This window comes from Notamacropus eugenii, chromosome 2, assembly GCF_028372415.1.
Source record: "Notamacropus eugenii isolate mMacEug1 chromosome 2, mMacEug1.pri_v2, whole genome shotgun sequence".
NCBI lineage: Eukaryota > Metazoa > Chordata > Mammalia > Diprotodontia > Macropodidae > Notamacropus > Notamacropus eugenii.
This window is the reverse complement of record NC_092873.1, coordinates 292,470,438-293,009,093: the sequence shown is the minus strand read 5'-3', so window position 1 is coordinate 293,009,093 and position 538,656 is coordinate 292,470,438. Positions and strand designations below refer to the sequence as shown.

Genomic DNA, 538,656 nt, shown 5'->3' with positions numbered 1-538,656 from the left:
TTGCTAAGTAAGTGGAGAGAAAGGTACTTATGTGAAAGATAGAAAGATAGAATCAGCAGGTCAGAGATTAATTAATTAAAGATGAGGGATCATGGAGAGTCAAGAATCAAGGATGACTTTCTGATTCCATAGCTTCTGTGATAGAATGAAGAAAGAAAAATGTTTGAGGTCATTCAGAAGAAGGAAACTGAAAGGCATTTTGGAAGACTGGACTTGCCAAAAAAGGCCAGAGATTGGATTTAGGAGGGAGAAATTTGGAAGAATATGAGAAAAGGTTGAAGGAGGATGACTCAAGCTGAAAGGTCACATTTAGAGTGGGAAGTGACCTCAAAGAAAATCTAATCCAACGACCCCATTTTACAGCTGAGCAGCTGAGGCCCAGAGAAGGTGTGTGACTTGTCTACCATTACACAGCTAGTTGGTAGACTGGAAGCCAAATCACCTGACTCTGATGCTAATGTTGTTTCAGGTCTTCTATAACTTGTTTTTTTGTATTATTAAAAACTTTCCAAATGGAAGGGAATAAGAGAAGGTGGGGGGGGGGCAGTGATAGAAGGTAGGGCAGATTGGGGAAAGGATAATCAGAATGCACACCATTGGGTGGGGAAGGGGAGAGTTGGGGAGAAAATTTGGAATTCGAAATCTTGTGGATGTAAATGTTGAAAACTAAAAAATAAATAAATTACTTAAAAAATCTTTCCAAAAGGCAACCTGATCCAAAGCAAAAAGCATTTGACCTGAAATAAAAAGGAACTGGGGTTGAGCCCTGGCTCTGACACTCAGAACCAAGGTGAAATTAGCAGTTCTTACCACAGAGAAACGTCCTTGAGGTGAAGATAAACTCATCTGGGGAAAGAAACACAATGGGGAGAAACTTTGGACCTTGGAACAAAAGACCCCATAGGAGGAGAGACCCTGAATGTTGCCTCATGGAAGGAAAAAAGAGATAACAAAACACAATGAAGCTGCTTCCAGGAAGGCCTTGGCTAAGGAGAGTGGGGCAGGAAGGAGCTCACCTGGCTTGTGGCCATTTTATTTTGGGGGGCTAACCCCATGATTTCAGCAGTCTACAAACTTTCAATGAAGAAACTTCCTCTAGCAATGCAAATCAGCACCTGTGCTACAGATTATAATCTTAGCTGCCTGGGGATGGGGGGGAGGGGGAGACTGAGGTAAGTGACCTACCCAGGGTCACATTGCCAGCATGCGTCAGAGATCAGACTATTCTGCAGTTACTACTCTTACTGATTAGATACTGATCTGAGGTGTTTCTGCCAGATGAAGAGTATGAATGTTGTCACCTCTACATTATAACACCTTGACATGAAATCCCTGTGAGCCCAACCTAGTCACACGTCTGCCAACACTTATTGTATGACCCTAGGAAGTTACTTGGCCTCCCTTTCATCAACTGTGAAATAGGCATTCACATATATTACCTATTTAACAAAATTATTTTGAGTCAAATGTTCTATAAATTGTAAAGTACCATGAGTTATTACCTCCTTTTATATTCTTATACCCTTTTATATTCTTATACCCTTAGAAAGCAGACAAGCTATCTGTGAAGATATATTGAAATGGTCACATTGCTCTTTGAGGGGAAAAATCATTTGACTTGCACTGTACAGGGAACAGGAAAGTGCATTCCCCTAGAGGACCAGGATTAACAAGAATACCCAATCCCACAAGGCATTTGTGTTTATTGATTTTTACAGAAACTTCCTCCTTTCTGTTTGAGAAACAACACAGGAAGGAACACAGTGCACTAGCCTTGATCACTGAGGTAACAGGCCACGGGAACCGGGGAAGGGGAGAGGAAGTGAGAAATCAGAGATGTCCCCATATTCCCCCACATTCCACTGTCCTGAGAAATTACAAGACATCTAAGAATGAGTGTGAGTATTACAGCTTAGTAACCCAGAGGAAAGGGGCAGAAAAACTAGTCCTAGCCTTTAGCAGTTGAAATATGTTCCAGACAATGTACTCTGTTTGCCATAATTGTAGGAACCATGTTTTCTGAGTACCAGAATGGGAGGCATGGTCTGAACAAAAGATTATCCTTTTGCAAAACCTTTTCTTGTTATCAGGATCATTCTGAAAAATCCAAGGTACCTTTGCCACATCCCTCCCAGCTAATGTCATGTTTTTGTGTGCTTTTAACCTTCCCCCATTTTCCCTCCATAGCAATTTATGTCCCTCCCTTCCCCTCTAAATTTACTTCTGAGAAGCTGCCTCTAACTCCACCTTATTCGAGCCTTTCAGTTCCTTATCACTCTCCTACTCTTTCAGAATGATGCTGTATCTCTCTGCACCACATTTGTATGTGTCCATAGGTTATTTTATAAATGAATTTAAATTCTTTTGTAAGCCTTCCTCAATAGAGGAGCAACGTCCTTACTCCTCTCCATCCCCAGACAGCCTGGCCAAGACTATGCACACAGGATAATGGATATCATATGTGGGGTTCTGGGGGACATTTTTGTGGTCTGACTATAGAAAAAGAACTAAACCAGAGGAGTGCTCGAAGGCTGGCAGAGCACTTTATTTACAGTATTTCATTTGATCCACAGGTAGGTCCAACAAATGAGATAATTGTAAAGCACTTAGCACAGTGCCTGGCACATAAGTGCTATAAAAATATTAGCTATCATGATTATTATCTTCTGTCTCAGTGTCCAGTACTTTAGTACTTCATGCTGCCTCTCAAGAGATTTGTGGAAACAGACTTGAAGCTAGAAGGTAGCTAAGTTCAAAGGTCATCTAGTTTCACCTCCATTATATAGGATTCAGAAATATGCCCATGGAGGTTGAATGACTTTTTCAAAGTCACAAGCTAATAAGCAGAGCCAGGATTTGAACCAAGGTCATCTGACTACAGTGATTCTTCTGCTGCCACCACCACATTACATTCACTGCACTAGGGAATTACTATGGGCCTTATTAAATCAATTGGAAATAGGACATGTATGGAGAGGAAAAGCAAACTTCTCAACTGTCTGTCCAGGTTCTTGGGTGGGAGATCCAGACAAGTAAGCAGGAAAAAAATTACAAAGGACAATTCACCACAGTGGTTTTTCCTGAATCTTTTCATCCCTCCTCAAACTTCCTATGGCCCCTCCCCTCCTCCTCTCAGCTGAGAACCTTGAAGGCTGTTTGCCTATAGCTTCCTCTTCTCAACCTCCTCAACTAAAATCTCCCTGATCCCCTCTGCTACTATCTCCACCTACACCCCTATCTCATATAAGATGTTTTACCAAAGCAAAGGTTCCCTGTTATAGTCGAGAGTATCACCATCCTCCTCATTACCCAGGCTCCAAACCAAGATTTCATCCCTCCTCATTCTCACCCCCGTTTTTAATCTGTTGCCAAAGTCTATTAGTCTTACCTTCCTAATATCTCTTAAACAAGTCCTTCCCACCTCCCCCCATTCTAGTGTTGCTACCTTCCTGGTGTAGGTCCTCATCACCTCACCCTTGAACTACAGAAACAGTCCGCTGGTTGGTCTGCCTTCTATGTGTCTCTCCACTCCTTCCTAAAGGATAGGTCTGATCATGTTACCCTTCTCCCTGCTTTCCCCCTACACTCCCCCACTTTTCCTCAATAAACTCCAGTGGCTCCCTATCACTTTCAGGTTCAAATGCAATAACCTCAGGCTTTCAAAGCCCTTCATAACCTGCCTGCCTCCCTCCACCTCACCTTTCTAATCTTACACCCCCCTTTTCTCCACCAACTCTAAGATCTAGGAATTTTCACTAGCCCTTCCTCATCTCTGTCTCTTGACTTCCCTAGATTCCTTTAAATCCCAGCTAAAATTCTGCCTCCTACAGGAAAACTTTCTACAGGAAGAACTCTTAATTCTAATGCCTTCTGCTGATTATTTCCAGTTAATCCTACACATAGCTTGTTTGTACGTAGTTGTTGCATGCTGTCTCTACCTTTAAACCATGACGTCTTTGAGAACTGGTATTGTCTTTTTCCTTTCACATCCTCAATGCTTAGTATAGTTCCTGGAACATAGCAGGGGCTTCATAAATGTTTATTGACCGCCCGGATCCTTTGTGCTCCGAGAAATCTAGCACAAGAGTGACGTAGGTTTTAGACAATAAGAGACTGGCATACGATGGTGGCTGTGAAATTGGAAACAATGAGTCAGTCCAAGTTAACTGCTACAGAAGCACAGAACAGTGGAACTAGAAGAGAGCTTAGCATCCAGTCTAATCCTCTATTTGATGGATTGGAGTCCATCCCTTGACAGATGAGGACAGCAAGGCCCAGAGAGGTCAAGCTATTTTCCCGAGTTCTAAAGCAAGTCAACAGTAGGACCAAAACTAGAATCGAAGTCTCAACTCCCAGACTAATGTTCTTCCCACCGTACTATGTGACCCCCTGCTAAAATGGAGCACACAAGAGTTGATGAATCAGAATCCATATGGTAAGGTGGATAAGGTATTGAACTTGGAATCAAAATGACATGGATTAAATCATAACAGATACTTATTACTTTTGTGACTCTAGGCACTGTAGTCAATTCATCTAGGCCCCAGTTTCCTCATTTGTACAATGAAAGACTTGGACTCTTAGATCTCCAATATCCCTTCCATGTCTACATTTACGATCTTTTGATTGGATACAAGATTTTAAAGAGGCAGGAAACTTTTCCCTTCTCTAAATGTATTCTGCATGCTGATAATTGTTTAACAATGGGGTAGGGGAAGGAGATGGGTACTCACTACACACTTTTACATTTAATCCATTATTACCATTTCCTCCATCACTTAGGTCTGGAAAATCAACAAAACAATACATCAAGTCCTGATTTGTAGCCAGTGGTTTGCCCATTTCCAAGTATAAAGGCTCACACTGAAAATTTAACAACGGCCAAGTCAATTCAACGAGGCAGTTAGATGGTATTGGGCTTGGAATCAGGAAGAGTCATCTTCATAGCTAAAATCCAGCCTCAGACATTTACTAGCCGTGTGACCCTGAGTAAGTCACTTAACCAAGTTTGTCTCAGTTTTTTCATCTGTAAAATGAACTGGAGAAAGAAATGGCAAACCACTTTAGTATCTTTGCCAAGAAAACCCCAAATGGGGTTGGACACAACAAACCAGTGAACTAGATAGAACTGAAGACAATTCAAGTGAAGCCAGCACCCCTGTCTGTATGTTCTCTATATACCTATTTATGTTTCTATTATCTCCTCTATCCGAAAGGTAGGGATGATTTTTGCTTTTCTCCCAGGGCTTAGCATAGTGTCTGACGCATGGCAGCCACTTAATAAATGCTTGCTGAGATTGTTAGTCATGTGACCCAGTTCCTGTGCAATATCTCTCTTATTTCCTTTTTAAGACTGTCAGGACCAGAAAGGAAAGTTTCTTTGGACTGAACCAGACCTAGAGAGATCATCAAATTTCTGATCCTTTGGGATGTGAGAAATCTTAGAGTGTGGCTCAGTTCTTTACTCCCCTCTGGACTCCTGTTTGAAAAGTCTATCTGGGACCAGAAAGGAGGGAGGAAAGGCATATGAGGGAAAGGAATAGCCCAGGGGTGGGAAACCTGCAGCCTCAAGGCCACATGACCCTCTAGATCCTCAAGTGCAGCCCTTTGACTTTCCTTTTCTACTATATTGGACACTACTGATTACCCCCCTCATTATAAAAACTCTCTCTTCCCTGGGTTTCCCTGTCACTGCACTGTCATTGTTCTTCTCCTACAGTGTAGGTCTTTTCAGTTTCTTTAATATGATCATTCTGCCCCCTCTGAGTAAGTCCTCTCCCCAGTTGTGTCCTGCATCCTCTTCTATTGATGAGTTCATCAATTCCCAAGATTTTAACATAGATTAACAGATAACTCTCCCAAATCTATATATTCAGCTCTTCTCTCTCTTCCTTTATCACAGCTGCCAATGGACATCTCCATCCAGATGTCTCCTAGGCATCTCAAATTCAATATATCTAAAACAAATGTTTTCATATTTTCCCTCTAAACATACCATCTTAACTTTCCTATTTCTGTTAACAAATCTCTCAACCTTATAGTCATCCTCAACTCTGCTTTCTCACTCAACCCACATAGCCAAACAGTTGTAAAATCTTGTTAATTCTATTAGAATATTATTAGAATAATTATATTTAGAATATTGTCTACCATATGCAAGTTAGGCCTCTTCCACTAAACATTTGTACATGTGTCCCCTATCCACTATTCCAAATTAATGAATGAAGTGTTTATTAAGCACTTATTATGTGCAAAGCACTGTGCTAAGGGTTGGAGATAAAAGTAGACAGTTCCTGTCCTCAAGGAGCTCCTATTCTGATGGAGGAGGTAACATACTAAGATTTCAACTGCATGTCAGATGAACTTCATCTCCTTCCTATTTTAAATCCATCCAACTGTGATCAATAATTCCCAAGCACTCTGTATGAAAGGCATTTCATTGTTCTTGGATATTACATTTCATTACTAGTAGGAAAAAAGATGCAGGAATTTGCCTCAGGTCAAAGAAAAAATTTAGAGAGAACTGACAATATTTACACTGATCTCCATGACTGGCAGAAAGGCTAACCAGCTGGTAACAAACTCTCCTGAGTCCCTACTAGCGTATCATCACACACAGTTAGCACAGATAGTGCTTGGCACCGAATAAGTAAATCACTTCATAAATGCTTTTTTCATTCATTTAGTCAAAGTTTTTTAAGTGCTTACTTGGTGCCAAGCACCAGGAAATAAGAAGGCAAAAATAAATCCCTGCTCTCCGGAGCTCACATTCTGATGGGAGAAGAGGACATGTAAATAACTGTGTACATACAAGATACATACAGCGTAAAGTCCTTGAACTGCATAGAAACAACTGAGTTTAACACTAAATAGTTAAAATGGAATGCTACAGGATGACCATATTTCTTCTCCACCCATTCCACTCCCCACATGAGTTGAGGATTTTTCTTTGTTCTCAGTGATGTAAGGACATTAACTTGATTATTTCAGACAAAATGCAGATCTCAGACCATTCACTCCTCATTCTCTTGTGGCCATATCCTCTCATAAATTCCCTCTGGAAGATCCAATCAGCATGGCGAGGGGTGGGTGGACCTGTGCTTTTAATATTAAGAGAGCACCAACACAGCCCTCAATTAGTCCATCTGTTATCCTTTGCTCTTGTCATGATGGATAATCCAACTCCTTTTCTTGTCACACATCAAGGAGTTCATGAAATGTGTGTGTTACTTTGTCTTGTAATTGTTTTTCAGCGTGTGATATTTTATTTTTCCTATTAGACTGTGAGGTCTCTGAATGTAGCAACCATACTTTCTGTCTATTCCTCAACCCTCAAGACCTAGTTAATACAGGAGATTAAACAGGAATTGTATGCAATTAGTGGTACTGATTAACTGTCTACTTGTCCTTAATAATGATAATTATTATTATTATAGCTAGCATTTATATAATGTTTTAAGGTTTGCAAGATACTTTACAAATATCTTTTTTGATCCTTACAAATGAGAGATTTGTAAAGCATACAACATAGTGCCTGACACATAGTAGGTACTTAGCAAATGCTTGTTCTCCCTTTCTCCCATTTACAACAACCCTGGGAAAAATATACAATTACTATTCCTGATTTACAGATGAGGAAACTGAGGCAAATAGGGGTTAAGTGACCGGCCTAGAGTCTCACAGCAAGTATCTGAGACTGGATTTGAATTCAGGTCTTCCTGACTCCAGGTCCAATATTACATTCACTGTACCAACTAGTCTAGGAATGGTTAGAGCTCACTTCTGATGATGTAAATTTTGGGAGAGAAGATAATAGAGTAGAATTTAATCTAATTCCAAGCACCTTCCCTCACATTGCCCATCCCATCAAAAAAGAACTGGCATTCATTTTAGGACTATAACTTGGGGGTGGGGAGGAGTAGTATCTGCATCCATTAAGGGAAGTAACTTTCTTAATAATGGAATGGGGAAAGATTTTTCATTAGAACAGCATTTCCCAAATTGATTTAGCCATGGGATATAATATACTAATGGACTCCATAAATTCTGGTCCCAATGTTTGGTGCATGGAATACCTCTAGGAATAAAGTAGAGCTAGATAATTTGAAAGAAATTATGGTATATGAATGTTACTATAAATCAATTAACATTTATTAAGTGCCTACTATGTGTCAGGCATTGTGCTAAGCAGTAGAGATATAAAAAAAGAAGCAAGAAGTAGACCCTGCCCACAACCTGTTTACAATCTAACAATATTACTGCATAAAAAGAAAGAGGATTTTCAGAGAAATTTGGTAAGACTTGTACAAACTCATATAGAATGAAGAAAGCAAGAGTGAGAACAATTTAGACAATGAAACTATAACATCAAGGAAAACCCTAAAAGTCATCAGAATTCATATTTCTATAATAACGGATCTTGTATCCCAAAAGATGGACCCTTCTCTCAGGAGAGATGGCTATGGGTATGGAATGCCGCCACACAGGGTAATGTGTCCATTTGGTTTATTTTTCTTTGTCACAAGGGGTGGTTCTATCAGGTGCTTATTAGAGAAAGACAATGTAAAATGACAGAAGGCTTTTTAAAAATTTAGAGCATAATTGAGGTAATTGAATCTATATTATATTGAAATATTGCCACATGGAAGTATTTTAGGAAAAGAACTTAATATTTCACACTGTAAAGGGGAAATATTGTCAGCATTTACATTTTCTCATGTGACGTCTATTCATATGGCATGGACCATCAGAGCTCTATAGCACATTGGGAAATTGCCGCCTTAGACCCCTTAGAGGAAAGCAGATGGAAAACAGTCTAGGAGAAGAGATTAAATGAGATCCTTTCTAGTTCTCAAATTCTGATTCTATGAGTTGGATACGAATATGTTAGTACTGAATGATTCAAAGACTCCCTCCTGTCCCCACAGAAGGTCTAACCTAAACCTGCTAACTCTATGATTCACTTAACAGTGGGAGTCTGGCTTTACCTTCATGTTATTGTCCCTACAAAGCCTGAAGTTCCATCCCAAGCAATTTGGAAGAGAGATCTTTCACTGCCCACCTAAATTTTTATAATTATCCTAATGACCTCATTGACTGGCAAAAAGACTAGCCAGCTGGTAAAAAGTCTCCTGAGTGCCTAATAGCACACTGTCCTATAAATATTAACATGTTCTTGGTACATAGTCAGCACCACATAAATGCTTTTTCATTCATTCACTCATTCAATCAGTCAGTCAATAAGCTTTTATGAAATCTTCCATATTATATGGCAAAAGGAAGACATCCCCTAGGAGTTTAAAGATGCCTCCATTATTCATTTTTGTAAAGGAAAAGGAAACAGGTTATCCTGTGACAATCACTAAGGGATCTCTCTCCTAGTCATTGATGCCAGGATCCTTGCCAAAGTTCTCCTTAGTTGGGTGACCCTTTGTCTGAAAGGTGGTCACCTGCCCAAGAGTCAGTATGGCTTCAGAAAGGGCTGAAGTACAGTTGACAAAGTGGTTGCTGCCCAATAACTCCAGGAAAAATGCCACGGGCAGACCAAGTTCTGTAAATAACATTCTTGGACCTGACCAAGGCCTTTGATACCATTAATCGTGAGGCTTGTGGAAGATTATGGTGAAATTTGGTTGCCCAAAGCATTGTATACCAGTTTCATGATCACATGGGTTCTGGATGAAGGGCCATGTTCTCTCATGCTTTCTCAGGTACCCATAGAGTGAATTTGGGTTGGGTGCTTGTTCTCATGCTCTTCAGAATTATATTTTCTGAGATGTTGGCAGATGCTTTCAATGAAGAGGAAAATGGCATCAAGATCAGCTTCCTCACTGATGGTAAACTATTTCACTTAAGATGGTATAAGCCAAGTCTAAAGTAGAGGATTGGTACCCAACATTTTGTTCACAGATAATTGTGTACTCAGTGCAGCCTCTGAGGCCAAGATATAACAGAGTGTGGATCAGTTCTCTGCTGTCTGTACTAATTTTGGCCTGACAATCAACATGAAGAGAAAAAGAGATCTTCCACCAGTCAGCACAATAGCATCCATATATGCAACCACTAATCACAGTAAATGGAAAAATTTTGAAAGCTGTGAATAAGTTCATTTACCTTGGCAGTATACTTCACAGGACTATCCACATAGATGGATGAGGTTGTTTTATGTATTACCAGAATCAGCTCAGTGTTTGGGAGGCTCCGAAAGTGTGAGAGCAGAGAGGGATTAGGCTACATATAAAACTGAAGGTCTATAGAGCTGTTGTGCTGACCTCATTGTTGTATGCTTGTGAAACCTGAACAGTCTAGCAAGGACCATGCCAGGAAACTGAACTGCTTCCATTTGAATTGCCTCAGAAAGATCCTGAAGATTGCATGGCAAGACAAAGTATCAGACACTGAGGTCCTTTCTAGAGCTGAAATGCCACGCATTCAAACTTTATTGCAGAGAGAACAACTTGATGGTCATGTAACCCAAATGCCAAACACATGCTTACCCAAAAGACTATCGTACATTTGTTCATGTGGTGGTCAGATGAAGTAGTAAAAGGATGCTCTCAAGGTATCTCTAAAGAACTTTAGTATTGACTTTGAGACATGGAAAACGCTGGCACAGGACCACCTAGCATGGAGTGCCCACATCAAAGAAGGTGCTGTTTTCTAAGAGCAAATCAGAATCATAGAAGCACAAAGGAAAGGTAAACTGTACAAATCCATAGAACCCTCTACCCTAAATGTTCTAATGGACCACTTGTGCCCAATCTGTGGTAGTGCCTTTCAAATTTGTATTGGATTAATTAGCAACAGCTGAATACACCATACCTTGACCCCAACATAATGAGGTCATTGGTCTTTGAAAAAACATGAAGGATAAACACCAACAAGCTTTTATGAAGTGTTTACAACTAGGTGCCAAGCACTAGAATAACAAGAAAGGCCAAAAAATTTGAAGTACCGCCTTCAAAGCGCTTATGTTCTGATGGGAGAGCTAACGAAACTATTACGTACATAAAAGCCTCCCTCATTCAAATCAAAGTCAATTGTGAGTGGGACAGACTTAGTGAAGACTCCTCAGATTGTAATTTTTCTCCCAGGGGTGAGGTAAGGCCTAAAGGCTCAAGGTTACAATATTTTTAGAATAGAATAGTTCCATATAAGGATATAAAACTGTGTAGTGTATTAGGGTCTCAATGATTGGACAAAACTTACATAATTCCTCAATGTCTTCATTTCAAAAGGGATTGGTTAGATTTCGTGTCTAGAATGTAAGACCATATTCTCAGCTAATGAGGATAATGGTCAGTGGGGGGAGGAGGGACTTGCGTTAGGGTCTATATAAATCACTGTCCTGTTCTTTGTCTTCGGCTTTCCTACTCCTACAGGTGAGCCCCGCTTCTCGAGAATCGAATAAATCACTTTTTTGTCATCACTTTGAGAGGCCTCTGAGTAATTGATTTATGTAGGGACCTGAGCCATCCCACACAATTGCAAGTCATGTCATCATCTCCCTGATGTCATGATCCTCTTCAAAAACAAAGGACAAACCACAACCTGAGAGTAGTCTGAGCTGCCTGAATGGGAACCCAGTTGGTCGGTTCCAGCTGGGCAACTCAACTTTCCCCTCTCCTCCCTTTCCCTCCTCTCTCCTCCCCTCCTTCTTCTCTCCCATTACCTGAGGATGTTCTGTCCAAAGGAAGGTAAATTTTGATGGCCTGAAAGCTACCTAATTAACTTGGGGTTTACTGGCTAGATTTTTCTCAAAGACCAAGCCTTAAACTTAATCCACTCTGGATCTCATGGATTGAACAATAGGTTTCTGCCCAAACACCACTTAATGGTTATTTTTTGGGCCCTCTTGACTCAAGAGTGAATATAAATAGTAACTGTTTCTCTTTTGACAAGCAACTCTAAGGGTCTTCCCGTCCCAGATTGGTTTGTTTTTTTTTTAATTAAAGGGGCAATCCCTTAACTCACTTCTTAAAGTTGCCTATTCACTGAATGGGTGTTATGTCACTCAAAGTGAGATACTGGAAAGATCTTAGCTTAAAAGGGCCAGGGACTCCCACTGCTTCCTAGGTCATCTCCAGTTCTTCTGATCAATATCTGGCTACTGGACCCAGATGGCTCTGGAGGAGAAAGTAAGACTGGTGACTTGCACAGCGCTCTGTCACTCAAATCAAGGTCAATTCCAAGTTATGTCATCATCTCCCTGATGCCATGGTCCTCTTCAAGACAAACCACAACCACAAAGTGTAAATGGGAGGTAATCTCAGAATAAAAGTACTAGTAATGAGTCTGACCAGGAAAGACTTCTTGGAGAAGGTAGGATTTTATCTGAGAATTGAAAGAATCTGAGAGATAGAGATGAGGATAGGGAACATTCCAGTAGTGGGGAGACAGAGAACTTTGTCTGAGGAACAACAAGGAGGTCAGTGTGTTTAGAACCTAGAGTACGCTAGGAGCAAGAAGACTGGAAAGGTAGCAAAGGACCAGGTTGCGAAGGGCTTTAAAAGCCAAACAGTGGCTTTTTATTTGATCTTAAGAGCAAGAGGGAGCCACTGGACTTGATTGGGGGGAAGAGATATGCAACATTCATTCACTCATTCATTCATTCATTTATGGGAACAGATGAGGATTGAACTTGTAGTTGACCCTAAAAGTGACTGTAAATATAAATGAGAAGACTTCAGACTGATAAGACAGTTATGATAAAAATATATATTTTTAAATAGTCAGATTCTAAAAAGTAATGAACTATGATAACCACTCTGGCTTATCACCTCTTACTCAGTATGAGTCAGCAGGGTGATCTGGCAGCCAAAAAAGTAACGGAGGAAAATATTCTGAATAAGGAAACTCATTGGATCTTAGAGAAGAGTATAGATTTGAGGAACTTAAATTCACATAGACCAATTCCCTCATTTTACATATGAAGAAATTGAAGCACAGAGTCCGATCTGGTCAGATCATACCTGGAATTTTGTATTCAGCTCTGGACATTCCATTTTAGGAAGGATGTTTAATTAAATGGAGTTTTATGTTATGTGCCTTATGTTATGAGCTAAGGAATAGTGAACCAGGCTGGGAAGTGGAAGATTGTTAAAGAAACTAAAACTAAAAAAATAAATAACACTATTTTTTTTTTAAATCCACTAGAAACTGGATACTTTCAGAGAAGAGATTAAGAGGAAAGAAAGAGGAGCAACCCAAGAATGCACTGATCAATATGGAAGTTCAACTCATACCTGTACAGAGAAGCTAGTTGAGTCTTGGTCTTTGACATGATGAACCAGGCTAGCTTTGAGGGCCTCTTTCCATAACTACTTTAGAGCTTGTGCCCCAGTCCAGAGGGCAGCACTTGAATATATCAGAATTTGGCTCATGTCTTTCTAAGAGCTCTTAGATTCTCTTTATACAGACCAACCAGATATCAGCTACAAGATAGAATACATTTAATAATCTACTAAGAACACTAGATAACTACCAAAAACTCAGAACAGACTTGTACCAAAGTTCCTGGACAGTTAGAAAAACTCTCCTCCTCTTCCCCAGAATCATCTTCAAGCAACCCTCCAAGTCTGGCCAATCCCGCTTTTCCTCTCAACATACAGATCCATATGACTTACCCCACGTCCAACATTCAATACACAGTGTTCATGTATCTTCTGTCCGTCCTGACCAGGAGAAATTTTGGAAGCTTCTGGCACCCTCTCCCTTAGGAGGAACTTTCCTCTCTTTCTCTCTCTCTCTGATCCTCTTCTTGTCTTTTCATCTCCCTTCTGTGTCTCTTTCTCCTCCAGTCCCTTTTAGAGGAGAGTCAGCTCAAATGTGTGAACTCCCTCATTGGAGGAGCAAACTCAACAACCCTGTTATTAAGATTTGTTGTAAACTGAAGTCAGTAAGAGACCAAACAACTTCATCAATGAGCCAAGGGACCTTTAAGTGCCTATGGAATTCACACCCAATTCAGAAGATATATAAGGTAAGGAGTTTATATCTCTGTAGAAGGACTTTGATGTGTTTAGTTTTGAATAGAAACTATAATCTCAACCTATAGGAGCTAATAAGATCACTAAGAGACGGTGTAGAGAAGGTAAAAGGGCTTAAATTAGAACACTGTGTCCACCCATAAAGGAGGCAGAGCTTGACTGATGATACGGTGAAGGAGACTGAAAAGAAACAGCCTTTTGAGGCCCACAAGTATGATACATTGCACATATTTTCAGACTTTGTCAATGTATTAATCAATTTTGCTGATTTCCTCTTCTCCCCTTTTTTCTCCTTTTTTGGTCTTTAAAAATGTTATTTGTTACATGGGATGGCTCTCTGGGAGAGGGAGTGATATAGAATGAAGTTATGGTGATGAAACAAAAGATACCTAAAAAGCCATGTTGCAGGCAGTTCTCAAGTCCAAGTTGCAAAACCATTTGGAAATGACTAGAATTTCTAAATACAACATCAATTTAAAAATATAAAAAAGGGGTAGGATTTGAGTTGGGCTTTAGAATATGACTAGAAATTCAACAAGCAGAGCAGGTAAGAAAGTACCCTTCAGGAATTCTGAACAAACAGAGACACCACCTCAGGCCTTCTAAACCCTTGAGTTCTAGTACACTAGGCATCTTTCGACCAAGACACCTGGGCCAAGCAGGAACTAAATACAGAGTTGTCACTGGGAAAGGCAGGGCAAGAAATTTAAAACACTTGAGAGAGAGCTATTGTCCTGGGTGGTTGTGCAGAGGTGGGGAAGAACAGGGAAACCATTGACAGAATGGGTCTACTGGGAGTGAAGGTGGGAGCCCACTTAGGGAGTATAGGCAGTGGTTCAGTAGACCCAGCCTTTTTCCTGGCCTAAGGTTTGGCAGGGAGGTCCTGCTTTCATACAGTGAGCCAGGAGGCCTTCAGGGGCATAACTAGATGAAAAGAATGGGGCTGAGCCTGGAGTCAGGAAACCTTGAGTTTAAATATGGCCTCAGATACTTATTAGCTGTGTGTTGTCGGGTGGTGTTCAGTCGTTTCTTTGTGACCCCATTTGGGAGTAGTTTGCCATTTCCTTCCCCAGTTCATTTTACAGATGAGGAAACTGAAGCAAACAGAGTTAAATGACTTTGCCCAGGATTGAAAGCTAGTAAGTACCCAAGGCTGGATTTGAATTCAAGATGACTCTTTCAGTCTTTAGACCTAGCACTCTTATCCATTGCACCACCTAGCTTCCCTAGCTAGCTGTGTAGTCCTGGATAAATCACTTAACTCCTGTCTATCTCAAGTTTCCTCATCTCTCAAATAGGGATAATTATAGCATTCACTTCACAGGGTTGTTGTAAGGATCAAATGAGACAGCATCCATGAAATGCTTTGCAAACCTTAAATCACTAATTAAGAGCTATTATTACTACTACTACTACTACTACTACTACTACTACTACTACTACTGCCACTGCTGCTACTACTAGTACTAGTACTACTACTACTACTACTACTACTATTACTATTACTACCTTAATGTCTAGAGAAAGGGGCCATCCAGGTACTGGTGTCAGTCCAGAAAGTCCCTGCTCCGTTGTCCATGATCTAACTGCAGAGAAGTAGGGGAGGATGTTGGGGGGTATGTTGGAAGGTGGTTTTATGGATATTGTGTTTTTCTCTTGAAGTCTTACCTTTCCCAGTTCCTCAACATTCTCAAGACCTACAGCCCCAGGGCTTGGGCAGGAGTACTGGTCTGAAGGTGGCTTGTTCTAGGAGGGCATCTTTGGGGGTTGAGGGTGGGCAGGGAGCACCTGACAAGCTTTTTGAACCAGAGTGCTCTTGCAGGGTCTGAGGGATCCCCTCCCTGTTTAGCTGTTCGCCCTGAGTCATGGCAACAGGGGACACTGCTTTGCAAGAAGACTCAGTGGGGGGAAAGAAAACAGCTGACCTTAACAATTAGCAACTGACAATTTTGGTCCTGACTGGTGATTTCATTGATGTAGGGAACTCCTGATAATGAAATCTCTCATACAGATTAACAAATGATTTTACAGCTTGGGCTTGAGAGTTGCCTATAGCATGGTTGCCTCCCTATTTAGAGGGAACCCTTCTTTGAGGCAAGAGATTGGTTTTCTTTTTTTTTGTTTTTTTTGTTTTTCATGTCTTTTTATTTGTTTCCCCAGTGCTTAGCATGGTACTTAGAACAAAGAAACCACTTAAAAAATTGTTGATTAATTGATTAGCTACTAATTCTGCTGGCATTTTTTTTTAGTCCTTTAGCCTCTGACCTTTTGACAATGTTGATACCCTCTTGAATATTCTCCTCCCATGACTTCTGTGATGTGGGTTCTCTCCTGCTTCTCCTATATTTCTGTTTATTCCTTTTTTTTTAAAAAAAAAAAAAGTATATTTGTTTTTAAACATCTACTATCATTACACTTTCCGGGTAAAAAAAAAAAAAAGGAAGTAAAAGTTTAATAAAACCAACTCAACTGACCACCAATCACATCCTCCAGCATGTGCAGCATTTCCCACCTATTATCCCCCATATCTCTACTGAGAGGAGGGTTATATGCTTTGTTATATGCTTTGTTTATTCTCTGGAATCAATATTTTCAGTGCAATTAATTCGAGTTCAGTGGCTTTTCATTGTTGTTTTAATTCACATTTTTTTAAATCGTGTACATTATTCTCCTTTTTAAAAATTCTGCCTTCCCTTTCTATGATTCTTTCTGTATTTTCTGAATTCCTCATATTCATTATTCCCCACAATTCAATAATTCATATACCACAATTTGTTTAGACATTCCCCAATCAACAAGCACCCAACCTGTTTCTAGTTTGTTGCTACTAAAGAAAGCTGTTTTATTATAGATAAGACTTTTCTTTCTGTCACTGACCTCCTTGGTGGTATCTACCGCAAATTTAGGATCCATGGGTCAAAGAATAAACAATTTAGTTATTCTTTTTGTAATGGGGATGGGCTTTCCTTGGGGGAACCTCGTCCCCCTCACCGGGCCTTAAAATATATATGGATATTTCCTACCTAGATCCAGTCCAAAGGACCATGTGAAAACATGGGAAGAGCTCTTTTCCAGTTATCCATGGCTGAATAGCTAGGTGGTTCACTGGATAGAGCACTAGACCTGAAATCATGAAGACTCAAGTTCAAATACCTCCTCTGACACTTACTAGCAGCGTGACTCTGGGAAAGTAACTTTAACCTGTTTGCTTCCGTTTCCTTGACCATAGAATGAGAATAGTAACACCACACACTTCCCATCGCTGTTGTGAGGATCAAATGAGATATTTGGAAACACCTTAGCACAGTGCCTGACTCATAGTGCCACTTAATAAATGCTTGTTCCCCTTCCTTCTCGGTGACAAAGCTTTCTAATTGGCTGTGGAATACAAAAAACACTGATGACTCAGGGTATGCTCAGCTGGTCCTTAGCACATGTAAGGGTCCCTTACATAAGGGTTCTCTTTGCCTTTTAAATTTGAAGTGGTGGGGGCTACGCTGAGCTGCCTTCCTGACAGCCAAATGGGGGACCTGCAGCTCCACATCTCCTAGCCATCCTGAATGTCTTTTTGGTGTTTATTTCCCCGAGCAGGTGGCTCAGCATCAAGCATGAAGAAGCTATGCCCAGGTAGCAATCTTGTGAGTCTGGGAGATCCAGAACTGAGCATTGTCAGCTGCAGCAGCAGCCAGAGATCAAGTCATTGGAGGATAGAAGGCTTTGAGGACAATGGCTTCTCCAGATGGAGAGGTGTTGGCTCTAGATTCAGGACAGATCCCAGGAGCCTAGCTGAGCAAGAGATCACCCCTCCTTCTCAACTTCTGGAACCTTCATTAGTATTCCATAAAGTCAGAAAAGGATTTCCTGATCAAGGACTTGGGAAGTACCCCTTTTTCTTCATTTGAGCCTCACCATTATTGCACCTATTTAAGCACTTTCTCCAATATACTGTGTATTTCTCAGAAAATGTGACCCCTTTTTCTTTTTTACTTTTTTTGTACCTTTTGTTCCACCTTAGTAAATACCTTTTCTAAAAACGGAGTCTGTGCTAGCTAACTGATCATGGGGAGCACAGCAGTGGGGACCAGTACTAAAGCCTAGCCCTCAGGGCTTGTACTCCTAATACATTTGAGGAATAAGTAGCAACCACCCCTTTATGGATCTCAAACCAAGACTGCAAGTATAGGTTGAGGGAGTGGTATCAGAGGGAGGACTATACTTTCATTTCTCATTCCTCTTCAGGCTGCACTCAGGACTTCTCTACCATGCCCCAGAATCGTCTTCATCCTGGAATTTCACTCCAGTCCTGGAATTCACACATCAGAAGGACCCTCTGCCCCAACCCCTCTGGTTCTTCCCAGAACCTCCATTTAAGGGCTCTCTGGTCAGCCACATCAGATCCCTCTCCAAGCTGTTCTCCAGACTTTCTCTACCACTGGAAGAGCTCAAGGGAAACCAGTACTTGAAACATGCAGATGTTTCCTGCCGTAGTTCAGTTCCCTTCCCTTTCAGCATCATATGCATCTAACAGTTCTTAATTGTGGTACATTTATACACACCTAAATTTGTTTAGCCATTCCCCAATCAAGGAGTATCTTGAGTGACTTTTTTACAATGCTTAGACAAATCACAGGTCCACCACCAATCTACTAGTGGGTCGATCTTCCTCCAGCCCCTCCAAATTGACTATTTCCATCTTTTATCCTCTTTGTCACAGTTGGCCAAGGTGAAATCATGGTACTTTAACTTGCCTCTTTCTTCTTATAGTGATGTAGAGCCATTTTTTCAGATGGTTCTTGGTCATTTAGCAAATCCTACCTCTCTCCCATGAAGTCATGTCTGCTTCCCCTCAGAACTCAAGAAGAAATTTGCTTTGCATGTAATGCACTTATCATGTACTACTGTATATGGAGATGTGTTGTCTTCTGACAGTGGTAGACATAAGGGTATAGACTGTATCATCCAAAGTGCTTAATAAATGCTTACTGAATCAAATTGGGTAGTTCCACTTTCCTGGGCACCTCCTAGAGTCTTACACAGTGAAGTAGCATAGGAAATAGAGCATGGTGCCTGGAGTCAGCAAGACCTGAGTTCAAATTGTTTCTGACAGTTATTAACTATATAACCCCAGAAGAACCACTTAACCTCTCAACCTCAGTTCCTCATCTGTAAAATGGTACCTTCTTCACAGTTATTGAGTCATGCAAAGTACTTTGTAAATTCTAAAGCTCTGTATAAATGTTAACTATAAATAGCTATTCAGCAGATACTTAATAAGCATTATCAAACCTAACTTTGAATGATAGAGCATTTCCAATTATTGCAGTTAAATTCTAACAGTGCAATCTTTAATTCACTTTAGCCAAAAGATTCTTAACCTAGTATCTTTGAATTTGATATTTTTAAGCATTTTGATAATTATTCTAGTATCACTGGTTTCCTTTGTAATCTTATGTATTTAATTTTATACTTTTAAGAACATTTTTTGGGAAAGGTACATCCATAGGCTTCAACAGATTCCCAAAGGAGTGGGTTAAGGTTAAGAATCCTGGCTACAGCCATATGTGATATAGAACTTTCGGAGGAACAGAGAAGCATCTATGGAGTGACCTTGATGGGGGGAAAGAGTGTGGGGTGGAAGTGTTCTATAAGCCAACTAAATAAAGTATCACAAATCCAAAACAACAGAAATCATTTTTAAAGGGTTTGGGAAGACTTAAAACCCAGAGAAGATTCTGATGGGATATTTTTGAAGGGCTATACCACAGAAAGCAGATTAACTTATTCTGTTTGGCTCCAAGAACCATGAGCAATGGTTGAGACTTCAACAGAGCCAAATTTAGACATGAGGTCAGGCTAAACCTGATAGAATGGGCTACCTCCACAGGTAACAGGTATCTGCTTCTTGGAAATTTTTCAGCCTGGACTAGAAATGACAACTTGCTAGTGTGGTATAGTGGGGAATTTTTTTGGGGGGGAGGGGTAGCCTAGATGGTTCATTAATTACTCTCCAACTCTACAGCACTATGTTTCTGTGAAGCCCATACTATGGCATTGCAAAAGAACAATGAAGCAATCCCCTAAACCTTCTGGAATCATCATTCTTACTCTTCTTTTCTTCCTGGAGATCCTACTGGAGGATATGGTGTGACATCACATGAATCAACACTAAAACTGATGCCATTTTAAGTAAATGAAATCCAATCAATGAAACCAAATGCTGACTAACTGTAATGACCAATACTGATTTGAAAGAATGGATGTGGTACTATTTGCTTCTTTTCAGAGAGGTAAGAAAATGATGGTCCACAATTTTGCATAACTGCCAGACAGAGCTACTGTGTTAATGTCTTTTAACTCTTTTTTCCCCCTTTGTTGCAAAGAAAGACTTGTTGTGAGCCAGGAGAATAATCAGAAATGATTGTAAGGTAAAAATAAAATGCACCAATAATAACATTTGCATGTATGTTTTTAAGATGACCAAATACTGAAGAAAAAAAAAAACCAACCACAACAGTGCAGTCCATAAGACCCTTCTTAGTGCCAGGGAGATAAGCCTCCTTGCCTGAGCCCTACATAGGAGGGACATCCTTATCATTCCAGCCACCTTGAATCCCATGGTGCAGAAACTTAGGGTGCCTAGAGAAGTCATACAACACTGTCCACATGGGCCTTCCAGAAATAGTTATTTATTTCATCTAGCAGAACATCCTACCCCTCCCTCTGGGGTTTATACAATTAACTCTCATTCTATACATTTGCACTTGTTGCTATCTTATTTTCCGGTGTCCAGTCTTCACAATTAGACTGGGCACTTCAGAATAAGGACCATCTTTGTAGCCCTTGGTATAAAAAGGCTCTATGCAATGAAGAAAAATAATAAATATTATGAATCCTATGTATAGCTAAACTCATGACATCTTCCTCTAGGGAAGTAGGATAGTTTCTTTTATCCTATATGGAAGAGGAGCTACAACTGCCCCCGCCCCCCAACCCTGGCCCCATGGCAGTTTTTTTCCATGTACTGAGCTTTCCCAGCTTTGCAGTTCAGTGATAGCACTATCCTCCACCGTTTGGTCTATTCTGCCCAGTGAGCTGGTTGGTCTGGCATCCAGTCAAGGTGTTAGCAGAAGGCCAGGGCAGAACTGCATACCCCCCTCACATCCAGTCAGCTGGCTCCATGGTTTCTTCCTTGGAAACTAAAACAAACAGGCTGTGTGCTTGGCCTCCTTGCTCAACTCAAGAGGCCAGGGGGGGACAGCAAACATCCCAGCTATGCAAGCTGGAGGAACATCTGGCAGGACATTTGGTCTCTTGCAACTCTCTCCCTGCCAAATGGCCAGGGGCTTCAGCAGAACGGGGCAGCCCCCAAAGGGAGGCAAATTTCTACATTGCACCCCCAATCTCAATGGTTAGCTGAGTGAAAGTGCTAATTAAGGTAGGGGACTACAGCCTTATAGCTGGCTGAACTCAAAAATATAGGTCAGCAAGAAGCCTGACTAAATCCCATGAGGAAGAGGAGGAGGAAAGAGTGGAATTCCCATCAAGTCAGTTCCTGGACTCTCCCTTCTTTCCTGCTCCCTCCCAGAGGTCCCAAGATGGGAAGTTGGCTGACGTCACAGTATATAAGTGATTGTGCCTCATATGGCACCCCCCTCTTCCCCCCCAATCACACTGATCCTTTGGGGATATGGTTGATGATGTTCATGGTACAAAAACAGAATGAGGGGAATGAGGGGAGGGGAGCAGTGGAGGGACACAAGCAGGAAGAAGATGGCATCTCTTGACTCAGACCAATTCTCTGGGTACCCTGGTGAGCCAGACTACTGCTCTACAAGGCCTATAGCAGTCTGGGGCCAGGTAGATCAGGTAAATACAGCCCAGGATCAGGTCTCTTCACTCCATCAGCCATCATATACTGTGAGAGGCCATAAAGACAAAAGGAAACACCAAATGCCTATTTTTGTTTCTCATCTATACTGTGACGAGAGCTCCAAATGGGTATCCCCACCCAGACTCCTCAGATATTTTTCCACTTGCTGGTCAAAGTTCCTTGAGGAATATCCCATCTGGAAGAAGCTCAGAGGCGTTAGGAGGTATTTTAGTGCCAGAATCCAGGGCTCAGCTGCCTGTACCTTCGAGGCTTTGCTGCTGCTAGTTCTGGGCCCACCATCTTCTCTCCCACAAACATGCTGAGGTCCTGGGTTTCTCTGCTCCCCCACTTCTTTAGGGTTGTTTGCTTCACCAGCAGGCTTCTGGTTCCCTGAGAATTCTGTGAAGGCAGCCTTCACAGTCAGCATTGCCTTGTCTGATGACAATGGTACTGGCCAATCCCCTTCATCCTCACTGTTAGAGTCCTCTAGATGGACAAGCAGCTGTTCCTTGGCACATGAAACAGGCAGGCTGGGCTGTTTCTGACCATCCCTACACTGGGGGAAAAGGTTCTCCCTCTTAGGTCTCTTGGGATCTCTCAAAGTTTGAGGTAGATCAGATTCTCTCTCGGGTGACTCAAAGATAACACCCTGGGTCTTCGGCCTCTTGGGTCCTCTCTCCAGTAGCCAAACACAGTCCCATTTTTTGGGGGGGTTCCAAAAGGTCCCCATATATTGTTGTACAGACAGAGGCACCTGGGGCTCAATGAGTAGCTGGGGACTCAGGCTTTCCTGAAAATAATCCTGACAAGATCCTCCCTGGACAATGGGCACTATCTGGCAAGGCCTCAGTGCAGCCACAAAGTCATACAACTCAGAGAAGGAGGAGTGATCAGAATAAGGAACCACATGAATACCAGGATGGGAGGCACGGATTCTCCGGCTTGTGGGTAGGATGGCAATAGTTGGATAAATATGATTCCACTGCAGCATGGCACTATAGCAAATCTCAGCACAATTCACAGCGTGGATGCGGCCTGCCCCCTCCTCTACAGTGAACACATCTGCTAGCTCCATTAGCTGGACCACCTCCATCCGTTGAGGACTCAGCACTACCCAGGTCTGGAACTCCAGGGCCAGCTGCTCCAGGAGGGACTCTTTGCCCAAGCTGTAGAGACCTAAGATAAGGTAAAATGGGAGAGGGGGCGGGAATGAAGCGTCATAGATCACTAAGATCAAAAAGAAATCACAACAGCATCAGAAGAACCTGAGTTGCTAGTAAGCTGAGGATGAGGCAACAGCTAAGCTTACCAGCTAAAGGCCCAGCTCTCTCTGCTCTCATTTTGTTCCTACCATCAAAACCCATCCCTTCTAACAAGACTTCTTTGATAACCCTATCCTGTTCGGAGCTCTTCTCTATTCCCTTGAGGACTGATATACTACATTCTCTCTGGGTTCATGAGGTTTACATTCACCTGCCATTTAAGATTCAATAATTACTTACACAGAACTTGCTAGGTTATGAGAGCAAGAGAAGAGTACATCCTTGTCCTCTTGAAGAACTGACAGTTTAGCAGGCAAGATGGCATGTAGACAAATAAAAGGCAAAAAGTGCCACTTGTGACAGGATTAAGTACAAACAAAAGTGGTAGGAGTGGAGGTGAAAGGTGAAAGTTCTTCCATGTGGGAAGTTCTAGGAAGAATTCAAGGAAGAGGTGGCCATGAGTAAGGTCTTTGACCAGGAGGACATTTAGGGATGAGGAGAAGCAACTTAGGTGACAGGAGCAGCATGAAAGCACAGGTCATACCTGGGGAACAGTGGAAGGTTTTGTGTAAGGGCAACAAGTCAGGTTGCAGACAGATCTTGGATGGCATAGAGAATCTGAACTAAATGAGGTAGGTAACAGTATCCACTGAAGGTTTCTGGACAGGGCAGTGCCATGATCTGAGCAATGTCTGAATCTAGCACAGTATCTGAGACAGTTCATAGGGCAAAGACTTCAGGCAAGAACACTAATTAAAAAGTCACTAAAATATCCTGGGTAAGAAAAAGAGAGAGCCTACACTTAAGTTATGGTAGTGGAAATAGAGAAAAGAATAATGCAAGATGTTGGTTAAGAATGGTCTTAAATATGTATCATGACTACAGGAGGCGAATCACCCCAACCAGGCTATCACTTAAAATGTGTTGGGCACTACCATCATGTCCTGTGGTATAATCTTTGGAATATTCTCACTGGTAAAAAATCTTTGTCAGTTAAGGGCAGACCTTATGTTTGCAAAAATAAAAAAAGGCAGATGATGTAGCTTGAGAACACCTGTGACCAAACATACCACCTTCAAACCTAATGAACTTGATCTTCATAATCTAGTTCAACTCCTTCTCCCTGACCACCAGGTCTCCTCTGGCTTCACTTACGGGGGAAGTTAGCCTAGATCCCGGTCAACCAAACTTTGAAACCAGCCTAGAGTTCAATTTCTTAACCTTCCAGAGTTCTTTTCTGTCAATGACCAGCCCTAGGAAACCTGCCCAATTGACTTTCTCTTTTCTTAGGCATTCATGAAGAAAGGCATAACTATCACGTTAATTATGCCCAATACAAGTTCATTCTACATATCTAACCTCAACTGGACTTTCAGTATTGCTTGGGAATGCTTTTATTCATCTGGAAAAGTCAAGAATTATTTATTAAAACATTTACTATGCATCAGACACTATGCAAAGAACTAGGTATTCAAAAAAGACAAAACCACCTTTGCCCACAAGGAGTTCATATTCTAGTATGGGAAACAATATGAAAATAACTAAATGTATCTAAGATACATGCAGAGAAGATTGCAGGTATTCCCAGTGAGGAAGGCACTGGGAGCTGGGGAGACCAGAAAAGGCCCAGTGCAGAAGGTAAGATTTCAGCTGAGTCTAGAAGGAAGCCAGGGAAACTCAGAGGCCAAGATGAGGAGGAAAAGCATTCCAGACATATGGGATAGCAGGGCAAAGCATAGAGATGGAAAACTTGAGTGTCCAGTGTAGCAGGTAAATGAAGCTGGATAACAGAATGTGTGGAAGAGAATAAAGAGTAAGAAGACTGAGACAGGAGCAAAGGGGGCAGAAAGGAAGGTTCAAAAATGCCAAACAGAGGACTTCCTGTTTCATCCTGGTCTTCACAAGCAGCCAATGGAGCCTGTTCGGGAGTAGGAGGAGGGTTGAAATGGTCAGACATGTGCTTTGGCCAAATCACCTTAGCAGGTGAAGACTGGATGGACTGGCACCCGGTGAGACCTGAAACAGGAGGCTATTTCAATAGTCCAAACGAGAAGTGATGAGGGTGCCACAAGGCACTGGTCTTGTGAATGGAGAAAAGGGGACATATATGAGAGATGCTGTGGACCTAGAAAGGACAAAGCTGGATACGTGGGGAGCTGCAGGTGACATGGAGGTCATGAGGAGGCCTGAGTGACTGGGAGGAGGGTGGGTGCCTTTGACAGTAGGATGGAAGACCGGAGGAGGGGAGGGCTTAGGACAAAGGGGAATGTTTTATTTTGGACATGGTGAGTTTCAGTTCTGTATAGGACATCCATTTTGAGCTATCCAAAGGCCAGTTGGTGATACAGGACTTAAGCACAGGAGAGAAATTAGAACTAAATGTTTAGACCTTGGCATCATCTATATAGTGATAATAACTGAACCAATGGGAGCTAATGAAATCATCGAGTTAGGTAGAATAGAGCCAAAAAAGAAGAGGACTCCAGACACAGTCTCTGGGGAATATAAGCTAAACAATAATAACAACAATAGTATTTATAGAGTGCTTTAAGGCTTATAAAGAACTGAACAAATTTAGCTCATTTGCTCCTCACAACCCTATAAGGGAGGTGTTATTATTATCTTCATTTTATAGATGAGGAAACTGAGGCTGAGAGAGGTTGAGAGACTTGACCAGGGTCACATAACTAGTATATGAGGCTGGATTTAAGCCCACAACTTCCTGACTCCAAGTTCAGCAGGTAATTTGCTTTTCTGTCTGACTGAGTGGATGAAGGTTCAGCAAAGGAGATTTAGGAGGAGAGGTCACAGATTGAAAGAGAACCAGGGCGGGTCATGAAAAACCCAGAGAAGAAAGAATATCAAGGAGGAAGAGGAGAATAATGCTGTCAAACGCTGAAGAGTGCTCAAGAAGGGGGAGAGATTGAGAAAAGTCCATTGGTTACATCTGAGAGAGCAGCTTCAGTGGAATGATGAGGTCAGAAGCAAGATGGCACTGGGTTTAGAACTGAGTGACAGGAAAAAGTGGAGACACCCAGTGTAGGCAGCCTTCTCCAAGACTTTTGTCTTTGAAGGGGAGGACCATCCTAGCAGGATGGTAGGAGCAAGTGAAGGATTTTTAACCATGGGAGACATGGACACATTTGCAGGCAGCCAAGAAGTCAGTACTTAAGGAGAGATTGCAAGTAAGAGAGAGGAGGAGAGAAGGGACAATGTGCTGGAGAAGGCAAGTTGGGAGGGGATCAGGCGATCGGGGTGTGTGTAGAGGGACTGGCCTTGACAAGGAGAAGGACCACCTCTTCATCAGGGACGAAAATGAAGGAAGAGATGATGGGGGAAGGTGTCAGTGATGTCAGATAAATGGGGAGAGGAAAAAAGAGCTCATGAAAAAAGGTCTCTCTCTCTCTGGTCAAGCGTGAATCAAGGTCCACAACTGTGAGAATGAAAAGACTGGTGCCTTGGGAGGTCCAGGAGGGAGGAGGAGGTTTGGAGCAGCCTCTGTGGAGAGAAGATATCAAACTGATTAAACAGGAGTAGAGGGAGGGTCCAGATTAGATTAGAGAACAAATCTGTAATGGATCCAGTCAGCACAGTTTCATTTCCTCCAGCTCCAGATCTATTTCTGACGTGAGACATTTAACCCCATGGAAGCAACTGCGAGCCCCTCTACCCAAGGGTTCACCATATTAGTCTGATCATTCAATCAGCCTTCATCCTACTGCAGCATCACATGGATATCAGCTCAGTACTTACGAGCTCAAGCAATCCAGCAGCCCAAGCAGTCTGGGGAGAGGAGTGGGTGTGGAAGCCAAGGCTAAGAAGGAAGGACGTTGGAGATAAAGGTATTAATAGGGTAGAGGGGGGCAAAGAGATTAGGGAGGACTCCACGAAGAGGTGTGATCTGAGGTGGGTTTTAACAGATAGGTGAAAATAGTCCAAGACAGAGGGAAGACACCTCTGGCTTAAGGAAGAATGTAAGCAAAGGCACTGAAGGAGAGAACAGGCACAGAAGTAATCTAGTTGGGCTACAGGCCTTGTAATGCCAGACAGAGAAGCAACTGGGAGCTGGTGGGGCCTGTGCTCCTCTGGGCAAGGCTTCAGCATAGGTGGGCACCCACAGGCAGAGCAGCAGGCCCTCAGGCCCACTGCATGCAGTGCTTCTCACTGTTTTCTACCTATCACTCTAGGAACAGTAATCAAACAAACACCACTTTTCCTGGAAAATACGTGTCAATCAATTTCCCTATGACTCCATTCACTTTGTGACTTCCCAGACCAAAGCAATCCTCGTCAGAAGCAGCGGAAGGCTCAGTGCATAGAGTGCTGGGTCTGGAGTCAGTTCAAATTGGCTTTCAGATATTTCCTAGCTGAGTGATTCTGGGCAATTCACTGAACCTCCATCTGCCTTGGCTTCTTCATCTGTAAAATGGGGAAAATAACAGCATCTACCTCTCAGAGTTGTGGGGATTAAATAAGAGAATAATAGTAAAGCACTTAACACAGTGCCTGGCATGTAGCAGGTACACTATATAGCCTTCCTTCCTCCCTTTCTTTCTTCCTCACTCCCTCTTTCCCTCTCCTTCCTTTCCTTTCTTTCTCCCTCTTTTCCTTCCTTCTTTCCTTCCTTCCTTCCTCCTTCCCTCCCAGATCATTACTATATATAATCTACCCCAATTAGAATTTAAATTTCTTGAGGGAGAGCCTGTTGCTTTTTGTATCTGCATACTCAATGCTTAGTGCAGTTCCTAGCCCTTACATGTGAGCTCTGCCCAAAGGAACATCAATTTTGATCGCTGAAACCTTGTGAGACATCTTGGGGAGGAATGACACGACTGTGTTTGAATGAAGCTAGAGGCACGTTGGAGGCCCTTGTAACACACTTGGCCAGCCCTACTGGGGACTTATACTCATGTATGTGGTGACAGTGGAACCAGAAGAGAACCAAAGGGTGGGATGTTTCTGAGGCAGAACAACAGGACTTGGTAACAGATGAGATGTTCAAGGAGCACCAAAGAAGAACAAGAGTAAAGAACGTTGTCAGGAGATTGTGTGACAGAGAGGAGGTGGGCTGATCATGTGGCAGAAGCAAAGGTTGGCAGAGGGCTCTACTATCACCCAGAGAAACAAGGAAGACCTCCAGCATGTCCCAGGAACCACCGGGGCAAGCAATCAAAGCTGTTGTACAATTGGAATCAGTGGAGTAACTCTTAAACTGATAAGATCATCGATGAGAGCTTACATATACTATTGTACCATAACATACTGTATACATTATGAAACTAAACAAAGAGAAATTGTAAAAGGATGAGTTGGATGAAAAACTATTTTTAAATGATGCAGAAACACTTTAGTGAGAGCAATGCTTTGTTATTTAAAAAAAAAAACACCAAACTTCTATGTCTTGGGGAATATAATGGACTTGTAAATAAATTTGTTAGTAATTGATTATTCAGTTAATTCAAGCAATATAGCTAGCCAAGCAGGTGAACTTTTTCAGTTGAAAACTATACAATGCAACAATCAGATTACAGGACACAACATCTTTTCAGCAGAACGTGTTTCTACATGTAAATACTCACCAGACACAATTCAGTCAGTCAGTTAGTCAATAAACACTAAGTACTTGCTGGTTCCAGGCACTAAGTAGTAAGTCCTGGGGTGGCTATAAAGAAAAACAAAAGACAGCCCCTGCTCTCAAGGATCTCACCTTCTAATGGAAGACACAACATGAAAACCACTATGTATAAACATGATACAGGATTAATTGGAAATAATCAACAGAGGGATGCATTAACATTAAGGAGGTCCAGGAAAGTTTTCCGTGGAAGGCGGGCATTTAGCTGGGATTTAAAGGCAGCAAGGAGGCAGAGATAAGGAGGGAGAGCATTCCAAGGATGCGCAAGAGGCAGCAAAAATGCCTGGTCAGGAGCTGGAGTGTTTAGAAACAGCAAGGGAGCTGGGGGATAACCAGATCAGAGAACATGTGGTAGTGTGTTAAGACTAGAAAGGTTGGGGGAAGAGGCAGGTCATGAAAGGCCACGAAGGCCAAACAGAGAATTTTATATTTAATCCTGGAAGTGTCAGGGGGTCCATAGAGTTTACTGAGTAGAGGAAGTGACATGGTCAGATCTGTGTTTTTGGACAGTCACACTGACAGCTTAGTGGAGAACAGAATGGAATGGGAAGAGAGATTCCAGACAGCGAGACCAATGCAATAGCCCAAGCTTAAGGTGATAAGGGCCTACACTAGGGTAGAGGAAAGAAGGAGGCATGCATATACATGAGATATTACAAAGTTAAAATCAACTGACTTTGAAAACAGATGGGATATTGAGGTATGAAAGAGTGAGGAGTCAAAGATGGTGACACCGAGATTGTGAGCTCGAGGGACTGGGGGGGATGGAGGGACCCTTGACAGTAACTGGGAAATTACAAAGAGGGGGAAAGATAATGAACTCAGTTTTGATTATATTGATTGATTATATTATATTGAGTAACTTCAAGAAAAGTGAATTGTCTTTTCAACAGAACATTTTCAATACAGATTCACTCCTTTTTTATGTGGTTTTGCTTAATGGATGGAATCATTCCTTAACTTCCCTGGCTTTGGATATTCTAGTTGTGTTTTTGTAGAAGTGTGAGAACAGCAAGAAAGCCAATTTGGCTGAACCACTGAGAGGAGGAAGGAGGAGTACTCTGTCCCAAGGCTGGTAAAACTGGATGGGGTCAGGTTGGGAAGAGCATTACATGTCATACCAAGGAGTCTATGTTTGATGTTGGGGCCATGTGGGAGCCATCAGACATTGGGTAGGAGGGTAACATGATCAGACCTGCCCTTTGGGAGGAGAGACTGAAGGCAGACCAATTAAGAGGATATTACATTGGTCCCGGCAAGAGGTAATGAGGTGTGAACAAGGAGAGGAGAGAGGCAAAGAGGAGAGATGCTGTGGAGACAGAAATAAGATCTGGCAAGTGTGTGAATCCATGAGGTAAGTGAACATGTTAAGAACAGTGCAGCACCAAGTAGAGGATGAACCTGGGAGAATAGAATCCTCAATAGAAATATAAGAATTTGGGAGAGAGGTGGGTTTGATGGGAAGGATAATATAATGACAAATGCAATGCTAACCATGCCCCATTTATGCCTTCTCAACAGATGTAGCTTACTTAGTCCTACCCAAAATGATCAATGAGAGTTAAGTGGGGGAAGGAGAGCTCTCACTCACTAGTCACTACCCTGCTAAAGCTACAAGATGACATAGGGGAAAGGATTAGGTATTCTGGGAGGGAATAACTCTCTTGTCCAGCTGCTGCTGTTGGTGCTTGGGTCCAAATCAGGTAACAACTACCCTCAGAGGCTAGTGGCAGTTCAAAAATGGGTAGGTTTGGAGTTTGCCCAACCCTGGTGGGGTGGTATAAGTGGAGGAAAATATGATGATAATGGAAAACAGGAAAGATGTAGCTGTGGCAGAGACAAGTCCCAACATGGCCACTGTAGACAGGTTGGTATTTGACTATCTTCCTATCCCCCTCACTGGCTCATCACACATCTCCTGGAGTTTTGCCATGATCCCTGAGGGAGCCCAGTCCACACTTTGATGACAGCTGGTCTAGCTGAAAAGAGCAGTGGGAGTAGAGTGACAAGGAAGGGTCAGATTTAAGAGAGATCACTGAGGTAGAAGGATAAGAATTATTAACTGATTGCATATGCAGGCTAAGTGAGAAGGATGAATCCAGAATGACTCCAAGGTTATGTGTCTTGGTGACTGGAAGGCAGTGGTCTCACTGGATCAAGAACATAGGAAAATGGGTTATCCCTACCCAGGAGGAAAGAGAGGCTTCTTAAAGATACAAAAAAGTTCTAGGGTGAAAAAAAGAGAATTAATGTTAGACGGCCTAGGCCTTATCAGTTCATTTGCAAGCAATCATCTGCTGAGCCTGAGAAAGATAGCATTAGGGTTGAAGATTTGAATAAAGTGAAAAAAGGAAACAACTATAGGGAATGTGATAGTAAGTCTACACCAAATACTTCCTGAAGTCTTCACTCACAATACTCCTTGCTCCCCGCCCCTACACTGCCCTTTCTAGATCGTCCCTCTAACAGCACCACTCTACCTTTCCTTCCTCTAAGCATCCTATCACCCATGCCAAGCTCCAGTCCTGGACTATTCTAACACCCACCTCCTTTGTTCCTATTCGTGTGCTACTTAGCGAAGCTGGAGGAAATGATCAAACTGTGCAGACTGGATCCACTACAAATTTGTTCTCTAATCTCATTTGGACCTTCTCTCTACTCCTCTTTAATCAGTCTGATATTCCACTCTCCACAGAAGTTGCTCCAAACCTCCTTCTCCCTCCTTCCTGGACTTCCCAGGGCACCAGCTCCTTTTACCTTCCCAGTTGTGAATCTTGATTCATGCTCGACCGAGAGAGAGAGAGAGAGAGAGAGAGAGAGAGAGAGAGAGAGAGAGAGAGAGAGAGAGAGAGAGACCTTTGACCATGAGCTCCTTTTTTCCTCTCCTCACTTATCTCACATCACTGACACCTTCCTCTATCATCTCTTCCTTCACTCTAGTCCCTAATGAAGAGGTGGTCCTTCTCTTTGCCAAGGCCAATCCCTCTACACACACCCTGAGCCCCTTTCAACTTGCATTCTCCAGCACGCTGTCCCTTCTCTCCCCTTTCTCTTTCTTACTTGCAATCTCTGCTTAAGTACTGGCTTCTTCCCAGCTGCCTGCAAATGTGTCCATGTCCCCCCTTAAAATCCTTCACTTGGTCCTGCCATCCTGCTGGCTGTCATCCACTACTTCTCTTCCCCTTCAAAGACAAAAGTCTTGGAGAAGGCTGCCTACACTGGGTGCCTCCACTTTTCCCCCTGTCACTTAGTTATAAACCCAGTGCCATCTTGCTTCTGACCTCATCATTCCACTGAAGCCGCTCGTTCCGAGGTTACCAATACTTAATTGCCAAATCCAATGGCATTTTTATCTTTTAAAAATTTTTTATTTTAATTCAATTGTTTTATTTCAGTTCTATTCAGTTCCATCCATTGAGAAAGCAAGAAAAACAAAACCCATTACAAATTAGTACAGTTATGCAAAACAAATTTCCATAGTAGCCATGTCCAAAACAAAAAGAAAAGAAAGAGAAGGAAATAGGCTTCAGTGTGCACTCTGAGTTCATGTTTATCTGGAGGTGGGCAGCATGTTTCATCATAAGTCCTGTGGAATTGTGATTGGTCATTGTGTTGATCAGTTACTAAATCTTTCAAAGTTGATTACCTTTACAATACTGCTGCTATACAAAATGTTCATCTGGTTCAGTTCATATCACTGCATTAGCAGATACAATTCTTCCCACGTTTCTCTGAAACCTTATCCCTCATCACTTCTTACAGCACAATATTCCATTGCATTCATATACCATAACCATTCTGTAACTGATAGTTTGTAATAGACGTGAATGGCCTTTTCTAAATCCTCTCATCCTTTTTGGTCTCTTGGAAGCCTTTGACACTTGATCTCCTCATCCCCCTTGATATTCTTTCCTCTCCAGGTTTTCCTGACACCAGTCTCTCCTGGTTCTCCTATCAGACTGCTCCTCCTCAGTCTCCTTTACTGGATCTTCATCAATGTCAGGCCCGATAACTGTAGGTATCCCCCAGATGCTGCATCCTGGGTCTTTTTTTCCTTTGGCTTTACCCCACCTTCCTTGGTAATCTCATCAGCTCCCAAGGGTCCAAGAATTACCTTTATGCAGACAATTCTAAGACCTATATATATCTAGTTCTAACTTTTCACCTACGCTCTAGTCCCATGTCACCAACTGCCCTCTGGATATCTCAAAATGGATGTTCTACAGGCAACTCAAGCTCAACATGTCCAAAATAAAACACATTCCCTTTGCCCCAAGCCCTCCCTTCCTCTGATCTTCCCTTCTACTGTCAAAGACACCACCCTCCCCCTAGTTACCCAAGCTTCCAACCTCCTTCTCATTTGTAGCTGCCCACATATTCAGACTGTTGCTATGCAGATCTTGTCCTTTCTACATTTACAACATCTCCCATATGTACGTCCCCTTTCCTTCACTGGCACATGGAACAAACACCCTGGTAAGGGCCCTCATCACCCCTCACTTGGACCTCTGTCTCTCCCCATTCTAAATCCTCCTCTATTCAGCTGTCCAAGTGACTTTTCTGAACTGGAGATACTGACCATTCACCTTCCCCTACTTAATAAACTCTGGTGGTTTCTTATTGTTCCAGGATCAAATATGAACTCTTATTTTTAGCATCTAAAGATCTTCATAACCTGACTTCTTCCTACCTTTCCAGTCTTCTTGCATGTTCATCCTCTTCACTCACTCAATTGCACAAGACTCCATCTCCCTTCTTCACACTTTTGCCCTGGCTGAGCTCCCTGCCTGCTATGCCTGTCCTCTCTCATCACCTCTGCCTGAGTTTCCCTGGCTTCCTTCAAAACTCAGCTCAGATCCCACCCTCTGCACAAGGTCTTTCTGGTCTCCCTAGCTGCTAGTGCCCCCCACTGGGATCATCTTCTATCTATTCTGCATATATCTTATGTACACCTGGTGATTTTTATATTGTTTCCCACACTAAAGTGTAAGCTCCTTGGAGGCGAGGGTATTTTTACCTTTTCCTGACTCCCTACTTCTTAACATGATGCCTATTACATGAGAAGAACCCAAAAAAGATTTCTTGACTTGCAGAATAGTGGCAGAGATAACTTTAAAGCAACTAAAGGTCAAGTCATGGATGCTTGGCTTAGGAACATTTTTGTGGGTATGATATATATGCTGCCCTTAATATAAGAAAGATGTTCAATATAGTAAATGTCTGTTAAGTGCCTACCATGTGCAAAGCACAATAAAAAGCCAAAAAAAGAAATTGTTCCTGCCCTGAAGGAGCTGACATTCTTCTGGGAGAGACAGCACAATCAGATAAATAAATACAAGATAACCGGAGGGGAAAACAAACACTAAAAACCAGGGGTGGGGATCAGGAAAGGCGTCCCATAGGACATCACTGAATCAATCTCAGAGAAGCCAGGGATTCAAATATTTGCATACAAGGAAAGTAATACATTCCAGGTCTGAGGCACAACCTATATGAAGGCTTAGAAATGGTAGGTCATAGCATTACCTAGACGTAGTGGGGACCTCAGAGGCCATAGAGGCCAACCTCATTTGACAGGTGAAGAAACTGAGGCCCAGAGACCATGAGTGCCTTGCCCAAGGTCACACAGGTAGTAATAAAATCCGATATGTGGATTAAGGTTTGCTGCCTGCAGAGTCAGCACTCTTTTGGCTACCTAGTTCCAGTGTGTGAAGAACATGGAAAGTCTGATGGGGAGTAGTATGAGACCTACCTGGAAAGGTAGGTGGCAGCCAGGGTACAGGGGGCTCAAAGTGACAAGCTAAATGAGAGCTGATATTTTATTCTAGAGGCAACAGATGAAGTTTTGCTTGAGATGCTGCTTCTGACTCACCATCAATGTTGCTGTTTCTCTAAAAGATGGGCTTGTATTTTTGCACTCAGACTCTCTCACTTAGCCCTCAACAAAGCATGTGCCAAACCTGCTTGTCAGGGTTTGGATCATAAACGAGAATGAAGTCCAGCAGGCTCCTGAGGAACTGCTTCTTGGCCTCCCTTGTCATGTTAGAACAGCACCCCCAACACTCTCACATTGCATGTTTACACTTAAGTTTTGCTAAGTGTGCATTTGAGATGCTGCAAACAAAACAGTGGAACCAGCCACACACTGGACACTTGGCTCAAGAGGCATCAGAAATCTGTCCAACTTTCCCATCTTACTTCCAGTTCAACTTCTTTCTGTGCTCCACAAAGAAGAATTCTCTAAATATGAAGTCTCAGAGCAGCAACAGGAAAGGACGTCAAGAAAAAAAAGCAGCTAAGCGCTTTTGTTTAAAAGACTTTTAGTAGTAGCTGAGGCTAAATTTCAAAAGCAATCTCAAACCTCCTTCTCTGCCAGTTCTCGCTACCCTAGAGGCTGTTCTAGGAAAAAGCATAAACAAAAGATGACACCCACTAAAAAGTTGAGTAAGCAGGGGAAGTAAGACTCTCAGAAAGAAACTAAAACAAAAATTTGTTCCAGTGTGGAATATGGATGATCAAGATAACTGTACCTGTGTGGTAGGATTGACATGTAGCTGAGTTAAATCAAAACTTTAAAGAATCTCAGCTATTTGGCCAAAGGTAGAAATAAGAAGGGGAATCACTCACCGATTTTGACATCATGGTGTGGGTGCAGGCGGATAAGCTCAGCAATCTGATGGGTGGCCTCCTGGCGGGAGGGGAGGACCAGGGCAGGGTCACAGTTGGTATTGTCCAGGTAAAGGGTATGGATCTGTTTCCCAAGTCTTAGGGCAGGTTCCTGCAGCATGGATGGTGTATAACGGAAGTCTCCTTGAAGGACAGTATGCGGGAGTGAGAACATTTGAGACAAAAAAGTATCATGACAAGCATCCTTCTCCATCCACTATCCCAGCATCCTTCTCCATCCACTGTCCCAGCTCTAACTCCCTCACAGGAAAATGGATATTTATTTGTTCCAGTGTTTGTTCACTAGCAGGGGAGGGATCCTTAGTGGCTCATGTCTCTTCAGAAATCTGGGCTAGTGCCCTGACACTGGGGGAAATCTGTCAAATCTGTCTTGTGAAGTTTTTTCCTATCACTTATTCTATCTTTAATGTTGGTATGTCCTGGAACCTCTAAAGAGAAAGAAATAAAGGTGTCAAGACAGGTGTTGGCCAGTCTGAGTGACAGAGCCAACAGTCTAGGAACTTGAGGATCCTGTGGTTATTCTCTCTGTCCAAACTCGGCCATCAGGGAAAGAGAAAGAGTCCTTACGGGAGGCCTACCTGTATATAGGATTGTCCCAAAATATCCTTCAAAAAGAAACATGACAGAGCCTGGGCAGTGGTTGGCATCAATCAGGGTCACAGTCATGGTCTCTTGTCCAATCTCATCTAAAGGTAGCACATGGCTCTCACCAACCTCCAGGGCCTGGATCCATTTCTTGGACACCTGAGAAAGGAGAGGAAAAGCATTTGATTGAGGAATCAGGAATCACTCTCCTTTAGCAATACTTCTCCAAGTTCAAGGGCTATTATTGTTCAACGAGGATAGCCAAGCCAATTTGTAAGTAGCATCCAATCGGAATTTCTTTGCAAATTCTGAAACAATCTGCCCTTCCCATTTAAAATGCATTTTAGTTAAAGGCTCAGGACGCTGAAAAAACTCCAAAATTCCCTGCAGTTAGCCTTCAATCCCCCTGTTGAGGATCTTGGGTCCTAAGATCATAGCTCTTATTTACGCACAATTTTACCAAGCACTTTTCTCAAACTTCACCACAGCGGGGACTCCTAATTGTTCCCCGTAAGGCTCAGCTACAATCCCACCTGCTGCAAAAAGTCTTTCCTAACCCGCCTTCCCTTTGAGACTACCTTCAATTTATGCCATATAGCCAGGGATACACGTATTAGGTGCGTGTATGGCTAGATCCCCATTTATCTCCATGCTTTCTTCCCCCCTGGACTGTGAGCTTCTTAAGGGAAGGGGCCATTTTCGCCTCCTTCGGCGTCCGCAGCGGTCAACCCTGCGCCCGGCACACGGACGCGGCTGGCGGCGTCCCGATTTAATTCAAACGCAGAGATGCCGCCACACAAGGTGACCGCTGGGTGGCGCAGCGGAGCCCAGGGCGTGCAGCGGTAGGGGATATGTGGGGCCTCTTTTCGTACCCCGGCGCGGAGGGCAGGGCCGGCACACAGTAGGCCCACACCTGGCACACAGGTCTGAGGAGGACGACCACCGACGGTTTCCCGCCGCAGGAGGGTAAGCCCCCGGCGCACGGGGCCTCGCCTTCCCCCGCCCCCGCCTCGGTTTCTACCTGCAGACGGCTGTGCACGAGGCGCGCCGAGAGCGGGGAGCAGTAGAGGGGCCGCGCCCAGGTGCTGGACAGGCCCTGCGTGTGGTCGGCGTGCAAGTGGGTCAGGAAGAAGAGGCGTGCGGAGCCAGCCCGGCGCAGGTTCCACAAGTCCACGGCGATGGGCGTGTGCGGGATCACGGTCCCATTCATTGTGGGAAGAGCGCGGGACCGGACCCCATGCCTTGGGGGTGGGGTGGCCGCACGTCACGGGCAGGGGGCGGGAGCGGAAACTCCAGGGGGGCATCCCACGCCCCTCCCCCACCACGCCCGCGGCACGGCGCGGCAGGGCGGGGCACTACGGGAACATAGACCGTACTAGTCGATCTTGGATCTCTAAGATCCGCCCCTGCTGGATCCGGCGGCTGGGAGAGTCTGAGAGTTCCCGGGGCTTCGGCTGTGCAGTGGGCGGCGAAAGTCCGATGCGGGGGAAAGGCGGGGGGAGGGGGAGGAGGTGCGCTCCGATGGACTGGCAGGTGCAGCAGCGATTCCGTGGTCTGTTGAAGGAAAGGAGGCGGGACTTCCGGAGGGAGGGCGGAAACATCCGGACGCGGGGCGCTAGGCAGCTTCAGGCCGGAGAGGGCGGGGACTCTGGTGACGGGGAAGTCGTGGGCGAAGGTGGGAGCCTACTGGGGGGAAGGGGGCGTTAGTGGAGGGAGGACCCTGGTGGGAGGTCTGGCCTTGCTGCCCTTTCCTGGCCTAGGGACTCTAGGCAAGTGGCGCCTCTCCTCTGGGCCTCAGTTTCTTCACCTGTAAAATAAGGAGGTTGGCACTTGCTCGTGGTGGGGGAGGAGGCCTCGGCCGAGTCCTCCCGAAGCAGGAGCTTGGGAAGCCGGTCAGCTCAGGGGTCAGCTCAAGTGCCCTGCCCAGGGCCCCGGAGGGGAATTGTTTTGTCTGTATTTTATGTCTAGCGTCATATATAATCATGTACGTGTGTGTATGTGTATGTATATAGGTGCATTTTTCTTCTTTCCTTGAAGGCAGGGGCAGTGTCCTTTCCGTCCCTTATCCTCCGCACCTGGCACTGAGGAGGCTCGTGGTAAATGCTTGTTGGATGAATGAACTGCTTGTTTTACAGATGAGGAAACTGAGGCCCACTCCACAAAGGTGGCAGCGCTAGGAATTAAATCCCAGCTTTCAACCCCAACCCGTTTTCAGTGATACCTCGCTGCAGTTTTCTCATCTGTAAAATAAGTAGTTCTTTCAGAAAGCATTTGTCCAGCGCCTTCTTTGTGCCAGTGGAGAGGGCTGGGCTGAATCATTTCCAAGGCCTCTCATAGCCCTGACTTATGATTTATAATTGATGTTAGCATTAGCAGTCTGATAACCAGGGTGCCCGGGCCCTTAGGGAAATCGAGGGCTGCGTCCCCCAGCTTACTTAGGTCCTGTCACCTAAAGATATTTTCTTTCTGCTGCAGGTTTCTCCCTCAGCACAGCCTAGCCTGGAGAAATGCCGTACCTAGGCTCAGAGGATGTAGTGAAGGAACTGAAGAAAGCTCTGTGTAACCCCCATATTCAAGCGGATAGGCCTCGTTACCGGAATGTCATCCAGAGGGTTATTAGGTACCCGTCTTCTTTCTTGTGCTATTTCTCCCACTTGCTCTTGCCCACGCCTCTCACTTCCCCCTGCATATCCACCTCCATTTGAGCAATCTTTCTAATCCTGAAGAAAGGAATTCGCTTCCTGACCTGCTCCTTAAGTAAGTAAAGGTGATGGAGCAGACTCTTTTGAGATTACAAAAGACACTGAAAACCCAGTCACTTCCTCTTAAGAACCTAATTAGGAAAATAATGCATACACTCATGAAAACAAACTTTGAAATCCCTACTGTTGTAACTTTGGGAATTTTGTTTTTTATTCTTTCATTGATATCTTGATTTTAGGCATATGACTCAGGGTGTGGATATGTCCAGCATCTTCATGGAAATGGTGAAAGCCAGTGCTACTGTGGACATTGTACAGAAGAAGCTAGTGTATCTGTACATGTGCACCTATGCCCCCCTAAAACCAGACCTTGCTCTCCTGGCTATCAATACGTTATGCAAGGACTGCTCAGACCCTAACCCCATGGTCCGAGGATTGGCACTCAGGAACATGTGCAGCCTTAGGTAAGTGTTCTCCCTGATCACAGTCCTTCTCCTAGCTCTAGTTTTCTGCTGGTATGATTAGGAAATCAAGAAGGAGTATGAAATAAGATCAACTTAATCGTGATCTTATTGCATTGGGGAAAATATTGTTATCTCTCACATCTACCACTGGTTTGGCTTAGAAAAGTCATGTGGTACAAGTTATATCAATGTGAGGTTTTCTTTTTTCATCCTTTAAGTCTGATTCCTTTGTTTTTGTTGAAAACTAAGTAATTGTAAACATGACCTTTTTGATGCTTCTCCCATAGAATTCCATGCAGAAATCAGATAATGATACCATTCAGAATTAGAAAGAAATCTTTATTTTCTGATTAGGTGGACTTACCAGGTTTTGCATTGGAAAGTGTTTCCTCAAGCTTCCATGACCCAAGTGTTATAGGTACCGAATCAAGTCAGGATTAGCTCTTCAAAGCCTGGCTGACTTCACAGTATTTTGCATAGGATGCCTGGTGTACAAGAGTATATCCAACAACCTATTTTGAATGGCCTTCGGGATAAAGCTTCCTATGTCAGGAGGGTGGCAGTTCTTGGCTGTGCAAAGATGTATAATCTCCACGGAGACTCTGAAGTGGGTAAGTGGCTGTGCATCCCATCATTGTGAGTAATTTACTGAGGATCCATAGTCTTTAGGATAGTAATAAGTTATGTTTTCACTAGAAAGAAATATTGAAAACTTTCCTTATGAAATACGATGAACTATTGATTTACTTCTGTGCACTGGAGCCTCCAATTAGTATACAGGTCTTGGTGTTTTATGAGGTTAGAACCATCATGTATTTGAAGCCCAAGTGAGATCCTTAGCATTATCTACTTAGACTGACATGGAGATCAGGATTTGTTGCTTTACGTTTTGTGATTGCCACTTCCATTCTTGTAACTGAGGTATTCTGTTGGGTGTGCCCAGATCTATTACCATTCCTTTGACTGAAGATTTTTGCTCTTGTGTGTTTAATTGTAGATGGCACCCTGGTGAATGAATTGTACAGTCTCCTTCGAGACCAGGATCCCATTGTAGTGGTGAATTGCCTGAGAGCTCTAGAGGAGATCTTGAAGCATGAGGGAGGCGTTGTTATCAATAAACCCATTGCCCACCACCTCTTAAATCGGTTTGTATGTTGAGTTGGGAAATTCCTTTGGGTAGTTGTGCTGTATTGAGAGTTCTTGAACAGTTTTTCCTGGAGGAATGAAGAGGACCATAGTTATCAACCCACAATTCACTGAACAAAAAACGGTTCTTTTCTTTGAGCTTTTCTGCCCACATACAGAGTATTTAGCAGGAGCACACTCTCTGAAATGTTAGGGCCCATCTTGTTTTAGAGTCATTATACTGCTGAGTTCCCCCCTCCCACATATACTTCTTGGTTAAGTTACTTGTTCTAACTTAACATGTGGAGAATCTGAATCCAAGGCCAAAGATTAAGCCCTTGATCCTAGACTGGTAAGCATTATGCAGTTGCTTATGGTTTTAAAGGTAATTCTGCATAAGTGTTAAGGTTTATATAGGATAGCATCTCTTTTGAGGAAGAGCCTATGGCCTTGTGTAAGAGGGATACTATATTGTATAAGCTTGTTTAAAGCTCTATGTTCTTCCATCAGAACTTATTTTAAATGTTCTTCCCTGATTTGAGCAGCTGACAAGACATGGCTGCAGAGAAGGAATTGTGCTTCTCCTGACAAAACAGTAACTTTGTTTTCTCTCTGGGGCAGAATGCCAGACCTGGACCAGTGGGGCCAGGCTGAGGTGCTGGGCTTCCTGTTACGCTACCAGCCCCGAAGTGAGGAGGAACTCTTTGCCATCCTCAATTTGTTGGACAGTTCTCTTCAGAGCAGCAGCCCAGCTGTGGTGATGGCAACTACCAAACTTTTTCTTGTTTTGGCAAAAGAATTCCCCCACGTACAGACAGATGTGCTTGTTAGAGTCAAGGGGCCATTGCTGACTGCCTGTTCCTCAGAGAGCCGTGAGCTCTGTTTTGCTGCTCTCTGTCATGTGCGACGGATCCTACGTAGTCTGCCTGGCCACTTCAGTAGCCACTACAAAAAGTTCTTCTGCTCCTACTCAGAGCCACACTACATCAAACTACAGAAAGTAGAAGTTCTTTGTGAGCTGGTGAATGATGAGAATGTCCAGCAGGTGCTAGATGAGCTCCGGGATTACTGCACTGATGTGTCAGCTGACCTAGCGCAGGCTGCCATCTTTGCCATAGGTAAAGTGTCTGCTGCTTCTCCCTCTTCTAGGGCCAGATGGGCCATCTAGAAAGCTATGACCAGAGGAACATCAGAGGCTCAAGGGCAAACTTCAGAAGTAACAAGGCTTTCAGTAAAGAACTAGACAAATGACATACAATTGTTGATACCATATTAGCAAGGTAGAGTCTGTTCAGGACTAAACTCACCATATCCCTGAGGATAGGGGATTTTAAATATTCCTCATTTTAAATGAACTCAAGATAAAGCATTTAGAGTTTATAGTATCTTGCATTTGAATAAAGTTGTATACTTTTCAAATTACTATATTCATATTCTCAAAAATCCCTAAAAGACAGGCAGAATAGGTATTATAATTCCCATTTTCTAAATGGAGTACCTGAGGTACAGAAAATTTAGGGATTTGCCTAAATAAACAAGGTGGGACTAGATATGAGTTCTCCTGACCCCTCATCTTATATTATTTCCTGCTATACCAAACTCCCTAGAATTTTAAGGCAGTAGTACCTTGTGCTAAATGGTGACACCTCTGAAGTACCTAGCACTGTTGTTCTAGTTGAACTATTGCTCCTGTTGAACTATTGTAAATACCTGGACAAAAAGGAGAGAAGCTAAAATTTTAAAGTTTTAGGCATAGCATTAGGGAGATCCTTTGACATAGGGGAAAAAAATCTTTTGGTTTTTTGGAGGGGAAAGGAGAGATTGATAATGGTAGAGAGTTGGACCTAGAGTCAGGAAATTGCTAGAGTACTATTAATAGCTGCATTTCTAAGCTCTGCTGATTTGTGACATCCAGAATGCCTCCAAGCTGCCACCTTAAAATGATTTTTTTGGCTAAAGTTTGCAGTTCATTTTTTTAATGAGAAATTTTTGCCCTCAAGAATCCCCGAGGTTATAGTGGGAGTCAATGAGAATTGTAGTACTTTTTTTAAGCAAAGTTCACCTTACAGCCAACTTTACTAGAGGCTACGACTCTAGCCCACTTGGTTTTTGGCTTAAAGAAGGTTGTCCAGTGTTCAGATTCTTGGTCACTCAGTTGTACTTGGTAATTATTTCTTATTTTATAACTGCTTTTGCCCTCCCTTCCTTGCTAGGTGGCATTGCCAGGACCTACACAGATCAGTGTGTTCAGATCCTAACAGAGCTGCTGGTGCTCAGGCAGGAGCACATCACCTCAGGTAATTGCTTTCTAACTACATTCTTTGCCAGCAGTGCAGTTTTAACTTCCCTAAAAAAAGGTGTGCCTTTGTGGAGATTCTGCATCCAGAACCTGTAGAACATAGGCCTTTTGATCCTGATTAGTGTTGGGAAATCTTCAGCCTGTTCCCACCCTTTCTCTGCCCACCCTGTATTCCATGCACAGAAGCTTCTTTCATTCTTCATTCATTCTTCTTTCATCCCTCAACAAGTATTTCATAAACACTCCATCCAGACACTGCACAGATTCATTCAGGTGTGGCTGTGGATCCAGGAGCCCAGCTCAGAAGCTATCGTAGCAGCGGCAGGCAGGGGAGGAGCCAAGCCCAGAATCTTAGTGTTTCTCAAATGGAGGCCACACTGTGCAGCCTTTTTTTTCTTAGCTGTTACTCCCATTTAGATGAGAATATTGCTCTCCTGTTTATTTTTTTTTAAGTCATAATTTAAACTATGATTTTTAGACCAGTGATGGTTTCATAAAATTGCTCAAGGGTTCTCTATTTTGCTCTCTGTGTTTCCATTAGGCATTATATTAGAGATATGTGGAGCTGTGTCTCAAAATTTTGAGTTCTTTATGTCTCTTAAAATATCAAAGAAGTCTTAGCACAGGCCTCTGATATGAATTTGCTGTAGATGGCCATGCTTGATCTTGTGCTATTGTTTGAATTTCATACCAGTCATCTTCTTCAAATGAGATAATATCTGTAAATGAAATAAAATGAGGTAACATATAAAGCATTTTGCAAACATCAAAATGCTGTGTAAATGGTAGCCATTAGCTGTCATTCCTTCCTGCAACCATGACCAAAATGAAAAGTTATAATGGAAGCTATTGTTTCTTCTGCTTTGCCACTGGATTAGAATTAGTAATATTGTGGTCTAAAGAAGAAATCTGTCTTCTCTGACCTAATGGTAAAAAGACTCATATGGGGAAATGTTTGCCTAGCAGGTGCTTCCCAGACAATCCCAGGAAAAAGTATTTTTCTTTTTTTTAATTTTTTAAGTCCGAGAGCTTTGATGTGAATGAATGCCTGACTCTGGTTTGCTTTTTTTACATGCAAGACTTAAAACTTTTGTGGTGTTCCTTGTTTTATGTTTTGCTGTAGCGGTGATACAAACTTTCCGAAACCTGGTTTGGCTTTGTCCTCAGTGCACTGAGGCTGTGTGTCAGGCCCTACCTGGCTGTGAGGAGAACATCCAGGATAGTGAGGTACAATCTCAACTGCCTTAATATTCTCTGAGGAGGGTGGGATGCTTGAGACGATGCTCCCTGAGCTGGTGATATTGCAGCACCTTTCCAACTAGGGTCTGGAATGAGATCTTTTAGAATTAATTTATATGTTTGAATCACAAATAACTTGCTATAATTGTGCTCTTGAGCAGTTTGGGGGCCATGTGTTCTTGAGAATTCCACTGTCTTCCTCGAAACTTTGGAAGTATTTTTAGTAAGGTAATTTAATGAGGGAACTATGTGGTATAGTGGATAGGATACAGCATGTGGAGTCAGGAAGACAGGAGCTTGAATTCTTCCTCAGATACTGTCTGTTTCATCCTGAGCAAATGACACCTTTGGCAGCCTCAGTTTCCTTATCTGTAAAATAGAATAATAATAGTGCCTACCTTCCCGGTTGTTGAGAAGATTAAATGTGACATATGTAAAATACTTTGCAAACCTTAAGGCACTATATAAGCATTAGCTATTGTAGTTGTTGTTGTTAGTAAAGTTCATTTGGCAGTTATTTGAAACATTAGAAAAATTAGACACACTAGCCTCAGAGTTTAGGAGACCATCCTGCCAAATAGACCCAGGCTCTGGGAGCATTGGTAGTGCTCCCTTACTTAATCATTTCTTTGTTGGCATATCTGCCTCCTTTACCGCAGGCTGTAGTGGAGAGAATCAGCAGCAATAACCAAGCTAGAAGGTTATACATTCCCCTAAGCAGGGAGAGGCAAAGCTGACAATCATCTGTCCTTTTATGTCCTGCACTTTACAGGCCTCTTCTTACTTCCTTGACTCCCTAGGGAAAGCAGGCACTGATCTGGCTCCTTGGAGTACATGGGGAAACAATCCCGAATGCTCCATATGTGTTGGAGGACTTTGTGGAAAATGTAAAGGCAGAGACATTTCCAGCAGTTAAGATGGAGTTATTGACAGCACTGCTACGCCTCTTTCTCTCCCGGCCTGCTGAGTGCCAGGACATGCTGGGACGTCTGCTATATTACTGCATAGGTGGGTCTCTTGGGAGGAACAGCACCTGCACTGAACCAACAGTGATAATCTCTGTGACTTTGGCTTATTGGCAAAATATGTCTGGACTCTGAGAAGAAACTAATTGTTCAGCCTTCTTGGCTCTTCTTCCCTTTCTTGCTTTTGGTTTTTTCTCCGCCTTTTTTACTTTTCTCATGTTTACATCAGAATGGAATGTATATAGCATGAGGATGGTAAGAGAATGTTAAAGTTATTTGCATTTCTTTGATTTTTCTGTCTTAGAGGAGGAAAAGGATATGGCAGTAAGGGACCGAGGGCTCTTCTACTATCGCCTTCTCTTAACTGGCATTGATGAAGCGAAGCAAATCCTATGTAGCCCGAAGTCTGACCCTTCTCTTGGGCTCCTGGAAGACCAAGCAGAAAGACCTGTAAATAGCTGGGTCTCCGAGTTCAACACATTAGTGCCAATGTATAACAAAGCATGCTGGGCAGCCATCTCTTCACCTCAGGTGTCAGAGCCTCACGGCCCTGAGCCTTCTGGCACTGGAGTCCTTTCTGCATCAGGTAAAAATTTTTAGAGGGGGGCTTAGGACCTGTATTTTTACCCCTACCATGATATGTTATCTTTTTTCCCAAAAAAAATATAGGACAACTTTTGTTATTTTTCTAATTGAGGAAAGTTCTTTATGTGAAGCTGCCAGGGTACTGCAGAGTACTGATTATTAAACGTTTCCAACAACGAAAAGTACCTTATACTTTTAGAGATTTGGGCATTTAAACACATACCTTATATTATTAAACATGTCTATTAGAGAAGGTTCTGTTTCTTTTCATTTTAGGCTCATTCATTTCAGAGAATAAAGAGGAGCTGCAGCCTCTGTCTGATTCTGGATCTTTTCTGCTGGTCCCTAATGGCCAACTCACTGCTGAGCAGTTTGAGAAAACTTGGCTAAGCCTAGAAGTGGCCCACCAAGAAGTTTTACCCTGGCAAGGAGTAGCTCATCCTGACACTATCCAGACAGCTCTGCAAATGGTGAACATCCAGACCATTGCCCTGAGCAAGGCCGGTGTCCAGCCGTGGAAGGCCTTCCTTAGTGCCCAGGATGGTGCAGGCTGCCTCTTCTTAACAGAACTGCTATTAGATCCTGAGCAATCACAAGTGCACCTCTCAGTGAAGCAAAGCCAGGCCAAGGCAGAGGCCCTGAACAGCTTTATTTCTGTATTAAAAACTGTGATTGGGACAATTGTGGGCATAAAATCTTGATAGATTCCTGCTGCCTTTGTAAAGAGGCAAAAATAATGATCCAGATTTGTTATTTGTTTTCACATTCCTCAAGTTTGAATAATATTACAGGAAAGGGAAGGTAGAATCCAGGAACCAGGATTCTTGAGTGGTTTTTAGGTCATTTTTCTCTTCTGTAGATGACTTCACATCTCTGCATTGGTGCTGAGAAACTTCATTCATGATAGTAGGAGAGGTAGAAGTAATTAAAGTGTTTGGCATTTTGAGGTCATGAAATCTTAGTGCTGGAAGGATCATCATTGTCTCTCCAGCCACCTCATGTCATAGATGAGAAAGGCCCGGGAGAGGGGTTGACTGGATCACATGTCCAGTGAGTGGCCAAGCCAGGCCTGGAACCCCGGTTCTTGACCCCCTCTCTTTCATGCCTCAAAGCTGTTTCCTTGCACCAAGTACCTGAGGCAGGCATTGCACACTCCCCCAGTTTGTTCATGAGGGACCTTGTTGCTCAGAAAGGTAAAGTAACCCATCAGGTTCACACAATGAGTCATTAGGCCTTTTGACCCTTCCTTTACACAAAGGAAAGCATAAAGCCATCCTGGTGGAGATTTGAGCATTGTTTCTAATTAGACTTGAGGGTCTATCTGGATCCAGGCCTTCATCATTTCCTAATATTTACAGACACAGATCTTCTTGAAGGTATCTAAGTATCCAAGGTGCTAGTAACTGTTTTTTCCCCTGCTGTGTTTTTCATTAGCAAATCAATTATATAAAAAACATTAGAAGTCTATCTGGATCATGGGTCCGATGGGTTAAAGGTATAGAGAGCAGCCCTAGGGCTGCTTCTTTCATGTTTTGAATTGCTCAGAAAATAAAACAAAAGCCTAAATATTAACCTGAAGTATGAAGAGAAGGGTTATGCCAACATAGCAGCTTCTCCCAAGCTAGAAGGACCTTAAGCATATGCTGCTGGTGCTTTCAGCTGGTGAAGACCAGTCTGTCCAAGTGCCTAGAAGCCCAGCACCTCGCAAAACAGAGAGGCAGCCTAAAGTGGGAAATGCTAGATGGGAGAGGTGGCATGAGTCAACCAGAAGGTACTAAATCAGTGTGTTTTTGTGCCAGGAATTCGGGTCCCAGGGACATGCAAATAAAATGAAACTCCCCTTGCTCTCAAGGAGTTTATATTCTATTAGGGGAGACAACATGCATACATCTAAGTATACCAAGTAAATACAAGGTAGTTTGGTGGGGAACAGGCATTAGCAACTCAGGGTTGTGTTTTAGCTTAGTTTTGGAGGAAATTGGGGAATTCTTAGAGGCAGAGGTGAAGAGGGAGTGCATTCCTGGCATGGGGAACAGCCTGTGCGAGAAGGAGGAAGAGTAAGAACCAGTTTGGCTGGGTTGAAAAGTGCATGAAGGCTGTAACCAGGTCATAAAGGCCTTTAAATGCTGAACTGAGGGGCTTCCATTTCACTCTGGTGGTCATGAGGAACCATAATAGTTCATTGAGTGAGCAAGTAACTTGGCTAGAGCTGTGAAAACAGGAAAAATAAGTTTGCCCACTACATGTATGGAAGAGAATTAGAAAGGGAGGAGTCTCAATGCAGATAAATGAGAAGATGACTGGATAGTCTCAAACAGGTGATTAGGGCTTAAACCAGGGTGGTGATTTTGTGAGTGGAGGGGAGAGAACTGATGCAAGAGACATTGTAGAGCAAGATTTGACAACTTATTGGATATGTGCTGGGGGAGAGTATGGAGTCAAGGCTGACTCCTGGGTTGTGAGTCTGGATGATTAGGAGAATGAGGGTATTCTGAGTGGAAAGGGGAAAGTTTGGAAGAAGGGGTGAATTTGAGGGGAAAAAAAGTTCCATTTCAGACATGGAATGTTTAAGATAATAGCCAGCATTTTATACATCCTGTCCATCTGGGACAGCAGCTAAGGGAAGAGGCTAGGGCTGAATAGATTTGAGAGACAACCACTTAAGAGATGATAATTGAAGTCAAGAGAACTGATGAGGTCATCCAGAGAATTTAGAGAGCAGGCCTTGGAGCATACTTCTGGTGGGGGAGATGGGCTATATATAATGATCCAGCAAAGTAGAAAGAACTCAGACAGGCCAGAGTAGACAGTGTCACAAACACCCAAGAAGGAGAGAGACTAGGAGGAGAGGGGTTTGGGTAGTGTGAAATGCTTCTCAGGTCAAAAAAGGTTAGGATTAAGAAAAAGCTATCATCGAATTTTGTAATTAAGGTTTCATTGGTACCTTTGGAGAGATGAGTTTCAGTTGAGAGATGAGGTCAGAAGCCAGACTGCCAAAGATTGAAAGGGGAGATGAGATGGGTGTGGTAGCATCTAATCTTTGCTTCTGGGGAGACAAGCTCTGGATTTCTGAGCTGCACTTGGGCTAAAGCTGATTGGACGTTTGCACTCAATTTGGCACCAATATGGTGAACCTCCAGGAATGGGGACAGGGCCATCAGGCTACCTAAGGAGGGGACAAATGGCCCATGGAAGGAACGGCAGGTCAAAACTTCCATGCTGACCAGTAATGGGACGCAGCTTGTGGGTAGCTGCTGCATTTCTAGCCTGGATGAGATAGGAAGACCCATCTCAGAAGAGGGGGGGAAAAGAGGAAAAATAGTAAAGGTAAGCAGAGTTTTTAGGAGCTTCACTGTGAAAGAGAAGAAAGATATCAGGGGAAAAAAGATTAGTATTAATGATTGATAAAAATTAAAAGTTGTAATGTCAAATTGAAGAAACAATACATCTCAGCTGTTGAATAGTGATGAATCAACACCAATTATGGAAGCTTTAGGGAAGACAAAGCCCTATTTAGTTGCTTCCAGATAATATAAGAGGCACAGGAAATGAGTTACATTTAAATATGTATGAACATATGTGTAGGCATGTATATATATGTATATGTGTGTCTATATATCTACCTGTATACATATATTATACTACATGTATATATTAAATAGAAAAATGATCCAGAATAAGGACTGATTTCCATTCACTGCTACCTCTATATTAATTTATAAGGAATGTAATCAAGACTTAACCTTTGGAGTTAATTCTTTAGTATTTCCCCCATAGGAGTACTTTTGTTTGCTTATGGAAGTAAATTAATATTAATCTTTTTTTTTTTTTTTACTCTCTGAGCTAAGTTTGTCCTGTGGGAATACAAAGTTTCTTTTCATATCTCCATCGCTGAGCTAGTAGGCACCATTTAGTAAACATGTACAATGGGCAGAAACACTGCGAAGTTGTAGAGGTAATAAGTATAGTCTCTGACTTTGAGGAAGTTAAAATCTTTTTTATTTAGATTGCCATATGTCATTTTATTAATTAACATCTTCTACTCAGCACAACACTGGAGATAATCTACATATGAAACCACTTTTTCTTTTTTAAGAATTTTTATTTTATATTTTCTCAATCACATGCAAAAAACAATTTTTAACATTTGGGTTTTTTTTTTTTATAAGTTTTGAGTTCCAAATTCCCTTCCCCCATCCCTGTAAAACATTTCCATATTAGGCATGTTGCAAAAGAGAAGACAGACAAAAAAAACAAGAAAAGGGGAAACAAGAAACAGTGACAAATAGTATGCTTCGTTCTGTATTCAGACTCCATTAATTCTTTCACTAGAAGTGGATAGCATTTTTCATTATAAGTGCTTCAGAATTATCTTGTAATTGCCAAGAACAGCTAAATCATTCACAGTTGATCATCATACAATATTGTTTTTACTGTGAACAATGTTCTGGTCTAGATCACTTTGCATCAGCTCATGTAAATCTTCCACAGTTTTTCTGAAACCTTCCTGCTCATTATTTCTTACAGCACAATAATATTCCATCACAATCAAATATCACAACTTGTTCAGCCATTCGTTGGTGGACATCCTCTCAATTTCCAATTCTTTGCCAGCATGGAAAGAGCTGCTATAAATATTTTTGTGGCTTTACCTGTTTCTTTGACCTCTTTGGGATACAGATCTAGTAGTGGTATTACTTGGTCAAAGGATATACACAGTTTGATAGCCCTTTGGGCATACTTCCAAATCGTTTTCCAGAATGGTTGAATTAGGTTACAACTCCACCAATAGTGCATCAGTGTCCCAATTTTCCTACATTCCTTCCAACATTTGTCATTTTCCTTTTCTGTCATATTAGCCAATGTGATAGGTGGAAGGTGGTACTTCAGAGTTGTTTTAATTTGCATTTCTCTAATCAATAGTGATTGAGAGCATTCTTTCATATGACTATAGATAACTTTGATTTCTTATGAAAACTTCCTGTTCATATCCTTTGACCATTTATCAATTGGGGATGACTCATATTCTTATAAATTTGACTCCATTTTCTATATATTTAAGAAATGAGGCCCTTATCAGAGAAATTTGTTGTAAAAAATTTTTCCCAGTTTTTTGCTTTCCTTCTAAACTTGGCTACATTGGCTTTGTGTAAAAATTTTTAATTTAATATAATCATAAATTATCCATTTTACGTCCTGTAATGCTATTTCTTGTTTGAACATAAATTCTTCCCTTTTCCATAGATCTGACAGGTAAACCAGTTCATTCTCCTCTAATTTGCTTATGGTATCACCCTTTATGTCTGTGTCTTTATGTCTAAATCATGTACCCGTTTTATCTTGGTATATGGTGTGAAATGTTAGTCTATACCTAGTTTCTGCCAAATTGCTAGGAAATTAAAATATGGGGACATAATTATTTCCTTGGTTCTCTGCTCCTGTAACCTTCTAAACCTTTGCAGCTGAAGCTGCTTTATATCTATTAATAGCAATAATAATAGCTAGCATTTACGTAGTGCTTTTAAGTTTTCCAAAATGCTTTCCATGTTATCTCATTTGATCCTTATAACAACCATGGAAGTAGGTACTATTTTTATCTCCATTTTGCAACTGAGGCAGCTAGAGGTCAGGTGACTTGACCAGGACCATGTAACTGGTAAATGTCTGAGGCCAGGTTTGATGCCTAGTCTTCTTGACTCCAGGTCTATCACTTTATGTACTGGGCCACCTAGCTTCCTACTTTCAGCCCTGTCCTAGGGTATGGGACCAATTCTACCACTGGATGGGAAAATGGAGTTTTAGACTAATAGATTGGGGCTTTACTTCTCCTTCTCTTGTTTGCTTCTAGTAAACACTGGTTTTTGCCTTATTCTTTGGAATCAAGTTCTGCCTTGTATCCCTGATTTCCAGTAACTGCCCCTACCTTGTTTCTCTCCTTTATACACCAATTCCTCTAAAACTAAAGTCATGCCTCTCCCCTACCCTCTAAACTCCTGCTACCTGCTCCTGAATCTTCTTAGTCCAACAGAGGATCTTAGAGATCCTCTGTCTCCTTACTGTTGACAAGCCTAGACATCCTCCTACTTCCTGATACTGCTTTGCCCCCCCCCTCCTCTCATGTTCTATCTGCCTCTATACATCTTTCAGACCTCTAGGTCCTGACTATCCCCTGTTTAATCTATATATCCTCTCATTAAATGCTGCTTTTGTGACAGGATGTAGCCCCAAAAGTCCAGGTGAGAAAATGGACTCAACAGAACCAGAAGAAAGTCATTTTTCCTACTTTATGCTATTGTATCTTTCTTCACCATAATCAACCTTTACACTAGGTGTTTGTAGTTTGGCAGTTTATGGAGCCCTGAGGGTATAATGAAAACCTTTTCGTCCTGGGTGTGGTAACAGGTGTTGAGCTGAAAATACTAATTATTTGTATGTGTGTTCTACTTCTATGCCACAACAATTTCTGTGTTTAAATATATTGTGTTCATATTTATCAAGATTTGTTACTCTGTGTGTCTTAAGATTACATGATTTAGAGCTGGAAGGGGCCTTACACATCATCTGCTTTCATCCTCTCATTTTAAAGATGAGGAAATTGAGGCTCAGAGGAAGGATTTGTCACAAGGTTCAGCAGACAGTGAAGCAGCAGAGTCAGGATCTGAACCCATGTCTTCTGTTTTTAAATCCAGCAGGCTTTCATCAGGGTACCACTATATTGTATTTCAAAAATGTTTTACACATTTTCAGTGTTTTCCATTCATTAGCTCATTTAGTGAATCATAGGATCATAGATTTACAGGTGGAAAGGGACTCAGAAAAAAATCTAGTACAAGCCCCTCATTTTACAGAGGAGGAAACTGAGGTCCACCAGAGGTCAAGTGATTTATCCAAAGTCATAAGTGTCAGATTTATTGTTGGGTCATTTTTTCAGTCATATCTGACTCTTTATGACTCCATTTGGGGTTTTTTTGGCAAAGGTACTGGAGTGGTTTATCATTTCCTTCTCCATTTTATTTTACAGATGAGGAAACTGAGGCAAACAGGGTTAAGTGACATACCCAGGGTCACACAGCTAGTAAAGTGAGGCTGTATTTGAACTCTGAAAGATGAGTTTTCCTGACTCCAGACCAGGCACTCTATTCACTGGGTGGCCTAAATGCCCCAGAGATCCTACTTGTTATGTATATACCAAAATATTCATAGCTGCTGTCTGTGGTGAGAGAGAACTGGAAACAAAGTAGTTGAACTTGCAAACTTGGACTTGGTTGATATGTTACTTAGTTTTTCCGAACTATTTTTTTTCCCTTTCTTCCTTCCTTCATTTCTCTTTCCTCCTTCCTTTCTAATTTGTCATAAGAGATGGCTCTCTGGGAATGGAAAGGATATGATAAATGAGGGTGATATAAAAACAAAATATATAAATAGAATTTTGTTTAAGAAAATAGGTGTCCATCACTGGGAAATGGCTAAACAGATTATTGTTTGTGAATGTAATGGAATATTATCATACTGTAAGAAAAGACAAATATAAAGAATTCAGAAATTCAGGAAGACATGAAATGATTCAGGATAAAATAACCAGAGTCAGGAAAACAATATACATAATAGCTAGAAGAGTGTAAACAAAAGTATTAAAAATGAAACTATTATATAATTATAATAGCCAATCTTGGCCCCTGAGAAGAATCAAGCAAATTTACTTGGAAGTGTGGAGCACTATGGATGTAGAACATATCATATACTGTCAGATTTAGCTAATGTATTGCTTGATTTTATTGAGGTATTTCCCTCTCCTCCCCCACCTTTTCCTTTTTCTTACCAGGCAGGGGTTAGTAAAAGATATATTAAATGAAGTGATATAAAAAACAAAAAGCATCAATGAAATTAATTTTGAAAAATTATTAAAGATTAAAAGGATAAAATATTTGTCCTTAAAACATGGAAGCTGACAGAAAAAGTAAATTCTACATACTATACAAAATGCCACATTATGGTTGTGGAAGCATATTAAGTGCCTCTTTTTTAGTTCAAATGAGGATATTAAGAATTAAATATTTCTCCAGTCTAAAAGTTCTTTCAATAATTTTCCTTGTTTAAAAGTGTGCAGAAGTCCAAGAAGAGAAATAGCTTACAGTCAATAATCTGTGTTAATTCTTATCTAGTAGGGATCGTTGCCTTTCTACAACCATGAAGTGATTAGCCAGTAGGGATCGTTGCCTTCCTACAACCATGAAGTGATTAGCCCACCTAAGGGTAGTATCCTTTTTTGCATTCAAGGTTGTGATATGAATCACAAAAAAGAAGCTCTTTCAAGTCCTTGAGGGAAGTGGTCAAGGGGGAAATTCAGTAATGACGATTCTGGAATGTTAACCCTAAACTGTATTTTAACATTTTATTATGATTTTTTTCCTTGTTTAAGATTTTCATTGATGTTACCTTAAATCACCTTGGGGTAGAGACATATCAGAGAGATAAAGGAACTATCCCAATTTGGACATATTTCTCTTTCTAAACTAGGAATTACTTGGCTATGGAATAATGATAAATAAGATTGTTTTTTGTACCAAAAAATGAGGAATACAGTATTAATATATAATAATATATTTTCCTTTGATATAGTCCAATTGTCCAGAGGATATCACATTATTGGAACAATAGCTAAGAAGAAATAGAGAGATAGTATGATATTATGGAAAGAGAATGAGCTTTGGAATCAAAGGATATAGTCTAAAATACTAGCTTTGCTACTTATTACTCATGTGACATTGGATAAGTTATCTTAAATCTCTGATTCTACATGGTCTCTTCATCTGTAACATGAAGGTTGTGTCCCAGATGATCTTTCTACAGTCCCTTCTAGTAAAGCTAAGTTACATCTGTAGCCAGTCCAAGGGGTCCCAAGAGCCATTTGTCCAATCAACATACTAGTACACTACAGTACAATGCACTGAGGAAAGACCCTTCTTCATGACATCAAGGATCTGTAAATTTGTTGGTCTGGCATTCCCTTCACAGATTCAGACTACAGCCTTTGTACCACATCTGAGAATTGCCACACCTGGAAGATTTGTTCCCCTGCAGCCAGCTTGGCAATGAATCTCTCTGGCACATCGCTAGTAAAGTTGGTCTTCAGATGACTAGTATAAAGCTTACCATGTGCTATATTTTTCCAGCTTCACAAGAACTGTTAGAATTTTCTCTCAACTGTCATAACATACAAGAACTCAGGGGTCCCTCCTGGCCATGGATGAAGCACTAAAAACCAGAAGGAATACAGATATCAATAACATATAGTTATTGTCCACCATAGAGTAGTTGGATGATATGTCCTTATACCAGAAGAGCCATCCATGAGATCTCTCAACTAGCTGCTATCCTTTAACCAACATTTCATGTGTGAGGTATAGCCTGTACAAACGTCTAGAGATGGGAGATGGAGTCTTGTGTATGTAGAACAGTGAGAAGGCTAGTTCGTCTGGACCACAGAGTGCACTCTATGAGGAAGAATGAGGGGGAGTAATAATAAGACTGGAAAGGTAGATCAGAGTCAAGGTTGTTTAAATACCAAACAGAGGAGTGTGTGTTTGAACCTAGTAAAAACAGAGATATTAGGAAGGGAGTATCAGTCACAGAAACAAGCAATTTTTTCTATCACATGGGGAGAGCCTAAAAGAACCAAGTATTCAGGCTTGGTAGAGCATGAAGGATTTTGTAGAAAACATCTCAGAAAAGTCATTGAACAGCTAGATCTTCTTCTAGGAAACATTGCCCATTATACAGTTCTTTATTAATTTTTGTGCAACTACTGAGTGGAGATATATAACCGGGGAGTTATTACCAAGACTTCCCCTTGTTACATCAGCTGGAAGGGAAGGGTTCAAATTTCTAAGCAACTTATGTTGCCAGGAAACTCATTTTGATGGGCAGGGCTCCAAGAGGATCCAACCAGCTGTAAGTGGGAAATACTTGCCAATAGTTAGTCTCACTTCCTGTTGAAGTAAATGAATCCTGTTTGACTAGGGGAAATACTACTCATCAAACACCTCTAAAATGAAGACTCCCCAGACTTTTGAAGAACAAACTGAGTGCATTGTGAAAAACCTGCTCTTGGACTTCTTGGACTCACCACCCGTGGCACAAGGCCGAAGCTTCCATGATGACGATGACAACAACCACAACTCAGGTGTGCTACAAAGTTTCCATAATGTCAGTGTCCCAGATTTGGTAAGGCTTCCTGAGTAAGTAATGGCTGTGGCTCTATACTATAGGAACTGCATCTATCCCAAAAAGAAACTTTCTCTACTGAAGCAGGTCAGCACCACCTCAATTTATAGTCTTAGAGAAGGGCCTGGGGCACTGAGAGATTAACTGACTTGCTGTGGGTTGCACAAACAGTATGTGTCAGAAGTGGTACAGGGATGGCAATGGTCTTCCTTCCTCCAATGCCAGTTCTGTGCACTAGACACTTCCCTCTTGTTTTTTTCCATTTAGGTCTCTGCATTGTCTCCCCCCGCTTTTTGTTAGGAAGTTTTGTTATTGTTCAATTGTGTCTGACTCTTCATGACCCCATTTGTGGTTTTCTTAGCAAAGATACTGGAGTGGTATGCCATTTCCTTTTCCAGTTTCTTTTGAAGTAAAGAAATGGAGGCAATTAAGGATCACACAGCTAGTACGTAACTGAGGACGGATTTGAATTTAGGAAGATTATTCCTGATTCCAGGCCTAGTACTATATGCATTGCGCCACCTAGCTGTCCTGTTACGTAAAAGAAAATTTTGGCTGATGGCCTATTTTTGCTTTTTTTTTTAGTTTACAAAAAGTAAAAATAGGTTACCATCCAACCAAAATTTTCTGTTTGTCATTGGTCAAAGTTTAGGTGGGTCTTATAAATTAAGAGGATTAAATTTGTTTCTCCTTTGTGATAGGAGACACAGTGACCAGATATTCATTAGGGTGACTGGAGATGGCCCAGGATGCAATGGGAGACCATGGTCTTTTTAGGCTAAGGCCTTTTCAGGTACTCACTTAGAGGGAGGTTCAGGAGGAGAAAGTGAGGCTGGTGACCTTACACAGCCCTCCCTCACTCAAAACAAAGTCAAGTGCAAGTCACGTCATGGTCTTCTTGGAAAACTAACCTGTGAGTAGACTGAGCTGCCTGAGGGGGGACTCAGCTAGCTGGGTAACTCAGCTCATCCTCTCCCTTCTGTCTCCCTCTCCCCTTCCTTCTCCTCTCCAAAGAAAGGTAAATTTGGATGGTCAGAGGCTGCCCAGTTAACTTGGGGTTTACTGACTAGCTGTCTTTCTTTCTGTCTTCTTTCCTTTCTTTCTTCCTTCCTTCTTCCTTCTTTCTTTCTTTTTTCTCTTTCCTTTCTTTTTCTCTTTCTTTCTTTTTTCTCTTTCTTTCTTTCTTTTTTCCCTTTTTCTTTCTTTCTTTCTTCCTTCCTTCGTTCCTTTCTTCCTTCCTTCCTTCCTTTCTTTTTCTTCCTTGTCTTTCCCAAAACCTTAAACCCAGTGCACTCTGAAGCCTGTAGATTAGACAATAATAGGTCTCACCAAGGCTCCACTTCATAATTGTTCTCTGGACCCTCCTGGTTTAGAGGGATTATCAGTAGTAACTGTTTCCTTTTCCCTTCCAGGTTGATTTAGTTATTTTTTCTTTTGCTCATTAAAGGGGCCATTCCCTGACTACTTCTTAAAGAGGCCTTTTCACTGAATGGGCATTACCTCCCTCAAAGTTAGTACCTGAAAAGGCCTTAACCTAAAAAGGCCTAAGTCTCCCATTGCATCCTGGGCCATCTCCAGTCATCCTGATGATTATCGGGTCATAGATCCAGATGACTCAGGAGGAGAAAGTGAGGCTGGTGACCTTGCACAGCCCTCCCTCACTCAAAACAAAGTCAAACACAAGTCATGTCATCATTTCTCCAATGTCATGGTCTTCTTCAAAAACAAAGGATGAACACCACAAGGAGACACACCATGGTAATTCAGTGAAGGAATACTCTGTTGGTGGTGACAGTCCATCCCAATATTATTAGGAGAGGGAATCCATGAGGGAAGAGTGCTGAAATTATTTAAAACTATGAGGGCACTTACCCATTCCTTATGGGCAATCCCTGAAGGATGACTGTATTTCCTTTGTCTTAGGTGAGCCAAGCTCCTTTGATGTGACAATTATTGCTGCTCGTCTTAGAATGCTAGGTGATCAGTTCAATGGAGAAATGGAACAATCTGCCAACAGAGTCATCGAAGAAGTTACTAAGGGACAGGTTAGATTTCTGATCCTTTCCTACTATTTACCCCTTTGTTCTGTTACAGCAATTCAAGGGAAAAAAGGTAAGGCACCAAAGCCATTCAATCCCTACTCTAAAGTTGGTAATATGCTTAAATTAGCCCAAAGCATCATAGGATTTCAGAGCTGGGAAGGGCCTGATACCATCTAATTCATTCCAATTTGGTTCTTGAGTTCATGTAATTCAGAGAGAATTTTCAGTTGTTGCCAGCTGTGTAGGGGCCAACTGCAGATTGAGCTGGAAGGATGTTGCAACCCTGCCATAGAACACTTCGCAGACATGCTTCAAGATGCCCAGCGTGCACTATTTTGTTGTTTTTAGTGGTGTGTTTGTTGACAGAGGGCATAGTGAAGGGACTGGAAATCTTGCCATAAGGGGATTAACTGAAGGAAGTGGAGATGAGATTTAGTAGAGAAGAATGAAAGGTTTTCAGATATTTGAAGGATTATTCTATGGGAAGAGACTTGCTCTAGTTGGCTCTAGAGGGCTGATCTAGGACCTCTGGGTAGAAGAGCTAACATTTATGACACCCCTTTTAGGGGTAAAGAACTTTAAAAAAACCCTCAAACCTCTTTTTCAGAGGCATTTGGCATGACAACCGAGTTTTGTTTTGTTTCTTTAAAAGGAAGGACACCTTTTCTTTTCTCTGTAGTTGTAGAATCAGTACAAAAGGAGGGTTGGTAAGGGATGAGAATTCATAGATCCCCAAAGCCATATTCAGTCAAACATCATTATACCAAATGGAGTCAGGAAACAAGATTTCCCTTATTACGATTATGCCTTGTTTCTTGCCCAAAAGGGCAATGTCAATATTTCCTTGAAGATGTTGAAGGCAGGGCTTGGAGAATCCCGCTACTATAGTCAATCTCTGCCCAAGGCGCTGTTGGATGTATTGTCTCAGTCCCTTTCCAGAAGCAGCAGATTCATTAATCTGAATGCCTGCCCTCTGTTAAATGACCTCATGGATTTTTCACTAGCATATCCTGTGTCTTGACAACACCTTGCCTATACAACCTAACCTTTCTTGCAACCTCATCACTCCACTGAAATTAGTTTCTCCAAAGTTACCAAAGATCTCTCAATTGCCAGATCTGATAATGGCCTTTTCTTAGACCCCATCTCTCTGTGGCATTAGACATTGCTGACTACTCTCTCCTCAACTTGGATACTTCCTCCTTTCTTGCTTTTTGTATCGTTGCTCTCTTTTGGTTTTCTTCAGTTTTCTTTGCTGAATCATCCTCTGTATCCCTCTCCCTAATTGTGAATGTCTCCTACAGTACTGTCCTAGGATCTCTTCTCTTCCCTGCTCTGTTTTTTCTCTTTTGCTGACCTCCTTAGCATCTCTATGAAAATGACTCCCACATCTCTGTACCTAGCCCTAATTTCTCTCCCAAACTCCAGTCCCATATTACCAACTGCTTGTTAGACACATCCACCTTCATGTCCTTTTGGCATCTTAAAATAGACATGTCCAAACCAGAACACATTATCTAAATTATTACTAAATTCACCCCTCTTTCACACTTCCTTATTTCTGTCAAAAGCAATGTTCATCTTCTAGTCATTTACATTTGGAACTGAGGCGTCTATGTATCCAATCAGATGCCAAGTCCTGTTAATTGGCCTCCACCAAATCTCTCTCATCTTCTCCTTCTCTTCATTGACATGGCTACCACCTTTGTTTAAACTCCTATTATCTCTCTTCTAGACTATTGCAATAACTTCCTAACTGGTCTCCCTGCCTTCAAGTTTTGCCCCACACCTAATTCACCTTTCATACAGTTGCCAGAATGATTTTCCTAAAGCAAAGATCCTACAATGTTACTCTCTTGCTGAATAGTCTTCTTGAGCTTCCCAAACCTCTTCCATCCTTAGCATACACTCCCTTCATGGGGCAGCTAGGTAGTGCAGTGGATAGAGCAGGAGTCAGGAGGACTTGAGTTCAAATCTCACCTCAGACACTTGACACTCACTAGCTGTGTGACCTTGGGCAAGTCACCTAACCCAAACTGCCTCATCCTGGGTCATCTTCAGTCATCCTGATGAATATCTGGTCACTGGATTCAGATGCCTCTAGAGGAGAAGTGAGGCTGATGACCTGCACAGTCCTCCCTCACTCAAGGCAAAGTCAAGTGCAAGTCATGTTGTTATTTCTCTGATGACACGGTCTTCTTCAGCAACAAAGGACGAACACACACACACACTCCCTTCCTGCACTTACCAGTCTAGCCAAAGAGCCCTTCTTGTGATTCCTCACAACACTCTACCTCCCATCTCTGTACTTCATGCTGTCTCTTGTGCTTCTGTTCCCCTTTCTTACCCTCATTTCTTAGAGTGCCTAGTTTCATTCAGACCTCAGTTCTCAAGCACCATTTTCTACATGAAATGTTTCTTGATCACCCCACCTGCTAGTGCCTTGTCATTCCCTAACTAGTTTGTATTTATTTCCTTTATATTATGTATGTATGTATGTATGTATATATGTACACACACACACACAGAGACATACCTGTGCTATCTACCTATCAACTGTAAGATCTTAAAGGCAGGAGTTTAATATCTGTTCTTGTATCCCCAGCACAGCATAGTATCAGATGCACAGGAGACACCTAATATGTGCTTACCGATTTATTGATTGTTTTTCTCCAGGTAACTGCTGTATTACAGGACACAGTGAAATCACTCAGCCAGACATGGTGTGCCCAAGAGCCTAGCCTCGCCTACGAGAGGGCCTTTCTGGCCGTGTCTGTGAAGCTGCTCCACGTTGTCTCCCAAAAAATACCTCAGAGGGCCAGTCAGTTAGCTGGACCCATGAGGGATATGATCAATGAGAACATAGCTGTTCGACAGTATATCGAAGGGCAGGGTGGTTGGGTAAGTATTCTCTCTAATTTTGGTAGGCTTTAGTCTTCTATCTGTCCTGATGGCTAGAGGTTTCCAATTCTGTCCTCTACCCTGTCACTACTTCCCTGGTTGTGGGATTAAACAGGCCTACTGCCAGCATCTCAGCCTCTGTGTGGTTGGTACCAAATGTGGATTTTTATAACCAGTGGTATGCAGGCAAATGTTTAATGAACCAGCTTTTTGGGGGAAAAAATGTACACACTATATGCTTTTAAATTTAATCTGTACTACTAACATTTTTTCTATTATTTTCTTAAATCTAAAAATCAAAAAAATGATAAATCAAGCCCTGATATGTAGTGTTAGCTGATTTCCAAGAAGCACATGTTCTTAACAGCTAGCTCCCTTGAACTGCTTTGACTGGGATCCCTATTGTAAATACATACGTACAGACATAGACATATGCATGTGTATATACACAGATATGTCTATATACATACACACATGCACACATACCTACTAATGTTTATTCATCTATATGTGTGTGTGTGTGTATGTGTGTATAACTGTCTCTATTTATAACATGCGATTTCATTGGTATAGGGAATTACCAGGTAAAGAAATGCCTATTATTTATAATCTTAGGAAATTGCTTAGAGCATTGAGGGCTGCCCATGAGTCACAGAGTGAGTATGTATCAAGAGCAGGACTTGAACTTAGGTGTCCAAGGCCAGTTCCCTATGTCTACCTCTATAGTGAATTCTTAATTTCCTTTCTACATGTGGATTATCTAATTTGTGAATTATATGTAGCAAATTTAAATCTCCTTCTGGCTTCCTCCTATCCTCTAACAAATTCCCTAACCATCTTCTGCCACCAATTGATGTGTTATTAGGGAATGCAAACTAATTTGAAGGTATAACTAAGTAAAACTAAACCCAATACATTTGAAAGGCTGGAAAAGTAATTATATGGTGCATAATTCAGCCAAATCTAAATGATTTTTGCATGATCTTTTCTTTGGGATGATCTGAAGCACTGCTCCCCTCCATTAACACAGCTTATCAAAGGTCCCTTTAAGAAGTATATTTTCCAGACTTAATCCTGAGCCACTGCGGGGAAGGGGGCATGGTGAAATTCCTAAATTTCTTTTTAAAAGTTTTTGAGGAATGAGATTCATCTGAACTTTAGAGTTTTTATTTCTTTTGCAGGAGAATCTGAGACCAGTTCTCAATTGACCATTATCTAAACCCTGACTGGCTGATTGAACATCCTCCATTAATAAAAAAAGAAAGAAAGAAAAAGTTCATTTGTTTAGCACCTGAATTTTAGCTAAGTGTAATTACTCTTCTACAGATTCCTGTGGGTATGAAGCAAATTCCTGACATCCAGAGGCATTTTGCAGTCTTTATTTTTATTTACAAATAGACAAAAATAGATTTTTAAGACTGAAAGGAAGTAATTCTTAATAGAAGAATTTCAGGCACTGTGACCCAACTTGTCAGAGAGACTCTGGGGTGGGGGGATTCTCATATCACACCCCATAGATAAATGGATATTTATAAAATCAACCTTGCCCCTTGGTTTGAGTTTGTACACTATTCCACTGATTATGCATCCAAAAGAGTTTCTGGGAAATCTTTGGGATTTTAAAAAATTTTATTTTAAAAAATTAATTTGGGATTGGGACTTGTAATTTCATTGATATGTAGAGCTAAAACTGTAATTCTGTCCTCCATGTACTCTATGATGCAATAACACTGGTCTCCTTGCTTTTGCTTGAAAAAAATACTATGTCTCCTGACTTCAGGTATTTTCTTTTTAAATTAAATTTTCTCTTTTCCAATTACTCTGCATCTGCCCTCATTTCTCTCTCTCCCATCTCCACTGGAAAAAAAAAACCTGCAATAAATTCACACAGTCAAGCAAAATAGATTTCCACATTGGCCATGCCCAGAAATGAGCATTTCACTCCAATCTAGCCTGTTATATTTTTGTCAGGGGTTCTCTAGAATTGTGTTTGGTATTTTTCATTTATTAAGTCTTTCATAACTGTTCACTTTTACAATATTGTTTTTATAGCAAAAACTGTCCTGGTTCTGCTCATTTCACTCTTTGTAAGTTCAAAATGAGGTACAAGTGACACTTGCTTTCCTTACTTTTTAATTGTTTGTATAGACTTCTACTTGTGCCCTCCAATTATGGGAGATAATGTTTTCCCTTGTTGAATGCAGCGGGCTTTGCTTGACTCCAAAGATACAAATTGCCTGAGAGCGATCAAAACCAGTTAAAGGAGTACAAAGAGATGAAAACCCATTAAAAAAAAAAAAAGAATTTTGAATGCAGATATCAGAAAGAACTACCTGATTTTGATCCCAACTGACCCCATCATTGGAGCAGATTGAAAGTGGTTTCCCTGTTGCTCTGCCTGTAGTCCAAGCCTGCTGTTGTGAACAGGTGTCATCCCCTCCTCCCACCAACCTCCTCCATAATTCTCTATGGACTTTCAGTTTTTATGCAAATCAACTTGTGTTTCTCCAGGCTATCCTTCCATGAGACTCCCTCCTTGTTGAAATGTGCATAGAACCCTGCCCCTCTCTGCTCCTCTTGGGCACTCCAGTACCTGGTGCTGTCTGGTGACGCCAACTTGCAAGTCCTTTGTCTCCATGAATGACCCTAGTTTTGCTATTTTGGTAGGTTTCTTTATTTCAGGGTGACACTCTCATTCCTCCCCTTTCCTTACCTAGTGTATTATTTTTTGGGGTCCTTCCTTTCCTTTTTTTTTCTTTTAAGACCATCAAAACAACAAGAACCACTTCCAGACTCTTAATTGTATTTGACTCCCTTTGTGACCCCTGATGACAACACTGTTGTTAGGAGCCACCTGTGTCTCCTTCCTCTACTGTTACAATGAAAACACTTTATCCATATTGTCTTTTCCAATTATTCGATTGTATTATCTTTTCATGTTTCTCTTTACTTCAGGATTTGTATTTCAAAGTTTCTACTAAGCTTTCTTCTTTTCATCAGGAATGCTTGGAAGTTTTCCATTTGATTAAGGATCCATTTTTTTTCTTTTTTAGGATTATACTTAATTTTGGTGGCAAGTTATTCTTGGTTGTAAGCCTTTATCTTTTGCCCTTTGAAGTGTAACATTTTGTGCTCTCCACTCCTTCATAGTCTTGTGTAATACTGACTATGGTTCCTTAGTCACTATAGTACCTTGAATTCTTTTTTTCTGACTGCTAGAGGTATTTTTCCTTTGATCTGGAAGCTCTGGATTCTGATCATGATATTCCTGGGAGTTTTTGAGGTTTCTTTCAGGAGGTGATCCAAGGTTTCTTTCTATTTTCATCTTGCCCTCTTATTCTAATTATATCAGGGTGGTTTTCTTTCATCATGTTTTGATGTAAGATATCCAGATATCCATAGTTTTCAGGTAATCAGATGATTCTTGGAAAAATAAGTCCTTCTGTTTCTTAATATTATCAGACAGAGACTTCAGATAGGGAAAATGATTGCACTTTCTTTACAATTATCAATGTAATTTTATATGTAAAATCCCTAATCCTGTTTTTAGAACTTGTTATTTAAACATACTCAAGGTCGATATATCCCATTGAAAATATTTGGAAACTCTGTGTGTGTGTGTGTGTGTGTGTGTGTGTGTGAGTGTGTGTAGATACAGATATGTGAATATCCTAGTTCTTAGAGAAAACAATCTGATCCTGTTGCTCTCTCAAAATTTACTGCTCCATTTAATTATAAAACTTTTACATCTTTGTCTTATTCCCCCATTTTGAGGATATTGTTCCCATATCACTCTGAAAGAATGAGATACTTCAAGGACCTAATCTTATGTATGCATATAGGACTATTAGCAAGTGCATGACAAGTCCAAGAACTTATTTACTTGGTTGCTTAGGATATGGTATTCAGATTGAAAGCAGTAAGATCTCTCATAATTGTATCCTATTATAGCAACTCAGAGATGTTCACCTACCCTGATTATAGAAATTTGCTATGGAAGGAAAAGGAGGGATGTGGTTATGATAAGATCAAGACTGTTCTCTCAAGGGTACAGATTAATCTGACATTAAGCCTTAACAGGGGAAAACCTCCTTTAGCTCTGTTTGATTTAGGCAATCATATAGCCTCCTATCATACAGCCAAATTTCACATTATTCACAGGGTATCAAAAGCTAGTCTCAAAATTAACCAGGTGGGAAAATTTCATGTTCAGAAAGAATAATGAGGAATTGTTCAATGGGGAAACTGAGTCAAGATGATCTTACCTTACCATGCAAGGTTCCCTCAACTTTCCCAGATACAGCCACTAACCTCCAACAGTTCTCAGACTACACTCCCTTTTTTGGCAACATGGGGCATTCCCCTTGAATGGTGGACTATTGGCTTCAAGACAATTCAGACAACCCTACCTGAAACAAAAACTCAGAACAATCTCAAATTACAGTGCCAAGAGATTTTATTTCAAATAGCAAAATTTCATGAGTCACCACTAGGACTAGGTTATTATTATTTTTCTCATGTGTGCAATGACAGGTAACAATGAGTGAATATAAGGACATTTCATTTATCCTTAATTTATAAATTAAGAATAATCACGTTCTTGAGTTCTACATATACAATGAATCAATGAGAGTTGACTTAAAACCCTCAGAAAAATACTGACTATAGTAAGCTATATTAATACAGTCATATATTATATAATAAGCCAATCTATATTGCCTATTTACCCCCCAAGGTAAGATTGAAATCATTGAATCTAAGATCTATTGTCACTAAATTGTCTCAGATATAATTTTAATACACATTTTTATTAATGCAAGTTCATAATTTTCATAAGCGATAGTCAAATAATCTCAGATAAAACTCACTCTCTTCTATAAGCAAACTTGTAAGACTCCGCATTTTGACTGGGAGAGGTCCTAGTTTCTCAAAACTTGAGTAATTCAAAATATTATATCCCACGGTCAGTGGAGTTAACAAGATCGTATGATCCTACCCAAGTAGGAAGTTCCAAGAAATTTCACTGAGAAGGATAACTTGAAGATTGTGCTTTGCTGCTCTTTCTCCTAATAGTTATTATTACTGTTACTAAGTTTAAAGCAAAGTAAACCCCATTATATATTTAAATTTTTCAAACATTTTTACATTCTTTTAATAGCTCAATTCATAATCTAACAGCATCCAAATTAAAAGAAAAGCTACTTTCTTACAGTATTTCTGATATAATGTTCTCAAATTTCATAATATATGAAAAATTTTAGAAACACAATAGCATACGTGATGTATTTAAAACATGAAACAAAACTCGTTACCAGTCAAGTGGCTTTTGTTTTCTCAACCTAACCTAAACACATCTAGATACTTAAGAGGGGGGAATGAAGCTTTTTCATTTGTAAGGTCTGGGAAGGTCAAAGTGGTCAGGGCTGGAAGTCAGGAAAAGAGACTTCATTTCTATATTTTCCATATCATAAAGAATAGACAAATAGTTTTTGTTATCTTTCCTATCTGAATGAAATTAAAACTCTTCCTCAAACCTCAAAATCTCCAAAGCCTTCACTTTCAAGCCTTCTATTGGCAGTTGATGCAGAATCTAACTTTCTTAATGTTCTACCCATTTCTTCTTATCCCTACTTCCTTAAACTTTCTCTTTTCCTTTTTTTATTAAAGTTTTTCAAAACTGCATCTGTCCTGTTTGTTTCATATTCTGATCCAATACTTTTCTTTCTTGTTTGCCTAATTCCTCTAGTCTTTATTTCCCAATTATTTATAGAACCAGTTTGAATTTTTCCATTATAATTTAGCACAAGTTTTTATTACACAAAACCAGATATTTTTCTGAAGATTTTGAAAGCTCCTCTGAAAAATTACAACTCTTTCAACTCTTTTTCCTTTGGCTAAACAGTCCATATGAAAATGTTAGTTTCATTTACCAAGACACAAAACACAGACAATGTAACAAGACAGACACATAGAAGTTTTTTTCTTATTTCCTACTGAAAGTCTAATCAAAAAGTCCATGAGAGTAAGTCCCTTCTAGATACTATCAATAACTATTATCAACATTATCAATAGCTATTTTTAAAACTCTACCCTTTTTGTCTGATTTTCCCCTAAACACTGGTTTCTTAAGAGTGCCATGATTTTTTTTTTTTTAATATGCTATGCCTCTGTTGAGGCTTTCTTAGAGGTCTATCTTTAGTTATTCCATTCTGAATAGGAAGACCCTGAAGTCTTGACTCCATCATGATCACCATAAGTACTACAGTGGAATAAAGAAACCAAGTTTTATGAAGACAAATGATCTATTTAGCAAGGCATGCAGTTGCAAAAACAAATTGACTTTAAGGCTTTCGGTAGCCAAGGACTCAGAATTGGAGTTTCTACAGTAAATATGCAATTCAGAGGGAGTTAAAAAGAAACAGGAAAAACAGGATGTAGGGATTGAGACATCTGGTTTGTTATTGGTGAAGGGAATCTGAGAGGGAGAAGGTAGTCTTGTGATTGGTAGAGGTGAGAAGAGAGGGGTATTTTTGTGACATTCCTTAAGTCAAGTGACAGTTGGGAGAGAGAATAATCTTATGATTTCTCCAAAATCAAGAGACTTTCAAGAAGTTGAAACAACTTCACAAAATGGTGTATAAAGGCAAAATTGAGTCTCTAATTCTATTTTAATGTAACAATCTTATGTTTTCTTCTATTTTTAAAAAAAATCTTTTGATTTGGCTCTAATATTTCTTATCTTATGGAGTCATTAACTTCTGTATGCTTCATTCTAATTTTCAGGAAGTCTGTAACTTGGGCAATGTTTTGTTCCTCTTGCACTAAGCTATCAATTCTCTTTTCAAGTCTTTCCTCATAGCTCTCATTTCTTTTACAATTCTTTCATTTCATTTATAGTACCATTTTAAAACTCTTGCATCATTTCTTCTAGGACTTCTAATTGATCTTGTGATTAAGTAGTGGTGGGTTGTGGGTTTTTTGGTTGGGTTTTTTTGAGACTTTTCAAGTAGGTGTTTTGGAGTTATTCTCCTCTTCTAGGTTTATGTCTTGGGCATCCATGCCCTCATAACAGCTATTTACCGGTAATTTAAAAAAAAAAATCATTCTTCCAGTTATCTACTGGGCAACTCCCAGTTCTGGGGGCGGAGTCTAGGATCATAGCTCCTCTGGGAAACCTCTATGAACTGTAATCCTGGGCAGGGGACTGAGCTCATGATCAATCTGTGCAGCGTCAAGGAACAGGCTCTGGGCAATGAACCCATGCTTGACTGTCAACAATAGGTACTATTAATTACTTCTTTTCCTCTCATTCTTCTTAACTCTCTATAGTCTAGATTCCAAACTCATCATTTGACTGAAACTGCTCTCACCAAAGTTACCAATGATCTTTTCATTGCCAGAATTAATGGCCATTCTCAGTCTTCATCCTTCTTGACCTCTTTGCAGCCTTTGACGTTGTGTTCATCTTCTTTAACTTAATACCCTCTTCACTTTAGGTTTCCATGACATTACTCTCTCTTGCTTCTCCTCTTACTTGTTTAATTACTTCTCAGTCTTCTTTGTTGGATCTTCATCCAGGTCACATCCACTGTTACTCAGGGCTTTGTCCTATGACCTTTTCTCTTCTCCTTCAATACTATTTTGCTTGGTGATTTCATCAGTGCCAATGGACTTAATTGTCATTTCCATACTGATGATTATCCGATCTTCTTATCCAACTCTGATCTCTCTCTTATCCCCCAGTCTTTCATGGATAACTAGTTTATTGGACATCTTGAAGTGGATGTCCCGTGGACATCTTAAACTCAATATGTCCAAAACTGAACTCATTATCTTCCCCCCCAAGCTCTTCCCTCTTCCTATCTTTCCTATTACTGTCAAGGGCACCACCATTGTCTCAGTCCCCAGGCTCACAACTTATGAGTTATCCTCAACCTCACCACCTATATCTAATATATTGCCAAGTTCTCTTGATTCTACCACCATAATTTCTCTTGTATACATCCCTTTCTCTCCTTTGACATTGCTACTACCCTGGTGCAGGCTCTTATTACCTTATGCATGGATTATTATTATTTTTGAAATAGTTTTTTTATTGGTATCCCTGCCTCAAATCTTTCCCTACTACAGTCTATATTCCACTCAGCTGTCATATTGGACTTTCTAAACCTCAGGTGGGACCATGCCACTCCCACTATTCAAAAAGCTCCAGTGACTCCCTGTTACCTCCAGGATCAGATATAAAATCCTGTTTGCCTTTTGAAGCCCTTCATAACCTGGCCCTCTTCTTTGTTTCTAGTCTTTTTATCCCTTACTCCTTACCCAGTGACACTAGTTTCCTTACCGTTCCTCACATAAGTCATTCCATCTCTTACTCTGGGCATTTTCACTGGCTATTCTCCATTCCTGGAAATATCTCATTCTTTATCTTTATCTCCTGGCTTTTCTAGCTTCCTTCAACTCCCAATAAAAATTCCCCCTTATTGTTTGTGCCTTTCCCTTATTGATTATCTATAATTTATCCTGGATATAGCTTATCTATATACAGTTGCTCACATATTAGCCCCTCATTAGACTGAACTCCTTAGAGACCGGGGACTGCTTTTTGTCTTTCTATTTCCAAAGCTTATCATGGTGACTAGGACATAGTAGGCACTTAATTAATATTTACTGACTCTGGGAATATCCATGCTGGCATTGCTGGGAGCTGAGTTCTTGTTCCTGGCCCACCCCTATAATTCTTGCCCATGTCACTTGCCTATAGGGTGAATTTGTGATTTTGGGATAGGAAGATGACTCACAGTAGTCTCTACTTTGATTTCCCAATCACTACTCATTTCACTGTTCTTTTTAAATTGCTGTTAGAATAATTTTAAAGGGGGATGGGCTACAATGTTTCTCCTACTCCACCATTTTGTCTGGTTCTGGACTCCATTCATTTTTACTATTGTCCATGCCTAGAATGTTCTCCTTCTTCACTTTCATCTTCTGGCTTATCTGGCTTCCTTTAAGTCTGAAGTAAAAATTCCAACTTTTACAAGAAGTCTTTCCTGGTTTCCCTTAATGCCAGTGCCTTCTCCCTGAGATTACCTTCTATCTACTATATATGCGTGTACAGTATTGAATAATAATGGTGATTATATGCATCCTTGTTTCCCCCTTGATTTTATTGGGGAGGCTCTAGCTTATTCCCATTACAGTATGGTTTAGATAGATACTACTTATCCTTTTAAGAAAAGATCCATTTATTCCTACACTTTCTAGTGTTTTTAATAGGAATTAGTGTTTTATTTTGTCAAAAACTTTTTCTGCATCTATTGACATCATAATATGATTTATGTTGTTTTTGTTATTGATGTGGTCAATTATCCTGATAGTTTTCCTAATATTGAACCAGTTCTGCATAACTGGTATAAATCTCAGCTGGTCATAGTGTATGATCTTTGTGAGATATTGTTATAATCTCACTAGTATTTTATGTAAAATTTTTGCATCAGTATTCATTAAGGAAATTGGCCTATAGTTCTCTTTCTCTGTTTTTGTTTTTTCTGGTTTAAGTATCAGCACCACATTTTTGTCATAGAAAGAATTTGGCAGGACTGCTTCTTTGCCTATTTTTCCAAATAATTTATAAGTATTGGAATTAATTATTCTTTAAATATTTGGTAGAATTACTTGTGAATCCTTTAGATTCTGGTGATTTTTTTTCTTAGGGAGTTCATTGATGGCTTGTCCAATTTCTTTTTTTCTAAGATAGGATTACGTAAGTATTCTATTTCTTCTTCTGTTAATTTGGGCAAGTTATATTTTTGTAAATATTTATACATTTCACTTAGATTGTTAGATTCATTGGCATATAATTGGGCAAAATAGCTTTTAAAATTGCCTTACTTTCATCTTCATTGGTGGTGAATTCATCCTTTTTATTTTTGATACTGGTGATTTGGTTTTCTTTCTTTTTTGTTTAAATCAAATTTCCCAATATATAGAAATGCTCATGATTTATGTGTGTTTCTTTTCTATATCCTGCAACTTTGCTGAAGTTGTTAATTATTTCAACTAGTTTTTCAATTGGTTCTCCATTCAGTTTTCTCCAGAGGTCTATCACAGCTAACTTTTCTAAAATTATATTGAACTCCTTAACTTCTGTCTTGTTTATTTTGTGGTTAGAGTTATCTAATTCTGAGAGGGTAAAGTTGAGGTCCCCCACTAATATGGTTCTACTGTCTATTTTGTCCTGTAACTCATTTAACTTTTCCTTTAAGAATTTGGATGCTGTACCATTTGGTGTATATATGTTTAGTATTGATATTATTTCATTGTCTGTGGTACCTTTTAGCAAAATGTAGTTTCTCTGCTTATCTCTTTTAATTAGATCTACTTTTGTATTTGCTTTGTCTGAAAATGATTGCTACTCCTGCTTTTTTTTTTTTTACTTCAGCCTAATAGTTTCTGTTCCAGCCCCTTAGCTTTATTCTGTATGTGTTTCTCTGCTTCAAGTGTGTTTCTTGTAAACAACATATTGTAGGATTCTGGTTTTTAATCCACTCTGCTACCTGCTTCGGTTTTATGGTTGAGTTCAACTCACTCACATTCACAGTTATGATTACTAACTGTATATTTCCCTCCATCTTGCTTTTTATCCCTTATTTACCTTCCTCTCTCCTTCCACCCTGTCCCTCCTCAAAAGTGTTTTGCTTTTGACCACTGCCTCTCCCAATTTCTCTCTCTTCTTTCCTCCTCCCCTTCTCTCATCTCCCTCCCCTCCCTACTTCCCTGTAGGTAAAATAGATTTCTATACCCAACTGAGTGTGTATGTTATTCCTTTTTTGATCCAATCCCTGATGAAAGTAAGGTTCAAGCGTGGCCTGCTACCATCACTCCCATTTCCCCCTCCACTGTAAAAGCTCTTTATTTTTTGAGATTTTATTTCTAAATTTTTAAAATTTATTTTTAGTTGTCATCATTCACTTTTTATAAGATTTTGAGTTCAAATTTTTCCCCCACCCTCCCTTCTACCCCTCCCCAAGAAGGCATGCAATCTGATATAGGCTATACATGTACATCATGTTAAACATACTTCCACATTAGGCATGTTGTGAAAGAAGGATCAGAACAAAAGGGAAAAACCATGATAAAGAGAAAAAAAGGAAAAAAAGTATGCTTTAGTCTGCATTCAGACTCCATAGCTCTTGCTTTAAATATGGAGAGAATTTTCCATCATGAATCTTTTGGAATTGTCTTGTATCATTGTACTGCTGAGAAGAGCTAAGTCTATTAAAGCTGATCATCGAACAATGCTGCTGTTATTGTCTCATCCCCCTTCTCATAGTGCATCCCTTTTTCTCACCCCTTAATTTTGTTTTTTTGATATCCCATCAGAGTCAACTCATATCCATGCCTTCTATGTATACTCCTTCTAATTGCCTTAATAATGATAAGGTTCTTAGGAGTTATGAATATTATTTTCCCACGTAGGAATGTAAATAGTTTAATGTTATTGAATTCCTTATGATTTCTCTTACCTGTTTACCTTTTTATACTTCTCTTGAGTCTTGTCAAAGTTGAATTTTCTGTTCTGCTCCGGGTTTTTCATCAGGAGTGCTTGAAAGTTCTCTGTTTCATTAAATATCTATTTTTTTTTCTCCTGAAGAATTATACTCAGTTTTGCTGGGCAGGTGATTCTTGACTGTAATCCTAGCTCCTTTGCCTTTTGGAATATCATATTCCAAGACCTCCGATCCTTTAATGTGGAAACTGCTAAATCTTGTGTTATCCTGACTGTGGCACCATGATATTTGATTTTTTTTTCTGGTTCTTGCAATATTTTCTCCTTGATCTGGGAGCTCTGGAATTTGACTATAATATTGCTGGGAGTTTTCATCTGGGGACTCTTTCAGGAGGTGATCAGTAGAGTTCTTGAACTTCTATTTTACCCTCTAGTTCTGGGATATCAGGGCAATTTTCCTTGACAACTTCTTGAAATATGATTCTGTGCTCTTTCGTTGACCATGACTTTCAGATAGTCCAGTAATTCTGAAATCATCTCTCCTCAATCTATTTTCCTGGTCAGTTGTTTTTCTGATGGAGTACTTCATATTTTCTTCTTTTTTTTTCATTCTTTTGACTTTTTAACTGTTTCTTGATGTCTCATTTTCTTCAATGAGCTTTTGTATTCCCCATTTCATTTCGTCAATTCTACTTTTTAAGAAGTTCTTTTCTTCAGTGAGCATTTGTACCTCTTTTTCCATTTGGCCAATTCCATTTTTTAAGGAGTTTTTCTCTTAAGTGAATTTTGGTACATCTTTTTCCATTTGGCCTATTCTATTTTTTTAGATGTTATTTTCTTTATTATTTTTTGTTCTTCCTTTACCAAGCTGTTGACTCTTTTTTCTTTATTTTATTGCATCACTTTCTTTTCCAATTTTTTCCTCTATCTTTCTTATCTGATGTTTGAAATTCTTTTTGAGCTCTTTCAGGGCCTGAGATCAATTCACTTTTTTTTGAGACTTTGTATGTAGTTGCTGTGATTTCATTGTCATCTTTTGAGTTTGTGTTTTGCTCTTTCCTGTCACCATAGTAATTTTCTATGGTCAGCTTCTCTGTTTTTTGTTGTTTGCTCATTTTCCCAGTCTATTTTTGACTTTCAACTTTATGTTAGAGTTAGGCTCTGCTCCTGGGGTGGAGAAGGCCCTGTCCTAAGCTTTGGATTTTTTCATGCTGCTATTTTCAGAGCTAGTTCTGGGGGTGTGTCTTTCAGTATTTTCAAAGTGGTACGAGCTAAGAAGAAGTGTAGTACTCCTTTCCTGGTCTGTGCTCTGGACTCTTGAGTGACCACAGGTGCTTTTTTCTGCCATTGAACTGGGACCAGGGACCTTGCTCCTGTTGTTTCTCCTCCTTGCCCTGGAACTGCAACCTGGAACTTTGTATGGGCAATGCAACGGAGTCCTGCTCCCAGTGGCAGCAAAGGGTCCCTTGTAATCTTCTGGTTAGTTGTCCACCCCCGTTACTATCTATAGGCTGAGAACTCCAGAAGCCACCACCCCTGCCAATTCAGTCATCCCCAAGGCCTGCTGCTGGCTTACCCGGGGTTCCACTCTCATCTCAGTGAGACAGACCTTTCCTACTGACCTTCTAAATTGTCTTGGATTGGAAAATTGTTTCACCTCATCCTTTTGTTGTGATTTTAATGTTGTTTGGAGGGACATTGGGGAGATCTCAGGCAAGTCACTACATTTACTTTGCCATCTTGGCTCCATCCTCTATCTACCTCTTGATCCAAAAATGCTTTTAAATGCCTAGGGGTAGTCAGTGGTTCAGCAGATAGCATATGCTTGGCTTAGAGTTGGGAAGATCTAAGTTCAAATTTAGCTTCAGATCCTTACTAGTTTTGTCACCCTGAGCAAGTCACTTAACCTCTGTCTGTCATTTTCCTAAGGTTCAGGTCCAACTATATCATCCTGTGACTCGAAAAGTTCCAATGGTTCTCCATCACTTCCAGGATCAGCTATAAAATCCTTCAATAACCTAGCACTTGGATGTTTAGAGATATCATCCATTCTCTCCACTTAGTAATAACACATTTATGTAGCACTTCAAGACTTGTACAGTTTTTACATATATGATCTCATTTGATCCTTACAATAATCCTGTGAAGTGACACTATTATTATCCTGATTTTACAGAAGATGACATTGCAGCTCAAAGAGTTTTAAGTGATGTACTCAGGTTCATACAGGATTGCATACTCTGTTGCCTTTCTCCCACACACCCATTATCATCACCAGACTATGGAATACTTCCAAATGTACATTGTAGCCCAGTTCTCCCTCCCAAACTCTAGTCAAGAGGTGGGGAACCTATGGCCTCAAGGATACATGTGGCCCTCTAGGTCCTCAAGTGTGACCCTTTGACTAAATCCCAACAAATTTGTTCTTTGAAGTTTGAATTCCTTCAAAGGGCCACACTTGAAGACCTTGAGGGCCACATGTGGCCTCACGGCTGCAGGTTCCCTACCCCTGCAGTCTAATCCTTCATCATTTGACATTTTGCCCTGAATATCTTAGTGACATCTGAAAGACTTCTTCCTGTGTTCTATGAATTATCTTCCTGAACAAGAAACTGAAGACTTTAGTTGGACACAGCAGTTCAGTCATTCAAGAAGATGGTGTTTAACAAGGAGATTTGAATTTCTGGACCATATCTAAAAATATAAGAATGACAGACTCTTAGCCAGGAATTAAGAACAGCTATCAAGGGCTGGCAAAGAAAAAGAATATTTATTTGGAGTCTTTCAACTCTAACTAAAATAACCTTAAACTGAAAAGGGGGACAGGGAGATGGACTTCAGGATCAGTAGGATTTTGAAGACTAGCTATTTTCTCTGATTTTCATGGACCTCTCAAAACTCCCCAAAGCAAGAATTATGCATAGGAAGTAAAGTAACTGTTGCTGTCTCCCATTGGCTAAGACACCAAGAACCCTAATGAAGTAATAACCTCACAAATTAACAGAAAAGAAGGCTAATCCCTAATCTTATGGAAATTTTTGATTCTCTTTTATTATTTTTTATTATTCATGGCATAGGGCCATTCTTCCTGCAATTTTTAGTTAATTAAAAGTTTGTTTTCTATTAATGTTAGAATATTAATATTAACCTCACCTGACAAAACCCTGGAATAATAATGTTAAAGGAAGAGTGTTTGACATTTCTTCATAAAAGCCAAAAGGGAGTTTGAGCTTCTCAAAGTGATTTAGTTATTTGATTGCTTCCCTAGCTAACTGTGTAAGGAAGGAAGGATTTCCCTGATACCTGTGTTCTTGGCTATCTTATGACATGTAAGTCTTCTCTTCAAACTGCCTATTGTGAACCCTCTAAATGGAGTTTAATGTGTAGCCTGATTTAGTTTACCTATAAAGTCAGTTGAACTAGGTTTGTTTATGTACAAGATTATGACTCTGTTTAACTAAGTTTGTCCAACTTTTATGACACTGAAGGAAGCATGGGATTATGAATCTGTCTTTTAACTTTTATGGACTAAAAGCAATGTACAAGATTGCAATATGTAAAAGAATTATTTCTCTATTACTCAGATGTGATTTTGTCCATAAGAGACCTTGCTAGAATCATAATCTTGGCTCAGGTTTACTTTATATTTTTTTGTCTGAGATCTGAACTTATGCTTAAGCATAATAAAACCTAAGTTTTTACCTCTATAATTCTGCTTTGTGGTAGTTAAATTTCAGCAGCAATTACCTACCACAAGAACTCAAAGAGGAGATATTTTCCCCACAAACTACCCTGTGTTCATTTAGCAGCCTTTCCCCCACCTGTTTCCATATTCTAGAAGGACGGCACAAGCAAAGGAAAGGCTTGTGCCCTGGGATCCATTGAGCAAGACACCAGTAAAGAAATAAGTTACCCCTGAAGGAAGGAGGGGGGACTAGGAAGAGAATGACACCCATGGCGTTAAAAACAGCAATGACAACAAAATAACCACAGAGAACCATAAAGAAATTTCTTTCTAAAAGTACACAGGGAGACAAGAATAAAATAGAAGGGCTAACTAGAAGATGGTGGAAGAAGAGGTCTGAAACATCGTGGACTAAACCTCACATCCTCTCCCACCTACAGGAGAATCAGTTGTTTTTGTGGAACAAAACAGTGGAATGGGAGAATGCATAAAAGGGAAGAGGGGAGGAGAAAGGTAGAAAGAAACGTGTGATGCACCCTAAGCAAGTCAATGAAGGAAAAAATTGCTCTTGAATCTCAGGAAGAAAAAAGGATATGGAAGAGAATGGGAGACTTAACAATGAGAGATTGAAATAGGGAAAGAAAGAGGGAAATCTTGATTCTGTGGTGAGAGGGGATGGTCTCAAATAAAGAAAACTTGCATGGAGGTAGAAAGAGATTTAGTAATGAGAAATGAGGAACCTTACATGAAAAGAATATACAGGAATATGATGTTTAGAGAGGCTACTACCTCTGATAAAGCATGGACACTATCCTGTCTCAGGAGAAGGATTATCCAAAAACTTGGGGGAGGGGCAATTAGTATATAACTGAGTGGGAGGGCATTGATCCAGATTAAAAATTTCATGGCAAATGAGGAAAAGATGATCCTGGGAAGGGAGGGACTAGTGATAAGTGCACAATTAGGGATACAGGAAAATATCTTTCATGGGCCAATACTTCTGTCCCTCTATATCCTGTGGGAATGAATACTTCTAAGAGAATAACACAACAGAAAAGGGGGGAAGGGGCAAGACCTACAAGGCAATAATGTGGAAAGTTAGAAAAATATAGAAAATTAGAAGAGGCTACTTTAGAAACTTTAATTCCATGAGGAATCCAGAGACTAAAGATGGAATAAATAAGGAGAAGGGTCATGAATCAGAGAAAAAAAAATCTGGAGTAGAAAGAAAAGGAAGAGAATCAATGAAGAAAATGAAGGAAAGAATTCCTTTTTTAGAAAAGGAGTAAGGGGATTTCTAAAGCACCTATTACATGGCAGATGGGCAGCTAGGTGGTGCAGTGGATAGAGTACCAGTGCAGGAGTCAGGAGAACCTGAGTTCAAATGTCGCCTCAGACACTTGACACTCACTAGCTGTGTGACCTTGGGCAAGTCACTTAACCCCACTCGCCTCATTCTGGGTCATCTCCAGTTATCCTGATGAATATCTGGTCACTGGATGCAGATGACTCTGCAGGAGAAGTGAGGCTGGTGACCTGCACAGCCCTCCCTCACTCAAAACAAAGTCAAGTGCAAGTCAAGTCATTATTTCTCTGATGGCATGGTCTTCTTCAGCAACAAAGGATGAACACACATATGGCAAATACTTTTGTTAAGTACTTTATGAATATTATTTCATTTGATCCCCACAATAACCCTGGAAGATAGCCACTATTATTGCTACCATTTTATACTTAGAAAAAATGAGGCAAACAGAGGTCAAGGGATAGGCTCAGAGTCACCCAGTTGGGAAGTGTCTGAGGTAGGATCTGAATTTAAGTCTGAATCTGACTGCAAGCCCAGTATGCTATACACTGTGCAGCCAAGCTACCTTAAGATAGGGCAAAGAAAAAAAAATAAACCTAACACACAAAATATGTTGAAGGGGGAAGAGAGTAAGGGGAATTTTATTTTACTTTACTGAGAGAAAAAAAAAGGAGGAAGAATTAGATAACTTGATAAAAGGAAGAAAGAAAAAGGAACTAATAAGCTAAGCAACACTCCAAAACCAAGAAAAAGGATGACAAACAAGGGATATTGGGGGTTTGAGGGTGGAGAAAGAGACCCTGTGAAAAGAGAGTTGCCTTAAAATAGATGAAGTAAAAATAACTAGGAACAAAATATATTGTCTTAACAGAGTAAGAGGAACAAAAAAATCCTAATTAATATTAGAGACAAGTGGAGAAAAACATAAAACTAATTCTCATAATTTTTAATAATGAAGGTACTAAATAATCCAATAAAATGAAAGAGAATGACAGATTGGAAGAGAAAACAAAACCCCATAATCTATTGCTTACCATAAACATCCCTAAAAAGTGAAGATATACACAGAATTAAAATGAATGGCTGGGACAAAATTTTCTACACAGCAGAGGAATCCAGAAAGAAGGAGTTGTAGTTAAACTATCAGATAAAGCAAAAACAAAAATTCACAACTTAAAAAGATATAATCAAGAAAACTACATGATGCCCAAAGGAATCATAGACAACAAACAAATATCTATATTAAACTTATATGCTCCAAATGCCTTACTATCTAGGTTTATAAAGGAAAAATTAATAGGCATATAATAGTATTACATAGGTATATAATAATAGGAATACAATAATAAGTAATAATGCAATAAAAGCAGTAGACTTTAATGTCTCTCTATAATTTTTAGATAAATTTAACAAAAAGGAAAACAGAGAATTGAGTAAATTCCCAGAGAATCTAGAGTTAAAAAGACTTATAACATCCTCTAATGGGTGTACTAAAAATATATATAAATTTCTTAGTACCATGTGAAACCTTTATAAAAGCTGACCATATATTAGGACTCAAAAATATTGTGAATATGTACAAAAAGGCAGAAATATTAAATGCATCATTTATAGGCAAAACACAACAAACATAATTTAAAAATAGAAAAGGGAAGGGTTAATGAATTAAATATGCATTTAAAAATGAGAAAACCAACAAATAAATATGCCCAACATAAGCACAAAGAGGAGATATTAAAAATGAGGAGAAATAGACAGACTGGAAACTGAAAAGGTTATAGAAATAATAAATAAAACTAAAAACTGGTTCAAAACAAAAAGACTGACAAAACTGACAAACTTTTAGTCAATCTAATTTAAAAGAAAAGGGCAGAAAATCAAATTAACAAAATAGCAAAGAAACAAAGCAACATTACTAGAAGAAATAAAAAGAATGATCATAACCTAGCAAAACTGAGGGCACAAAAATCTGTAGCATTTCTGTATAAAAACAATAAAATTCAAGAGGTGGTAAGAGAAAGGGAAATTCCATTAGAAATGGAATTACAAATTACAAAATTAACAAAATAATTGGAGATCAATCTATCAAAGCACACAAAATATTTGTATATATTCAATTACAAAGTGCTCCTTAAAGAAGTAAAGAATAGGTTCAATAACTGGAATAATATTCAGTGCTCATGGGTAGGCCATGCCAATATGATAGAAATTACAATACCAATAAATTTAATTTGTAGTTTTTATTGTATAACCAATCAGACTATCAAAGGGATATTTTACAGAACTCAATAAAATAATAAGAAAATTATTTGGAAAAAGAAAATATCTAGAATATCAAAGGAAATTATGAAAAAAGGTAGAGATGAAGGGGAATGGCACTTCTAGACCTCAAACTTTATTTTAAAGTAGCAGTAATGAAAACCATTTGGTAGTGGTTAAAAAATAGAGAAGTAGAACAATGGGAAAAGATTGACAAGGAAAGCTCAGCAACAGCGAAATGCAATAAATCAGTGTTCTATAAAGTAGAAAACATAAATTACTTGGAAAATAACTGCCCCATTAATAAGAAATGCAGGAAAAACTGGAAAGCAGGCTTAGACCAATATCTCATGTTTTATTCCACAATAAATTCTAATGGATATGTGACCTTAATATTAAGAATCATACCCTAAAGGAATTAGAAGAGAAGTTGATCATATATCTTTCTTTTGTAATGTATGTACGTATGTATATATGTATGTATGTATGTGTATAAACTTCCAGAAACATCCTAGCCAAAATCCAGAGCTTCTAGGTCAAAGAAAAAAAAAATGTGGCAAGAAGTCAGAAGGAAAGAATTCTAGTTCTGAAGAGCCACAGTCAGAATCACAAATGATTTAGCAGACACCACTATAAAGCAGCAGAGAATTTTGAGTATGACATTGCAGAAGACAAAGGATGTGGGCTTATAATCAAGAATAATTTACCCCATAAAATAGGCCTAATGTAGTACCACAGGGCAAAAATTAGATTTTTACTGAAATAGAGAACTTCCAAGCATTCCTGATGAAGAAACCAGAGTTGCAAAGAAACTTTGAAGTTCAAACACAGAAGTAAAGAGAAATACCAAACAGTGAAAATAAATTAACGATCATAAAAGACTAAAAAATGATAAACTGCTTATGTTCAAATACGGGGAGGTGAAACCTGTGTCCTCTCTGAGTGAGCCCTATAATCATCAGGGGCCATAGAAGGAGATACAAATAGAAGGCAAAAGATAATCTCTGCCCTCAAGAAGCTTACAGGCTAATGGAGAGACCACTTGCAAACTACCATGTACAAACAAGTTATGTAACAAGATAAATTGGTGGTAACAGAGGAAAGGCACCAGCATTAAGATTGGAAAAGATTTCTTGTAGATGGTGGATTTTAAACTGGGACTTGTAGGAAGTCAAGAAAATCAAGAGGCAGAAATGAGGAGGGACAGAATTCCAGAGATGGGACAGCAGCCACAGAAAATGTCCTGAGTCAAGAAATTGATCATCTTGTTCAAAGAGCTGCAAGAAAGCTAATGCTGGATGGCAGAGTGTGAGGTGTGGGCATGAGAGGGGAAAAGAGAGTAAGAAGATTTGAAAAATTTAAGGGGGCAGGTTAAGGAGGGCTTTAAAAGATAAAAAGAGGATTTTATATTTGATCTTGGAGATAGAAGAGAACCACTGGACTTTATTGAATGGAGGGGGAGGAAGGGCAGGGTTGTGGCAAGGGTGATGTGGTCAGATCTGAGCTTTAATTTTGGCAGCTGAGTGGAGGATGGAAAGAACCAAACCGTAGCATGGTGCTTGGCACACAGTAGATGCTTAGTTGACTAATTAATTCATAGGAAACTTATGAAGTTAGATTTTAAAAAGACATGCATAGAAAATAGAAATAAGGGCAGATAATAGAGAATTAATGTAAAAGTATGGTCTTAAAGTTCTCTAAGACTATCATGAGGAGTACTTAAGCTCAGGACACACAGAGTCTGGTAAGGAATGACAATGACAACCAAAGGGGTTTTGTGGAATTTTTAAAAGCTATGTAGTGTGAGAGGTGAATCAAAGACAGGACAGGGCCATTGCTCATAGTAGGTGGAAAGATGGTAATGGGCAAAGGAGAAAACTCTTATTTTGATTGTGTTTTTTTCCACTGAAGAACATAATTTTTTTGTACTGTCAGGGACAGAAAGATCTAATAGGAAATTGAAACTCAAGTGAAGTGAGGCATTAGTATGAAAGAATTCATCTGCCTTTCATGAGCTCCCGTTACCCCATCCAGATTAACTACATCCTAGAATGTTGCAGTATGATGGGTTGCTGACTCACTGTTCACTGATGTTTGATAGGACTAAGGAGAGCATGGGAGATTCCATAGAACTGGAAGAAAGTAAATTTGCTTTTCTCCCAATTTTTAAAAAATGATGTGAATGGAGACTACAAACTACAGGCCAGTGAATTTAACTTCAATTTCTGAAAAAATCCTAGGACATATTATAGAAGAGGATAGTTATCATCTACAAAAAGAAGTAAGCAAAGATCTAGCTTCATCAGAAACAGGTCAAACAATACTCGCTTTTTGAAAAGGGGCTTTTAGGATGGACATCTCATTAGGATCTTATTATTTTCTACTGCTGCATCATTTGCCCATTTTCCAAACTCCCATTTCTTCAAAGGACATCACTATCTTTTCAGGAAAATAGGTTCCAAGCTTCAGAATTATCACCTAATCTTTTCTTTCCCTCACCTCCATTCCATACCCAGTCAGTTCTACTTTTACTTGAGCTCTCATATATGTCCCTTTCCCCCCATTCATTTGGCTACCATCCTAGGTAAGGCTCTGACCATTTTTGCCTCAACTATTGTAATAGTCTTTTAATGGTTTTCCTACTTCCAATTTCTACCACCTCCAATCCACTCTCCAAATAGCTACCAAAGTAATCTTTCTAAGGCACATTACGATCATGTTACTCCCCTCCTAAAAAACCTTCAGTGATGCCCCAATTCTTCTAGGATAAAATACAAACTTTTTAGCCTGGCATTCAATATCCTTGACAATCTGGATCCAATCTAGCTTTGCAGGTTCATTTCGTAGTGCTTTCATTCACAAACTTTTTTTTTTTTTTTAACATTCCTCAAATTCGCTGTTCCATTTTTGCCATTGAGCAACCAAAATGCTCTTCTCCATACTGCTGTAATGGTGGTCTGGCACAAAGCAGACTCCATCAGCTTTCTTGGCAGACATAACTTATCCAAATGAAGGATGTTAGAGAGTTTGATTCTAGTACTGTGATGACGTCTTCCAAGGGAAATGCCTTAGAGAGACTGTGAAGCATACATAGAAATTCTATAACTGATTCCAACTGGTAAACTGCTTGGTGAAGAGGAGACTCTTTGATTGGCTTTGAAGGAATGCAAAAAGGCCTGTCAGCATCAGCCACTTCCTCTTTTGCCTCAGTTGCTCATAGGGAATGTTGGTAACTTTTTCAGTCATAGTATCTGGTCAGAGAACATGCTATAAGGGGAGAGGCCTTAGGGACTTTTCTCCTTTGAAGTCATATGATTCCAAGAAACAGACCTTAGCACTTGGCCTTTTGTTCTTTCTTTCCTGTTCTGAATGTAAGAAGTTTAGCTTCTGCCACATTCTGAATTCAAGGGGTACATATATACAGAGAGTACAGAATCCAAACTGCGTTTTGAAGCCAGCCCATCAAGAGTGGCTTGCCTGCATCAAAGAAAATGCTGTGCTCTATGAGCAAAGCAGAATTACAATAGCACAAAGCAAACAGAAGATGCGCAAATCAAGAGACATCTCCATCCCAAATGTTCAAATGGACAATTCAAATGGATACACTCAAACACTCTTATCCCCTTTCTTAATCCCAACACTGTGATATCATTGGTCCTTTCAAGTACAAAGGATGAACAACTCTAGGGGATTAGGCTCAAAATCCAGCTCAGTTCCTACACAGCATTAGTCCCACCAAGTTCATGTTCAGATGCAACATGAGTGCGAGATGAGTCCTCATCTCAGCTTTCACTGGCATGATCAATGGTAGAAGATTGATCCTTGTTCTTCAGACATTAATGATGACTAATACTGAGCCAGCGAAGCCTATGTCTCACAAGCCCCTAGAGATTGAGGTAGTAGAGGAAATGTTTGTACTCCTGTATCACTATGTCTTTGAAGTAACTATCCCTTTGGGTATCTAAGTGGCGTGGGGGATATAGTGTTGGGTCTGGAATCAGGAAGACTCCTCCTTGTGAGTTCAAATCTGGCTTTAAACACTTACAAACTGTGTGACCCTGGGCAAGTCACTCAACCTTCTGTGTGTCTGTTTTCTCATCTGTCAAATGAGCTGGAGAAGGAAATGGCAAACCACTCTAATATCTTTGCCAAGAAAATCTCAAATGGGGTTATGAAGAATCATGTATGACTGAAAACTTGATAAAAAATGAATTTTGAAAACCTTTCGAAGATCCTTGGATTCTTCAATTTCATTACAAGAGTAACAGGTTGAATTTTGATTGCCTTACTGGAACTGGTGGTTCTGAAGCACAAAGATCACAGAAACTTCTTCCCTGTGCCATCTGTGAGCAGCTGGTCATAAAGCCTACGGCATGCATACCAGATTGGTAGGCAAGGTCCCAGGGCACAAAAGTGATCAGATAGGGCCTGCCTGAAATGGCGTAATGAAAGCCCACTTGGCATAAAGTCAACTGAGCTACAAAGATGGGTTAGCCCATCTGTGGAGTCAACTTATGAAAAGGCAGTGCTAGGCTGAGGTAAAAACTGAGAAAGTCATGGCCAGTTTATTGGAACTAGAAAATGCAGCACTTCAACAGTGACAAAACTCTGGGTTTATTCCTTTGTAGTAGAATCAGAGAATTTGAGTGCTGGAAAGAATGTCAGTGGTCTTGAAATCTAGTTACACCACAGCAATAGTAGCTAGGTAGTACAGTGGAAAAACACCAGGCCTGGAGTCAGGAAGACCTGAGTTCAAATTCAGCCTCAAATACTTTTGTGTAAGTCACTTAACCTTTGCTTCAGTTTCTTTATGTATAAAATGGGGATAATAATAGCGCCAACTTCTCAGGTTGTTGTGAAGATCAAATGAGATTATATTTGTAAAGCACTTAGTAGAGTGCCTGATACATGGTATGTGCTATATAAATGTTAGCTCTTATTACTCTCCTTTATACAAAGGAGTCCTGATAAATGATTATATAGTTTCTGTTTTAAGACCTCTAGCAACAGGAAATTCACTATCCACAGAGGCAGCCTATTCCATTTTGAGAGAGCTCTAATTATTGTGAAAATGTTCCTCATATTTAACTGAATTTATTGCTTCTACTCATTGCTCCTAATTTTTCCCTCTGGGACTAAAAAGAACAATTTTGACTTATAAATAACAATCCTTAAAACATTTGCTGAGTGTTAGCATGACCTTATTTTCTTCCATCTTTTAGATCTGCAAATTGGAGAAGCAGCATGCCATCACTGCATTCTTCCAAGTCACTGACAAAATGTGCTAAACAAACCAGGGCCAAAGATAGAGAACTGTGGCATTTTACTAGAGACCTCTCTTCACACTGATGTTTATCCAAGAATAAACACTCTTCAAGTCCAGGTAGTCAACCAGATCCTAATATTCCTAACTGTACTCTCACCCAGTCCCTGTCTCTCCTTCCATTTTGTTCACAAGAATATCCAGAGACGCTTTGTTAAATATTCTGTTTTTATACTATTTCCCTGATGTACTAGTTCAGTAACCCTGTTGAAAAAGGAAATGAGTTTAGTCTGATATGACTTGGTCTTAATCACCACTTCCCATTCTGAGTGCTCATAAACCTTTAATAATCCATTCTAGAATTTACTAGGAATCATCATCATCTTCACCAGTTTATAGTATTTAGTTATTTCCCCTTTTTTTGAAAACTGGAATGTTTGCCTATCTCTTATCCTGGGGCACACTTCCTCTTTGCCATTTTATTAAAATGGCCCACAGTGTTTTAGCAGTCACAGTCTTTCAGTACATGGAATTTAGTTCATTTAGACCAGGTGACTTGAATTTATTTATTTATATTAATTCAGTTTTATTTTACTTAAGGTTAAATTCTTCTTCCTTCCTCCACAAATTGAGAAAACAAGAAAAACAATCCATTACAAATATGTATAGTCAAGTAAAACAAATTCCTACGTTAGCCATTACCCACCCTGTGTGTGTGTGTGTGTGTGTGTGTGTGTGTGTGTGTATTTCTATTTCAATCCGCCCTCTGAGTCTGTCACCTCTGGAGGTGGAGAGCATGTTTTCTCATGAGTCCTCTGGAACTGTAACAGTTGGTTTCATCTGGACAGGGATTCATTGAGAGCAGCTGGGTACTTTTTTTTACCTTATCTCCTCCCTTATCTTGGCTTTTTATTCTATGTCAGTCATTTTTTTTTTATCTTTCCCAATCTGAAAGTCATTTTCCTTCATAAAGAAAACAAACAAATGCAGAGTTGGGTGCTTTTGCTTTCACAACCTCATCTATTATTATCTTCCCATTAGTAACTGCAGCTAATGAAGACCCCTCCCCCCAAAAAGAGCATCACACCAAAGTCTATGGTACCATCACATGCTGCAATATCAGAAAAAAATACAGTTTTATTAGTGGAAATGACAGAAAAGCGGTTGCATAACAACCTGCCTTATGGCTGTACGCTAAGAACCGCTGGGCCTTGACATCTCACTTACAGTTGAAGCCTTCTAGATATTGTTTCCCCATTCTAGAATATGAGTCCTTGAAAATAGGGAACTTCTCCCTTTACTATTTGTATCCCCAGGGTTTGGCACAGTGCTTTGCACATATTAAACAATTAATAAATACTTTTTCATTCATCATTTTTTCACTCCTATCCACACCAAGTAGCAGAATTATATCCAGGACAAGGTGACTGGATCATTGTCCTGGGTGTTGAAATTTGGAGGGCCGCTGAGAGTACTTTTAGTCCTTCATTAGCACATTGAAGGATGAGTTAGAGTAATTAGTTAAAATAGGAAGCTACCAGCTAGTGGTTTCCTCCTTGGCCAGGTAGTTCCTCCTTGTCCCCTTTCCGCCTTACCTAGGCTGAGGCTTTACCAGTAACAGCCTCATGTGGTAGCCTGAGGTCTTAACAATATTTCTTCCATCCTCTAATATGCATTGAAGGCATATTTAGTGTTGCTTTTCTGAAGAATATTGTAGGTCAGTTGCTCCTTTCTCCCTCTCCCAAGTAGAAGTCCACTGATTTCCTTGCTCTCTTTCTTACCCCCACAGGGAACCTGTTGGTTGCTGTCTTGGCATTTATCACGTCTCTGATCATGCTGGGGTTTACCTCCAGTACAAGTTCTGAGTTCATACAGGAGCTCCTCAAGTTTGAAGAGTCTCACCGAGGCTCTTTAGCTACCTCCTCATTATTGTCTTTGCTGGAATAAATTGAGAATACTGTAGCAAAATCTGGCACTTGATTACATCCTTCTCATGTAAACTTCTTTCTCCGAGTCTTGCACCAAAGAATCCTGCTTATGTTGGATTTAATCAGGGGTTAAATAAACACTTTGAACTCTTTTCTCTGAAAGTCTAGGGAGCCCTTCAGATGCTGCCCAATATTCTCTTTCTTTGCTATCACAAACTCTAAGACAGAATGACCACTGACCTCTGTAAGGTTCCTAACATTTCCACTTCTCTCACTTTATTGATCAGAATCAGGACCAAGAAACAATGCCTCTCATCATTTCTTCTACCTGTTCAAAAATGTGTCAGCTGCTCTGCTTTTAGCAAAGAATTCAAACAGAAGTTTGGATACTTGGTGCCTCTCATCATAATTGTATCCTGCCTCCTTCCCTGATCTGGGATCTGTATCAGGAACTCATCATCTAATTCCTCTAACTGACCTGGTGGCCTCTGTTTGGAATAGGTTGGGAGCCAATTGTTAAATTTTCAGTGTGAACATTTACCCAACCAGCAAAGGCTACAAATCCCAGCCTAATTTATTGTTTTGTTGATTGTCTAGACTTAAGGAAGAGATGGGGAAAATGTTCACAAAGTGGATTAAACTTAAATGAGTTGTGCATATGTTTTTCTTCCTGGAGAGCAGACTGTTAAGCATTTACCAGCACATCACTGCCTACAGTACACTCCCACCACTCTGTTAACACTTCCTCCTTCAATCCTAACTTGAATAATCATCATTCTGCTACACTTCTTAGAGACTTGTAATATGTGAACTCACCTTCCACCTGATCTTCACTTTGATTGGTCAGTCACGGATGCTTCTGCATTCCATCAAGTCTCAGGGATATTGATGAAGGCCTACTACCTTCCTGCCATGCTGTCTTTCATCGACTCTGCTGCCCCTCTTCTAGGTACTGGTACATGGGTGTCAGAGTCCATGGGCGTTATCGCTATCCCTGCATATGTCTACTTCTCTTATCCCTCTGTCATACCTTCTGTTTTCTACCGCATTTATTTTAGAAACTGCATCTGGGCATTATTCTCCCTTCTCCTTTCTCATTAATTCAAAATGTTTGTATTTAGATCAGCGGTTTTCTAAAAAAACACATTCATCCTGGTCTTTATTAAATAAGCTGCTTTCCTGATCCCAAGAAGTCATCATTTCTGCCTCATAAGCAATGGCTGGGAGTATAACTCATGTTCTCCTATTATATAGCTTCAAACACTCAGAGTCTTTTTCTCTTGGTTCCTCCTTGGTGTCACCTTCCAACCTCCTGTTCCTTATGCCCCCCGGCTTATATTTTCTTGTTTCTACAGCACTTTTCTCTTCCTTATTTTCCTTTGGAGTTTATTCTTCTATGCCTCTGGGGATTATCTAGTCCAATCCCCTTGATTTTACAGATGAAGAAATGGAGGCCCAGAGTAGTTATCATCTCAGAGTTGTCTGGAGCACTAAAAATGAAGGATTCACACCCAAGTTCCCTGACCCAAATCCAGGGCCCCTTCCGCAGTGTAGCACACGTCCTCCCTTCACTTTTGATCATTTTACTAGTGTTCATTGCACATTAATCTCCTAGATATGATGGAGAGTAGAAAAGCATTCATCCAGCCCTTTAACCTTTTTCTCTAGCAGGGAGAAAGATTCACTCTTAAATTACGTTTATCTTTTGGTAGTCTGTGGCAGAAGTATATGAGTGGCAGCTTGGCAGGAAGGGCCCTTCTGTTTGGGTCACAGACCTTAGTCCTGCACTCCTTGCCAAGATGCAGGACCTCACTATAGGAAGGGCCCATCTGCTCCTGGCACAGATACTGGGCATTCAGAGAGATGGGCAGCATGGACTGTCCCAGACCGGAGATGAAAGTGTACTGATGTGAGAAATAATTAGACCAGAAAGTGACTCTGATTAAATCATGCAATATATTTTTTAAATGTATCTTTTATTTATCTTTAACATTCACAAAAATGACAGGGAAGTTTTCACTCTGGGACTTCTTTTAATCATCCCTTTTGCGTTGTGAGGGCCTGGGCTAAAATTCTGCCTCTGATGTTTACTCCCTGTAGAGCCCTGGGCAAGTCCTTGATCTGAACCTTAGTTTCCTCATCTGTAAAATGAGGGCTTTAGGATTCAACATCCAGAAAGCAAGGGCCAGAAAGGAAGGAATATTGCCATACCCTGACTATGAAAGTAAAGTCCAGAGGTAGTTCACCTACCTTGTGGCTCCAGTATGTTTCTTTAAATCTTTGGCTAGCTGCTGATATTTTGGAACTGCAAGTATTCCGGGTTATTTATCTGGCCTAAGAGTCTCCAATGATACTGCATCTAACTCAAAGTGTTCACGACATCCATTACCACCTCCACAGGACTCTCTCATAGCACATGTTACTGGAAGAATTTTTATTTTCTTATTTGAGACTCAGGGTCATTGCTACTGCAGTTTTTAGTTAACAAAAAGTCTGTTTTAATATTAACCTGAACAAAAGCTGTCCCACAAGATGTAAAACTTTACTTAAGAGATTTAAGAACTCTTTAAAGAAGAAACCAAAGGGAGAATCTCAATTATCCCTGACTCCTTGGTGACATATAAATCCTCCTCAATCAGCCTATTTGTGAACCCTCTAAATATAGTTTAATCTGTAACCTTTCTAATACCTAAGTTTACCTATAGAGTTGTGTTTTTTTAAAACAAGCTCTGCTTCCTTAGTTGATGTATGAATTTATGACTGTTTAACTACATTTGTTCAACTTTTATGACATTGAAAGAAGCATGGGATTATGGACCTACCTTCTCCTTAACTTTTATGACCAAAGAGGATTATACAAGATTACAATATGTAAAAGAATTACTTGTCTATGACTGATGTAATTCTGCCCACGTGAAGCCTTGTCAGAATGCTCATGATGGTTCAGATTTTCTCTGAGATGTGAATACCTCTATATTTTCCACATTGTGGTAATTATATAATTGGCAGCAGTTGCTCACCACCTGAACTCGGAAAGGAGATATTTCTCTCATAACACGTGCATAGACCACCTCCAGGCCTCTCTCCATGGCCAATGTTTTTGGTAAAACTGTGACATTCTGCTGTTGCTATCCCCACTCCTACACACAGGGAAAAGCACACACACAGTCCATCACTTAACACAATTATGTGATATGTAGTAAGTGCTTAATAAATGTTTAAGCACTTGACTTGTTGACAGCACATGTGAGAGCATGTGCATGTGTGCATGTGGGTGCAAACACACACATACACATACACATGCACATGCATGAGCTGTTCAGAACAAGTAATTTAGTGACTTGTTCCCTCCACTGCTCTCTTCCTTCTGACTAGAGACACCTGGAGTGAGCCCATCAGGCTCATAGAAGGACAATTCTTTCTCCTCTGCTCCCTAGAGTTGCTCTTTCAGGTTTTTTCTTTCTGCAGCTCACATTGGGTGAGCTACAGGATATGTGCTCACAATATACTCACAATGCGAGGTTCCAGACAGGTGTTTGAACATTCTTGAGGCTCACATTAGTTGTGGGCACTTAGGACACTTGGCCAGGCCTACTTAAATGTTTGGTCACCAATTCTAAACTTCTTTTAGGTATATTTCCACCTTCTTTGCATATATTTTCCCTTAGCTGTTCTTGATCACTGCACAGGATGCAAATGAGTCAACATCATCCCCACCGTAAAGTACTGCCATTCAGATGAATTTGAGGGAAACTTGCAAAGACTAAATGTCAATTTGGCTTTGGTTCGTTACAAATAGAAGCTTCAAAAAGAAGAGGAGAGTTTGTTTTTTCCGTTTCCTTTGGGCTCCCTTGAATGGTCTGCTCAGAAGATAGCCATGTACACGTTTGTGGTTAGGTTTGGTTTGGTTTTTTTTTTAATGGGGTTTCTAATATCTTTCAGTTTTAGATCAGAACAAACTCCTTAGAACTGCAGCTTAACAGAGGACAAAGAATTACAGTTCTCCTAGGACCCTGTTTTCAGATCTTTGGATTCAGAATAGGAAATTTATAAAGCACTCATATCTTCTCGTTTTCTTCCCCTCCATCCAATTACACACATTAAGAGGCAAAAGAATATAGTGAGAAATTGAACTTCAATAGGTCTTTAGGCTGAATAAAAAAATCCTAGCAGATAGCAGAGTTAAAGGCTGGAAGGAACCATAGTTGGTTACCTAGTCCAACCCCTCTCCTTTTACAGATAAGAAAACTGAGGCCCAGGGAAGTTAAGTAGGTTACCCAAAGTCACAGAGAGAAAGAGCAAGTGTTCAAATTCAGGCCTAAGGCTTTTTTCCATTTCATCCTGCCCCAGGTATCTTTGCTTGGATTATTGTTTCTAATAGAAGCAGATCTGTGCTGAGGGTTCTCATGAATGTGACATGGTATTAGCATTCTCCCTGTCTGACCAATTTCCTGTATTCTCTTGGTTAAATTTGGAGAAATTATCATCTTTTGGAACTGTATTTTACTATTCTGAAGAGAAGGAATTTCATTTGGAAAGTCTCTATCTCTAGATATAGAAATGAAGCAAGGATATTTTGTCTTCTCTCTTGAGATTTCTAGGACATTACTGTGGAGTGTGGTGTGTTTTTTAAAAAAGCATGGCCTGTGGATCATGAACTCCCCCTTAATCATTAAATGGAGCTCATTTGAGAAGTACCAACCTTTCCTGCATCAACACTGCTGCTAAAGATTTACATGGGTCCTCTTATCTTATCTTGTTGAGGTTGGCATTGTGCATTCAGAATGGAAGTCATAAATTACCTGCATGCATTTTCTAAAATTGTGTTTTCCTTATGGGTGCATCTCAGGACAGGGTTTCCTCTCTGCCGCTTAGTAACTGAAAGTAGCCTAAGAAACTCTACAGTTACGGTATTCTGAAGGAGCTGGAGCCTGTGTTGCAAAATAGATAGTGCTACCAAAACCTAAAATAACAGAAGTTATAGCCATGTGAAGTTTCTAAGCTTATTCACAGTCTTTCCTGGGAGCTGTTCATGATCTTTTATGAATTTTTACCAAGTACCTGCTGTGGGATAGGAATTCAAAGGGCAACTGAGATGCTTCTGCTCCTGTGCTGTACCGAGGTGAATGAGGTAGATTTAAGGAATTTATTGGACTTTAATTCTGGAGTCACTCACTGGGTGCTCCATGTGGTCATTTCACCCATCCAGCACGTGGGAGCTGGGCTGGATGAGGAGGCAAGACCATCACTATCTTTGTGACCAGGATCCTCCAGTACCCCAGAAAAGGTCTCTGGATTGGAACCCAGCAAGCCTTCCTTCATTTCCCCAATATGGCAGGAAGTAGAGAAGGTGCTCAGACATAAGCTTCTTAAAACAGGAGAGACTAGGAAATCAGTACTTCAGGCAGGGCATGGTAAGTGAGAACTTTGAATAAAAAAAGGGCCTACTCAGGTCTGAAGGACAGAGGGATATTTTTTACTAGTCACTAATGGCAGGAAGGAAATGGTAGGACTGTCCTTGCTGTTAATCAGTCCTTGGTCAATTCTAATGGTGTCTAGCTACATTCCTAGGCCAAAATTTAACTTTTTTAGAGTTCATCCCCAGGTGTGAGAAAACAATCGGTTTATTAAGAGCTTTCTAAATTTGTGGCAATGAAGGGAAGCCTCAGCACTGTACAGTTTAAGCTTCTCCATGGGAAATAGGAAGAGCAAAGGTATACTTGGCTTAAAGGGTGGTGTGGTGAAGGCATCTGGAGCAGAGGGGTAAGCAGACCACATGTTTTATTCTGGTTAGTCTCCTGTTTGTCAAAAACTCTCATATAACTAGGTTCCCTTGTTGGGAAGGGAGGTGCTAGGGCCTGGGTGGGAGGGGATGGCTTTGTTGTGTGACCACAGAAGCTGTTACGCACTAATTTCCTCTAGGGCTTGTGATGAAGTCAGTAAACCACAGTGTTTAGCAGGCACTGCTCTTACAGTGGTGTCTCGACCATGACACACATTTGACATGCCCTTTCCTAGCCCCCTGACAGACTGGGGTGCTCCTGCTTTGCACCATGGACCAAAGAGAAATCCTACAGAAGTACCTGGACAAGGCCAGAAACAAGAAACTCATTGGGGAAGAGTGTGCTAGCGAGTTTCTGGTGAGTCTGATGCAGACACCTCAGTGTGCATGGGGTCTCTTAGACAAATAATAAAATAGTTCAACTGTCTAAGAACTGTGGTATCAGAGATTTAGAGCTGGAAGAGACTTTAGTGGTAGTCTAGTCTACCTGTGGGGTCCAGGCATTAAAAGAAGGTAGACTCTCAAGAAAGAGCAAGTTAAAAATTTAGCTCCTTTGGGCTGCTTGTATGTTCTTTAGATATCTCCTCTAGGATTCTTGCTTCTCGAATTTTGTGTGCTATTTCTTTGAGCTAAACAGAGGAAATAAACCATTACAAGTCTTGTAAATAATAGTATGACTTGGATAGGCAGAGTTCTCTGGACAGCTAAGCTGAGGCTTATATCTTAGAGTCTCAGAGGTAGTTGATATTAAGGGGTCAGAGGCCAGAACTAATTCCTCTAAGTATCAACACTGATGACTTGGCCACCTCTTTGCTCTTGGAATTCCATCAAAGGCTACTGAACATCAGAAAAATTACCTATAGCAACATTTTCTTCCATGTCCATAAACATTTTATTTTAAAATGACTGAAAATTCATTTGGGTTGACCTAAAAGAACAGCATCTTGTATTTCTTTTGCTTGGGGCAGTTAGGGGTTGGGGTGTCAGGGAAAAGATTGAGGATGGTTATCAGGACCAAATCAGTTCTGTAAACCTAGAGTTGTCAGACAACTCATCTGTGAAAGCTTGTGAATGGTGATTTGATATCTGAGCCCTCTGTCTACTCACTTGATGCTTTGCAAGTAAGGGAATGAGGGAGAGAATCCGTGGTTCGCCAAACCTTTTAGGCTTAGCTCCTCAGTCTGCGAGTTGAGATTCCATCCCACAACCTCAGGAAAACTTGTAGATGCGGTGGTAGCTTAAAGGGAAATGACCTGACTTTGCGGGTCCCTTTGGGATGGAACTGCTGGAGGAAGGAGGCAATGGGGAAGTTTGGGAACATGTGTCTCTTAGACATGTGCTTTCTCACCCTGTGTCTCCTAAGAGGAATAAACTCCCTGACATGAAGGAAAAACTGAGCTCGGAGGCAATGCCACCCCCTGGTTTTAAGGCCTTGTTTTTGGGTGGTGATTAAGTGGAACCCCACTGTTCACTGACTCATCTTCTCCAGTGGAAAAACAGAGCAGCTGGCCTTATCCTGGGCTGTACCATCTGAAGGTAGTAGGCATGAGAAGTGGGGGATAGTGTAGAGGTGCCAAGGGGGAAAGTGGATCATTTCTAAGAAGTGATGTCCTTTCCATAGGGGCACATTCCACCCTTCTCTGTGATATTTATTCTCTCAAGGGTGACTAATTTGATAGTTGTGAACTTTAGTACCTGTAGTGAACTTCAATGTTCATATTGAATGCCTTTCTTTATAACTTCAACACTTAGCGCAGGGCTTGGCACACAGTAAAGACCTGATAATTGCTTGTCTATACAAGTTCGTCTATACAGTTAGGGTTCTCCTTAGAAATTCTTGAACTGGTGGTACAATTGTTTTATTGACCATGTCCTCTAGCCTCCAAACATTCATACATACACACACACACACACACACACACATACACACACTGTCACACACATACACACTCACACATCCAAACATACTCACACTCATACTCAAACATCCATACACATACACACACTCATGCCCATCCATGCAACCTGTGTGCACACACAAACACACACACACATACTTTATCTGTAGCCATTACTGAATCCCACTTCAGCTAATAGCAGAACTAAGTACAACAGAGGACTTAACCTTTGGCAAAGTCTACACTTGGTACAGTCTCTACACAGCTCTTGCTACAGTAGAGAGTGGGGCTGACTGCTCAAGCCATTCCATATGCAACCTTCATTACATCATAGAGAGTATCTAGAGTCAGATGTCTTAGTGGTCAGTTGAGTCAGGAATAGACTAATGACTCTCAAACTTTTGCTGAATACTATTTGTCAGGGCAAGATATCCTAGAGACTATCTTTCTCACCTGTTCAGGCCTGCCACTATCAATAATTCCCCTAAAGCAGGGGTGGGGAATCTACAGCCTCAAGGCCACATGTGGCCCTAGTCTAGGCCCTCAAATTTCACATTATTAAGGGAAGTTCTATGAAGTTTGGATTCGGTCAAAGGGCCACACTTGAGAACCTAGAGGGTCACATGTGGCCTCGAGACCACAGGTTCCCGATCCCTGTCCTAAAGAAACGCCTTTTGGTCCTTTCCACTCTTGTTCCTTGATTTGCCCTTTTATGTTACAGAGAGAAAGGGTCAGTGGAGAGATAGCAAGAGCAGGAGATGGGAATATAGTTGGAGAGGCCCAGAGGAGAGGAACGAAGAATGAGGGACATGTAGCATGTTAGATCAGCATGCCCTGTCTGGTATTGTTCAGAAGTTATCATATAATGGGAAATCTGGGAGCATGTAGAATGACTTTGACAGTCAGTCCTACAGAATTCAAAACAAGTCCTAAACCTCTCATTTCCTGGAATTTCTCCCTTTAAGAACCTGGAGGTAGCTTCCTCACCTTAGTCCAGGGCAGAGAGGATTTGCCTGTGTCATTTCTGTTCTAGGCTAGTGTTGCCACTAGAATGGAAACTTGGCCCAGGGCTTTTACATTCTAACAAGTGAGATTCCATCAGCAAAGCTTGGGTTGTGTCCAAATGTACAGCACAGTACCATCTTTACTGTTTTTTTCCTGTACTAGTTGAGAAACTCAGGTGAAGACTACCGCACTTGGCCATGTAATACTTTCTCAGCATTTCCAGAGATGAATACTAAATTGATATAACAGGAACTTGGGGAACAAAATCAATTTCCCCTCCTCTCGGTCTACTTGAGTCAAAGAAAGAAAGAAAGAAAGAAAGAAAGAAAGAAAGAAAGAAAGAAAGAAAGAAAGAAAGAAAGAAAGAAAGAAAGAAAGAAAGAAAGATATTGAAAGGAAGAAAAGAACAATTATAGAGAATGGGACAAAGAGGGCAAGAAATATAGATAGAAATAGGAAGAAAAAGGGTTGGAACGAGGGAGGGAAAGAGATAAAAAGAAAGGAAGAAAAGTTGGGTAGATACTCCTCTTAATTCTAGGAGCACTTTGTTTGGTATTCTTATGGCGCTGATCACATTCTATCTTGAGTTATAATATTTGTCAATGTTTTCCCTTTTTCATGCCTGTCACTATCAATAATTGCACTGAGGAAACACCTTTTAGTCCTTTCTACTCCTGATTCCTTAACTTGCCTTTTTATATTACAGGGAGAGGGTCAACGGAGAGATAGCAAGAGTAGTTAATGTCTGCCCTTCCCTACCCCACCTTAGTAGAGCTTATGCTCATTGAAGACAGGGGCTATTTTTTGTGTGTCTTTATATCCTTAGCATCTAGCACAGTGCATAGCACATAATAGGCAATAAAAAATGCTTGATGAATTGAATAAACAATTGATTATTCTATGTTTTTCTTGTCCACACTTAATAGTTCTATGACTTCATGATTACATTTCTTCCCTTCGTAACCAAAGGATCCACATCCACAACGACTGTAGAGTCTACCATGATATAATGTTCTAGTATTAAAGTCTCAAGGTTTGCATACAAAGAGCTGCATACAAGTTTGAGGATTACTGGTTTGGACTTAGTTTTACTCTTTTTTAAGTTAATACTTTATTCATTTTTTCTCTCCTTTTCTTTATCACCCATTCGTTAGCACTGGCTATATCCTTGAGAAGTGCCCCATATTCCCCCAGCATTGACATTGCTGCAGAATGGACTGAGAGAAATTATTAATAACCAATGATTTGGGAAAATTCAGATTTCCCCCTTTTTCTTTTATCCTCACTTCAAGGTCATAGTCTCTGAAGGCTAAGCTAACCTTCTCTAACTAGATCCCACCCAGATGGGGAAGCCATTGTGTTTGGGTTTGGGCGGCAATAAATTCTTTTAATAGATTGTGCTAGGCTGGGGGTAACTTACAAGAAAATGACATAACCAAAGTTCATACAAAATGCAGAAATTATTAATAAAATGATTAAATTACCCAGAAATTATGTCTCTCGAAACTTTTTAAATGCCATAGGACTTTGGACCTAGCTGCAACTGTAAAAGGTGAGGGAATGATAGCCAGGGAACACCAAGCAAATCATGTGCCCAGTGCAAGATCCCATCATCTCATACCATCGCAACAACAGCTGTCCACACCTCATTGAAACAGGTTCGATCAGTCAATAGATAAATACTGATGGAGCACATATGGCTAGCATAATGCTAAGTTCTAGTTGGGGGACAAAAGAGGAGAAGATGCAGAATACAAAAGCAAAAACTTTATCAATGCCCACAAGTAACTTATAATGCTGTTGAGAAGGCAAGACCATATGATATAGATCAAAAAGGGACCATGTAGTCTAACACCCTTGCTCATTTTACCAAATAGGAAACTGAGACTGAGAGAGGGAGAATAACTTTCTAAGGTCACTCAAGTATAAATAACAGAGCTGAGATCCAGGTTCATTAGTCTTTCTACAATACCACCTTGCTTCTCAACGTATATATGGGTAAAGTAATTAGAGAACAATATAGTTTGCCGTTTAGTGTTAAATTATATGGATAATTACGAAATGAAATGGCATACAATTAAATGGTAATTTTGTAGTATGGACAACAAATATAATAGGTGTTCAAGAAGAGAGGCATCAGTGTAGGATGAAGTCTTCCAGGAAAATTTCATGGAGCAGAAAGACTGGGTAGAAATTGAAAAAGTGCGAGGGCATCATATGGAAAGGATCAATATGAACACAGGTTTCCAGACAGGACTGTGCATGGCGCCTGAGCTGAACAATGAGGAGACTGCTGTGATTGCAGCAGGTTTGTGTGTAGAAATAAAGATTATGACTGAATCCTAGACTGCTTGAATTTGATCTAGTGAGTAGCAAGTGGACACTATTTTTTCTAAATAATAAAACATGGCTAATATGGAAAATATTGCATGACTGCACATGTATATTCTATGTCAAAATGCTTGCTTTCTCAATGAAGTGAGGAAAAGAGAGAGGGGAGAGAGAATTGAAAGCTCAAAAATTTAAAAAACAAATGTTAACATTTTTTGTTTACAATTGAGAAAAATACAAGAAAAATTAAATGAAAAAATAGCAGTCATCTTGGCAAGCTGGCAGGACATGGCTCTAGCATATCTCAGTGTCATCTACCTCACAGAATTATTGTGAGGAAAGCACGTGTAAGCCTTAAAGTGCAGTTCCCTATTATTGTCTCATCTGTAAAATGGGGGCAGAAAGAGTGGAGTAAGAGATAGAAAGCTGGCCTTGAAATCAGAAGACCTGGGGTCAAATCCCACCTCTGATATATGTATATATATATATATATATATATATATATATATATATATATATATATATATATATATATATATATATATATATATATATATATATATATATATATATACATACACACACACACACACACACACACATATATGTGTGTGTGTGTGTGTATATATATATATATATATATATATATATATATATATATATATATATATATATATATATATATATACATATATATATTTGTTCTGTGGTCCTGGCCAAATCATGTAATCTCTGATTTTCTCCACATAACTCCCTCAAACTATAAACTGCAGAGCCATGGGACCGGCAATGGTGAATGGAGTTTCCTCACTGGGGGTTTCCTATACCAATGAAAACACACAATGTTTGAGATGTAGTAGACACTTAATAAATGTTTCTTGATTGATTATCGATTGATCTGTTTGAAGAAAAATTTTAAAAATAAATTAGAATTAAAAAACAGCAAAACAACCTAATAACCATCAGTGAAAAACATCAAATAATCGTACAAAAGAAGAAACACTCATTAAGCGAGGAACATGTTAGAATACACCATTTATTTTATTTGAAATCAATACCTTTTTAAATCATTTTTTTATATTGTACTCTCCCTTTTAGCAAAGAAAAACAACTAAATAAAACTGACCCCAAAGTAACCACTTAAGGGTACATCATAACACACACATTGAGAAATGGAATGCAAGCTACAAACGAAAATATAGATGTTTGGACTACATATGTCAAATCCATCTGAAGAAGCTTTCTTTTAAAAGTATAGTTGTATTGAATGCATATGTATAGATGCTGCTTTGAGTTCATTAATCTTGTTTTTATAATCATTTCATGTTAATGCATATCTTCACAAATTACCATTTCTACATTTAAACTATAATATGTCAGTCCATTAATATGTCATGGCTTATTCAGTCATTCTCCAAGCATCAGACATCTAAATTGTTTTCTGCTTCTTGCTGTTACAAATAAAGAAGCTAGAAATATTTTTGCACAGCTAGGTCTTTTTTTTCCTTTTCATAATACATATCAGATAAAAGCCTCACAACTGAGTCCTTGGGACAAAAAGCATAAAGAACTTTGTAACTTTTGTTTTGCTATCAGATTACTTTCTAAAGAGTTAGCACTAGTTGAAAGTCCTACACAATAAGTATTTCTCTGCAGCCCTACTGACATTGATTTTCATCACTTTTTTTTTTTTGCCATTTAAAAACATTTAGCGGCTGTTACTATTGTCTTGATTTACATTTTTCTGATTATAGGGAAATTTGAAGATCTCCCCAGATGGATATTAACAATTTATGTTTCCTTTTGGGAACTGTTTGCCTATTTCTCCTCTGGACAACATTTGGATAGATAATACCTAGAGATCAGTTCCCAGTCCTGTTTTCTGGTTACCAGATAACAGACTGGCTTTATTATAAAGTTTGAAATGCAGTAAGACAAATCGCTTTCTATCTTTCAATGTGTACTTTGATATGTTATCTAAATGTCTACAAAGTAGCCTATTGGTATTTTGATTAGTGTTGCAGTAAATTTGCAGATTAATTTGTAATGTTTTCCTATTTTTACTCCATTTACTCCACCTAATCGTAAGTATGCTTTGATACTCTATGAACATTTGATTTTATCAATGTGAGTATTCCCTCCAATGGTGCATATGTTGCCTCATCCAAGCCTTCACATGTTGTGCAATTTATTCACACACACCCATAAGTTCTTCACAGATGTCTACCCACATGGTATGAACTTTGCACGGATGAAAATGGACCATGCATGCCATCCATGAACTTTGCTCTTGCTACGTGACCATCCTGCTTCCTTTTCTGGCCATAAATCTATTTGAAGATATCCTTAAAATGGTTTATCGTGTGCTGTTCTTCATAGTAGACTATGGCAGCCTTCTCATATGCACCATGCATATTTCTGTTACTTGTTCAGTAACCTATGACTAAGTCTTTGGAGGTTATGATATTCCATGACTCACAGACATACAGCCACTTAGCCGCACTAGAAATACAATGATGTTAAAAAGATGGGTCTTTGTTTCAAGGAGAAATTTGGAGTCACTTAAAGAAAGACACAATTTCCTAAAGACAAAGCAGCCCATTTCTTTTCTATTCAATTCTCAGACCAGGGTCAGTCACAAATATATTTGCGGACCAGTCAGTTCTAGGCATCCTTCACCAGGCAATCCACTATCCACTATCTAGTAGGCTTTTCTTGTATGGACCATTAGACTGACCTATTTTTTTTTTTTTAAGCCAAAGTAAAACAAAGTTTATTAAAGATCTGCCATATTGGGTTGACTCTTAGGAAACCTCACCATTTGTGATGCTTGTATTGACAAGTGAGCCAGATAGAATGTGAGCTAGATTGAATCTAAGCTAGGTAGAATCTGAGTCTAGGCTGACCTCTTTCAGTGATTATAGATTTCATTTCAGAGGTTCCATAATATCTGATACATTTATTATAATCAATTTATTTCTTTGAGAAGCAGTGTGGCATGTGTTCATCCTTCATTACTGAAGAAGACCATGCCATCAGAGAAATAATGACAAGACTTGCACTTGACTTTGTTTTGAGTGAAGGAGGGCTGTGCAAGTCACCAGCCTCACTTCTCCTCCAGAGCCATCTGAATCCAGTGACCAGATATTTATCAGGATGACTGGAGATGACCCAGGATGAGGCAGTTGACGTTAAGTGACTTGTCCAAGGTCACATAGCTAGTGAGTGTCAAGTGTTTGAGGTGAGATTGAACTCAAGTCCTCCTGACTCCTGCACGGGTGTTGTATCCACTGCACCACCTAGAATACAGAGGCAGTCTCAGAGTTAGGAAGACCTAGATTCAAGTCCTATCTCTGACACATACTAGTTTGTGTGATGTTGGGCATATTTCTTGACCCTCACAAATTTTGTTTTTGGAGGAGGGAAGGCAAGGCAATTGGGTTAAGTGACTTGTACAGCTAGTACATGTCACGTGTCCAGGTCCTTCTGACTCCAGGGTTGGTGCTCTATTCATTGCACCACCTAGCTGCCCCAACCTCACAAGTTTCTAATGAGGTGATATCTTTGTTGGTAATGGAATTTTCCACATTATAAAAAAACCTTAAGTTTTTGACTTTTTTTTATTGTAGAGATAGTGCTTTTTGTTGTGAAAAATCTCTTTTGGTAATCAAACCCATCAATTTTGTTTCTAATAATTTCTTACACTTGTTTCCTAACAATGTTCCTCATCCACAACATTCTGTCTCTGGACTCTGGCTTCTGTTCTGGTTGTGCTCCATTTTGAGAAGGCTCCCTCTCCTCTGCTGCTGTCTCTTAGGTTCCTTGGCTTTCTTCAAGATTCAGCTCAAATTCCATTTCTTGGTGGAGCCCTTTCAAGGTCCCTTTTTTTCTTTTCCTCCAGGATTTTCCTCTGAAATTACCTCTCCCCTACTCTGTATATATTTGGTGTGCACCTATTACATTGTCTTGAATATAAGGATCCTAAGAGCAAGGGTGGCATTTTCCACCTACTTGTATCCTTAGCACTTAGCACAGAACCTGGAACATAGTAAGTGCTTAATAAATGCTTGTTGACTTACTACTCTCCATAATGGAGATAGCTTATCATTACTTTTTCAAGTTTAAAAATTTTTTAAAATTTATATAATTGACCCAGTGAGAGCTTAATGAACTGTATGGTGTAAGATATGGATTAAACTGTTTTTCAACAATTTCCCAACAATTTTTATTCAGTTATGAAGCTCTTCTTCAGAGTTTTTTACATATGAATTTGTCAAATACTAATCTTTTCCATATATAGGTTTCAATTTTGAGATTTTGTCATCTGTTTTATTTATCTATTTTCTCTATTTCTCTAGTCCTAGACAGGAGCAAAAATAATTATTGCTTTATTGTACATTTTTATATGTAGTATGACAACTTTTTTGCTTTTCCATATGCATTTTGATATGATATTATCTATTATCTATGAAGTAGCTTATTGGTATTTTGATTAGTATTTCAGTAAATCTGTAAATTATTTTGGGAAGATTTAGTATTTTTACTGTATTTGCTCTACCTAATCATGAGCAAGGGATATCTCTCCATTTCACCTTAGATTTTTTTTTTTATTAGAGGAGTGGTATGATGCAAACAGGGCTTTAGGAAAATTAATCTGGTAGGGGTGAGTGGCATGTTTTGAGGAGAGTTATTAGAAGTAGGAACACCAATGAAAAGGATTACATATCAATTAAGTGATAAGCACCAGGAGAAGGGTGATGATGAGGGAAATGGGGAGAGAGGGAATAAGTCAGGTTTTTAAGAATTTAATGACTGATGGATCAAGAGTAAAGACAGTTAGAAGGAAGGAAAGTTCAAAGTGTACTCCTAATTTTCAAGTAAGGGTTGGGGTAGAGGGAGGGAAATGGAAACATGGTTATTTGGATCAGTGGTGAATTTGGGAATGGGAGTTTTGGAAAGAAGATAAGTTTAATTCTAGATGTGTCAAAACCGAGGTAGACATTTAAATGGAAATGTGCTCAAGGCAGTTGGAAATATGAGTTTGGGGTTTCTGTGAGAAGCTGGGGCTGGAACTGTCAAGTTCTGAGTAATCAGCTTCTAGGAACTGTTAGGTACTCATTTGCATTTCTGGTGGCATCCATGTCTATACCACATCATATTTAAAAGCCAAGGAAGGGCATGTTATAAGCATCTATGCCAACTCAAGGGACCATCGCAGTAGTATGGTTACCTTAAGTAAAGGTGTCTAGAGCCAGGCTCTGCCTGTGACAGATTTCTAGGTAGCTCTAACAATGCTAGTCCAATCTAAAGCCAGAAATATTTATTTTTTATATTTGGTCCTACATAGATAGATGATAGATAAATAGATAGATAGATAGACAGACAGACAGACATAGATAGATAAATAGATAGATAGATAGATAGATAGATAGATAGATAGATAGATAGATAGATAGATGGATGGATGGATGGATGGATGGATGGATGGATGGATGGATGGATGGATAGATAGATAGATAGATAGATAGATAGATAGATAGATAGATAGATAGATAGATAGATAGATAGATAGATAGATAGATAGATAGACTGAAGGAACATTTGTTAAGGCTATACTATGGGCCAGGCATTGTGCTAAGTGCTGGTGACATAAAAATAAGAAAGCAAAATGTTCCCTCTTCTTGCCTGTTTTCTAATAAGAGAAGAAAAAACATAAAGGGGAGCCAGAAGGGCATGGAGAAGGATGGAGGGGAGAAGGGGACATTGCAGGGACTGGGCAGCTGATATGGAGGTCAAACAGGTTAGATGCTGAGCCAGAAGTAGAGAGCCTTGGCTGTGGTCCTTTAAGTCTTGATAACACCACCTTATATTTATTTTTTCTGTACACATATAATGGAAAACTTTAGAAGTCTGAGTGTCTTGGGTGTCTAGGAGTTGGGGGGTGGCATCTGTATTTTCTTCTCTTTGTGGCTGAGTCCACCCTTCAGTGCTGCCCTGTTGACTTTGAAGGCCTTTGACTTGATTTCTATCTTTGGGAGGGTGGATGGAAGATAACCACTTCCTTCTTTGCCTTTGGCATCATCTTGGGGGAGAAAAATACCCCCTTAACACTTGTATGGCTCTTTAAGGTTAGGCTATTTTAATCTCAAATTGGTTAAAAGATTTGAGGCAACATCACATATGTGAAGAAGCATTTGGATCTTAACTTTGCTACTTACCTTACATGGCCTTCAGCAAATAATTTAACTTCTCTGATCTTCAATTTTCTTGTGTGTCTAAGTGCCAGGAAGAGTCTTAGAGTCCCAGGTGGGAGTGCTATTACAAATAAAATGAAGGGAGTGGGAAGTCTTCAGCCTTGAGGCCACATGTGGCCTTCTAGACTGAATGAAAAAGGCACACTTAAAGATCTAGGAGACCACATGTGGCCTCAAGGCCGCAGGTTGCCCACCCCTGGATTGGATATTGCCAATTGCACTCTAAATCCTATTAGTTATAATTTAGCAAAGATGACACAGCTAGTAATTGACAGTCAGGAATAGAACTCAAGTTTCTAGAATTCAAGTCTAGAGATTTTTCCTTTACATTATCTGTTACTTATATTCTATCTGGAAGTCTTTCCTGTTCAGTAAGCAAATGTTCGGGAAACTCAGTCTCCTGAGTTTACTCACACTTGCTACACCCTCTAATGTCCCTTGACTCAGTTGTAGAAAAGAAACAGTAGAACTAGGACAATATGAAAATTATTGGTTCTTAAAATGAGATTCTAGATTCAATCATACAGTATAGATTTTTCTTCAAATGAAGAAGTTCAGTGACCTTCCTCAACTGTAACAACTGCCATGACAACTCAACCTCAACTACCACTAAGGGCAGCCATACTTAGATCTCACTATTGTTTGGAATCACCACTTTTCCATAGTCTCGAACTCCTGAAATTCGACTCTCTAGCCACAATCTGCTGTACTGCCTCTTCCTACTCTTTCATTCCTATTGATCTTGTTTCCCCTAATCCTGACCCCTAGTCCTCTGACTCCTCCCTATTCTGTTACTCCATTAAACTCATTCTGATTTTATTTGCCCCCCTATCCAGTCTGGACCCCACCTATGGTCATTTACTTCAACAGTATATTCACCACCAGTTCTAGAGCCTTTGGCATATTACTATTTTCATCTGATCATTTCCAACCAGGGTAATTATAATCACCTACTTTCAACATTCCTGTTTCTGCGCACTAATAGAGAAAGTCATGAAATGCTTTATAAATTCTTGGCGCTTAATCTCATCTGGGCCCCCGCTGCTGTGCAGCAATATTTTTATTCATCTCTTATCAACTCCCGATAGAACCTATAACAAATGTAATAAACTTCCTGCTCTTCAAATTCCCAACTCCATTTGTACCTCTCCCAACCTCAGCAAATGATGACACTTCCTACTTTCCTGAGTAATTAATAACAATAAAAATGGCTAACATTTATATAGTACTTTAAGACTCACAGAATACTTGCGTATGTTATCTCATTTGATCCTCACAAGAACCCTGGGAGGGAGGCCCTATTATCATCCTAATTTTACAAATGAAAGTCACATCGATAATTAGTGTCTGAAGCAGGATCTGAACTGTCTTCCTGATTCCAGGTCCAACACAATATTCACTTAGTTGTATCACTTAGTTGCTTAGGGTCTTCTTTCTTCAACTTCTGTCCTTAACACTTCACTTTTTCATTATATCTTTGCTCTTCTGTTTTTCTTTCCCTCCTCTCTCAGAGAATATGATGAGTCTCCTCATCAAAGTTCCCTGTGCCTGGGAGCCTAACCCTTCTCAGCTCTCTCAGGACCTTGCCTCAGCAATCAGCCCTTTTCTCTTTCATCTTCATTCTTTCCCTTTCTATCTGCTCCTTTTCCATAGCTTACAAACATGCTTAGAACGCCTCAACCTTCAAGAAGTTTTCCCTTGATGTTGGCACTTACTGCAGCTCTTGTTCTAACTTTCCTCTTTCCTGCCTTAGTTAGAAAAAGTTCTCTACAGTCATTGCTTCTACCACTAGCTTCTTTCTTCTCCACACTGTACAATCTGGTTTCCGTTCTCAACACTGTCCTCGCTACCAAATGGCCGTTTTTTAGACCTCATCCTTTTGAACTTTTCTTTAGCCTTCAGCATTGTTAACCACCCCCTTCCTCCTTGACACCCTCTTGTCCTTTGGCTATTGTGACACTGTGCTCCCTTGATTTTGCTGCCTCTTCTATATACTTTGTGGCTTCCCTTCCTTCTCTCACCCTCCCCCCAAATCTAGTATTCCCCAAGTCCCCATACTTAACCTTCTCTTTTCTCTACCAATCTTATCTTCAATAAACATCCATCCCTGTGGCTCCAATTATTATCTTTATGCAGCCCATGTCCAAATCTGAATCTTTAGCCTTGACTTTGCCAGGACTTGAGATTTGCATTACCTTTGCATGCCTCCTCAAAACCTCTGCCAGGATTTCCCATTAGTATCTCAAACTCAAAATACTCAAAACTGAAATCATCATTCCACCAAAATTTACTTCTTCTCCAAACTTTCTTATTTTGGTCAATGGAACTGTCATCCTCCTGGTCATAAAGGATTGCAACTCTGAAGTGATCTTTGAATCATTTTCATGCTCCTGCTTCAATCAGTTGAGGAATCCTTTTGACTTTAACTTTGAAATCTCTTACATTTATTCCCTCCTTCCTATTCTCAAAGCCACCACTGTAATTCAGGCACTCTTAACTTCTTGCCTAGTCTACTTAACTTTCCTGGTCACTTAACTAGTTCCCCACTTTCAGGATCTTTCCAATTTATCCTTCACATGGATGCCATATTAATCTTTTTTAGTGCACAAGAATGAATCCCTCAGCTTCTCGAACACCTTGAACAGTGACTACCAACTGTTTGCTGAATCAAGTCTAAATTCCTAAGACAGACATTTATGGTCTTCTATGATCTGATTCCACACTATCTTTCTAGGTTTGTCTTTTACTACCTCCTTCAATGTTCCTTCAACCTGAACCACTGCCTCCTGACATTTGCTTGTGTTCTTCCCTTTGATCAATTAATCAACCAACTGACAAACATTTACTAAATATGTATTATGTGCCAGGTATTATGTTCTGGGAATAAAGAAAACAAAATTAAAACAATTCCCTCCCTCAAGGAGTTTATGTTCTTATATTGAAGACAACATGAACATGTAGAGGTTCATTTAGTGCAAATAATGAATCTTGTGAAGTGACTGCAAATATTTCAGTTCACACTATTCAAAGTCATAATTATGTAAACTGTGATAACTGGTTCCAATCCTGTGGAAATATATGGATAAATTCAAATTATATGACCACTTCATGGGCTTCATCATATACCCTAATCAGGAACAAACCATATATACAAAACACATGCAAAATAGATACAAAGTAAATTTAGGAGGAGGTAGATAGCAGGAGAGGAACATTAGCACCCAAGAAGACCAGGAGAGTCCTCCTTCAGAAGATGGTCCTTCAGTTGAGGCCTGAAGTAAACCAAAGATTCTAACAGATAGAGATGATGAAGGAGGGCATTCTAGGCATGGAAACCAGCCAGTGCAGAGGCAAACAGACTAGAGTTAGAGTGTCATGTGTGAGGAGTGCAAGATGACCAGTATGGTGGTGCTGCAGAGTATATGGAGGGGAATAACGTATGCATATATATGCTAAAGCTAAAAAGGTAGGATAAGGCCATGCTGTGAAAGATTTTAAATACTAGATATCTAAAATGCTCTCTCTAAAATAGCTTACCTGTTGACATATTACCTGACCTTTTAAAACAGTTCAAACAACACCTTCTCCTCTATACTGTCTTCAATTTCCTTAGAAGAAATCTTTCCCTCAGATTTAATCTCATGGAGCTTTGTCTTATATCTCTCTTATGAACTAATCACATCAATGTAATGTAGATAAAGCAGTGGATCTGGAGTCAGAGGATGGGAACAGGGGTATGAACTGGACCTATGCTTTTTTTTTGGCATAGGGTACTCAATTTCCCAAGGAAGCTCAACAACTTCTCTGTAACTAGAGTCTTATAGAATACAGTCTTGGTAGAGTGCCTGGCACATAGTAGATAGACACTTAATAAATGTTTATCGACTGACTAACTTTTCAAGTTGGCATCAAACCATTAATGACTAATTAAAGTCCAGTCGGTTCAACCAGTACTGAATTCACTTAACTATGCTGTCATCTAGCCCATATCTCTTCATCTTATCCACAAGTAGAACACAAAAGACTTTGTCAAATGTTTGGATGACATCTAAGCATACTAGGTCAACCGCATTCTCCTAATCTGCCAGGCTAGTTATTCTGTCAGAAGACAAATGAGTTTAGTCAAACATGACCTGCTCTTGAGGAAGCCATGTTGACTTCTAGTGATCTCTGCTTCCTACTCATGGAGTACATTGGGCAGCAGATGAGAAGCTCCTGGTTTCTCCTAGTTTCTCATTTCTTCAGTGGAAAGAGGGAGGCTCATTTTCTTATCTCCTCCCCAGGGCCAGCTTTAGTCTTCCCCCCTCCTCAGCACTCAGTTTGCTTTAGCAGTTCTTTCTGCTTACTTCCCTGTAGTCGTTTTGTGTTGTTTTCCTGGTTCTGCTTATTTCATTACACTCATCAATCCATTTTTCGTGATACGTTTCTCTGAATTCCTATTTGCAATTTCTTAGGGTGCAATGAAATTCTATTGCCTTTACCACCATCCATTTTACCTATTCCCTAATCAACAGTCATGTGCTTTATTTCTTGTGCTTTGCTTCTGTAACAGCGATGCTATGAATAGTTTAGTATATGTGGGATGTTTCTTTCTGTCTTTGATCTCCTTGGTCAGCCCAGTAGTCTTTGTAAAACTGAGCTTGTTAAGATGCTTCTTCTATATATTCTATATTCATATTAGTATCTTTGTGAAGCCTTTTTCCTTGTCCTTGAAATTACTTTTGTTATTGTCTTCAGAATTTCTTTCTGTTGAGCTTCCCTTCCCTCCTGGGCTGACTCTATCTATGGAATTTTAATCCATGAAGCAATAATAAAAATTAGAATAATAATTAGAATAATGTTAGGTAGCATTCACCTATCTCTTTATGGTTTGAAAAGCACTTTATATCCTCACAATAACCCTGTGGGGTTGGTGCTGTTATCCCCATTTTACAGATAAGGAAACTGAGGCTGAGAAGTTAAGTGACTTTCCCAGAATTATAAGCTAGCTAGTTTCTGAGGTTGCATGTGAACTCAGCTCTTCCTGCTTAGAGTCCAATATTCTATCCACTGCCCCATCTAGCTGTCTCATTGTACTATCTAGCCTTTCTTTAAACTCTCTGAAATCTGCTCTCCTCAAATCAAAGATGTGTGTGTTCATCTTTCATTGCTGAAGAAGGTCATGCCATCAGAGAAATAATGACATGACTTGCACTTGACTTTGTTTTGAGTGAGGGAGGGCTGTGCAGATGACCAACCTCACTTCTCCTCCAGAGTCATCTGAATCCAGTGACCAGATATTCATCAGGATGACTGGAGATGAACAAAGATGAGGCAATTGGGGTTAAGTGACTTGCCCAAGGTCACACACCTAGTGAGTGTCAAGTGTCTAAGGTGACATTTGAACTCAGGTCCTCCTGACTCCTGCACTGGTGCTCTATCTACTGCACCACCTAGCTGCCCCCAAATCAGATACATGTAAGATAATGGATATAGAGTTCTGAAGGATTAACCTGGCATCATTGTATAGAATGGATTGGAAAGGGGCTAGCCTGGGAATCAGAAGAACAGTTAGGTTGCTATTACACTAATCCAGGGGAACCAAACAAGACCCATAAGGTTAGCTTCTTTCAGACTGACCTCACTGGCTACCTTCCCCACACTGGGATGGATTCTTTCCCTCCCAGCATGGCTGAATTTTTATAGTAATCTTAAAAAAAAAAAAAAACAGTGAGGAAACTCTAAACCTGATACTACATTTTAATGAAAATAAAATCATAGGATTAGACAGCTAAGCCATTAAAAACCAGAGCTGCTGGGACAGAAGAGGGAGGCTCAAAAGCAAAGGGTGCTGGTATGTTTGGGAGATTTTAAAATCAGTGGACTGAGCACACTGGTCCAAGAATCAAGAAGACCTGAGCGTAGCTTTGATCTCCGACACTTAGGACACTTACAAACTGTGCAACCCTGGGTTAGTCATTGAACTTCAGTTTCTTCAACTGTGAAATAGGGATACTTATAGCATCTACTTCACAGGGTTGCTGTATAATAGCTGTAAAGTGCTTAGATATAGTAAGTGTGTAACAAATGATTATTTCCTTGATTCCTTTGTTATACAAGCCACTGACATATTTCCCTTTCTCTGCTCTCTAAATCTCACTCCCCTCAGGGGGAAAAAAACTGAACCTGGGATTCTGAGAGTCTTTGATTGAAGAATTCTTGTCTTTGGTGATATTAATGTTTGTGGGTGATACCTGGATAGTGTAGTAGAAAGAGTTATGGATTTGGAATCGGAGGACTTGATCTTAAATCTTGACTTTGCCTTTGACTACTGAAATTAACTGAAATTAACAAAGCAAGTCATGTAATATGTTCAGGATTAATTTTTCATTTGGAAAATGAAGAGGATGGACTCTATGACTTCTTTAAGTGGAAAAAGGACTTAGAAGTGCCCAGAGAATCATAGATTTAGACCTGGAAGGGACTCTGTAGGCCATTGAGTCAATTTCCTCATTTTGTAACAGAGAAACTGAGGCTGAGGGTGACTAAGTGACTTGCCCAGGATCATCCAGCTATTAAGTTTCACTGCCCCATCTGTATGTGCTGCCTCAAAGAACCAGGCACAATGGATGGAAGTTGCCGAGACAAATTTAGGCTCAGTGTCAGTTAGGCTTGTAACTCTCAGTTGAGGTGTGTTTCAGTTGTGTCCAACTCTTCATGACTCCATTTGGGGTGTTTTGGCAAAGATACTGAAGTGGTTTGCCATTTCCTTCTCTAGATCATTTTACAAGGAGGAAACTGAGGCAAACAGGGATAAGTGACTTGCCCAGGGTCACACAGCTAGAAAGTGTCTAAGGTCAAATTTGAACTCAGGAAAATGGGTCTTTCTAACTACAGTCTCAGCACTATCTACTGTAACACCCAGCTGTCCCCGTCAGAGTGGCCCGAAAGTGGAATATGTTGCCTTGAGGGAGTGGTGGATTCTCTCTCATTGAAGAGACCAGATGACCTCTTGTCAGGCAAGTTCTAGCAAGGATTCCTTTTCTTGTATGGGTTGGACTATACAGTCACTGAAGTCCCGATAAATTCTGTGACCCCGGAATTAAATCCATGATTGTATAATCCTCTGACTTGCTACATGCCTGGGTTAAGAGAATGGCACTGAGAAAGAAAGGGACTGATATGTGGGCCAGGATGAGGACTTTGGTGGCTGAATACACATAGGAGTTGAAAGACTAGGAGTTGAATACAAAAGATTCTGAGTCTGAGTTATCAGGAGAAAGATAGTACAATGGACAGAAATAGGGAACTTTAAGAGATTGAGCCAACATGAAAAAATAGGAAGATAATGATGTTTGGTTTTCAACATGTTGAGTTTGAGGTAACATAAATATGCCAAAGGGACAACAAGTAATTATTATTTGGACATACAGGGTAAAAGCTTGGAAGACAGATCGGGCCCAGAGGTACAGATCTGATTTTGGTATCTATGTAGAGGTAACAGCTAGAGAGTATACAGAGGGAAGGAAATACGCATTTATAGACTGCCTACTACAGACCAGGCTCTGGACAGACTCATCTGATCTTTATAGCAACCCTGTGAGGTAGTGCTATTATTATCCCTCTCTTACAGCTGAGGAAACTGAGGCAGGCAGAGGTTAAGTGACTTGCCCAGTGTCACAACGCTAATGAGTGTCTAAGGCTGGATTTGACCTCCAATTTTCCTGACATCAGGCTCAGCATTCTGTCCAGTTTGGCTTCTCTATATAGAGAGAAGGGTGGAAGGTAAAGACTGAACTTTGGGAAATGTACAAAGTCAGGAAAAGGAGGGAGAAAAAGGAGACTGAGAAGAAACTGTTAGACGCATAGGAGAAGGATGAGGATATGTCAGAAAGGCCAAGAGAAGAATGAACTTCGAGACAGAGAGTTAAAGCAACGAGGGCTGTAAAAATGTACAATTCAATAGACCTCGTCAGATAATAAATATTAGTATTTTAATTAAGTTCAGTAATTATTTGTAGAGTCCCAATTATCTTTTCCCCTTCTCAAATTGAGTGGGATATCAAGAAAGTCAGGTCTTGACTTGATGGGGATTCTTGAATGATACATGACATGGAAATGAGTAAAAATTTGGGTAAGGTCATTTCTTACAAGTTGCCAAAGTTATCTGCTGGCATTTCCTATGACCTGTAATTTTGGAGGGCAGACCAGCACTAGTAAATGGAAATCATTCCACAGGGATGCTGTGCTTCCTAGTAAAAGCTCATTTAACTATTTTTACAAACGCTTGTCTGAATGTTTCCAATAGATTATGATGCTTCATTACAAGGGATGGACTCTAAGATGGAATCACCTAAGCTTCCCTGTTTTACTCACAGACTTTGCTTATAGTTTAGATTCAAAAAGATAAAAGTAACCTTTCCCAATGCAGATCCATTCATTTGTTCACCAGGCACTGATTAAGCCTTTTGCTATGTAGAAGGTGCTTGTGGGAGATTGTGCCCTTCTGGTGGTTCAGGTCCAAGAATGGAATGAACTGAGATTCTCACAGACCATCTAAGAGTTAACAAGAGTTAACTTAGCTATAGCATGGACAAAATGCTCATCAAGGAAACAGCACGTATATAGGAAGACTCAGCTTTACTCATCTCCATATAGAAAACTGTCTGGTTAGCAGAGTGTGGTAACTTTCAGGGCAATAGGACATCTCACAAATATGAGGAGCCTTGACTGTTCCTGGGCCAGCTGTTTTTATACGCTTAGGTAACTGGGAGCCTGGTAAATAGATGGAGCCGTACTGTGGGACCAATTAAGTTAGGAGGATAGTTTCAATTGCTTTTAAGGAAAAACTAGCCTAACCTACATGGCTTAGGGCCCTAGGAAAAGATAGCTCAGCCCATGTGGTAGAGGTTAAGAAAATGTGTCTATCCCTAGGTGCCAAATATACGAGGTCAAAACAGAAAACTGTCAATGACTTTAAGGTGCTCGTAGTCTACTTATAACACTTTTTGGCAGGAAATTTAGGTATTTAGCTTGTGTTTTATCTTCTAGCAGAAAAAGAGGGACCTCTACAAGAAAAATATTATTTTCATTTTCATTGTCATTCCCTCTCCCTCTCCCTCTCCCTCTTCCTCCCTCCGTCCTTCCGTCTCTCTCTCTCTCTCTCTCTCTCTCTCTCTCTCTCTCTCTCTCTCTCTCTCTCTCTCTCTCTCTCTCTCTCTCTCTCTCTCTCTCTCTCTCATAGATGCTTTGGCTTGAGCAGGAATTTTATTTTCTGAAAATGCCTAGGCTTTCAAACATTCACCACAGCCTCACCTCTGACTTGCAGGTGTTGATGGCTCAGCTGTACCAAGTGTGATATTTCCATTCTTTAAATACCACACCTGACACATTTCTTTCCCCACAGATGGGCTGTGGGGCTATCTAGAATACAGGCAGCTACACAGTGAAAAAAGGGCCTCTCCAGGGATTGTCAGGCAGCTCTTTGCTCTCCATTTATTTTCTCTTCTTCTCTTTATTATTTCACTACAGAAGCTGAAAAGGCAATCGACCAAGTATAAGATGGATAAAACATACCCTACAACTGTGGCTGAGAGGCCAGAAAATATCAAGAAAAACAGATATAAGGACATCTTGCCTTGTAAGTCTAGGACATTTCTACTTCTCTTTACAAAGTCCTCCTAAATTTACTCATGCATTGGCTTTCCCATACCCTTTCCTACATTTTCTATCTACTACTGTCTCTAATCATCTAGTCATACAGCTATGACTTATGGCTTTATCATGTATGCCTGAAGATAGCAAGCTATTCCCTCAGTCCAATAAATATCTGTCAGTCAACTAGCATTTTTCCATATAGATTTTTAATTGATTTATTTTTACATTGCTTAGATTTCTCTCTGTAACTCATACTCTCATAGGGTCATGCCTTATGACAAAATATTTTTTAAAATAAAGGAGAGGGAAAAAAAACCTAGTCAAATTGAAAAAAAAAATCTAACATATGCACTGGGCAGCTAGCAGGTGCAGCGGATAGAGTGTTGGGCCTGGAGTCAGGAAGACTCATCTTCTTGAGTTCAAATCTGACCTCAGACACCTACTAGCTGTGGGACCCTGAGAAAGTCACTTAACCCTGTTTGTCTCAGTTCCTCATCTGTAAAATGAGCTAGAGAGGGAAATGGCAAACCACTGCAGTATCTTTGCTGAGAAAAATATCCCAAATACGGTCATGAAGAGTCCAACATGAATGAAAAACAATGGTTCCTTTCCCCTCAAACCCTGGCAAAGGTATGTGGGGGGAGGGAGGTGTTTTCTTACCTTTTTGGGGGGACTAAGCTCAAAAACATTTGTTAAGCACTTACTATTTGCCAGACATAATGATCTAAATGCAAAACCTGAAAGCAACTCTGCCTTTAGGGACCTTACTTTTTAAGGGGAGAGAGAGATAAGTTGAACATATATAAGGATATGCAGCTATGAGACTGTAGGTAAGGCATCTAGAAGAAACCTAAATGCTCAGAGGATCATGAGTCAGTGTGTTATGAACAGGCGCCTATGCAAGGGTGTCTCCCCAGACCAACAGCACTATAGGCACATGACAGAGCCTCAGGCATAGAGGGGATGTGTACCCCAATAGAGATTCCAGATCTCTGAGTGTCTGCCTTCATAGCTGATTGTTGCTGCTTGGCTGATTCCCAGGAACTGTGTGGAACAAGGACCTTGGGGCAGTGAATCTGGCCTGGGTGGGGGAACCCCCTTTTATTGACCACAAGGGCATTGGGATCAAGAAAGTTTGCTAACTTTGAATATTTGAACTAGATGAAGTTGCTAAGATGATTACAATCAGGAGAGTGCTTCATCCCTTGCCTAAACAAAATTGACTGAAACCAGTATTTGGTACATAGGAAGGTCCTGGTACGTGGGTGAGTCAATCACTAGTCAAACATCGGTGACTCCTGTCAGCTTGGATCTTGGATATCCTTAACCAGTCCTCACAATAGCATATATACAATGCACCCCACATACACAGAATGAAGACAAGAGAGTTACTCTAGCAAGTTGGGGGGTTGAGGAAGGCTTCATGTCAAAGAAGTTGCTCGAGCTGAGTCTTAAAGCCAACAAGGAATTCCAAGAGGTAGGGATGACAAGGGCATGTGTTTCAGGTATAAAAACACAAAGACCAACTTCTGGGCCAAGGGGGCCTGGGATTTATGTTCTCCCTCTTCCATTAAGCTGCCCCTAGCTCTGGACCCACTTCTGTAGACAAAGCACAGTCCTGGACGAGCCTGACCTCTAAAAAGAGGTATCAAGGACATTTTTTCTCACATTAGCTGCCTTTTTTCACATCTACCCTGGAACCCTCAAAGCTTAGTTTGGGTTGGTTTCTAGAAAGCAAAATGACCCAGTGGATAGAGCATTGGCCCTGGAGTCGGGAAGACCTAAGTTCAAATGTAACCTCAGATACTTACTAGCTATGTGATCTTGGGTGAGTCACTTCACCTCATTTTCTCAACTGTAAAATAAGGATACCAATAGTATCTAACTCCCCAGGTTGCTGGGAGGCTAAAATGAGATATTTTTAAGTGATTAGTGCACTACCTGGCACATAGTTGGTAGTCTATAAATGTTAGCTATCATTATTATTATTAAAGAGTCTTGCAGACCTTCAAGTACCACCTAAGGGTCGGCGATTATTATTGTCTCCTCAAAAATAAGTAGAAAGATAGTTAATGTACAAAGTTGATCAGGCAGAACTGTTCATTTTTCGATGTAAAAGAAATGTTCCTCATAAAAGACTCACAAGGGCCCAAGTGAAAAACTTAAACAAGCAGCAGTAATTTATAAGTAGAATCACACTCTCCCAGGAGAGTGACACTTAAAGCACCTAATAAATACAGGTGATAATTATGCTATAGTGCACCAAAGGCCTGTCTAGGAGTCAAGATGACAAATGTTATATCTGACACATTCTAGCTGTTTGACAAAGAGCCCTGGGTATCACCACCTCAACTCTCTAAACCTATAAAGTATGGACCAAATGCCGATCTGCATAGATAGAAGATCTCTGGGAGTTCCCTGAACCTGTGAAATCACAGATCCTGACCAAAGAGAAATGTTGAAAGCACTATGCAAGGGACAGACATCCTCAAAACTCCCTGGCTCTAACACTCTTTTATTTCACTGTACCTTTTTTCTCTTACAGTTGATCATAGCAGGGTAAATCTGTCCCTGGTAACTTCTGATGAAGACTCCCACTATATCAATGCCAATTTCATCAAGGTACTGTAAAAGACAACACTCTGTATTTCTATGAGTAGCAGCAAAGAGAGGGGAGGATGCCAGGTAGGACTCTTGGGAGTGAATGGTGTATTTATACTCTACAATCTGGGTCTCCCTTTAGGGTGTATATGGCCCGAGGGCATACATCGCCACCCAGGGGCCTCTGGCTACCACTCTTCTGGACTTCTGGAGGATGATATGGGAATACAGTGTTCTGGTAGGTTCTAACACATCTTCCGGTGGTTTTCTTCTTTCCTATGGCTGGAAGTGGAGTTGGGAGTAACTGTGACATCCTGTCAGTTAATACTTTTGGTCCCAAGGCTTAGTGTGCTAAATGCAGGATTTAACTGGACAGGCATTCATATCTCTGTTATCTTTCATCCTCATAGATCATTGTTATGGCATGCATGGAGTTTGAAATGGGAAAGGTAAGTACCCTGGCCTGGGAAAGACTTTTACTTAGAAGGGGAGGACCTGGAGGGAAGAGAGAAAAACTGAAGGTGAAACCACAGTGGGCATCTTAGAGAAGTTAAATGTCTGATATTATGCATTGTATTTAATGAGCCCGTTCATCCTTTAGCTTGGTGCTCAATTTGGGAATTATAAGTGACCCCATCATGTATTAGAAATTAAGTCAGAGAATTTCAGAGTTCTTTTATGCTTGAAGACTTACAATGAAGAAGGACTCCCCACCTTCTGGGGCAGCCCATTTCATTTGACTGTTAGGAACATTTTCATTATGTTAAGTCAAAAGCTGTCTTTTTGTGGCTTCTACTACTGCCCTTCTGGGGCCAAGTAGAACAAGTCAAACACCACTTCCCCTCAAGTTAAAATATCCTAGTTCTCCTCCCTTTTATAGTCAAACTCTAAGAAAAAACAATCTGTCTGCGAGCTGCCTTTATTTTCTCATTTCTCAATTTTTAATTTTTTGTTATCTGGCTTTTTGTCTCACCAAATATCTGATGCTGATTTCTCCAAGGTTACTAGTGGTCTCTTAATTTTCAAACATAGTTGTCTTCCTCCAGGACTTGACCTTTTGAACTTCCTACTAGAGCTTCTCCTACCCACTCACCCACCCCGGGAGTTTTATGATGATGCTCTTTCATGACCTCTATCTCTTTGACTGTTCCTTTCTCAGTGGGGATTTCAGTCCCCTCATTCAGATCATCATTCAATTCCTGTGTACAATCTCTCTCAGGGATCTCATCAGCTCCCTTCAGCTTTAACTTACATCTTGATGCAGATCTTAACAGTCAGCTCCAGTCTCTTTCTTGAATTTCAGTGCTGCATTACCAACAGCTTGTCAAGAATCTCCAACAGAATGTTCTGTAGGCATCTTGTACATATCACATCCAAGATACAACTCACCATCTGCCCAAACCTTTCTCTCTTCCTATGTCTGTTGAGGACACCACCAATCAGTCTCTTAGGTTCACAACCTTGGAGTCCTTCTCAACTCCTCACATATCCATTTAACTCTGTGCCTTTGATTACATGAGAAATAATCTCCTCTTTGAGTGGGAGATTACTGCTTCCAAAATGAGCCTACCATAACATAGAAATTACAGCGGTAAAAATCTAGGCTTTATTACGTTTAAGCGCAGGTTCAGGCTTCAGAAAAATGATCCTGAATAAAGATTAGGATTCTAATGAGGCTTTTTATAGACAAAATTATGTCATAGAAATAATTTTTTTAACATATAACAATCTTTATGATTTCAGGTCATAAAGGTCACACAGGCCTAGTCAAACAGATTATCCTATGCTTCCTTCAATGAAAGTGGAACAAACTAAGTTGGAACAAATTAGTAAACAAGACTAAGTTACAGGTTTAAACACTGAGTTTTTAAACTCCTACATTTATAAAACTACAAAACTACATTTTAAAGAAGCCCCAATGAATGCACTAATTGGGAGGGAAGGGATTTATATGTTGCCAAGATAGCAAAGGAGCTGATGCTATTTAGGATCTTTCCTTAAATAAGGCAAGTCAAATTACTTCAGAAAACCTTGGCTCCGTTTTTGGCTCCTCTGAGGAATATATGAGGCCTAATGTACAGTTTCACAACCCAGGGAACAGGTTTCAGCCAGCTCAGTAACCTCCTAATTCCCTGCCTTCCTTCCCCATAGAAACAAAAGGAAATAAAAAGCATTTTTTTTTTTAATATTTTCATAGCAACATTTTCCACTGGTCATTTCCCATTACTGGAAGGCATTTTCTCCTCACTTTCACCCTATCAATTCATTGGCTTTCTTCAAGAATCAACTCAGGTGCTACCTCCTAAAGGTCTTTCTGGTCCTTCTGGTTGTTAGAACTCTTCCCCCAGAAATAAATAAGAATCTACCTTGCATTTAATTTTAGGTTCATATGTTGTTTTCCCCCAATAGAGGAACACTGAGGGCTGTGATTATTATTTTTGGCCTTTGAATCCATATTGATTCCTGGCTGGCACAGAGTAAGTATTTCACAAGTGTTTATTGAATGAATGAATATGTGAGTATCCTGTACTGGAGACTCAGAAGTCCTTTAAAAACTTTTCTCCCTAACCAGATTGTAAAATTGAGCACAGAAGCCATGTTTTACACTTCTTCCTTATCTCTGTCAGATTCTAACACAGTCGCAGGCACATATCACATATCAGACACTCACTAAATGGAATCACAGGATCTCAGGGGCTGGCTAGCATAACCCACACCTGAATAAGAATCCTCTGCATATCATACCTAACACGTGCTCATTGTTGTTTTTCATGCTCAAAGAGGGCCAAAATGACATCACGATGTCAATCTGACCAATATGAGTTTGAAAGGCTCTATCACAGGTTGAGCACAGATAATTCATGTGAACATTGGGGGAAAAATGTCTCTAAATTTGTGCTTCACATGTTTCTTTTGAGCTACTTCAATTCTGCTTTGCTCACTGAGCACAGGGCTTCCATATAGCATACCTGAAAAGTAATTATAGCCTTTGTTCTAGCCATAAGGAAACTGCTACTCCCCCAAAAAAGTCCATTCCACTTTTGGCTGGTTTTAATTGTCAAGAAGTTTTTCCTTAAATTAAACCCAAACTTTTTTTTTTAATTAATTAATTTTATTTATTTTCAATGTTCTACAATAACTACCATATAACTTAGATTATTATTTTCCTCTCCCTCCTTCCTCCCTCCCCTATCCCTCCCCAAGACAGCATACAATTTTGCATAGGTTCTACACATACATTCCTATTAAATACATTTTCGCTATAGTCATGCTGTGTTGAAGAATTAAAATGAGTGGGAGAAATCATCTAACAAACCAAAACACAATACACAAACACACACACACACACACACATACACACAAATGTGATCTGCTATGTTCTGCAACTGATTTTATAGTTCTTTCTCTGGATGTGGAAGGCATTTTGCCTTGGAAGACTCAGGAATTTTTTTTTTAAGTCCTTGCATTGCAATGAAGTTCCAAGTCTACCAGAAAAAACTCTCCCACACTGTGGTCATTGCTGTGTACAAAGTTCTCCTGTTTCTGCTCCTTTCGCTCAAAATCAGATCATATAAGTCTTGCCAGGCCTCTCTGAAGTCTTCCTGTTCATCATTTCTTATAGCACAATAGTATTCCATTACATTCATATACCATAATTTATTCAGCCATTCCCCAATTGATGGTCATCCCCTTGATTTCCAGTTTTTGGCCACCACAAAGAGTGCTGCTATAAATATTTTTGTACGTGTGGGACCCTTTCCCATTTTTATGATGTCTTGGGGATACAGTCCTAGAAGCGCTGTTGCTGGGTCAAAGGGAATGCATATTTTTGTAGCCCTTTGGGCATAGTTCCAAATTGCTCTCCAGAATGGTTGGATCAGCTCACAGCTCCACCAACAGTGTATTAGTGTTCCAACTCTCTCACATCCTTGCTAACATTTATCATCTTCCTGTTCTGTCATGTTTGCCAATCTGATAGGTATGATGCGGTACCTCAGAGTTGTTTTGATTTGCATCTCTCTAATCAAAAGTGATTTAGAGTATTTTTATATGATTATTTCATATGATTTTTCATATGATTTCATATTCATATGATATATATTATATATGATTATATTTTTCATATGATCATATGATTAATTCCTTCCTCTGAAAATTGCCTGTTCATATCCTTTGACTATTTATCAATTGGGGAATGACTTGTATTTTTGTACATTTGACTCAGTTCTCTATATATTCTAGAAATGAGGCCTTTATCCCCGAGAACAGCTGTAAAAATTCTTTCCCAGTTTTCTACATCTCTCCAAATTTTGGTTGCATTGGGTTTGGTTGTGCAAAAAATTTTCAGTTTAATGTAATCAAAATTATCCATCTTGTACTTCGTAATGCTTTCTGTCTCTTCTTTAGTCAAAAATTCTTCCCTTCTCCATAAATCTGACAAATACACTATCCCTTGGTCCACCAATTTGTCCATAGTATCCATCTTTATACCTAGATCACGTACTCATTTGGATTTTATTCTTGTGTATGATGTCAGGCATTGGTCTATGCCTAGTTTTCATCACAATTTTATCTAGTTTTCCCAGCAATTTTTGTCAAACAGTGAGTTCTTATCCTAGAACCTGGGGTCCTTGGGTTTATCAAACAGTGGACTGCTATATTCATTGTCTACTGTATCTTGAGTATCTAGCATATTCCACTTGTCTACCCTTCTGTTTCTTAGCCAGTACCAAGTGGTTTTGATATTGCTGTTTTATAATACAATTTGAGATCTGGTAGCGCTAGGCTACCTTCCCTAGCATTTCTTTTCATTAGTCCCCTTGATATTCTGGACCTTTTGTTCATCCAGATGAATTTTGATACTATTTTTTCCAGCTCTAGAAAATAATTATCTGATAGTTTAATTGGTATGGTACTAAATAAGTAAATTAATTTAGGTAGAATTGTCATTTTTATTATATTGGCTTGGCCTACCCATGAGCAACTGATGTTTTCCCACTTACTTAGATCTGACTTTATTTGTGTGAAAAGTGTCTTGTAATTGTGTTCATATAGTCCCTGGGTTTGTTTTGGCGGGTAAACACCCAAATATTTTATAGTGTCTACCCTAGCCTTAAATGGGATTTCTTTTTTTATCTCTTACTGTTGGGCTTTTTTACTAATATATAGAAATGCAGAAGATTTGTGTGGGTTTATTTTGCAACCTGCAACTTTGCCATAGTTGTTTATTGTTTCAAGTAGTTTTTTACTTGAATCTCTGGGATTTTCTAAGTATATCATCATATCATCTGCAAAGAGTGATAACTTAGTTTCTTCTTTGCCTATTCTATTTCCTTCAATTTCCTTATCTTGTCTAATTGCTATAGCTAATATTTCTAGTACCATATTAAATAATAGTGGTAATAATGGATATCCTTGTTTCACCCCTGATCTTATTGGAAATGCATCTAGTGTATCACCATTGCATATACTGCTTGCAGAAGGTTCTAGGTAGATACTGCTTACTGTTTGTGGAAAGTTCTCTTTATTCCTGTGCTCTCCAGCGTTTTTAATAGGAATGGGTTTTGTATTTTGTCAAAAGCTTTTTCTGAGTCTATTGAGATAATCATATGATTTCTGTTAGTTTTGTTGTTGATATGGTCGATAATGCCAATAGTTTTACTAATATTGAACCAGCCCTGCATTCCTGATATGAATCCTTCCTGATCATAATGTACTATTCTTGTGATAAGATGCTGTATTTGTTTTGCTAAAATCTTATTTACAATTTTTGCATCTATATTCATTAGAGAAATTCATCTATAATTTTCTTTGTTTTGTCTCTTCCTGGTTTAGGTATCAAAACCATATTTGTATCATAAAAAGAATTTGTAAGGACTCCTTCCCCAATTTTCAAAAATAGTTTATATAGTATTGGAATGAACTATTCTTTAGATGTTTGATAGAATTCACTTGTAAATCCATCTGGCCCTGGAGATTTTTTCTTAAGGAGTTCATTGCCAAACTTTCTTCTTTCCTTCTTTCATTCATTGCTCCTAGTTTGGCTCTCAGAGGCAAAACTGATCCCACTTCTAGGGAACAGCCCCTCAAATACTTGAAAGCAGCTTTCCTGTCTTGGGTAATTCTTTTGCAGGCTAAACTTCCCTAGTGATTCCTGTCTATATGAACTTGGGACCATTCATCATCTTGGCTCCGAATTTAATCATTTTGGAGTATAATGCCTTTGAATAGCTAGGATGAGACTAGGGTTAATGCCTAAACATATTTGAGGTTCTAAGACAAAGGAAAGGAAGTAGCTTGGGCTACCCAGAAGAAGTTGAAAGAAGAGGAAATCATGACATCTTGCTTTGTGCCACAGAAAAAGTGTGAACGCTACTGGGCAGAGCCTGGAGAGACTGTTCTTCAGTGTGGCCCCTTCTCCATCTCTTGTGTGAGTATGTCAGAAATTCCCATTATGTGGACAAAGATCCTAGTGCCCCACAATACTTGCAGAACAACTTGTCTATAGATCTTACTGATCTTTCCCCCTAATGTATCTTCCTTAGGAATCTGAAAACAAGAAATCTGATTATGTTATCAGGACGCTAAAAGCCAAGCTGAATAGTGTAAGTCTGAACCATCTTCCTTTCTGGTTAGGGAATTTCAAGAAATAATAAAATGTTTGCATACTCCTTTACCCAAACTGTGGGGTTTATTAATAATAACATATAAAAAGACTCCAAGAATGGACATAGGTTCACTGGATCTCATCACTGGGCCTTGGTCTTATTTCGATTCTGAGAACTGAAGCCACACACATCAAAACCCAGGAAATTAACTCTATCCAGAACCTAAGGCTAATTGTGAGTGGCCTGAAGTGGTCCTGGCTAATGATTTAATATTCAGTAGGACAAAGGGAGCTACAGCCTTTGTCAAGCAGATTAATCTAAGATAACCAGAGTCTATGTCCCTTAGATTTATCCATTCTGAGTAAGTTTGATGAGGGCAAATCAGGAATTGCTAGAATTCCTTTGGTATCTGTGGCTATACTGATGGACTTATTGTTCAGTCATTTGGGCTACTTTGGTTAACATGTTTCCACTTCCTTCCTCTGTGGGAATGAACCAGTTTATATTAGGGACACAGATCATGGCAAGTCATTGATATAATCTACCTAGATGGCTTGAAAAAGGATTGTTACACTCAGAAGAAAATGCATCGATGGCAAAGGGGATCTGATCTCGTAGATGGGAGCTTTGTGGGAGTTGTTGGCTTTTCATGGCAGAAGCACCTCTCAGTTTCCAACTTGGAAACTATTTTATTCTGGCCATTCTCCTGTAGGAAACTCGAACCATCTATCAGTTTCATTACAAGAACTGGCCAGATCACGATGTGCCCTCATCTATAGATCCCATCCTGGAGCTCATTTGGGAGATGCGATGTTACCAAGAGCATGACAGTGTTCCTATTTGCATTCACTGCAGGTATGGTGCTATTTGGGAGGAGACAGGAATTGCTTTTAGAACAAACCATAGGCAGGAGCTTCTTCTGTAATTGAAGCATCACTAGTTTTTCCTAGCATTCAGAACAGTCTAAACCCTACATCTCCCAGTAGGTGAGTAATGGAGCTTAGAAATATGAGTCAAAGAAGGAGAAAAGTTGGGGTCAGTATTTTTCCAACTTCAGTATTTTAAAAATATCTGTGATTTCACGTAGGTAGTTACTTTCTCCACTGACACAAATAACAACCCCACTTCCACCCTCCTACTCCCCCATCCCCCCAGCCCATGTACCTTAGTAGCTGGTATACATGCCTTACTCTGGCCAAAAAATTTCACCTCCCGGTGGTCAGCCTTCTGGTGGTAAGCCTTCCTGCATTTAGCTAGGCTTGTCCTTGTAATAAAAGGCATGTGGTCTGTTTCCAGGTCCACAGTTGAAGCTTTTCCAGGTTGGTAGGGACTTGCCAGAGCCTATGTTCTTTTGGCAAAGTCTTTAAGAATCCAGGGTCACCTTCACACCATGATGTAACATCAGATTAGGACTTTGATGTGTCTTTAGGGCAAGAACACGCTAGCTTAAAATGAAACTAGAATCTTGAGTTTTAATTTTTCTGATAAACCACTTAGTGAGAGAGGGGATTAATAGGAGAGATTACCCAGGATAGGTGAGGAGGCTCAGCTGGTCTAGGACGAAAGCATTTGACAGCTGGTGAATGTTCTCTGGAAAGTATTTACATGAATGGCAAAGCTTCATTGCCTCCATGAACTTTCCTGGTCAACATTGCTTATGAAATTTCCCAAATGTCTGCAGATGACATGTTTTTGGTAACTCTGCCACTCTCCCCAGTACTGTGGTTTTTTCCTTTCAGTGCTGGCTGTGGGAGGACTGGTGTTCTGTGTGCTGTTGATTATACCTGGAAGCTGCTTAAAGATGGAGTGAGTATCTCTCAGCAGGCATTTCCCATTTGCCTTGCCCAGAAGCAAGGATACTCAGAAATTGCTTCATTCTGCCAAACACCTGTTTCTCAATTCAGGCTTTCCCGAATTTATTTTCAACTTTTCTTCCAACTGACATTCCAGTAAGTCAGTTTTATACACATTTAGTCAAGCTGTTTTCCCAGCTGCCCCATTGCTACACTAATCCTTGACCTGAACTACCATAGGTTATAAAATGTTATTATACCAATGTTCCCCAAATGAATTTGATTACAGAACATGTCTAGACTTGAAAGAGATTGATGGAACTTATAAATGTTACAGGGACTGTTCCTGGCATGAAGAGGTGGAAGGATTTGGGAGCAATACTAAAGAAATTAAATGTACTTTTGCAATGAAAAATTGTTAGGCACGTTTCTGATATGTGCACAGGATATAATTTAATACTTTGGAGTAGATTTTAGAAGAGTATTGGTATCACAGGAAAAGTATTGGTTTCTGGAGTTTGAGAACCTTAATTCAAATTCTGGCTCTATTACTTACTTATCATGTGATAGAGTTTAGCCTGTCTGGGTGGCCATTCCCTTATCTGTAAAACTAGGGGAGGGGGAAGTTATTCTATATAATCTCTAAGGTTCCTTACAGTAAAATCTGTGATTTTACTGTTTGATTTAAATTTTCTTATAGAATATCTACCTGTTCACATGACATGACATCGCAGGGTTGCATGCAATATAATTTCAGTTATTTCCAACTCTTCACGACCCCATTTTGAGTTTTCTTGGTAAAAATACTGGAGTGGTTTTCCATTTCCTTCTCCAGCACATTTTACAGATGAGGAACAGAGGCAAATAGGATTACTTAAGTGACTTTCCCTGGGTCACACAGCTAGTAAATATCTAAGGCCAGATTTGAACTCATGAAGATAAGTCTTCCTGACTCCAGGCCCTGCACTATATCTACCATACCACCTACCTGCCCAAAAGATAATTTGGGAAAATTCTACATTAAGTGGGTCCAGGCACTTAGATCACTATGGCTTCCTAAAAAACAAAACAGGACACATTAGCAGTGAAAACCTGATAAGATATACTTCTGTCCTATAGAATTATACATTCTATTGTATGTCATATGAATTCCCATGCTTATCTGCTGCACATTTTCTCTCATCATGTTTTTGTTTTCAGTAATTCAGTTGCTTTCCCAAAAATTAGAGGATTAAAAACTGTTATAAAAAAACGATGTAAAATAACTTTAGAGTTTTGTAGATGTACTTCAGGGTTAGACATTAAGCCTTCAAAAGCACCAACCTCTTGGTTTTTCTTTTCCTTTGTTCTCTCTTTCTCCTTCCTTCTCTTCCTTTTCTCCTTCTCCCCTTCCCTTCATGTGGGGAGACGTATCAGCAATGAGAGCAGTCATTTGTTTTTAGCCTTAATTTATCACAGATGTTGAGAGGTGACATGGAAAGAAAAGAGAGGACAAGGGAACAATTTATTAATGATGATTGAATCAAAAGCAATAAGATCTTATTCTTTTCTTTTGGCAGATAATTCCTGTGAACTTCAGTATTTTTAGTTTAATTCAGGACATGCGGACACAGAGACCTTCCTTAGTGCAAACTCAGGTATGAATGATTTACTGCAAACAGACCAGGGCATATGTCCGAGTCTTCTTCCCTCCTATCCTTCCTCCCTCCTGTCCCTTCCTTCCTCCCTCCTGTCCCTTCCTTCCTTCCTTCCTTCCTTCCTTCCTTCCTTCCTTCCTTCCTTCCTTCCTTCCTTCCTTCCTTCCTTCCTTTCTATGTTAAAGGTTAATGCCACCACTCTAAAGAGCTTTTTCTTAAGTTATCATAACAGTTATTACTTAGGTCACTTTTTGTGAGAGGCAACTAGTAGAAACCAGTAGAAGGGTCATTACAACGTGAGATGTCGTTCAACAAACATTTATGAAGAACCAACATATGCAACCATATATAAGCACTGATGTTAATGATAATAGATCACAGATGTAGCCTCAAGGCTACATGTGGCCTTCAAGGTCCTCAAGTGTGGCCCTTTGACTGAATCTAAATTTTACACAGCAAATCCCTTTAATAAAAGGATTTGTTCCATAAAACTTGGACTAAGTCAAAAAGCTGCACTCAAGGACCTAGAAGGCCACATGTGGCCTCAAGGTTGAAGGTTCCCCACCAATATAATAGACTCATCAAGAATCAGATAATCAACAAGCATTTATCAAGCACCTACTATGTGCAAGGCACACTGTATTAGGAGTTGGAAGTCATGGCAATAGATAATAGAATAGGCCACCAAAGATTTTGGATTTCCCTTTCGTAGGTGACTGATAGAATTATTTTTCTTAGAGCTCCCTATAGAGAGCTCTATCTCCAAGGTGGACATTAGGCTCAAATGTCCCAGCAAGGAGGTGCAAATCAGTACATCTGGCCTTTACTTAAATTGTGAGCACACAGGTCCACTTCGGTGTGATATGGAAAAGCTTAAAGTGGGAATGTATGTAGGCTTGGAAAGAAAATGGTTAGCACTATTTTACTCATGTCTAAGATTAATGATGGTTCTAGCAGGATCTAATTTCTAACTATCTTGAGCTTGACAGATTTTAATACTTTGAAAGATTTGTCTTTCATCAATATGGTCACACCCTCCACCAATGTGATTTATGATTCTTGTACCTTTTATGAGTTTCTTTGGAAAAACATGAATTACTTGGTCACCACCATTCTGTTACTTAGGTGTGCCTTACATCTCAGATACATGGTGTTTGGCAGGGCCTTTCCTTAAAGACTTTCCAGTTTGGTAGGATCTTCCACAGCTTGTAGCTCTGCTGACTTAAAGTTCAAGAACTCAGTGTCACCATCATGCCACAGGTAAGGCAGTAACATAGTGAGCCAAACAGAAGACTTGATAATTTTGTTCCCCTGTTTTGATAGTGACAAAACAAATACTTTAACTTAGAAATTATAAGCAGTTTGTTAAGATGAGTCAGGTCAAAGAAGAAGAAATAATTATTGCAAAATAAACCAATCATTTTGCCCCATACCAAGAGAAGTTTGCATTTTTCCATTGAGTCTGCTTTATGAAATGAAAATTTTTTTCATCAAATGTAGACATGGAGATAGTTCCATTATCAGATTTAAATGGAGAGTCAGTTCATGCAAATGGAATGAGATCTGACAATGTATGCAATCTAGGAATGTTGCATAAAAGCACTTTTTAAAAGAAATATTCCCAAATGAGAGCTACTCTGAATGTTTTCCTTATCCAGCCAACTAGAAGATGCCTGAAACATTTTGGAATTAACCCATATATTATGGCATTATCAAAGAGCAGTGAATTAAGACACTTGTTTTTTCACTTCTTCTGCCCAAGAAATAAAGCATAATTGATGTTTAATCTTCCTGCTTCCTCTTCCTTTCCTCTTAACAAAAATTAAAGATATTTTTGACTGAAAATGAACAAGACACCAATCCCTGAGATGCTACTGATGTATTGAACAGCTACAATGAGCTCACTTATGGGAAGTTTGTACTTAATCTGATTAAGAAGTCAAAGTAAGGAAAAATCCCTAAACAGTATCACTCAAATAAAAAGAGGATCTGAACTGCAGTGCAATGGATACCACTAAAACACCAGTTTGCTGCATCTAGAGTTTTTCCTTGAAGAAGAATTGGGATGGTAGAAGCAGGAATCCATCAGCATTATGATAGGTAGTAGAAGTTACATCCCCTTACAATGAAAATTTATAATTTTATCTAAGATTTAGAAACCCCAATCAATGGGTAATGTTTTTTAAAGCTTTATATGAGACATTTCACTAATATAGTGTAGTAGAAAGAACGCTGGTCTAGGACTCAAAATCTGGTGTATAGTCTGGTCTGCTTCTGATCAGGTCATTTTGAGAAAGTATTTTGCCTTTCTGAGACTCCTTCCTTATCTGTAAATCAGGTATAATTTTACAGACTTTCTTATTAAGAGTAGGTGCTTAACAAATGATTGTTGACTTGTTGACCTCATAAGGTTGTTGCGAGGATCCAATGAGATAATTACATAGAAATGCTTTGAAAATTACAAAGTATTATATATGCAAATAGAATCAGGCTCTAGAAATGGAAGACATTTCAGAAATCATTTCATCCAACCCTTTCCTTTTATAGATAAGAAAAAGCAGAGAGGTCAAATAATTCAGCTACGATCACAAAAATAGCTGAGCCAGAAAACAGTTTCCCTGACTTCTGACACCAAGATTCAGTATGCTTTCCATTACACCAGTTTTTCAAAATTGTAATTTTCATTTACAAGAAGTGAGGCAGTCCCTCAGAATTTTCTCTAATGGAATCTGGCCCATTGAAACTTCTCCCATTTTCTACCTCTATATTCAATTTTTTCTAATATAAAGTGACATGCCTATAGCATTTTAAAGTTTGTAAAACATTTTCCATGCATCCTCTCATTTGAGCTCTACATCAGGCTTGTACGAGGGGTACTAATAGCATTATCATCATCATCTTACAGATCAGAAAAATTAAGTCTTTGAGAGGTTCAATGATGTGGCCACGATTACACAGCTAATAAGTGTCACAGGCAGGATTTAAATGCAGGTTTCCTAACTACAAGTCACAGGCTCTATGAGGCCATGTGGTCTCTACCCCAGCCCTACCATTCTGTGGCTTTTGATGCTTGGTTTGTGTCATTTTTTAGGAGCAGTATGAGATGGTCTACAATGCTGTGCTAGAACTGTTTAAGAGACAGATGGAAGTACTCACAGATAGCCGGAACACTGCTGGTCCAGAGGTAGGATTCAGATATTTTTACTTCCTTTGATGCTCAGAATTGTCTTCTGTCCAAGGAGCTCAAAATATATACAGGGCTTAAAGTATTACCTGCCATTGCATTACTCTGGAGTCCTGGACGTGCCTGGGACTGTGGGCAGAAAAGTGGTATCATAGTCACTCAGTGAAGTAGTCCACGGAGAGTGGTTTTTTTTCCAGAAAAAAATTAAGTATCATATATAATTTTCAGCTGAATACAAGTGATAACAAGCCTGACTTGGGGGGTGCAGCTAGAATAAATTATTTTCTTGTGCTTTAGATAGCTGAATGGTGGGGTGTAAATGAGAGGTCAGACTTAGTCAAAGCACAGAAACCACTGAGTCCAGCTGTGGTTTTGTAGCTACTGCCCCTGCCTTATCATCAAATACCAGCAAATGCCTGGCGGGTGTTTGCAAAGATTTTCTTTTTAATCAGTTTTTAGCTGAAGCATATTGATCACAAAAACCATCTTGATGGGTCTAAGCAAGAGTAAGATCAGATAGTAAGAAAACTAAGGACCTTGGGATGCTAAACTGATCATATCCCCACAGCTTACTCAGACTGATAGATAAAATACTTCTTATAGAATCACAAATCTAAAGTTGTAAGGAATCTTAGGGGTCATCTTGTCCAACACTCTCATTTTACAGATTAGAACATTAAAGCCAAGAGATGTCACATCTGTATTAAAATTTAGTTGTGATTTATCATGTTTCTTTTTAAATATCTCAGGATGATCAATGGCATATCACTTCCTTAACCAATCAAAATTTAAATGAATTTGTTTGCATTAGAAAATCAGAATGATTCTTTTTGTATTTAAACTCACATTATGTTTTGAAACATGCCCTTCTCAAGAGGATGGTTTTCTTTTATTAAACGTATAGGTCCCTCTACAGAATCACAGGTTTTGTTTTCAGGGTTGCAAGGAACTAGAGTGACAATCAAGTATAATACATGCCAAACATTTCCACTGTAATATACCTAACAAGTGGTCATCCAGCCTTTGAAGAATTCCAGTGAGAGGGAACTCACCACCTTTCAAGGCAGCCCACTGTAATTTTTGGATAGCTCAAATTGTTAGGAAGGTTTTTTTTTTCTTAAATTAATCCTAACTTTCCCTCTTTACAATTCCATCCATTGTACCCAGTTTTGTCCTCTGGAGCCAAACAGAATGAAGCCTTCGGGTTGGTTTCCCTGCCTCGAGTCTGTCTTCCACTCAGTTGTCCAAGTGATCTTCCTAAACCATAAGCCTATCATGTCATCCCCCTACTCTGTAAACACCAGTGGTCTCCTATTACCTCCAAGATAAAATATAAAATTCTCTTTGAAAGCCTTTCCCCATTTTGAGCTCTCCTACAATTTCTTGTGTTCCTCCACTTTACTTCTCTCCATGTGTTCTATGACCCAGTGACACTGGTCTCCTTGCTGTTCCTCTCACAAGACACTTCTCCTAATTTCTGGCATTGTTATTGTGTGTCTCTCATGCCTGCAAAACTCTCTTTCCTCACCCCTGCCTTCTGTCTTCCTTCAAATCCCACCTTCTTCAAGAAGCCTTTCCCAGTCCTCCTTCATCTTAGTTCTTTCCTTCTGACATTATCTCCAGTTTACCTTGTATATATTTCATTTTGTCTCCCTGATCAGACTAGGAGGGTCTTGAGACCAAAGATTATTTTTTGGCTTTCTTTGTAGCTCTAGCATTTAGCATGGTGCCTGACACATAGTAAGTGTTTCTTGATTTTACTTGACTCCCATATAACAATCCTTTCAGTTCTTGGAGAAAGCTAAATACATTCCTAGCTCCTTCAATTGATCTTCATATTACAGGTACTCAAGGCCCTTCCTCATTCTTCATTAATATCTTCCTTAAAGTCTGGTGCCCAGAATGGAACTAGAATACTCCAGATATGACATGACTAGGGTAGACTCCAGGGGAACCATTACTTCCTTATTCTTGGAAGCTATGGCTTTCTCAACGCAGCCCAAGTTTTCATTAGTTTTTTTTCTGGTTGTCTTACTACTCTGCTAACTTACATTGAGTTTGTGGTTCACAAAATACACTCAGATTTTTTTCAAACTGCTAATGATGTCTCCTCTAGCCTGTACCTGTGAATTTTATTTTTTTTAATGCAAGTGTAAGACATTACATTTCTATTGACATTCATAGCCCAACATTCTCACCAGAAAAGGTATTCTTTGTCATGCAATGTGTTAGCTACCTCTCCCAGCTTTGTGTTATAGTAACAACAACAACAATAATAAACTAGAGTTTATATATGTCTTTAAAGTTTGCAAAGTGCTTTATAAATGTTATCTCATTTTATTCTCATAACTACCCTCAAAGGTAGGTGCTATTATTTTAATTTCCATTTTATGTATGAAGAAATTGAGGGATTGAGAGATGAAGTGATTTGCCTGGGTCACATATCTAGTACGTATCTGAAGCATGATTTAAAATCAGGTTTTCCTGACACTAGCACTCTCTCTACTGTGCCCCTGCTTTGCCACATAGGAAGATTTGGCGATCAGACCATCTTTACCTTTATCCACATCACTAATAAAAATGGTAAAATGCACAGACTCAAGCCGAGATTCCTGGGGCACTCCACTGCAGACTTCCCATCACATGAATATTGAACCATCAATGACTACTCTTTGGGTATGGCAATTCAACCAGTTCAGAATCCACCAGACTGTATCATAGTAAAGTCCATATATCTCTGTCTTCTACTTTTGCAATGTCTCAAAGGACTACCTCATTGCAAAGAACTGTTTAAGTACCAATATTTGGCACTAATGTCTAGTCTTTAGGAGATGTGTTTTGAAGAGAATTAGAAAACACTAGAAAACACCCCTACATGTGATCATTCAGCCTGCATTCAAATATCTCCAGGGATGGAGCACTCACTTCAGACAGGCCCATTATTCCATTACTAGCCAACTTTCAGTGTTAGAAAACTTCCTTATATTGAGTCAAAATCTGTTTCCCAGTAATTAAAAAATATGTATAAATGATTCATTTTTAAAACGATGCTGTTATTTCCCAATAACCTACTCCCTTCAAACTCCATCCTATAATAAATGAAAAAAAAATTGACTCTGACAGAGTATGCTTATTCCACACCAGTAGACCACTATTCTTTATTCATAGAAGGGAATTGTGTTTCATCAACCAAACTTTGGAGGGTTTTGGTCATTACACTGATATAAGTTCTAATTTTTTTTTTTAGTGTTGTTTTCATTTATATTATTCTGGGTATCATGTATGCTATTCTCTTGTTCTGTTTATTTTTCTCTTTGCCAGTTTACATCTTTTTAATTTTCTCTGAATTTTTCATATTTCTTTTCTATTCTAATCATATAGCACTATTTATTCAGCCATCTTTCAATCATTTGGTTCCCATTTTGTTTCCAATTTTTTTTTGTTACCACAAATAATACTGCTATGAATATTTTGTCACTTAAAGAATGACCTTTCTTTCTGTCATTGACTTTCTTGAGATACATGCCCAATTAGTGCCATTTCCTATATAATTCCAAATTGTTTTACAGAATGGTTGGACTAACTCATAGCTCCACCAATAGTGTTTTAATTATGCATGTTTTTCCACAACTTCAACATTGGGTAATTCCATTTTTTATCATCTTTATTAATTTCATCTTGCTGTAACTTTCAGTAGTTTGTCTTAGTTGTGTCTTCTATAATGACAGAGAATAAGTCTATTTTTAGTTAGTATGTACATAGCTATTTGTATTTTTTCTCCCCCATTAGAATGTGCTCCTTGACAGTAAAGGTGTTTTTTTTTACTTTCTTTGAATTTCCAGAACTTAACCCAATGCCTGGCACATTATATGTGCTTAATAAATGTTTGTTGATTGATTGATTACCCAAGTGACTGGCCCAAGGTCACACAGTAAGTAGCAGAGCCAGAACTCAAACAGATTAATAGTAATTAATAAGTTCATGTTTATTTACAGCCCAAAGAGTACAATATTGTCTCTGCTCTCAGGAAGCTCATAGTGTAGCTGAGAAGACAAGATCAACATACATGATATATCTCGCAAATAATTAAAGCTGGCATGGTGTGGTACAATATAAAATACTACAGATGACAGAAAAGGCAGAAATTCGTGTATGCTATAGTAGGCATGAAAACCTGCCTGAAAAAGGTGGGATCTGAAAGGGGAAGATGGGGAAAGAGCATTATGAACAAAGAGGCAAAGATAGTATGAGCTCTGAGAAAAGTGAGGTGATTAGAATGACAGGACAAAAGTCGTACCACACTAATGTCCTTTCCTCCCAACTACCTCATATTTAACTACGTTTTAACATATTCACTTAATATTTATATTGTGTACATATATATATATATATATATACATATTTATATACTTACTGTACTCCCCCTATAATGGCCTTCCCCTGACTACTTCTTAAACAGGCATATTCACTGAATGGGCATTACCTCACCGTAGGTGAGTACTGAATAGGCCTTGGCCTAAAGGGGCCAAGGTCCCACATTGCATCCTGGGCCATCTCCAGTCATCCTGATGACTATCTGATCACTGGATCCAGATGGCTCAGGAGGAGAAGTGTGGCTGGTGACCTGCACAACCCTCCCTTACTTAAAACAAAGTCAAGTGCAAGTCATGTCATCATTTCTCTGATGGCATGATCTTCTTCAGCAACAAAGGACGAACACAACAACAACAATTTTAATGGAAGATTCTTTGAAATAGATTGTTTCATTATTTGTGCTTGTATATCCAGGGCCTAGCACAGTTCTTGGCACAGAGCTGGCGCTTAAAAAATACTTGTTGATTGATTGATTAGAAGCACCAAATAATCAAATACTTAAATGTTATTGAAAAATAATACTAGCATCTACTTTAGAGTCTACATGTATAGTATCAGAGTTTTATTTGATGGAGTCATTATGCTTTGGAGACATGAAGTAGACCTTAGTCATCCCAAAATATATAATCATACCCCACATTATAATTCAGTTCAACAATTCAGCATAAATTTATTAAGTCACTATAAGTATGTGTCAGCTGCTGGAGATATAAAGATAGCTATGTCACGGACCTTGCTTTCAAGTATCTTATAATCTAATTGGAGGAAAGGTAGATACACAAATAACTCTAATACAAGGTGGGAGTAAGATACATGCATATGGGAAGATCAGTCAAAATATTATGAAAAATTTGAAGAAGGAGAAATTTCCTTCAGCTATGCAGAAGGTATAAGGCAGGAGCGGGGAACCTGAAGCCTGGAGGACACATGTGGTCCTCTAGGTCCTCAAGTGTGGGGATTTGTTTTGTGAAGTTTGAATTTAGTCAAAGGGCCACATGTGGCCTCAAGGCCACAGGTTCCCCACCTCCAGTATAAGGAGTTGGAGAAGGCTTTATGAAGGAGGTGCTAAGTAGGTCTGATCTGAAACTTTAAAGAAAGGATGGGGTTTAATAAATGGAGAGGAGAGTCAGATCTAACCATGGAGGAATACATGAAGAAAAGTATTGGGACAGGAGAGGACAGAATAAGAATTAGGTTTGTAAAGTAATCTAGTTTGTATGGAATACAGACTACACAAAGAAAAGTTGGACAGGTAAGTTGGGAGAAGGCTATGGAAGTCTTTGAATGACAGGAGCAGGAGTAGGTATTCAATGTAGAATCACTGAAGTTTTTTGAGAAGGAAAATGACATGGTAGGAGAATGTTAGAAGATTGCTCAGGCAGTAGTAATATGATGCTAGAATGGATAGTGGATAGACTGGAAAGAAGAAGACTATTTGGGAGGCTACTACAGTAATCTAGACAAGAAAAGATAATGTCCTGAACTAGGGTGGTAGCAATGGCAGGAGAAGGGGATGAATGTGAATGTCATCAGGAAAGTAAAATTTCTAGGAACAGGATGTGTTTGGTGAAGAACAGAGAAAAATCAAAGATAATTTTAAGGTTATGAGTTTGGGTGCCAAGAATGATGCTGTTGACACTAATATGAATAGAGAAATTACAGAAGCTATTAGAGGAAGAATGGTGAGTTCACTTTTGGTTATAATGAGTTTTAACTGCCATTGGTTAACAGAGATGTTCAACTGATAGCTGAAGGCTTGTGAAGAGACAAGCAATGGCACACCATCTTTGGGGTTTGTGAGTCACCTGCAGAGAGGTGATAGTTGCGGTGCTGAGAATTAATAAGATTGCCAAGGGAGAGGTGGAGAGGGCAGAGAATAGAGTCTGGAGGGACACCCATATTTAAAGTACAGGAAGAAGATAAGGAAGATGTGGAACTAGCAAGAGGGTTCTACTCTGTTTTACTAATATATACACACCTTAAAAAATTGAGGGAGTCAGGACTTATGATTTTATTGGTTTGGGCAAAACGCAGAGTAGAAAATTCCTCTATCAATGTAGAATGGCAATCTGTCTGTGGCGTATAGTCTTATTTATATATTTATTTTTGTGTTTGTATCCCTAGTTATCAGCAAAGTACCTGGCACATAGTAAGTGTATTTTTAATAAGTCCTTTTCCATCAATCAATCAACAAGTATTTATTAAGCATTTACTATGTGACAGACACTGTAGTATGCACATGGCAAACAAGTAAAATGAATGAAACAACCCCTATTTGCAAAGAACTTACATTCTTTTTTTTTAATATTGTAGATTTTAAAAAATATATAATTTATTTATTTTCAGTTCTTAACATTCACTTCCACAAGAATTTGAATTTAAAATTTTCTCTCCATCTCTCCCCACCCCCCATCCCAGGACAGCATGCACCTCATCTATTCTGTTCTCTCTTCTATTACCTACCCTTCCATCCCCCTTCTCCTCTATTTTCCTGTAGGGTAGAATACATTTCTGTACTCCATTGCCTGTATAGCTTAATTTCCAGTTGCATGTTAAAACAATTTTTAATATTCATTCTTAAAGCTTTGAGTTCCATATTCTCTCCCTCCCTCCCCACCCACCCTCATTGAGAAAACAAGCAATTCAATATAGGTCATACATGTGTAACAATGCAAAGCACTTCCATAATAGTTATGTTGTAAAAGACTAACCACATTTCCCTCTCTTCTATCCTGCCCTTGGTTTATTCCATTCACTCCCTTGACCTGTCCTCCCACAATAGTGTTTACTTCTGATTATCCCTTTCTCCAATTTGCTGTCTCTTCTATTATCTTCTCTCTCCTATCCCCTTCCCCCTTGCCTTCTTGCAGGGTAAAACAGATTTCCATATCCAATTGCGTGTGTGTTATTACCTCCTTAAGCCAATTCCCATGAGAGTAAGGCTCAATTATTTCCTTTCATCTCTCCCCTGTTCCCCTCCAATGTAAAAGCTCTTTTTTCCCTCTTTTGAGATGATTTGCTATATTCTACCTCTCCCTTTCTCTAACTCCTAGTATATTCCATTCAACAGTAAATTTTATCTTTTTAGGTATTCTTCCTTCATATTCAGCTCACCCTGTGTCCTCTGTCTAGGTATACACTTACACACACATACACCCATGTACATATACATACCTACACATATATAATATATATATACATACATAACCATACCCACCTACATATATATATTCCCTCCAGCTACTCTAATACTGAAAAAGGTCTTATGATTTACAAATAACATCTTTCCATGTAGGAATGTAAACAGTTCAACTTTAATGAGTTCCTTAAGGTTTTTCTTTCCTGTTTACCTTTTCATGTTTCTCTTGACCCTTGTATTTGAAAGTCAAATTTTCTATTCAGCTCTGGTCTTTTCAACAAGAATGCTTGGAAGTCCTCTATTTCATTGAAATTCCATTTTTTCCCCTGAAGTATTATACTCAGTTTTGCTGGGTAGGTTATTCTTGGCTTTAATCCTATTTCCTTTGACCTGTGGAATATCATATTCCAAGCCCCTCTATCCCTTAGCATAGAAGCTGCTAAATCCTCTGTTATCCTGATTATATTTCCACAATACTTGAATTGTTTCTTTCTAGATGCTTGTACTATTTTCTTCTTGACCTAGGAACTCTGGAATTTGGCTGCAATATTCCTAGGAGTTTTCCTTTTGGGATCTCTTTCAGGAAGTGATCAGTGGATTCTTTCAATATTTATTTTACCCTCTGGTTCTAGAACATCAGGGCAGTTTTCCTTGACAATTTCATAAAAGAAGATGTCTAGGCTCTTTTTTTGATCATGGTTTTCAGGTAGACCAATAATTTTTAAATTATTTCTCCTGTATCTGTTTTCCAGGTCAGTTGTTTTTCCAATGAGATAGTTCACATTGTCTTCTATTTTTTCATTCTTTTGGTTTTGTTTTGTAATTTCTTGATTTCTTATAAGGTCATTAGCTTCTATCTGCTCCATTCTAATTTTTAAAGAACTATTTTCTTCAGTGAGCTTTTGAACCTCCTTTTCCATTTGGCTAATTCTGCTTTTTTAAAGCATTCTTCTCCTCATTGGCTTTTTGGACCTCTTTTACCACTTGGGTTAGTCTATTTTAAATGTGTTATTTTCTTCAGCATTTTGGGGTCTCCTTTAGCAAGCTATTGACTCACTTTTCATGATTTTCTTGCATTGATGTCATTTCTCTTCCCAATTTTTCCTCCACCTCTCTTACTTGATTTTCAAAATCATTTTTGAACACTTCCATGACTTGAGACCATTGCATATTTATGTGGGGGGGTTTGGATGTAGAGACCTTGACTTTTACGTCTTCCTTTGATGGTATACTTTGTTCATCCAAAAGGATGGAAGAAAATACCTGTTCACCAAGAAAGTAAACTTCTATAGTTTTATTTTTTCCCTCTTTTTGGGCATTTTTCCAGCCAGTTAGTTGACTTTTGAGTCCTTTGTCAAGTGTAGGGTATACTTTAGAGACCTGTAAGTTCTTAGTTCCTCCAAAGTGGCACAATCAAGGGAGAGGAGTTTATTACTCTCCTGGCCTACACTCTGGTCTGTGAGCAGGATTCCCTCTCCAGAGCCTCCACCAGCTCCACCAGCCAGTCCTCCTCCTCACCTGAGGACTGCCACTCAGGAATGAGACCCAGATCAGCTTGTTTCTCATAGGGTCTTTAGGCCAAGGGCTCCAAAAGTAGTTGCTGCCACCTTGGGGCTGGGTTTGGCGCCAGACCGGGCTCCTTTCTTAGTCAGGTGAAAGAGCTTTCTTACTGACCTTTGAAGCTGTCTTTGGCATTTGTGGGTTGGGAAATCTGTGAACCACAGCTGCTACCCATGATTCTGAGCCCTGAAGCCTGCTCCAGTCCTGTCCATGCAGTACAGCTTAGTCAAGGATGGGCTGCACTCCACTCTGAGTGGGGTGTGATAGACCTTTCTTGTCAGCCTTTTAGGCTGTCTTGGGCTAGAAACCTCTTTCACTCTGTAGTTTTGTGGCTTCTGCTGCTCTAGAATTTGTTTAGAGTTCAAGAACTTACATTCTAATGAAAATGACAGCAAGGACCCATAAAAAGAGAAATAAATAAAAATGAATATATATGTGTATGTACACACACAAAGAAGGTATAGATAGATAGATAGATAGATAGATAGATAGATAGATAGATAGATAGATAGATAGACAGATAGACAGATAGATAGATAGTAGTTTGGGAGAGTGGGAGGATCAGGAAAAACTTTGTGTAAAAGATTCTGCTTAAGCTACATCTTAAAGGAAGCAAGGGATTTTAAGAGGTAGATTAAGAAGGAAGTATATGCCCACACACTTGTGAGTGTGCACGCACACAGACACACAGACACACAGACACACACAGACACTCACACACATTGCTCCTCATATGTCTGAACTAAATAAACCTCTAAATCTCAAAATTTTCTGAGATTGACCTAATCTTTTAATAAATCATTTGAAAATCTTTAGCTTTCCTAATTGTTGCCTGCTTCTGAAAAGCAGTGGAGAAAGTAGATCTGTGAACAATTCCATGACTGCACAAGATTGTCTTTGGTAATCCTCCCCAGTATATTTTCCTAAATGTCTAAGACATTTCTTCACCCATTGTCTTCTTCCTTTTCTTCCAAAGATTCAAGCAAACCACGCAGCACCTCAGCCACATCCAGCTGTAGAAGATGATCCTTATTCTTGCATTCTACCAGATTGGTGAGTTTGGTAAATAATCCACATATGGAGAGATAGGAGAATATGTGCTTGTCAGTCATGAGGATGCTTTGTGGTCTCACTTATTATTGTTTGTTTGTTACAGTCCTGCTGAAGAAGACCCAGTCATTAAATGTCAGCAGAACAAACATATGACCCAAGAAGAAACAGTACAAGCTTCATTAGATTGTGGTGTCCCTGAACCACATGTAAGTCAAGGACTCAGTTCCCATTCAGTTGAGCAGGACATTTCTGTTGAAGTTTTGGAGTTAAACTGTAGTTGTGAGAAAAATTCAGATAGGCTTATGAAATGGGAAACAAAGCTATATCCACCAGTTGGGGAGCCACTTCAAAAGCATGGAAGTTTGAATTTGAACTCCGTTTTGGCTGGGACATGTTCCAATTCGGGAGCTGCAGATGTCAGCAGAAGACAGACCAATACAAAGACACCATTAACACGAACCAAATCCATTCCCTTTGAGTTGCTACCACAGAGACAATTGAAGGAGTATGAAATCAATGCTGCATTTCCTTGTTTGGATGACCTGCAAGGCCTTTCCTACTCTTCTATTGACTTACAGGCTCAAAAGCCAAAGAGTATTTCTTCAGTGGAACTGAATCATTTACTAAGTGGCACAAAGTCCAAAATGCATAATGTTTCCCATCCAAAAGCTCATGTTTCCAGTGCATACAGGATACATCCTTATACTTCCTTAGCAGAAGACCCTTATTTTTCACAACTGCCTCCAAGTAATGCTGATCCTCCAATGTGTGTTGATTTCTTGGAGAAGCCAGATGGAACTGTCTTTTCATCATCTACAGCCATTACAACTCCAATTTCTGATGGTAGTTCATCTAAGCCTTTAGCAGCCAATCTTCCATCCAATCATTTTCACCCACCTCTCAGTGGAAGGACATCAGTGGGTAAGTTGCTAACAAAGGATGTGTACAATCCTAAGATTAATTACATTTTCAGTAAATGTGGTTTCCTATTTAAAAAACAAGGTAGCTGTCAACAGACTTAGCGTCAGGAAGAACCGAGTTTGAATCCAGCCTCAAACAGTAGCTGGGTAACCCTGGGGCAAGTCACTTAACCTCATTGGGCCTGAGTTTCCTTGTCTGTCAAATGAGAGGACTGTACTCAATGACCCTTAAGGTCCTCTTGAGCCCTAAAGTTTTTTGGTCTTAACAAGTATTTTACTGTTAACTGCACTGGCAATGCCAAGGAATAACACCAAGCTAATAATAATAGCTAATATTTGTATACAGTGCTTATCATGTGCCTGGTACCCAATATTATCCCCACAGCAAACCTGTTAGGTAGGTATTACTATCATTTCCATTTCACAGATGAAGAAACTGAGGAAAACAGAGGTTAAGGGATTTGTCACACAGTTGGTGTCTGAGGCTGAATTTGAACTCAGATATTCATGACTCCAGGCCTGCAGCTCTATCTACTATGCCACCTATGAACACACATGCACACACACATATATGTCAAAACTCATTTCTACTGGTTACCCCGTATTTTTTATTGGAGGGGAATTTAGTTGCAAAGATTAAATGTGATAGAAATATCATTGCCTTTTTATACATGATGGAAATGAAAAAGAACTGATGTCCGTTTCTTAGTAGTATGCTAGTAACTTTTGCTTCTACCCTTTTTGCTGTAACTCTGGCATTACTCATCCTCTTTAGGTGCAGTACAAATTTTGTTGGTTTTTGATGCTAGGTTTAGAAATGTGGGTGACTTTCTACGGATATTTATTTATTATATATTTATTAGGGATATTTAGAAGTATTGGAGTGATGAATGAAAATCCTCTAAAGCCTTGTTATGGCAGGAAGGGGTCTCTGGTTTTTTCAAAGATTATGCCAGCAAAGCACAAACTCTCAAAGTATATAGGTCAGGCAGCAGACTCTGTGGTTGTCATTTGAAGAGTTCAAAGAAGCCCATTATCAGGTTTGTCATCAGGTGAGGCATTTTGGGTGGGCCACAGTCTTAAATTACCTGAAGCTCATTTACTAAGGCATAAAGGCTTGGAATCTGTATTAGTAAAGGGAGTACTCATACTTGTGAAATCACAGATCTTGGAAGTTAAAGAGGTTATTAAGGGTGAGAGGAGACAGAAAAGAAGCTAATTTTCTTTAGCATGCATATAATCAGGTATTTTCATTATACAGTTATTATTACATATACAGGGATAAAATACTCCTTGCTATTCTGGAGTACTTACAAGGCAGAATTTCTCGTAACTAGATCAACAAAGTATAGTTATTATATTTGCAAGGTACAGAAATAGCTTTGTTTGCAGAATATTTTGTTGCAAAAGGGTTATATGTGTGTTACGTATATGTGTGCATATATGTGTGTATATGCATGTGCTTATGTCTATATATCTTTCCTTGACTCAATCTAAAACAATGAATAAAATTTCCTAAATGCCTACTGTGTGCCTGGCACATTGCTAGATATTGGGATATAAATACAAAATCCCAGATTCCCCAGAGTTGTCTAGGAATTTAAATGCCTCACTGGATACTTACATCTGTAATAACAAATCCCCATTTTTAGAGGTCTGATACATATGCCACCTAGTGGTCATTCACTTTTAATATCTCCCTGCCCCCAAAAGATTCAGTATTTTGGGAAAATATTATAAATATACACTAGTACCCCATAATACTGGTATCTAGGAATAAGGGAAATGTCTTTAGTCGAGGTTTCTGCATTATCATCAAAGATATGCATTGGATTCATATCTTAACCACTGACAGATGAGTAAGATGCATGGAAAGTTTTATATTATTTTTTATTGTGCAAACTACATAAAATATGCAAGGAAAAGTGATATGAAAAACCTTAAAATTTCCTCAAATTCATGTATTTTGTTTTACTAATTTACCTGGTTCTTAAGAGACAGTCATGAAATCTGCTTGAGTTTTATATGAGTATAAGGTTTTAAAAGAAAAATAGAATATCAAACATTTGAACAACACTTCAAGGTTTGCAGGGCATTTTTGGATGTACTATCTCATTGGATCCTTACAAGAACCTTGGGAGGCAAGCACTGCATTTATTGTTATCCCTACTTTACAGATAAAGAAATTAAGGCTCATGGAAGAGAGGTAATTTGCCCATGGGGACCAGTTAGCGTCCTTAAACTCCTAGTTTTCCTGCCCCTAAACCCAATGCTCTTTCCACTACATCACATTGCCTTTCTGGGCCGGCATGGGTAAGGCTGGATAGTTGCTGAGGTCCCTAACAACTGCAATTCTGTGAACTGAGCTACCTGCGTAGGTATAATGAAAACAAGATCAGAGACCGACCACCTTTTACTTCTCCACCCTCCCCCAGGTGGTGGAACAAGTAGGCAACTCATTGGTTGAAAATGATTAATGATGCAATCAAGAATTTGCATTAGAAGACTCTTTGGATTGTTCAATCCTATTAATTGAGTCCATATCTTTGGCATTTTTGATAATCAGACTCTTCAGGATTAGATGATGAAATCCCTCCTCCTTTGCCTGAACGGACCCCTGAATCCTTTATTGTGGCTGAGGAGTCTGGTGAGTATAGACGGCTTAAAAATCCTAAAGTGGAGAGACTGTTGCCCCCAAAGCTACAGATATCATGGTGTCCAGAACAAAGTTAGCTGAGAGGAGTGGGAATCAAAGAATGAGGTGCTGTAGCAATGGCCTGGAGGGTGGTGTTCTGAGGCTTTTCGAGGGCCTAATGGTGGCTCCCTTGGCCCTTTGCACCAACAGACTTTGAGAAACAAGTACAGAAAGCACTTAGGAGGACTTTGAGAAATGTGCCTCCTGGGGACAAAGCCTAGGTCTTCCCAATATAGTTATGTCTCTGGTCACCACATAAGACTCATATAAAATGAGAGCATAGTTGGACTACATCATCACCAATCTCTTCCAGCTCTAAAGATCTATAATTCCACATGTTCTGTGTGCTGGTTTTGAGTCAAATTTAACTTTCAAGGGAATAAATGTTCTCAAGAATTGAATCATACTTAATGGGTTCCAGGAAACTTTTCAGAGATAACTTCCAAACCCCAGTCTTCACCTGTGAAGCTAACTGGAACATCACTGGAATGGAGTGGAGTTTCTGAATCAGAGAAATCTGATGATTCAATTCGACTGAGACCAAGTAAGGTAAATAAGTATATCTCTTCTGACTCATCTCATCTGGGTTTACTTGATTATGGTTCTTTGTTTATGCATTTCTAAGCAGTTATCCACTCTGTTAATTCATTCAATCAATATTTATTAAGCACTTAAAATCTTTGAAATGATGCTAAGCACTACAAAGGATAACAAAGATGAATTTAGGTATCATTTCCGTCTCCAAGCTTATAACCTAGCTGGGGAGATTAGACAAAAATAACTGCAGCGGAAGACATACGATAAATTCTGGTCAAAAATTCAAAGATAAAGATCTTTTACGGCTGGGTAGATCCGGTTAGGAGGTGGCATTTGAAATGAACTTGAACAATTAATTGAATAAAAACAGAGTCATTCATGAGTTGGCAGTTCCCTATGTCAATCCTCTGATAGGCAATCTAAGTTAACTGTGGGGCAATATGTTGTGAAAAGCAACTTTCTAGCTTCTCTGCATATTAAATCAGCTTCTTATAACAATAATGCCCTGAACTTCAGGGCCAAAAATTATACATAACTGTTTGGTATTTCTATCTAATTCTGTAATCTGGTCTACAAATTTTACAAAGACTAGGCAATTGTTTTAAAATTTTCTATTGCCTATTTCAGACAATACACAGTAGGCAGGCACTTAATTTTGTATTAGAAGCACCATGAAGTTGGATAAGTATCATCAATATGTGCTTTAATATAGACACTTATCCTAAAAGACTTTATTCTAAAAGGAGCTCAGAAATTAAGTTAGGGCTCCATTTTTTGACAATCTGTTTCTGGTTTTTAAGAAAGGAAGTTCAGGAAAACTCTGAAACTTCAAGAGGAATTTCTAAGTAGGAAGGAAATAAATTCCTCCAGTTGGATATAAAAATAACTATAAGAATAGAAGATAATAGTTTTACAACTCATCTGACTTATGAATCAGGAGGATCAGGGAGCCTACTCTACAGCAATCTCCATAGGGACATGGGAAATAGTATTTCCATTATACCACTTATTGTCTCTTCAACAGAGTTAAATGTTTTCCTTTTATTTACTTACAGAGTGTGAAGCTAAGAAGTTCCAAATCAGGTAAAATTGTCCTTGATTTTATTTTTTAAAACAATTTTTGAAATGACATAATATAGACCTCTTGGATACTGTAAAAAATGGTTCACTGAACTTTAAAAGTAATTCACCCCCCAAAACTGCAGTTTTTTCAATAGCTGAAGGTATACAATCTTAGATCAAGAGGTGATGTTTTGGTTTCTTTAGTCCACAAGTTAACTTCTTTTTTGTGTCATGACCTCTTCTTGCAGTCTGTGAAACCTAAAGACCCCTTTTCAGAACATTGTTGATGCATAAAATACCTAGAATTACAAAGGAAACCAATTATGTCAAAATACAGTTATCAAAATATTTAAGAAAATAAATTTAAAGACCCCATGTGCAGAACCCCTGCCCTAGTTTATAAGGTCCTCCCCACCACTCCCATCAACTTATCCCACCCTATAGGCAGGTTTAAAATGTAGTTCTCTGTTCCTTACCCATTTTCCTTGGTTCTTTTTCAAATGAAATATTGCAAGCCGTTTGGCCATTACATTACTATGGGAATGTGGGGTAGGGGAGAATGGAAAGGGTGTGTTCAGGAGGGTCATTTGGACTTGGCCTCAAATTTAGCATTGGGCAAGGATTTGTCACTGTTCAGCTAAGGGGCATTTGAAAGGTTTTGCCAGACTTAATAACAATGGTGATATTGAATGAAAGCTAGATGGATATTTCCTCAATATTTATCACTTATGTACAGGAAGAGACTAGAATACTGGGGTTTTTTTTGTTTTTTTTTCAGCACACCTTTTTCATGCTTGGATGGATTTGTAATCTAATCAATATATATAAGTACTTCCTCCAGTGATTCAAAATGAAACACATTTTCACGTATGTTCACGTTCTTTACAAAGACTTAGTTAGGCCTCTCTGAATCTCTGAGTTGTAGTCACGAGATGGAGCTTTGACTGTGTTTTTGTCCCCCAATTTCCAATTTTTGGGGGTGCTTTCCTGATATTTTTGTGTCTCACACCAGAGCAGTATTGATAGATTAGGAAAAGGAAGTGGCTGAGTCCAGTCTAATTCTTTCAAGATTATTCAGATCTTATCAAACAAGCACTGAGTAGCTACTGTAGGCCCAGCACGTTTCTAAGTAGTAAAGAATATGGAAGGAGAGCCAACTTTTTCCTTGAAGTAGTTTTTATATTATGCAAAGGACTAAACACACTTTATATCTAAATGCCAAACTTTTTTTTTGTGCTGACATGTCTTGATAGAAAAGATATGGATAGGCAGTGGAAGAGATGGATGACATCCCAGGAGAGGGTACAGAAATAACAAAGGTACAGTGACAGGTATGACTAAATTTGGTACAGTTAACAGTGAAGAAATTGGCTTGACTGAATTAATGGGAAATAAAGTCCAGAGAGATAAGGATTTTTTGAAAGCCAGGCCGAGGAGTTTGGATTCATTGTAGCATGTGGAAGAAAATGTGTTGATTCTTCATCAGGGGCTGACCTGATAAAATTCTTTTGAGGAAAATTAGCCTGGAAGTGGTATACTGTTATTTGCTGAGTGACTCGAGTTTCACAAAGCATCTTGTCCTGGTAAACAGAAAGTCTACATAGTTTCCAACATTTGAAGAAATAGTCATGTTTTCCCTTAGTATATGTAGGGCACAGACAACAAAGCTTTAAGTCCATTTCAGAGACAAATGTTAGGATTGCTACAAAATCAAATTAATAAGTGAAAGTCTAGCATTAGTGAGACCTCATAGTCATGGCAAAGGGGTTGCAAAGCAATATGCCCACCAAGTGATACAATGTTCAATTTTATTGGGCTCCAAAATATATGCCACATGAGCCACTTTAACATATGTGAAGAAGACTTTTGTAAATATCTTACATGTTAACAATTTTTCCAAGCACATAATGTGTTTACATGATGCTTTACACTATCTGGCATGTCCTAGTAGCCCTGTGAGGTATAGCTACATTTTATAGACTCACACAACTAGTGTCAAAGTCAAGACTGGAACCCAGGCCTTCCTGACCCTAAATCTAGGATGCTATTACAACAGGCTGCTTCTACAGGTGAGGCTGTGATTAATAAAATGCAAATTCATTTCACAGCATGACTGACTTCACATTTTAGCTTTCTGGTACATTACTAAGAGTCATAATGACTGTCATGTGGGAGTCAAATTTTTTTATGTTAAAACAGGTCCTCATACTTGTAAAAATTGGGAGCCACTGCACTGGCATTTAGTTGTGTTCAATCACCCAATAGAATTTTTGAACTTCTTAAGTTTGTTGTACTTGCTACCATGTTGTAGAAGCCTCAAAAAGAAGCTCCTCTTCCCTTGAAGTTTACAGACTTAAGAATGGGACTTCACTGTATCCCTAGGGCTCAGCACAGCTATTGGCATAGAGTAAATGTCTCAACAAATGCTTGTTTAATGACAAAAAAAATTACTGGAAAGAAGTTACTGGACAGATGTAGGTAGAGAATTAATAAGATTTAATGTCTTGTGTAGCTGCAAATAATACTGAATAAGTTGATCTGGCTACAATAAACAGTGCTCATCCAGGATTTAAAAGAGTTTGGTTAAGACCTAATTTTTAATTGAAGGGCTTTTTTGCTTTTCTGTTCTTTCTTCATCTCAGAGATACATGAGGATCGTTCTTCATCCCCTCCTCCTCCGCTTCCAGAAAGAACACCCGAATCCTTCCTTCTTGCTGATGAAGACTGTAAGTAACAATGCCTCCTCCTCCTTAAAGAAAGGTTTTGTAAATGGAAATATAAAGAGATCAAAGATACCATTTTAAGTTTGAAAAAGCTGGACAGAAATGGAAAGCACAGAAATGATCATGCAGGATATAAAAAAGGTACAAAACTGAAAATATATGAAAATAACAAAGAAAAAAAAACAGGACAAATGGTTGAACATGTAGCTCAAAAGTGACACTAGCTGGGTGCCCAGACTTGAATTCTCATGTTTCTCAAGGAATGACTAGTTCTTATGGAGCTATGTAAAGTGCTAGTAGTAGGTTTGGTAGGCTTAGGAGCTGGTTTACACTAAATCAGTCACAAGAGGCTGATTTATATGTCAGAATAACAATTTATTTATAATATATAATATGCCTTCCTAGAAGCTTAAATCGTTCCCTATATTAAAGTACCTGGGAAACTGAAGCACTGATTTAACCTTCTGGTTATATCACTATGTTGCTCTCTGCTGGGTAGCATTCTGTTGTCACTGAGCTGCTTTAATATATTGGGGTGTAGGAAATAGCCTCTTTCTGAGAAGGAAGAGGTAAAGCTCATTTGGTGCATAGGCAAAAGTGAAGAATCCCACATCCAACCAGGCAGTCAGTAAAAGCCAGCAGATGCTCTGAGGCTAAAATGATATCTACTCTTTTGGCTACTTTACCACTGGTGCCACTTGAGGCACCAATCAACTATCAGGTCTGGACCCTTGGCTAAATCCTTAATTACCAAGCTGCAGTCCCAAACCCATGTTAGAACCTCCCCAACAAAATCCCACTGAACCTGAGCCACCAGAGCTATGCAGCTCCTGCCCATCTTCTCCCCTGATGGCATGCATATGAACCTAGAAACAAGACCGAAGATTGAACAAAAGAGGAAAATCTGTTAGCCTCTGCTGCCATCAACAAACCTCTGGGTTGGCACTTCATTCTGCCCAGCACAAAAGTGCCAGTGAAGAATGTGCAGTCATTGCAGATCACACCTGACGTATGGAAACTGTTATTATTCTTGTTCTTCACTCATCTCACTCAACAGGGAATCTCATTTCCTAGTGGGCAACAAGTGGTTGTAATGTATTATCTTTACAAGGGCCTGGGTTATTTTTTAGACAGGTAAACTGCCCAATCTTTCAATTAGTCAGTTGTCCTATATTTTCCTTGCACTGCTAGTTCACTTAGCAGAACTCCATTCCCTTACTGAAGTTTTGGACAATGAACCTGAACATCATTACTTACCCCTTCCCTCAATACAATGTAAATTCCCTGAAGGCAGATGCTATTTCATTTTTGTCAGTTTCCTAGCACTCAGTAGGTGTTCAATGCTTCCTGAATTGAAAATTGAAAATCCCTACTTCTTCCAATAAGAGATCTTCAGAGCTGAGGTCACAGGTCAGCAATAGACCTCTTTTAGTTAATCTTAAATCAGTTGGTTTATGTTCTGGTTTAGGCCTAACTTACGCCAGTCCCTTGGTAGTTTCAATTTGATGGCATGTAAACTCTTTGAAATTAGGGATTATTTCATTCTTTCTCCTTTTATTACCAGAGCCTAACATAGTTCCTGGCAAATACAAGGTGTTTAATACTAGCTGAATGATACTGGAACAAAAGGAGACACTATTAGGTAACTCAACAATAATCAAAAGATTGAGTTAGTCACAACAGGAGGATATTCATCAAGGATATTTACCAAGCATACTACTCACTGATTCAGCTGAAGAGTCCCTTGTCTCAGTTGTCCTTCCTGGTCCAACAGCCAAGCAGTAAAAAGCACCTGGAGCTTTTTGTGGCTATTTCATAGCCAGATGGCCAGGAAGTAATGACCATCAGTTTGGGCCTTTAGTCCCCTCAGCCAATCAAGTCTTGAAGATAGTTTCAATATTGCTTAAGGAAATATTAGCCTACCTCAAATGAGGCAGGGAATTAGGATAGTGTTCCCATGTAGGATACCAATGGGCTGTTAGTCTGTTCTGTCTTCCTAGACACTGAAGTACAAATTATTAGGCAACTGTGACTTTTATCCAGACTTGAGGAGGCAATAAGGTAAAGCTTGTGATAATATCCTTAGTAGCGCTGTACATATGCATTAGAAATGTGCCATGTTCATTATACTGAATCTTTTGCTCTGTTGTGGGTAAAAGATGAAATAACTGAGGAAAACAAAGGTTTGATCTTCTGAGAACATCAATTTATTAAGCCATACATGCCAATTACCTAGCAAAGCAGGACCAGACCTCCTTAGCTTAGGCTTGGACCCCAAATACGGGGGAGACAAGACTTATACACCAAAAACAATTAATAAAATAATAAAATTAATTTAAAAAACAATGACTTAAACAATAATAACACTTATACACCAAAAACAATTAATAAAGTAATAAAAAAGAAACAATATAACATTAAGTATCCTGATTTCTAAATGGAGGAAAGATTAAGGATTTGCCAAGTTGGGAGAGCAAGAGTGAACAGAAAAGGAGGTGTCCCACTCCTGAAGTATCTCTAAGCAGTCAAGGGACCATGGAAATAATAACTGACTGATTAATATGGCGCCAGTTTTCAAATAAGACATATGAATTGCTTGAGATGTACAATTGTGAGAAAACTGCCTGCATCAATCTTTGGACCTGTGTTTCTGATCAGCATAACCTCAGTCATTGGTTAAGAGTCCCTAAACAGCAAGGGAGGTGGTCCAGTTTCCCAGTCAAACAGTGTAGGTTCGAACAAAGCAATAAGGTTTTCTCACAATTCCCACAATTGAATAAAGTTTTCTCACAAGGCAAAATTTGGACTAGACCCATAAAAACAAAAAGGGAAGTGAGTTAGCTCCAGAACTGAGTCACAAGATGGAGTCTGATTCACTCGATTCCCACAATTAACCACTTGTGCTAATCCCCTCAATTCCCTCAGCTCAGAACTCAGACCTCTGGTTTTTAGCATGTTCATCAGTATTCAGTTTAATCTTTAGACAAGTCTCCCTGAGGGTAGTTTGCTGAATGGACTTTTTGATTTCTGTCAAGACAGATCCCTCCTATAGAACTTTACACTATGAAAGTTTTCTGGCCATGACTGTGCAGACACTTCCAGAATGCTGTATATAGTCCTCCTATTTTCTTCCAGAGATGAACACATGCTCCCACACGCTCCAAAGGCTTGTTAGCACTGTACAAGTATGAAGTTATGAGCTGGTTGCATTTTCCATTGAATATAATGAATTCGTACTTTCTACAAATACTTGTTACAATCTTGTTTTGTGCTGTTCTCAGGGTTATCTTTTTACCTAAGTTCAAAATGATCTTGTGCTCTTAAGGCAATACTGTGAAATACTTTAGGTACTTCCAAGTGCCTTCCAAGAGACCACTTACAGACTAATAAGTCACTGATTGCTTAGCTCCAACATCTACCATTCTTTCAACAGCAGGGTACTCTCTGGATTAAGAAGCTTGTGACCCTGAGGATTACACCCTTGTTTCATGGCCTGTATCACTTTCACATGATTCAGGCTTGTGGGGGCAGGGGGGGAAGAATGGGAGAGTGGGCTGGGAAGAAGTATCAGGTAGACCTTGGTGCTAACCTCCATGGAAGAATTTCAGTCCTGAAGAGAATGGAAGCTTTCTGAGGCCCCCGTGTGTATGAAAAATTAAGAGGGTGTTCAAGGACCCCAGAATGGTGGAAGTTGCTTGTGGTTAATTGCAAGTGTCTGGGTTCTTAATAAGGAAAACCACAAATAAAAGAAAGTGACTCCCACTCTCCCAAACAACTATCATTTACATAATACAGCACTTTGAGGTCTGCAAAGCACTTTGTTATTTCATTTGATCCTCACAAGCACCATGTGAGATAGGTGTTACTTTTAGTCCTACTTTACAGATGAGGAAACTGAGGCACAGATCAGGGAAGTCACCTGCTAGGGCCATACAGCTATCATATGTCTGAGGCAGGATTCAAACTCAGGTCTTCTGTACTTGAAGTTCAGTGCTTTAGTCACCTCCTACTTCATTCCTTTAAGTCAACAAGAACTTATATACTGGAATACAATAAACATTAAGTGCCTATTATGGGCTAGGTACCAGTGCTAAACACTGGGGATACAAGAAAAAAAATCCCTGACTTCAGAGAACTGACAATCTAATGGAAAAAAACACAAAAAAGGAAGCTGAAAGGGGTAGAGGGAATGGTACCAAGGTGAGGGCATGATGATGATAGTGGTGGTGGTGGTAGGCAATTTTGAACAGGGTGGGTTTCTGAGCCCTCCTTTGGGGGGACTTTTGGTCTGCATCTCCAACTGGAGGAGTAGAGGCAACTGAGGGTACTGATGAGGTGTGAGTATCAAAGCTGATGCAATTTCTGGTGATGGTGAGCCTCCTGGTGATGAACTATTCCTGGGGGAGGGGGAATTGATGGCAGATGATGGTGGAATCAATCCAAAGAGTGTGAATGGTGGGAAATGAAATTGGTGGGGTTGCTGAATACTCTTTAAATGGAGGCTTTGGGAGTTTTCTCATTTATGAAATAGATATTATATGCCCAGGCATTATGTTAAATTCTGGGGTTACAAATACAAGCAAAAATATCCCAAAACAAAAAATGTCCCTGCCATCAAGGAGTACATATTCTAACAGAGGATGGGAGGAACTAATCAATCAGAGGCAGGAGTCCAATTGCTAGGGTAGAGGTATTTTCAGGATGGAAAGGCTGTAGGGACAGAATGAAGTTCCAGAGTGAGAAGTCTGCAGTGTCATAGTTGAGAAAGAAGTCTGGAGAGTCAGGAGGGAAGACTGGGCAGTGGGAACTGGCCAGACCTTTCAGCAAACCTTGGACCTGACCAATACATCTTCTATGTTGGCACAAATCCTTCATATGCAAGTGTAATTAAGCTTAGGAAACAGTATTTCAAATTAGTAGGGCAGCTAGGTGGTGCAGTAGATAGAGCACCAGTGCAGGAGTCAGGAGGACCTGAGTTCAAATCTCACCTCAGACACTTGACACTCGCTAGCTGTGTGACCTTGGGCAAGTCACTTAACCCCAATTGCCTCATCCTCCACTCATCCTGATTTCAAATTAGTTGAAATGGCCAAGTAGATCAAGATGTCCAGTCTTAAGGATATTTTTGATTAGGGTTAGACTAGGAATAGTGTAGACACACAAATGAGACTGTGGATCACTGATTAAGATTTATGGAGAAGATTGTATAAATTCAGACCGTCCAGAGCCCCTTCCATGTCTATGGATAGTCCTACCCCTGACTATGGATCTTAATGCTTAAATCTCTGCTAGATTTATGGGGAACTAAATGTAGGCCCTGGTCTTGCTGAACTCCACAGGAACTATGTGACAGCATGGATTGCTGATTTTTTAAATGCATTCTGATTAAAAGTGCCAATCTCTTTATAAGAGTTGGTTTTGGCAAGAGGAGGGAGTGAAGGTGAGGGACATGCACATTTCATCTAAAATGAGATAGACTCTGGAATAAAGGATATTAGAGGAGAGATTATGGTCTGATTGAATTAGGAAGACTAAGTAGTTTAGTCTGAGATAGCCTGGTTTCCTGATTAGATTTGAGAGACTGCACCTTTTGACTTGGAACTTGGGAACTTCCCATATTATATGGTCTCCTATTAGAATGTGAGATCCTTGACAGCAGGGGCTGTATTACCTATTTGTATATCCAGTTTATTTTTTAAATATATTTTTATTGATATAGTTTTACATTGTAACTGAGCAACTTCAAAAGACAGGTAATCTTACTCATTTTATGCAGATTACTTATTAGCATAAATTTCTAAGATACTATCTATCACTACATGATCCTATTCACTAATTATGCTACCACAGCCTAAAAAGACTATATAAAGAACTATGGGATAAGTATATGTTTGTGCACCTAAGCACACAGATCAAGAGGCTAAATGAATGAATGTGTATTCTTATGTTTTATTAAGTTTTTTGTTTTTTAGCTACGCAGGTCCAATCTGTAGAAACTCATTCTACCAACTGCTTGGGGAGCTTGGAAGATATAACTTCTTCTCAACAGTCACTGAAGACTTCTGGAAAAGGCTTCACAAGGAGTAGGGTAAATGTAATTCAGAAATTCCAATGATTTTCAGTTGCTTTAGATGTATTTTTCCTTCATTATAAGGGAAAATTGCCTTGGTTTAAATATTTTTATTTTATAATTGTGTTTGGTAGGCCTACTGCAACCAAAGTTAACAAAGGAAAATACAAAACACCAATCAAAGAACATTTCCTTAAGCATTTCTAAAGCACCTACTATGTAGGAAGTAACTGAGGAGTTACTGGGCTAATAAAAAGAGCTATGTATCTGCCCTAAAAGGACCTATCATATAAGTAAAAATTTTTTAAAGTATATTATCAACAAGTGGAAATAAGAGAGATTGAAAACAGGTTACTAGTGCATGTAGATGATATCAGAATTGGGTGGGGTTGGGAAGGCTTCTAAAGATAAGTTATGGGGTAAACTTTGAAAGAAAATCAGAACTGGATAAGATGATGAGTGCAATTGCCTGAGGAAATGAAACAAAAAGCATGCTGGGGATGAGAAGTAGGTTGGTTAGGCTGAAGAAAAGAGAGCTATGAGGCTTGGAAGTTTAAGAGACTACATTCCTATCTTGGCTCTACTGTTTACTGTAACTTTGGACAAATTATTTAACTTTTCTGATTCTGTTTCCTCATTCGAAAAATGAGGTGTGTAGGGTTGGATGATCTGATAAGGTCTTTTCCAACTCTAAAAGGAAGATCCTATGATTTACATACTCACTGTCTTGTGGACCTCACTCAAGAAAATGTGAAAAGGGCCAAGTTATATTATTCAATCTGTTGGTATATCTGAGATGGAAGAAATAATCTATTGCTTTATAATTCAGATTGTATTATTTCTAAATGGTATGATATACCTCAGATGGTCCAGAAAAAGTTAGAATGTGCAATGTGCAAGTTTCTCATTGAACTTAAAATGTCAAGATGAAAAAAAAAAGGTTTGTGCTATGGCAGAATTAGTATATCATTTTCATGGTTACTTTTAACCAATTGTTTGTTCAGGGTGATAGCTGATGTCTCATTTAATGAAACTTAAACCATTTTAGTTGTTTTTAATTATTTTAAAAAGTTGTCTTCAAAGATAATCAAATAAAATACAAAATAAGTAAAATTTCATGTAAATATTTTACCATTTGACAAAGCATAAGCAAATGAATTAACCTAAATCCATATTATCTTCCCTTTTGTTTTTTTCTCTCTCCCTCTCTTTAGAAAATTGTTAGCACATGTGCCACATGAGTTCTCCTTTCTCTACATGCTTCACAAATTTTTTTGAGTTCTGTGGTGAAAAAAATTAACATTCTTCTTCTCTCCTTGTTTTTACAGAGTTTAAAAATTCTACGAAATGTGAAAAAGAGTAAGTTTTTTAAAAGTTATTATTACTGACTATTTAGCATTTCTATTCCAGGTAGAGCTAAATCACCAGGTACAAGTAAACTGGGGAAGTGATCCCAGGTCCTGTGCTTTGGACTGATGATACTGGGTCTTAGAGAGGAAAATGTAAGAGAAATTTCCTGTTTAATAGAGAAGAATAATCATTTTTATAATGTTTGGCTGTATACCCATCCTAAGATGTTCTAACATAAGACTGTTATTTAAAACTCCCAGCAACCTAACCTCAGATGTGTTCTTTTTGAAAACAGTCATAGCAAAGCATATTGTGAACCAAATGTGTTGTTTTTATGAAACAGGAGAAGCACTGACAAGTTTTCAAATTTCACAAAGTATTATTAGCAGCAAGGGCCTGTTGTTTACCATTGTGCTAAAATGTGATGAAAATAAAACCCACAGGCTCCTGCATTTGGGAAATTCTCTCTACAAGCAGATATTTTTATATATTTCTGAACACATCTAGAAATACCTGGCCAAAGATGACAAAACACGATTATATGTTTGTCAATAAATTCAGTAAGTTAACATTTTTGTGAACATTTTAGAACCCCAAATTTCTTTGGCTTTACACTAGCTCCTCTTTGGTTGAAGCGTACCTGACAAAGCCTTGGTAATTTGGGTCAGGGCAAGATTAATATCCACCTAGAGACACAGAGAGCTCCTTTGCCCCTTAAGCTTATCACTTACTGTTGACACCATGGTAACTGGACCATAGAGCTAGGCTGATGCTCCTACTTAATGAAAGTGTAGAAAAATTCCCTTTACTTGTTAGTTTAGACAAGACAAAGTTGCAAATTTTCAAAAGGGATTTTTACCAGGAAAACTAAAAGAAAATAGCAAAGAAAATAGCATTGATATGATTGTTCAGTTGTTTTCAGTCCTGACTCCTCATGAGCCATTTAGGGTTTTCTTAGCAAAGATACTGGAATGGTTTGCCATTTCCTTCTCCAACTCATTTTCTGGATGAGAAAGCTGAGAAAAACAAGGCTAAGTGACTTGCCTATGGTCACATAGCTAGTAAGTGTATGGGGATAATTTTAACTCAGGAAGATGTCTTCTTAACTCCAGGCCTGGCACTCTATTCATTGCACCATCTAGCTGCCCCACTGATAAAAATAAATTCATAAAATACCAGTAACAACTCACATTTATAAAATAGCTTAAAGTCTCCATAATGCTTTCCTTACAAAAATCTGATGAGTTAAGTAGTTATATCAAGTGTTAATAACTACATTTTATAGAAGAGGAAAGTGAGGCTCAGAGGTTAAAAATGGCTTCTCCAAAGGTGTACAGCTAGTATCTGAGGTGGAATCAAAACTCAAAGTCTCCTTATTACCAAGTCCAACACTACTGTACAAGGTAAAACACTGTAACATGCTGCTTCAGATCACCTGCTCTGGCCTTGGTCCAAAATTAATACAATTACTGGTCAGACTGGCATAGTTTATGTGATACCTCATTCTGTTCCTTTCCCTGACCTCAATTCTCAGTTAGAGGCTAAAAAAACCCACAAACCAAACCAAACACTCCCACCATCTCCCCCCACCCCACCCCAGCCTTATATTCGATTCTGAGGTGAATTTGGCTTGGTATTCCTGTCTGGTCTGGGGAGATTTTTCCTTCTTTTCAAGCATTGACTTTGGAGACCATTCCTTCATTTTTCTTTTAGTGGTCTCTAAATTCAAGTCCCAGAAATTCTATCCCTGGCCCTGATCAGTTTGGTTTCCCTGAAATATAGTGAACTCCCAGTTACAGGTGGCTTCTACTCTCCCAGGAAGCTACACTTCCTTGCCTATGGTTTAAGGTCAAAAGTTCTCTTTGTTGGGAGCCTGTTGGGGCTGCTGTTAAGAATTGGTCTTACCAAGAGTTGGGCTAGCTAACCTATTGCTCCACCTAGACCTCAAGAGCAACTCTCTGCAAAGAGCAGGTAAACCAAAGAGACCAGGCCTGGCCCTTATCTTTGAGGTTTCTGAAACTCCACTTTATGATCTCCCAGGGGGTGGAATATGAATGGAATATGAACCTGGACTGGGGTCTGGAAGGCCAGGGCTTGTGGTCCAGTTAGGTTATTTAGAGCTGTGTGATTGTGGCTATGTCACTTTACCTCTGGACCTCAAGATCATCTATAAACTGGGATAATACTGAACTAAGTTACAGGGTTGATGAAAGAAAAATGCTTTGAAAACCTTAAAATATTCTGGGTTATTCTAAGTTAAAATGTGAGATACATTTGGTTCAATAACTTGTGGTCTGTTCAGGGCATGTCTTTTAGGCAGTACAGACCAAATTATAAAATCAGGAAGTTCCCAGATGAGTATAGATTTAGAATAAAGGAGGGAAGTGCTCTTAAGGCATATTTTAATCAAGCTGTGGTACCTTATTAAATAGTCATACAGCACAAAGTTGAAAAGGTTAAGTAAAATGTCAGATGATCAAGTCAGGATCCAAAAACTGGCTGAATCAATTAAAATAAAATTTAATACGGATAAATCACATCTGAGTTTTAAAACAATCTCCACAGGCAAAATGTGGGAGAGATGAGGTTCAATAGTAAAGTATCTGAAAGTGATTTGGGGGTTTTGGTGGCCTACAAATTCAGTAAGTCAATACCATGAAATAAGAACTAAAAAAGTAATGTGGTCTCAGACTGTATTAAGAAAGGCAGAATCCAAGACAAAAAAATGATAGTTTTGCTATATTTGGGCCTGATCAGATCACATCTAAAGTATTCTAGGTACCACATTTTAGAAAGGCTTGGATTTTTAGAAAGTTGGAGAGCTTCCAGAGGAGGGCAATCAGGATGGTAAAGAGACTAAAGACTTCAGATAAGGATCAATTGAAGGAACTGGGAATGTTTAGTTTGCAGGAGAGACTTTTAAGAGTATCTGAAGAGTTGTCAAGTGTAAGGATAGGATTAGAGTTTTTCTGTTTAGCCACAGAAGAGAAAATTAGGAGAAATGAGAAGTTGTATTGGTATTGATATAAGGAAATATTTCTTAAAACCAAAAATGAACTACCCCCAAGTGGTATCAGCTGCCATGGGAGTTAGTAGATTACCCCTCACTAGAGGTCGTGGGATCAAAATTGGGTGACCAATTGTTTGCAGGCTGTTGGGGGTATTCTTGTTCAGTATAGGTTGGATTCATTGGCCCTTGATGTACTTTTGATTCACAGTATGATTACACTCCATGAACGTTTTTGTTAAAGAACTGGTACTGGTAATCTAAATTTTGGACACCTCTTCTCCCCTAACTGTCCTGGACACTTTTGGAGATACACACATTGTTAATATAGCATCTAAACATATTTTAAATTATAAACAGAAACATAAAAAAATCCACTCAAACATACAAAGAACAAGAAAGGTTTTTATGACAAACTAAACTTCTAGGTAGTTTGTTTTTTAAGATGTGATATATACAAAACATAGCAAAGTAGTAACAAAACTCAGTATTCCATTAGTCATCAAAAACTTGTGTGATCCATGACAAATTACAGTTTCCAAGATTAAAGTTAATCTTATATTCTAAGCTTAGCTTTCCTTTTTAAGGAAGTACACCACCATATAACTAGAGTCTATAGTACACACAATAACCGAGGGAATTTTACCTCAGAACTATTAAGGATTCATTTTTCAATGACCTAGTTTCAGGGCTTCATCATAATAAACCCCTGCAGAGGTGTTCTGTGCACGTATTCCAGTGCTGAGTAACCAACAGTATCTAGGACACATAAGACTAAATGAGGAAACATGGTCTCAGATTCAGAAGGGGAACTACCAGACCTACATCTCCCCCCACTCAACCTCTCTTTGTCTCTTAGTACCAGGGCCCTAAAGCAGGTCCCTAAGAACAATCACTCACTTCTAATTATAATGAGTGAGTAAAAAGCACAAGCATAAGGGCTGATCCCCAAGGAGGATTACTGTGGTGCACCACGGGTTCCTGTTCTTTCACACTTTTATTTTCACCACAAAGCTTCCCCTATACTTGTGAACTAAGAAATACCCTGGTCTTATTAATAAAATATTTCAAAAAACTTTCTTTTATTGCTCCTATAGCAATGGCTAATTAAATTGTTTTATGCTGATTTTTGTTAGCTTCAGTTTCAGAGGATATTTCCTGATCTTATTTATAAATCCTAGGGGTATATCATAGTACATATAGCCTCTCAATAAGCTTTCAAGTCCTGCAAGTCAAACTTTGAGTGCCTTTGGGCCTGCCCAGTAAGACCCTCTCTCTGGTTAGGACACCTCCAGCTTCTCATATCATAATAGAGCTGAACAGGCTTCTGGGCCCTGGCCATTTCCTCAGGTTCTTTGTGATGACCCATCATTCAGGTAAACCTGGAGGAAAGGGTTTCCCCCCAAACCCAAATTATCATTACAATTATACAAGGTATATGATGGTATAAGTCAGTGGGTCATCATTACTTTACATTTGGGCCTTGTCATCACAGGGTTTACTGTCTAACATTAACAAGTAGCACAGGCAGTCCTTTTTGCTGTCCTCCATATGCACACAAAGCGTAAGACTGAAAATTAATGTTTAGACCTTTTAAATTATTGTTTTGTTTAAAAAGTCTGTATAAGCCTCTAGATGCTATTTTCATTTCTAGATAGTGCTTTGTGAAGTAGCAGTAAGGCAAAATGCTCACTATGTTTATATTAGGCTATTTTTGCAGACTGCCATAAAAAATACATGAGGAAAGTAAAACATTAAAAAAGACATTTTTTAGGTAGTGTTGGGTGAACATATGTGAATATGCAGCAAGTATAGGCTGCATATAAATAACTAAAATGGGGGAAAAATCTTATCTAGTCAGAAAGACTTTCTTGGAATAGTACACTTAGAAAAAGGCCGATGGGAAAGACATACATTAGCAAATAGAATCAATATCAATCAAAAGCTATTTTACAATAGCTTACAAAAGCACTGGGAATATAGAGAAAAAGCAAAAATAATCCCTGCCTTCAAAGAGCTTAACATTCAAATGAGGGAGACAGACAGACGGACAGATATGTAACACACACATTTATATGTTTATGTGTATATGTATGTGTGTATATCTATATCTACATGTGTTAAAAAACTGTACACACAGAGAGAGTAGAGGAAGGCAGACCGAGGGAAGGGTTTTCCCTTTGGGGTGGAAGGGAGGGGGCAAAAAAGGGCCTGTTGCATGAGATAAAGCTGAAGCTCAGTCTTAAAATAAACTAGGATTCCAAGAGGCAGAGGTTTGGAAGAACATTCCAAGCATGGGGGAGAGCAAGGGCACAGACATGGGTAACGGAGATTGAATGTCACCATGGCTGAGAAAACAGGAAGTGGTCCAGTATGGCTTTAGCTGAGTGGTCTTGGGGGCTGGGAAGGAGAAATTGGGGAAGCAGATAAAATATAAGAAGACAGGAAAGATGGGAGCATGTTAAGAGATTTAGATGCCAAACTGAAGCATTTATAATTTTGTCCTATAGGTAACAGGGGCCCGTTAAGTTGATTGACTTGGGGGGAGGGGAGATATGATTTGACTTACACTTTAAGAAAATCTCTTTGATGAATGCGGGCTAATGTAAGGGAAAACATGGAGACTGTGGAGGAATAAATGAATGAATATGAGAAATAATATGTATAGTAACTGGGTACAAAGTAAGTTACAGTTCATGATATAAAATTTTGCGACACAAAATTAGATTTTTAAATTCTCAAATGATAAAAGAGTAATTATAAAAGTTTTGCTGTTTTTGCCAGATCTTTGTTTTTACTAACTTCATTGCAATTAAATTAACTTATTTTTACAATTCAATCAGAAGATTTTGTGGTTTTAATCTAATATGCAAAGACATTTTGTTAAACATGATGATGATGCATATCTTCCTGGGCATAAAATAATATAACTTTTATTTGCCGTTCTATAAAGATTATGGGTATTAATTAAGTCAGTAAAGAATTGTGTTTAATAGACTGTAGATTGGAAGTCTCATTCTGTGATGTGAAGAACATACATCCAAGTTTGTTTTTTATTTCTTTCCCTGAAACCTTTCCTATATTTGCAGGTATCTCATCACAACCAATCAAGCCAGCAGAATCTGCACAATCAAACCACTCTAGCTCCTTTCTGAACTTTGGTATGTATTATTCTGAAGTTACTTTTTAATAGTTTTGGCCAAATTGTGTGTGTGTTGAGTATAGGGCTTTATACTTTGAATTTATCTTAAAGTGACAAATAGAGACCTTACATTTATCTCATAATTTTGAGACTTCTGTTGTCTCTTAACTCACTCCAGGATGGACTGCTCAGCCCACTTCAGAAACTAAAACTAGTCAAATGGATATCTGTCTAGTACATGGTAGAAAAACAAGTAAATTATATGAAAGAGAATACAGAGTTTATAATTGAGAAGTCTGGTTCATGGCTAAAACAAAGTTATAATGAATCCCCAAGTAGGATGAAAATAATCAACTGCTGCTACTTGACCTTGTGAAAATCACTAAAAAATAGATGATAAAGTAGCTTTAGCATCTTAAACATGTTAAGGTAATTGTTCACCCAATTATAAACATTATAGATCTATAATTGTGCAGTGATTATCTGGTATCATTTCATACATCCTGTTATTTGCTATATACATGGTACTTCTAGTACCACTGTAGACTGTCATTTAGTTGTAATGATTATGGCAATTAATGGAGAATATTATTACTAAAGGATATTATTAACCAAAAAGCTCAGTATGATCCAAAAGTGCTTAGACATTTTATGGATAAAAGTAACTAGCATACAAGCCTATGAAAGCTTGACTGACTCCTGTTTGTCCTGATACCTTGATTTTCAGACAGAAACTTTCTTAGAATTAAAATGTTTCTTATTTTGTACCTTCTATTTATGTGAATCAATTAGACAGTCACTTCAACCTGACAGTAAGGTAGGGCTGACCCAGCCTTCTTAAAAGCTCTGCTAGGGGAAAATAAGCTCTAGCCAAGCCAGAAAGGCTTTAAGTGAGGGCCTAGTGATAGGATGTCGCTAAGGTACAGTCTTAGTTCTATGCTACAAGAGCCATCAGCAGAGGTGTGCAAGTGTGTGCCATTCTATTCCATTCCATTCAATTCCTTGTCTTTCACCTGAACTACTACAGTAGTTTCTTAATTAGTTCCCCAAATTCTCCAAACCATCCTCTAAAGAGCAACCAAACTAATATTCCTAAAATATAGATGACTCAAAAAATGTTCAGTTATTCCTTACTGCCTCTAGTATAAAGTGCAAAATTCTCAGTCTATCACTTACAGCCCTTTGCGATCTGGTCCTCACCTACTTTTCCACTATTAAATGAAAGGGCTGGAGGACATAAGTGATCTTTAAGGATCCTTCCACCCTCAAGTTCTATTTATAATTCTAATGAAACTATCTGCTTCAAAGTATTAAAATCCCAGTAAGTTAAAGGAAGCACTTACAATATGTTTAGATCCATTTGTAAGTCATCTCTAACTAATTTATAACTAGCTAGGTCATATATTCCCAGTTTTCTAGCATCGCTGAAGGTTGTGCACTGCCTCCTTTTTTCAACTCTTAGGCTTACTGGTCTAGAACCAAGGTCTTAGACCAAGGTTGCCACCTGCTGACCAATGTGAAGAACTGTTTGAACAACCATTCTTCCCCATCATTTCCCTTCTTTCCTCTCAGTGAGAGGATGCCTGGGATTGCACTGTTCTTCCCCATCATTTCCCTTCTTTCCTCTCAGTGAGAGGATGCCTGGGATTGCACTGTTTTCCCCCATTCACCGGGAAGGCATCCAGAGTTTCCTTCATGACCATATCCATCCTCTTTACCCCACTTCTATCACTAGCAGCAAAGGTGATTTCAGAGTTGGTTTTCCCAAAGTATGATATGATGACCATGACATATCCCTTTTTTCCATTCAAAAAACCATAAACTCCCTTGGCTCCAGATTGCTTCCTGCTTCCAAGATCAAACACAAAATCCTTTGTATAGTGTTTAAAGCTCTTTATAACCTACCCTGTCTACCTTTCCAGGATTCTCCCATCTTATTCGCTCTTAAGTGACAATGGCCTCCTTGCCATTCTATGAACAAGACACCTCTCTGCCCCTGGTTGTCCCCCCATGCCTGGAAAACAATCTCCCTCTTCATTTCTGCTTACAGGCTTCCCAAGGTTTCCCCAAATCCCATCTTCTATAAGAAATCTTGCCCAACCGCTCTTAATTCTATTTCCTTCTCTCTGTTCATTATTTCCTATTTATCCTGTATTTAGCTTGTTTGCCCATATTTGTTTGCTTCTCTCCCCTGACTATAAGCATCTACAGGGCAGGGACTGTCTTTGTCACTTTTTGTATCCCCCGTGCTTAATTTAGGACACCTCAGCACAGACTAGGATGTTTATTTAAATGCTTATTGACAGATCTTACACACCCATTTCTCTCTTCCAACTCTAGATCATAAATTAAGAAAACTTCCCACTCTCTCTTTTCATTTTCTTCAGTTTTTTATACGGGGGAAAAAGGCAAGGTGGAGGTAGCAGAAAGACTAGTGGCCTTGGAGTCGGGAGTACCTGGGCTCAAGTGTGACTCGTGACATGTAACTAAAGACAAATCTGTTTAACTTCTTAGTTGCTCCAGGCAATTGAACTGACTGCTAATTACATATAAGTCTCTCTCTGCAGCACTAAAAGGTGTTTACAAGGAATTCTCCACATGGATTAAATCATAGGTCCAGAACAGAAACAACCAAAAAAGCTCATCTATGATCACATAGTTAATAATTCTGAGATGAGGATTCAAACCAGTCTCCCAACTTTTAAAGTATTCCCCTCTTGCACTCCAACTACCCCAAAGAACCTCCAAAACCCATTTCAGCAAATGGTTCCCTATACTGAAACTGAGAGATAATTGCATTTAATGTGGCATTTTAAAAATAAATTTTGATGTAATATCAAATTTTATTTTTATCTGAAATGGAAATTTTTTACTATTTGAGGAGAGCAGGGATTGAGGAATATGATACTTGGCTTTGTGGTGCTTCAACATCCTGTCCATGCATAACCAGAAACCTCTATGCAATTAAAATTACTAAAATTTTTAAATGGTTTCTTAATAATGTAAGAATTAGAATGTGTGATTAACTTTTACTTAAAATTACTGTCTTAATGTCAATTTTGCTGTACTTATCAAAATGTCAACCAATGAATTAAAAACTTTAATACAATTCAAATATATATATTTATACATATCATAGAATCTATTAGAACAGTTTTCAGAGATCATTTAATTCAATCCTCCATCAAATGCATGAGAGTAGCTTAAATACTTTCAGTATGTGGGAACTCAAGATCTTATTAGAAAGTCTATTCCATTTTCAAACAGTTTTAATTAAGGGATTGTCACATTTAAAAAGTTTGAGGGACATAATTTCTGGGTAATTTAATCATTTTATTATTTTTTAAAAGGCTGCTCAAAGTTTATTAGTTTCTGTTGAGTACAAAGTAAACAAGTTATTTAAGCTGCTGAAAAGTACATAGATGATTCAGATAGCAAAAAAAATAAATAACAATGTAGTTTTTCTTACTTTTTTTGTTTTGCTTTTGTTTCCCTTTTAAACACACACACATACATACACCCCACAACTACTTCTACACTTATGCAGCCTATCTATTCCTAAGGGAATAAGGTGGGGGAGGGAGGAATGGGCTCTCATGCCTAGCATACTTCAGAAGGGGTGGGGAGGGGAGCAGCAAACTGGTGCTGGTGTTCACACAGAAGGCCCAGGGCTGGTCTTGCTGGGCTCGCTGATATGCCGCTACCTCATGGCCTCCTGAGGCAGGTCACAGGTGATTGTGCCATGAGCAACCTGAAAAGTTCCTGAGTACTCTGGGGATTCCAACACAGTTGTCATGAACGGATGACTCGACTTCCCGAAGAAGCAGCTTGCCCACAGTGGCCTGGGTCTGATTTGGGAAGGCCAGGACGGTGGGGGATCACTTCCCCAGTGTACTCAGTATTTCCACAGGAGCTGTTGCTGGAAGTGGAACTCAGACGCCTCTGGTAGTAGTCATGGGCTGCTACAAGTGAACTGCTGGATGGGATTGCTGCCATGTTGCTTGTTCTTCTTGTGATGACGTAAACCTTAGCGGCAGCTCCTGAGCAGCCCCTGTCAGGCAGTGGCTGCAGTAGAGGATCATGAGTGACCTGGCTCAAGGGAAAGGGGTGATAGGCCACAGAGCCCATTTGTAAAGGAGATTACAGGAGGATACTCCACAGCGATGAAAATGTGAGAGTTCTTTGGGTTTCCAATTTAATCATTTTAATAATAATGCCAGCATTTTAATAAAAGGATGGTCTTTTGGCTATCTCTCTTAGACCAAAGACAATCATGGTATGGCCTCAGTTTTTAATGCCTTTCTAAGAGTAGGTGTACCTCAGGGTGGCAATCAACTCTTACTGGTTAACAATTAATGAGAAAATGAATATTACAATGAGAGACTGGACCTCAACTTTGATTATATCATTTACTTAAGTTAACCCCAGCCTTGGTACTCTATTCAAAGAATTTTTCCCTCACCTAAATCTGAGTGAAATACAATAGTTGCCCTGGGTAGGGTCTGGATAGAGGAGAGATTAGCTCAATTTTCAGATTCAGAGACTGAGGTATGGAAGTGAAGATAAAAGAAAAAAGGGGAAATCTAAATCTCCCCAAGTCACTGATTATTAATAATCATTTCTCCCAGGATCTTTCCTGATAGGAAGCCAAAAACCCCCTTTCTATAATTTTCAGAAATGGTTTTTAGTTTCATCCTCTAGAGTTACATAGAATAACTCAACTTCCCCTTCAATATGAAGTAGAATTGTGACAACTCAAACTTAGCCCTTCAGATTTACAGTTTTCATAATAGCAATCCAGTGAAATCAGGTTATGCATTAAGAAACAGCACCAAGGAGGTTAAGTGACATCTATACAAGTGCATGGCAGGCAAATAGCAAACAGAAAAGAGGCCACTTTAAGTAAGGATCCTTGCAGGGAGCTAGCTGACTTGGGAAACCACATATTAACATTATCTGTGTTGTATTATATTTTAATTTATTGTTAAATATTTCCCAATAACATTTTAATCTGGTTCAGGCTGCACTAGAGAACAATGCTAGCCCCTTCTTTTGACACCTCTGGTCTGGATGACTCTACTGTTGCTTCTAACTCTAAATCTATGGACAGGCTTTTCTTTGGATCCCGAGTGCCAGTCTGACACAGTAAGCATTAAATGCTTGCTGACTAACTGATGACAGAGCTGCCAACATCCTTTTTGCTGCCCTTCTTGGTCCCACTTCAACTTATCAGAGTCCTTGCTAAAATGCAGTGCTCAGAACTGAGCACAGCCTTATAGGGCCAGTCGAACCAAGACAGCCTGAATGGGTCATCACTTCCATTCTTTTGATAGTATAACTTCTATTAATGTAGCCTGAGATCACATGAGCATTTTTAGTAGCTAGGGCCATATGCACATATTAATATTTTTGAATTTTTCTTCTTCTAGGTTTTGCAAACCGTTTTTCAAAACCAAAAGGACCAAGAAAGCCACCTCCCACATGGAACATTTAATCTGACTTCCAACTTGCATTCAGAAGAATGAAAATTAGAATTTGCAGTGTAAGAGAGCATTGTGACCAAACAAAAACATCAGAATGCTGCCAGACCAAATAAATGTGCTCTATAATCACCATATCACCAATGAAGTGATATGCTAATGACACAAATAGCTTTACAACAAAAGAGATGCACAAATATATACATCATTTTGCAATTTTCATCTTATTTACATTTAGAAGTAACTAAAGATATTCAGAGGTTTGAGAATGGATTTTCTTTTTCATCTTTGAAATGAAACTATTCTTGTATATAATGTGGTAATAGTGTTCACAAAAGTTGAATGTTATATATTATTTCTACATAGTGCTGGCTCTGTGTCACTCTGTCACTTTAGGGAAGTGACTCAACTTGTTGACATCAGTTTTGACTATAAAATGCAAATAATTATACTAGTCTAGTACATCTATCTCACAAGGTTGTTGTGGGAAATTAAAAAATATATACAAGACCTTTGAAAATGTAAAATGCTACTCAAATATAAGCTGGTACTATTATTATAAACTTATTGTTATAGTTTTCATTAAGAAGTAACCCAATAATTACTTTCTTTTTTCTATACTCACACAACAAAGACAAAACAATACGTACCTAGACAAAACAGTAATACCTAACATCTATAGAGCACCTGCTATGTACCAGACCCAATGCTAAGCTTAACAATTATCTCATTTGTTCCTCACATTAACTCTGTGAGGTAGATGTCATTATTATCCTCATGAGGTGAGGGAACAGAGGCAAACAGAGGTTAAGTGACTTGTTCATTTGGGTCACACTGCTAGTAAGGGTCTAATGGCTGATTGGAAATCAGGTCTTCTTGACTCCAGGCCCAAGTGCTCTATGCGCTACACTGCCTAGCTGCCTATCTCTCCTAGACAGAGACAGACAGATAGATAGACAGACAGACACACACACACACACACATTATCGAACATTAATGTAGAACTCAATATGGAAAAACTGAACACCAAATAAAATATTCCTTGTCTTCTGAACAAAATAGTTTTAAAATGGGGCCTAAATGTAGGGAAAATACAATATCCAAATAATGTATCTCCTCTTATTGCATGTTTTATTGCACATATTATGCTGACATATGTTTATGTGGTTATATCATGTGTTATCATCCTTCAATGTATGCTTGTCAGCACCATTAATTCTCCTGATTAATCAATATCTCAAAATATAGTAAAAATGTAATGAAATTTTTGAGAAGTTTTAAAATAATTATGATTTTTGGACTGCTAATTTACTAACTCCATGTTCAAATCAGAGACTGCTAGCATTTTCAGATTTAAAATCCTGTAAAAAGGAGAAAAACCAGATTCCAGTTTGCAGGGAAACCATAATCAAACACTTCCTATTCCCCAAGTCTCCTCACCTCCATCTAATCTAAGGAAACAAAGAGAAAAGGTGGGGTTAGAGTAGGAAGGAACTACTTCACAAGTACCCAGATCCTGAACAATGTCTCTACTTTAAGTGGGAAAATGCAGGGCCATTATTTACAGCTGTCTTCAGCGACATATAGAATTCCTTTTCCCCAGCACTTCCCTGTCTCAAATAGGGGGTAACTCTCTCTAAAGAAGTACTACCATAATACATGATACCCAAATGTTAATCCTACCTCAGGGTTGCAATCACTAGTTTTATTCTTATCTTTACAAGTTAAGGACTGCCAGGATTGACAACAGCATCTCCTCCGGAGAAAACAATCCCTACAATTTCTGGGGGCTGAGATCATAGAAAACATGGAAGTAAATGTAGAAATCTTGAAATAAATGACTGTGATACCAAATTGATTCTTATTTATCTAGTAATTAAATTATTTTAACATATCTATAATCAGAAGGTGCTGTCCTTTAATTCAGCAAACATTTATTAATGCTGTGTAGGGTACTGTTGATTCTTTTAAGTCAATAAAATAACCCTATTCATTCTGGAAAATCTTCCCTTGATTCCTTTTCCAAACATCTTCAAATCATACTTTCTTCTTCCATTTCTTACAGCACTTTGTCTAGAACTCTCTAATCTACCTCCCTTGAATTATGCTTTTCTGTGTAGATCTTCTTCAGCCTCAAGAAGACTCTCAGTTCCTTGAGGTCAGGAACTGCTTTTTTTATCTGTGTTTTTGTTTTTTACAACTAACTAGTGGACATTTAATAAATGTTTAAAATGTGCTATTTCTTTATTACCTTCTTAATTTAAGAAGTCCTCCCATTTTCTCCATTGATAGCAAATATGATGATATTCTTTATACCTTTAAAGTTTCATCTCACATAACTTGTGTTCCAGCCAAAATATGTCAATCCTCTATTCCGCAAACATTTCATCTTTTTCCACTTGTAGGCCTTTGTTCAAGGAACAAAAGTCTTTGCTTATAGATATTCTCCCCATTCTTCATGCCCCAATACCACCTCCAGTCAGGAATTAATTTTCCTTTTTTGGAAGACTCCTAGCACCTCAGCTATGCAATTGTTATATCTCATTTATTTGTGAGGATGTTTTATTATTAGTATTATATATTTCTACCTCCTTGAGGGCAGAGATTATCTCTTACTTTGTTTTGTATCTTCTTCAATCTAGCACAGTACCTTATGTTGAATTTGTTGATTCGGAACTACACCTCAGCAAAATGAATCTGGTAGTGGGCTGAAGAATGAAGGTAAAGAGGGCAGCTAGGAAGCTATAAAATAATCCAGGAAAAGGTTAATGAGGCCCTGGATTAGGGTGCTGTTAGAGAAAATGGAAAGATTTACCAAGCACTTCTATAGTGTGTTCAAATAATTCATTTTAAATTATTTTATTAACAAAAATTTTTATTTATGCGCTGAGGCAATGTGGAACAAATGGACTTATTAGGGAGGGAGATCTGGCTTTAAGTCCCAGACATGAGATGCACAAACATGGGCAAATCATAATCTCTGTAAACCTCAGTTTCCTCTTCTATAAAATGAGGATAACATGTTCATGAAAAGTAGCCTGGCGTAAGTGAATAGAGGGAAGGACCACCAACCAGTCAGGAGAACCTGGGTTCAATTACTATCTCTTAAAACATAAAAGGCAAGACATTAACCTCTAAGTTAATGACTCTACTGCTGAAGAATTTGCATTGGTATTAGGAGTTCCCTAGCTCAAAGGTTTATAAATCATTGAAATCTCAGTCCTCACTGAATCCCTTCTTAGTCTTCCCCTATCCCATTTGTATAACTCCCTAATTACTAAATAGTAATTGTTTCTCTTTTACCTAGGAACCCTGAGGGTCTTCCCCTCCCAATTTGATTTTTTTTTCCATTAAAGGGGACATCCCTTGAGTAACTAATCAAGAAGCCTATTCATTGAATGGGTGTATCTCACTCAAAGTGAGAATGTGATAAGACTTTAGCCTAAAAGGGCCAGGGTCTCCCATTGCATCCTGGGCCATCTCCAATCATCCTGATGAACATCAGGCCACTGGACCCAGATGGCTCAGGAGAAGAAAGTGAGGTTGGTGACCTTGCACAGCCCTCCCTCACTCAAATCAAAGTCAACTGCAAGTCATGTCATCATCTTGATGTCATGGTCCTCTTCGAGAATGAAGGACGAACACAACAACAACCTATTTATTGGCTCCTTCTCTGCAGCTTATAAATATGCTTATATCTCTTCTCAAAAGACACTTACTTGATCCTACCATTTCAGCTATCACCTTAATGTTTTCTGCCTTTCCCAGCTAAACTCCTTGAAAAGCCCTCTACACTTGTTGCCTCTACTTCTCCTCTTAATTCTAAACTCTCTGTAATCTTGTTTTGTGATCTCATCATTTAAATGAAATGGCTTTCTCCAGTTACCAACTGACAAGTCTAATGGCATTCTTTACTTCTCTGCTGCCTTTTAAGAGCATCCCAACCTTTTTAGTCTCAGGAACTCTTTTTACTCTTTTAAAATTCCTGAGCATCCCCTCCAAAAAAAGCTTTTGTTTATGTGAGTTACATTGATATTTGCCTTATTAGAATTTAAAACACCTTAATATTATCATGAAAATGGTTTTGACTTCAAAGACTCCTTGAAAGGATCTGGATCACCCTTTCTACTGGATACTTGCCCCTCTCTAGGTTTTCTAGACATGACTTTCTACTAGTTCTTCTGTCTGTCTGATGGTTCCTTCTCAGTCTCATTTGCTGGATCTTCCTCTAGGTCAAGGACCAGAGGAAGGAATGAAACAAGCATTTAAGTGTACTGTGTGCTAGGCGCTTTCTCTCATTTCATTCTCACAATACTCCTGGGAATAGGTGCTATTATTATTCCCATTTTACAGTTGGGAAAAGTGAGGCAAACAAAGATTAAGTGACTTACCCAGAGTTACACAGATTAGTGTGTGTTTCAGGCTGGCTCTGAACTATCTTCCTGACTTCAGGCCCCACACCGTATCCAGAGTCATCCAGCTGCCTCAAGGGTCTGTCCTTGTCCTCCTTCCCTTCTCAGCCTACCCTTACCTCACTTGATCTCCTCAGTTTCCAGGGGTTCAATTATCATCTTTATGTAGATAATTCTCAGATTTATTTATCAAACCCTAACTTCTCTTAACCTCCACCAAGATACCTACTGGACAACTGGAACAGGATGACCCAAAGACATCTCAAATACTTCCAAAAGAGAATTCTATCTCCCTTCCAAACTTCCCCAATAATGTCAAGGGCACCATTATTCTCCCAGTCATCCAGTCTCTTCCTCCTTCCTTCTCATTCTCGGTCATACAATCTGCTGCCAAATCTTGTAACAATATCTACCCTAGCAATAGCACTCCTATCCATCACTTCTCTCTGTTCCCTGGATCAGGGCCTCATCACTTCACTCCTGGACTAGGTAGTGCAGCTAGGTGGTACAATGGATAGAGCACCAGTGCAGGAGTCAGGAGGACCTGAGTTCAAATCTCACCTCAGACACTTGACACTCACTAGCTGTGTGACCTTGGGCAAGTCACTTAACCCCAATTGCCTCATCCTGGGTCATCTCCAGTCAATTCCGAGGAATATCAGGTCACTAGATTCAGATGGTTCTGCAGAAGTGAGGCTGGTGACCTGCACAGCCCTCCCTCACTCAAAACAGTTAGGTGCAAGTCATGTCATTATTTCCCTGACTTCAGCAACGAAGGACTAACACACACACCATGCTAATTTCTTAACCGATCTCCCAGACTCAAGTCTTTCCTCCCCTCAGCTGCCAAAGTAATTTTCCTAAAGCCAGTCTCACCCCGGCAACAAGTATCTCAAGTATCACATACACAACCCTCCTTCTGTCATCTGAAGCCTTTCCCAGCCTTTGCCTCACCACCCCGTTACACCGGCGCCCTAGAGGCGGCTTCCCTTCAGGGCTCCAACCCTCTGCTAAGCGCCTCTCTGGGCTCCCCCTACGACGGCCTTCCAGGGAGTCCCACAAGTCCTGGTGCACACTGGAGTCCTTTCATTACACTGTAAGTTTCTGGAAGGGAGGGGCTCTTCTGGTACTCCCAGAGCTTAGCACAAGAGCTGGCGTTTAATAAATGCTTATTGACTGCCTCTGTTAATAACCTTATTTCTAACCGACAAAACACCCCCAAATTTATTGATCCTCCAACGGACAAGCTCCCTGGGGCAGATCGCAGCTTGGCTCGGATCACTTTTCTGGAGACTCCGTCCCCATCCATGCCAGCTGGCGGCACTGACTTACTTTCTTTTGGAGGAGGGGGGGGCGTGCAACTTTCCAAGATAAAATAGCAGTCTGAGTTTTTTTAGGGGGGGAAACTCACGACTGTTACCGATGGAACCCCATCGTAACAGAGCGTCCCCAGTAGGATGCTGGGCATGACATCTCGGTGAACTGTTCAGAGGGATCCGTTCAATGGCCGGACAAGTGACCCAGGCCACGTCTGGGGCCCGCCGGAAGTTCCTTCGGTTACCTGACCGCCGCTGCGTTTGGAGCGGAGCCGAGGCCGCTTCTCTCCAAGGCCCGGCCGGCCCGGCCGGAAGGCGGGGCGGGTCGGGGCGGGGCGGATCGGGGGCGCCCCGCGCCTCTGCGGAAGTTTCTTTGGCGCCTCTTTCTCTTCGGCTTCCTCCCCAGCCCTTCTCCCTCCCAGGAATGTAAAATTCAATTAAGAGGAACCCGGCCGAAAGGCGCGGGTAGGAGGCGGCGTCGAGGGAGCGGACGGCGGGAGGGAGGGCGGCCGTTAAAGCCGTTGGTGGTAACCCCTCGACATCCAGCGGATGTGAAACGCGAGCAGGAATGACGCGTGACTCGGCTCACGCTTCCCTTTCGTCCTCCATACGCTGCGCAGTTCAGGGGGCGGGGGGAGGGGCGGGGGAGGGACGCCTACCCTGCAAAACTACCATTCCCAGGAAGCAGCGCGCAGTTCAGAAGGCTTTTACAATGGAAACTTGTCTCGGGCACCCTACAGAGATGGAATGGGAACTGCCGCTTCCGTCAAGCGTAGTCTGTGTCGAAGGAAAGGGGGGAGAAGGCGGGTGCGGGAGGAACTTCAAAGCCCAGAGGGCCCTGCGCGAACGACGCCTGCGCGGTGAGAGGACGGGGGGGCGGTCGGGCCATTTAAATGTGTGTGTGGGTGAAATGGCTGCGCAGGTCGGAGCGGTGCGCGTAGTGCGGGCGGTGGCGGCGCCCGAGGAGCCGGACAAAGGGGGGAAGGAGAAGCCCCGGGTTGGGGCTTCGCCCCGAGGGACCAAGCGGCAGCGCCGGGCGAGCAGCGGGGGGCCCCGGGAGAAGCGGGGGCGGCCGAGCCAGGACCCCCCTCCCGCTCCCCCTTACCGGCGGCGTCGCAGCCGCCAACAGCCCGGGCCGCCGCCGCCGCCTCCTGCTGCAGCCGCCACCGTCCCGGGCCCCTCGGAGCCGCTGCTGCTGCCGCCGCCGCCGCCGCCGCCCTCGCTGGCCCCCGCGGGGCCCCCTCTGGCCGCCCCGCTGGCGGCCTCGGCGCTCTTCACCTTCTCGCCGCTGACGGTGAGCGCGGTCGGGCCCAAGCACAAGGGCCACAAGGAGCGCGAGAGGCACCGGCACCACCACCACCACGGCGGCGACCCCGGCTCGTCGGGCGTTGTCGGTCCCAAGCACAAGGGCAAGCGGGAGAACGGTGACCAGAGCGGCGGACTGTCTCCGGCCAAAGCTCCCAAGAGAGGTGAGTTCGGGCGGCCCCTCCCCCTGCTCGGAGCGGGCTCTGGTCCTCGGCGTCCTAGGCCCCGCCGCCCGCCCCCGGGGGCTTCGGAGCGCTCCGGCCTAGGCCCAGGCCCCGAGGCCGAGCCGCTGTCCAGCTGGGAAAGCCCTCGGCCCGAGGCTCGAATGGGGCGCCCTGAGCTCCCGGCCCCTTGGCCCCATCCCTGAGGCCAGATGGGCCCCCCGGGCAGGGCTCGTTGGGGTCCTCCCCCCCGCCCCCTCCCGGCCCTCGCGCGCTGAGACTCGGCTGGGCCTCCGGGCCCCGTCCGGCGCTTTGTTCTGTCTTCCCGGGGTGCCCCCCAAACGCCCAGGGCTGGGACCCGCGCGGGCTTCGCGGTAGGCCTCTGGGCAGGAGTTCTCTGAAGTTCACCAAGTTTGTCCCTCCAGATCTACCCGGGTGAGGTTAGCAGCGCACCCCCCTACAACTCATCAGGTATTTGGGGGCTCTTGCGTCTCTCCCGGAGCCCAAGAAAGCCCCGCTCAGAGAATGCCTTCCTGTCTTAGACCTCCTCTGGTCAGTCTGTTATTAATTGCCATGAGGAGTAGGAAAATGTAGGCTAAAGAGTTGTTTAATTCGTTTCAAATGCTGCACTTCTTTCTTGGGAGAACACTTATGTTTGTTCTTAATAGCCTGGCCTATTATAGCAGACGATTAAGAACCACTTCATTGCATTTCTTCCATGGTGTTGAAAGTGATAATTTTTATTATTTCCTTTCTAGGCTATTTTCCACCCAGAAAAAAAGCCTTAAAAAATAATAGGTTGTTTTTGAGCGTAGTTATCATAATGGTAATTATGATGAATGAATTAGCTACAGCTTTTTTGAGAATACACTAGTTGCCAAAGAGAGATTTTTTTAAGAATCTTTTTTCTTGCAAATTGATTTCTGTTTCTTCCATGTTCCGAAAGACATTGCAGTATAACAGGAACAGAAATCAGTCCTCACATTATTTTGGTCACTGCTGTAAGCCTTTCCCCAAAACTTAGGCAGCATTGAATGCCTTACGGATTTTCTGCAGTTTTGACTGTTGGAGCGCTGACGATTTGGTCCCATTGTAGTCTCTGTAATTTGTTTCAAGTGGTAAAGGGATGTCCTCAAGGTCATAAGATACTTCTTAAATTTGCCCTAGTGCCAGGCTTAAATACTTAGGGAATGAATCTTTCATACCAGGTTTCTGGAATTCTCATTCTTTTCCACATTAGAAGTTGCTTTTCTTTTCTGGCCATTCTCTATTTTGTCTCCAGGTGTTATTTGCTACCTGGCTCTGTATTTCTTTTTAAATATCTCCTTTTATCCTTTTCTGTTTTAGTAATATCTAGATCCTAGCAACCAGTGACTAATTGGTGATGATGGTAAGAGGTTACTTTCCATCATTGCTCTTTCCTGATATTCTTAGGGCAGTAGCTGGGGCCCAGAATGCTTCCAAGTGCAGCCTAATATATTTCTTCGCTGGACCCATTGCTGTTTGTATACAAATCTTTAAGAATTTGTAGTTTATTAACTGGCAAGTGAAGTGAGTTAAACTCTAGACTGCAAATGAATTTTTAATATTTGCTGTTCAATAGGGTCATCTTAACTCCAAACCATGGGGTCAAAATCTCCAGTGTTGTCTTAACTACTTCATAAATGGTCGTTGTAGATTAAAAATGTAGCGAAGACATGCTAAAGTTTTTGAAAAAGCGGTAATTACACACTGAATTAAAAAACAAACAAACATGTGAAAGACTAGACTAGATTAATGGAAACGTATTTAAGCTTTTTTATTGAACTGGATTGACGATAACCCAGCCTTTCAGAAGTAGTCAACTAAGTAATGGTAATTTATAGAAACTGATGTTTCTCCCCCACTCTTGAGACCTCTCCATCCTTTGTCTGCCACAATTTCCACAGTCTGTAGGCAGTAGAACCGTCTCTTCTTACTAGTTAGGTAAAGTGGTGGAATTTGATATTACTTCAAACTTTTGACTTGAACAAAATTTTTAAGAGAAAACATAAAAAGACACTTATTTTTTTTTTCTCTCTGATGTCGATGTCATTTAAATGACAAGAATTCGCTTATGCATTCCCTGGTGAGTCAGACTTCCTTTCTAACATTTTTCCATCTTTGACCAATTGCCCAGACTATGCAGAGATATCTCAGAGCCAGATAAAATAATGGAGAGCTCTTCTGATCTGCATAAGTTTCTAGTAGACTTAAACATAAAACTATCTCTGAATTATTTGTGGTTGTGATGGTGGTAGTAGGTTTGAAGGGGATGCCAGAGGGTGAAATACTGCATCTAAAGCATATTGCAGACTATGTGACTGGGAAGTTACCTCTTGAAGACTCTTTGTTGCAGGAAAGGTCCTGACCTGCATTAGAGGGAGTATTCCTCAGCTAGGAGTTCGTATGCAGATGCCATCACAGCTACAATTCTCCCTCTCTATATGAGGATCATACTGAGAACTAAATTACACTATTCCCCCTAACCACCAGAATTGCTGGGTGAGCTTTTCAGTCTTTTTTCTTTCTTGCCTGCCCCTCCCAAGGGGCTAAAGGTGCAGTAGAGAAGAAGGAGGTGACCTAACTAACTGCAGGGACCCAAAACTCTTCACTCTGGGGAATCTAGAGTTGACCGTAGTACCATCAATGGGTTTGGTTCTCCTTGTGTTAAAGGAATGAATTAATGTCTCTGGAGAGGTGCATTTAATTCTAGTCACTTTACAGCCGTAAGGACTACCCTTTCACCTTTGGCATTCTAGGATTCTTTTTCATCGAATTAAATGGTGCCATGCAGAAGTAGATTTGATATTTAAAGGCATGTTGTCTTGTTAGTCAACCTACTATGTACCAGGTATTGTGCTAAGTACTGGGAATACAAGTACAAAGACTGAAACAGTTCCAGCTTGGAAATTACATTCTAATAGGGAGACAGCAAGGACATTCGTCCACACATGCATACGTGCATATATATGTAACATTTTTATGTTATACACACATACACAAATTAGCTAAATATATAGTACTATAGAAGGGAGGGCAGTAGCAGGTGGGATCAGGAAAGACTTCATGCAGAAGATGGTGTCTGAGCTGCATCATAAAGGAAGAGGAGAGGGACTGTGTGTATAAGGTGGAGGTAAGGAGGTAAGAAGGGAGTGCATTCCATGAATGGGGGACAGCTAGTGCTCAATTTTAATTCCCTTTAATTTTGAAAAACAGATGCTAAATTTTTTTTAGTTGGTTAAACAAAGCGAATATCCATAGTTACCATTTCCAGAAAGACTGGAAATCATTGCCCTGACGACTTAAATACAAACCAGTCTTCAAAGAACATTTCCTTCCTTTTTTGGGTAGGGTTTGGGTTATAATGAGGACAATTTTGGGGACTAGACTAGAATTTCTTTCAGAAAATAACAGGTCCAAGATTGACCTCAGAAAACAGTTAAGAGGATGTATTTCCCTCCCTTCTTTGCAGAGGTAAGGGAGCTGTGGTTATGGAATATTTCATATATTGTCAGATTCCCACCTTTGCTATAAGCAAGGGCCCTAGGTAGGGAAGGGGTGAGAGGGATATATTCAGAAATGAAGGTGATTTTTAAAACAACAGTTGGTTATCAATAGTTTTTTTTTTTTAAAAGAGAACATACAGGAAAACATGTCTTTAAATGAATATAATATGTGTAAAATGACTTTAAAAATTGAAAGTAGATTTTTATTTTGAGAACTTCAAAATGTTAATTATATCTTCTAAGTATAAGCTGTGATTCAAAAATAAAAGTGTAGGTTGATGTTAGCGTAAATATGGAGTAAAACAAATTGTACATTAGTTAGTAAAGAATTGAGTTGCACTAATAGTCAATAAATAGCAAACATTTATTAAGCACCTACTACTTGTCAGACACTGTACAAATACAAAAAATAGAAATGCTGTCCCAGCCCTGAAGGAACTTACAGTCTCATGGGGAAGCAACTCACAAAAGGAAACTAAAAAGTGGTAGCAGTGGCAGGATGGCAAAAGGGAAGGTACTAGACTCTGGGGCATGGTGAAGTCAGCCAGTTAGTCAGAAGCCCTAAAGTAGTGTACAGCCAGGTAAGGAGTAAGAAGGATAATAGAAGTTTGCATACTAGCAGACATAAGTATATTATTTTAGAATTTATCTTGTACTACTCTAGTGCTAGAAGGTAATCATTTTAGATCAGCCATTTAATTTTAATTTTCAAGTCATTGGTCATTTTCATGTTTGAATTGCTATATATACTTCCTGTTTATCTTGAAACTTCTGGAATGTTATACTTGAACACAAATATAGTTTAGCATGTGTTAACTTTAGTGGAGGAACTCATTACTAGTCTGCCAGATAATTTTATTTAATATATTATTAATCTATATCCAAGGCATTTCTAGATTAGAGAGAGGTCTAAAGTGATATAGTTATCTCTATGCCCTCTGACATGATTCTGCCCCAATACAATTTCAGGTAATATAGTAATCTTGAACAAGGAAAGAAATCTTAAAATACAACCTATGTCAGTATTCCAGAATTGAGCAACCAAGTCACCATTTCATTCCTCCTGCACGTTACTTCCCCTTCTCCCTCCCATCTCACATTGATATCTTAATAATAGCTAGTACTTGTATATTTGCAAAGTGCTTTACATATTTACATATACATATGCACACTTTACATATACATACTATAATTTGATCACGCACAAGACTCAACTGATCAGACATCATGCTTATCGATGGCCTGTGGTGATAGATGATTTCGACTACATGTTACATATCTTCCATGACAGCCAGATAAGCATCAGGCATCTGTGAGGTAGGTGTATCTTTATCTCCATTTTACAGTTGAGGAAACTGAGGTAGACAGGTGAAGTGACTTGCCCAGGGTCACACAGCTAGTACTAGTCTGAGATTGAATTTGTACTGGTGTGTCTCTGATTCCAGGTCTAGCACTCTAGCTTTGATCCACTTTATCACCTTTTCAGTGGAAAAGGGTGTGTGCTAGCCCATCCATGTCTTGAGGTTGACTGTAAAGAGCGTATTAGTCCTAGATCAATCATCAAATTGCTTGCTACATAGTAGGAACTTAATGTTGATTGATCTGTTGATAAGATGTTTGCTACTACCCTTAACCTATTTCCTTAAGGAAAACCTTTTTTTTCTTTTTTATCTTTGACCTATCACCCACCGGTCTCAAAGGCTTCCTTTCACAGAAATTTCTAAATTTTTGGAATTTCTGGTATTTCTCAATATTTTTAAAGAAACTAAAAAGGAAATTTTTAGTGTATTTTCATACCAGAAAATTTTCAAATTGCAGTTCTGCCTATGAAGTAAAAAATAGCTATTTCTTTACTGTTATACCTCATTTGAAATTGATACCACTTAGCAAAAAAAATCTTAGAATAGCTGGAAGGCTTCTGCATGGACTATAAGTAATATAGGTAGTGTATCACAGATGGTATGGTTTTCTAATGATCAAACATAGGTTAAAAAAATCAAAATATTAAAATATAGTTAAGTTGTTCAGAACCTTGAAATGCTAGTATGTTAGTTTCCAAACCTAATGACTTTTCTTTGGGAAAGAGAAGCAGCTATTTTGTCAGAAAACCTGCCCCTCATAACAGCAACAAAAAAGCACAACAAAACTGTAAGAAAATTGGGAATACAAATGAGTTTTATAGTCAACCTTACTGAGACTTTGTCATGTTAGGAACACCAGCCCTAAATTGGTAGTAATATAGAAAATGTGTTACAATCAAGGCAACTCTCTCTTGGTGTTAATTTCAGTGGCAGATCTAGGTCACAATTCATCTTTTGCATACCAAATAGCTGTGCCTGAAATCTTAAAGTAATAGGATCTTTTCAGCAAGCCTTTTTTTCTGTGTGTGTACCTCCTATCTAATCACTAAAATATTGACAATATTTAATGTCTGAAATTAGTTATGTAATTTATGTACAGGATAACATTAACACTTGGTTGCTTGGGAATACTGCCAAAAGTCACTTAGGTATATAGGACAAAGTTAAACAAATTAATTTCTGCCTTGAAAGAAGTACATCTTATAAATGTGCTTAATTTTGCTTCCTAAACTGAATATGCTTAACTTCCTTTGAAACTGTTAAAGTTGTAATTTCTAGTTCTTAAAGATTTGTTCATATTGTAACTTTCCAAATACTACTGAAGACTGAAATTCAGTTTTAGTTATGACATCAAGTATTCAATATTATTCACAGACTCGTAAAGGCAATTGTTAATTGGAAATAAAAACTAATCAGGATTAAGTCTTTAAAATATTTGGTTTATGTTTTAGCCATTTAATGGGTTCCCAGTTTTTTAAAAATTTTATTATTCTAATCTATTTTTTACATATTTAGTGAGAGTTACAGTGAGAAGATCAGGATCATAGTTTATTGTGTACATATTCCCCCTTCAAATGCTGTTTCAAAGTAAACCCCAGAATTAATAATACATGTAGGTACTCAACTGACACAGTTATTTGTATCTTATTGTGAAGGTATGTTGTGGCTTTGTATACGTGTGGGTGCATGTGCAGGCACATACATTAAACTTCCACATTTTGTGGATGATTTTTTTTTAAGTACCACACCTGATGTATAACTTTATAGATCACTGGTAAAGTAATTGTTTCCAGTTTTTGATTAATAAATGATCTTTCTTAAATGTTTTACTGGTAAATGATAAACTAATATCAATGTGCTCATTTAATTTACCCTTTGCTTAAATTTTATAAGCAGACTGAGTTGTCTAGAATATTCATGTAAACTACTAGAGATATTTTCTTAATCTTGATCACATGGTCATTTCTCCTAGACTATAAAGTTATGTTTTTACTTACTCTTCACATTTTATTACTGTTACATTAAGACTATTGTTAAATTTTCTATCTAGCACTGATATATTTTAAAATGGGAAATATGACTTAACTAATCTGATCTGAATCAGCTTGATAGTAGAATTCCTTTAGTTAGGAAAAAAATGCATTTGAAAAAGTTTGTATGATGTCATTAAAGACCTAATAACTGACTTGCTTTTAATTATTATGGCCAGAAACACCAGATGAAAATGGCAAAACCCAGAGGGCTGATGACTTTGTTATGAAGAAAATAAAGAAGAAAAAGAAAAAGAAACATCGAGAAGATATGCGTGGGAGACGCCTTAAAATGTACAACAAAGAAGTACAGACTGTCTGTGCTGGCCTGACCCGAATTAACAAGGAGATTCTGACCCAAGGACAGGTGAATAACAGTACAGGAGTTAACAAGGAATCCTTCAGGTATCTGAAAGATGAGCAGTTGTGCCGACTGAATTTGGGCATGCAAGAGTACCGGGTGCCCCAGGGAGTCCAAACACCATTTATGACTCACCAGGAGCATTCTATTCGTAGCAACTTCTTAAAAACAGGCACTAAATTTAGTAACTTTATTCACGAGGAGCACCAGTCCAATGGTGGTGCTCTAGTTCTTCATGCCTACATGGATGAACTCTCATTTTTGTCTCCAATGGAGATGGAGAGATTTTCTGAAGAGTTCCTTACTCTGACATTCAGTGAAAATGAAAAAAATGCAGCTTACTATGCATTAGCAATAGTGCATGGGGCAGCTGCTTATCTGCCTGACTTCCTGGACTATTTTGCTTTTAATTTTCCTAACACTCCAGTGAAAATGGAAATTCTGGGCAAGAAAGATATTGAAACAACAACCATTTCAAACTTTCATACTCAGGTAAGGTAAAGGTTATGATGAATCGTTCAGCAACAACCATTTATTGCAACAGTGTAACCCTCAGCGCCTAGCAATACTTTGACAGAGTTTAATGTCACTGAATATAGTTTAAAATTTCAGGTTTGTTTGTTCCTCTTCCTGAAAAATCTTAATTGCTAGAGCAGATATCCTCCTTGTTTGGTGGGGGTGGGAGAGAGTGTTTGTTTGAACTTAATCTAACAAATCTAAACTGGGAATTCCGCATATAAATATATCAGTGCTAGTTGTGGAAGAATCAGATTGAAGGAAATTAATCTGTTCTTTCACAAATCAGGAACATGTTGGTTTATTGTGTAGCAGGTGTGATTGGGTCTGGTAGTTTCAAGGTATTAAACTAGTTAATACCTTGTACTTCATGCTGAAATGTGAGGGTCTTGGCCTTTTTATTTGCCAGGCTTGAACTGGTCCTTGTCTCATTTCTTCCAGTAACTTGTTGGCAGTCTATCCCAGAAATACACCCCATTTGTGTGACTTGGAAGTGTCACTAGGAAGACCGCCATAGCCTCTGCTCCTTCTGCCTGTAAACACTTGTGATCTAAACTACTCAGAAGCCTTGCTTGGGCAGCTAGGCTTAAGTCAGCAGGGAACCTCTCTCCCCTTCACAACCAGTGGCTTTTAATCAAATGGATTTTTTTAAAAACTGATTTTGTATTTTTTAGGACATAATGGGAAATCAGTATTATCTCCCCTTTTTTTCTCCCTCTCCTAGTTTTTCTCATAGGGATTATGAATGGTTATGTTATGGAATGATAATGGAAATCCTGCACAAGTTGTTATGGAGAAAAGCTCCCCCTGTAGGAATTTGATATTATCATTTATATGTAGCCTGGTTTTTCAGGTTATTTAACACCTTGCTGCTGATATTGGCCTTGGGAACTTTTTTTAGGGGTCATCTAGACTGTAGCACATAAGACTCTCAGCTGCCAGCAATCTGATGCTTTACAAGCCACTTAGGTCTATTTGAAACCTCTTCTAATTTAAATCTTTCCAGTGATTTTTTTAACTGTCCTTGCCTCCAATGAGGGGAGTGTCCAGTTTAGATTCATAAGCTTCAGAATTTCTCTAATTGAAGTTCTCTCTGCAGTAGAGAGAGCAGGAGCAGCCAATCTGGAGAGGTCGCAAGATGGGGCGGCCCAAGACGTTGGAACACGATGTGCAATAAAGGGCTTCGTCTTGGATTTTGGCCTTGTTACCGCAATCAGGTACCGAAGTGCTGACTTTTGTAGTAGATTTTGGGTTTTATTTTTTATTATTTTTTTTTTAATTTTTAGGCGTTTTGCCCTGTAAAGGTTAAGGAAGCCAGTTTTTATAAGTATTGAAGAGACTGGAAACCAGTACTCCTAGATTAGCCCATCTGCCATAAGTCCCTAATTAATAAGAAAAGGTGTTGCTGAGAGCATATTTAACATGGTATAACACGTTTTTTTTTAGAAAAATGCAGCAAACTTTCTGTTTGGATGGAGAGGCCAGCAAGTAGCTCTAAGAAATGCCAGAAGGTTGGAAAAATAAGGGTCCTGGTTTTATAAGGGTGACTTTTACTTCCAGGTTCTTCTGTATTGGACTTACTTATATCCAGGCTGACAGCACACAGGCTAAAAATATAAGCAAATGACTCTTAAATTCCCTGCTGATTTTTGTCCTCCAATTTTTAAAATGGAGCTGAAATTTATATGACTGTACCAACAACTTACCTTGAGTTTAAGAATGATTATTTTTAAAAGAATAGGTAAGATTATTGGCTAGGCTTCATATAGTTCTTATTCACCATGTTCTCCATGTGAGAATTTTGGGGACCATGGGATACTGATATTAGATAATTTGTAGTGTCTCTGTTAATTTAGTTTAATACTGAAAATTTTCAGTTTTCAGGAGTGTATGGATTAGAGATGAAAGAATGACTGTTCTAGGAGCTTGTATTCAGATTTGTACATGGAAAACTCTTGGGGTGTGGTAGAATGAAATAGTAGCAAATATATTTTAGGAGCCAAGAGTAGAGTTGTTTTTTAAACACACTGCAGTAGTCAGTAGAATTAAAATATTTTAAAAGTAAATGTTTAATAAATACTTCTTATTTATTCTCAGTTTATAGCTACTATATTGGTATTATTGTAGTTTACATATGTAAAAATCTCCTTGAAAGAAAGGAATTATTTAGGTGTAAACTGGAAAAATGTTGATCATAGATTGTCCTCAGCTTCTTTTCAAGTTTCATTTTGGGGGAAAATATTCTTTATATAATAACAGCTAGTTAGAGTGCTGGACCTGGAGTCTTCTAAGCCTGAGTTCTTATCTTTCCTCAATACTTCATTAGCTGTGTAACCTTGGATAAGTCATTTAACCTCTCTCTGCCTCAGCTTCCTCATCTATAAAATGACAGCAATAATAGTGCATACCTCCAGGGTTGTTTTTAGGATAAAATGAGATCATATTTATAAAGTGCTTTGCAAACTGTTAAGTGATACATAGTGCTATTATTATTCAGATCATTATAACACATATAAGACTTCTTTACTGAGTTTTATGAAATAAGGTGTGGAATTAAGTTTTGTAATAATGGGATCACAACTAAGTACTTCTTAATCAAGGTTTTATGTTTCGGGGAGCATGATTTGATGCCCTTTTAGTTTTTATTAGTCTCTATTGCTTATGTATTGAAACCAGGTTGATTTATTTTGTGGCTACCAGTACAACATCCAGACTTCCTATTTGTTGTTCTTTGATTTTACTACATGAATGACCTGCCTTTTCTGGTCATACATGTCTTTGATGGCTTGTATGTTGTCTTCCTTAATGGGAAGATGAGTTCTTTCAGACCAGGGATTGTGTTTTCAATTTGTTTCTGCAGCATTTCTGTAGCTCTACATCGTAGGTGCTTAGTAAATGCTTTCCCATTCTATTTATTGCACATAGGTCATTAGCTGTAATAAGCTACAGTTTACTTACTACACGTTTTTAATTCTTTTGGGTTACTAGCAATTTTTGAAGTATAGTTTGTTTTATTTCATTTTGTTTTTCTATAAGTGATAAATGCATTCATTCAGTTCTTTGTTTTCTATATTTAGAAATTATGGGTAGGGTTTTTTGTATTATTTCCTTTTAACATGACATTCAAGTTTTTTGATTTGTTGTTTTCTTCAGATAAATCTATTATCCTTAAGTTGTCTTTGTGTATCCTATTTTTCAGGTTGGTGGCTTTGATTTGGATTGAGAGCATGTATTCTTTTAACATTGACTTTTGTTTTTATTTTGTCAGATCATCCTCCACTTAAGTACTTTTGTACACTAAATCTGTTAATCTCATTGGCTTTTTTGGAGAAATTCTCTACCCTTGATTTGTGTTTTTTCCCCTAAACTTCTAATTGAGTTTTATTTCTAGTTTAAGAACTATACATTCTGACTGAAAACAACTGAACGACAATGAAAAATCTGGCTTTTGTTTTTTCCTGGTTTTCTTTTTTATGGATTTCATTTCTTTTTTCAATCACTCTGGAATTTCTTGTTCCATGCTTTTTTAAGTTTCCACGGTAAAAACTTTACTTTTTAGTGCTAATATTTATTAAGAGAGTGTTGTAACCTCTTTGAGAGTTATTTTTATCCTTCTTTCTAGTTTCAAGATCACCTCTGTTGATTTATCTACTTGTGCTATGGGTTTTTGTTTTTAGTTCTGTGGTTGGGCAGAATCAATGTCTTGCTTGTGTCTTAAGAGTCCTTTATAACAAGGGGAAATCACATTGTGGACCCCATGCACAAGCTCCTTATTTAGTTTGAGCAGCCATGCCTGAATGTGGCTGCTTGTTGAAGAGAGGTGTTGAATGAATGCTTTAGATTATTAGCATTCTCTGTATTTAGCTGTAATTGTACTACATCTAGAGCATAACTCTTCATTTGTTCTTTTCTTGAGAGTTAAGAAGTGACTGAGAAAATATCTGGTCAGTCAGGTTACTGGTTATGTGACACAGAATTCTGTAGTCAACTCCAAATTTGATTGTTTTAAGATTATCATTTTCAGCAATAGGAAATCATGGGAAGACTGTTTGGTCTTTAAAAAAGAGAGAGACACCAAGAAAGATCCTGTGGAACCTCACTTTACTGTGGTATAAGGAAGAGTAAAAGGTGGTGGAACAGACACTGAGCCTTTATAACCCCTACAAATAAGTTGACATTTCAGCAGGCATTTAAGAAAACCAAAAAACTCATTACCTACCTCAGCAGACTCCACAGGCAGTTTAGTCTCGCTTTCTGCCACAGAACAGTTTTCCCTTCTTGCAGCTTATGGTCACAGATAGGGCCATCAACTACTCTTTTTCAACTTACCACGTCGTACAGAGTGGATAGTCCCTGTCCCAAAGCATTTCCTTCTCTTTTTAATGTTTTGTAAGGATGTGGCTAGTCTTGGAAACAATCCACCAATAAACACTATTGGGTGGTTGGGGGAGATGTGGTATGATGTAATATGGAGAAGTTGGGGATAATTGAAAGTATTGGACAGGTGTGACATAGTCTGTTCTGTTAAATTCTGAACCAGGGTCATTAGTGTATGGTGTCTGTTCAAGATGTAGGTACTGATAGGCTTCACTCAGTGGGCTGCCTGCCAGCTTTTGGGTAAAAGACTTTTTTCACTTTTCTTGATTTCTTATGTATGGATGGAGACTAATTTGTTGAGTGGCCATGGCTTTCATTGAGGAGACCCTACAGTATTTTGGGACTTGCTGCAATTGTTATAATACCATCAGTTAATGGGAGCATCTAGAGAATCTCAAAATCCATGGGACATCATGCCTCTATTTATAACTTAAGTAGTACACATTCCAGGACAGTGGCAAACACTTTTTATAAGTATGTACTTCTGTATGTATAACTTGATTAATATTGGTGATGAGTAGATTTTTATGAAGAGATTGTATCTAAGAACCTTGTACGATATTCTGTCTTTGTTCGTCCTTCATTTTCTAAGAAGACCATGACATCAGAGAAGTGATGACATGACTTGCACTTGACTGTGTTTTGAGTGAGGTAGGGCTGTGCAGGTCACCAGCCTCACTTCTCCTCCAGAGCCATCTGAATCTAGTGACTAGATATTCATCTTTAATGTGTCTAGGAAAAGCTTTGAGGAGAGCCTTTAACTTTACTGAATTTTTTTTTTTTGGTAACCTTAAAATAGTATGGTCTTGAATTGCCTGTAGCTGTCCAACAGTTGTTTATTTTCTCATTTTCATCAAGTATGCCTTCATGTAAAACGAACAGTTTACATAAAGACTTTTTTATAAAGGTGACAGTGTAGACATCTACTTATCATTTACCAGCATATTTTTTTGTCAACTTTTTTGAGAGAGGCATTAGTACCATCCATGATGTTTTCCATTCTTTTTCAATTTTTCACTTTCTGTGGTCTTTAGATCTGATCTTGAATGTCTTTAAAATTGCTTCCTCTTATGTGAAAAAACATTTCATGTTTTTTGTAGAATTGAGGGACCATGGGTGTGAAACATTTCATATAATAGCAGACTTTTTTGATATGTAAATTAGTTTGGTAGAACTTTTTCTTTTTTATACTTTGTTATAAGAGATGGCTTTCTGGGAGAAGCTAGAGGGAGAAATAAAATAGGAAACACAGATGGAGTAAAAATAAGATAATTTAAAATTAAAAACAATTTTTTACCTCTCATGGTTTTCCCACTTTGTATTTGGTCAGATGTAGCCATGCTTTTCTAAATTTTTGTCTTAGATGCCATTTTCACTTCAAACACATTTGATTGAGATGATAAAGTTGAAAAGTGGTAATTTCATTGTCACTGATAATAGACCATTGAACTTCTAGTAGGTTTCTTCTGTTTCTAACTTTTATTAGTTATCTTTCCAGTTTTAGATACAAATGATCAGAGATGACCTGGTTTAGTTGAGTCTTAAGGCAAACTTTCTGTTGACTTATTTTTTCCCCTTTGGCCACTGACTTTTGTATTTTTGTGAGGTTTGATGTCATCTTAACCTTCATTTACTCTCCTGTGTAATGTTTTGCTGTCTTCTAAACAGTTGTTGCCCTTGGCTACCTACCTATATTTCAATTTGATTAGGAGATAAAGTACTTTCTGCCTTAAGTGGTTTCTTGTCTCTTAAGCCCTTCTTATTGTAGTTTTGTGTATAGTGTGTATATGCACTATCTCTGATTTCATCAATGTAGAGCAGTGGCTTTCAATTTTTTTCAATTGTGTATGCATTTTATCTCAAATTTTTATACATTTAAAATTACATGCATATACATATATATTATATATATGCATATATTAACATACATGTTAATATGCTACATACATTATCAAATATATAAAACAAAAGTGAAATAAACAGTATTCATTTTTTAAATTAAAAATTCTGTTTATTGACAGTACAAAAACCTTTGCTCTTAAGTATTGTGATTGGATACACTTTATCATTTAGAAAAATGCTTTTGTGTACCTAATGGAATAGGACAGATTGTAAACAGTCCATTTGATCAACATAACTAGTCAAACAGGTGACTTCACTTTTTTTAGATACATAAAATCAAGTGACAAATGACTATCAAATAATGTTATAAAAGTGAGTAAATATAAGAAGTGTCTATTTATTAAGCGGTACAAAACTCAAGCAAAAATGAATTATTTTTTATTTCAACATGGCTGAAGATTTTCATTATTAATCTTTTCTTCTTTATGTGGTTCTGCTTAATGGATATTCCTATACCTTCATTTTCTCTTGGTATTTGGATATTTTAGTTTTGTTTTAGTATTAATGTGAAAGACAAGAAGGCTAATTTGATTGGACTGTAGAACACTGGAAGGGGATTCCTATATAATTCTAAAAAGATAGGTCAGATCCAGGTTTCAAAGGACTTTAAATGAGAAAAGAGGAGTGTTTATGAGTCTATGGGGAGACACTGCAGTTTGATTATAGGGAAATGCTATGGCTGTCGAGAATGTATTGTAGTGGAAGAGATGTGAGCAAGGGAGACCAAGTAAGCTGTTGCAGCAGTCTGGGCAAGGCAAAACATGATGCAATAACGTGACCTTGGGAGTGTAGTGAGAGAGAAGGGTTTAGATACAAGAAATGGAGTGGTAAGAACTACAGGATTTGGCAGCTAATAGAACTTGTAAGGTGACAGAGAGTAAGGGCTTGAGTTTGCAAACTTGACTAGTAAGTAGGAAAATGGTGACACTCTCATTAGAAGTAACGAATTTGGAGGGGAGGGAGATATTGTCATGAGGTCTCACTCTGTCATATATCAGATCAAAAGGGGTGAAGAGGCCCTGTAGCACAGAGCCTGCCAAGACTCTGAATGATCTGGGGCATAGAGGGATTTGGAAGGGGGGAGTGGATCAAATATGTGAGTTAGCATCGATTTTGCTAGTGGTATAGGTGCAGCTGCTGCTGTAGGTCAGGGGTAGGTTAAGTTATTACAGCTCTGAGGGACAGTTTACTACAGAAAGGGGGTAGTTGGGAGCTTGTACCAGTGATGACAGAGAGAAGTGGGGTAAGGTTGAGTTGTATTTAGTGATAAGAGTACATATGGTTGTATAGGAGACAAACTTCACACTTGGCTAATGCAAGGAGAGTAGGATGTGATTCATCCTTTCACTCTGGTTGATTATAGGCTTCTTAAGGGTCATACCATGGCCCTTCCCGCTTCCAGAGAACACAAGTCCAGAGAGTTTCCCAGTGAAGAAAGTCCCTCTACCAATGCAGATTTGCAGCTGTTCTGCTTCACACCATCCTAGAGAGCTTCTTGGATCATTTAAGTATTTTGACTTGTCATCTAGTCAGTTGACTGACATCTGTTTACCATTATGCTCTATGGCGTGTGTGTGTGTGTGTGTGTGTGTGTGTATGTGTGTGTGATGTCAGTGTGATATGTGGTTTCAATAATAATACCAGCTCACTATTCTCATTGCTTTTTTCTTTTATGCTTATAGCTAGTGTGTACTTTGAATACTTTTGAGGGGAATCCTTTATTTTTTGCCTTGTATTATTGTATAAAGGCCTTTCCAAAGTATTTTCTATTCCTTCTACTTGCTAGACTTTATTACATTAAAATATTCCATTACATTAAGGTGATGCGGTGTATTTAACCATTTCCCTCATGGTGGACATTTAAGTGCTTGTTAACTCTTAAATTTTTGTATAATGCTGCTATGAAAATCAGTGTAACTTGAAAATGCATCCTGAAAGTGTTTATTTTAAACAATAGAATTATTGTGTTAACAGGGATAATTATTTTAGTAATTTTTACTGTGTACTGTAGTGAGTTTTTTCCTTTTCATCATATTTGCCAATTTAGATGAGCTAGTATCACAGATATTAAAAAAATTTGTATCTCTGATTACTAATGAGTCAATCAGGAAGCATTTATTAAGTTCTTAATACGTGCTAGGCTTTATGCTAAGCACTGGGGATACAAAGAAAGGCCAAAAAAAAGTCCCTCCCCTTGGAGGGGTTTATATTCTAATGGGAGAAAGAACATGCAGACAGCTATATGTAAAAGCAAGCATCCTGACACATTCAGGATGGCCTGCTATAACAGATTTTCTTTTCTAAAAGGAAAAGCAACTTTTGAGGGGTCAACAATCACTTTAATCAAGCACATATACATTCACTTAGTTCAGGGGAAAAAGGCAGCACCCTGAACTTCAGAGAAAATACAGAGGAAATAAAGACCAACAGACAGGGCTTCCAACTCTCTGACCATAAGCAATACATACATCACAGATCAATAGACAGATCCAACTATCTGTCCATTACATACATACATAGTTACCAAAGAGAGAAGCACCAACATCTTGTCTTTCAAAGGCAAGCGCTCCTTACTGCCTTCTTAGAGTCTCCTCTGGCACACAAACCTTTTACCAAAAATAAGCCCCAAAGTAAAACCTCACCTCATTTATACACTTTTCAGAGCTGGAGGGCAGGATCTTCTGACCCAGTCCTTCAATAGAAATGAACAAAAGGTACTTGGGGCATACTAATGGGTGGGGAAGATCTAATTAATATTACACTATATGTACAAGATAGAGACAGAAGGGTGATCTTGGAGAAGAGGCACTGGAGGGGGAAGGGAGAATTGAGACAGACCTCCTGCAGAAGGTAGCATTTGAACTGAGTTTTGCTGGAATCCAGGAGGCAGAAGTGAAGAGATGAGAACTTTCAAGGCATGGAGATCAGTTAGTGAAAAGGCACGTTAAGAAATGGAATGTCCTGTGTAAGGAACAACATGTGGTCTGGTCTAGCTGGGTCAGCGAAGGGGAATGGGAAATGAAATGTAAGAGTTTGGAAGAGGCCAAGTGATGGAGGATTTTAAATTCCAAATAGTGGATTTTATGTTAATTCTGGGGATAATAGAGAGCCTGGATTTTGGGGTTGAGGATGGTGGCAGAGTGTGACTTAGGTCTGAGATTTAGGAAGTTCACTTTGGCAGTTGTGAGGAAGATGGACTTGAATGAGGAAAGACTTGATGCAGGAAGACCAACCAGAAGGCTATTACAGTGGGCCTGGCATGAAGTGATGAGGGTCTGTATACCAGGGTAGCTTCAGTGTCAGAATGGAAAAGGCCATATGCATGAGGTGTGATGAAGGTAGATATAAAGAGTGGTTGTGAGAGAGGAGTCAAGGATGACATTGCGATTCTGGACTTGGGTGAACTGCAAGGATAGGGTGCCCTTAACAGTAATAGTATAGTTGAGGAGAAGGGAGAATTTGGGAGAGAAAAATAATTCTGTTTTGGACATGTTGAGTTGTAGTGCATATGGGACATCTAATCTGAAGTATCTAAAAGGCAGTTAGTCATGTTAGGCTGGAGCTCAAAAGAGAGGGCTGATTATATAGGGCTGTGAACGATCTGTGTAGAGATGATAATTGAACTCATAGGAGCTGATGAGGTCACCAAATAAGACAGAATAAGAGTGAGAAGAGAAGAGGAGGGCCCAGGACAGATCCTTGGAGGATACCCCTGGTTGGTTTAGGATAAACTGAAAATCCAGCACAGATGACTAAAAAGAGAACAACCAGTTAGGAGAGCCAAGAGAGCAATGTCAGAAAAAGCTAGAAGAGGGGAGATTGGCAGTGTTAGAGGCTGCCCAGAGGTGAGAATGGAGATAGGGCCATTACATGTGGCAGTTAAGAGATCACCTGTAACTTTGGAGAGAGCAGTTTGAGTTAAATAATGAATTTAGAAGTCAGACTGATGAGAGTTTAGAATGAGTGGGAAAAGTGGAGACTTTGTCAAGAAAGGTTTAACGGTTGGACTTATGTAATGTGATAGCATGTCAGGATGGTAGGGTCAAGTAAGGGTTTTTAAGGATGGAGGAGACATGGGACTGTTTGTAGGTAGCAGGAATCAGTAAATTAGGAAAGAATAGAAAGCAGGGATGGTAGAGTGGGCAGTATACTGGAGAAGATGAGATGTAAAGTGTTTTACTTTGGCAAGAAGAGGGCTACCCTCTTCATGAGAGACAGGAGAGAGCTGAGCTGTCTGATGTGAGATGAGGAAGGTAAAAGGGAGCTCTTGGCAAAAATCCTTATATTTTAAAAAAATTATATGAGATGTCCCCAACTGAGAGGGTAGGAGATGCCATAGGAGGCTTTTGGAGGGATGAAAAGGTTCAGTAAATAGGAGAGCAGATAAATTAGGGAGGCATAAAAAGGATTTTGTTCTGATAGTGATTTATCCTTGTTGAGATTAAATTCGGTCAACTTGTTTCTTGATTCCCCCTCTCCCCCCACCCCCCACCCCAGCAGTTCATTAGTAGGGGTGAAAGTGATGAATGCGGGGAGTCTGAAAGGTTGGGATTTGGAAAGGCATGACCAGAAGTAGAAAAAGAGGGCAAGACATTCAATTGTAGAGGACCATGTAAAGTTGAACTGATTGACCAGGTGGTTGAAAAATAGGCCAAGGAGGTTAGTTTAGCTGGTGAAATGTGGTCTGGGAGAGTACCAAAGGTGGAGGGATTGGTAGGGACAAAGTACAGGGCTTATAAAACAAGGGAAAGATACACAGGTAAAGGTTACAATTAAAGGAAATTACATTTACTCTTACTGCCTTTTGAAAATAGAACATTTATCCATTTTGGACTGTGAACTTGTAATTTTTTTTATAATTTATCATTTATGTTAGATGTCAGGTTTTACTTGTATCTGTAGCAAATATTTGTACTAATTCTTATTTTATAGAATTTAAAAAATTTAATGTAGTTAAGCATATTTTGTCCCTAATAAATCCTTCTATTTACTTTATTTTAAGAAGCAACAACTTTTCCTTTTTATGGAGCCCTTTAAAATAAATGCTACTCTGGGTACTTTGTACCTAAAAGATAGTGATTCCCTGAAACATTTTGAGGAAGAGAGTGATGTGGCCACACCTGTGCTTTTAGATCTTTGGCAGCTATTTGTATGTTCTATTGGAGAGATGAGAGACTACAAGCAGTACTACCAATTAAGAGATTATTGAAATAGTCAAGGAAGAAAGTGATAAAGCTCTGAACTAGAATGATGACTTTGTAGGAAGAGGAAAGTTTGGGAGGTAGACTTGGCAACTGATGCAGATAGGGAGTAGAAGGGAGCATTGAGGAAGAAGAAGGAGTTAAGAGTTAACCTGGGATTATAGACTTTATTAACAAGGAGGAAATAAAGAGGTTTGGAAGAAAGTAACGTTTAGGAAGGGATAGAACTAGTTTTATTGTTGACATAAGTTTGAGATGGAGATCATAACTTCATTGCTTTTTAAGTGAGAAAAAGGGGATGCTGAAAGATTGTAACTTGTTTAAGCTCCTACAAGTACAGACCCAACCCCTTTAACTCCAGACCTAAGACTCTTTCTACCTTACCAGTTGATGATATAGAGTTGGAGTTTAGAAAAGAGGTTAGGGCTAGTTGTAGGAATATTTTTCATTGAAGTGATGATTGAGTCCATGTTAAGAGCACCCAGAAAGTGTAAAGAGAGGATCAGATAGTTGAGCATAGAATCTTGGATGTCTATACCATGGTGGAGTGAGTTGGGGAGGGGAAAGGGAGATCAATGATCATTTAATGAAGAAACAGGTGGAAGGAGAACCAAGTAAGTCCATTGGCATGGAAGCCAAAGAGGAGAACTTTTGAAGAACTTCTAAATCTCATTAGAGAAGTTCTACTGTAATAGTCTAGAGGAATCAGCACAGTATCACTCATTTACCAGAAAATCTAGAGTTTCTCACCAAATAAGTTTGGTCCCAGAATTGGATAGGAGAAAGCAGTGTAAATCACATTTCGGAAATTGTGTTAGTGTTTCTAACTTTTCTAAGGTATTCTCTGGTGCAAAGACACATTCCCCCCTCCACGCCCATCCTCCTAATTTCCTTTTCATAGCTTCCTTTTTTAATTACCTTCATGTCCAAATGTCTTTCAAACAATAAGAAAAAAAAAACTAGTTCAGCAAAACTAACCATCACATTATTATCTGAGCCAGTATATGCAGTATTCCACATTCATAGTACTCAACCTCTGCAATGAAGGTGGTAAATTTTCCTACCTCTTTTTTGAGGCTAAGCTTAATCATTGCATTTATTATTTACCTTTAAGTTTTAGTATTGTTGTTTTCATTTATGTTGTCCTTATATATCTTGTTTTTTCTTGGTTCTGCTTACTTTGTTTTTGGTCAGTTATTTTTCAGTCTTGGACACTGCTTTGTGATCCTATTTGGGGTTTTCTTGGCTGAAATACTGGAGTGGTTTATAAAAAGTGCTACTGTAAGCATATTGGGGTATATAAGGAGCTCCTTGTGATTTATGCCCAGCTAGAAAAGGATATAAAGTTTAGTTAAGTTTCTTTGAATAATTCCAGGTAGCTTTGCACTATTACTAACTTATAGCAAAACTACTGTTGGAACCAATTTGCATCTGTACCAAAGGTATATTAATGTGCCCTTTTTTCCACAGCACCACCAACATGGATTATTCCCATCTTCTGTAATCTTAGCAAGTGTTTTAGTTATGAGATAAAACCTCAGTTATTTTGGTTCATGTTATCTTGCTAGTGATTTTGAGCTATCTTTGTTTATTTAATTTGCATTTTATGATTTTATTTTTCAGTTCTCAAGCATTTTTTCTTCCTCCCAGCTCTCCCTTCCACTAGATAAGAGAAAAAGAAATACAAAAGCCCTATGTCACATAAGCACAGTTAAGCAAAATGTTCTCATGTTAGTCATGTCCAAAAATACCTTTTTTATTTTGCATATTAGTCCATCATCTTTATCAATCATGATTGATCATTTAGTTTATCAAGAGTGCTTAAGTCTTTTAAATTGTTTATTTTTATAATATTGATGTCATATTATAAATAGTTCTTTTGACTCTGCTCACTTACTCTGCATCAGTTCACACAAGTATTTGTCTCTCTGAAACCAATTTTTTCCCTCATTTCTTACGGCACAATAGGATTCCATTATACTTGTAAGATCAGTTTGTTCAGCCATTCCATCAATTGCTTGGCATCTCTTTAGTTTCTAGTTTTTTGCCAATATAAGAAGAGCTGCTATAAATATTTTTGTGCATATAAGCACTGATTTCCTCATTCTTTTTTCTCTTTAAGGAATAGAACTAGCAGGGGTATAGCTGGGCCAAAGGGTACGTGCACTTTATCTTTTTGTTTCTAGATTGCTTTCCAGGGTGGTTGAACTACTCATAGCTCTGCTGAACAGTACATCATTGGGCCTGGTTTTCACCATAGCCCCTTCAACACCTAACATTTCTTTTTGTTTAGTCATTATTGGCCAGTCTGATGGATGTGAGATGGAGCCACAAAATAGTTTTAATTTGCATTTCTCTAATTATGAGAAATTTAGAACAATTTATCATTTGACTATAGATAACCTGGATTTCTTTCCTTGAGAACTCTGCCTATTTGTATTCTTTAGATCATTTACTTTTTAGGGAAGGAATCTTATTCTTATGAATGTATATCTGTTCCTTATCTATCTTAGAAATTGAGGCCTTTTATCCATATGTTCAAAAATATTTATAGCAGCTCTTTTGTGGTGGCAAAGAAATGGAAATTGAGGGAGATGTCCATCAATTGGGAAATGGCTGAACAAGTTGTGGTATATGAATGTAATGGAATACTGTTGTTCTATAAGAAACGATGAGCAGGATTTCTGAAAAACCTGGAAAGACTTAGATAAACTGATGCTGAGTGAAGTGAGCAAAACCAAGAGAACATTGCAAAGTAACAGCAATACTGTGCAATGACCAACTTTGATAGACTTAGTTATTCTCAGCAGTAAAATGATCTAAGATAATTCCAAAACACTCATAATGGAAAATGCTGTCCACATCCAGAGAAAGAACTATGGAGTCTGAATGCAGATCGAGGCATACTATTTTCTCTTTCTTTTGTTGTTTTTTGCTTTTTCTTTCTATTTCTTTCTTTCTTTTCCCTTTCTCCTTTTTTTCTTTCTCCTGGTTTTTCCCTTTTGTTTTGATTCTTACTTCACACCATGATTAAAGTGGAAGTATATCTGATAACGTTTTTCCTGTATAGCATATGTCAGATTGTGTACTGTCCTGGAAAGAGTGAAGGGGAGGGAGAAAAAAATTTGGAACTCAGAATCTTATAAAAGTGAATTTTGAAAACTATCATTACATGTAATTGAAAAAATAAAATACTATTAAGCATTTTAAAAAAGAGAATAAATTGAGGATTTTTTCAGAGAAACTTGTTGCAAAGATTTTTCCTAGCAAATTATTTGCCCATTAATGTGTTAACATTAATTGTTAATGAATGAATTAATTGTTAATGTGTTAACATTTATTGGATTTCTGCAAAAAATTTAATTTTATGTAATGAAAATTATGCATTTTTTTCGTGATCCTCTGTTTTCCTTATTTGGTCATGAACTTTTTCTCTACCTTTGTTTTTTCCTTATTTCTCTAATTTGTTTACGATATGACCTTTGATATCTAGGTCATATATTCATTTGCAGCTTATCTTGGTATAAACTGTGAGTTATTGGTCTAAATTTAGTAGTTTCTATCAAACAGTGGATCCTTATCCCAATAGCTGAGGTGAGGGGAAACAAGTGTCTTTGTGTTTATCAAACAGTAGATTAGTAGGTTCGTTTACTTTTGTGTATTGTGTATCTAATCTGTTCCACTGATCAACCTCTTTTTTTTAATTAATCAAATAGTTTACCAATTACCAAATTGTTTTGAGAATTACTGCTTTGTAATATAGTTTGAGATCTGGTACTGCTAGGTAACTTCATTCTCACTTTTTTCAGTTATTTAACTTGGGATTCTTGACTTTTTTTTTGCCTCCGTTTGAATTTCATTATTCTTTCTAGTCTTCTAATAACTAGCATTTATATAGCACTAAGGTTTTCAAAGAGATTTATCATAGATGTATAAGCTATATCATATATCATCTTGTGATACCTGCCCCCCCCAAACAATACTCTTGAGTTAGGTGCTGAGGAAACTGAAGCAAGAGAAGTGACTTGCCCAGGGGTCACACAGCTTGAGTTTGAAGCAGAATTTGAACTTGAAACTTTCTGACTCCAAGTCCAGCATTTATTCCTTGTCTATGACATTGACTAAGTAAATTGATTTAGATAATACTGACATTTATTATATTGAGTTGGCCTTTTTATAAGTAATTAATATTTATTTCCTCAAACAGTGGTTTGTATTTATATATTTTATATAAATTTATTTTATAGAGATGTATTTATATATCTTTATCTATTTATATATATTTATATATCTATTTATAGATATTTATTTTTATATTTATTTATATATATTTATATTTATATATATTTATTTTTATTATATATATTTATATTTATATATATTTATAATAGATATCTATTTATATATCTATTTGTATATATTTATAAATACATGTATTTATATAATTTTCTTTTTCTTAGTACACAGGCTCCCAAGTATTTTACATTCTGTAGTTCTTTTAAGTAGAATTTCTCTTTCTAACTTCTCCTGATGGGGTTTGTGTGTTTTTAGTATTGTATTTGTGTGAATTTATGTTGTAAACTGCAACTTTGCTGACATAATTTTTTTCAGTTAATTTTTAGTTGACTCTCCAGGATTCTTTAAGTACCGCTGCAAAAGAATGATAGCTTTGCTTCTTGTTTACTGAGGTTATTTCCAAACAGTCTTTTTCTTGTCTTAATTCTGTAGCCAGCATTTCTAGTACTATATCAAGTAGAAGTGATAGCAGTGGAGATCCCTAATTTACCCTTGATTTTATTGAAAGTATTCTAGTTTATTCCCATATCCCCATTTACAGATATACTGTTTGTCATTTTAAGGAAAGGTCTATTTAGTCTTGTGTTTTCTAATTTTTTAAACAAATGGACTTTGTATTATCAACTGGTAGCTCAGTTGTTTTAATTTGCATTTTGCTAATTATTACTGATGTAGAGTATGTTTTTTATGTGACTTGATATTTTTATTCTTTCCTCAGAAAGAGGGAAAAATGTTCATATAAGACATTGGGAAATCTCTCATTGGGAAATAACTCTTATTTTAAATCTGAGTAGGTTCCTTATAGAGCTTAGAAATGACCCCTTTATTTCATTTACGTGCTTATTTTCTCATGTTTAGCTTCATTGGTTTTGTTTGTTCATTCTTGGTTATGATTAATTGTTCATTTCCTTTTACATTTTCCATTTTCTTTATTTCTTACCTATTTTTTGTATAGAAGAAAATGGTGAGAAAAAAGGCATCTGCTCCAGTATTCTAGATTTCTAGATAGAAAGACAGCCCTCTTTCAGGGACCTTGTATTCCTTTTTTTAAAATCAGTTTTTATTGACAGCTTCAGTTTCTTTAATAACTATATTTATCCCAAGTATCCCCTTTCCTTTCCTTCTCTTTCCAGAAAAGTATGCCCATATAACACATAGTATTTTTTCTAGAGTAAAAAAAAACCAACACAATTGATGAATATAATACATTGAAAGAATTAGAAGACGTGCAAAGCATAAGACCTATATAAGTCTCACCCCCACAGAGGTGGGGTGAATTGAGAGTGACCTCTCATCTCTTCATTTTGCCTGATTTAAAAAATTTTGTTATATTTGCATTTGATTTTTTTGGTCTGTGTTTTTTCACATTTACAGTTCTATATTGTTTTTGTTGGCTCTGCTTACTTCACTCTGCATCAGTTCATATAGATCTTTCCATGCTTCTTTGTATTCATCATATCATTTCTTACAGTATACTAACATTCCAATACATTTATGAACCATAGTTTATTTAGCTACCCTAATTGACAGGAATCTACTTTGTTTCCAATTTTTAGCTATCACAAAAAGATGGTGTTATAAATATTTTGAAAAACATGGGGGCTTTCTTCTTATCTGTGACTCCCTTGAGGTATAAGTCCAGTAATGGAGCCCTTAGTTCAGAGGGTATGAACATTTTAGTCACTTTATTTGCATAATTCCAAATTGCTTTCCAAAATATTTGTACCACTTTACATCTCCACTAACAATGTGTGGTTATTATTCTCCAACCCTTCCAACATTGAGTATTGCCACTTTGGAGTCATTTTTGCCAACTTGCAGACTATGAGTTGAAACTTCAAGGATACTTTGATTCACATTCTCTCATTATTAGTGACTTGGAGTATTTTTTTATGTGGTTGTGAATACTTTTTTTTTTTTTTTTTGAGAATCCTCTGTTCATGACCTTGGACATGAAGAGTAGCTATTAGTTTTATATATATGCATATACTTACATATCTGTGTATATATTTATATAATGGCTAACATTTATAGAGTGGTTGCTATGTGCCAGGCACATATAAGTGTCTTATAATTTTTATCTCATTTAAGCCTCATCTGTATGTGTGTCTATATAGATATAGTTGTAGATATATGTATATGTGTGCATATGTAATTGTTAATATATTTTAGACATTAAACCTTTATCAGAGAAGTTTGATTTCATCGTTTCCCTTTTTCCTGGGTGCGTTAGTTTTGTTTGTACAAAAGCTTTTCAGTTTTGGGTAATCAAAGTGTTATCTATTGTATAATTAATTCTCTCTTTTGTTTGGTTAGGAATACATCTCCTACCCATAGCTGTGCGAGTCACATTTTGTTTCTCTTATAATTTTTCTAATACTATAATATTTAACATTAAGGTTACTTCCCCTTTTAGAATATATTGTGAAATATGGTATATAGGTCTAAGCCTAATTTTTGCTGACTGCTTTCCAGTTTTCCTAGCAGTTTTAATCAGACAAGGAGAACCCTTAGGCAATTTGTTTTCTACCTCATCAAACATTAAGTTATTGAGTTCTGTTTATCTCTGTTTCTCCCTTGTCTAATCTGTTCCTTTCACCTATCTCTGTTTTCAATCCGTACAGGAAATGCTATTCTCCCTTTGTTCCTTCTTCTTTTTGTCATTTCCCTTGATATTCTAAACCTTTTGTTTTTCAAAGTGAATTTTGTTATGTTATCAAATTATATAAAGTATCCCCTTGATAATTTGATTGGTAAGTTGTAAGTGTACATTGTAAGTGTAAATTAATTTGGATACTACTGCCATTTGTGTTATATTAGCACTCCAAGTCTAAGCAGTGAATACTCCACCAGCTATTTAAGTTGTTTTTTTATTTCTTTAAGGAATATTTTATAATTGAACTATATGTCTTATATGTGCTTTGGGAGATTTATTCCCCAGACATCTTATGCATTTTGTAGTTTTTAGTATGGAATTCCTTTCCCTTTCTGTTTCTTTTGTTTTGTTATTCATATATATAAATGCTGTTGATTTTTGACAGTTTATTTGTAGCCTTCAACTTAGCCGAAGCTATTGTCTCAATTAGTATCTTTGCTGATTTTGCTGTGATTTTTCAAATGTACCATTGTCATATTAGCAAATAAAAATAGTTTTTTTACTCTTTGCTTCTGTTTATTTATGCCTTTAATTTCTTTCTCTTGTGTTATTGCTTTTGCAACATTTCCAGAATTATGTCAAATAATAGTGGAAAGAGTAGGATCTTTGCTTCACTTATTTATTGCAAAATATTCTAACGTATCTCCGTTGCATACGATGTGCTTTTAGTTTTAAGCAGGTATGGTTTTGTTTTTTTTTTTAATGATATTAAAAAAAGGTCCTTCTGTGCCTATACTTTGTAGGGGTTTTTTGTTTTTAGCATAAAACAGTATTTTGTCAGAGGCTTTTTCTGTATCTTATTGAGATGATTGTGTGGTTTTGAATGTTTTGGTTTTCATTATGATTAAGTAATTGTCCTACTGATGGTGAACCATTCTTACATCCATGTTATAAATCAAGTAATGATTTCTTGGATAAGTCACTGTAGTTTGACAGGATTGTGTTTAAAATTTTTGAGTCAGTGGTCATCGATGGTAGTGCCCTAATGGTTTTCTTTCTGTTTTACCTTTCCCTGGTTTGGGAATTAGTATTATATTTGTACCAAAAGAGGATTCTGATAGAGTTCTTTTTCAGTTTTTGAGAATAATTTGTGAAGTATGGAAACTAAGTGTTCTTTAAAAGTTTTATAGTATTCTGTGAATCCTTTAGGACCAGGAATTTTTTGCTTTGGTAGTTCCTTTTATGACTAGATCTGTTTCCTTTTTTAAACTTGGACTAAGATCTTTGTCTGGTCTTTTGATAGGTTTGGTATTTTGCATTTTTGAAGATATTCCTCTATTTCTTTTGTGTCTCAGTTTTGTAAGCATATAATTGTACATAACATATTCTCATTATTCTTATTCTTCTGGTTTTGTTGTGATTTCACCTTGCTCATTTTCTATTTTATTGATTTTCTATCTGCTGTTTATTGATTTTCTGCTCTGTTTTTAATCAGATTAGCTAAGGATTCATCGATTTTATTAGTCATTTTGGAGAACTAGATTTTAGTTTTATTTATCATTTGTTATATGAGTTTTTGGTATCTAATTTGTCTCCCCTTTACTTTTAACATCTCCTTTGCGTATATTTGAGATTTGTTAACTTTCTGATTTTTTAAAGTGCATATTTTGTTAGTGTGTGTGTGTAAGGTTATGATTTTTCCAATTAGTACTGCTGTAACTGTACCCCAGACATTTTGGCATGTGTCCTTATTTTTTTTTTACATAATTGTTTCTCTGTTTTGTCATTTGACCCACTCATTATTTAGAATTTCATTGTTAATTCCCCATTTGGGTCTGTAGTTTTAATTTGTAACTTCTGAAGCAGTTATTTTTATTGTATTATGGTCTTTAAAGGATGTATGACCTATTTCTACTTTTTTTTTACATTTATTTACAATGTCTCTGTACCATAATACGTGATCAGTTTTTGTTCAAATTCCATGTGGTACAGAGAAATGTGTACACTTTTGTTCTCTCATTGAGAAGATGCCCTAAGTCGTCTTTTAACTCTAGTTTCTCCTACAGTTTCTTCAATTGTATATTTTCCCTTTTTATTTATCTTTCTATTAGATTTATCCAAAATTGACAGAGGAATATTGAAATCTCCTCTTGCTGTTGTGTAACTATCTATGTCTTTTTGTAGCACAGACAACACTTTATGAATTTGGACATTTGCTCCAATGCTAAGACATTTGGAATGTCTGGGTTTATTATGGATATTGGTTTGTTTATGGTTCCTTTTAGCTTGATATAGTTTTCCTTGCTTATCCCTTTTTATTTTTTTGAATGTTTGTCATTTGCTTTCTTAGGCAGTTTGATTGCAACTCCTGCTTTTTAAAAATTCATTTGATGCATAATAGCACATTTTATTTCCATCCCTTCATTTTTGTTTTGCCTGTGTCTTTGTTTTAAAAATGTGTTTCTTACAGATTGTAAGGTTTTGTTTTCTTACCCAATTTGCCATTCTTTTTTTTTGTTTTATTAGATTGTTTAATCCGTTTATATTTAAAGTTATAAGTATTAGATTTATATTTTCCTTCATCTATTTCTAATACTGTTTTTTTCCTCCAGGTTGTGTTTCCCCCCTCCCCCCCCTTCCCAGTCTTTTGCTGTAAATAGGAAACTGTGTTCCCTTCAGTTATCTTAATCTCTTCTAAGATAGCCCTGTTCCCACTGGCTCTCTTCCCCTCTCACCTGATTTTTCCTCTCATTTGTTACCCCTTACCCTTTGGGGTTTTTCTTCTTAGTTCCTTTTTCTTTCCTGCTTTTTAGCTGGTAATTCTTCCCTCTTTCCCTACCTTCCCCCCAGCCATTTCCTCTCAGTTAAGTAGATTTCCCCTTCTCTTCAACTAGTACTATTCATTACTTTATAAAAATTAATTTTTTGGCACTCCTTTTCAAAAATAATCTCTCATATCTCATCATTCATCCTTTCTTTGTCTATTCTAGAGCCAATTTCTTTGATTCATGACTCATATAATTATCAGCCTCTCTATTTTCTATGTATATTCCTCATACAATCAAAGCTTCCAAGGTCTAGGTTCTTTCCTCTAGACAATTTCTGCCACTGCCTTGTAGAGCTTGCCCCTTGGATTCTCCTTTTCCATTGTGCCTCACTCCCTAGGGCAATGCATGGGTCAGAATGAAGACTTACCCAATTAATAAATGATCAAAGGATATGAATAGGCAATTTTTCAGATGAAGAAATTAAAGCTATCTGTAGTCATATGAAGAAATGCTCCAAATCACTATTGATTAGAAATGCAAATCAAAACAACTCTGAGGTATCACATCACACCTGTCAGATTGGCTAACATGACAAAACATGAAAATGATAAATGCTGGAGAAGATGTGGGACAACTGGAACACTGAGCATTGTTGGTGGAGTTATGAACTGATCCAACCATTCTGGAGAGCAATTTGGAATTATGCCCAAAGGGCTATAAAACTGTTCATACCCTTTGACCAAGCAATACCACTAATAACGTCTGTATCCCAAACAAATCATAAAAACAGGAAAAGGACCAACATGTTCAAAAATATTTATAGCAGCTCTTTTTGTGGTGACAGAGAATTGGAAATTGAGGGGGGAAATGTCCATCAATTGGGGAATGGCAGAACAAATTGTGTTATATGAATGTAATGGAATTCTATTGTGCTATAAGAAATAATGAGTAAGCAGACTTCAGAAAAACCTGGAAAGACATATATGAACTGATGCTGGATGAAACGAGCAGAACCAGAACATTGTACACAGTAGCAACCACATTGGATGATGACTAACTTTGATAGACTTAGCTCTTCTCAGCAATGCAAGGATCTAAGACTCACAATGAAAAATGCTGTCCATATCCAGAGAAAGAACTTTGGGGTCTGAATGAAGATAGAAGCATACTATTTGCTTTCCTTTTCTTTTGTTGTTTTGTTTTGTTTCTTTCTTGTGGTTCCTCCCATTAGTTCTAATTCTTCTTTATATCATGACTAATGTGAAAATATGTTTAATATGAATGCATAAGTAGATCCTTTATCACATTGAATGCTGTCTTGGGGAGGAGAAGAAGGGGGAGAAAATTTGAAATTCAAAATCTTAGGGAAGTGAATGTTGAAAACCAATAATTAATTTTAGAAAAGAGGACACTGTCATATAATAGGACCACCACCAACCCATCCCTGATGACATAGCCTTCCCCTGCTTATCTTTCTTCCATTTTCCTCAAAATTTTCTCCTTGGATTCACGTTCTCCCACTTCCCCAGGTGCCTAAGAATTCCAACTTGCTTCTCCATGGTGTAGGGTGAGTAGACTTTTCAAGCATCAAATTCCCCAGGCCACATTAAGTACAAGACCCCTATCTTGCTTCACCCATAGGAGCATTCATCAGTGGAACCCCATTTTCAGTCCTTTGCCTCTTCTTACCTGCTCCCCAATCTTTATCTTCTTGTAGCTGTTCTCTTTCTGAAACTATAGAGGTCACCTTCCTCTCATTGCTAGCCCTTGATTTGATTCTGACACATTACATACTCCTTTCTATTCCCCTGCTCCTCTCTACATTTTCCGTATTACCCTTCTATGTTGTAATGTGGTCCCACCAAAACAAAACAACAGTGATTTCCTTGCAGGTAGGGTATCACCAGGTGTTCCCCCCCCATAATGCTCTGTACCTTGCACCATCTTCACTATGACCTCCTCCAGACTTCTGCCTGTTTCCTTGTGTATATTTATACGTTTATCATTGATTTCCTTTGCTGTTACTCTTGCTTTTGATACCTTTGGCTGCTGCATTTATTCACTCCTCTTGCATTTGTTGTTGGAGGTTTTTAAGAAACAAATAATCCCTTTAGTTCTAGTGTTTCAAGTAATTATTATTAAACGTCTTGTTTCATGTTTTAAGCTTGGATTTGCAGGGTAGGTTATCCTGATCTGCATGCTGAGCTCCATTGCTTTTCAGAACACATTTTGTTCCATTCTTTCCTGTGTTCTCTGGTAACTAGAGAATAGTCTTGTGTTATTTGAATTTCCTTTCTTTTGTATTTGAAAGCTTTCTACTGATAGCTTGTAGAACTTGTGCTTTTTAGATGGAATTAATAAGTTTAATCCCACTATATGACTTCAGGTTTGTAGTCTTGTATTTTTTTTGGAAATGACCTCAAAATTCTTTCAATTGGTATTTCTTTTGTCTATGTTCATAAATTCTAGGCAATTCTCGTCTATTATTTCCTGCACTATGTTAAGATTTTATTCTCCTCTGTTTCATCAAGCATTGGATCATTTTCCTTGTTTTACAGTATTTATCCATATGTGCCTAAATTTGTTTAAAAATGGTCTGGAGAGGGTATCTTCTTCCTGTTGTTAATGATTTCCCTATTGTCTGCTTATTTTCAGGACCTTTAAGTTTTCTTCTGAGACCTTTGATAATTTTAGCATTTGTTTTTCCTTTCCTCATTGTCCCCTATTAACTTTCTGATTCTGTCTCTTCTGATAATGGTTTTCTTGGGGATTGAATCGCAAACCACCTTTTCCCATGCTGGACAATTCATGGTTCAGAAGCCTAGGTTTCTGCCCCTAATGCCTTTTGGGTTGTCAACACTGGCCCCTTGCTGTGCCATTACCTCAGGCTTGGCTTAGCGTAATGCTACCTAGCTCCCTACATGCAGTGTGTCCTGTTCTCTGTGTCCCTTAATTCTCAATTTAGAGCTTTGTAGCACAGGTGCCAAGTGTTTTCTGCTGTCACACTGGTTTATGTGATACCAGGTTGCCCACACAGGGTACCACTGGGAATGCAGGGCTGCAGTCTTAACAGATTTTTTTTTTCCTTTGAAGAACTGTAGTCTAGACAACTTGGGGCTGAAGTCTCTATAGTACATGGGGGACAGGACTGGAGTGTGGGAATGGGTTTTAAGTCTGTGTTGGTTCCTCGGGTCTATTGGTGCAATCTAGCTATGTGGGTGATGGAGGAGGGGTGCTTAGCAAATTTTGGGATCCAAATGTCAGTTTATGATGTTTTGCAGATTTTTTTTAACCTTATTTTGGGTGCTTTAGACCATGGACTCTGTTGCAGTTGCTTTATCTTTAGCACATAATTTGTGAGGTTTGCGAGATCAAAGGGATCAGAGGAAATGTCTGATCCTCCATCTTGTTGCTCACATGACCTGGAGTCCTAGTAGGAACTTTAAAATACAAATAGAAGTGTCCAGAAAAAAGTAGAAAAGTAAATTTGTTTGAACAACTGGAAGGGAGCTATTTGATGTTTAATGCTAACATTAATGGGAGAGAAGACAGTGTCCCTCCAGAACCCTTAGCATCAAATTCCTCAGCTACATCCATTGCAAAGCCCCCATCTTCCTTCAGAGGATTCTGAAGGAGCCCAGTTTGAAGAGGAGAGGTCCTGGGGAATGATTTTTGTTGGTTTTTATTATAGGAGGGGCTTAAAGAATGGAGTGAGAAGGAAACTTAGAAAGAGGAGCACATATGTAAAAAAAGAGGAAGAAGAGGTATCTAGGTGGGTCAGTGTATAATGCACTAGTTTGAAATCAGAAAGACTAAGAGCTCAGATCTCACCTGAGACACTTCCTTAGCTGGGTGATCCTAGGCAAGTCATTAACTTCTGTCATCCTCAGTTTCCATTTTGTAAGACAGCACCTATCTCACTGGGTCATTGTAAGGATCAAGTGAGATAATGTTTGTAAAATGTTTTTCAGACTTAAAAGTATAGAATACTAGCTATTATTATGAGAAGTATATACATACATGGAGGCAGTGACAGGAGGGGGGACTTAACTGAGAAAGGCAAAGGAGGATTGAACACACATAGAATCTGATGTGGAAAGACATTAAACAACTTTTTTGTAAAGAGAAGGGGGGGATAAATTAGGGCAAGTTTAAGAGGAAAGATTATACCAGAGAGGGAAAAGTCACAAGTAAAACAAACCTGATGATGAAGGATAGATTAAAAGTAGAGGAAAAAAGCAAAGCAAAGAATTAGAATCCAAGGGGGTTCCTTAGGCACCTTTGATTATTTGGCAGTGAGAGAATGATTGTACAAATTGTGGTAAATGAATGTAATGGCATGTCATTGTACCTCAAGAAATAACAAAATATAGATAATTTTTAGAGAATCCTGGATAGTATGACAGGTTGTAGATGTGAAACGTAGGAGAAACAACTTTGACTAGCCGTAAGAATTCTGATCTATATATTGACTGAACATGTTTCGTGTGGAGATGGAGCCACCTTCTGACAGAATTAATGGGTAGAAGGTACAGAGACAAAAATTTTGGGACATGACCACTGTTTGAAATTATTTTACTGTGTGTGGTTATTATAAGGAATTTTTTTTTTCTCAGTTTAGTGGGGCTCAGGATGTAGTTAGTCATGCCAAATAAAGGAAGACCTTTGTGACATTTTTTAAATGCACAGAAGTTCAGAAGGGAGCACAGTTACGTTAGACAATTTTAAATTCAGCAATACCAAGTAGAGATTTACAGTATCCTGTGGATTCTTCTTTGTGCATTCTGCTGTGAAGATGCAGAGGTTTTTTTTTTTCTCCCCTTTGGTGGTCAGAAAAGCACTCCCATGCCCTAACTATTCCCCCTCCCAAAAGAAAAATGGTATTGTATTTCTTCCCCCCCCCATGAATAAAATTTTCAAATTACACTCTGAGCTGCATTTCTACTATGTGTTCCTTAGCTAGAGAACTTAAATAAAAATGAGACTTAAGACTCTGTCTTCTAATACGAGCAATAAATGATATGATTTCATAGTAAGGTTATTACTGTGAAATCCAATACACCAAAATCAAAATACCACAAGTAGTTTTTAGTTACTTAGGTTTAATGGAACATTTTCCCATTGCAATGAAAATACACAATTTACCCTAAGTTTTCTTGAACTGGTTCTTAAGTTGTTCTGAGAGCTACATTGTAGTATAATAGTTTCAGTGGCTACTAAATGCACAAGTCACATTTCTCTAAGTACTTTTATAAAAATCTTACTGCAGTGCTTCACCTGGTGATGGAGTTGACCTTACTGTCTCCAAGGTAGGCAGTCACCAGTGGGACATGACCTCTGGCAGGTTCTACTAAGCTGGAGAAACTGTAAGTTCAGTAATATGAAATGCTGCCTCCCTGGTTACACTCTAGTAAATACTGACTGGATATTCTTTCATGCCCTTGATAAACTGAGCCAAGGGAAGGAGGAAGCCTATTTGTTCCTCCTCTCTGCCATTTCTAGACCCTCCTCCCACTGTCACTCTGCAGCAATTTTTGAGGTTTACTTCATCCTTATTACTCCCAATCTAGATCTTTAATGTGGTCATTTACTGTCCTCCAAACCTCCTCTCTCAAATAGTTGACTATCTGGCACTCAGCTTTCTTTACCAAACCAACCCTCATATTTGAGGATCTTAAATATATATGTTGATGTCCTCTTACTTTGGTGCCCCAGTTTTTTTAGCTTCAAAACTGCCAAGACCTACAGTTTAGGTCCTATATCTTTGGCCTCCAGAATGGTAGTCGTACTTTAGAGCTCACCATTACACGTATTTCTGCTCCCTCTATGATCTTGAGCTCTGGAAGTCTCTGATCACAACATAGAATTCTTTCATCTTTTTCTCCTTTCACACTCATTAGCCTGTAATTGACCAGTTCAAATATAAGCTGTTCTCTACCTGCTTTACTAAGAAAGGTCAAGGCCATCCAAGATGAGTTACTTCTCCATTTACTCCACACCTTAACATTTTTCTTTAGATTCTGTCCTGCTATTAGTGTTGTTTCATCTTTCGTCTCTCCTTACCTCCCAGCTCTTTCTCTAAGAGGAATATGAAAATATGAATCTTAATCAAGAGCTATTCATCCCATGAATAAGTAAACAAAAGATGTGAACAAGCAGTTTTTAAGAGAAAAGCAAGCTATTAACCATCTAAGAGATAACTCCCATTACCTAAGTTGTCTATCAGTTATGGATCGGAAAAAGTTCATGACCAAATAAGAGATAGGAAGGATCCCAAAAGATAAAGTTTCATTTTGATTACATAAAAATGTTTTTGTAGAAACAAATCTAATAAAGCTAAGATTAAGGGAGAAACAAGTAGGAAAAATTTTTGCAGCAAGTTTCTCTTATAGAGGTCTCCATTTCTAAGATACATAAAAAACTGATAGAAATTTATAAGAATAAGATTCCTTCCCCGATTTGGTAAACGATCTAAAGGATTCAAAACAGGCAGAGTTCTCAAGGGAAGAAATCCAGGTTATCTGTAGTCAAATGAGAAATTTCTCTAAATCTTTAATAATTAGAGAAATGCAAGCTATATATGTTAAGCTATTCTGAGGTTCTATCTCACACCCATCAGACTGGCCAATGATGGCCAAACAAAAAGAAATGACGGGTGTTGAAGGGTTGTGGGAAAAACCAGGCCCAGTGATGCATTGCTGGGAGAGCTGTGAATAGTCCAACCTTTCTAGAAAGCAGTTTGAAAATGTGCACAAAAAGTTATTAAAGAGTGCATGCTACCATGGCTAGTCCTATATCCCAAAGACATAAGAGAATGAGGAAAAGGTAGTATGCGCAAAAATATTTATAGCAGCTGTTTTTGTAGTGGCAGAAAGCTGGAAACTAAGGAGATGCCCAGCAATTAGGGAAATGGCTGAACAAACCATGATCTATGAATGTGATAAAATACATCTGTGTTATAAGAAATGAGGAAAAAGTTTATTTTAAAGGGGCATGGGAAGATTTGTGTGAATTGATGCAGAGTAAGTGAACGGTACCAGAAGAACTTTTTGTACTATAGTATTAGTATTATAAAAAGGGAAAATTTTGAAGACTCACACTGATAAAAAATGAAATGAGCATAACCAGGAACACAAGTTATGCAATGACATCACTGAATATCTGGAGGAAATCTATTTACCAGCTGCTATGTTGTCACAAAATGCAAATAAGAAGAGAAATAAAACCCAGAAATTAACAGCCTCATATTTTGGATTGAAGCAGAGTCTAAAAGTTATGCTTAAATTCTTTCTGCAGTCTGTCAGTAGTCACTTACTAAGCTCTTTCTGTTTGCTAGGCCTCTGCTGTATTGCACTAGAAGTGGACAACTAGTTCTGGCTCAGGTAACTAAGAGAGTATAGTTTGGACCTTGGGACTGCTAACTAAAAAGTAAACTTGGGATACTGCAACATCATTATTGATTTAAAGGGGAAAAAAATCTGAAGTAATTCATCATCAAATACAAAGAAAGAAAAGGAAAGGAAATAATAAGCATAAGTAGCATATTGTCTCAACTTCTAACAAACTCCATTTGAACAACTCTCTCGGACTACCTTTTGACTGTTTCTGTAGTCCATTTACAATTCCAAGCTTCCCTACCCTTTACCTACAGTGCTGTAAACCTGTAATAGTCCACTTGAAACAGTTTACCTCCTAGAACAGAGCTTTACTTTGGGAATAAAATATGTGTTTAAAAGGATGAGCTTTTCCCCTAGTTACTCTCCCAAGGTTTTGTTTATCTTTCTGACTAGACTTTTTTTTTTTTTAAATTAGAGGCTTATTGTGCTGTTACTGCTGGAGTTAGTCTTAATCACTCTTTTTTCAGAAGTTGGTGACTTTATAAGGTAAATTTCCTAAAGGGTCAGATATGTTATTCTTGTTTATATAAACATACAAAGTTAAGTTCCTCACACACAGGTATAAAACTTCCATACCAGAATTATACAACGTCTCAGTTTCTGACATCAGTTTTTGACAAGTAGGAGAAAGAAAAAAAAATAAAAAGGAAGAAGAGACCTGGGAAGAGAATTAGAGTTTGGAGTTTTTAGAAGTCTGTATCAAGACCACATAAGAAGTCTGTGTACCAAGATCACAGCTGTTGTTTGCTTCTGATATTTCACAAGTCACTGTAGATTGTAGAGAGAAAAAAGGGACCTTCTAGGTCATCTAGTTCAACCCTCTCACTTTACAGAGAAGGAAATCAAAACCAAGGCAGTTGGTAACTTTCTCAAAGTCACACAGAGAAGAGTGGAATTCTAACTTATGTCTTCTCTTCAAATCCAGTATTTTCCCTGTACAGTGTTTGTATCAGACATTGGCAAGGAAAGTGCTAATAGTTAATGTTTTTCTAAGGGATAAGGTAGCTCAGAGTATGAAGGGAAGCTAAAATGGTTACTCAGTAACTTCTGGTGACTAGGCAGGCACAAGGGAGTAATCTGAGGGAGTCGCAGAAGTGGTAAATTTTTATTCTTCAGGTGTGGAGGATGGGAGAACTATTCCAGTGGCCAAAAAGAATTGTGCTTTTTCTTTTTCGGGAGGGAACAATTTTGTATGCTAATAAAAGGCTAAAGATTCTGGTAGAAGAGGAAAAAATAGGTGGAAGGGTGGGGAGAAAGTTGTACTGTTGGGCAAGAGGAATTATTCCCTAGAAATAAAGAATAAATATTTCAAAGAGAATAATAAAGAAAAATACTAAAGATGGCAAAAGACAATCCAAACCAGTATCTAGTGTTCTTGTAACCAAATGTGCCGCATGCTTTTGTGGGAGAGATTTCTGTAGGTTCATATTATAGACGAGAGATTCTTGTTAAAGAAGACCTTTGAACCTTCTGAAAGAAGCCTAATTCCCTAGAACAACGATCATCTGTAGGTGTTACTTGGGGTAGACATGTTTGTGGTGGCTGTAGGAAAAATTAAGGAGTTGTTGGTCACTGGCTACCTGCTGATGGTATGATAAGTGTGGCTCTGTCTTACCCTATACCTTATAGCAAGTCTTCCCCTTCTGTGCCCCTATTGCTCGCTTTCTGACTCTTTGCCCTTTGATTGCAGTTTTCTTGAGGGCTGAACTTCAAAGCTGTCTCAAATTTCTGGCAACCTTGTTCACATTTCACTGGCCTCAGTCTCTGTCCCAGGAGGCCTCCTAAGGGACAGAACTGGCTTCAGATGGATTCTGAGGCCTTTCCTTTTAGGCAGACTTAGTGAATACTTACTCTAGAGCCTTACCTCAGTTCCCTCTGATCATTATCACAGCACAAAATGCCAGCCTGAGCAAATTTTGGCCTTTTGATTTTCTTTGGCACCAGGAGGAAAGGGTGGGCAGAGTTGAGTTTGGTTGCAAGTCCACACGTAGACTTGAATACTTCTGCCAGAGGATGGTGGGGAGGGGTGCTGTTCAGTGAGCACATTTGGAATTAGCCTTCTCTGCGGCTAGTTAATTGGATTTTCACTTTGTGAAGGTTGTTGGTGTTCTGGACTGTGAAAACAGCTAAAATTGCACATTATTTCCTTTTTTTAAGAGAGATTTGAGTAGTTGTGAGGATTGCAATAGTCCTGTGACCCAGAACTCCACAATTGCCCTTTATGCTGGACCGTGCTTTCCTGTCTAGAGTTAGGCTTCCAGAAAGTTCTATCCTTTTGTTGTAGTTCTTCATATAGGGCTAAACTGGACTGTTGTTTAAATATCTGAAGTCAGCTATTGCGTCCATCATCAGGCATACCTAAGGCAAGAGACCAAAAGACCAACCTTCTAGTCTGTCTTCCTGCCTCAATTCTCGCTCCACTCTAGTCCATCTCCTGTCAGTTGCCAAATTGATCCTCCTAAATCACAGATCTGAACATGTCACCCCATTTCCACTCAGTTAACTCCAGTGGCTTCTTGTCATTGCCGGGATCAGATAGAAAATCCTTTGAAATTTAAAGCCCTTCTCAATTTAGCTTACCATCTCCTAATTTTTCCATTCTCTTTACACTTTGCTTACTCCCTACCACATACTCTGTGGGCACAAGATTCAGAGGAAATAGTTTTCTCTAGAGCGAAACCATTATAAGTCCCCCCCCCCCCCCATCCACCCATTCTTATCCATTTCCCATTGCAGATATATTCTGCCTCTACCCTCATGTGAATGTTTTGAAGTGGGATCCCCTCCTTCCACAGGATCAAGCTCTCACCTTTTCATTCCCCTTATTTCAATCCTTCCTTCCTGTCACATCTCTCATTTTCCCATAGCCCTTTTTCCTGTTGATAGTGATTATTGAAGTTATCATTCCTTCATTGTTTACCCATGGACTTGATTAGATTATATCACACATTCTCCTCTAACCTCTATCCCTAACTCAATTACTAGGTATTTAATCCATTTTGTAATTTTAAATAGAAATTCTCTTCTTCCTCTTGGATTTTTCTTAATAATGAATGAATGTGTGTACTCATATCGAAAAGATTGATTTTGTATCTTGTTGCTCTGTATAATGAAGCTATTAATTTTAATCAGTTTTTTTATTGATTCCCTGAGGTTCTTAAGGAAAATGGTTGTATTGCTTGCACATAGAGGTGAGTTAGTGTTATTATTATCTGTTTATTCTATCATTATCCTTCCTTTTAATGCATTTCTATTACTATATTAAATAATAGCAGATAGATTTTCTGGCTTTGCCTCTGATATTTTTGGGAAAGCTTACTATGGCTTGTTACAAATAATGCTAACTTTTTAGTTTATGAAGGAAAAGTTCTTTTTCATATAATTTTAATACTTTCAGTATAAATGCTATATTTTGTCAAAGGCTCTACTATTGGTATATAATTGGTTTTATTATTTTTCTTTTTAGTATAGTTTATTATACTTATAGCTGAACTAACATTGAATTCTAGTCATAAATTCATACTCGTCAAGAATAAATTTTTAAATATTGCTGTAGATTCTTTGCTAGGTACCTTATTCAATACTTTGATGTCTGGGTATTTTTCATGGTGGTATTGGGGGTGGGAGTGGTGTACATGTGTATTTTTTTCCCCTCTGATTTATTTCTACCTGGTTTGGGTATCAGAGCACTTTTGTCTCAAAATGAGTTGAGTGATATTCCTTCTGTCTCTATTTTTGTAAAAAAAAAAAAAAAAAAAGGTAGCATAGAAGTTATTAGGTTTTAAAGTGCTTGATAGAATTAATTCGTAAGTCTTTCTGAAATTACAGCTCCTTTGGCTTTCTCAGTTTTCCTTTCAGAGATCAAGAGGTTTTTGTAAATATTCATTTCATTTGCTTTCAGTTTTGTTGATATATAAGGTTGTATTAGATAGTATAGTGTAGTAAGGTTGTATTAGATAGTATAATTTTCTTTATTTCATAAGACCATAGATTTAGGGCAGAAAAGGGCATCATAAGTTACGTAGGCCTTACCCTTTCATCTTAAAGAGGAAGAAACTGAGGCAGAGATTTTTTTGTGTGTGTGTGCAATCAACAATGGAGTTCTAGAATTTTAATTTGTGGGTTCTCTGACTCCACAGTCTGTCGTATCATACTGCTTTTCCATTTCTTGTGAATTTCCCTTTTTCAATTTTTTATTTTGGCAGTATTTTTTAAAAAAGAATTTGGCAAAAATTTTATATAACCAATAATCAGACTATCCTTAGTTTGTTTTTTTGTTTTTTTTTACAAGCCAATTGTTCTTTTTGTTTCTAATTTTGGTTATCTTTTTTTTTTAATTATTTTTCTAAATTTCATTATATTTATGCTTGGGGTAAAGGAGATTATTTCTCTTTGTGGGTTTTTTGTGAGGTTTTTTTTTTTTTTAAGCTGTAGGCTTAATTTACTGCCCAGTATTCACTTTTGTCTGTATTATGTTGAGAAAAAATTTCCCTGATAATTGTTTTTAGTAGCATCTCAAAAATTTGAGGGTATCCCATTATCATTCTTTACAATAACATTTAGTTACCATTAAAGTCTCTCCTTTTTTGTTTCTTACTGATTGCACTTTTCAACAGATGCAACAAGGGACAGCTACTAAAGGGGGTTGAAGCTCTATGCTTTAGTGGGGTGATAACTTGACTTAAGAGTCAGGAAGATCTGATTTCATGTCCCAACTTTGTGAGATTTCTCCTTGCCCCTGGCAGCTCCAGTAGATAGTTTTAGAATTGCTGTCTGTCTGCAGTAGTTGAGAGAGTTTCGACTGGGCCACGTTCTATTCACTGGAAGTTCAAAGACAAAAAACAATCGTCCTTTATAAATATGGTGTCTCTACCAAGTAATACAAATCCGGAGGAAGAGAAAACAATTGGGGGTCTCAGGAAAGGCAGAATAAGAGGTGGCCTCTGAGCTTTGCTTTGAAGGAACCTAGGAAACATAACAGTGATAGTAGCTAGTGTTTTTCAGTTTAAAGTTTGCAGAGTGCCTTATGAGTATTCTCATAACAAGCCTAGAAGGTAGTTATTATATGCACTTTACTACTGAGAAAACTGAGACAGAGGTGACTTGCTACTAAGCTAACTTTGAACTTAGGTCTTCCTGACTTCCAGTCTGACTGTATCCACTGAGTCATCAAGCAGCCTATGAAGTGAGGAGGAAATCTACTCTAGGCCAGGAGACAGTGCCTGTAGAAAGCCTTAGAGGTGAGAAATGGAATGTTGTGTATGGCCCACAGCCATCAGGCCAACTTGACTAAAATAAGAGTGTTCTGGGAGGGAGTAATAGAAAGTGAGACTAGAAGTATAGGTGGGACCCATATTGTGGAGTGCTTTATATGAGGAGTTTGTATGTTATCCTAGTGGCAATAGAGAGCCATTGAAGATTTTTCAAGTAGGGGAATGTTTCAGATTAATTAGCTGAATGGAAGATGGCTTTCAAAGGGAGGAAATTGGAAGCAAAGACATCAAGTTGACTATTACAATAATCTTGGCAAGAGATAGGTCATATGAGTGGAAAGAAAAGAATGGCTGTGAATGATGTGGAATCTAGGAGCCTTGACCACTGATTGGATAGACAGGGTGTGATAGGACAACACAGCACTCAGCTAGTAGGAGAGGAGCTACAGAGGTGGAAACCAACAAAATCTGGTTTCCTCTAGCTAGCTGATCTTCTGAATCAGTCTACTGTTATTAGAGGTACATATATACATGATCCTTGTCACAAAATAAAACTATTAGAATTATTGCTTGTCACAAGGAAGGAAAAGAATTAAGTACTTATTAAGTGCTTGCCTGTGTATGTGCTGGGTACTGCATTAAGCACTTTACAAGTATTATTTACCTCAGGATGCCCATCAATTGGGGAATAGCTAAACAAGTTGTGGTATGTGATTATGATGTAATACTATTGTGCCATAGGAAATGATGAGCAGGATACTTTCAGAAATTGGGAAAGACTTACATGAGCTGATGCAAAGAGAAATGTACTGTGTACAAAGTAACAGCAATAATGTAAGAGGATCAGCTATGAATGGCTTAGTTATTCTTAGCAATACAATGATCCAAGACAACTCTGAAGGACTTAGGATGAAAAAATGCTATCCATCTGATGGTGTCTGAATAGAGATTGAAGTACTTTTTTTTGCTTTATTTTACTTGAGTTTGTTTGGGGTTTTTTTGTCTATGTTTTTTACAACTTGACTGTTATGGAAATGTTTTGCATGACTGCACATATATAATCTATATTGAATTGTTTGCCTTCTTAATGGGGGGAGGGAGGGAGAGATTTGTAACTCAGTTTTAAAAGTGAATGTTAAAATTTGTTTTTCCACGTAAGTGGGGAAAAATAAAATACTAATTTTTTTTTTTGGAAGTATTACCTCATTTGATTCTCACAGCAACTCAAGGAGGTAAGGTGCTGTTATTATATGCATTTTACAGTTGGGAAAACTTGAGGCAAACAGTGGAGAAGTGATTTGCCTAAGATTACACAGCTAGCATCTGAGGCCAGATTTAAACTCAGGTCTTCCTGACTTCAAGATCCAATACTTTGTGCACTATGCCACCTAGCTACCTCTAAGTACTCTTAACAGGTAATTCTATCTGCACTGTATCTTGGGAATTAACACAGATGTATAGGACCAAGAGCCATTCTCCAGTGAATAACTGGTCAAAGGATATGAACATTATACCCTCTACATAAATGATTGTTCTAAATAATATGGGAAATGTGCATGAAAATAGCTCTGAGGTTTTGGCTCTTATCCAAATAATTGTCAATCCTGGAAGCACTATGGAAAGATGCTAATGCACTACTGACAGAACAGTGAATTGATCCAACAGTTAGGCATTACACTTAAAACTGTGACCAAAATGTCCTTATCCTTTTGACCCAGAGATCCCAGGTCTAAGCATATTCCAAGAGGTTCAAGTCAGAAAGGTCCCATAGACACCAAAATTTCTGTAGCACTTCTAGACGCTCATGGGGTTGAATATAATGGGATGTTACTACGGTTTTAAGGAACAAATGCAGGTGGGGTGACTAGAGTAACAAAAATAACGTGGGCAGACCACCACAGTTTGGGAAAATCAAAAAGTGAAACCAGGCCAAGAAGCCAGGCTCTGAAGGTTTAAGAAAGTGTCTTGCTCTCCTGTTGTGGTGAGGGAGACAGCACCTAAGCTGTCAGATCCAGTGGATGTTTGGGGTTTTGCCAAACTTTTCTTTTCTCTGTCTTTTTATTTTCTATTATGAGGGATTTTCAAGATTTAAAAAATTTAGAAAAGTAATTAAGGGACTGCTCTAGTAGTTAAGTGGGAGTGTGGGTAAAGAAGGGGGTTCTTTTTTCTCTTAGCTCATACCCAAATCACCATTTTCTCTATTTCTCTAATCAGCCCTCCAAAGCAGTATTTTTTAGCCCCTTTACTGATCTTACCCTCCCACTCCACTCCACTTCTAGCTCAGTCCACTGTCAACTTTATTGTATTTTGACTGTGATTTTTTAAAAAAATTTCCCAATGTAGATATGAGAGAAGTTCATGTGATTCCTCCCCCCATTTAGACTTCTTTTGGAATGGCTTTCACAGCAAGTACCCTGATTAGCATAAACGTTTGGAAATCACTCATCCTTTTAAAAGTCGTCGTCTCCTCCTTGAAGGTTATACTCAGTATTGTAGGTGTTGGGTGAAAGTCATTTTATTTTGACTTTGTAGAGGAATGCTTTTGTAGATGACATTGCAACAGTTTCTGTACTTGCTCTTTGTTCTCATATTGCCCTCTTGCCCAAATCGTTGACTTTAGGCAAATAGATTTTCATACGCTAAGAAACAGTGGAATCTTGTTGAATTGTTGACAAAGGAGGGGTAGGGGTCTTTGAGAAATAGTGACACAGATTGAAAAGACTCTTGGGCTGTTGCTAGCCTCTTGTTTCTGACTCCACTGTGTAGATTGTGAAATGAGAAAGAGTGGTGAGATAGTAGTTTGTGTGGCCTTCTCTTCTATTCTTTGCCATTTCTCTTCTTTTTGTTGTTGGTCTTTTTATTTTCTTTGGCTGATTTCTTGCTGTTTGAAAGTGGTTAGGGGGGAATTGGGCTCAGACCCACTATCTTCTGGTCATCTTGATAGAAGGCATATAGTTTCAATTGAGAGGAGAAAGTAGGTGTAGGACATTGTTTTTGTTGTTATCATTGTTTATCATTTTCATCTTTTAGGTACTTTCTTCCTGTGACTTTGTAGTACTCTACCCCCTTGAAGATGGTCAGTACTAGCATAGATCTCATTCTGTATCTCTCTGGTCCAGCTCTTCTTGTTGACTTTATCTTTTTAAGGACTCTTTCTACATTTGCATATAGCATATTTGGGGCTGAGTTTTTAAGTTCTAAATGTTGTGGTTCCAGTGTCAATGAAGATAAAAACAGGTAATTAAAGTTCCAGTTTTTTGTCTTCTTAGCTTCAGCTATGACCATTCTTGGAATGATAAGACTTCATTATCTCATGCTAAGCTTTCAGTGTGTTTTTGCATCAGCTATTTCTTGTTGTTTTGAGGAGATGCTTTTGAAAAGCTTTTTGCTATCTTCCTCTCTAGTTTGATAAATAAATGTTGCCATTGGCTTCCATCTCAACCTTCTGAGGAGAAATGAAGTATTTTCTGGCTAAGGCAGTTTTTTGGTTATATCAACTGCTTTAAAGCCATTAAACTTCGTGGAAACTGTTGACAATAAGGTTAATATCTTTATCTTTTTCCATTTCCCATTTTTCAGCATTGATAACTTGTTTTAGCTATTAATTATGAAGTCCTTAATGGCTTTACCATTTCATCTTTATCCTTTCTTCAAATTTTATGTTGATTTTTTACCTTTTCTTCAATTAGCAAATGGTTTAACTATATTTGGACTCTGATTTTGTTTCAACTTCCACATCAGTAAACATTTCCTTTCTGCTAAAAGTCATTTTCCTCTTTTGTGATATTTGGGGTTATCTAGTGACTTCTGATTTTATAACTTGAAGAAAGTTTTCATGATATAAAAGTATAAGGATTCTGAATAGTCTAGAAACCTTGTTCTTTCATTTCTTAAACCTAAATCAAACTTTGTACATTTTGGGGGATATCACCTTTACCCACCTTTGTAATTTACCACCTGTTTTCAAAGTATATGGTTATTTGGTTTGTAGGATGTTAAGTTCTCTGTACAATTTTTCTAATTCATCCCCTGCAACAGGGTGTTTGTATATAAGCTTCAGTTACATTCTTGGAAGAAGTTTTACTTTGTCTATCATGAACACTAAAAATGAGATGACCAGATGTCCTATGAAATTATTACTTATCTATCCAAAGATATAATAATAAAACAACCTCCAGTTTCTTTAGTTACCCCTTAAACCTGTAGTCCATTTTCCCATTTAACTTTAATCTTTATCTTCCAGTTTCTTTATCTTGACATGTCAATATTTATATAGTTAAACTAATATTCTAGGTGATCTAAAACAACATACTATGTGTTACTTAGGGACCACCTAGGTAACACATAGTTATCTACTCCCTTTCAAGTGGACTGTTGTGCTTCAGACAGCACTTAGTTTGTATGTTTCTGAGGTTGTTGTGACCAAAGAAATCACTACCTTTTGGTCAGTTTAATGCTCGTGAGTCCTTTTTTTATTATTTAGCTGGATTGATCCTTATATAACAAATAGTCTTTCACCAAGGTCATGCTTGGAACTTTTTCGGTATAGTAGCACCTGCTAGGGTTTGATCTCTGTATCACCTCTGAGAACTTAACGATTGGAGTATGGCTTGAGGGGCATTGCAGACAGTAAAATTTAAAAATTGTTTAATCTTAGTAGAAATGAAAAGTTTGCTTTAGGGATAACAACCCCCCCCCCACCCCGCCCTACCCCCCGCTCCCCAAAAGACTACTACTTGTATCCCTAACTACTGCATGATGATTGTGTATATCATTAAATGTGTTAGATTTAATTAAAGTTTGGGGTCTGTCCCTCTACCTACCCTTATTGTAACAGCATGTTGCATATATAATGATCATCTGTATTTAGCCTTTTAAAAATTAGAGGGGATTATTGATACTCATCCCAAACGAAATTATTGCTTACTTGCATCGTATTGTTAGGACAGAAGAGTAACTTCTGCCCAACTTGTTTTGTGAAGGTGATAGGAATGTTTTGCACACCTATTTTGAACCTGCATTTGGGTCAGTTTTATCTTGACTGTGAGATAAGAAGTGATTTGTCTGAAATTGTGTTGTCATAAAATTAGTAGAAATGTTAGTTAGAGCCCTGAGTTTTGAACGCATTCATTCCTACATGCTTGATACATTAGACTTGCTCCTCACCCTTGGGAAACTTATGGGGAAATAAGTATACATATAGAAAATGACAAGAGTAGTAAATCACTAGAACGGTTTCTTAAATTTTGTTTTAGGACCCCAAGGACCAAGAAACAGTCCAAGGGTTTCTTGAAAGTAAAAAAGTGGTAATGGTGGTAGGAAAGCATGACAAATAATCACTTTTTTCTGTGTGTGTGTCCCCCCTCAATTGCTTGCAATGTGTGTCTTCATCCCATTAATGGGACCACCAGAAATTAGATCATATAGCTAAAAGTTGGTAATCATATTGACCTGGATTGGTTATTGATTGTGCCCATTATATATCTGTAACTTAAATTTTTTTTCTGATTTAACAGGGGAGTAATCATGTAAAACAATTGGTGACCATTTCTGTTTTTTCAGAATTTTTTTAACTAAAAATATTTTTATACTAGTGCCCATTAGGTACAATTAAGGAAATGAAGACAAAGCAAATATCATATTAAACCAACACTGATAAAATAAATATCTATGAATTTAGAGTACCAAATCTGGTTACAAAAGAAACACAGATTTAACTATAGCAGTCTCTAATTTGAGTTTACTTGTAGTGATCTTGATAAAACAATATGTGTTTAACAAAATTTTAAGTTATAGTTTTGTGTTTTTGTGTAATTACAAAGGCATTTACAGATGTAAATTCAAAAAACAAAATTCTTGAAATTTTAAAGTCACAGTGTGATTAAAACTACAATAATACCTCATACAAAAACTGGTTAATGTAAGTAAAGGGAAAAGTGAAGTTGTGAAAACATCTTACAGAAATACATAAATAGATGTATGATCTCATTAATCTGAATATTTCTTTCAATCATGCAGATTAAAACCTGACTGCCTATCCTATAAGACTCTTTCCCCATCATCCCTTAATTTGCCAGTGAGGAAACCAAATGTGTGCTAGAGATCTTACTAACTTTCTCCTCATATCTTATGATTATAAAATAATAAAGTGACAGTGAATAATCATCATAAATTTTTTTCCCACTCAGCTGACTAGATTTTGTTGTTAGTTTTGGAGGTTTTTTTTAGTTGGGAAATATTTTTTTAAAATCAGCCACATTTGGTGTAATTTAAATTCTTCACTTGAAGTGTTCCATTGAATTTTTAAAAATAGTTTGATAACCATTAGATTAAAGAATAATGTTGTTGTAGTACCAAATAAGTTGTTTGAATTAGTTTGAGTACTTTTGTTAGCCCTGTGCTATTTTTTATGGAGAGAGGTGAGCTGGGAGAGGGGGGTTCTAAGGAATTATGAGACTTGGTCTCTGTCTTCAAGAAAACTTACCTCACTAAGGAGACTAGATGCATATTCATACCAACTTCGCGTATTCTAGGAATATAGAAATATAGGAATGGAAAAGATTATGTGGCCAGGGAAGGAAGAGGAAGGCTTCCCAGACAAGATTTAAGCCCTGATGAACAGAGAGAATTTGGATCACTAGAGTTGACATCTTAGGCAAGGACCACATACTGAACAAAGTTATTGACTGGTGGAATGAGTATCTTATTTGTAGAGTTATCTTCCCTAGAACTTCTATAAAGTTAATTTTAAAGTATGGGAGATAAGATTTGTTAACTAGCATGGGGTCAGTTGAATATATTTAAATATTATTTGATCTGTTCAACAAGAAAAAGCAGTAGTTGCTCCTAGAAGAATAGTGAGGAATATTGCTTTAGGAAGCATGTGCTCTGTATTTATAAGTTTTAAATATATATATATACACACATACATATAATCCCTGCTAACTTTATTTTGTTAGCTAGTTGATTCCCTCTTCCATCTTTGTATGTTAAAATGCTTTTATATCACACTTCAAAGGTTGCTTTGGATGGGTGGCAATCTGAAGGTATCATGAAATGTTGAAACTAATTTCAGATACTAAATCTTTTGGCTTGTTGCACATCTCAAGCTTATATGTGGCATATAGTCAACCTCTGGTGTGCTGGCTTAACTAAATAAAGGAAATAGATTTATAGTTGATTGGGCATTTATTTAATTGGACCTTGTGTATATATTTGCCAGTTGTTGTAGTTGGGTAGAAGTGTTTTTATAACTATTGCCTTCCTTTATCCAAGGTGCTGACAAATGACTGTTTAGCATGTAGAAGAAGTAGCAAATTTGGAAATTATGCCTTGCTCCTTTTATTGTGGAACAGTGTACTTCAGTCCTTATTTTTTTTTCTTCTGCTTAATCTCAGGTCAACAGGACATACTGCTGTGGAACCTACCGCGCAGGTCCTATGCGGCAGATAAGTCTTGTTGGAGCAGTAGATGAAGAAGTTGGTGATTATTTCCCAGAATTCCTTGATATGTTAGAAGAATCACCATTCCTGAAAGTGAGTCTTAATTCAGATTGTTAATTTGTAGTTTAGATTACTTATTTGAAATATATATCCATAAGGTAATTCATTCAATTTGACTGCTTTTAAAAAAAGACTACCAAGATAGTTTAGAAGTATACTGAAAAGATATTGGCACTGAAATTTTATTTAAAATTGTTTTCTTAGATGTATGCCACTGTATGACATAGATTTTATTTCTTTACAAGACCTTACTTTTTAATAAATTGTAAATCTTTTTTTTATTTCAAATCTCTGTATTGATTTGACCTGTCTCGTTTTTTTAGATGACTTTGCCCTGGGGTACACTCTCTAGTCTCCGGCTCCAGTGCAGGTCCCAGAGTGATGATGGCCCTATAATGTGGGTGAGGCCAGGAGAACAGATGATCCCTACAGCAGACATGCCAAAGTCACCCTTCAAAAGACGCCGGTAAACATTTTGTGTTCCCCTTCCAAAAATGCAAAGATTAATTATTCTTTTTCCTGTTTTTGGTTTCTAAGGATTATTATCAATTTATCCAAATGGATCTATTTAGCATAGTATTATGAGATAAGATCTAAAAGTTAATGTCTTTACAAAAAAGTTTGATGCCTTTTTGCCTATATGTGATGTTACTTGAACTCTTATATATATGATTCTTCTCCCTTGCCGTTCTACTTTTTTTTTTAAGTGGTTGAGTGTGTTCATCTTTTCTACCCTGAGTTATTTAATTTGAACATAGATAGTTGTCACTTATCCTGAATGGCTCATTTTGACAAACCCAGCCTCATAATAATATGTCAACTTGAATCACATATGGTAATCTGGTTGTGCTGTATATGGTAGCTTTTTATGAATTGAGACATTTGAATTAACCAGATCACTTCATTTTTTAATCATATGCCTTTGATTTCATTTAGGATCAAATATTCTATATTGATAATTATGATGGAAAAATTACAAGCATTTGAGTGATTTTTTTTTCAGAGGTGTTTTTTTTGGGTTTTTTTGTTTTGTGAATGAACCAGATAGCTTTCAGCTTTCATTTCCATCTTTTCTATAACAAAAACTTTTATGTAAAATGTACTGAATGCTGTCTGGGAGTGTGCCCTCTGGAGTCATGAAACTAGTGGAAAATTCTGAGTTATTAAGAAGGAGGACTAAGGGCATTCACAGTTAGATTGGATGGTAAGCCCTTTGACAGCAGCAACTGTCTTTTGCCTTTTTTTCTATCTCCAGCAAATAGCAAGTTGCCTGACACATAGTAGGTGCTTAATAAATGCTGACTAACTTACTAGGTTTATAGTCTCTTGGAGGCTCTATTTTCTTACGTGCAAAAGCAGACAGTATCTAATGCTAGCAACCCTTTAAAGCTGTTACAAGGATAGTGCTTTGTAAAATCCTATGTAAATTTTTTCAGCACGAATATTTTTGTTGTCAGAAACTGCTTATTAGGATTGCATCAGGTTTCTTTTATAATGGGAGGCAACTTGGTCCAGTGAAATAGAGCACTGGATTTTGAATTGGATCTGCATTCAAACTCTCATTCTGTTACTTTAGTGGACATAATTGTGGGCAAGTCTTCTTAAGCTCCCTGAGTATTGATTTCGTCATTTGTAAAATGGGGGAAAAATGCCTATAGTACCAACCTCAGAAGGTGACTGTGAGGAAAGTACTTTTTGTAAAATAATGCATAAATATGAGTTGTTGCTGTCAGTAATAATACTGTGTCTTCTCTTGCCTCCCTGTTGCCCCACAATCAAATCAATTTTAGATCAATGAATGAAATTAAAAACCTCCAGTACCTACCTCGGACCAGTGAGCCCCGAGAGGTTCTCTTTGAAGATAGAACCAGAGCCCATGCTGATCATGTAGGTCAGGGGTTTGACTGGCAGAGTACGGCTGCTGTGGGGGTTTTGAAAGCTGTACAGTTTAGTGAATGGTAAGTCACAGCATGCAACTCCTTGTTTGCATTATTCCCTCTAGAAAAGGGGGAGATTTAAGTTCAGAATGGTATATGATTACTGAAGGATATCTCAATTTCTGCTGTGTATACATTTTTGTTTTTTCTTATTTCAGTGTGCTTTGTTTTATCAGGATTTTTTTTTTAAAGCTTACTTCACTTCTTGAGATTTCTTGTCCTGTTATACTATTCAGTTCTTTGAATGGGGGTTGAAGGGGCATGGCCTTTTTCCTTCTGTATCTTCTGAGCATAGTGTTGTGCACATAGCCTCTTGATGAATACTTGTTGAATGGAAATGATTATGGCACATGAAAGGCTGAAACGTTTTTCTTTACACACTCTTTCCATCTTTTCCTTGATCACTTATAATAATTGAAAGGAAAAGTTGTTTCTTCTTGGACTGTTTTTTTAATTTCTCTGGATTAAAATCAAATTAGATTTTTAAAAAAGCTTTTAAAGGAAGCAAGTGAATTCTTGTAATTTTGGGAGCCAGAGCTATAGTTGAAATGACTTACCAACCTCTCTTTGATTGTGAGATACCTTTCCATGTTTACTTTTGCCCATTTTAGGAGTAACCAACCTCGAATAACCAAAGATGTGATTTGTTTTCATGCTGAGGACTTCACTGATGTTGTGCAGAGACTTCAGTTAGACCTCCATGAACCTCCAGTGTCACAGGTACTAAATTTGCTTTCTTATTGCAACCTTTGACTGATAATATTTGAAATAGCTATTTCTGAATGCCAGTAAGGAGAATTATAGAAGTCATTTTTTCTAATTTACAGGGAAGGAGACCAGTTAGGAATGATAGACAATAAAACTTTCTGAATGAGGACATTCCTTAGGGGTAAAGAGTTAAAAATAATAATTAAATGTCAAAAACCTCGATAAAACTGGTGGGAACCCAGGAAAGTCAAGTGTGTTGAGAATCTGTAGATACTGGCTCCAAAGAAATAACTTTAGGAATGGCAAAGTCAAGCTGTTTCAGAGAAAAGCAATCACTTGGCATATTAAAAGACCAAGGGAGAATAACAGGTGGGGCAGCCAAGGAGCAGAGTAGAAATCAGACTTACTAACAGAATGGGGAGAGCCCATGTTCCCAAGGGAGCAGTAAGAGTCCTGGTCATGCTTGTTTATTTTTTTACATTGTATTTGAATCAATGTAATCTCGACTTCATTTAATCACAGAATCTTAAGTTAAAAGGACCTCTGGAGGCTGGATTTCATCTCATACCTGAACAAAATCTCTTCTATAAATACTTGACTAGTGTTCTGCTAGTCTTTATTGGAAGACATATAGGGAAAGGGAACCCACTGTCTTCTGCGGAAGCTACTTTGGGGGATAGCTCTAATTTTTTGAAACTTTTTTCTTAAATTGAACCCAACCAACTCTGTCATTTGGCAAATTCCATTCACTGCTTCTAGACTTATCCCACTAATAACTTGAACATATCTGCCTTGTAATTTGCCCCTTATACCATAAGTCTTTTCTAGTCTAAGCACCTTTAGCTATTTCAGTTCTCATACATGATGATATTGAGACTCTTTGCACTCCTGGTTGCTTTCCTCTAGTTGTTCTTCCACTTTTCAGTGCCCTTCCTAAAATGTAACATCCAGAAATGAACATTATTACAGATGTGTCCTCACACTCCTACCCCCTTGCCCCCAGTTATAGACATTGCTTCACTTAATGCGGTATTAGTTATTTTGGCTGACGTGACATGTGCTGGGTGATTCATACTGAATTTGCACTCCACAATATCCTCTTTCCCCCAGCTTTTTTTTTTTTTTTTTTTAGCTGAATTGCTGTCTATCCTTTTCTTTGACATCCCCTTTCCTACCTGTCTTGTGAAGTTGACTTTTTGAATCCAAGTGTAAGCCTTTATATTTATCTCTTAAAATTTCATTTTGCCATATTTGACCCAACATGCTAGCTGCTTCTTGTCGATTAAGATTCTGCTATCTAATATTATAACCATACCTCCTAGCTTTTTGTCATCTGCAGTTTGATAAACCATCTATACTTTTATCCAGGTCATTGATGGAAGTGTTAAACTCTATAGAGCCAGGCATGATCACTGGAGGATTCCACTGCAGAATCTCCTTTGGAGTTGACATTGAACCATTGACTACCGTCGCCCATTCAACCAATTCTGCATCTAACTGTATAAATGTGTAGCCTTCATCTCTATCTTTTCCACAAGAGTTGCATGAGATATTTTATAAAGTATCTTGCTCAAGTCTAGATAAACAGTAGCTATAGTATTCCCTTGATCGATCTACCAGTCTAGGGATCCTGTTGATAATAGAAATAAGGTTAAATCTGGCATGAACTGTTGTTCTTATTGGTCTGTTGGCTTCCTTTTTTAGTTGTCCACTGACTGTTTTATAATGAATTTTAAATTTTTTCCACGAATCAGTCAAGCTTGTTGACTTGTGGGTTAGAGATTTCATTTTTTTCTTTAAAATTTGGGGTGATATTTCTCTTACTTGAACCTCTTCTACTTTGCAGAGTCTTTTTTTAAAAAATTATTTTGTTTTCAGTGTTCTATAATCACTTCCATATAACTTAGATTTTTTCCCCTCCTTCCATCTCCTTTCCCCCTACCTCCTCACTCCCTCCCTGGGACGGCATTACAATTTTATATAGGTTCTACATATACATTCCTATTAAATACATTTTCACCTTAGTCATGTTGCCTAGAAGAATTAAAATGAATGGGAGCAATCATAAAACAAAACCAGAGTCTTTTAAAGCATTACTGGTGTCCACCTTTTTTTAGTTTAATTGAATGTCACTTAGGCCTGGTGACTCAAAATCAGTGACAACCGTACCATCTTTTTGTTTACTTGGGACCCCAGCTTGCTTGTAGCCTTTTTTTGTTTGTTTCTTTCCAGTCCAAAAATCATTGTTTTTCATAGAAAACACAAAAGCAGAATAAGAATTGAGTCATTTGCTGATTGTAGGTAGGAAGAGTCATGTTTGGCTTAGGTCTCAGATGTAAAGCACTGAGCATTTCTCTGTGTGGAATAAAGCAAATATTTCACTGCAGTTTGAATACTTCTAGATTTTTGCACAGAGCCACCACCCTCTTTTAACTTAGGTTTGGTTACATCACTTCTACAGCATTAGTATTTATAACACTGGTTTAAATGAGAGTATTTCTAAGTACAATTAAGTATTATAAATTCTGTGTTTCTTTTACAATGGCAGTGTTAGCTAGTATTGGGGATTTTCAAAAGGTGTTCCTTCATGTGAAAGTATTTAATTTTGGTTTAATTAGAGTTTTTTAATAAGTGCCCTCCCCATTTTGGTCTCCTGATCTGCCTATGTAGAGGCATATGTAGAGACTATGTTTGTAGTCTTTAAAGTGTGTTAAATGATGTATGGTTCATTTAAAAAAAATTTAACATCAAACTGTAACTTCTGTCTCTTCTTTTCCTTGTTCAGTGTGTTCAGTGGGTGGATGAAGCTAAACTAAACCAAATGAGGCGAGAAGGCATTCGTTATGCTAGAATCCAGCTGTGTGATAATGATATCTACTTCATCCCAAGAAATGTCATTCATCAGTTTAAAACCGTATCTGCAGTGTGCAGTTTAGCATGGCATATAAGGCTTAAGCAGTACCACCCTGTTGTGGAAGGCCCTCAGAATGCTGAAAGTAATTCCAACATAGATTTTGGTATCACTGGAAAGTCAGAGTCAGAAGCTAATTCTCAGTGTGTGAGTATAAAAACTGAGTCTGAAGGAACAAGTGCAGAGATGCAACTTTTGACAACTGCTTCTTCATCTTTCTCAACTCCATCAGGACTTGTACAGCAAGATCAGGGGGCTCAGCTCCTTCCAACTCTAAAGTTGGAACCTGGCCTGGAATCCGACCAACCACACGATCCACAGGACCATCCACGTACTCCTGTGTGACATGTACATATTCAAACACATTTTTTTAACTTTTTTAAATTTTGATGTGAAGTTATAGTTTTATAACTGGCTTAAGTTAAGTTTTATTGGAGAAATCTTGCCTATAATTCTATAAAGAGAAATGACATTCCAAAAATGTCAAGCATATCTTTTTTACACAGATTATGCAAAGTTAAGAGTTGTATCTTATCCCGTTAGTACAGTATGTAATAGTGGGTCTGCTGCTACTTTCTGTTTTAAGGTGTGAGGTAACAGTTCAGTTGCTCTTCAAATCAAAATAGGAACTCCCTGGAGTTACAGATTCTTATTTGGTAAATTGATCACTCCCTTGTTTTATCTTGTCTCTTGCCATATTTGCTTCTTTTATAAAATAAGATCTATAGCTTAGTGCCTGTGTCCTTTATTGCACAGGTACAATTTCTGCAGTAAAGATGGCATTGACTGTAGGATGGTGTTCCTGCATCCTGTCTCGTGGCAAGTGTGGCATTTAATTCCAACTACAAAGAACAAGTGACTTCTGTGGATGTTTAGGTGACTCTCCAGTTTCTTAGTGAAAGAGAAAGCACAGCACTTTTAATGATCACAATGTCTTCTTTGTATCTGTTCTTGAAAGCCCAGAGGAGAACTTCAGTCAATCTACAAACAAGTAGTCCCTAGTCATTAACTTTGGCTCATTAATTGAGAGTTCAAGATCAACTATAGAAGATGTTCTAGTTAAAAATGTAGAGTTGATATAACTGATGCTCTGCCCAACACCTTCGTCTTTGGTGTGGATACTTTGCTTCCTAAACTCATCAGTAGTCTCAGAAATTAGAAACTGCTCTCCATTCCACTGATGAGGCTGCCATATTTTGAGCATCAGCTTTGAGTAAGACTCTGCTTGACTTGTCAGCTGGCTTCAATCTCTTCATGATAAAAATCTAGTATTACTAATGCACTTAAACTCACAATTGTAACTGGGTGCATACCTGAGTTTATTCACTGTTAATTGTGTTGCTACTTCCTAGTAAGGAATAGTTGCACTAGACTTTTCACCCTAGAGTTTCAGGTAGCCTGATGCGATAGTGCCTGGATCCTTTTATTTTTATTTTTAAAACGGGCACAGTTCATCTAGTTAATGTAGTCTGAACATTTTGTTATTTGAGAATGTTAATGTGATGTGCATCTCACTTTCTCTTAGTTCTTAATAATGCCAGTAGGCTTTCTGTTTATTAGAAGAAAGAATCTCCCCCACCTAAGACCAGATTGGCATATCAACTTGGTTATGGTGCAATTTGGAATTTGGTTCTTTTCCTTTCTGGAATAGGTGAGATTTGGAAAACTTATGTTAACATAGGCAAAAAAGATGCAGCTTCATTATGTCTGTCACCATGGAAACTCAGCTGTATCTTTTGAAATATCAATTATGAATTTTCTCTAAAAGTTTCTGAAATAGGTTAAATCTGTTATATAAATATTACTTTGTGCAATATTGTTGTGTAGTTATATGCATATTAGCACAGTATAGGGGTCACTGTTTAAACTGATAGAAAAGTAACCATCAGACAATACTGCAGTGATTAGTTAGAATCTGTATTATTCCTTATATATATATGTATATGTATGTATTCTTTGTTACAAAGAATGAAGACAAATAGAGAAACATTTCAATTTAAACCATTTACAAATTGGAAGTGATGGTGAATGTTTAGTAATCTGTGTAAATAAGGTGTTAGAGTGGAAAGCTTTTATGAAAGGTAATGTGATTCATATAGGGGTGTTTTTAAAATCTTGGGTAAAAATTCTAGGGTAAAAATTCTAGTTCATCAAGGCTAGTTTAGAGAACTGCCCTGAGTTTTTGGCTTTTATCACTTTTTTTTTGTCCAGAAGAATTTCATAGAGCTTTACCAGGCTGTGCAAAGTAAAATTCTTCTCAGGCAACATTTTGCTTCAGTGCAGTTTTGATATTTACAAGAATCATGAAGAGCAAGGTTATTAACAGGAATATTGTTTTTTGATTCCTCTTCATTCACTTTTGTCTTCCAAGATCCCATCTCCCCCATCTCCTACTTGCCATCCAGCAGATGCCATTTGTCATCTAAGCTGGTCATTGCTAACAAACAAGGAGACTGTCTCCTGACAGCCAGCACTGTGTATATTTACTCAGGAACCAGCAAATCTGCAAAGACTTTCCAATCTAAAGCAAAACTCCATTTTTTATTGTTTAAGGCATTTTACCCTCACCTACAATATAAACATATAAAAAGGTATAAACCTTTTAGATCATGTAGTAATAAATTCATTGTATTTTAGAATTGCAGTAGAATGGGAAGGGGGAAACCATTTAGCTTGTAATATGTATCTGGAAACTCCTGAATGTCCTATGTGAGTATTAGATTTTAATAGCATGATTTTAAGACTGATGAATATAAAAGCAGGCAAGCTTGAGTTTCATACTGCTTTCAAAGCTGTATCTTAGGTTAGTGAAATAAACAATTGAAACTTTTCTAAATAATTAAATTATTTGGTTTGGTGGGTTTAGGCATGGACCAGTTCCATGTCCTTTGATTTGTAAAATAGTGATGGCAATTTTGAACTTTTAAGTAGAATTAAGCTGATCTTCCTCTTCTGTATAAATCCATTGTGCCAACTCTTTTAGAGATTATATCTCTTTTAGAGAGTGGGTGTAAGATGTAAAATTTTTTGGAACAGAGGGATGGCAGAAATGTCCTTGTGTAAAGGGCCTAATAAATGAATATTCTTAACCCTACTGACTACAAGGCGAGGCACCCTTTGACCAGTGTAATGGTTGGCTCTATGGTATCTGTTAAAAAAAACAACAACAAAACACAGACTCATTAAACATTCTCTTTCCCCTCCCCACCAATTTTATATTCATTACTAGGAGTGAAAGTGCAACTTACACAAGTACATTTTAAAGTGTAACTTTATGTAGTTAAAGGGTAAATCTGTATAAGGGAAAGGTTACACATGTATATGATCTCTCCATGACCATTACTATTTAGAAGGTTTTTTTTAAAAAAAAAAAGGGTATTAGTGATTATTCAATTGTAGAAGTTATATGTATTATCATTCTGGGTATGTGTGTGTGGGGGGGTGTGACAGTTTTGTATGGAAGGAGGTGTCTCAAATAACCAACACCCCCATTTTTAAGTTAACTGTGAATTTGAGGGTGCTTATCTAAATATTTAATTCAGTTCAAATGCCCCTGAATTTGTTCTACTTAATCAAAATATGGTCTTCCTCCAATTAGAGACAGAGTGATATCATTTGAGGAATATTGCACACAAGGAAAAACTAGTCCTACTTTATCTTAGGGAATATATTTTACTTTAGTAGAGAGAATTTTAATCAATATTCTTAGGTTTACAATCCAAATTTAGTAGTGGTTGGAGAAAATGTTATTAGGTCCTTTTCTATCCTTCTGTATTTTTTTTTCCTTCTAGAAGAAAATATTTTATAACTTACAGGCTACCATGTGTTAGGACAGGACCCAAAACTCTGCAAACAAACATTTGGTGAATGCATTCTTGACAGTAAGAACAGTTGGCTTTAAATTTTCTTCCACATTTGGCCACTGAAAGGTCTGTTTGCATTCTCACCTATATAGAAAAATCTAGTCCATGTCTCTCCAATAAGTTGTTTTATTAATGCCACAAGGATTTTTTTTTAAAAATAAAAAAAAATTAACCTTCACTGGCACATACCACTAGTTTCAAGTTCACATTTGTGCTGAATTTTATTTTTATAAACACAGATTGCAGCCATAACCGTCCTGTAGTAGGTAGAGGAAAGGCATAAGGTAAAATGTTTTTCTTCAGCACCAACAGGACCTTTTATTATCCTGAAAGTTCATGTTGCAGATTAAAATTTACATTGCTTTAAGAGCAAGTATCTCTCCATAAATATTATGGCCTTCCATATTGTTCATAGACCTTTTAGGATCCACTTGTGCATGTAATTGAGGAGAATATCTCCTCTTAATATAGCACTTTTCAATTCTCTCTAAAGAAATACTTTAGTACTACTTCTATCACATGTTGTAAAGTTTCGTGTAATAGTGTTTTCTGTGACTAAAACTCCATTTTGATCGGCAGCTAAGACTTTTTTTCTGTGGCTTTAATTTATCTGAGGTCTTTGCATATAGATGAAATTATAATTTGCCTGGAGGACTGTTTGCATTGTACGGCCTTAGTATGTTTATTGACATTAACAAGTGTTTTAAAGAGGTTTTTAATGAATAGTCTAAACCTAAATCTATGTGAATAATAATCCTTTAGCAGTGCATTTCTTTTTGTAGCTGACTGTCTAAGCGTGTTAAATCGTTTAAGCTATTTCTTTGTAAAATAGTACAATGGAATGCATAGAGGTTTTTTTCCTGTAAAGTATTTTTTTAATAAACAAAAGTCTGATTTGTCCTTTAATAGTCTCTCATTTATATCATAAAGTGGATAGATTCAAATGTATATGAATCTTAGAAACATAGCACCTCCTTGTAGTTGAAATTCCTGTGCTTTACCCTTGAGCTGCTGGAAATGTAGCTTCTTAACATTTTTTTTTTACATTGATAAAAATGTCAAATTGGCCCTCCTTTGCAAGAGAAGTTGGCAGGTATCTGGAAAAATCCCTTATGTCAAAAATTTCACCACCAAGATAATTTTCCAGGAGAGAAACTTAATTTGGGCACATGTTGTATTTGGTTATGCTTGCTGCTTCTTTGAATTGATTTGCACCCTAAGTAAATTGGATGCCTCCTGAGAGCAGGAAATTTGATTTTTCTTTTTTTATCATCACCAGGAATTGGCATAATGCCTTATATACAGTTAGGAGTAAGTTCTGGGCCTGTAGCTTTGTTGATAAGAGGGTGATCACATGGGTGGGAGAACTAACAGTGAAGGTTGCCTTCTCTACCTCTTAGTCTTAGTTTCCCAGAGCACTGAGAGCTGGCGTGCCTAGACTGCCTCAGTATTTGTCAGAATTTAGACCTGAATCCAAGTCTTCTTGATTACAGGGCTGGCTCTCTGAAAAGTGAAGAGTTCTACATTACAATGTAAAATTCCCACATATGGGAAGACAATCTTTGGTTTTTCAAACTGATAGGATTTTCCCTCTCCGAATTTAGTGCCAAGTGGGTGCAGTAGGAGATGCAAACTCCTCAGAAAACCTGAGTGTCAGTCCCTAGCCCTTGCTCACATTAGACTGGGTAGCTCAGTTATTCTACGTCTCTGTTTCCCCCAGTCTATAGAAATGAAGATGTTTGTACTACTGACTTTCATCGGATGGTCTGAAGAAATCAGTTTGTAAACTCACAAGTGTTTGAGAAGTATGAATTGTTGGTGAGTTGCCTTAATGGAAGTCCCTTTCTAAATCTACAGACCGGCATATCCTGCTTGAAGAGCTGTTTTAACTGCTGCAACGAGCACTAAACACTAGTCCAACAGGACAGGAAGATACCGGATTATTTTCTTGTGAGAAAAATAAGCAAATTATAAGTACAGTTCCCCAGTGCTGCTTCTGGAACGATCTAGCTTCACTCCCACCTTTTTTTCTGCTGGGCTTTAAAAAGTCTTTAAGATTTCAAATTATGTACCTTGTATTTTGAAGTTAAAAATACTTGTGCTTGCCATTCAGTTTAATTGCTTTATAGAAACACGTCAAAGAAACTGTATGGTATAGTGGAAGGGTGCTAAATTGTAATCACAAGACCATGGGTTCGAATTCGGGGTCCCCTGCTTGACGTGTGACTGCCGGCCGCTTGCTTAACTTCAGCGGGGAGGGGCTGTTTTCTCATCGGTAAAATGAGAGGTTTTGACTTAAAATATTGAAGGTCTTCCCAGCTTTAAAACTGTCACGTGTTTAACGAATGCCGGTTATTTATCCTTTTTCAAATGCTTAACTTTAAAAATAAATTAACCCAAGCTGGCTTTCCTTGCCTTAGAGTCCACAAGATTATAGGATAAGGGACAGTTGTAAGCACACAGAAAAAAGTTGTTACAAATTAACGGGATGATTTAAAAAGCTACAGCCCTCAACACATTCTGCACCCACAGCTCAGTTTCCGGTGTCACAATGAATGGCATTCACCCGCGCTGGTCATTTACTCCCCCTTCCACGGCCAGCCCTGGAGGGGGGTCAGCCTCAGGCCTGCGTGCCCCCAACGGCCTAAACCAGTCTGATAGGAGCCCTTGCCTTTCCCACTAATTCACTTCTGAAGCGTGAGTTCTTTACTGGGGCGCACGAACCAGCAGGAACCTTAACTTGTACAGCGCGGGGGGACGTCAATATGGCTGGGTGGTAACCTCTCTCCGGACTGGCCCGCCCAGCTTGGGTTCCCCCGGAGCCCGGAGGCGGAGTCAGCCTCCCCGCCCGGAAGCCGGCCGGGAGGAAGCGCCCGGAGCGGCCGCTGTCCGACGGCTCTCGGAAGCTCGGAGCTAAGCTCGCTGCCGGGACGTGGCCCCTGCTCCCAGCTCTCCCGGCCTCGGCCCCTCGGCCGAATGGCGCGGTAGCTCAGCCTCGGAGCCCCCGGCTCTCCCCGGACTCCCTTTCCCCGCCCCTCCCCCAGCGGGCGGCGCGCACGCAGGACGGCGGGCGTCGGCCGACGCACGCACGGCGCGGGAGGCGCGCCCGGCCGACAGGCGGACGCGGGCGCCGGGGTCTCCATGGTAACCGCCCCCGCGGGTGTCTCCTCCTCTGGGGGAAGATGTGGCCTGCGGGCCCTGCGGCCGGGCCGGGACCACTGAAAATAGCGGTCCCGGCCGCCGAACTGAGGGGCAACCGGCATCAAGTGAGAGCGCTACTGTCGGAGAGGGTGGGGGTGAGGCGAGGCGGTCCGGGGAGACGGTGAGCCCCGGCAGCCGGCCCTCGTCCCCACCCGGCGGACGCCCCCTGCCCAGGGGCACTCTCCGCGCGTCGCTGCCGCTGCCGCCGCCGCCGTTGGCGCTGCCGCGGCCGCCGCCTCACACCAAGGCCCCGGGAAAGGCCCGGGGAAGGAGAGGCGGCCTCCGAACCCGAGCCCGAGGCCGGCAACCGTCCGCCCCGCTCACACGTTCTCCCGAGCTCTCCGTGAAATCCCATTCTCTGGAGACCCCGATGGACGCAAATGAGAGAGATGCCATTTCTTGGTACCAAAAAAAGGTGAGCACGCCCCTCCCCCACTCCGGGGGGAGGGGCGCCCGCAGCCTGGGCGGGGCCTGCCCTCCCCCCTCCCCCCACCTGGAACCTGGGATGACCGGCCTCCCTGCCCCCACTCCGCCCGCGCCCTTAGAAAGGAACCTTGCCCGTCCCTTGGAGGATGCTTCTGTGCTCGGCGCTTTGATCTCGGCCGGTGGTCCGGGGAAGCCGTTACCTCCTGGAACATTGGATGAGTCGTTCACACTGCCCAACGCCTTCCCCAATCCAGCCACACAACCTGGTGCAAATCTCAGTTTGTTTCTATGAAAGGTTCTCATCTTTACTACTGTGCGGTATTTCTTCTGCTTTCCTCTAGTTCCTCAATTGATAATTTTCTTAAGAAATTGGAATGTCCGATCAAAGCTCAATGTGTATGCAACCTGACCTTCTAAAAAAAATTTAGACCAGTCATTAGGGCACTGTGAATAGTATTATCCTTGGAAATGTTGGTTTTTTTATCTCTCGAGGAAGCATAGGTATTTCCTAGGAAGTTTTTTTTAAATGACCTTTTCACTAGTTTTCATGACGTTTTTGGCAGAATTTGGTTCAAATTTAATTATTTACTTTAGGTCATTTGAGCAACCTGTTGTCTGTTACAGATTGGAGCATATGATCAGCAGATATGGGAAAAATCTATTGAACAGACCCAGATAAAGGTAAGATGGTTTTGTTGATCCTGCTTCTATCCGTAGCTTAGTTTTAAATGCATAACGTGGCGTATCCTCTTACTATCTGGGATTCATGTTGTTCAAAGGGGAATGCATTTTCGTCCTCTTTAAACTCCACTTCTCCAGAACTTTGGACTACTATCCTCCCAGTCACACAGGTTCTTGACCCACCCAGTGTTGTCTTGGTTTCCAGCCTTCACCTCACCACCCATATTCAGTCAGTTTGCCCAGTCTTATCCAGTGTGCCTCTGTAATATATTGGAAATCTACTCCCTTGTCTCTGTCCAAGAACCTACCATCCTTACTGTCTGTTGCCTGGATTATCATAGTACCATCCTAATTGGTCTCATTGCCCACGTTTTCTTCTTTCTTCCATCTATCTTCCACAGCTCTAAAAGAATTTTTCTAAAAGATCAGTCTTACAGTGTTACCTCCTGGCTCAAAAATCTTGAATGGCTCCCTACTGCTTCTATGATAAAATTCAAACACTTCTCTGCCCTCCTGCTCCAAGCAGTTAAAGCCTGCTAAATCTATCTCCAATCTACCTTTCTTGGCATATTTAATACTTGTTGAATTAGTTCAGTCATATCTGTTTGTGATCCCATTTGGGGCTTTCTTGGCAAATATGCTGGAGTAGTTTACCATTTCCTTTTCCAGCTCATTTTACAAATGAAGGAACTAAGAAAACAGAGTTAAGTGACTTGCCGTGGTCAGACTTGCAGCTCATAAGTGTCTAGACACTGGATTTGAACTCTAGTCTTCCTGGTTCCAGGTCCAAACTCTTTTCACTGAACAAACTGTTTACCCCATATTGAATACTGCTTTCCTGGGCCTCTCTGTAGCAGACAAATTTGATTACTATCTGATTTCTTATACTCAGCATTTCGTCACAACCTGCCTTTGTGCATTTGCCCAGGTAATACCTCCTACCTGGAATGTGCTGTTTTCGTCTCCAACTCATTGTCCAGAATAGGGTTCTTCTTTCTCCCCAGACCTAACTTTCTCCTGAATGAATCTTATTTGTATAAGGTGCTGCCATCCTTCCAGTCATCCAAGTTTTGTGGTCTCAGTCATCCGTGATTCCTCACTCTCTCCAACTAGAAAGTTGCCAGATCTTGATTCTACTTCATCATCTCTGGCCTCTGCCTCTTCACCACTCTGGTGGCTCTTACCACTCTCCCTCAGGCCCCCTTCCCTGAACTGTCACAATAATTCACATTTTTCTGTCTGCCTTTAGTCTTCACCATCTTCTGCATAACTGCCAAAGTGATATTCCTAAAGCATCCTGTTATCCTCTTGCTTGAGAAACTTCAATGGTACCTTTTAGAACTTGGCTCCAGCCTGCTTCTCCAGGCTTAATTACACATTACTCTCACTTATTCTCTATCTTCCATCCAGCCAAACTGGATGTCTTGCTTTTCTTCATCTATGATATTTCTTCTTAAATCTCTGTGCTTTTGCGTGGACTGTCTGTCCCCCATGCCTGAAATGCACTCCCATGTCATCACCTTCACCTCTTAGAATTCCTTGTTTCCTTCACATTCAACTCTAGCCGCCTCCTACATGAGGCTCTTCCTGATGACCATTTTTAGTGCTAGTGCCTCCTTCCTGAATTTACCTTGCATTTACTTTGTATATTGTACAATATACAATTGAACATAAGCTTCTTGAAGAGAAGTACTATTTGATTTTTGTCTTTGAATCCTCAGTGCCTAGTCCACGGCTGGGCATGTGCTCAATGAAGGCTTGTTGATTTATCTCAAGTTTTAGACCAGATACCACCTCCTCTGGGCAGCCTTACTTCCTCCCCACTTATCAGTGTTCTTTCTATCTTCAAAACCCTTTGTGTTTACTAATTTAAGTGCATGTCATATTCCCCCCGTAGAATATCAAATCCTTAAAGGTGTGTAATGTCTGTCCATCTTTTGTTTTTGTATCCCTAAGCATGTGCCATGTTACATATTAGGCATTTAATAAATGTTGAATTAATTTGAGTACTGTACTATTTCTGTTATGTAGTATAAAGTTATCAAGCAAAGTGTGCAATTTTTATTCTTTGTAGGATATAAGATAGTTCTCTTTGTGGGGGAAACTTATATATGGATAAATGTAGCCCAGTTTATTTAAGCAGAAAATGTAGTAGGTAGAGCACTGGATTAGGAGTCACAAAGACCTGGGTTTAAATTCTCTTCATACACTTAGTAGCTTTGTGACCCAGGGCAAGTCACAACTTTATTGGGGCTGAGTGTCCACGGAAATGAGAGGATTGAACTTGATAATGACCTCTAGGGTTCCTTTTATCTCTTAAGTCTGAGATCCTATGATTCATTGTAAGGCATGGTTGTGATTAATTTCCCTTTAAAAAATCATTTAACATGATTTCAGACTTCAGTGACTTTAGAATAAAAGTCAGATTCACTCAGAGGTACAGAACCTCCTGAACCTTCCCAAAAGGAAGGTTCTCTTCATTCTGTGTCTCTATAAATCTCTATGCTTTCATCCATTCTTTCTTCCCTTACCCAGAGAAGATGGTGGCTTTTTTCCTTACCTGAGGATAGCCTTTCCCTCTGTGCCCTTGATTCTATCCCTAACCGTCTCTTATACCTTGTTCCATCAGTTCTCCCTCTCTTATATATCCTCAGTCTCTCTCCTCTGACTTCTTTGCCTCGTTATACAAACATGTTTCAATCTTCCCCTCTTCTAAAAAAAAAAAAATCAAACCCATGTTGGTGACAATGGACAAGACATTTAACCTCAAAGCTTCTTCCTCTAAAATAGAGGAATAATATCTATTTTAGTAAATGAGATTGAATTTGTAAAGTGCTTAGTCCAGTGCCTGGCATGTAGTAGATTCTGTATAAATGCTTATTCCCTCCCTTCCCCCTGGTATCTATCTCAAAATTATTGTCAGGTTCAGATGAAACAATGTTTGTAAAATGCTTTGCCAGGCATGCTGCATAATTGTCAGCTGTCAGTTCCACTCAGATGGCACAGCAGTACTAAAAGCTCAAGAGGGCAAAGAAGGAATTTATGCTACTCTCCCCCTAACTCTTCTCTTTGCCACAGTATTGCCTCAAGCACTTACCTGTGCTTGAAACTTTGTAGTCCTTTTAAACTCTTTGTGCTCACTTCCTCCAGATGCAGTCAAGTCCTCCATATCTCCTGTTGAGCTCTCCTTTCCTCTCCCACTATAAACCACCCTAACTCAGACATTCCTTCATTCTGATGGTCTTTTAACTGGTATTTCTTTGTTTTCTCCTACTTTCTCCTATTTCAAGCCATCCTTCACAATGTTGTCTATGTAAGTGTCCTAATCTATTATGCTACTATCTATCTCACAGAGTTGGAAGGAAAATGTTTTGTAAACATTTAAGTCCTATATATTCAATGAAATTTTTAAGCATTTATAAATACCTACTGTGTGTAAGACACATCCTAAGTACTCATAAATCTGAGTACTTATAACTACTCTAAAACATTCTCAGCTGAATAAATAGAAACCTCTTACCCTGGTTTTCAGGCCCTATGTAATTTAGCCTTTTTAGCCTTATCACCACTTAACTCCCTTTCAGACAAATTGGACTGGTAGCTCTTCGACCTCCCCTGTTTTCATCTTACCCTCTCCTGTTTCTTGCCTTTGTCCTTACTGTTGCCTATCTTTGGAATGTACTCCCCATTCTCCCTATCTCTGCTTGTTATCCCTTCTTTCTTCTTCCAGTACCTAGTTGGTGCCACATCTCCAAGTCTTCCCTAATCATTATAGCTGAAAATTAACTTTCACCTCAGAATTCTCATAGCCCACATATAAGGATATTTTTTATCCCTGCCATTGGAATACAAGCTCTTTCTAGGGAAATCTGCTGCTTATTTCATTGATGTATCCCCGTGCTTATGCAGTGCTTTGTATATAGGATATATTTACTAAGCATTTATGAGATTCAGTATGAATTTGAAGGATATTATAATACTTTTATAGATATTACTAGATTAGGCTTCCAGTAAGTTAAAAAAAAGTAAAATGATTATCTGACCATAAAGCTAGGGAGTATAAAAAGTTTGAGGATCCTTAGCAAAATAATATTGAGGTAAATGACCATATAGCTGATTCCTGATGCACTATATTTGACAACCTGAAGGAAAAAGATGGAATATTTCATGGATATGCTGGTTATTTTTCCTACATAGTTAGGCTATAGATGACATAAATATGGTATACTTAATATGTGGAACTAGAAAATCACTAAGAGGAGCATGACATTTACAAAATGTGGAATTTCTTTCTAAGCTATTACAAAAGCTGTATTAGAAGTAGGGACAAGATATTTGATTTTGTTTGTTTTCTTCTACTAATGCAGGTTAGCACTTTCTCTGTAATTTGTAATCTTAGAATATTGCCTAGAATGCTATGAGGTTAATAGACTTGCCTTGGGTCACACCTGTGTGTCTCAGTGGTGAGACTTGTCCCCTAGCCTTTCTGCCTCCAAGTCTAGCTACTTGTCCATTACACAGGCTGCCTCTAATCTATGTATTAAGGTAGTTAATGATAGGATTGCTACTATTCTGGATGAATAAGAAATTTTTTTAATAGAAATTCTGGGGCACAAAAGGTGTTCCTTAGCAATCTCTTATATATTAATATTTCTAGGGGAAAACACTTTATGGCATTTAGTAGCTCATTTTCTAAGATGACTATTGGGTGATAGAGTTCCTTAAGAGAAACTGCTGGAGAAAACATAGGTTTTCAGAAGACTTCACTGGGAAAATGAAAAATAGATTCTACTGCTTTGAAAGAATTTTAGGATTCAAGTTCTTTATGTGGACCAAATAATGTAAAGATATATGAACATAGATGGTTCTTTCTGTTTTAAAAGTTATTTTTCTTTAAAATCCTAGGGCTTCAAAAACAAACCAAAAAAAACAGGTCACATAAAGCCCGACTTGATTGATGTCGACTTAATCAGAGGTGGGTTCTAAAATCAGTCCAATTCTTAATCTGTTCTAAGCTTTTATTAATTAAAAACTGTTGTTAATATGCTGACATTACTAATACATTACTAAGGTGCTTTTTTTAATTTACAAAATTCCTTTTCCTCTTCTCTCACTTGCAGAGTCATGATAACAGTGGTCATAGTGCTTCACTCTTTTTAGTCTCTTATATGTTTTTCTTTTCTTTAATCCTGCCTTGCTATAAATTATGCTATAAATCTGAAAGGGGAAACAGTAAGAAGTTCTGCCAAGTCCACCTTGGGATAAAATAGGTTTTTAAAGTGAGAATGCTTTTAAAGAGAGCGTACTAGACCTCTGAGGCTGTCAGATTCAGAAGGGTGAGGACTAAGGTGGTGGACAAAAGAAGATTGGAAATAGGAGTTTGTAAGACTTTTAAGAGTTTCTAATTTTGTCTTTAACCTATTATTAAATGATATTAGAGTGATAAAATGTTAGACATAAGCATCAGATCTGTATCTCTAGCCCTGACCCACCTCAAGCTACCTAGGTTTCATACTAGTTCACCTTTTCACCTCTCTGTCCTGTTGACACCTTTATCCCAGCCTGTCGAAAATCAAAGCGATCCTCTTCCTGCCACACAGCCTTTAATTTCTTTTTAAATTTTCCATTTCTGTTCATCTTATCACCATTTTCCTACTCAGCCAGTGAATTTTGTCATCTTTGAGTTTTCCTTCTCCATTGTCACCCACATCTAATCAATTGCCAAGTCCTATCCCCTTCCATCTCTGCAATATATTTTGCATTCACCCTTTCTTTTTCATTATTATTTCTGTTGCCTTGATTTAAGCACAAATTACTTCTCACATATACTAGAACTAACAAATTGTTCTGTCTCCATTTCTCCCCCTAACCCCATCCATTATTTACACCAGGGATTGCTAACCTGGGGGTCTAGGAACTTGTAAAAAATATCTTGATAGTTATTATTATCAATATAATTGGTTTCATTCATAATCTTATGTATTATATTTTATGCATTTAGCAATTTTATTCTGAGAAGGGGATCCCATGAAGGGATCCATGACCCAAAAAAGTGTTAAAAAAGGACCCTGACCTGTATTATTACTAGATGAATATCTCTGATGTCTAATAGTGATCATTTTGCCCCTGTTTTCAAAAATAAAAACTCTTTCGTTTGCCTACTATTGTTTAACCATGACCTGTAGAATAAGATACAGTCTTCTTAACCTGCCATTCAAGGCCTTCCACTGTCTGGATTCAGTTTACCTCTCTAGCCTTGTCCCATACTACTTGCCCCCCTCACGTATTCTGTGTGCCAGGCCAAATTAGGCATAGTGATTCCTGAAACACATTTGTACTTCCCCATCTCTGTGTTTGTGTTCCTGCCTTCCTGTGTCTAAAGTATTGTTGCTCATCTGTTGAAATCTTACTCTTCTTTCAAGGCCTCCTCAAATGCTACCTCTCATATGAAGCCTTGCCTATTCTCTTCCAAGTAAAAAACATGTCAAAAATTAGTGGCCCATGAAGTCAAGGTGACTTACCTAGTGTTACACAGTGTTTGCTACATTTTTCAATCTCCTTTCTCCCACCCTGCCTGCCATGCCCCCACCCCCCACCCAACAAGAAACTTGTAACGCTTCATACTTCTTGAGGCATTATCATAGAGTGGTATGAGCACTGGATTATATTCAGGAGAAACCTGAGTTCAAATTCTACCCTTAACACTTACCAGCCATGCAGTCACTTATCTTTTGAGGCTGATTCACCAGTGGTAAAAATGAGGTTAATAGTACTTGCTTCATTTGCCTTGTGGGATAGGTAGTATAGGTGCCTCATCAACCCTAAAGCTATATGGAAATGTGGTGCTTTTTGTTTTTCTCAAGTACCTGTACACTGTCCATGTAGTTTAAATGTATAATAAATCGGTGAAATGTGTGTGGTTAATGACAAGTTGAAATGTGTGTTGCTTTGTTTGTTTCAAGGTTCAACATTTGCCAAAGCCAAACCTGAAATTCCATGGACATCACTGACTCGGAAGGGAATTGTTCGGGTTATTTGTTTTCCATTGTTCAGCAAATGGTGGATTCAGGTCACCTCTTTACGAATCTTTATTTGGCTACTACTGCTCTACTTCATGCAAGGTAACTAGAAGTGTGGAACAACTTTTGGGTGACTCTATTCTGATTGACATTTTTACCATTCCACTCATTTGATATGGTCTAATAAAGAACTTTATTTCGCTTATTGTGCCTTTTATCTGTTAATTTCATGGTTTCTTTTGATTTAGCCCATGTCAGGAATACACTCCTTCCTCCAACAGTCAGTAAGCATTTGTTAAGTAGCTATTGTGTGCCAGGCACTGCCTAGCATTAGGTATGCAGACACAAAAATGAAGTAGTTCTTGCTCTTAGGAAACTTATATTCTGTTGAAGGAAACAACATGTACTAACATAAGTATATACAAAATGGGTACAAAGTAGTGGCCCATTCTTATATTTCATCAGTCCGGAGCTCTGAAGTACCACTTTCTCAAAGAAATTGTCCCTTTCTTCCCCACCTCATGCCATTCCTCTCCCCAACTGAAAGAGTTTTCTCCCTCCATAGAATTTTGTACCCATCACATTCTACCTGGTATCATTTGAATATGTCATAGCACCTGGATTAGACCATAAGGTTCTTGAAGGCAAGGTTAGTATTGGTTTTAATCTCTATATCTCCATCACCCGTTATAGTGCCTCAGCATAGTAGATGACTTGTTTGTTGGAATGATTGAGACCAAGTTACATACAGAATCAGTTACAGTAACATAAGTATGATACTTTACAGTGATCCACTTTAACATGTGTTATCCAAGAAGACATATTAAAATTGGTAACATTCTGTACTATCCTTTTGTTCAGCACAGTGCCTGGCACAGAGTAGGTGCCTAATATTGATTGATTAATTGCTGGATTTATAGAAGTTATTACAAGTGACAGTTGTACAAGTGATAGAAATGTTTTCTGTCCATTGCTTTGTTCTAGACAAGACAACACCTAAAATATATGTTTCCTTGGTTTCTAGCTTTATGAATAATAAGATCCTCAGGGAAGAGAACTTGTAACATAAATTTGCTGAAATTGAAATAGACATGGTTTTTTAATCTGAGTTGCCTTGGTCTCACACTGTAGTCTAAAGGTCTGGGTCCTGGTATCTGTATAGCCTTGGTGACATGTTTATGGTATCAGGTTTGTGCTACAGTCTTTTCTTTTTAACTGGTAGACTTGACTGTTAATTTTTAATTTGACTTCATAAATTTGGTGAGGCTCTCCTTTATACATGATGCTTTTTATCTTCATGATGTGTCTCAAATGAGGGTTCCTTATAACTTTTCAAACATATGAGTTGTGTTTTATGATTTGGTGGAATTTCTAGTAGTCCTTTTAGTTTTATTAGAAAAGGCCACAGATCATAGATTAAAGCTAGATGGTCATTGCATCCAATCCCTTCATTTTACATGTAAGAAACTGAGGCCCACGAAGGTGAAGTGACTTACCCAGGGTCACACACTTAGTACCTGAGGCAGGTTTTAAACCCAGATTCTCTTGACTTCAAGTCTGTCAGTCAATTCATTACACTGTGCTGCCTCTCAAAGAAAGGGGCAAAGAATGAGACTATAGCTTGCATTTTCAGTGTCTGTTGGATGTAAATTATTTTAGTCCTTTTTATAATCTAAATTTGCCTCTCAACTTTCTCCGACTCTTAAATCCTGACTAGTTGAATTAATTAGAATGATTATATATGGATATCATAATTTTTCATGACTTACTCTCTTCAAAAGGAAAAATTGTGCATAATGCCAAAAAACACAACCTTTGGTTATTATGCCTAGACCTTATTCACAGAATTTTATTGTCATTTAGTAGGTAAAAAAATTTCTTTGTGAGGTAAGATAAGATTATATATATGTACTTTGAAGCTTTAGTAAAATGATGAATATTGTCAAATTAATTAGGAGTAGTTGAGAATCAATTAAAGGTACTCCTCAGTATAACTTTTCACATTCTGAAACTTCTCCTTTTCAGTTATAGCATTTGTGTTGTATTTCGTAATGCCTGTTGTGAATGTAAGTGAAGTGATTGGTCCAATGTGCCTTATGCTATTGATGGGAACTGTCCACTGTCAAATAGTCTCCACTCAGATTGCTAAACCTTCAGCAACCAATGGAAACCGGAGGAGGAGGTAAAATGAGAAATTATACTTGTAATTATATACTTCCTGGAAAGAGATATTTTTTGTACAAGTTTAAAAAATACCTGGATGAAAAATCTGTGCATCTTTGCTTATGTGTTTCTTTCCAACTTTGTTTTCTGTGATTTTTATAATGAGTGATTATAAAAATTATCCTTATGTGTCAGTTTGCCTGTGAACTTTTAGTCTATTTTGAGTTAGGATTCTTTCATCCTGTGATTCTTTTAAAAATTAAATATAATGACATTCACTGTGAGTACCTTCTCTGCCAACAGACTGTAAACTCTATTTGACTTGATAGACTGTCTTTAAGAGGTTTTTTTGCCAAAAAATTCACCACACACTGGTAAACACTGTGATGATCTTCTCAGAGCTTAGCTAGGTTGATCTTTTGATGATACGTATTTTAGGCCATGACTGGGTCTGTGAATTTTATGACATTCAGTTTTACTAATCTTTTTATTATAGTGCATGCAAGCAGCATTTTCTCAAATCCAACTTCCCAATCAAAAGTGGGTGAAAATAAATATAAATATATATGTATATAAATATATTCAGTGTAATTAAAAGTTTAACATGTTACTGTAGCATTCAACATGCTTTAAATCTGCCACTTTCCCTTCTTTCGTACCCTTAAACATAATTTCTAAAGCTAAGCTTTAACAGAATTTAATTTAATTTGACCTTAGCACATATAACTGAAATTCAAGTGATAGTTTCACAGTTTGGATTTTAGTAATGGTAAAAAACATGTTTCTTAGGTAGCTAAATGTTTATCTCGTTTTTCCACTTAATCCATATAATTCAATTCTACACATATCATCTTATAAGTTGTTTTCTGTGAGTGTTGGTGTATTCTTATTTTTGAATGCTATTTGTCAAATTTTGTTTTTATGTCAAAAAAAGGAGAATTAAATTTCATCACAGCCAATCAACTTGATAAGTTTTCTGTGAAAATGAAGTGCTATGTCTCTGTCTTTAGTATTTGCTACCTGTTCTATCCATCTGCATAGGATGCCAGCAAAAAGACATCTGTGAATTAGTTCAGTCTTTTAATGCTGGGACAGATTTCTTTTGCCTAGACCTTCCCTGGGTCTGGGTGTTTTTTGTTTGTTTGTTTTTAATTTTTTTGTTCATCCTTTGTATTAGAAGTTAACTGCTGTCGATGCTGGTGCTATCTATTGATGTGCTGGAGGATACCCTTTTGCATATGTGAAGACAACTTTGGTCTGCACTTGTTACCAAACATACTTCTCACTAGTGACTGACTCTTTTGTGATCAAGCAAAATGATGTCTTAGGCCACCCACTTCCATAGGACTTTGGATTTGGGACTTTATATATTGCCAGTAGTTTCCTCACCACATTGTCTAAACCTTATGTGTTCTTGGTGTGTCATCTTCCTTCGCTATGTAGGTTTGACTGTACATGATGTCAGGAAGATGGTGGTTTGTTGCAAAAGTATGCAGATTTAAAGTATGTATAGCTCTGTTTCTTGGCATAATCTTGAGTATTTGGATGTTCATTGTGGCAGAAGAGAGAAGGGTTTGAATAATCTGAAGCTGTTGAAATGTTCTTTTGTAGAAAATTACGCAAAACTGTAAATGGTGATGGGAGCAGAGAATGTGGAAGTTATAATTGCTCTGATAAAGTCAGAGGAGTAGAATCTTCGGAATCTGCATCCCTAAGTGGTGGTTTTTGGGGGACTCTCTTTTGCAACAGGTGGGAAGTCTTACATTGGAATTTTGTTTGATTTCATATTTAAATTTATACTTGTATGTAATAGCTACATAATCAGAGTTGGTTTTTAAATTATAGTTTACTTTTACATGCTGATTTACAGTTATAAAGCACCTCATTTTATATTTAATACATTTGCATTTAATCCTTATGATAACTAAGGTATTATCCTCATTTTATAAATGATAGTGAGACTCAGAGAGGTTAAGCAAACTTCTTCTAATGCTAATAGGAAGGGGAGCAAGAAGCCAGGTCTTCTGACTCCAAGTCTAGTGCCCTAGGTAGGCTTTGTAGTATAATTTTAAGGGTTCTCTAAAGACCTCTTTGCCTCCTAATTTTCCACTGCCTGTCTTGGTACCCAGATTCATTCCTTTGTATTTTAAAGACTTTTAGTTTTCAGAAATCTCCTATTAAAATCCAAATAGCATCGGGACTGTTAACACCCTTATTTATTTGAGCTAACAATTTTGGAGGAGATTAAGAGGAACTAGATTCTAGTTTTCCAATGTGTCAGCTAATGGAGAGTAAAGGTCAGTAGTAATGGAACATAGGGTTAGTTTTGCCTTGGGCCTTTAACTTAAAAAATTGTTTACTGTCTTGATGAAGATACAGTTGTATCTTATTAATTTGTTTGTAGTTATAAGGTATTTTCATACTCATCAGTTGATGTTCTCATAGAATTAGGGAAACTGTGACTGTTCTTTTTGTCCTCTTTGCTGCTTCACTATTTTCCTCCCAAGGTTCTGTTCCCAATACATTTCCCCCCTCTGCTTCCATGTTCTTCTTGGTGAACGCACCTATTTCCATGGCTTTAGCAGTCATCTCCATGGAGATGTTTCGTCATCTTCTTAGGACTTCATCCTGTCTGTAGGATAGTTTTACCTGAATTGTTTGCTAATCCCTTAGACTTAATATTGTCTTTCCAACATAAACCTTCTCTTTACCCTAATTTCTCTACTTCTGTTAATATCTCTACCATCTCTTAGACACCTGAACTCTCGCCTATCTGGGCCTTCTTTTCCACACTATCTTAATTTAGACTTTTATTTGTCATCTCCTAAACTATTATAATCTCCTCCTAACGAATTATCTTGTCTCAGTTCTGTCCTTTCTTCCATACTTCCATACTAATACACTAATCTTTTTAATGCAGTGTGATTGCTTCTTTGATCAAAACTCTTTGACTGCCAAATGCCTTCAGAATAAACTCAAGGCCCTCATGCTGGCACCAGCCTGCCTATCCAGCTTTCATTTGTATTATACCCCTTCACAGGTTGTTTCAGTCAACTTGGATTACTCTCCATGTCTCCTCCTTAAGATTACAGGATCATCAGTTAGAGCTGGATGAGGCCTTAGAGACCATCTAGTGGCCAACCCCTTCATTTTTCTAATGAGGAACCTGGGACCCATAGAGCTTACATGACTTGTTCAGGGTTGCACAGGGAGCAAATGCCAGAGAACCAGGATTCAAACTGCTATCTGTTGACTTTGCTTTTCCCTGGTAGTATTGTGCAATCATCCCTGTGCTTTTATTCAGGGCATTTTCCATGTTTGGAACAGATTCTCACCCTCACTTCCATCTGTTGAGATTTCTCTCTTCCTTCTGGGCTTAACTCAGATGCCACTTTGCTCTGTCACAGTTTCCTCTATTCTGTCCCCCTTGCCACACTTTATTATCTTTCCCACTTCTAGCTAAAAGTGCTTTCTTTCCTCAAATTTCTTCTAATATTTTGCCAGCTTTTTTTGTTTTATTATTATACTCTGCTTTGTTAATCATTTATTTGCATATGTATTATATTCTGTCACTCCACCTCCCTTCCCCCATCATTAAACTTCTCAACAACAGGGACCGTGTTGTTTTTCATCTTTATATGTTTATTTCACCTCTGTAACATTTTTCATATTTGTATCTTTAGTGCCTAACACATGGTAGTACTTAATAAATACATATTAAACTGAAATTGTTGGATCCATCAGTACATGAGTGCTTGCCACTATCCTTGATACTATTGGGGAATGGCTACAAAGAAAGTATGTCATGGTCCCTTTTCTTGAGGATTTTCAATATCCCTGGTTCAGGGAAATTAATGCAATATGACACAATCAGAGAAGGCTAATCCAAGGCAGTATATTTGTGTAGTACTATTTAAGGGCCATAGGAATTCACAGGAGAAATTAATGTGGAACGCAGTGCTAAGAGAAGACTTTCTAGAGGAGGTAAGAATTGAGTTGAGCCTTGAAGGATCTGTAATATTTAGGTAGGCATTGGGGCAGAGGGGGGGAACAGAAGGCATTCTAGGCAAGGGATATCACATGACCAAAAGTATGGAAGCAGAAATTGGTATGGCATTTGAAGATGAGTGGAAATTATAAACCTTCCTCTCTCTTGATTTGGCTGAATGTTGCCCACCACCTCTTACCAAGTTAGGGGCTACACAAAGTCACTTTAAAAAAATATTAAAAACACATGACTTGATATATAGCCAACAGAGAAGAATGACTTTAGAAAATGAATACTTTTAGAAGCTATATAGTTTATTATTATTTCTTTCCAATTTTCTTCAGCCGGACAAAAAGAGTAAAATTATTAACTGACAAAGGAATTGAAACTGAAAGTACACCAACTTGTTTGAATCTCAACACAAAGAAAAAACATCCCCGATCAGAAATGAGAATGTGGCAAGCAAGAGAGAAAGCAAAACTTTCAGATGGGGATAAGAATCAGGTAAGATTTAAATGAGAAATGTATCCTTAAAATCTTCCATTTCCTATTTATTAGTTCCAACCCTGTACTCTGTTAGAAATCCATGATAAATACATTATTTATAGCTTTGTACATAGCCTTTTTATCAAATAAACTAAATCCAGAAACCACAAGAAATGTAAAAGCAAACTACTCATTGAATATTGTAGATTGTTTACAATCCTCAGGATTAGAAAGGTGTTCTTAAGTCTCTTGATCTAACCATGATAAACAAACTAGGTGAGGGGACATTTCTGTCTTTCTGATGGAAAATTATGTGCAGGTTGATAAATCATGCCCCATGAATATTTTAAGGAGTCAACTAGTTAGAAGACATTATAAAACTGTCAATATATTTAATTTATAGTTTCAAAGGAAATGGTTTTGCATTTCTTAGACCTTAGTAGTAATTGAAATCAACTTTAGTATATTTGTTTAGTTTATTTATTTTTTATCAGTATTTATTAACTAAGATAGTTCTCTACTGGCACCAAAGAGTAGCTCTAGGTTGTTTGTTGTATTTTGATCTTCAGCTCAGCTTACGACTTAGAGAAGTAGTGTGTGCCTTCCCCATTGAGGGTGTTCTCGTCCCTTTTCCAGGAAAGTTATAGACGTTTAGGAAATGGAGTTTCAGATGAGCTGTCAAGTGAAGATGACTGTGAAGAACAAACGCAGATGATCCTGTTACGCAGAAGCGTAGAAGGCGCCTCAAGTGACAATGGCTATGAAGTCAAGGCTGAAAAGCCACCTTCGAAACCTGAAGGCACTCAAGTAATTTTAGCATTTTGCTCTTTACGTGACTAATTTGGAGATTTTGTTTTTGCTTGACTATACATGCTTATAGTGGATGTTACTTTTCTTGCTTTCTCCAAAAAAGAAGGGGAATGGGAAGGTGGGAGAGACAATTTGGAGCTATCAATGAAATAAAATTGAATTTTAAAAATTAGAAATAAAAATATTAATTCCTTATAATTTGACTATTAGACATTCCTTCAACCTGTATTTCCATTATTTTTATTTTTATTTTTTATTTTTGGTTAGGTAAAGAAAAATTCCACTTCAAGATGGTGTCGAATGGTCCGAGATTCAGATAGCCTGGCTGAATCAGAGTTTGAGTCAGCTGCCTTTAGTCAGGTAAAGTACTTATTCAGCATAAATAGTAGGGACTAAATATTATTTTCATTTCATCTGTCCACTTAGCTGTCCCAAAGCAGTAATACCAAGGGTTTGATACTTTAAAATAAGAGTAGCACTTTTTAGCTACCTGGTCACCATTTGGATGATTTAGAGTAATCTTTAGGGTGCTTTATAATAACTTTGTGATACAGTGATCTTTAAAAGTATCAGTGATGATGATGATGAGTAAAAGTCACTCAAATTTATCTTTTAGGAGTACTTTACACGTAAGGTGTTATTTCAGGTGAGTATCTTTGCCAGAGGATCTGAAATTGTAAGATTTTTTCATCTTATTGTCTGCAGATTATCATAACATTGTGACTTATTGAAGATCACTCACATAAGACATTTGTATCAAAGGTGGCACAACAGGTCACTTTTTCAGTTATGATAGTTAAGACAGTAGGTAGGTTGTGGGTAGGCTAAGCAGCTGGGGTTGCAGAAGAAGAGACTTTAATGTGATACATACCTTGGTTGTAAGAGTCTGCTTCTGCCTTCCTGTTGAATAATTCAGCATTTATTATGCACTTCATATGTGTACAGTCTGTGCCAGGCACTAGGGATATAACAGCAAAGTTAAAATTCATCACTGCTTTCTAGGAGCTATGTTTTACTGTGAGGTGTGTGTGTGTATATGTATACACACACACATATAAACAGATGTAAATACCATCGAATTTGAGGAGGGAGGAAGCGCTGACCACTAAGGGAATCAGGAAAGGCTACCCATGAGAGATGGCACCTGAGGATTCTAAAAGGTAGACATGAAGAGGGAGTGCATTTCCATCTGCAAGGTCATAGAGGCCAGGGATGGCATGCCACATTAGTCATTTTGACTGGAACATGGAATTGGTAAAGCAAAGTAATATGAAATAAGTCTGGATAAGTGGATTGGAGCTGTATTGTGAAGGACCTTTAAGGGATTTGTATTTTATCTTAGATTATGGAGACACTAAATAGTCTTAGAGGGGATGAGATATAGTCTGACCTGTGCTTTAAAAAAGTTATTTTGGTAGATGTGTGAAAGGTGGATTGCAGGAGGTGGAAACTTGGAAGCAAGGAGTACAATTAGGTTATTGTAATAATCCAAGTGAGAGGTGATGAAGGCCTGAACTAGTGTGATGACCCTGTAAATAGAGTCACAAGGGAGTGCTGTGAGGATGAAATTCTAATTGTTATAGTGTATTAGTGGCATGTGAGACCTCAGAGTACAGTGAACAGAGGAAAAATTGGCTACATTTTTTAAAACTGGATGTATGCTATTTCTTCTTCAATGTGAAGGAGTCTCGGTCTGGTGTCAGTGGTGGTTCTAGAAGCTGTAGTCGGAGGGACTCGGAAAGCACCCGCCACGACTCAGAGACAGAGGACATGCTGTGGGATGACCTGTTGCATGGGCCTGAGTGCCGTTCATCCGCCACGAGCGACAGCGAAGAGACAAACGTGAAGGCCCTGCCCCCAGGCACTAAGCGGGATCCAAAAGAGGATGTTTTCCAACAGGTGTGTTCAGAAATTTTCATCCTTCTTGGGGGAAGGGTCAGGCAGGAGGGCATATGTTTTTCTCTTGGCATTCTTTAGTATGACCCTTGATTTGTTACTCTGTAGACCTAGGTTATTTGAAAATTTACTCTGTTTCATATTTGTATAAGCATTATCATATTTGTGAATTCATAGAGAAAACGAAGATGCTGCTATGTGAAAATTGATGTTTATGATTTTATCTTCCTGAGATTCTAGAGGGACTTTAGGAGGTTCAAGGCACCATAGATTTGTTTATTTAGGAGTGTTGGAATTTTCAAAACTGTCCAATCTGCAAGAAAAAAAACAACACTGAGGCAGAGTTCTGAGCCATTGGCACTTTATTATAAGGTCCATGGTTCCCTCTCATGAAATGGACCTCAGATCTTCCTCATGATCTGAGATGCCTATCCCTCCAGGGCCTTAGCTCTACAGTGCTTGATACTTGGATAGTACCAATGAAACAGGCCAAAAATACAGAGGCTGATTAGTGGATAGACCTTGCCCTTGACCCTCCAGGAGGGTCTGCACAAAATACAGAATCCCATTGATTGACAAATGGACTAGTGAACAGATCTTAATAGATCTCTTGACCTTCCAGGAGGTCCTCCCAAAGTTGATGAACAGGCTCATAGGGTTGGGCTGATGAGCAGATGTGAAAACATCTACATGGCTGGTAGAAAGGCAGGTCACAGTCTGGCAGCCAAGGTCACTCACTGGCCAAGTGCTCAGGGTCATCTCCCCATGTTGGACAATAGAGGGATGATGAGGGATGGAGGGGCAACAAAAATAGCTGAAGGACTTTCCATGTAATTGAGTCACCTCTGCTATATTGGGCTTGGTCACCATAGCAAGGAAATAGAAGAGTGGAGGCTCTCTGGTTAGCTTCCTTTGATTAAACAAGTGAACTTAAAACTGCAGTTCACAGCTCTGGGGCCTAATATGCAGAGCTTATAATCACCATCCCTTTGAAATCATAATGTCAAACTGATTAATACTGGTTGGAATAAAGTAGGGGTCCAATTAATCATCTATCACAGGAAAGAGACACATTTTTTCCACTTTCAAGGAAAGAAAAACAAAAGGGGAAATGAGACAGTTAGTAAACTAACCTCAGTTCAGACTCAAATTAGATTCGTTGAAGGTTTTTAGATGGTTCCTAAAGGATCCATAGGAAAAGCTCAAAAGGGGATTTGGGCACATCTGGCCAGGGTACTTTTCCACTTATCATTTTGGAAGAAGCCATGGTTATTAGTGATTTCTCCCTTTGCTTAGCCATTTCTTTTACGGTGGTGCCACACAAACGAACATTTATTAAATGACTGCTATGTGCAGAATCTTGTGTAAAATGGCAGAGAAAAGAGAAGAAGTTCATTATGTGTGGTCCCTTCAAATTAGTTGAGAGAGAAGGAAGAGGTTGGAATAAAACATCAACATAGGTAGTTATAGTGTCATATTATGTACCCTGAAAATTTATATATTTTTAAATTTGCTCTATGAGGACTGAGGGGGAAGATTTTTACAAACTGGGTGATTCAGAGAAGTCTTTCTGACTTCTTTCCCAGCTGTTAAGGGATGGAGAGGTGTTATTCATGTTAGGAAGAGGAGGGAGGGCATTCCTGATACAGGGCACAGCTGGAGCAGAGGCTTGAAGGTATAGTATATATTGGAGGGATGAAAAATGGTAATTTAACTGGAACCCAGTATGCATGGAAGTGAGCAATGTAGGAGAAGCCTGGAAAGGGTGGAGTCAGGCTGTAGAAGGTGTTAAAAGTCAAACAGAGGAGTCTGAACTTGGGAGAATGACTTGGAAATCAGATCATGACTGATGAGTCTCAAAAGAATATATGTAACTGAGGGGTCGTGGTAGAGAAATGATCTTTAAACAGCAGTACACAGAGTATGCATTATAAGGAGACGTGAAGTGAGAAGGTAGAAATAGTGATTAAAGTGGGAAGTAGAAATGATTTCAGAAGTTAAAAGATGACTTTGAAAGTAACGTGTTGAATTTATTATATACTTCTTAAAAAAACAAGTTGTACCATCTCAAGGAAGGGGGAGGGAAAGGAGGGAGAGAATTTTGAACCCAAAATTTAAAGATATGGATGTTAAAAATTGTTTTTACATGTAATTGGGGAATTTTTTTTTTTAAAAACAAGCTCTATGTAATTGATACTAGTAATTTAACATAGAATTCCCCTTTTTTCTAAATTGCATATGGAGATGTTCTTTTTTTGGTATTCATTAAGTTCAGAATAAAACATAGAATTTTAAAACATTAAAAAACATGAAGGAGGTTAATAAGAATCTGATCAGAAAACCTCATTGGAAATAAACTAGATAAGAGTTTGGAAATGGACTGGGGAGGAAGAGGAGTAATGATTAAAAGAGGGCTAGAGTTTGGAGAAGGGAGTGTGGACATCTTGTTTGTATGTACAGTGATGTGATGAGATGCCTTGGACTGTGGAGTTAGTGCACCATGAAGTGTTTGTCCAAAACTGACCGAGAATTTGCAGTTAATCCAATCCAGAATTTGAAAGAGAATTTAGAGCCTTAGTATTTTGATGTGGTTCTCCATCAGATTTTTCTTCCATGTGTGAGGAAGTGGGCGTTCAGGCTCTAGGCTTCCCTGGAGGAAGATAGAAGGGTTGTTGAATCATATCTGGCTTCCATTAAGTGTCCTGCATATAAGTAAATGTTCAGTAAATATTTTTCTAGGAAAACCATAAACATAATCATTCAACAATAACATTTAACAGATTTTGATTAAATGCCTGCTTTATGTAAAGCACTGTACTAACTCCTAAAAGAGAAACAAAAATTACCTAAAATATGGTCCCTAGCTACGAGGAACTAAATAATTTATGTACAGAAACGAATAATATAAATTAGAACATAATTATATATGTGAGATATGGACAAAATTTTGTAAGAGTTTTGAAGAGGAAAAGATCATTTTTACCAAGAATGGCCCAAGGAAGAAGGAGATAATATACATCTTAAAAGATTTTAGTAAGCTAGAGATGGATAGGTGTAAAGAACCTATTAACAAAGGCCTAGAATAAGAAAACACCCAATATGTTTGTGAAAAGTTCCAGTTTGATAAGAGCATAGATTATGTGAAAGGTAGTAGGTAGGAGATAAGATTATAGGAGGAGTTTGGTTCTGAATTGGAGAGGGTTTTGATTTCCTGGTTTCATCTTATGTGACAGGCCGTAGTAAGTCATTAATGACTTTCAAGTTACAGGGTACAATGATAGTATCATCTGAATTTGAAAATTATTAATATTTAAAATTGAACAAAGAATATTTCACAGTGGTGCTGTCTATAGGGTCAAATGAGACAGTGCTGAAAGTATGTGGCAAACTTTACGACATGAATGTCCCTTATTAAACTGTTACTTTTTTTAATGTGGTCACAATGACAGCATTTTCTGAAGCATTGAGTGCTTCTCATAGAATAAGCCAATAGGAGTTTTTGGAGGAGAGACAGACACTAAATCTTGTTTGGGCTCTATTTGAAATGCCAATGGGATATTCAGGTAGAGATTCTAGCAGCAGTTGGTGATGTGGGCCAGGAGTTCCGGGCAGAGACGGGACTTCTAAGATACATTTGGGAGATGCCTCTATAGAGATGATAATTAAACCCATGAAAACAGGTGATGATTGAAGATAGGCTGTGAGAAAGAAGAGGGCTCAGGACAGAACCAGTCAGAAAATCAATATATAAGTGTTTATCAATTACCTGTTATGTGCTCAGCACCATTAAGTACCATGGAGGATAACCTACATCTTTACTTTGCCTTAGTTATCCACAGAGGGTTATCCACATGAGGACCTACCTTGGCTCTTATCATCACTTATAAATGTGTTACCTTCATCTATGATTTTGAATTCTGAAATTCTCCTTCCTGGTGATAATCTGTTCTTCCGTCTTTTCTTCTGACTCATTCCTCCAAAATCTGTTTTTCATCTTCAGTATGATTCCTTATCAGTGTCCAGCACACCAGTTAGATGCTTAATAAATGTTTGTTGATTGATAATCTCTCTCTTGAACTCTAGCTCACATTTAACCGCCACCTGCTGGTACCTCTGACTTAACATGTCTGCAACTAAATTAATAATCTTTTCCCCTGAACCTACCTCTTTTCTACTCTTCCTTGTTTGTTTTGAGGTTACCACTGTCTTTCTAGACATTGGAGTTCTTATTGGAGTCTTCTACCCTATATCAAATCAGTGTTACTTGGACAGTGTTTCACATCTGCCCTCTTTTCTTTACTAGCATGGCCTCTATCCTTGTTCAGACCTCAGATATTGTAATTGACTTCTAATTGGGCCCCCTCCTTCTAGAATTTCAACTGCCTGATCCACCCATCACCAAAACATCCACTTTAGGCACAGATTTGGACATTCTTGCTATTTCTCACAGGTGACCCTCTGTTTTCTTTCTCTTGCTTTTGTGCCAGGTGTCCCCTGCATCCAGAGTATTTTCTCTCTTCTTCTTTACCTCTTGAAGTCTCTGGTTTCCTTCTTTCAACCAAAAAACTTACTAATCACTTATTGTGTGCCAGGCGTTATACTCAGTCCAAAGAGATGGAGATCCAAAGAAAGTGAAAGGGCAAAAAATAGGAAAAAATAGTGGGAATGACATGGATGAAGATCTAGCCAAGGAGTCTGGGAAGGGGCAGTCAGTCAGGTAGGAGGAAAACCAAGAGAGACCAGAGTCACAAACACCCAGAAAGAAGAAGGTGATCTGCAGTGTCAGAGGCTGCAGATAGGCCAAGAAGGATGAGGAATGAGCAAAGGCCCTTAGATTTGGCAGTTAAAAGATCACTGGTATCTTTGGAAGGAGCAGTTTCAGTGGAATGATGAGTTCAGAAGCCAGATTGTAGGCAGTTTAGAAGTGAGGGGGCATTGATGATAACTGCCACACATCTGAAGCTCTGAATGAATGTTAGCTCATTTCAGCAGGGCTATCATGACAGCCCCCATGACTTCATGATTTCCTTCTGTTCTGTTAAGGAGAATGTGGTAGAACCAAAGAAAGGATATGGTGGGTTAGAATTTGGCAAGAAACAATTAATGATATACAAAGGATTCAAAATAGAGGATAACCAGGCATTGTGGGTGCACCTGTAATCCCTGCAGCTGGGGAGGCTGAGGCTGGTAAATCACTTACACTGGGGAGTCTGAACTTCAGTTGGCTTAAACCAGTTAGGTGTCAGTACTAGTCTGGCATCTATATTTCTAGCATCTGGAAGCGGGGGCTAACAGATTACCTAAGGAGAGACATAGCAGACCAGGAACAGGTCAAAGCTCTCATGATGGTCAGTAGTGGGATCAGGCCTGTGAATAGTTGTTGTGTTTCCAGCCTGAGAAAGACAGGGAGACCAAGTCAAAAGAAAAAAGGATGTTATAGTATTCAATTGATTCACCCAGGGATCAAAATCAGGAAGAAATTTCAGTCTAGTCAGTAAGAGGACAGTGGATAACTGTGGGTCATTCTTAGGGATCAGAAGATCAGAGGATGAAGATAAGGTAGAGGAGGAGGAATAAGGCATAGAGAGGGATGAAATGATGTCATCCATGAAGCTCTTAGATCTTAGATCTTAAAAAAGTTTGTGAGCTGGGCTCTAATTTCTAAATTCAGAAGGAAGAAAGAGTGTTTGGGGACTGGCAGATAACACCTTCCAGAATCTGGACTAGGTGACAGATTTAGATTTCATGGATCACAAAGGAGGAAAGGTTTCTGAGTGATGGCAATGTAGAGAGTCCACCTTGAACAAGGAGTATGTGGGGAATGAGTGAAAGTGCTCTAGTATTGGTAGGTAGGGCCAGGGAATCAGTGTCATCAAGAGGGCCTAGGACTCAGTGAGTGCCAGAAGAAGGAAGAAACAAGAGACGAAGTGATGTAAGATGAGAGGAAGTTTGTTAATTATAGAGCAAATGTTTCAGAAGGTCCAATAGAACGGAACAGGCAGATCTGCAATGGGGTTGAGGAAGATGAGAATAAAGGAACAGCCAACTGAGGTTGAGGAGAGGGCTTTGTACTTGGGTAGTTGGTTCATGGGAAATATGTCCAGATATTATAACAGTGAGGTCCACTAATAAAGCAAATGACTAGAAGCTTTAAGGTTGACCCATAGAGGAATCAGGAGTTCTCAACATTTTTGTGTCAGTGCAAGTAAAGATTATCTATCTATCTATATCTGTCTATCTGTCTTTTTGTCTGTCTGTCTGTCTGTCTGTCTATCTGTGTATCTGCTGTCCAAGTTCTTGGGCCCTCCGAAATCTGTCCATGGACTCCAAGTTAAGAACCACTGCTTTAGGTTTTGGTGCAATTCTCTACTCCCTAACCTCTTGTGTAACTGTGTTCTAGGAGGCCACAGATGTAATCCAAGCTACTCTCTTCTTTCATTTCTGGCCTCAACTCATTGTTCATCTAGGATACATATCCAATATGCACATGTGAATATCACCCACTCAATGGGCTTCCCCATCCATCGGTATATCATATTCTGTCCAGTAAGCATTCTTAAACCACTTAATTTTTCCTGTATGTACTATTAAAACTAAAACTCTGAAGTGGCCATGGGTATCATTAAAGAAGTGCTGTGATCTTCCAGGGATTGGTTCAGTCAGCAAAGTATCTGTCATCTGTAAACAGAAACATTTGCAGTACTGCTCCATTTATAGGGAATCTCTCTTCCATTTAAGCTTTGCCTTTCATATGTGGTAAGTGCCTTTGCCAAACATTTTCTGGTTTTGATGATTTACTTGATAGTGGTAACAGTTATCTCTTTTATTACATCTTATCAAGCAATCATGCATGAAATTCATATGTACATGGGAAAGACACTTTTTGGGGGATGAAAAGGTTTAAGACTTCATTTTGCTCTACCAAATCAAATGTCTTTTGAAAAATAAATACCTTTGGGAGGTGTGACTCTGAAGATGTATTTTGCTGAAGAAAATTGTTTGCAAAAACTTAATAATTTTATTTTTATCAATGATACTTTCATTGGGTGCACAGATTATGCTCATAAAAATTTTGTAGAGGTGAGGAAGTAGATATGTTGGTTACTAGTTACTGATATTCTTTTGGTCACACTTTTTTATAGTAATACCATCTATTTTTTTTCTTCCCAATTTCAGTATCTTCCTTCCTCTTTTTGATATCTTGAGGATGAATACCTCTGGGCCCTTGGAATTTTGTTACTTCTTGTACATGTTTCCTTTGTGAATGTTTTATTTCATTTATATTATTTTATTGATTGTGAAAATGATTTGGTCCAGTGCTGTGCCCACTTTTGTTTTCTTTACTGCTATTTATAATTCCTCATATAACATTTCAGAGACTGAGATGTGCCCAGATCTGAAGCTCTCTTTTCAGCAGTGAAGAAAATGGCATGGCATTTCATATCAAAGCTAAAAGCTCTCTTTCATTTTCTTTTGTCTTTTGTCCTCTTTCCGTTTTCATCTTTCTGCTTTTGGAATCTGGCTTTATTGGGTCTTATGCCAAACTTTCTCCAAACTTGAATTTTTCCTCTTACTGCCAGCAGCCTATATATAGTAGATTGATAGAAGGATAGAGTACTTTACTAAGTGCTTTCTATTAAGCATAGATATTGTGGTTAATAGATGTTTGTTGAATAGTCAGTGGGTTCTTCATAAATGTTTGATGAATAGTTAGGTGCTTAATAGATATTTTATTGAATCAGATCCTTAGATATTTAGATAACTGTTAACCTCTCATTGCTGATTTCCTTTTACTGGTACAGATTGCAAAGGCTTGATGTCATTTTATCCCATATAATTCTTGGCCTTGTTTTTTCTTTAAATTCATCCTAGAGACTACACTTGATATGGAAGAAGTATTTTTTCTAGTCCTTTTTCATATTTTGTGTATTTAATAAACTGTGAGGACTATAAAAGAATTATTAATCATCAAGTGTTTATTAAGTGCCTACTGTGTGCCAGGCACTCTGCTTAGCATTTCAGATACAAAGACAAGGAGGAAACAATAGTTTCCTGTTCTTGAGTTTTCAAGAAACTTCCCTATCACTTGGAGAGATAAGACTAATACCGGAAGCAATTAGAAAATATATGTCATGTAATCAAGTTTCAATTTCTTTTTGGTTGAAACAATAAGTGACTATAGAGAAAGGAGAATTGAATGAGAACTAGAATTGTCAAGGATGACTTTAGTACACAAGATTTGAGCTGAACCTTAGTGGATGTGAATGATTAGGCAGTGGGGAGCAGAATGCATTTCTGTTATAAGAGGAGGTGATATGAATGAGGTTTTGGAAATGGTAAAGAATGGTGTGTTTTGGAGGACAGCCTTATTTGTGTTGGGGAATATTGCAAATGAGATTAACAATTTAGGTTTCAAAAGATTAGTAACATTATAGAAGACCTTAAAAATCACATTTTTAAGAATTTAGACTTGTAGTCTAAATAGAATTGCAGAGAACATTGAAAATTCTTTAAGAAGGTCAGTGATATGATGAAAGGTGTATTGGGAGAAAATTAGTTTGACTGTAGTAAATAGGATGGATTGGAAGAGATAAAATTGGAGGTCAGGACATCCTGGATGAAGGCAGTGGCCATAATGAAGAGTTTAGTTTTATTCATAGACTCATATACTTAAATATTCCTTAGATCTTAACTGAATTAACCCATAGACTTCTATGTATGAGGAAACAAATAGCCAGAGTATTGTGACTTGTCAGGATTATAAAGTAGCTTATACAGGAGTCGCGTGTAAAACTCAGGCTTCCTGTCTCCTAATCTACTCCTCCATTCTGCTCTCTCCTTAACCTTTGAAGTGACAGCAGGGAATCTTAAGTAGAACCATCTAAGAGTCAGCTACAATCCAAAATCTTAGAACTGGAAAGATCTCAGAGATCAGCAATCACACTTTCTCGCAGGAATCATTTATTATCCGTGCCCGTGGGCATCCAACACCAATTCCAGTTCTGGGGAAGATAGAGGAAGTAGATTAGCTGAGGGGATTTGTAGAGAAGCATTTACTGAGCTCAGTTGCTGTGTAAGTGTCCTCAGGAAAGCGGGAGAAGTGCTTGCAGAGGAGATTGAGAAGACTTGATAAGAAATCTTGATTTATTTTTATCTTTAGAACCATTTGTTCTGGCTTCAGAATACAAGCCCTGCCTCTGAACGAGTGAGTGCAATAATTTGGGAAGGTAATGAATGCAAAAAAATGGATATGTCTGTTTTGGAAATCAGTGGCATCATCATGAGTAGGGTAAGTGTTTTTGTTTTTAAATCTTGAAACAATTCTCACACATTCCACATTGTGGGCACCATTTGCTCTTTTGAAAGAGTTCTGTATTTGGTGTAGAAAAATTAAATTTTCAAAATGTTCATATTTTATTGTTTTTCCCATACTGTAGAGTCTGGAGGGAAGAGGGATCTCTCAGTGCTTTGTGTTCTTCCCCTTCCCCCTAGTCCCTTGGGGGAAGTCTTGACATGTGCTATCAACAAGGAGAAGGGCAAAAGAGGTTTCTGCTTGCAGGGCAGGTATACTGGTGTTAGCCTATATCTTGTCCCTTATCCATTGTGTATGAACAAATAGTGCTTTTATTCTTTATGTGTATTTATTGTCATATTAAAGCCTAATCTTTAATGAGAATGGTTTAAGAATTTTAAATCAATAAGATTTATTCCAGCACCTCCCAAATTCTAGTCCTTGGAGCCCTAGTGTTCTGTGTGAAGTGAATAGGAGTTATATGGTAATTTTGGTATTAATAATATTTTTCCTTCTAAAATGTTATATATGAAATTTCTTGGGGGCAGCTGGGTGGCATAGTGAATAGAGCATTGGCCCTGGAGTCAGGAGGACCTGAGTTCAAATTGGGCCTCAGTCATTTGACACTTACTAGTGACCTTGGGCAAGTCACTTAACCCCAATTGCCTTGCCTTCCCGCCTCCAAGTCCACCCCCCTCCCAAAAAAATATGAAATTTCTTATAAAAATTCTTTCCTTGATGCAGTCCATTTACTTTATAGTGGCTTGGAGTGACTAGGTTCTTGAAGGCTCCTTTGGCAGAGTATAAGATCTAGTTGGTCTTTTTAGGAGATAAAATCTTCAAATATAGCCAAACATAGATTTTATATCTGTTATACAAGGATCAGTTTAGCTATGTATAGGAAGGTCTGTAGAAAGAAAATTGGCCCCCAAGTGATGAAATGTAATTTTGGCCATTAGAAACCCAAGACTAAAACATGGAAGTATTGGGATCTGTGTCAGTGGAAGGAATACCTATGACAGTGAAACTTGAACTCTTTTGAAGTAATAAAATTATAGCATGGCATTTTCTTTGGTTTGGTTTTTTTGTCTTAAAAAATTGGCATAGTTTCTTCTATTTTGTGTCACAATTTCCCCATCTTTCCCTTTTCTTGTATTTTATGGTCCCAAATCCATTGTTGAGTGTTCATGGATTTGATCAGCACCTCATTAGATTTGAATAGATTGAGACTGGACCTGTGATTCCATCAGTGTAGAGAACTTCTGGGTGAGAAAACTCTCCCTGCAACTCATAGGCTCCCAGGTGCCTTCGGCCCCGGAGCACTTGGTGATGTGTCTTGCTCACAATGTGTCAGGGGCAGGACTTGGTCCCCGATCTTCCTAGTGCCCAGGCAGAGCTCATTTACCAGTCTGCCTCTCTGAATTTCAATATGAGCTAATAGAAGTACTTTTTGAAAAGAAAAAAATATAAAAAAATAAGCCACACTTGGATTTAATGCAACCTAAATTTTGTGGGGGGAAAAAAACTATGAAGTATAAACTTCTGCAGGTAGACTTGCACTAATGCTTCTAGCCTTATTTCATATTCAGACCCCTTCATGAAGTCTGAATTCTAGCCAAATTAGACCACTGGCCATTAGGGAGTTTGTCTCCCCCCATGCGTATTTACTGGAGTTTTCCCCAGTTCTCAGGATCCTTGACTACTTCATGGATAAGTTTGATGAAGCAGTCAGTGATTCCCTAATTATTTCTCTTTCCCTCAATTTACCTTGAATTATGCTTGTCTATTTGTCTATCCCCTAGAATGTAAGCTCCTTGAGGACAAGAACTGTTTCCTTTTTGTCTTTATATCTCAAACACATAGTATCTAAGTGCTTAATAAATATTTAATCAAATTCCCAACATCGACCAAGAAGGACAAGTAGTATGTACGTGAAGCCTCACTCTCTCCCATGGCCGGATCCTCTTATGGAAAGTAGGCCTAATACATCTTTCAAAATTGGTTTTGTTTAAATATGACCTTTGTAAGTCCTCCCTTATTTAATGGTAATTTTTCATTAATCTCCAGGTTAATGCATATCAGCAGGGTGTAGGTTACCAAATGCTGGGAAATATTGTAACTGCTGGTTTAGCATTTTTCCCATTCTTACACCGACTCTTCCATGAGAAGAACCTGGACCAAATACGATCCATCTCGACTGAGGAGCTCCTGACCCTCCTTTGTGGGGCATCGCCTTCGATATCAGTCGTCATTTTGGCAATGATCAATTTTCTTGAGCGCTTGTGTCTGACCTGGATGTTCTTTTTTATGATGTGTGTGGCAGAGAGAACGTACAAGCAGGTCAGTGGGAGATCATGAATCTTCCTGTCTCTTGTTGCAGTGGGACCACTCTCTTCCTCTTTCCTCTGTACAAAAGTTAATGTCTGTGAAATAACATCATTATTATGTGTAAGCCATAAGTATGTAGTTATTTAAGAATGTGGAATGATAACAAAGGGATTTCTGCTGTGAATCTGAAAAATGAATTAGATTTTTAACATCAGTCATTTTATTTTCAGTGTATGCAGTGACGTGTATACCTCTTCAGCTGCATAAACCAAGTTCTTCCTGGACATGGAAAAGATATTGTTTCTCTCATAGTACTATTTGAATTCCAAGACATTTTTTTATTAAAACTAGGAGTTTGTTTCATTATATTATACAGCTTAGTTCTTAACATTTTCTGGGTGAAGTTCTGAAAAATTTTAATTGGAAATGAACTTGTCATGTATACATAAAATTAGCAAGAGGAATAGGGAATAATTTTCTGTCCATGGCTTTTCTTAGAGTAAGCTTTTTGAGTATCAGAAAAGATTTTAGAAACCTATTCTGCACCTACTGAACTGGGCTTCTCCACAAGAGTAAATATTCTCTACTTAGCTAATGTCTTTTTTTCTGAATTCTTTAGCATCCTAAGGCATAGAACTAATTCTCTATCTTTATATTAGAGAGTGAATTAGAGGAGATTAAATCTGTGATTTAATTAAAAGTGATAGCAGGACCTTGGTGGGAATTTGTTTTTAAGTCTACTAGAGCGAGCACTTGGGGCTATCCTGTAAGAGCTGCTCCTTGTTTGGGGCAGACAGGGAGCTAGTCCCCTCTGATTACTCCTGTTGAGAAGTGGGATAGGTTTTCATTTGGTCACTTTTGTCTTTCTCTCTTTTCAGTTTTGAATAATAAATTAATTTTATTGCTATGTCTTTTGACCTAACAGATACTTTCCAACAAACACCAAATCAGCTGTCCCTTCACGGAAAACATTCCCCTACAACAATTAGGCAAAACTACCTAGTAATTGCAGCTAGTTGTACAGATTGCTTTGAACTTGTTTTGCAAAGCTAATTTAAGGAAGTTTAGTCATCCAATAAGGATGTGTTTTGCATAACTACAGATATATAACCTCCATCTAATTGCTTGCCTTCTCAATAAAGGGGGTGGGGGTCAGGAGGGAGGAAGGGAGAGAATTTGGAACTCAAAGTTTTAAAAATGAATGTTAAAAATTGTTTTTACATCTAACTAAGAAAAAATAAAATGCTAAATAAAAGCAGAGAAAAACAGAAAAAAAAGAAATTTAGTCATCCATCATAGTGTGCACTGAGTAAAATTTCATACTGTTTTTCTTTTTCTAGTGGTAATTGGTGGTAATAGAGGTTGACAGATGTTTACATTATTTCTCTTTGTATGTTTTTCTTTTCCCTAGCGATTTTTATTTGCAAAACTCTTTAGTCATATTACCTCTGCCAGGAAAGCTAGAAAATATGAAATTCCTCATTTCAGACTCAAAAAGGTGGAGAACATTAAGATATGGCTATCACTGCGTTCTTATTTAAAGGTAAACTTCATCTTAACATTATATGGAGAGAGTTAGAATTTACATAGAGAGACATTACAATAGTTTACCACCAAATTGTAATTTGGTACATTCCATGTATTTATTTTGGGGGAAGCAGCATAGTATATTAGAATGAGAAGACCTGAGTTTTAGTCCTAGCTCTTCCACTTACTTCCTGTTTCCCCTTGAATAAGCTTCTTAATCTCTCAAAAATCAGTTTCCTAATCTGTAAAATGAGGGAGTCAGACTTGATAATCTTTAAGGTCCTTTCTGGCCATAACTCTCCGACCCCATCCTCTTTGATGTCTCAGTTTCCTTGTCTCTGAAATAGGGATAATAAATTTTGGTCTACCCACTACACAGGTTGTTGTGATGAAAACACTTTGTAGACCTTAAAATGTTATGTCAGTGTTTATTATCCTAAAATGTTTACATACTATAGCTAGATTCCCATTTCAGCATCCTTAGCTGACAAGAATGAAGTTTGCAGATAGCTGTTATTACTCACCTAGAGAAATTTAAGACCTTTATAGATGAATTCAGATAAGAAAAAAGAAATACAAATTTCTTAGAATTAGAGTAATATAATAATGCTATGATTTTCCTTTGCTTCTGGGACACACTGGAATATGCATGCATCTCATTGGGCAAATTACTGCCTTATTTAAAAAGGAGACATATTTTAGAAGTATTAAGATCTGATTTCTAAATAAAATAGTAATGTTGAATTGGGGCTTTGGAATTTTCTTTTTAGACTTTAGTTCCTATACTATTAACTTCCTATATTTACAAACCTTTGGCTTTTTAAAACAAAAATGTGTAAAATTTCAATTGCTTTTTTAGGTCATGAAGTTGCTAGATTGCTGCTATTAGTTTTTTGTAACATCTGGAATTAAATATTTTAAGCTTTCCAGTCTGATGCATTAGTGTATTATATCTCATTTTACAGAGACGGGGTCCACAGCGCTCAGTTGATGTGGTTGTGTCTTCAGTGTTCTTACTTACACTTTCAATTGCTTTTATTTGCTGTGCCCAGGTAAGAATTTCATAGAAGAAATGAAAAAGCTGTTGAATGTTGTCTATTGTTTAAAATCCCAGGTTTATCCTCTGTGTCTTACCTGTTTTAGTTCTAAAGTATGTTATATTTGGAAAGTGTCTTTTGAATCCTCTGTAATCTGAAAGTAAACATTTTGAGGTCTCATATTATCCATTGTGATGTCATGGATAGAAAGGCTTTGTAGTCAAGAAGACTTGGCTTCTAGTCCAGCTTTTGACTTGTGCTAGCTGTGTGATCTTGAGCAAGTCACTTAACTTCTTAGCCCCACAGGCACCTCTCTTAAAGATGATAAGTTATAGGATAGTCACTGAGCTGCAGAGGGAATTTCCTCACTAGTCGTTGTTCCCTGCATCAGTGAAAATATGATTCCTAATCAAGAAAATTATTAAAGGGGTGCTTAGTAGAACATTTAGAAAGGCAGTGAGAATCACAGAATCATAGAAAAGCAAATATAATGCCAGGCTATCCTCTTCCTTTTTTGACAGAATTACTGTATTGATAGATCAGGGGAATGTCATGGAATGTCAGTCAACAAGAATTTTATTAAGTGCCTCCTTTGTACATTCCAGGCATTGTGCTAAGCACTGACAGCACAAAGAAAGTCAAAAGACAGTCCCTGCCCTGTCACAGTTCAATGTACATAAATATAGCTATTAACATTTTAGGAAAACATATGAGATAGTGATGTTCTTCTGTGATCTCTGAATTGCCAGATTTAATGGCCTTTCTCAGTCCTCCTCCTCCTTGACCTTTCTATCTATTAGTATATCATTCTTGATTACCTTCTCCTCCATACTTTCTCCTCTCTAGGCTCTTCTCCTACCTGGGGCCACATTTCAGTTTCCTTTGCTGAATCTTCATCCTTGTCAGTCACTCACTAAATATTTGTTAAGCATCTAGTATTGCAGAGCATTGTGCTGAGCACTTATCATGCCCACTAACCAGTGTGCCGTGAGGCTCTCTCCTCGGCCCTCTTCTCAGCTTCTTGTGTACTGTCTCCCCTGGTGATCTGATCTGCTTCATTAGATTCAGTTATCATTTCTATGCAGATGGCTTCTAGACATCACATATATATACACACACACATGCACACACACACATATATACATACACATATGTATATGTGTATGTATATATGTTTATATGTATATCTCCAGCCCTAGTCACTCTCCTGAGCTACAATCCCACATCCCAAAATAACTCACTATCTTTTTCCCAAAACCTGTCCCTCTTCCCAGCTTCCCTGTTACTGTCACAGGCATCCTCCTCCCTCCATCCTAGGCTTACAGTGTTGGAATCATGCCCACCTCCTCCACCTCACTCATCCTCTATATCCAGTCCATTACAAATCTGGTCATTTCTGCCTCTGCAGTGTATCTCAAACATGTTTCCTGTCTGCTCCCACCCTGCCCCTCTAGTCCCTGCCTCCCCCGCCTCTTGGACTATTTCAGTGGCCTTTCACTTGGTCTCCCTGCCTCAAGCCTCTCCCCACTCTAGTCCCTCTTTCAACTAAGCTGTCAAAGTGATTGTCCTAAAACACAGGCCCAGCCACTTCACCCCTTGCCCAGTCACTTTCCTGAGGAGAAAGGAACCTTCCAGAAAGTGCTGTGAGCATAGGAAACTCTTGTTCTTTTTGGGTATTGACTCTTATGCTTTGTATGGTTTTTACTCACTTGTCCTTTGCATGATTGTAGTAGTGCAAATGGAAGACTGAGGTGACTCTTTTCAACTGCTGTGACTCTAAAATCTGTGTGTGTATCATTTCTGTAGGTTCTCCAAGGCCACAAGACCTTTCTGGACGATGCTTATAACTGGGAGTTCCTGATTTGGGAAACAGCCCTGCTGCTCTTCTTATTGCGCCTTGCCTCGTTGGGCTCTGAAACCAATAAGAAATATAGTAATATTTCAGTACTGCTCACAGAGCAGGTAACACATATGTGCTTGGCTTCTCTGGCTTATGGTCCATCTGTATTTTAGGGATGATACTTCTTCTTTTAATCTTATTCAATTCAGCAAACATTTGTTAAGCACCTACTATGTGCTAGGCCCTGGGCATACAGAGACAAAAACAAAGCAAGATGAATATGTTCCTCAAGGAGTCTACGTTCTGTTAGAGGGATTCAACATATGCTTGAATAAATTCCTCAGATATGAAAAAAAGGGATGTGAGAGAGACTAACTTTTTTGGGAGGATGGGTGTGAGATTTTGTGGAGGAGCCAACCCCTGAGAGGCAGAGATTTCAGACATGAAATGTATGAACCTATAGAGATGGCATATAAAGTTATCAAGTTCAGAAAATAGCTTGTAGTCCAATTTGGCTGAAACACATAATACACAAAGGCAGATAGTATTAAGTAAGACTGGATGAGTAGGGAAAAGGATTGTAGAGGGCCTTCAATGCCAAGTCAAGGAATTTGAAATTTTATCATATAGGCAGTGAGTGGCTGAGGCACTGAAGGTTTTTGAGCACACTGTAAAAGCAAGCACCTCAGCATACACAGGAGGGCCTGTTGTACAGGTTATTAGATCTGCTTTTCTAAAAGGAAAGCAACTTTCAAGGGGGTCAACAATCACTTGAATCAAGCACAGGTATCATTCACTTAGTTCAGTGGAAAAAGTCAACACCCTGAACTTCAGAGAAAATACAAAGAAAGAATAATCAACGACAGGGCTTCCAACTGTCTGACCATAAGCAATACATACATCACAAATCAACAGACAGATCCAACTGTCTGACTATCACAGACATACATAGTTACCAGAGAGAGAAGCACCAACACTGGGTTTTCGAAACCAGGGGGCTCCTTAGCAGCTGCCCAGAGTCTCATCCGGCCAAATAAACACTTCCAAAGAGTAATCCCCAAAGTAAAACCTCACCTCAGAGTATTTATACATTTTTCAGAGCCAGAGGGCATCGAAACCTTTGAGAACCAGTGCCTCATTAGAAATTAACAAAAGGTATGGGTCTCCCCTCATCTAGCTTTCCTTAATAAATGGGTGGGGAAGATCTTTAACTCTGATTACTGTTACACACAGGAGTAGCTGTGTGGAGACTTAGATAGGAGAGGGGACAGACTTGAAATGGGAGGACTAATTTAGAGGGTCTCACAGTGGTCTAGGCAAGAGATGAGGAGGGCCTGAATCAGGAGGCTGTGGCTGAGAATGGAGAAAAAGGAATGGAACACAAGAGATGTAGTGGAGGGGGGAGCAGCAGGACGGGGTGTTAGAGGAGAGGGAAGAGTCTGAGCAGAAAGGATTCTGAGTTTACACAATTGGATGACCAGAAGGAATGATGGGGAATGTAAGGACAGGCGGGTTTGCATGGCACATAATGAGTTCTGTTTTGGCCATATTGAGTTTAAGATGCCCCCTGGACATTCCAGGAAGAGATATCTAGTGAGCTCAAGAGAGCAATGAGGGCTGACTATCAATTGGGAGTTATTTGCACAGAGGTGTTACTTGCACCCAATGAGATCTTTAAGAAAAAGTGTGCATAGAGAGAAGGGAAGAGGTCCCAGGGGACTCCTGTGGTAAGGGTGCAGGAGAAAGATGATCTTCCACCCCAACAAAGAAAGAGGCCAGTCAGATAGGAGAACCTGGAGAAAGCACTGCCATTGAAGCCCTGATTGGGGAGAGGAGAGAATGCTCAGGAGGGGCTGGGCAAGAAGCACTGAAAGCCGCAACAGAGTTGGAGGCTGAAGGGCTGTGAGCTTTGTCCATTTGGAGATCTCTAACTTTGGAGGGAGCTACAATGCAGGTGACTGTGGGGTGAGGGTGGTATTAGATATTCCTACCAGAAGCTGAGCAGTGGGCAAGGGAGTGCTGTAAATGTGTATGAGAATGGTTCTTGAATTTCTTCTAAGTCACTTCTAACATTATATAGGAAGAAATATATAGTGACCAACACAACCTGTAACAGCCTCTAATATAGAATACTCGGTGTGAATAAATATAACATGTTAAGTGAAAACTTGAGGAAATTGTCAAATATCGACGTCCAGCACTCAGCATAATACCTGACAGATTGGTGCTGTTATTTAGTCATTTCAGGGTTTTAGGGGTTTTTTTTGGCTAAGATACTGTAGTAGCTTGTTATTTCCTCCTCCAGCTTATTTGACAAATGAAGAACCTGAGGCAAACAGGGTTCCATGACTTGCCCAGGGTCGCACAGCTACAAAGTGTCTGAGGCCAGATTTGATTTCAGGTTTTCCGGACTCTAGACCTGGCTCTATCCACTATGCCATCTACCTGCCACATAGTAGGTGCTTAATAAATGTTTATTGATTGGTTGGTTGTATGGAGAAGGTTGTTTTTTTTTTAAAGTTAAAGTTTTCTGTTTAGGATTAAATTGAAACATAACTAGATTGAATGTTATGAACGAGGGTTTAGCGTGTTTGCATAGGTTAAACAGTATAAACATGGCTTTGTTGAGTGCCCAGAATAACAACACACAAATACGGTTTTATTGTTAGCAGAAGAGTGATTATTATTCTGTTAATAAGCTTTGTTATTAATGATGTAGCTTCATTGATAAATAAAAGATACTTTCCCTTCCCAGGTAGCTTCCCTTCCTAAAGGCACAATTTGTTCCCTGAGATGGGAATTAGTTCCATAACTTAGTAGCTCTGTAGAAATCGCTTATGAGCATTTCTTTTCATTACAAATGTTTTCAAAGAACCTGCCAGTTTTTTTAATGAGCATCATTTTATTATGATATTTATTATTATTCCTCTTAGATTAACTTATATCTCAAAATGGAAAAGAAGCCAAATAAGAAAGAACAGCTCACTCTGGTGAACAACGTGCTAAAGCTGTCAACCAAGTTACTAAAAGTGAGTGCTTCTGTTGCCATCGTTAAAACCAGTGAGTTTGTCCTGAGGAAGGAGCACAGTGTTAGTTTGTGAAAGTCATAGGACACCTACTGCCCATGAGGCCTGAGAACTTGGGTGGGAGCCAATGTCAAGTTGCAAATTGAGGGGCATGGGCTTTATTACTGCTGTTTTTGGCAGAGGGAGGAAGGTCATCCTTAGAGGTGAGTGGGAGGAGTGTGTGACAGCCTGAGTGGGGAGGGGAAGAAGCTCACATCTCTGCAGTATCTGATAACTTTTAATCCAGTCCAATAATGTTGATTAAACGCCTACTCTCTGTAGGCCTTGGCTCTTTCCTTTCTGCCCTAGAACTTCCCTCAACTCCTTTGTCTCTCTTCCCCTCCTAACCTCCCTCCATGTTTCTTTCCCCCTTAGAATATAAACTCCTTGAAGGTAGGTGGTGTTTTTATATTTGAATCCCCAGCATTTATCACAGTGCTTGGCATACAGTAAGGCCTTAATAAATGTATGTTGCCCCCCTTGTAGCCACTGTGGATACAAGAACAAGACAAAAACATTCCTGCTCTCAAGGAGCTTAAATTGTAGCAGGGGATACAACCTTTTAAAAGTTAATGGTTGGCAGAGTAGTAGCAGGAAGAAATAACAGGGAAATCCTCCCCAACCAAATTCCTCCAAACTGATCTAAAAAACTGCTCTAGACTGAATCCTGATAGGGAAATTGAAGAAAAAGTCATGAGTCATTTTTCTAGCCTAGCTAAGTATAGAAAGACTTAGAAGTTTGTAGATACTGAGAATGGCGTCTGATCAAGAGCATGCCTTGCAGAGCTTTGCACTAGAGCAGGACAAGTGCCCAGGCCCATACCTGGGCACACAGCCTTGTGCAGGGTGTGGGAACAGTTGCCAACTAGTTACTTTGTCACTTGCTACCAAGTTCTGAGTCACAGATCCAGGTCAACAGAGGAAGACTCTTGTGCATAGGTTTAGCATTCCATGAGAAGGCATAGTTGCAGACCCTGGGTAGTGTACTGAGAAGGGAGCAAATTGAGAAGCAAACAGCAGGGTGGCTCAGACCTCTCAGGAACAGAGTGGGGTCTTAGGTCAAACCTTCTGGCCTCGTGTGAAGACTGTAGATGAATAACTAGGGCTGGAATGCCAGACCAAAGGAATACATACAGTTCTATCCCCCTGAACCAGCAGAGCTTCCCATATGGCTGATGGTTCTAGTCCAGAAGAAGTATAGTGTTGCTCAGACCCAAACCCAGGTCGGGAACTTGTAGAACTCAGACCAGGGGGAGACAGCAATTTTGCCCTGCAAGTTTTGTCTTGTATCGTACCACTTTGGGAGGACTGAAGGCTTGCTGGTTCCCAGAAATTGTGCCTGAAAACTTGAATAATGCAACACTTAATGTATTAATAAAGCATCAGTGGAACTAGCCCAGACCTTCCCTCCAGACATGTGCAGAGCCTGGCCCTGATATCAAGTCTGAAGTCAAAAGTAGCCTGGAAGAATGGGTAAACAAAAAAATGCATTCCAGCATTAAAAAGCAATTATGATGATGGGTGCTCAAGACAAAAACAAAATACAGAAAAAGAAAATGACTCTGAAATATTCAGAGGCAGAGCCTCAAAGGAAAACATAGATTAGGCACAAATTCAAGTGAAATTCTTGGAAGAGATGAAGCAAGAGTTAAAAAAAAAAAGCTTAAAATGTTTTTATAAATTCAAAAGGAAATGAGAACTGGGAAAGAAGAAATTGGAAAGGGAATTAATAGTTTACCATAAGAAATACAAAACCTTGTGAAGCCACATACTCCCTGAAAATCAGATTAGATCATATAGAAGCCAATTAACTACATGAGACAAAACATATTAAAACAAAATCAAAAGACTGAAAGTGTAAGATAATCTCATAGCAAAAATAACTGACTTGGAAAACAGATGAAAGAGAAAAAAATAAGAATCATTGGACTATCTGAAAGCCATGACCAGAAAAAAAGAGTCTGACATATTTCAAGGAATATGAAAGCTTCCCAGATCTCTTAGAACCAGAGAGCAAAGTTGAAATAGAAAATAATACACTAGTCACCTCCTGAAAGAAATCCCAAGGTAGAAACTCCCAGGAATAGATATAGCCAAAGTCTAGAACTTCCACATCAAAGAAAAAGTACTACAAGCAGCCAGAAGAAAGAATTCGTGTACTGAGGAGCCACAGTTAGAATCACACGTAATTTAGCAGTCGCCACTATAAAGGAGTGGAGAGCATGGTATATGATACTCCAGAAGGCAAAGGACATGAGTTTGCAGGCAAGAAAATTAAGTATAATCCAGTATAATCCTACTGGGGAAAAAGGGACCTTCAATGAAAGAGAGCATTCGGATGGAAAAACCAGAGCTGTGGAGAAACTTTGAAGTACAAACATAGGAATGAAGAGAAATGTTACCAAGGATAATCATAAAGGACTGAACAAGGATAAACTGCTTACATTCTAAGATGAGAAGATGATAAATGCATTCCCTCTTAAACTCTTTTCATAATCAGGGGCCATAGAGGGAGTCAAATCAGACTTAGGTGTGGTTCTTTTATGTCTTGATGAAGAATACACAAGGAGGGGAAAGGAAAGGAAGAAGGGGAAAGAATCTCACATAATTAGGGTGCACAAGCAGAAGTCTTTATAGACAACAAGGAAGGGACAGGAGAGCAGCTCTTGGAAACTTACTTTCATCTGAACTGGTCAAAGGAGGGTAGAATATACGCACATACAATTGGACACAGGAATACATTTCATTGAACAGGGAAAGAGAAGGAGGAAATTAAAAGGAGGGTAGATAAAGGGAGAGATTTGTTCTAAGCAAAACAAAGTATAAGAATGTACAAAAATATTTATAGCTTTTTGAGATGGCAAAGAATGGAAGTTTGGGATATACCTATCAATTGGGAAATGACTGAACAAGTTATGGTATATTTATGTGATGGAATATTATTATGCTGTAAGAAATCATGAAGGAGATGGCTTCAGAGAAACCTGGGAAGACTTGTATGAACTGATGCAGAGTGCAGTGAACAGAATCAGGAAAACCATTTATATATTTAATAGATTAGCATATTGACCAACCATGATTTCAGAGGACTAGTAAATGATAAAATATTGAGAGGCAAAAGACTCAGAGTGAGAATGATACATGTGCATGTACATATACATGCATACACACGCACATACATGTGTACACTATACATATGTGTATGTATATTGGGTCATACTACATACATATTGTGTGTTTATATATGCTTTGACTTTTGTGTATATATGTAATTTGCTTGACTTTTAATGTTTAGGAGGAGGGTGGGAAGGAGGGGAAGAAAGAGTTTTGCCTAATTGAAAAAAAAATTTAAAGTTCAGATTTAAAAGTTAATTGTTTATTGGTATCTGGTGTTTTACATCACTTTTCATTTCCTGGTATATCCCTTCCTATCCACCACCCAGAGAGCAATCCTTTACAATAAAGAATAAAAATAAAAGAGGAAGAAAGCAGATCAGGACATCCAATCCTCTAGTTTATGTCTAATTCCACATCCATTTTTGTCCCCTTCTCCCCCTATTCTTTCCTCTGCAAAGGAGGGAAGGAAGTACATTGCTTTCCACAGTGGTTGAATTAGTTGGTAAACTCCACCGCCAATACGTTAGTGTACCTGTCTATCTTTCCAGAGACTCTCCAGCATTAACAGTTCCCCTCTCTGTTAATTTTCTAAGTGTGGAGTGAAATCTCACAGTGGATTTGATTTGCATTTCTCCTCTTAATGACTTAGGACAGTCTTTCATAAGGTTGTTAATGTACACAATTCTTCTTCAGTTTGTTCCCATGGGGGAACTGGTTTTTGGTTTTATATATTTTTGTTAATTGTCTGTATATATCTTGAATATCAGACCCTTATTGGAGATATTTAATGCAAATTGCTTTCCTCTCCACCCCCATTTGACTGCTTCCTTTTTCATCCTAGCTGCATTGGTTTTGACAGTATATAAATTTTTCAGTTTCATGTAATTGAAATAATGCCCTATCTTTGTCATTACCTCTCTTGTTTGGTTAAGAATTCTCCCTGTAACTATAGGGGTAAAAAGTACCTAATCGGGTTCTCTTGTAATTTTCTTATGGCAAGACCTAATTTAATATTCAGATTGCATATCCATTTTGAAATTACTGATAATATGGTTTAAGACACTGAACTAAACTAAATTTCTTCCAAACTAGTTTTAGTTTTCTCAGCAGTTCTTATCAAATAAGGAGTTCTGCAAGTAATTTATATTCTTGGGTTTAGTGAACAGTAAATTGAGTTCAGTTGATATAGATTCATCCCTATGTCTTGTGTTCTGCTGTACACTGCTGTACAAACTTTATATTTTAACCAGCACTAAAGTTTTGATGATTGCTACTTTATAGTATAATTTGAAGTCTGGCAATGCTATTCCCAATTTTTTCCTACTTCTTTTCATTATTTCTCTTGAGAATTTAGAACTATTATTCCTCCAAATGAATTTTGTTATCTAGCTTTACAAAGACATGCAACATTTAACTATATAAATACAATAGTGTTTGAGGAGAGAGAGATTACTAACAAATGGGGAAGGAAGCTAAGGAACCTACAAAGCAGAGGAGGGGGGGGACCATGTGGCCATCTGAGTGATGAACTGTGGAAAGGCACAAAGGTGGAATATAGGAAGCCAGTTTGACAGGAATGTAGACTGGTCATTAACTCTAACAGGAAGACTGGAGTGAGCCTAGGAATCAATTTTAAATGCCAAACTGAAGAATTTTTATTAATAGTGAGCCACAGAGAGTTATCATACTGGGGAGCGAGATGGATAGACTTGTGCTTTGGGAAACTTTTTTTGGCAGCTGTGTGGAAGATGGTTTGGAGAGAAGATTGGAAGCCAGGAGGTCAATTTGGAAGCTGCATTAATAGTCAGAATGAGAGGTGATGAAGGCCTAAACTAGGGTGGTACCTTTGTGAGTAAAGAGGAAACAGATGTGAGAGAAGTCATGGAGGGAGAATTGATAAGAATTGACAACTGATTTGATATAGGGTTTGAGGAAAAGGGAAGACTTCTAGGATGATGCTGAAATTGCAGCCATGGATGCCTGAGGGATATCAGTATCCTTGACAGAAATGGAAAGTTGGGAAGGGTAAGGGAATAATGAGTACTGTTTTAGATATGTTAAATTTGAGAGGCCCATGGGACACCCTGCTGGAAATGTCCAGACAGTTGGGCATGAGGACATATTTGAACAGGTAATTCAGGACTGCAGCATAGAAGGATTAGGTATGGATGCATAGGTATAGGCGTCATTTATGTAGATATTATAATTAAAGCCATGGGAACTGAGGAAGTCACTGAGAGAGGGTATTGGGGCAGAAGAGACTACGGTTCAGGACAGAACCTTGAGGGCCACCCATGCTGGTAGGGCACAGATGATGACTGAGGAGAACCAGGAGGGAGCAGTGTTGCCAAAACCCAGGGAGGGGAGGCTTTTCCAGGAGGGAAAGGGTAATTGCTCGCATCAGAAGCTGCAGAGAAATCAAGAAGGAAGAAAATTGAGGGAAGGCTGTTGAATTTAGTACTTAAGGTCCTTGATAACTTTTGGAGAGAGCAGTTTCAGGTGAATTGTGAAGTCTAAAACCAGATTACAGATGGTTAAGAAATGAATAGGGGGAGAGGAAGTGTAGCAAGGAATATGGAAAACTTTCTGGAAATTTGACATGAAAAGGAAGAGAGGCAAATATATAGACAAATAACTTCCTATTTTAAAATATTTGATCTTGATAAGTAGATGATATTATAACTCTGCAGATGCCAGTGTCTTCACCCATCTACCTCTTCCCTTCACTACCATACTTCTGCCCTTGTCTTCATACAAGTCCCTCTTCCCCTTTAAGATCGATGGTGGGTGAGTCTGAACTTTAGGTGTTGGGAGGAAGTGGTATGGGGATATGAGGAAAAAGAGTGACAGATGGAAATGTATAGTTAGAACCCACTCTTCCTCATCTCAAGGAGGCCCAGTGGCATGGGAAGGGACTTGGCTTAGGTCAGGCATAACCAACCACGTTATTTTTCTGTGGATATTTTCATCTCTCCTTCCACCCCTCCATTTCAGACCTTCCCTTCATCCCAAAGAGAAGTCCCTGACTGAACCCAGAGAATGGCAGTGTCCCCTACCCTGCAACCCCCCTCCCCACTGCCATGCTCATGTGAGACAGATTTAGACTTTTGGAAGAAAGGTGCCTGTTGAGGAAAGACATCTGGTTCTCCTCGATCAAGTCCTTAATATGCTTTGTGTCATGGAACTGTTTGGTAGTTTGGTAAAGCCTGAAGACTCAGAATATTTCTTTCCTTTTTAAAAAAAATTCATAATTGAGGGAAATAAAAAATTTCAGCGATTAGTGAAAATGATGTAATTTTTTTTCATCTAAGTTTACCAACTCGGAAATCTATCCATGGACCCTTTCTGTGACCACCACCACCCCCCCACCCCCCAGGTTAAAAACTCCTGCTCTAGAGTCTAGTGAAGAGTTCCTAGAAGCTGCATTACTGGCAGTTCTCTTATGGTCAGGACAGATTGAACTCTCGTTACTTTAGATGGTTGCCCATGTGGTCTCAATATTAATTTATACCCTATCTTTATCCTTTGTCCAAGGAAGAAAAGGCAGTTTACCCAATCCAAGTGGAAAAAGTAGGTGATATTATTCATTCTAGTTTTTTGGAAGGTGGCTCTTAAGACTTTTAATTCTTGAATATTTTAGGGAACTGAATCACATTCTCCTCAAGTAGTCACAAGTGACTGTGACACAGGCCTTTAGAAAACTAGATAAGCAAGTTATATTTTTACAGACCCTGTTCTGAATGCCTGCCTTCTTTTTTCAATTTCCTTATGTTTGCCATAGGAACTGGACACCCCATTTAGACTCTATGGCCTTACCATGAATCCCCTAATCTACAACATAACTCGAGTGGTTATCCTTTCTGCTGTCTCAGGGGTGATAAGTGACCTACTAGGATTTAATATAAGAGTAAGTATGACTGTCATTGTGTTTCATTTGTGTTGGCCTCTTGAAATGTTTCTTTACCTATGAAAATACTTCTTTTTGTATTTTTCTGTGTGATGGATAATAGGGAATGATTCTTGTGAAAATAATTGCTCTTGTTGGCATATAGTATTAAGGCTTTTGGGTTCTGATCCCTTACTGTTTGTTCACTGTATACAGCTAAATATAACAATATCCATCTATTCCACTCCTCTCTTATTTTGAAGGAAATAGATAAACTAGAAGACACAACCAAGTTTCGGGGTTTCATTTCATTTGACAGAATGGAATGATAATACCTTATTTCTGCAGTATTTTTAAAGTTTATCACTTACTTTTCCTCCCAACAACCCTATAAGGGTAGGTAGTTTAGGGATTATAATTCTTACTTTATAGGTGAACAGACTGAGATTTGGGGAAGTTAGATAATTTGCTTAAGGTCACATAACTTCAGTCATTCATTTTTCAGTTGTATCCCACTCTTCATGACCCCATTTGGGGTTTTCTTGGTAAAAATACTGGTGTGGTTTGCCATTTCCGTCTCTAGCTCATTTTACAGATGAGGAAATTGAGGTAAACAGGGTTAGTGACTTGCCCAGGGTCACATAGCTAGGGAAGTATCCCATATCTAGTTAGTTGCCAAACCTGTCCTTGAATCCAAGTCCCTGTCGTCCACAGTAGAGTTGGTTCTTCCCCCGTAGACAACAGTACAAATACAAAGGGACTAAAACAAAGAAACAGGGAAGTTGTCAATATTTGAGTAGAAAGTTGCATTAGACACTTTCCCCAGGATGGGCCAAGTTTATGTAGTTCAGTAGTTTATTTCTTTGTCCCTATGGAAAAAAAAAAAGGCTTCCCTGGTTTACTGTCATATAGGTATGACTTCAGATCACTAACTGAATTACCTCAAAGCTTATTTCCATAGCTGAAATCATTTTGATGGTTGTTTTTTTTTTCCGTAGTTGTGGAAAATTAAGCCATGAGCTGAGTGGTGTGTTTGGACCATAAATCCTTGCTGGCATCAGTACTTAACCATTTGATGGACAACTGCAGGAACAAGTGAGACAGCCTACCATTTTCTTGCATGCAGAGGTACTCTCACGTATGGCAGATCTGTGAATGATGTTTTCCTGGGAATCAAGAGTTGGCACACAGCTGTGTGTATGCTAAAGACTTCGTTTTTACAGTTTAGAAACATTGTGAAGCACTGGAAAACTAATACCTCTCCTGTTACCATACATAATATACTGAATAATTTCCCAGGTTAGGAAATTTATTCTGGGCATTTCAATGCTTTGACAGTTACATTTTTATGTGGAAGTAGACTTCTAAGTGACTGGTAAATGCCCAAAGTGTGAAACACATTTGCTTTCCTGAAAAAGTGCGAATTCAATTCCCTTCCATTATAATCTATGGAATTGGAGATTTCCATTCTATAGCAAAGAGAGATCAAATTGAAACTATTTTAGGTTGAATCCAATAAAAGAACCTTATCGGAGAATTTCCATTTCTTGACTTTTCTTTTGAAAAATAAAGAAATAAAACAAAACTGTGACACTTTTAACTGCAAGTCTCTGATAAACTATAAGAAACATTGAGCTTCCATTATGTTTATAGAGCTAATCTTAATAACCATCACAGCTGTTGTTGAAACAGTGAAACACCATGTAGCATTTATTCACATAATTCATATGAAACATGGTTTTGGTCTCAAATATAGGAGCGTTAAATCTGTTTCTGTGATGTCTCCGAGTCAGTAAGGCATGGTGGCTTGTCTCTGGCAGCTAACAAGTTGAGTCCTGTAGGAGCTGTCCTGTAGGTTTTCATCATCAGATCTGCCAACCTGCTCTTTGTGTCTCTCATGATTCATATGCTGTGTAGTACCTCCCATAGCAATGCGACTAAGCAAAAACTGGCCACTCTCAGACTCTCAGCACAGCTTATTTACTTGTGTGTTTTGAGAAGCCAGATGGGGTAAATTGGAAGTCCAAACTATTTAAACAGGATTTTGTGATGGGGTGAGACTGAAAAAATTAGAGATATTGATACTGATGATAATGTAGTACAGACTATAGATGGCTATTGAAATTCATAGGGGGTTTAGTCATAACAGAGGAGGTAAAGTCTTCATGGCAGCTTCATGTACAAAGTGTGCTTAATAGGCAAGATGAACTATATATTCTAATACAAAAGGCAAATTTGACCTCATAGGTATCATTGCAACTTGGAAAGATGAGACCTATATCTGGAGAAGTTATAAATTTTATTCACAAAGCAGGATAGTTAGGGGTACAGGGGAGGGGAAAAAGCAAGTAGCTTTTTATATTACATAGGGGCCAGAATTGAGGAACTGAGGCAAACAGAGTTAAATGGCTTTTCCAGGATCACACAGCTAGTAAGTATCAGAGGTCAGATTTGAACTCAGGAAGATGAGTCTTCCTGACTTCAGGTTTGGTACGTTACCCACTGTGCCACCTAGCTGCCCTTTGATATAAAGGAAGATATCATATTCATTATTGTACTGGAGATGCTACCAATAACAATAAGAGAAGAAAAAGAAATGGAAGGAATCAGAATGAGCAGCGTGGTAATAAAACTATCTCCCTGATATGACAGGGAAAATCTGATTCAACTAAAAAACTAGTTAAAACAATAATCTTAGCAAAGTAGCAGAATATAAAGTGAATCTACATAAATCATCAAGATTTCTATATACAATCACCAACAAAGCCCTGCAAGGGTTGTAGAAGATAGTTCATCTAAAATAACCCTAGATAATATAAAATACCTGGGAGTATACCTGCCAAGACAAACCTACTAACTATATGAACATAATTATAAAGCACTTTTTATAAAAATAAAATCAGATCTTAATAATTGGAGAAGTATTAATTGATCATGGGTGGGCTGAGCCAATATAATAAAAATGAGAATTCTACCTAAATTAATCTACTTATTGCCATTCCAATTAAATTGCTAAAAAATTACTTTATTGAGCTAGAAAAAAAATTACTAGGAAGAATAAAAGGTCAAGAATATCAAAGGAATTTGTGAAAAAATGAAAAGGAAAGAGGTCTAGCAGTGTTAGATCTTAAATTGTATTATAAAGTAGTAGTTATCAAAACTATCTGGTACAGTCTTAAGAAATAAGGTGGTAGATCAGTGAAAAGGAGTAGTTATACATTACACAATAGTACATGACCTTATGTTTGAAAGATGTAAAGATTTAAGCTTTAGGGATAAGAATTCACTATTTTGTTAAAAAAAAAGAAAAAATTTGAGAAAATTGTAAAGCAGTCTAGCAGAAACTAGGTATAGACCAATATCTTAAACCATTTACCAAGATAAGGTCAAAATAGCTATATGACCTAGACCTTCTCCTAGACAGGAGATTTTATGAATAAACAAAAAAACATTGTGAGTTGGGGGGGTGAGGTCTCATATTTCAAACATAGAGAACTTTGTCAAATTTATAAGAATGTGAGTCATTCCCCACCTGATAAATGCACAAAGGATATGAACAACAAGTTTTTGGAGGAAGAAATCAAAACTATCTATAGACAATATGAAAAAATGCTATCCTTGTTAATTAGAAAAATGCAATACCATCTCACCACTGATCGGATTGGCTAAAATGATAGAAGGAAAAATGACAAATGTTGGATGTGGAAAAATTGGGACGCTAATACAGTGTTGGTGGAAATGTGAACTATCCAACCATTTTGGAGAGCAATCTGGAATTATGCCCTAGAAGCTATAAAACTGTGTCTACCCTTTGACCCAACAATACCACCATTTGGTCTATATCCCAAGGTGATCAGAGAAAAAGTAAAAGAACATATATATTTAAAATATTTACAGCAGCTCTCTTTGTGGTGGCAAAAAACTGGAAATTGAAGGGATGCTTATCAGTTGGGGAACTGCTAAACAAGTTGTGGTACGTGATTGTGATGGAATGCCACTGTGCTGTAAGGAATGATGAGCCAGGTGATTTTATGAAAACATGGAAAGATTCTCATGAAGGAATGAAGGAGTGATATAAGCAGAACGAAGAGAACGTTGTACACAGTAACAGCAGTGTCATTTGAAGAGCAAATTTGAAGGATTAAGCCCTTTTGAGTTATATGAATATTCAGGTCAACTACAAAGGACCTATGAAAGAAGATGCTATCTACCTCGAGAGGAAGAATTGATATTTAGAACCATGGATTGTATAGTTTTACATGTATATCTGTGTCAAATGTTGGCCTTCTCTAGCACGGGGTTAGGAGAGAGGGAAACACCTTAGAACTCCAGTGTATCCCCGTAATAATAATAATGATAAAGATAAACTCGTGTAGAAATCTAGGAGCTGGATCCAGGCCAAAGCCTTTGGGCAAATATTGATGGGAAACAAAAAGATAAGTGATTCGTTGTTGAGGTAACTAAGTCCACCTACAGAGAAAGGAAAAAGATGCTGTGTAGGGGAAAAGAGCACAAGCCTAGCATGGAAATAAGATATTGTAGTAATTAATGGAGGCTTAAATGATGCAGTCAAAACTGCTAGAGCTCTCTGTATTCCAAAAACAGACTACATAAAAATTGACTGACTTACCATAATAATAATTTAACACTTTCAAAAAGTGAGGGAACCAACAATGGGAAATTTGTCTTCCGGATTTGGTTCTCTCCAACAGGAGAAACTAGTCTCTGGAGTTGGAAACGGTAGGAATTTGAAGAAACGATCATTCCATCTTGAATTTCATAGGAGAGTAGGGAAAAGAGACAACCTAACATGCTCTCTAGATTGCTGCAGAGTAGATTTCAAAAGGTTCTGAAAAAGGATAAGATCCCATGGCTTCAGATTCTATGGAGTAAGCCTGCCCAGAAGGGATGGGAAGTTCTAATATTCAAAGGGAAGCAATTCCAAAGTGAAGGTGGTGTCTATACAGACCAACACGTGCCTGTACAGGGAACTCTTCAACCAGCTTTTTAAGAGGGACAAAAGAGAAAGAATGGGAAAAGTAGGTCACTGTCCTGTAGGAATTTGATCAGAAATAGTGGAACCTGGAAATGAACTGACAAGGACATGTGGGAAAGGTAAGGACGACAAAATGGGATGTTTTTGTTGTTGTTTTTTTTAAAGCTGTATTGTGGAAAAGAGGATCAGTTCCTGACTCCATTTGGAGTTTTCTTGGCGAAGATACTGGAGTGGTTTGGCATTTTCTTCTCCAACTTATTTTATAGATGAAAAACTGAGGCAAACAGGGCTAAGTGATTCTTGTCCAAAGTCACACAGCTAGTAGTAAGTGTCTGGATTTGAATTAAGGAAAATGGTCCCGCACTCTACTGCTGTACCATCTAGCTGTCTCTACATGCTTATTGTGAACAGGATATTAAACAAAGGAGGGGGAAGGGAACAAGCATTAGTAAGGGCCTACTAAGTGCCAAATACATCCTTCAAAGGGAAAAAAAAACAGGTATACTATTATTTTGCTTCTATTTTTTTCTGCCAAGCAAAATGATCTTTAAACTGGATAGTTTTATCTTTCTCCTTTATTTTAAACTGAGGGTGAGAGGGAGAGAAAATAAATGGCTGTTAATTGGAAAATAAAAAAGAGTCCAATCTCAGCCACCGCCACATTGGGCATGTTCACAGTTTCCATGTCACTCGTTCCCAGTGTGATACCCCCCAAAATCACAGAAGATCATGGAGGACAAAAGAGGGGAACCATAGGATTGGTGAAGGGCAAATGTTAGACCACTTTTCAAAAAAGGAAGAGAATGAAGTCAGAAAATAAACAAAGTTGACTGATTCCTGGTAAAATTCTAAAATGTCTTATGAAAGAGATAGTTAGGAGATGGAAATCCCAAAGAGTCAGGATACCTTTATTAAAAACAGATCATGCCAGATCAACCTCATTTCCTTTCATTGACAGACTTATTATTGATATTATTGACCAGACTTATTAGACATCAGAGGAATGCTGTAGGGAAAGTGTAGTTGGATTTTATTAAAGCATTTACAATTCAGTAACAATGTATAAAGTGTCTTCTATGTGCCCTGTACTGTGCTAGGCCTTGAGGATACCAAAACACAGAGTTTGTGCCCTCAAAGAACTTTTAGTTTGCTGGGGGAAAACATGCACAGACAGTGAATATGAAATACAGGGGTTAGGAACTAGGCCTAGGAATTCCCAGGTGAGGAAACTGCCTCTACCAGTAGGTAGGGGGCACCATAGTTCACAGAGCGCTGGCCAGGAGGCAGGAAGAGCTAAGTTCAGATCCAGCCTCAGACCCTTAATAGCTGTGACCCTGGGCAAATCACTTAATTTCTGACTGACTTAGTTTCCTCACCTGTAAACTGGAGATAACAATAGCACCTACGTTCCAGGGTTGTTGCAAGAATCAAATGAGATAATAATTGTAAATTAGTGTAGTGGCTGACACATAGTAGGTGCTATGAAATGCTTATTCCCTTCCCCTTTCCCCTCTCTACTACTACAGGTCAGCACCCACTCCACAGTTTGTGGTTTGAGAGAATTGCCTGTTCCTGGCATAGAGGAGATAATTAACAAATATCTGTTCCCTTCCCCTACTTGTGTCATGACCAGGGTTACAGAGGTAATATGTGTCAAACACAAGACTTGAGCCTAGGTCTATGTGGCTCAATTCATTATGCCACACTGCCTCTAAGGCATCTCCAAGTAGGAAGATCATAAGCGAGGTGTCCCATGAAGGGAGCTGAAATTGGAGATGCCTGTGAGACACCTGGTTGGAGAAGTCCAGAAAGCAAGTGTGGGACCGGAGGTCAGGAGAGATTTGTTCTGGATTTGTAGACTGATGGTCATTTGCCTAAACTGGATCATTGAACTCATGGGATATGATGCGATCCCTAAGAGAAAGGGCCTAGAAGGGAGCTGTGCATGCCAGTCTTTTGGAGAGAGATGTGGGCCAAATGATAGGATTGTTAGATAAATTTGGGCTTGAGTTGAATGTTGGACCTCAAGAGCAGTTACCAAAGGTTCATTCTCAAATTGGGAGGCAATTGTTAGTGGAGTGCCCTAAGTGTAATATATTTAGGAGTGATTTAGATGCTTAGTATGATTCAGATGCCATACTTAAAAAAGTTAAAAATGACAAAAACCTTGCGGGGGATAGCTAAATACATTGAGTGACAAAATTTGGATTCAAGAAGATGTTGTGCACAGTCTAATAGGATGAAACTGAATTAGGAATGAATGCTTGAGTCTGTTGGGGGTGTAAGCTCAGTTTTCACGTGGACAGTCTCGGGCAGGTAAAAGTGAGGACTTCTAAACCTCAGAGTTCTCACGAGGCCCCCCAGGGAACAGCTGGGGATTGAGGCGAGAAACACGAGATATCTCGTGTATTTCCACCTCTTTTCAGTGGGAAACTTGCTGGGGAGACCATCCCACCCTTGAGATTGGTCAGTGGTCTGAGCACACCTGTTGTTAATTAGCTACGGGCTGAGAGCAGGCACAGTATTCATGTGCAAACTATGCGGCAGGAGAGCTTAAGTAGGGACAGGAAAGCCTGAAGGCCCTCTTCTTGCTGCAGGGTCCCCTCCAGGGGCTCTTCTTGCTGCGGGGCCCATAGAGGGAAGAGGGCCCCTCCCCTCTTCCGCTCCCATCCTCTTGCTGTATGATCTTTACCCCTCGGGAGAAGGAGGGTTCCTTTCTCCTGGGGAAGAATTTCAACCTGCACATGGATATGTAACTAAGACCCTGAATAAAGCCTAACCCTTGTTTGACTCTGGAAAGTCTCTTCTCTCAATATGTTTATCCAGTTGGCCACCGAAGACCTGGATGAAAGGTAAGAAGACTTGGGTAGCTCATCGGCCTCTAGGCCGAACATGAGTCAAAAACAAAATCAAGTACAAAACCGAAGAGGCCTGGTGAGCAGACCTCCAGCTTTGAAAAAGATCTTTAACAATCATCACATGGGCATCTCATAGACATCTTTAAGTTAAACATATCCAAAGCAGACCTCTTTATCTTTCCTCCCCTGACTCTTTCCACTACTCAATTTTGCTATCATAGTTGAGGACACCACCAGTTATCCCAATCACTTGGGCAGTGTCATCCTCAACTCCTTGCACCCATGCCACCTATCCAATCATAGCCAAGTCTTGAAATCTCTATATTCATGACATCTCTCATACATCCTCTTTTATCAATTCAGCTGCCACCCTGGTGCAAATCCTCATCACACTAGGACCATCATAACAGCCTTCCTTTGGTCTCCCTTCCTCATGCCTTTCTCCAATCCAGTTATCCTCCACTCAGCTGCCAAAGTGGTTTTCCTAAAGCTCAAGGTTGACCATATCACTTCCCCACCCACTCTCTATAAGGTCTTTAGAGAGAATTGGACTAGATAGATGGTCTCTCATTTTACAGATGTAATAACTGGCCCAAGTGGCCAAACTCCTTGGTCATGACACAAGTAAGGGAAGGAAATGAACATTTATTGTCTTCTATATATCAGGAACTGTGCAAAATGCTCTACAGATATCACCTCAGTTGATCCTTAGGTGCTGTTATGACCCTCATTTTACAGTTGGGGAAACAGGTTGTGACTTGACCAGGGTCACAAAGCTATTAAGTGTCTGAAGCTGGATTTGAACTCAGGTCTTCCTGACTCCAGGCCCAGTGTTTTTTGCACTCTCATGCCCCCAGTTGCCTCTAACAAGTAGTAACAGAGCAGGGATATAAGTTCAGATCCTCTGACTATTTAAATCCATCTATCCCAGCATTATGCCATGCTGCTTGTTGGGCAAGAAATGCTAAACCACCTGTTAGTGACTGATAAATTAGTTCAGCCTTTCATCTAGATGTGATATAACAGGTCTTTGTCTAATAATCTCAGCAGCAGGTAGGTAATCTATCATCTATCTATCCATCTATCCATCCATCTATCATCTATCTGTCCATCTATCCATCCATCCATCCATCATCTATCTATCCATGTGTCATCTATCCATCTATCCATCTATCTGTCCATCCATCCATCCAGCTATCATCTATCTATCCCTCTATCCATCTATCATCTATATATATATATCCATCCATCCATCTATCAACTATCTTTCTAAATTTAAAGCCAGGATTGGAATATTTTAAGTACTTGTGGTTTTGATTATAGTCATCTATTGAAGAGAATTGCCCTGAGTAACATTGGGTGGCAATCAATCCATTTTTATTATTTAACATTGCGTTTTACTCTCTAGAATTTTACATGACTATTTCTAATCTATCTATCATAATTTCATCATTTTACAGTTTTTGTCTTTAAGTAATGCAGATGATAATAAATTCTCACTAAGAAATCCACGGAGCCCTTTTAAAAATCTGGCAGGCCAATAAACCCTCTAGAAATTTCTTCATGTCTATAAGGAATATTATATAAAAATCTAATTAGAATCTAGTTAGACTGTGACCTTGGAATATTTCTTTTATATTATGAGGGGTTTCTGATAGCACAGTGATGGTCCATTTGTATCCTAATCCCTAGAGGAATACTTGTTTAGATTGAAGTTTTCTAATAAAATGTACTAGCTTTATGTGGTATAAAAGTTGATTTTGTAGGTTTGTTTCCTCCCATGGGTTGATTTATACTTTAGTGAAAAATGAGTCATTATCCAACTGCAAGGTCCTGAGCAAAACCTTAGATTGACCTTAGATTAATTTCCAAGCAGTCATGGTAGAGACATTACAAATCACCCAGTCAGAGGAATGACTTTCCTCATCAGAAAAAAGTCACTTCCTATTGTCTATGGTATCAAATCTAGAATCCTTTACTTGACCTTGACAGCTTTCATGGTTTGCTTCAGCCTCCCTTCCCTGTAAGTAGATGGGCAGTAGGAAAATGCTACATTATAAACTCTGTGAGGGCAAGATCTCTCTAATGCCTAGCAATCAGATAAGAAATTATTTACCAAGTGTCGAAGATGCCAAACAAAAATGAAAATACGCCTATCAAAAAGCTTTACATTCTACCGGGGAAGATAGTAGCACACATACAAATGTATACAAAATAAAGGGACAGGGTCTGGCCCTTTGATTTCATTGGGAAAGAAAGGGAACTCCAGTAAAGAGACTCCCTCTATCAATGGCTGCTGGTATCTTCTCCGCATCTTAGTTGCCTCAGGCACTAAAATGTGCCCAGAGGCACTCACTATGTGCCCCTGGTGAGCCTTGAACCCAGGTCTTTCAAGCCATCTCTCCATTATGCCACCCTGCCTTTCCGTATAAAGGAGATGCAGAATAAGTATAATGTAACTTGTGGGAGGAGCACCCATTTTTCTACCTCTTGCTCTGGGCTCAGTAAACAAATGACTCTTATTACACTACCATTGTCCTTGTAGAGGACTTGTCTGACAGATCAGCTTACCATCCCTGTGATTCTCCAGTTATTTCCTTGCCTGACTGGGATCCCCATATATGTCTTGGTACCCCCTATTAGATGGTAAACTCCTGAAAAAGTAGGTTGGAATCAGGTTATAAAGGGCTTTCAATGATTGTGTTTGATCTAGAGATCATTGAGGGTCACTAGCATTTTCTACAAAATCAAGTGAACCTCCCATTTTCTTTCTCTTCCTTTCACGATTAATCCCCAGACATGGACCAAACTCCTTACTTCCTAGTCACATTGTTCCTACTTCCTGGAACTTCCCTGGAACTCTCCTCAACCCTAGTTCCTAACTGAAAGACCCAGTTCAAATGTTACCTCCTTTGTGACACTTTCCCTAATTCACCCTCACCATACACATATCTGAAGCCACATTGTGGTACCCCTTGACAAATGAATGCTTTCTAAAACTCTTAGCAAGTTGGAGACAACATGGTATACTCAGTGGTGTGGGAGCAAATGTTTAATAACTGGCTCTCGAGGGTGGGAGTAGAGAAGGAATATACACATGTGTATACTTAGTATAAATTCTGATATAAAAGATTCTATCACATTATTCATAAATAATAAAATATTTAATACTCTTTATTGTAAATTCCATATAGCCAGTTAATTCTCACAGGACGCTTTTGCAAACTTCACTGCTAAATTCATATCTGTAGCCAACGGGCTGGTGTAATTCAACCTTGTTTTGACAAATGGAGTTGCATCCCCAACTGTTAAACTTTTTCCTCAATAAATTTGTCATTAAATCTGATGTGCTCTCCTGTTAAATCACTTCTTATTGCTATTTTAGTCATTTCTGACTCTTTCATGACCCCATTTGAGGATTTCTTGGCAAAGATGCTGGAATGGTTTGCCATTTCCTTCTCCAGCTCATTTGACAGATGAGAAAACTGAGGCAAACTGGGTTAAGTTGCCCAGGGTCACACAGCTAGTAAAAGACCAGATTTGAAGTCACTTTGCACCAGGTTCTCCAATTCTCTGCCTAGTTGCCCCACAGCCCTATACAAATTATATACATTATATATGTATATATATAATGTACCTGAAGTCTCCTGAAGTTTTGACGCTACTTAGCACAACAGTGATAGAGTTTGACGTTTTGTGGAGTTGCAGGGATTGGAACGTCATTTAATTCTACATTATTATCTACAAAATCACAGACAGCATTCAAATCAATATCATGTTTTAAAATTTCACTTAAATGATATTTTTTTTAACCAGCTCTCCATGGTGGTTCGTTTTTCCATAAATAGTTCTACTCCATCAAAATACTTTAAAATGCTTCCATTATTGTTTCTGACTGATAAAAGACATAAGGTCACAGATTGAATTATATTTTCTAGTAGTATATTTCCAGGAACAGTACTAAATTTATTATTTTTATTCAATGTGGTATTTTTAAACTTATCTGCCTTAATCAAATCTTCGGCTTGAGATTCATGCTTTCCGATGCTTGTCTTTGAATTTTCCAGAGTTCTTCTGGTGTTTTTAATTTATTTTTGCGTTTTCTGAACGTTGGATGATCTTGACTGCAATGCAGTTGAAAGGAATGAAAATTCTTCAAGAATGTCAATCATTAAAGCAAGGCCTTGCAAAAACTTAATGTTAACTAATCTCTTTGCCAAACCAGAGTAAGAATGAGAAAAATGCATACATAATGCAGGATATATGATCTATAAAACAGTAGCAGCTTGTAAGCTACAAAATCTACCTATTTCAATTCCAGGAACTGACCAATTTTAGTAATTTCATTTTTCAGTTCTTTAGTTACATTTTCTAGTTCAGTTGGATTTTTATTAGATTGATTATAAATGGAATAAATTCTATCCAGAATTTTTAAAATGATTAACTTGTTTTATTGCTTATTTTGAATCATCAAGTGATCATTGTAATTGACTATTTAAACAGTGCCAAATGGTGATTTTAGAAAAATTTTCTAACAGCTTGATAGCTACTCCAGACTTTCTTCCCATTACTGTGTTAGCACCATCAGAACATAATGCAATTAAGTTCTCTTTCAAATATTCATTATTAGAACCACAATCATTTAAAGTAGACTAACATATTGAAAATATACTCTGCTGTGACACCAGTTCTTTTAAAGCAATGAAGTACAGGAGCTTATTGAATTATATATCGGCTGTGTTTAACAACCAGCACCCAAAATTCCTGAAAATAAAACAATTGGCTCTCATATACCTGCACAAGCTGGCTCCAGTACCCTGCTGGGTAGAGTGGAAAAAGCACTCGACTTTAAAATACAGAATATATGGAACTTCAGCATTGGCTAGGCTTTTAGTGGCCATCTAGTACAGGCTTTAACTAACTGTGGCATATCAGAGTTTATGACAGAATCAGAAGACTTGAGTTCTAGTCTCAGATACTTATTAGCTGTGTGACCCTGGACAAGCCATTTAACCTCTGTTTGCCTTGATCTGCTGGAGAAGGAAGTGACAAACCACTCCAGCATCTTTGCCAAGAAAACTCCAAATGGGGTCATGAAGAGTCAGACGAGACCAGACAACAGCAACATCATCAGATTCACCAGACTGGCAAAGGGTCTGTGACACACTAAGTTTAAGATTTAGTCCAACCCCTTCTTTTTACAGAGAAGCCAGCTGAGGCACAGAGAAGTTAACATGCCTAAGATTGCACAGTTTATTCAGCAGAAGGGCTGGAATTTGAACCCGGGTCATTTGACTTCTTTCTCCTATCCTACGCTGTCCCTCAGGTACCTGTTGAGGGAGAAACAATCATAAACAATAAATACAAACAGAAAGCAGGAGCACCTGGGAAGGAGGTGAGGAAAGGCTTCATAGGGAAGGTGGACTTTGGATCTTAAAAGCAAGTAAGGGCTTCTCAGAGAAGGGGAGAGTGAAGGACCAGTACCAAGGCATCAAGCCAAGATGGAGGGCCATGCATAAAGGAAGGCAAGAAACTAGTTTCATTCAACTGTGGAGCTGGGGCAGAGTAACAAAGTACAAAGAAGCTAGAAAAAAAGTACAACGGGGCCTGGTTGTGAGAGCTACAGAGGAGTCTGTTTTATCCTGAAGGCGATGGGAAGTCACCAGAGTTGGAAGAGGGGAATGACACGGTCAGAAGTCCCTTTGCTAGCTTGGAGGATGATTTGGAATGGAGGCAGAGACAAAGCAGGGAGATGATTCTAACAGTCCAGACAAGAAGTGAAGATGTGGACCTAGGCGTTAACTGTGTGAGTGGAGAGAAGGGATCAGATGTAAAGAGATGTTTTGGATATAAAAAATGGCAAGATTTGGCAACTAAGTGAATACGCAGGGGGAGGGAGGGAGTGAGGATCTGAAGGCTGTGGCACTGGATGAAAGTCAAGAAAGATCAGAGACCTTCCCTGAAGCGTAAGTCACATCTCTCACGGCTGCCAGCCATTCAATCCACTTTGGCCTGCGTCTGATTATTGGGGAGTTTTTCTTGACTTTCTCAACTTCTGATTCTGGGCCACACAAGTGAAATCCCTTCAGATCTCCCAAGACTGGTGTCATTGATCCCTAAGTCACCTCTTCTTCAGGCTAAGCATCTCTAATTGCAGCAGTCCCCACAGAGAATGAAATGAAGGTCCTGGCTGACTTTTTTTATGTTAACTTATTTTAAAATTATTATTATTTGTTTTGTTTTCTACAATCACTTCCCTAAGTCTTAGATTTTCTCCTCCTTTCTTCCCCCTTCCTCCCTGAGATGGCATGCAATCTTATATGGGTTCTACATATACATTCATATTAAACACATTTTCACATTAGTCATGTTGCAAAGAAGAATTAAAATGAATGGGAGAAAACATGAGAAAAACCCAAACAAAACAAAACATAACACAAGAGAAAATATTCTGCTTCATTCTGCATTCCAATTTCAGAGTTCTTTCTCTAGATAGGGATGGTATTTTGCCTTGAGTCCTTTGGAAATGTTTTAGATCCTTGCACTGCTGTGAAGGGCTTTATGTTAACTTATGCCATTCCTTAAATGTGGTGCCCACAAGTGAACACAATCGTCCAGCTGTGTTCTACCAGGTGCAGATGATGACAGGACCATCCTTCATTCTGAGGAGATATGCCACTCAGTGTAAACTAGCATCATGGTAACTTTTTTGGATGCTGTATCATGCTGTTTATACATAACCCAGTAAAATCACTAGATCTCACTTCCCCTATCTCATACTCAAGAATTTAATTTTTTTGAACCTGTGTAAGATTTTACATTTATTCATGTTGTTTCATCTTAATTCAATTAGGCCAAATGTGTAATCTGTCAAGATTTTTCTGATCAAGAAATCTTCAGTCATCCATTGTGTGCAAGACCTATACCTCATGCCTTGATTATTGCAACAACCTGCTGGTGGGTCTGCCTGCCACAAGTCTCTCCCTACTGTAATCCATCCTCCCTTGAGCCTCTAAAGTGATTTTGCTAAAATGCAAGTCTGATAATATCATCCTCTTACACAATAAACTTCAAGGGCTTATCTCCAGGAGCAAATACAAAATACCCTGTTTGGCTTTCAAAGTCTTTCATAACCTTGTCCTCTTCTACCTTTCCAGTTTTTTTCACACCTATCTCCCTGACATGTGCTCTTTAATCCAGTGACACTGACCTCTTGACTGTTCCAAGAACAAGATACTTCACCTCTTGGCTCTGGGCACATTCTCTGGCTGTCTCCCATGCCTGGAATGCTCCTCATCCCTTACTGATCCAACTACTGATCTCCCTGGATGCCTTTAAGTCCCAACTAAACTTTCACCTTCTACAGGAAGTCTTTCCTAACCCCTCTTAAATCCAGGTCCTTCCCTCTGATAATTATTTCCTGCTTATCCTGTATAAAGCCCGTTTTGTATATATTTGATTGCATGTTTGCGAGCACTTTGGGGACAGGACTCTGCTTTCTCTTTTTGTATCCCCAGCTCTTAGCACAGTGCCTGGCACACAGTCGGTGCTTAATAAATGCTTATTGGTTGGTCGCGTTCACTGTCCCTCCCAGCTTTGTGTCACCTGCATATGTAATAAGCATGTCACTGATGACTGCATTGCAATCACCGAGAGAAGACATGACTTTGAATTTAGTTGTATCATCGTCTATTAACTGTAACCACAGTTAAACTGCTGGTCACCCTCAATTTCCTTACTTATAAAATGGGGGAAATACCTACCTCGGGGTATTATTTTAAGGAAAATGCTGTATGACTGTATTTTTTTTGTTAATATATCTTATGGCCCATACGTAGTGGTCCACAATGGCCAAATGGGCCTGGTCCAATTCCCAACTATTAGTTCTGCCTGGAATTAAACACATGTAGACACACACGCACACACATGCACACGCACACACACACGCACTTCAGCAGAAACTTACTTTGATACTTAACGCTCCATGATCTCATCAATGCCGCTATGCCCTCCAGTGGCACAGACCACAGGCCATTCGTGTCCTTTCTTGGTTTGACTTTTGTCCATGTTCTTTCACAAACGCTGGGGGCTTTGTCTCCTCTAAATCAGTTTACATTGTGTGGCTAATGAGGAGCATTCATGTCTTCTCATGGTTCCCATGACATGATATCACTTCCACCTTTTCTGATCCTACATCTCTTGGATGTTATCTTTTTTTTTTGTTTCTCCTTCACAATTCTTATTTAGGAGTATTGCAGTCTATTCACACCCACAATATACCTCAACATCGTCCCCCTTTGGAGAGAGTATTTGGGGAAGATGGCAGAGTAGGTCGGAATATTTCAAGCTCACCAGATTTCCCCCACAAACAAGACAAAATAGCGCCTCAGGGAAAATTTAGAGTGGTAAAAATAAAAGCTGGGACAGAACAGTAGGCCTCCTAGGACACCTGGGACATCCCATCCTGGGAGATTTCGTCCCTGTGAAGTGCAAACACCTCCGGGCTAGTTCAGCAGGACCAACTTTGAACAAATGATATCCTAGAATAGCAGACAGATGTGATCTTTGAGGGGCTGTCATTGATTTTTGAAATACGTTGAAGATTGGGACAAATGTCCCAATTTTCATAAAAGGGAAAAGGATGAGGTCTGCAAACTAGAGAGTAATGATCCTGACACATTTTTGGAAAAAATTTTAGGCCACACTAAGTGTATGGGGTAGTTAATCCACTCTCATCCTGGAGCTGAGAATCTTTCCCATTCTCTAGGAATGGAGTATATAATCTCTTGTGATACTGAGTTCCCCATCAGTGGATATCAAGTGAAAGCTTCAGTTATTCTGCAGAAGGGGTTACTGAAAGAGTATTGATGGTAAGATGACCTGTCAGGGATATTGTGGAGGGAAGTTAATCAAGTATGATGTTGCACTAGATGTTCATATAGATATATATATATATAAAAATATAAGCATGTGTATGTATATACACATGTGTACAAAATGCGTGTGTATACACACCTGTATACATAACATACATATGCATGTATGTACATATTTGTATTCAGAAACGTAAGGAGAACACTGTCACTCCAGACTGAAGCTTCTATTTGCTTCTTACTGTTCTAGCATTTAGTTATGGCCTAAAGCTTTCAGAATTCAAATCCATTCATATGGATTGAATTTCGATACCAAATGAGCATAAATAGCTCTTCATATTTTTATGTCAGTTAAGCCTCAAAGGTTGCATAGCAACAGGAAAGCTGATCCAAACTGGTGGGCACCTTAAACTAATTCTGCTATCTAAAACAGAAATTGTAGTTTTCATAGAATTATCGCTTATTTGAAGCACACTGTAATTCTCTGAACTAAAATAAAAACCTTAAATGCATAACCAGAAAAAAGCTGTCTAAGGAAGGGAATATGCTGCTTAAAAAGTTAATGGTGTTTCACAGACTCTATACTGCATGTTAAGGATGATGTCAAATTACTTTAGAATAGTCCTTTGATCTTGTAGAAATGTATTCTTTGTGAGGCTTGTTCTCATTGTTCTTAATTTTTGTACCCTCTTGACACAGTGAAGAATGCCCACCATTCAGAGTTGGAGGCCCTTGGCTTAAATGCTAGCTTGGTCACTTGCTACTGGAATATTCTTAGTCTTTTCCCATCTATAAACACAGGGGTTCTAACTCTTAATCTAGGAGCAGAGGAAGCACTGGATCTTACACTACTTAGTGCTTTGAGCAGTCCTCATTCTTTGCACGATCATGCTTCTGCTTAAGTCACTGGGGAGGGCTATCGAGTCATGGGGGAAGGCTAATCCCATATGGGACACTACCTGGTTCCCTTTTACCTTTCCAGTCTTTTTATACATCATCCTCCATGACTGACTCTATAATTGAGCGACACTGGCCTCCTTCCTGTTCCTTCCACAAGACACTGTATCTCCCAATTCCAATGAGGCGAAGCAGGAGGGAAGGTGCTCTGCCCATGCAAATTCCTGCAAACAGGCTGGCGAATTAGACTATTTAAAGGTATCAGTCCATTTTCATCTGTCTAGTAATGCCACTGACCAGCTTTCCAAAAAAGTCCTGAGTGTGAAAGGTGAGAATATATGCTTATTTTAAAAAGTTTTATTGAATTCTAGCTTGTTCTAGGTGTGCACTGTTTCACCTGGTTAGGATGGCTGATTTTTCACCCCAAAAGGAACGTTGTGTTCCTGGTGGAATCTGGCACTTTGAGATTGGTTTCTGTACCAAGCACATGTCAAAGTGGGGAGGGCCTTTCCCCCCCTTCTTCAGGTATATATCTGAAAATGAGTTTTTGACAAAGAGTTAAATTTGTGTTGAAGTGTAATAATGAAGACCCTTTTCATTTGAAAATGAAACGTGCCCTGTGTAAATTGTATTTATCTACAAACACAGTTAACTAAGGTACAAAGTTAAATGGAAATTTGAGGAAAAAAAAATTAAAAAAACATCACACTCCTTATAAGTTCTAAAGAGTTCACAGAAAGAGGACTTTGGGGCCTCTCCTGAAAAAGGTGGGGAGCTGGAGAGAATGGCTAGCAAGACTGTTTCTTTGATGCTGAAAAGCATAAAAATGAGAAGACCTGACATTCATGCAGACCTTTATACATATTTTCTTATCTGATCCTATGAGGTCAGTACTAAGGGTATTGTGATTCCTATGTTATATGTAAAGATATTGAAAGTTTTTGAGGAATTATGACTCCAGGGCGCAGTACACAGAGTACTAGACTTGGAGTCAGGGAGCCCAGAGTACTAATCATCAGTCACACACTAGCTATGTAACCCTGGGCAAGTCACCATTTCTCAGCCTCAGTTTCCTTTTCTAGAGATGGACTGTAATGCCCCTTACTGCTCTCAATCTATGATCTGCCCATGGTCATACAGTCAGGAAGTCAGAAGTTGGGGTTTCTTTTCTTGTGATTTCTGATCCCACTACACCATAATCCCCCCATAAAGGACCTCAGTGATTTAATCTTAAGCCTTACATATAAAGAGCCCTACAGAAGCAAAAGTTTTCATTACAAGTAATGATTTTTTTCTCTGTAAGACTTGTGAACATATGTGTTATTTTGGAGACAAAATCTGCATGTGTGAGTAATTTAGACTGCCTGAATAAAGGCTCTAATGGAGAACATTAAGAGGAACAACAAATGCATTTTATAAAATAAGAACTGAAGACCATGAACTTTTTTTTTTAATATTATCTATATAAAAAATAACGAGCGATTTACAGTTCTCTCTCTCTAGTCAGAACCTCAAGTATATATAAAGGTACTGTACAATATATAAACATTTACAACCAGCACGTCCGTTTTTGCTTAGTGTTCCAAAGCCATGTTGCTAAGTCATGATACATTAAGTACAGAGACAGGTTCTTAGAAAGGAAGAGTCACATCAGACGGACAACATATGACGTCAAAGTTATGTCACAGTTAACAACAAAAGAAACAGTCACTGTAGAGTTGTGGATGACAGGGAAAAGAAACCATTTTGGTGGCACTAATGCTTAGCCTATAGCATAGCTCCTAATTTTGTTCTATAATCAAAGGATTATTAGAAGTGTGTGTTTATAATGTGCATATAATGAAAAGGAGATCCAAAAAGTTTCACTCAAGGAGACATTTCATATCTACAGTGGTTAAATTCAGGAATATTGAAGAGCTTCACAGTCAAACTCTAACAGAGAAGGCTTTGTGAATGGTGTATCTTGTAGCAACAAGATGGACTGAGGGCGATGTGGTTATAGGACAAGTCAAATGCCCCATAAAAACGATGTATTCTGAAAGTAGTTTTTCATTTATATTTACTACTGAATGTTGTTTTAGGGAACTGAAAAAACCTATCACTATCTTATATATTTAAAACTGACTAGCCCTACTGTCCAACTGAGCTAGTTGTGTTTGACTGGGACTCTAAAATTTTAAAAAAACGCACACTAGCTGAGCACACATCTCCTAATGAAGAAATTGGTTTCTATGAAAACTTAACGTGAAAGTCCAAGTAGATAAGTGTTCTCTACTCTTGATATACTCTACTCTGCTATCTGCAAATTGGATGGGACCTCATTTGGTTTTCCTCTTTGAGAGGAGACCCTGAGGTAGGGACTCTGCAAAGTTCATGTCAGTGTCCTTTTGCTCCTGGAGTTTCTATGAATGATGAACCTCACACAAGTGTTGTCAAATAAATTGGTACTCAATCTGTGTATGAATGCTGATACTGGTATAATGATTGGAGCCCCAAGTAAGCCTGCATAATGACATTTAGTACCAACTACTCAAAAAGAAAGAAGGGGTAGTATGTTGCCTTAATCAGTAACAGGAAATATTTCACATGCTTTATATCATTATGAAAGGAATGAAAAAGAGGCAGGGTGATCCTGAGGTACTTTAACTATATCAGGTTGAAGAAAATAAGAAGTAAGCTTCTTATTGCTTAATGTACTTCCTTGATGACTTTGGGCCAAAAAATTGTAGGTAACAATAGATTTTTACAGTTAGAATTTCTGGAAGCATCTTAACAGATTAGACTAAAAAAAAAAAGTATTTTGCAGAAGTTAAAACCCAGTTTGAACCAATATATTCCTTCCTTTAAAAGTGAAGATAGTTTGGGGCTTTATAAAAAAATCAGCTGAAAAAGTTAATTGGGGCGGCTATCAGTGGCTTTTTAAAGAGACCATTATCACCTTTCAATGATGAATTAACAGAACCTCCTCGATGATCAGCAAGAATGCAAATATTTCTTTCTGTAAACATGCAACATGCTACTGAAAACACAGACTTCCAAACCAAGCTTTGCTTTTCTGTTGCTGCAGAAACGTCAGAGGAGGCTACAACAGACAAGATACAGTCGATAACTTGGCACAAGTACAAGGAATGAGTCACGGTCACATTGGCAATACAGACATCATTTTGTTCAGATACTCACAACACAATCCAAAAGCCTTAGAAGTGCAATGGCAAATGAGCAGCAGTAGACTGCCTTCCTGAAGGTCAGGGACATTAGTGAGGGGAGAGAGAAACAAGAGGGACAGGGAGGCAGATTCAGAGCAATCCTACAAGTCCTTCATGCAGCTTAGTTAACTTAGTGATCAAATTAAATGTGTGGTTTATGCCTGTTCTCAGACCTTTTTTTTTTTTTTTTTGAAAAAAAAAACAAAAACAAAAAAGAAAAAACAAAAACACTGTTTTTGTTTTTTAAACAAAAAAAGAACATTTTTTTTCCTTTTCAATTTTAGACAGTTAGAGACGTTTCTCAGTCACACCAGGGACTCTGCTTGCACTTGGCACTTTCCAAGGTCCAGGAGTTATTGGGGCTTTCTTAGCTGGAGAAGTATTTCCAGATTTTAACCCCTCACTATCTTTTTTTCTCTCCACTTTCTCTTGGTCTTTTTCTTTGTGTTCTCCTGCCTTGTTCTGAATGACTGTCTCTTCAGGATCTAACTTTGGAGGTTTTTTGGACATTTTGCTACTTGGTGCTGTTTTGGATTTGCTACAACTTATTTCTCCAGAGTTTGCTTTCTTTCCTTTTTCATGATCAGGTATTACTTGGCTGCCAGGCTCACTGGCTTTTTTGGATGGAAGAGATTTTTCATCCATTTTCTGGCTTTTTTTCTCTGGGGAATATGTTTCATTTTTGCCAGACTGGTTTTGCTTTGGGTCTTTCCTAGAGACACCTGGTTTTTCCTTCTCGTTTTTGATCTTTTCAGGGCTCTTCACTGGCCCCTCTTGTAACCTGGCATCAGTGTTTAGTTTGTCTCTAATTACTTCTGTCTTTGGCTGCTTTTGGGGGCTAGCAGATCTTCCTCTAGGCTTTCTTGAATTATCTCTTCTGGAACTTTCATTGGTGCCAACTTGTACATTTTTATTTTCCCTTTTTCTGGGGCTCAGCGACCGATCTTTGGGTCTTCTTTTAGGGTCACCCTTTAAAGGGCTGGCTATTTTTTCTCCATGTTCTCCTGAAGATCTATTAACTGACTTTTTGGGACTAACAGATCTGCCTCTTTTTGTGACAACATCATATACAACTTCCTGAAAATTATTCTTCTCACTGTGCCCTTGACTACTGGGTAGAACCTTTTTATTCACATTTTTTTGGACAGAAGATTGATGCTTTATTTCAGAACTGTTTTCATCTAGAGGGCTTTTCTTCACTGGCAGAACATCCTTTACTACTTCTGCTTTTTCACATATCTGAACTCTTGTTAAAGCTTCTTCAGATACTGGTACATGAGAAATTTCAAATATGGAAGTAGAATGTGAAGATGGGAAATATGGTGACTGTTCATCATAAATTATGCTTGAAGATGAAGGATTATAAATATCCCAATCACCTAAAAATGAGTAAATAAAACTGATTAGATTATAGAGCATTTATTTTCCTTTCTGAAAAATGTCTACAATTTTGACAGCAATTTTTTATGTATGTTAAAAATTTTAAATCCTCTGTTTATAAGTAAGTATCTGAAGATATAAAGACAAATGTGCAACTACACGGAACACCAAAGATTTGCGTATGTATATTTCTACATGTATAAATGAGTATATTTGAAAAATAATTTCAAGGTAGCAGTTTTGGGAAATGAAGTACTTAAATATGGTAAATATGTTTGCTTTAATGATAAGGTCTAGTGCGTAAAGAATTTAACTTTCAGTTGCTGTCAGTGAATATTCAGCCTTCAGAAATTGTCAAATTGTTTGCTAAAGAGCGTAGGAGGGCTGTATAATTCATTTGCAAGCTGGTAACCAGGTAGATAGAGTCTTTGGAATTAGGTGGTAGGAACTTGTAAATAATAACCCTTGCAACAAGCTGTCAAATTTAATGCCAAAAGGAAACTGAAACATGGAGGAGAGGGAGGAACAGACTTATTGTATTTAATTAAAAAGAAAAAATAAAGAGAGAAATGAATCAAAAGACATGCAAATTTACCAAGTCTTTTTAAGGAAAGACCAAGAAAAGCCCTGAAAGCCTTAATGCTGCTCAGGTTTCACGTAGGAGCAGAGACCGGAAGGAGCCAAACCTGAAGGAGGAAGAGAAAAAGCCTAGGACTATGTACAAAACACAGAGCAGTCAGCAAAGATGTCACCAGGATTGTGATTTTTGAGTAGAACATGAAAGAGAATCACAGGATTAGAAGGGGACTGCCAAAGCCACATCTACACTTTCTTCTCTGTCCCCAAAGCATCAGGTAGTGTGAGCACTGTCCTCAATTTGGCTTCAAGCACCATCAACTTGGAATTACTTTCAAATGATCTGGGGCATGATGGTAGACATGGTCCTGGGTTCACCATCTCTTTGTCTCCAGCTACCTGATTGTAGTCGATTGTACCAGAGCCCTTGTTACTGTACTGAGGAAAGACTCAGGTGACAAACATCTCATTGGAAGGAAATCCATTACATTTGTGCATGGTCTATAATTTATCCAAAGAAGACAGGTAGTTGGGATGTTGAGGACGGAGACTGAAGCAATACTTCCCATAAAGAATCCTTTAGTGTACACTAAGAGGCAGCAGCCACTTCACTGGGCCTCTTGGAGGTCAAGCTCTTCCACCCACAAAACTGAAATCCTAATACTTGTGCTGCCCACCTTATGGGAGTGCCATGAGGAAAGCACTCTGTAGACTGCAAAGTGCTAGGAAAGTGTGAACTTTCATGGCATTTTAAGCGGTTTCCTTCATTGTCAGGATATACATGAAGCTGGTTTATTTTTCTTCTGTGTTTGTTTCTCCACATAAGCAACTATTGTTTTCTCTAAAGTCAAAATTCCTATTACAATACCACATCTCAATAAAAGTACTATCTGAAGCCATTTATGCTGCAAAAATATCAACAAGTTCCCTGTGGAATAAGCTTCAGGGTTCTGTCATCTTCAGTCCTGACCTAATCTCATGCTGGTCACTCACCTGCCTCCTTCTGATGACCAGTGACTCCCTCTCCACAGCTCCCTGCCTGTTCCTTTCAACCACCACTCAAGATACTTTCCACACTTACCATGGTCAGGGATCAAGCCAGTCCCCGGCCTCAGGAGAAGAAGAACTTTATTTCCTCCAGCTTGGATCAGCTCAATTGCTCGAGTATGGGTAATACCTTGTGTAGGTTCCCCATTGATTTCAACAATCTGGTCACCAACCTAGAAAGGAAACAGTCATGTAAGTGGGGTTAAATTGTGGGCCTTCTCTTTGAAGCCCATATGGCCATTCCTCCTTGGTTAGTGAACTTTATTGGAACCATTTCCTGGTGACCATTCCTCCTTGGCAGCTGATGAACACTAGAAGGAGTCTCAAAATTAAAGAACATCCAGTTTTACTTACTGTTCCATAATTAATCTCAGAGTAATTTAAAGTTCTAGTTTAATCATTTTTTCTTTAAGAATTAGAGAAGGTATATAATCATGAGGAAACTGCCTAGATATTAAAACTCCTAAATTTTATTTCTGTATTTTTCAACAACTGCCAGAATGTCCTCTGCCCTAGAAAACATCACCCAAGTGTAATGGAATGAAAAATCTTCTCACTTTGAACCCAGAGGATCTAGATCTGAGTCCTGATTACAAACCCTTCCCCCCACTTCTCTGGTTCTCAGTTTACATTCGTGTTCAAAATAAGGGGGTTGCAATATTTGATCTTTAAGGTCCCTTCCAGATTTAGTCTCTAAACAATTATTATCTAATACTGTGGGTCTTTATGAAAATAGGTCTTTGAAGGAATTGATGAGGAAGATGTCCTTTTGCATCCTCTGTGTTATGGATTCCCACAGAACTGTTCCAACGACTCTCTACTATGGTTATAACTACGCAAAGACAGGAGTGATCCCTTGCTAAGCTTACAAGAAAACCACATGATATATGGATACTTCTGGTTCAAGGATGCACGATCTTGTCAATGCAGGTGTTGCCTGTGATGATGCCAACTGTAACCCTCTGCACCTTAGCAGACAGTCTTCACAAATTGCCTCAACCCCCCCACTCCCACCCCAAACACCAAGCCCTGAAACAACATTCTGGGAACCAGACTCCTTGAGAGCTGAGAGGGTGTGACATGCCCAAGGTCCCACAGCCAGGATGTCAGTGGATTATAGGGTTAGCACTGAAGGGTATCTTAGGGGCCATCAAGTACAACTTCCTTGTTTTATACATGAGGAAACTTAGGCTGACATTCAGTGATCTGCCCAGGGTCACATCGCTAGTGAGTGTCTGAGGCAGAATGTGAACTCAGGTTTTCCTGACCCCAAGCCTAGTGCTCTGTCCCTTGCCTAGGTAGGGACCAGAGGCAGAACCCGAAGCCAGATCTATCTAGGTTTAAGACTGACTTAATAAATGGAAGATGCAATTACTGAGCCACTTCTAGGAATACTGAAAAGTCATGGTAAACGGGAAAGGTATCACAGGATTTGAGATTTTCAAAAAAGAGAAGGGAACAGTTTATAAACTACATGTTCATGAGCTTGACTTGGATTTTAGCAAAGATTCCAGAACACATTATGAAGGAGATGGGTAAGTGAGCATTTAAAAAAGGGCCATGATGAATGTAAGGAACTAACATGGTTTCAAGCATATCAGACTAACCTCATTTCTTTTTTCAATAGAATTACTAATACAGTAAATAAAGGTAATATTCATGAATATAGTTTTATCTATATTTTAGCAAAGCTTTTTATAAAGTATCTCATATTAGTGGCAAAGATGGAGAGACATTAACTAGTTGATAACACAACTGGATGCTGCTTCCATGACTGGACTTAATGGTGCAATGTCCACAAGGCAGGAGATTTCCAGGGTTCATTTCTGGGCATCATGATTTAAAAAGAATACAGATACGGATATAGATTCACTAGACAGTATTCCAAAGGAGGGAACAAGTTCAGTTAAGAGCTGTCAGTTTCAGATGTCTGAAGATCCATTATGCTGGTTCTGTTTGATCCCAGAGGAGAGAAGTTCCAAGGATGCTTGGTTGAGGGTTGGTGTCAAGAAAAACAGACTCAACGCTTTGCAGCTGATAGGAAAGTATATGTAGACAGCCTTAGAGAATCGACTAAAAAACTACTTGAAATAATGAACATCTTTATTAGCAAAGTTGCAGGATATAAAATAAACCCACATAAATCCTCAGCATTTCTATATATTACTAACAAAGTCCAGCACCAAAAGATAAAAGGAAAAATTTCATATAAAGTAATTGTAGACAGCATAAAATATGTGGGAGTCTATTTGACAAGAGAAACCTAGGAACTATATGAACACAAAATACAAAACACAAATACAGTCAGATCTAAATAACTGGAAAAAAATCAGTTGCTCATGGGTAGGCCAAGCTAATACAAAAAAGTGACAATTCTACCTAAATTAATTTACTTATTCAGTGCCTTCCCAATCAAACTACCAAAAATTATTTTACAGAGCTAGAAAAAAATAACAATAAAATTTATTTGGAACAACAAAAGGTCCAGAATATCAAGGGAAATAATGAAAAGAAATACATGGGAAGGTGGCCTAGCTATATCAGATCTAAAACTGTATTACAAAGCAGAAATCATCAAAGAGCTTAGGATTGGCTAAGAAAAAGAGTGTTGGATCAGTAGAATACATTAGACACACAAGACACAACAGTCAATGACTACAGTAATCTACTATCTGATTAACTCAAAGACTCCAACTTGTGGGATCACAGCTCATTATTTAACAAAAACTTCTGGAAAAACTGGAAAACAGTACGTGAGAAACAGGCACGGGTCAACATCTTACACTGTATACTAAGATAAGGTCAAAACAGGTACATATTTTAGACATAAAGGGTAAGACTATAAGTAAACTAGGAGAGTAAGGAAGAGTTTACCTGTCAGATCTATGGAGAAGGGAAGAATTTATGACCAAACAAGAGCTAGAGAACAATATGAAATGGAAAATAGATAATTTTGATTACATTAAATTAAGAAGTTTTTCACAAAAAAAGCCAATGCAACCAAAATTAGAAGGGAAGCAGAAAGCTGGGAAACAATTTTTTACAGCTAATTTTTGCAGTGTCTGATGAAGGTCTCATTTCTAAAATATATAGAGAACTGAGTCAAATTTATAAGAATACAAGTCATTCCTCAGTTGATAAATGGTCAAAGGATACGAACAGGCAATTTTTAGATAAAGAGATTAAAGCTATCTATAGTCATATAAAAATGCTCTAAATCACTACTGATTAGAGAAATGCAAATTAAAACAACTCTAAGGTACATGACACCTATCAGATTAGCTAACATGACAAAGCAGGAAAATGATAAATGTTGGAGAAGATGTGGGAAAATTGGAATACTAATGCATTGTTGGTAGAGTTGTGAACTGATTAAACCATCCTAGAGAGCAATTTGGAACTATGCCCAAAGGGTTATAAAACTATGCAAACCTTTTGACCCAGTAATACCACTTCCAGGTCTGATCCCAAAGAGGTCAAAATTTAATTTTATTATTATTGTTATTTTTCCAATAACAAGGGTTTATTTTCCCTCTATCCCCTTGCCCCTATCACTGAACAATTTTAAAGAAAAAGAAAACGTTATGGACATGTCCAATGTGAAAATCTGTTTTGTTTGATCATATATATTTGTAAATCTTAGGATAAATTGAAAACAATTTAACAAAAAACTTCTGATGCTAAATTATTTTGGCACAGCAAAGAAATCCCAACAAAACAACTGAGCCTTTCTCAAAACGCAATTTGAAAATAGTTAAGCAAAAGAACATTAAAAAGTGATTCCAATTGATAGTACAATAACTTTATACCTTCAAGAGTTTGTTGCTGGGTAAAAGAAAGGAAGAGTTTGCTTTAACTTTCCTAAGACAGTATCAGAGTTGTCCAGTGTGTATGATCTGAGATTTGCAGCTACTCAGACAACTTTACAAAGTTGTTGTCACTAAACATGTATTCTTCTTTTGTTGTGTTTTCCTCACCCCTGTCACTTTATACAAGTCTCGTCATATTTCTATGAATTCTTCACAGGTTTCTCACCCATTGTAGACCTGGACCAGACAGATACTAACAATTTAACCCTTTGGAACCAAGAGTTCCTGCCCCTGGGACCTACTGTCCTCATTGCTGGCTGCTTCTATTGCTCTCTGTATGCAGCAAGTACTTAATAATTTTTTTGTTGAAATTAAATGAATTAGTCTGAAACTTAGTTTTCCATATTTATAAAATGGAGTTGGTTGTTGTGAGGAAAGTGCTTTATAATATCTTATATTGCTAATGGAACTCTTACGAAAGCTTTCCAAGGCCTATTTTTCTAGTGTATGAAAACTTGTAATTAAACAGACTTACCACCAGGTGTCCTTATCTTTTAACATTATAGAAGCTAATGAACCTTTGTCCCAAAATACATTTTTCTTTTAAGAAAGTGGGGGGAGAAATTAAAAAAAAAAAAAAGATAGGGCAGGAGGGATGAATAATCAACCTAGGGCCAGATGCAAGTCAAAAGCAACTTAGTATTTCTGAGAAAGACATAAACCTGAAGAACATGGAAGAAAGGTGGTGACTGTTTTTAACCAGTAAATATAAGTAAAATTTAGTTCCTTTTTATGACAAGGAATGAGGGAAATGATGGGGGAGGAAGAGAGAAAAGAAGAGATATATGAAGGAATGAGACAAGTAAGGGAGATACTAAGGAATTAGGGAAAGACAGTGATTATTCTTTAGCTAATACTGCTTTTACTCTATCTTTCTGGTACATGCACAGAATGTCTCTCCTGGCGTTAGCCTAGGCAGAGATGCTGCCTCTGGGAGAGGAGTGATAATATGTAACACTAATGGGAGTGCCTTCAAAAGACTGCTAAGCACATGGTCGGGAGGTGCCTCTTTTTTATTGTCTACAGAGCCAAAACTGGGGGCATGAGTTAGCTTTGGCCTAGGCTCTTAGGCCATTTTTCTTTGGCTGTTTTTCTTGGTGAATCTTTGGATTCCTTCACTAACAGTATACAGAGAAAAACAATGATTTAAGGGGAAAGACCTTGGGGCCTTCTCCCCTCTGAGATAATGCAGAGGCCCTATTGAATGGGCCTTGGCCTCTGAGTCTGTTCTTTTCTATTCTAGGTGAAGGGATTGGAGTTTCTGACCTTGAGAATTCTGAAAGGTCAGGAGGGCACTCAAACCTGGCATTCTAGAGTCTGGGCTTTGTAGCTAGTATAGTATCAGGACCCAGAGGAGCAAAGAGTGACTACCTTTGGGACCCCAGCTCAGTAGTAGCTGAGACCTTGGAGGACATTCTGTATATGGGTATGCACTTAGTGGGGTCAATATTGTACAAGAATTTATCTAAAACTTTATCTCCTGAGTCATGGGGAACAGGAAAATTGTTTATACTACTGTTCTTGCTCTAACTTCAAAGTAAGTGTCTCTTATTTTTGATCCTCATTACAACACAAGAAAGTGATGCTGTTACTGTCCTCATTTTACACTTGAGGAGACTGAGGCAGACAGGTTCAATGACTTGCCCAGCACTCTTATACTGTACCACTTCCTCCCTCAGGTGGTTTGTGGTGTACTCAAACAATACAACTTTTGCTTTTGCCTTCAGTGGTCTTTACCCATAGGTTCTCCCTCTGGTTCTTAGAAACTGAGTTAAACAGAACTGGGGCCCATGTCCTGAACCCTAATAGTGGGGAACCTAGGTGGTAGCACCCTACTGGCCTGGCTTGACAGAAGTTGTGGATCTGGAAAGAATGTTGGGACAGGACAAAGCCAAAGGGAAATTTGCAATGCCTACCTGCAGTACTGCAAACGCAACCTGCTTCATGTTTAGATGTCTTAGTTTCAACCTCCAAAGAGAGGATAATAATAGTTATGACTTCTGCTACTACTTGGGGTTTTAAGCTTTTTTTTTTTTTTTTTTGTTAAATATCTATTTGTGATTCTTTGTGGGTTTTTAAAGCATTTCTTACACGTGAAATAGTTCTCCTTTGCTTAATATAAGTTTTACACTGGGTACCTTCTACTTCCCTCTTTTTGTGAGATACTAGACATGAACCAAGGCCCTAAATGTTAAGTAATTTTCCCTTGACATCTGGGGTAGGGGTATAAAGATCCAAAGAGCAAGAGAAAAGGAGCCTGTAGCAGTAGTGGAAAAACTCAGAAATGCACCCAAGACAAAATTCAAGAAGGGAGCCAGTAATAAAAGCCATGGCTTCAGATGTCTAGACATAAATCCACCAACTACAGGTCACAAGCTGGGTGAAGGAGACCCTAACGAACAGACACAAGTTATCACTAAGATATCACAGGTATCACTAAGACTTGGTATAGGTTAGAATCTATAAACAGAATATCAGTCTATAGGGTATAACTTATTTAAAAGAAAAGGGGTGAGCATGTTTTACTCAAAAAGAGGAGCAGAAGTAATAGGGGGCAGGGGTAAGATATTTTATTGTAATAAGATATACTTCAGTGAGAGTTTTTAAGAACCAGAGGGAAAACCTATGGGTAAAGACCACTGAAGGCAAAAGCAAAAGTTGTATTGTTTGAGTACACCACAAATCACCTGAGGGAGGAAGTGGTACAGTATAAGAGTGCTGGGCAAGTCACTGAACCTGTCTGCCTCAGTTTCCTCAAGTGTAAAATGAGGACAGTAACAGCATCACTTTCTTGTGTTATAATGAGGATCAAATGAAATAATATTTATAAAAGGCTTAGTACAGTGCTTGGCAAACAGTAGGTACTACATAAGTGCTTATTCCCTTTCCCTGTACCCATCTAGACCAAAAAAAAGAAAGATGAGGAGTTTATACATAGTACACAAACCATGCATGGAAATGAGATGTAGTAGAGATCGTGAATCTGAATTATTAGAAAAATTACTGGAATTTTCTTTTTGTCAAAAGCAGTAGCTAATAATTTCTTGACTTGCTTTAATGATAATTCTGTCCTTCAACAAGCAGAAGAACCAACCAAGCAAAATGTGACCTTGGACATTGACTTGATTCTCCCCAATACCTTGATGGGACCCTTGAGAGATGGTGTTGCTGTTTAGTTGTTTTTCAGTCATGTCTGACTCTTCGGGACTCCATGGGGAGTTTTCTTGGCAAAGATACTGCAGTGATTTGTCATTTCCTTATCTAGGTCATTTTGTAGATGAGGAAACTGTAGCAAACAGGGTTAAGTGACTTGCCCAGGGTCACAAAGTTATAGTAAGTGTCTGAGATTGGTTGTGAACTCAGAAAGATGAGCCTTTCTGGCTCCAGGGCTGGCACTCTATCTAATTAACCACTTAGCTGCCCCAAGAGACAGTATCACCTCAGCTTAGACTGTGGAATGCACTGAAAGAAAACATACCACCCAGACTCAGTCGGACATGTGCTCCACATGATGAGGCAGTGCATCTACAGGACTTTAGAAAGGGTTTCAATAGGATCCCATGCACATTTTTCTGATAGGGAAGAAAAAGGAGGCACTGTCTAGTTCCATGGCTATGGGCCTGTTGTTGGCCTTTCAGTCTCAGTTTTCTCATCTGTATAATGGAGACCATTATATTCCCACATCTGGTCCCATTTCCTCATCTGTAAAAACGGCTGGTTGATGATGATATTTTCTTCAGGTTTAAGTCTATGATCCCATTACTTTCTCTTACTAACACATCTTGTATCTTTATCTTTGACAAGAAATAAAACAAACCTTGGTTCCTTAAAACTAGATCTTGGTGCTTCTTGGAGAAATGAAAAATTCTCCCTTTGGCAGTGTTCCTGAGAACCACTTGGCCTGGTTCTTCCAATTTATGGTACTATAGTTCCTCAGAAAGTCCCTTCTGTTAATTCTTTTGTTTTCAAAACTCTAAATTGTAAGTAAAAAAAAAAATGTCTTTTCTCATTGGCCAAAGTCCATAATAACGTAACTCTAGAGCAGTGTAACTGGCACATTTCACTCAGCAGAACAAAAGCAATCTGATCACCCATAACCCAAACAGGATTAGAAAAGTCAGATGACAAGTTATTTTCCTACTTCTTACCATCAGTGGCGTCTCGGATGCTGGAGGTTCAAGAAGAAAACATTTTTAAAGGTGGCAGAGAGAGAGTGCACAAATAGGAGCTAACTCACATGAATTCTCCCATCTTTGATGGCAGGACCATCCTCCGCAAGTCGAAGAATGAATAAGCCCATGTTATATTCCTTTCCTCCACGAAGACTGAATCCAAAGCCTCTTGGGCCTCTTTCTAGTTCCACTGGATAGCAACCAAGATTCTAAGGCAAGGAAAAAAGTAAGATAAACTTGTTTTTATGTCCTTTTAATGTTAACTAAAGAATCAAAAGTTAAAAAGGTAATATTTACAAATGAGGAACCACACTCAAAAATGCATTTTTAAGGAAGTCTCCTATAGAAAAGATTTCAGATAAACAAATACCTAATAGGTCATGACAACATTCAAATTAATTTGAACATGATCAGATTTCACTGTCTATAGCAGTCATCTATGGTGTGCAGTGGGACATTCTTTTAAAAAAATTTTTAAATTTTATTTTCAGTTACAAATTCTCTTCTCCCCACCCATGGAGAAGGCAAGACACAGGATATACATCACATATATGAAATCAAGCAAAACACATTTCCACATTAACCATGTTGTGGGGGGAAAAAGGTGGAAAAGTAGGGACATTCTTCTAAAAGGTACCATTTTGAAAAGCCTGAAGCAGTCTATAACTAATTCTAAAGAAGGTTCCTGTGCTGAAAGAGTAGCTATGCTCCTATTGTTTCATAAGCATTTTTAACCAAAAGCTTACCTTTCCTCAATTAGATGGCAAACTCAAGATTAGTTCTTTAACTTTTGTATCTTTTTAGAGTGCCAATTATAAAACTGTATGGGGAGCAATAAAAACTCGTGAAGGAGTATGTTTAGAATACTCTCATCCTCCACATTCATAATCACCTACTCTGAGCTGCTTGGAGTACAATTATCTTAAGGATAATGCCATGGACTTAGCGCCCTGACAATCAGTCAGGTGTACAGGACACAGGGGTGGGTTTTAGTTACCTGATTGTGCCGATTACCCACAACTGAGATCAAAGCTGTATCAGGCTGGGCAAGATGCTTGTGGTCAGACCATGACAGCCTGTAAGTCGTGGAAACATCTTTCCCAATTTCACTTTCTAAACCACTTCTGCAAGAGAGAGAAAGCAAGAACACAGCACAGTGCATACTCTCAGTAAGGGAAGAGACCTGTGTGTGTGTATATAGTGCATGGAGAACTAGAAGAGAAACTGGGGGTGTTGGCAGATTTGCCTCTATTTTATTCAGAGGGCAGCACGTCTTATCTCCATTGTCTTGGCATTCCTAAATGCTATGTTGTAAATCCAAGATAAAAATTTGGGCATTAACCCTAACGTATCCTTAAACTTCTGTTATCAGAATAGTATTTTACAAAGTACATCATCATGATTGCTATCAGTAAAAGCAGGCCTACATTAATAAAACTAAAGACCCCAAAATTAATATAGATACAGCAAAAAACTGCTGTCAAGTATTTCTAAGATGTACAGATCAATCCTCATGATGTTGCTGAATTTCCATCAGCCTAATTCTGGTTTCAGAGCTAGCTCTTCCAACAAATGAGGGCTGTAAACCCAACTTCTTTTAGGCATGATGGCATCATTCAGTGCTGGCAGAGCTTCTCTGCCAAAGATGTCAGGTCCAATAGTGGTGAAGCCAGATGCTGCTTTATTAATTCCTGCCAGCATCTACTTGTTGGGCATGGATCGCTGACAATATTTTAGATAGCACAGAATTTGCCAATTTAGTTATATACCTGAATGGGGGTCAGTGTACAAATGATTTTTGTTTCCAAACTGCTTTCTGTGCATTCTTAGGAAAATACAGCAAACAAAGAACAACTTGAGAAAAAGCAGCCTCACCGGTCTCCCGATGTGTGACCGGCCTGTGTCTGTCCCATGGGTCTGTGCTGTAGCGCTGGACTTTGCCTGGCCGAGTTTGTTCCTGATGGTGGACCATGATGTTCTGTTCAAAATGGAAAACAGAAAGAAGAATCTGTGCATGAAGGTGTGAAACTGAAGAGTGCCACTGAGAAAAGAACCAATGATTATTGAATCTTTGACTTCAAAATGAGTGGTGCTGAGGTCAGCTGCCTACAATTTCAACATGAGAATCTTTTTTCCTGTGGTTTTTGACTAATGCATATATTTCATGGGAACAACAGGAACAGGTTTCCTCCTATACAACCTTTTCCCTCTTCTTTGTTGTGATTACCATATAGATTATAAATCAAAAACAAAGTGAGTTAATTTTCATTTTTCCAAGACAGTATTTATCTATAGGGTACATATTACAACACATGTATGCGTGCACACATATACACATATGTATACATATATGAATAGATATGTGTACACATACGCATGCACATATCTGTATGAATGGGAATTCATAAGCCCTTTGAAATGCTCATTCGATCAGAAGAATTTGTGCTATAAAAATAAAAATTATGCCTGCAATTTAGGGAATACTTTTGTTCATGTTTCCAAAATTTTAAGACTTTGAAGATATGTTTCTATTAATCTGTTACTGGGTTACTTTTACATACCTGACAGTATACAACAAGAAGAAACCAATTGTCAAAACCATTCTGTAACACGTAACATAGCTATGTTTCTACTACTGCCCAGTAATTAAGCAATCATTACCAATGGCAAAGTTCAGTCTCAGGAACATCATCTGAACAAAAATCTTTGATCCTTTACGGTAAATATAGGGGTAGCAATTGATACTGTTACAAAGTACCAAATGTAAACCTATTCTGGAATTATATTGAGTAATCAAGCAAATATTTAATAAATGTCAACTGTATGCAGGGCAAAGGGCCAAGAACTGGGAAAAGTACCAACTTTAGGTGAAATGGTCCCTTCACTTCTTAACTGCTCACTTATTTCTTAATTCTTTAGCACTGAACCCCGTCTAGGGAAGCATCTCTATCTTAGTTTTCCATCCTGCTGACTGCTTGCCAGCAAACCTTGACCTCCAGAGTCCATGCCCAGGAGCTCTGAAAGCTCTGAACTCCCTAGACCCAACTCTCCTCATCTTTCAGCCTGGATATTATGCACTCTGCTGTTGCGTGTACCCACTGCCCCTTCCCTGTCCCCTTCTTCCACCTCTTACTGTAAGAATTATAATTTCTTTTTTTAAAAAATTTATTTATTTAACTTTTAACATTCATTTTCACAAAATTTTCGGTTCCAAATTTTCTCCCCATTTGTCCCCTCCCCCCACCCCAAAACACTGAGCATTCTGATTTCCCCTATTACCAATCTGCCCTCTCTTCTATCATCCCTCCCTTCCCTTGTCCCCATCTTCTCTTTTGTCCTGTAGGGCAAGATAACTTTCTATACCTCATTACCTGTATTTCTTATTTCCTAGTAGCAAGAACAGTACTCGACAGTTGTTCCTAAAACTTTGAGTTCCAACTTCTCTTCATCCCTCCCTCCCCACCCATTCCCTTTGGGAAGGCAAGCAATTCAATATAGGCCATATCTGTGTAGTTTTGCAAATGACTTCCATAATAGTTGTGTTGTGTAAGACTAACTATATTTCTCTCCATCCTATCCTGCCCCCAATTGCTTCTATTCTCTCTTTGGATCCTGTCCCTCCCCAAGAGTGTTGACTTCAAATTGCTCTCTCCTCCCACCATCCCCCCCACCCTGCTTATCCCCTTCTCCCCCACTTTCCTGTATTGTAAGAGAGGTTTTCATACCAAGATGAGTGTGCATTTTATTCCTTCCTTTAGTCGAATGTGATGAGAGTAAACTTCATGTTTTTCTCTCACCTCCCCTCTTTTTCCCTCCACTAAAAAGTCTTTTGCCTGTCTCTTTTATGAGAGATAATTTGCCCCATTCCATTTCTCCTTTTCTCCTCCCCATATATTTCTCTCACCCCTTAATTTCATTTTTTAAAGATATGATCCCATCCTATTCCATCCACTCTGTGCTCTCTGTCTCTGTGCATGTGTGCGTGTGTGTATGTAATCCCACCAACTACCCAGGTACTGAAAAGTTTCAAGAGTTACAAATATTGTCTTTCCATGTAGGAATGTAAACAGTTCAACTTTAGTAAATCCCTTATGACTTCTCTTTGCTGTTTACCTTTTCATGCTTCTCTTCATTCTTGTGTTTGAAGGTCAAATTTTCTTTTCAGCTCTGGTCTTTTCATCAAGAATGCTTGAAAGTCCTCTATTTCATTGAAAGACCAATTTTTCCCCTGAAGTATTATACTCAGTTTTGCTGGGTAGGTGATTCTTGGTTTTAGTCCTAGTTTCTTTGACTTCTGGAATATCATATTCCATGCCCTTTGATCCCTTAATGTAGAAGCTGCTAGATCTTGTGTTATCCTGATTGTATTTCCACAATACTTGAATTGTTTCTTTCTAGCTGCTTGCAATATTTTCTCCTTGAATAGGGAACTCTGGAATTTGGCCCCAATGTTCCTAGGAGTTTCTCTTTTTGGATCTCTTTCGGGCGGTGATCGGCGAATTCCTTGAATACTTATTTTGCCCTCTGGTTCTAGAATATCAGAGGCCAGTTTTCCTTGATAATTTCATGAAAGATGATGTCTAGGCTCTTTTTTTGATCATGGCCTTCAGGTAGGCCCATAATTTTTAAATTGTCTCTCCTGGATCTATTTTCCAGGTCAGTTGTTTTTCCAATGAGATATTTCACATGATCTTCCATTTTTTCATTCTTTTGGTTTTGTTTTGTGATTTCTTGGTTTCTCATAAAGTCATTAGCCTCCATCTGTTCCATTCTAATTTTGAAAGAACTGTTTTCTTCAGTGAGCTTTTGAACCTCCTTTTCCATTTGGCTAATTCTGCTTTTGAAAGCCTTCTTCTCCTCATTGGCTTTTTGAACCTCTTTTGCCAATTGAGTTAGCCTATTTTTCAAGGTGTTATTTTCTTCAGCATTTTTTTGGGTCTCCTTTAGCAAGGTGTTGACCTGCTTTTCATGCTTTTCTTGCATCTCTCTCATTTCTCTTCCCAGTTTTTCCTCCACCTCTCTAACTTGATTTTCAAAATCCTTTTTGAGCTCTTCCATGGCCTGAGCCCACTGAATATTTATTTTGGATGATTGCGATACAGAAGCCTTGATTTCTATGTCTTTCCCTGATGGTAAGCATTGTTCTTCCTCATCCAAGAGGATGAGAGGAGATATCTGTTCACCAAGAAAGTAACCTTCTATGGTCTTATTTTTTTCCCTTTTCTGGGCATTTTCCCAGCCAGTGACTTGACTTCTGAGTATCCTCTCCACACGCACTTTGCCTCCAGATCTGCCCAGCCAGCGCTTGGGGTCTGAGATTCAAATGCTGCTTCCCAGCCTCAAGGCTTTCAGTGGGGGTGGGGCTGGGGCTGGGGCTGCTATTCAGTATGAGATTAAGTTCAGGTGCTCAGGTGGGGGCAGGGCCACCTCATGGGGCTCAGTTCTCTCAGGGGGTTTATGAGGAGACCTTCAAGAATGGATCCGGGTTTCAGCCTACTTTGGGAGCCCCTGTCTGCTGCTGCCTCCCGAGAGGGCCTGAGTTATGCAGACACCCCACTCCCCTCTCAGCCAGCCAAAGAGACTCTCTCACTGACCTTTGCCGCCTGTGGGTGGAGAGACCTATGCAGTGGCTGGAGATTCTGTTCCTGGAGCCTGCTCCCATGTGCTCCACTTGGTGTCGTGCGGCCAAGGCAGGGCTGGGTTCTGCTCTGGTCCGGGGCGTGACGGACCTTTCGTGTAGGTTTTTCAGGACTCTCTGGAACAGAAATCTCCTCCACTCCATTGTTCCGTGGCTTCTGCTGCTCCAGAATTTGTTGGGAGTTCTTCTTTACAGGTATTTTACGGGCTGTGGGTTTGGAGCTAGCATATGTGTATCTTTCTACTCTGCCATCTTGGCTCCTCCCCCAAGAATTATAATTTCAATCAACATTGCAGAGGAAAGGGTGTGTCAAAGGACTGCCTCATTATTCCACTCATCATTCTTGCATCTTTCTAGGCCAAGATATCCTTCTCTTACCTTTCTTAGTCATGTGATATTCCCAATTAAAATGTAAACTCCTTGAAGGCAGGGGCTGTTTTGTTTCCCACCACACTGCCAGCACAGCGAATGCCTGGTTCATAACATGTGCTTAATAAATGTTTGTTGATTGAACAAATACCTTTTCATTCAGTCATGTCATTGTACTACACTTATAGTCTGCCTTCTGTTCCTCTTGTCTCATCAAAACTCATTTAATTCAACAATAAACTTCCTCCTAATCACCAAATCCTCTTGCCTTTTCTCAGTTCTCACTCTTTTTGACTTGCAGGAAACATCTGACACAGCACTACCCTCTCCTTTAATTTAATTAAACAAATAAGTACACAGCATTTACATTCAATTCATTTCAATAAGCATGTTTTAAGAGCACAGCTACTGTACAAGGCATGATGCTCAGTGCTGGGGATTCAAAGATAAAATAAACAAGTCTCTGGCTTCAAGGAACTTACATGCTACTGGGAGGATATAAAATATCAACAAAGCATTTATCTGAATCTTCCTGACTCCAAGTCCAGCATCAGATCCATGACACCATCCTGTCTCTTAAGAGGAAGAGCTCAAGAAGACTGAAAGTAATGAGAGAAAAGAGAAAGAGGGTCCAGCACAAAGCTTTTGGGATATCTATGGTAAGAAGGTGGGGCCTGGATGATGAGCCAGCAAAGAAGACTGAGAATCAATCAGGTAGGAGAACATAAGGGAGGGTGGCCAAACAGTATAAAATTCAAAAAAGATTAGGACAGAGAAAAGGACTTTGGGTATAAAATATAAGATCATGGGCAAGATAGTTGAATGGTTTTGCTGGAAGCCAGACTACAAGAGGTTGAGAAATGAACAGGAATTAGATGTGAAGCCATGAACCAGATGCCTCTTTCAAGGGGTTTGGCTATTAAAAGGAAGGTGTAGAGGGAGAGAATTTACAGAAATACGGTGAAGTGAAGGATTTTTACAGATGAGGAAATACAGGCAGCAGAGAAACCTATAGGTTAGCGAGATCAGATATTTGTTTTTTATTTATTTTATTATGAATTTTAACACCAAAAAAACCCAAAAGCATATTTATGCATACACAGCAGTACTCAGAGTATTGCATATAAGAAACCATAAATCTCTATTTCATAGGTATTTTTAAAAAGAATATAATAAAAGTGTCAAAATTAATTTTCAAGATAGTTTTGCTTGTCTATGCCTCCTGAACTTGTTTCCGTTCTCTTCTGTGCATTTAAAGAAAGTTTAAAAAAGCTTAAAAGCTTAAAGCTTAAAAAACCCCAAACAACCTCAACTTCCCCCTCCACTCACAATTAAAAGACCAAGGAGGAAAGGGGAAGGGGGCAGGGTGGGAGAATCTTTGTAACAAATAGGTTTAGTCAAGCAAAATCAAGCTACATAGTGACTGTATCCAAAAATCTATGTCTTTTTCTGCACCTTGAGTCCATCACCTTTCTGTAAGGAGATGGATAATATGCCTCATCATAGATCCTTCAGTCACAGTAATTTAATTAAGTGAATTCTTAAGTCTTTAAGTTTTGTCATTATAATGTTTTATTTTATAAATTACTCTTCTGATTCTGTTCACTTTATTCTGCCTAGATCAATTCCTACTACCCAGGATTCTCTGAAATTATTCCTTTTCTCATTTCTTACAGTGCAATACTATTCTAAGACATTCACATACAATTTGTTCGTCACTGCCCGAGGGAGAGCCACATCTTAGGCTCTAGTTCTTTTCTTTTTTCCTTTTAATCCCATTTCAGGGCCAGCAAGTACTGCTACAAGTAATTTATGTATATGTGGGCCCTTTTCCCATATCTTTGAAATCACTGGGTATATGTCCACTAGTGATACTGCTGCCAAAAGGTAGTCAGGTAGCTTTTCTAGTATAGTTCTAAATTATTTTCCAGAAAAGGAAATTTAGAGCTCTGCCAAGAAGGCATTAGAGTGGCTCTCATCCCATACCCCGGTCAGTGTTTACTATTTTATCTTTTGCCATCTTTATCAATCTGACACATGAATTCAGTGAAATCTCAGATTTGCATTAATTTTATTACTAATGACTTGGCTTACTCTTTCACATGGCTTCTGGGAATCTTTAGTTCTTTTGAAAACTATTTGTACCCTTTGATCCATTATTATTGGGGAATGGACATTATTCTTCTATGTTTGTGCCAATTCCCTATATATCTTGAATACCACACCTTTATTAGAGCTATTTTACATTGACTCGGTAGCTGACCATTTCTTCCTACTCTAAAGCTACACTGACTTTGTTCATATAAACACTTTTAAAATTTAGGTACTCAGAACAATCTATTTTATCTTTTATCAACTTGTTTCTTTAATGGCAACTCCTCCTCCTCCTCCTTTCCCTCTTCTTTTCTTCATTTGTATCATATTGCACCCAATGCTCACCATGTTAATCTCCACTGTACTTTGGATCGTCTTCAACTTTATTATTTTGGAGACTCACATGGCTTTGGAGACTTGCAGCCATATAATATCACTGGATTAATGTTGTCAAAAAGAAAAGTCTTTATTTTAGGGAGAAGTTTAGGATCACTAAAATAACTGAACAATTTGTGAAATCAATCAAGCCTGCCTTTCCTCACGTGTTCAGTTCTGGGCCCAGCTCACTTCACAGTCTCTCTGCAGTGTTTTTTCTCTGATACATCTACCAGTGCAGGAGCTCTTTAGGTTGTCTACGCAATCTAATAATCTAGACAATCTGCCTTTTCCATCCACTTGTTTTTTTCCTGTGTAGTTAGAGCAAACTCATCCTTACGAGGGTAAGGATGTGATCTGTCCACCCCTGCTCTCATTCTATATTTGTGTTCCTTGACCTCTGTATCCTTTGACAGTGAATCATTCTCTTCTCCTAGATATCTCTTCTCTCAAGGTTTTCATGGCTCTCTCTCTTGTGGTCTTTCCTCTTACCTGTCAGACTATTTCATCTGTCTCCTTGGATGGATCTGGGCCCCTTCTCTTCTCTATACTATTGCACTTGATTTCATTCGTTCCCTGGTTTCAACCACCATCTCCATGCAAATGACTCTCAAATCTACAGGTCCAGACCTGAATTCTCTCCCAAACTCTGATAAAATCTCTCCAACTGCCTACTAGATATCTTGAACTGCACGTCCCAAAGACATCTTAAAATCAATATGTCCAAAACTGAATTTGTTAATTCTCCCCCTGCCCCAACTCTCTCCCCTTCCCAACTTCCCAATTGTTGTCTAGGGTAGTGGTGTCACATTCAAATAGAAATGGGGGCCTCTAATTTGTACATCAGTATCTCTGTGCGCTGAATATTGACTTAGTTTTAAAATGCAACATTATTTATGTTTTATTTCATTTTTATTCATCTTATTAACTTTCTCCCAATTACATTTTAATGCAGTTTGGACAATACTCTGGAATTTGCAGGTTATACATGGCCCCCAAACTACACGTTAGACACCTCTGGTCTAAAGTCCCCTGCCATCTTCTCATGTGTCTTACCACCACCTTCTCCCCACCATCCAATCTGTTACCAAGACCTTTCAGTTTCACTTTTGCAACATCTCTAAAACATATTGCTCCTATCCTGGTACAGGCCCTCATACCCTCATGCTCAGACTACTGTAATAATTCACTGGCTGGTTTACTTACCAGAAGTCTCTCCACCCATTCAAGTACATTTTCCATTCAGCCACCAAAGTGAATTTCCTAAAGTGCTGGTCTGACCATGTCAACCCCACTGACTTCCTATCACCTCTAGGATATAAGACAAAATCCTCTGCATGGTGTTTAAAGCCCTTCATAACCTAGCCTCCTCCTACTTTCCCAGACTTCTGGCACCTGATATTCCTCCATGTACTCTTCCATTTTCAGCAACATCAGCCACCTTGCTGTTCCATGAACAAGATCCTCCATCTCTTGACTCTGGACATTTTCTCTGGCTGTCTCCCATGTCTAGAAAGTTTTCTGCTTAACTCTATCTACTGGTTTCTCTCAATGTACACTGATAATGTTCACAGATTCTATCTCCTTTTCCAGGACTCTGCCACCATAAATGCCTAAGGAGAAGGGACTACACAAAGGCCATTTTGAAATTTTCTTTGTTTTATATGGTGTTATGGTCAAAGAATTCACTATGAAGTTGCCAACCCTAAGAGTATCTATATTTAAGTGGGCTAATTCTAGGAAAGCAGAAATAATGTTGCCAGGATAATTCTTGAAGCTTTTTCAGCAAGAATGAATGTATCAGAACCTGGGCCCCCCCTGTCATAGCTTTTGAGAACCCACGGTCACCTTCACGCACAGTAAAGCATTAGAATAGACTTTTGTGGACATTATTAGGGCTTTGGCAGGTTTACTTTAGTCTACTGATGTATACAAACAGCTTTTCTGCATTTTTTTAAAATGAATTTTCTTTTCCCTTTGTTACTGCGTTGTCACTTTATTTGGCCCATTTCATGTTGTTCTGTGGTGACAAAGGGAAGCTGGGCTTAGCTATAGCTGGTCACTTACCCATTTCATAGGAAGTGAAGGTTAACTTTCCTCAGGCACATTTCTGACATGTCAATTCAAAAACCTTCTAGCAATGAGCAACATGTACGAAGCACACTAACATTTAGGCAGATTTACAGAATGCATTAATTAAAACTTTGCCAAATAGTAGAAGCTATAGGAATAGTTAGTCTTTATACAGTGCATGTTCATGTTTTTAAACCACTGACTTCTGAATACTTAATCCAAAGAGAGATGTAGACAGCATCCAAAATTATTATTAAGTGTTAGGAACTAATATGCCAATTTCATTTAAACCCTGTATTTTGAAACATGGAGCTTAAATGCTAAAATGGTCACTTAGAAGCCAAACTTTAGCCTAAAACAACCTGTTACTATGCAACAGAAACCTCTGACTCATGGAATAAAATGGAGCTGATAGAAACACAGTCAAGGATCGAAAGATTACAGTAGCTAAATCTAAGTAGCAATTTCTGTAGAGGAAGGTGAAGTGTCAAGTTTTAATGTACATGTTATTATGTATTTTGGCTTCATTTAAACGAAGTAAAGCTATAGCCTTTTCAGTCATCTTTTTGACCTAATAAAAGAATGCATGAAGTCCTAATATTTTTCAGAGACCTGTTTTTCAATGTATGTGGTGGGATGAGTATGGAGAAGGGGAGAAGTGAATGAAGGAAGAGAGAAGACTGGGGACAGGGGCATGTCAAGCAACAACAAACATTTATATAACATACTAGGTGAGGAAGAGGAGGGAGAGGGGGGAAAGGAGAAGGAAGAGGAGAGAGAGAGAGAGAGAGAGAGAGAGAGAGGTGGGGAAGAGGAGAGAGCAAAGGATAAGAGAAAGGGAGAAAATAGAGAAAGACAGAGGAGAAAAAGGGGAGAGAGGGATACAGAAAGGGAGGTAGGGAGAGAGGAAGAAGAACGAATGATAGTATGTCGAAGAAGGATGCCAAAGTGTGACTACAAGTATTCCCACACTCTTTGCTCATAGGATTTAAGAATTTTACAGAAGCTATGAGATGAATAACAAACCTTTTTTGACAAAAACAGCAGCTCACATTCATATAAGTGCTTTGTAGTTTACAAAGCTTTTTCCTGACAATCTTATGATGCAGGTAATTCAGGAATTATCTCTACTTAACAGAGAAGGAAACTGAGGCTCAGATGGCTTAAATAATTTGCCCATAGCCACAAAGCTTAGAAGGAACTAGGTGACAACCAGAAGTCAGGTATTCTAACTTCAAGTTCAGTATTTTTTCCGCTACAAAATCCTCTTTCTGTTTTTCTAAGGATCATGTTTCTCCTATAAACAAACTGTTCAACAAGTAATTTGCACTTTTTTATGTAACCTGGAAAACTGATACTCCATTTGTACTAGAATCATTCCAGAAACTGAACAGTATCTTCTAAACTAGCTTATCCCATAAGTAATGATGGCTAGTAGCAACAAGAGAATGTTTTGGGGACTCCTGGGGACCCCCGGTGCTCAGGCTCCGCCTCATGGCCCACAACTAACCCTACTCTCTCTTTCCACTCAAGAGTGTAAGTTTGTCAGTTTTAAGCATCCTTTCTTTTCATTTATGTGTTCCAACACAAATTTCAACTTGTTTGTACAAGTATAGAGAAATGCCTGCCAAGGCAAAAAGAAGTTAACAGGGTAAAGTCAACAAGCCCATCAATACCAAGCTGGAGTGGAGGCTTTTTATAGGTATGTCCTAGTTACTGTTTTGAGACAATCAGGAATACTATTGGTTTCATCTGGCTTGGCTGCAGAGGTAGGCACATAATCAATAATTGCATGGAAACTGGAAGAATAGGTAGGACAATTTCAAGCCTTCCTTTGACATCTTTGCCAACCCCTCTAAACATCTCCAATATTGTTGCTAAGCAAATGTACCCCAAACTAGTGATTATTTTAAATGAAGTTCTCTGACTTAAATATTCCTTCTATTTTTAGTTGTTCAACCATTTCAAATAACTGCTGAAATTTATTTGATTTAAAGGATTATGATATTTCTTTAAATGAAGTATTCATTCCATCATGTGAAAATCATTTTCTTTTAGGTTTATCAAAAAAATCCTTCAAATAGTAAAGAATTTGGAAGAGTAGCACTTCAAAAAGAACTGATTTTTCATACCTGATTTTCTGTTTTTCTGTACTAAAGAAACATATTGTTGGTACAGTTAAACTAAAATGAGACTGAAAGTGACAAATGAAACCCCAAACTGTAGCTCTATTAGAGAACTATTCAGACATGGCTTAACTAACTAAAATTAGATTTGACAAAAAGTGAGAAGTCATCATGAAAAATAATGAATTCTTCCAATACAAAATACTGCTATATATTCATCAGTCACACACAAAACAATACAACTTGAATGTTCACAGGCACCTCAGAGATGAAAACCAGAGCCCAGGTCTTTTGGCTCCTAGGCAAGTGCTCTTACCATCTCATACCATGCTTAGGCAAATTAAAAGACAGTATGTGGTGAGGACAATGGTATCTGAGAATGGGATTTGGGTTTCTGGACCATGGCATAAAGTACAGAAATGATGGGCTGTGGGCTAGGGAAAGAGCATATATAACAAAGACTAAAATCAAAAGGGCTTTAAACCGAAAAGGGAGAGGGTAGGAAACTGCCTGTGTATATCCACAGAGATCACAAAGCATTAACTGCGGAGTAGGAACAATAGCAGCAGCCACATCCAAAAGCCAAGGGGCAATAAAGTGAAAGAAGGAAATCGGTGATAAAGCCTGGAACCTTAGGCATCTAAATACCAAGAGGCAAATTATGGGTAACAACAAGAATTAGAGATTTTAATCGGAAGAAGGAATCTCTTCTAACAGTTATCACTGACATTTGGTAGAAGAAGCCTCATGACTGGAATATTGCTCTGGAAGAGTGGATCTTATTCAAAAGAAACAGGATGGGTAAAAAGGGGTAGAGGTAGAATAACATTATATACTGAGAAAATATACTTCAAATGCATAGATGGCAAACAAAAAGAGTGACCTCACAGACAAATTAGAGGAGCAAAGAAGAAATTACCTCTTGAATATATGGAGAGGGAAGAATTTATCATCAAAGAAGAGAGAGAATTACAGAAGGGAAAAGATAATTTGGATTACATAAAATTTAAAATGTTTTTGAACAAATAAAACTAATATACCTAAAATTAAAAAGATAGTAAGTAACTGGGAAAAATCTTTGCAATATTTAACTTAAAAAGGGTCTCATTTCCAAGACATACAAGAAACTAATTTATAAGAATAAAAGCCTTACCCTAATTGGTAAAAAGGTCAAAGGACATGAACATGAAGATTTCTAAGGAAAAAATCCAAACTCTCAACAACCATATGAAAAAACACTCCAAATCACTAAAAATTAAAGAAATGCAAATTAAAGTAACTCTGAAGTGCTATTTTATAGGTATCAGAATGGAAAAGCTGAAAGAAAAAAAGGAAATAAATTCTGGAGGAGATGTAGGAAGGCAGACATATAATTAATACACTGTTGGTAGAGCTGTGAATTGATCTAGCTATCCTGGAAAGCAATTTGAAATTAAGCCTTCAAATTTCCTCAACTGTGTGCACCTAGCAATACCATTATGTCTATACCCCAAAGAGACTGAATAAAAAGGACAAGGATCTATGTGCATGAAAATACTTATAGCAACCTTTTTGTGGTGGCAAAGAATGGAAAAATAAGGGGGTATCCAGGAACTGGGGAATGATTGAACAAATTATTATAAATGGATCTAATATAATACTACTGTGCCATAAGAAATGATGAAAGTGGTAGTTTCATGGAAAGACTGAGAAGATATGCATAAGCCAATGCAAAATGAAGTGTGCAGAACCAAGAGAACAATTTATACAATAGCAGAAACATTGTAAAGAAAAACAACTCTGAAGGACTTAAAAACTCTGATCAATGAAATGACCAACCATGATTTCCAGACGAATGATGATGCAGCATTCCTGGGAGAGAAGTGATGGATTCAGGATATAGATTGGGACATATCTTTTAGACATGGCGAATATGGGAATCTGCTTTGTTTGACTAAGCATATTTGTTACAAATGTTTTGTTTTTCCTTTTCATCAATGGGGATGGGTAAGAGAAAGAAAAAAATTGATTCTTGTTAACTGAAAATAAGTTAAATTAAGTTTTTAGAAAAAGACATATTTATGTAAGGAAGTCCAGGAGCCAGAGAGGTGGGCAGGCATGGTGGTAAATATTTTGGGTGATGATAAAAAGATGCAGAAATAGAAGCAACATAGTCGTCACAGAAGCATACTATAGACCAGATGTGTCTAGTAACGGGGGTTACTAATCTATATATTAGGAATCCTGTGAGGTACATGTTGATTTAATTTAAAATGCAACATTAGCTATGCTTTATTGTCTTTTTCTTTATGGAGTATTTCCCAATTACATTTTAATCTGTTTGGGCCACATTCAGGAGTGTTTTGGACTCCATGTAACCTGTGCGCTGTATGTTTAACACCTCTTCTACAGACCTTAGGGAAGAAATAAGAATACTGGAGAAGATTAAGGTCATGGAAGAAATCTCTCAACTTACTGCTTTTCTAACTCAAAACTTCACCCATTTTTTCCCCCTTGCCATCACTGCAGAAAACCTATCTTTTCCATTTCAAATCTAACTCCTTCCCCTCGTGTCCTTGATTCCATTATCTCCTGCCTGTCACAGGAGCCTGATGGTAACCAATCCCATCTTTGTCTTTCACCCTTAATTCTCTCCTCTCTCGGTTCTTTCTTCTGTGTCTACAAATATGTTTATTACTCTTGAATCCCATAAATCATTTCCCCCATTGTAACCAGTTCTAGCTATCCCCTTTGTCCTTCACTAAAAACAGCTTTGAAAGTATTCCACGCTGTCTGCCCCCACAGCTTTTCTATCCACTTCTGAAACTCATGAAATGTGGCTTCTTCTTCTCACTGAATCTATTCTCTCAAAGGTCACCAACAACCTCCTACAGTAATAGCAAAAATCCAGTGGTCTTTTATTATACTCCTCTTTCTTGACCTCACAGAAACATTTGATATTATTGATCACTCTTTCCTTTTTATCTTTTATATAAGGAGTTATACTGGCATTTGATGCCCACTATGATTTAAGTGATACCTAACTACCTTTCCAACTTTACTGTCCACTTTTCCCTTTTATGTATCCTGTGCTTCTGCCAAATTAGTCTAAATGCTGTTCCCCAAACATTCTTTTGTTTCTTGGCCTGGTGCCTCTGCTCAACATATTGCTTCTACCATGAATGACCTTTCGATTCAGTTCTATCTGGTCAAGTCAGAGGCTGGCAGGATAAAAGCGTTTATGAATACAAAAGGCTATATAATATGATTACTGCTCTCAAGTTGCTATCAATCCAAATGAGTAGAAAGAACACACACACAAGAATATAACAATATAAGACAATTGATGGTAAATTCCAGATGAGTGATACAGACAATAAATGTGACAGGAGATTAAGGGAAAGATATCACTTAGGATGTAGGGTCAGTGAAAGTTTTATGGAGAAGATGGTTATTTTACGGTGGGCATAAATAGCATGAGCAAAGGCATGGAAGAGTCAATATTTATAGCACATTTGGAGAAGGGGAAGATGCTAAGAGAGGATGGTTACTAATAAAGCAATGAGAGAGAAAACTGGAAAGATGGTTGGTGCTATATTGGAGAAGACACAGGATGGACAAGCAAAAGCTTGGAATTCAGCTTGAAGATGATGAGAAATCAATGAAAATTCCTAAGTAAAAAAGTGAGACCCTAAAAAAGGATAATAAAAAAGATCAAATCACCAACAGTCTATAGGCTCTCTTGGAGTTAGGAACCAATTGGAATCAGAGAGATGAATGAGAAGATTCTCAAGACAGTTTGAGTATACAAAAACAGGGGTCTGGATAATGGTGGTGGTACCAGGAAGAAAGAGAAAGACTTATTCAGAGAATATTTTAAGAGGAAAAACTTATTGGACTTGACAAGACTAACTATATTTCAAAGGGGGGAAAAAAAGGACTGTAGCCTCTAGAAAACAAGCTGAGAATTTTCTTTCTTAGTAGCTCAGGTCTCTTAAAGCTGAAGTCTGACCCCTCCATCCCTCTCTGCTTTTCTTTTAGGTTCTCCTATTGACTTGAGAAGCTCAGGAGAGATGAAACATGAACCATGAAATCTTGCTACTTGCAAAATTAAGAATATGATCTAAAGAGGAGTCTGCCCTAATTAGAAATTACATTAATGAAAGGCAACATGAAGCCAAGGAAGGAAGGATATGTTTTATGCTTTAAATGTATCCTTCCTTTTTTTTTTTAAAACATCTCTGGGTCTTAGTCAATATTTAGGCATAGAACATAACCTGTCTCCAAGTATCTTGGATCTTCCTGCTTTATAAAGTAATTGTTCTAGATGCAGCTTTCTGTCTTAGGAAAAGAAGCTATCTAAATGTACCTAACATGAGCAGCTTAATATCAAGTGACTTCTTTTGATTATTTAGAGGATTCCCTCTCACTCTAGTATACAGATTTACATTTTTTAAAAGTATTGTCCATCAACCTCTTTCCTCCCAACTTTCATCTGTGTTCCACCATAAATATATATGGTTGTTAATTACTAGTTGGGTTATTTTACTGCTGCCAATGTTATAATAAACTGCCTTTTAAGTTCATTAAATAGGAGAGGTGCAAAATGAGACCCCAGAGTTTTATAAACTGTTACCACAGTGATTCTGGATTTACTGGCAGCAAGCCTGTATCTTCTTTAAGCTGTGCTTTCACGTGATTAGTCTTGTCTTCCGTTTACTCTGTATAAAGTTTCCCCAATTAGAACGTAAGTTCCTCATGGGCAGAGACTGTTTCTGCCTTTCTTTGTATCCCCAGAGCTTATTACAGTGCACAGTAAGCGCATCATAAATGTTGAATAAACGCCTGCTGACTAACTCAACCCATCTTACCATCTTCAGCAATGACGGTCAGTGTTACAGTAACACCAGCATCTTTGATGAGCTGTACAATGTTATCATGGGACAGTTCAATGATTGACTTCCCATTCACTGCAGAGATCCGATCTCCCACTTTCAGTTTCCCACAGCGATCTGCTGGACTTCCTTCAATGACACGTCCAATTTTATGAGGAATCACTATGAAATCAAGAAAATGCATTTCAGCTTTCAGAAGTATCTGGTTAGTAGTTGAAGGTGCATCTAATACCACAAAGAATTTTGATTGATGGCTACTGATCAGAAATTCTGATACAGTGAACTGATTGGCCGTACAACCCAAATACTCAGCACCAAAAGGCAGGTCACAAGGAAGTTTGCTGGCTTTATTTACCTGACAGTGACAATTCCAGAAGCCTAGTGGAAAGTAGGCAAAGAAATATATAAAACTAAGACTTTCAGATCAATTGTGAATTCCCATAAAAAGGTAGTTCCTTAGAGGGTCAAGGATGGAACAAGGACAGAAAGCAAAATGACTGGGAAACACATTAGTTCTGGTGTTCAATCATTTCCCACTGAACTATGTTCAGAGGGAAAAAGCATAAAGCTGAATTAAAGATGCTGTCAAAAGAAAATTCCCTGCAGTGCTACTATATCACTGGAGATAGTCATGTAAAGGGCATTTGTTGGAGATTTTGTATACAGAATTCTTGGTCAGGTAAGTGTGTTGGACTGAATGGCCTCTGACGTCCTTCCAAATCTGAGATATTGAATATACATGCTTGGAGAAGATTTGTGAATCTAGTAAAGAGAGCTTATTTTGAAGGTGGAGTGGGGGTAGAATAATAGTTCACATACATCCAGCAAGGCAGAGACAACACTAGCAGATAGGACATAAAGAGACAAGCAATAGAAAAGACCCAGTACTAAACATTTTGAGCTCCCAACAGATGAGGCTTTTCATGAAAAGGAGGTGGTTGAACCAATTAGAGAAGGAATAGATGCTTGTTCTCCAAAGAATGATGAGAACCTCCAAGCTCCTTCCAGTGAGAGACCATCTAGTAAGGGTCAGAAGAGAGAGAGACCTGTTGACCTGATAACAACAACAGTGATGTCTAGTGGCTTCCTAGGGCATATATTCATAATACTATGGAAAACCTCTCAAGATTCATCAAATCAGACAACAAACAGCCATTCTTGATGGTTTATGTGAGCACAAATAACTTGACAAGAAGTAACCCAGAAAACGCTATAAGTGATAATGCAGACTTGGGCAAGAGACTTAAGATTCACACAGACGGTGTTTCTATCCTTGTTACCAATCAATGGCAAGGTCTTCAAAAGATAAAGGCAGATTTGGGAAGTAAATGACAGATGTAGGGAATGACAGATTCCTGCAGGGAAAGAATTTATCTAACAAGGGTTGGTAAGAATGGATTTGCAAGTTTTATAAATCCAATCAATTACTATCTCTCTCTCTCTCTCTCCACATGCACACAAGACATACACACACACATACACACACATATGTTGTGTGTGTGTTTATATCTATCTATCTCTCGGTCAAGATAACATGGGGACTAAGTATGATTCAGGAGGAAGAATAGAGGTAGTTGTCTAAAAATTCATGGGGGAGAAGATCCAGGAGAATTAAGATGTCTGGACACAAATCCACAAAGCCTGGGTAGCGAGCAGGTTGAACTAGATCAGCTTTTGCAAGGAGAGAAAGTAGGTACCAAAAGAACTGGCAGGCTGAGACCCATGACAGGTACATGGCTCTGTAAGAGTATAATTTATTCAAAAGAAACAGGATAAGTAAAAACAGGACAAGTAAGTAGGGGGAGGGAGAGAGAAAGTCAGAAGAGCACTATATATTAAGATATACTCAGGTAACCTGAATTTAAAAGTCACACTGTTAAAAAAAAAATCAGAAGAGAACCAGATCAGGTACTTTTCATAACTATGGCTAGGGGAAGAATTCTTAACCAAACAAGAGACAGAAATGATTACAGAGATAAGACAGAAAATTCCTATGACATGAACTTAAAAAATCTTTAACACTAATAAAACAAATTAAACTATGATGCATCAAATATCTCAGATAAGGGTCTAATATCTAATATAAAAAGGGAACTAACAAAAATCATTCACCTTAAAACCCATTTCCTAATGGATAAGAAGTCAGACAATGTGAACAAATACATTTCAAAAAAGAACGTCAAACTATTAACAATGGTTCAAGTCATTAACAATTAACAATAACACAGCAGCTAACATTGATAAATGTTACATTTTTTTTTACACATTCCTGAGAGTGCAGTCAATGTTAAAATTTATGATAGAGAAGAAGTAGAAAGCTAGATATAATCTGATATAAATCCTAAGGTTCAGGAAGGCAAATTTCAAAGGTTTCTGAGAAAGAATAAGTAGATCTCATAGCCTAAAGTTCTACAAGGGGAATGATATCTCAAGAGCAATGGAAGGGAGAGTCTCTTGCAGAAGGTGCAATGTGAGCTGAGTCTTAAGATAAACAGGGAGCCAGTGCAGTTTATTGAAGAGGGGAGTGACAGGATCAGACCTGGAAGCTGACTAGAGGATGGACCAGACTGGGGAGAAATTTGAGACAGGGACACCAATTAGGAGGCTACTTTAATAGTGAAAAGGGTCTGCACTAGGGCAGTAGTTGAGTGAGGGGGGAAAAAGGGGATGTACACAAAAGATGTGAAAGTAGAAAGGACAAGATTTAGCAGCAAAAAAGATCTGTGGTGTGTGAGTGAGTAGCTGAGAATGACAATAAGGTTGCAAGCCTAGATCACTGAAGTGTAATGGTACCCTCAACAGTAGTAGTTTGAAAGAGATTTAGAAGGGATTGAGGGGAAAGAGAATGTGATCTGTCTTAGACATGTTGCATCTGAATATCCAGTTCAATATGTCCAGTAGGCAGATCATGAGACAAGACTGGAGATCAGAAGAGAGGTTAGGGATGGACAGATAAAGCTGACAACCACCTGCATAGAGATGATAATTGAACTCAATGGGAACTGCCAAGTAAAACAGTAGAGGGAAAAGAGAGGATCAAGGGCAGGCCCTTGTAAGAAACCCATAGTTAGCAGGTTTGAAATGGAGGCAGAGTCTGCAAAGGAGACTCCAGCAGATGGAGCTGTCAGAAAGGTATGAAAAGCCCCAGGTGAGAGCAGTGTCACAATAACCAAGAGGGAAGAGTGGATCTAGGAGAAGAGGATAGGTGACAGTGTCAAAGGCTGAAGAGGTCAAGAAGGATAAGGATTGAGAAGAGGCCACTGGATTTGGCAATTAAGAAATCATTAGTAACTTGGAAGCCAGTCCGCAGAGTTTAGAATTGGATGACAGGACTGGAAGTGGGGGTGCTTGTTGTAGGTGGCTTTCTTAAGGACTTTAGTTATGAAAGGGAGGAGAGACTGGAGATGGTTAGATCCGAGTGAGGGTTTTTTTGAAGATAGAGGAGGAGCCAGGGGCATGTTTGTAGGCAGCAGAGAAGCAGCCTGTAGACACAGGGACAGACTGAAGATTAGTGAAAATACAGAGATAGCAGAGTGGGTAACTGTCTAGAGAAGACAGAAGGGGATGGGATCAAAGGTAAATGTAGAAGGTTAGTCTTGGCAAGGAGCAGGGATGCCTCTTAATGTGAGATAGGGTGGAGAGGAGTAGGGGAACACATCAGTGATATGAGATGAGAAGTAGGAAAGAAGAGGGAGCTCTTGGTGAACAGCCTTCATCATTCCATTAAAGTAGATGGCAAGATTCTCAGTCAGGGCAGAGGAGGGAGAAGGTGCCACGAGGGGGAAGACAGATGAGAAAGGTTTGAGAAAGCTGCTGTGGTGAGGGGAACAGTGAATTGATTAGGAAGGTGTAAAAGGATGGCCTTCCTGCAGTGAGGGCCCAGTGAAGATTATGTAACATGAACTTGTGATGGACTGAGTCAGCACGGTGTTGAGACTTTCTTTAATTTTATCTGGCAGCATATGAGGAGCAGCAAAAGTAACAGGCTTGGGTTTGGCCAAAGACTTGAATAGGAGACGTAACAGTTTCACCAAGGAGCTGGAAGAGGAAAAGAAGGAGAGTGTAGCCAGTGCAAGGATGATGGCTTGGAAATGCACTGAGAAATACAGGGACTGGAGGGAATGAAAAAAGATGATGATCAGATACAGGAACTTTGGTTTTCATGAACATGGAAGTGCTATATGGGGAGGTGACGGCAAGATCAATGGCAGGACCAGTTTTAACAGAATTCTCATAGCAGGGAGCATCAAGGTCAACCAAGGCCTTCTTTTTCAGGTAGAACAGGCACTGTGTTTTCAAATAAACTTGAGACTCCAAAACGGACAGAATCCTGCACATATCAGAGAGAGCCTTGGGAGATGTTCACTCTTAGTGGGTGGAAAGATGATAACAAAGCAAAGGAGACTGAGAACGAATGGTTAGACAGGCAAGAGGAGAATCAAGAGAAAGCAGCGTCACAGAAGTCCCAGGGATGAGAGAATAATCAGGAGGAGGGAATACCTTTCAGTGCCAAAATCTGTAGAGAGATTAAGTAGAATGTGCATAGAGAAAAAGCCATTGTGCTCAGCAGTTAAGAGATGTCTGATAACACTAGAGAAAGCAGTTCCAGAAAAGTGGTGGGGTTGTAAGAGACTGAGAAGAGAGTAGGAGGCGAGGAAGTGGAGACAATGAATATTTGTTATTGTTTTTTAAATGTATGACTACATTGAACATTTTAGGGAGTAGACAATTTAAGCCAGAGTTTAATAGGATTTGTTAAAACATTATTAATTAGTCATAAATTCACAAAAATACATGCCAAAATCACAAGAAATATCCATCTGTTACAACTAAGCATAACCTATCTTTAGCAAAAACATGGTCCTAACTTCCTAGGAAAATGAAGTGTCTCATCAACTACTCTTTGGAAACATTCAGCCACAATTAGCTTTTCACAACTATACTTATACAATGTAAAATGTAGTCAAGATGATGCATTACAATTCTGTTGCTTTCTAATTGTAGGTATAAAGAAAAGGGTCAATTTTTTTCAACTACTTTACTTAAAATAATTTAAAAATTAATATACAAAGACCTGAGTTTGTCCCAAAAGGTACATGGATAATTTGTAGGGTAGTTGTACTGTGCTTGACTGGTCTACTAAGTTCAAAGACAGATTTACCATGCAGCATGCACAGTACAATGGGGAGAACATTAGATTTGATGAAGAGAGCAAGTTCAAATCCCACTTCTGTTATTTATCTCTATGGTCTTGGTCAAGTTACTTAACTGACTCTCAGTGTCCTCATCTGCAGAATGAAGCATTTACATTTTTTTTTTTTGGAGGGGGGGAAGAGAAATTGGAGTTTTTGAGGTAAATGACCTGTCCTGCGTCTTTCAGCTAATAAGTATCTGAGGCCACATTTGAACTCAGGTCCTCTTGACTTCAGGGCCAGTGCTCTATCCACTGTATTACTCAGCTGCCCCTAAAATAAGGCATGTGGACAAGCCAGCTTCTAAAGTTCCAGCGAATTCTTAAGCAAAGTTTCACTCGTCTCTGGCCTGAATCTATTTTAGAGCTAACTGCTCGGCTGCTTTCTGTACTCTTCATATTTCTTTTTAGGCAAAGGATCTCTCTTTTGCAATAGTTTTAAATATCTCTTTCAAAGAATTAGTTTTACAAAAGTAGACTGAAATAGTGAAAGAGCAGCACCACACCTGTGAGGTGTTAGAAAAATGTGCATGGTAAACAAGAAGGACTGAGACATTTAATTTTAAATAAAAGCCCAAGCATTCCATTCACGTAGCACTGTTTATACAACATGAATTTGTGGAAGCAAGAGGACACTGGCTCAACATTCTTGACCTCTAAAAACAGAAGAACTAATCATATTCATCTTCCTTCCATTTGCAATAACATTAAGGCACTGGATTCACATTTATTTTGGAGGTCAAGGAAGAAGGTTTCTTCTGGCCAAGCTGCCTGGATGCTAAAGCCACTAGAAACAAATTTTTAACGGAAAAATGTTAGAGCACAATGTTTTGAAGCCTTTGGGAGAAGCCATGAGATATTCTCACGCACATTTTAAAAAGGTAAAGTCTGAATGCTTTGTAGTAATGATAACTATTTTCTGAACTAAATCTTTTCTAGTTTATCTCAAGACAATCTGCATACAGAGTCCCTTTTCCCAGGATAAGCTCATCACTTCTAATCTCCCCACCATGCTGCTAACAAGCCTTGACTGATATCACCTTCCTCAGCCTCCTTTCCCCACAACTGGAGGGTGGGAGAACTGAGTACCAAACTCTTCCCAGTGCCTTCCTCGTTAGAAAGCAAAAACTGGGCTCATCTTACTTCATTTTGCACCTTCTACTGTGCGCGATTTCAACTCCATGAAACAAAATGCCCCTGAGCAGGTTACACCCTGGTCTCTTGCTCTCCTGTTTCCTTCTCTATGCTGTCTTCCCCTTTCAGAAAGACAGTAAGCTCCTAGAGAGCAGGGACCATCTTTCTTTTTAGTAATTGTATCTCCAGTATTTAGCACAGTGCCGACCCATGGTAGAAGCTTAATACATGCTTAGTGGATTGGATTAGAAACCTCTCTACAAGGAAGTAATACCTAACATCAAAGTGACTACCAACTAACCACAGCAGATATCATTGGGGAAAGGGTGCTTGCAGAGTCTAACTGTGGATGAGATTTATCAACTAGCATTTCACTGAAGTTATCAACTCCTATTTTATATCACAACTAGAAATCTTGAGTACTTTATAAAATTCATCAACAATCTGAGACTAATTTACTATTCAGGCTGATAATTAATGAGCTGCAAACACTCATTTCCTACTGCACATTAACTGCTGCTTCAATTTTGCATTTTAATTGGGTTTTCTTTCCCACCTCGTTACTCAAGAATTTGCATTTATATACTTCTAAAGTTCTTAAAAGTGTAAGTACTTCTCAAAGGGAAGGGGCAGAGAATTCATCTTTTTTGTTAGATAACATTTAAACTATGTCTACAAACTAGCCTCTTAAAAAAAATTTAATGTTTAAACCAGTTATAATGCAGTTTACTAGATTCCAATTTCCTTTCCTTTCCCCTTTAGTACTGCTTAGTTCTGTCTTAAATACCTGATTCTACCTTAATATAATGAGATTTAGGAAATCAAGAACTCTAATAATCTCTCACTGGCTCTTAGACCAGGACAGTATAGACTACTCTATGGTATAAGAGTTAAAATATGACAATGCATTATTATTTTCAAAAATCTTAATCTACAATGATACATGAAATCCACTTAAAATCTTCTTTTCTATTTTTCTGGTGTAGGTCACATAATAATCTTTACAACATCAGTGACGGTTACAGTTCCAAGTGTTACCATAGCAACTGCTTTTGGAACATGGAAGCCAATTTCAGTAAGCAGTGACCTGGTACTATGGTAATAATTCATGTATGCCATGATATCTTCTATCATATACTCGCATTAATTTTAGAAATTTTTCTTAAAATAGTTTGACTTACAACTTTTTTCTGAAAGTGTCCTTTCCCTAGTAAAGTATTAGTTTAAAAATATCTTGGTATCCAGGAGAAAAATCAGGCTTATTGGCATGGAGAACATATATGTTAGCAAAGTTTGGTTTTTTTTGGCTTGTTTTTGATTCTCAATCATAATGTTAATTTTCATTTGTACCTACATTACTCTTAGTTTTAACATATTTAAGATAATAAATTTTTGACATCAAGGTAAACTGTAGATTTCCTATATACTAATAGCTCTGAATTATGCCATTCCCACTTAAGATGTTAATATCATAGGGATGTCACTGGGAGGGAGGGGGAAGTAATCTCTTCCTTTCCTGAGAGACTCTATAGCTATCTTTAAAATTTCTCAGAAGAGGATATTCTGCTAAAATGGGCTAGTGCTGTTTATTTATATACTCATTCTAGACAAATTCAAAAAGATTTTTTTTAAAGGAGAATGTCTTCCACTTTTCAACAAAGGTATTAAATATCATAAACCTATCACTTTTTAACATTTCTTCTGTGATATTCTGGGATTAGGATTTCTGTTACATAGGTTTACTCTCCAATTGCTACAAGCATTGTACTCCATTCACATCTTGAGAGATATTTCTTATTCTAAGTTTGGATTCTCTGCCCTTTCATTTCCCCTCCATTTTAGTATTACGCTTTTCACCGAATCCATTATGCCAGGATTCTGAGACACTCTGTGCCATGGTGGCATAATCCTGGTGTGGATTCAGCTATTAATAGTTATTTCCTTGAGTAAGTGAAGAAGTAGTAAAGGAACCTGGGCTTTACTGTACTCTGAAACCTCAAAGAAACTTCAAATAGATAAAAGTTTTAGTTTTTAAAATGAATAAGAAAAATACCCCTCATTCTCTGAAAGACTCACAAAGGCAATAAGTAATAACATAAATAGCATAAATCATAATTCTTCCTATATAGTCTAGTAGGAGGTTTACAAAAAAAGACAAGGAGAAAAACAGAGAAGAAAGTTGTATAGGAGAACTTACCTCCAGGAGGTGGTTTATTTTTGGAGGTAAGGATGACAAAACCGAATCCTTCATTTTCTTTTCGCTGCAAGACAACATCATAGGCCTCCTGGGGAGGCCTGGTTGCACCCTCTGCCCGGTTCATTCGGGGAGATCCGTTCTGTGTTGAAATGAAGGTCTGCGAGTCGTCTTCTTCAGGTTGCTTCTCTATAACAAATATTATTAATTCTGACACAATGAGAAACTAATACAACTAAATACAACGTGTAGTTTCCTATAACAAATATTATATAATGAGACCCCCTCTGAGAGTTTTGTTAAACTAAGTACATAAGTTTGGAGTTAAATATCAAAGGGCTCTGTGAGTACAGGATTAAAAATATACAAGTTTATGTTTACAGATCCTCAGAAGTATACGACTGTCTTTCAATTACTAAGGGAGAAGGAACATGAGAAGGCTCTCCAGGACAACAAATCTGAGATCATTTGGCTGAACAGAAGTCCACGCAAACATTGTAGACTACCAACCTCTGAAACCTTTTCATGCTTTTTGGGAGATGGGAGAGAAAGCTTTATCTTGTATGCTATTTCAGTGTCAAGCGTTCACTGTACATAGTCATGACTAGATTCAAGTGTGTCTAAATCAATCTATTTGCAGGGCCCTGGGGAGGCCAGACCTATGATGTCATTGGTGGAGGGAACTCCCATGTAAAAAAGACAGTTAAGGTTGGAGACAAAGGAAAAAATGTGGATGAGAAGTATGAAAAAGAGGCATAAGAAAACATGCTTTATTTGGGAGTCTAGAGAATGAGGGAAGGCCACCCACAGAAAGAAGAGAAGAAGAGCCATTCTAGTTTTGGAGAAGAGAAGTGGGCTACTTCTTATCTTGTGAGATCTGATAAAGTTCCCAGCAAAGAGCAAGTGAGAGACCATCTGATAGGGGTCAGAGAAAGAAAAGAACGGAAGCAGTGAATGGTGACTTCCCTGTACAGGTATACTGAGGAATCACCACGGATGTCTGTGATCTCCCCAGGGCATACGTCTAAGAAGAAGAACACGCTCTTCCCCCCAAGAGCAGAAGACACTTCTGCTGATTCATATGGACATAAATATTACTATCAGAAGGAGCCCAAAAACATTGGCAAAGTACTGAAGAGTCTTAGGCAAGGAACTGAAGGTGTTCAATTAAAGCTAAGAGATGAAAAAGAAAAAAAGCAGACTTAGGAAGAGAGCAGCTGGTTAAGAAGATGTTGAGAATGTCATGTGGATTTCTAGAGCACTGCTTAAAACATAGAAATGGTAGTCTACTAGTCAGGGAAAGGCTACTTAAGAATGTATTTGCCTGGTGTCTTGCAAATTCAAATCTAATCAGAATGGCTTTAAACTGCAAAGAAAGGGATAAGAGGGAAAGTATCGTTAAATGTGGAGAGTAGCAGGTGAGACACTCAGAAGTTTATAGAACACAAAATCCAAAACATGACTGAGAAGTATAAGCAGCAAGATGAAACAGGTGAGGGTCCTCATAGAAGGAGGAGAATTTGATCTTATAGGTATTACTAGGACTTGGGGGTGGTGGTGGTGGTTAAAGCTCTTGGAGGAAATGTACCTCTAGATGGACATAATTTGTTTAAAAGAAATAGGACAGATAAAGGGGCAAGGGCATGTAGCTTTACTTGCTATTGGTGCCTTGCTCTTCTCAAAAAATTATCTTGTGTTGATGTACCCATTTAGTATCTATTTTGCATATCTTCTCTATGTACACAGTTTATCTTCCTATAGAATGTATACTTTGTGAGAGAAGGTACTGTTTCTCTTTGTCTTTTTATCTCTAGCACCTAGCACAGTGTCCCACACAGAGCAGACACTTAGTACAGGATGTGCAGCTGGCAAAAGGTGAGTTCAAATCTGTCTCAGACACTTACTGTGTGATGCTGCGCAAGTCACTCAACCAGCCTCAGCCTCTAATTCCTAATCTATAAAATTGGAATAACAATCACACCTATCTCACAAGGACACTGGAAAGATAAAATGAAATACTATATGTAAAATGTTTTGGAAACTACAAAATGCTATATAAATATCACACTGTAATTATCATATTCTGATAATGGGGTTTTGAATTCACCTTTTTGTCTATTTGTTTTTCTCATAACAAGAGAGATCTCACTATTCTTTTATGTATGATTTTAAAATACTGAACTGTCTGGTTCATTTAAATTGAGAACTGTTATGTATTTATAAATTGAGACTTGTTATGTACTAATGTGTATGTATAGGAATGAAAAATGGCCAAAACTTGCACAATTTATATCTACCGACACTCAGTAGCTAAAATCATAATTGAAAAGACAGTGACATCTCTTGCAAAAAGACAAGAAATAGAAAAATAAAAATAAAATGTAGGGAAATTTAAAACTCCATGATGAAAACATGACAAGTCAAATTAAGGAATTAACATGGATCTAGACTTATCATTAAATAAATTGGAATTAAAAGATAAATGGAAAGATTAACTATACCTGTATATGCAGATACGCGTGTGTGTGTGTGTGTGTACACACAAAATTACTACATTCATTTGCATGGGTACACATATACAAAGGCAGTGCAGTACAGGACCAGACTTGCAACCAGGATGACTTCAATTAATATCCCATCTCTGACATATATAGTTATGTGATCTTAACCTCTTACTGACCCAGGACACTCCCTAAAACTGTAAATTTTAGATGCGTTCCATATCTTTTGTGGTAGAATGCGTTTCCTCCAGTGACAAACTCACATCTTTCAACATACACCTAAACCCATCTTATCAACCAAATGATGCAAAACCAAAGTGAAACAATTCCTGCCCTCAAGGTGTTTATATTCTACATGTAAAGAACACACATACACAATACAACACCACATACGTACATGTATATACAACCCCCTCTCTCAAAGTGACTGACAGCGTGTGTGCGTGCATGTGTACACATACACTAAAAGCAATATTATGAGAAGACAATTTGGAAGAAGGAACTAGCCAATGAGGGAGATCAGAAAAGGCCTTTTGCAGGGATGGCATTTGAGTTCCCTTTTCCAAGAAACTAGGGATCCTAAGAGGCAGAGATGAGCAGGGAGTGCATCCCAGGTCTCTCCTGAACAAAATTATGGAGAGATGATGAACTATCATGTGTAAGAACTGTCAAAAGACCAGAGTGGCTGCACTGAAGAGTATATAAAGAAGAACAAGATACCAATCAAGCTAGAAAGGTAGGTTGGAGCCACATCAACGGAATCACAAATTCTTGAGAGTGGAACTGAGAGTAAGATTAACAGCACACAAGTCAGAAGCATTTCTGCCATTAGAATCAGGAATAAAACTCATATGGAAGGATTATACTGGTGGATTTTAAGATTAGCAAATGCAAGAACTCCTAAATAAAAGGCAGTAAATGAAATTAGGCAAGTGGCAAACCCAGATGAGCAGTATTAAACAGTTGTCTACAACACAGAAGCCTGAAAATGTGATTCATGTACAGCCCTATTATGTGACAAGACGCAAATAGGAAACAAGTGTAGGTACAATGTGGAACATAGTGGTTTAGTACATGAAGTCTGTTACCAACACAATGAGATTGACATACCACCATAGAAGATCTTTCTTCTCACAGTAAGCAACACATGGCCATTTCGAGCAGCAGTTGTCATTAGGTCCAAAACTTGCTTGTGTGATTTTCCTCTAACTGGAATTCCATCAATGCACATGAGTTCATCAGCAGCACGAAGCCGACCATCTTTCTCAGCAGCTCCCAGGGGAATGATGGCTCCAATGTATATCTGGTGAAACCAAAATCTGTGGGTTAGTCTAAACAGTCTGCTTAGATTACTTGACAGTTAAATTTTCAATAAAACTGAATATTAGGCAAACTGTAAAATGCTTTTTAAGTCCAAGGAAGAAAAATTGTCCCATCTCAGGCATCGTTAACTTTGAAAATGACACGTGCTAGAGATTAGGTCACTGACAGAATGTTGTTTAAATGACAGGAGCTCTCCAAAACCTGTCTTCTTTACTTTCAGCAAATTCTTAGGGTTGAGTACAAAGAGGGTAAGCACAACAATCCAGTCTGCTTAACCAGAGGAGCTGCAACATACTCCCATGTAACAGCTGCTTGGAACAAAAATCTCTGCTTGCTACCATCAGAACATTCATTGTCTCTCTACAGTGATGAAGGCACTAGGATAAATTTTTCTCTACTCATATGCAGATGGCTGCCATGGCAAGCTTACTGTTTACTACTATGAAACATTTGTTGAGGAAAAAGAATGAATAGTTATCTTTCATCTAAAAAGAATCATTAAAATTTTTTTCATTAAAAAGGTAGCAGAGAGGGGCTGAGCCAAGATGGTGGAGTAGAAACACACAAATACGCTAGCTCCGAACCCACAGCCCATGAAATATCTGTAGTAAAGAGCTGCCAATAAATTCGGGAGCAGGAGAAGCCACATAACAGCGGAGCGGATAAGATTTCTGTTCCAGAGAACCTGAAAACCTCTCGCAAAAGGTTCTTCAGGCAGCAGACTGGGAGCCGAGCACAGCCCTGCCGCGGCCACCCGGGGCCAAGAGGAGCAGATCTGAGCGGGGAGCAGATCCGAGCAGGCTTCAGGGACAGAATCTCTAGCAACCCCGCGGGTCCCTCCACCCACAGGTCACAAGGGTCGGTGAGAGGGTCTCTTTGGCGGGTCGAGAGGGGAGTGGGGAGCCCCCATGACTCAGGCCCCCTCGGGAGGCACCAGCGGAGGTGGGAGCAGACCGGGGCTCCCCAAGCAGGCAGGAGCCCGGATCCATTGTTGAAGGTCTCTGCATAAACCCCCTGAGGGAACTGAGCCCGTGAGGCGGCCCTGCCCCCACCTGGGCAGCTGAACTTGATCTCACACTGAATAGCAGCCCCGCCCCCTCCCAAAGCCCTGAGGCTGGGAAGCAGCATTTGAGTCTCAGACCCCAAGAGCTGGCTGGGAGGATCCGGAGGCGAAGTGGGTGTGAGGAGAATATTCAGAGGTCAAGTCACTGGCTGGGAAAATGCCCAGAAAAGGGAAAAAAAACAAGACTATAGAGGGTTACTTTCTTGGTGAGCAGGTTTCTCCTCCCCTCCTTTCTGATGAGGAAGAGCGGTGCTCACCATCAGGGAAAGACACGGAAGTCAGTGCCTCTACATCCCAGCCCACTCAATGGGATCAGACCTGGGGAAAAGCTCATAAAGAGCTCAAAAAATTTTCAAAATTATGTTAGAGAGGTGGAGGAAAAACTGGGAAGAGCAATAAAAGACTTGCAAGCAAAGTATGAACAGCAGATCAGCACTCTGCTAAAGGAGACCCAAAAAAATGCTGAAGAAAATAACACCTTGAAAAATAGGCTAACTCAATTGGCAAAGGAGGTTCAAGAAGCCAATGAGGAGAAGAATGCTTTCAAAAGCAGAATTAGACAAATGGAAAAGGAGATTCAAAAGCTCACTGAAGAAAACAGTTCTTTCAAAATTAGAATGGAACAGATGGAGGCTAATGACTTTATGAGAAACCAAGAAATCACAAAACAAAACCAAAAGAATGAAAAAATGGAAGATCATGTGAAATATCTCATTGGAAAAACAACTGACCTGGAAAATAGATCCAGGAGAGACAATTTAAAAATTATGGGCCTACCTGAAGGCCATGATCAAAAAAAGAGCCTAGACATCATCTTTCATGAAATTATCAAGGAAAACTGCCCTGATATTCTAGAACCAGAGGGCAAAATAAATACTGAAAGAATCCACCGATCACCACCTGAAAAAGATCCAAAAAGAGAAACTCCTAGGAATATTGTGGCCAAATTCCAGAATTCCCAGGTCAAGGAGAAAATATTGCAAGCAGCTAGAAAGAAACAATTCAAGTACTGTGGAAATACAATCAGGATAACACAAGATCTAGCAGCTTCTACATTAAGGAATCAAAGGGCATGGAATAGGATATTCCAGAAGTCAAAGGAACTAGGACTAAAACCAAGAATCACCTACCCAGCAAAACTGAGTATAATACTTCAGGGGAAAAATTGGTCTTTCAATGAAATAGAGGACTTTCAAGCATTCTTGATGAAAAGACCAGAGCTGAAAAGAAAATCTGACTTTCAAACACAAGAATGAAGAGAAGCATGAAAAGGTAAACAGCAAAGAGAAGTCATAAGGGACTTATAAAAGTTGAACTGTTTACATCCCTACATGGAAAGACAATATTAGTAACTCTTGAAACTATTCAGTATCTGGGTACTTGGTGGGATTACACACACACACATGCACACGCACACACTCATAGAGACAGAGTGCGCAGAGTGAATTGAATAGGATGGGATCATATCTTAAAAAAAAATGAAATCAAGCAGTGATAGAGAAATATATGGGAGGAGATAGGGAGAAATGGAATGGGGCAAATTATCTCTCATAAAAGAGGCAAGCAAAAGATTTTTTTAGTTTGGGGAAAAAGAGGGGAGGTGAGAGAAAAACATGAAGTTTACTCTCATCACATTCCACTAAAGGAAGGAATAAAATGCACACTCATTTTGGTAGGAAAACCTATCTTACAATACAGGAAGGTGGGGGACAAGGGGATAAACAGGGTGGGGGGGACGATGGAAGGGAGGGCATGGGGAGGAGGGTACAATTTGAGGTCGACACTCACGGGGACGGTCAGGATCAAAAGAGAGAATAGAAGTAATTGGAGGCAGGATAGGATGGAGGGAAATATAGTTAGTCTTATACAACATGACTATTATGGAAGTCATTTGCAAAACTACACAGATTTGGCCTATATTGAATTGCTTGCCTTCCAAAGGGAGGGGGTGGGGAGGGAGGAAGGAAAAGAAGTTGGAACTCTAAGTTTTAGGAATAACTGTCAAGTACTGTTCTTGCCGCTAGGAAATAAGAAATACAGGTAAAGGGGTATAGAAAGTTATTTGGCCCAACAGGACAGAGGAGAGGATGGAGACAAGGGCAGAGAGGAATGATGGAGGAGAGAGCGGAGTGGTGATGGGGGCAATTGGAATGCTCGGTGTTTTGGGGTGGGGGAAGGGGACAAGGGGGGAGAAAATTTGGAGCCCAAAAATTCTGTGAAAATGAATGTTGAAAGTGAAATAAATAAATTAATTAAAAAAAAAAAAGGTAGCAGCCAACTACCTTTTGTGGTTGGTTTATTATTTTTTTTAAATTATTATTAACTAGAGAATCACAAAAAAACCCAAATATTTCCAAATGTGTGCTTGGTCTATACCTGTATAAGGTATAGACAGGTCTATACCTGTATAAGGTCCATTATGTCTGCTATAATGAAGTTCTAATAAACAGATTTCTTTGGACAGTTTGGCTAATAGTTTGCTGTTCAGTCTTTGTATTAGAAAAAAGAATCAGGATATCTCCCTAGCTTGTCTGAGTTGAATTTTTAAAAATGCTCTGGTAAATGATGTGAACCTCAGTACACTGAAAAATATCCAAAAAGCAAGAGACAAGGACATCTTGATAAAATGCTCCCACTGTCCTATAGTCATTTCAACTTGTCTTGAAACTTTATTTGCCTGAATCATATGGTTTGATTCACTATACAGACATATGGTGAAAACTTTTGTCAATATGATGAATAAGAATATGTACATGCCAACAAAATCAAATGCCTTTTTCTTAACTATTCAGACATTTTCTCATTTCATTTTTTTAAAGTGGCATTATGGCTACCATGGTAGGTTCACTCAAACTTTAATGTATAAAGGTTTTGATTTGTGATACTGTACAAAAAGGCTGTATACATTTAAATTTCACAAAACACAACTCATTCATTGTGCGATGCTTAGACTATTAAAAGATAAGGGTTGGGTTTTTGTTTTGTTTTAAATTTATCAATTTTTTTCCCTCAAAAAATAAATGTTAATAGAAGCATACATAACCAAAATCTAAGTTGACCACTTTGTCTGCTTCAAATACAACCTTTGGATCTATTCCAAAAAAGTCTTAATGATTTTGTATTTCTCCAGCTGTGTAGGTTTCCATATAAAATCACATGCAGAAAAGTAATGAGTATTTACTGGTGTTCTTCATGCAAATGCATTCTTAAGATTAAATGGTACAATATTCAAAAGTATATCACAACCATTTCTGGATCAGTCAGAGAATAAATGTAGGAAATAGAATTTGAAATTATAGGTTTCCCAGGAAAAGAAACTGTCTAAGAATTTGTTTAGAAAAAGGTTAAAAGAACCCAAACAAAGTAAAGGAGGAGGGTAACTAATCATATAGAATTGGTATTTTATGAAGCTGAAGTATGATTACTTAATTTTTAGTTCAAGTGTTTACTAAGAGATCAAGAAAGGAGACAATAACTCCACCAAATAATTCTTGAAGGGAGCAAGGAGATATGAAAGGAAACCAAGCCCATTTATTTATTAATCAAAACATTAAAGAGAAAAAAAAAAGGTGATTTAAAATAATCACATGAGGAAACAAACAATCCAGAAATACCATACATTTCCAAATTCCAAGTGAACAACTTACAGACTGATCAGGTCCATCCCCTCCTAGGACCCTAAAGCCAAATCCTGATTCCTGTTTTCGAAGAAAAACATCCAAATCCTTGGTGTTTGGAGCTAAGTGAAAAAAGAAAAAAGTGGAATCTTTATACATTATTTCTTAAATGACAACTAGAATAAAACAAGATGACTAATGTTCAACATTTAGACAACTAGTATTTTACAGTCCTGCAGTAAAATTATAAACTTGAAGCTTTTAAGTGTGTATCAGAGTTCAAACTTAAACACTAACATGATAAGAAAAATGTAAACTACCAAGCTCTGCTGCAGAAGTTCTGGACACAGTGTTCTATTTCTAATTACTTACTCTACCCATATGTCCAGCTGGTAGCAAGTTAACATGAAATTCTAATAACTCCATTTAATGTCACAGTACTGGATCCACTGCACCACAATGTCAACTAATTTACATTTGCTATGTGGTAGCAAAATAAAATATCAATTTGATAGATAGGCAAGGTATTTCAGAATCTAGGGAATGACATTAAATATAGTATTGACACTCTTCAACTGATGCCCTTCTCAGAGTATGCAAAGATGCATTCCTCTGTAAGCAGCCACATTTGCAGGAATTCACAGGTTTATTTTATAAATAATAAAAAAATACTATTACTACTAGTAAAAAACAAGCATAATTTATATTACACTTCAAGGCTTACATTAACCAGGTCAACATGACAATATCAGACGTTTATATTACTTCACATGTAAAAAAGTTTATCTTCTGTGTTTGGAGTGTGACTGGGGAAAATACTGGTCACCTTTTTCATTCATTCACCTATTCAGCAAACATTTGCTATTAAGCATCTAATATGTGGCAGAAATGATACTAAGGACTAGGAATGAAAAGCCCAAAACAACACCCTCCCTGACCTCAAGGAGCTTAAACCCTATCAAGGGAAACAACATGAACACTAAGGAGCAAATATACAATTTATATAAATAAATACAATGGAAGGGACTGGGGGGCAGGGGAGAAGGCATTAGGAACCATGGGTATCAAGAAGGCCTCTTACTGGAAATAAGTGGGGCTTGATGTTATCCATAAAGGAAGCTGAGGATTCAGGTAAAATTGAGGAGTTTGTGAATTCGAGGGATAGGGGGACAGTCTGTGCAAGGGCACAGAGAAGGAAACAGTATATAGAACAGTCTGGTGGAAGCATATAGTATGTATGTGAAAGAAAGTATTCTACAACGAGCCCAGAAAAACAGGCTGGAACCAGACTGTGAAGTGTTTCTAATGTCAACCCAAAATTTGTGTTTTATCCAGAGGCAAGAGGGAGTGACTGAAGCTTCTTATGCAATGGAATGACAGGGTTTGACCTGTATTTTAGGAATATCTGCTTTGTGGAAGATGGAATGGAGAAGGAAGAGACTGAAGTAGAGAAAAAGGGGAGAGAAACTCCCAAACTTACTCTCACACACACACACTCTCTCCCTCTGTGTATAGACACACACACACACACACATTTGTATATACACCTTTATATGTACATATATGTATGTGTGTATACATATATACCTAATATATGTAATATGTATGTTTATATATACATATGTACACATGCACACACATATATGTATACAAGACAACATTTCAGTAAAGTATTTATGATAAGTTCCAGGGAATATTCTTCAGAAGAGATTTAGTTTGATTTATCAAAATAACAATTACATTCCAAATCACATTTAAATTTAAAGAAATTGTGAGTAATCTCACACACTCAGTAATGTCTTGAATGCTGTGGAATTAAGTCACATTTTTCTACCATAAAGAGAGGGGCTGCCTGGACAAGTTTTGTTCATGAGGCATAAGAAGCAACTGCAAAGACTGTCTTAGGAAACAAGGTCTTCATTATGCACATATAATGAGTCTTTTGTTCCACCTGCAGACACTCTGTGCTTTTTGGCATTCTAGTCTTATGGGTTACTGTTAATCCTTCACTTGCTTCATTGTCAGCTCACATTAGGAGATAAAATTTGCTTTTGGACTTATCTCCTTTAGTAAGACTTCATCAAAATGTGACTCAATAGAATTCCAGAATGTTAGACTACAAGGATCTTAAAGACCTGGTGTGATCCAACAAACATTCAGTGTTAATACCATGAAAGTTCACAGTCTAGTATGTGAGATAAATATCTACGCAAATATGACACAATTTAGACTATGAAAAATAAGGAAGAGGAATGTCACTACTCTCTCTCATCAGAAGACAGAGAAATCCCTCCCTGATGGAGAAATCAAGAGTGGCAGGTGCAGGGGAAGGAAAGGAAATCAAGTTTATACCCAGAATGATAGGTTGGGGGGTCAGATCGTGGAAGGCTCTGAATGACAGGTGAATATCATCAATAAGACAGAGCAAACAAAGGCAGATTTTTTTAAAAAATGGATAAAGGAGATCCAAGTGCTTTTGTAGACAGAGGGAAGATCCTAAGTGAGAGATGACTGATGAAAAATAATCAAACTGGGGGAAAAGATAGGATAGGATAAAGTCCATGGTTAAAGGATTTAGCAATGATCAGAACAGGAGTGAAGAAGGAGAAGAGAAAGATGAATACAAAGACAAGTTTTAAGTGAAGAGGGGGAATTAATAAGAACTGAGGGAACCCCTGGAGACTGTTGATACGCTTCTTATAGTGGAAGGAAGTGAGGTCATCTACTGAGATTCTTGGAGGTGCAAGTAGTGTTGGGATCTTGGGGAGATGGCTCAAAATGAATACTGTGGGAAGTGAGAAAGGGAAAAAATAGAAACAATGAGGGCTGAGCTGAAGTTGTTCACAGTAAGCACGAGAAATCCACATGGAAGGGATGACTAGAGAATATCCAGTCTAACCTAATTTTACAAACAAGGAAACAAAATCATAGGACATATGTAGCTTTAGTCATCTTGTTTAGACCATGTACCCACCTCTCACTGTCTCAGAGATGTCAGGCTAAAGGACTGTGGTTGTTTAAAAGAGAGCAAAATGAGTCACATGCAGTATGGCAAAGTAGACACTAGATCTGAAATTGGAAGAACTGGACTGAAATCCTGGCTCTGCTATCTGATTTCTGCCTAGCGATGTTGGGCAAATCCAACTCTTACTTCTCCCTTTGTGAAAGAAGAGGGCTGGATGAGGTGACTAACAGGGTGCCTTCAGCTCTGATACTCCATATTTCTGTAGTTAATGCTTCCAAGGGGGAAGGCCTCAAAATTGTCTTCCTTCTTAAAAGTAACACAAGCAACCTTAAACTTGCAATTGAAAGAGAAAATTATGACTCCTAAGAATGGAAAAGCCTCTTGGATATCCATGCTCACTTTGTTCTACACTATCCTAAAAAATCTTGGAGACTTACGTTTATCTTCATATATTGTCTTGGACTTCAGGTAGACCTCAGAAGGATCTAATTTGGGGGATCCTGATCTGATAATGCTGGGTGGAAAAGGCATCGGCTGAGGAACAGACTCATTGATGGCCTCCAAGCTTCCTGAATTCTCCTGTTTATCCGTCTTCTAAAATGGAAAAGCAGGCGCTGCTTAGTAATAGGTTCAAAATGAATACATATGATTTAATCATTTCATAAAAGTTTGGCAAATAAAATACACAAAATGACTGGGCATGGCTACATATTTCTTTATATATATCCCTCAACACTAAGAAACTAAAGTGTTGAACATTAATATATTTGATAGATTCAGTACAGCAATATGAGTCTCTTGAAAGTATCGGGCTAAGATGTTATTTAATTGAGAGTAGAAAAAAATTTTACTTGGTAAATGACAAAAAGTGAAAAGTCTTATCAAGTCTTATGTTTGGACAAAACTTCTCTTCTTACCACCTTGAAACTGCTTGCTGATTTGAGAAAGAAAATAAATGAGAAAGTGAATGCTTCTTACGTAAAGAAAGGGAAAAAAGAATGTACCACATAATTTTTACTTCTTTTTTTACCTGATTTAATTTCTCATGAAGAGGTTTTCAACATATCATTCTTTCTCAGATTACTGAGTAGCAAAAGTCTTCACTCCAAATTAGGTTAAATGCATAATACTATGAAAACACATTCTAAAATCCAAAAACTCTAAAGGGAAAGGCACTAAACCAAGGCAAAGGAGTAGCTTATTTTGATTTTTTTTGTTTGTGAAGATAATTTCCAAATATTTGACAATATTAAGAAAAAATAAAAACAATTAGCTACAAAGGAAACAAAATATTATATTAGCCTCAAATCCCATTCCTCCCCCAAATCAACCAAGCAACCAATCCCAAATCCTCAATAGTATATTTGTCCAAATCTGTCAGCCAGGAATTAGATTCTGATTTAAGATGATAAAAAATGATCACTGTCAACTAGCACGTAGGAGCAGTTCTTAGACTGGAGATCATCACTGTCCTTTCATACCGTTTCTAGAGAGCTGTTCCATTTCTCCCTTCTCCCTCCTCCTCTGCTACTCAGGATCCTAACCAGTCAGTAGGAAAGGGAACAGCAACTTCAATACGTTGTTAGAAGTAGCCATGAGCAGCATTTCTAGTACATCTTGATGAATTACATTATATTGAATCTATGAAGGACTACGTGGGCTAGGGGGTAAAGCTATTGCTCTACTCACTTTGCTAAATTACTTTGATTCCTGAGAAGATAAATTTTTAACTGTGCTGGAGAGCTCCCTTGAATAACCTAAGGTTTCAGGATACTGATGAGCATCTATGATGGGCTGACGATGAAAGCAACAAGCTAAAACTAAAATAGGATTTCACATGTCATTAATTGGCTTTGTACTCAAAATTTGTAATTACTGGTGGTATTGGTATAAGAGACTGATAACAGTTCCTTCCACAAGAAGTTGTGGTGAGTCTTCTTTCAGTTTTCACCCTATATATGGGTCCTTTAACAGACTGTTTAACTATCTAGATGTCTGATAAACAACACTGTCTCTGGGGTCAATAGTTAGCCAAACATAAAGATAAACAACTAAGCTGTACATTCTGGAAAAAAAAACCCCAAAAATTGCAAAACAGGTCACTGGATAGCAGAGAAGGCCATAAATGTTCTGGGTAATTCAGCAAATATCTATTGTGCCTATCATATACAAGTTATAGTTTTAATGACAAAAATGAGGAACACACTTGGCCTGTAAGAAGCCTCCATTGTATTAAACAACAGAGAAACGTAAAACAAATAAGTAAACGAGCTGACTGGAGGCAGAAGAAAGCACCCACAACTAGGGAGTTTAGAAAAGGCTTCCCAGAGGAGTCAGTACCTGAGCTGAACCTGGAGGGAGGTGAAGGATTCTAAGAGGTGGGAGGTACGTACTCCAGGTATCAGGGGACAGCCTGGGCAAAGGCTGGAGGCAGGAGATGAAATGCAAAGTTTGGGTAATAACTCGTAAGTGGGCCGAGGTGACCTGCCATAGAGTACATGAAGGGCACTGATACAGAATAAACATGGGAAGGTGGGTTGGAACCAGATTATAAAAGGCCATAAGTAACCAATAGGGGAATCTGGATTTTATCCTGGAGGCAACAAAAAAGTCACTGAAGATTTCTAAGCTGTAGTTTAGGAAAACTGGTAGCTGTGTGTAGGATAAATCGGAGAGGGAAGAAACTGGAAATGGGCAGACTAATTAAGAGGCTATAGCAATATTTCAGGAGCCCTTCAGGTGCTGAGGGCCTGAACTAGGGGGGCAGACCATGAGTACAGAAAGGTGGGGCAGATGTGAACACTTATGGAGGTAAACTGAAAAAAGTTTCTCGAATGAATAAGGGAGGCGAGGAAAGATTCAAGAATCATTTCTAAGTTATAAACCTGGGTAACTCCAAAGATGATGGCTCTTTCAACAGAAATAAGGAATCTAGAAGGAGGACTGAGTTTAGAGGAATACGGAGCATTTGAGATGCTGATGGGACACAAAAGTCCATAGGAAGTTTGGATATACACTGGGAGGCAGGTCATACAGCTTTAATTCATCATCTGTCTAACATTTATTTAAAACCACTGGGACCAGATGTTTTCCCCCTTGTCTCATTTCTAAAGCCAAGAGAAATGAATAAGACTGTGGGGACAATCCTAGTTTTCTAGCCTCAGATATATGATGATTGCTAACTCTTTCCCTCTATTGCAAACATTTTACATACTCACCACTTTGGTAGTTTTTGCTGGTGAAGGAGGACCTAGAGAAAACAATGAGGCAAATTTTAAAACCAGATGAAGAATTCTTTGGTCTGATATTCTTTAATCATGAATACTGTCTTCTAATGGAACAAAAGCAAATTAAGTAAGCTAACTTTAATTTAGCGGAATAGGAAAATGACAAACTAAGCATGCAGAGAGAAATGTTTAACTTTACCATGGCATAATGCATAGAGTGCCTCACTAGGAGTGAGGAGACTTTTCTGAATATCATCTCTGACATTTTCTACCTGTATGATCATGGGATAGTCACTTAAAACCTCATAGCCTTAGTTTCCAGATCTGTAAAATGGGGATAATAATGCCCATACTACCTACATTATGGGGTTCACAGGATCACAGCTCTGGAGCTAAAAGGGAACTCAGAAGCCATTTCTTTGCCACCAAATACATTATTTTGCCAAAGAGGATATGGAGGCCAAGGGAGATTAAGAGACTTGCCAAAGATCACACAGGTGGAATTTGAAGCACAGTTTCTGACTCCAGGGTCAGTGTTCTTTCTGCTGTGCAGTGCTCTGAAAACCTGAAATCAGTATTATGTATTTCAAAAGATCACCCAAAGAAGAAATCAAGCTTTTAAAAATAAACCAAAGTCCATATTAAAGAAACGTTCCCATGCACAAGATGGAGAAACAAGGTGCTAAAAGAGCAGAAGCATGTGAAGATGTACAAGAGTTAAATTCCAATTTCTGAATGTCAGTCATTCACGGACTCAATAAATCCCATTAAAGCTCCAGTAAGTAACTGGAGTTTAAAATGGGAGGTGGGGGGATGACATCGGGTGCATTTCATGTTCCTTCATGACCATGGAAAAACAAGCCTTGTGCTTTTCTCATATGGGCACTGAGAGACTTAATGACTACTTATAAAAGGTCACTAGAGCTTCAGAAAAAAATTTTTAAAAGTAAAAGCTACTAGCATTGTGGATTCTACAGAATAGTTTCAAGAGATTCCTTAATATCATCTAATACCTACAGAAATGTAAAGAGTTTTGTTCTTTGAAATCACCTTGGTTACATTACAGAGTCATAGATGAGTTTCAAGGCTTTTAAAGATCTTTCTACTATTACTTGTGTCTGTCAGTTGAAGAAATACAGTGATTAAATGGGAAATCTTTTAAATGAAGAGCATCTGTGACTGATCATAAAAATTATAAGTAATATTTTTTAAATGGGCACTAATGGAGTTATTAATAAGTAGGAAGAGACAAGGATATGGAATGGACCTGTGATTTCTCTGAAAGAGAGAACTGTTCAGTTAGGAAACTCCTTCTACTAATGGCAGGTTGGCACCTTCCCTGCAACTTATGGTCTTAGAGCAGCTTAAACAACTGAGAACATGGGCCAGGATCACATGACCAGCAAGTGTGAGGCTGGCTCTCTCTTCATCATACCACACTGTCTCAAATAAAGGAGAGGAAACTCACAAAAACTGTTTTCTGGCAGGGATCAAACATAGCTTTATAGAAAACACACACTAGTGAATAGGTAGCCTGATGGAAGAAGAAACATCCTGACCTATTAGGAAAGACAATTAATAGACACAAATACATAAAAACTAAACATTTTTCCACACTGCATCTTTACTCACCTCCTCTCAAGATAAGCAATGGCACATCTGCACCTACTGGAAACTGCTTTAGAACTTCTACTACCTGGAGGTGTGTTAAGTTCTGCACATTTTGGTGGTAAATCTCCTTAATAATATCTCCTTTTTGAAGGCCATGACACCACTGGCTGTCCAATATCATTTTCACCTTCTGCCCAGTTGGACTATCAGCAATTGCAAACCCAAAACCTTTAGGACCCTTAATCAGAGGGATAGTCACTAGCTCTGGCTGAGAGCTGCCTGATGATGCCATGGATGCCCTTTGCTCATCTGGGTCCAAAGAAGGGCCATTGAGGCGATCACTGGCCAGAATGTGACCTGGTTTCCCATTCTGGTCCGAAACCACCGTCCCTGATTTAAAATCCTGACCGCTTATGCAAGCCTCTCCTTTGGTTACACTGACGACGGGTGTAGCTGTGACAATATCGACAACAGGATCTTCATTATCATCAGGAAGAGGATAGCCACGACACAAAGTCAGGCTCACATACTGGTTGACAGGGACCAACTGAAACATCTGGACAACATCTGCATGGGTATGACCAAGGACACAGCTGCCATTTATGTCTACGATTACATCACCTAGTAAAACAAATATATAAAAGTAAATTAAAACCTAAGTTATCCCCAATTTTAATATTATTTTAGTTTAGAGACTACTATTTCTAATCACCAGTTGATTAAGGTTAAATTCTGGGTCCTCAAGAAAAAAAAAATTCAGACAGATCCTTTTTGCCCTTTATTAATTTCAAAATCAGTAGATTTCCAAGAAAGAGGGATCTCTTTACTTTTTTAAGCTTTTCTAAAAAGCAGTGACTGCTTTAAAGTCATGATAAGGAAACCTGAGGTCCAAGCTGTTAATGGGTAAAGGTGGTCTAGGGTTGTGAGAATATTTATTTTATTGCTATATATAAATACTGTGATATGAGTCATATCCAAGCACCTGGAGAAGAATTATATACATAGTAGGCTCTCTATATAACTATATACATACATATATACATATGTGTATATATCTATATATCTGTTTGATGAATAAATAAAAATGTTATCTGCTCACAGGACTCTGCATATTGAAAATTTTATTCACATCTGAAAAAATTGTACAGAAATTCTGCGACCAGTATGAGTATCTGATTTTTAGAATGACATTAATCTACAGGCTATATTTTCCTTCACTATGTTCCACCTCTAGGGTAGGGTTAAGAATTAAATCTCTAATAGATCTTCACTCACTGCACATAATTTGGGCTTCAAATGAAAAAAATAAATTGGCAAAAGCAAACCATATTTTTTTTAAAATGAGGAAAAATCATCTAAATAAATTCTGACAAATCCAGGATTATTTCTGCAGTCCTGATCTGATATAGGTAAAAGCAGTTTGACTGCTAGATTCACAGGTCCTTAACATACATTAATTGGGATTCTTTTATGTAGACTCTTACTTATTTTATGTGATCTCATCCATTTATTTTTTCCCCCTTTGAATTTGAAGGTGAATATTTAAAAGGTTATTCTCCCAATCAAGGTGCTCAAATTTGTTCTAGTTACATTTATACTTTTTAAGGTCAACATGAATGGTCCTAAAACAAATGTCACTGCATGGAAATTTGGTTGTAATGACCTAATGAGAGACAGAAAACTGGACTACTTAGAAACAACAGTTGAGACATTGTTTCCCTGGTAAAAGCTTGCAGAATGTTCATGGGAGCCAGGATGACTTGTGCAGTTCAGACAAGTACGAATCAATATTGTGACACTGTAGGAAGACAGTCAGGAGCTAATGGATTTGCTTCACAATCAAAATATGTAAAGGGGCAGACAAAACAGAAAAAGTAATTTTGATTAGTCTCAATACTTATTTATGGTGCTGGATAATGAAAATAGTTAAGAAGACCACATGTTTATATCCTTATTCATATTTATAAATTTTTCTTTGAATTGTGGCTAAAATATCCATAAAAGAATCCCAACTGATGCATGTTAAGGGCTGGTGAACCTAGCAATCAAACTGCTAACCTATATCAGACAGGGGCTGCAGGAATAATCCTGGATTTGTCAGATTTTATTTAGATGTCTTTTCCTTCTGTTTAAAAAAATGTGGTGTTTGCTTTTGCCAATATTTATATGTAGTTTTTCCTTGTCAATACCATCAGTTTTTTGGAAGGGCACATGATGATCTGTAAATAATATTCTAATGCAACATTAATGTAACTAGGCATAGCGAAAGAAATCTATCAATCAAACAATCCAGCTGTGCAATTATATCCGCACTATATGTAGAATAGAGGCATCCATAAGAAAGTTAGGAGAACACAACAAGAAACAACTTCAAAAAAAAAAAAGAAACAACTACAACATTACATTAAAACTTTCAAAGAAAAAAATCACTTTAAAATTCCTTCATCATGAATAAGCAGTCCGAAAGACCCAAACATACTTTTAAAGAAATGTAAAAAAAAATGTCAAATAGTCAAAGCAACAAAGTCTAGACAAGGAATATGCAACTTATCTCATGCCTGAACAGTTATGTTAAAAATTGCAGAATTGTTGTCATTTCTAAAATAAAAGTTTCCATTTTTAAAATCTACAATAAACTAATCAATCTCAGGAGACACAAAAGTATGAAAAGTCGTACTGTAACAGGAATTACCATAAAGCAATTTGTGGCATGTCAGTAACTTCATAGGATCATACATATTATAGAAAGGATCATAATCGCCTCAGCAGAAAGGCAGTGGCGAGTGGGCTGGACCTGGAGTTACAAAGATCTTGATTATCTTGTTCCTCTCAAATACACTAGGGGAATGCCTATGGGCAAACAGCCTAACCTCTTGGAACCCTAGGCAGTTCTCTAAGACTTTTAAGTTATAAAGTAGTTGAAATTCCGAATGCTGATGAAATTAATGGTCCAGACAATAAAACATAGTTCATCACACAGTTAGATTCATGCTTCCATTAACAATGAGGACTGGTGAATTTTTTACAGCCCTCAAGATACATGAAAAAATTGTACGAACAAACTTTCGGACTGAGCTATACAGTGATCTTTGTAACCACTTTCTGCTAAAAGAATTAGAGCAGCTCAGTGTCACAGTGGAGAGAGTGCCAGGCTGGGAGTCAGGAAGATTTGAATTCAAATCCAATTTCAGACATTCACTATCTGTGTGGCCCTGTTTGCCTCAGTTGCTCATCTGTAAAATGAGTTGGAGAAGAAGTTGGCAAACTGCTCCAGTATCTTTGCCAAGAAAACCCGAAATAGGGTAACAAGAGAGTCAGATATAACTGAAATAACTCAACAACAAAAAAATCACAAACATCATTCACAAAGTTTCCAAATTATCTTTTTCTCTAAGTGGTTCTTGATATTATTTTTTTTTTGTTAAAAAAAGAGCAATTCCCCAATTGATAAATGGTCAAAGGATATGAACAAGCAGTTTTCAGAGGAAGAAATTAAAGATATCTATAATCATATGAAAAAATGCTCTAAATCATTATTGATTAGAGAGATGCAAATCAAAACAACTCTGAGATACCACATCACACCTATCAGATTGTTTAACATGACAAAACAGGAAGATGATAAATGCTGGAGAAGATGTGGGAGAGTTGGAACAGTAATTCATTATTGGTGGAGCTGTGAGCTGATCCAACTATTCTGGAGAGCAATTTGGAACTTATGCCCAAAGGGCTACAAAAATGTGCATACCCTTTGACCCAGCAATACTGCTTTTAGGACTGTATCCCCAAGAGATCATAAAAATGGGAAAGGGTCCCACACATACAAAAATATTTATAGCAGCACTCTTTGCGGTGGTCAAAAACTGAAAATCAAGGGGATGCCCATCAAATGGAGAATGGCTGAATAAATTATGGTATATGAATTTAATGGAATACTATTGTGCTATAAGAAATGATGAACAGGAAGACTTCAGAGAGGCCTGGAAAGACTTATATGATCTGATGCTGAGTGACAGAAGCAGAACCAGGAGAACTCTGTACACAGTAACACAGTGTGTGAGGATTTTTTTTTCTGGTAGACTTAGAAATTCATTACAATGCAAGGACTTAAAAAATTCCCAATGGTCTTTTAAGGCAAAATGCCTTCCACATCCATAGAAAGAACAATGGAATTCAATAGCAGAATGTAGCAGATCATTTTCTTTGGTATTACGTTTTGGTTTGTTATATAATTTCTCCTATTCATTTTAATTCTTCTATACAACATGACTATGGTGAAAATGTATTTAACAGGAGTGTATGTGTAGAACCTATATAAAGTTATATGCCATCTTGGGGAGTGGAGGGGAGGGAGGGAAAAAAAAATCTAAGTTATATGATAGTGATTGTAGAACACTGAAAATAAATAAAAGAAAAAAATAGCCAGTTTCACCTCTAGCTGTAATTTATTGAATAACTCTTCTGTTGAAGCATTATACAGAAATTTGTTACCTGGTGCAATTTTCCCATCTTGAGCGGCGGGACCATCTTTGAGTACATTCTTCACTTGAAGAAACTCATCAGGTCGATCTCCACCAATGATGGTAAAACCAAATCCCATGGTACTTTTTTTCAAAGATGCTCGTATGAGTATGCCTTTAAGCTGGGAAGGGTCTCGAGTGAAGTGTGACTTCTCTACATCTATACCAAAAAGAAGAACATATTTGCAAATCCAAGATGTGACAACAGACACAGCAGGCAACAAAATAAGCCACTGAGACTGTCTATAAAAAAAAAATATGAAATGTATTGCATTAGAAGGAAATGGGGGGAAAAGATGAAATCGAATATTTGTAACAATATAGAGAATTTAATGTTTATGAACAAAATTAGAGGTATTTAGAAATTTGTTAAAAAAAAACCAAGTTTGGTTAATATACAATTTCTCATCTGATGGATTCTTATAGTATAAGAATAATCCAGCGGACCTGTGATTTCACTGACATGGATAGTCTCTTCAGTGATGGAGACAGTGCTTTCTCACTCTGTGTAACTACTATCCATGTCTTCCCATAAATTTGCCAACTTGGTGGGGGATGGGGGATTCTAGGATTGTCTTCTAATTGCATGGATATCAATGCTAATAAAGCTTGTGGGCTTTCCACTGGCTGTCTTTGTACTCACAACATGATACCTATTTTTTTCTAATCACATATTTTTCTGAAGACATGCTTTACACAACACTTAATTATGAGAAGCTTCTCATTTGTAGGGTGCTATGGACTGCTCGTACCCATCAAACATCCCTCTTTTGCTACCTTGGTGATTCTTAATTTGAATTTTTCAGAGACTGTACCTGTCTACGATTTATAGCCATATAACATCACTGGAAGAATACTGGTGTTTAAAAAAAATTGTTCAATCAGCAAGGATTGGCACTTACAAGTAGTGCTGAGAGTACAAAGACAAAAACAAGATAGTATCTATCTTCAAGTGGTTTATATTTTTTCAGGAGAAACAATATATAAGTAAATACAAATGTTATACAAAATAAATAAAGGGTAATTTTGGAGGGCAGGCAGTCATAGCTAGGGAGCAGTCTTCTTATAAGAAATGGCTCTTGAGATGAGTTGTGACAAAAGACAGGATTCTAAGAGGTGGTGATGAGGAATAGGTGGATTATATACATCAAAGTACAGAAAGCAAGGATGGGATGATGTGCCTTGGGTTCAAGGAGATGGCTTGGCTACCTCAAATAGAACTGCACTAGAGGGGTGGGCCAAGATGGCACAGCACCAAGAAGTACAAGAGCTGTTCTTTCTCTCCCTTCCCAAACCTCATCCTCTTCCGAAAGAGAAAATGCACAATAACAAATTCTGATTGAGAAATCTAAGGTGGAAAAAACCCCAGAGTGAGTCATTTTTCTGACCCAAGTTGGCATGGCTGGCAGACAGACAGGTCTGTGGACACTATGGACAAAGTCTGGTAAGGAGCATGCCATGTAGAGCATTGTAGAGCAGCCTTAAGGCTATGCACCAGCATGGGAAGTGGCCCTCAATCCAGCAAAGGGATCTAAGCAATAGGTCCCAGCATGCAAGTCTGCTTATGACCCAGTTCTGGATCCAGGGTGGCAGAGTGAGGAGTGGTCACCAACCCATAACTGTACCAGGAAGACAGCAAGTTCAGAAGTAAGCAGCTGTGGTGTGGCTTAGACTTCAGAAGCAGAAGAGGGTTTCAGTTCCAGTTTCTAGCCCAGTGTGAAACTTGCAGAGAAAAAAGAGGGCAGGAATCCCAGACCAAAGGGAAGCCTATAGTTCTGTCACTTTGAACCAGCAGAACTTTCTGTCTGATAAGTGGGGGATGCAACAACAGTCTCCAAACAGGACAATCTCATAAGTCTACGGCTCAGACCCAAACCAGATCAAGAACTTGCAGAGCTCAGAAGAGAGTGTGCAGTAGTCAGACTTTGCCCTAGACCAAGCCACTCTGGGAAGACTGAAAGCTTATTGGTCTGAAGCCTGGACTGTTGTGGAGATACTGGAGTTATAATATTCAATTTTCCACTAAAGAAGATGAAACATGACATTAACCTTATGACAGAGATGTGATGAATTTAACATGAAGACAAAAACATCCATTTTCTGACATGGCTAACGTGAGAGTTTGTTTTACTGGACTGCGTAGATACGTAATAAGGGATTTAAAAACAATGCTTAATGGGAACAGAGACATGAGAGGGACAGAATAAAAAAAAATACTTGTTACTTAAAAATTTCAAAAGTTTAAAAGAAGGAAAAGCCCCCAAGTATTTCTGACAAAATCCTGACATACGAGATATATAGTAAACCAATCTAAATATAAAAGTCCCAAGAGGGAGTCAATCAATTAATATACACTTATTAAATATGTACTCTATGCCAGGCCCTGTTAAACACTGGGCATACACAGACAAAGTGAAAATGTTTCATACACTGAATATTCCCCAATAAGTCAATGGACAAAGAGAACTGTCATCTATCAATAATCATACAAAAGACTGGCCCAAATCACTAACAATAAAGAAATGCAAATGAAAATAATAGAGGTTTAACTCTAAATCCAGAAACTGGCAAAGATGACAAAAGATGGAGATAGTCAATGCTGGAAAAGACTGCAGGAAGACAAGAACACCTACACACTGACGGCAGAGCTATGAACTAGTCCAACTGTTCTGTAAAACTCTGTTAAGCTATGTGAAAGAACTGTGGGGAAAAGTCACTAAACTTCATATCCTTTGACCCATAGGATCTCTCTTTTGGGTTCCCAGAAAGTCAAAAACATAAAGTCCTCATATATACTAAATATTCACTGTAAAACATTTCTGGTGTTCAAGAACCAGACACCAAGTTAACGTTCACTGATTGGGGATTGGTTGATAAATATGAAATAAAAAAATGAGAAATTCAGAGAAACACTGTAAATATCTACCAAAACTAATCCAAAGTAAAGTAAGCAAACCCAGCAAAAGACATACACAAAACAACTACAATAATGCTATGAAAAGTACATTAAAATTGGGTATTCCTGTAGTGACAGCAGGGAATGTGAGACAATAGCATTACTGCATAAACAAAACTTGTCAGTATTATTTTGCCATTATTTATACTTCTGACATGATGACCCCATTTGGTTACAGGCAGCAGAAGCAAGTAATTAACTTCAGGGCCCATACGTCAATTGTACAGCCAACACTGACCTGATCATATTATAAATAATAGATAAATAAAATACAAATAAAACTCCAACATGCCCCCACACTCCCCACATTAAAAAGGAATACTAATTGCATACTTATTATCAGCAGTAGCAGAAAACCTTGGTATTTTCAAAATGTTCTTCTGTATTTCCTCAGAATTCAGCATCTCTTATCAGTGGATGAGGAAACTGATACACTGAACATCTGAATATGTAGATTGCAGCAAACAAACAAAAGAACATGCAATATCCCCCAGAAAAGGAAAATGATTAAACCAAGATCACTTAGGTGGTGATTCACCACAATGCACAAGATGTTTTTATAAGGGAAAAGAATGTAGGTTGTACCTTGCTTTGAGGAACCAACATCAGCCTGTACTAACTGCTTTTTCCTCTTGGCTTCCACCACTGGATTTTCAAATTGGGTTTTCTGGTTAATGTGACTGTAACATTTAGAGAAATATGTATTTCAATTCCAGATAAAATATTAACATGCTTTTGTTTAAAATAAAGTCAATAAAACCTAAGTTAGGGTATTATTTTTTTCCCTTTTAAACACTGACTATGATACAAAGCAAACTGGTCCCTCAAGGTATGAAACAGATTCTGATCTTATGATAAATATACATACATATATAACACACATACATACACGCATACACACACACAAACTTCTATTTCAAAGCTATTTATATATTGTCAGCATAAGAATACTGCAGAAACAACGGAAATGATATTCTAGTATTTTAAAGATATTCTAGCATTCTAAAGCTTTATTACAATGCATCACAACCAAAGTGCCATGCTTTCTAGTAAACTGTATTTTAACCTGAAGAGAGATAACAATGAGCAATAATCACCCTAAAATCATAAGGTAAAGCACAAAGCAGCTTCAGAACCTGAAGCTGACAAACCTGCATAGTAAGGGACAGACAATGTCTCTTTCGCTCTGCAGTAAACCTAGAGACATGCTGGGTGTACAGTCATCCACTACCTGCCACTTCAAATCCCAAGTCTGCCCCTTAACATCTGAGAGACTTGGGGCCCCTTCTGGTAACCTCTGCATCTCAGTTTCCTCAAATGTAAAATGAAGGATTAGATGACTTCAATTTCTCACGTATGACACTAAGAGGCTAAGAACACAAAAAAGCCCTAAGTTAAAAAAGAAAGAAGTCACAGATGGAATTGGGATGTTAGCCTTCACTGCTGCAAATACATCTCAGCTCCTGAGCACATACGGTTGCTAAGCTTCAGACCCGTGAGAATGTCAGATATTCTTTAGGATCTGATTTCACTTCAACTCAAAGACGTACTGGGTATATTACATCTAATGAATTAAATGAAATGCCCCTCCCTCATCCCCCTTCAAATTAAAAATACCAGAACTAAATTAGATATTGCTATTTTATTTATAAGAGATGGGGATTTGATGGAGAAAATTTCTTTTGAATATCCTTTTATACTAGAAGCAGACATTCGTCAAAGATAAAAACCTGTTTGGAAAGAGCCTGAAGTCCCCTTGGAGTGAGAATGATTCACTTCACCAAGGGAAGCTTCAGAACACAAAAAGGAGTAATTTGTATTTACACCTTCAATGAGGTGTGAGAGAACAGCCTAGGAACATGCAAATGAGTAATCACCTTCCTGCAAATACTGAGACAAAAGAGTTAGAAGCTCTAGTTAAGAAAACAATACAATAGAAGGTATTTTCCTTACGTTAAAATAATTTTACCTGGAATAAACTTTTTTCCTTTTAGCAATGAATGATTCATGGAATTTTCACAAAATAGTAGGAATAACAAGTGGTACTGAAGAATATATTGATCAAGGTTATAAATCAAATTAAACAGAAATAAAAACATGATTTTAAATGTTTGCTATTTTCAAAAAAAACTCTATATACTATATATAATTTCCAAGTATCATTTTCATTATATGCATTTTCTTTTTTTAAAGCATAAAATGATTTGTCACAAAGGAAGTTCAAATTTGTCAAAGAAACATAATTATGATCTTATGTACAATTAGAGCTACTGAAATATCATTAAAGATACAAATGTTCTAAATGTGGTATCTTATCATTTGCTCAAATTCATTTGTAAAAACATAGGCACATAAAATTATGTGCCACATTTCTACTACAGAAAAAATCTTATGTCAAAGTTACATTTCTAAAAATGGCAACATTTTTATGAAGAGCCTGTTAAAGCTTTTACAGCAATCTTTTTAAAAATGAATTACTCATTTTCAGGGCCCCATATTCTACATACCAGTAAAAAGTGTCAATGCAATTGGATTCCTTCTCCAATAACCCTGCCAATAACAATGATGGTGCCATCTGGTTTGATAACTAATAGCTCCATGGAGTAGCCATTTAAGAAAGATCTTTTTAATCTCCATCCATAAGCTAACTACAGATTACCATGTCTGTGGTTGAAAACCTAACTAATCTGGAGATCAAGCCAACAAGGTCCACAGATCAGTTGACTCCATACTAATATGTACACTCTGAGTACAAGCTGCACTTTCTTAATTTAATAAATTATTCTCTTTAATATAAGCTTGTCCTAGAAATCATGTATAATCATGTTGCTATGTTCACTTTCAGTCATTTCAAGTTCTGTCAAAATAAGTAAGGGAAAGAGGTTGGTCACCTCAGGAATGACCCTAAACTCACTTCAAAATTACTATTTTTTCTGATCTCTTGAATAAATCATATTAAAACTTTTAAATTACATTGTGTAAAATCCCCTTAATAAAAGGATCTGTTCTGTAAAACTTGGAGTCAGTCAAAAGGTCTTTTAAGGGCATCAAAGCCACAGGTCGGTAGGTCCTTCCTTCCTTCCTTCCTTCCTTCCTTCCTTCCTTCCTTCCTTCCTTCCTTCCTTCCTTCCTTCCTTCCTTCCTTCCTTCCTTCCTTCCTCTCTTTCTGTCTTAATCTGATTCTGAGTTTTAGCAAACTACCTAACTTTCTAAGGCTTAAGAGTCCAACATCATTAAAATGATGGAGGCTGAACAGAAGATACTTATATCACGGGTCGACATATTTTCATATGATCATAGATTTTGAGCTGCAAGGGACCTCAGGGCCATTTCAAAGATAAGTTAACTGAGAGAGAAAGTAATTTAGAGAGGTATTAGATCTAAGGCAATATTTGAACCCAGGTCCTCCTGATTCCATATTGAGGGCTTATCCCCTATGACATGATTCCTGTTCTTTAGATCTATCTTGTATTAATTTGGTATTTATTCTGTATATATTTATATATGTACATGTTATCTTTCCAATAGAAAGTATGCTGCTTGAAAATAGGGGTTGTTTCACATTTTTATCTGTATCCCTAGAATCAAGTAGACCACCTGGTCCATGGTTAGATATTTAATAAATGCTTATTAATGGACTGATAGGAAATATCCCCCAAATCCATCAAAAGTCAGACATATGAGCAGCTTTCACAGAAAGTAGGCAGCATATAGGCAGCAATTCCCATTTCTAATGAACAAGGGACTAGAGAAGGGTTTCCAAAGTTCATCTGGAAAAGCTCAAAGAGGGAGATGAAAATTTCAGCCAAGGATACTTTCTGGGATGTATGCAAAACAGAAAGAAATCTACTGATCTAGCCCTAACTTTTCTCTTGTTGTCCAGTCTCGTATCTCCAACCATCTATTAGACATTTAAAATTAGATGTCCTGTAAACATCTTAAACTCACTAAGTACCAAGTGAACTCATTATCTTTCCCCACTGGTGCTCCCTTTTTCCAAATTTCACTATCACTGTAGAGGAAAACACCAAATTTCCTAGTTTTCTAGGCTCACATCCTAGGTATCACTTTCAACACCTCGGTCTCTTTCACCAAGTCTCTTACCAAGCACTGTCAAGTCTACCTTTGCAACATCTCTTGTACACAGACCCTTCTTTCCCCAACACTATCCACCACTCAGGGTAGGCCCTTATCATCTCATGGCCTCACTATTGTAATGGCCCTTGGTTTGGTTTCCGCTGCCTCAAGTCTCTCCCCATTCCAGCCCATCACCCACTCTGCTGTTGTAGTGATCTATCTACAACATAGGTCTGACCATATTACCCCTCTATTCAATAAACCTCAGTGGCTCTCTATTATCTCTAGAATGAAACAAACTATTCTTTGTGTGGCTTTTGAAGTCCTTTACAACCTGGTCTTTTCCTACCTTTTCAGTCTCCTTATCCTTTGGCCTCTTCCATAAATGTTCTGATCCAGGGACACAGGCATTTTTGCTTTTCCTTGCACAGGATACTCTATCCCCTGACCTTGCCTTTTTAGTGACTGTCCAACATTCCTGGAATGTACTCCCTCTTTATCTCTGCCTGCTGGCTTCCTCTGAGTCTCATTTAAAAATTTCATTTTCTGCAAGTCCCCCTTAATGCTAGTGCCTTCCCTCTGAAATTAGCTATAATATCTTGTCAATATCTTGTTTGTACATAGTTGTTTGGATGTTGCCTCCCTCATCATTTTGATTCCCTCATCAAAATATGAGAAAGGACTGCTTTGGCATTTCTTTGTATCTCTAGCACTTAGCCTAGTTCCTAACACATAGGAAGCACTAAATAAATGGGTATTAACTGCTGACCCTCTGACCATCCTGTTCACTTCCCATGACCATAATTCCCACTCTGTAGATCCAGGAAGCAAAGCCTAAGATAAAATGGAGGCTTAAAAGTCTGAAAAATTCCCAGATAAGTCTCTACTGTTGCCTAGACTGAACAATGATGTTTGATACCTTGGGCTTCTTTCTAAGTTATTAAAAAAAATGAAAATGTATATAGTGGGAAGAAGGAAATACATTAATATAATTCTGGCTATAATACAAAAAATTCAACAAACAAATGTTAAAGAATAAAGGACTAGGACTGTTTGTATTCCATGATAAAATAGTTAAACACTAGAGCAACCTTATACTCAACAGTTTGTTAAGCCAAAATTCTGTGATTTTTGATAAAAATTTTTTTTGATGATTTCTTAAGGATTTATTCAGAAATTTCAAATAACTTCAGGTAATATATTTGTTCAGCACAAACATTCTCTATGTATAGAATATTAAAGTATGAGATGTGAGTCCTTCTAGTTGTATGTATAGATGCATAAACACTTGTATTCAACAAAGCTAAATATCTGCAAATTAATGAAAAGGGAAGTAATAAAAGAGGAAGATCCAATATTTTTTGATTCCCTATTTTTCCAGCTACTAATGACATTGCTAAATTTGCTTCTGCAACCTAAATCCCAGGCTTTGCATACTAGTTTCAAGGATGGTGCTAATGTTTGTGCTTAAGCTGAATGTATGTGCCTGATATGTAGCTACCTGAGCTCTAGAGCACAGATTTCAAAGCTAATTGCAGAAGAAACATTGTCATTTTCAAATCCACCACCCATAAGAGGCATGGCAATGCTGCAATGAGTGAAGATCAAGTAAAGAGTACAAACTAAGACTATTGACATTAGCCTACTACATCTGGCTAATGTTGGTGGAAATTTAGTTATAACTTATATATGTCCTTTAGAGTAATCAGGACAGCCACATAAGAATTTTTTTAAAAGAATTTTAAAGTACTAATACCAAGCTTTCCTTGTCTAACTCCTTAAAGGAAATAATAATGATGATAATAATAATTCAAAGTCTACAAAGGATAAGTTTATATCCTAATATTTTTATTCAATTACAAAAATTAAGTTGATTTAACTATCTTTGTAATATAAATATAAAATAATAATAGCAGGATAGGAGACTTTGTCCCAAGACCATTTCTATCCGAAACCTACTGAAAATGAGAATGACAGTTGTTATAACTAACATTGTAATTACTATTACATTATCATCAGAAATTAGAGAAGGGTTACCTTAAGGAAAAGATAGAAATTGAACAATCTACCCCTACAGGCTGCAAATATTTACTAAATATCTAACAATATATGACCCAAAAGCTAAAATTATACATCAGAAGATTATCATTTTGATAAATAGTCAAAGGATATGAACAAGCAGTTTCCAGACAAAGAAATCAAAACTATCTATAATCATATGAAAAAAATGCTCCAAAGCACTACTGATCAGAGAAATGTAAATTAAAACAACTCAGGGGTACCACCTCACACCTATCAGAGTGGCTAATATGACAAAAAAAGGAAAATGTTGGATGTTGGGGGTGATGTGGGAAAACTGAGACACTAACGCACTGTTGTGGGAGTTGTGAATGGATTCAACCATTCTGGAGAGCAACTTGGAATTGGCCAAAAGGCTGTAAAATTGCACAACTTTTGATCCAGCAATACCACTGCTAGTTCTGTATCCCAAAGACATCCAAAAAAAGGGGAAAGGACCTATTTGTAGAAAAATATTTATAGTAGTTCTTTTCGTGGTGGCTAAGAACTGAAAATCAAAGAGATACTTATCAGTTGGGGAATGGCTAAACAAGTTATGGTATATGATTGCAAAGGAATGTTATTGTGCTGTAAGAAATGACAAGGAGGATAATTTCAGAAAAACCTGGAAGGACTTACATGAACTGATGCATAGCAAAGTGAAGAGAAACAGGAAAATGTTGTACACAGTAACACCAATATTGTTCGATGAAGAACTGTGAATAACTTAGCTGTTCTCAGCAATACAATGATCGAAGACAATCCCAAAGGACTAAAGACAAAGCATACCATCTGCCTCCAGAGAAAGGACTGATATTGAATGCAGACTGAAGTATGCTATTTTTCATTTTCTTTCATTTTTTTCCTTTTATTCAGGTCTTCTTGTACAAAATGACTAATATGGAAATGTTTTACATATTTGTACATGGTATAACCTATATCTATATCTAACCTATATTTATTACCTTCTCAGGGAGGAGGTAGGGGAGGAAGTCAGAGAGGGATAGAATTTGGAAAAAAAAAATTCTTTTTAAAAAGAAGCTTACTATCTTTTTGATGGATTGACAGGCAACAAATCCCTATACAGAATTCAAAATACCCCAAACACGTCAACCAATACACTACACTATGCCTAGACCATTACTACACATCAAACTATGATCATAAACAAACCACAGATCCATGAATACTTTGGAATATTGTTTTTAATTTACTGTGCCAACTACTCATGATGTACAAGCTCTGTGGGACAAAGAGTTTTCAAAATATAGAGGTCTAGCAGAAGAAACATGATTTATGTGGAACAGGATCAAGTCCTTATCCCCTTGCTGTCCCACCTGCTATTGGAGCTGTAGTGACACTTTCAGTAAGCCCAGGGAAGACGAACTTACATTCTAATACATTTATGCAATTATAAAAGCCAGCTCTTTTATCCACCTGTTCTTATATTTCAGAAAGATAAAAATACAGGAACCACATGATAGTCACTTATCTCAGGACTATCTCTATCTGAATGTCCTTAAACAAAGCGAGAAGAATGACTTTAGATGATGATGATGATGATGACAACATTTCAGAATAGAGGACTTGAAAGTTGACAAAGTCCCTTCTCTACAACTTTGCTCCCCTGTGAGGCTGCAACTAGCCCAAGGTCACACAAGGGTAGTGCTGGGGCTGAGACTTGAACTCAGAATCCTCTGACTTCTGCTTCTGATGCTTTTCAATAAAACATTCACAGTCAAAGACTATTTAGCCCAACCTGAGTGCTGCAAACTGGTAAGTGGTCATCTACTCTCAGTCTGAAGATCTGCAATGAGGAGGAAACTCACTTTGCACTTTTCAACAGTGCTACAACAACTTTTTTGTGACTTGCATCCACTGCTCCTACAGTGGTTTTATTCTCTGTAGTGAAAAAAACCAAGTCTAATAAAATCTCTCTTCCATGTGACAATCCTTTAAATACCTGAAGATACCTACTTCAGTTTCCTAATTTTATATCTTCTTGTCTACAATTGTGCCACTTAAAGTCTATAGTAATATTGACAACTCTTCTGCTAATTATCTGGGATGTTTCCCACCAACCCATCATAAATATTTCAAATATCACTTTAACAAACCTTGTAGGAGAAAAAAAAATAATAATATGTATATTCTTACCAACTTTCACAATTTAGGACCTTATTTAGAATGCTAGCTGTGCAAGCAGAAATTATATAATCCAATGCTTTCTAAGATTATATACCCAACTATATAATAACTGGACAAATGTATAATTTGTGTAACAACTTACTCAACATAGTATGTCCCGTACTGGGGGTCTTCTATTTTCTCCCACCCATATGGAAGTTCTGCAAACAGAAGTAAAAAATAAATGAAATGTTAAGATTCAACAGAAATAGAAAACATTTCAACAATGCCACATATGAAGAAATATGATCTGAAATTATTGTAATCTATGTGTTTGTGATTTCACTAAGTAGATTTTTGGAAGGAAAAAAGGTAGAGAAATATTTCCTAGAGGAAAAAAAATGTTAGTGGATATTAAAAGAAAATCCATTACCACCTATCAGAAAAAGTGTATATTTTTTTCTCTATAATGGCACAAGAAATGAGAACTATTTCCCCTAGTTCACATTTAGAAACAATTTTTAGCTTTGGTGACCGGTATTATTCCTCATTTTGTAGATGGTAATGTAAAGTAAAGAAAAATGAAATAGCTATTTAGAAGCTTAATGTTCATCTCTAAACTCTTCCTCTTCATATACTCTAATTATGGAATACATCTTTTGATAAGCACTGAAGTTTTATAAGAAAATGCCCTTTCAACCCTGCTAACATTTGCTTCCATGCATTATCAACTAATTAACTTTTATCAACTAATAAGCCCATCAAGGACAGAGTATTTGCCAAGTCTGATGTGAAGTGCTAGCTGGCTGGAAAGCCTACAGTTTCCATAAAATTTAGTCCCTGTGCCTACAAGGAGCTAACAGTATATATACATAAAAAGAGATGGCATAACATCCTAAGTAAATAAGAAACTTTCACAGCAAAATGTCACGATGCTAAAGGTTATGGGGAACTGTAGGGATCAAATCACAGGAGAAATTCATTACCAGTAGAAGGGCAGGGAAGGACAATTTCTAACTTGAATTTCAAAGGATGGATAGGAATCTAACAAGCAAAATGGAGGAGCAAACTGACAAAGATGACTACTGGGTGGCCAAGTTATTAGAAGTTATTTGGAATATTTGAAGATGATTGGAGGGGTAAGGAAGAGCAGGACTTTGGTGCTAAAGTATGGAGAAAGGTAACTGACTGATGCAGAAGTCAACATAAATTAAGAAGGATGGGGAGAGGGTGACATAATTAGATCATATAAATTTAAAAAGATGAAAGGTGATCAAGGGATAATGGTAGAGGAAACAAAGAATATGGCAAATATTTGCACAGCCCTGTATATCTTGTTTTTTGGATGGCTATGGTGGGAATTTGGAGACTGAGCAAAGGATTGGCCTCCAACAGGCAAAAGTTTCAGTTAAAAGGTGAATGATGCTTATTTTAATATAAGGAGCTGAAGGAATGTTGACTTTTTATCAAAAAGTATATTGCACATACTGCTATTTGGATTTACTGAACTACTTTTTTCCCCCTTCTTTTTTAAGTCTTTACTGCAAAGGATAACTAGTTGGGGAGGGGAAAGAGAGAGATAAGTAGGCACTCCATCTATCCTCTCTGGCCATTTGCTCTGGCTGTCCCTCGCTCCTGGAACACTCAACCTCTTCTGCCCTGCCTCCTGACTCCCTAGCTTCCAATTAAGTCCCAACTAAAATGCTACCTTCTACAGGAAGCCTTTTCCAATTCGTCTTAATTCCAGTGCCTTCTTTCTGTTAACTATTTCCTAACTACCATATATTTCAAACAAATAATTTTCTATTTATATGTAGATGCAAAATTATTTGTTTGCATGTTGTCTTCTTCATCAAATTATGAGCTCTTTGAGAACAGGGATTGCCTTTTGCCTCATTTTGCATCCCCAGCACTTAGCACTGCGCCTGATACACAGTGGTTTAACTGACTGATTAGAAGTATTCAGAAATAAAAGTGTATAAAAACCTCAAGTCTCTTCCCACTCCAAACTATTCTTTATCCATCTGCTGAAGCACTTTTCCTCAAATGTAGATCTGACATATTATTCTTCTACTCAATAAGCTCCAATGGCTCCCTATTGCCTTTAGGATCAAATACAAACTCCTTTGATTTCTAAAGTCTTTCTCAGTTTGGCCCCAACCTCCCTTTCCAACCTTGTTATCCATCATCACTCCCTGGACTCTACCTAGACTCTACCAACTGACTAATTAAAAATAAAATATATCAATAAAAATCAGATGTAAACGCTATACTATTTCCTGCAAATCAAGGCAGTCTTCTTTTTCAGTTTAATTGTTAGAATTTTTTCCCTGAAAAAGGACTGACAATTTGCTCTCTTACTCTGAAACTCTAGAATATAAGTTTCTAAATTCTTTTAACATTTTCTAAAGCCAAAAAGTGATGTCAAATTTCAATCTACTTTTAGCTGTATTTAAAATTTAAGTTCTTTCACTAAAGTGACAATAACTGACATTTCTATAACATTTGAAGCTATGCAAAGTACATGATGCCAAGGTCACACACTTAGTTTTAGGGGTAAAATGTATCTATATATCTATATTATTAAAAAAAAAAACTATCCTGACCCCAAGCCCAGGACTCATAATCTTAAGAAAGGATAGTTTAGAACTAAAACAACTTTTTAATGAATACTTTTGTACTAATTATCTAACAGCAACACTAATGGGTTTTATCTGAATAAAGATAAATATTTTAGCTAATTAAATTATCAGACAAATTTTCCAAGAATTACATGAAACTAGTCTTGATACAATGAAGGGTATTAGAAGACTAGATAGCCAAAAACCAGATTTGGAAACAGTGCAGTCTTTCTTGAATGTTTTATAATGAATAGTAGAATGTTTAAAGATATTTAAAAAATGTTATGAAAACTTTTAGAAAAGATCAAGCAATGGAATGACTTCCACTTCGAAGACAGACTAAAGGTTGGAAGAAGGTATAATCCAAGTCTAAAAATCCATGAAGAATTGGTTATTGAGCAGTTGTTTTAGTTGTGTCTGACTCTTCCTTACTCCATTCAGGGTTTTCTTGACAAAGATACTAGAGTGGTTTGCCATTTCCTTCTCCAGCTCATTTTACAGATCAGGAAACTGAACTAAGTGACTTGTCCAGGGTTACACACCTAGTATCTGAGGCCAGATTTGAGCTCAGGAAGATGAGTATCCCTGACTTCAGGCCTGGCACTCTATCCACCTAGCTGCCTGCTTAATAATTAGAGATATCCAAAAGTAGAATAGCCAGTATATTACTATCCTGTGTGAGAAAAAAAATCTAAGAGTTAGTAGACTACAAACTCAATGAGTTAATGGTGAGAGGGCAGCTAAAAGTAATAAATATGAACTCAACCTATGAAAAGAAAGACATAGCTCCAAAACACTAATAACTAGAGAAAAGCAAACTAAAGAAATTTTGAAGTTCTACCTTACACCCATCAGACTGGCAAAGTTGAAAAAAACAGGAAAATGACAACTGTCAAAAAGGAAGTGGGAAAATAAGCATATTCTACTGTTGATGAAGCTGTGAACTGTTTGGGCTACTCTGGAAAGCTATTTGGAACTATACCCCAAAAGGTACTAAATTGCGAATATCCTGTGATCCAGTGATGCCAGCGCTAGGTCTGTATTCCTAAGAGATGAAAGAAAGAGGAAAAGGTCCTATATGTACAAAAACATTTATAGCAGCAGGTCTTTTTGTAGTGGCAAAGAACTAGAAACTAAAAGGATGCCCATCAGTTGTGAAATGGCTGAACATTATTGTATATGAATGTAATGGAATAGTATTAAGCTCTAAGAAATGAAAAGAGGGAGAAAGGAAGGAAAGGTAGGTGCTTTTAAAGTACCTACTAAGTGACAATTACTGCTCAAAGTCCTTTACAAATACTATCTCATTTGAGATTCATAATAACACTGGGAGGTAGGTGCTGTTATAATTCTCATATAGTTGAAGAAACTGGGGCAGATAGATGTTAAGTGACTTGCCCAGGGTCACATAGCTAGTAAGTGTCTGAGACCAGATTTTAACGCACGCCTTCCTGACACCAGGTTCAGTGTTCTATCCACTGAATCACCTAGCTGCCCCTATACAGTTTCAGAGAAACCTGGGAAGACTTGTATGAATTGATCCTGATTGTAATGAGGAGAACCAGGAGAACAATAATAAAAGCATTTTAAAAACTAACAATTTTGAAAAATTTAAGAACTCTGATCAATGATGGCTGATGATGAAAAATGCTACACATTTCCTGATAGAGGTGAGGGACAAATACATGCAGAATGAGACACAGTTCACTGGAAAGGGACAATATGGGAATTTATTTTGTTTGCATGCTTATGAATATTTGTTACAGTGGTTTTGTTTAGCCAATGAGGGAAGAAGTGGAAGGAACTAAAAATAAATGCTTGAATAACCGAAAAGTATAATTTATTTTTTAAAAACTACCACAAAAAAAGGAGGAAGAAAAGAATGGTCAGGATCAATAACATTTAGAGGTTGCATCAACTAGTGGGTAGGGAGTGAACCTCAGAAGTCAGGACTACCTGGATGTGAGGCTATGCTCATAATCAAGCAGTTAGGTGGTACAGTGGGTGGGGCACCAGACCTGGAGTTAGGAAGACCTGAGTTCCAATATAATGTCAGACATTCACTAGCTGTGTGATCCTGGGCAAGTCATTAGCCCTGTTTGCATCAGTTCCTCATCTGTAAAATAAGCTGGAAAAAGAAATGGCAAACCACTTCAGTGTCTTTACTAAGAAAACCCCAAATGGGTTCAGAAAGAGTCAGAATAGACTGAACAACAAAAGGCTCAAAATCTCATTAGATTACGAGCACCTAGAAGATAGAAGTTGTTCTCATCTTTCTTTGAATTGCTAAGGTCTAGGACAGTCCTAGGTAGTAAATAGGTACTTTAAAAATTGTTAACTGACTTGACCTTAGGCAAGACACTCAACCTCTAAGTGTTCCAGGAAATTAATTCCTAAGACTATAATTTGATGAGCAATAGTCGATCTGAATTACTAGAAGGGGAACTTTATTTTTTATTGGGGTACTTTATTGGGCAACTCCTTACATAAATGAAATCACAGATCTAGACCAAAAAAAAAAAAAAAGCATCAAGAACAGATGTACTGTGGTAGGAATGTGGTTATCACATTTTAGGGAACGTACTGACAAATTGGACCACATCCAAAAGGGGGTGAGAGGGACAACGGAAACAAACAGTATGAGCATAGGCTAAAGGAACAGGTGATGACTGATCTGGAGAAAAGAAGACATGTCTTCAAATATCTAAAGAGGGAGGCCATGTGGAAAAGAGGCTAGAGGTGTTCTGCTTGATCACAAAGGGAGTAATGGGTACAACTGTCAGGGGAGCAGTTTTAGGCTTGATGTAAAGAAAAATGAAAAGGAATAGGCTGCCCTCATTGGAATTCAACCCCCAAGTAGGAATTAGACATAAATAATATTAAAATATTGGTAAGCAGGTAAAGAACAACAGAAGTCTTTTCTTCTCTAGGGTAAACATTTTCTTTCCCTTCAACCCATTCTCCAGTGGTCTGATCTCAAGTCCTTTCACTATGAAGGTCATGTCTTTCCTGGCTGCTTTTCAGCTTATCAATATCACAGAATCCTAAAATTTGGAGTTGGAAAGGAACTCAATGGTCAACAGGCACAACTGATACTTGAAAGGAAATTCCTACTTTAACATGCTCAAGAAATGGTCGTTTAGCTCCTGCTTGAAGTCTTCCAATGAAGGTAAGGCACTATTTCCAAGGTGGGCCATTCTATTTTTGGATATCTCCAATTATTAAGTGGGCAGCTATGTGGCTCCATAGTGCATAGAGCTCTGGGTTTGGAGTCAGGAAAACTCATCTTGTTGAGTTTAAATCTGGCCTCAGTCACTTACTAGCTTTGTGAACCTGGGCAAGTCACTTAACTCCATCTGTCTCCATTCCTCATTCATAAAATGAGCTGGAGAAGGAAATAGTAAACCACTTAAGTATCTCTGCCAAGAAAACTCTAAGAGGGGTCACAAAGAGTTAGACACAACTGAAAAGACTGAACTACAACAACAAAATTATTAACCAAGTTTTTCTTGACATTAAACCTAAATTTGCTTCTTCAACTTCTGATCTCTGGGGCAAAGCAGAACCTTCTTCAACTGACAGTACTTCTAAAACTTAAGTAGCTATCACGTTACCTCTGTGCTTTTCTCCAGGTTAAATATCCCTAATTCTTTCAAATGCTTATTGCATGACAAGAATTCAATGTCTTTCATTATTTGAATGCCCTCCTCTGAATGCAGTCATGTTTTTTAATGTCTTCCTCAAAAAGTGGTACCCAAAACTAAACACAATTTTCCACATGTGGTCTGACCAAGGGAGAGTACAAACGGACTATCACCTCCTTATCCTTGGAAGCTAGGAATCTCCAAGAGAATATTAACTTTTTTGGATGCCACTTCACACTGCTAACACATATTGAGTTTGCCGACCACTAAAACCTCCATTTATTTTTTGGAAAAACTTTTGGCCAATCAAGTCTCTCCTATCTTCTGTTTTTGACATTTATATCTGATAAATTTCATCTTACAAGTTCTAATATAATATTCTACCTTTTCAGGATCTTTTTAGATTCTGTCACCTTAAATTTTAGATATCAATCCTAGCTGGAAGTCATCTTAAAATTTGATAATAAGAATACCCTGTATGATTCTGGTAGCCTATGAAGTCACTGACGAAAATGTTAAACAGCATATGGCCTGCTATGTACAAAGTGATAGGGATGAAAAGAAGAAAACTGGAATGGTCCCTGTCCTCAAGGAACTTATAATCTAACAGGTAAATAATTAAAATACACAAATTATTGAACACAAATAAAAATCATATAAGGTAAAATGTTATAAAGAGTCAAGAAAAATATGATGAAAAATTTGAGTATGTAAGAGAGAAATTAGTATAGCTGGGCTGCAGCAAGAATTATATAAAGGGGAATTGTATGAGATAAGCTAGATAGGTTAAAACCATAATGTTGAGGGCCTAGAATCTCAAGGTTAGTAGTTTAAACTTCACTGATAACTTTATCAGCAATGGGAACTACTGAAGGTTTTTAAGTAGAATAAATTATATGACCTTAGTGATAGGATAATTATGGGGGAAATGGTATGGAAAATGGATGGAAAAATGAATGAATAAAAAACAATTCAATCAGTACTTACCCGACTCCAAATATTATGCTAGACTAGAGACTGGAAGACCAGTTAGCAGGCTATTACAACAGTTTAGGCAAGATAAAAGAGAGGGTCTGAAATAGAATGCTTGCAGTAGGAGTGAAGAAAAACAGGTGCATATGTTAACAGAGATGACAAGACTTGTAGATAATTGGTGGTGTGGGGTAAGAATGAGGGAGAAGTCCAATATGATACCAAGGTTCTGAGACTTGACAAGGAATTAGTTATGATCAGAAATAGAGTAACTAGGGAAAGTGATAAGTTTAGATGGATAAAGCATTTATTAAGTGATTACTCTGTGCCATGGAGATAAGGAATCAGAAATGGAAAAAGAAAAGGAACAGTTAGATTAGAAGGAGAATAATGAAGGTAGTGTCTGTCACGGGAAGCAAGGAAGGTGAGAGTATCAAAAAGAAGGGGTGACCCACAGGGTCATTATCAGCTGGGAGAGCAAAGAGAATAAGGACAGAACAAAGACAACGCAATCTGACATTAAGAAGTTATTAGTCCTCAGGCTCCCAAACAAAGAGTCAAGGGCACATTTATAGCATCTCTTGAACACACCCCCTTCTTTCCTCTGATGTTGCCCCGACCCTGGTGCAGGCCCTTATCACCTCATTGCCTCTCTTTCCACTCCAATCTATCTTCCATTTAGTCACTAAAGTGATTTTACTGAAGTGTAGATCTGACCATGTCACCTTCATACTCTTCAATCTAGTAACACTGTCTTCCTAGATGTTCTGAGACCAAGACACTCCATCTCTTGGCTCCTAGCAATTCCTCTGGCTGCCCCCTTGACAGGAATGTTCTCTCTTCTCATTTTTGCCTATTGGTTTTCCTGGCTTTCTTTAAGTACTCACTAAAAGCCTATTTTCTTTAGGGAGTTTTTCCCAACCCCTTCTAATTTTAGTGCTTTCTCTCTGTTAATTATTTTTTATTTATCCTGTATGTGACCTGTTTGTATATATTTGTTTGTTGTCTCCCTCCGTCCCCTTCCCCACTATATTGTGAGCTCTTTGAGCCTCTTTTTTATCCCGAGAGTTTAGCACAGTGCCTGGAACACAAAAGATATTTAATACATCTTTACTGATTGATTGATTGATGACCTCTGAGAGAGCTGTAGAATGATGGGTCTAAAAGTCACATTGCACGAAGCTGAGGAACAAGGAGATGGACAGGAAAGGGAGGCAGTGTATTTCCGTAGGTCTGGCTATCACGACTCTTTTGCAAAACTTAGAAAGCTATTAGCAATACTGGCAGACATCTAATCTATGAAGATTTTAATCTATATGTGAATAATAATGTTTGTAAACAATAACGTCTGTAAGGTCTATTTGTGAACAACTTAGAAGTCTGCATAATTTTATTTTCATCCCAACCTTCAGAGGTAGGTGCTATTATCATTTTCCTTTACAGATGAGGAAACTGATGGATACAGAGGTTAAGTGACTTGCTCAGGGTATCATGGTTAGTAAGAGTGTGTATCAGGGTTTAAATACAGATCTTCCTGACTCCTGGTCCAGTGCTCTATTCACTGCACCATCGAGCTAACGAATAATGTGGTGGGAAAAGCTTAGGACCCAGGATCAGGAAAGATCTGCTTCTAATACTAATTAGCTATCTTTATGGAAAAACAACTTAACCACATCAATATGTCCTGCATCACAGGGTTCTTGTGAGGATCAAATCTGACCACGTTTGTACAATACTTTGCAACCTGAAAGCTAAATAAATCTTACTTACTATTATATATCAGCAGAAGGCTGGCTGATGAATTTTTTTTTTTGACCACAATAGCCAACAAAAAGGACAAAAACACAAAATGACCGTCAGTTTTATCTGGCTGTTCCTCTTCAGTTGTGACAGAGGCAGAGAAAGAACATAAATATGCTTAGGATCACAAAATTCTCAAGTCCACAAACATTAATTGTTGATATTTCTTCATGTGTAGTTCTGTGTGTAATAATTAATAAGCCTCTTCTCTCCTGGAGTATCTGAATTCACTACAAGAAGACCCCTCATACAATGGGTAGATCCTTTATGGAGGATTTAAAGATACAAATGGAAGAGAAGTATCCAGAAAAAGACAAGGTGGAGGGTAATGAGACCTGAACCACTAAGAGAGGCATCCACACTGATAAGTCCATGTTTATATATCTTTATAGATAGACAGACAGATAGATAGATGTGTGTGTGTGTGTTATTTTTAAAAATCTTGGTGCGATTTTAAGCTTTAAGAGCTTAAAACAGAACTAAGCCTTTCTGAGATATCCTCCATACATATATGTGAGTGTATTTATACACACACACACACACACACACACACACACGCAGAAAGACACAGAGAGAGAGTTAGAAAACACATATATTGGTACATCCATTAAGTTTGTATTTAGAGATTTCTAAGAGTGGGCAGACACATTTTCACTCATGTAGTGAAATAATACAGTTGTATGAATTCCAAGAGAAAGAAGAAAATTCTTTAATGAAATCTTCCAAAGATATACATCCTGTGGCTGATTGTTGGTGCTCCCTTCCCTGCGTTTTAGTGGGTCTAATTAGGCATCTAACCCCAAATGGAAGAAAATGAGTGCGACAAGCTCGGCATTGTCTCACCTCCATCTTCACAGTCTTCTGGAGCCTTTGCTTTCTTACAGAGACGGGGATCTAGCCAGGTCGTTGTCTTAGTGTTGTGGCTGTAGAACAAAGATCCCAATGAGAAGCAGTAAAGAGAGAAACACGGTTTCAAAACCAAAATTGTAATGCGACTAATGGCCCCTAGAGTCTAAATACCTGTCTCCTTCCTGCAGACTCCCTCTATTTGAAGCCTCTGATCCAATAATCCCACTGTCTCTACTTCCTTAGCTTCAAAAATGTAGAAGTTAATCATTTCGGTTCTACTGAGAACATGAAGCCTCTTCTGGAGAACGTGGTGTCAAAAGCGAATTATGTAAACATGTAAGCAGTCAAAATGATTCTGTAGGTGGATGTTCATCACCACACACTGTGCCTTGTCCCACTGAACAAACAGCATTGGGAGCCCAGGTAACAGAAAACAAAGAAAGGGTGGGGGAGGGAGGAAGGAGGGATTTGATTAAAAGAAGAATGACTGAGCTTGGAGGGCAGACTGAAGCATGCTCATTTTATTTTCCTTGTTTTGTGGATGTTTTCTTTTACAACACAGCTAATTTGGAAATATATTGCGACTTGAAATGTATAACTGACATCATATTGCTTGCAAGGGATGAGGGAGGGGAGGGAAGGAAGGAGAGAATTTGAAGCTCAAAATTTAAACATTTTTTAAAATGTAAGTAAGAAATGTTTAACAAAATAAATAAAAATATATTTTTAAAAAAGAATGGCTGGTTCTTCAACATGCATTAAAATTAGAAAATTCAAAGGATTCCACAAAACGGAGCGTGGGTTCAGCTGTGTTGTAACTTTAAAAGAGAACAGAAGAAGAGAACGAAACCATCAAGCACGTGCTGTCTGTGCATATCCCTTCCTGTTTTCATCAGAAGATGCTCGTAGAGACTGGTGTTAAGGTAATTACAGGGCAGAGTGAGCAAGCTTCAGACTTGGTCATTTAGACACAACCTCTAAAACAAAAACGGTCCTACTGCCAACCAGTGACACAGTCATAGTGGTGAGCACCCAAAATAATAATGAACTAAAAAAGAAAATGGAAGAAAATATCTAGCAAGGCAACAAAATATTAATTAAAGCTTGTATCATTAGGGGACAAAAACATTTTATGAATAAATCCTAGTTTAACTTTCTACATACAGTAAGCTCACTAATGTCTACCTGATATTCACAAAGTTATTTATCATAGGGTTTGGAGAATACAACTGGCACTCTTGTCAGCTACTGCGCAAATAGAGCTGTATAATTATTCCCAGCTCCATCGAACGCTACTTTCTACATAAGGTCTTAGGTGATTCTCTGAGCTGCTTGTACTTCCTCCCCAAATGAACTTGCCTTTATTGTGCATCTGAATCTCTCTGTGTGCCTAGACAGATACATACATATGTACTTTACATTTTTTACATATTTGAAACATGTTTTATTCCATGTGTAGAAGTTGTTCCTTCCTATCAAATGCCAACTCCCCAAGGGCATACACTGTTTCATTTGTGTCTCTGTAACCACAGGAGTTTTGCACAGAGCCTAGAACAGATCAGTGAGGCATTCAACAACACTTAGTAAGTGCTTATTCAGTGCTAGGTATAATGACAAGCCCTGGGACTACAAAGAGAAAGGCTATTCTACCGGGCACTTAATGAATGCTTTATTGATTGGTAGAATTAGATGTACTTTTTTATGTTAAAAATTGGTAAAGGGAGATATAGGGGAAGCATAATTTTTAAAAAAATGTTCTGCACCTCCTTGCAGGGTTACTATTGATAGAAAGATCTCAGAAACTGAATAACAATAACTAGTCAAATGTATCTAGAATGAACCTTCTTAGAAGCTAAGAAATTAGCATACTAGAAGGAAAAAATGACACAAAATGATCTGTTAAACCAAACTGTAAACTTCAAATACCCCCAATAGCACAGACTTCTTTTTCTATTTGAAACAACATATTAACAATTGCCAGGGACAATCAAATATGGCACCAGAGAGGGAAAAGCTTTTAGAATATTGACCTAGTATGTAGCAGCTTATAACCTGAGTCTTACATAAGTAGATTATACTTTTCCATAAAAAAATTTCCCACATCTGAACAGCAGGGGCATATATCAACATATTACCCAGGAGATAAAAAATTCTTTTTTTTCTAGGACTTATTAACTTATCCCTGTAAATAGAAGAGAAGCTTACTAATCCAGTGTACAGCACAATATTTCTAAAAATATGAACATTTTAGCCACCCAAGAAGGCTTGAATTGCAAAAGTTTCTTCAAGAAAACAATTTGTTTAGTTGTATCTCACTGAAAAATTGATTGTAAATAACACTGTGCTCTGTGAATGGGTTATCATTTTCAAAAGCTTTAGACTGTTTAACACAGAATAAAAGGAAGAATGATATTTCCTGTAAACACATGAAAAGTCCACATTCTCAAACATTCTTCAAATTGAGGTTCTATTATTTTCATATTTGGAATAGCAGAAAGAAAGCTGTCCTCTGAGTCTGTAACAGTTGCTTTCAAGCCCTGCTTCAGACACAGACTGGCTGTGGAATCCTGGACAGGTCACTCAAAGAAAAAAGTTTTAGGACAGTCTCCCATTTGCACCAGTCAAAGGAATACCCTGATCCATCTATCTACCTGCCTACTCATGTATAACCATAATTGGGTAAAGAGACGAAAACATGATATAAATCGCTATAAGGCCAAAGTCATAAAAATCTGCCATTCACAAAGATCCTAGGATAAGCAATCATTTCAAACTTTTCATTTAATAAAAATTATATATACATATGCATATAATTATTGAAAATTCAAAACTTACAAGAGAATAAATTTTACAATAATTTTTAAATGCTCAATTTATTAACTAAAGGAACTGTCATGAAGTTAACATTTATATTTAGTGTTTAATGTTAATATCATATAGTGACAGAGCAGAGCTGAATAAAGACACACAATTTCTGTTCCAAAATGAAACTTCCAAAAGAACATTTATATAACATTCTTACTTGGTGTGAATAGCATAACCATTTTAGTTTGTTCTAATACATGTGGTACCCAATTAACATCTCATAAACAGGTTCACTGACAGCACCATTTGTCATCAAACTAGTGGGATATTCTTTGTGAACTTATATCATTAATCAGTTCACTTTTTTGCTTGTATATTATTTATCTTACATTATGGTTACAATCTTATGGCATCATAAGATATGACCACAAGACCTTCATTTAAGCCCTAGGTCTGCACACAGTAACTATTAAAGGTCATAAGCTGGAAGGGACCTCAGAGGCTAGCTAATCTAGTCTCTCCTACTTTATAGATGAAGAAATTGAGGAAAGGGGCAGTTAAGTGTGTAGTCCAAAGTCACACACACACACAGACACACAGACACACACACACACGGGCTAAGTGTCAGAGATAGGGTTGCCTCCATTTGATTTTGGCCAGCTTACAATATCTCTGAGCTTCATTTTCTCATCAGGAAAATGGGGACAGTAAAATTTGTTTTACCTACTTAAAGAGAATAACATAAGAAAAGGTCTTTATGTATCTTATACTGTGATGTAAATGTGAGATTGTGTGAAGGACTATTAATAGAGTCATACACAAGCATGGAAGGGTCCTGTAAGTATACTGTTTAAAGCTAAACCCCACAATGAATTGAAAATGGAAGGGAAAAACAAAAAGAAAACACCACAAACTTCTTATTTCTGTCTTTCTTGGTGGAAAACAGGACTCCTTCTGGGATGAACTAGTTGATGATAGAGAACCATAGAGAGAAGGCGAAATTATTCAATTCAGCTTAGTTATCTCCTCCATGAAATTCAAATCTCTTCCCCACCCCCAATCTCTGTCTTTGGTGTTCTTTGCCCTCCTCAAATTGTCTTTTATTCTATCGCTCTATGTATCCTTTATATATTTCCAACAGAATGAGGGGTCCCTATGAAGATGGACTGTTTCAGTCTGTATTCATATTCTCAGTGCTAGCACAATGCCACATAATACTTATTTTTTATGGAATTTAATTGTTGAATCAAACTGAAAACCCAATACTCTGTGGTTGTTACATATTACAGAGATATATGCATATTGCTGAAAGCTGGAGAAAAATTAGTTCAGAACTGAGACTACTGTTATCCTTGGCAAAGAAGGATTTACAGAGGACCTTAGTAAGTATTATTTTTGTGAAGGAATAATAATAGCTAACACTAGTACAATGCATTGAGGTTTGCAAATATATACAAAAATCTCACTTGACCCTCACAACAATATTATGCTCATTTATAGAAGCAGGAACTGATGTAGTTGTAAACTGGAAGGAGGTTGGAGAGATCCTAGATTTATATATTGTTAGCATCAGCAAGAGTCTTTGAGATTATCTATTAAAGTAAAGGCGAGGGGGGAGGTGGAGAGAAGAGAGCATTTAGCAATTAGAGCTAGCTCCAAGTCGACCAGAGTGTCTTGGAAGAGGAGGCAGCTGACTCTCTGGAAGTTTTCTTGCAAAGGCTGGATGTGTGTGTGTGTGTGTGTGTGTGTGTGTGTGTGTGTGTGTGTGCATGCGCACATGTGTGGGCATATGCATGTGTGCACATGCAGCAAAAGAAGATTTTTAATCAAATGCTGATTCAATTAGATGGCTTCTGGACTAGATCCTTTCCAAATGTCAGATTCTATGACTTTGCTTATTGTTTCTTGCAAGAAGAATGATTGTTGGATTGGAAAGGATGGAATAAAAATGATTGAGAGATGAAATTCAAATAAGTAAGGATGTAATAAAGGAGTACCCAGCTGCTCCTAATGAGTTTAAGTCACCAAGCCCAAGTAAAAAAAAAATTTGGTAGCAGTACCTACTGAACTACTGTTAGAGATGTGATTCAAACCCAGTCCAATAAGCATTTATGATGCATTTACAAAATATGAGTTGCTGTGGGCACCCAAACACAAGGGCAAAGAGAAAAGGGTCTGTCTCTCAAGGAGATAACATTCTACAGAGTGAATACAATAGGTAAGCAGATAGTTACCAACATAATTTCAAGCTGAGGAAGACAACATCAGAAAAGGCTCCCCAGGGGCTGAATCTCAAAAGAAGCTTAGGATTCTAACATGTGGTGGTGAGGAAGGAGTATATTCCTGGCTTAGGGGTCTGCCCCTACAAAGGCACAAGGCCGGGAGATGGGATGCTGGGCTCAGGATTCATAAATTGATTCAGCTGAGTGGAATGTAAACTGCATAAAGAGAATAACATACAATAATCTGCAAAAGTTAGGCTAGAGATAGATGAATAAGGGTTTTTAAAGTCAAGCAAAGTTTCTGTTTTATCCTAGAGGCAAGAGGGATCCACTGAAGGTTTATGATTTGGAGAATAACACAGTCTGATTGGTGCTTTAGGAAAATCATTCTATAAATAGTGTGGAAGATGAACTAAAAAGAAAAGATACTAGGAACCACGAGTTCATTTAGTAGGCTATTGCAAAAGCCCAGGTGAAACATAAGACAAGGAACTGAACAAAGGCACTAGCAAGAGGGCTAAAGAGCAGATAAACAGGGAGAATGATTTGAAACAGGTGCGACAGGATAAGAGAAAAAAAACTTCCCAATTTTCAAAAGCAGAGAGGGAACACTGCAAACTGATAGGTTAGTGAGTGTGACTCTGATAAAAATTACAGAATGTATTATTAAAGGGATGGTTAGTGACCATCTAGAATATGAAGCTATGTTCATAAAGAGATGGTAAAGTTTCATCAGGTCACAACAGACCAAGCTCACTTACTTCTTTGAAACGGTTACTAGACTGGTAAGATGCAGAATGCGTAAGCAGCTGGAGATCAGGAAGAACTGATCTCAAGACCTACCTTTATCTGTGTGGGCATAGGTAAGTCATCTCACCTTTGGGAGCCTCAGGCAACCAAGACTTGGCTTGGGGGAGGAAGGGCCCACACTAGACATGTCCCATTAATTCACCTGGGCAAAGTTACTCATGATATCCTCATGGACAGAAAATGTGAACCAGATGGTGGAAGAGGAAGAAGAATCTGAAAGTAGTCGAATGACTGGATCCAAGAATGGTCAGTAATGGGTTGAGGGGAAAAAACCTTGAGAGAGTGCCATTTCTATGGAAACTGCTTGTGACAACAGCATAGATGGCATGTTAATCAATTTTCAGTTGAGACCAACCTGAGGGATATCTAACAAAGTAGATGAGAGTCAGGCTGCAAAGAGATTTTGATAGTTCCCATAATAGGTACTTAATAAATTTCAATTGAACTGAATTGAACTGATAGACCAGACAAGTATTTCTTAAGCTAGGTCTATGAACTAGGATGGGAAAAAAATTACATCTTTATTTCAATATAATTGGTTTCCTTTGTAATCCTATGTGCTTTATTTTATGCATTTAAAAACATTATTACGAATAGGCTTCAGCAGATTGCCAGAGAGGTCCATGGCACAAAAAGACAAACATAAAATGATAGGAATAAACTAAAACTTTATAATATAATTATAAGCTTAAAACAGGGCGTGAGAGTCCTGGCTGGACAATGGTTCATATAAGAAAAATGTACTGTTTTTGGTCAACTGCAAGCTCAAGAAGACTGACTACAGGGTATGATGTGGCAGTCACAGTAGCTCACTGGGTCTTTGGCTACACAGAGAGAGGCCTAGTGCTCGCAACAAAGGAGGTAGGAATTCTGTTGTATTCTCTCCTGTGTCAGACCATGCCTGGACCACTGTGTTTAGTTTGGGACATCACATTTTAGAAAAGGGCACAGATGAAATGGAGGGTGTCCAGAAAATGTCAACCAGGATGATTAAGGGTCTCAAGTTAATGCCTTAATGTGAAGGGACAAGGTAGGTTAAGCTTGTGGAGAGAAAATGTAGAGTGGATATGATGGCTATTCTCAAGGACTATCATGCAGAAAGCGAGAGCAGATTTATTCTCTCTGTCTCCAGCAGCAGGAGTAGGAGAATAATGTTGGGAGAACTCTCCTAAAAAGAAGAGTAATACAAAAATGGAATGTGCTGCTGTGGGAGGTAAGAGACAGTCTTCTAACAAGAGGTCTTCAAAGGAAGGGTGGAAGGCCCATAGTTGGCAACATTGCCAAAGGGATTCTAGGTCATATTCAGGTTAGACTAAAGGGCCTCTGCAGTCTCTTCTAACTCTTTGATTTTGTGAGATTCATCACATTTAACATCTATGGGAGAGAAGAAGCCAAATCCTAAGATAATAAAAGCAAGGGTCATGATGATTACGGGAATACCTGAAACACTCACTCAAGTTCACAGACCTATTGGTGGATGAAAATTGTATAAATGATGTTACTTGACATTTATTTTATCAACTATGTCAGAATCTACTTCTTGTCATAGGGGAAAACAAATAATTAGATTTGGATTCAAACTCTAGATTTTATTTAAAATATTTATAAAAGGAAAAATAAACAGGGACTTGATAATATTTTTAATATTTCAAGTATGTTTTAAAAGGGTTTTGGACAATCACCATTGTGAGAAGTCAGAAATGGCACAAATATTTGCTTACTCAATGAAGTAGATCATCCCTGTGTCAGTGTAGGCCATTTCCCAGTTCTTAGGCAAAGGTTCCAGGTTCTCATCTCTTGCCATGTAATTTCTAAAGTCCATGGAGCTGTTTGTTTGGTTGTAACTGGGAACTGTCTTCATCCAGTCAGAAGACTCTGAATGTCTCTCTTTGTTTTCTACAAGTGTTTAAAGGAGAACAGCATGAAATTTGGATAAATGTATGTTTTGCTTTAAACAAACAGTCTCTCTTTACTTCATTACAATGAAATGTCACACAAACTACAAACTTCCTTATATATTTCTATCATGTTCACACAGTTCAATACTCTTCAAAGCTGAAGTGAATTTACTGATGTCTCATATTTATTTTACAAGTCTAATCACTTCGTCCCATCTGAGTATTTTTTTAAAAAATTAACATCCGAATTGATTTAGTATGAACAATATGGGTTTAAACAAACTTAAAGTTTTATTTTCATTTGCCAAGCACAACATAGAATTAAGGTATTTCAATACCTGAAGACCCCAATATATGCAATATACTCTCATTTATGAATAATCAATCAATAAGTATTGCTTAAGCATATAATATGTGCCAGGCACAATTCTAGGTGCTGGGGATAAAAAAGGCAAAATTGTAATAACCCTTGACCTCAAGGCCATTACATTCTATTGGGGGAGACAACATGAACATACACATACAAAATAAATACAAAAATAAAAGGTAATTAAATACAAGGTAGCTAGGAGAGGAGGACACGAACGCTTAGGGGCTCAAAAAAGCCTTTTTGTAGAAGATGGTACATGAAGTGCACCTTGAAGCTGCATGAGAGATGAAGCAAGGAGAGAATGAATTCTAGGGGATGGAACGCTGGGCAGAAAGGACAGGGAAGGCCCATGAATGAGATCAGAGTGTATAAATAATGTACAATGAGGCTGGACAGGGAGGCTGAAGCCAAGTTGTGGAGGCTTTAAGAGTCAAACATTTTGCCCGAGAGGCAATGGGGAGCCAATTAAGTTAACTGGTTAAAGGAGTGACCAGGTCAGATCTTCATTTCAGGAAAATCTCTTTGGAAGCTGCGTGAAGAACAGACTGGGTGTGGGAGGTGGGTTGAGGGACCTGTCCTCAAGAAATAAAAGTGAGCAATAAAGAATTTATTAAGCACTCATATGGGGGGCATTATGCTGAGCATTTAGGGCATAAAGACAAAAGCAGCAACAGTCCCTCCTGTCAAGGTCACCTTCTCTCAAGAGAGACAATATGCACAGATATAAATCTGTATAAAAGATGGACATTTTTGGCAGGCACTAGCAGCTGCAGTAAGGGATCAGAATAGACTTCACGTAGAATATGACACTTGGTATGAGTCTGTAGGAAAACTAGGGATTCTAAGAGAGGTGAGGAGGAATACATTTCAGGCATGAGAGCTCGGCTGAAGGCCAGAGATAGAGTTATGTATAAAGAGCAGTAAAAGGGTCATTTTGAATAAAATATACATGAAGTGAATGAAAGGAAGTTCTGTGTAAAGGCTGGAAAAGTAGCCAGAGGTTTTCAATGTCAGAGGATTTATATTTGATCCCAGAGATTATAAGGAACCAATGGAGTTTATTGAATAGAAGAATGACACTTTAGGAAGAAAACTTTGGCAGCTGAGTGGAGGACGGATTGAGATGAGAAGAAACTTCAGGCAGAGAACAATTACGAGGCTATAGGATGTGAGTGTAGAGAAAGGAATGGACATAAGATAAAAGTGTGAAGACTTGGCAACTGAGGAAGAATGTGAAGTCAAGGATGGTTCTTAAGGCTGTAAAGTAGGTAAGGAAAAAAATGGAGATGCCCTCAACAGAAATAGAGAAGTTCCTAAGAGGAGTGTCTTTGGCAGGAAACAAAATTAGTTCTGATTTGGTTTTGTGAGGCTGAGATGCCCATGCAACACCCAATTGAAAATGTCTAAGATATTTGTTGATGTAGGACTGTAGCTCTAAAGTCTGCAGAGGAATGACCAGGGCAGGCATCTCAGATCCAAAAGGAGCCCACAACTCTGTCCTCTGGAACCAGGAGAGCTTCCCCCGTGGCTGACATCATCTAAGTTCAGCAGCAATCTACTGCTCAGACCTAAATCCAGGTCAATAACTCATAGAGTTCGGATCAAGAGGACAGTGATCAGACTCTGCCTTAGAGCAGTACTTTGGTAGTACTGAAAGTTTCAAGTCTCTAGCCTAAGCTATTCATGATATCCTAGAATAATATTCAAAAATCTAAGGAAGTAACAATAGGACCAACCAAGATTTTCCCTAAAGAAGTGCCTAGAGCCCTGCCCTAACTTCAAGTCCAAAAACATGAAGTAGGCTGGAAGAATGAGTAAAGAACAACAACAAAAATCTCACCATAAAAAGTATTATGGTGAGAGGAATGATCAAGACACAAACCTAGAAGAGTATGACCTTGTACCACAGTAAAGTTTTAAAAAACAACAACAACAACAAAAAGCAGGTTGGGCATAAATCAGACTAGAATTCCTAGAAGAAGTCATGAAGCAAGGGGTTATTTTTTTAAAAGAGCTAAAAAACTCTTTATAAATGAAATGAGAATGCTAGAGGAAAAACTGGAAAAGAAATGAAAACTATAAAGAATCAGAAAGGGAATTAACAGTTTGGCACAAGAGGTACAAAATATTGCTCAAGCAAGAAACTCCTTAAAAATGAATGGCCTAAAGAGAAACTAATGATTCCATGAAAACAAGAATATCAAAACAAAAGTCAAAATACTAAAAAAGTGGAAGAAAATGTAAAGTACTTCACAGCAAAAACAAAAACTAGAACAGATTGCGGGGAAAAAAATTTAGGGATTATTGGATTATCTGAAAAATATGACCAAAAAAAAAAAATCAGACCTCGTCTTTTAAGAAATCTTACAAGAAAACTGCCCAGATCTCTGAGAATGAGAGGGCAAAGTGTAAAAAAGAAAGAACCTACAGGTCGCCTCCTAAAAGAAACACCAACAGGAAAACTCCTACGAACAACATAGCCATAATGCAAAGCTTCCAAGTTTATCAGCCAATTCCATAAAGAGAGCTTGAATTATAATATTCCAGAAAGGAAAGGATATAGGCTTACCCCCCCCCAAAAAAAAAACCCAACTTACCCAGCAAACAGAATATTATCATTTAGTGGGAAAAAACCAGACTTTGAGGTAATTTGGGAATACAGGACTTCCACGCACTCCTGATGAAAAAGACCAGAGCTGCATAGAAATTTTGAAGGACAAAGGAACCAAGAGAAACAAATAGAAAATAAATGTGAGGGAGCAATCATCAAGTATGAAACAAGGATCAAGTCCTTCCTTCCTTGTATGGGGAGATGACATGTGTGCCCTCTGAACCCTATCACCTGCACATTCTCTCAGGGGAGTGAGCCTGGCCAAGTGAACTCCCTTATTTATAGCTTCCCAGAGATGTAAGTGATTTTATAGGCTGCATACTTGGTGCAGTCGGAATAAAAGGGTCTACCTGAATTTGCTTAATTATGAACAGGTCTGCTGAGATTCCAGGCTAGGGTCTTGTTGTTTGGAACAAAAAGAGAAGACACAGGTTCAAGATTCCCTCTAAACTCATGGGTGTCCTTGAATATTATGAGATAGTGAAAAGATCCTGCCTACCAAGAGATAAGTTGAAGAATGAAAAATAGAGATTGTCCTTCAAAAATCACTAGAAGTGTTTAAAGCCCAACTTGGTAGACACTCCAACTTGTGAAAAAGTGACTCTATGTTTTGGAACTGCTTTGCAAATGTAAAATCTATTACAAAGTCCCATCCCAGGAAACTAAGACTCAGAGCTCTTTCTATTCATAGCAGGGACTGTAGGAGACAGGGAATTTATAGAAGACTTTATATAGAAAGAAAAGGTGAACAAAGGATCTCTCTCAGGTCCAGCTATGGTAGTAACAGTAGTCTGACACTAGCCAGTGAAATTATAGGCAAAATCTGTATAGCCAGGTAGGGGCATAAAACTGGCCAGGTGACCTCCCTTTTCTGTAAGTGCTTAGAGGTCTATGTTATTCTCTAGGTTGCATACTGAGGAGGGGTCTAAATGAAAGGGGCTTTCTAAATTAGCTCAAAGCATCCACATAGATCAAGTAAGTAATGTCAGAAGGTTCCTATATGGGTAGCCATGACAGAAATTTGCCAGGGTTTCTTCATTCCGTTAGCAATGTTAGCTGCCTCTCCCCGTTGTCAATTCCTTTAATATCTATTGCCTACAATAGAAGTTCTTTATGCTATCATCCCACTGCAAGACTCATTATACTGTGTCCTCACAATTTGAACCCAGGACCCCCTCCCCCCCCGCAGTGGGCTACAGCATCCATGACAAAAATTTGGGATGCTACCAGTCAGTGTTCCCAATAAGGCCAAAGATGCAGCAAAGGAGACTGAGAGGTAGGTGGAAAGAAAGGAGGAAAACCCAGAGAGCACTGTCACAACAAATCAGAGGAGACCACATCCAAGAGGACAGGGTGGTTAGAAGTGTCAGATGCTACAGAAAGGTCAAGAATGATGAGGAATGAGAAAAGGCCAACAGATCTGGCAATAAAGTGTCCCTGGTAACTTTAGAGAGAGAAATGTCAGTTGAGCGATAAGTTTGGAAGCCAACTGCAGAAGACTTGGAAGAGTAAGAGGACAGAAAGTGGAGGCACCAAGTGAAGGCTTTACCAAGGAATTTAGTTGAGAGGGGAGATACAGGGTGACAAGTGGCATAAATGATAGAACTTAGTGAGCGGTTTTTAAGAATGGAAGAGCCTAGACCCTAGTCTCTAGTCACTAGGGCATATTTCTAGGCTGTAGGGAAGGAACCAGTAGTTAGAGAGAAATGGGAGGTTGGGCAGTAGGAGAATGACAGTGAGAACAATTTTTTAGAGAATATGGGAAAGAATAGGGTCAAGGACACATGTGGTAGGGTTGGCCTTAATGGGAAGAAGGGCCATTTCTTGTACAGAGATCAGAGTAAAGGGAGGCAAATAGCCTCAATTTTCTTGGTGAAGTATAAATTGAAGGTCCTCAGCTGAGAGCGGGTAGAAGGGAAGGGTCTGTTGTGGTAATGGAGAAGAAAAAAGGTTTGGAAACCATGGCTATGATGAATTATACAGGGACTCAAATAGTGAAGAGATCTCCTTCCTCAGGAAAGGCCCAGTCAGGGGCCTCTTTTTGCATGGTTGCCGATGACCACCTCTGTTTAGTACCCCAGGAACAGCAGTTAAAAAGGCAGATGACATAGTAAGCCAGGTTTGGGCTGTGGCAATAGGAAAAAGGAACAAAGGATTCAGGTAGAAGACAGAATAGAGCTGAGCTGATTCACTAAAAGGTTGGACTGAGAAAAGAGTATAGCCAGAGCAGAGATGATGCTTAGGAAGGCACTAAGGAGCAGGGGAATGAACTGACTGAGGAGTGATATATCATAGGAAGAAATGGAATGATACAAAATTAAGACTGTGTTTGTATTGTATTTTGGAGTTCCCGAATCAAATGAGACAATATGTTAAAATACCTTACAAATCTTTAAAGTGTTACAAAAATGTTACTTATTGTTTATTATTATTTTTATAGTAGTGGTAGTGGTAATGGTGGGATAAGCAGAAACCTTGTGGTGAGATAAAAAGAATGACCATCTTTGTGTGTTACCTAGTTAGAGTAGAGGAGCAGTTCATGGGAGTTGAGTGGACTGAGGAACTGAGAGGGAGATGCGCCTGAATATGAGAGTAAAAGCTGAGTTAGTGAAGATGACTGTGAGACAGGCACTAAGCTCACCAAGAAGGGAGATACTTAAAGAGAATTCAATCTACAGATGCTGATGAGGCAACAAAACATGATTGCATGAGAGGCAAAGCTTAAATCCAGACCTTCCTGGCTCCAAGGTGGTCTTCTACCCACTTTGGCCTGCCATGAAGAATGGATCCTGCCAGATGAAAAAACAATGTCATCACCTCTGAATGGTGCCAAAGGGAGGAGGAGAGCAAAATAATTAATGAGACATTATTTGTGGTTGATTTTTGGTAATTTTATATTCATATTTAAATATGTACATATCTAATGTTAATATGTATCTAATGTACATATCTAATGTTTCCCTAACGTTAGGGAATTCACAATAACTCCCCCTAAAGAGTAGCAATGACATGAAATATGGTAAGACTAGAAAAAAATGCAGCTTCCCTTTCTACATGCCTCATTATGAGGAATCTGTATACAGCATGACTTCTCAAGCATAACTTAAACATAGCAGGCCTCCTTCTATAACGCTGCTATTTCTTTGGGTAATTACAAAAACTGGTGTTCCAATGTAAAACGTTCCTTCTTCCAAATGGACTAAAATAAATACAGGTGCTATTATATTTATGCCAAAGTAGAATAGGTGATAAAATCAGTAAGAACTGAAAAGTGACAAGGCAGATAAACTGTATCCAGTAATTTCTTTTCAGATAATTAGAAATTGCCTATTCATACCTGAGACAAAAAGCACCCTTTTTAATGTGTAATATTTGTCAAATTCAAATGCATTAACTGAGCAAACCTTGAAATTACTTTTTAAAAAAAGACATGGCTACATAAATCAAACTGGTTATTGGGCTACCATCTTTCAAGACAGGGCCCACATATATTTACAAAAAGAAGTTTTATGTAATGAATAAACAAGGTAATTTATTCCCTGCCTAAATGATTCTCTCACATTCCCCAAAGAGGCTGTTCCAAAGCATTCCCTCAATCAATTAGTCAATAAATCAATTTAACCTCTTCTGTTTGACACTCAAAGTTCTTTCTAACCTAAAACTAAGCTACCTTTCCAACCTCATTATGCAATATGTACCCCTCTCCCCTATTTTGTGTGTCTTATCCTTTGAACTGGTCCTTCGTATCTGGAACACCTTCCCTGCTAATCTCCGCTCCTCAGAATCCCTAGTTTCTTTCAAGAATCAGCTAAAATACCACCTTCTAAACGAAGTCCTTATTGATCTCCCAGCCCTTGGTGTCCTCCCAAAATTATCTTCTATTTCTTTTGTACATATGTAACTCCATCCAGCGTTCCTCAACTCCTGCTTGTCTTGGTGGGCTAGATTCCCAGAGAGGATCTGACTACTCCCTCAGATCCTAAGGCCTGGGATTTATTGTTATTCACAAATTTCCAGTTAGAGTTAATTAGCTTTCAGAAAGGATGTTCATTATTTATTTCAGAAAGGACCTTTTATTAAACAAGCATAGCAAGGCAGTAGTTACAGAAAGATTCCCCTCCCCCCCCCCCAGTGAGGGCATAGTCTCCTTTATACCCAAAAGGTTCCTGGGGAGACCATACAGCATGTGGCCAAAAAGGCAAATTCACAGCTCTTGGTTAGTAGCAATCATTTATTCCCTTAATGGGTTCCTCATGGAGTTTTCCTCGGGTATGGCTCTTTCTGTGCTGCCCAGAAGCTGTCTTTCCTCAGTGTGTCTAACATATCTCTTGGCTCTCAAGGAGAGAGGTGTCATTCTCTGTCACTGTCATTCTATTCTCTTCTCACTTTACCTTCTTTCTGGGTAATTTCATGTTCAATAGTAATTTCTATTCATATGACTCTCAGATCTCTACATATTGAGGCTGAGTCTTTCTTACCCCTGAGCTCTAATCCCCATCAGCAACTGTCTGTTAGACATTATGAATTGAATATCCTGTATTTATCTGAAAATCAGCATGGATAAAACAAAACTCATTATCTCTTTCCCTAAACTCACCCATCTTTCTTCTGAATATCCTTATTTTCTCAAGGGCACTGTATTCTTCCATTCATGCAACCTCAGAGTTCTCCTCATTTCCTTTTTCCTCCCTGCCATATTCCTTCAGTTCCAACATATTGTGAATTTTGCCTCCACAACATGTCTCATAAACACCTCTTTCATCAGGTACAAATCCCTTTATTTCAGGTCCCAATCCTCATAGAAATGGAATACCTTGAGACCTCGTCTTTGTACTCCTAGCACCAAATCACTGCCTGGCAAAGAGCAGTTGCTTAATCAATGTTTGTTCACTAAAAGACTAATTACTTATGATCCAGATGACTAGAATAGCCACCTAACAGGTTTTGCTGCCTCCAGTCTCCTTCCACTCCAACACATCCTTCACACAGCTAACAAAGAGATATTCTTAAAGTGTAGGTCTGACCACATCACTGCCCTACTTGATCAACCCCAGTGGCTCCTTGGTCCATTTAGGATAAAATATAAAACCCTGTTCAATTGGGTTCCAACCTGCTTTTCTAGCCCTATTATAAATTATTCCACTTTATGCCAGTCAAACCTATTTTTTTGCTGTTCTTGATACACGTTAAAAGCTCATTTACTATCTGTCTGGAGGGATTCTTCTTCCAAGAGCTGAGGGAGCAGCCGTGACCATAGCTGAGGCCTTGGTATATATAGTTCAAAGTACCAATACAATGGTAACAAGACCTTGTCTAAACTGTGAGAGATTACATAAGCCTGCAAAAAAGCATAAATGAGGGAAGTGTTGAAGGCATGAGCAGTAGTGGCTGGTCCATGGAAGATACTGGGATTCCCTCACTTGCAGCAGCTAGGGGCAAACAATAGGATGGACAGCTGAGGATAGAGTGTGAGTGGCAACTTGCCTGTTCACTACCCTCTGTGAGAAAACTGAAAAGGTTTCTTTCTCTAATCCTCCTTCCCCATTCACTTGCTTATTTAATAGGCATCTCTTGCAGTCTGTTCTATTGTTATGTTGTTTTATTATTGATTCTATGTTCCCTTTACAAAAACACCTGTGGTCAGCCCAGACTTCTTTATTTCCTTATATATATTCTGCCTGTGGTCAGAGGATGCAATTAAGGGAAAAACTGGTTATTTTAACTACAAAGAAGGAAACCGACTAGGAGGTTTCCTTCTAAGTTAAAAGGGCAAATATTTGTTAAAGAGCATTCTATGAGGTTCTCCCATGCCTTCATTATTGTTCCTACCTATATTTCTGATCTGGGGTATCACTACCTCCAAGATGACTCCTACAATACAATAAGGGTCCACCAGAGTAGTGGGTGGTCTCCATTAAGATTTGAGGTTTTTCACTGAATGAAAAATAAAGGGGCCAATTTGAAATTTTTGCTGAGAAAGAGGTCAATTTTCAAGTTAATTTTCCTATTGTGATTTTAGATTCCTGTTAATAACTATATTTTTATAACTGTTTCCTAAACCACCTAAATTTTCCTCACAAGTCATAGGGAGGAAAAACAAGTATCAAGATTCTTATTAGGATATCAGACATTAATCTTAGAAAACTCTTAAGCAAAGATGCAAATAGCTTATAATTTCTATAACTTATATAAATATATTCTATATTATATTCTATATAAATGTCTATTTCTTGAAATAGCCTTCAGAATTTAGTATATTATCTATAGTGATTTCCTTTGCCTTATCATGTCATATTAGTAGATAGCCATAAATCCACAAAGTGGGAATATTGCTACCTTTTGTCATATAAAAAAGTGAACTACTTACAGTTTAGTGCCATGTTAAAGTCAATCCATAAGTACACTAATAAGGAATTGTTCATCAGTTACAAACCTGTACTTCCACTTCCATTAACTGCCTCCTTGTCTTCCTCCTCTTCCTCCTCAGGAAGAGAGCTGTCCATTCTTTGCATTTTGCTGACTGATGTGGTTCTTTTTCGTTGAGATTCTGTGTCAAAGTCATTATCGAATAGGACTTGATCAACTGGATCTGGCTGGAAAGGACTAGGTTCTGCTGGAGGCTTGGGAGTTCCATAGAAGTTTCCTGATGTGTAAAATAAACAGCAACAGTACTGTCAACGAGAATATTAGCAATCACGAGTAGCTCACTCAGTTCTGCACTGTGCAATGTTATTACAGAGGGACTGGCTTCTGGTTACTGACTAACTGAAAACAGATGTGCCATTTAAAATCGAATTAGGCAACTTTGCTGCATACTAAAGTGTATACAATCTGTAATTACTGAATTATAAATGCTGTTACTTATAATTGCACTTTATTTTTATTAAGGTGCAGAGGTTGATTTTGTTTTTGAGAGTAACACATTTATTCCCAAAGTGACTGTATTACAAATAGTTCTGGATAAAGAACTTAATTTATTTCTCCTTTGTTAATTGTAAGTATGTTAATACATTTATGTAAGATATACAGCAGGATTACGTATGAATAAAAGGTAAAGGTAACTAACCCTAATCAATTTTGTTCTGATGTGCAACATAATTAATAATTTTGTTGAAACCTGAAATCTGTAGGGAAGCTGAAGCTAAAAAAACCACAGAATCTTTTTACAGAAAAGTAATTAAAAATAAAAATTTTACATGTCCTAATTACATAATTTCATTTACTGCTTTATCAAACAAGTATGGCACTGATTGTACAACTCAATATTGGCTCACACCTGAAAGGCAAAAAACATTAATTTTACCATGTTATCATAAGAATTAGCATTTTTTATAGAAATAAATGATCCAAAAAAAATTCACGCAACTTAATTTCTCAATTTTATACATATTCTTAATCAAAGAGCTAAGTACAGAAGGAAGGGGCTCATCAGAACTATCTGTATTAACAGTTGGTGGCTATCATGAGTTTTGAACTTGTATTAATCATAATCACGCTAATATTATAGTGCGATAAAGTAAGCAAATTATGCTTTGAGAAATAAAATACCCTCTCCCTATTTAAGATGAATCACATCCTCTAAGCAAAGGCTTTTGCTCCCTAGAAGAATTAATTAAGGCACTCACCCATGTGAGGTAAATTAGTTCTCCCAGAGGAATGGCTAGTAGTTTTTCTGGAAGAAAAATCTATCTCAAATTTTGCTTCCAACATGAATCATAAACTGATCATCACATTCCATAGACAAGTCTATAACAATGTTTTCAACAACTTTTAAGCACCCATTCAATAGGAGAAGCAGCGGAAATACACACCACTTTTGGAAATCTGGCTTTAGGAGATATTTTTGTATTTATATTAGAAGAGTATTTCTTATAATTTCTAATATTTTATATAAAACAATAAAAGAGAGAAGAGAGGGGAAAAGAGGAAAAGGAGAGAGGCAAAGTGAGAGAGAGAGAGAGAGAAAGAGAGAGTTATTCTGCTAATAAATAGGACCATTATTCTCTCTCAGGCTTGAAACCTCTAGTTACATTTGAACCTCCAATCCAGACAGCTCCCATCTCCATGAACTGCTATACCATACTGATTTTTTCCTATACACTCTCTTTTGTAAATGGTCCAATTCTTTCTTCACACAATGCTACCACCCTGGTTCAGACCATTACCTTTTCTCTGTACTATGCCAACAGCCTTCAAACTAATCTTCAAGTCACCAGTGTTTCCACCTGACAATCCATCCTAATCTGGCTAGATCATACCTAGCTCAAAAAAGTCTATGAATCCCCATTGGCTACAAAACAAGGTGTAAACTCCTTACTTAGTCTTATATTTGAAGTCCTTCAAAAAGTATCTCTAAATTACCTTTCTTATCTTTTACTATTCCCCTATACAAAAACTTTGCCTCAGCAAATTCATAATTCCTAACAAATATGCCATCCTTTATCACCTCTGGGCTTTTCCTTTTGCCTAGCGGGCCCTCCATTTCAAGCTATCCAAATTCTATATCCTCCAAGATCTGGCTCAAACATCATCATGGCCTTCATGAAGATGATCACACAAGCCCTTCCCTCCCATAAAATCCTATAGCACTTTGCACTCTTTTCATGGTTCTTAACATATACACAATGTAAAGGAAAGAGCACTGGAATAAAGTCATAATTGTAGACTCAAATCCTTGCTCTGACACTTAATAAAACTTGGGCAAATCACATGACCTCTCTGATCCCCATTTTTCCCTTCTCAATAAGAGGGGATAGTAGTACTTGAAACTTCAGAGGGCTGTTATGAAAAAAGAGCTTTGTAACCTTACACCATTTAACATACATTTTTAAATCCTTTTTTGTGCATTTGTTTAGTCATTTGTAGAAAAGGTATAATAATATTTGTAACACATTAATTAATGCAGGTTGATTCCTGTAGTGCCATAAAATACTGGATGGAGAGAGGGCTGGCCCTTGAGTCAGGAAGACCTAGTTTAAGTCCTGCTTTTTAGATGTGGTGACCGGGTGACCCAAAGGTCACAAGAGAAGTGACTTTTCAGTGCCTTGGTCAAGTTTCTAAAACTGTTTGTTGCAAAGCAGATACATAGTAGAGGGAGTTTCCTCTTTGTGATCATCCTAGAATCAGGAAATCATAGGTCTGGCACAAAAACAAAACAAACAGCAACAACAAAAAAACTGTGGCGATCAAATGAGATCACACAATCAGAATTAAAAAATTTAAGATGGAAGAGACCTTGGCAGTCATCTATTCCAACCTAGATCTGAAAAAAAAATCTCCATGAACAAATGATCATCTACAATCTCTGTCTGACAACTTCCAGGGAGAGGACAATCCTGCTACCTTCCAAGGCAGGCTATCCAACATCAGAATAACTGTAATTGTTAATTTTTTTTTTCCTGATATTAAGCCTAAATTTCCATCTTTACAAATTCACCCCTTTCTCCTGCTTCTTCTCACTGGGAAATTGAAAGCACTTTGTACACTATTAAGCCCATACAAATTTATGGGATTATCATTACAGAAGTAGGATGGCATTGTGGGTAGACACCCTATATCCAGGGCAGAAAGAAACAGGTTTAAGTCTTATGTGTGATACATATTGGCTATGTGACCTTGGGCAAGTCACCAAAGCTATTAGTGCTCTAGACCAGAGAGCTCAAACCTATAGGCCTGTAACATTCCTCAGTATGGTCAGGACCAGATTAAACTTTAATTGGGAAATATTTAACAAAATAAATAAAAATACAATAAAACATTTTACATTTTAAAACTAAGTTAATCTGTGGTCCACAGGGATAAATGATCCCCCATTTATATTTGAGTGACAAGTCTCTATAATGTTAGTTGCAGAGAAGATGTTGACTTGCATACGTGGAGGCAATTTCCTGACATGGGAATTCTCAATGCCAATGAAATCATAAGTTCAATCCCTATCCTTCACATTAGTTATAATCGAGGATCTAATTTTGTCTGTGTGGGTAATTCACCAAAATATCTCCTGAGCTTCTATGCCTAAAAAATTCACCAATCAAGGGAATTAATGAAAAAAAAAATGCTAAGAAAGGTGTCCTAGCCATACCAGATCATAACTTCTATTATAAAGCAGCAATCATCAACACTACTTGGTAGTGGCTAAGAAATAGAGGGGTACATTAGTGGAATAGCTAAGTTAAGTACACAAGACATAGTAATCAATGTAGTACCGTAGCAATCTCCTGTTTGATAAATCCAAAGATTTCAGTTTCTGAGATAAGAACTTACTATTTGACAAAAACTGCTGGGACAACTGGAAAACAGTATGGCAGAAACTGGGCATAGACCAAAGTGTGACACTGTATACCAAAATAAAGTCCAAATGGGTACATGATTTAGATATAATGGCTGATACTATAAAAAAATTAGGGGAGCAAGGAATAGTTTATCTGTCAAATTTATGGAGAATGGAGGAATTTATGACCAAACAAGAGACAGAGAATATTACAAATTGCAAAATAGATAATTTTGATTACATTAAATTGAAAAGTTTTTGCACAAACAAAATCAATGCAACCAAGATTAGGAGGGAAGCAGAAAACTGGGAAAGAATTTTTACAACTAGTGTCTCTGATAAAGGCCTCATTTCTAAAATATATAGAGAACTGAGTCAAATTTACAATACAAGTCATTCCTCAAGTGATAAATGGTCAAAGAACATGAACAGGCAGTTTTCAGAGGAAGAAATTAAAGATATCTATAGTCATATGAAAAAAATGCTCTAAATCACTCTTGATTAGAGAGATACTCTGAGATACATCATACCTATCAGATTGGCTACCATGACAAAACAGGAAAATGATAAATGTTGGAGAAGATGTGGGAAAGTTGGAACACTAATTCACTGTTGGTGGAGCTGTGAGCTGATCCAACCATTCTGGAGAGCAATATGGAACTATTTCCAAAGGGTTTGCATACCCTTTGACCCAGCAATACCACTTCTAGGGCTGTATCCCAAAGAAATCATAAAAATGGGAAAAGGACCTACACATACAAAAATATTTATAGCAGCTCTTTTTTGTAATGGCCAAGAACTAGAAATCGAGGGAATGCCCATCAGTTGGGGAACAGCTGAACAAGCTATGGTACGTGAATGTAATGTAATGGAATACTATTGTGCTATAAGAAACGATGAACAGGAGGACTTCAAAAAAACCTGCAAAGACTTACATGAACTGATGCTGAGAGAAGTGAGCAGAACCAGGGGAACATTATACACAGTAACAGCTACAGTGTGCGAGGACTGTATCTGATACACAGTTCTCCACAGCAAGGCAAGGACCTAAAACATTTCCAAAGGACTCGATGCAAAACACCATCCATATCCAGAGAAAGAACTATGGAGTCGGAATGCAGAATAAAGCAGACTATTTTCTATTTTGTTATGTTTTGTTTCGTTTTAGTTTTTCTCATGATTTCTTTCATTTGTTTTGTCTATGCAACATGACTAATGTGAAAATGTGTAAGAATGTATGTGTAGAACCCATATAAGATTGCATGCCATTGTCAGGAGGCAAGAGGGGATAGGAGGGCGAGAAAAATTTAAAACTTTTGGAAGTGATTGCTGAAAACTGAAAGCAGATTAATTATAAAAATGAAAAAAACTTAAAAAAAAAAAGAAATGAATAAGTGGGTTTCAGAAAAACCTGAAAGGGTTATATGAAGTGATGCTGAGTGAATGAGCAGAGAATATTGTACACAGTAACAGCCATAGTATGCAATGACTGATTTTGATAGACTTAGCCTTTCTCAGCAATGCAAGAACCTAAAACAATTCCAAAGGACTCATGATGGAAAAGTCATCCACATCCAGAGAAAGAACTATGGAATCAGAATGCAGAGTGAACCCGACTATTTTCTTTCTTGTTTTGTTTTTTTTTTCTTTCTCATGTTTTCTCCCATTAGTTATAATTCTTCTATGCAACATGACTAATGTGAAAATGTGTTTAATAGGAATGTATTTGTAGAGCCTATATCAGATTGCATGCTATCTTGGGGAGGAAGGGGAGAGGGAAGGGGATAAAATTTAAAACTTATGGAAGTGAATGTTGAAAACTAAAAATAAATAAACTAATAAAAAAAATTTAAAAGAAAAGAAAAATTCACCAGCCTGTGGTCAAGCTGGTAAATGAGCCTCCTGCTTTCCAAAAGGATGATCATGCAGTCTGTAGTTAAGCCTGCACTCACAGTCTCTCCAGACTGGCAGGAACGGTAAAAAGCGCTAATCTTTTTTTTTTTTTTGGCTCAAACAAAATTAAAATGTAATTGAGAAATATTTAACAAAATAAATAAAAATGATGTAAGCTCCAGGCTTTAAGATCCCAGAATCACATAAATGCCATGAGGCATTCTAGCAGGGATTCATGATAATTATGGGGGATATGCATTATTTCCCCTCTTAAACAATAAGCCCACTGGAATGCTTCATATTTTTGTACTGCATTCCACGCCTCAGACATACTAGGTGCTCAAAAAATGAATGACTTCCATATTAGCACAGAACATTTTTTGTACCTGTATGGATATGAAAGCACTGCAATGACCCTTCAGTATCTCTCAAAGAATCAGACTGAATAAATACAAAAGTATCAGTTGAGAGTTAACAAGCATTTATTAAACGCCAACTATGTACCAGGCATTGGGCTAAGAGCTGCAGACACAAAGAAAGGCCAACTATGTACAAACAATATATGCACAGGATAAAATGGAGCTAATTAACAGAAGGAAACACATTAGCATTAAGGGAGAAAGGGAAAGTTTCTTGAAGAAGGTAGAATTTTAGCTGAAACTTGAAAAAAGCCAAGGAGATAAAGAGGGACAGAATTACAGTGAAATAGCATTTATTAAGTGCCTACTATGCACCAGCATGCTAAAGGAACGGGATACAAAGAAAGGAAAAAAAAAATTCTTCCTCTTAAGGAATCTAATGTTAGATTCTAATGAGGGAGACAACAAGAAAAACAACTGTGCACAACAACATATAAACAAGATAAATTGGAGCCAGTGTCAGAAGGAAGTCACTAAGATTAAAGAGATGAAGAAGGTGCATCAATGAAAAGGCTCTGAATTAGAAATGGAGTGTGGTGTGTGAAAAGCAGCCAGGAGGCCACTGGCACTGTGTATCCCTGTGCAATGCTAATAGAATAGGAAGATCTTCCCTGTCCATTTATAGGCCTAACACATGGAACCTGTGATGACATGGAGCCTGGGTCACATGGAGCTCAGACTGGAAAGAGCTTGCCCAAGGAGGAGAGAAAGAGAAAATCAAGCTATGAGTGGGTGGAGGGAGGAATTTGTCTAGGGGAACTTGTTTTTGTGGGGAGGCCTGACAGAAAGAAGGTTTACGATGCTGGTGCTCCCTCGATTAGTGATAGGTACCCTGTTAAATTTTACTTCCTGGTATTCTAAAGTAAATATTTTAGTTTTGCCTTTGAGAAAGAGAGTTTATTATATTTTGCAGATTTACCCTGGAAATACGTATGCATATTCATAGCAGCTTGTATGGGTATTACATTGGTGTACACCTTGTCTATAGGGATGAGTAAGGTGTAAGAAGCCTGTAAAGGTTGGGGGGGGGGGGCAGTTATTAAAAGCGTTGAATGCCAAACTGAAGACTTTATACTTGATCCTGGAGGGGACAGAGAGCCACTAGAGTTTATTGGGTAGAGGAGTGACATGGCCACTCCATGTGTTTTAAGAAGATCAATAAGACAGCTGAGTGGAGGATGGATTAGAGTGGGAAGAAACTTGAGGCAGGGAGACCCATCAGCAGCTGAGGTGATGAAGCCTTTTCCAGAGTGCCAGCAATGTCAAAGGAGAGAAGTGGGGTAGATATGAGAGATATTAAGAAAACAGTGAGAGCAAAGAAAGTGGAAATATTCACTGCACATGGCCTCCTCAAGGAGTGCAGCCACAAAAGGAGGGATAGTTAGGATGTACAGATTAAGTGAGGGGTTTTATGAGGTTAAAGGAGAAACATGGTCATATCTGTAGGTAGTAGGGAAGCAGCCAATAGACAGAGTGAAGATTAGTGAGAGTGAGGATGGTAGAGGGGGCAATCCACTGGAGAAGATGGGAATGAATGGGATGACTTGTGCAAGTAGAGGCATTTGCCTTGGCAAGGAGAAGGGTCATCTCTTCATGTGAGACAGAAGAAAAGGAGGAAATAAAAGCAGAAGTCTTCCAGGTGATGTGAAATGAGGAGAAGAGGTGAAGAAGGAACCTTTGGGAATGGTTTCAGTTTTTCAGTGAAGCCAGGTTCTTGGCTTAGAAGGTGGGAGGAAGAATCCTGGAAGTTTTGAGGAGGTATGAAAGAGACACTACGTTGAGTAGGACAGTGAATCAATTAGGGAGGTGTAAAAGGATTGCCTTGTTGCAGTGAGGGACTAGTTGAGATTACACAATATAAATTTTTATGGAACCAGTCGGTAGGATTTCTGTGTTTTCTCTATCTTCATTTAGTACAAACAAAGTTGAGCAGATGATGGGAGTTAACCAAAGTTGGAACCTGGAAAGGCTAGATCATTGAAAGGATAAAATAGCAAGAGACTTAAGAAAAGTGGACAGTGTATAGCTGAACTGGTTCACCAAGGGCTCAAGATGGGGAAGGTAGGAGAGTGCAGTCAGTGCGGGGTTGAAGGTTTAAGAAAGACATGAAGGGTCAAAGGATAAGAGGTCATAGTGAAGATGAAGAACAGGATTTAGGGTTGCAAGTTAAACAGAGAGTTGGAATAATGACACATTGTGATGAGATAAGAGAAGTTATGATATGTGAACTTTTTGATACGTTATGTGAGATAATAAAAACAGTCAGTTAAAGGAAACTAAGAATGTACAAATTGTCTGATAAAAAACCCGGAAAGACAAGAATGAAACAGCACTGAGGACTGTGGGTGCTTTCACTGAAGGAATTTAAAGTCACAAAAGAAAGAACTATCCAAAAAGTAGCTTCCTCATGAAATTTAAGGACCATATAAAACTATCAAATGCTTAAATGGAGCTCTGCTATTATCAATCTAGAAGTCCCCTCCAATAACGAAGACTGAAATCCATCCATCACTGCCCATCTTAATGCAATCTTCATTCATGTCTTCCCATAGATTCACCATAAGGGGCTGACTAAAAGGGGTAAGGACCTTTCCTTGCTTTCACTTGGCACTGAATGGGTACTAGAGACACAATTTGTCTGCCCCTTGTCATCCTTAGACCACATCACATGACGAACCCATAATCTCTTCCTCTCATATTATTCCTTGTTAATCTCTATTCCTGTTCTTCAGAATTCTTCATTAGCTACACTGCTGTCTACTCACACTCCTGTTGTTACTTCTCATTGCCCTCTATAATATGAATTTTGATTCTTCAAAGACTGTCCTATTTCATACACTATTACCATACAGTGACACTTGTATAATACCAGTATTCAAAAGATAGACCTCTACTTCTACTTTTCATTGATAGTTTGGGGTTATTGAAGAAGCACTGCAATTTCCCAAAGGAAATTCAGCCTCGTCTTCCTATTCAGTTGTGGGTCTAATTAATTTTCCATCTGTACTATTTTGTGTGTGTGTGTGTTTATATATACACACAGTGATGAACAAAAACTTCATGCTGTAATCTGGTGAACAGGTATTCTTCATCTACTTGGTATTTTCTGTGTGAATGGAAGAGCCAAACTCTTTTAAGTGATTAGAGATATCTTCCAGAAGGCTTGCAATGTTCAGGAGCTTGATGTAGTCAATAAAATGTCATTCGCATCTGGAGAAAGAATCTTGCTATCAATATCATTCTTAAACTTGGCCTCTATAGTGGATCTTTTTCATCATAGTAAAGACCTTTGTCAAGTATACATTTCCCTGTTTTATGCTTCATCAGAGAACCATTAAACAGTTATTTCTTTTGTTACATCTTTCAAGGTATCTTGAATGCTTTTGATGTTTGGATGTGACATTTCTTGTTATAAGACATCATAAGGCTGTTTGGAATCAAATGTTTTCCATAATCAACAATAATGCACATTGAGATTTTATATTCTCTATTTTATTTAGTTAATTGTGAAAGAGTAAAGATGTGGTCAGTTATAAGAATATCACTTACAAAATCCTATTCTTATCCCTCCAATGCCTTCACTAAAGATGCCCTTGATTTTTGTATGGATGATTCTTAAAGATTTTGTATAGATGGTAGTATAGATGTATAGGCTGGAAGTTACTGATATTCTCTTAGTTGCTTTTTTGAGGTGAGGAGGGACAGGCAACAAGACACAATGGCTCAAAGTGTTCTGAAAAACTGAAGTCAGCCAGTTTGGTGAAGAACTGATCAGAGAGTACAGCAAAGAGTTAATAAGAAATAAACATGAGAATGCTCAAAAATGCTGATATTGGGATGTTTCTCTAGAAAATGATGACTTTGTAGTGAAGAATCAAGAAGGATAAAAGGCTAAATGGTTTAGTGGAAAGAATACTGAACTTAACATGGGACATAGGTTTAATTTATGGACAAATGACTTAATCTCTTTAAATTTTAGTTAATGTATCAATAAAAAGAGGATAAAATTTGTAGTACTCACCCACACAGGGTTATTGCTGAAGGTAAATAAATAATAACCTATACAAAGCTCTTTGCCAGCCTAAAACTGCCAGTTATGATTAATGCCATCTTCTTATCTTTTTTGATGGCACTGAGCTAGAAAGGATCCCAGAAAAAGTCACTATCTTCTCATTATTTTTTTATATTTAATGTTCTATAGATGATTACACTGATTTAAAAATCAGCTTTTTGTTGCCAGAAGTATTAGGAAGATGTAGGTTTCACTGAACCTATAGGAGAAAACAGGATAACTGAAATGACATGCATTATTTTTATCTTCTTTGCTATACTAGCTCTCTACCTGCAGAACTTTTTACTTCATGGAATCTGGAGGTTATAAATGCTTAGAATGGCAACATTTAATAAAACAACGTTCTTAAGTTTCATGGATCAGTGTTATTTATGTCCAGGCAATTGTGAACAAGACTTGCTTCCAAAGCATACTTTTATTCTGTAACAGCACAATTGTTTCATCCAGCAGTGATACGTTATGCAGGTTCTACCATTTTTTTTTGGTCTACTTTGATCATCAAGTCCAGGCTCTTTAAGGAGAGTTGATCTTTCAGCAATTTCTGGTGACACTGATCTAGTCCTGAATTGTCATCATAAACCCCTCCATTCTTTCCTACAACACTGTTGGCTAAGTTCTCACATGTGGATGTGGCGCATGGAGGAGGGCCTTCTGAATGCACTGGTGGATCTTAACTCCATCCAGAGAGAAGTCATTTTTGACTACAATCAACAACTCCAATGGCACATACTTATTTTTAACCTTTCTGAGTGCTCCAGAAAGGTGTGTTTGCTAATTCCAAAAGTTCAGTGTGAGTTTATGCTTTGAAAATATTTGCCATCCACTTCCTCCTTGATGAGGATGGACTCATCTTAGTCAAATGCATTAGGGGAATGGAACCTTGTGCTTCTTCCCTATTTCCTGTTCTAGAATGATCACATCCTTACTACACAATGACAAATGGGCAACTCCATTAACTTCTTGTTTAGCAAAACACTCACAACATGTTTTGGGAAGTTAACATTCTACAATTAAGGTAAGGCTGTGATTTTTAGACAACCAACCTACATTTATGATAGTCTACAATATACAAAATACACTTGCCTTCACCTAATTAACAAAACCAAAACCCAAAATTCAAAGCCTAAACAGCTATCTGACTAAAGTGAGAAATAAACTGCTAGTATTTCTTACAAATGGAAAAATGCTAATTGTTCTGGGTATGCAGACCCATATGCAATGCCATATATCTTTTGTCTCTGACACTTATAAGCTGTGTGACTTTAGGTAAGTCACTTCACTTCCGAATGTGAGTTCCTTCACCTGTAAATGGACATAATACCTACACTACCTAGAAACTACTTTGGAGAAAGTACTTTGGAAACCTGAAAACTATATGTAAATATGAATTATGCAGTCATTCAAAAATAAATACCTCTGGATTCATTAGGAATCAGTGAAGTATATACTGTATTAGGCAGTTTGAATTATTAAAGAACAGCTCACTTTCAAGTTTCTTTATATTACTTGGTATTTCAGTTTAATAATTTTTTTTTGGTTTCTTAAAAGTTTATTTTCTTATTGATCTATTTTAACATTACACTCATTTTCCAAATATATCTCTCTGCATTCTCCTACTCTGTGAGCCATTCCTGGTAACAAAGATTAAAAAAAAAAGTTCAGCAAAACCAACAGCAATTTTGCACAACAGTCTAAGCAACATTCCCCTGCCTCTGTGAAGAATGGAGAGGGGGCATTTTCTCTACAAGGCCAAGCTTGGTCACTATAATTAAATAGAACTTAATTTCATTTTATCCCCCATTTAAATCACTACTAATTATGTTTTCCTACTTATGCTTACTTTAACCTGCATCACAGATAAGTTCCCTTGGTTTTTCAGTGTTTTTGGTAATTTATCAAATTCACCTCAATGAAGAAAAAAGGCCCTCTAAAAGAAGTAAAAATTTAGAAGCATTTGGTATTTCACTGATCAAATTCTGTCTAAGGTGTTTTCTGTTATTCAGATATACTCGTGGATATGAAATGTTTTGGTCACATACCATCATATGTTCCACTTTCTAACAATGCTCCGCTCTCTTCTAGAACTTTGAACTGCTCAACAGAAATGAAATTATAGTCTACCCCTGGAACTTCTCCATCCCTAGGGGCTCTTGTAGTGCCTAAAAGGGGAGAAAAGAGAGACATCAGGTTATAAAATACGTCTTAATTTACAAAATATCCTGAGATGATGCTCACAAAAAAGTCAACTGAAATTTCCAAGTGAAACTAGGACAATAAATAGTGTATAGATGAGAAAAGAGAATTTTAAATAAAGATAAACACATGAATTTATGAAATTTGAAACTACAGAGACTGGAAAGCTGAGTCTGAGTGTCATGGGAAATTTAATTGCCTAAGAACTAACACTTATATTAAACTTCAACAAATAACTCAATTATCTTTGCTAACTGGGAAAAGGAGATGATATAATGGATAAAGCTCAGCAATAAAAGAAAAAAAAAACCAAATCCTTGTCAGTTATGTCCCCATGTCATATTACTGATACCAGGACAGCTAGATAGATCATTGGGCCTAAAGATTTGAAATTGAGTTCAAAACTGGCCTCAGACTCTTACTAGCTTTGGGACCCTGAGCAAGTCACTTAAACTCTGCCCTAGTTTCCTCATCTATAAAGTGGGAATAATAATAGCATCCACCTCCCAGGGTTGTTTTGAGGATCAAATAAGATAATAATTATAAAGTGCTATATATACCTCCCAAGCAGTCACTTAAACTCTACATTCTGTGTGAATGTGAAGGCATAAAAAAAAAAAAAAGAAAGAAAAAAAGGTTTTCTGGAAGACTTGTTATATTCCAATGAGAAAAGAAGGAAAGAATTCTAGATTATTATTATTTTTGACTAATTCATAAAATATTCAAATTGATTGATTTGGACAGTCTTCATAAAAAGAGTGTTAGGCTTAGAGTCCAGATGACAGGTTCAAATTCCATCTCTGATGTTACTTTTGAGACTCAGAATATGTCAGTATGTGTTTTGAACTAAGCTATATAAAGAGTGTACCCTCCACTGAAGAAATAACGGTTTCTTTTTGCATTTTCTTGCTTGCTTTTTCATTCATCCAGTTTACTACTTAGGTATTAATCTCTGAAATTATTTCTAAAATATATGGAGTACTAGGATTTTAACATAAAACTAACTTCATAAAATGAACAAATCAAAATGATTGTTTTTTGCTCCATCAGATAGGTGATAGGAAACTCCTTGAGTTTACTGAGTATGAGACTGACATATTCAGACCTGTAAGTTAGGAAAATCACTGGCAAATTTTGGCAGATGGAATTAAAATTTTAATTTAAAACAGAGAGAAACTAGAGTTAGGAAGTCCAACTAATAGACTATTCTAATAGTCCTGGTGAGAAGAGATGAGGGACTAAGCTAGAGTGATGGCTGCATATGTAGAATAAGCATATACTAAGTGAAAACCTAACTTTAGTACAGAAGTTTTAAAATTCTTTACTGATTTCAGCAAAAGAGAACCTAGGAAATACTTAAGATAAAAATACAACAATGTTACCTCGACATTATTCCTTCTATTAAGTAATTAGTGCCCTCCTTTTACCTCTATACCACTACATCCCCACTGCCACTTCTTGACTCTTTCTTTCCTGCAGTAACTTCTTATTCGCTGAGATTCAATCACTACAAATTTTATCACCCAATTAAGACTCTGGTAGCTGTGATTTATCCTGAGGACTCCCCAGACATTCTCCCTTGTTTTTCAATGAATTCAGTGCCTAGTTCACCCCAATTCTTGCCCTCATTCCAGGTAACTTTAACATACATACTGTTGCTCCCTCAAATATCCAAACTTCTCAGTTCCTGAATATACTCAATTCCCAAGACCTATTCATTTACTCTACCTCAGTTGCACACAGATATAGTCAGTCAGTCAGTCAGTCAATCAACTAGCATTTACTAAGTATCTACCACATGCTACATACTGTGCTAAGCACTGAGAAAAAAAGGCGAAAAAAGTGTTCCAATAAATGTTCATAAAGTCTAAAATTCCTTTATCTGATCACAATTATTTAAGAACATAAAGATTTTCAAATATGTTTATGTATGCTCATGAAATGAGTATGTTTCCAGGCAGCACAGCAAATAGAGGACTGAACCTGGAATCAGGAAGACCTAAGTTCAAATTTAGACTCAGACACTATGTGTCTAGGCAAGTCACTTAACCTCTGCTACCTTAGTTTCCTCAAATGAAAAGTGGAGATAATAGCATCTACCTCAGATGAGATAATATTCTTAAAAAGCACTTAGCACAGTGCCTAGCAAATAGTAGGTGCTATAAAAAGCTTTCCTTCCCTTCCCCCATCAACTAACATCTCTGGAAGACAAGAACATGCTCACCAACTTCTAGAATAAAGGAAAAATTTTAAAAGTCCACAGAAAAAGAAGGCACTGAATTCTTCCCCTTTTTGTGAAAAAAAAAAAAAGAGTTCTTCCAGGGGCAGAAAAGTATCCCGTCTACTTTTGCATTTGAATTGTACTATATATACTGCTTGTCTTCAGTTACTGCAATAATAACTGACTTTTATATAGCATACTGACTGCCACAGAGTAAGTAGGTAATAATGCCTGTTGACTGACTTCCTGAATAGTGTTTTAAGATTTACAAAGTACTATATAGATATTTTCATTCAATCCTCACAACAAACCTATAGAAACTAAGGTAGGTACCATAATTATTAACATCTTCATTTTATATATTAGATGAAACTGAGCCCAGCAAATAAATAACTGAGCATCATAGAGATTAAGTGACTTGCCCAGGGTCATAAAGCTTTTAAGTGGTATGATTATATATGAAGTATGATTCAAAATAAAGTCTAACTCAAAATTTTAATGTTTTACACCTGTAGATAGTTTTCTTTTTTTAATTTAATTTTATTATTATTTTTTTAATGTTTTACAATCACTGCCATAAAATTAAGATTTTATCCCCCTCACACCTACCCCCCACTACCCCCCTCCCTCCCCACGACAGCATACAGTTTTGTATAGGTTATACATATACTTTCCCATTGAGTACGTTTTCACTACACCTGTAGACAGTTTCCAATAAATTTTTAAACTTAGTCAACTGTGGACCATGATTCTATACCACCCCTCACCCAGACACCCCAGGCTTTTAGTCCTGCTACATGTTTCCCTGACTGAGAATTCCTGTTCACATTTTTCTTGCTCTAGGAACAAATATCAAATCAATACTACTATTGCTTATGTAAAGGGCATGTTAATCAACTCCTCAAAAGTTCCACTCACTAGGTGTGATTTCCCAACCCAACACCCTTTTCTGTTTTCAACTCTGATTTTATGTGTTATCTCTTTCTACTAGAATGTGAGGTCCTTGAAGGCAGGGACTACCTTGTTTTTGTAACTGTATCTGCAGAGCTGAGCACAGTGCTCATAGCAAATACATAATAAATGTTTTCATTTATGCAAATCCATGAGGAGAAGTAAAGACTGGAAAGCAGTAAGACTGCTTTATCTTAAATACTGTATTAATAATGCTAATTTTTCTTCACAATCAAAAATTTTCCAATTTTCTAAAAAAGTTAAATTCTTCAAGAGCTTCTTGCAGCCTAATGATCAATCTCAGGGGTTAGGGAGTAGGGTGGAGGATGTCCCAATCTCTAACAGAACCGCAGCCTTTATTCACTTTTGTCTGTACATCTTTAGTTTAACTGGAATGCTTAAGTCTTAATTGCAGCACTCACATACTTACATGGGATGGTTCTCAAGTAGAGATTGTCTCTGATCACCTGCTGGAGTTTATGATCAATTGAGCCTTTCTGAAATTGAAGACTCAGATAATGACGCAAATCTTTATTGATGACTTTTCCTACCGGAAAAAAAAAACACCACATATTATTTTGTGAACACCAGCAAGTACTTTCATTAAAGTTCTACTCCAATGGCTCTGATCCCGGGTTCTAAAAGGCTATTCCAGAAGAATGCAAGCTCTGGGCAAGTCCTGACAAATTAGAAAGGCTATGAGTATAACTGTGGTGACAGATTGTCCTCCAAGGATCAGTCTAAGGTACACAGAGGTTAATTTTATGGGACACAGCAACTCATGAAACCTATAAGAATAGTGTAGCACAGCTATAAAATAGACAAACCTTTGTGGACCATATTGTGCTAGAATATTTTTATTTCTTTAATCAAATGATATGTCTGCTGCTAAGAGAGTACACTGTTTGCAAAGCAACCCATATGCACATATTATATAAGCATGTAGAACATAATGTAAAAATATAAGGGCAGAAACCTTCCTTACTAGCCAGTTTTATGAAATGTAAACATTGCTTTCAGCCAAGATGATATGGGTATCTCAGTCTGACCTCCAGTAAAGAGAATGGGTAGGGATTTCTGCCCACGTAGATGACAGAATGGCATTCTATTCACAAGGAAATAAGAAGTTTTATTCCTCTAATTAGAGTAGTAATGGTGATGTAAACAGGGAAGTGAGAATTCAAGATTTAGAAGGAAATAGGAATGGGGGATAATCCAGAGGGCAGTAGAATGGTTAGTAAGGGTTTGTGTTAGAAACATACTTGACACACAAAAAAGTATCAAGGAAAATTTATTAGAGCAGAGATCACAGGAATTGAATGTCTTGGCCAAAGTGGACTCCAACCCTCTTTGCAGGAGGAGAGAGTGTGCTGGACACAGAATTATACTATTAGTTCAGGACAAATGCTCCCATGAGGAGATGGATTGGTCTGCTCTCTATTAGGTCACCATCATCTCTACATGCTCATTACATAACCATCTGTGGTGTGATTCCCCCCTTCCAAATATGCTTCAACATAGGACCCATGATCAGAAAATGGAGGGATAATTTTATGCAGGGTGTGTCTGCTTGTATGCATGAGATTCATTAAGCAAGTGCAGTAAAGAAAAGCTTTCTCCTGGTTATTCTAGGTCATTTTCCCTGACTAGTTTAAGATTTGGTCCCCTTTATAAAGAACTTTGAAATTTTCTGAAGGCCACTGCCTATCTCCTGATTGGCTGAGTTCACTTGCTGTCTGCTAGCTTTCTTATTATCTGACTTATTCTCAGTGACTTTATCATCTAGTAACTCTGTGAAAACTTAACTTTTTGCTGTCTCTCACAGTTTGCATATGGCAAAAATAGGACCAGCAGAGGTTAAAAAAAGAAATAAAACAATCCATCCCCCATTTGCCTCTGTTAAGTGTTGATTATCAGTCGAGACTCCAATTAGCTGGAACTTATTAGAAAGGGAATGAGATACAATGAGACACAACAGATTGAATCAATAACTGCATCTACTATTGGACTTTAACTATCAAAACTGTGCTGTCAAAGCTATAGGAAAGCATATTTTAACTCAGTAATTGCTCCTTATTCACTTAGATAGCTGTTGTGGTCAAACACCACATGAGCTGTAACTGTTTCTGTACTCTTTTCCACACATACAGCTCATATGAAAAAGTACATAAGGGTTTGCGGTAGGAAACGATGTTCTAGAAGACTAGAAGATACCAGTGGGATCCTAACTTCACTGCTCTTTGTTGAAGATGTAAAAACAAAGCTTGGGGTTAGAATAGCCCTGATATGTATTTGTGAGCTTAAAAATGTAATTACTTGGAGCAACACTTTTTTTTAAATTCAAGATTTCCTCAATTTTAATTACATTAAGTTTTAACCAGAGATGATGTGAGATGTGTTGGACCCAGATCAAATTTTAATGTGAAAACAACAAAAACAAAGAGTAAGGCAAAATTAAAGAAGAAAAGATACAATAGAAATAATGACTCAAAAAACACTTCTGTCTGTAAAGACTCCTGAAGGAAAGAATTAAACAACTGCTGTGTTTAGAACCTGGGAGCTCTCCAAGGTGAGAAGATAAAGAAAAAGGAGCTGAATATATTCATATCCTAGGAGCAGGAACAGCTTCTAATTTCTAGTGTCTACTCCTATAAAGGCTCTAGGTGAAGCTCTGATATTTAGAGTTGAAAGGAAGGCACCAGAATTTTTTCATAAAATAAATATTTTTGATAAAACTGGCAACAATAAAACCTTTCTTTCTATTAACACTAGTTTGAGCTTAGAAAGAGCCTTACAGGTACTCTAATCCACCACTTTCATTTTATACAGGAAAATACTGGGATGCAGGTATGTGTGTTCGTCCTTCGTTACCAAAGAAGACCATGCCATCAGAGAAATGATGACATGACTTGCACTTGACTTTGTTTTGAGTGAGGGAGGGCTACTAGGACACAGACCAGCTCACTGACTCACTCAAGGTTACTAAGTGTCAGAGTGAGGATTTGAACCCAGGTCTTCTTAAACAAAATCCAATCTTCCCTCCTTCCTGTCTCCACAGTCAGAAATGTTACAAATTGCAAAGTATAAATTAAGTAAACTAGATTAACAAATGAGTTATAATTAGTCAAGATAATTTAATAGTAATGATTATGGCAGAGCAGAGACAGGGGCTGGACCTATGATTTCAATAGCAGGTAGAATTCCCGTATCTGCACAACTCCTCCTTATCCATGCAGGGCAGGGAGCATTTTTCTCTCTACTTTAGTCTTAGAGACTGAGACGACACTAGAGTACTAAAAAGTTAAGTGCCTTTTCCTGGTCACACTGCCAGTGTGTGTCAGTGAGGTACTTTCAAGTTAGTGATAAGCTCTTAGCAAAGTCAAAAATATGAGTTTTCCTTTACTAAGGCAATTCAGAAGCAAAACTGTGGGACAAAAAGAGGATCCTAAATAACTTAAAGTGACCTATTTATTAAATGTATGGCCTTGGGCAAGTACTAACCTCTTTGCTGACCTTCAGTCTCACATCTATCTCCAACTGTCTTTCAGACATCTAAAAATGGATGTTCAGTAGACATCTTAAACTCAACATGTCCAAAACAACTCATTATCTTTTACCTTAAATCCTCATTCCTTCCAAACTTGCCTATTACTGTTCAGGGCACTACCATCCTCCCAGTCATCCAGGCTTGCAACCTTGGAGTCATCCTGCACTTCTTCCTATCTCCTGCCCTCCATATCCAAGCTATTGTCAAGGTTGGCCAATTTCACCTTTGAAATATCTTTCGAATATTCCCCCCCCCCCCCCCCCGCCCCCTCCTCCCTCCGTTCTCTGACAAGATCATCACTCTAGGTCCTTACCACCTCAGGCCTCAATTATTGTAACAGCCTGATGGGTCTGCCTATCTCTATCATCTATCCAGCTACTAACGTGACTTTCTTAAAGCACAGGTTCAGTAACATTACCTCTCTATTCAATGAATTCCAGTGACCCTCTATCCAGGGATCAAATGAAAAAATCCTCTGCTTGGCATTCAAGGCCTTTCATAAACTATCCCCTCCCTCCCCACATGCCTTTCCAGTTTTCTTACAACTTATACCTTCCCCATGTATTCTTCAATCCAAAGACATTTGCTTCCTTGCTGTTCCACAAACAAGATACTCCATATCTCTTTGATCAGGACATTTTCTCTGACTGTCCCCCAAGCCTGAATCTGTCTTGATTTTAGTGTATTCCTTCCCTCTTCTGATTATTTCCTATTTGTGCTGTTTATAGCTGTTTTGAACATATTTGTTTGCATGTTGTCTCCCCCATCAAACTGAACTATTTGAGTACAGTCTGGTTTTTTTTAACTTTTTTTTTTTTAATCATCAATGCTTAGCATAGTGCTAGCACATAGTAGGCACTTAAAAATGTTTTTTGACTGAGTTAAGTTCCCTGATCCTCAGTTTCCTTACCACTTCAAGGTGGTATAATTGACAGTAATAGGGAGAAGGTTTTGAAGGGGGGGTAGGGGGAGAAGATAATGAATAAAAGAGAATAATATTTATAGTACCTACACAGAGGATTGGTATGAATATCAAATGAAATAATGTTTATGCAGAATTTTGCAAACTATGCAAAAGTCATTTATTTAACGTTTCAGTCACTTTTCCTTGTTTGCTTGAGATATAAGCCTTAAAATATATTTGTGACCTTGGTCAAGGTCATTTAACCTCTCTGGGTCTCAGTTATGGTGATTTTGTATTTCCTTTTTGGTTAATATTAACCTCAACTGACCAAAACCTGTCCATGTTAAAATTTCCTTAGACAAGAAGCCAAAGGAATAATCTTAACTGTCCTTGACTCCTTGAAAACATGTAAATCTCCCTCATCAATCAGCCTGTGAATCTTTTTTGTTGTTCTTCAGTTGTATCCAAAACTTTGTGACCATATTTGCTTTTTTGTTGTTGTTTTTTTGGCAAAGATACTGGAGAGGTCTGCCATTTCCTTCTCCAGCTCATTTTACAGAGCACTAAGGCAAATACAGTTAAGTGACTTGCCTAGGGTCATCCAACTAGTAAGGATCTGAACTAAGGAAAATGAGCCTCTCTGACTTCAGGCCCAGTGCTCTATCCACTGTGCCACCTAGCTGCCCATACTGTAAATGTAGTTTAATCTGTAATCTGACTTAGTTTATCTATAGTTTGTTTGACTTAGTTTATCTATAGTTTGTTTGACCAAGGGATATATGAGATTATGACTCTTTAACTAAATTTGTTCAAATTTTATGACATTGAAGGAAGCAAGGGATTATGAATCTATCTTCTCTTTAATTTGTATGGCCTAAGAGGAATGTACAAGATTGCAATACTTAAATGAATTATTTCTCTATCAGTCTGATGTAATTTTTCCTACAAGAAGTCTTATCAGAGTCCTCACAATTGTTCAGGTTTTCTCTGAGGCCTGCACTAATGCGTAAGTATAATAATAAAACCTAAGCTTTTACCTTCATAATTTCTGGGTTGTGGTAAATATATATTTGGAAGTAACTGCCTACCACATGGTCTCAGAGAAGAGATATTTCTCCCGTAACAGTTTCTTTAGCTGTAAAAAAGAGGGTAGGCTTGGTTTGATAGTAATGGTTCCCTCCATCTTAAACTCTATGAACCAATGACAATGCATTTCACCTTTGTTATCTACTTACAAAATTACAAAAAATTATTTTATTTAAAAAATATAAGCTAACAAAATTATGTGTGATGATTATGTTATGAAAAGCAGGGGGAAGGGTTACATTTTATTTGTTTGCTCTTTTTTTAAAAAAAAGTTGGCATCATGACATAAACCTGCAGAACCACTCTCTAGGCTTTAATTCTATACCCTGATTCTACATGGGAAACAGGTGAAAAATGATAACCTACAAACATAATAATTAGTATGGATTTGTAGTCATATGCTCTTCACAATGATTCATAAATTTAAACTTTAGAGAATGGATTTATTAGTATGATTCATAGTTCACTTGTTAGATTTATAAAACAGCAACATTTACAAACTTTTAGCAGAATTTATGACTTGTAGCTCTATTTTAAAGTCTCTGAGAGTTACTTGATTTAAAAAAAAAAAATCACAAAATTAAGTCAAGAAAAATTCTTAACTAGTCTATCAAGAAGCATCTAATAAGTTTACCATGCTAAGCACTAGGGATATAAAGAATCTATCAAAAAAATGGTCCCTGACCTCAAGAAACTCACATTCTTATGTAGCAGATTTAAAAGTATGTACATAGTCACATACAGGATACATACAGAGAAAATGATAGTAAAAGCTAGTCTTAGAGACCTCTGTGAATAGGCATCTATTAAGAACTGACCAACAGAAAATGTGCTAAGCACCAAGAATACAAAGAAAAGTAAAATAACATTCCCTGCTTTAGAGGAGCTCATGCCTGCAAACATGTATGAACAAAAAAGCTATACACAGGAAAAACCAGAAATAATCAACTGAGGGAAGGCATCAGAATTAAGGGATACTGGAATCAGGAATTGGAAAAGTGGCATTTTAACTGGGACTTGAAGGAAGCCAGTGGGCAAAGAGCAGAAGAGAGAGCATGCTAGGCAAGTAGGACAGTCAGTGAAAATGCCTGGAGTACAGAGATGGAGTGTCATGGTTGAAGAACAGCAAGAAAGTCAGTACCCAGGTAAGGAAGGAGACCCTAAACTAGGACAATGGATGTGATAAATGTTGTACAGGAGGAATCCACTAGACTTAGAAACTGACTGAACATGGGAATGAGAAAAGAGAACAATCAAGGATGGCTCCAAGTCTGCAAAACTGGGGGGCCTGGAAGAAAGGTACTATCCAGAAAAACAGAAAGTTTGGAGGAGGGATAGGTGTGGGGGGGGGGGGGGGGCAAGGGAAAATGAGAGGTGGGGGTTGGGAGGAATGCAATGTGTCTATAAGACATTCAAGTGATGTCCAGCAATCATTTTATGGGCTGTCCAAACATGAGCTGGGATAAGGATTTCCAGCAGCGCCAAGCCAAACTTCCTTCTTCACCTTTAGACAAGAATTACCATAAAGCAGAGCTCAGCAAACTACAACAGAAAGCTAAAAACAGGATTAATATTTTAAAATAAAATAAAACTTTATTTTAAAATGAAGAAAACATTCAGTTGGCCTACAAAAGCAGGCAGGAGATTTGACCTAGGCCACATTCAACCTCTTGCCATAAAAGAAAACAGAAAGGGAGAGAGGAAGGACATCTTTGTAAGCACCTCCACACATTTTTTCTGGTCACTGCTTTCAGTTTGGTCCCACAAGGCATGGTCAGGAGCAATGGGCAAAGTTGCAAAGAGGCAAATTTAGAGCTGATAGCAGGAAAAAAGATTTCTAACAAACAGTTCAGTCTCTTCTAAAAGGAGTGGGTTGCTTCTAGAAGTGGTGAATCTCCTCCTTAAGAGAGCAAACAGAAGCTGAATCATTTTTCAGATTATGTTAGATTGGGGATTATCAGAAATTCAATGAATAAGACAATCAGACAACAGTTTGTAGAAAGTAGTGGAGTACAAAAACACCCAACATCCAAACCATTAGGATGTCTGTATCTTACTAACAAAAATCAGTTAGAAAAAAAAAAGCAAGAGAAATCCCATTTAAGAGAACAAAATGTACGTATGTAAGGGTTAACCTACCAAGACATACATAAATAATAATTATAAAACAATCTCCATTAAAAAATAAAGAGCTAAATTAACTGGACAAATATTCAGTGTCCATGGCTGGATCACACAAATATGGAAAAATTATTTTACCCAAAGTACTTTGCAGATTTACTGCTATACTTATCAAATTACCAAAGGGTTATTTTATAGATTAAAATAAAAAGAAGTTCATATCAAAGAAAAAAAAGGAATAGCTTAAAGAGAAATAATGAACAAAATTAGAAAGGAAGGGGGCATTGTCAGACCTCAAACTATATCATAAGTAATAATTACCAAAACTATCTGTTACCGGATAGAATCACAGACTAGTAGAATGAATTAGATAAAGAAGACTTAAAAGCAAATATGCATGATTCTAGTATATGATTAAACTCAACAATACAAATATTCTAAAAAGGACTCCATTCAATTAGAAATATTAGGAAAACTGGAAAATTTGGCAGAAAACAGATTTATATAATCATTTTATACCTATATCACAATAAATTACAAATGGATAAACAAAGACTAGTACAACTAAGTTTAGAGATGCTCATCCACAAACGGCTGGCCACCATTTTTTTTTTTTTTTTTGTGACAGAGGGGAAGGAATGGGAAGAATAAAGCAATCAATCCACGAAGACTGTCCTTTAAGGTGTGAAAAGGAGGAAGTAGCAAACCTGCAGTAGTCGACCTACAATGGTCATATTACACATTCCTGAAGCACTGAAAGTCCATCATAAAAGGATGCATTAAGTCATTATAATTTCTTCTAATATTATATAGACACTGAATGCAAAGGAATAAGCAAGAACTCTTTACAAATACTCTGACAATCTCACTGGTGACTGCGAGTTACTTTTTCCACGACTGTGGTTCTCAATCAGCCGATACCTTTTAATTTCATTAGATTCTTGTTTTTGTCTTCTCATATGCTCCAGAGAAGCAATACCCAATGTATGAGAGTCTATTAACAGAACCAAGTTAAAAAAACAACAACAAATCAGTAACCAATGGGGAAAAAAAGTCTTCTCTTAGTAATTATGTAATTCTTACACTATAATGCTTATACAATTCTAATTCTCCTAAAAGAACAGTACACATCTGTTTATTTATTTTTTACAAAGACTTGGGTTATAGTAAGATCATTTACAAAGATTACTTATTTGTGCTTCTCATGTCAGGTATTATTAACAAACCTGCCTTTCTGCCCTGTAAACACTGCCCTGCTTCAGCAAAGCACTGAGAAACTTTATTCTTGTTTCTTTCTCATGAGAGGATAGAAATTGTTCCAATGTATCCTTCAATTTCCTAAAACAGACATTAACTGAGATTCAGTAATCTTTGCAAATTGCAGTTATGTATTTAGAATTCCCAAGTCTTGAAGTACAAGCATTGTTATTGATGATTTGTCCAAGAGAGGACAGTTACAAGCGAAGATGAGTATGTGTCTGGTAAGAAATGTGAGGTGCAAATTGTTATAATTTTCAAGTTCAGATTTTATTCTAAAAGGTTACGTTTTATATATCAACATCACCAAACTTTAACAATGGACCAGAAACAGAAAACCTGTAGAATTCATTCTTTTAAAAGAAAGATTTAACAGTTCCTCAGCTCCCCAATCCAATCCATTCTCTACTCTACCAAACTGGTCTTCCTAAAATGTAAGTTTGACCATATCACTCCATTCCCTTCCAATCACACCCAACTCCCATTCAATAAGCTTCAATTTCTATGATTTTCTCTTACTTTCAGAATGAAATGTGAAATTTCCTGTTTGAATTTAAAGCCTTTCATAACCTGGCTACTTCTCTTCTAGTCTTCTTACACTTGGTCCTTGTATAGGACACTCCCATTTCCTGACTCCTGAACCTTTTCACCGGTTCTTGTCTGAGTATGGACGTCCTTTCCTATACATTCCACCTCCCCCCTTCCCCCTTCGGGTCTCAGCTAAAATCCTACCTTCTTCTGGAAGCCTTTCCAGATCCTCACTGAGATTATTTAAATGTCTTCCCTCTGAGAACAGACCCAATTTTATCTTGTTTACAGCTTGCTTGTACACAGTTGTTTTCATGTTGTCATCTCCATTAAGACTCAGTCATTTGAGATCAAGCACTGTTTTGTTTTGTCTTTTAAAATCATTCTTTGTATCCTTAGCGCTGGGAACAGCATCTGACATGTAGTAGACACTTAATAAATGCTACATGAATGACTGATAATCTTTTTAATTGAAAATTTCAACCCATCCTTGGAAAATTTCTAATGTACAATGTGAAAAGTCCTAAGAACCTACCACAGGGCAGAAATGCCTTCAATCAAGTGAGAAGATAAGGATAACTTTAGGATTATTCATCTCAAATATTTTTAACCCTTAAATGATAAAAGTTAAAAGGATATTTCTATACCTACAAGATACAAAGTGATAAAATTCTACTATAAATCAATCAAAAAATTAAAATTTCCAAAGAATGAATTGCCAGAAAACAAACACTCATTTATATTTCTCAGTTCAAACTCATAAACCTACACAGAGTTGTTATACAGAGGGAAATGACATGGTTGGATCTAAACTTTAGGAAAATCACTTGGCAATTAGTTGTGTGGAGAATGGATTGAATGGGAAGTGACTTAATTCAGAGAGACCAATTAGAAGGCTAGTTACAAAGTCCAAGCTATTAATGAGGGCCTAGACTAGTGTGTATTCCCTTCTTCCCTTCCTTTGCTTCTCTTTCTTTAAGAGGCAGCTCAAGCACAGCCTTCTACATGAAATTTTCAATAATTCCCCCAACTGTTAGTGCCCTCACACCCCACTCCCTTTCATTTCACTGCTATAGAGGCAGCTAAGCGGTACAACGGACAGAGTGCTGGGTTGAGCGTCAGGAAGATCAGAGTTAAAATCTGATTTAACAAACGTGTAACCTTGGGCAAGTCACAATCTGTTTGCCTTTGTTTCACTGACTGTAAAACTGAGATAATAATAACACCTACCTCCCAGGGTTGTTGTCAGGATCAAATGATAAGACTGTTTGTAAAGCACCTAGCATAGTGTCTGGCACAGAATAGGTGCTACCTGAATGCTGTTATCATATATAATAAACATATACACTAATATACATACATACATATTTTTAATTTATTAATTTCATGATGCAAATATTGGTTTGTATTTATTGCGTCTCCTCCTAGAATGCAAGTTCTTTGCAAGTAGGAATTGTTTCATTTTTTTCTATTTGGATACTCTGCACTTAGCACAGGGGTGATTGATTAAACTAAGTTGGTGACTGGGTTACTAGAAAGAAAGGGACATATAAAAAGATGTTGTGAAGAAAAAAATGATAAGAGTTTTGTAACTAAATATATATGTGGGGTGAATGAGGAATCAAAAATGACATGGACGTTATAAAGCTGGTGTTCAAGAAGGATGATGGTGCCCTTAACAATAAGAGGGAAGTCTGGAAGATCAGTGGATAAGCAGGAGGAAAGACAATCAATTCTGTTTTGGACATGCTGAGTTTGAGATGCTTAAGGTACTTCCAGATAGAAATGCCCAATATGCAGTTGCTAATAGAGGACTAGAATTGAGGAGAGAGAGAAAGTAGGGTTGACATATAGATCTGGGATCTATAGATCTCATTTGCATGAAGATGACAACTTCTGAGAGTTGATGAAATCAAGTGAGAGAAAAGAGGAGAGGTAAGTCTTTAAGAAAAACTCATAAATAGTGAGCAAGAGAGAGGAGGAGATCCTGCAAAGGAGCCTGAGGAGTAGCCCTGATATGCAAAAGAGCTAAGGTAAAGAAGTTTCACAAAAACTCAAAGAGGAAGAGAAGGGGGTCTACAGTGTTAAATGCTTCAGAGAGGTCAAGAAGGATAAGCATTGAGGGGAGTCTACTAGAATTGGAATTAAGTAATCACTAGTAATTTTAAGAGAGCTGCTTCAATTGAACAATGAGATCAAAAGCTAGATTTTAAAGGTTTAGAAGAGATGAGACAAAGGAATTGATGTATTTCAGCTAAAAAGTACAGGAGATTTAAGCAACAATGATAAAATCAAGTGAGGGAGACTGTGGGGCATGTCTGTAGGCAGCAAGGAAGGAACCAATAGAGAGGGGGAGACTAATTATTAGAGAGAGAGAGAGAAGAACTGACTGCAGGGGCAATCTCCTGAACAAGATAGATGGAGATGCAGTATGTGAGTAGGAGAGAAAAGGAAGTTTGGTGGAAGGAATTCAGGGTTAGACTTTCTTGAGGCACAAGCAGTGACAGAATTGGTGTACCAAGGAGTTGATGTTGGAAAGGAAGAAGAAAGTAGACAGAGCATGGGTTGTGGAATGGAAAAGTCCTAAGTGGTAAATGGACTAGAGGTTACAGTAAGAATGAAGAATAGGTAAAGAACAGGTACAGCTGAGGTTAGGGTATTTGAAGAGACATTAACATATATGCTAAATCCTTTAGTATGGTGTAGAGAGGGTTTGGTGACCCAGGAAGGAACTTCAATGAAAAAGAAAAAAAGAAAGAATGTGCCAGGAATTGGTACACAGTGGTCACCAGAATTAGAAGAGAATAATAAATTTGTATAGCTAGAACCTTAGAAAAGTTGCTGACTGATGCTAGTGGAAGAATCTGTAAGTGACAGTAAGCAGCAATATGTGTTTTGACTCCCATACTGGGATCAGTGAATTAATAAGAGTGGTGACCATGCAGTCATGATGCAGGGTGAGCCAGGTCTCAATTAATGTGAGAGAACGGAAAAAGAGGAAGATCAATAAAGTTTTAATTATTGAGCAAGAACTTCCAGAGGACATAGTGGAAGGGGTGGGCAAATCTAGAGTGGGAAACTAGGGGAGTAAGAGTTAATTAAGGTGGATGAAAAGGAGGGACTGTAGAGCAGGGATTGAGGAAGGTGGTTTGTGGACAATTGAGGTTTAGTTACACATGGATAGGGAAGGTAGCAATATTCTGACCCCTGGAAAATTAGTCCAGGCAGAGTATCAGAGGATAAGAGGAACTCTGATGAGGAAGGAAAGTAATTACACAGTTCAAAATTTCTGTACAATCTTGCCCCTTAAGGTCAGTCAGTACTTGGTTGTGACTGTGTCTCAAAATCCTCTACAAGCCTGACTTCTTAGTAGATAAGAGTTACTGTGTTCCCCAGTATTCAGAAGCCAAGTCTCCTGGCAAGTATAAGGAGAGATTGCCAATATTACATACCCTGGATATCTCTGGAAGCTCAGCCACAGGGCAAGAGGTGGTGCACTCATACGTTATATGACTCTGCAATCACAGCTATAATTATTATTTACCAAAAGAGCCAATCTACATATTATACATCCTGGAAAGTCTAACATTGTCTAAGATCAAAATTAGAAATCTTAAAAAGTGTAGGTTACGTGAAAAGAGTCATTATTTGAAGTATCAATGATCTGTGATTAGCACTCTTAGGAAATATAAGACAGAACATATTTTCACAAGGTACAGTACAGAAATAAGCTTGTTATATACATATATGTTATATATGTATTACTATTTTGTTGGCACCTGATAATATAACCTAATTTCTCTCATTCATTGTTCAGTTTACATTATGTTTTCGTAACTGCCTTTCTGTTTTCTAAGAATTCAACAATATACAGCCTTATATAAGAGTGTACTGTACTGTGCAAGAACACAATGTAAGTTACTAGGAATAAAATCTAAATAAGTCTCCTCTGTTCTAGTTTTAACCATTCTTGGTTGCCATGGCAAGTAACTTGGTATGAAAGAACAGACCCTGAATCCAATTTTCTCTGAAGTGTCACAATATTCTACAAAAAATTTTGGATTTGCTCCTTGGAGAATATAATGAGAAAAATGTGTCAAAGAAATGAAAATAAATGTTATAATCTCAGGTAAAAAAAAAAGGCATTTTGTTTGTTACTATAAATCTTTCTATTACAAAATGCTTTCAAAAAGGGTTTGTTATATTTGCTTTCTTTTATTTTTGGGGGAAAACTGTAATTATATTCAGTGAATGATCCATCTTTCTTGTCATGGTTTAATGATTTTTCTGTGTTTCCTTTTATGAATATAAACAATTTCTGTGACACAAATTAATCTCATTAATAGTTAATTCAGATTATTCCACATATTTAGAGTCAGAAAAATCATAGAAAAATATAAATTGTACATTTTAAAAATGTCCATTTTTAATATGAAAGCTGTCAAATCTAAATGAAATCTTACATGCACATATATATATGTGTACAAACACACACAAGCAACACCACTAAAGGTACAGCTGCCAGTAAGAGGAAACAATACTTTACAAATAAAATTAATAAAATCATTTTTATGTGGCAGAAGGGAGGAGGGGAGAGGACATGAACATAATAATTTAATTAGGGTAAAAGAAAAAAACAACCCAAAAAACCCTTAATAATGTCTAAAGATAATGGTTAAGCTTGGCTAAAAAAAATTCTTCTCTTTTATGTAAAGTTGGGGGACAATGGGTGTGGAATTTTAAATGCATACACTACATATATCAATTGATGGGTTGCTTAGCTTTGCTAAACTATTTTTTTATCACTCTTCCTTTTTTATTTGTAACAAGGGATGGCTCCCTGGGTAGAGGGTAAAGAAAGAACAAAATTGGAGATGAAGATAATGTAAAATCAAAATAAATAAATAAAGTAAAATGATTTTATCTGAAAAAACAGAACGAAAGAACTGTAAGAAAAAATTAAAATTGAAACCTTAAAATGCAAAGATTTGATCAAACTCTGAAGAAAATCTGGGACAAGACAATGATGTAGTTTCACAGAAGAAAAATGTTAAAAAAAACCCAAAACAATCCAAACCCACAGTTATTATACAGAACATAATACTAACTTTAGAGTGGGAAAATGAAAATAAAAGTAAAAAGGAAAATAGAACCATTGAAAGATGATGCTTTAAGGCATACACATTTTCCCCACTTACATAAGTGTTGGTTTTTCTTCTGTTCTGTCAATGCTGTTCTTTTTCATTCCCTCATGGATTCTCCCAAAAGCTTTGCCTCGAGCTACTTAAACAATATAACTATGTTTTTAACATTTTCTTTCACTGTACAGTTGAAATCTTGCACAAAAAACTGATAAAAATTCACCAATAGCAAGATAAAATGAACACATTTATAATTTAGGATTACATAAAGATATGGTTTACTCTTACTTTCAATTCTAATTAAATTGAAAAAAATAAATCTAATGTGTAAATTTATTTCTTCTAACTAATAAACAAAATCAAGATAGTATATTTCAATTAGCAATTAAGGTAAGCACTAAATGTAATATTCCAACCAAATTTTCACACTGCAACAGAGCTTCTCAAATAAACTGCTTTAAAAAAATAAAATTGTATAACTTTATTTTTTTCAGATGACTAGGAATACTAACAGAAGCAATAATAATAACGTTGAATATAAGCAAAACAAAAATCACCATTAGTTAACAATATGACAATGATATTGCTTGTCATACCTTAATAACAATCATTATTAGCCATGACAATAGTGAAGGGGGGGAAGTAGATGACAGAGGGGGCGAGGGGGAGATGGAAAGGGGGAGAGAGAAAGGGAAAGGAAGAGAGGGAGGGGGAGAGAGAGAGGGAGAGGAAAATACAGATTAGTAATTGTAATTTATTCCACCGTCATTCCCCTAATATGTAGTAGTGGATCTTCTTGTCTCTGCTAGGCCATGCTGTTTCTCAATGAACCATAGCTCTACTTAAAAATAATTTTATCTACCTACTAAAAGCAATACATTAATGTGAAAATGTTTTCCTAATTTAAGTCATCTTGCTTAAGCAATTCCATTTAGTTGTCTCAGGTCAGGACAGACAGACAGACACACACACAATGAACATTATCAGGGCACATATTTCATTGTATGAGAATGGCTTGAAATATAACTTGGTTTGGATGTATCAAAATTTCACTGATTTTAATTAGTAGTTTGGGAAAAGACAGTCTTTGGTCTTAAACCATGAACTCATCTTTCTGCCTGTGTTTCTATTTCTTTTTCTACACATAACAGGTTCATAGAAACATATATTATTAGATCTAGAAGGGACCCTAGAAGTCATCTAGTCCAACCTGTTCATTTTTTCGTATGAAGAAAATGAAGCTAAGAGAAATTAAATGGCTTGTTTAAGAGTCTGGTAAGGGGAAGAGCTGGGATTTGATGCCAGATATTCTAACTTTGAATCTAGCAGATGATGTAAAGACATAGTACTGAAATAATAATTTCAGTAAAGTTGCAAGATACAAGATAAATCCACATAAATCAAAAGCATTTCTACATATAAACAACAAAATCCAACAAGAGGAATTAGAAAGAAAAATTCCACTCAAAATAAGCACAGAAGCAATAAAATATTAGAGTACAGTACACTACTATCTTTTTTTGTGTTTTCATACCTAATCTGTTCTGCTGATCGATCTTATTTTTTATAGCAATATGATATCATTTTAATGAATACAGATGTGCAATATAGTTGAAATCTGGTATTGACAGACCACCCCACTCCCTCACTCTCTGTTTAATGCTTTTTTTTTTTTTTTACTAGTACCTTTGAGATTCTTGACTCTGTATTCTTTCATATGATTTCTTTTTTTGTGTGTGCTACAAAATATTCTTTTGGGAATGTGGTACAGTTAATTTAGACAGTATAGTCATTTTAATGATAACTCTACCTAAATTAATTTACTTATTCAATGCCATACCACTCAGACTACCAGAAAAATTATCTTATAGAGCTAGAAAAAATAATAACGATTTATCTGAAAGAACAAAAGGTCAAGATATCAAAGGAATAAATGGGGGAAAAATATGACATAAGGTAGCCCTAGCAGTACCAGATTTCAGACTCTATTACAAAGCAGTAATCATGAAAACAATCTGATACAGGCTAACAAATAGAGCAGTGAATCAGTAGAACAGATTAAGCACACAATAAAAAGCAATAAATGACCACAGAAATCTAAAGTTTGATAAAGCCAATGATCCAAGATTTGGGGGCAAGAGTTTGACAAAAATTGATGGAAAAAGAGGACAACAATTTGGTAGAAACTAGGCATAGATCAACATCTCACACCACAAACCAAATTAAAGTAAAAATAAGGTGCATAATTTAGACATAAAGAGTGATCCACAGGCAAATTAGAGGAGCATGGGAAATTTTACCTCTCATGGATAAGAGAAGAGTTTATTACCAACCAAGAGACAGACAGGATCACAGGAAGTAAAATGGATAATTTTGATTACATTAAATTTTAAAGGGTTTGCCCAAACAAAACTAAGGCAGCCAAAACTAGAAGGAAAACAGGAAACACAGTAGTATACTATTCATTAAAACCAAAGACCTGGGCTATAGGGGGAAAGATTCATTATTTAACAAAAATTGTGAATAAAGTTCAACAGCATGATGACAAAAATTAGACTTTAGGCCAACATTTCACATCCTATATCAAGATAAGCTAAAAATGGATAAATGACTTAAATATAAAAAGCTTTATCATAAACTAGAGGGGCAAGGAAGACAAACAGGGAAAGAGTTCATAACTAAACAAGCAATAGAGAAGATCTCATGAGTTAAAATAGACACATTTTGATTATATAAAATTGAAGCTTTGCACAAACAAATCAAATATGGTAAAAATTAGAACAGAAACAGGTAACTTGGAAAAAGATCTGCAAATGTCCGAGAAAGGGATCATTTCCAAAAAATTGACTCAAATACATAAGACCAACAGATAAATGATCAAAGGATATGAACAGTAATTTTCAAGGGAAAAAAGTCAAACTATGAACAGTTCTATGAAAATGCTCCAAATCACTAATAATTAGAGAAATGCAAATTAAGACATCTTTGAGGTTCTACCTTATACCTATCATACTGGTAAAGATGATAAAAGAGAAAAAGGGCAAATACTGGAGGATCTGTAGGGGGAAACAGATACCCTGGCACACTACTGGTGGAGTTGTGAATTGATACAACCATTCTGGAAAGCAGTTTAGAAACATGCTCAGAAGATTACATTATGCACACCCTTTGAACCAGCTAGATCACTACTCAATTTATACCGCAAGGAAATCAAAGAAAGATGGAAAGCATCTAACTACATGTACAAAAATATTTATACCAGCTCTCTTCATGCTACCCGCAAAGTGGAAACTCAGAGATTGTATTTCTATTGGAAAATGGCTAGACAAGATGTGGCATATCAATAGAATGGAATTTTATTATGCCATAAGAGTTATGAAATCTACAACCTCAGAGGAAATTGTGAAGACCTTTATGAACTGATGCAGAGTGAAATGAACACAATAGAACAATTTATCTAATGATAACATTACAAAAAAAACTTAACTCTGAAAGATTTTAGAACTTTGATCAATTAAACGACAAACCCAAAAGAATGAAGATGAAACATGCCACTTAACTCATGACAGAGAGATGATTAACTTAAGTTGCAGAGACACATTTTTGGACATGGCTAATATGCCAGACAATATAACTATGCACTGAGTGATCTGTTTTTCAGGGTTGGTTTTTAAAATTTGCTTAACAGAAAGGGAGTGGGGCTAGTAGGGACAAACTAATAAAAGAATTAAGAGAGCCCTTCAGTATCAGTTATAAATATGATGTGTTCGTGGTTTTTCATTGTCCTTGTTAAACCAAGACTGAACAAGTCAACCTACTCCATTTGTCACTCTGTAAATGAACAAAACATTCAGAAAACCAAGAACAACAGTCATCTCAAGATCCATACTGTATCTATAGCAAAATTGCTTTGGTGCAAAATATATTCTTGAAAATGTCAGGAAAAGGTAGGCATTTGAGATACTGACAGAATATTATTTAAAATATCAGGATTTATTAAGATGTAAAAAATTCTCTGTGTACTACTAAACAACCTCCACCATACATTTTAGTGTTACTTTTTGACAACTGCTAAAACTATCATCTGTGTCCCCAAGATAATTTGCCACCAGGGCAGATCACCAACATGCTAATAAGCCAACAAAAGCTTTTATTTATTTATTTTTTTGGGTTAAAGAGAATGGTCCAATTATAACTGCAATTCTCATACAAACATAGAAGCTGTATTATTGTTAGACTTATTAGAAGCAATGTTTTTTTCTTTCCCATGTGGTTCAGATTGGTGCTTCAGCACTGAAACATACTCCACAAAGGTTAAAGATTTTTTCTAATGTCACTAGAATGTTTGTAGAATGGGTGTATCTCACTCAAAGTGAGAATGTGATTAAGACTTGGTCTGAAAGGGCCAGGGTTTCACATTGCATCCTGGGCCTTCTCCAGTCATCCTGATGAACATCAGGCCACTGCACACAGATGGCTCAGGAGAAGAAGGTGAGGTTGGTGACCTTGCACAGCCCTCCCTCACCCAAATCAAAGTCAACTGCAAGTCATGTCTTGAGGTCATGGTACTCTTTGAGAACGAAGGACAAACACAGCAACAACAACTAAAGGGTCACTATAGTTTTAAAAAATCTTCAATTAAAACATTTTATCTAGTCTTATATGATTAAAGAACTCTAATGTTCAAAAATTAAGAATCTATATAGTAATAATAGAATCCATATATAATATAATTATGTACATAATTATATTATAGAATATCCTTTATTTTTAGCAAAATTTTTCTCACAACCTTTATCACCATTTTACAAATTAAGAAATTTACGCTTTAAGAGGATAAGTTATTTAATCATAGTCAAAGATCCAATAAATATCTGAGGCATAATTTAAACCAAAGTCACTTGGCTTTTTAAGTACAATATTCTAGGTCTCTGAAATTAGGAGGTAGTGGCGAGGACTAGAAGAAGACACAAATAACAGTAAGAACAATTATCAGAAAGAAGAGTAGGTTCTAGAGGAAAGTTAATGAGTTCTATTTGAGACACAAGGAGCATAATGTACCAGTGAAAAATATATTCATTTTGTTTTCCTTTGGTGTCTTTAGGTTAAGTAATCTGAGTTTCTGTTTAACTGGAAGAGGGGAGGGAGGGGGGGAGGTGGAACCTGAGTCCTACGGGACACATATGGCCCTCTAGGTCCTTAAGTGTGGACTTTTGACTAAATCCAAACTTCAAAGAACACATCCCCTTAATAAAAGGATCTGTTCTGTAAAACTTGGATTCAGTCAAATGGCCACACCCAAGGACACTAGGCTGCAGGTTCCCCATCCCTGGTAACCTAAGGATTTTTTTATACAATAAATTATAGTAATGAACAGGACCAAGCTCACAAGAAAGAGTTTTATCCATGATAAATAATTCCTTGGTAAAGTCTCAATATCAGAAATTGATAGGATTTTACCAAAGGAAATGACATTAAAGAAGATATATTACCATCTGCTTTGCAACTGCACCCTAAGGACAAATCCATCAGACTTCCAGCAGCAACTAAGAGCTCCTTCTTTATCCCCTTTCCCCTCCTGTTTTCCCACTCAGTTGAATATATTTCTATATTAAACGTGTATAAACTGTTTTACAACTTCTTTTCCCTTATTCTTTTAAGACAATTAAAACATAAGGAAACATTGATTCACCTATCTGCTCTGCTTTAGTAATTTCTCCCCTAAAAAAACAACTTAAAAACAAGGGACCAGCTAGGTGGTGCAGTAGATAGAGCATGGGCTCTGAAGTAAAAAGGATCAGAGTTCAAATTCAACTTCAGATACTTAGTAACTACATGACCTTTGGCAAGACACAACTCCAACTGTCTCAAAAAAAAAAAAAAAGAAACTTTTATTTATATAAATTCCCTACATGCTTTGAAAATACCAATTAATTACCAAACAGAACCCCTGAGAATTTTAAAAACATCAATCATTTGCATGGCTGACAGCACAATAATACATGTAAGGGTACATAATACCCTATGTTGTCATAACTTCACTTTTCCATTAGGAAGCACTCATTAGATAATTATTTACCAGTGAATTATGATGAAATAGAGTGAAGGTTTCCTTAGTTATTATCCACAACAATTATTAAGTTGGTAATTTAAGAATCAGTCTAATGATTTCTGGGTCACTTGATCAAATAGATGAAAATTAAGCATTTTCTCTGATTCTCAAAAAATAGGTATTACCTAGAGGAGATAGAGCAATTTCACTGTCTCTACCATATACTATCTCTACCAAGAACCATTCAGGGAGGACCAGTACCTTTGGTGTGACAGCTGCCGACCCCTTTTTGGGGCTCTTTCCACCTTTGGTGTTCACCTGTTCCACCCAACTCTCACCTGTGGCTCCAAGAAGCTGCAGCACATGCAGCAGCCATACTCAGTACTCTGTTTTGGCAGATGGGCCAAACAAGGTTGAGGGTAACCAAGGGGTCTCAAATCCACTGGTGAGTTAGGGAGATGTCTACCCAAGCATGCGAAGACTTCCTCTGGTGGAATGGCGAATGAGAACAATTTGCTCCAATGGTAATGAAAGCAGCTGAAGCAGATAATGTGGAGCGCTTAGAGCTTGGTTAGTCACGGAAGACATCAAAGTCATCCACTGCATCTTGAGCCATCACCAGCTGTCTTGACTCAGTCCTGCCACTAGACTGTGATGACTCTGGAGGAGAGAGTGAGGCTGACAACTTTGTGCAACTCTGCCTCACTTAAATCCAATTTATGCACAAATCAAAAACAGGTAAAAATTCAATGAACTAAGAGCTGAGAAGGCTACTCCCTGACCTATAATGTGCACTTTCCCAACATGACCCCAACAGGAATGCTCCGCAATTTGCAAAATAATTCAATTGTTAACCTCCACTCCCCTTGTGACCAAACAAAACAAAACAAAAAACCAAAGCAGAAGCTTGCTCAGGTTAGGATGGCAACATGACAGAGCTCCATGCTAAAACAAAGCTCTGTGAGAAAATGAGAAAACAGAGGAAAATGTACAGGACACAAATGCAACTGTGTGGCACATTCCATTAAGACCAAAAGAAAGAGCCCAGCACCCAGTTAAGGTCATTTTCATTCCCAAAGAAGTCACCTGGAGCCGGTGAACCATGAATTTGTGAGAGTGGAAAAAAGCTGACACATTCTGAAATCCAGCCCCAGGAAAACAGGCATCAATAAGGAGGGAGTCATAAAGTGAGTAATAGGAGAAAATAAGGAAAAAAGACTGAAATGACCAAAGATTGCAAGGGGAATAAAATGGTAAAGACTTTGATTATAACTAGATAAATCAGCAGGGAAAAATATTAATAACAGGTAACAGGACCTCTAGATTAGGCAAAAGAGTTCAGGCACCGATGATTAAAAACTGCAAGACAAGAAAATAAATCAATACCTGATGTGGCAGGGGACCCTATGGATTCCTAAGAGAGCATGAAACCATGGCAAAATGTTCCTGAATGGTTAAAAAACGGAGAGAAGAAAAACTGTGAAAGCAGAACAGTAAAAAGTGACAGAACAGAAAAATGTGAATCCACAATGACAAAACTATGAAGAACAGGCACGGCTGGGAAAAAAGCTAGCAGCAGACACTCCTCTGCAGAGGCGGCACTCGTACACACGTCGGCCACCGCGCGGATTCCCAGACTTCTTCAATGCGCTCACCAGCTGTGCCGGTCTTTCTGCTTCCCTCCCCCTTTCTGCTACATAGTAGGAAAAGGAGGAGAATGCTGACAGGAACCACAGGCATGTAAAAGGACAAAAAACACCGACACACTTATTTGTGGGGAGACTTTAAACAGGTATTGAAATGATCGTTTTTGTTGTCATTCAGTCGTTTCTCCATCGCGCCCAGCCCTTTGGGTAATTTTCTCGGCAAAGATACTGGAGGGTCTCGCCCCTTCCTTCTCCAGCTCGCGTTAGACAAGGAAACTTAGGCAGATGGCCGTAAGCGGTGTGTCCGCCGTCACACCATTAGTAAGTGTCGGAGGCCGCATTCGAACTCAAGCTTTCCAGACTCGAGGTCCGGAGCTCTGTGCACCATGGCGCCCCCTAGCTGAAATTGATGGAGTGCTTTTAACTTGCAAACTGCTTTACATTTGTGTCTCAAGGCAACTCAGTGAAACAGGAACGAGAAACCTCCATTTTTACACGCAAGAAAACTAAAGAGGTATTAAATGGCTTGGAGATGGTCATATAAGTGCTAAGGGTCAAAACCCATCAAAAGGCTATTCACCTGTTTCTTGTCTTCCTCTACACTTCTCTCCCTCCCTACCACACACAGTTGTCAGAATCAGGTACTACTTTCAATGACTGTGAAATCTATCTGTAAACTGATTTGTCTAAAGTACTGTACAAGGTGACTTGGGATTCTAAAATATATTTAATGTTCTGTGCATCTCTAGCCCTGTGGGGATGATAATGGAATATCTGGCCAGAGTTACATCATCAGTTTCCTCTCCTGGACCAACTATGAAAGTATAGAGTCTCCATTTAAAATTTCCATCTTTCAGTCACTTGGTAATCCTGTTTTATCCTATCTCTCAAATACAACGGCACATACTGACAGGGTCATGTACCCCTTTTTTGTTATTTCAATAGCACTTCAGGAATTGCTGAAAGTAGAATATTTGAAAACTTAGATCTCAGTTAAATTTGCTAATAATGACTACCAAGGTACTCAGGGTAGGATCTGAAGTGTAGTGAAGGTTGCCAAGATAACCTGACCAGAGTGTCTCAAACTCCCACATCTCTATTCCAATAAAGTTTTATGTGAAAACATTGTGGGAATGTGAAATTAATATGGCTGATTATTTTCTTTTTTATAATGTTAATTTTTCCCCAACTACACACTAAAACAATTTTGTAACATTTTTAAAAAGTTCTGAGTTCCAAATGCTATTCCTCCTTTCCTTTCCCCCTCCCCAATACAGTAAGAAATCAAATATATTTTATATATATGTAATCACTGAAACATTTCCATATTAGTCATTTTGTACAAGAAGACAAAAAAAGGAATGAAAGAAGGTGAAAAATAGCTAATGAATTTTATCTTATGGTTGATTTTTAAAAATTTTTAATTACTTATAGGATACCCAGGGCAATGTTTACAAATTATGAAGTTTTTTTTTTTAAGTTTCAATTTCACGCCAAATCTTCACTTGAGTCATCATCTGGGTACTACAAACAGGTCTTTAGTGAATTTGGGCCTCAGAGACTATATAATCTAGAATATTTAGAGTGAAATAGCACATGTATGTTTATCCTTCATGTTCTGTAATATATTCATTTGATTATGGTTATAGTTTTGTATTTACATTCATTCATTAAGAAAAAAGATGAAAATTTAGGATTAGATAAAACAGTTTAAATACACACCAAAATTAAGGGAAGGGAAAAAATTCTTTACTGTAAATGAATACAGACTGAAATTAGGACAAATGTTTCAAACACAATGTTTCAAAACATCAAATGCTACCATGTACAAAGTACTGTGCTCAAGGTATTGAGGAGCCAAAGACAAAGTAAAAAATAACTCTTGCACTTTATGGGTTTACTTTGTTTTGAGGACAAACAAATATATGTGGAAATAGTTACCTGATTTCTTGAGGAGAGACAGAGTGCTAATTAAGAAGATCAGGAAAGGCTTCCTTTAAGAGATGCCACAAGAGTTGAACTTTGAAGGAAGCCGGGGATTTTTAAAAGGCTAATAAGATAATGAGGAAGGATATTCCAGGTACTGGCACAAGGATAGAAGATGAATTGCTTGGTGTATTGAAAAGAAGGTAGGGAAGCTTTGCTTGAATGTAAGTTGGAAAGGAAATCATGTGCACCAAACTTAGAAAGACTGTGAGGAATTTAAAATGATACATTTCTATTTTATCCTAGAGGCAAAAAGAACCACTAAAGAGATATGAACTAATGGATCAAATGAGATAATATGCGTAAAGCACTTTGCACAGTGCCTGGCACAGAGTAGGTGCTTAATAAATGTTCACCCTCTTCCTCCTCTCATGGAAGCTGATGAGATCACCAAGAAAGAGAGCAGGGTGCAGGGCAGAGATTTAGAATTTTCAAATAGTGAATAGAATACAGAACATGAACGATGATTTAGCAAAGGAGAAAGAGAGGAGTCAGGCAGGTATAAAGAGAATTTGATAATAGCAATGTTATTTTAAAAAAAAACCCAAGAAATATCAGAGAATCATAGTTTTAGAGCTCTGGAACCTAGAGCTAAAGAAACCTAGGATATCTTCTAAACCAATTCACTGATTTCAGATGAGGAAATGGAGGTCCATAAGAGAAGCAACTTGTCCAAAGAGCCTTGGGTAGGTAAGTATCAGAGCAGGGATTTGAACTTAGATTCTCAGAGAGTATGTAGCAGGAAGAGGTGGTGAATAATGTCAAATACTACAGAGAGTCAGGAAAGATGGAAACTGGGAAAAGGTCACTGGATTTTTTTTTTTCACTTTCAGTTTTACTGATGCATTTTGTTTTTACATTGCAAATTACTCCTGCTTTGTGAGAGGTCTCATAAGAAAGTAAAACAAGCACAACTAGTAAAAAAAATTACCTCAAAAGAGAGTTCATACAACATTTCACACCAGTAGCTCCACCCTCCCATTAAAAAAATAATAGATTTCTATTTCCCTCTTCCCCTCCTATCCCTAATGCCATTGGGGGGGGAAAAAGCAAATTTCTTATAACAAATATAAACAATCAAGTCAAACAAATTCTTTCAAAGGCTATATGCAAATGTGTGGATGTATAGAATATAATGACCCTTCATAATTCCATGGATACAATGAAGTTGCGCTGATGGGTGCAGAATGAGACCTGAGAGAGAGAGTGTGTGTGTGTGTGTGTGTGTGTGTGTGTGTGTGTGTGTGTGCGCGTAACATATGTGATCTATGATACTTCCTCAAATCAGAGCAAAAAAAGGAGAAAACAAGAAGTAATATTGAGGGTTTTAGAGTTATGGGATAGGAGAAAAGAAGTTCATAATAGATTCCTTTATTTCCTGATTAAAGAAGGAGGCCAGGTTCTCTGCTGAAAGGGAGGAGAGGAGGTAGGGAGATCACATAAGAGATTTGGAACTGCCATGGAAAATGAAGAAGAGAGCACAGCTGGGGTTAAATAATGTACATTTTTAGTGTATCCAGATGGTATGATGTGACTTCCACAAGCAACATTCCAAAATACATGTGGAAGAACATATGGGAGTAACCCCATAATTGGGGTTTGGCAAGTTATGAATGGGGAAGGACAAGGGAGCAAAGGATTCAAGAACAGATTAATAGCACATACAACTGGTTCACTATAAGTTCAAGATTTCCAGGAGAGAAAAGTTAAAGACCACAGAAGAGGTAAGGGACTGGGAGAGAAGGAAAAGGTAAAATGACTTAAGCTCTCAGTCTCAGTCAAGATTAAAAATAGGTTTTGGTTGAGACGGGAACAAGGAGAAATGGAAGGATAGTAAGTTGTAGTCCAAGAGAGGAACATTTTTGATGGCAAGATCAAAATTAGAGCCATTCTGGTGTTTGCATAGTGACAAACCACGACTCTATCAAATATGTTAAAATAAAGGTATAATTTAAGGGAGATAAGGAAATTGATAAGCTGGGAGGCCAACCCCAGCATAAGAGAAAAGCTAGGATGAAGAGGAAGACTGTGAGGTAGGTGCAGACTCCTTGAGAAAAAGAAAGAAAATGAGATGGCAAAAACGGGTTATAATTTCCACTGATGGAGGGAATAGCTACCTCAGTGAGAACACTTTTTAGTAAAAATATATTTTCAATACCAGAATACCTAAAAAGACTAGACAAAGAGAAGCTGCGGTGGGGTTCTTATAAAAGCCGTAGCTGCCAGTATACAGGAAAGCATTCTGGATTCAAAGTTGGAGAACCTAGGTTTGATTGCTAGCTTGGTCACTGACTTCAGTTGAGTCATTTACCTCAAATGTGCCCTTAGCTTCAGCTTCTGTAAAATGAAGGCACTGGACTAGCTAACTTCTAAGATACCTTCTAACTCTAAACTATAAATCCTATAATCCAATAAGTATGATAGGATTGCAGAGTTGGAAGAGACCTCAAAAGTCATGTATCCCAAACTGCACATGAACAAGTATCTCCTTTAAAATACAGACATCTAATGCATCCTCTTTTGGATAGCTGTAATTATTGAGCAATTACATGGGGCAGTGGATAGAGCTCTTGACCTGCAGTCAGGAAGACCTAAGTTCAAATCTGCCCTCAGACGCTTAGTAGCTTGTGACCCTGGACAAGTCACTTAACCTTGTTTGCCTCTATTTTCTCATCTGTAACATGAACTGGAGAAGAAATGGCAAACCATTCCAGTGGCTTTGCCAAGAAAACTCCAAATGGGGTCAAAGAGTTAGACACAACTGAAATGACTGAACAACAATTATTGTAAAGTTTTCCCTTACATCAACATCAAGCCTAAATTTGCTTTTTCTTGAACTTCTAGAGTGCACCTAGTTCTACCTTCCATAACCAAGTAGTGCCCATTTAACTTCTCTTTCTCATGAAAACCTTTGATGAACTTGAAGGAAACTATTATGTCCCCCTCCCAATCCTTCTCTTCTATACACTAAATATCTCCAGGTCTTTCAACTGATCTTCATAAAGCACAGACTCAAGCTCTTTTATCACTACAAATGCCTTACTTAAGACACACTAGCTTAGTCATGTGTTTTCTAAAATGTAGAGAGCAGAACTGAACACAATATTCCAGATGTGACCTGACCATGGCAGAGCAGCACAGTGGAACAAGCTGCTCCTTATTCCTGGAAGCTCTGTATTCCTTCAGCTCTTCTGGCCTCTGTATCACCCTGCTGACTCATATTGAGCTGGCAGTTTACTCAAATCTTTTTAAAGCTGCTGTCTGACTATTCCTTCTCCATTTTTGTATTGCAAAGGCAATTTGTTTAACCAAAACAGAGAGAATTACCCCACATTTTTAATAAATTTTATCTTATAAGAACTGATCTAATAGATCTAATTAACTGATCTAACAACTGATTAGTCTATCAAGATCTTCCTGGATAGCATCTCCAATTATCCCTCCAGTTTTTTGGTCATCTACAAATTTGATAAGTATGCCACCTAGTTCTTTATCCAAGTCATTCATAAAAATATTGAACAGTACAAAAATGATCACACTCCCTAGGCCATCTTTCTAGAGACCTTTTCCCAAGATAAGAACAAATCACTAATAACTACGTTTTAGGTCCATCCATTCAACTTGATCCAAAACCATCTAATAATACCATGATCTAGCCCACAACTCTGTCTCACATGAAAATCTCTGTCCTGGGCCCTCTTCCCTTTTCATACACTGTGATTTCATTAGCTCCCATGAGTTTAATATCAATCAGTCAATAACAGTCAACAAGCGTTTATGAAGCACTATGTGTCAGACACTGTGAGAATACAAAGAAAGGCTAACTGGACGCCTATATAGATGATTTTCATATCTATGCATTCAGTCTTGAATTTTCCCCTGAGCTCCAGTCCTCCATCGCTAACTACCTGTTGGACATATCCAACTGGATGTCTAAGTAGCACTTCAAATCAACATATCCAAAATGAAACCCTTTCTTTCACCCTAAATTCAAATTCTCTTTCTGGCTCCCATTTTTCTATTGAGGACACCAGTTGCCTTCAGGTTCACTCAGGTTTATAACCTCATTCAGCTTTGACTCTCCTCTCTCTACATCAGCAATAAGTCATCCAGTTTTGCCAATTCTGCCTCCAGAACATCTCTCACATCCATACCCATGTCTCCATTGACATATGGAATTCACTCCATTCACCATGCCAATTCAAGGCTCCATCACTTCACATGTGTACCATTGTATCAGCCTCTTAGCCTCCTTTCCTCAATCCCACTCCAAGTATATAATGTACTTCAATTACAGCTACCAAAGCGATATTTCTAAAGCAAGCCTGATCATGTAACTCCCCTGCTAAAGAAGTTTCAGATAAATCCTATCACCTATAGGATAGAACACAAACTCCTATAGATGTCATTTAGCACCCTGGCTCTAATATATATGTCCAACTTGATTATGCTGGAGCCAAAGTGGCCTCACTTTCATACCTTTGTACAGGCTTTCTTTTACTGCTGGACAGAATGCTTTCCCACTACAGTATGTGTGTTGGAATCCTCTCAGGTTTACTTCTACCACTGACAGGAAGCTGTTCATGATTCCCCCAGGTTTTGATGTTTCACTCCCTCCCTACCCCATTACTTTGTACTTATTAATCTATAAAAATGTATTCGCACCCCAAGAGGACATGAGTTCCTTGAGTGCAGACTGTCATTTTTTGTCTTTGTATATCTAGGGCCTCACACAGAACCTAGAAACGTGTATGCACTTAGCAAATGTTTGCTGAATTTACTCTTACTAAAGTTCGCAGTTTCTTAAAACTCCCAGGTTATTTCTTTCTAGCCCTGTCTCCCTTAATATACTCAAATGGATGTATGATCTCATCAGCTTGGAGAGATCACAACCCACTCCTGCCTAGCCATCTTATGTGACTCTGGTCCATAATCTTTCCCTAAGTTTGTCACAAGAGGTCACTCTAGAGGCCTTTCTTGGTTTCAACCAGACAATCCCAGTGATGCACTAAGGCAAGTGCCCTTACCACATGGCCAGTCTGTCTTCTTTTTCTATCATAAATTTCCCAAATGACATCCTTTTACTTCTGTTCTCCTCTGAAGATCCTTTTTTTTATACCTTATAATTTGCTCACCTACAATATCTCTCTATTGCCTTCTGTATGACATTCAATTTTAATTCTTCAGAGATTCTGTGTTACACCTATATAACAAGACTGGCATCAAATGATGGGTCTTTATACCTGGGAGTAGTTTGTTATCATTCAAGGACCCAACATTTTAGCCAGTAACAAGAACCGGTAAGCTGTGTTCTGCCAGATCCTGGTGCTTCATGTTATTTGAACAGGGTTTCTATCAGAAAATTTTGGTACATGGCTGCTATGTGAGTGGAGACACAGGAAAAGATGTGAGAGATGTTCTGGAGGTAGAACAAATAAAGATTTTCCTTCTATCTCTATCACCAGTTGTGTGGCATAGTGGATAGAGAACCATCTTTGGAGTCAAGTAGACCTGGGGTTCAAGTCCCACCCTTGGACCCATACTGGCTGTGTGACCCTGTGCAAGACACTTGACTACTCAGTTACCTCTCAGAATTCTAAGTTGCAGAGATGGTGCAGAACTGCACTGGTAGAAGGAGTTTTCTATACCAGTAAAATCCCAGGTCCAGTCTCTCTCCCTATCTGAACCTTTTATCCAAAGGGTATTCTACATTCCAAATTCTCTCAGATAAATATTTATTGTATTTCAAGTCCAAAAGTGTTTCACAGGACAATGTTTAGGAAATACTGACCTAGCAGATGCCATTAAGTTGTTCAGTAATTACTATCATCATCATCTTTATTGCAGGCTGCATTTAGTGTTTTAAGGTTTGTAAATGCTTTGCATATATGTATACATCTCATTTGATCAAAGATATTTGGATTCCTTTTTAAACAATAGATCTAGAAGATAATACATTGTGACAACAAAAATACCTTGGGAGATGAGAGGTAAGATATTTCAATAGTCAAAATGTTTCTGCCTTATCTCTAACACACCAAATTTTCAAGAATGCAAATAAATCAAAGGAATGACAGTAGACAGAGCAGAAGATCAAATAGCACTGAATCAAGACAAGTAGGGAAATAAATAGAAGGAGAAAAGGACAAGAGAAACAATGCAAACATTTTTGAGACTATGTATTAAGCTATATGACTTTGCCTTTTTTTAAAAAAATTAAGGCAATTTGACCTTGAATTGCTTTGCTACACTTCAGGGAGGAAAAAGAGATTAAATAAAACCTGCCTTGTGACAAATCATGATTTGAGCAAGATGATTTCAATTAAAACTAGTCTAATCTAAAAATCAATACTGTTTTCAAACTCAGTTTAAGAAATGATCTACTCCTTCAATAAGCCTAAAGCTTCTGAATATAGCAATTAATTATTGTGCATTAAAGGATTTTTATCACTTATACCTGTCATATTATAAAATACAGATCTAATAAATGGAAATGTTTCATTAACTTACTTCTTTCATTTAAAAATAGTCTTTTAATCTTACTTTTTAATCCATACAACAGTTAAAGGTAATAAAATATAAATCTACAGTTTTAAAGTAGGTCTATAATTCAGACTCTTTTTCTCTAAATCTGACTAGCATTCCACTTAATTATTCTACACTATAACCTAAAAATATTTTCAAGGACATAAATGTTGCTATTCTTTGAATACATTCAAGCTCCTTGAGTGTTAAAATTTGTAATTGGGGGTGAGGTAGAAGGAAGACAGCATGACTGGACATAGGACATTTAAGCCTTCTGATAATCTTAAAACACATTATAAACATACCTTAATAAATAAATCCAATAATCACTTATTAAGCAACTACTATGTTTCAGATACTATTCTAAATAGTAGGCACATAAATCCAGAGAAATAAATAATCTTTAAAGGAAATTACATTACAATGGTGGAGCCCAAAAGTACCTACACATGTTTAAGTATAAATAGCACAAATATAAAGATAATAAATACAAATAAGTATAAAGTAGTTAAATCCAAGACCGGAAGGGCACTGGCCTTTGGGGAGACAAGGAGATGAGGAAAGACTTCATCTACAAATCTTTCATTCTCAGAATAAAGCAATAATGCTTCAGGCTAAGGTGAGCCAAACACTGACAAAATATTTTACAATATGTACAATTACGAAAGATTTTTTAATGATCTACATTAACTTTGGATCGTTGCCTGCAAGATTAAGAAGACAAAAAAAAAAAGAATGAGGATAATATTGAACCTATTAAACTAAAGCAACTATGTTGGGTGGTGAACTATTAGAACAACCAACAAAAACTAGTGGTGAAACAGAAGAAACAAAATATGATATATAGAAATACTTGGATCAAGAAGAAAAGATTATCTGAAATATCAATTTGTGTATGTAGAGGACAGGAAATGCTAGGTTTTTATCTGTAACAAAATTTCACTGTTATAATTAATTTTTGAAATCCAACTTAGTCATCAAAATAAAGTAGTGCCAGTAACCACTAATCATTTTACAAAAGTAAAAAGATATGACTTCCAAATACTGTAAAACCCAAATTTTTTGCCACATGAAAACTAAAAAAAAAGTAACTCAGTCTCAGAGAATCTTAGATTTTAAGTTGTACTTGCTTTGATATCCCACCCACCCCAAAGTAAATTTCCTTTTCTAAAATTAGGCAGTCTAGAAAATTTAAAAAAACAAAATAACCCTCTCCCTCCTTTTACCTTAACAATCTTATTGTTTAAAAAAGAAAGCTACAGGCAAGAAAGGCTAGGCTTTTCTCACTTAGTGGAGAGGAGAAATGTTGCAGAAAAAACCCAACCCAATAGATTTAGAGACAAGAGTGCCTGGATTCATATCCCAATTTTCCTATTTACTACCTATAAAACCTTGGGTGACCTTGCACAGCCCTCCCTCACTCAAAACAAAGTCAAGTTCAAGTCATGTCATCATTTCTCTGATGTCATGGTCTTCTTCGAAAATGAAGGATGAACACAACAACAATAAAACCTTGGGCATCTCCTCTTCCCTCTTGGAGCCTCAATTTACCCATCCAGAAAATGAAAGGGTTAAACTAGGTAATACCTAAAGCTCCTTTCACCCCTAAATCCTATAATCCTATAGAGAAGGGAAGATAAATTTAGGTAACAGTATCTGGAAAGAGGATACGAATACAAAATGAATTGGAATATTTTAAAATTTTATGTGAAGTACTCAACTTTGCATTAATAAAACTTGAATGAACCTATCATCTTACTGAAACGGATATTCCCTCCAAAATGGTAGAATAAGAACTTTTCATGTTTTCCCACAAATCTTGAATAAGAAAACCACATAAAATACCAACAACCTTCATAGATGATGCCAATGGAGCAGAGGAAAGATACTCAGTACAGTACAAAGACTATCTTTCATGTCACTCTCTCCCTGACTCTTTCTGAATGTATGATCTGCTTGTCTCCTTTTTCAGCCATAAAGCTCCCTACTGATATTCTTTAGGTTACATGGTGTATGTAATTTTTCACTAGTAATGTGTTTGTTACAGCGTATTTGTACCCACCATGTGCCTTCCACTGCCCTTTTGAAGACTTACAGCTTTAATTCTTAGAAGTCTGTGGTACTTTGTTTACTCAAAGCCACACAGCATCACTGCAAGAATTTTATGAGGTCTTAGAGTCATCCCTTTTCTTCCCCCTTCATACCCCAAGTCTTGTAGACTCTCACACTCATCCTCCTTTATGTACCCACTGTCGCTACCCTAGTTCAGCTGCTCACCACCTCCCTTGGTCTACTACAATAGCCTCTTTAAAGGCTCCCTGTCTCAAGTGTCTCCCTATGCCAAACCAGCCTCTACACAACTGTCAGCAATAATTTTTAAATAACAGGCCCATGTGATTTCCATTCTCAATAAACTCCAATGGCTTCCTATGACCTCTATCATTAAAAGCACTCAGTAGCTACCTACTACATGCTAAGCACTCTGCTAGACACTGGAGATAAAAAAACAGAGAATGTTTCAATTTTGTCTTAAGGACCTACATTTAATAAGCTACAACAACATGTACATATATAAACAACTTTAAAATAAACCACAAGGTGATTTTAAGGTGAGGCACTAAGAGATTGGGAGCATCCAGAAAGACACATGAATTATGCCTTGAAGGAGATTAGGGATTCTGACAATGAGAGGTAAGGAAGAAAGGTATTATAGGCCTGCAGAGCTTCCAGTAAATGTATATGGAGACAATCAATAAACATTTATTAAGCACCTACTACGTGCCAGGCATTATGCTGAGCATTAGAATTACAAGTACAAAGAAAGGAAATCCTTCCCCTAAAGCAGCTTATAATCTGAAGGCAGAAGACAACAAAGAGAAACGTGTGTGTGTGTGTGTTGTGTGTAGAAGTCCCAGAGTTGTGCTGCTACTTGAATGCTGTGAGCAGAGCTTGCTCCTTAAGAGGTTTAATGCTCCTTTGTCCAATTACAGGGATGAAGCACAGTCTCAAGACAGATGGGATGTGGCAAAATGATGAGGTTTTTCTCAAAATGAGGACATGGTAGAGAAGTTAGAGATATTCCATAGGAGTGTAGAAATGCAAAATAGCATCTAAGATCTCATCACCAGGTATATTTTCTCCAACTATGCAGAAAACTCATTGATACCTGACCATTTTATGTAATTCTTATCTATGTGCTCCTATTAAACTGCCAAGATACTGGGAAACATTCTCATAGTCTCTTGACATTGTGTAGTTACTCATGGAGAATGCTGGTTACCCATGAGTCCACTATTCCTCTCATTAGGTAACTCATCCATTATTAACTATTATCTCAGTCATGTATCTTTGAAAACATCTTACTTATCTCAGTTTCCTGAATAACTCCTCATCTGTAAATCTACTGCACAGAAGATGTTTTTAATAAATGCTTGCTGAATTGGAAAGAAGGGTGAATTGGAAGTCAAAGCTATTCAAAAGTGAAATGAAAAGTATGTCTCTAGAGGAGGTGTTTTCCTCTAAGTAGAAGTTTTTTCAATTAAAGTTGTTTTTGTTTGTTTTTGATGAATAGAAACCTCTATTCTCTCCTTTCTAGTCCCTTGGTCATTGGGGAAAAGTTTAAAAACTCCTAGTAACAAATATAAAAGTAAGCAAAACAAATTTTCTCATAGGTGTGTGTGTGTGTGTGTGTGTGTGTGTGTGTGTGTGTGTGTGTGTGTGTGTGTGTGTGTCCATTCCCCCACTTCTCTGTATAGCATACTTTATCCTTGGTCCTCTGGAATCCTAGATGATCAATACTTTGTTCACAAGCAAATAACTTTCAAACTTATTTGTCTCTACAGTGTTGTTATTGTATAAATTGTTCTCACGGTTTTGTTCACTTTGTCATCAGTTTACAAAAGCTTTACAATTGTTCGTTTTATAATACTGACCTCATGGTATGAACTGTTCTTCTGCTTCTATTTCACTGCATCAGTTTATACAACTATATTCAAGTCTCTTTGAAATAATTTATTTCCTCATTTCTTACAGCATAATAACATTCCATCACATTCATATACCACCACTTATTCAGTCATTCCTCAATTAATGGACATTCCTTTAGTTTTCAGCATTTTGTCACCACAAAAAGAGCTGCTATAAAAATATTTTGCAAAGGACCTTACTCTATTTTTTTTTCTCTCTTTTGGGTATGGGCCTAGCAGTGGTAGAGCTGACTTAAAAAGCATACACTTTTAATAACTTTTTCTGTATAATTCCAAATTGTTTTCCAGAATATCTGTATCTATAAACAAGTCCATAAATAGTGCATCAATGTGGTTGTTTTCCTATAACCTCTCCAATAACTGCAATTTTCTTTTTTTTTTTTTTCAATCTGTGAATCTGATGGGTATGAGTAGAAAAATCAAACCTTAAATTTGCATTTCTCTAATTATAAGTAGTTTTGGTAGCATTTCCATTTTCATTTTACTGAATCACCGTACCTAAAATAATGAATATTTTTCTGTCTTTATTTCTGTAAACAGCAAGTTGTAGTTGTATTTATATAGTTCTTATGTATATTTTGGTAGGTAGACTCCCAAGTGTTTCATACATTCTGAATTTTAAAAAGAATTTCTATTTTTTTTCTCTTCCTGCTGGGTTTTATTGCTATAATGTAGAAATAGGATTTTTATATGGATTTAGATTAAATCCTGCAATTTTGCTAAAGGTACTGTACTGTTTCAGTTAATTTTAGTTGACTCTAAGGTACTTTACACCATATCATTTGCAAAAAAAAAGTCTTCGCTGAATAGCTACATGATAAGTGTACAACGTAAGAAAGTAGCTCTGGTTCTTGCTATTTGTTGCTTTTGGAATAAAGTCTTTTTCAAAGATGAAAAAAACCCTAAGGCTGATCTTCATACATTCAGTAAATAAATGTGTCCGCTATCACCAAAACAAAGGAATAACTACTCTTGCTTTCATTTCTTCTGTGTGCACCTCTGATGTCAAGGAAGGGAGTAGAACCAGGAGAACATGGGACACATAGCAAAGTGTTATGATAATCAATAGTGAATGACTTAGCTATTCTAATCAACACAATGATCCATGACAGTTTCAAAGGACTTATGATGAAATATGCTGTCCATCCTTCAAGAGAAAGAATTGATGGAGTTTGAATGCAGATTGAAGCATAATTTTTTTCCACTTTTTCTTGCCTTTTTTTTTTTTTTTTTTTGCAATATGGCTAATAGGGAAATCTGAATTCAGAAATGGAATTCAGAAATCTGAGTATCTCATTTCTTGACTTCTCAATAGGTGTGAAAGGGGTGGGATGGAGGAAGAGAATTCAGAACTCAAAAATGTATTTTAAATGAATGCTAAAAATAAATAAATAATAAACTGGAATTTAAAAAATGCATGGGAACACTGAAAAAATGTTAATCAAAATTAAACTTCCTTACCCAAAAAAAGACCCCCTAAACTTCTAAAAACAGCAAGAATAACTGCTGCTAATTATATGCTGAATTAACATTTATTTTAGCCAACTTGTTAGCTCAGGGCAAGAATTATTCTAATGTAACAAAAATTTCACCCATATGTTATAAGGAAGACTTTACAATACATTGGGGCACTTTGTATAATCAGTATATACATTTATTTCTACCAAAATCAAGCATAAATTTATGATTTAAATCAATATGGTTTATAATAATCTTATCTTCAGTATTACAGAATATTCTACATTATTCCTATAATGTAATACTAAGCATTGGTCAGAAATATAACCTCTAGTTATAATATTGTTCTTATGGAAAGAGAAAAATTCTTTGATCAACTGCTTTACAATTAAATTTCCTGAGAAGTATTACTTTAAAAAGTAAAGACTGTATAAATAAAGAACATATATAGTCATCATCATTATTATTCTAAGCTAACACACCGTATCTGTCAATAAGGCATGACATTTTCTCATGCCTAGCAGTGAACAGAAGAAACACAAAATACACTCTGGCATAACCATTTTATGTACCTAGGCAACTCTCATTTCCTCATACTAGAAAGCTGATGATGAACCTGGCTGCGGCATTTCATTAAGTGCAAGCCCTCTCAATTATATTAGTCCTAAGCACTGGATTCTCCATGGCAATTTTAATAGAATAGGAATACTTAGCATGAGAGTCATGCCATCTTTTCAACTTATGTTAAGGGGTCTATTCTAAAATTAAAACTCTACTCCTTTACCCTAATATGGCACTTTGGAAACTATTCAATTTCACTAATCAAATTTCCTGTCTATAATTATAGAGAAAGTTGATGAAAAAAAAAAAAGTCACCACTAAAACTTATCAAGATACAACTTAGAGGCCAGAGTTTTATCTAGAAACTCTGAAGGCCTCCTCTATCTGCTAGAGATTTACAAAAGGCTTCTTTGGCTACAGCTAATTTCCCTTAATCATTTTCTCGAAATGTCTGTCCATGTAAAGAAAGTAAATAGTATTAATATTCAGATTTCATTTCTAACCATTAAACTTGCACTATTAACATATGCAGTCTTATTACAAATGCAGCACTAGTGCATTTAAGAGGTTGGATTAAAATTGTGCTTCAGTTCTAGTCCTAACAAAAATCAATGTTATATGCTGAATCAAGGACAATTTATCATAATTAAAAGGAATAATAAAGTGAAAGCAATATGTTGTAAATATAAGCACTTATTACATCTCAATTATGTTCATCCTTACCCTGACATCGATAACACAAAATGTCTTAATATTATAAATATTAGGAATATATTATTTCATGGACTAAAATCACAAAAGATTAAGCACTTGAATATTTTCACGAATTTTATAGGTTTTATAAAATTGAAAAGGGAGAGAGTTTTAAAATGGATCCAAAGTAAGCTGCCTTTCAACGTTCCAAGTAATTACTGCTCACACCTTGTTGTAGCTGCAAAAGCGAAGAAAGTATCCTAGATTTCCAAAGGGCTCTAAAATTTGCTTGGTGTGTTGTTGGACAACACCAAGAAAGTAATTTAAATTTCTCTATAATGTGATGAGGTAATTTGAAGTTTTTAAAATGGTCTTATCAACTGTTCTTTCCATTCTAAGAAAGGAAGAATAGAGTGGACTTTCAACTCAAATTCCAAAACTAATTCAAAGATAGAGTAGAAGCACTGGTGTAGCAGACACAAAAGCAGGCAGGAAGACCTGAATTCAAGTTCTGCCTTTGACACACATACTGGCTATGTGATACTGGATAAGTCCCTTGACCTCTTGGTGGTCAATAGTTCTTAATTGTTTTGGTTCCAGGGCCCATTTAGAGTCTTAAAAATTATTAAGGACTACAAAAAGCTTGCATTTATTCAAATTATGTTTATTAATATATACCATATTAGAAATGAAAACATTTTATTTTTACAAAATTAGTTTTAACTTCATGAACCCCCTGCAGGTCACAGTGAATAGGATAAACTATGGACCAGACAAAAGTCTAAACATACAAGCCTTTCTCTTCACTATAGACACTAGACAGCTATACTTTAGTTCAGGCCATTTACTCTTGTCTAATTTATTAAAACACTGGCTTCCTAACTCTCATATTTACCACCCCAATCCATCCTACTCACTACTGCCAAAATAATTTTTCTTAAGTAAAGATCTGACCATGTGACTCCCCTACTCAACCAATGTCAGTAGCTTCTACACATCCTAGGTCCGACCTATCTTTCCAGTCTCAGTGAACATTAATTACATCCTTTCCTGCAATCTGTGATCTGTGGGATCCTTCTTGATCCCCCAAATGCTAGTATCTCCTCCTCCTTTTATATGCTTATTTATCTATATATTATTTCCATGAAGAAACTGAATCTCCTTTGTGGAAAAGACTGTTTCATTTTTTTCTTTCTATCCCCAGGGCTTAGCACAGCACTTAGCACACAGTAGGTGTCTAGTGCTTGCTTGTTCATAGATGTTATATTAGACAGCTTTACTTTATTCTGGGACTTAAGGCAACCAGCACAATTATCACCTGCAAAAAGGAACGACTGGAGGCCTCTTCAATTTGGACTATGTGCTAGAGCCAGGGGTGGGGAACCTGTGGCTTCGAGGTCATAGTATGTCCAAGTTTTACAGAACAAATCCTTTTATTAAGGGGATTTGTTCTGTAAAGTTTGGATTCAGTCAAAAGGCCACCTTTGAGGACCTAGAGGGCCACAGGTGGCCTTGAGGTTGCAGATTCCTCAACCCTGTAGGCCTCTTTTCCATAACAATAGCAAAGATTGGAATGTCTTTCCAAGGGTAACTTTCTCCAGATGTTCCTATTTGCAGATGACATTGTGTTGGTTGCATCAAGCCCCAGAATGCTACAATGTTCTGCAAAAACCTTTCTGTAGTGCAAAATTCTATAAAGGACTTACCCAGCTACAAGTTCATAATATTTATAATTATAATAAAAGTAATCTTCATTAGGAAGTTAAGAACAATATGCACTTCAATAAATTATATAACAATGAAAACTTTAAAAGCTTTAATGAGAAACTTTATATAATAAGGTTGCCTCTTCCATTTGCTGGTACAACTAACATAAAGTAATAAATTGTAATAACACCATAAGGTTATTCTTTTTCAACTAGTGAAATTCACTTTTCAAAATGTTCTTTTCCAATATTTGATTCAAGTTCCTTTATTTATTTGGGAAATCTAAATTATAAACTATAGGTAAAATAACAACTGTGGAAAATTTCCTAGCTTCATCTGTAAAGCCCTGTTTCATAAACCATTTTATCTCTCTCATTCTATATTCCCTCCACAGAAACTGAAGAGGCCTTTTCTCCTTCCAGTTTACTTCTTAAGCTTCACTTCAAGATAGATAGCCAGGTAGGAGTGTAACCAAAATGACCCCCTCTCAAGGGTCTCAATAGAGCTGAAATTCTTCTACTGTGTGTAGATACAAAACTTGGCTGACAATGACTGAGGTCCAGAGATAAAGCTTTATAGGTAAAAGTCAGATCAGTATATGAAGACTCAAAAGACACATAATATCTAAAAAAACCTGAAACATAAAGTAAAAATATTATTTTTCTCCTCCATAGTACAGTACTTCAACTGCTGTGGAGAGTTTTTTGTTTTTAAATTTGTTTGTTATAATGAAATCTTTTAGAAATTATTGCAAATGTCAACAAAAATTAATTCTGAAGATAATACTAATTCTTATGCAGCCCAATTGGACAGCTCTTCCAAATAACTAAATATATTTTGGTTTTCAAACTTCAAACCAAATGTTAATAGTTTGTCATTTCTACAGAACTTAGGGCATTTTATTTTAAAATGTAACAAGTATAATGAATCAATCCTATGTTGTAGTTGACAAATGCTGGCATCAGTTAAGTTTCTTTAAAATACTGACATCTATAGAATTAAAAGGAAGTAATATTAAAAAAAAACAAAACCCTAACATTCCAACTTCTCAGTATTTAAATTCATAGAATGGATCCAGATGTCACAAAACTTATAATGCTGAAAAGTGAGTAATTTCTTGGAAGAGGCAAGGTTTTGTAAACTGACAAATATTTTACAACATAGTATCTCAACAAGAAGCAATTTACTTCAGCACTAAAAAGACAGGTAGAGGGGGTGCTATTTATTACAAATAAAACAGACTAAGAGAAAACAAAATACAAGCATATGTAATACATACATGCAGTATCAATGGCTTCTCATTTTTCCCCTATATTTTCCCCCTCATTTTTCCCAATCAAGGTAAAATGATTACTGAAAAGGTGCTTAGTTAAAAATTTATGAATACTTTAGGTTTGTTCAAGCAGGTCTCACAAATGCTCATCAGTACCTTTTTGAATTCTATGAAATGGAAGGAGTAATTTTAGGGATGAAATTCTCAGTCTAACATATATTTGTAAAAAAACATCACCACTCACCCCAAATGCCTATATACATTCAACCCAATGAAAATGTTTTATTGGGGGCAAAATAACAGGAATGTTCTAAAAGAGTCTGTTTTATACATATGCATATATATACATATGTATGTACACATGTATATATGTATACACACACCATATATACACACATACGTACACCTGTATATATTTATATATATTTATACGTGTTAGGTGGTCACAGATCAAATTACAACAATGAAAATTTCACTGAGAATATTAAAATTAGTGATTAATGGACCCTTACACATTCCATTATAAGCAAGGTAACCTTATACCTTACAATTGTAAAATGCCTTATAATTGTAAAATGCAAGAAATAATCTAAAAATTCTATTAGTTTGTATATACAGCAGGTCAGTTTTCCAGGTATTTCATTACACAATCATTTTCAAATAAATCAAATTTATGTCTTACCTACATACCAACAAGTACAAATGATAGGAAATGGAGCCTAGGAAGGGGTTAAGAAATTTTTTGAACTCTATTAGTGACCTTGCTATGACTTACATACAACATAATCAACTTTTCAGGAACACAGATGTTAAGAGACTTTATGTTGCCAATGTTTTAAGCTAAAAAAATGCTTTTAATTTTTTTCTATTTCCCCATGCTGTGTTTACTGCTTTACATATGCCTTTGACTGCCAAGGAATTGTTAACTAATCGGCATGAGATTCATTTTGCTAGTACACAGCTGGGCACTTTAGTCATGCAACATCTGCTTCTCAACATATCTTTTGGTTTTCTGTACAGGAGTTGTCCTAATAAAAGACATTCTCTCATTTCTTATAAGAAGAACTTGATATATAACCATCATCATCTATAAACTATTAGAATAAAATCTTCAGTAGCCTCTGCATTTGTCCAGTGGGCACCCTGTACTCATTTGGAGGATCTAAAAAGTAGAGAATGAACTTTAATCTGTAAAATACTACAACTAATTCAAAGGACAGAGTCAAGAAGTCATCCTATAATTAGATGTTATTTTTAATACTGGTATTTCTTAAACCAACCTCTTTAAGGCATAGTACAAAAATTTAAGATTCAGAAATATTTTTCACAAAGACACCCAAAGGAAATGTAGTAGAGAAAGAATATACTGCTTTTTAATAATATAACCTTCTAGATAATAGGTTTAACTTTTAAATATTCGAAGACTGCTACTCAATATGTGAATTGTCTTTCTTTTTCTTCTCTTTTCTCGTTCCCTGACTTCTGAGCAACCACTTGTTCATCAGCATGGCACTAAAGCCAGAGGATGGAGGTAAAATCCAAATATAGGCAAGCTTCAAATTTCAAATGGCAATATTCTAAAAGCATATTTAAACTTTGTAGAATCACAGAATTTGAAAGCTAGAAAAGACTTCAGTGGTCTTCTAGTGCAAACCATACCAACCAGACTATAACATACCCAACAAAAGGTCATCTAAGTCTGTGAAGGTGAGGGAACCCACCACCTCTCAAAACAGCCCATTGTAGTTTTAGATAGCTTTAATGGTGATAAAGTTTTCGTTGATATCAAATTTAGATTTTCCTCATTGCTACTTCTCAATCTACCTTCTGAGACTAAACAGAACAGGTCTGATTCCCTTCATATGACAGCCCTTTAAATACTCAAACATACTATCATGAATACTTAATGGATTGGAACTTTAAACATTTTTTCCCATTGTTATTGAGTGTGGGTGCACTCCTTGGGTACTCCACAAAAGCCTATTTAACCCAGATCTAGGTAGAAACAAGTACTCAGGAAGCTGAGACTAGAATATGGGGAGAAAAGGTAGCCACTGATTTCTCACTGCAAAGGCAGCCCTAAAGGGAGAGTTCACAACCTAAATGTCATTTCAAGTTATAACTGAGGACGCTGGAAACAGGCTGCTCCTGCCAAAATTCCCACATCGCCAATCCCTTAACCCAGGGCAGTGATTCAGGGCCAGAGTAAGAACTCACATCTCCCAAAAGCTCTTCAGATACTCACAAAGTGTTTAAGTAAGCTTATTCGAGGATTAGTTCCCTTGGGAAGAGTACCATTAAAAAAAACAACAACAATTCTGACTCCTCTTTTAACTAAGGAGTCAGGGAACAAGCAAGCATTCTCGGCACCATGCTAAGCACTGAGCCTATAAAGACAAAAATGAAACTGTCCCTAGGAGATTAGGAATAGACTATATTAAGTATATACAAATAAATGCAAGGTAATATAGAGGGGGGATGATATCTTGACAATGGGTCGCACAAGCAGGAGGTGGCATGGGAGCTGAGCTTTGAAGGAAATAAGGGATTCTAAGGGGGAAAAGTGAGGAAGAAGGGCATTCCAAGAAGAAGGGAAAGCTGGCATAAAAGAACAGACCTGAGAAGTGAGGTTGCGTGTCCCACTCAGCTGTCTGTACTCCTCCGAACTTCAGGGCAAACCTTACCACCAGGATTGAAGACACCTTCAATGCTGGAACTCACACCTCATCAGCACTCCCTACTACTGCGGCCCCTCTGAGAGGGCGAGGTCCTCTCAGAATGTCAGCTGGAGGAAGGCCCCAGGACAGCCAGCCATCATTTCCCACTAGGTTGTATTTCTCTGTTCCTCAGCACTATTCCCAATTCCACTCCCTCTTTCAGCTTCCTTCTGTTTGTTGTTTTCCCTCCATTAGATTACAAGCTCTTTGACGTTAGACTGTCTTTTTCTTTTTTTCATTTTTTGGGGCTAAAGGAGGGGGAAGGTATTCCTGGCAATTAGCACAATGCCCAGCATATAACAGGCACATAATAAAGTTTTTTGATTGTGGACAGAATAAGGACAGTATCACTGAACCAGTATTCATGAAGGGAAATAATTTATCATTAGATTAGGGTCAGGTTGTAAATAGTCAATATCATTTAATTTTTTAAAAGTGAAAACAAGGCAATAAATATATTTTAGAAGATGTATCTAGTAAGAGGCTGAGCTATATAACTAACATCATTTCCTCCAACTCGAGTTTTGCGATTGTTTTTTAAGCAACAAATTTCATAAATGTGCTCATTTGACTTGTACTAAAAAATAAGTGTGATCAAAGTTAAAAAAAAAAAGAATAAGGAACCTATTTTTGTTCTTTTAATATGCACTGAGTACAGAAAATTAAATGACTCAGTTTAAGTAAAAATTTTAATTTATTTCGTTTCCTTGGGTCACTTCTAAGTAGGCAAGTTGTACATGTTGACAAATTTAGGGGTTTTTCCCCTTTTTGCTATAAGATTCACTAATAAGTGGACAAATCATTTATTTTTTATAATTCTTTTAAAGTTAACCTTAGTAGGTTCTGGCAGTTTGTACCAATAGAAAGTAGAACTAGTAGATATGACACAAATTTCTGATTTGCCACTTTTAATGACATTGACTTTAGTGCTGCTCTAAATAAGAACAGTAACACCACTGAACATCCCCATCATGCTTATGGATTCTTACCCTCAGGAATTATCTATTTTATATTCAGGCAGCAAATACAGAATTCTGAACTAATGTTATTTTATGAGTAAAAGACCGAATAAATACTCTACTATCATTGTACTGTAAAAAAGTTCTTATTTATAAACAACCTGAAGAATGTTTTATATTAATGAAGTCTAATCACATATCCTTTCCACTTCCGTACTTGAATTCTTCAAGGATCCATGGTTTTATCAGTATAGCTACTATTTCCGTGAATGCAGAATATATTCCTTCCAGGACCTGGCAGGCTGTCAGGGCTCCTGTAGAGCTCCTCATCATACTGGAGACAAGCAGACCTAAAATAACAAAGTCTCTCACTGGGCCAATATTCAAAAGTCTTTCCAGTTTGGTAGAACCTATCAGAGCTAGTGTTCTGTTAGCACAGATTGCCAGAATCTAGGGCCACCTTTAGGTATCAGATGATGCCTAAAAGGACTTTAACAGATAGACTATATGAAGAAGTTGGCCTTAATCAGGGGTAAGCATCCTGTGTCCTTGAGGCCACATGTGGCCTTCAGGTCCTCGAGTGCAGCCTTTGACTGAATCCAAACTTCACAGAACAAATCCCCTTAATTAAATATTTGTTCTTTAAATAAAAAATTTGTTCTGTAAAACTTGGATTCAGTCAAAAAGCCATACCCAAGCACCTAGAAGGCCACATGTGGCCTTAGGGCCACAGGTTCCCCAACCTGGGCTTAGACTAATCTATAGTTCAACCAACAGTCGAACTGTGAATTGATAAAACCATTCTGGAAGCAATTTAGAAATAAGTTTTTAAAAAGTGAATAAAATGTCCATACTCTTTGACCCCAAGATTCAAGTACTAAACATATACTTCAAAGAGTTGAAAGACAAAAAGAAAGGTCCTGAATAAAACAAATATTCATAATAGTATTTTTAACAGAAGGAAAAAAATTAAAACTAGATGCATGACTGAAGAAACTCTGATACATAAATTTAATGAAGGATCACTATACTGTAAGATGCAATGAATTCAGATACGTAGGAAAATTACTTGAATTTATGCAGTGAAAAAAGCAAAACATGAAAAAAATGTACAAAATAACTTCATCCATGTAAAAAGACTGATAAAGCAATATTGGATGTTATGGAATTAAAATGTAAAATTATAATAGCCAAGCTTGGCCAGAGAAGAGTTGAGAAAATACATCTCCTTCCCTTCTTGGCAGAGGGAGAGGCTTATAGGTATGGAATTTAATACAAGATCGGACACATGGGATGTGTGGGTAGATTTACCAAGCTGTATTCTTCCCTCTACTCCCTTCTTTTTTTTTTTTTAAATATTTGTTTAAAAGGGATGGCTTGATGGGCAGAAGGGGATGTATTTAGAAAGTGAAGTAAAAACAAAAAAATTCGATAAAAATAAGGGTGGTTTTTTTTTTAATTGAAAAGAAGACTGGCAAGACAGTAGGCAAATACATTCTTACCAGTTTTTGTTATGCATGTAGCTAATGTGTATTAAACTGAGAGAAGAACAAGAACAAGAACAAAAACTAGAACAAGAAGAAGTAGAAGAAGAAGAAGGTGGTTAAATAATTATCTCTTCGTGGTGGATATGTAACCAGTCTGAAGAAAAAAATCCACTTGAAAAGCTAGTACAAGCAAGTATAAAACACAGTTTAAGTAGCAGAAATAAAACACAAATTAAAAAACTGAAATCCAGAAACCATAAGCCACTACACTGATCAATGAGATTCATAAGTACTACCAGTACTAGTACTATCACTTCACATTTATAGTGTTTTAAGGTTTTGCAAAATGCTTCACAATAGCCCTGTGAGGTAGGTGTTATTATTATCATTTTATAGATAAGGAAACTGAGAGAAGTTAAGAAACTTGTCATGGAAACACAGCTAGTAAACTTCTGCACAATATTTGAACTCAGGTCTTCCTGACTCCAGATCCAAGGCTCTATCCACTGTGCTACCTTGCTGCATCTATTGGCTACAATTAACATAAAATACAACAAACAGAAATATCTTAAAGATATAAATAGAAAACATTAAAAGACAAGTTTTCCAGAAAAAGTCAAATTACTTTAATAAGTAAAAGCAAATTTTTTCAAAAGCTATGTCTATGGCATCAAAAGGATTACTTGCAACATATAAGGTTGCTTATACAACTGCTACCTATAAAAAAAAGTCTTATTCAGTAAAAAAAGAGTTACTGCTATCTAAACCTACTGATATGATTGAAACAATTTTTAATCAACTGACAAGAATTTATTAAGCATTTGTATGTGCCAGGAAGGGTGCTAAGCACTGAGAATACAAAAGCAAAATATTCACTGCCCTGAAGAAATTTAGCAAATCCTATGTGAAACAACTTATATTACAGACCATATAGCAAGAAGGATTGCTCATATGTCTGAAGACTTTCTCCATCAATTAAGTTACAATCCAAAATCTTCACGTTTGCACTGCAATGTATGAAGCAACAAATGCAGGTATGATATTCCAGTCAAAATTTACCTTAGGGGAAAATGGGGTACTTTTCAAATCTATTAATGCCAATGCCAGTGTTAAAAAATAATTGATATAACTGGTGCATTTTTAATGAAAATGATATGAAGGAGAATTCTATAAGATCCTGCACTCACAAATCTCAGATGACATGAGAGTGATTCAAGTTCCATAACTATCAGTTTAAAATAGTCTCCTATAAAATGTGGACACATTGCATACTTCACAATCACTTCTATCAAGAAATATGAATGAGGATCAATGTAAAGTTTTTCAAGTTGTTACAGAAAAAAATTGAGTATTATAAAAATCAATCCATTAAAAGGAAGTTCAGTTGTGAAATTATGTGACAAAGTAGGGTCAAAGTATAGGGTACTTCTCCATTATTGTGAAAGACAGTGGCTTTCTCATGCCACAGAGTCTCAAAGGGTATTAAAGCTAAAGAATAAAATGTCATTTTCTTTAGTGATAATAATAATGAAGGCTACAATGCTGATCTCCACCAGACTTTTCTCTACTATGTCCTTATATTGGATACCTTCCAACCCCTTTCATGCATTGCCTTCTACCATTAAAATGTAAGCTTCCCAAGGGCAGAGACTGCTTCCACTTGCATTCTCTCTCAGCCCTTAGCACAGTGACTGGCACTTGGTAAGGACTTAATAAATGCTTACTGACTATAACAAGAATTTTCTTCTGAAATGGAGGAAATATTTGGTTGATATTTTGGAAAAACTAATATCTAAAACCCATCAATGCAAGATCCTCAAATTCATGCTCTGATACGAAAAGATATAATGACTGTATTTTTAAGAGTCAAGGCTGAGTATAAAAAAATTGACAAAATGTTATTTTTTATATTTAATATTAAAAATATCTCTTTTATATGAAATAGACATGAAGACCTGCTTACTAATCACCTGAGTGGTCCTCTAAAAGAAGCAAATCTCATTTTTTAATAGATAAGGAACCCATTTGCAACAGACAAATATGATAAAGTCAGTAAATCAACAAGCATTTGTTTTGCACGTGCTATGTCCCAAGCACTATGTTAAGCACTGAGCAAACAAAGAAAGGCAAAAATCTGGACTCTACCCTCAGAGAACTCACATTTAACGGGGAAAGACAACATGCAAAAAACTGTACATACAAGACATGGAAGGTAATCTCAGAGGGAAAATACTAGCAGTGAAGGAGGAAAGGTAAAGACATCCTGCAGTTAAAGACATAAGAGTAGAGTCTTGAAGGAAATCAAAGAAACCAGGATGTGAAGGTGAGGAGGATGAGAAGGAGTCCAGGTAGAGAGAAAGGCAAGTGAAAAAGCCATCCTTTTCCAAGAACAATATCTAGGAAAGGGAGTGTTTTGTGTAGGGCAGTGGAGTTAAATCACAGAGGGCATGGAGAGGAGCAAAGTATAAGACTGGAAAGGCAGGAAGGGATCAAAATGGTGAAGAGCTTCATATGCCAAAGGAAAAAAGGGGTTTAATGAGCAGGGGTTTAATGGTCACATGGTCAAGATTATGTCTTTAGGAAAATCACATTGGAAGCTGAGTAAAGAATGAACTAGAGTGGGGAGAGATTTGAGACAAGAAAACCAATCAGAAGGCTATTCCAACAGTCCAGATATAAAGTTAAGGAGAGAATGAAGCAGGATGGTGGCTGTGTGAGTGAAGAGAAGGGAATACACAGTTGTCCCTTCCACATCGAGGTTAGGGGCAGAGTACCCCTGCAATCTGGAAGATCCATATAAAATTGTTTGACCCTCCCTTCATACCACAGAAGAAGTCCGAATTATTAAGATAAAATGTGATGATATTATAAAATACTACACATATATTTTATGCATTTTTTATTTTCTAACCTTTTTTCTGTGTTGTCTGCTGGCCTTTGTATGTTGTCTACGGCTTCTGCAAAACTCCCTCAAAATTTCCATTTAATTTCTTATGCAGACCCATGATATGTGATGCGGATAGGGTTAAGGAGAGATGTTGACATCTGATCTTGTTCTATGTGAACAAGAATGGTCAACAAGAATGCCTTCTCTATGGGATTACCTCCAATTCATCCTTTATTTTTGTTTGTACATAAGTTATTCGCAGGCTGTCTTCTCCATTGGACTCTGAGCTGCTGGAGGGCAGGAAATATCGTTTTCCCTTCTTTGTATGCCCAGTACTTAGACCAGTGCCTGGCACATAGTAGGCCCATAATAAATATTTATTGACATATTCCATTCAAACGCATCTGAACCTGAAAAATTTCATTATATTGTGGCTATAGGTAAAGATTTCTCTAATTCATGAAACAAAACAATATACTTTACTACTATTCATTAAATCTTTCTGTGAAGCCTGTTTTTTCTGCTATAGCTTTTCTATAAACAATCTATCTAAATTAGAAGAATGAGTAACAATATCAGACACATATTTTCAAAATGATATACATCTAAAAAGAAGACCAAGCAACACGTATTATTATGTTATTGATGTGAAAATTATGAAGTCTTTTATAAATAATTATCTGTTATGATATTTTATTATACATTATGAAATAGTAATAAGGCCTTAAGCATGCATAAATAAAATATGATCTAACAAAATTATTTGGGTAGAACGCTTTTTGAAAAAGTCAGGGAGTGGAATAATTTTTAAAGGGTTTGTTTCTACAAAAAATTTGGAAACCACTGTTTGTCCTCTCTCAACCTCTTATGTGTGATATGATCTAATTAATGTCTGTCTTTGGCTCTCTTCTCACTATTCTCTCTCCCAAAGCAATCCATGAAATGAAGGGCTTGGACTAAATAGCCTCGAAGGTTTCTTTTGGCTCAAAAACCGTGATCTTATCATCTCATTTACTCCCAAAGTTTCACCTCTGTGTAGACGAATACCAAATCCCTATCTTCAGCCTTAACACTCTTTTGAGGTCAAGACTAACATCTCCAACTGTCTACAAAGCATCTCCATCTAAATGTCTAACCAATAAAACATATCCAGGCCCAAGCTTATCTTTCCCTTAAACCTGCTCTTTCTTCTGACTTCACTACTTTGATCACAAAAAAGACTGATGTTGGTGTATTCCTGACCAAAGTATCTTAGGCAAGTTTTAAAGAACTGGGCATTAGGAATTTAAGAAATTTGAGTTAGAATCATATAGTCAGTATTTATCAAAAGTGAAACCTGAACCCAGGTCTTCCTGGTTCCATCTCTACTTACTATTCACTCCATGCTGCCTCTGAGAGGGAAAGAGACAGACAGGATTTATATTCCATATTCTTTTTTAATGACTTCACTCTTTTCTTTATGTCTAACCCCAATGAGTAATATAAATAGTAAACTTAAGAAAGCAGTGAAAAAGATTAGTATTAATTCAGTCTGTGGTCTAATTTTCCTAAATAAAAATGGCTAGTAACACTGCCAGGTTACATAGTGGGTACTTAGTAAGTATTCATGAAAATAGCTCCTTTGATTTTTCTATTTCAATGAATATCACATAAGATGATTATTTTAATCTTTGATTATGATAGGTAAAGGAGCAAAAAGAGTCTCTTATCAAGTCCTCTTTATTTCAGCCTCTTTCTTTTTTTCTACTAAAAGGCTACTGAAAGAAGAATACAAGATTTAGGGTCAGGAGACCCAGATTCAAATTCCTACTGTTAAATTTGCTAAGCTTTGAAAACTTGGTAAACAACAGCAATAGCAACACATTTCCTAAATTTACAAACATATTACTACAAAAGTATTTCAATTAGCTTGCATGTCACATTTTAACCTAGGAGACAGAATGCCAGGTCTGGAGTCAGGAAGACTGTGTTCAAATCTGGCCTCTGACACTTACTAGGTGTAAGACCCTAGGCAAGTCACGTGACCTATTTGCCTCAGTTTTCTCATCTGAAAAATGAGCCAGAGAAGGAAAAGGCAAACCACTACCTATCTTTGCCAAGAAATCCCCAAACAGGGTCATGAAGAGTCAGATATGACTGAAACAGCTGAATGACAGCACAATTTAACTTAAAATGTCATGCATTTTTTATCTAACTTTAAAATAGTTATTTTTTATCTCATGAAGGATAAAAATAAATATTTGTTACAAAACATTACTTTAAAAACATCAGAATACATTTTGTGTTTACTTGATACCAGTGTTGTTAAGTTTATTTTTCTAAAGTACGTAATGTGTCATAATAGTAAGAGTGCCAGATTTGGAGTCAGGGGATCTAAGTGCAAAATTCTGCTTCTGCACTTATCTATCCACTGCGGGAAATTATTTAACCTCTTTGGGCCTCAGTTTCCTCAAGTGTAAAATGAAAGGGTTGGACTAGATAATTTTCACATCCCTTGCTTTCTAGCTCTAAATTTATAATCCTATTACTAATTTTTATTCTGAATCATTGTGTGGTTGTGTTATTATTCTATTTACCAGCAAATAAGTTTTTCCCCCATTTCTCAATCATTTACCCTTCACAAAGAACATAAGCAGGAAAACTGAACATAAGCAGACTAGGCTATTCATATGCCAATAGTATATAATGAATGGCTTCTGTTTGCTTTACATCTATTCTTTTAATTTTTAATTTATCCATAAAAAATTGACAGATAGGTGTTCACTTTGTAAGAATAAAATTCTCTAGACTCTTGGGGGCAAATGTAGCCCTAGACTAAACTAGTGGTAAAACATGTGAAGTTGTCCAATCAGATCTAATACATCTCCTAACATCCTTCATAGCTAAAACAGATCACATAGTAAAGACAGTGTATCCCACAACACAGGAGGTATTTGAAAACAGGTTCCATTACCACTTACTTGTAGGTAATATTACAAAGGAGAATTCATATATTAGCAAGGAGTTGGACTGAGTGGTTTTTTACAATTCATATTCTAGGGCTAAACTTTCCCTAAGGTCTTTTTAGACTTCCACATTTTCTTCAAAATTCTGGTTCTATGACGCAGATTATCAGCAAAACTCCAGTTTACAATAACTTTTTCTTTAATGTTCTTCTAAAATACACTTTAGTTTTCTAATTTTGTGTAATATGATCAACATATTAGCTTTCATACTTTTAAGTGGATTTGCAAAAGGCAAATACTCAAAATGTGGGAAATCCAGGAGCTTTATCGATTTACTTTTTTGTTGTGGTTGTTCCATGGCTGTGATTTCACTATGGTAGTAAATTACTCCAGGTAATAAAACTCATTCTTTTTACAATTAAAAAAATTAAAAAAAAGCATTTATTTTCTTTTCCTTTCACCTAAAAAAAAAATCCCTGTAACAAATATGCATCGTAGAGTAAAACAAATTTTCAAAGTGGCCATGCCCAAAGATGTCTATCCCATTCAGCATACTGAATTAAGGCAGTGTTGGGAGGCTTTCATTATCATTTTTCACTGGTTCTCTGGAATCATGGTTGATTACTCCCTTGATTAGTTATGTTTTTCAAAATTGTTTGTCTTCACAATGTAGTTGCAAATATATAAACTGTTCTAGTTCTATTTACTTTACTTTGGATCAGTTCATATATGTCTTCAAAGACTTCTCTAAAACCATCCCTTCCATCATTTCTTATGGCATGATAGTATTCCATTACTTTCATATACCATAATCTTTCATGTATTCCTCAACTAATATCCCTCAAACCCTCCCCTCCAGTATTTTGTTTCTAGTTCTTTACCACCACCAAAAGAGCTATTATGAATATTTTTGTACATATGGAAACTTTTATTCTTTCTTTCATGTCCATGAGATATGTGGTATCCCTGGATCAAAGACATAAGTTAGTAGCTTTGGAGGCATAGTTCCAAACTGCTTATCAAAATAGCTGGACCAATTTACAACTTCACCAAAAGTGAACTGATGTATCTTTTTTTTTTTTTTTTTTTACAACCCTTCCAACAGTTGCCATTTTCCTTTTTTTTTTTTTTTTTTTTGGTCAACTCTGTAAATCTCATAAGCTCAGGATGGTTTTTAATTTTCATTTCTCTAGCTATTAGTAATGTGGAACATTTTTTCATGTGGCTATTGAGCTTAGATTTATTCTTTGGATAACTGCCTGTTCACATCCTTTGATCAATTATCTACTTGGAAAAAGTTCTTATTTTTATAAATTTGATTTAGATCCTTATATATCTTGAAAATGAGACCTTTGTCAAAGAATCCTGCTTCAAACACCTTTTCAAATTTAATTGAATAATTCCCTTCTAATGCATTGGTTTTGTTTGTGCAGAAACCTTAATTTTATGTAACCAAAATTGTCCATTTTCTCTTTTGCTTGGTCATGAATTTTTCCCTTTCTCTTAGATCTTAAAGATCACTTCTTTGCTCCTCTATTTCCTTTTATATCTTAAGTCATATATTCATTTGGAGACTTATTTGGTACATGACATAAGATGTGGGGAATTAAATTGTGAGTTCCTTGAGGGCAGGGGTGTCTTTTCCTTTTCTTGCTATTCTCAGCACTTAGCACAGAATAAGCCCATAGTAGGTGGTTAATAAATGTTTTCTCACTAATTTCAGCTACAATGTTTTCCAATTTTTGCTGAGGGTAGGAATGGTTTGGCTGTATTTATAAACTGAGTGCTTAGTACACAACAAGTGCTTAATAAATGCTTGTTGATTTGCTTATTGCCTTGAAATACTCAGTCCTTATTACAGCAGAAGGGGACTTTGGGTTTATAGAACATTAGGCCACTAGAACAATTTGCTCCTGTATGTTGTATTACAAATCTGTTTCCCTAACCAACTTTATTTTTTAAGCAGTAACAAATAGGTTTTTAAAAAATTACTATTGTTTAGTACAATCTGAGATCTGGAACTGCAAGGTTCTCTTCTCATTTTTTTTTTTCAAAATTTCCCTTGAGATTCTTAACCTTTTGTTCTTTCAGATGAATTTCATTACTATTTTTAATAGTTCTATAATCCTTTGGCAGTATGATTGGTATACCACTAGATAAGTAAATTAATTTAGGTAGCATTATTATTTTTATATGTTAGCTCAACATATATACCTTGAACAAAATTAATGTATCCAATTACTTTGGTGAGGGAACTCATCTTACCAATGTAGACCTGTTTCACAATTTTCAGTTTTAAAAGATTGAATACTAAGAAATTAAGAAATCTTGTTAGAATCATATAGTAAGTATTTATCAAAAGTGAAACTTGAACCCAGGTCTTCCTGGTTTCATATCTACTTACTATTCACTCCATGCTGCCTCTGAGAGAGAAAGAGACAGACAGGGTTTATTCTTTTTTAATGACTTCACTCTTTTCTTTATGTCTAACCCCAATGAGTAATATAAATAGTAAATTTAAGAAAGCAGTGAAAAAGATTAGTATTAATTCAGTCTGTGGTCTAATTTTCCTAAATAAAAATGGCTAGTAACAGTGCAGATTACATAGTGGGTACTTAATAAGTATTTGTTCATGAAAATAGCTCCTTTGATTTTCTATTTCAATGAATGTCACGCAAGATGATTATACTTGACTGATTTCTAAGTGGCTAATTGAATTAATGACTCTTATTTCCTTCTGCATAATCATTACAACTGTATTGTTTTCATCATTATGCATCAGAGTGCCCTTACACATAAACATCATTTTATACGATTTTAGAAACTTAATAATGCTTATAATTTTGACATATACTTTATTACAATTGTTTATCACATAAATCCACATACTCAAATATAGTGGTAGGGATTGGGAATAAACTGAGGCAAGAAAACTGTGTTATTTTGTACAAAGAAGAATACAAAAATAAAACTGAGATTTCATATGATTCACAGGTTACACAGGTGGAAAAGATTTTGAAAGTCACCTAATTTAAAATAAATAGTGCTAAAAGCTGAGTGCCCTTCTACTTGCTCCTATCTGAAGCTACCATTCCAGTCACCTGAGGCACTGGAGGACACATAGCCAATCTGACCCATTAGCTTCTTGTTCCTTCATCTCACATTTCCAATTAAGTTGAAACAAGAAGGTTGTGGATGTGCAAGAGCTCTCCTACACAGACACATAAGCAAAAAAAAAAAAAAAAATGAAGAACAATAAAATTAAATTACTCCACCCAGTCAGGGACCACAAAAATGCAGCCAGAATCGGTTCATATCATAGAAACCATAATTGATCACAAGCCCCCCCTCACTGAAAAAGGAGCTATACCAGGAAATATGAATAAACAGAAGAAAACAAGAAAAACAATGAAAAATATGTATTAAAAGAAATCTAAGAGACAAACCCATACGAAAGGGGGTAATAAACCCATGACAAGTGCCAGTAGAGGCTCCATGGATTATACCATTTTTGTCTTTGTATCCACAGTGCCTGGTATATAATTGATACTTCATAAATGCTTACTGACCGATTGATTCAATATTTTAAGTAAGTCACACTATTTGGTATAATTTGCAGTGTTCATTTTAAAATATGTTCAATAAGAATAAATTGAAAGATTTTTACTTAAACTTTCTTTGAAGTGAAATGTTCTGCAAAAAAAAAAATTTTAAACCATTGCTCTAGCAGGTAACCAAATGTGTTATTTTTGGTTGATGAAGAGGCTTTTTGACACAGAAAAGGGGCACATATCTATATATGTGATCAATCTTTACTCATATTTGTAAATTTATGCAGAAGTATACATTATACATGTCATCTGTAAGAATTTGTACCAAATATCTTTTACAAATATTATTCTCATCTGATCCTCACAACAACCCTGAGAAGTAGGTCCCCATTTTATAATTAAGAAAACTAAGGCAGATTGTTGTTGTGTTTGTCCTTTGTTTTCAAAGAAGACCATGACATCTGAAAAATGAAGACATGACTTGCACTTGACTTTGTTTTGAGTGAGGGAGGGCTGTGCAGGTCACCAGCCTCACTTTCTCCTCCTGAGCTATCTGGGTCCAGTGACCAGATATTCATCAGAATGACTGGAGATGGCCCAGGATGCAATGGGAGACCTTCAGTGAGGTGCAGATATATAGGAAGAGAGATAGGTAGAGACTGAGGCAGATAGAGGTTAAGTGACATGCCCAGGGTCAAACAGCTAGTAAGTATCAGAGGCCTAATTTGAACTCAGGTCTTTCTGACTCCAGGCCTGATGATACCACCTGGCTGCTTCTAAAGTCTATCAGAAAGTAAAAGGCTATTGCTTTTTATTCAAAGTTAGTTAAACAGCTTTAGTTCTGTCATCAAACTCTCTGTAATGCCAAATGATATAGGAGGTAGAGGATAGGTGGTATTTTGTCTTCCTTACCAGTAAAGAGGACAGAACCAGACTTCAGTCATGGCTACTGAGTTCAAATTCCCCAGTGACACACTAGTGAGATCCTGTACAAATCATTGGTAACCTCTTGATGCTATAGAAAACTCTGTAAGACTCAACTGAAGAGGAGTTACCAATATTCATTTTTAGACTATTTGGGTGTTTCCACGCAGAATGTACCTAGCACAATGAGATAATGTGTCCAGGCCTTAAAAAAAAAAAAAGGTAAAAAGCCCATATACAGCTGACTTATAGTTGCTCGAAATGCCAAGTTAAGATAATTAAATCATTTATATAATGTCATTACTGCATGGACTAACCCCTCTAGTTTCTAACACATTACATTTAACAGGTACTGATTAACTAGAATGGGATACATGAACTAGACTAGAGAAACTAGCTAAAGTAACCACTTCTCTTCTTTGTAAAAACATTTTTTTTCAATTACATGTAAAAAACAATTTTTAACATTTGCTTTAAAAAAAAAATTTGAGTTTCAGATTCTTTCCCTCCCCCTTCACTGAGAAAGAAAGCAATGTGATATAGTTTATACACGTGCTGCTATGTAAAACATATTTCCATATTAGTCATGTTGTGAAAGAAAACAGACAAAAAAATCCAAGAAAAAAAGTTATATAAAAAAGTATGCTTTGATCTGCATCAGACTCCATCTCATCTTTCATCCAAAGTCCTTTAGAATTGTTTTGGATAATTATATTGATCAGAATAGCTAAGTCATTCATGGTTGAACAACATACAATAAGGCCATTACCCTGTTCAATGTTCTCCTGGTTCTACTCACTTCACTTTGGGTCAGTACATAAGTCTCCCTAGGTTTTTCTGAAATCATCCTGCTCATCATTTCTTATAGCACTATTGAATTCTATCACAATCTATAATGCAACTTGTTCAGCTATTCCTCAACTGATAGGCATCCTCTCAATTTCTAATTCCTTGCCACCACTAAAAGAGCTGCTATAAATATTTTTTGTACATATAGGTCCTTTCTTTTCTTTTTAATCTGTTGGGATAGAAACCTAGTACTGGTATTGCTAGATCAAAGGGTATGCACCATTTTATAATCTTTTGGCCATAGTTTCAAATTTCTCCCCAAAATGTTTGGATTGGTTCACAATTGCATCAACAATGCATTAGGGTCCCAATTTTCCTCTCCAACATTTGTCATTTCCCTTTTCTTCATATTAGCTAATCTAATTGTATGAAGTGGTACCTTAGAGTTGCTTTAATTTGCATTTCTTTAATTATTAGTGAATTAGAGCATTTTATGACTATAGACAGCTTTGATTTCTTTATCTGAAAACTGCCTGTTTATATCCTTTGACCACTTATCAACTGAGGAACGACTCATATTCTTATAAATTTGACTCAATTCTCTATATATTTGAAAAATGAGGCCCTTGTCAGAGAAAACTGCTATAAAAAAATCTCCCCCAGTTTTCTGCCTTCCTTCCAATATTTGTTGCAATTGCTTTTGTTAATGCAAAACTTTTTTAATTTCATGTAATAAAAATTGCCCATTTTATATCCCACAATGATCTCTATCTCTTCTTTGAGCATAAATTATTTTCTTATTCATATGTCTAACAGGTAAACTATTTCATGTTCCCTTAATTTGCTTATGGTATATGGCTTTACATTTAAATCATGTACCCATTTTAGCTTACCTTGATATACAGTATGAGATATTGGTCTATACCCAACTCCTACCAAACTGCTTCTCAGTTTTCCAGTAGTTTTTGTCAAATAGTGAGTAACTGTCCCAAAAGTTTGGATCTTTGTGTTTATCAAATACTAGATTACTATGGCCATTTACTACCTTGTACTATGTACCCAATTTATTCCACTGATTCACCATTCCATTTCTTAGCCAGTACCAGATAGTTTTAGTTGTTACTGCTTTGTAATACTGCTTGAGATCTGGTACTGTGAAGTTACCTTTCTTCACATTTCCCCCCTTAATTCCCTATATATTCTTGACCTTTTGTTCTTCCAGATGAATTTTATTATTTTTTCTAGCTCTATAAAATAACTTTTTGGTAGTTTTGTTGGTATGGCACTGAACAAGCAAATTAATTTAGACAGAATTATCATTTTAATTATATTACCTTGGCCTACCTATGAGCAATTAATATTTTTCCAGTTTAGATCTAACTTTATTTGTGTGAAAAGTGTTTTGTAACTGTGGTCACACAGTTGTCTTGCCAAGCAGACTCTTAAGTATTTTATATTAACTAGTTATTTTAAGTGGAATTTCTCTGTCTCTTCCTGCTGGACTTTGTTGGTAACATATAGAAATACTGATGGGTTATGTGGATTTATTTTGTATCTTGCAACTTGGATAAAGTTGTTAATTATTTCAACTAGTTTTTTAATTGATTCTCCAAGTATGCCATCATTATCATCTGCAAAGAGTAATCATTTTGTTTCTTCATTGCCTATTCTTATTTCTTTCATTTCTTCTTCTCTTATTACTATCACTAGCAGTTCTGGTACAATATTGAATAATAGTAATAATGAGCATCCTTGCTTTACTCCTGATTTTACTAGGATGACTTCTAGCTTTTTCCCATTAACAGGGAATGCTTGCTGATGGTTTAGAGAGATACTACTTATCATTTTAAGGAGAGATCCATTTATCCCTTGCTTTCTAGTGTTTTTAATTAGAATGGGTGTTGTATTTTGTCAAACGCTTTTTCTGCCTTTATTGAGATAATCATATGATTTCTATTGGTTTTGCTATTGATATGGTCAATTATGCTTATGGTTTTCCTACTATTGAACCAACCCTGCATTCCTGGTATAAATCCCACCTGGTCATAACAAATGATCTTTGTGATATATTGCTGTAATCTCTTTGATAGTATTTTATTTAAAATTTTTCCATCAATATTCATTGTTCCATAGTTTTCTTGAACTGTTTTTTGCAATTCCTGATTTAAGCATCAGCACCTTACTTATGTCATAAAAGGAAGTGGGTAGGACACCTTCTTTGCCTATTTTTCCAAATAGTTTATATAGTATTGGAATTAATTGTTCCCCAAGCGTTTGGCAGAATTCACTTGTGAATCTATTTGTCCCTGGGGAGTTTTTCTTAGGGAGTTCACTTATGGCTTGATCAATTTCTTTTTCCAAGTTCGTGCTATTTAAGTATTCTATTTTCTCTCCTGTTAATCTGGCAATTTATATTTTTATAAATATTCATCCATTTCACTTAGGCCATTAGGTTTACTGGCATGTAATTGTGTAAAATAGCTCCTAATAATTACTTTCATTTCATCTTCATTGGTGCTTTCATTTTTGATACTGGTAATTTGCTGTTGTTTTAAATTAAATTAACCAACAGTTTATCTGTTTTGTTGTTGCTGCTGTTTTTATTAAACCAGCTCATAGTTTTATTTGTTAACTGAATAGTTTGCTTTCAGATTTATCAATCTCTCCTTTGGTTTTCAGGATTTCCAATTTGGTAATTAATTGGGGATTTTCATTTTGTTATTTTTCTAGATTTTTTTTAGTTGCATGCCTAATTCTACTCTTTCTCTTTTTTACTGATCTAAGTGTTTAGAGATATAACATTTCCCCTTAAGTACTGCTTTGTCTGCATCCCACAAATTTTGGTATGCTGTATCATGTTGTCATTATTTCCCTTTCCTATTTACTTTCTCTTAATTCTTATGTTTAAAAATAAAATTTTCTATTTAGCTCTGGTCTTTTCATCAAGAATGCCTGAAACTCTTCTATTTCATTAAATGTCAGTTTTCTGTCCCTGAAGGATTTTACTCAGTGTTGCTGGGTAAGTGATTCTTGATTAAAATCCTAGCTCCTTTGCCCTCCAGAAAAATCATATTCTAAACCCTCTGATCCTTTAGTATAGTGGTTACTAAATTTTATATTATCCTAACTATGGCTCCACAATATTTTAATCTTTTTCTGACTGCTTGGAATATTTTCTCCTTGACCCAGGAGCTGTTGGAATTTGACTATAATATTCCTGAGTTTTCATTTTGGGATCTCTTTCAAGAGGGGATTGGTGGCTATCCACATGCAGAGAATGAACTATGGAGTTGGAATGCAGGGCAACGCATCTTTTTTGTTTTATCTTTTTTTCTTTCTCATGGTTTCTCTCATTCATTATAATTCTTCTATGAAATATGACTAATATGAAAATGTGTTTAATATGGATGTATGTGTAGAGCTGATAACCAACTGCATGCCATCTCAAGGAGAGAGGAAGGGAGGAGGAGAAAATTTAAAACTTATGGAAGTGAATGTTGAAAACTAAAAATAATTTTTTTAAAAATAGAAGTGATTGGCAAAGTCTTTCCATTTCTATTTTACTCTCCAGTTCTAGGACATCAGGGTAGTTTTCCTTGCTAATTTCTTGAAATATGATATTTTCTTTTTTGATCATGGTTTTCAGGTAGTACAATAATATTTAAATTATCTCTCCTTCATCTATTTTCCAGTTTAGTTGTTTTTCCAATGAGGTATTTCACATTTTCTTCTGTTTTTTCATTCTTTCGATTCCGTTTTATTGTTTCTTTATGTCCCATGGAGTCATTAACTTTCATTTGCTCAATTTCTAATTTTTACTGTATTATTTTCTTCAGTGAGCCTTTGTGTCTCCTTTTCCATTTGGCCAATTCTACTTTTTAAAAAGTTCTTCTCTTCAATGGGTTTTTGTGGCTCTTTTACCATGTAGCCTATTCTTTCCAGAGGTTATTTTCTTCAGTGATGTGTTTATGTACATGTCTCCTTTATGAAGCTGTTGACTCTTTTTTCATGATTTTCTTGCATTACTGTCATTTCTTTTCCCATTTTTGTCTCTACCTCTCTTATTTGAGTTTTGAAATCATTTTTGAGCTCTTTCAGGAATTCTTTTTGGGTTGGAGACCAATTCATATTTTCTTTGAGGCTTACCATGTAGCTGTTTTTAACATTGCTATCTTCTTTTGAGTTTGTGTTTTGATCTTCCCTGTGACCACAGAAGGTTTCTTTGGTCAGGTTCTTTTTTTTGTTATTGCTTGCTAATTTTTCCAGTATATTACTTGACTTTTAACTTTCAGTTGAAGTTGGGATCTGCTTTTGGGGTGGAGGGGGCACTGTGCCAAGCTTCAGGCTTTTCATGCTGCTGTTTGCAGAGCTAGTTCTGGGGGTCTATAAATTTTCAGTTCTTCCAAGGTGGTTTGATTCTAAGGAGAGGTATGTCACTGTTTCCTGGCCTTTGCTATGGTCTGAGTGACCACAAATACTCTTTTCTACCTTAAAACTGCGACCAGGAGCTAGTGCTCCTCCTTGCCTGGGTCCATGACCCAGAACAACATACAGTCAATGCAAGAGAATCCTATACCCAGTACCAGCAACGAGTCTCATAAAATCTCCTGTCCATTGTCCAATCTCCTTACTGGTATGAATTTAGTCATCCCAAGGCCTACCACAGGCTTGCTGGAGTGCAACCTGCATTGGACTGTGCTCCACTCTCACCCCAGTGAGACAGACCTTTTCTGCTGACCTTCTAAGTAACCTTCAGGTGAAAATTATTTCATCTAGTCCTTTTGTTGGTTTTGCCTCTCCAGAATTCATTCTGAGGTATTATTTTAAAGTTGATTGGAGGGGAAGTGGAGACACCTCAGGCAAGACTCTACCTTTACCTAACATCTTGGCTGCTAAGTAATCCCATTTCCAATCAAGAAGTATTGGACAGGGCTACTTTTATCTTTAAAATACTACATACAAACTTTTAAAAATGTCAAAGCAAATACCTAGCTAATATCTATCTGATATATGATACAAATAACAAATGGTATCCATAATACATAATTATTAAAAAAATATACTCCTAAATCTACCCCATAAGTTAATCTATAACTTGGATATCTTGTAAGTATCCTATATTCAAAAGAGAACTCATTAACTTTCTGCATAATTTCAACTTTCTTTCTTAATTTCATTTAGGAAACATCATGCTTTTAAATTACCCAGGTTTATCACCAAAGAGTCATTCTCAAGTTTTCACTTTTCTTCATTCCATATGTGTGTGTGTGTACATATATATATATGTACACACACACACACACACACACATATCCAATTAGTTATACATTCTATTTCAACATCTCCTGCACACATCTCCTCATACAACTACCTACCTTAATTCAAATCCTCATCACCTTTTACCAGGACAATATGAAGAGCCTCCTAAATGGTATCTCTGAGTCCAAACACTCCCCTCTCCAATTCATTCACCACATAATTGCCAAATTGATGATCCTCAACAGTAGAGTTGGCCATATCTTACCTGACTTTAGGATAATGAGTAAACTCCTCTACTGGGTAACTATAGCCCTTTAGAATTTACATCCAACCTCTCTTTCTAGATTGATTACACACTCTTCTTCACACACTACAATCCAGGAGTACTGGCTTCTCCTCCAAAGCTGGCTTCCCTCTCCTGATGAAGTGTCTTTTTGCTGTCCCCTATGTCTGGGATGTTTTCCCTCCTCACCCCTGCCTTTTGGACCTCCGAGTTTCACTTAAGGTTCAGCTCAAATACCAACTCTTCCAAGAAGCCTGTCCTGATTCCCCCAGATGTTAGTTCCACTTTATCCCCAATCATTGCTTGTTTGGTTTATATACTCATCCCATGAACGTCTCTTTCTGCAAAAGAACGTAAACTTGAGGACAGAAATTTTCTCACTTTTGTCAATGAATGTAAGGCCATTAATAGGAACAGTGAAGTAAGGAGGAAGAAGCAGTTTGAAGGGGAAGTTGAGTTGGAGGTGCTGGGGCAGGGGACATTCAAGAGTTGTCCTATGAGCATCTAGAAATGTGGACCTGGGGCTCAAGAGACTGGCACAAAAGACAGTTGGGAGCTAAAAACTTGAGGTGAACGAAGTGTCCAAAATGTAATCCAGTATACCTCACTAGGGGTTTTTACATGATAAATAAGAGGCCTGGCCCCTTCTGAGAGGCTTATCAGAAAAGCTCTCTTCTTCAATTCAATAAGTGCTTATTAGGTACCTGCTATGCACAGAATCCGAGGCTCTGAGAGGAAACCAAAGTTTATATAAGGCAAAGTCCCACCCTTGAAGAGTTTAGAGTCTAGTGGGGGAACAAACCAAGTGAAGAAGCAGTGAGGAACCAAGGGCCTGGGATTTCCTTGTTGCTCTTCATAGCACTGCTATGATTCTTCTTTTCCTCCTCATTCTCTTATCTCCCACATCCTATTTCCAAGTTCCGTCAATTCAATCTCTACAGCATCTTATCAGGTCCCTGTCACTGCCATAACTCTCTGTCAGGCAGCTCCCTAGTCTAGTCACTTCCAGTCTCTCTCCTCTCCTATGCATTACTACACATCACTGTCAGATTAATTATCTTAAAGAATACATCCAATCACTCTCTACCCAAAATACTTTCAGTGGTTACACTAAGTCTAAATGCCTTGGTCTAGAATTCAAGGTTTTTCACAGTCTGACTCTAACCTATCTGCTTAGACCCATCTCCTACTACTCTTTTTCACACACTTATCAACCAAACTGAGTGACAATGATGACACTTACTATAACATGACGATGAGGATGATATCATCACAGCTGGCACTCATATACTACCTGTGATAGGGCTAATAGTCCTTTAAGGTTTGCAAAGTACTTGACATATATTATTTCATTTGATCCTTACAACAGTCCTGCTGAACAGGTGCTAGGAATATCCCTACATTACAGATGAGGAAACTGAAGCTGAGACAATTTAAGGTGTTTGTCCAGGGTCAGAAAGCACTATATGAATAAGTCAGAACTTGAACTCAGGTCTTCCTCACTCCAAGTCCAGTGTTCTAACTACTATAAACATTTATTACACTAGCAGACTTAGATTATTAATTATTCACCAGACACAACCCAAATTTCCCATTTCCATGCCTTTGCTCACTGTTCCATATCTATGCAATACCCTTCAATTCACATTTTTTGCCTTTTGAATTCATACCCATGTGTCAGGATGTGGCTCAAATATTACCTAATCCATCCCATTCTCCGAATACTTGTTTCCACCCCTTCCATACCCCGTTTCTGAGAGAAGAAGGAGAACTCACAGAAAGAAGTGACAGCCAATCTTATCTGAAGGCAGTGAGGCACAGTGAAAAGAGAACAGGATGTGGAATAAGAGGACCAAGGTTCAAATTTCAGCCCAGCCACTTCCTGCTTTAGGCATTTCACTCATCCTCCATGGGCCTCAGTTTCCTCACTTATGGAATGAGAAGACTGAACTAAATGACCTCTAAGATCTGTATTTATTAACAAATAGCTCCACTAATACCTTTATTTGAATGAAAATTAGCTATCAGATTAAGTTTTTCAAATTGGTTAGATTGTTGAACCCTCAGCACTGGCTGGTATTAAGAGAAAGATTAAGCATCAGTCACTGGAGGTTCACAAGCTGAAGCTTTTTAAAACCAGAAAAAGAAAAACTGTCTTGAAGGATATTGTTTGGAGCTATTTACTAATACACTAATGATTCCTGAGTCAGAAGTAATGATAGGGATGAACCTAGAAGAAGAGGGGCAGAAGTGGAAGGATAGAGAATGAACCTCTTTAGTGCCAAAGAAACAATTCTTGCTTCAAAACACAATCTTAAAGGCCTGAAACTAGGATGCTATCCCAAAAAGCACTATTACAGCTTTGGTTCACTACATGAAAAGATAGGTGATCTCTGATTCATTTTAAATTAACTTTAATTTAAATTAATCTGGAAAAGGGCAATAGCATGTGAATTTTTAAAAATTAAAAAAAAATCCAGAATTATGACTTTAACAAAGAGATTTACTTGAATTGGAAAATAAAATGTGACCATCCATTAAGAAAACTCAAGTGAAGAAAGGAATGAATTTATACTGAAAATTTTATGTTGCGTTTAAATCAGACAATTCACTTTTGCTAATTCTTTTGACACTGGGTATGATGCATATATCCAAAGCACATGAGTATAGAGAGAAACATGACTCTTACTGAAAAACTATTCACTGATTGTTATGTCCTGTTATTCCATTGCAATGTATATCTATTAAAAAAACTTGATAAAAGAAAAAAGATTTCCTGCTTGTATAACTGAATTGCTAAAATTAATTAATTACTAACAATTATTATTTACAAGTCTGCAGTATCTTCCTCATACATAATCTGGGATATTTTTAATGAAGAATATTCAATCATTGCTCTCACTTCAAAAAGTTATTAATATTATCAATATTTAGTGAGAGCAAAAACATTTCTACCAACAAATAAAATATGTTTTAAAATATTATTTACTGAATGTTTATCTCATCTTTTTAACTGATTGTTTTATAATGTATATATAAGTACAACAGTACATGCATATTATTTTTAAATATATATTAGGAGTAGATACTAAAAAAATTTTTACTAATAGGAATGTGAAATTTTGAAAGGTTGAAGAAAAATGTGTTAAGAGAACATCAAAGGCAAATTTAACTTCTCAATTTTGCCCAGGTCTACCTATTCTCAGAATCCAAGCTAAATTACAATTTAAGGTGAAAGAAGGGCAAGTTAGCCTATCATAAATTGTCTCTGTGGTAACAGGTACAGCAACATAGGAGATGATTCATAGAGACAGGCTCAGGACTAGCTGTCTGGCACAAAAAGGTGTACACAAGGGTATTTTATGCTTTATGTTTCTCTATACTGCCATGACTCCTTAAAAGCTATGCTTACTCCATAACTTCCCTGTTCTTTCCCTGAAACACAGAATACTATCTTATTCTGCATTATAAAGTATTGTTTATTTGTATATATATCAGCTCTGCTAAAGTATAACCTCCATAAAGGCTCAGACCACATCTTAATTTTCTATTTCCTCCAACACAATGCTTTACATATAGTAAATACTATATGATAGTTGAACATAATTGTTTCAATCAGGCCTGAAATTAAAAATAAAGAAAAAGCACAGCTGATAACTTTTCCTAAGTCAACATGATTCTGGCAAATGCCTTCTTGAAAGCTAACAAAGCATTTTAAAATGGCCAACTCTTGATTGAATGGGATAATTGGCACAGGGATATCAGGAATAAGAAAAATCCACACAAAAAATTCAACCCAGCCATCAATTTCAGATTTGACCTGTACTAAAACTTTTTAGCAGTCAGTCAACAAAAAATTTATTAAGGGCTTGCTATGTGCCAGGTAAAGGGAAGAAAATAAATTTAACTAAGGTAACTCCTGCAAAGGAATAAGTAGGAAATAGGAAATCAATCATAAAAGCTAACAATTCTTGTATTTTTCCTTTACATAATGATCCCAAAGAAGTTCACCATATGACTCAATCAACAGACAAAATCTTTTGTAGGTGCTTTACATTACATCACACTGTTAGACCTCATCTATTATACAAAAGAATAGGAAACTAACATTTCCTGTCATCAGGAGCTAGTTTGGAAAGACAGAAGCCATGTATATGAAGCACATTTACACAGTAACATTATCAGCACATGTAAATTAATGTGGTTAACATAAAACTTTTCTTATTTATAACCTTCCCGGTACTAGTTGACTAAAAAAAATGTTTATTACCTCAGAGTTAACTCTTGTTGCCCTATGTCTACACTTTATTTCTTCTACTGCCTAAACGGAACCAAAATGTGCTAAGTGTATGGTGATGACTCTCCCTTCTACCCCAACCCCAATCCAGGAAGTAATCCTATTTTGGCAGGCTAAAATGCTATCTTCCTCACTATAGGAATATAAAACAGCAAATCACACATGAAAATATGATGAGATTATCTCCACCTTAGTACATCCTACTTTCAAAACCTGCTGGTCAAGTAAGAAGGTCCAGACTAGCATTTAGCTAACTTAAAGGTTTGGACAGGGGATATCAGAAGTGTTAGTTCCTAAGGTTTTTCATGTTGGTCAAGAACTACACGGCAATGAGATCTTGAGAATATAAAGCAAAGGAGGGCAGAAAGAAATAAAGTGAGAATGACTGCCTCCTTCTGAATTTGGTTTCATTATGGAAGGAAATGTCTGTTAGGATAGGGTTTAGAGATGAGTGCCAACATTGTTCAAGTAAACTCCCCAGGAAGAAATGCCTCTTCCCAAGCTTAAAATATTCTCTAGAGTTCTGAGAAGTTAAATGATTTACTCAAGGTCATACAGCCAGCAGCAGGATTAATTCCCAGATCTTGCAGGTTTGGGGATCAGTTTCCTAATCCATTTCTCATTCTGCAATCCCAAGTCATCAGAAATCAGCCAAAATTTTAGCACAAAAAAGTGAATATTAGATGCTAATTTCATTTTTTAAAACCTATGAAAATGACAGTTTAAACATATACAGTCATAGATTTTGGAGCCAATTTAAATAATCATTAACAAATTTGGTACTGATTATATTTTAGTTGCTAACCTATCTGGGCTTACTGAGAAACTGAAATAGGGAAACTTGACATTTTCATACCCCCAAAACAAACTGTCATGAGGGATGAAAATTTTAAAAGGCAAAAAAAATGTACTTTAACTTTACAAATCTGAAAAATTAGGTTGCCTTCAGTCTTAGTGGTAATATTTCAGTTCCCCTGTGCATCTTTGATCAACTGACAATGTAACTTACAACATAAAAAAGTAATCTACAACGGGACACCTACAAATTAAAAGTTCATTGTTAAAGAGCTTAGTTAATAATATCTCACCAGAACCTTTCTGATCCAACTTCTCTACAGATATATCTTCAAAATGACAATTTTAATACAGGCTTAAGGAATTTACATGAAAGTTACTAGCATTTCCTTTTTCAAACAGTAATTAGCTTACTTATATGTTTTAAAAAATGAAATAGGTAGTTGGCCAAATAAAAAGGTTTAAATAAGGTTAAACAAAATCCAAAATTCACCAACATAAGAAAATTTGGATTTAAGTAAAAAGTTTGGATCTTTAATTTTTTTTTCTAAAAATGACTTAGAAAGAAGAATATACAAAAATAGTCAAGTACTATTACTCATATGGAAAGCAAATCTATGTTAATAATTAACATTTCATCTTAAGATACCTATAAAGCTGAACTACAAAGACTTTACAGGATAGGCAAAAATCAGAGAATTCAAAAAAGTGTCATGTTGTACTTTCACTGAATTTAATATTAATTAATGAGAGAGAAACCCATTACCTCCCATTGCACCCCATTCTATTTTTGGACAGCTTACTTTCTAGAGATATTAACTGTCTAGGAATCATATAAATAGGCAGAAAGTTCTTCCATCTTTCTTCACCAAAACAAAACGAAAAAAAAGAGGAAAAATGAGATCATCTAATATTTTACTGTCTTTACTTTTCTAAAACACTTTAAGTTTAGGAACATAAAAAATACTTTGCATAACTGCTCTTAAAGTCATCCTTGGTATAATTAAATGTATAGTTAATTTAAAAATAAAATTTTACTCTGCAATTATTCTGAAATGTTTTAGTGTTTTATTAGAAGTGAGACTATAAGCTGCTGAGCTCACCATTTTATAATGAATACCAACATTTTTTAAAATTAATCAACCAAAAAATATTTATTAAATGCCACCAGGCACTGTCCTAAACAGGGGATACTCACACATATGATGAAACAACCCTTAGTTATAATTAGCTTACATTCTAATGGGGCAAGCAACAACATATTTAAATATTTTATATAATTTATAAAATTATATATATATATATTTGTTATATATATTTATACATAAACACAGCAAAATAAATACAAATAATAATAGCTATTATTTATATAACAACACATTACATATGCTATCTCATTTGATCCCTACAACAACCCTGGGAGGTAGGTGCCACTATTATACTCATTTAACAGATGGGAAAACTGAGGTTAAAAGAAGTTCAATGACCTGCCCAAGGGTTACACAGACCTTGTATGTGAAGCAGAATTTTAATTCAGAGATCCCTGTCTTTGAGTCTAACGCTCAAGCCACTGTGCCCCCAACTGCCTCAAAATACATACAAAGTAGATTTACACAGAGTCTCTGAACAGCTATTACCTTCATCATCCTTAGGCCAAGCTGTTGGTATTGAACCGGATCTATCATAGCTAGGCTGATTATCATAAGACATCATTACTGGTAAAGTAAATTCAAAACCACATTGACTTAGAGGATCCGCCATTGTTTATTCTACTGATACAGTCTTCCAGAACCTAGTATCACTCTGATAGCATGATTAGGCTTTGGAAAGAATTTTGGCGGAATAGGACTTCAGATGATAGAAACAGGGAGAAAACTATCACAAAATAAATCTATTTGTGTATAGTTATTCCCATATACAGCTACCAGGCCTTTAACTCACAAATATGAATGTGAGAAAAGATAATTTTGTAGCATTTGTTTCCTATTTCATGGCAAACTTACTTATCACCTACTGTTACGTGTAAGGACACCATTTTTTTTTTTATAATTTGAAAATCCTCATCTTATTCCAAAGATATATACTACTGTATATCATTTTGACATATGAAGACAGCTAAAATGACAATATATTTTTAAAAACTCACACATAAGAGAAACAATAGAATTTGAAAACATTAGAAAGAGAAATTGAAACCATTAGAAACTATCACTACAACAAAGGAAAATTATAATTATTTGAGTTTTCAAAAATGTTATTTGTTGGATTTTGATATGCTTTATTGTATTACGCACATATAGGAAAATGTTCAGAAAAGGAGCACAGGGGGCGGAGCCAAGATGGTGGAGTAGAAAGACGCACATACACATAGCTCCGAACCCACAACCCACAGAACGGCTAGAGGAGACCAACTCACCGTGAATTCTGCACCCAGAGGCCACAGAATATTGGAGCAAGGGAGATTTCTGCTCCGGAGAGACCTGCAAACCTATCGCGGGGGGTCCTTCGCGCTGCAGACTGGGCGCCGGGACTGGGAGCTGAGTGTAGCCCTGCAGCGGCTGGCCGCGGCACCGAGAGGAAAAGATCCGAGCGGGCTTCAGGGACGGGATCTCCAGCGGCCACGCGGGTCCCTCCACCCACAGAGGGACCTGCAAACCTCTCGCAAAAGGTCCGTGGCGCTGCAGACGCGGAGCCCAGCCCGGACCTGCGGCGGCCGCAGCTCCGAGAGGTACAGACCCGAGCAGGCTTCAGAGACGGGATCTCCAGCGGCGGCACAACCCCCCCCCCCCCCACAGGTGACGAGGGTCGGTGAGAGAGTCTCTTTGGTGGGTCGAGAGGGGAGTGGGGTGCCCCCATAACTCAGCCCCCCCCCCCGGGAGGTAGAAGCTGAGAGGCGGCTGCAGACCGGGGCTCCCCAAGGGGGCAGGAGCCTGGATCCATTGTGGAAGGTCTGTGCATAAACCCCCTGAGGGAACTGAGCCTGAGAGGTGGCCCTGCCCTGACCTGACCTGACCATCTGAACTTAATTCTCACACTGAATAGCAGCCCTGCCCCCACCAAAAGCCCTAAGGCTGGAAGCAGCATTTGAATCTCAGTCCCCAAACGCTGGCTGGGAGGACCAGGAGGCGAGGTGGGTGTGAGGAGAATATTCAGAGGTCAAGCCACTGGCTGGGGAGAATGCCCAGAAAAGGGAAAAGAAATAAAACTATTGAAGGGTACTTTCTCGGAGAAAAGACACTTCCTCTCTTCCTTTCTGACGAGGAAAAACAATGCTTACCATCAGGCAAAGACACAGAAATCAAGGCTTCTGTGTCCCAGCCCACCCAATGGGCTCAGGCCATGGAAGAGCTCAAAAAGAATTTTGAAAATCAAGTTAGAGAGGTGGAGGAAAAACTAGGAAGAGAAATGAGAGGGATGAAAGAGAAGCATGAAAAGCAGATCAGCTCCCTGCTAAAGGAGAACCAAAAAAATGCTGAAGAAATTAACACCTTGAAAACTAGCCTAACTCAACTGGCAAAAGAGGTTCAAAAGGCCAATGAGGAGAAGAATGCTTTCAAAAGCAGAATTAGCCAAATGGAAAAGGAGATTCAAAAGCTCACTGAAGAAAATAGATCTTTCAAACCTGGAATGGCACAGATGGACGCTAAGGACTTTATGAGAAAGACAGATATCACAGAACATAGCGTGAAGATTCGAAAAATGGAAGATAATGTGAAATATCTTATTGGAAAAACAACTGACCTGGAAAATAGAATCAGGAGAGACAATGTAAAAATTCTGGGACTACCTGAAAACCATGATCAAAAGAAGAGCCTATAGACATCATCTTCCATGAAATTATCAAGGAAAACTGCCCTGAGATTCTAGAACCAGAGGGCAAAATAAATATTCAAGGAATCCGCAGAACACCGCATGAAAGAGATCCAAAAAGAGAAACTCCTAGGAGCATTGTGGCCAAATTCCAGAATTCCCAGGTGAAAGAGAAAATATTGCAAGCAGCTAGAAAGAAACAATTCAAGTATTGTGGAAATACAATCAGGATAACACAAGATCTAGCACCCTCTACATTAAGGGATCGAAGGGAATGGAATAGGATATTCCAGAAGTCAAAGGAACTAGGACTAAAACCAAGAATCACCTACCCAGCAAAACTGAGTATAATACTTCAGGAGAAAAAATGGTCTTTCAATGAAATAGAGGATTTTCAAATTTTCTTGATGAAAAGACCAGAGCTGAAAAGAAAATTTGACTTTCTAACACAAGAATGAAGAGAACCATGAAAAGGTGAACAGCAAAGAGAAGTCATAAGGGACTTACTAAAGTTGAACTGTTTACATTCCTACATGGAAAGACAATATTTGTAACTCTTGAAACATTTCAGTATCTGGGTACTGGGTGGGAGTACACACACACACACACACGCACACACACGCACACATACATAGAGACAGAGTGCACAGAGGGAACTGAAGAGGATGGGATCATATCTCAAAAAAAAAAAAATGAAATCAAGCAGTGAGAGAAAAATATTGGGAGGAGAAAGGGAGAAGTTGAATGGGGCAAATTATCTCTCATAAAAGAGACAAGCAAAAGACTTACTAGTGGAGGGATAAAGAGGGGAGGCAAGAGAAAAACACGAGGTCTACTCTCATCACATTCCACCAAAGGAAAGAATAAAATGCACACTCATTTTGATAGGAAAACCTATCTCATAATACAGGAGAGTGGGAGACAGGGGCACAAGCAGGGTGGGGGGAGGATGGAGGGGAGGGCATGGGGGGGAGAATGCAATCTGAGGTCGACACTCATGGGGAGGGAAAGGATCATAAGAGAACAGAAGTAATGGGGGACAGGATAGGATGGAGGGAAATATAGTTAGTCCTATACAATACAACTAGTATGGAAATCATTTGCAAAACTACACAGATTTGGCCCATATTGAATTGCTTGTCTTCCAAGGGGAAGGGGTGGAGAGGGAGGGAGCTAAAGATGTTGGAACTCAAAGTGTTAGGATCAAATGTAATGTTCTTACCACTGGGAAATAAGAAATACAGGTTAAGGGGTCAAGAAAGCTATCTGGCCCTACAGGACAAAAGAGAAGACGGAGACAAGGGCAGGGAGGGAGGATAGAGGGGAGAGCAGATTGGTCACAGGGGCAATTAGAATGCGTGGGTTTGGGGGGGGGGATAAAAGGGGAGAAAATTTGTAACCCAAAATTTTGTGAAAATAAATGTTAAAAGTTAAAAAAAGAAAAGGAGCACAGGAAGAAAAAAGGAAGGTCAAACTCACTGAACAAACAAACAAATAATTCGTGCTGGCAAATGTTAGTTACCTAATAATCTCAGTTTCTAAGCTTTCAGTATTAACAGATTTTCATAATTAGTAGTGCTCAGACCTATGAAAACTGAAGGGTTGGCTAAGTTGCTGAGTTGTTAACAGTATCAAGAGGGCCAATTTCTTCCCCCTACAGCAGAAGATTAAAATAAAAAATGAGAGGAAAAGAAAATGAATTCAAAGATCTTCCCATTACGCTATAAGAAATCCATATTGGGTAGGACCCCTATATTTTATTCCTGTGTTTGTACACCACATCTGAAAATACTTTTCCAATATCAAGTAGGAAGCATGCTGCTTTTTAACAATTCCAAATTTTACACAAACATAATAGCAATACTAAAAATAGTTATCATCCTAATTTGACAATAATTGCTAGCATTTATGTAGTACTGTAAAGTTTGCAAAGTACTGTGCATATTATTTTATCCTCACAACAACCCTATAAGGTAAATGCTATTACTGTTACTATTGATATTTGTGAGATGAGGAAACTAAGGTTGATAGAGGTTAAGTGACTGCTTAGGGTGCTCCCAACTCCAAATCTAGCTCTCTATATACTTCCCTATCCCACTGCCTCCAGGAGATTTATGCTGCTTGAGTTACTAACAAAACTAATTCTTTCTGTTCCTTACTTTGCTTCTGTTCTGTGCTTGTAAGCAGAAGTACATTTAGATTCTTTTGGATTTGAGCAAGATTCTACTGTTCCTTTACACTATAAAAAAACTGTAAAGATCCAATATCAATTTTCTTTCTAACGCAAAATTTTTAGAGGTCATTTGTATTCAATATTCTAAAACGGAAAAGAGAATTCACAATTTTTTTTGCAAAAATATTTTTTCTAGTTTGCCTCACTAATGCTATTAAAAACTGATGAATTCCCAATAGTACATTTCATACTAAGAATCCAAACAACACATCTTGTAATAATACTAGAAATTCAATCTAGCAAACATTTATTAAGAACCTACTATGTGGCAAGCTACTCAGTTGGAAAAAAAAGAGAAGACAGATTAGATCTCTCTATAGTGATTCTAGACCTTATTATCTTTCCTCTACAAACCCAAACTTCTCCCACGTAGGTGGCTCAGTGATGGGTTTGTAATCAGGATGACCTGAATTCAAATCCAGTCTCAGACACACTGTCGTGAGAATCGAATGATGAAATAATATTTGTAAAGCACTCAGCACAGTGCCAGGCACATATAGGCACTATATAAATACTGACACCCTTCCCCTTCCCTTGTCCATATTTCCCTATTAATTCAAGGGCACCAATATAGGATCACAGATTTCAAGTTGTAAGGGACCTTGGAAGCCACTGCATCCAGCCCTCTGATTTTACAGATGAAGAAACTGAGGCTGAGAATGGTTAAATGACTTGTACAGGGTCCCACAGATAGTGTCTGGGGCAGAATTTGAAATAGGGACTTCCTTATGCAAAGTCAGAGTTCTATCCACTGTGTCACCTAGCTGCCTAGGAAAAATTATGCAGAACAAACACCTGAGGCATTGACAGCTCTAATTTGGATCACAGATGTTGAGCTCAAAGGAACTTTATTCAATCAACTACACACTGCCCCCCTACCTCCTTATTTACAGATGAGGCACAGAAGAACTGAGGCACAGAGGATTACAGAATTTAAGAGAATAACACAGCTACTAAGGGTGTGAAGCAAGATTTGAGTCCTGACTTCCTTCTAATCGTCCTGGTGTGGAACCTCAGTGTCATTCTTAACTCCTCTCCACTACTCCACTTAGACTTACCAAATCTTATTATTTCTCCCTTCACAACTCTTTTCCCCCCGTCACTCTCCCAGTTTGGACCCTCAAAATTCACTTATCACTGGTCTCCTGCCTCATCACTCCCTTCTCCATCTTCCAGACACTGTCAAAGTGTTTTTTTTTTCCCTAAAGTGCAAATCTATGTAAATAAATATCAGTGGCTCCCTATCACCTCTAAGATCAGATATAAATCCTCTGATTGGCTTTCAAAGCTCTTCACAACCTGACCCCAATTTTGTGTTCCAGCCTTATTACACATTAGTACCTTTCATTCACTCTAGAATCCAAACAAACTGACCTTCTTGGTGCTCCTCCTACTTCTTTACTGTTTGTTCTTCTGCAGCTTCACGTGCCTAGAAGGCCTCTCTCCTCACCTTCATCTCTCAGAATTCAGTTTCCTTTAAGACTCAGCTCATGTCACCTTCTACACAGGGCCTTTCCTAATCCCCCTAGGTGCTATCCACCCACAAAAAAATGACCTTACTTCCACTTCGTATGCATCCAGGAGCTTCATAACTGCTTAATGATTTACTAATATTAGCTTGAAAATTATAAACAGTATCACAGATATCAAGGTGGAAGGTGCCTCAGGAACCATCTAGTTCAACTCCCTCATTTTACAGATGACAAAACTGAGGCAAACAGAATTAAGTGACGTGCCCAGTGTCACAAAGCTAGTAAGTGTCTGAAGCCAGATCTGACTGACCCCACATCCAGTACTCTATCCACTGAATCACCTAGCTGCCCTTAGTGGTCATAAAGCAATACAGAAAAACAATTTTTAAAAATATTCACAAGTAATGTGCAAATATTTTCTTGCAACAAGGTACAGAAATATGACTTCACAAAAATGTTAAAGGGAAGGAAAAGATAAAATAATGGCAGTAAATAGTTTAGGACATTTAGAAAGCATTTGTTGGACAACTATACCTCAACAGAAGTATTCCTGAAAAAATGGTAAGGGCAGTTATTGAGTTTCATATCCTATTTTTCTATTAATTTTGCTCAGTCATTTCACTTGTGTCCAGATACTGGTGGTTTGTCACTTCCTTCTTCAAATCATTTTACAGATAAGGAAAGTGAGGCAAACAGAATTAAGTAACTGGCCCAGGGTCACACAGGTAGTAAGTGTCTGAGGCCAGGTTTGAACTCAGGTCTTCATGACTCCAGGCCTACCCACTGTATCACCTAATTGCCCTTTCTATTAACTGAGATTATAAAAATCTTATTTTTTCACTAACATTAAAATCAGAAATGTTTTCCAGTTAAAAAAAACCTTCCAATAATCTCAGTTGAAAACTTTGAGCAAAGAATTAATTAAAATGGGCCCCGTCCCAGTGGTAAATTGATACAAGTCTTCTAGGAATCCTAGATCCTTGCAATTCATTTTCAGTTTTCTGAATTAAAATGTGTATTGGCTTTCAAAGTAAAATAAAAGAAAACTAGCTCCCTTTAATTGATCTTACTAGTGAAATGTTTGCTGATAATCCTGTGCAAAAGACAAAAGGCGGGTGCTAGAGTGAGATTCTGAGAATGACATTAGGAATATCATCGTAAGAGTTGTGCTTAAGAAGTCACTTTAGGAGGGCCAGTGCTGATGAGAGAGAAAAGATAATACCGCAATGAACTTAAAAATCATAATGTGCAAAGGAGAAAGTTGTATGTAATTCAGTTCTTTCCCATTTCATATATTTTATAAAAGCAAGTTTCATGTAATATATTATTTGATAACAAAGGCTAACTGGATATATTAAATACTGTATATGCTGTTAATGATACACCCATAGGCTGAAATACCTAAACAATTTTTTATTCCTTTAATCTTAGTAAGTAAGGCTATAATCAACAAACTGTCACAGTCAACAAACTTATACCCACTCTCAATTATACTCACTCTCAATCAACACCAAAAAGAAATCTTTCCTTCTAATGGAGATTTGGTAAACTAAATGTAATCCAAACCTTAACTTTTAACTTCCAAGACCAGAACGCTAAAAATGGAATAAGCCTGGAGGCAAAAATTCTAGAAGCTGCTCTTTCCTACCCTCAAACCTCTTCAGCAAAAAAAGCAAGTTTAGCATCGATGAGCACCTAAACACAGTGCAAGAAAAAGCTGAGAAGGCAAAGATCCTGATACTATATTCAACATGCTACATATAGCTAGCTGGCCAATGAGGTGCACAGTTATTCAAAGGTGGTACAATGGTTGGAGTCAGGAAGACCTGAGTTCGGCTGTGACCATGGGCACTTCCTACATGTGTAATTCTAGGCTAGTCCCTCAATCTCTGCCTGCTACAGTTTCCTCATCTGTAAAATGAGGATAATAACAGCACCTCCCTCCCAGGGTTGTTACAATGATAGAATGAAACAGTATTGTAAATGCACTTTACAAACCCATAAAGTGCTATATAAATGCCAGCCATTATGATGAAGATGATGACATTTATAAAAGGCTATCCGTATCCTATGGCAACTGAGAGGTGACAAGAAATAAGCAAGGAGGAAAACAGGGGACAGCAGGAATCATAGGTCATGATGGCAGATGAACTGAAGGAAAAGCTAGCTCAGATAGGGAAGTAACAATAAAATTTGTTATGGAGAGAAGAGTTATGTAGAAGGGGGCCTTCCATCATGGAGGTGGGGGGGACGGGCAGGTAGTCACAGACATGCATTCCAGTAGGTTTCTTACTGTTTGTTCTTGAAGGAAAGAAAGAGGACAGGACATGGAGCTGGTCAGTTAATGTGCTGCTTGCTACACATGTAACCCATTTTTATCTACCAAATGCCCTACAGAGTCACCTGTGCTCCAAAACACAAGACAATAAGAGCCCTTGAAGAGTGTATCTACTTATTTATGGATAACAACAATGATGTCCAACTATGAGAGTCAAGGACTATCATTTGTATAACAAATACACATGAAGAAAGACAGGAACAAATGAATTATAAAAGCATCCTCTTTCCCTTACTGAACTCTACACTGCTCATTCATCCCATCACCCACATCTTGGCATCCATAGATAGCACCTCCCCATGGTCTTGTTTTCCTTCCAGCCTTAGCTCAAATATCACCCTTTCCATAAGGGTTTCCCTGATCCTCTCATTTGTTAATGATCTCTCTCTCCTCAATTTTCCTTGCCTAGGTTCATCTCTGTCTTTGACTCCCATCACCTAGCACAGAGTAGATGCTGAATACATGTTTACTGAATCCTACATCAGGGACTGCAGTCTTCCACAATTTAAAAATGAGAGAGGGAAGTTTTAAAAAGTTGTATTAATCTTAAAGAAATAAATGGTCATTTGTAACAATTTTTAAAAGAGTAAACAAAAAAAAATGTTGATGAATCAGTTCACTTATTGATTCCTATACTCTAAGGTATCAGGTTTCAAAAAGAAGAGCTTCATAAACTTCTTTGAAGATGAGTCATAAATTGCTTTATCACCCACCTAACCAAGAGCCCCCAGACTATGATCTATGGAAATAGATCTGTGTAAAGACAACAGGATCACAGATTCAGAAATAAAAGCGACTTCGAAGGCCATCTGAGGCTAGAGCCAGATCTGGACCACTGCTCACTGAAAAGGCAAAAAAAGATGTTTATGCACAAATAGAGCTGGTGGAGTTAAAGTGTATTCAGAAGACTAGTTCTGGTGTTTCCATTTCATTAAAAGGCACCTACAGGCTAGATGGACAAAAATCAACAATCCTGACTCTGCAGAAGAATGTTTTGAGTTTTTGTTGTTTTCTAGAGAAAAAAAAACAAGCAACAAACATTTCTAAGCAGAGTCTATCCCCTGGACAGTTATATGGTGTTGATGATGCCTGTCTATTTTGACAAGGCTTGCCAACTTTTGCCCTAGCCAGTGTCTGCAAATCAAGTACTAACAGGACAGTCACCCATAAAATAAAATCTTCAGTGTTAATAAAATTTCATTATCCCCAAATTTTCAAAAATGTGACTTACAAATTAATATGTATGGATTTTAATTCTCTAAATGATTTGGTCATCTTTTTTGTACCTTCAACAATGGATCACTTTTAGAAAAACAGGCCTGCCTGATACAAGTACAGGAAGCATGGTTCAAAACCTTTCTTTTTTTGTCAGAAGAAAATCGGGGAGTTTGAGCAAACTCCAAAAATCAGCATTGTGCTGTGGAGCCCCAAATGTCACCCACGAACTGTGTTAAGAAAGGCATGGCTTCCAGAGGGGATGCTAATCCCTCTCTGTCCTGCCCTAATCAAACAACTTCAGGAATCCTGAGTTTATTTCCGAGAACCACATTTTAAAAGGGACATCGAGAAGCTGTATCCAGAAGAAGAGAGCCAGAATGGTGAAGTGCCCTGAATCCATGTTACTTGAGAATCAGATGAAAGGACTGGGGATGCAGAGCCTGGAAAGACTTGGGGGCAAATCTAGTATGGTAGCCTCTTCAAGTGTCTGAAAGGCTGTGTTGTGGAGGAGGAGTTAGCCTTGTTTTCTTGGCCCTCAGAAAGCAGAATCAGGAGCAATGCGTGGAAGAAGCAGGGAGAGCTGATGTCAGGGAAGACTCCCTAAAATTTAGAGTAAGCTACCTTGAAAGGTGGCAAGTTTCTCTATTTGGAGGTCTTCAAGCAGTGGATAACCTATGAGGTTGTCCAACATTATAGTGCAGATTTCTTTTCAGTTATGGATTCACATAGTTAGCCACTGAAGTCTCTTCAAAAAGACTCAAATTTTGTGAACAGCAAAATTACTGTATTACTGAAGGACAGTCAGTCAAAACATTTGTTAAGTGCTCTGTTTGCTGTGTTAAGCACCAGTGATAAAAAAAAGGTAAAAGATAATCCTCAAAGAATTCAGTCTATTGTGGGAGACAACACAAAAACAACTACAAACAAGCTACAAAGATGATAAACTGGAGATAAACAACAGAGGGAAAGTATAGGAATTAAAAAAGATTGGGGAAAGCTTCCTGTGGAAAGTGGACTTTAGCTGGCAATAGAAGGAAGCCAGGGAAGCCAGGAGGTTGAGATGAGAAAGGACAGCATTCCATGTATGTGGGACAGCCAGTGAAAGGACAGCATTCCATGTATGTGGGACAGCCAGTGAAATGCCCAGAATCAGCAGATAGAGAGTCTTGTTGGGGAAACAGTAAGGAGGCACGTGTCACTGGCTCACTGAGAACCTTGAGTTAGGAGGAGGAAGGGGGAGGGATGACATGATTTTGGTAGAAGGCATAACAAGACTGGAAATGTGGACAGAGGTAGGTTATAAAGGAAGTTTGAAAGCCAAACAAGATTTTATATTTGGTTCTACAAGTGATAGGAAGTCACTGGAGTTTATTGAGTCACAGAAGGGCAGGAATGAGGTGGCAGTGACAAAGTCAGATCTGTGCTTTAGGAAAATCACTTTGGCAGCTGAGTGAAGGATAGAGTGGAATGGGGAGGATTTGTGGCAGAGAGCCTGTGCCAGGGTGACAATAGTATTGGGACAGAAAGGGGCATATCTGAGAGATGTTACAAACGTAAAATTGACAGATTTTGGCGAGAGGTTGGATATGGGCAGTGAGAGAGCATAAGTGCTCAAGGATGACACTTAAATTGTGAACTGAGGGGAATGAGAAGATAGTGACCCTTGATAGCAACAGAGAAATTTGGAATAAGGGGAGATTGGGCAGGAAGATCATGAGTTTATTCTTGAACATGTTGAGTTTAAAGTATTTACAAGGGCATCCAGTTAAAGATAGACATCTAATAGATAAATGTTTCTAGAGAGGCACTTGGAGATGGGACTAGAGGTCAGAAGAGAGCTTAGGGCTGAGTAAGCAGAACTGAGAATCATCAGCATAAAAATGATGAGATCAGTTAGTGAAATAATATAGGAGAAGAAAAGCAGTCCAGGACAGAGCTCTGTGGGACAGACAAGCTTAGCAAGAATAACCTGGATGAAGAACTAGCAAAGGAGAGTGGTCGGATAAGTAGGAGAACCAAGAAAGAAGGGTCATGAAAACCTAGAAAGAAATGAGTATCAAGGAAAAGAGAGTGATCAGCAGCATCAAGGGCTGCAGAGTTCAAGAAGAATGAGGATTGAGAAAAGGCCATTAAATTTGGCAATTAAAAAGTCATACTGAGTGTAGCACATAAACTAAAAGCAGCACGTATACTAAAACTGGAATATAGAGAAAACTGTCCGTCACCATGTGCAAAGATGACATAAATTCATGAAGCATTTCATATTTTTGTATATGTGTCAGCAAAAAAATTAGAAAATGAGATTTATCAAATGGAGAATGGGTATACAATTTATGGCATATGAATAAGATGAAATACTATTGTGTTGTAAGAAACAATGAAGGAGATAGTTTCAGAAAAACCTAGGAACACTTTATGAACTGATGTAAAGGGAAGTGAGCAGAACCAGAATAATTTATACAATAATAGCAATATTATAAAAAGTCAATTTTTGAAGACTTAGGAACTCTGATAAACTAAATGACCAACTACAGTTCCAATGAACTTAGGGCATAATAACCTACCTACCTCCAGACAGAGGGCTGACAGATTAAAAATACAAACAGAAACAAATTTTCTTTTCTTTCTTTTCCTTCTTTTGTTTGGCAGGGGTGGGGGGAGATGCAGGTATGACTAATGTGCAAATTTGTTTTGCATGAATATATTCATTTGTGATGGAATTAGGTTTTGAGGAGTTTTTTTGACTTCTCAGTGGATGAGGGGGGGCACTGAACTGAACTGAAACTGAAAATAAAATTGATTTTTTTTTAAAAAGAGATCATCAACAACTTTGAATACAGAAGTTTTGCTTGAATAATGAGGTTGGAAGCCAAACTGAAGAGAAGAAAGTGAAGATAGGAAATGGAGACACCTATTTTAAACCTCCTTCTCAAGTTTATCAAAGGGAGGAGTGATACTGAATAGCAGTTTGCTGAATGGAGACAATTTTTTTTTTATTTAACTTTTAACATTCATTTTCACAAAATTTTGGGTTACAAATTTTCTCCCCTTTTATCCCCTCCCCCCCCCAAACCCAAGCTTTCTAATTGCCCCTGTGACCAATCTGCTCTCTCTTCTATCATCCCTCTCTGCCCTTGTCTCCGTCTTCTCTTTCGTCCTGTAGGGCCAGATAGCTTTCTTTACCCCTTTACCTGTATTTCTTATTTCCTAGTGGTAAGAACATTACAGTTGATCCTAACACTTTGAGTTCCTACTTCTTTACCTCCCTCCCTCTCCACCCCTTCCCTTTGGAAGGCAAGCAATTCAATATAGGCCAAATCTGTGTAGTTTTGCAAATGACTTCCATAATAGTAGTGTTGTATAGGACTAACTATATTTCCCTCCATCCTATCCTGTCCCCCATTACTTCTATTCTCTTTTGATCCTATCCCTCCCCATGAGTGTTGACCTTGAATTGCATTCTCCTCCCCATGCCCTCTCTTCTATCATCCCCCCCACCCTGCTTGTCCCCTTGTCCCCCACTTTCCTGTATTGTGAGATAGGTTTTCCTACCAAAATGAGTGTGCATTTTATTCTTTCCTTTAGTGGAATGTGATGAGAGTAGACTTCATGTTTTTCTCTCACCTCCCCTCTTTATCCCTCCACTAATAAGTCTTTTGCTTGTCTCTTTTATGAGAGATAATTTGCCCCATTCAACTTCTCCCTTTCTCCTCCCCATATATTTCTCTCTCACTGCTTGATTTCATTTTTTTTTTAAGATATGATCCCACCCTCTTCAATTCACTCTGTGCACTCTGTCTCTATGTATGTGTGTGTGTGTGCATGTGTGTGTGTGTACTCCCACCCAGTACCCAGATACTGAAATGTTTCAAGAGTTACAAATATTGTCTTTCCATGTAGGAATGTAAACAGTTCAACTTTAGTAAGTCCCTTATGATTTCTCTTTGCTGTTCACCTTTTCATGGTTCTCTTCATTCTTGTGTTTGAAAGTCAAATTTTCTTTTCAGCTCTGGTCTTTTCATCAAGAATACTTGAAAATCCTCTATTTCACTGAAAGACCATTTTTTCCCCTGAAGTATTATACTCAGTTTTGCTGGGTAGGTGATTCTTGGTTTTAGTCCTAGTTCCTTTGACTTCTGGAATATCCTATTCCATTCCCTTCGATCCCTTAATGTAGAGGCTGCTAGATCTTGTGTTATCCTGATTGTATTTCCACAATACTTGAATTGTTTCTTTCTAGCTGCTTGCAATATTTTCTCCTTGACCTGGGAACTCTGGAATTTGGCCACAATGTTCCTAGGAGTTTCTCTTTTTGGATCTCTTTCAGGCGGTGTTCTGTGGATTCCTTGAATATTTATTTTGCCCTCTGGTTCTAGAATCTCAGGGCAGTTTTCCTTGATAATTTCATGAAAGATGATGTCTAGGCTCTTCTTTTGATCATGGCTTTCAGGTAGTCCCAAAATTTTTAAATTGTCTCTCCTGAATCTATTTTCCAGGTCAGTTGTTATTCCAATGAGATATTTCACATTATCTTCCATTTTTCCATTCTTCTCTCTTTGTTCTGTGATATCATGGTTTCTCACAAAGTCCTTAGCCTCCATCTGTGCCATTCTAGTTTTGAAAGAACTATTTTCTCCAGTGAGCTTTTGATTCTCCTTTTCCATTTGGCTAATTCTGCTTTCAAAAGCATTCTTCTCCTCATTGGCTTTTTGAACCTCTTTTGCCAATTGAGTTAGGCTAGTTTTCAAGGTGTTAATTTCTTCAACATTTTTTTGGTTCTCCTTTAGCAGGGAGCTGATCTGCTTTTCATGCTTTTCTTTCATCTCTCTCATTTCTCTTCCTAGTTTTTCCTCCACCTCTCTAACTTGATTTTCAAAATTCTTTTTGAGCTCTTCCATGGCCTGAGCCCATTGGGTGGGCTGGGACACAGAAGCCTTGATTTCTGTGTCTTTGCCTGATGGTAAGCATTGTTCTTCCTCATCAGAAAGGAAGGGAGGAAATGTCTGTTCTCCGAGAAAGTAGCCTTCAATAGTCTTATTTCTTTTCCCTTTTCTGGGCATTTTCCCAGCCAGTGACTTGACCTCTGAATATTCTCCTCACACCCACCTCGCCTCCTGGTCCTCCCAGCCAGCGTTTGGGGACTGAGATTCAAATGCTGCTTCCAGCCTTAGGGCTTTTGGTGGGGGCAGGGCTGCTATTCAGTGTGAGAATTAAGTTCAGGTGGTCAGGTCAGGGCAGGGCCACCTCTCAGGCTCAGTTCCCTCAGGGGGTTTATGCACAGACCTTCCACAATGGATCCAGGCTCCCGCCCGCTTGGGGAGCCCCGTTCTGCAGCTGCCTCTCAGCTTCTACCTCCCGGGGGGGAGGGGCCTGAATCATGGGGGCACCCCACTCCCCTCTCGACCCACCAAAGAGACTCTCTCACCGACCCTTGTCACCTGTGGGCGGAGGAACTTGTGCGGCCATCCCGTCCCTGAAGCCTGCTCGGGTCTGTTTCTCTTGGTGCCGTGGCCGCAGCAGGTCTGGGCTGGGCTGGGCTCTGTGTCTGCAGCGCGAGGGATCTTTTGCGAGAGGTTTGCATGTCCCTCTGTGGGTGGAGGGACCCGTGTGGCCGCTGGAGGTCCCGTCCCTGAAGCCCGCTCAGATCTTTTCCTCTCGGTGCCACGGCTGCTGCAGGGCTGCACTCAGCTCCCAGTCTCGGCGCCCAGTCCGCAGCGCGAAGGACCCCCGCGAGAGGTTTGCAGGTCCCTCTGGAACAGAAATCTCCCTCGCTCCAATATTCCGTGGCCTCTGGGTGCAGAATTCACGGTGAGTTGCTCCCCTGTAGCCGTTCTGTGGGTTGTGGGTTCGGAGCTATGTGTATGTGCGTCTTTCTACTCCGCCATCTTGGCTCCGCCCCCCCCGAGACAAGTTTTGAAAGTAAAATTAGCGTCAGAATATATATTAAGGAAGGCTTAGAGAAAGCAATGGCCTAACACCATGGCTAAAAATGTACTATTCAAAGGTTATGATGAAAACCCACAAATTCATCATCAGTAACAACTTTTGAAAGGGTGTACTAGAAAACTGTTGATGGATCAGAATACTATTATTTCATATACTAGGTAGGATTACAAGGGATCAGAAAGAATAGGTGAGTAAGAAATCCTTCCCCAAAATACTTTATTGAAAATTTTTTTTAGAGAAACCCTTCCTTTTCCATGTTCCTATGAACAAATTTAGCCAAATTAAGCAAGTGGACAAAAAACTAACAAGATGTGTGTGGTTAGTTGTTTTCAATTGTATTTCTGATTTCTGATTCATAGATCATTATTTTGAATGGCAGTATCATGTGAAAAGATCCTCATAATTGTAATTATGATTTTCTGGAGGATAAGAAACCTACTAAAAGAAGAACATCTTAGGCTGATTCACGAATTATTTTTGCATAAAAGCAAATATGTTATACTGTGCATAGAATCCATACTATTACGTATGCTTCCATCCACTTTATGAGAAAGAAGAAAAATGACATTAGGCACTTCTCTTAAAAAAAAAAAAAAAAGACCAAAGCCAGTGCTGGGTTGTTTAGTATTCACTCCACTCTACAATTTACACCAGCAGTGGTGGCATCTATACCCCATCTAGCATATCACAAGTATTTAAAGTCATTAATATGAGCATCAATTATCAAGTAAGTACTTTATCTGTTGTATTTTGCTGCTTAGGGCTGAGGTTGACAGATAAAAACAGACTGAGATGCAAAACCAAGGAAGTAAGACAAAGGGTTATTAGTGGGGGAAAAAAAAACGCGTCTTATGCAGAGCTGTAGGTGTATTCATGTTTTAGGGCTCTAATCTCTCTGCACTGTATGCATCTGAATAATAATTTTTCTTAATGGTTACAGAGTTTAGAATAATTAAACATTTAAATTCAACAATATATAACAAAACCTCACCCCAACCTTCTTTAGCTGATGCCAGCCCAAATTTCATTCCCTCCAGTCATTTCATCAGAACATGGGCCTAGTCACTATGGGCCTCTTTCCAACTGCCCACCCCAGGCCTCTCATCCTTAGAAACAGTGATAATGTGGACATCAAAGGCCCTATTCTACACCCTGAACGAATTAATCCACTCACATCTAGAACGTGCCCAGGTACAGGACTGCCTTGGCTATAGACTAAAGGGTGAGTAGGTGAAACCTGATCACAGTCTTCCATATCTAGTCTGGTTCTCCCCTCTAGCCTCCCGTTTCATCCCAATCTAGTCATCATACCCAAGTCAGTCAGCAGCCTGGAGTAAGAAAGACCTGAGTTCAAATTTACTCAGACACACTTACTAGCTGTGTGTCCCTGGGAAAAATACTTAACCACTGCCTGCCTAAGTTTCCTATGGGGATAGGAAATACCTCCCTCACAAGCTGTTGTAAGGATCAAATAAGATATTTATAAAAGTGCTTAGCACAGTGCCTGGCACACAGTAAATGTTTGTCCCCTCCCCTCCTGCTTTAACCTCACTTCCCTTCTTTCAAATTCTTGACCCTTTAACTAGTTTAATTTCACACTATCCTCACACCCATTACACTGTTCTCTTGCCCCATAAGCACTCATCTCTTTCCAGATCCCAATCCCAATCCTGAATTATTCCCAACATTTGCCTTTTTTTATTCTTTGCCTTTTTTGCCTTTTTTTATTCTTACTCACATGCTATTGAAAGCAAATGAATAAGCCTCACAGCCATATTGATAGGGTCCACTACAAAGTTAGGTTATCCAATATTTTTACTCTTGCTCAATCTACTCTCTTTTACGTTCCCGACAATGGTTCCAAATTTCCAAACGTGATGTTTCAGAACTTCTCAGATTGTCTCTATTACCACCTCCCACCTTCCTCTCAGTAGGACTTTCTCTCATATTGCACTGAAAAAAATGACACAATCCATTTGAGTTCCTTTTCTTCCCTAATTCCATCCAGACTCACTGCACATCCCCTCAGCATCATTCCTACATCCTCTCCTCCTTTCTTCTTCCATTCTCCTTGCCAATAGCAATCCCTTAAATTGTGATACTGATCCCATCTCTGTTTCCTATAGTAGTTTGTTCCTTCCATCATTCATTCTGTCTGGCCTTAATTTTTAATCTCTACTGGCTTCTTCCTTGCTACCTTGAAAATATACATATACCTCTCCCTATCTTTAAACAACCTTCATTTGACCCTACAATTCCCTTAAACTATCAGCCTGTATTTCTCCTTCAACAGTGAAATGCCTAGAAGACTTTGTACACTCATTTCTTCCACTTTCTAACCTATCACTCCCTAGTTAACTTATTGCAATCTGATTCCCAGTCATCAAAAATTGCCGATTGGTAATATTGTTTTAAAGGAATTCAGGTATCATAATTCAAAATGTCTCAAAGGAGATGATACAAAAGAATGGATGAAATCATAGTTTACATTGACTTTTAATTTTTTAAGTGACTCGGCAGCAAATGCTTACCACCTATATGCCAACTTTCTCATCCCCATAAAAATCTGAGATTAGTCTATATATACATCAAGGGTATCAGAAGTAATAATGTAGAACTTACTTTATGTCCTCAAACAATACAAAGTTTCTTCAATGAAATCCTTAGCAATAAGAAATAAAAGTCTAAACAATCACACTAGAAAAACAAAGTAGATGAAAGAAAAATTAATTTTGTCCAAACTATGACATGGAATTCAACTGCCAGTCCATTAAATTGGTCAATTCATACATGTGCATGTATACATATATGTAAGTATGCATGATACATGTATAGTTATTTTAGAATATGTATGTGAATACAGACATACACACACATAAACACATATATATGAAATTAGGGCAAATTGTATTTGGAAAATCTCATGGTATTTTTTATGGATCTAAATTGCTTCCTGCTGAAGAGTTCATTTCTTTAAAACTAATACCCATAGTGACGTTCTATGGCTACAAATGAGAAAATATCACAATCTCTTAAGGATGAAGTTATAAGCAACCCAAAAGAAAAAGAAAAAAGACCCACAGTGTTATGTGCTATATAACTTTGTGCAAAAAGTGATGCAGAAAAGGAGGTGGGCCAGTCATGTGGGGAAAATAATAGACAACAGAAAGATAGCCCAAGGGGAACACCGACACCACCAGTTTTAAAAGACCCAGAAGCAGATCTCCAACAAGGTGGGTAGATTCTCAATGAAATATTTATGGAAAGTCACAGGCAAGACTTATAGAAGTGGAGGAATAAGCATTTATATACTGTCTACCATGTGCCAAGCACTGGGCTCAGTGCTTTTTACAAAGAGTACCTCATTTAATCCTCACAAGAACCCTGTGAGATAGGGGCTATTATTGAGGAAACTAAAGCAAAGAGAGGTTCTGTGACTTGACCAACATCACATAGTTAGCTTCTAAGGTCTGAATTTGAATTCAGGTCTTCTTGAATCTAGGTCCTGTATTCTATTGCACCACCAGATGCCTTATTAGAATTGCCATCTGCACTGGTGAAAATATACATACAAAGTAGCAAAGTAAGATACACTAGCAATTAAATGTTCTTGCAACTGTTTAAATGCTAACTCTAAGCATGATTAATATCACATATATTTTGGGGATGAAAACTATGTTAATTTTACAGTATTCAGTCTCATGAAAATTCAAACTTCTGGGTCAACACTGCTGTTGATCTAAAGCAATGATATCAAACTCAAATAGAGTCCTCATGGGCTGCATGTTGACTTAGAAAACTACTTATTAATATTATCTATGTTTCATTATATTTTTATTTATTTTGTTAAATATTTCCCAATTACAATTTAATCTGATTTGACCATGCATGGGAGTGTTGTGGGTGAAATGTTACCTGTGGGCCACATATTTGATACCTGTCATCTAAATTGGTTTTTTTTTAAATGCATGCCAGTGGATTAATTCCAAAACAATATCCATACCTCCAAAAAAAAATTATGAGATCTGAGATTCTGAAATGCAACACTGATAAAGAAATAGCCTTTTAATGCAGGCTGATTAGATCAGCCCCTTCAACAAGAGAAAGAAGTAGATAAGGATAGAGAGACAACTTATGTGATTGATGGATAGCCACCAAGTATTGGCTAGAACTCCAAAGGACTTCTGCCATCCCTGTGTTTAGGCTTATCTAACCTATCCTAAAGCATACAAAGATGGGGAAGAGGTTTGTTTACCCTAGATTAGAGCATCCAATTCCCTTTGTTTACCTTAGTATATATCCCAACTGCCCCCTAATATCTGTGGGTCATACAGACCATATCAGTTGATCGGACTGAGTTCACTGTCTGGGATTTGGATAGACTTCACTTTCCCAAAACCAACCAACAATGGGACCTGGGACAACACAGAAGTGAAGGCTGAAATCTTGTATTGTTTTAGGATAAATAAGTGTTCTATGTGTCCTATAGGCTATCCAATAAAGCCTAAAGGTGGCTTGGCTGTCTCTGAACTTTGAAAGCCTTGAAGCTGACTACCTTACAGATTTTAGATCTTTCAGTATTAATTTTTTGTATAAATATCTATACTTGATACCTAAAAAATTAAATGTTATAGAAAACATATAGTCAATTACTTATAACATAAATGGTACTCTTGTTTTACAACTTTACAACTAATGACTTCATCAATGTATACACGGTATCCCAAAAGTCTTAGTTCTACTAAAGCTTAGCATAGTAAAGCTTAAAACTGTACTAAGACTTTTGGAACATCCCATGCATACTAAATTCCACAAACATTTATTAAGTGCCTACTATTTGCAAAATGCTAGTAATACAAAAGCCAAAAAAAAATCCCTTCTTTCAAGGATATTATATTCTATTGGGATGATATAGCATCAACAACAATAAATAAATACAAGCCACTATGAAGAGAAAGTATTAAGTATTGACATAACTGAGAAAGGTTCAATAAAGGCTTTGTATAGGAGACTGTGTCCAAACTGAAGCTTGAAGAGAGTTACATATTCTAAGAGGTCAAGGTAAGAAACAAACAGATTCCAGGCTCAAGTGAGTTTCCATAGGTTCCCAAAGTGGGTGATACCACCCCCTGGGAGGCACCTGAACAATTCAGAGGAGAGCAGTAGTAGCCTCAGATGCAATTGGGGGACAATGAAAAAAATAAGGGGGTGGTGGAAGCATAAGGAAGGAAAAAAAGAATATTTTGGAAAACCATTTGTACATGTGATTACATTATTTTCCAAATAAATACACAAAATGAAAGTTAAAATAGATCAGTGGTCAAGTCCGATGATAGATCTTAACAAGCAAGTGTAGGCTGACAAGTGTGTTATGTACTGTGGGAAAGTTCAGCATGCACAGGCAGAATAAGTGCGTGTAACAACTTGTTTACAATATTGTACAGTTAAATGACACACTATTGCATCATCAAAATTTCAATGTTGAAAAGACCCCACAAATTTACAATAAATTTTCATATTTAAGATGCATCATTTAAAAAAATTATATATATTTGAAAAGACACAAACTTTAAAAAATGTTAAAGGGTTGAAGAAAGTAGATTTTTTCAGGAAGGCACTGAGTAATTTTTTTTTTAAGGGAGCAGTAGGTCCACTCTCTGGTTCATACAAATGCAAGGAGCTAGAAGATAGAATAGTATGCTGGTATGGCTAGAACAAAGGATGGGTAAAAGACTATAACATAAAATAAATCTAGAAAAGTAAGCTGGAGGCACAATGTGAAAGGTTTAAGTGCTAGATGGGGAGGCTGTATTGCATTCTAAGGGTCACAGAAAGCTACTGAAGTTTTGGGGACAAGGGAAAGGCAGGGTCAGATCTTTACTTTAGGAAGGTATTTTGGTAGTTACGTGGAGACTGGATTTGAAACTGGGAAGATCAAAAATAAGGAAACCAATCAGAACAATAATACAATGAGTAGCCCAAGCAAGGGGTAATAGGAGTTTAAATAGAGAAGTGGTTATATGCTTATAGAGAAGGGGAGAAAGAATTAAAAGACTGTAAAGGTAGAATCCTTAAGACTTAGGAAATGAGTATACATGGGGAGGGGGAAGAAGGAAGAATCAGTCAAGGGTTTTATAGATTACTATGAATCATGTGTTAGAGAACTTCAAAATATGTGACCAATTGGTTATTCTATATGTTTAGATTTTAGCTAAATTCTAAGTATATGAAGAACCCCCAATCTTGAAGGTTTCTGTCTGTCTCTCTATATGAATAAATATATAAATATAAATGTCAACATGTTTTCTAGGCCTAAGTCTTAAGATAATACTATTTAAATTAAAAGAGCATCTCACTTGCAGAAAGTCAACAGAGCAAATGAACAGGAAAAAAAACAATCCAGAACTAAAAGTCTAATTTGTAATGTTGTAAATAACAAACATTTACTCAAAAGTGCTTAGCCCTCTTTCTATAGAGAGGGGGGATTACTGCAAATCAAGCAAAAATAAAAGGTAATTTTCTTTTGATTTTTGATTCTTAGATGCTAAGACGCCATTTAATAGCTTAACTGAAAAGTTAAAAACTTTGTGAATAGGTAGTCTTATTTTACGTACTTGTTTAGTGTTTTACTACATCTAACAACCCTTCAAATGTTTCAGAATTGTGAATTTTCTTCCTGTATAAAAAAACAGGAGTGACAAACGGATGAGCTCATGATATTAAAACTCAAGCAAAGAGAAAAGAGAGAGTACATGAAAGAAAGCATTTAAGACAAAGGCAAATATTCTATTCTTTTATTGCAGAGGAGAGGAGAGATGTAAATATATTTTAGTCTGGAAATTTTGTCCTGTTCTAGTTCATGGTCCTTTCCTTGAGCTTCTGAGTTTGAATATTTTTATTGGAGTTTTGTCTTGTTTTGTTTTGTTTTGAAGTCAATACCAATAGATGATATAATCAGGTGTAAGGGCTGAAAGGTTCAGTTTACTCATTTGCCATAGCACCTACAGCTGGCATTAATACATTCTCTATGCAAAAGCAAAAAAGAATTTTCATTTAGCATGTCCATTCCAACTCTAAGCCAAGCAATGAAATTAGTGTAACCACATAAGTATTTAAATTTAGTAACACTGTTTAAAATTATATGCCTTTGATCAAAAACTAGCAATGTAAGTTAAGATCTATATTTTTGGCATGCAATATACAGAAGCAAGTGAACAGAGAAGCATAGTGCTGGATGAACCCCAAAAGTCCAGTTATTAGGATAAGGATTCACTATAAGACAAAAACTACTGGAAAAATAAAAAATCTATGGATATATGACTTAGATGTAAAGGTAATACCATAAGCAAATCAGAGGAGCAGGGATGAAATTAGTTTTCAAATCTATGGGTAGGGAACAAAGTAATGACCAAATAAGTGACAGAGAACAGAAGACAAAATGGACAGTTTTGACTATGTAAAACTTAAAAGCTTTGAATAAACAAACCAAGTCAGTTAAAACTGGAAGGAAAACAGGTAACTGGAAAGAAATCTTTGCAACAAGACTTTAGAACTCCAATTGATACAATGACAAGCCACAATTCCAGAGGACCAAAAGTGGAGCATGCGATTCACTTCCTAACAGATAATGGAATCCCCACAAAATGCAACAAGGTCTCATTTTTTTTTAAGGTCTCGTTTCCAAGGTAAAGAAGGAACTGATTAAAATTTAAAACAATACCACCAATTTCCTTAATAGGTCAAAAGGGTAGGAACAGTTTTCAGGAAAAGAAATTCAAACTTATCAGTAATCATGAAAAATGCTTAAATCATTAATCATTAAAAATATGAAAATTAAAGCAACTTTTGAGGTTCTACCTCATACCCATAAAACTGGCAAGGACAACACCCCCCAAAAGAAGGGAAAAAAAGAAAATGACAAATGTTAGAAGGGCTGATACATAGGCACACTAGTGAACTGTTGGAGGTGCTGTGTATTGGTCTAGTCACTCTGGAAGACAATTTAGAACTATGCCCCCAAATTACCAAAGTGATTAAGCATTCCCTTTGACCCAGCAATACCACTATTAGGTCTAAGAGGAAATGCTTTCCCTCCTCGATCCACTTGAGGACTTCCCTGTTATCCTTTTAAGTTCCAACTGAAATCCCATCTTTTAAGAAAACTTTTCCCAACTCCTTGTAATTCCAGTGCTTTCCCTCAGTTAATTATTTTCTATTTATTCCAAATATAGCTTGCTTTGTATACAGTGTTTGCATATCATTTCCCTCACTGGATTCTAAGTTACTTAAGGGCAAGGACTGACTTTTGCCTCTTTTTGTATCCTCAGTGCTTACAAAAATATATTGCAGTTCTTTTCATGTAGGCAGTAAGGTGACAGTGGACAGAGTACCAGACCTGGAGTCAGTAGTTAAAATCCAGCCTCAGACACCTATTAGGTGTGTGAAAAATCACTTAACTTCTATTTACCTCAGTTTCCTCATTTCAAAATGGAGATAATAATAGCACCTACCTCACAGGATTTTTGTGAAGATAATAATTGTAAAGCACTTAGCATAGTGCCTGGCACAAAATAATCATTATTTGCTATTTTTACGTAGCAAAAAGTCGAAACTAAGGGGGAATGTCCATCAAATGGAGAATGGCTGAACAAATCACAGTATACAAATGTAATGGGATAGTATACAGAAAGAAATGTTCAGTTTCAGAGGAAACTGGAAAGACCTCGAAGAAGGGATAAAAGCAGAACCAGAACAATATATACAATGACAACATTATTTAAAAAAACAATTGAAAGACTTTAGAACTCTGATCGATGTAATAACAAGCCACAATTACAGAGGACTAAAGAACAATCATACTATTTGCTTCCTTGCTGAGGTAATAAACCCATAATGCAGAATGAGGTGCACATTTAGACATGGTCAATGAGAGAATTTGCTTCATTTGACTATGCATGTTTATTTTAGCTTTCTTTAAATATTTTTTTGGAGGGACAGGTAGGCAGTGAATTAGAGAGAAATATTTATTAATCAAAAATAATACAAAAATAAAATGCAATGATATAGTACGTTACTTCATACATTTTCTAACAGCCCTTCAAAATATCTAAATTTTTTAATCACAACCTCTCAAAGCCTCACCATTTCTCCTCATCTGTAAAATGAGGATAAAAATACCTGTATTACCTATCTCACAGAATTCTTGTGAGGAAAACTTTAAAACTTTAAGGAAACATAAATCTGAGTTATTATGCCTAGAATTGATCTGAGGTCCCTACTCTATGATCTTATGATCTCATTTGATTCAATTCAACATTTATTAAGCACAGATGTACCATCTGTGCAAGGCAATGTTTTGGTGAGGTACTGATCTTTACAACCCTGTGAGGAAATCAGAGAGGCTCCATTCCATCCTGTGCAAGTCCCCTGGGCAGGCCTCTTCCTGCCTATAGGAGAACAAGAGATGCCATTCCTTCTTGTGCCTTCCTAGTATGTCCTGGACAGCCAGCAGGGATTGGAGAGAAATGGTTTTTTATCAGCTCCTCACTGATCTACTCACCCGAGCTGCCTAACACCTTAAGAGGTCTCCAACGGGAGGCCAAACTTCTGGTGATGTTTAAGAACCCTTCTGACATCCTTCTCCAATAATTAAATTCCTCCCATAGGTTATACCCTACTCATCACTCTGGTGTCATTACACACAGACCTCATTTTCTGTTCTCTACTGCCCATTCCTTTATTCACATCCCCCTCAAGTAAACCTTACCCTCAAGTCTCACTCTGAAGCTACCCACCCTTTCCACTCTTTTGAATATCTACTTGTAGATAACAAACTTGTTTTAGTCTTAAGCCTTTTCCTTTCCTGCTCCTTTTATCTTCTGGTTCTCACAAAAACTGGCTCCTTCCAGGTAATACAGCCTCCCTGGCCACACTTTGTAGACCTGGTAGAAATTTCACTCATTCCTCTCAAACCAGTGGTCAAGATGAGGAAGCTGGAATACTCCTTCCTCCCTACTGACACTTCCAACTCTCCCTCTACCTTCATCACTCAGAAACCTCACCTCATTTGAGATTCACTCAATTTATATCTATCAGCCAGTGAAAATTTGGTTGGTGTTGTCTACCAACCTCCTGGACACTTCTCTTCTTTCTTAATGAATTCAATGCCCTGGCTCCCAGTTCTTCTATCCTCCCTAACTCCAGTCCTCATACTAAGGGTCTCTAATATACACAGATACCCCCTCAAGCACTCTTACCTCCTAGTTTCTCAACTTTTTCATTTCTCATAACCCACTCCTTCCCCCACCCCACCTCACTTAAAGAAGATGGTCATACTCGTCATCTTGCCATCATTCACAGATGCTTCACTTCCATGTTTATGAAGAGTGAAATTACCTCATCTGTTCATAATCAGATGTCATTTCACCTCTTCCTCACACTCTAAAGTCCAAGTCCTGCATTCTTCATCCTTACCATGATCTTCAATGTCTCATTCCCTTAATTCTTAGGGATTAGCCCTGCACAGCTACAATCTCCTTCTTCCCCCATTCTGACCCCTTATTGAACCAGTTCAACTCTACTTTGTCCTCTTTTTCTTAAAATCTATCTCCTTATCCTATCCAAAATCTTGCCACACCACAGCTCAGTCTGGATTATTACTCCCATATTTGTGCTGCCTTCACATCTACTCATATGCTGTGAACAAAGCTAGAGAAAATCATAAAACCATGCTGATTAGAGCCACTACATATTTATGTTACATGTTCTCAACTGGGGCCTCGCTGCAGCCAGGAAATTCTTTCACACCTCCCTAATCTATGTTATCCCACTCACCACAGTGACTTTTCCAAAACTTTTCATCCCATCTCAAACCCCCCATAGCTTCCTCATCATCTCAACTGAAAACCTTATCTCCTATTTTACAGAAAAAAATTGAAGCCAACTGCCAAAAGCTTCTTCTCCTCCTCCTCTTCAATTAACATCTCCCATGTCTTTTGCCACTTTCTCTGCCTCGACCCCTATCTCACATGAAGAGGTGGTCCTTCTCCTAGACAAGGAAAAACACTATATATGCCCAAAGGACCCCATTTCATTTTGTCACTTCCAGAAGACCGTCCCCTCCATCTTGTATTCTCTCACTTATTTTCATTCTCTTCCTGTCTACTGGCTGCTTCTCTACTGCCCACAAATAAGCCCAAGTCTCCCCTATGCCCTATAACTCAAACCATCCAGCCCCACTAGTTATCATCCCATATAGCTAGTATACCATCTCTTTTCCCTTTTGTGGCAAAACTTCTGAGAAAACAAACTATACTATGTGCTTCCACTTCCTTTCCTCTTAACCCTAACCCTAACTCTCTTGTTTACTCTCTACAGGCTGGTTTCCATTGTCATCATTCAACCAAAACTGCTCTCAAATCCAGTGGCCTTTTCTCAATCCTCATCCTTCTTGACCTCTCTACAGCCTTTGACACTGTTGATCATCCATTTCTCCTTAATTCCCTTTTCTCTAGGATGTCATGATACTACCCTTTCCTGGTTCACCTCCTACCTATCTGAGCATTCTGCAATCTCCTTTGCTGGATCTTCCTTCATCCAGGTTACCCCTTAACTGTGGGGGTCTCCACAGGCCTCTTATCTCAGGCTTTCTTTTCTTTTCTCTAAAAGATTTTACTTGTGTCTTCATCAGCTTACATGGATTAAAATATTATCTCCATGCTGATGAGTCTCAAATTTCCTTACTAAGCTCTAACCTCTCTGCTCACCTCCATTCTAACATTTCCAAGTGCCTATTGGACATCTCAAACTGAATGCTCTATAAATATATTAAATTCAACATGTCCAAAATTGTACTTATCAAAATTGTACCCTACTTTCTAACTTTCCTAATCCTGTCAATGATACTATGATCCTTGTCACCCAGACTCGCAACCTAGGGGTAACCCTTCACTCCTCACTCCCCACTCTCTTACTGTCTACATCCAATCAGCTGTCAGCTCTGGTCTATTTCACCTTCATGGTTTATCTCATATATTTTTCCTTCTCTTCTTTGCCTCTGTCTTTGCCACTTGGGGGCAGGCCTTCATCCCCTCGTACTTGGAGTATTACAACAGCCTGCCAGCTAGTCTCTCAACCACAAGTTGTTCCCACTGCATGGCCTCTACTTGCTGCCAAAGAGATCTTCCTAAAGCACAACACATTCCCTGCCACACACACTCAATAATCTCCAGAGGCTATCACTTCCACGATAAAATAAAATATCCTCTGACATTCAAAACCTTTCATAACTTTCACACCATTTCAGTCTTCTTAAAACTTACGCATCCCTATATACTATTTAACATGATAACAATGTTATCCATGATAACCAGCCAAGAGGCTGGTTCTTCAAACAAGACACTGACTCTGGGCATTTTCACTGGCTGTCCCCCATGCTTGAAATTCTCTCCTTCCTTATCTTTGCCTTCATGGCTTCCTTGAAATATCAGCTAAAATTCTACCTTCTTCAGGGAACCTTTCCTGATCCTGCCTTAATTCTAGTGCTTTTCTTCTCTTGATTATCTCCGATTTATCTTGTATATAGCTTGTTTGTAAATAGTTATTTATATATGGTTTTTTTCACTGAGCTCCTTGAGCACAGGAACAGTCCTTTGCCTTCCTTTGTATCCCCAGTGCTTAGTAAAGTGCCTGGCACACAGCAGATGGTTAATAAATATTTACTGAGTTATAGTGACCAAGCTTTAGTCTTTAAAATCAATCAAGTTATATCTCAATGATTTAATACAATAAATCATGATTATATCTGAGTGTGAGAAGATTCTTTTTTCAAGTTTGGCTGATGGCCACAGGGGATCTCCTTCCAAATCTAAAATTCGGAGATTCTGTGAAATTCTAATAGTAAATAAAATTATTTCCTTACATGGAGCTTTTAGGGGAATCTTTGTTAAGAATCAAATTCTGATATCCAATTTTTTGGGGGTGAAGCAAATGTGGTTAAATGACTTGCCCAGTATCACACAGCTACTAAGGGTCAAGTATCTGTAACCAGATTTGAACTCTAGTCCTCCTGACTCCAGGGTCAGTGCTCTATCCACTAAGCCACCTAGCTTCCCCTAGGATCCTTTTTTTTAAAAGAAATAATAATCAATAACTATTTTATCTCTAGGTTTAACAAAAGTTAAAGAAAATCCTTGGAAATAAATTAATTTAGAATCTCATTTTAAGAAAAAAATAAAGACATTGAGAAACTATCAATAAAGAGCCAATCTTGTAGTAGAGAAAACCTGGGGGCAAAAGTCTTGCTTCTGACTTAATGGTGGTGTAATTCTTGGCAAGTCACAATTTCTCAATGTTCCAAGCAATTCTCTTAGACTAATAAGGATGGTAGCAGAGGAAGTACATAAATATAAGGGAGTTTCTTATACAGAAACTCATAGGCAGAGACCAAAAAAATAAAGACACTGAATTTTTAAAGATAGCATTATTTTACTAGACTAGATGATCTTAACCTAAGGTACATGATTTTTAAAAAAAAATTTGACAACTATATTTCAAAATAATTGGTTTCTTTTACAATCCTATATATTTTATTTCATGGATTTTAAAATACTACTCTGAGAAAGGGCCTGTAGGATTTACCAGACTGCCAAAGGGGTCTATAACACACAAACTAGACTAACATTTGAATAATATTTATTGTTACGTGAGAATAATATTTCAAAACATGGATTTGTAGGATTACGTTTGGTTTGATAGCCTAAAGAGTCTCATCAATGTCACTGTTCCCTTTCATGTACACAGACTGCAGCTCATCTACACCCTCACATTCCATGAAGATTCTGGTCCATATCCTCCCATAAATATGCCACTAGAGTTCCTTGCCTTCTCTTCATATTGTTTTAGATATCAGTGCAGCATGCCTATGTCTAGTAGCTGTTCACTATCACTGTGTGACTGCTCACTTTACTCTTACTTTTTTTTTTCCAGTTCTGTGATGGCATATTTTAAGCCCCTATTCCTACATAATTCCCCGTTTGAAATGTGTTGCAACCTCATACCCAAAATTCACTTTTCCATTCCTCTTTGGGTCACCCACAACTATAATTCTTTGGACACAATAGCTGTCAGCTAAATATCATTGGATGACATATGAACCTCGGTCTCAAGAAAGATGCTTAGGATCATCAAAAGACTTCCCAAAAGCAATCTAGTCTACTCTCGTCCCACGGTTCAACTCTGGGTCCAGTTCACGGTTTATTTATGCAGTGTTTATCAATCAATCTACGAAGAATTAAGGCTAGAGCCTCTTCAGTACTTAACGATATGCTAGAACTAAGACAAAGAAAAACAAATACTACAACAAAACTATTCATGACCTCAAGGAGCTTTCATTCCATGAGAGGGAACAATAAATACCATAAAAGTCAATACACCAAACACACAGTAAATAAAAAAAATTGGGAAGGATGTGGGGACAACAGTTTCTCCCTTTGGAAGAAAGTGGTATTTAAGCTGAACATTAGAGGGAGCTAGGGATTCATAGAGGTAAGGTGAGAAGGAAGGGTGTTTGTTCCAGCCCTATGGCATAGTTTGTGCCAACGCAGGAAGGTGGGAAATGGAATGCTGTGCAAAAGGAACAAGCAGGCCAGGTACTGGGGAAGGAGAACTAACTACAGGAGCAATATAGAAAGGCCTTCTGCAGCAGATGGCACTTGAGCTAAGCCTTAATAGAAAGTAGGGCTCAGCAAAGGTTAGGAGGGAGAACATTCCTAGAACAGGCGGCAGAGCGAGCTAAGGTAAAGATAAGGAAAATGCAGTGCTTTTTATCAGGAACAACAAAAAGACCTCCAACAGGGCAAGCTGGAGGAGGAGAGGCTGAAGCCAGACTCAAGGACTTTAAAAGACACAAGAGTTTGTATTTTCTCCTAGTGGCAAAAGAGCCATTAAAGCTTCCTGAACAGGAAAGTGACACGAGAAGACTTGTGCTTCAGGAATACTATGTACGTGGAAAACATACATAGAATGCGGGAAAGGGCATATCAGGCAGTCCAATTAGGAAGCTGCACCAATAGTCAATCAACTAGGATTTCTGTTGTTCCTTCATTTCAGTCATGTCTAACTCTTCAGGATTCGATTTGGGGTTTTCTTGGCAAAGATATCAGATCAGATATGGGGTGGTGGTGGAAGAGAATGATTAGTCAAAAATGACACCTAGGTTAGGAGCCCAGGGGACTGAAAAGATGGTACTACCCTTGACAGTAATAGGGAAGTTAGGAAGAAGGGAGGGTTTGGGTAGAGGAAGACAATGAGTTTGGTTTTGGACATGTTACACTTGTCTATGGGTCATCCAGTTCAAGATGTCCAACAGGCAGTTGGAGATGCAAGACTGGAGCTCAGGAGATGATATTAAGGCTGGACAAATAAATCAGAATCATCTGCAAAAAGAAGAATCAATGCAATTTGGATTCATAGTTGAATCCAAGGCAAGAGGTAATGAGAACCTAAATTAAGAGGGTTGCTGTGTGAATGGGGAGAGAAGGGGAGGGGATGGAGAGTGCAGACAGAATCAACAAATCTCGGTAACTGACTGACTATTACGGGTAAATACGAAGGAAGAACAGAAGATGACTCCTAGGTAACTGGAAAAAAGGGTGGTTTCCATTATGAATCCGAGTGAATAAAAATAAAAACTGGTTTCCCTTCGTAAAAATACAGAAGTTACACTGCAGAATGAGTCTATGATGAAAGGTAATGAGTTCTACTTTGAACAAGGTGAGTTTGAGATGCTTATGGAAAATCCAGGTGATCGTCCATATAAGATCTCAGAAACGACCTCATATTCTAAATTAAGTGTTTTTCATAGCTATTACCTCTCGTCATTTGGCAAAGGGATTAAAAGTTTCCTAACTAGGCATTTTTAAAAATTCTCCTGGATTATTCATTATCACAATTGATTTATATTGGTAAAATATCTGTGTAATTGTTATAATTGTAGCTACATCTGTTTGACATCCATTTTTTGTCATGGTTTGTTAAAATAAATCATATTGGATTTTTTTTAAAAGTATATGTCAAACCTTGTGTGTTCCTTTTTTACTGTTTTTCTGGTTTATATTAATTTAATATTTTTCACTGACAAGTCAAGTATATTATAAATATACAGTATTTGGTTCTAGGAGTTTTTGTTCTATTTATATTGTTATAGTCCTTGTATATTTTGTTTTCCTAGTTCTGCTTATTTCACATTACCTTCCCACATAAGTCTTTCCATGCCTCTCTGTATTATTCATCATTCCTTACAGCACAGTCATATTCCATTACATTCACATGCCATGATTTGCTTAGTTATTCCTCAACCTATGGGCATCTTTTTGTTCCTGGTTCTTTGTTGCTATAAATATTTTGGTGTACATGTAGCCTTTCTGTCTTTGACCTCAGATCACTGAATCAAAATGTATGTATATTTTAGTAACTTTTCTAGCATAATTCCACACTGCTGTCTAGAATGCTTAGACAAGGGATGAGGAACCTGTGGCCTCAAGGCCACATGTGGTCCTCTAGGTCCTCAAGTTCAGTCCTTTGCCTGAATCCAAACTTCACAGAACAAATCCCCTTATTAAAAAGATTTGTTCATAAAACTTGAACTCAATCGAAAGGCTATACTAAAGGACCCAGAAGGCCACAAGTGACCTTGAGGCTGCAGGTTTCCCATCCCTGGCTTTCACTAATCTACAGCTCAACCAACAGCCTATTAATATGCCTATCTGCCTACAACCCCTCCAACATTAATAATTCTCATCTTTTGTCATCTTGGTCAATTTTCAAGGCATAAAGTGAAACCTCAAAGTTATTTTTATTTGGATTTCTTTTATTATTGGTGATTCAGAGAAATCTCAAGACTTGGGGAAATAAAAAGTCCTCCTCACAGAAGAGTTGTAGCACCTACTCTAAAATAACATAGTTGCTAATGAACCACTTTAGTGTTACAGGAAAACAAGCTCAATTCGATTACTGAATTAAAAATTTCTTATCAAATACAAAGGGCAAAAAGAAAAAAATCTAAGCTCTATACCCACACATTGATATCTTTCATTTTCTACTAATCTACTATTATTTATTCAGTCAATACAGATTCAACAATGAAGTGAAAACAAGTAGTGCTCAATAAAAATAATATGTCAGCAAGAAAAGGAATTTCAGATTCATTCACTCAAATATTTATTTAGTGCCTACTATATGGAAGGAATAGAGCCAGTTAAGGGGGGAGAGGGGTAGAAACAAAAATATTTGAGACCACTGTCAGCTACAGAAAACTTCAAAGAAAAGATAGCATTTAAACTTGTCCTTGAAGAACAGGAGGGCATTCCAGGCAGAGGGAATGGCAAGAGGTGCAAAAAAATGAAGGAATTATGTTTGAAAAATAATGGATTCATCTAAGTGCAGAAGTCACATAGGAGAAAATACTGGAGACATAAGTAGGGGCCAGATTGTAGAAGTAACCATAATAATTTAAAGCATAAAACCCTCTGCTCCACTTAACCTAGTCTTAATTTCTGTCTCATGAACATGTCCTTTATACACAATGTTTCCCTTCGAATTAGAAGGTTTTCCACTCTCACCCACCATCCATTCAAATCCTTCAAGACCCAGATCAAATTCTGTCTCCTCCCTGGAAACTCCCTCAACTAAAACATGGAGGGAGGGTAAGAAGGATAAGAAAGGAATCAAGAAAACAGATTTTTTAAACTGAGAAACTAAACAACTCTCCCCATGTGAAATCTTCCTTCACCATTTTTTCCACAATTAGGGAGTGGTGCTGTTGGTTTTCCCAAAAGGGTTCAATAAAACAGCCACACATGTATGTGCACATGGAAAACATACTAAACTACTCCAACAAGCAAAAGCATGACCACTGACATATTTTTGAACCCCAAACCCTTACAAATCAAGCCGCTCAAGGGAATCAAGGTGGAATTTTATGGTCAAGAGGAAAAGAAGGATGAAAGACTGCTTCAAAAAACCCTAATAAAGAAATGTAAATCAAAACAAAGGCTCTAACCTCACCATAAGCAAAATGACAAAGGTGACAAAAGACAGATAAAAGTAACTACTGGAAACTTTAGACACAAGTAGACTGGCACTAATACACTGCTGGTGGAGCTGTGAAATGGTTCGACCATTCTGGAAAGCAATTTAAAACTATGCTAAAAAATATATTATTAGGATGTCCTTAGCCTTTAACCCAGAGATCCTACTGGGTTACATATCAAAAGGAGGTCAAAGATAGAAAGAAAGGTTGCATACACATTAAAATATTTATGATAGCATTTTGTCCTAGAATAGAACTAGGAAAAAAAGTTAGCATCCATCAACTGGGAATAACTACACAAATCACGAAGAATTCAGAGAAACATGGAAAGACTAGTATGAAATAACAGAATAAAGTAAGCAGAACTAAAAAAATAACATATACTATGACTCTAATAGCATAACTGGAAGAAATAATATGAAACTGAACACAGATAATACTTGGACTAAGAAGAGCTGAGAAAACATACCTCCCTCCTTCTTTCCACTGCAAATGTGGAGAACTATGAGTGTGGAATGCTCTGTCAAGCATATTCAACATATTCTTTGGTCTTGCTGAACTGCTTTCCCTCCTCTTTCTGTGTTAAGATTTGTTACAGAAGATCTCTTGCTGGACAGGTAAGGGAGATGATATATTAAGAAACAGATATGATACAAAAAAGAGAATAAATATTTAAAGGAACTAAACATGAAAGTTTTTGTTTCCTGCTACCAAAAATCAGTCTTCAGATAAGAAAAAATGAAATCTGAAAGTGGCAAATCATTTTGAAGTGGTTTATAAAGATGTAAGCTATAACTATAACACAATCTCCAGTACTAACTTCCCACAAAGCATTTAAGCATATGTGGTACATGAAACTATTCAGTTATAAAGATTATGCACTGATTTTATAAACCAAACCCATGAATGAATGTAAAGAATTTATGTTGTCAGTTTAGTAAAATTAAATAAAACTAGGAAATAGCAGTAATCTAGTCCAAATAACAGAAGTTATTTTGTTTAATAAATTAAAATCCAAACCCCAGAATGGAGACAATCTGTGTTCCTGAGAAACATAAGAGTATTTGTAGAAATTAAATATAGCAAGAAGCTAAATAATTTAGCATGGTAACTTACACAAAGTAGATATTAATAAACGTTTGTTGTACAAATCTTAACAAAAGAAAATCTTCTGGAAAGTTAAAAGAATCTACCATTGTTTGTTTTAGAACACTAAAAAAAAAACCTGATAGTAGAAAATAAAGATAGAGATATCTGTTGATTCAAATTTGCATGGTCCCCAGCACCTACCAAAACCCTAAATGCCCCTGACTCTACATAAGATAAGTATTCTTAATTATAAAAATTTTAAGAAATCATTATCTTGTCAACAATCGTTTGCTGAACAGTCATTTAAGATGTAAAGGCTTGGAACATAAGGGAGGATATCAGATAAAAACTCAATGTAAACAATTATAATGAAAGAAATGCATACATAACTGGGACAGCAAGATACCAAGGGAGAGACAGAAAACAACATGTTCCAGGCAAGTCAAACCATCAGCACCATCCTGACCACCATCTTCCCTTAGATTCTGATGAAGACAACAGGTCCCTGGGGGCGGAGCCAAGATGGCGGAGTAGAAAGACGCACATACACATAGCTCTGAACCCACAACCCATAGAATGGCTACAGGGAAGTAACTCACGGCGAATTCCGCACTCAGAGGCCACAGAACATTGGAGCGAGGGAGATTTCTGTTCCAGAGAGACCTGCAAACCTCTCGCGGGGGGGTCCTTCGCGCTGCGGACTGGGCGCCGGGACTGGGAGCTTAGTGCAGCCCTGCCGCAGCCACGGCACCGAGAGGAAAAGATCCGAGCAGGCTTCACAGACAGGATCTCCAGCGGCCACGCGGGTCCCTCCACCCACAGAGGGATCTGCAAACCTCTCACAAAAGGTCCGTCGCGCTGCAGACACAAAGCCCAGCCCAGACCTGCTGCGGCCACAGCTGCGGCACCGAGAGAAACAGATCCGAGCAGGCTTCAGGGACGGGATCTCCAGCGGCCGCACAAGTCCCTCCACCCACAGGTGACAGGGGTGGGTGAGAGAGTCTCTTTGGCGGGTCGAGAGGGGAGTGGGGTGCCTCCATAACTCAGGCCCCCCCCCGGGAGGTAGAAGCTGAGAGGCGGCTGCAGACAGGGGCTCCCCAAGCGGGCGGGAGCCTGAATCCATTGCGGAAGGTCTGTGCATAAACCCCCTGAGGGAACTGAGCCTGAGAGGTGGCGCTGCCCCCGACCTCAGCACCAGAACATAATCTCATACTGAATAGCAACCCTGCCCCCGCCAAAAGCCCTGAGGCTGGAAGCAGCATTTGAATCTCAGACCACAAACACGGGCTGGGAGGATCAGGAGGCGAGGTAGGTGTGAGGAGAATATTCAGAGGTCAAGTCACTGGCTGGGAAAATGCCCAGAAAAGGGAAAAGAAATAAGACTATAGAAGGTTACTTTCTTGGCGAACAGGCATTTCCTCCCTTCCTTTCTGATGAGGAAGAACAATGCTTACCATCAGGCAAAGACACAGAAATCAAGGCTTCTGTGTCCCAGCCCACCCAATGGGCTCAGGCCATGGAAGAGCTCAAAAAGAATTTTGAAAATCAAGTTAGAGAGGTGGAGGAAAAGCTGGGAAGAGAAATGAGAGACATGAAGTCAAAGCATGAACAGCAGATCAGCTCCATGCTAAGGGAGACCCAAAAAAATGTTGAAGAAATTAACTCCTTGAAAACTAGCCTAACTCAATTGGCAAAAGAGGTTCAAAAAGCCAATGAGGAGAAGAATGCTTTCAAAAGCAGAATTAGCCAGATGGAAAAGGAGATTCAAAAGCTCACTGAAGAAAATAGTTCTTTCAAAATTAGAATGGCACAGATGGAGGCTAATGACTTTACGCAAAACCAAGAAATCACAGAACAAAGAGAGAAGAATGGAAAAATGGAAGATAATGTGAAATATCTCATTGGAAAAACAACAGACCTGGAAAATAGATCCAGGAGAGACAATTTAAAAATTATGGGACTACCTGAAAGCCATGATCAAAAGAAGAGCCTAGACACCATCTTTCATGAAATTATCAAGGAAAACTGCCCTGAGATTCTAGAACCAGAGGGCAAAATAAATATTCAAGGAATCCACAGAACACCGCCTGAAAGAGATCCAAAAAGAGAAACTCCTAGGAACATTGTGGCCAAATTCCAGAGTTCCCAGGTCAAGGAGAAAATACTGCAGGCAGCTAGAAAGAAACAATTCAAGTATTGTGGAAATACAATCAGGATAACACAAGATCTAGCAGCCTCTACATTAAGGGATCGAAGGGCATGGAACAGTATATTCCAGAAGTCAAAGGAACTAGGACTAAAACCAAGAATCACCTACCCAGCAAAACTGACTATAATACTTCAGGGGAAAAAATGGTCTTTCAATGAAATAGAGGATTTTCAAGTATTCTTGATGAAAAGACCAGAGCTGAAAAGAAAATTTGACTTTCAAACACAAGAATGAAGAGAACCATGAAAAGGTGAACAGCAAAGTGAAGTCATAAGGGACTTACTAAAGCTGAACTGTTTACATTCCTACATGGAAAGACAATATTTGTAACTCTTGAAACATTTCAGTATCTGGGTACTGGGTGGGATTACACATGCACACACGCTCACATACATAGAGACAGAGTGCACAGAGTGAATTGAATAGGATGGGATCATATCTTTAAAACAAAATGAAATCAAGCAGTGAGAGAGAAATATATTGGGAAGAGAAAGGGAGAAATTGAATGGGGCAAATTATCTCTCATAAAAGAGGCAATCAAAAGACTCATTAATGGAGGGATAAAGAGGGGAGGTGAGAGAAAAACATGAAGTCTACTCTCATCACATTCCACTAAAGAAAAGAATAAAGTGCACACTCATTTTGGTAGGAAAACCTATCTCACAATACAGGAAAGTGGGGGTTAAGGGGACAAGCAGGGTGGGGGGGATGATAGAAGGGAGGGCATGAGGAGGAGAGTGCAATTCGAGGTCGACACTCATGGGGAGGGATAGGATCAAAAGAGAATAGAAGTAATGGGGGACAGGATAGGATGGAGGGAAATATAGTTAGTCCTATACAACACAACTATTATGGAAGTCATTTGCAAAACTACACAAATAAGGCCTATATTGAATTGCTTGCCTTCCAAAGGGAAGGGGTGGGGAGGGAGGGAGGAAGAGAAGTTGGAACTCAAAGTGTTAGGATCAACTGTCGAGTAATGTTCTTGCCACTAGGAAATAAGAAAAACAGGTAAAGGGGTATAGAAAGCTATCTGCCCCTACAGGACAAAAGAGAAGATGGAGACAAGGGCAGAGAGGGATGATAGAAGAGAGAGCAGATTGGTCATAGGGGCAATTAGAATGCTTGGTGTTTGGGGGGGGAGGGGACAAAAGGGGAGAAAATTTGTAACCCAAAATTTTGTGAAAATGAATGTTAAAAGTTAAATAAATAAATTTAATTAATTAAAAAAAAAAAAAAAAAGACAACAGGTCCCTGACCCCAAAAGTCTTGGAAATAAATAGCATTGCTTTCTAGTTCAGTGCCCTTCACCATCATGCTGGGAAGAGTCCCTATAAAGATCCAATCTGGGCATTCTACTACAGGTAGAACAGCTACAGCTACTAGGAAAAGAAAGTTCTTTTTACCAAAATCCTTGGCACTGTCAAATGGTTCAACGAAACTGACAGATTTTATCAGTAGGAATTATATTAAAGAAGAGGCATTATATCTGTTTTGCTTCTGTACTGCAAGAACCACTGACTTTCCATTTGACTTGTGGCTAAAACTTTCCATATATATATATATATATATATATATATATATATATATATATATATATATATATATATATATATATATACACACACACACACATATTTCCCCATTAGAAATAAAGGGCAAAGTAAGGTTTACTTTTCTAGTAGAGCTTAACACAGTGCTTTGTACAACGTGCTTAATAAATGCTTTATTCATTCATTTATTTACCCGTCTTTGGAAAAATCAAACACCGAACAACAATCAACAATCAGAAGTGTCAGCGCTATAAGGAAAATTCTTTTTCAAATACAGTACTGAATGTTTGACTATAAAAAAATTTTCTACCACAGAGCAACAAGAACACAAATTCAAATATAAACTGAAGAGACTGACTAGAGAGATAATAAAAAGAGGCTACAATTAAAAATTTTGAACTCAGCTGTCTTAGTCAAACTCAGTCTTCTAGAAAAAAAATAATTCTGTTATCAGAATTTTGAAAGAAGGAATGACTCAAATATAAGTGTTATCAGATATGGATGGTATTTTCCTTACCAGATAGGCCACCTCATCCCTCTGCTCTACAAGCAATTCTAGTACTTAATAATCTACAACTTAAAATTATTAAGCCATTAAAACAAAAAGTAAGATTATATAAAGAAATATACACATTTATCAAATATCTTTCCTTAAATATGCTTAATCTATATAACATTACTTTTTTCCTAACAATCAATTCATAAATCCTAACAAAAACTGTATGCCTTTTCCATTACAAACCTCAAAGATAATTAACTTCATTACTCCCTCAAGCCTCCCAAATATCTGAACAAAATCCATATAAATTCTATAAACTGTCCACCAAAATACAAAAGTTAAACCAAAAAAAATACCTCTCAGAAAGTACTATTGGGAAAAAATCCTCGAATTGTTGTCTTGTCAACATGTAAAAATTTAATTTCAAACAGATCTAGCACTATATGAATTAAATGAAAATACAATCCCCTGCTTGAGATATCCAAATTATAGTGGAACTTTGTAAAAATGAATGTTGTGTATTTATGTTCCACTAAATTATCACGCACACACTGCATTTTGACTATTAGATCTCAATTAGCTGAGTTCAGTGTATGCACGGTAATTCAGTGGAGAGCACAAAATATTACCTAAAATTAAATCTACATAATTTACCATCACTGGCTAAATGAAGACCTCATATTTGCACTGCTTGTCACAGGCTTTGCTGTTTAGAACAAATCGTGAGAGTTAGAAAAACTGTTCACCAGTCTACCCTAAAGTAAAGGAACAAATCTTGGTTTCACCATGAAAGGCAGAAGTTCAGCTCCTTTCACTTAGAGGAATAAAATGGAATCTTTTCTCTCTAAATACACAGGCTATGGTCAACTGAAGAACAAAAGATATTCCTGAAATAGTCAAAATGATACATTGGTAAAGACTGGATAAATGCTAAGCCATGATAAACAAATAATATATACTCTAAGTCACTTGGGAAAAGTCTAACAAATAATTATATTTAAAAACAAAAACAGTCACCTCCAGTCATTTTAAAAAATAGAAGATAATAAACAGATAAGACAAAAGTAATTTCATATTTGACTTCAGAAAGAAATAGTTGGGAAAGAAGGAGCTTGGGGCAAGAAATCTTCATAGGTCACTTTGGCTTAGCCAAGCTCCTGTGAACATTCCCCTAAAAAAAGAGAACCCTAAGTACACATAGTGTTCTCCTGGATACATCAAATTATCATTCTTTCATTAATGTTGACTAAGGTATCTCGCAGAATAATCCTTACTATAATTTCACTTTAAGCAAAAATAAAAAGGTTCAATCCAGCCACTATATTATTATTTTTTTTTAATAAAAGAATTGCTGGTCTACATAGCACTCTACCTTGTCTAAGTATACGTTACAATACCTTTAAAAATGACTTTTCTTTCATATAAATCTTAGATTAAAGGAAAACCAAAATAAAAATGGCAAGTCCCTTTTAAAAAATTAAACACTCCGTTTAAGCTTTTCATAATGAATCAAAGGGATAGAGACTTCATTGGCATAGGAGAATTTCAGATGAGGGAATTCATTTTAACAATGAAGATCTCCTCTCCTTCCCCTCCCCACTTCTCCACAGCTTAGAGAGTTGCCTAGAGTTGTCCAGTCAGAGTGCTAAGATTTCAGTGATCTGATAGGTCACACAACCAGCAGATATCAGAGACAGGACTTGAACCCAAGTCTTCCTTACTGATACTGACTCTTTATCCACTACACCATGATATCTCATAATTGAACAGTACAACATATTTTCTTCTAAAACAAATGTATATGTTGTGTATGTTATCAAAGTTTTGCAAATAACCACTATAAATTCTTGATTTCTCATTCTTTTCCAGTTATCTATTTAGAACTAAAAGTCTGAAAGATTAATTATACAATAAGTGTAACATTTTAAGCTGAGACATTTAAAAAACATGGGCAGGTAGGTGGCACAGTGGATAGAGCATTGGTACTGGAGTCAGGAAGACCTGAGTTCAAATCCGACTTCTGACACTTGCTAGTTATGTGACTGTGGGCAAGTTACTTAATCCTGTGTGCCTCAGTTTCCTCATCTGTAAATGAGCTGGAGAAGGAAATGGCAAACCAATCCAGTATCTTTGCCAAGAAAATGGGCTCATGAAAAGTCAGAGACAACTGAACAAAATTTAAAAAATAAATGCCAAACAGTAACACATAAAAATACCAAGAATATTAATTTTTCAAAGGGTTAATATTTTAAAGTCACAATTTGCCTAGGAAACAGTAACAGAATATTTTTTCAAGATCCCATAGGCACATAGTTTTAAAACAATGGAAGTATATAATTTATCTTTAAAACACATACATACACTCTCACATTGCCTACTGGTCTCTAAGTGATTATGGGATGAACAGCAATCATAATCGTTTTTTATCCAACCTCACTTAAGGGTTTAGAAAGAAAAAGAGCTCAAAAATAAAAACCCAACAACTAGAGACAGCTTGGTGGCAACGTAGATAGACAGCGACCTGAGTTCAAATCCAGACTCAGACAATTACTAGAGGGGTGACCCTGGGCGAGTTACCAAATGCTTCAAAAAAAAAAAAAAAGAATGGAAGGAAACAGAGGTAAAAATGGAAATTTGATTTGCCAAAAAATGGACATGTTAGGCCTTCCAAAATAAAGTGAGAAACTGATGGTTAGTACATATCTCTGAAGCTATAAGTAAGGCAATGCTATTATTTGTATTTAGTATCAACTAGATCATTCACTAGTCCTTTAGAATGAAAAATTACACAGTTCAATATACTGTGAAGCAAAATATGTTCATCAATGCCTATTAATGTTGTTGTTCAGTACTATCCAACTCTTAGTGAGCCGGTTTATGGTTTCCTTGTAAAAGATACTGGAGTGGTTGGCCATTTCCTTCTCCAGCTCATTTTACAGATGAGGAAAATGAAGCAAACAGGGTTAAGTGACTTGCCCAGGGTCACACAGCTAGTAATTGTCTGAAGCCAGATTTGAACTCAGGTGTTCCTGACTCCTGTACCCATGCTCCCAATCCACTGTGCCACCTTGCTACTTAATATGTGCAATAACTGGCACGTGAGAACCCTGGACCCTGGAGTATTTAGCACCAAGCCCTAGCCAATTGAGAACACCATAAAAGCTTATGCCTTTTCTTAAATTCACTAAAAAAGGCTGGCAACGAATTTAGAACACAACAGGCTGCAGTGTTAATCAGGAGGCCTTTCCATTTGCTACAAAAGAATCAGGAAAATATGAGAAAAATCTTGCTTCTTAACCAATCTCCCACTCTTAAAACATTTCCATTTTTAGATTTTTAAGGAACAATTTACATCTGCCAATCTCATCAATAGCTTACAGCAACAACAAAGAGTTTTAGATTTGTGCAGTACTTTTCATACACTATTACTTGATTTTTCACAACAGACCAGTGGGGAAGGTACTACTGGTATCATAATCCTGGTTTTATAGATGAGAAAACAGAGGTTTAAAGAGATTAAGAGACTTGCCCATAATCACACAGCTTGAACCCAGATATCTCCTGACTATGAGTACAGCCCTCCTTCCACTACAAGCTCTGCATAGTAACATTAATCCTGTCAAATCAGTCCCTTAATTATGAGAGATCTGGCCAAGGGAACAGCATTCAAGTATGTACACTACATAAGCTCAGATGTACTTGACTGAATCCCTAACCATACCATCAAGAACCTTATCTTTTAAAAAATTTATGAGTCAAGGAAGGATTCTGAATGAGGAGACCCTGCTCTTAATGTCCCAAAAGTATTGAAGTGAAAATATATTTCAAACTGTATTTAGTTACCAAAAGTTTTAAACCAAAGCAAAAAGCCTAGTCTGAAACAAAGCCAAAAATCTAGAATAAAATGAATCTGATCTATTGCCTGCTGAGAAAAGGGCTCCAGGGTCAAGTATACTACAAGGCTATGGAAGAACATATTTTTTCAAATACAAACTTAAGTTACACCAGCAGCTATGTTGTCCAGGACCTGCTAAAGAAATCAAGGGAACTTGGGAGGAGAGGGGAAGTGGGGAGGAAATATTATAATCTCTTAGGTTCTCCTATTATTTTGAATTAAAGAGATAAACCGCTGGCTAGTACAGGCCACAGTCAAAGAATCTATTACACTCTGATGCTTGACACATTCAATACCATATATGTAACAAAAAATAGCCTGACTTTGTAGCAAGTTGTAACCATAATTCAAACCCACAAACATCTCAGAATAATAAATATAAAAACAGATGTACATTTGATAAAATTATCAAATGTGTTATCAAGAATGAACTATATGAGTTCATATCAATGATTTCATTATATGCAGCGTGATCAATGCTTTGATACAGGCAAATATGCTAGGAAAGCAATCTGCTTTGCAGCAGATTTTATAGTGTAAAAGACATAGGAGGACAGCTAAACAGGGGCCTTCTTTGCTGCCCTTTCAAACGGCAAAAATAGGGGAAATGACTCAATTATAAAAGGTTTCATTCGTCCAGATGTGAAAAAAGATCTTAGTCCAAAACCTAAGCACATTATTCAACAGCTCGCTCGCGCTCTCTCTCTCTCTCTCTCTCTCTCTCTCTCTCTCTCTCTCTCTCTCGATCTCTCTCTCTCGATCTCTCTCTCTCGATCTCTCTCGCTCTCTCTCTCTGTAAGAGCATAATAGACATGACAGATTACAAACTCTGCAAGCCATACACAGATGGAACACTACTTTACAGATTGGTACGGTTACATTGTGTCAGCTTCAAGATGCTGAGATGTTGCTAGTGGGCAAGAGACAGGGACCCTGAAAGCAGCTAGGCAAGATCATGTTAACTAGGTGGTGCTTTCAGCTTTTGCCTGGCATCATGTGTCTAAATGGGAAGGACCTGTTTTTTTTTTCCTCCATTGGAAGATTATCACGACTATTTCAAAGAAAATGTCAAGATTTGGGGAGAAACCAGAAGCACTAACTCCCCGAGGTGAAAAGCACTACCCGGCCCGAACTCCCTCTCCATTCTGAAAATTCTGACCTCCCTCCCCCCGGCAGGGGGTGGCTGCCTACGGAGCAGCCCGGGGCTAGTCACCTCTCGCCACAGCTTCTCTGTTGGCAACATGGGCATGAAGCCCTCTCCCAAGGACGGAAATGGTCCGCGCGGTCCGGTGATGGGGACTAGGGGGAGCGAGGCTCCCCAGAACGAAGGGCAGGGCTGGTGGTGCCTACGCCTCCCCGCCAGCCCCGGGAGTCTCGGAAAGAAGGAGGGGTAGGTAAGGTACCTGGCTTCACCGTCTTGAGGCGGATGGGCTCTCGGAAGTGGCGGATGACAGCCAGGGTGTCCCGGTTGGTGAGTCCGCTGACCGGCGTCCCGTTCACCTCCAACAGCACGTCCCCCGGGCTGGGCGCCTTGCCCGAGACCACGCAGCAGGTGCCCCCGCCGGGCTCCTCGCGGAGCCGGCCCAGGTAAGGGAACTCGCCGCGCTCGGCGCCCCCTCGGATCTCCGCGCTGAAGTCCCCCGGGGGCCCGGCCCAGGACAGGGCGCACTCCTGCACCTTGCTCAGCCAGTGCTTCTTCTTCTTCAGCGTCTTCGACATCCCGAACCCCGCTGGACCATGGAGGGGGGCGGCGACGAGCGAGGCCCCCTCAGCCCGGGAGCCCCTCAAAGCCCGGGCCGCCCGGGCCCCGACGGGGCGGACAGCGCGGCGCGGCAGCTGCGCGGCGCCGAGCGGGGGGAGGGGGACCCCGGCTCCCGCGAGCCCCCTCGGGGGCCCCCTCGCACGCGCGCGCGCACACACACACTCACACACTCACACACCCCTCGGGGGCGCAGCGGGGCGGACCCGGCTCGGGAGCGGCCAGCGCGGACAGAGGGGGAAGAACGGAGGAGGAGGGAGCCGTCCCTGGGCGGATCCTGAGGAGATCGCGGCCGGAGGGCGTCTCCGCTGTCCGCTAGTGCCCGGGTTCCGCGCCGGAGCGGCGGGAAGGGGGGCGGGGGGAGGGGGAGGCGCAGGGCGGGGGCGGCGGAGGGAGCAGGAGGGAGGGAGCCTCCGAGCGCGCGCCCGTGCGCGAGCCCGCCCCTCGCTCGCTCCCGCGGCGGAGCTCGAGCCTCTCGTTCCACGTCCGCCCGCCAGCCTAGGCTGCTCGGAACCGGCCGTCTTCCCCCTCGCCGCAGCCTCCTCCTGCAGTAGCAGCAGCGGAGCTCGGCGGCGGCTGCACCGACACCAGCACCACCTCCTCTTCCTCCTCCTCCTCCTCCTCCCCGCCCCCCCCGCCCTTTCTTGCCCCTCCACGAGAACCCCGCCCCCTCCCGGCGCGCGGCGCCCGGCGCGCTGCCGTCACAGGCCGGGCGCTTGGGAACTAGCCCGGCCAGTCGACATTTGCGCCGGGGATTGGCCCCGGGCGTTTGGGGGGGTGGAACCCCGAAGAGGCATCGGACGGCCGATTGGCCAGTGGGGACGGAGGAGGCGGGCCCGAGGATGAGTGAAGTTTGGGGTGGGAAAAGAGAAGTTTGGAAGTGGCAGAAGTGGGGGAGAGGGGCTGATGGCACCCTGGTGGGAGCCGGGGTTCTGCTGGCGAAGGGCCCCGCGGGGACGTGGAGGAGCCTTCTGGAAGAGAGGGTGCAGCCTGTGCCCGCTGCACGTGCGTTTGGCAGGGGTCCTGAGGGTGCGGAGCTGGGTGCATGCCGGCTTCGGGCGGAAGGGCCAGGGGGTGCGGGGCCGAGCGCGCGTCTTGGGGGGTGGGGGGGTGGGGAGCGTGAATGAGGCTTGGGTTCAAGTTCTGCCCCGATACACTGTCTGGGTGATCCTGGACAAGTCACTTAACCTGGCACCGCCCCCAAACAGCTCAGAGTCTCAAAGCACATTAGTTTCTGATCTGCATTGTTTCCTCGTACTTACAGAATAATAAGTCTGGATCCCCTCCCCTAAATAAATATAATCTATTTAACCCTTCTGATTATGTGTACTTAAGTTTATTCACACCTGAAGGAAGAGGAATACGTGTGGCACATTGTAAAACTTTCATAATTCGGCAGAGTGATTCTCTTCTTTAATAGTGACTCTACCCTGACCTCACCAGACTTAAATAAAATTTGCTTCCACTCTGCCTACAAAGTACCATATTCTTGCTTTATTACCATATTTGTCCAGGCTTGAAGATCAAATTCACACCTACACCTGCCTAACTTTATAAGCCTAAGTCTTCTCTGGAAACATGGAGCAGCCTACTTGCCTCCAACAGAAGTCTGTCTCTCCAAAGACTTTGGATTGCCCTCGATTTTGATTCTTGGGAAAAGGTAGTGTTCCAAATATCCAGAGAAACTAAATGTCAAAGAAACAAGGTTTTTGTTTCCTTTTCCCCTGGAGAGTAGTTTAGAATCACTAGAGGCACTTAGTAACTTCCTAAATGTAGTCTAGGCTCTTCCTCCAATTCAGTTCTGAACTCAAGTAATTCATCTGCAGAGCCTGTCTCAGATGTATGTATTGATGTATTGAACTCAATGGACTGGCAAGGCAGCCATGGGTGCATGGAATTTTTGATCCATTTAGTTCAGGAAGATATCAAAAGAATGGGGGGGAAATCACAGAGGATATTAATGTCCCAAAATGGCTATCAAAAGAACATCACTAAGCTGCATGCCTATTTTTTCATCTACAAAGATGAAATCTTTGTGAGAATGGTCTACATATGTATTAAGAGGGATCCTCCATGAAAATATGAAAAAACTTTGGGTTTTTTCAAAGAATTCTCAAGCAAAGCATATTTTAATAGTCACACAGAAAAGGACACAGAAGATAAGGTCCTACACAATTTATTTGCCATTTATAAAAAAAAAAAAGCACCAGCAGCAGCATTTCACTTAAGACAAGAACAGCTTTAAAGTCTCCACCAACAAGGTGTATAGACCATGCATATTGTAAGATTGTTCAAGATTCCTTCCAAAATACAACTATAAAGATAAATTTCCATTCAACAGCCCTCTCTGTTAATAAGGAATAAAACAAAATGAGTGCTTTACAAAGGTATTCACCATCATTGAGGATGTCTTATGCAAGATCCAAGTAAATGAGAGAGCTTCTTGATGTATTACGAAGTTCTCCAGGAGTTCGTGTTTGTGGATAATACAGTGTTGACTGCATCAAGCAGTAGAATGTTACAAGACCACCTCAATGAGATTTGTGAATATTAAAAAAAATATATTCTTGCAACAATCCATACAGGAATATGGACATACTGAAATATAAAAGAGGATTTTGAACTAAATAATAGCTAAGGCCCATTCTAGGTATAAAATTTCAGCAGAATGTGAGATCTTTGATTTCAAGGATTGTCTTAGTATACCTAGCACTTCACCTAGTGCCTGACACATAGTAAGCCCTGATAAGTTCTTGAATCTTTTTTTTTTTTAATTCTATGATTCTATTTGATTCTTTGTTGTTCCAATTTAAATGTGTGTTTTTAACTTTATTTCAGTGTGCAGGCATGAACCACCAGTTTGCTGAACATTGAGAGAAATGCCAACATGACATATTTAGTAGTTTTTTTCATGCTTTGCATCTAAAAATCCACCAGCAATTAAATTTTGAATAGTTTTTACATTTCACCTAGCTTAATTCTTCACTAGTCTATTTAGCATAAAACTTTTATCTTTGTAATAAATCATCTCAATATATTTATACATATATATGAATTCTCCTAAATTCATATTCATCACTACCAGATATTTTGCCTTCTATACTATACACATGGAAAAATTTTGTTCTCTATTATTGTACCTAAATTGACTTGATTAATAATGAAAAACTTGGATCCAGAGAAATGTTCTCAGGTCTGCAGAATTTTCTGTAAGCTTTCTCAAACTTACTGGCATTATCTTGCCTCTAATGCATTCTAACATCAGTAATCTAAAAAAAAAAATCGGTGTTAATGATCTGAGTTCTATTTTCAAATTTTATTAGCATTTTTATTTGCCTGGGCCTGTGGGATAATTTGTATGCTAATGCTAAAATATGTTGAATTACAAAAGTAATAACATGGAAAGTATTTCAGTTAAAGAAATATGTACTGCTAAAAACTTGTGATGATATATGTTATGTCTGCTATGCAGAAACTTGCACATTTGTCTGCAAATGATCAAATAAATCTTGCTCAATTTCATATAACCCCTTAGAACAGATTACCCTGTTAATACATTATGAAAGAGGGATATATAGTGAAAAAGGGATATATATAGATGTATGTATGTGTATATAAAATATAAATATACATATATATGTATGTATATAAAAATATATATACATATACATTTTAGTAGAGCTGTTGATACTTCTATTGATACAAATTTCAACATATCCATGCCCTCTCTTACTGTATGACTTTCATCAATAACTTTCTGTTAACTTGAACAAAAGGTTCCCCTAACATGCTGGGAAACCTTCCTCTAGCTTTCTTGACAATAGCAATGAAACTATCCTTTTGCTATCCTTTGTTCTGCCCACATGCTTGACCAATTTCCTTTTCAGATCATACATTTCTTTGGTAATATCCTTTACACAGTTTCTCCTGAATAATTCTTCATTGGTAAAATGCTGCATCCTCTTGTCACCATGTACTTCTCCATTGCCCTTTGGTTTGATCCTAAACTCTAATTCTTCAAACCCTCTGGTCTTCTAGGACTCAGCCATACAGCATCCCCAAGAGAACCGTAATGTTCAAAAGATGGGCTTTTGGTTATGTGAAAAGCTTGGAGTTATTAAAAGCACTGTGAAACTTCCCAAAGGAAATCCACCCTGCTCTCTACCTCCTCTTAAATTCTAAGTCCAGTTCATTAACCAAACGCAATGTCTCTCCAGTTTATGCTACCAATGGACCAGAGCTATGGGTAGTCCAGCCAACTGTATATGACAATCTGGACCATAAGCCTTTTTTTATCTACTTGGGTTTTAGTGAGACTGAACCTCTTTAGAGTGATTACAGATTCTTTTTGTTCCAAAGCATGATGCAGTCAGCACAATGGCCATCTGCAAACAGGAGGATCTGAAAGACCTCATCATTTATAGGGTCTCTCTATATACGTCTCTCTTTCATTTGGATTCTACATTGGCCATCCTCTGAGACAGAAGCAAACATGTTTGGCAATCATACATTTCCCTGTTTTATGCCTAGCTTGACATTAATAATCAGAGATTCATCAAAAATCTATTATATCTTTCAAGGAATCTTATGTTATTTTCATGGGTGCATGGAAGGCATCTTGATCATAGAGAGGCTATATATCCCATGTGGTAACAAAGATACAAAATTACCTGACTTTAGATAGGATAAAAAATATAATTAATTCATTAAAAATAATTGAAACCTATGATCATTGAAGCTGTAACTAGAAGGAATCTTAGGGACCAGGTAGTCCAACCTCCTTATTTTTACAGAAGAGGAAACGGGTCAAGGGGAGTGAAGTGGGTTGACCACACAAACAGAGCTAAGATTCTTAATTCGGTATGGTTTCCATTATACTCTTCTGCTTCTCTGATTTTGGAAGTTGACTTTGGGGACTGAAAGTTTGAAAAGGCAACAGAATTTGGATGAAGTTTATTTATTTGACTAAGCTCAATTGCCATAGCCTAACAGAATATCTCCTAAATATCTGTCCTGTGAGTTTGAGAGGAAAAGCATGAAGGCTAAGTAACATATTTGAATTATAATTATTGCCTTGTCACATTTCCATAAGAGCCTCTAGGAACTAGAGAACAAACTTTTTTATCACCAACCTTCAGAACGTTGGGGGGGAAAAACCCAAGACAACAATAAAAACGACCAAAAAATATTAAATGGTGTATTCTCAACACTCAGGGTTTACCTTTGCAATTTTTTATGTTTCAGATTATTTGTAGGATTACAGAAATCAATGTTGGGAAATGAAGAGGCTTTTGTTTCTCCAAGTAGTTTCTTTTCTAATTTTGATCGTCCCATTCACAAAAGGTTTCTGTCTCTGATTTTACACTAGGAATTGAATGTCGTAGTTTTGGTGGTGTGGTTGTTTTTTTTTTTTAAGCAGTATGTCAATTTGCATTTGCTGGGGGTAAATTTACCAAGCATATTATAACACATCCAAGACACTTCGAAACATACCAACAGGTCATAAAACAATGAGAAAAGGTACTCTCTAGTCCCAGCCCTGCCAAAAATCATTGGCCAGGTTACAACTTCTCTGTGGCTCAGTTTTCTCTTCAAAGAGGTATGATAATACCTGCCCTTCCTAATTCAAAAGATGATTGTGGAGATGATATGACATTGTAGTCATGCTTTGAAAAATCCAAAGCAATGTGCCGATAAAATATTATTTATGCTTTGAATGAAAATGAAAGTAGATAGAATGTATTGGGAATTATTAACCTAAAGGATGGGAAGATTTCAGGAGGACATGATAGCTGCCTTCCAGTGTTTGAAATGCTATCATGTGGAAGAGGGCTATGACTTTTTCTTTTTGGCTCTAGACCAGCAGGCTCTGAATATTTTTCATTGTAGTAAAAAAAACAAAAAACACTGAGTGTATTTATTTATAAACTATATAAATACCATATATACATACTATATCAATATCATAGATATATCATACCAATACATAATTATAAAACATATACAAAATTAGAAATTAAGGAGATAAAATGAAGTACATTCTACTTTTTAAATATGCTAATTTATTAACAGTTCAAAAAGTTTTGCTCTAACTACAATATTATTTGGGGGAGAATATTGTGATGGAATATTTCTCTCTTCTGTTTTAAACCTTGCATGTGGGGGTGGGGGGAATAAGGTAGAATTGTAAATAATCCGTATTTGTTAGTACTTAATTGTTCAACTAATTGAACAAGGTAACTAGCCAAGTAGGTGACTTTCTTTTTTTTTAAATACCTTTTATTGAAAGAGACATGACACAAAAACCAAGTAAAGAGTCATATTAGTCAGTGAACATTATAGTTTTCAGCAAAAGTCATGTTTCTTTGTGTGCATTCATCATGCAAATCAAAGAAAATGCAAAAACACCAAAAGGAATTATGTCTGACTTCAAATCAGCAGAAAATTTTCAATATAAGTCCGTTCCTCTTTCTTTATATTGCTCAGTTAATGGATGTTATCATACCTTAATTTTCTGTACATGTTTGGATACTTTAGTTAGGCTGGTTTTTGTTTTTCTTTTTTTGTATGAGTGAAAGGAACAAGAAGAACAGTTTGAACAAGTGGATGATAGAGTATAGGACTTCAGATCAAGGCAAATCACCATGAAGCTCCTACTAATACTAAGTGCCAGACACTGTGGTAAGCCCTGGGGATGCAAAGAAAGACAGAAACAACAAATAAATAGTCCCTTCTCTCAAGGAGCTAGATTTGGCAATTAAGAGAGCAGTTCTGTTTGAATGATAAAGTCAGAAGCCATATTATAAAAAATTTAGAAGAGAGTCAGAGGAAAGGAAGCAGATACACTGATTATAGACGAGCTTCTCAAGGAGTTTAGCTACGAAAGGGAGGTGAGATATGGAATTATAGCTATTGGAGATGGACAGATCAAGTGAAGGCTTTTAATTTTTTTTCTTTTTTTAAAACTATTTATTTAGTATTTTATTTTTTCCCCAATTACATGTAAAAACAATTTTTAACATTCATTTTTTAAAATTTTGAGTTTCAAATTCCCTCCCTCTCTATCCACCTCCATCATTGAGAAGGCAAGCAATTTGATATAGGTTATACATGTGTAGTCATGGAAAACATTTCTATATTAGTCATGTTGTAAAAGAAAACAAACCAAAAAGAGGAAAAGTAAAAAAGTATGCTTTAATCTGTATTCAGACTCCATCAGCTCTTTCTTTAAGGTTGGATAGCATTTTTCATCATAAGTCCTTCAGAGTTGTCTTAGGTCATTATTTTGCTGAGAATAACTAAATCATTCTCAGGTAATCATTACAATATTGCTATTACTGTGTACAGTGTTCTTCTGGTTCAACTCATTTTACTTTGCATCAGTTCATGTAAGTCTTTCCAAGTTTAAAGGGCTTTGTTGTGTTTTTTTTTTTTTGAGGATAATGGAAATATGGATGTGGTTATAGACAGTGGGGAAACAATGAATTGACAGGGAGAGATTGAAGACAAGTGAGAACGAGGATGATAGAGGAGGCAATTTGCTGGAGAAGATGAGATGGGGTGGGATCACTTGTGAATACAAAGGGTTTTGTCTTGGCAAAGAGAAGAGCCATCTCCATGTGAAACAGATGAAGGAGGGCATAGTGGTGGAAGGCATCTAAGTGATCTGAGATGAGAAGGGGATGAGGCAACACTCTCATCCCATGGCCTCAGTTTTTTTTTCATTAAGTGTGAGGGAAGCTTGTACACTAAGAAGATAAAGGTGGGAGAGCAATGGAAGATGTAAGGAGCCATTAAAAGGTTTGGAAAAATGCCACAGTGAGTGGGAGGATGAATCAATTAAGGAGATATAAAAGGATTGCCTTACCATAGTTAGAGCCCAATTGAGATTATGTAACATAAATTTGTAGTAGACCCAATAAGCATAGTTTCATAATTTTTCTCCAGCTTCATTCAACAGTGCATGAATAAGAGTGAATGCAGAGGAAGGTGGGAGTAATTTAGGACTGAGGTTTGTCAGGGCAAGATCAGTGATAGAATAAGGGGGTAAGATGCTTCAGTTCAGTGTAGAGTTGAACTGGTTCACTAAGGGGTCAAAATAGGGAAGGGAAGAGAGTGTAGCCAGTGTAAGATTAATGGACTGAGAAAGAACTGAGAGATGGAAGGATTGAAGGTCACAATGAAGAAGAGAACACGGTTTGGGCACAGGTAAAGATGGAGTAACAGATTATGACCAAATAAGAGAATTTCAGTCTTTGAGTGTATGGAAATGCAATATTTGTGGGTGATGAGAAGATTAAGGATAGGACCACCTCCATATAGCTGAGATGAAATAGAGAAATAAGTCATAAGAAATAATTAGGTTAAAGAACTGGATAGGGTAAAGAACTATAGATAGATATAGATAGATACACACACACATAAATCTCAAAGGACAGGTTACTGAGTGATAGTGGTAAAGGGAGAGCCTGGAAATGGAAATAGGGAGCTAGGAGTATTCCAAGTCCCCAGCCATAGCCACTGATTTGGGGGGGGGGGGATATAGGTAAAAGTGCAACCAGTGCTAGAAAGTTTGCAAAGGAAAGCTGTGTCATCAAAAGGGTGCCATGTCTCAGTGGGTACAAAAAGATGGAAAGAGTGAGAAAGGAAAAAGTTTAAGATAAAATCAAGCAAGCAAGATAAAAGTTTGTTAGCTATGGATCAATTAGTTACCTATGGATTAGTTATTCCAGAAAATACAATGGAATATATGGGTAGCTTAGAGCAGCACATTGGGATGCGGGGTTGAGGGGGATAGGAATAGGGAAGTAAAAAGTGAGGAGCGGAGAAAGGAGTTTGAACTATGACAGTTCAGTATTCAGACTCACTGGCATAGGGAAGATATGATACAGTATAAGTATGTTAATCATTGAGGAATGAGTTCAGATAAGTTATCATAGTCCCTAGGGATTCAGTCTTGGGGTAGTGTCATTCCAGGGTGTCAGTTAGTATAGCTGGAAAATGAGGGAGGAGTGTCTGAGTGGAAGGAACAAAGACAACTGATGTGGAGTTGTTGGAGGCCAGAGAAAGTACCAGAAGGGAGCACAATGGAATGGCTGGTCCAGGAAAAGTAAGATACACCCCTCCTTTCCTGAATTCATTTCCCTCCTTCTCTGGAAGGTGCAAATGAGGCAAATGGTATGGAGGAGGACTTGTAGGAGGCTAGAGAGGGAGCCTGGAGGGAATAAGATGGTAGAGGAAAGTACAAAAAGGCTGGAAAGGTAAGTTGGGACCAGACTGTGAGAAGCTTTAAATGCAAAACAGAAGTTTATATTTGATAATCCTGAAATCAGTAGGGAGTCAGTAGAGTTTAATAAGTAGGGGCATGTGTTCAGAACTGAATTTTTAAAAAAAATTACTTTGGCAGGTATATGGTGATGAATTGGAGTGGGGAGGGAAAGAGGCAAAGAGAACCAATTAAGACACTTCTTCAGTAAAGAGATGATGAGAATCTAAGTACAAGGTGGTGGCTGTGTGGGTGGAGAAAAGGGGATGGATGTATAAAATGTGGGGACAGAGACAATAAATTTGGCAACTCTTGATTATGTAAGGGGAGTGAGTGAAAGTGAAAAGTTGAGAATGACACCAAGGCTGCAAATCTGGATGATTGTACATATATTCTCATTAGAAATATGGACATTTTGATGAGAGGTAGACTTTGGGGAAAAGATAGTATAATGGTATCTGTGATGCAGATTGCAACCTGTCCATGCCTTCTCTTACTGAAAGACTCTGTCACATCCAAAATGCAAAGAGGGAGAGAGATCTGATCAATCAGTCATTGTTCTAAGGTTACTAAGTAATCTCAGAGGCAGGAGGCAGGAATAGACTTGGAGTCAGGGCTAGGAGGAAGGGGAAGAGCAATCTTTCCACTGGCCCTTGTGCAGTTGCATTTATGGGTGCCCATGTGGAAGTCCCAATGGACTCAAAAGGCTGACACCTAGCACAAAAAGGATGAATTTGAAAGCTGTGTACGGTGGCAGAAATGCGTGAAGCAGAGAAATATTGAGGGACAATGGGTGAAGGGTAGATGTGGCTGATAGGAGATAAGTTCCATGATTGAATATAATAAGCATAAGCTGCTACCTTTCTTTCTATATTCCAATGAACTGATCTTATATTCCTGGAAATCATGTCATGTCCCACTCCAGGTCCTGGCCCCTACTTTCTTAATTTAATTTAATTTATTTTTTCAATTAGCATCTGTTTTCTCTGTTTTCCATCTCCATACCCCAAAACTGCGGGGGTGGAGTTAGGGAGGAAGCTACAAGAATGCATAGTCAACAAGTATACAAAATAAATGCCTACATTAGCCATGTCTAAAAATTGTGTCTCAATCTGAATTCTGAGTTCATTACCTCTGTGCTACTATGCTTCATCCTTGGTTCTCTAGAGTCATGGTTGGTCATTGCATTGATCAGAGTTTTTAAATCATTCAAAGTTATTTGTCTTTGCAATGTTCCTATATAAATTGTTCTCTTAGTTCTGCACACAGAAAAGTACCTGGCTTGACTGAAGCATAGAATGGATGTATGCTATAGTGGGGTTATACCCCATTCCAAATAGTTTGGGATTAGTTTGTCTTCAGAAAGTTCAAACATCTTGATTCAGTCAGTCAACGAATAAGACATGTAAACTAGGTTTGAGCAAGTCTTTATATCAATGTGGAAAAATTACAATCGTTTTGGCCACTGGATGTAAGGTAAATGACAGGAAACATCTTGTGATTGAAAGAATCAGACAAATTCTGGGCCTGTGTACAAAAATAGTATCAGCCCAGGGGTGAGGTCAGTTGAGCGAACCAATCTAGTGGTAAAAGAGCTCCTATTCAGAAGATTCCATTTAGAGCCAAGACTCTGAGTGGGAATCAATCACTCTTGGGGGGAAAGAAATTCTCTTTCTCTCTCTCTCATTCTCTCTCTCTGTCTCTCTGTCTCTCTCTGTCTCTCTCTCTCTTCCTTCTCCTCTTCTTTCTTCCTTCCTCCCTTCTACAATCTATCATGTTATTGAGAAATTGTCCCATGAGGAGACAACATATCCGACTGGGAAATAGCCCCAGAGGGGGTATTACATGTTGGAGGGAAAATAGCAGACTTCTGGCAAGATCACTGCCTGAACAGGGGTAGGCAGGTCAGCTCTTTGATACCTACTTCAGCAAAACAAAACAAAACAAAACCCTAAAAAATCACACAGGAACAAATAATGACCAATAAATCCAATGAGAAACCATTGTAAGTAATTATTGTTCACCCCAGAACTGCATAAAAAGTCAACCAGAAACCTATAGGTAAAAGGAAAGAGACCACCAGTAAAGCAGTACCAGCATAGGCAAACAAGCCAGCATCCTCCAGGCACTCCCAAAGACATGGAGACATTCCTGACATACATATAAATTACAAAATCCTCTAGTCTGAGGCAGCAAGAAAAAGGCCCAGAGTGTTCAGAAGCCCTCATATGGGACATTGGAAGTCATCAAGAGTAGCAATGACTAATCCAGGTGTAGCATCATGCAGATCAGAACATCTCAGGGCTTCCACATTTCCTAAGATACTATAAGAGTTCTGAAGACCCTGTACTCTGAACTTCAAAAATCCAAGAAGGTGCTAAACCTGTAAGATCAGCACAGGAACCCTGGTGACCTAGGTCAAGATCAAGCAAGGTTGATTACTAACCCCACCAAAAAAAATTTCAACATGAGGCAGAGCCTGGTCCTGGCACAAAGCCCCAATTCAGGAACTGAAACTAGAGAGATGAATAAACCAACGAAGATGCTGATGATGAAAAATTGTAGATCCAGAGATGCCCCCAGCCTACAAGGAAAGAATAACAACATAACAGCTTCAAGCAGAGACTCAAGGGAAAAAAATGGATTTTCCACAAGGATGATGTGAACACTGAGAAGAAATGAAGCAAGAGATAAAAAAAATTAAATAAAAGGTCTAGAAGAATGAATTTTAAAAACAAATGTTAAAAGTTGTTTTTACATATAATTGGGGAAAAAGAAAATACTAAATAAATAATTTTAAAAAGAAAATTACAAAAGTTCTAGAAGAATGAATTTGATGGAGAATGAATAGTGTAGAACAAAAGCAGTAAACCCATCCAAGTAAAAGACTCCCTGAAAATTAGAATAGCTCAAAAAGAAACATTAAAACAAAAAAAGTCTCCTCCATTGGTCCATATGGACACAGAGGGAGTGTGATTTGAAGGGAGAAGGCACCATTGGCATCCATCCACATCATCACCAGCCTCAAGGGAGCTTGTGTCCCCTTCTAACCCAGGCTACAGTCAGAGATGAGGAAACTGAGTCCTAGAAAGGGGAACAACTTTCTTAAGATCATGCCACTGTGCAGAGATAGGACTCAAACATGAGGCCATCCAACTCCCCAACCTGTGCGTTCTTCTCTGTCTCAGTGAGTTCTACATTCTTTAGAAAGTAGGCAAAATGCCAAAAAAAAAATGGTGCAAGAAAGAAGCCTGAACATTGAGAATGTGAAAAACAGCTGAGAATGGCAAGAGGCAATATTGACTTAAACATACACATAAAATTTCAATGGAATGTGATAAGTGTCAAAGAGGATAGAATAATAGAGCATTTTGTTACTTTTGTAATTCTGTACTGAAGTTACCAATATGCATGCAATGTGGAAAACCAAAATATATGATGAAGTCTTCAGATTGTGTCATGAAGCATGCTGATGTGTGTGGAACTGGCCTTGCAATTGTGAGTGCGATCTCTTGATTTCTGTGAAGCTTGGGTTTACCATGGTAGGAAATATCTGAGTACACATGTGTGTTTGTTCCTGCCCTCTTACTGATGCAGAATGTGTTGAATGTGAAAGAGGTGTATGGGACTATGGAGGCAGAACACTCAACTGCTCTTTTTGCCATAACTTCCCGTGTAAAGATGATCAATATGAACATTAAGCCTGCTGCCCAATTTTGGAGAAAGAAACATTAAAATGTATTTCCTGTAATCACTGGGACAGTATGTGTGCCTCTGTTGTAAGATTTGTTTCTGTGATGATCATACAAGGAGTAAGAAAGGGGAGGAAAGAACTCTTCTTGTCCTAAATGTGGACATGAAACTCAAAAGACTAAGGAGCTGACCACATCAACACACTCCTTGAAATTTGTCCAAGTGAAGATGCAGATGGAGTTTCTGGGTATGATGCCTGTTAGAAGAATCTTGCATCAGGAAAGTGATAGCAGGAAGAGGAAGATGATGACTATGAAGGAAAAGACAATGATGAGGAAGATGATGGAGGAAAAGAACACATCTATTCACTATGCCAATGGCCATGCTCACTATGAGGAGCCTGAAGACTAGGAACTACATTTCTTACACATGGATGACATAGAATCTGACTATTATTATTGTTATGTATGTGTGTGTACATGCATACATTGGGGAACTGTATATGTGGTTTTCAAAAGTAGTAGTTAAACCTTCTACTAAAGGGTAGCCATGCTTATTAAGAGAAAAGGAGACAGAGAGTTTTTATAGAAAACTAAAAATCAGACTTGTAGCACAAAGAAAATGAGTTGAGAAGATGATTATTCTTATTCACCAAGCACTAAATCATCATGGATGAGGTTATTTCTGATTATTATCTTGTGGCTTCGCAACAGAACTGGAAATAGGGAAATGGTGGTATAGGAAGATAATTGTATTTGTTGGAAATTAAATTACCATTTTTCTTAACAGTATCTAATTGCATCTTGTCATTTCACAAGCTGTATTATTGCA

The 538,656-nt window shown here is 38.1% G+C and overlaps 7 protein-coding genes and 2 pseudogenes across 21 annotated transcripts; 6 read left to right on the top strand and 3 right to left on the bottom strand.

Annotated features, from left to right (window-relative positions):
• Positions 1-20,658: 20,658 nt before the first annotated feature.
• DCLRE1B (DNA cross-link repair 1B) lies at positions 20,659-37,539 on the bottom strand. 3 transcript variants are annotated; one of them, XM_072644407.1, is made up of 4 exons: positions 37,049-37,539; positions 36,021-36,186; positions 35,383-35,565; positions 20,659-23,034 (listed from the first exon to the last, which is right to left on the bottom strand). In XM_072644407.1, exons 1-4 carry the CDS (start codon positions 37,235-37,237, stop codon positions 21,956-21,958), a joined length of 1,617 nt encoding a protein of 538 aa, XP_072500508.1. In that variant the 5' UTR covers positions 37,238-37,539; the 3' UTR covers positions 20,659-21,955. The 3 variants fall into 3 exon arrangements, with proteins under 3 accessions (XP_072500508.1, XP_072500510.1, XP_072500509.1); XM_072644409.1 differs by lacking the exon at positions 37,049-37,539 and adding an exon at positions 36,900-36,990; XM_072644408.1 differs by lacking the exon at positions 37,049-37,539 and adding an exon at positions 36,606-36,796.
• AP4B1 (adaptor related protein complex 4 subunit beta 1) lies at positions 36,903-46,146 on the top strand. Of its 2 annotated transcripts, none has more exons than XM_072644406.1 (11): positions 36,903-36,993; positions 38,503-38,647; positions 38,969-39,193; positions 39,674-39,804; positions 40,191-40,338; positions 40,940-41,436; positions 42,532-42,615; positions 43,741-43,844; positions 44,657-44,864; positions 45,126-45,407; positions 45,683-46,146. In XM_072644406.1, the coding sequence occupies exons 2-11, from the start codon at positions 38,535-38,537 to the stop codon at positions 46,105-46,107; spliced, it is 2,217 nt and encodes a 738-aa protein (XP_072500507.1). In that variant the 5' UTR covers positions 36,903-36,993; positions 38,503-38,534; the 3' UTR covers positions 46,108-46,146. The 2 variants fall into 2 exon arrangements, with proteins under 2 accessions (XP_072500507.1, XP_072500506.1); XM_072644405.1 differs by lacking the exon at positions 36,903-36,993 and adding an exon at positions 37,585-37,702.
• Positions 46,147-49,192: 3,046 nt separating this feature from the next.
• BCL2L15 (BCL2 like 15) lies at positions 49,193-62,392 on the top strand. Its single transcript, XM_072644410.1, has 4 exons — positions 49,193-55,589; positions 57,554-57,675; positions 60,349-60,573; positions 61,755-62,392. Exons 1-4 carry the CDS (start codon positions 55,457-55,459, stop codon positions 61,779-61,781), a joined length of 507 nt encoding a protein of 168 aa, XP_072500511.1. The 5' UTR covers positions 49,193-55,456; the 3' UTR covers positions 61,782-62,392.
• Positions 62,393-92,439: 30,047 nt separating this feature from the next.
• PTPN22 (protein tyrosine phosphatase non-receptor type 22) lies at positions 92,440-168,600 on the top strand. Of its 2 annotated transcripts, XM_072644389.1 has the most exons (21): positions 92,440-92,663; positions 113,304-113,412; positions 115,975-116,051; positions 116,173-116,268; positions 116,441-116,479; positions 122,389-122,460; positions 122,576-122,635; positions 123,351-123,493; positions 124,378-124,444; positions 125,991-126,068; positions 129,160-129,252; positions 139,302-139,378; positions 139,482-140,299; positions 142,865-142,945; positions 143,415-143,542; positions 144,586-144,613; positions 147,235-147,318; positions 153,288-153,403; positions 154,714-154,744; positions 160,832-160,903; positions 166,314-168,600. In XM_072644389.1, exons 1-21 carry the CDS (start codon positions 92,577-92,579, stop codon positions 166,376-166,378), a joined length of 2,421 nt encoding a protein of 806 aa, XP_072500490.1. In that variant the 5' UTR covers positions 92,440-92,576; the 3' UTR covers positions 166,379-168,600. The 2 variants fall into 2 exon arrangements, with proteins under 2 accessions (XP_072500490.1, XP_072500491.1); XM_072644390.1 differs by lacking the exon at positions 113,304-113,412 and having other exon boundaries at positions 92,578-92,663.
• A 4,170-nt stretch (positions 168,601-172,770) lies between these two features.
• RSBN1 (round spermatid basic protein 1) lies at positions 172,771-234,132 on the top strand. 2 transcript variants are annotated; one of them, XM_072644388.1, is made up of 7 exons: positions 172,771-173,561; positions 180,656-181,329; positions 222,501-222,638; positions 222,929-223,071; positions 224,396-224,563; positions 225,154-225,262; positions 233,745-234,132. In XM_072644388.1, exons 1-7 carry the CDS (start codon positions 172,805-172,807, stop codon positions 233,808-233,810), a joined length of 2,055 nt encoding a protein of 684 aa, XP_072500489.1. In that variant the 5' UTR covers positions 172,771-172,804; the 3' UTR covers positions 233,811-234,132. The 2 variants fall into 2 exon arrangements, with proteins under 2 accessions (XP_072500489.1, XP_072500488.1); XM_072644387.1 differs by lacking the exon at positions 233,745-234,132 and adding an exon at positions 228,036-232,930 and having other exon boundaries at positions 172,777-173,561.
• Positions 234,133-235,122: 990 nt separating this feature from the next.
• On the top strand, positions 235,123-280,323 carry PHTF1 (putative homeodomain transcription factor 1). 8 transcript variants are annotated; one of them, XM_072644392.1, is made up of 18 exons: positions 235,123-235,640; positions 236,276-236,332; positions 241,238-241,307; positions 243,295-243,453; positions 245,377-245,533; positions 247,126-247,263; positions 249,847-250,006; positions 250,625-250,795; positions 251,066-251,158; positions 252,482-252,697; positions 261,855-261,983; positions 264,054-264,326; positions 265,726-265,857; positions 266,807-266,893; positions 268,685-268,840; positions 271,652-271,747; positions 278,682-278,807; positions 279,785-280,323. In XM_072644392.1, exons 1-18 carry the CDS (start codon positions 235,596-235,598, stop codon positions 279,803-279,805), a joined length of 2,286 nt encoding a protein of 761 aa, XP_072500493.1. In that variant the 5' UTR covers positions 235,123-235,595; the 3' UTR covers positions 279,806-280,323. The 8 variants fall into 8 exon arrangements, with proteins under 8 accessions (XP_072500493.1, XP_072500496.1, XP_072500492.1 ...); XM_072644391.1 differs by lacking the exon at positions 235,123-235,640 and adding an exon at positions 235,757-235,917; XM_072644396.1 differs by lacking the exon at positions 235,123-235,640 and adding an exon at positions 235,864-235,946.
• A 5,295-nt stretch (positions 280,324-285,618) lies between these two features.
• LOC140522989 (E3 SUMO-protein ligase KIAA1586-like) lies at positions 285,619-292,750 on the bottom strand (annotated as a pseudogene).
• Positions 292,751-297,842: 5,092 nt separating this feature from the next.
• On the bottom strand, positions 297,843-524,839 carry MAGI3 (membrane associated guanylate kinase, WW and PDZ domain containing 3). 3 transcript variants are annotated; one of them, XM_072644386.1, is made up of 22 exons: positions 524,512-524,839; positions 411,825-411,941; positions 408,069-408,188; positions 395,809-396,018; positions 386,218-386,392; positions 378,654-378,733; positions 368,937-368,994; positions 361,097-361,191; positions 357,527-357,715; positions 353,057-353,656; positions 351,416-351,447; positions 348,635-348,791; positions 345,263-345,354; positions 340,340-340,532; positions 336,732-336,917; positions 328,186-328,371; positions 312,536-312,638; positions 311,658-311,784; positions 310,726-310,869; positions 302,654-302,792; positions 301,592-301,682; positions 297,843-300,995 (listed from the first exon to the last, which is right to left on the bottom strand). In XM_072644386.1, exons 1-21 carry the CDS (start codon positions 524,825-524,827, stop codon positions 301,633-301,635), a joined length of 3,369 nt encoding a protein of 1,122 aa, XP_072500487.1. In that variant the 5' UTR covers positions 524,828-524,839; the 3' UTR covers positions 297,843-300,995; positions 301,592-301,632. The 3 variants fall into 3 exon arrangements, with proteins under 3 accessions (XP_072500487.1, XP_072500485.1, XP_072500486.1); XM_072644384.1 differs by lacking the exon at positions 301,592-301,682; XM_072644385.1 differs by lacking the exons at positions 301,592-301,682; positions 328,186-328,371.
• Positions 524,840-536,944: 12,105 nt separating this feature from the next.
• On the top strand, positions 536,945-538,112 carry LOC140522987 (zinc finger protein 330 pseudogene; annotated as a pseudogene).
• Positions 538,113-538,656: the final 544 nt, after the last annotated feature.

Coding starts and splice junctions, on each gene's coding strand:
- DCLRE1B (XM_072644407.1), bottom strand. CDS start 37,237: ATGAATGGGACCGTGATCCCGCACACGCCCATCGCCGTGGACTTGTGG. Junction 35,566..36,020: donor TGGGACAATCCTATATACAG/GTAGGCCTCCCG, acceptor CTGTCCTTCAAG/GAGACTTCCGTTATACACCA. Junction 23,035..35,382: donor ACACCATGATGTCAAAATCG/GTGAGTGATTCC, acceptor ACCTTATCTTAG/GTCTCTACAGCTTGGGCAAA.
- AP4B1 (XM_072644406.1), top strand. CDS start 38,535: ATGCCGTACCTAGGCTCAGAGGATGTAGTGAAGGAACTGAAGAAAGCT. Junction 39,194..39,673: donor AGGAACATGTGCAGCCTTAG/GTAAGTGTTCTC, acceptor TATTTTGCATAG/GATGCCTGGTGTACAAGAGT. Junction 41,437..42,531: donor GGCTGCCATCTTTGCCATAG/GTAAAGTGTCTG, acceptor CTTCCTTGCTAG/GTGGCATTGCCAGGACCTAC.
- BCL2L15 (XM_072644410.1), top strand. CDS start 55,457: ATGAAGACTCCCCAGACTTTTGAAGAACAAACTGAGTGCATTGTGAAA. Junction 57,676..60,348: donor AAGAAGTTACTAAGGGACAG/GTTAGATTTCTG, acceptor GTTTTTCTCCAG/GTAACTGCTGTATTACAGGA. Junction 60,574..61,754: donor TCGAAGGGCAGGGTGGTTGG/GTAAGTATTCTC, acceptor TTTCTTTTGCAG/GAGAATCTGAGACCAGTTCT.
- PTPN22 (XM_072644389.1), top strand. CDS start 92,577: ATGGACCAAAGAGAAATCCTACAGAAGTACCTGGACAAGGCCAGAAAC. Junction 122,636..123,350: donor TAAAAGCCAAGCTGAATAGT/GTAAGTCTGAAC, acceptor ATTCTCCTGTAG/GAAACTCGAACCATCTATCA. Junction 147,319..153,287: donor CCTTCTTGCTGATGAAGACT/GTAAGTAACAAT, acceptor TTTGTTTTTTAG/CTACGCAGGTCCAATCTGTA.
- RSBN1 (XM_072644387.1), top strand. CDS start 172,805: ATGGAAACTTGTCTCGGGCACCCTACAGAGATGGAATGGGAACTGCCG. Junction 173,562..180,655: donor GGCCAAAGCTCCCAAGAGAG/GTGAGTTCGGGC, acceptor TATTATGGCCAG/AAACACCAGATGAAAATGGC. Junction 181,330..222,500: donor TTTCAAACTTTCATACTCAG/GTAAGGTAAAGG, acceptor GCTTAATCTCAG/GTCAACAGGACATACTGCTG.
- PHTF1 (XM_072644391.1), top strand. CDS start 235,867: ATGAGTCGTTCACACTGCCCAACGCCTTCCCCAATCCAGCCACACAAC. Junction 252,698..261,854: donor AAGAGGATGTTTTCCAACAG/GTGTGTTCAGAA, acceptor TTTTATCTTTAG/AACCATTTGTTCTGGCTTCA. Junction 266,894..268,684: donor CTTTTATTTGCTGTGCCCAG/GTAAGAATTTCA, acceptor TCATTTCTGTAG/GTTCTCCAAGGCCACAAGAC.
- MAGI3 (XM_072644384.1), bottom strand. CDS start 524,827: ATGTCGAAGACGCTGAAGAAGAAGAAGCACTGGCTGAGCAAGGTGCAG. Junction 351,448..353,056: donor ATTGCTTATCTTGAGAGGAG/GTGAGTAAAGAT, acceptor TGTTTTCTCTAG/GTCCTCCTTCACCAGCAAAA. Junction 300,996..302,653: donor TGGCTTGATCCCTGACCATG/GTAAGTGTGGAA, acceptor ACTCATTTTTAG/GTGATTGGGATATTTATAAT.